Source organism: Talpa occidentalis, unplaced genomic scaffold (assembly GCF_014898055.3).
Source record: "Talpa occidentalis isolate TD23 unplaced genomic scaffold, MPIMG_talOcc4v2.1 talOcc4.2, whole genome shotgun sequence".
NCBI lineage: Eukaryota > Metazoa > Chordata > Mammalia > Eulipotyphla > Talpidae > Talpa > Talpa occidentalis.
This window is the reverse complement of record NW_023602073.1, coordinates 129,711,072-130,283,581: the sequence shown is the minus strand read 5'-3', so window position 1 is coordinate 130,283,581 and position 572,510 is coordinate 129,711,072. Positions and strand designations below refer to the sequence as shown.

The 572,510-nt window shown below is 38.0% G+C and overlaps 2 protein-coding genes, 3 long non-coding RNA genes and 1 pseudogene across 6 annotated transcripts; 4 read left to right on the top strand and 2 right to left on the bottom strand.

Moving 5' to 3' along the window:
- Positions 1–84,003: 84,003 nt before the first annotated feature.
- On the bottom strand, positions 84,004–84,467 carry LOC119253460 (transcription factor BTF3-like; annotated as a pseudogene).
- A 19,541-nt stretch (positions 84,468–104,008) lies between these two features.
- On the top strand, positions 104,009–187,511 carry HBS1L (HBS1 like translational GTPase). 2 transcript variants are annotated; one of them, XM_037520432.2, is made up of 18 exons: positions 104,009–104,235; positions 108,395–108,460; positions 115,581–115,691; positions 118,106–118,300; positions 149,683–149,791; positions 156,815–157,074; positions 157,543–157,708; positions 160,375–160,492; positions 165,699–165,845; positions 167,323–167,397; positions 167,997–168,114; positions 168,514–168,582; positions 171,130–171,234; positions 174,313–174,403; positions 175,123–175,231; positions 182,087–182,187; positions 185,174–185,318; positions 186,494–187,511. In XM_037520432.2, exons 1-18 carry the CDS (start codon positions 104,193–104,195, stop codon positions 186,503–186,505), a joined length of 2,040 nt encoding a protein of 679 aa, XP_037376329.1. In that variant the 5' UTR covers positions 104,009–104,192; the 3' UTR covers positions 186,506–187,511. The 2 variants fall into 2 exon arrangements, with proteins under 2 accessions (XP_037376329.1, XP_037376330.1); XM_037520433.2 differs by lacking the exons at positions 149,683–149,791; positions 156,815–157,074; positions 157,543–157,708; ... (9 more) ...; positions 185,174–185,318; positions 186,494–187,511 and adding an exon at positions 119,528–126,491 and having other exon boundaries at positions 104,027–104,235.
- A 9,989-nt stretch (positions 187,512–197,500) lies between these two features.
- Positions 197,501–220,713, top strand: ALDH8A1 (aldehyde dehydrogenase 8 family member A1). The gene is made up of 7 exons (XM_037520993.2): positions 197,501–197,698; positions 201,845–201,992; positions 203,257–203,412; positions 205,540–205,689; positions 207,033–207,289; positions 211,344–211,505; positions 219,536–220,713. Exons 1-7 carry the CDS (start codon positions 197,561–197,563, stop codon positions 219,986–219,988), a joined length of 1,464 nt encoding a protein of 487 aa, XP_037376890.1. The 5' UTR covers positions 197,501–197,560; the 3' UTR covers positions 219,989–220,713.
- A 12,935-nt stretch (positions 220,714–233,648) lies between these two features.
- Positions 233,649–260,783, top strand: LOC129146242 (uncharacterized). Its single transcript, XR_008552782.1, has 3 exons — positions 233,649–233,829; positions 238,207–238,273; positions 259,526–260,783. It is a non-coding gene; the product is annotated as an uncharacterized LOC129146242 (long non-coding RNA).
- Positions 260,784–277,409: 16,626 nt separating this feature from the next.
- LOC129146243 (uncharacterized) lies at positions 277,410–488,940 on the top strand. Its single transcript, XR_008552783.1, has 3 exons — positions 277,410–277,429; positions 285,500–285,560; positions 488,747–488,940. It is a non-coding gene; the product is annotated as an uncharacterized LOC129146243 (long non-coding RNA).
- Positions 488,941–495,661: 6,721 nt separating this feature from the next.
- LOC119253458 (uncharacterized) lies at positions 495,662–515,549 on the bottom strand. Its single transcript, XR_005127082.2, has 3 exons — positions 515,484–515,549; positions 506,265–506,320; positions 495,662–496,028 (listed from the first exon to the last, which is right to left on the bottom strand). It is a non-coding gene; the product is annotated as an uncharacterized LOC119253458 (long non-coding RNA).
- Positions 515,550–572,510: the final 56,961 nt, after the last annotated feature.

The window sequence follows — 572,510 nt, the reverse complement described above, 5'->3', positions numbered from 1 at the left end:
TTTCTTACTAAAAAAAAAAAAACACACACACACACACAAAAAAACATTTTCTTACCGAAATGAGTCATAATTTTATTAAATGGTGAAGCATGTTAGGTTTCAAGTCTTTATCTGGTGCCTTAAACTTTGGTTCTTAAAATTGTAATATAGTTTAAGTCCTTATCAAAAAAAAAAAACGTTAGTTGCTAGTAAGGTTTTAACATTCCTGAATTCGTGAGAAAAAAAGCCTCTGAAACAAAGTTATGGTGATATAGTTCTGAAAGACAAGTCATTTGCAAGTTAAAATGTTTTTAATGCCAATATTTACTTCTGGGTCCTATAATAAGGTTTCTCCACATCAAAAAAACATTAAAACATCTTAAAAAACATCTAAAGGAATTGCATTCTTTGTTTGGGATTACTTTATGAATTTAACTTGAATGATTCCTACCTGTTGAGACTTTGGCACAATGAGAATGTTTAAATCCTTCCAGACGTAAGTTCATAATCTCTCTCCCAAGATTCAGAGTTGAAGCTGTGCTGATTCTTAAACTCCTTTTAACTAGAAAGAGACTAAATTCAATTTTATTTCCTTTATTCTTTTTGTGCATCATTTTCTACATGTATATTGTTTTGAGAATTTAAGTTTTTTCCTTCCTCAGACATTTTGGGGTGTAAATTTACATTTTTTTCATATGTGTGACAAACATATTTTTAGGAATAAGTGTAGTCCAATAAAAACTATTGATATATGTGTAATAATTCTTACTGACTAATTTAGGACATGTTGCTACCTGATTAGTAAATGAAAGAACAGAATGAGATGAAGTTATCGTAAAGTCTTGTGGAGATGAAAATGCATTTTCAGATACATTGCAGGATGTTTATTGTAACTATTGATGCACTCTTCTCTCCACATATTACAGATACATTTTTAGATGACAACTTTATGGATTTCATCAGTCTTAGTGTTTTTGTTGTTTTTTTTTTTAAGATCTACTACGTTAGTTGTATTAGCTGTGAGCTGAGGCAGAGCTGAGGCTGACCTGAGGCAGAGCTGAGGTAGAGCTGAGGCTGACCTGAGGCAGAGCTGAGGCAGAGCTGGGCTAAATTCAAATACAACCTCTTATTTACAATGCACTAGACAGGGATAAGGAAGCTTTTCTGTAAAGGGCCAGAGAGTAAATGCTTTGGACTTTGTGCACTGTGTTGCACATTCTCCTTTCTTTTTCTTTATTTCCTTTTTTTACAACCCTTGGGAAAAAACAACTTTTAGTTTGAAGGTTTGCAGGCCATAGTTGACCAACAGTAGAGCAGTGAGCCTCAATTTTTAGTGTGGATCAAAATCTCTGGGTGTACCCATGAAAAACTCAAGTGGCAGCCCAGGAAGAGACTGTGATTCAGTAAGTCTGAGGCAAGGCCCAAGAATCTGCCTTTTAACAAGTACCCAAGTAGTTTTTGTGGAGGTCATCTCCATCAGTCATTGACCATGTGAGAGTAAGAGCAAGCCCTTACCTTTGCCACTTTTCTCTCACCACCTTCCCCTCACTCTCTTTCATCTTCTGTTTGCCAAGCTCTCAACCCAATATAATTTAAGTCCATGGGAAAGTTGGTGCCAGTGATCACCAATGGACTGTAGCAGCCCATTCTTTCATGCTTTATGGCTGAACTTCAGCCTCCTATCTGAAATGTGAAAGAAAAGAGATCACTTGTTAACCTGCTGATCATCAATATGATTGTCCTCAAGAAAGTAATTATCTAAGCCTTTTAATTTTGCTCTAAACATTGGGGAAAGGTTAGAAGAAGAAAGATATAGAAAAGATACAAATTGCAACTCTTATGCTTGTGACTGCAGAGAAATCCTGGGTATGCGGTTAGTCTTTGATACCTGTGATTGTATCCCAAGGATGAATGAGGATTGTGAAAGGTGGTGACAGGCCAGGTTTCAGGGGCTCCATCTCCCTAACTGCCCACCTTTCCCCTACTCCTCAACTCAACTTGGTTCAGAGCACTAAGAGGGAAATAATTATAGTAAAAATCAAATAGGTAAAGGCAGATAATTCTTAATTGTTTTTTATGAGTAACAGCTGTAGCATGTATAACTGGAACCCATAGGTTTGAGATAAACTTCATGCTGGCTCACAACAAACCTTTTAGTAATAACAACAGGGGAAATGTTATTTTAGTACAGTATGTTTCTTGAAGTCCCCCATTTGAAAGAGTGACCACATAAATGATATCTTTAAATGACTCCTGATAATTTGGCACTTACTGTTTGATTCTGCTCTCCATCCACATTCTCAGAAACTTAGATATTCCTATGATAGCCAGCTCACATATGTTCATCACTATTTTAGGTGAGTCTTGAGTAAAAGGTATGAGTTTTTCCATGATAAGGGAAGGGTATTCCAGAGGAAGGGTAAAGTGTAAGCAAAAACACACAATCAGGAACCACAAGGCATGATCCAAGCACAAGGAAGAAGGAACAGTCCAGATTGCCTGGAGCAAGGGGGGAACTTTGAAGGCCAGATTAGTGTGTGTGTGTGTGCTCGCACACGTGTGTGTAGTGAAAGAGCTACATTGTCAGAGCTGTGCATTTGGAAAATTAATCAAACAGTATTATCACATAGATTAGAGTGAAAAGAGAGTAGAAGCAAAGAGATCAGTTAATTGGTCTGGACTAGAACAGTAATATTAATTGGAATGAAAGAGGGGACATATTAGAAAAATGTTGCACAAGCAGAACCTTCAAGATTTAGTAGCTGATTGGATGGACATTGGAGATGCCTTTAATAGAAATAGGGAAGTAAACAGGGGAAGAGAAGTGTGCACTAAGGAGATTCAAAGAGGAAAATGAGTTTAGATTTCGGTATGTTAAGTTTGTGGTTTCTTATGGAAGAGATCCGGGTAGAGTGGTTCAGCAGGTGGTGGAGAGGGTGGGATCAGAGCCTGCTAGATGGTTGGCACACAGTAGTGTGGCAGAGCTGAACGTTGTGAACCAGTTGTTAGACACAGTTATTATTAAAAAATTAAGTTCTATAAACCTACAATTAATTACATTATTTTTAAAAGGTAGTCAATATTCAAAATTCATCATTTCCTAATTATTTTATATATATATATACACTCTTGATTATCTTTATTATATCTGCAAAATGGAAATAGTCTATAAAGTGTGCCAATGTGTCTATCTGTGTAATGTATTGAGTGAAGTTGTGCTGGTAGCTTGCAATTGGCTGTGGTTGGAGTATTTACATCACAGAAAACACAGGCTATAAGGAAACCCCCTCCTTGCACTAGAAAACTGGTTACTAAATGTTTACTAGAGTTATCTGCACGAAGACAATAATTACACTATATCATGGATTTGCTAATGCGCATTTGTATAGAGAGATAACCAAGAGAAAGACTTTGGGGACTGTTTAAGAAGTTTGAAAGATGAGGTTGAGTTTAGGGGCTAAATAAAGAGACCAGTTGGGGAGTAAAGAAAGTTTCATACACATGTATATTTATAAAATTTATAATATGCACACACACAAGATACATATGTATATATATATACACACACAAATGTTTTATCATCTTTTGACAGACAGAATTCTGTATTTTGTCATCTGATTTTGAAAACTTTTCATTTCCTTTGAGTAAAGTATTAACGGGGTGGTGACTTTCAAGTATTTTTTAGTGTGATTCTGAATAAGAGACCCATTTTGCAGCCCATCTTAACACACACACGTGTGCACATACACACATACCTAAAAATAAAGTTTCACAAAACAATGTTCACCCACCCTACCAGTGATGCAATTTGATATTTTTCCTTCTATTTTATACTATCAATATCCTGTTCTAACCCATACTATATCATCTTCCTATCCCCTCCTATTCTACCTTAAATACATCCTGTAAGGAACCCCTCATTGTTTATGCACCCTGCTTACAGAAGCTGAGTCACAGTTTGAAGATCACTGCTGAGAGGATGAAGACCTTTCCTCTCTCTGCTTTAAAAAACCTACTTTATGGCATTGCAAGTTTTTTTCCTAAGTGACAGTCCTACCTTTGCAAAACTTTTGGGGGGAAGTCCTCAAAACCAGCTTACAGAATTTTTCTCCCACCTCTTTTCAGTCAATTCTTCCTCCCTCTCTACACTTCCCCCACATATGTTATAAATGTAAAATAGCAGCTTTCAAAGCGAGTCAACAACATAGCAAGCTTTTATTAATAGAAATTTTAACAAGAAAAACCAGTAACACTTAGGGGCTTGCTGGAGTAAAAAAATGGCAAGTTCACCAAGCCAGGTGTATCAGGTACACAGACAGAACACAACTTCTCTAGGCTTCATGTCCCACATCTTCAAAATAGGATCCCCGTGGAGAGCTTTCAAGGTGCTTCCAGACTTAGCTATTCTGTTTCCCCCAAAAAATACCCATATCCCCCCTTTCACCTCCATGTACCTGACAATATTTCCATACTTCTTTATTATTGATAAAAACATGGAGAGTATGTACTAGTGTTAGATGCTTTGGTAGGTACAGTCTTGCAGAAAGCTGGGCCATTTGCAAAATGATTCTAGAACATTCACAACCTCTTTTTGATGCCTATTGCAACCACCTTCTTCTATTATTATCATTACTCTACCATGAGCTGCTTGAACAACTCCCTAAGTAATACTTCCTTCTATAATTTTTCTCCCTTCCCATTCTCAGCTTACTGCTGAATCAATCTCATTATGACCATTTTTGGCAGTTTACTCATGTCTAAAGACCCATAACTGGCTCTCTCATGTTGAAAAGATAAGAACTCCTTAACTTGGCATTCCCTGTCTTGAGCTTGCTGTAGCCTCTGTTTCTGCACAACCTTACCCACAGGGGTCATGGTATGTAGTAATTGGTGCCTCATGAACCAACCAATCATAATATGCCCAGCCACAGACACCCTGTGTAGCTCTAGTGGGGTGCGCTGGCTGAATGTCCTTCTACTTTACAACACAGCCTGCCTTCCAACCTTATCTCCTAATGTGCTTTTTACTTAGTTTCCTCTCCAAAAATCCATTGGCAATCTCAGGCTTCTGCTTACACCATGCCTCCTGACTGCAATGCTTTCCTTCCTCCCCTCTGCTTACATAAGTGTCACCCATCTTTCAGGGCCTGCTGAAGCGCCTTTCTTTCTGAAATCCTTTTACATGTCCCAAGCACACAGTCAATGCTCTCCTCCCTGACCCCCTCCCCCATGAGGTGCATTAATGTTTACCTCCCCCACTGTTGATCAACTGGCCTAGATCACCATCTTATGCTAACTATCCGTCTACATTGCTCTCTATTTTTCTTAAATTGGCTTTATCTCATATCTTGATTCTCCATTGTAAGCTAGAAGGGAGAGATATACTTTCTCTATATTTAGTTCTTAGAGCAGTGTCCAAGTATTGACATACATACATGTAATTACTGCTGATGACAATTGATGAGGAATTAATTGGAGCATGTGTGTGTACCTATGTGTGCACATGTGTATTTTAACATACTGAATAATACCTTACCATTGGTTTTAAAGTTTACAACAGGTATTGTCATGTTACCTCATTTAATCCTTATAGCAGTTTTTATGTTTTTTTTTTCCTATGTCCCATTTGCACACCCAGGGTCAAATACTATTTTCCTCAATTTGGGGTGAGGTAACAGAGGTTGAGAGAGGTGAACTGATTTGCCCAAGGTCATACAGATAAATAATTGAAGAGCTGGAATTGTTTAAACCCAAGTTTTTAAAATTCCATTATTCTATGGTAGCCTCCAATTTATAATTCCTCCAATTTTATGTTCTTGGAATTTTTATCAAATTGTGAATCCCTAACATGGACTTATTTCTGTCCCTAGTTAAAGGTTGATAAACTTACAAATGATGGCAACACCATCATTTTAATTTTAGTAGTGTTGCTTTATTACTAACCTATGTTGAGTTTGTTGTCCTTTTGGCAGTTTTACTATAGAGCTCTATTCTTTCAAAACCTGTTTATTTTTTTTCACATATTGTTTTTCTGAATCTTATTTCTGCCCATCAAGATCTATCACTCATACTCATCTCCATTTATTTACTTTAATATAGCTTTACATAATGTTGAATATCATTCCTTTGCCTCAAGGGGCTACCATTTTGAAACCAGTCATAAAATCAACAAAAGTCTGAGTGCTTAATTCCAGCAACTATAAGAGTCTTTTTATCACCCTTCATGTTAATTGTACTTCATAATTTACAATGTCAACTGTATTAAGATAAAATATACAGTAACTTTACCCATTTCATTTCAGTTTAATGCTAGAAATATCAAAAGTTTGTAGAAGTATAAAACCAATACTAAGAAGTTATAGATATGACATCTATAGAGATAACAATCTGATTTGCTTTTCGGTATTAATGATAGGCGGTTAGTTCTAAGGAAATAAATAAAAATAGTTAATTGGCCTATGAAAAATATCAGTTCCCAGAATTATTTGGTTAATTTGGTTTAAATATTTGTGTTAAGTAAAACATTTTACTTTTATTAAAGCCATTAAGGAAATAATATCAAGTGTTTATAATCCTTTGTATTAAAATTTTTGAAAAAGTTGCAAAGTGCTGACTCTGTTAGGGATCTTGTGAGGTGCACACGAGCCTATTTTAGTTTAGAGTCTAACTGAGAGAGCACTTTTGCAAACCAAAAGGCAATATTTTGTTTGGAGAATGTCAGGTTCTCCTATAAAAGTTCTAATTTATGTTTTAGTATAGATTACATGTAGTTTCTTTTCTGGCAACCTTGATGTTGCTTTTTTTTTTTTGCTTTTAAATAACTGGGAAGTAATGATAGCTTCATGGAACAATTAGAGACCAATGCATATAGAAAGTATTTATGGAAATAAGATACTATCTTCTTGAGGCTATAACATTTTTCTTAATTAACCATTTAACATACACACACGTATGCAGAGTCTTGACTGCTGTTTAAAGTATGAAAAACCTCTCACCGCAACATATAAAAGTACATAAATACCAGAAATTTCATGATGATCACATTGATTAAAATCCCAAAAGCTCTTCACAGTAAATAGAGGTTTTGTTTTATTAATATTATTTATTTTTTTATTTTAACATTTATCATTTTTTTACATTTTTTTAGACAATATTTGCTTCCCCCCACCCCCCTCAGTCTGAGTTCCCTAGAATTTCCTTCCCCAAGGTACCCATGCACCATCCATGATAGGGGTTTCTTTGAAAATGTAACATAGGAAGCAAAATTATTCAGGCACTTCCTGAAGTAGCCAGCATACTAGTACACAATCCTGTGCTATGTTATGGTTTTATTGGTTCCTTTTGAAGACTGTCAACAGGTTTTGCATAGAATGACTCATTCAAAAGAGCATGCCAAGCACAGTTTTGAAATGAGAATAGTCTGGATTGTTGATGTTCTCTTTTAGTGAATGGCATTATCACCCTTTCAGTTAGTCAAGCCAGAAATTTGGGAGTCACCCTAAACACTCTTTGCCCCAGTATTCAATCAAGCACAAATTATTGCTAAATTTACTTCTTTAAAATGTATCTGATGGCTTCCCTTCCTTTTATCCCTCCTTCTACCAACACAATTTAGACACTTATCTACCCCCTGATGCTGCCTTAGTCTCCTTAAAAGTCATTCTCTTCACAGTGTAAGACAGAAAAATTCTGAAACACAGACGTGACCATAATATTGCTTTGCTTTAAATCCCACTTGGACTGTGTCTACTTGATTATGTAAAAGGGTAAGATTTCTTTCTGTCCTTGCAAATTGCCTGTGATGTGTATCACTTTCTACTTTACTGCTTATCTAATAGTAAAAGTTCTTTTTCTAAAAATAAAACTTCCCACTTGTAGCAGTGTCTCTGAACCAGAGAGCATTAGAATCATCTGCAAACTGTTTTATTCTATACATGCCTCCCCTGCTACCTTCACCAGTACCCCTTCATCCTCCAAAAACCCTACCTAGAGGTTAAAGATCAGAATCCTTAGCATTGCATTTAAACCCCTTCCTAGTCTCATATATTGCTCATGTGCCAATAAGTCCACCACTTATAGGATTACTACACATGCCCTAGATACATGTATAAGTTCTTGCTCATTCTGATTCTCTGCTTACTTCTATCCTCCTTGGGTGATTAATCCTTCCTTGTCATTCTAGCCTCAGTTTTTTTTTTTTTTAAAGATTTATTTATCTATGTGTATAAGAACTGGGGTACAGGCCAGAGGTGCGGTGGGGAGGGTGAGAGAATTCACCAGAGACAGAGTGGGGAACAGAGCAGGCAGACTGACTGAAATACACTGCTGAGGGGAGCAGCGGGCCAGACAGGAGAGGTCTGCTGTGCCATGTGAGTAGCTCCCTGGCCAGCTGGGGATCGAACTCATGCCGCAGAGTCTGCGAATATCTTCACAATGCTGTGCTTAACCCCTTGCGCCACCAGGGAGGCCCTCCAGGCTCAGTTTAGAAGGCTTCTGCTCAGGAAAGTCTTCCATGGTGTACCTGAATGCCTCGATACCACCAGCAGAGCACTTCCATTCTGTCCAATCTTCGTTTACATCTCTCTCACCTGCTGGAACAGTGGGTCTCACATTTAGTGGCACAAGAATTGCCATTCAACACACAGATTCCTAAGTAATCATGTTCAGAGAATAATTCATTAACCCTCACTGGAACCCAGGAAACTGCAGTGTTGTGTGGGTTTTTTTGTTCTTGTTTTTAATTTACTTTTATAGAGGTAATTCTGGTTTACAATGCTGTATATTATTTAGAGGTATAGATCATATGTGTACAAATGTGTGTTACCGCACCATGTCCTCCACCAAAGCACCAGTAGTCCTCCAACACAGTCCATTGAGCTCCCTTTGTACACCATTCCCCACCCTCTCCCTCCGGAAGCCTCAGATCTGTTGTCAGTCAAGAATCTGCTTTTTTAACAGGTAGAATCACGAGATACTAAAGTGATGGTTTCTGATAAACATCTCAGGGCCAGCATTTTGGGTTACTTCATGTAACAAGTCATTTTCATTCCACTGATTTCCACAAATGTAGGTGGCACTAAATTAGACTTACTCTAGCTTTTAATTCAAGAGTTATGTCAATTTCAGCATTTTTCAGACCGTTTGTGTATCTCTCCACCCTTTCCTCACCAAAAGCCTCTTGTACATTCTTGCCTTCTGTCTTGTTGTCTTAGAGAAAGTAACACTCCTGAAAAATGAAAAATCTGAGACTTAGGCCAGTGAAAAATTAAAATTTATCATTAAAAGAAATGGGACATTACCTGTGACTTTCTCAAGTTACACAAATAATTGAATTTCCTGTTGCATTATGATGCCAACTAAAATTTAATACAAGAATACAAGCCACAGTTCTTTTACATTTTTACCGCCCCTTTTAAAAAATTAAAAAGTAACTGACAACCCTACCTGTAATAATATTTCTTTAACCTAATATATCCAAAGAATTATCATTTCAATACACAATCAATATTAAAAATGTTTAAGAAGATATTGGCTTTTTTTATGCCAAGTCTTTGAAAGCTAGTGTACATATTATACTCAGAACATAACTCAAATGCTACATTTCATCATAAACATTTGACTTGTTATTAGAATTCATAAAATACACAATTGAAAAAGTAAATGTACATACCATACCTAAATTGTTTCAAACCTATTAAAAAGTTTTCCAGTAACTGAAGCAAATGTCAGATTTTAAATTTAGTTTCAAGTTAATTAAAAATAGTTTAAAATTCAGATCCACAGTCATACAAGCGACAGTGACCATAGGTAGCTAATGCCTATTATGGTAGACAGTGGAGTTATGGAACATGGACACGTTCACAGTCAAATACTTATTAATAAGTTATCTTAAAGCTATTCAAGTTATTCATACCATTCTCATCATTTTCTTAAGGATCGTATTTGCAGAATTCTTGAATGTTGAAAATACGGAACATTTCCCCAATAGATTGCATTTAGGTTATCCAAAATTAGAATTTTATAATTAACATGTTTTCATTTACTTAATATGAATCAATGGGTTGACTGGGTCAATGATAAGAAACAGGGTAGTATGTGGGAAGAAATATGTATCTGATTTAGAATCAGAATTCTTGAGTAGTCTTAGCACTTCCAAACAAAATGTAACTTTGGGTGTAATGCTTAATATTTGTATCTTCATTTATATAATGGAGATGATCCTTATTCTTTGCATGACCTTGCAAAATCAAAGTGAAGACCAAGTAGGTAAAATATGTCAACATTTTTCATAAACTGTGGATAATGTAAATACTATAAGAACACAAATGTGGTTTGCAAATAGAGTACAAACTTCAGTGTTTTGATTTATTAATCACTTGCTATATGCCAGGTACTTTGTGGCTAACTCTGATTTTCAAAACATCCTTGCCAGGTTGGTGACATGGCTTCCACTGGACTGAGAATGAAACAGAGCAGTCAAGTTTAAGTACATGTACAAAGTTGCACAATCTTCAAGGTTCAGAACCAGGATTTGAACCCAGTGCTTTTATGTCCCAAAGTCTGTGGGCTTTCTTAATATATTTACCCCTGTCATTACCACCAGAAAATAAAAATTTGAGGTTCCTGTGTTTCTTCTCAGTAATGGAATAAGATAAGCCATTAATGATTATTATTCTGAGACTGTGATTCATTGGGAGAGGGGTTGTGGAATTCCAGGCCTATAACAGTGTTAACACATTGCAACAAACAGAATGAGAAATAATTCCACAGAGATTTTTGAGTAAGGATTTGCTTCTGATAATTTCCCTGAGAAGGAGTACATGACCTTCTGAGGTTGGCAATAATTGGCATTGCTGGCTTTAAGCCATGCCTGGAGCCATAGGAATTAGTTGGCAATGATTAGTAAACCCTCATTAAAGAAAATAGCTGGGCTTTAGGAGTATTGCTGTCGGGTTCCATGTGAATCTAAAAGCTTTTTTCTGATGGAATACACAGCTTGATGTTCAGAGAATAAAGAGAATCAACAACAAATACTGAAACCATAAGGGGTGACCAATGCTGAAGTCAGTTGCTTCCAAAAATCAAAATGCAAGGTTTTTATTATATTTACACAATTGGATACCTTCTCGACCCACCTTTTGTACCAAGAAGGATGTAAGGCAGATCTAACAATGTGACTTAAACAGTTTTTTTCTTTGGTAGAATAGGAAAGAATTGCATTTATCTTCTATTTCTTCTTCTTGGAGTCAGAAAATAATTTTCAAGATTCATAGCATCATGTTGTGTTGATATAAATTGAGCACCTTAGCCATTCCTTTGAGGTCAACAAATATTGAGTTTCCACTGGGATGATCTCATCAGTCTTTTCCACAGGAGTGAGTTACTCTGCTGACCCCTTCTCCTAGAAATCCAGCGAAGCAGGATCTCAAGCCCAGCTGGGAGATCTTGCACCACCCTCAGCATCAGCAGGATTAGGATCAGCAGTTTTGTGATGCAGCTGAACATCAACATGACCTCCAACCCTGAAGTGTTGATGGACAAGGAGGTCAAGACCTTGCCCTCTAGGAGCTCAGACTAACAAGTAGTAACACCATAGAAGGTGTATAAAGTCCTGTGGGAGAGAGCTTAGATTATCCTTAGTTATAAGTAACCAGAGAGGATGCTTGTGAGGACATGCCTTGAATCAGCCAGTCTAGTGTGCTTTTAGTGGACTTGCCTGTCCATAAATACTTTCTCTGTTCCCCTGACTTTTAATAACCCTTAGGGTGATAGCAGATTTCTGCTCAAACTATTTCTTTGAATTAAGTGACCAAATAAATCCATTTGTAACTATTACCTCTCAGTGTACATTTATTTTTGAGTTGGGAGTTTGGTTGAGAATAGGCCCAGATTAAATATGGTGGGAGATAATTTCAGTGAGAGTATCCCATTTGGTGGGCTTGAGAATTAACCTGACTTTTCATTTTGCCTAGATTTTTAACCTGCCTATAATAAATACAGTCTCCAAAGTGCATATTATACTCAATATGTTGTAAAATGTTTTTGAAACATTTTTCTTCAAAGATATATTCTTTTTTTGGGATACCTTTAAATTATTTAAAATTACGTAAGTCTTGTTTTCTTAAACAGGTATGCTGGCAATATATGTGAGAGCAACTACATACCTAATCGAGGTGAGTTCATCCACTGATGGTATCAGGGCCTCCATCTGTACTCCAATATCCTGGGATGAACTCTGTGGCCATGCATGTGATCCTGAAGTCTTATTTATTCTGGCTGACCATGAGATTAGGTACTGCAATTACTTGCCAGAAGGAGTACGACTTCAGGTCAACGTGAAAACTACAGTTTTCATAATAGCTTTTCCATGTCTGTATAGATCTAAGAGAACCTTGATTTTGAAGGTAGTATCACACAGCTTATCAGAGGCCTTTCCAGTAAGATCATGAATTGTCTGTTACCAAATAAAAGGCACAGCAGATATCCAGGAGACACAGATCTTGTCTCTGAGGTGGAGGCAATATCTCTCTCGCCATGATGCTCCATTTAGCAAGTTACAACTTTGGGAGCGATGCTTCTAGGAGCCAGAAAACCAAGAGCTCCCCTGTTTTCTGTTTTCTCTTCATAGTCTCCCCCACCCCATATTTACTGGGATTCATTTGGAAAGGAGCCTACTTTTGGAGGCATCCCTCACCTTGAGAAGAGCAGATTATACCAGAAGGTAGGTGAGATCTGTGGTAAAGATAGAAGCAATCTGGAGCTTGCAGAGAGATCTGCTAAGTTTTCTCATTTGGGGGAGGGTGAGGGTGGTGGCAGATAGGACAACACTGAGAGATCAGAGAAAAAATACTTCTTTAGGGCCTCCCCGGTGGCGCAGCGGTTGAGCGCTGGCTTGAGAAGCTGCCCGCGGCTTCTGCGGCGCCGGTTCGATCCCCAGCTGCTCCCCGGCCACCAGAGGAGGGTCCCACATGGCGCGCAGACCTCTCCTGCCGCCCGCTGCTCCCCTCAGCAGTGTACTTCGGTCCTTCTGCCTGCTCTGCTCCCCGCTCTGGCTCTGGTGAATTCTCTCACCCTCCCGCGCTTCTGACTGTACCCAGTGCATGTAAAAACAAACAAACAAACAAATAAAATAAATAAAACATGCCTCTATTATAAAAAAAAAAAAATACTTCTTTAAGAATATGTTGGGAAATAGTTTATATATGTAAAATACTCCGAGATGATCTGAAGTGTCACTGAAGGAAAGACGGATGTGGGAGTGGAGTGATAGTGTTTATGTACTAAAAGTCTAATTTCCTGACCAGTGTTTGTATAAAAATATTGCCAGTATTCTATGTTACACATTGTTATTAATCATGATTTTCTTTCATGATAGGTTTTTGGTTGCTATTTCACTTTACTCCCAAGCTCCTAAGAGAGAGCTTCAAAATCCAAAATAAATAAGTAAATACATAAATTAAAACTCAAAGTGTATTTGATTAGGGATTTCTAACCTGGATCTGTGAATACATTTCAGTTGTATATAAGTTATACAAGTTTTCTTTTTTAAGGGAAGAATTTCCATAGTAGTCAGTAGATTTACGAAGTCATTGGTAGACTGAAAAAGTGAGGTATATTATTATGTGTCATTTTGTAGAATGAGTTTAATTCTGCCTCAGGGAAGGCAGTTAAAAGAAGGCAGGAACCCCTAGCCCAAACCTAGTTTTTAAATATCTGTTTCGTCCGTAAATGTGAATTTGATGGAACCAAAATCGAGTATGTTATTTGGTACATACAAAAATTAGAGATAAATGGAAGTAATATTTTAGAATTATTACAAAATAAAACCATCTGCCTTCTTCCAAAACACACGTTTCTGTTTTAGAGAACTGGGACTTTCAACGTGTAGCTCTTGCTTTTCAAAAAAGATGAAAACTTGTGCAAGATTGTGGTATAGGAACAAAGTTAACCTTTTCCTCTCCCCAGAAATAAACATTAAACTAAAGAGAATCAGAATTCTAGTCATAAGTTTTTATTTTTTGCACTTGAAGAACTGAAAGTTTTCTCTGTTTGTTATTTTCTGAGGGAGGGGGTTTCCTGTGTGTCTCTCTGAAGCTCTGGGGATCCCCTCATCTTTTCAGTCCTAGCTACCTTTTCTTTTATAGTTCGTATCTTTTGAACCAATAAGAGCTTCAGTGGCCATTGTTTGTCATCCTCTGGCACAGCAAACTACATTTTTTCCTCACTGTTTCCTGGTATATGGCTTGAAACACCTCCAAAATATTCTCTTCAGGACCTGCCTCAGGGAGAGACAAAAATAATTTGATTTGATATGAGAAAAAGCTGGATCCTCAGCCTCATAAATCATGTTCATAAAGTCTTCAGTTCCATTTTTAGAAAAGCAGTACTTTGAATTTTTCACTCTTTAAAAATTACAGTCTTTAAAAATACAGTCTTAGCTGGGAATCCTACTATTATCGATCTAATATTTTGGCTGAGAAAAGAGGGCTGATTGGTTGACACGTGAGAATCCAGGAGGCGACAGCTGGGGCAAGCCCAGCAGGAGAGATAAACTTCCCCTCCTAGACCAGACTGCGCTGTGTGTTTTGGGGGAAGAACTCCCTTGAATCAGCTGCTGCCCGTGCAGCTGCAATTCCAGAACTGACCACGAGGGCATTGTGAAAATCCTCAATTTGCATTTTCTCCAAGTTGGTAATACAGGACATCTAAAACTTGTATCAGTTTTTCAAATCATTGTGGGTATGAAAGCTAAATTTTTCTTTTATGCCTGAGATCTTGAACTTTAAAAATCACAAATGGTGTTTTAAATGGACTATTAGTGCAGTGCGCTTTATTGTAGCTCAATAAAGAATTCTATGTCTCCATTACACAGACTAATGACACCTCCAGACATATTTACAGTAATTTTCCCAGCTGATAGAGCTTAATTAATGATATAAGGGCATAATTACATGTTTCAGTGATCTTTCACATATTTACAGGAACTGCTGTAACTAGCTTAATTAGAGTAATTATGTAAATAGCTGATAATGCACAACAAATTACAGAAAAAAAAATCTCCTAGAGTCTAGTATGTTCAGTTTCTAAGCAAGCTTATAAAAGGAAAACATTCACATCTGGAGATAAAGTTGAGACTGTATGGCCTCTAAATGATGTTGTTCCTAAAACAGGCAGAACATAACTGCTGGAGGTTTAACAGTTAACTTTTCTTCCTTTTGTAGTTCTGTTGCAGACCTCATGTCCGTTGTTCTATGAAATTGCTCATTCTGCTTTGCCCTGGCTTGAGTTTCACGATGAGTTTTCTGTCATGTTGGGTGCTTGCTTATACTGCACTCGCTGAGAATTGGAGAGGGTGCGTAGGGAAAAGGTTGACAAACCTCACACCTCTCTTTCATTTCCTTTCTTGTCCTCTTTAACTGATATCTTCTGTTTCCATCACACTCATGCACTAAGATGCCTCTCAGTGCAATGTAGAGGGGACGCTATCCTTGATATTTTACTCTTGAGTTCTAACGCTGGTGTGCCCATTGTTCAAGTCTTTTTGGTGTTGCCTTTTCTATTGAAGGGATCGGCTTTTCAGTACCTGGGAGGAAGCAAAGAGTCTCCTTTTAGCGTGAATTAATGCCCCTCCTCCATCAGCTGGGAGGTTTCTGTTGATTGACAGCAGGCACACCCTTTCCTTCCCTTCCCTTTTGCAGACTGCTGCATTGTGCTTCTGTGTAAAGAGGACCTGAGGAAATTCAATTGAGCTAAAGGAAAGCTCAATCTTAAGTAGAGTATAGGATTAAGTTTTACTTATCAGTTGCTCAAATGAATGACCCTTGAAGATGTTGCACCCTCACCTTCTGCCTAGCATCTCCTGCCCTCTTCTTTAGGAAGACCAACCTCTTGATGATCCTGTGAAGACATTCCAGATCTGTCTTTTCATTCCCTTTTCATAGTGTCTCCTTTGCTAGTAGATTTTACTCATTTTTGAGGACCTTCTCAAGTTTTCCCCTTGCATGAACACTTTCATTACTAATCTTTGTGACTTTTCTCTGTATTAGTGTACACAGTCTATACCATGTAAAGCAATTAATTCTGCACTGTCCAACACTTTGCTCCAACTAGATGGAAGTCTCTTGCCTATCAGGACGACTGTGTCTGATGCTATATTCTCCATCACTGCCTATCATGGTGATGGTAACAGAGCAAGGCATTGGTTAAACTCTCATTTATGGATTCAAATGTATGACATTCATCAATCAGCAACTCTCTATGTGGCTGTGCAGGCTGTTTAGGGGGAATCAGCCGACATCAACTCTGCAATATTCTTTACCATTATGAGATGTCAGATCCTGTTCTCAGTGGTGCTGGCTATAGTCATTTTTCTTCAACTTTATCATTTACAATTAATCTCACTCTGTTGAAATCTAAAATTAATAAATTTACCTTTATAATTAGATCCAGTATCTTCTTTTAAGGAATTCACAGGCTAAAAAAGGGACACAGACATAGAAAGAAACAATTGCTAAATCTTATGATATATGCAGTGGTAAAAGTAAACAGGACTTGCTGGTATAGAAGAAGAAGTGATTTTAAGTTGTAGAATTAACAAGACTAACTGGATGTTAGGTTGAGAAAGGAGCTGGTGAAGGAGTATAGGGTCATTTCCAGGATTTTGACTCTGTGCATTTAATAAATGCTGGTGCTTTTTGTGAGATTCCCCTCTAATTCTGGATAAGGAGAAAGAGCTAGAGAGAAAGAGTTTAAGATGTACAGCTTTTGTGATTCTTATGAGAGATGGGAAATGCTCATTAAAATATTGTTTTCAAGGGCTTAGTACAGAGAAATGGAAAATTGAGGCATAGCTTGAACAATGTATGTCAATTGCATAGGGTGTTTGATCCTCTAGAGAGAGTACAAGTTGAAAAACCACAGGGATGAGGAAAAGAGTTTCTGGGGTGGGAGTGGAAAAACTAGTCAAAAGCAGAATATAGGCAGAAAAGTGTCAGGAATTCAAGGTATCATAAGCCAAGTCATAACAAACAAAGGTGTCCCATACCAAGACCCTGTTTCAATAAATCAATACAAATGATTCCTAATAAGCACAAGCAAAGGTCAATATAAGCACGACATATTCTTTGCTTGGACAACAAATGTTTAAACACTTTCGAAACTATTTTTTACATTACTTAATGATACAGTAAGTCCTTCGGTAAGTTGTTATCTGTTCAACAGAAAAATAAGTGAGGATTGAATAATGAAGCAGGTGTTTCTCAAATGAATTTGAAGAGTAGGTTGAGGTGTAAGAACTGACAGCAAGGTGAGATCATCAGGCAGGAGGCAGAATTGTTCATCTTCATTCATACCCCTGCCAACCGTCCCACCATCACACCCCTGCCAGTTTCCTGTTACAGTGTGTGTGCTTTGCACCCTTGACCCTGAAGCCCCTTGAAGCAAACTATTGTAACAGGTTTCTTCTGCTTAGGTCCTTTCTCCTCTGCTAAGCTCTGTTCTGCTTGCTCAAAGCCTAGTTTTGATGTTTATCCCATTGCTGCTTTAGAGTGTTTTACAAATGGTTTTAAATCCTTTACAAACTTCTATTACTTGTGATTCTGGAATTTTATCTCCAGTTAGGATCTGTCTCTTGAACTTCAGACTCAAGTAGATAAAAACCTGGTACTCGTCTCTGGCCCCTTACAAGTCTTGTGTACTTTGGTAAATGGTGTCTCCATTCTCCCAGCTATAAAATTGGGAAGTTGTCTTTGATTTCTCTCTTCATAATAAGAAATTAAGAAATATGGTTGGCACTACTTTAAAAAGACATCCAGAATATGACCACATCTCACGACTTCCACTTGGGCCACTCTATGACTAGCATCTATCATCTCTCACCTACAGTATTACATTGTTTTTATCTGGTGGCCTTCAGTCTAGTCTCAACCTAGAAACCAGATCCTATTAAAAGATAAATCAGGCCATGATGGCACTTTTCTGCTTAAAATCTTATAATTTCCCCATTTAGAGTAAAGATCTAAATCCCTATAATGGCATATGTATGATCACCCCTCCCTGATCCCCACCTCCCACCCCTCTACCTACTATGTACCTCTTATTCTCCTCATATCCTTGTTCACACCACTCTGTTCTCTGTGACTTCTCGGCTGATCCTGGAATATGCTGGGCATGCTCCTACTTCAGAGTATGCCTTCCCTTCTGTCTTGATGCTCTTTCTTCAACATATGACTTGCTCCCTCACTTCCTTTAGGTCTTTACTCAGATTTCCCTTCTTAGTAAGCCCTTTCTGTGTACTCTGTCTGATATTCCACCTCCCCAATCTCATGATCCCAAAGTTTCTTCCTTACTTGATTTATCCTTTTGGCAGAAAACCACTTTCTGATGTACAATATATTTGGATTTATCTTTGAAATTGTCTCTTCCTCCACTGGACTCCAAGCTCAAGAGAGAAAGAGATTTTGTTTTCTCACAACTGTTTCTCCTTTGCCTAGAAAAGTGCCTGGTATATATTTAGCACAATTAATTTGAAGGAATACAAAAGACATGGTTATTTCTGCACAACTTGTCAATAAGCTGTCTCACCCCTCCATACTTTCAAAAGCCCCACATTCTTCCCAACATTTCCTGGATTGAGTGAACAAATCATGAATTCTGTCTAAATGGGTTGAATATGAAATAATCAAAACCATACCTCTCCACCCCCTGCATGATGATCATTATCATTTACTTACCATGTTTTTTTATGTTCTGGGGGCTAGACAGAGAACTTAAATACATTACACCATTTAATTTTTTAAGCAACACTCTAATTTAGATATTACACTCTTTTTTGAGATGAGGGAACTGAGAATTAAAGAGGTTAAGCAATTTATTCAAGGTTACACAGTTAGTAAATTGGCAAAGTCAAAAGGGCTCATACTGTTGCCCTCCATAATAAGCCTAGATCTGTATTTGTATATTTGATCTATACATGTAAAAATGCTACTCTTATAAATGGCAGAGCCACACATTTCCAGGCAATGCAATGAAACAAGGATAAAGCTATAAAAACAAAACTTGTTTTTAAAAGCATATGTTCAGTTAGGTAAGTTGAATTGAGATGGCACTGATATACTTGGGAGATGATTATTTTCAATGGAAAATGATAGGTAAGATCTCACGCTGACTAATTCATTGAAAAGAGGTAATGAACTTTGCATTATTTTTAAAAGTCAAAGGTCAGGTTCTCCCATGGTGAAGAACAAAAGTGGAAGGAAATAAGATTGTAATTAATGTCATTTTGTCTTAAATATTCCGGTGAAGTTTTAGTCAGTTTTCCAAAAGAAGCAATTTAGCTCCCAAGCATAAAGGAAATGGATACAAGAAATTGGTTTTTCATATATTTATAGACTTTAAGACTTATATATTTTGCCACTCATTTAAGTAAACTAAAACCTTTAATTTTAAAAACTGGTGACAGGAAAGGATTTGACCATGATAATAGATTTTTAGAATGATAACGTGGAGACACTTTCTTCCTCCTCTGGGAGGAAGAACTGACATGTTCTTCTTAACATTTTTGCCTCTTATTTGCCTATAAGGCAAAGGTTTGGGGACATGGAATTGAATGTGAATGTCAGGGACCTTCTAACGGCATAAACTGAAGTCAGAGATATTGAACACAGTGTTTTAAGAGGCTGTTATTTCATCACGAGTTTTGTAACTTCATAGAAGATACTTGAGGAAATTAGTATCTTATACTTAGATGTGCATGTTTTATTTCTTCAACAAGATTTTGTAAGAGGGTGAACATTTTTTTTTAAATTAAGAGCATATCACTAACTTGATGTTATGCTAGAAAAATATGAGGTTCCTTGAAGTCATTCAAAATAACACTCCCACATATACTTGTCATCTTACAGTCCTACACTTCCTTTTGGTCTTTTAAAACGTTGGCAACTTGTCTTTCTAGGTCAATTACTACATGCTTCTTTCTTTTTCCTTTTTTTCAGAGACTAATGGAAAAGAAGTAGGAGTAGATGAATAGTAGGTATTATGAATTTAAATGTATGCAAACACACATTTGTCAGAGACTTCAATTAGAAACTAAAGGAGTACTCTAGAATTATACAAGAGAAACTCTCAGAGTAATAAAGAAGACTCCATTACACAAACACACTATTATTTATTTGAATAGGGCATTAGTTTTATCATGATGTGAGAAAATAATTTTTACTTTTTCTAAACTTCATTCAACCAACAGCAGCTCAACCATTTCCCCACATTTTTGTTGTATACTATAATTAATCTAAGATATAAGCATAAGAGATTGAAAGACAGTATAATGGTAAGTCTTGGTTTGGAAAAATACAGCAACTTCTGGTCTATGTACCAGTCAAATCTTTTTCAATGTTAATGAATTAAACATTTTCCACACCTTTCCCTTCATTCTTTAGTGAAAGTTTCAGAAAAAATGAGTTACTTTCTCTTCTTGTTTTTTCTTCCACTTATATTTGAAAGTTTGAAACTTTACATCTATCATGTGAAAGAACAGATTTGTAAACAATTTTGGAGATTGCCATTTCTTAATTGTATGACAATATAATTACATTTGAAATTTTTTCAGCTAGATATGAGAAATAGAAATACTTGTATGTCTATATACTTTCTTCATGGTTTTCCTCAATATTGTTATTATTGTTTATCTTTCTGTATTTGTGGGGTAGGTACAATTTTGTGTCCTGTTTTCTGAGTTTGTTCTTAGACAAGGGTTCTGTTAGTGTTCTTAATTTTCTTGTTACCCTACTTTTTTGCCCCACTTTCAACCACGATTAACACAATGATGCCTGACTCAGAAAAAAAACAACTCCTCCTTCATTGTTATGGGAATTAGTTCCCTTCTTTCTACATCATGTTGTGATTCTCTTGGATATTTATTCATATATAGTACCTTTGTATCTACAGCTGTATCTAAAGTTATATATTCATGTATAGCACTTGTGCTAAATACTGGTAATGAAGAAGTGAATAAATTGAAATTCTTGTAGGAAAGGCACAGATAGTTATGAAGCTGATGCATATAATGAGTTCTAATATGTTGTGATCAATCCTATGATAACAGTATGTGTAAGACATTGTAGATGAAGGAAACAAATGAAGGACTTCATAGTACTGAAGATACTGAATTGGGACTGGTGGAAGTCTACCAGAGAGAAACTCAGAATATTTCCCAAGGAGGAGCTAGAAAAGTGCATGGTCCTGTAGGGATCAGACAGAAAAAGGAAATGATGGAGTAGAACAGAATGGTGCAATGAGAAGGGGTGGGAATTGTGAAGAATGAGAGACTGCATGCTGTATCTAAAGCAAATACCCTTACTTAGCTTCAACTCGTTGTTGTACAGGAACATAGACCCAATGTTTATTATTCCTCCTTTTTTTTCATAAGAAGTTACAAGTCCTGTGAGATGTCCAAACACAAATATTTTTTAAACACTATAAGGCCCAAACAAAATATGTTTGTAAGATGGGTGGATCCACAGACCTCCTGCTGGCAAAGCTGACACATTCCAAAAATAGTTAGTTGAGGTTATTGTGAGCAGAAGGTCTTAAGACACAACTCTCCTTAATAGTTAAAATGCAACTGTATTAAATCAGACTTATTAAATCAAGAAAAGTCAGTAAGAGTAGAAATCAGGGTTGGGAGTGATGAGATTAGAGTCTTTGAAAGATCTTTGCCAAATCACATTTTTCTCTCAGGTGGTCTACATGAAAAATGAAAATAATAATTTCTTCTTTCCTATTTGATGAAAATGAAAATCCCTTGAGTATGCATATCTATCTATAGGAGAGAAGTTCTTGAAAGAGCATATTATTATTTTGATTGGTTAAAAATTACACTTGCATAAAAAAGAAAAGATATCCTCCTTACACTCTGTTTCAATTTATATTCAATTTATAATACACTATATTTCAATTATAACAAATGCCTTAAATTAGAAGACTAATCATATAGAATGAAGTTAGCCTTTAACTAGACTTTTATTTTCATTATTTGCTAATTAGTGACATATCACCCTTGTATGTCTGAAGTGTAATATAAATGCCAAAAGTGAAAATGAAAACAATTTTAAAAATAGATGATGCAATGGAAAATTCCTGGTCTTTTTCACCCTATTGTATGGTGCATATTGACAGTCAGGGGAAAGACATAATCAAGTTTCCTACAGATGTTGTCCCTATATAGCCAAATCTTCCACTCCCACTTTCACCAAAAAAAGGGGGAAAAAAGATATCCATGATTAAGGGGAACTTTGGGACTCAACTTTTATGGTTTAACAACTTCCCTGTTCACACTTTCACTACTTTCATTATCAGTATCGAAGACCATGTTCTGTGGAATCACTTTTGCTCATTTCCATGCCTAACATTTTTTCACATTTGTGTCTCTGATTCGTTTAGTCCACTCTTCAATTATCCTAGAAAGCATCTGAATTCTTATCTTCTCCATCATGTTTTTTACTTCTCATCCACACTCTAGTTAAAAGCTAATTTACAAGGAAAGTTTTGGCTCTTCCATTTAATTAACACAATGTGGATTCTTTATCTATCTCCCTGAGAGAAGTGGGCCATCTACTGTTGCCTTTTGGTATGACTTTAAAACCTAGAAAATTCTGGTGGCAGAGCCTAAATAAGTTTATAAAATAAACAGCAATTACAAGCAGTCATATATAAATGTACAAATTAGGCCTATTAGTGAAGAGAATTTAGAAGCATTAAAACTTGTTGCCATTGCCTTCATTTTACGATGGCCATTCGTGGTTAAGGAGCAGGAGAAAGAGAAACAGGTGAGGGGCCCAGGAGTTGTGAGCTCCCAAGAGAGACAAAGCAAACTTCTCCCAACTCCGTTCCACACTAAAGCACTTAGGGAGCTTTTAAAGTATCACTAAGGCCCAGTCCCCGCCCCTAAGAAATTCTGATTTTATTGGTCTGGGATGGGGCTCAAATATCAGTACTTTTTTCAAAATTGCCCAGATCATTTGAATATGTCAGAGTTAACAACTACTGCTATGATTTTGCTGCTTCTTATATTTTGGAGCTTTTTTTTTTTTTCTTCAATAAGCAAATTGTTTTTGTCAATCTTCTTACAAAGCAGGAACTCCCTCATGGAATTTTTTTTTTCCAAAGGTTTCAGAAAGAAATTATCATGAATTATCATGAAATTGTTCATAGATGAACAAATTCTGTGGCTGGTGAGTCAGAGCTTGCAAAGTTCCTTTTCACCTATTTTGTAATTTTTCAATGGAATTATAGCAGGAATGAGATGGGAAAAAAATTCTTCAAAATTTTTTTTGTTGTGTCACTTGAGCTAGTTGCTGCACTTTTTAGCTCTAAAAAGGAAATAGTAACAGTAGGTAGATGACAGGGATTTGTAAGAACTAAAGAAAGTAATGCGCATTCCACTCTAGCACAATCTGGTGTCTGGAACACAGGACATTCTCAGTGAGAGCTAGAATTACTATTGTAAAGGGAATTGTACTGAGTGATATACCTTGGCCTCTAAAAATCTTTAAAGTTTTTTACCTTAGTCTGACTTTAACCCCTAATGGATTCTATACAGAAAATTTTATTAAATTACGTGTAGTCAGCTCTTGACTTTTGATGCATAGTTAAGCAGTTTATCTAAAGTTAACATGCTTTTACTATCAAAATATGTCCTACTGCTATGACTAGGCAAGGGCACAGCTCATGTGGTTAAAAAGCAATAAACTGACATCTACTTTTCCTCTCAGAATCTTAGAGATGCTAATGGTAGGGTGTGGGCATGTGCATCAGGTCAGACAATGGAAGCTGGGTTTTCAATCCTTTAGAATTTGCTTTACAGCAACCTTAGATGACATTTTAAAAGTAAAAGAGCATCTATTAACCCTTCCTCTTACTCTAGCATGGTTAAGTTTCTTCTTGCCTTATTCCAATTCTGTTTGCAAGTCTTTAACCATATTATGTCTTCGCTGACCTACAGAGTCACTGTATCCATTCTGCATTTCATCTTTTCTTTTATACTGCAGGGCTTAGTAATCAAAAGTGTGAGTCCCAAAGTCAGAGTCCTTACTTCCCAAGTTATTGTCCAAGTCAGCACCATTTTGGTTGCATGATCTTGAATGCTTTATCTTCTTTGTCTTCATGTTGTTGTTATGAGCAGTTAGGACAGAGGCATGCTATTATTTATACACTTTAGCTATTATTTAGCAGGTTTTTATGTAAACCCTTTCAACTTGCTACATGATACTGATGCAATTTTTCCACTGATGAAATCTTAATATTTTGAGGACTGGAAATTACTCTATCATCAAAAGTTCCAATTTCTCTTCTCATTTCCCAGATTAAATTCATTTTTATGAATTTAAGTGTATTATGTATCTAAGTATATTAAGAAGGTACATGAAGACAGAAAATAAAGGCAAAGATTGGTTCTTTGATGAAGGCACTATCAGGCAACCACACAAGACATTGTTATGTATCTCAAGATTACACAAAATGATTTCTAAACCTCTGCCAGTTTAATATGTGGTTCTTCAGATATGAAGAAGTTGCTATAGACTCACACTCACGTGACCCTTGTCTTATGGTACTTCTTGATCTGAAGCACCTCCAGGTATGGTGTTGATGAAAGGAGAGCTAAGATTAGTTCTGTGTGCTCTAGACTTTCTACCTTCAAATAAAAAGTGAGCAGAATGACCTGTGTGCTCATTGATTCAATGAATTGTTCTTATACTTCTGTTATTTGCCAGGCTGTGCTATGTGAATAAAAACAAACATGGCCTGACCTCTTGGAGTTTACCATCAAGGAAGAGGACCAGTATTAATCAAATGATTGATCAAACAAATATAAAATTATACCTGTGACACACTCTTGGGAGAAAATGTGCAGATGCAATGAGAATCTAAACTTAAGATACTTGACCTGCTTACAAAGAGATCAGAGAAAGTGTGTGCCTAAAGAAGTCCCAGTTGTGCTGAGAACAATTAGATGAGTAGACTAGGTAGACTAGTATTGTTTACGTGGATAAGAAGGAAAGCACATCCTAGACAGAAGAAACAGAAAGCACAAAAGTCTTGTGGTAGGAGGAAGCAGATCAAGTAAAGAGAATTGAAAGAAGACCAGGTGGCTTGTCTTGTAACAGTAGAATTAATTGTTCTCATGGGGATCAAACCAGTGGTGTGATGGCACTGGCTGGTACCAACTTCTGCTCTGTATTCAGTGACATAAATTTATAGCTTGAAATTGATTCTGGTGGGTGTACTCGTACCATAAAAGTTCACAACTCTTTTTTTTTCTCCCCAAAAAACTGGTTTACCAACACAACACTCGACTGAAATGTGGAGCCATCCATGCCTGCTTCAGAACCCAATCATTCCAAAGTTCCTAATCTAAGAACTGTGACAGTGAAAGATACGTCTCAGTGACTATCATGTCTTACTCAGTAAGAACAAATGAATTAGCTCTGCAGAAATGAATTAGGTATGCATGGCATTCTGCCTTTTTCCTCCTATCTCCTCCCTTCCTTCCCTCCCCCTCTCCTTCCCTTCTCTTTTTTTCTGTTTTTACAAAAAAAGTGGCTCAAAGATTTATATTAAACACTGTGAGAAGCCTTATACTCCCCCTGAGATCAGCAAAGATTCCTAAGATTGGTGCCTTCATCCTGCCAGCCACCTCTCACTTTGAGCTCCTGCTGAATTCTCCTGCTGAATTCACTTTGAGCTCCTGCTGAATTCTCCTCATGCTGCTCCCTCTCTGCATGTCAGTGTCTGTCCACACTGCTTTAGCTTCACAATGTGATCACTCAGCACAAGGCCATCACCCATCTTCTTTCATTCTCCAAAGCAGCATCAACACCAGGCATAGAAAAGAAACCATCTTAGATTTCAGGATTAGATCTTCATGCCCTAAAGCTCCTGTCTTGTGTGGTCTCTTCCTAGAACTTCCAAAGTCCTGGTGTGCCTCGCCTTCCCCCACCACCCCTCACTCCTCTGCTACATCTGGCCCCATTCTTATAATATTATTTGGAAAATTTTAATTTGCAATTTTTTTTTCCAAATTAGGCTCTGTATATGTCTTTACACACCAGATAGCTAGGCCAAAGAGCTGTCAACCAGAGAGATCCTCAGCAGAAGGAAGCGCTAACAATGTTTGAAATGACCATTTTTTTTTTGTTTTAGGTAAGATCCTATTTTTAAGCAGAGTCAAGAATCTTGGCTTTTTATTCTTTATTTTACAGAAATATTAATTTTCCTTCCCAATCCAAAGTAGAGCTGGAGAACTGGAAATACAATTTTTGTTCCTTTAAATCTTAGTAGTCCCAGTTCTTTTTAGACTACAACATACAACTTTCCAGTGTTATTGAGATTTTATTTTATTGTGTTAGTTGAGACTCCTTGGTGTAATTAGAACGAAATGTTCTGCCCTCCCCCTCCTCCTCCCCCCTTGGTCTGGAACCCTGGACGCTGGCGTGTTGCTGCAGGTTTTTATCACCATCTCAGGCAGCTTGCGTGCGATTAGCAGCATGCCCTCCTGGGCACAAGAGGAAAAATTATCCTCAGGGTCTGTCTCCTTCAACTCTTCATCTTCTTATACTCTAAACACAGAATTTCTGTGTAGACTTTGAAGATCATGTGCCATGTCATCCATGGAAGTCAAACCATTCCAAGAGAATAGAATGACACTGCATCATTATTGAGAAGAATAATACTTGACCAGGTAATATTTTGAAGAGTCTGTTCTCAGCTCCTCAGACTCCCTTAGGCTTTCCTTTCCATTCTCTGCCCATAGAATCTGTTCATTTATAGGAAAGACTGATAAAACAATATATTACTGCTTCCATATCTATTTGGATTTCATCAGGAGAAAGGCATTTAGTCAAGGGAAACATTGCTATTGAATGGAGAAAATGACAACAGAGCATCTTTGTGACACCTTCAGAATTACTTCCCCCAGTTTAAGGTTTATTCCTAGGGACTGGATAGCACAAATAGATATATTTGATATACATATATATAAATATATATATATATAAACATTAGATGAATTATAATGTGTACATCCTCATCCAAAAAGAAAGTCTTGGGACTCCCCGGTGGCTCAGCGGTTGAGCGCCGGGTTGCGAAGCTGCCCGCAGCCTCTGCAGCACCATTTCGATCCCCGGCCACCGGCGAGGGTCCCACATGGTGCGCAGACCTCTCCTGCCGCCCGCTGCTCCCCTCAGCAGTGTACTTCGTCAGTCTGCCTGTTCTACTCTCCCCTCTGGCTCTGGTGAATTCTCTCACCCTCCCACGCTTCTGACTGTACCCAGTGCTTGTATAAATAAATAAATAAATCTTTAAAAAAAAAAAAAGTCTTCTAAGATATATATATATATATATATATATATATATATATATATATATATCTCAGTCCCTCCCTTTCTAGAACTAAATTAAATGGGATTTTCTTTTTAAAGGCAAAAACTCTTGGAGAGATTGAAAGAAAGGAGATAGTGACTTTGATTCAGTCTTATAAATGTGTATTGCCCATCAATACTGACTCCAGAGCTAAATTTATTAAACATCAAAACAGATCTAGAAAGGAAAGAAAGCATTTACAGCCTACGTCAGTCTTGCCCGAAGAATAAGGGGTCCCCAGTGCTTTTAACCTTTACTTGTCAAGAGATCTCATTCAAACAAGAAATATTTTAAAGGTCAAAACATCTTTTTACTGTCCGGCCTTTGCTTCTGCTAGTAACTTAAATTTGAAGTTTTGATAGAATATTGAGGCAAAGCCAAATGAACACCGTGAGGTCATGACTGGGTTGAATTTGGAAATATGATCTACTAATTCCAGAAATGAGGACTAGAGATCTGTGCAGATGGAAATGAAGGCCAATTAGACATGATTAACATGTAGATTCAAAAATAAGATAGCACAGCATTTTACTCTGAGACTTTGCCAGTCTAGTTTAATAAATTAAAATGAAATGCAGTCAAGTTGAGACATTAAAAAATGAGGTTAGGCAATATTATGCAAACATTTCAAGACATGGTTAATGGATCCTGATACTTTGGAAAGGTGGGTTCCTCAAACCCCAGCAGTGGGTTCCTTAAAGCCCAGCAGTGGGTTTGATGACCTTCCTGAAAGGACTTGCACAACAAATGGGAGAGAAGACAGTATTTTGGGTTCAAACATTAAATTCAGAACCCCTATAATGTTTTAAGATTGCCCATAGTTTTTAACAACTGTTAAAACTACTAATGTTAAAACTACAACTGTTAAAACTTCAACTACTAATATTTTAGAAGTATTTGTTTCCCTTTATTTTTGTGTAGTCTCCAACAAGATCTGCTTGTAATGACATGACTTAGCTACAACAAATGGAGAATTAAGAGCTAGATAAAAAACTGTTCTGTGGATAAGCAGAATAGCAACTAGAAAATAGATTTAAGGATCTTAATTCTTGGATTTTTTTAAAAAAACATTCTTTACTCCTCCTGAGATTTCATTTCATAAAGCTTTAGGCTGTTACAGTGCAAATTGCACCTTGCTTAAGGGCAGCAAGATTTACTTAATGACTATCTGCAAATCATTTTAGAATCTCCAGGGAGGAATGTTATTAGAGTGTGGAGCAGTAAATGTGTTCTGCGCAGGGCAAAGCTTCCCCAGCTCATGGCCTCAGGCTTTGATCTCATCAACCCCCATCATGAATTTCTGCCTGGTGTTTTATTGGGACTTTCTTCTAAAGAGAGCAAAACTCAGAGCAGACATTATCTAATTCTTCCTTGTACCATTCATGTAAATTTGGGTGGGGCAGGTATTATTATTACCCAACCCATTCTGCAAATGGGTAAATAAAATAGAAAGTCAAGTGACTTTCCCAAGGTCAAAGAGAAACTGAACAAGAGCCAAGGAGGATTCCATTTAGGGTTTCCCAATTGTCAGCTCAGAGCTTTCACCTGTTGACTCTGGGGTCACCAAGTAGCTGTGGGGAAACTTGTAGATTATGAAGGGCTATGACAGGAGTACAAGATTCTGAGCCAAGAGGCCTGAGTTTGCTCCCTTCTGCATTAACTGTGTGATGATGAATTCCTCTTCATCATCAAAAGGAATGAATTCCTCTTCTCTGATACAGGGCTAGATTAGAAGTATGTGTCCCACAAGTCTGCTGCATTAGATGAAATAATTTATTTTCAAGGAATGGCACATGATGAAATAGTCCTATCACATTAATGCTCTGGGGGGTTATATCTATATAGCCACAAGGTTCACATTCATATAAACAAATTAGAATGTTGATTTAAAAATTTGATTTTATTGCCTGGATTCATTTCAAATATGCAATCAAAACTATCCATCTGATATTTTCTGTAGATTCTGTATGATTTGAATGACTAAAGGTTTGAATAAATCTGTGTGCCTTCAACCCACTATTTTCATAATCCCCATACAGTCTCCCACCAAGCTCATAATAAAACAACTCCTACTAGCTGCCACATGGCGTTTGTCATTTTCCTCATTCCCAAACTTTTCTCCTCGCCCCTGTGTGTGCAGCAAGGCTCCCTGTGGGGCCCCTGAGGAGTCACCCCATCAGGAATAGTCCATGTGCCTGGACGTGGTTGCCTCCACAGCTGCTCTGCTGGTGGATCAAGGGAAACAGCTTCCCTGGAGTTTCTAAAGTTCGATGGTTGAACTGTGTCCTAAGCAGGAGTGGGGGGCTCTGTGTCTCCCTGGGCTGGGTTATACCTTTACCCATGGCCCTGTGTCCCGATGTCACAAAGTTTTTAGGATAACAGTTTCAACCAATGCAGCATTTGGGGACTGGAATCAGGGGGCAAAACTGAGCCGAGGAATAGAGTCTGTGCTGTAGTAAGAACCCTTTCCTCTGACCACGAGGCTTTTGTCCCCATTAAACTGGATCATCACTGTCATACTGGCCTGAATTGGTTTTGTTTGTTGTTTTAAGGAAGGTACCTTAAGACTTCCTCAGGAAGAACCTCAGATGTTTATGTAAATCATGGGTGAGGGGCAGCCAATCTGGAATGTCAGCCAGTGGGTGGAACACAGACATCATTCCCCGTTTTCTCTGGAGCTGTAACTGTGAAGTAAAATAAATTAATTAAGTTAACTAATAAATTAAGTCAAAGTTAATAAATGTAATGTTAAGGTTAGCTTTTTACTTAGGTTTATTTTTTATAAATCCTATGAACCCCTGAATTCAATTGATCTTACGTAGTGAATGAGTGGTCTTCCAGTTTAGAGTAACTATCTCTTCCCCTTCAAAAAAATGGGGGTAGAGCTAGAGAAGAAATATTCATTGCCACACAAAAAGTTGTAGAGATAATAGCATGTAGTAGGCCAGGCAGTGTCTTATTCGCAGCCAGGTTTATATGATCTCCTTTTGCTGAGAGGGGAAAACAATCCCAAATATTTTGGGCCTTTTCCTTATCATCCACTCCATATGCTCCATATCAATTTCACATCTGGAGATATGAAATTTATGGTTTCTAAATTGAGATTAATGGATAATTTGTTGTTTTCAAAACATGAAAAACTTTTTCCCGTGGGGAAAAAGAGGCTAATGACAGCATTCAAAATGGAATTATTTAACTTCTGCCAGGTATGTGATATCTTAAAAAATAATGATTTTGCTTTTCTTTTTTTTCTTGACATGTCTAGAAGATTATATATTTGTTATGCAGGTATTATAGTGTTTTAAGTTTGTTAAATTATGTTTGAGACTTTTTACAGAGCAGAAACTTTTTTGGAGCTTGAATTCATGAACTGAACACATATCATTACACTTGTCAGTCGAAGCTTGGCTCAAATATAAATTCCAAAAAGACCTCTATGTCCAAACTAGAAGTGTGAAGAACTAGAAACTTTACTATATATTTAATCATCTAGATTTATTAAATGTATCAAAATTCATCAAGGTGTATATTTTTAAACATTCTGTTTGAAGACACTAAAGTGCTGGAATATTTTGTCTCCAAGGTTTTTTTTCTACGACCATGTTTATATGACTCGGTCAAATAAGAAAATCTGAAACTTTACAAATAATTCAGTACTTTAAGGATTTTAGTCAGTTTTCCTTGGACTAAGAATGTTAAATTGAATGTTAGAATGCTAATTTGAGTAAAAAAATTTGGAGATTTTCTTGAGTGTGTGTGTGTGTTGTGTGTGTACATGGGTGTGTATGCATGTGGGTGTTTGTGAACTGGCAATTACCTAAGGAAATGGAATTACATTGACTAAACCCCTAATTAAAAGCATAATCGCTAAAGGCACTGAAGCTCATTTATTTTATTTTTTTTGTGCCCTAAACCTTTTACTAGCAGATTTTTATAATATGCACAGAGGAACCCAATAATAGAAATTTTCCTGCTTAACTCATTCTGAATGATCATTAAGAAATAGTTTTCCCCCAACTGTTGTTTTTTCTCAGAAATTTCTTTTTAAAATGTTGGTATACTTTAAGTCTTGGCACATTTAATTGTAATTTTAAATCACTGTGATATTGAAATAGGATATGTATATAAGTCTAAATATAGAGATATAGAAAGATGAATATTTACAGAAAAAAGAAAAGATTAGGTCCCTCCCCCCGAAAAAATACTAAGTTTCTTTTTGGAGGCTCATAATTACTATATAAGAGCAATGACAAAAAATATTTCAGATTTTTAAAAACAAAGTTACATTGACTTATGCCAGGTTTCAGCTATACAGCCTTGTAAATCAACATCTATATACTACCTTATATTTGCCACCAGAAATGTAGTTTCTGTTAATCACCATACAGTTGCCCCCTTTCACCCAATTTATCCCCTCCCCTTTCTGGTAACCACTATTTTGTTCTTAATAATTTGAAAGTTTATTTTTATTTTACTTATTTATTTCCTTATGATTTACATGAGTGAAATCATAGGACACTTGTCTTTCTTCATCTAATTTATTTCACTTAGCAGAGTGCCTTGTAATTCTATACTTATTGCAGGATTTTTTCATCTTTTTTTTAAAACTGAGTTGTATTCCATTGTATATATAGCCTATACACATACTACATATACATAAACATACACAATATGCACATCTGTGCATATATTATTCACGCATAAAGTATATATAATCTGTACCTATGTATTCATATGTGTATACATATGAATACATATCCATACATATGTGTATACATGTACACATACACATATACATGCCAACCATATCTTCTTTATCCAATCATCTGTCCACGAGTTTAGGTTGTTTCCAACTATTGATGGTTGTGAATATTACTGCTATGAACATGGGGATGCGCATATATCTTTAAATTGTTGCTTTTGTATTTTTCAAAATTATCCCAGAAGTGGAATAACAGGATCATATGGTTTTTCTATTTTTAATTTTTTGAAGAATCTCTATTCTGTTTTCCATAATGTCCACACCAAATTATATTCTCCTCAACAGTGTATGAGGTTTCCCATTTTTCCATATCTTTCCCAACACCTGTTCCTGTTTTTGTAATTATAGCCATTCTAATGAATGTGAAATGATATCTCAATGTTATTTTGATTTGCGTTTTCCCAAAAATAAGAGATGAAGAAAATATTTTCCTGTACCTGTTGGTCATTCTATATATCTTCTTTGGAAAAGTGTCTATTCAGATACTCTATACATTTTTTTAATCAAATTGTCTGGGTTTCTGTTGTTGAATTTTGTGAGTTCTTTTTGTATTTTGGATGTTGACCCCTTATCTGATATACTACATATGATTTGCAAATACTATCTCCCATTCAGTAGCTATCTTTTCATTTTAACAATGGTTTCTTTCACTGTGAAGAATTATTTTGGACTGATGTAATTTCAGTTGTTTATTTTCCTTTTGTTTCCCTTGTTGGAGATGTATCTACAAAGATAAGGCATAAATTAAGGAATTTATCTACTATATTTTCGCCTAAGTATTTTATGATTTCAAGTCTTATATTCAAGTCTTCAGTCCATTTTGAGTTAATTTTTAAAAAATTTTTATTGAAGGGGCCTCCCTGGTGGCGCAGCAGTTGAGCGCTGGGCCGCAAAGCTGCCCGCAGCCTCTGCAGCACCAGTTCGATCCCCGGCCGCTGGCGAGGGTCCCACATGGCACTCAGACCTCTCCTGCCATGCCCGCTGCTCCCCTCAGCAGTGTATTTCATCAGTCTGCCTGTTCTGTTCCCCGCTCTGGCTCTGGTGAATTCTCTCACCCTCCCGTGCTTCTGACTGTACCCAGTGCTTGTATAAATAAATAAATAAATCTTTAAAAAAAAATTTTATTGAAGTAATATTACATAATGACCTTAAATGTTTCAGGTGGCCATCATTATCTATATATATTACATTTAATTCATCACTAAAAGTTCAATTCTATCCTTCATCATAAAGTTGACCCCTTTTACCTGACTTACCCACTCTATACTTCTTCCTTTCTAGTAACCACTAATTGGTTTTAGAGACTAAAATTTACTTTTCTTTTATTTACTTCATTCATTTGGTTTATCTATATATAATATAGTGTTGCATATGAAATGAAATTATGCAGTGTTAATCTTTCTGTCTGACTTATTTCTCTAGTTATAACACCCCTGAGGTCTATCTGGCTTGTTGCAAAGGCAGGATTTCATCTGTTTTTTTCCTTACAGCTGAGAGGTATTCCATTGTGTATGTAGAACACATCTTTATCCAACCATCCATCAATAAGAGCTTAGATGTTCTCTAGGTGTTGGCTGTTGTAAATAGAGCTGTAATAAACATGAGGGTGCATATATCTCTTTGAACTGCTGTTTTTCTATTTTGGGGGGCAAACACCAGAAGTGGGATAATTAGATCATATGAAATCTCTATTTTTAATTTTTTTTTGAGGGATCCGTATACTGATTTCTATAATGGTTGTGCTAATTTATAATTCCACCAACAAAGCACAAAGATTCCCTTCCATTTTGAATTAATGTTTATGTATTTTACAAGATAAGATCCATTTTCATTGTTTCATTCTTTTGCATGTGGCTGTCCAGTTTTTCCATTGCCATTCAGTGAAGAGATTTTCCTCACTCCATTTTTTGTCAGCATTTAGCTTAGCTCCTTTGTTGTAGATTAACTGTCTGTGTGTGTATAAGATTACTTCTGGGTTCTCAATTCTGTGCCATTAATTTGTGTGTCTGTATTTAGTTCAACACAATGCTATTTTGATTACTCTTACTTTGTGGTATAGTTTGAGGTTAGGGAAAATGATGACTCCATTTTTGTTATTTTTTTTCTCATTGTTATTCTGGCTATTTGGGGCCTTTTGCATTTCCAGATACATTTTTTGTTCTATTTCTGTAAAAAGTCCCATTGGGACGCTCATAGCAATTTTCATAGAGATTGCACTGAATTTCTATATTGCTTTAGGTAGAACGGTCATTTTCACAATCTAGCCACTACAGAAGGAGAGTGGATCTTTTGGGTGGGTGTATTTAGGATTCCTACAGCTACATGGCATATAAATAAAGGAGTTAGGAAAAGCCAAAGTACTTTCAGAATGACTGTAGGCTACAGAAGTAATAAGAAGGGACCAACAATGTGGCATATTTATAAAAATTGGCAAATAACAAATTGAGGCTGGATGGAATGGAAAGGATCATCTTCTCTCAGTTTGTCCCAGTGCAAACACTGTTAAATCAAGTTCTAGCTTGACCTGCTGGAAAGTACGGGTCTGCAGTCTCACAATTATCACTGTTGTTCAGTTGTAAAAGAAAGAAGAGAAGGGTTTTGTTGTTGTTGCTTTATTTTTTCTGATTTTAGAAGTGTTTCAGCAAGTTTAGGAAGAGGAAGCTAAATCTATGCCAAGTTCTCACTGATTTTTGTGGGCATTCCCTCTTGCTCTCCTCTAGAGGTGGGAATTTCCCTACCTTTGTCTCTCATGCCCCCACCTCTAGCTCATTGGTGGATGGAGCAGCTTGCCTATAAGTCTTTTCGTAGATCTGCTTCTCCTTTAGGCAATCCATGCCTAAACCGACATTTTGGATGTATTTGAATACACTACAACAGTTTGGGCAGAATTTTACCCTTCAAAAACTGTTTCTTGGGCCTCCCTAGTGGCGCAGGGCTTAAGATGCAGCACTATGAAGCCGTCCGCAGCCACTATAGCAAGAGTTCCATCTCCAGGCAGGGAGGTGACCCACATGGTGTAGCAGACCTCTCCTGACTCGCCCGCTGCTCCCCTCAGCAGTGTATTTCAGTCAGTCTGCCTGTTCTGTTCCCCACTCTGTCTCTAGTGAATCCTCTCACCCTCCCCCTCCCAAATACCTTTGGCCTGTTTCCCAGTTCTTGTATGCATAAATAAATGAATCTTACAAAAAAAAAAAACCCTCTTTTTCTCCAACCCAGAAGATAATTCTTCATGAGCATAAGACATTTTCTCATCAATTATCTCAAAATTAGCATATGAAAAGACACATTTTGTAATTTTAAATTAAGAATCAATAGTTTTGTATATATAAATTAATTTTATAATTTCAAAGTTGAAGTTGTTACATAGTAACAATTATTATTGATTAGACTGGAATAAAAATATAAAGACAATCAGCTAGCACTTTTACTCTATTTCCAGTCTCTTCATTTACTGAATTTTACTGAATATTGACATTTTCATTCATATTTGTTATTTAACTGTACGATTAAAAGCATCATTAGTAAAGAGATAGTGACTCCACTTTCGAAGTTAAGGATAAAAAAAAGATCATTTCAGTTGTGCTTATTATAATTCTATGTTTCAACAATGTTTGTGGCATAGTACCATGTTGAGTATGGACTGTAATTGCTCACATTTGTTCTTATATAAAACATTCAAATGTCAGATTTATATCCTGAATTTATTAATATTCTTGATTCTATTTTTGGGGGTGAGTGATGCCCTGAAGCTCAAAGAAATGGACATTTGCACCTTGAATTATTTATTCTTCTCTCCAGGAAGAGACCAGGGAGAAAGATAGTATTACTGATTATCCCTTTTGTCTCAGGCTCTAGTATGGTAGGGCATTGGAAGTGTTTCTGTCTTCATTTAAAATTTTGACATCTTTTGCATTAATTTATATTCTTAAATCATTGCATTAAAACTTGATTTCTCTAGATTACTGAGCCTTTGCCACCTCCTTAAATTTTGTGTTTGAGTCAGGGCCTCACTTACCTCATTCTAGTCCCAGCCCTGCTCTTTTGTTTTTGTTGTTTCCCCAGCTCTCATGAGTGAGTATCATGGCCGTCTTTGACTACTTGGAATGCTTAGAACCTGGAACAGTGCTCAGCACAGGGTAGATGTTGAGAAATATCTACTGATATCACTGATGAAGATGAATTGATTGGTCAGGCCTGATCTTTCCCAATATAGTAAACCAGTGATGTGGGTCAATAGGCCTTAACAATGTACTTCAAGGCCTCTCCTGGGAGGCAGGGGAGAGTGGTAGCACCCCCTCAGATTGGAGGTTCATTCACCACATTCCTGAATGCAGCCCCTGCCCTGTGAGCCTGGAGTAGAGGTTGTGGATTCACAGCATGACTTGGGCAAGCCATGTAACTTCTGTACTCTGTTTATCCATCTCATGACAATATTAATAGTACCTACTGCATTTGATTTCAATTAAATAAGTTAGTGTGTGCATCCTAGAGTAAATTCTCTAGAAAACTGAGGCAAAATACTATGTATTAACTTGTTATCAGGGAATGCAATCCCAGAAAATAGGATGAGAGGTAAAAAAGGAATTTAGTATCACCGGAAGGAGGGAGAATAAATACAGGAGGATGTGCTACAGGCCTGGCCACAGTTTACTGATGACTTGATCTCACAGGACCTCTCAGGAGGTGATGCTAAAACATCTAGAACCAGGCCCTCAGAGAAGAGGACAGTAAGCAATTTATCTGCTGGCTCTATTCCTATCTCCTACTGGTCATTGGTAGGGGTTGTAACTCCACAATGGGTATGAATTATATTAGCTAGCTTTCTGGGCAGCTATTAGGGAGCCCAGAAAGTCTATGGGTCTATCCAGTCAGTGTGCAGGTCTATCTGTGTCAGCCAGAGCCTAAAGTGGTGGGTCCTTTGTCTTTAGTGACAATGGCCCCTGGGACTGTAGTTTTATAGCCATAGGACAATATGAACCATATCACTGGACTCTGGATTCCTCTCAATATCCCTAAACTTGGAAATTAGCTGCTGCTTTCTCAACAAAGTACTCTTTTATATATTTGAAGCAAACACTTGTGTTTTGCATTGAATTGTCCTCTGCCTTATAAGCAGTTCTCGTGTGTCTTCAAATATCAGTATTCTTATGGTTCTTTGGAGTTCCACAAAAATGTTAACCACTTAGAAAGACCTTCCAGTGACCATCCTGGCTTTCCTCATTCTCACATAAAGCAATGCATTGAAAACTTTTTTCCCTATTTCTAAAAAGCATATGCTTTTGTCCCACAAATCGATGACATGTTATGTTATAGAAGGGAAGGGTGGGGATTTGGGTCCTCAGCTTTTTCTCACACCCCACGGCCTGGCAGTTCACACAGTCAAACCACAAATGGAACAAAGCTCTCATTAATGGCTTCCCATCACATCTGACCAATCATGAATCAACCCCATCTCCCTATCAATATCAAAATGGGTTTGTTCAGGATGTGAAAAGTTATCACTTCTCTTCCGGTTTCTTTTTCACTTAGAGCACTTAATTTTGACTTCGAATTCTTGAGTTGCAGTCAATTTAAGGCTGGCAACAGAAATTTGGGGAGAAAAATAGATGAAAAACAAATATGAAAGATGCTTCTCACATTGTTTCCTTCCTTCCATCTATCTGCTCCTCCTGTCCCCATGGAACACATGTATGATGGAGTTCCTGCTAACAACCACACCCTTAGTTCTTATACCACATACTTGTGTCATTCACAGTTTTTACCATCCTTGGTCAACACATGCTAATTCACTCACAGAGCTTGAGAAATCATATTGTGGCAAAGAGATGCATGATTAAAAAGTAAAATTTAGAGTCCTTCAAGGAAAAATATATCCAGTTATTCTCTCTGTTTCCAAATTCACAGGAGTCTTCACAGTCTAATTTCTTATTGTCTGACTGCCAAGTCACTTCTTTGTAAAGGATAGCAATCAGATTGACATCTTTATCGTCAAAAGTCAGAAATAAACACTCTCATTAGCAACTGACTCCTTCAACTACCATAGCACGTATCTTGACATGGTCATTGGGGTCTGGTAGGAGTCCCTCAGTGACAGGAGTGACAACCACACAGATGAGTCTTTCCCTCTCACAAGACCATTTGGAAGCTCTCAAGGAGCTTCAATCCATCTCCTTGTGATATTGGCCCACTGGATCTTATTCACCCCACAAGGAAGTGTTTTCACAAAATATGCTCTGAGGATTGCGTGCTTCAAAACCACCTGTGGTTCTTGTTGAAATGCAGGTTCCTGAACCCTCTTCCACTTGGGTAATTTGAATGGCAGCTGGTGACGGTGGAGTGCAAACCCTTGCTTTCATGAACTTTTGTAAGACCCCCCTGCACATTTGTGCTGGAAGATCTCTTGTGTGAAGCCAAAGAGAATAACAAGGTCAGTGCCTCTTACATACCAAACCCTTCAGACAATTGGAGAGAAGTATGATTATCTGCTTCTCCATGTCATCTGTTCATCTGTTCTCTGGGGCCTAGTCTCTGGTGTTTTTCAATTGCCCCTTTTATTGAAATGACTCTAAGTCTCATTTTTATCAAACTGTATTTTATTTTATTAGAGTTTTTCTTTAAATGCAATGCTCAGAACTGAATATAATGCTTCAGCTATGCCCTGATGGAGATAGGACATTGGAACTAGTTTTTTCTTAACACAGATTCTATATTTCCTCTAAAAGACAACACGAATAAAATTAAATACATGTATTTGCTTCAGGAATTTTAATTTGCCATTGAATATTTGGTCTAGAGAAAAATAGCTTAAACTGGATTTTCAAAGAGAAGACTTCATTTGCTGGCTTAAGCGCTGTATGTGGTAAAACCTCTTACTTTGAATGGTCCATTTGGAATTTTTGATATTTAGCACAGGGTTAAAATAAAGATGGTCTTTGGTCTATATAGGCTGTGGATAATATGAAAGCTTGCAGAGGTATAATTAACTTACTTGAGAGAACACTTTTTTAAGCATGCACTCTGATAACATCTATTCATGTACTTTCAATTTATGTATTAACCAAGCAATTCTTGTCACTCATGAAAACAAGTCTAAAAAAGTAACTATGTGTCATTTACTTGTCATTTTTTTAGCCTAATGGGACTTTATCATATAGCTACAAAACAATACATTGCTTATATTTAAATAATATCACATAAATCAGTTTTTGTTTTCACTGGTCTCCTCTTCAGCTTATTTTGACTGCTTGCAATATCTGGTAGATTAGCTAAGGTTGATTTTTTTTTTTACATCATTTAGAATGTTTATATCTTTCTCCTTCACATTGTAACCCAGTGGTTATTACTATCTAGGTGAGTAGGTCTTTAAAAAAATAAAACAAATATTAGAAAATTTGTAAATCCTTCCCACAAGTCATTTAATAACAGTAGACCCTGATTTTTCAGGCCCTCATTTATTAAATCTTCAAAACAACCTTGTGAGGTAGGCTGCATTCCTCCTGTTCAAATATGGGGAGATAGAGGCTTCAAAACGTAAATCTAGTATTAGCTATAGCTCAGTAGTTTGTGAGGATACTTTGGCTATTGTGTTACTACATCTCTATGCTGTTATGAGAACAGGGCTAATTAGATTCTTTGTTTCCTCTTATGCCTCCTCTTTCTCCTAACCCCACACTAAAGCTGGTCCTTGGTCCTTAACTTTCTCTGCCAAACTATCTTCTTTGTGGAATTTATTCATTATTAAGGATTTATCTCCATGTATCTTCTACCAATGACTAATTTTTATGCATAGCTCTATCCTCTTCACTGATTGCTTCCATTTGAATTCGAAAACAAAGTAAATGTTTACCAGCATCTATCCTGTAGCTTTTCACGACAACAATCTTAACTGATCTTCAAATAAACCTTGTAAGATAGGTTGAATTACTCTTGTTCAAATATGGGGAGGGCTTCCTTGCCCCTCCCTGGCCTGGTTTCATTGGCCTGGGAGTCCCACTTTATTTCTGTTCCTTTTCTCCTCAATAAACTTTTTCTTTCTCTAAACAAACAAACAAACCAAAATATGGGGAAAGGGAAGCTTAGAAAGTTATAGCCAATATTACCTTAAACTCAGCATTTGGTTAATGCTGGTCACCATGACACATTCACAATATTCAGAGAATATTCCTCACGATACTGTTGGGAGGTGGTGGTGTTGGAGGGTGGGCAAGAGGGAAATGGGAAGCTATGCTCCTGGGCACTTCATTCAGAGTGGAAAGTACCTGGCAATGATCTTTAGGATCCCACACTCACAGGATTTGGGGATGGACTATATCCTAGTTTTCTAAGGGTGACTGGAAGTATGATGTGCCTCCAACTCAGTCTGCAAATGCAGGAGAAAAATGTTTAAGTCCTTGAGCATCCTACTATTGGAATAATCTACCTCAAACAGTTTTCAGTATGTTATTCTACTGATCAAGAATCTATCTGACTCCTTTACACCTTAGACTGGACATTGATTTTTAATTTTGGTAATCAAAAATAACATTTTTGCTTTGAATAATTTTGTGTCTTTTCCTTTTCTAATCCCAATGGGATTATAAACTCCTTAAGGGCTGGAAGAGTATCACATTGTTTCTGTTGTTGCTGCTCTTGCTGTTACAATACAGTAGCTAGCACAGTGCTGGGTGAGTAGCATGCATATAGTAATAATATATTTAAAGGATTTGAAAACAGTTACATAATGATGTCTTTGAAATGATTGTGAATATGGAGTAATTCAGGAAAAAAATCACATAACCCGTCTATACCTTAATCTAAACCACAACTCAAAATAATAGCAAACATATATTTTATTTGCTAAATACTAATTCTAAGTGCTTTACTTCTACTGATTCATTTAATCCTCACTACAACTCTATAAAAAAAGTTACTGTTGTTACCATCATTTTGTAGATGAGAACAATAAGAAGATTAAGTTGCACAGGAAGTAAAGTTGCACAGGAAGTAAATACAGAGTTTGGATTTGAAACCAGGAAAGTCTGACTTGCATATATACTTAGCTATGACATCATAACAGCAATTTAGAGATACTCAGGATCCATTCATTGATCATCATAGTTGTAAGATAAGTGTTTATATCATAGTCAAAGATGATAGATGTTCAGGGGACCTCTTGTAACTTGAGGCCCTAAATTTAAATCTAGAGTAATAAGATGTAATTGTAGTATGAAATGTATATACTTGTACTTATCAGTTAAGAATTGGTTGATTAGAGTAGATGAAAATGTTAGTCATCTTTATAAGGTATATCCTGTAGGATCAACCTCTTGTATTCAACCTTATTTTGTGGTGATGACTTCAACTATTTTTCCATTCACTCTGTCACTTCACAGTGACACTGACATTCATACCAAATCAAGAAAAAATATTCAAAGCAAATCCACAAGAAAAAGATTTTGACTCATGAAAAGGGTACCCTTAACTTTCCTTCTGGGTAAAATGAATCATTACTGGGTAATGACCTCTGGACAGACTTTTTCAGACGAAATATAGTAGTTTGTTTTCCTTTTTCTTTGAATTTTACTCTTAAAGATTTGTGGTTATAAAAACAATGTCATCTTTATTTCAGAGCTGTTTTCTGAGATTGGAGCCAGTTCTGCACCAGAACTATACACCTTGCCGATACCTGGCCAGATACCCTGGGAAATGAGTGTGAATAAATGAGCCAATGAATTGTTGTATTCTGTCAGCTAGTCAAGACTCCTTCCAATCCTAGAAATGTTATTTTTCCATTTTCCTACACTTGTCTCCTTCCTTCATCTTTAGCTTTTCTTGTCTGTTTCCTTTCCCTTTCAATTTTCATCTTCCTCTACTCTCTTTTCTTCTCTCCTATCATCTTTCCTTTCTTCCCTTCCCTTTCTCCTTACACACAGACTCCTTCCCTCCATTATTTATTTCCATCCAGGCAATTCTATGGCAGCTTATAAATCTAAAATGCAAAGTGCTACTTAGAAAACTAAGAGAATAAGGGTAACAAATAAGCTCAAGTAATCTGTTGTCCTGGCTTGCTTACCCTATTTCAAAAAGAATTTTAACTATTTTCTTACTCTTGGATTTACAATCCTGCTTCATCCCTACCCTTTTATACTTTGTGTCTATGTGTGATCTTTCTGTTTATTACTTTCACATTTCTCTCTCTTACCTTCAGACTGTTGGGTTGTGCTTTGTCCCTTGTGTTCAACCTTATTTTGTGGTGATCATGTTTCCACTAGCATCCTCCTGGGAGCCTTACCACAGACCTGCCTGATTTGTTTCCCAGTGGGTGCAGGTCCCTCTCTGATTCACTCTGATATTATATTTGCAAGGTCAGCCTCATCTCCTGCACTGAATGGTTCAACTATTATTTTATTATGATATTCATTATTCAGTAAATATTTATTGAGCACTATACATGATAATAAAGTTATGAGCAACAGAACTTCTATCTTGTCACAGAGAGTGTTTTTCTTGATAATTTCCTGCTATAAATTCTACTGAATCTAAGAAAGTAAATATTGTTATACAGTTCATCTAGCTCTCTTTAAATAATACTTCATAATTAATTTTACATCAGTTAATCCTAACATACATTTTAAACTAAAACACAGTTGACATGGCATCAAATATTCATCTCATGTCATTAGTTCTAAATAGGTTGTCCTTGTAAAATTAAACCAAACTGGATAATTGGTGGAGTTCTTCATTTTTTATTTAAATACTTTGGTCTTGTTAGAGCCTGAACCTTAGATATAAGCAGTAAGAATATGGTAAAAAGTATGTTTCCCCCAATTTTTGGTAGTGGTATGTGTTCAACAAAATGGGAAAAAATTACATGAAAGATATTGTGAAGCCCAAGAGGAATCTGCCTTATCTCAAAATGCACACATTGGTAGAAAAATTAAGTTTCAAAAGCTGTGTGTGCTCAAGTGAATGAAAGAGAGATAAGATCTTTGTTTAGTGAGAAAGAATAGTTTTTCATTTGACTCAGTCAAAAACAGTGCTCAACATTCCTTCAACCGGCAAGAACTGAACCAAGTTCTTTTCATTTTAATATGTGTATGTTGTTAATAACAATAATGTAGTTAAAGTAGCTATGTTTAAAATTATAAGCATTGTTAGGTTTTAACTTGGTTTTCTCTTCAGATAATATTTAGCAATGAAAGTTTTTATTTGCAAAGAAATATACAGATATGTGTTATGTAATATTATTTTTAGATAAAGCCACCTTTGCTAGAAAGTGTTCTAAGCCACGCAGAAAGCATGAAATCACCCTGGTGCTAGAAAATGAGCATTTTGTAATATGCATACCAAACAAGAAAATAGGAAATTTCTTTGACTCTACTGTCATTTGTGCCCCCACTATAAAAACACCACATTGCTTATGACATTGAACGGAGAAGTTACATTACTTAGCAAGGTTAAAAATAAGCAATTTTTTAATTTCTCACCAAATCATCCTGGTTTAAGCCTATGATACAAGATGAAATATCTTCTCATAAGAAATTCTTAAGGGTAAAAATTAACATGAAGTGAGCCTCTATATTGTGAGTTATTTCATTTAAGATAGATAGATAGATAGATAGATAGATAGATAGATAGATAGATAGATAGATATTTATGTCCCCATTTCACTGGTGAGGGAATCAGAGTTCCAAGAATTTGGATCAGTTGCCCAAGGTCATCTAGTATATATGTTATTTAAATCTAAGTCTGTTTAACTTCCAAATTCATACTTTTTTCCCATCAGACATTATCATCCCCTCTCTGTTTGCATTTAAGTTGATGGAATAAAGTCTTTGTCATCCACAGTGACTGCAGTATTGCTCACTGGCAGAGCCTGAGGGTAGCCTGCAAATGTCTTGCTTGAGGAGGTTCCCCCAACACAAGTTCAGAGAGCAGGATCTGTGACATGAAGCCTGTCAGAGGCACAGGAATGGTGGGAGGGAAATCAGAGACCCATTCACAACACTATTGCAAAGTAGGTACAATCAGCCTCTGCTCCCATCAGGGCATCTGAGAAGTAATTAGGAAAAGAGGTGGGAGCTGGGAACCGGTCTTGTCAATTAAGAAAGTAGCTTGAAAGTGAGAGGGTAAATGGATAGAGAAAAGAGAGTGGATGAGGATTATCAGGAAGACACAAGGAGGACTTTGTGGTAAGAGGAGAGGGTGGAGGGCAAGACAGAAATGAGATGGGAAGAAACTTTGCCTTAAGAACAAAGAAAAGAATAAATGCAGTTTTATCTTCATTAGAAAAAGTGGAAGTTTGTCTTCTGTGACAGATTGTTCCAACCCATTGTGTGGTCTAAGATATTGAATTATCTCAACTGTTTACCATTAGAAATGTGTAGATTCCCAGGCCACTTTATAGCCAATGCTTAATAACGTGCCTGAGCTTGTGGAGTTGACTGTATGAAGTGGTGAGGTGAAAACAGTTTGTAATGATAGTCACCTAACCTCTCGACAATTAACCAGAATCTTTCTTATTTAAGAGAGTATATGCCAAGATGAAAAATAATAAATTTTAAAAGCAGAAATAACTCAGCTCTTGGGATAAATACTTGTGATGCATAAATTCCCTGGAGGTAAATTCTAGCTTAAAACATAACATGCAGAGTCTTCACCATGTTCTAACAGTCCTCTTTAAGTTATGTTTCTTGGAAACTTTGGTAAACTTTCTTCGATACTCAAAGGTCATTTTAGGTTCACAGCCCATTGTATGGACATTTGCAAACTTTGAGCAATGATGAATTGGATTTCAATTGAGTTTGCATGCAAGCTTGGGCCAAGTTTCAAGGGAACACTGGGTAGTTCTTTTAGGTAGAAGCCAGGTGAAACTCAAAGGGTCCAACGTGGGTTTTGCTTTGAGTTACTTTTGGGTTCTGCTAGAACTTGACACTCAAAGCGAAACCAGGAGATCTGAACCTCTTGCAAACTCAGGCTCAAAGGGAGGGTTTTGGAAGCAAAGTTGCATATTGAAAATGCTGAGCTAACAGTGTTCATTGGTGCTTTAGTTGCCTTGCCCAAACCTCTGAATAAAATTTCTTCTGGAAAAAGAAGGTTTGTCTTACCATACATAATTTTGTAAAGCTGCACAACAGAACTTTGGTTGCACTGACAGATTATCTGCAATGAGGAAAATGCACAAATCACCATAATGTGAGATTGCCAAGAGTAGTTCCTGAAGTAGGGTATGGAATGATCAACTTAGTTCTTATATTGCATCCCTGAATTGGAATCAATGGTATCTTAGGCAACTCATTTTATCTGGCAATTTAACCAATTTAAGCAAATGTATTTCTTGCATTACATAGATAGTCCATATTCACAACCACAGAGTCATGAAAATATTCTCTTACGTATGAGAATGAAAACCTGAAAAGAAATCCTGCCCCCCATAACATATCTATAAAGAATAGTATGTAAGAATCCTTAAAAGGTAAAGGTGCAATGAGTATATAGATGAGCCAATGGTCAAAACATTTTATAAAATAGATTTCTGACTTGATTAAGAGTTGGCACTAGGGCAGAGGGGATTTGATTTACCTTTGACAAGCAAGTCTAAAATACTAAATGAAGTTTAACAGAAATAAGGAGTTTTTGAGAAAGGAAACAAGGTGGCAGAAATTTGGCATATCAACAAAAGGAAATCACACAAAGAGAAGGATTAGTCAAAATAAAGATCAAATAAAGATCAAAAATAAACTGGCCTTAATCCAGGATACATGTGTTGCATTTCACAGGTGGGTCTTTCCTTCCCAAGTGTGAAGAACGGAGGAACCACCTGATTTCCCCCAAAAGGTCATGGAGCATCTTGTGTGCTAGGGAAGAAATGTCCTGAAGTCCTTGAGTAAACCCAGCACAGGTGCAGTATTAAAAAGAAATGTAAGTATCCTAGTCCTAGAATTATGTCTAAAAAACAATTATACAAAAATGCTCAATCTTTGATTCCACAGAGGAGCTAAAACAGAATGATGCTGGAAATGGAAACTTACTGAAGTCATACGTGACTTTCAGTGACTCAAACTCAGAGCTACTTGTGATGCTATAATCATTTTACCTGCTTAAGACTCCATTTTTAAAAAACCATTAATTTTCATGTTTATTGTATTTTCTTATTTTTAGATGAATAAATGCAGATAAGATTTTAAGAAACCCTTAAAAAGTGCTGCATATTAATCTTTGAGTTTGAAATGTATTTACTCTTGAAATTCCTTCATTATTTCATAGCAAATAAGCACAAAACCTCAATGCACTTACTTCATACATGCACTCATTTTATTGACATGTGTGAACAAATAGATATATAGATCTATCTACTTAAGAAGCTATGATACACAGATGAATAAATTAGATGAATGTGAGCAGGAAGGGAAATCATTCTCAGAGCATACACTGCAGTATCTCTTCAATTTTATAGCCTCAAACATTTGGGACATGTGGTAGCTGATAGTCTGGCTTAGCACGAATCCATAAAATCCACAGTCCCCTCTTGGGGAAAAATCTATTCAGTACCATCAGAACTAATGGCCTAAGCATTTTTATTGGAGGTAGAAAGTCAAAGAACCAGCGTAGAAAGCAGAGTTTGAGCCACATAATCATTGTTAAATAGTGGATCTTTCAAAATCATAATGAAAAAGAACATAGGTAAAGGGAGGCTGGGCAGCCTATTGCGTAAGAGCCTATTTATAGAGTATCACACTGTCAGCCCAAAACAGTCCATGCCACAGATATCCCCCTAAATCATAACCTCAGTGGTATGCTTCATTAGTCAGATGGAGAATCAAAGAAGAAAATGTGGGTTAGTTGGTGTAAATGAAACATTGCTCCAGGAAAAAACAGCTCAAAGTGAGTGCCCTGGAGACCATGTTCAGAAATACTTTACACAGGGGAGAAACATTTCATAAACAGCAAATGCCACATGATTTTGAATTGTTGGACTAGTAGAAGTGGCTTTCCACCCTCGTGTGATTTCCCTTGGGATACCAAGCATCTGGTCTCCAGCTACATATAGCCATGACCACAAACCCTGTATTTAGTAGGTCTATCCTTACTTGTTAAACAGAAATAAATGGCCTATTAAATTTTTTATTTGTTATGATCTAGAATTTACCTTGATTATCTGCCTTCCTTCCATCATTCCAAGTTTGAAGGGAAAGAAGATATTAATTTTGACAGTTTTGGACTTGACTTTCTGAGAATATTTATTTTGTGATCTTTATTTTTTGGTAAGTTTCTTTGTAGAAAGGACAACCTTTAAAAAACAAGTGAGGGGATCTGTTTCTTAGACTTGACAAGCAGTGTCTATTCATTATTTCACAGCTGACAAATGTCACTGATAATGGCACAGGTATAAATGACAGAGTAAGGAAAATGCCTACCAGATTAATTTGTATTTCTGAATCTAAGCCTACTTATATACTTGGAGTGTGCACTGATGTAAAAATATTATTTTTACAAATTTTGGAATGTAACTAAATTGATCAAATATATTTTTAGCATTAGCAACTGACAGTGATGACTTCATATTTGATTAATATCATTACAGATAATATACCATTCATCTTCACCTGGCTTGTTTTTCAGTTAACATTTATCCTAAAATCTTTCCATATCAATATAGGAAAATTCCTTCACTTGCTTTTATAATAGTCTAGTATCATTGTTTGGATTTACTATAATTTGCTTTAGCAAAACTTTTTTGATAAACACTTATATTCCCTTTGCCTCATTTAAAATTTTTCTAAAATAAGCAATACCTAAATGAGCAACCTTGCAAATACAGCATTTTGTATAGAAGAAAGTATATTCTAGGCAAACATTACAGAAGTACAAAATGCAGTTTTGCCAGATCTGGCCTAAATATGCTTCATGGAGTTTGTTCCATTTTGCATGCCTACCCAACATGCATGTGTGGGTTTTTTTTTTTTACCTAACTTGCTGATGGGAGCTTTGCTAATTTGATAGGTGAACAATTTTAGATTGTAAATCTTACAGCACCTCTAATGAGCATTTCTCTTGTGATAAGTGAAATCTAACTTCTCTTCACATATTAGGTTTTTTTTGTTTATGTGAATTGTAGGTTTTCTTTTAAATTGTTGATCTTTTTCTTGATTTCTAGGGGCTTTTAAAGAATCAGAGAAAGTATCTAAGGGTCTTAAAATATTACTCCAGCTATGAATTTCTGTTGTTTTATCTCAATTTGTGTTTTAATTTTAGATTTGCTCATGGTATCTTTTAAAAAGAATCCAATTTCATCTTTTTTTTAATATCCTACCTACTTACTCACCACCACATATTTTTTTCGCAATGAATTGAGAAATAACTTATATAATGTAATAAAGTCATAAATATAGACAAATCTTTCTGAGAACTTCATAAACAGGTAATCTCTATTTCAGCAATGCAAGAATCACTATTAGAAAATGCATTTGCATAACTTTAGATTAAAAGATCTCACACCCACCATGTTGACAAATGTCAATAGTAAGATCGAATTGACTAAGCGACCAGACAAAGACACCTTCTGATAAATCAAAAAAAAAAAAAAAAAAGAAAAAGAGTGCTTATCTAGAAGTTACAGAAGGAAGTCACTGTAATCAGGATATACAGCAAAGAGGCCTGCAGCATTCTCTAATAACAGACAGAGGACACTGGCAGATGTTCAATTGCAGATAGTAAGTCTAAAAGAGTAAGAGCCACATGAGAACGCCTAAAAGTTGAACTGACACCTTCCAAACTAAGTCTTATAATCCTGAAACCATGGCAATTCTCCTACAGGTCACAGTGGATCTTTGCAAGAATCCATGTCATCACAGTTAGGTATATTGTCTGTCTTAGTGGATGATACTAGGCTACCCAGCGTGTTATAGGGCAATGTGGCTTATTCAGTACATTTATCCTCCTTTCCTCTTCAGGATGTGCATCCCATTCCAACTATATTGCTGAATTTATAGCTGTGGGGAAAAATCAGTTATAAGCTTTCTTAGCAATAATTTAGCTACCTCTTAGTTGTAAATTAGTTGTAACTCAATCTATAAAAAGAAAATACATATAATTAATTCAACAGTTGTAAAAAAAATTACTGGTAAACAAAAACATAAAAATAAAGATTGTAATAAACTAAGACTTCACCAAGAACGTTATAGCCAAAGTTTTTACGGTGAAATATTAGAATTCATACAAAGGTGAGAATTTTCATTAAACTATTACCATTGAATATGTGTTGAAGACCCTGAAAAATACACTGAGAAAAGGAAATTGAGAAATTTCCTGCTCACAGGAGCTATAATTACCTATGCAGCAAATTAAAAATGAATCAATAAACTATAATATCTAACACAGCTCCATTAAGTTGGCCATACAAAATTATATATCATTCTATATACTACCAATAACTGATAATAAAATAAAAGGAATAAAGCCCTATTCAGAAAAAATAATAAAAAATTATAAAATTATAAAAATTATAAAAATTAAAATTAAATTAAAAATAATAAAAAATATTAAAAATGATAAAATAAATGATAAAATAAATAATAAATAATAAAAATTATAAAATTATAAAAATATAAAATAATTAAAAATTATAAAATACTTATTATAGCAATAAATATGTGAAATGCATATACAGAACATGATCAAACTTTTCTTTGATCATATTTTTCAGAAGACTCAAATGAAATGGAGAGATAAATCATGTTCCTAGAAGGAATAACTCAACTTTATTAAAAAAATTCAACTTAAATTAATACATTTAAAGTAATCCCGACAAAAAAATACTTCCAACATATTTAATTAAGTTTAATTCTAAATTCCTAGTTAGTCACAATGAAGACAGATGACAACACACTCGTGTTGTGGATGTAAGGCCAACAAACACCAGATCAAATAAGCTGTGGAGAAGTTCTATGACATTGACAAGGCCAAGGTCAATACCCTGATCAAACCTGATGGAGAGAAGAAGGTTCCTGACTGTGATACTTTGAATGTTGCCAACAAAATTGGGATCATATAAACTGAATCCATCTGACTAATTTATATATTTTTTTCCACCATAATGAAAAAGAACTTGACCCGTACTGTGACCTCATAAATAAGGACTCTTTACTTTCTCCTTGCAGTATCCAGCATGAGATCAAATTGTCTATAGAAATATGTTCAGAGGGGCTCCCCAGTGGCGCAGCAGTTGAGCACTGGGTTGTGAAGCTGACCGCAGCCTCTGCAGCGCCGGTTCCATCCCCAGCCACCAAGTGAGGGTCCCACATGGCCCGCAGACCTCTCCTACCATGCCTGCTGCTCCCCTCAGCAGTGTATTTCATCAGTCTGTCTGTTCTGCTCCCTGGCTCTGGTGAATTCTCTCACCCTCCCGCTCTTCTGACTGTACCCAGTGCTTGTATAAATAAATTAATAAATAAATCTTTAAAAAAAAAAAGAAAAGAAATATGTTCAGAAAAGGTGATGCCCTTTGACCACCATTTAATTCATCTTTTTCAGTGTGTTAGCCTGAGGCCTAATCAAGAGTATAGCATAGCCCCAGAGTAGGTTCTCTGTTACATTGTTTCTCTTGTTAATAACAGCCTTCAGTTAATATTGTGCACACTTTGGTGGTGGGTGTGGTAACATACACCTGAAGAGGTTTGAACCTATACCCCTAAATCACACACAGAGTTGTAAATCAATATTACCTCAATACAAAGTAAAACAATTTGAAAAAAGAGAATGCTTCTTTAGGATTAGATTTCTAGCATTTAATTTGATTGGGGCACAGGTAGTGCATGCTTCATATAACTAGAAGGCCCAGCTCTAATGTACAAATGGTTTGATTCATTTCTAAATACCTGAGTGCTGAGAAATAGTGATGGATAAATACTTGTTGTAATTAGAGCAGTAAGCAGTCCCAGACTGTTCTACTGGGACATGAAAATATTCAGAATGATTCTAAAGAGATTATCTTCTTCAATGTGAAGAGAAAATGGACAAACCATTGGGTGAAAATACTCATGATTAAAGTATAATTCATTCTACTAAATTCTACTGGTTCTTATAAGGTAGAATCCATAGACCTACTAGGTAGTGGCTCTTTCTCTATAGACACACATAATTTTCCATAGTTTTGTGTCATGTTTATAAATATATTTATTGATGATGAAGTTTCAGTGTAAAAGGGCTTTCACCAAGTAAGTCTTGAGAAATTTCACAACTTACCCCACATACACTAACATCCATAAACTGATACATGTTTTGATCAGTGTGTGCTTGAGTACTTTTTCCACATTTCCTTTTTGGTTGTTAATTTAGCAGACATTTATTGAGGATGTAAAGGATTTTTCTTTCTTCTTTTTTTCCCTGACACTCCAAAGCAAGTGTTGTGGCATTTGGAAGCTAATGTTATCAAAACCCAGTATATTCTCTATGAACACCCATCAGTCTCTATTACATCAATGTTTTTGGTGATGAGTTTTTTAATCACTACCTGAATTTTGTAAACATCTAATAATATGAAACAAATACAATGCAGATTGATCATAGTGTGAAACTCGAATTCTAACAATAAAGTCAACAAAATCAATAAAAGAAATTATGGAAAGCGATCTCAATTAAGGGATAAGTCTATTGACAACTGAGGTCTGGTGGAACTGGATCAATTAATAGCCAGCAAGAAATAATTGGCAAGGATGATAACACAATAGACATTTGAAAGGAACTTATTTGCATATCACTTTGGGAAATTGAAGACTTTGAGTAATTTTTAATTACTCTTATTGATTGCTTTGCAAAAATCAAACACATAATGAATGTTATATCCTGCTAGCCTGCATTTTTGTCAAAAATTACCTTAAAAAGATTCAGTACATGATTCATTTTTTATTGTAATAATTCACTGTATAGTCACAATTTCTACCTATATTCTGTAAAACACAAGATGAAGCACTTAGTTTTATACATTTTAATTACATTTTCCAAAATAAGTTAATCAAATCTTTTTCTTATTCTGTCCACTTTATTTCCTATTTTAAGTATATTCACAGTAAGCAAACTTTTCCAGAACAAATCATTTCCTAATAATGAGGATTTGATGTTTTGTAAACTATTAACTCTCTACTGCTAACAGCATTCTATTTAATGTATATCACATTTCTTAGATTTATTTTTCATGAAATGCACAATGTTTTGAGGGTTTTTCCTTAATCCCTTTTTCTTATTCAAATAAAATTGGTGGTTCTACTACTGTGGTGATAATGAGTTAACATTGCAAATTTGAGGTGGTATTTTTAGCACTCCATTAAACAAATGCTGCTTAAGTTATTTATTTACATTATATAAAGACTCTGATTATCATTTATGTTATTTGATGGAAGGCAAATGTGTCGCTGCTGTCTGAGATGCTTTACAAATAATGATATTAGAGGGAAGTTGGCTTTTCTGAGAAACTTTTATTATGACATTTGAATATAAAGAGGGCAGTTGGAGATTTTTCTCTCTGTATTTCTCTGTTTAGTTTCTTTTTTCTTCCAGAATGTGTTGGGAGAAAAAAACAGAGTTCTTTGTAATAGCATTAAAACAATTATTTATTTATTTATTTATTTATTTATTTTAATTTTAATAATAAATTTTATTTTTATATTCCCCATACAATTGCAGCCCCCCCATTCTGACCCCAATCTCTCCCCTCCCACCCCTGCCCCCTTAAAAGTGTCTCTGGTTCGTAGTTTTTTGTTGATTTTGATTTTCACTTTCTTATAGTTATTCGTTTTCCTGGTCCCTTATTTAAGTTTTCTAGATTCCTGCTATGAGTGAGACCATCCGGTATTTTTCTTTTTCTTTTTGGCTTATTTCGCTGAGCATGATCCCTTCCAGTGCCATCCATGTTGCTGCAAATTGCATGTGTTTATCTTTTTTGAATGCTGAGCAAAAATAGATGTAGATGACTGGATCAAGAAGATGTGGTACATATATACCATGGAATATTATAAAACAATTAAGTTTTTTACCTATAAAAAATGAAAATAAAAGAACTACTTCTGAACATCTATTTTAACCAGGACCATTTCAGAATTGCTCTCCCTACATTGAATGACTATTGGTGCCTTTTAGCATATCTTACTAGTCAGGATTTTATTGTTACTGGTAGAAATTCTACTCTCTACAAAAGTTGCCAAGACTTATTTTATTTATCAAAATTTCTCAGTCTCCTTCTACCTCTAGATTGTAGATTGTTGTGCAGGTAAAGCATTCATCATCTAGGTATGTTATAAGTGCAATTTCTAAATAAGCAATCATGCCTAAGGTCACTCAAAGAATGATCTCTAATTTGGTCTTCAACTGGGATCTCAATTTGAGGATGAACATGCTGGAGTTTTTTCTGTTCAGAACGTTTGCTGAAGTTAACAAAACCAGACAGATTATGACCCAGAAAGATATACCAAGTTTTCAGTTTCTGAATGAGATCAAGGAAAATAAATTAAAAAACCCCAGAAGAGTCTATTGTTGAAACATTTTTTTATGATGAGCCTATATACCAGTTTGAGTGATGAGACACTTGAGGAGGTTCAAAAGAAGTTTCACTTCCTAGATCTGTTAACTTGGGACCTGAACCCAGAAGAATTGTTCTCTTTCCTGTCAAGATATGATATTCAATCCAATTGTGCCTTCTTTGTTATTCTGGACAAAGATAATTTCCTCTTAACCACATGTTTTGCTATTGCTTGGGAGAGAGCTGTCCCCTAAATTTCTCTTTACAAAGTCCTATATGCTAGACAGACTGGGCCTCCTCTCTCATTGTTGACCAAATGCCCACATTGTTCTCATGGACCTACATTGTTCTCATGGACCTTAGAAGGTCCACCTGGGATCCACCAATCCTGTTTTTATAACTGTCAGCCCTGGAGGTGGCCCAGCATGACACACATGGCATGACCAGAGGCCCTTTGGGGCTCCTTGTTCTTTCTCCAAAATTCCCATGATGTCCATCTTTGCCATGGACAAAACTGCCTTTTGTTACAACAGATACTCTCTTTCAGTGATGTAGTGATGATTCCTCTGCTTTTCTAAAATCTATCTCCAGGTCATACATTTTAAGACTTATCTACAGTCTTACAGACAGAACACAAAACTGTAGTCAACTTCCCATTTCTTCTATTCTGCCCCATGGAAATCTGAGGTTGCTGGGGTGTGGATCCTCTCTAGTGGTGTTCTTTGTTCAACCTGATTCACTGCTTAGTCCATGGCAGGGATCAACATTCTACACACACCTTCCAACACAACAGGAGGAGCTACTCTCTTCCTAATTCCCTACCCCCACTTTCAACATCATAATAATCCAAACTTTGAATAAGAGGAAATCTACTTTCTCACCATGGTGACCCCTGGCCTATGGTCTTATCTTCCCATGACACAAGCAAACCCCTTACATGATTTTTCAGGGTCAACTTGTATATATTCTGAGGCTTAGTTTAAGGTAAATTTTTATGTAATTATTGTTTTTTATTCATTAACACAGATATTTCTAATCCATCAACATTTATCAAATACATTCTGTGTGCCAAGAACTATGGGGTTTGCTTATTGGAACTCTTTATGATAGATATATAAAGAAAAGTAAAATGAAGGGAATGGAAAAATGAAAAGCAGCAATGTGGAGTTTGACAGACATCTTTGGCTTGCTTTCTCATTCTGCCTTTGACTCCATATGTCCTATCTCCCAGTTGCCACACCCCCACAAAGTCTTGTCCCAGATGTCAGTGGGGGTTGGGGTGCAGGAATTATTCAACTCTGCAAGGCTTTCTCAGTATATGGATGAATGGATGGGTGATCATGTGTTTAATTTACTATTTTTAGTGTTTTGTTTCTGAGGTTATATTATAGGCAGCATTATAAAAAGCTGACCAGTCTTAGGCCTGCAGAGGTTTTTCACTGATCACTATTATAGGGTAAAACATGATAACCACCAATTTTGATTGATGGCACCACAGATCAAATAACTTCATCACTTGAAAGTCTCTATTTTCTTCCCATTTTGCACAGCACAACAAACTAGAATAAAATAAGATTGTTTATGGCCTACAAGGTCCCATTGAGTTCATTCTGACTTGCAATTCTGACTCTGACCTGACATATTTTTCTTTTTTTCCTACAATTTGACAAGCAACATTAACCTCTTTGCACATACCTAAACAAGCGGGTATATGCTTATCTAGGGACCTTTGTATTCTATGTGCCTGGATATCCTTGCTCCCAGATACCTACCAGCCTTTTCCCAACACTTACTTAGATCATGTTCGAACAATAACTTACAGAGACTTCCAACCACCCTTTCTAAATTAGGTCACCTTTCTTATTCTGTAACTGTCTACTCCCATCACCAGTTTTATTTTATTTTATTTTTAAAGATTATTTATGCATACAAGGACTGGGGTGCAGGCCAGAGGTATGGGGGGGGGTGAGAGGATTCACCAGAGACAGAGTCGGGAGCAGAACAGACTGACTGAAATGCGTTGCTGAGGGGAGCAGTGGGTCAGGAGAGGTCTGCTGCACTATGTGGGTAGCTCCCTGGCCAGGGATCAAACTTGTACTGCAGTGGTTGTGGATAGCTTCTTAGGTTGTGTCTTAATCACTTGTGCTACCAGGGAGGCCCCCCAGTTTTATTTTTTTACAACATTTATCATCTTTGGTTACATTTATTGACTCTCTCCCCCAATCAGAATATTGACTTCATAAGCTTGTATTTTGTGGGTGGTTTATATTCCCAGCCTTTAGAATATAGTACCTGGGGCAAAGCAGGCACTCAACACAGCAGATGTTATCAGTGCTCCTCCATTGGATTATGCCATTTATGGGTGTTCTAGACAAATTTCAACTGCCAATATTTGCATCTCCAAGCTTGAGTATGTTTTCCAAAAACTGTAGGAGGCATTTTGTCCATTTATGCATCAAGCTTTAGTATTTACTACCCCTTTTCTGAAAGAGAAAGCACCAATAAAAAATTAGCAACACTTGATGGAGGAAGAAGACCAAGGCTGCTGGCTTAATAACACACTGTTTACTGATTGCTTTCCTTCCTTGTGTAATTTCTCTACTCTCACTTGCACTTGAGAAGCTTGCACTTCTCAAATTAACTATTTACCTGTGGGATCTGATTAGGGCACCCAAATCAATACAACAAATATTTATTATTGTTGAATGAGTTACAGTGGATTATAGATAATATGTTTAAAAGAAATGCTGGAGGGCCTCCCCTGGCGGCGCAGCGGTTGAGCGCTGGATTGCGAGGCTGCCCGCAGCCTCTGCAGCGCCAGTTCGATCCCCAGCCGCTGCCACGGGTCCCACCAAAAAAAAAAAAAAAAAAAGAAATGCTGGAAGGGTGACTGTTATAGCATGTTCACAGAGGGGGGAAAATAAGCAACTAGAAGAAGAAAATAAGCAACTAGCTACAACCAATAGACAGGAGACAAGAGGGTTATATTGTTAAAAAAAAAAATGGAAATGAGTTCTTGGCAGAGTCTGAGGTGTCAGTATCAGTATGTTATACTGAGTCCTCAGGAATCTACAAGGCTGAACACAGAAACCAGTGCATACAATGCTGACTTCACACTTGTGAAAGCTGTGCAGTTTCATAGGGTCCCATGCCACGAATGATCCTGTACTTGGTTTATGCTCTGCTGTTGCCATCTTGAAATTCCTAATGTCTTTTTTTTAACAAGAAGCCTAGCATTTTCATTTTGCACTGGATGAAGTGGACATCATAATTTCTCATTCCATTTGAGAAAGAAGAATAAAATATCAGGAATTTGGAATGAGAGATTTTATATAGTTAGGTGGTAGGTCAATAAGAGATTCTAAGGATCTTCCCCATAGTCTGCTTTAATTGAAAATGCTCATTTCTTATTTCCAATAATTATAGTAGTGCTGGAAACAGAAATAAGTGATCTAGCACTGTTTCATGGTACTGATTACCTAGAATAAATTATTAAAACATTTTGTATGGATGTGATATAGTTGTAGTTTATAGTTTTATTTTTTTCAAAGAAAAAATACAATTGATATTAGTGACAAGACTATGATAGAATATTTTCCCAAAAGTTGTATTTGTTATCTTTGTTGACATAACATTCTGTTTCAATGATATGTGCTTTCTTTGCCACTCATTACTTTTCTTTTTTAAAAAAAACATTTATTTATTTATGCATACAAGAACTAGGGTACAGGCCAGAGGTTCTGGGGGTGAGAAGATTCACCAGAAACAGAGTGGGGAGCAGAAGAGGCAAACTTACTGAAATATGCTGCTAAGGGGAGCAGTGGGCAAAACAGGAGAGGTCTGCTGCACCATGTGGGTTAGCTCCCTAGCCGGGGTTCGAACTTGTGCTGCAGTGGCTACAGTACAGCTTCATAATGCTGAGACTTAACTCCTTGTGCCACCAGGGAGGCCCTGCTCATCACTTTTCGATTGATAATTCATCTGACTTTCCCGTTGGAAGGCTGCCAAGAATTTTTGATTTCCAGTCTGATCATTGGCCTGTAAGAGATCATTTTTAAAATACAGCATTATGTTTATTTCCATTTAAAATAATGAAGATTTAAAAAGATACATTTAAATGCTAAAAAGATGTCTTTTGCATACAAAATAAAAAATATTTGAGAAAAAAATAATTATCCCTTGTGGGAAATTTTGGCTTGTGGATTTTCAGGCAGCGTGGCAGATAAATACTGCAGCATTTTCCACTAACTAAAAACAGATGTCATGTGATGATGGGTGTTACATCTGCAGCTGACACCCACTTCAAAGAACAGGTGCCTGTAGATGTTTAAAAAAGAAAAAGCAGCTCTTGTACCAGTGTATTGCAAACTTCAGGAAGTGACAAGTGGGAGCAGTGGAAGGAGTGGCTCAGAAGCAGCTCTGGGTCAGTGTGTCACAAAGTTTCATCAGGGAGAAATGTAGTTTCTCTTTGTACCTTCCAGGGTAAGCCTTCAACATTAGAGGTGAAATTGTTAGATTATAACATTTGTTATATAGTGACTTCAGTGTAAAAGAACAACTCATATGGATGAAACACCTAAACAGAAGAATAAAACTATTAGACTCTTAGAGGAAAACAGGAGGGAAATCTTCATGACAGACCTTGGTGATGATTTCTTAGTAAGAAACCAAAAGCATAGGCTACAAAAGAAAAAAATAGATAAAGTTGACTTTATGAAAATTAAAGAATTTTCTGCATGGCAATTTGTAATTGACAGAGTGAAAAGGCAACAAACAGTAACAGAGGAGAGAAAACATTTCTAAAGTGTATATCTGATAGGAGAAATTAATACCCAGAATGCAAAAAATCCCAATGTTACAACAATCGTAAAACCAAAGAAAAGGACTTGAATAGACATTTCTCTAAAGGAAGATAAAGAGATGGTCAATAAGCACACGAAAAAATACTCAACAACATCACTACTCATTAGGGAAATGCAAATTAAAATCACATGATATATACCCACTAGGATGTCTATTATCAAAAAAAAAAGTAGCAACTGCTGTCAAGGAAGTAGAGAAAGTAGAACTGTTATGAATTGGTGGGAATGTAGCAGTGCCGCCTCTGGGGAAAACATGATGGCAATTTCTCAGAAATTTAGACAATTCCTCTTCTAGATGTAAGCCAAAAAGAATTGAAAGCCAGACCACTAAAAAAATTTAGTATACCCATGTTTATAGTCTCATTATTCCCAATTGCCAAACAACCCAGATGTCCATGCACACATAAATGGGTAAACAAAATGTATATATATAGACAATGGACTATGTTATGAAATGGATGAAGCTTGAAAACATTATGCTAAGTGAAATAAGTCAGACACAAAAAGACAAATATTGTCTGATTCCACTTAAAAGAAGAACCTGGAATAGTTAAATTCATAGAGACAGAAAGTAGAATAGTGGTTACTAGGGGCTGGAAAAGTAGAGAGTGGAGGGCTGGTTTGATGTGTACAGAGACTCCATTTGGGATGATGAAGTTCTGGAGAGTGGTAGCACTGATGACTGCATAACAGTATGAATGCAATGCCAAAGTGCTGTGCATTCCATCAAGGTCAAGATGGTAAAATTTATGTTAGCTGTATTTTACCACAATTTTGAAAAATGGTAAAAGATCTGGTTAGAAGTAACCAGTTGGGAAAAGATAATGGTTCCATTTATTGGATTTTGCAAAAATGATAACATACATATGGATTTTAGGTAATAGAGAAAAGTACTAAGTGGAAAGGAACAAATTCCCCAATTGCCTCACAGAATAGGGGTCAGTGTGCTTTTTTCCTAAAGGGTCAATGAAAACATATTTTAGGGGCCTTCCTGATGGCACAGTGGGTTGAACACAGCACTGTGAAGCTGTCCACAGCCTCTGCAGAGCAGGTTCGATTCCGGCAGGCCAGGGAGATTCTCACATGGCCAGGGAGACCTCTCCTGTCTCACCTGCTGCTCCCCTCAGCAGTGTGATTCATCAGTCTGCCTGTTCTGTTCCCTGCTCTGTCTCTTGTGAATCCTCTCACCCTCCCGTGCCTCTGGCCTGTACCCCAGCTCTTGTATAAATAAAAAATAAAAAAGAAATCTTAAAAAAAAGAAAACATTTTAGGCTATATGAGGTCATGGAGGATCTCATTTCAAACATCTCTCTTTGCATTTATTTAAGATGGTTGAGATAGTGAATAAGTTGATTGGCAGTTGTATGGACTGAGCTATAGAATAAGTAGATGATTTAAAGAAAGACCACATTATAACTTTTACAATGGAAATCTTATGTTTAATTCGACCTAAATATAGCACAAGATAAATAACTTTAAAAAACAATAAAAAACAAGACTGAAGCAATTGCTATAAATGCACCTCTCTATGCACTTTATCTCTATGTTGGATAAATTTTCACTGTTTCTAACTACCTAATTATCATTGTCCTCTACTTCACTAGTAGTTTTAATTTCCTTCTTTATCTTTTGGATCGATGGTGAGCATTTCATATTTTTTCATTAAAATATAAAGTAATTCAATATTTACATGCATTTATACACATGCACACATAAATAATTCAGCTTCTTGTGATATGAAAATTTACATAGGCATGATTTTGTTTCTCAATTTACTTTATTCCTTGTGAGTAGGGGTCAGTTTGCTTCTTTCTAAAGTGTCAAAGAAAAAATATGGTGCCTTTATGAGCCATAGAGGGTCTCTGTAACCTATTCTCCTTTGTTTTTTATTTGTTACAAGAGTTAAAAAATGTGAAAACCAATCTTAAGTTGCAGTTGCAGATGATGCAAAAACTGCTGTGGTTTGTGGACTCCTGCTCTAGAATCACTTTATCATCTTATTGTATTATCAGTTTGACTTTCTGTTCTTTTTATTAAATCTATGTACTTAAATTATTTTATGCAATGAAATACTTTTGAGAAATCTGCTTGTTTCTTTGCTATTTTTCCCTCAAGTAAGATTCTTCATACTTGACTCTCTCCCTCTTTCTTTCATTTATTTCCATCTGTCTCTCTCTCCTCCCTCCCTCCTTTCTTCCCTTCCTCCCTTCCTTTGGCCCCCACTCCTTTCTTTCTCGAGTGTGTCTAGCTGTTGGGACATTTCTTCCTTTTGCACGTTTTACTTAGACGTTTAGCTCAAGCACTCAATAATACAGTGTGGGTGTATTCTCCCTAATTCTCTTTCCACTTATCTTTGGCACTTATTTGTTCTTCCCCCTGGGCTAATGTTTGAGGGTAGTTTCATTCCTTCAATTCATTTTTTTCTCTGTAGCATAACAATAGTGATGAGAATAGAAAGAGTGAGTTTAATCTGTGCTTATGCAGTCCTCACTGGGAAATCTTGTGCTGCAGTTTTCTATTCCCTGTCCTGTGGCCCACTCCAGGTAAACAGAGGTTTAACGTACTGTGGGCTTTGGCTTACAACCCTGATGGCACAGTGTCTGTAAGATGGTGAGTGCTGATAGCAATTTTAGGTGCTTCTTCCCTTGAGAAATTTCTTTTGACTTTCCCCATTATTACCAATAGACATTCTAAACTTTTTAGCTCTTTTTTTTTTTTTTTACTTCTTACTGATTGTGTCTGCAGAAGGATTAGAAGTGATACAGTATCATGTCATGCCCCATCAATGTCTTCCTTTTTTCAATGTTTTTCTAATTTTATAGTCTGAGTGTATTCACTTTTCCTAGTGTGCTTGAAAGTGAGATTTTGTGATACTGCCTTATTCCATAATTTTCCCCCAGAAGTCTTTAAAAAAATCTTCACAGTATAGATTCCTGTAAGACCTATACAAACACAATGCAATCAGTATTAAACATAAAAGCTAGGATATTTCAATCAAAGTAGTAGTATAATCAAAGTAGTATTTTCAATCAAAGAAGTATTATAACAATCAGATACTGTGCCAGACTACAATAAAATTATGACTATAATTCAATAGGCAGCATAATCTTGGGGGAAACAAAGCAAAGACATGGAATTATTGGACTGAAATGACTCTCTCAGGACACTTTTTTTTTTTTTTTTTTGGTGAGACTCTCGCCAGCGGCCGGGTCACTGATCACTGGGATGCCATTTTTATGTATATTTTCAACTAAAGAAATCTATCTTAGAAGTAAAGACATGAAGGAAATAATTTGCAGCTTTCTCTAGTGCCATGTTCCATAATTTGCAAACTTGTTTTCTTGTACCAGTTAAAAATACTGCAATTGTAAGTATGTTGAGGAAGAACAATGTCGTATTTGTTCTCTAATAGGTGAATTATGGATCCTTAAACATAAAAGTATATGTCAAAGTGACTTTAAATTTATTTGAAAGAAAATCTGAATGAGATTTGCTAAGAAATATTTGTAAGGAAAAACAATGGGAGATAGGTGTTTTATGATTTCATAAGCATAAGTAACATAAGGCTACTAAATTAAAATAACAGTAACTGGTACAGAAATGAACTGACAAAGTTATGGTATGAAGTATTTAAACAGAACTGGAAAGAAGAATGTAGCATATGAACAAAGGGGTAAAGGATAGTTGTTTTCAAATCAACAGGGACAAGGATAGTTATTTAATAAAAGATATTATAACCAATGGCCAACAATTTGAGGGAAAATAGAAAATATATATTGTAGACATCTTTTTATACATGAATCTTTGTTTCTGTGTGTATTGCAACTTCAAGTAATGCCCAAAAACAGGTGCTCAGAGACATTATAACTTGTAAATTTTTAGAGAATAACTGTTAATACTTTCCAATATTTGAGTGGTGTCAAAAGGGGCAAATTAGATTACATAAAAATGAAAGCCTAAAGGATTGTTTTGAAAAACTGAAAAATCAAAAGAGAATGATGAAAATACTACTGCATGTATAACAAGGAGTACAACATAAAGAGTTCACATTTAACTTTAGAGTTTATTAGTAAATATTAAAACACATTGAATATCAAAGCAATGAGGTACATGAATACACATTTTACAAAAGAAAATTAAGAATAAATAAATTTTAAAATTTGAATATCACTGAAAGGGAAAAACACAGGATTTTAAAAATTTAGTGGGGCAATAAAGAAAAATGAAAAACAACTAATGAACAAACATTGTTCTTAGTAATTTATTTATAATATTTATAATTGGAAAAGTTCATTCACTCCTCAAAGCACTTTGCTCTGCATTAAAAATATTTAAAACCTTGAATCAAGTGATTCTACTTCCAGAATTTTATCATAGAATTTAGCTATAGCTGTGCATGTGAAATGCCATAGCATTATTGCTAATAATAGTGAAAAATTGTGAACAACCATTTGTTCATTTAACTATATCTATGTAATAGAATCCTACAGCTTTTTAAAGTAGTGTTGTGCAAGATATTTAATGACATTTTAGAAAGTCTAGTGTAGAAGTAAAATGCAAATTACAAGAACTGTCTACACTGCAAAACAGCTTCATTTTCCCCCACAGACTGTGCTTTTCTCAAGAATGGCATTTCTGGAGGTTTTTACTTTAGTTATTTTTTGTTTTCTTTGTGCCTCATAAATTTTCTGCCATAAAGTCTTATAAGGAGAAAAGTGTTAACATTTTTGATAATAAATTTGCCAGTAAGTATCTTCTGAGGGAACCACCCTGATAACATTCTGTGGTTTTGCTATAACAACATCTGCTTTCCAGAGTAGAATTTAATCCTGATGTACTGTCAGAGTTCCTTAATCAGAAAGACCAAATTGCTCTGTTCTTCTGCATTATTACAAAATTATTTTCACAATCAGGTATTAAAAAAATAATTTAAAAATGATGAAGGATAGATCTGGACTTTTAGCAGTGACCTAATGTCGTATATACACGCGTTCATTCTCAATGATGAACATTTGAAACTTATAAAATGTTATGCAATTCTACTTCAGTAATAAAGAAAAAAAATACTGCTGAGCTTTATTTTGAAAATAGTACTGTTGAAGGTATGATGGGGGTACTAGATGAATATAAAAGTTTTTCAATTTACCCTAATATCCTTGGAGGACAAGAGTAACAATGAATACCTGGACAAACTAGAGTAGAAATCTGAAGATCTAAGTTCCAATTCTTTTTTGCTCCATCTTCTAGAGGTGCTTTGGAGTTAGTGAGAATAATAATAATAACTGCAGACACAATTATTATTAACCACTTGATTAATATATATTACTTTCTGCTGTACCTTCCTTCATTGTCTCTAATCCTCCTGACTTCTTTCTCAAGGCATGAAATGTCCCTGTTTTACCAGTGAAGAAACTAAGATAAGCGAGGATGGACTCTAGTCAGTTCCTAAGCTGTAGAGCCAAGTGAGATGATATTCTAGTTTGTTTCATTCACTAAAACCTGGATTGTTCCAATAAATGTCAATTAAAGCAGTAGCTTGGCTCACCTTGGAGACAGTGGCTTACAAAGAAAGTCTTATAAAATTACACTGACCAAAAATGTCCACTGCTGTCATAATTCTATTCAGCAAATACTCAATAAATGCCTCTGGGCACAATGTACATTAAAATTTTGCAGGAGTTGTGATTCATCTTTGATCTTTTTTTAAAAACAATTTATTTTTATTTATTTATGCATACAAGAAGTGGGGTATAGGCCAGAAGTACAGGGGGTGAGAGACAGATTGGGGAGCAGAACATGCAGATCTAATGAAATATACTGCTGAGGGGAGTAGTGGTGAGACAGGAGAGGTCTGCTGTGCCATATGTGGGTTAGCTCCCTGGTGGGGATTGAACTCAGGCCTCCATGGCAATAACACTGAGATTTAAACTGTAGGCCACCAGGGAGGCCCAATCCTTGCTCTTTGGAACTTTAAAACCCAGACTATTGGGTTGGGGTGCCAACTCCTTCACACATTAGCTATGTGAACCGTACTTGTACCCCTCTGTTCCAGCTTCTTTATCTGTAAAACAAGAACAATCTTAATGCCCATTCTTACAATTATTAGGACAATTAAAAGAGGTTTATGTCATGTGCTTAGGATAGTGCTTGGTACTTAATAAAGTTGGTATTCAGATACATATTCTAGTGACTAATTTTGTAGTGTTGACAGTGTCCTCCAACTTCCAGTCTACTGGTTCCAATTTCATGTATGTGTCCTTCCTTTTGGCCACATCCATATTCTCTTCATCAATGACCTTGTGTATGTATTGAACGAATTTATGCCTTTTTACTACTGGGTACTATGCTTGGTTACAGATCTGAAAAATGGGATCAGTAATATTGCCAAACTCACCACTTCACTAGCTAGATTAAGTGATACAGATACATGGAAAAAAGTTGCATTAAAATGTGTTCATTATTAATATGGATCAGTCAGTTAGCTTTCTTAAAATACAGAGGCTTAAGAGAAAATAAATGATCATTTGGGTCAAATTTAGAGTTAATTCTCACAAAATGATAGTTGCTAAGTGTCTAACACAGTTTCTTAAAATGTGTTTTAAATACACAAGACAATGTGATTGATGTTTTTCTAGAGTTTTATAGAATTTTGTGAGTAGGCATCAAGTATACTTTGCTTTTATCATTTAAAATGCTTAAAACCACCCTTTTAGTGAGCTAGTGCCATCATAAAAAGCTCTGATTATACATTTCTGCCTCTGTTGGCAGGTACAGATAATATATTCAGACATTTATAAACAGTCTTATTTCATAAATGAACATTTCATACATTAACATTAATTTCCTAAATAACATATTAAACAAATAAACATGAAGAAACAGAGGAGTAAGTGATTTTGAAAAGCACGTGGTGTTAATTACTAGCAGCGCTAATTAATTAAACAATGAAATTCTTGGCAAAGTACAGTTTTCTGCTCATTAAGTAAGATTAGGCTCTTTAAAATACATATGCAGATACATACACTTCCTTTCTCAATTTGGTTTATTTTTCTATGACTTCACTGCAATTCAAAAAGAAAATGTTGAACAACTCTGATATGCCAATCCCCATGTTTGTTATGAAGAATTACAGAAGAGAACAGAAGTATGCTGAGGAGAGAATGTGGTCTTCAGAGGATAACCTTTTACTATGCTGTAGAGTATTTCAGATTATTTCCTTATAATCAGGCATTAAAAAAATAACTCAGCTACTTAATGGAGCATTCAGTTGCATCCAATCTACCTATCAGATTAATTTACACTCATTACTGAACAAATGTAATAGTGAGAATATCTGAAGTGGTTTGTATCTCAGAAGATTTCAGCCTCAGGCCAGGCTATTTTCACTTAAAATATAACCATAATCATGCACATGTCAAAACTCATTTACTATGAAACTGATATTGGTTTTGAAATAGGTTAATACTTGTTTAAGTAAAGACAGTGAAATAGCCCATGCTTTTCCCTCCTTCCCCTTCTCTCTTCCTTTGCTTGCTTTTAAGTACTCAATGTTTGAATACATTGACACAGCATTTTTATGTCTTTAAAATTTTGCTGTATGGCTAACTTGAAATTTTAAAAAATCTTTTAATTCCTTCAAAAAGTAATACAGAATGGAAATTCAAACTCAAAATACATCTGTATTCCAAAAGTGCAATGAAGCCTCCTGAGAGACTTGAAAGAATCAAAGTATTTAATCTTATTTACATTAAACAATGGAATAAAAATCCAAAGAAGCCTCAAGGGGTTTAAAAAATTGTTTTTTGGAAATAAGAAAAGCTTAATTTAAGCAGTAAAGATAATTATCAGGCTTAAAAAAAAATAAGTAGCAGTGAATCACCAAGGACCATTTTACTATGAGTCATAATGATATGTGGTCAGAGTCTTTAGTAGGTATACTTTTAAAAAAAAAAAAAAAAGAATACCCTTTGGTGGTTTTCTTCTGCCTCCGGATTTTTCATAATTTGGCATTGCTTTCTGGGGCTGAGACTTTTCATCTCTAGAAGATTCACTGCTCTATAAATACAGATCTGTGGTTCACATGGTACAACAGAGCTGATCATACAGATGAATCCCCCCAGTGTCACCTACTTTGCTTCTTCTCCACCCCATCCTGTCTCATGTGCAGACACGTAAAATGTTCAGTTGATAAACAGGATGACTTAAGGTGAAAGGTGAGAAGGAAAAAAGGATAATATGAAGTTTGTTGAGAGGAGATATACCTTTATACCCCACCTTGTGACCAGAACAGCTGGTCTGTTCTTAATAAGACATCGATAAATGTATGTTAGCAAAGAGAATGAATGAATAAGCAGGTCATCTTTAAAATAGTTCATATCCTCTTGTATGGTATTTGGGAAAGTAATTTAAAACAAAATTGTAAGTAAGAACATTGGGATTGCACTTGAAAAGTTACTAGTAGTTAATAAAACACATAAAACACTTTCTCATAATTTATCTCATTTGAACTCTTGTTAAGGAGGCAGGTGTTATTATAGATGGAAAATATAAAGCTCAGGATCAAAAGATGACAGTGTTTTCCTTCAATATCTCACTAACAAAGCCCCGGCCTCTGGGCGCGTCTGTCCTCTGGGTAGCATATCATTAGTTGTGGTCAATGTGGTGAACAACAAACCATTCTAAAGATTAGAAGGACACCAGTTTAAGGATGAAATAATTAGTCTAACGAGTAGCCTTTATGTATATGTGGACAGAGTGTCGGGGAATGGGATGGGATAGAAGCTTATAAACTAATATTAAGCAAATAATAAAGATTTAATGAGGACTACGATGTACCAGGCACAGAGGTCCTTTCTCTGACATTTTTCTCTGTCCTACAAATGAAGAAATTGAGAATCTTAGCGATTCCCAAGGTCATACAGCAATTATGTAGCAGTGTCGGAATTCTAATATCCAAAAAGCATGGGAGAGTTTGAAATTTGGTTGGAGGAAAAAAACAGTGAGTATAGTATAAGATAAAGAATTGTTAAGTTCTTTGGACAGGTAGAAAACTTAAGCCGGCCTTTAAAATGTGAGTAAGATTTGGATAGTTTATGTATAAAGGGTGTTTCTGGTCAACTGAAATATATCAATGAATTATTAATACTGAATTAGCATAATACAGTCGAAGGACAATAAAACAGCTGGGACTACATCAAATTAAAGAGCTTCTGCACAGCAAAAGAGACAATAACAAAAACAAAGAGAAACCCCACCCACTGGGAGAACATTTTTGCACACAACACTAATGATAAAGGACTGATCACAAAAATCTGCAAAGAGCTGATGAGACTCAACAACAACAAAGAAAATAATCCAGTCAAAAAATGGGCAGAAGAGCTAAAAAGAAACTTCTCTGAAGAGGAAATGCAAACGGCCAACAGGCATATGAAAAAATGTTCAACATCACTTGTAATCAGGGAAATGCAAATCAAAACTACAATGAGATACCATCTTACACCAGTGAGAATGGCACATATTAAAAAAACTAGCAACAACAAATGTTGACAAGGATGTGGAGAAAAAGGAACTCTCCTGCACTGTTGGTGGGAGTGCAAACTGGTCCAACCACTATGGAGAGCTGTGTGGAGATTTCTTGACCTACTAAACATAGAGCTTCCATATGATCCAGCAATTCCACTCCTAGGTATTTACCCAAAGGACACAGAAACATCAATTCCAAAGAGCACCTGCACCCCTATGTTTATAGCAGCACTATTTACAATAGCTAAGCTCTGGAAACAACCCAAATGCCCAAAAATAGATGACTGGATCAAGAAGATGTGGTACATATACACCATGGAATATTACTCAGCATTCAAAAAAGATAAACACATGCAATTTGCAGCAATATGGATGGCGCTGGAAGGGATCATGCTCAGCGAAATAAGCCAGAAAGAAAAAGAAAAATACTGGATGGTCTCACTCATAGCAGGAATCTAGAAAACTTAAATAAGGGATCAGGAAAATGAATAACTATAAGAAAGTGAAAATCAAAATCAACAAAAAACTATGAACCAGAGACACTCTATCAAGGGTGGGGTGCGGGGAGGGGAGAAATTGGGGTCAAAATAAGGGTGTTGCAATTGTATGGGGAATATAAAAATAAAATTTATTTAAATAAAACAACAAAAAACAATGTGCAACCACATTGTTGGTTGTACAACAATGTAAATATACTTACTGCTACAAAACTGTAATGTTCAAAAATTTAAAATGGTAAACTTTACACTGTGTAGATTTTAGCACAATTTAAACAATGTAAACAACATCAAACTAAATGTCTGTAATTAAATAAAAATAACATTCAGATAAATAGTTATCTATATTATAAATTTTCCCTGAAATGTACTTGCTGCTATAATTATAAAGTTACATTTTGGTAAGTAAAATAAATGATATTTAAAAGGTAGGCTTCCTCTATAAAACTCTTCTCATGCTGAAGCAGCTGTTTCCTTCAACATGACTGGCCCAAGGGAGTTACAATTTCAATAAAGCACACCAAATATGATTTTCTGGAGAGCGGTGGGAGCTGTGGATGGGGAAAAAAAAAAAAGTCCAGGAAGATTTTCATGAGCAACAACCAGCACTTTACATGATTTAGGGCACGATGCTGGATATGTCAAAAAATACAAAGGCATTAGACAGGTGGTAAAAGGGATGAGAGGGGACCGTCAAGGACTGTCTTGGGTCATAAAGTTTCATGGAAGAGCTGGATCTTTAGCTCAATTCTAATGAAATCTTAGAACTTAGTATTTGCAGAGAGGGGAAAAGAGAGACCAGGAGAATTCTCCTGGTAAACATATTCAGTTTATAAATTGTGTTAGTAGAGAGCAGTTTTGCTATCAACTTTGGATATCTGGACAAGGGGTTTGTGCTTTTTCATTCAAAATTGAGTGTCATGAAAGTTTGGAACTGCCTGTCGAGAAAGACAGAGACCAAATTTTGTTTTTGAAAAATTAGCCATGTGGCTGTTTATGGAGAAGAGAAACAGCAGCTAGAGTTAAAACCATTAGAAGGCTATTAAAATAATTAGGGAGTATAATGAAATGGGCAGTGGAAAGAAAAATATGGAAGGAAAGAGCTGAGCACCTTTTCAGTATGGCTTGAGAAGGAGGGTGCAAAGAAAATGTGTGTACCAAGGGTTTTGGGCTGGCTATTAGAAGCCTGAGGGCATCTTAGTCATGTGTGTGATATTCTGTAGCATTCAAAGCTCTCTATATATGTGATGTTATTTCAGTCTTCGCCCTTAAGATAAGCCCATGCAATGTTCTTGTTTACAAAGAGGAAACTGAGAGGTTAAGCCAGGAAGTCCCTGGTATCAGGTTAAATAATGCCAGTAAGTGCAGGGAGTTGGTGATTAGATCGTGAAAGATTGGAAGTACAGTTCTTATCTTCCATCTTTCATAGACTTCATTTGCTCACACACTAATGTTTCTGAAATTGGGATGTGTCTCACAATCCTGTAGTAACTCAGAAAGGTGACAACTGTAACTTAGTTGTCAATGCCTGAGCATGAGTGAACTTGTTGTAGCTCTTTGTATTATGGTTAATTCAATTTAATGACATACATTGTTAATACTACATGTGTTGAGTTTAATTGCTGTACAACATGTCTTTTAAAGGAATATGCAATTATTTGACATTGAAAGTGAAGGTAACTGTGTAAATAAGGGCGTGTAAACAAAGCAATGAGGGATTTATTTGATACTTCTTACATTTATTTTCTATTGCTTCATAACAAGATTACACAAATTTAGTGACAAATTTAACATAACACAAATTTATTATTTCACGATTCTATAGATTAGAAGTCTAATATAGGTTTCATTGGGCTAAAATGAAGATGTTGGTAAGTTTGCATTCCTTTCTGGAGATTCTAAGAGAGAATCTATTTGCAGCCTCCAGGCACTGCTCACATTCCTTGGCTCATGGCTCTCTTCCTCCATCTTCAATGCCAGCAACAGCAAATGACTCCTTGAATCCCATCTCTCTAACACTCCTATATTTATATCTCCCTTGGACTCTGATCTAATCTGGGAAAGTGTCTCTGCTTTTAAGGACTCATGTGATTAGGCTGAGTCTACCTAGATAATGCAGATAATCTTCCCATCTCAAGGTCCCTAACCTTAATTTTTACATCTGCCAAGTCCTGTTTTTTCCATGTAAGCTAACATGTTCACTGGGTTAAAGGTCAGGACTTGGACATCTGTGGTGTCCACTACTCTGTATATCACATACTAAAGCAAAATATCGTCTTTGGAGAAATTGCCATATTTTCTTACAAAGCAACAACTTATACCTTTTGATATCCAAAAAAGAAAATTATCACAGGGTAGATTACAGCTGTCATATTTTGTTACTGAAATATATACAGGAGATTTTACCACAAGATAAGCAGTGCAACTAAGTGAAGGGAAAATTGCCCAGTCTCTTTAGAATGGATATAAAAATATTTCAAAGTCCAAAGACTTTCCTGACAAAATATTAGAGAGATACAAATTTCTACGTTGTTCCTAATCTTATTGTTTTGGTGTCTGAATTGGTTCAGCATTTTTTGTTCAGTTAAGTTTAATGTATTTCAACCTGGTTTTGTTAGAACTATAAGTTATCCCTCTTTGCCTCTTGACCTCTTCCTACTATAAGAATAAAAGAACAAAACAAGTTTTACAAGTCAGAGTATGTGTTATTCCTGGGCAAGAATACGTTAGTGACAATTTCCAGTGTGGGTGGATTTGAGCTTCTGAAGGATGAATATTTTCCAGTTTGCCTGTCTATGAACATCAGAGTCTATTGTCATATCTACCCCCATTTTCTACTTCAATCTTGTGTCTATTATATAATATGTTCTCAACCTTAAGATCTTTTAGAGAAGTCTTGTTTCATATATTTAAGTTTATAGTTAATGAGATTAAAGCTTTTTGAAAATCTACCTGTGCCAAAACTGCATAGAGGCTTCAATATGTGTCAGCATATCACATTTAATCCTCAGAGTACTTCTAGATAGGATGGCATATACCCCATTACTGGGAGCTGGGCCGAATTTATAACTAACAGTAATCCCCTCAAACCCCAGGTTAACATATATCCAAGATATAGTCCAGACTTGGCTTCTTGTGATATTGGCTATATTCAACAATCAAATCCTTCTCAAATGTCAAAGCTTTGCTAACAAGGAGGCTCTTGAAAGTTCTAAAGGCTCTAGAAATATTACAGTATGTACAGAGCTGCTGTACGTACTGTAATGAAACTGCTTTAAATCTTTTTTTTTTAAAGATTTATTTATTTATACAAGAACTGGGGTACAAGTCATATGCGCAGAAAGGTGAGAGGATTCACCAGAGACAGAGCAGGGAACAGAACAGGCAGACTGACAAAATACACTGCTGAGGGGAGCAGCGGGTGAGACAGGAAAGGTCTTCGTAATATGGAACCCTCGCCCACCGGCACTACAGAGGCTGCGGACAGCTTCACAGCACTGCGTTCAACTGCCTGCGCCACCAGGGGAGGCCCGAAACTGCCTTAAGAGAACAATGTCCATTTAGATAACTGAGTTTTGATACTTTTGTTTAGAAAAAAATCAGGTTTAATTTTTAGCCATATTTGTGTGAGTTACAACTGATCATTTTTTATATACATATCCCTAGCTTTCATAGATTTTCTCAATAAATGTGATGAGTAATTTTAGCATGAATGCATAACTAACAAATGAGATGCTAAGCATTGCAAACACCTGAAGCAAGATGCTAGTTTGTGCATAAACAAATTATTAATATGAAGCAGATAAACTGTTGATGCAAATTTCAATTCCATTGACTGATAAAGGATTTAAAAGCCAACTGTTCTAGGAAAAATGCTCACTTTTATAATGGCTTTTAAAGCCCAAATATGTTTTTCTTTTTTAAATCCCAAAGATAATACCTCAATGGTAGGGAAAATATTTTATTTGGAGTCCAAGTCTCCACTTTATAGCTACTTCTTAAGCTGAATTTTTACCTACCAAATGAGGTTCAGACACTGATTTATAGAGTAAATATTATTTTCCTGGTACTAAGTCAATAACCTTCTAAAACAAGAACTCACATTCCCAGATCATATTTTTCTCAAAGTTTAATTGTGAATTTATATTCCATCAAAAAGGGTGTTAACTGTAATTCCAATCTCAGCAGATTTTCATGATATACTTTTTATAGTATGTCATTTGTATATGACTTTTCTCATAGGGTTTCTAATTACATGTAAGACAAAAGTGTTGGCTGCTCTTGAAGCTACAACTATGATAAACAATAGCAACAAAGTGATATCTAAGAATTTCCGCAGATATAAGGCAGCAGGATGCTAGTGCTGGTTCAGATTGGCTTTTGAGAACTAATTATGTACATTTCCTTCCAATTCATCTTCAATATTACATGTTATATGTTCATTACCTGAAGAGCAGGTAAGATTGCAGGCAACATAAAAACCTATACTTGTTACTGCATTATATTGAGTGCCCACTAAGCACAATGAATATGGTGGTGATCAAAACCAGGTATCATTCCTTGTCCTCATGGTGCTTACAACTTAGTGGAGGAGACTAATGTTAATAAAAGACTAGCACAAGTAAGTATAAGATTCAGTGAGCTGGTAAGAGCTGTGAAGGAGAATCACATGGTATTACCAGAATATATAAAAGGAGGATTTGCCCTTTCAGGGAAGAAAGGAAGAAAAGATTTTTCTAGGTAACGAGTTCCTGAGATTTAGTGAAACAGCAGGATTTAGTTAAACAAAACTGGGAAGGTGCTTAGTATCAGGCACAAAGTAGATGGTCAATAAAGATATGCGGTGGGTAAATTGTATCTTGCTCATGTACTAGAACCTCTGCTCAACTCTGACAGCAATTTCCTGGGAAGCGTTGGAAAGTACATCACTCTGGGATGACAGCTGGAGGTGTCTTTTGGCCACTCTACTGTCAGAAAAACTGGTATTCAGGGACCGTTAGCACCTGCTTACTGGAAGAACTCCAACTCTGTGTGAGATCATGTGATAGGAGAGCTGTGGCCTTTAGCTACACACCAACCACACAAGTAGCTGTGGTTTGCCTAGGTTAAAGAAAAAAGAGAGAGAGAGAAAGAAAAGCAATTCTACTTTAGAAGCCCAGAACCTGCCAGCCTCTGGAGTTGTTGTGACGCTGTCTTGTCTTGAGGTCTGACAGTTTGTTCCCATCTGTACTGTGACTCATGTTCTGTCTTGTCCCTTTGCCATATGGTTCACAGACATAACATTTCCTCAAGGAAAAACCCACAACACGTGATCATGTTTAAGGTAGTGGAACTTGGGTTTTGAATATAATTATATGCAGAATGTTAGAACATTTTGCTTAAAGAAATAAAACATAATCAGGCTGTAGAGTAAAGGTGTTTCTCTGTTGGTGATGAAAGGGAGGAGAGGAAAGAAGGCACAACACAATTGTTATTTGATGAGAGTCATCAGTGGAAATGGGAACCCATTGTTGGCATTGCTAGCTGTCTCAGCATGAAGGTTGTAAGCTCACACAAAGGACATAGGGCTCTAGGCCTAAAGGTTTGGGAAGGGGAAGAAGATGGTTGTCCTTAACCACAGGCACCATCTGGTCCAGCTGTGTTGATTCAAACACTGTTGTCTTCATGCTGAGCCCTCATCACCCCAAGCTTTGTCTTTATCATTGAGTCTCACAAAGGGATAAGAAAGTTCTATGTTTTGGTTCCTATGACTATGCCATTACCCAAAAGTCTTTCTACACAATCATCACAAATACCCTGTCAGGATTCTAACCATTGTACAGATCACGAGCAGAAAGACACTCCTAATATTAGTAGCACTACATGATGAGTATACATTGATATTTTGTACCAAGGATTTGAGTTCACCCACTATGCTGTCATCTTAACAGCAATGCAAAGGAGGTGTCATCTCCATTTTGTAGATAAGGAAACTTAAGTGAATGACATTAAATAGCTTAATGAAATGCAGTGTCCCAGGGATTTGTGTGTAAGTGTGATTTTTAAAGTCTGCACTCTTTTTGCTATGCCAGAAGAGTATTTTGTTTCTTTATTTTTAATCTCTCTTTTATTTTTATTTTTTTTTTGCCATGTTTTAGTCGTTATGGATATGAGTTTGGAATAAATTACTTTGTTGTTTTCCCCAAATTGCTTTCTAATTTTCCCTAGTTTCCAAGATGAAACAATCACAATAATATTCAAGTAATGGGGCTCAGAATTAATTTTTTAGCTTCTTCCAAATATGACTGAAGGTAAGTAAAAATAGGTGCCAGTGTTTTATAAAACTTTTTTTTTTAAAGATTTATTTATTTATACAATCACTGGGTACAGTCAGAAGCACAGGAGGGTGAGAGAACTCACCAGAGCCAGAGCAGGGAGCAGAACAGGCAGATGGACGAAGTACACTGCTGAGGGGAGCAGCGGGCAGCAGGAGAGGTCTGCGCGCCATGTGGGACCCTCGCCCGGCAGCCGGGGATCGAACCGGCGCTGCAGAGGCTCAACCGCTGCACCACCAGGGAGGCCCAGAACATTTTTAATGTGAACCAAAATATTTATTTTAGTATTGCTTGTACTATCATAAAAGAAAAATCTTACGGTCATTAATGGGAGAAAAAAATAAATAAATTGTGATACAGCTCTCAGAATAAGTCAAATTCAAGTCTATGGCCTGAAGGTATAGGATATATTATTATACAGTCATCTGTTCCTTAAGGACAGGGATATATTCTGAGAAATGTGTTGTTTGGTGTTTTCTTAGTTGTGCAAACATCCTAAAGTGTAATTATACAAATCTAGTTGTGTAGCTTAGTGCACACCAAGTCTATATGGTATATAGCTTGTGGAGTCACTCTTAAATGTTGTCTGTCATTAATTAAAATATCATTAAGGGCCTCTCTGGTGGTGCCAGGGGTTAAAACATACCACTAAGAAGCTATTTGCAGCCACTGCAGCATAAGTTCGATCCCTGGCCGGGGAGGTGACTCACATGGCACAGCAGACCTCTCCTGACTCGCCAGCTTCTCCCCTCAGCAGTGTATTTCAGTCAGTTTGCCTGTTCTGTTCCCCACTCTGTCTCTGGTGAATTCTCTCATACTCCACAACTCTTGCCAGTGCCCCAGTTCTTGTATGTATAAATAAATAAAAATCTAAAAAAAATCATTAAGTTACAATACATCTATGCTGTATATAATAAAATAAAAAGGTAAGTTGCAGAATAATTTGTAGAGTATAATTCATCTTTGTTAAAAAAATAAAAAGCAAGTATGCTTTAATATCTTTGTATGAATAAATACATAATTTAAGAAGAGACTGATGTGAACCAATAATGAATATGATAGTTGTTTGTATTTAATGCTCATTTATTTGCACAAAAGACCTATAAAATATTAGTAAGAAAAAGGACATAAGATACAAAGTATTGGATTGATTTTTTTTTTTGATTCATGGCTCACTGTCTTATCAGTAAATGCAGCTTCACACCATCATTTCTTTTGTGACTGCCTAATAATTGATTATATGAATACATAAACACATTATTTAAATATAAAGACCTTTAAGGTCTTCTGCAAGCCTGGGGGAGAAAAATGAAAGTTATCTGTGCTGAGTTCCAGCCAATGGAAAGTTTAAAACAGAACCACTGATGTTGATTCCCATGAGTCTGTAAAATCCAGAGGGTAGAACCCCGACAGTGGTAACAAATGCAAGGTGTGTAATATAGAAACATAAAGTTCAAAGACCTTACCAAACTCATAACACATTTAGAACCCAGACAACCTGGAGGAAATTATTGCAAAACAAAAAGAGAAGAAACACCAGGAGAACTACCTTGCGTAAAGACAAAGTGAAAGCAATTGCATACTTCTTTCATGATTGCATACACAGAGACACATTAAAGCAGCAACTTGAGTTAGGTGATCTTGTCAGCTCCTCCCTAGAGTCTTCAGTGGCTGCACACCCGTCTATCTACAGATAAGGATAATTCATTCAAGAGCTGTGAGTGTGAAGATTATGTCAAATCAGCAAGCTCCATTCTGGGACCCCACCACCACCACCATGCTTATGTTTTCCTTGACAGCCCGAGGAAAAGTGAAAGAGATCTGAAAACAGGAACACCCAGCTCCTAGCCAAGAGCTTAACTTTTAAAGTATTCAAGACATTTAAATAAGCACGAATCTATCCTTGTTGATTTTCTTTTCAATATTTGGCTTTTGAGAGGTAAATTTGATTTTATACAGACCATCTATCCCAAAACTTCTCTAGGAGTTTAGATTCAAAGGCAAAAGTTTTTCACTCTTGCATTAATTGACAGTCATTTGAAAGCTCAATTTGTCTATTTGTGGAGGAGACAATATTTCATTTGGCTCAAGACCTATCAATATTGCTGTTTTAAAAATGGGCTGCCATTATCATTCTTCACCTCTTATTAATTCTGGATAATCTAGTTTGACAACTTAAAATTAATCCTATGGATTCTCCTTCTTTCTTTGGATTTTTCTTGGTGAAAGTTCCTATATACAACTTTTAGTAAAGGACATCTCTAATGTTTATTTCTATTTATCTTGATTACAGCATCTTCACCAAGTTTACAAGATTTCTCATTATACTGTATGTTGCTTTAAATTTGTAGCATTCATTCCATTCTCAAAAGGTTGGGTAGAGTCAAGCTTGAATTTCACAAACTTTATTTTTGCCATGTCCAAGAGATTATGGTTTTCTATATTTTACTAATACCATAAACATTACTTCTAATTAAGTTGTTCATGGCTATTGTATCATGGATAAAATACATTGATTATCAGTTAATGTTTATTTGGAGACTTTCTTTTGAATAAAGGGTTGAGAAGCTATACATAAAATCTAAAATATATTAAAGTAAATATTCATTTTAAGCCATCATTCTTACTAAAACTAATTATATTAATCAAATACATTAAAACATTCAATAAGGTTATTACTGTATGTTTCCTTTATAGCAGGAGCCAAGTTAATATCTTCAGTGATTAAACTGAGTATATCCTTGAGTGTTAACTCAATAGATATTGATAGTTCCAAGAATTTTGAACACTTATAAAAGCACCTTGTAGTCTGGGATTATAGAAAAAGTGATTCATCTCTAAAGAGTATACTTAGCACTAATTTTCAATTTATGCTTTTATGAACTCTGGATCATGGCAAAGGATGAGGAAATATTTCTGAGAACTGAGTTCAGCTGTAATAATTCTGGACTCTATAGCAGAATAAAAAGGAGCTTCACTGTAATTATAAATTTTTTTAATAGAGAAAGGAACTAATAATCAATATGTTTTCCCCAGTCAATGCTGTATGTCTCGCTTTAAAGCTGACATTACCAGCTCAAAACCCATTGGAAGTTTTATTATTGCTTTTGTGTCTTTTCTTCATCTGATGTTTCAAATATTTTCTTTGTAAGAGGACAAGTCATATTCTCTGAAGTTAGTGACTGTGCAAAAGTGGCTTATATTTTGAGTTTATGTCTTTGCAATTTTTCCCCCTATGCTAGGTCCTTGAGATAGTAATCATTCCTAGAATATGCTATAAATCCATCCAGTCAGATGTCAGGCTTTGGAAAAATAACCATGGTATGTTAGTGATGCCTTGCTGAGGATTCTAACACATCTTTACTGAAAATGTATTTGTGTATGTCTTCAAAGGGAAATTAATAGGCTTCAAAGGGAAATTAATGATACAGAGTAATATATGAATAATTTCAGATTGCCTTTAATGCTAAATGTATGGGTAAAAATCATGGTAATATCATCTGTTGGAATAATATTTCTGTTTTTCTTTTTAAGAAAGTGGTAACAAGAAAAATAGACATTAGCGTTTTTATTTTTTAATTTTTTTAAAGATTTATTTTTTATTTATACAATAGCTGGGCTACAGGCCAGAGGCGAAGGTAGGTGAGAGAATTCACCAGAGTGGGGAAGAGAACAGGCAGACAGACTGAAAGCACTGCCCAGGGGAGCAGCGGGCACATCAGGAGAGGTCTGCTGTGCCGACATTAGAGTTTTTAAAAGTGATAGTAAGTTAAATAAATATATTGTTGTATTTGAGTAAGTTTTGCTGAATTAGTTATGAAAATTCTCTGGCAATTAAAGAAAAATTGAGTAGCCATAACTACTCATTGGCTACTCACACAGCCATAACTGTATGTCATTTATGTGCTCGTCTACTGTTCCCCTCAGCAGTGTATTTCAGTAAATCTGCCTTTTCTGCTTCCCATTCTGTCTCTGATGAATCCTCCTGCTCCCCACACCTTTGGCCCACACCCCAGATCTTCTATGTGAAATTATTTAAAAAAAAAAAAATCATTCAAAAGCCACAAATACTTGTTTGCAGTGGATACCTCTCCTCACAGCAAGATAAAGCCTTAGAAAGAATAAGGGGGTTTCCATTGGACAGTAAATTTTTTAATTAATTTTCAGAAAACATATAATGAGATCTGGAAATGATGCATTGTTGATGTACCACATAGATCTTTGATGCAATGTTTTTTCTATTAGCCTGGAAAACCAATTCAAGCCAGAGTAAGCAAAGGGTGGATGTTCCGCCACTAACCACTTACCTGTTGGGTGGTATTTACATCATGTCTTGCTATTACAAATGATAGTTGCAATCAACATATTTGTATATATCCTTAGGCTGGCTCTAAAATAAATTCTCAGCAGTGAGTTTGCTAAGCTGAAAATAAATGTATATTTCCTAATTTAAATTTTAATAGATGTTATTTAGAAAAATCCTTTCCAAAAAGGGGTTAACAATTCACATTTCCAAATACAATTTCCTTGCATACATATCAGTAGTAAACATTAATACTTTTTTTTTACAGGCCAGATGCACGGGAGGGTGAGAGGATTCACCAGAGACAGAACAGGGAACAAAACAGGCAGATTGGCGAAATACACTGCAGGGGAGCTGCGGGCAAGACAGGAGAGGTCTGCTAGCCATGTGGGACTCTCGCCCGCTGGGATTGAACCCGCGCAGCAGAGGCAGCGGACAGCTTCACAGCGCAGCGCTCAACCGCCTGCACCACCAGGGGAGGCCCAGTAAGCATTAATACTTTTTAATTTTAACCTTATCAGATACGATAAAATGAAATCTACAAAAACCTACCAGAACTCGTGAATTTATCATGGTTGCTGAATCCAAGTTCAGTATATAGAAATCAATTCTATGTCTTTACATTTTCAATAAACAAGTTGAAAATATACAGATTATAATAGCATAAAAGGCATGACGTGCTTAGGAGTGCATTCAGCAATACATACACAAGACTGTATAATGAAAACTACAAGAATTTTCTCTGCAAATTGATATGAAGAGTCAATACAATACTAAATAAAATATGTACTTGTTGTAAATATGTTAGTGATCATATTTAAATCATCAAAAGCAATTTCTCATAATCAGATTGTATCAGGGTGTTAAAACATACTTTCTAATTTGCCCTGAGAATAATTAACCAAATGTGAATACCAAACAATATTTGCTACAATACAAACTAAACTAATTGTTCAAAATATCTAAACATTTCTGGAGTGCAAACTGGTCCAACCACTATGGAGAGCTGTGTGGAGATTTCTGGACCTACTAAACATAGAGCTTCCATATGATCCAGCAATTCCACTCCTAGGTATTTACCCAAAGGACACAGAAACATCAATTCCAAAGAACACCTGCACCCCTATGTTTATAGCAGCACTGTTTACAATAGCTAAGCTCTGGAAACAACCCAAATGCCCAAAAATAGATGATTGGATCAAGAAGATGTGGTCCATATATACCATGGAATATTACTCAGCATTCAAAAAAGATAAACACATGCAATTTGCAGCAAAATGGATGGCACTGGAAGGGATCATGCTCAGCGAAATAAGCCAGAAAGAAAAAGAAAAATACCGGATGGTCTCACTCATAGCAGGAATCTAGAAAACTTAAATAAGGGATCAGGAAAATGAATAACTATAAGAAAGTGAAAATCAAAATCAACAAAAATCTATGAACCAGAGACACTTTTGGGGGGTGGGTGGAGGGAGGGGAGGGATTGGGGTCAAAATGGGGGGGTTGAAATTGGATGGGGAATATAAAAATAACATTTATTATAAAAAAAAAGTAGAATGTTCTTATGTCTTGCTTAGGCAGATAGAGTCCCAATTTATGCCTTTTGTCCTGATATCATTATTAATAATATCCTCTGTCACTCTCTCAAAACTTCTTTGATTTTGATGATATATTATATGCTTAACTTACTTAATAAATGATATGCCTTACCTTATTTAATGGCTTAATTTTACCACATGAAAACAAAAAGTTGAATGTAATTTAATGGTAATTACTTGCTTTAGTGTAAAATTGGTATATTCATGTGTAACATTTTAATTCCTGTGCTATTTCTTTTATTACAACTAACTTCTTTTAGATGTAATAAAATTTAGTAATTTTTTTAGTTTCCTTAGGAGTTATCTGGAACTTGAAAAGTTTCATTGGGAATTATTTGTATGCAAATTTCTTTTGAATTGTCATTTAAATGTAAATTAAAATATTAGCATGTAAACTGAAAACAACTGATTTGGGTTAATGGTGACAATTTCAATAGTATACAAAATTTGCGTAAATATAACTTGGTTACCACCCCTTCCAATGCTGTTATTAGTGTACAAAATATATGTTTGCACCCGATAAGCCCATCAACACAGTCATATAATTGTTTATGCAATTGTCTTTTAAATCAAATAAGAGAAAAAAAGAATTACCAACAAAATGCTTTTCTGCTATATGGTATATTTACTTTTTCATTTTCCTACACTGGTGCTTTTATTGTTTTCTGTGGATTGAAATACTGTCTAGCATTTCATTTCAGCTTGAAGGCCTACTTTTACTATTTTTTGTGTTTTCTAATGTCTTGATTTCTTCTTCATTTTGAGCAATGGTTTTGTTGGATATAGAATTCTTGGTTGATGGTCATTTGCTCCCAGCACTTTGTTTTCACACTGCCTTCTGACCTTGATAGATTCTAATTAGAAGTCAGAATGTTAATATTAGTGAGAAGCCCTTGTACAAGTTGAGTCAATTTTCCCTTGTGTTTTCAAGATTCTTTATCTTTGTCTTTTGATAATTCGACAATGACTTATTTAGATCTGGATCTCTGAGTTTATTCTACTTGGATTTGAGGTTCTTGAATGTGCAAATCAGTCTTTTTCAATAAATTTGGAAACTTTTAAGTAATTATTTCTTCAAATTTTCTTCCTGGTCCTTGCTCTATATCCCTTCCTTTTGAACTTACATAATATTTATCCTGATACAAGTGAGATTATCCTACAGATCTCTAAGGCCCTGTTTATTTTTCTTCATTCTTTTTCCTCCTGTTCTTTAGATGGGATCATCTCAAGTGGCCCTTATTTCACTGATTTTTCTCTTGTCAGTTCAAACCTGCTCTCCAGCTCTTCTGGAGAAATTTTCATTGTAGTTATTGTACTTTTTAACTCCAGGTTTTCTATTTGGTTCATTTTTAATAATTTCTACCCCGTTATTGATATCCTTCATTCAATGAGACATTATTTTCACACTTTGCTTTAATACTTTAGCATGATTTCCTTTATTTAACCTATTTGTAATAGTAGATTTATTCTTTTATAGGCAAAGCAAAGCAATGTCTGTGTTTCCTCAAGGGCAGTTTTTGTCAACTACTCTATTTCTTATGCATGAACCATAGTTTCCTGTTTCTGAGTGAATGCTCTAATTTTTATGCTAAAAATTGGACATTTGAAATAACGTAATGTGGCAGCTGAAGAAATCTGGAAACCCAAGGGTTTTCTGTTGTTGCTACAGATGCTTGTTTTAATGACTTTCCAAACCAGTTCTATAAAATCTGTGTGTTTTGTTATATGTCAGCACTAAAGTCTCTGCATGGTTAGCTAATGATTAGTCATAGATTTCCTTAAATCCCCAAATAATAAATCTACATTCTGCTGAGAGTGTTATGTGTATGCTTTCAACGATCAGGCAGAGAAATTTTATTAAATAAAAAAGGAATTACTTTTTAAACCATATACTTTCTGTATCTTTAGTTAAAAGCTTTGTAATAATCCTTAAAACATCTTTAAACAACAAAATCTCAACTCTGCTTCTCTCAAGTTTATGCACTGCCTTTGTTTTCTAATTTTAAAAAATGACTGCTTGACTGTGCTCAAACATTCCCAAGGACCATGTGGCAATGCTTGCAAACACCTTCCTTCTATAGTAAAGTACTTGCTGCTCACAGAAATAAATGTGTCAGGCTTACATTAGATTTAGAGTGTAAATAATTGAGCAAACAGAAGTCTTGAACAGATTGTCTGCTTAAATATCATTGTTAGTATAAAAAGTGTTACAGTGAAACCAATCTTCCAACAATTCACTATAATATTGCAACATACCCTCCAGCATATGGAGTGGCAATGTTCAGAATGTTTTTAAATGTTCTGTTGCATTGCCATCTTTTTGTGTATAACCCAAAGCATAATTAGACATTTAATGTTCTTTAGACTTAGTAAAAATTCCAAAGATACTAACTATGGAAAGCATGCATAAATGCTTGCTCTAATTTAAGATTTAAAGGTTTTAAGGGAAACTCATGGTTAGAATTTGGTGACACAGCTACACTGTTTCTTTTAGCATACCACTTAGCACACCACTTTTTGTTGTAAAACACATGTTTAATGCATAGAATCTGCTGACTTTCACAGTTCCTTATGTGAGAGACTAAGTAGGAGAACGGTCTGTCCTGGAAAAAAGGCATATCCTAAATACAAGCATAGTATTAAATTCACTTCATTATTTCTGACTTTGTATTTCCCATATTTCACATGATTAGTAATGTCTAATTTAATGAGCATGTTTTAATTGAATCAAAATTTCATTTCAGCAAGATGTATTACAAAGGTTTCTGAACTCTATTCCAACAACTTGTGCTATAAGCTGGAATTGTCAATAGTTATCAACAAACACCTCACTGAAAAAGTCAATATGTCATTTCAAAATCCATTTGTATTGTAGTGAAGGAAGGATTTAACATTTATGGAAAAATTTATCCTTTGAGTTATACCTTTAATTTTGCTCCCTACTATTTTCAGCAGTGGTGGTCCTATGGGGTGATTACTGGTAAATGCAATTTAGCTTTCTTTTTCTTAATTAGGCAAAGAACTTTATTAACCTTTGTTTCTAACATCATTTGCAGGATTCTTCAGCTTAATTAGCTGCAACAAATGTATCATGTTTAAGTAAAAGCTGGAAAGAGCTGTAGTGTCCAAGATGCTCACATTGCAAAATATTAGAGATCTCAACTTATCAGATCCATGAACAAAATTTTAAAAGCAGCCATAATATAAAACATTGCTCCCAGTAACTTTTTCAAGTTTTATGTTCTTTAGAAGTTGATTCAATTCAGTTTGCTTTATTCTTGGAAGCCTCATCAATATCTTCCTCAAGAACAGGGACTTCATTGCTATTCCAGTAGCAAGTGGTGCTTTTCCATCCACAGATAGTTTGGACGGAGCTTTGGGCAATCTCCTTAAACTAGTCTGACTGCTTGCACCAAGCTGCTGTAAGATGCTGGGTAGCCTTTCCGTCAGCAGCTTTGTTTCAGCACAGTAAGTCATGGTGAAAGTGTTTGCTGCCAGAAATGCCTGAACTTGAGGGTTGTTAAAGTGGATCATTGTCTTCACCTCTTCAATACCAGAAATACAGTTTCCCCTTACTTCTTTAAGGAGAACTGAAGATTTTTTATCATGTGCTGGAGATGTTCTATGAACCACCTTCCTCTTTCTGTGAGCAGTATCTTTCCCACTGATGTGGATTTGTGTGCACAGTTGGGCACGTTTCTCCAGATTCACCATAGTTTCTTTCATCTTGTTGGAGCAGAAAAGATACCACATGAGGGACTAGGGTTGGTGCTCAGGGGGTTTCAGGCAGATCAACTGAGGTGCACACACTGCAGTTTAGTTTTTATCATTCCTGTGTGACACTGCTCTTCTCAGAAATGGGATGGAGGGACTAATGATTACATACAGTGTGTGATGTACTTTGACATATGGAAATCTACGAGGAAACCCAGTGCCAGGTATTTTACAAAGGTTCCCATCTTAAGAAATGATCTCTTAAACCTGTTTACAGTTTCACTTTCCCTATAGGCTTCAGAATTCATCAAAAGGATTAGAGTAGGAATTACATGTCATTCTAAGCCCTTTAGTATTCAAATTTTCTTCTTTAGTACTTGGTCCTGAAAACCCATTTCTTCCTCCTTGAGCCAAAGCAAACAAACAAACAGAAGCAAACAACTGATCAAACTAACAAATAAATATATCAACTGATAAAAATAGACTACTCTAAGGTTGACCACATGGGCTCTATAAATATGCTTAAATACTTCTGAATTACAGTAGTGGACATACTCTAAGCTCAAATTGAGATCCCTGCTCCATCTTCTGTACCACCCAGGCAGCACTTGTATCTTTAGATTGGAGTCCTTGTTCTATGAGCCTCTTCTGAGCGACTGAGTCATCAGCCCCAGCCAACTATCCTCCAGAGATTCTTCGGGGTCCTTCTTGATTTTTTTGGTTCTGATAACTATCACTTCTTTTCTTTTACCTTTGGGTGGGCAAAAATGTTTTAGTTCTCCAATACCTGTTCAATCTTTCCTTATTAAGTGGTCTATTAATATGCTTGTTTCTGTTTTCCTGGGATAGCACCACGAGACTTAAAAGAGACAGGAACCATTGCCTCTGGCAGCAAGAGAGATCTTTGCTGGGACAATACCAATGAAACAGGAAACAAATAGGGAGAAGAAAGTCCTTTCTTCACCTCCTGATTTCCTGTCTCCTTCCAGCATCTTCTGTTGACTGAGCCGTGGGAAGTCAGAAGGCAAAATAGAAATATGCTTTGCAGAATCTTAGCCCCAGAATCACAAAACAGCATATAAAGGGGAGTTTGGAACTGGGAGATAATAGCTTAAAAATAGATACAAACAGATTTGACCAATGATTTTAAGTATTAAAATCTCAGCTAGATTTCTGACAAGTTTTGGGAAGTAAATGTATATTTAGGCACAAGGAAGAGAGGCATTCCACAGCATCCAAAGCACTGATTTTTTTTTATCTTGAATGAGCAAATAGACATGTACTTTATTTCATTATTACCAGCTTTAATTTAGTAAAAAAAAAAAACAAAAAAAACCAAAAAACTGGGGCCTCCCAGGTGGCGCAGCGGGTTGAGTGCCGTGCTGTGAAGCTGTACCCAGCCTCTGCAGTGCGGGTTTGATCCTGCCGGGCGGCGAGAATCCCACATGGTGCAGCAGACCTCTCCTGTGCACCCGCTGCTCCCCTCAGCAGTGTATTTCTGTCGTCTGCTCCCCACTCTGTCTCTGGTGAATCCTCTCACCCTCCTGCGCCTCTGGCCTATACCCCAGCTCTTGTATAAAAATAAATAAATCTTTAAAAAAAAAAAAAACAAAAACCTGAATATGTGCCCATACTTCCAAGATATCTTGATAGTTTTATACTTTAAAGCTAGAAATCAGAAAGCATTAAATTTGTAATTATAGATTTTAGCTGTAAACACACAGTAGGAGACTAGAAAGTACATGTGTAATCTAAACAAGGACCAAGTTATAATACTGATGTTATGATACTATCATGTTTTTATACTTGCCTTTAAATACATTTCATTATAATTCATTTATTAAGTATGCTCATTTCTTTATAAATGTCGAACTGGGGTAAGTCCTTCAAGATGATGGCAGAGTGAAGAAGCTAGGCACATTTCCTCCACATACTCACAACTGATGTAAAACAAAGTCAAAACACTTGAAGGAAAAACATGACCACAGCACACTTCAGAAGCATGGCGACACTGGGAAGGGGTAGGAAAGACTTGAAGTCTATTTTGTTTAGAATGGTCACAGAGCAGTATAACTCACAAGAGGAAGGGACTGTGCAGAGCCCCTACAGCTACTGATCTGAGGTCACACCAACATAGGGCTCCTGTGGTGCATATATAGGTGAAGTCATCCAGTATCTATTTCTATCCTTCTGACCAATTTCATTCTGCACCATACTGGGCAAGGGATGGAAGGAGGCACCCAGGGCAGAGGATGCGTTGCTGAAGAGCTTCAAGAGTGGGGAGCACAAGAACAAGGACTACATTAGTAAACAGAATCACAAATGAAAGAGAAGAAATCCCAACAGAGAGCACAGAAATACAAAAGATAATAAAAGATTAGTTTGAACAATTCCATGCCAATAAATCTGATAGACTTGAAGAAATGGATAAATTTCTCAACAAGATAGTCTATCAAGCCTAACCAAGGAAGAAATAGATGACTTGAACAAAGTAATCACAAGCATGGAAACTGAAATAGTAATTAAAAATCTTCCAAAAACCAAAAGTCCAGGACCAGATGGTTTTACAATTGAACTTTATCAAATTTTTAAAGAAATAATTGCTGCCTCTCTCAAATTGTTAGAAATACAAGAAAAAGAAATGCTCCCCAATATATTTTATGCTGCCTAAATTACCCTAAAACTGAAACCAGACAAAGCTGAAACAGACAAAACAAAAGAAAATTATAGGTAAATATCCCTGATAAACATTCATGCAAAAATTTTCAACAAAATACTACTAAATAAATTCTATAATACATGACAAGATTATATATACACCATAAATCAAGTGGGATTTATCCCAGGAATGCAAGGATGATTTAGTATATGTAAATCAATTTATGTAATACAGCATTTCAACAAAAGTAAAAATAAAAATCATATGAAAATATCAAATAGATACAGAGAAAGCATTTGATAGAATTCAGTATCCATTTATGATAAAAATTCAGAACAGGATGGGGATAGAAGGAACCTACCTCAATATAATAAAAGCTGTATGTCACAAACCAACAGGCAATATAGTACTCAATGGTAACAAAATAAAAACTTTCCCCTTATGATTGGGAACGAGACAAGTATGTCCATGGTTACCACTTCTGTTTAGCTTACTACTAGAGGTTTTGGCCAGACCTATTAGACAATTGTTTTATGCATTCACTTGGTTTTAAAATTACACCAAACCAAACCAAACCAAACATTACCACCTTCCATTACATCTCTCCATCTTTACTTCCATCTCTTACCCTTTTCACCTCTGGTAACTTCATTTTGGTTTTCAATATCCACTAGTTTACTTTTATTTTGTTTTGTCCATGTTTTGCTTAGTTTTCTTGTGGTGCATATATAGGTGAGTCATCCAGTATCTATTTCTACCCTTCTGACCAATTTCACTCTACATAATTTCCTTGCATTCCTTCCACCTTGTCACAAAAGGTAAAACTCCATCCTTCCCTACAGCTCAATAGCGTTCCATTGTGTACATGCACCACATCCTCTTAGTCACCCATCCGTGGGCACCTGGCTGCCCCCATACCATAGCCACTGCAGATAATGTTGCAACAGTTATGTGGTACACACAGTTCTTGTAGCTGACGGTCTCATGTGCTTTGGATAGAGTTCTATTGCCATGTTATAGTTTTACCTAAAACACTCATATAAAATATCAACGTTATTTACTCAGTTCTATAAAACAGAATTAGAAAACATGCTATCTAATTTATTTGATAATATTTTTCTCGCACTTTAAATGTAGAAATGGAGGGCTGTTTTCTGGTCTCTATTGTGAATTTTCCTAAAACAAATTCGTACAAGATGTGAGAGAAGCAATACTATTCTGTGAACATTGTTAAAGTGCCCTGGTAAAGTAATAAAGAATGTATTGACAACTTTTCTGTTTTGTTATAGACTGATTGTTTCTACAAGTAAAATCATATTCCAATATTCTCATAAATACGTGAAGACCCTGGGACAGGAAACTGGGAAAGGGCAGGAAGAGAGAAAACATTTCCTACAAGTAAACTTAAGAGAAAGCTCTTCTTGCCACTACGGTACCAAATTGACCATAATGCCTGAGAAAAGACTTATATTCCCAATTTTAAGCATTTTATTCTCAAACATTTCTTGAGAATGAGTCAGGAGAATATGTATACTTCCAATTTTCAAATAATGATAATGGCCAAAACAAAAAAATACTTTCTTAATATTTACTATATATTTTAATTGACAGTTTGACTCTTTGTACTCATGTAGTAAAGTCTAAAAAACCTTACTAGATGATTTTTTTTTTTTGGCCTGGAACTTAAAAAAACATTCTTCTTCCTTTTATTTTGTGGCTAATGTTTTCCTATTATCAAGACCTTGCATGCTCTTAACATCCACCCAAACCCATCACATTATTATTTTTTTGGTTGAGGTCTGAGTGACAAGTACATTGATACAACTGAATCATCTTTCTGCAGGCATGTCTTTGTTATCAGATTGGTTTTCAAGTAGATTTATGCATTTAAAAGTGCATCCGTTGAACAAGATTTGTCTTTGCAAGATATGACATTTGTCCTAGCAATGGGTGATAGAATTTTACACTTTCGACATGTGAACCAAACTAGATAGTAAGCTGACATATTGTTAAGTAGTTCCTTTCTTTCTGGTTATCAGATTAAGCCACCAAAATGAAGCTGAAAGAGTATTATCATGAATGTTAATTGGGGCAGAGCCAACTTTCCACCCTCCTATGATGCTAGGATTTTCCAATAACCAAGCCACATTAGGTCTTGCCTTAAAATAAAGGTGAATTAAAAACAACAACAACAAACCCTGACAACTGAGGGGTGAAATAAAGAAGCAAGTAGGTGTGGATATCTTCTTGATTTCTATGGTGTGACTTACATAAGTCTAGACAGAAGCAAGTGAAATATAAGAAAAATTGTTAAGATGTTTTCTATCATGTAATTTTAAGAAAAATACCAAATCACTATATAAAAATACTAATTTTTAGTATTTTTAGGAATATACTGATTTTCCTTAGGATGACGTCCTGTAAATATGTTTTACTAACATAATAAAGGTCCAAAGTGGTGTTGCTGGGAAAAAAATGCTGATCTACATTTAAATTTGAACAATAGAAAAGTTTTGCAGACTTTTGAAAATCCAAGATTCACTTATAGACCATAGTATAATAGTGTGAACCACTCCAGGCATGTTTTATTAGCTTTTAAGGAAGTGCAGTGAAGTGTGACTTCCCTCAATTAAACAGCAGAGAATTTAGGTAGAATGAAATTATTTGACTTGGAATTTGACCAGGGTGTGGAGATAGTAACATACCTTCCTCTTTAAGATGTGTGTAGTCTTTAGAAAACATAAATTTATAAAAGACACAAGATTTTACTTATTTTCCTGAAAAAGAATCCCTTTTGCTTGAGGGAAAAGTAGCTCTCTAAAAATTATATGTAATTTTTTTGTGGGTGTGCAACCATACAAACATACAAGGGCATGTGTGAATTCTGCAGGTCTTCTGGAAAGTTTTCTCCCTTGCCTTCACACAAGCTCCTCACACTTTCCTTTCTATCCATTTCTCCCAACTTGTCACCTTCCTCTCCCTCCCTCACTATATATCTCATTGGCATATATTACACAAAAATATATGTTTAGAGATTTAGCTCATATGCTGGTCTTTGCCCATTTAAATTACTACAATCTCAAAGTGTAAGAATGATCTAGATTGTTTCTAAATTCCCAATTTATCACCTACTCTAGTGTGCCTATCATAATTATTTTTAGTGTCTAACCTAGGGAACTAACCATAAATTACTTTTATTATTTATTTATTTATTTAAGATTTATTTTATTTATTTATGCATACAAAAGTTAGGCTTCAGTCCTGAGGTGCGGGTTGGGTGTGTGTATGTGAGAGAGGATTCACCAGAGACAGAGTGGGGAGCAGACAGGTGGATCCACTGAAATACACCACTGAGGGGAGCAGCAGGTGAGACAGGAGAAGTCTGCTGCACCATGTGAGTTAGCTCCCTAGCTGGGGATCTGTAGTAGTTGCCAATAGTTTCATAGTGCTGACATTTTTTTTTTTTTTTAAAGATTTATTTATTTATTTATACAAGCACTGGGGATAGTCAGAAGCATGGGAGGGTGAGAGAATTCACCAGAGCCAGAGCGGGGAACAGAACAGGCAAACTGGCGAAATACACTGCTGAGGGGAGCAGTGGGCGGCAGGAGAGGTCTGCGCACCATGTGGGACCCTAGCCTGTGGCCAGGGATCCATCCGGCACTGCAGAGGCTGCGGGCAGCCCAGTGCTCAACTGCCACACCACCAGGAGAGGCCCCATAGTGCTGACATTTAACCCCTTGTACCACCAGAGAGGTCCTATTTATTTATGGTTAATGTACTATTGCTATTATTTAAGAATTATTTTATTGATGTACCATTATTTTACACCCTTGCTAGTGTTTTGATAGTATAGGATTTCCAACCACTCCCACTCTCTGTAGTATAAATTACTTTAAATGTCTCCCTTTGGATATTCCTTCTGTAAACATCAGTGTGCCTGGAAGATTATTTTCCTGAAGTAGAGTTGGCCAGGAGGCAAAAATGTCCATATAACAAGTTCAAAATTCATCAAGTCAATATCCCTGGGTCCAGGGCTGAAAATAACAAAGAGGGACCAATATAAAATCCTCTTTGAGACAGTAACCAAACAAAGAGACGCCCCACCAAATGGGAGAAAATTTTTGTACACAACACTAATGATAAAGGACTGATCACAAAAATCTACAAAGAGCTGAAGAGACTCAACAAAAACAAAGAAAATAATCCTGTCAAAAAATGGGCAGAAGAGCTAAAAAGGAAATTCTCCAAAGAGGAAATGCAAATGGCCAACAGGCACATGAAAAAATGTTCAGCATCAGTTGTAATCAGGGAAATGCGAATCAAAACTACAATGAGATACCATCTTACACCAGTGAGAATAGCACATATTAAAAAAACTAGCAACAACAAATGTTGGCGAGGATGTAGAGAAAAAGGAACTCTCCTGCAAGCTGGTCCAACCACTATGGAAAGCTGTGTGGAGATTCTTCAACCTGCTGAAGATGGAGCTTCCACATGATCCAGCAATTCCACTCCTAGGTATTTACCCAAAGGACACAGAATCATTAATTCAAAAGGGCACTTGGACCCCTATGTTTAGAGCAGCACTATTTACAATAGCTAAGCTATGGAAACAATCCAAATGCCCAAAAATAGATGACTGAATCAAGAAGATGTGGTACATAAACACAATGGAGTATTACTCAGCGATCAAAAAAAGATAAACTCATGCCATTTGCAGCAACATGGATGGAGCTGGAAGGGATCCTGCTCAGAGAAATAAGCCAGAAAGAAAAAGAAAAATACTGGATAGTCTCACTCATAGCAGGAATTTAGAAAACCTAAATAAGGAACCAAGAAAAAGACATTATAGTAAAGTAAAAATCAAAATCAACAAGCATCTATAAACCAGAGATACACTATTGGGAGGTGGGGAGGGAAGGAGGGATTAGAGTCCAAATGGGGGGGATGGTAATTTGTGGGGAATATAACTAAGATGAAAATGTATACATTGTGCAAAAATGAAAAATGATGTAGAAAATATATAAAATAAAATATTAAAAAAATAAACAAATAAAATCCTCTCTGACTTTTTCTATTGACCTTACTGGTTAAATGGTGTTTTATTAAATTATAACTATATATCATTTCAGCTTAATTTTGTTTTATCTTCATTTACATTGACTGTCAGCAGGTTATGATTTAACTTATACATTGAAACAAATATATATACACTAAAGGTTCAATTATGTATTAAGCATTTTACCAAAGATTTCAAAACATCCTTATAGAGAATGTGTTTATTGAATTTTATTTGGACTATTCTAGTGATGTGGCTTGTTGCATCCTGCTTAATTTCCTGCCCTCTTTCTTATTCATTAGTCAAGAAATGACTTAAGGAACAAACAGTCCTTGGGGTAAGTTAGAATCAATTATCAAAGTAATTAAAATGAAGTACCATTGCAGTAATATTTTTAAGATCATAAATGACCCACATTAACATTACTTAAAAGAAGACTTTTTAGCAAAAGTTTGTTGAGCTGTATTTTTTTAAAAAGAATAAACCTTTAAATAAAATATTTGTTCTTTAAAACGTTTCAGGCAATTATTCACAGCAAAATATAGGAATTATGCTCAATGAAATGTCAGAAGGAAAAAGAAAAATGTTGGATAGTTTCACTTATTAGGAGGAATATAAGGGAACCAAATAAGACATCAGGGGGAAAAAATAACAATACAAAACACAACAATAAAAAAACACAACACAACAAAACAAAAGCAAACAGACAATTATAAGCCAGAGACATCCTGCAGGGGAATAGGAGGGAAGGGGTTAGAAGGAGGGAGGGAGGAGCATCAGGGACTATGGTGATGGTGCGCAGGTGCATTGCTGAAGGAAATTCTACAGAGACTACACCTGAGGTGAGGGGCGGGAAGCAAACATTGTTTAAAAATGAACAATGATGTAAAAAATATATTAAAAATTAAATTTAGAAAAAAACTTTTCAAGCAATTAATGTGTTGAGTATTTATGTTAAAAGTGATTGATACTACAGAATTTCATAACATTATTTTTACAGTCAGAAAAGCAGTCCTTCCTGAGTATTTTAGTATAAAGTATCAATGGAATGGAATAAAAAGATCTTTCATGATTATTCATGGTACATTGAGGACAGTATTTAGAACTGTGGCTAGGGCCTCCCCGGTGGCGCAGTGGTTGAGCGCTGGGTTGCGAAGCTGCCTGCGGCCTCTGTGGCGCCGGTTCTATCCCCGGCTGCTCCCCGGCCACCTGAGGAGGGTCCCACATGGCGCGCAGACCTCTCCTGCCGCCCGCTGCTCCCCTCAGCAGTGTGCTTCGGTCCTTCTGCCTGCTCTGCTCCGTGCTCTGGCTCTGGTGAATTCTCTCACCCTCCTGCGCTTCTGACTGTACCCAGTGCTTGTATAAACAAAAACAAACAAACAAATAAATAAATAACATGCCTCTATTAAAAAAAAATACCATAGTATAGAACTGTGGCTAGTGATAAAGAAATTAAATTAAACTTTCTAAACTTTATTTGTTGCCATATAAATGATCATGAAATCAATAGTATTTGTCATGAGCTTTATTTAACTACCACTAACATTTCTGTGAATTATAAAGGTCTATAGGCATGGAGGTCTTTATTACAATATCATAAACTGACATAGTCAAAAGCACCTGTTTTACTCTATCCTCTGAAATGTTTGTTGTGCTGATAATTATCCTCATTATCTTGCACTACATAACAAATCACCCCCAAAATTACTAGCTTAAATAAAGACAACACTCACATTTGTTCATAAATCTGCAACCTAAGTGGTCTGGTGACAATTTATTTCTATTCCATTTAGCATAAGTTGGGACATCTGGAAATTGGGGGCTGGGATCTTGGAAGCTTCATGGTTGTGGGTGCTGGCTGCTATCTGAGACTTCAGCTAACACTGAGGCAGGAGCACATGCATCCATTTATCTTCACAATATAGGGGTTGGATTTCGAGGGTGTGTATTTTCCCTAGTCCCATCATTCTCAGGGATATTGTCTTGGTGCCTGGAGTTCCTGCTTGTCAGCTAGGTGTAGTGTCAGGCAGGGGGCCTCTAACCAAGGGCAAAAGTCCTGGTATGAGGAACATACTGGGAAAGCAGACAATAGCCCCTGGTCATTCCACCCCAGCTTATATCCCCCAAAACTGCTTCCCCCATGCATGTACACTCCCTACTTGCTTGCCCCACCTTTGTATTTGATGCTAATAAATACGAGACTGCCTTTGCATAGGGCTGCACATTCCTTCCAGTGTAGCCCCTCTAAGCTTCTCATTGCTCCACATGGACTTTGAGTTCTCATGCCACGCTGCTCCCAATGCTGCTACCCTGTGAGGTGATAAGGGTGAGCATACCAAGAGGATCATCTAGAAGCAGTACCACCTTTTATGGCTTAGCCTGAGAAGACACATAATGTTGCTTCCACTGTAGTCACAGGTCCACCAAGTTTTAAGAGGGGAACTATAACCCCCATCCCATTTTTCCAGTGGAGGAGTGTTGGTAACATAGGAAAAGCACGCTGTTTAAGATACACTGATTGGGTGTGGTCATCCTAGGGAAATATAATCTATCACAATTGTGATGGGAGATTGTTAGGTCTAATTGTTGCTCAGGATTCTACTTGATACGGACTAATACCTTTTTATTTATCTAAATGCAAACATGACTGTAAAACTTTTAGTCATATCTATGTGAGTATGTATATCTCAACAAGAGTCAAAAGAAGCTCTTCATAATTTAAATGATTCCCTAGAATCACAAGTCAGAAAATAAGAAAAATAAGAAGAAAATGACTAATCAAATTAAACCCTTTCAAGGGAGAAGTAAGGACCCTCAAGTCTCCTAAATCATCCTTTGTCAAATTACATAAAAAGTAATAAGTATCAAGAGGCCTCTTAGCAATGTGATTTTTTTTCTGAACTGCTAATGGATTTTATGGGATGGCTGAAAAATCTTGGTCCAATATACAGGCAATTCTGTGAGTATCTTTATCCCACTGTTCCAAGATAGCCATCATTTCCAGACCTACGTAATTATGGAAATGAGGAAGGAGAACATGCTTCCCTTCTGCTTTTCCCATTTCCTAACTTGTCCTTTTTCAGAATTTAATAAGAACTATTTCAAGTGACTTAAATGCGTTTGATTTGCCTTATCATCTCAATTTTTTCAGATTTAACTTCCTAAGAAATACATTGACAGTATACCCCATCTTTTTGTCTTTTCATAGAAAACAGAACATGACAAGACATGGAAGGGAAATTCCTCAAACAGTTCCCTGACTTACATGACTTCTAATGAGAGTATTTTTCCTTTCAAAACCTCTCTTTTATGTTTATGCTTTCTTCTCATTTAAATTTGATTTGCAAATTTTCTTTGCTTTGAATTTTCCCTTGGGATTTAAAAATGCTTTGCGCTTTGATTTGTTATTAATATTCCGTTGGTGCCTTGGAGCATTTTGTACAAAGGATCCATCTCTTTCACATGACTAAGGAACCGCAGTGTCCCTAAGTTAAACATACACAGGAAGCATTCAAGATGATACAGAGAAATGAATACTACATAGATCCTAGAGGAAGTTGTATGCATGGGAACAGTATCTATCCTGTCAGCCTGAATTTAGACCAGGATGGGAAACTGTATATTTTCTCTTCACTGAAATATTCCTATGCAACCTTCTTATCCAACTGTCTTCAGCTCTCCAATACAAACTAAAACATTTCTCTTGATCATGCCTTTTCCAACATGACAACTAAGCCACACCATCGCCCTTTTGAAATATTTGGTAGCCTCCCAACATCTTCTATATTATTACTTGTTTAAGAAACTACACTTTTAGGGCCTCCCAGGTGGCGCAGCAGTTGAGCGCTGGTTACAAAGCTGCCAGCAGCCTCTGCAGCGCCGGTTCGATCCCTGCAGCACCAGTTCGATCCCCGGCCACCGGGAGAGGGTCCCACATGGAGCGCAGACCTCTCCTGCCACCCACTGCTCCCCTCAGCAGTGTACTTTGTCACTCTGCCTGTTCTACTCTCCGCTCTGGCTCTGGTGAATTCTCTCACCCTCTCATGCTTCTGACTGTACCCAGTGCTTTTATAAATAAATAAATAAATCTTAAAAAAAAAAAACAAACTGCACTTTTAAACTGTAACTACTGGTTGATGCTTGAAGGGGAGGAATAAACTGGAGGAAGTTAGCTATATTTTATATTTTAGCTTATTCATTCATGATTTTTCTTTCCTGATCAAAGTAGATCAAATTTGGTGGCATCTGTGGTTTCTTCAATTTTGGAGTCCTTTTAAGAGAAAAAATACGATAGAGTTACAAAACTATTTTGAAAGGTAAGTAGATTGAAAATAATTACAAATTTAATTTAAAAAGGTGACAATATCATACAATCCCTAAAAGCAATATATTTCAAAATTAACTAACACATGCCTGTGATACATTTTCCTACATTTGTATCTATTTATAATTTGATCACCTCTTTCCGTGACATAGATTTTGCACTATTTTCTGTAGAGAGAATAGAAAGATAATCTATCCTGTCTTTCAGGTAAATGGCTTGACATTTTGATTTGCCTTATCATCTCAATTTTTCCAGATTTAACTCCCATGATTATTATAGCACTATTTACAACAGTCAAGTTATGAAAACAAACTAAGTGTTCAAAAAAAGTTGTGTGAATCAAGAAGAGGAGGTAAATATACACAATGGAATACTATTCAGTGATCAAAAAAGAGGAACTCATGCCATTCCTAGCAACATGGATGGAGCTGGCAGGAATTATTTGATGTGGTCCAGAATCCAATGATTAAGGTTGTATAGGATGAAAGTCTAGTACTCTCTTGGCAGGGCCCATCAGCTGTGAATGAGTGCAGACTCTTTGAGTCTTGCTTTCTGCATCACAGACCTGAGAAAACTGAGAATCATCTAGTCCTGTCAACTACTAAAAGTTCTGAAGAGTAAGAGGCCTGAGTTGAAGATATGTGAGGGTAGAAATGTTTTAAAATGGTAATGATAAAACATTCCTTTCCTCCCCAAATAATCTTTACTCATGAGCACTAACTCCATCTGTTCCCAAATTCCCTGGTCCTTTCTAACCACTAACCTATTTTCTGTCTCTATAGATTTGTCTATGCTGGACATAACATCTGAATGAAATCACACACACACATGTGTGTGTGTGTGTAAATATACATTTGTGATTGGTTTTCTTTTACTTATTGTAATGTTTTCAAGGTTCATCCACATATCAGTACTTTCTTCTTTTTATTGTTAATTGATAGTCTGCTTTATTGACTCGTGGCATTTTAAATACCCATTCAGTTAATGGACATTTCACTTCATAATAGCCTACTTTTTGGCTATTATGATTAATGCTGTGATAAACATTTATGTACATGGCTCCCCCCTTTTAAATGTAAATCTTTTATTTATTTTATTTTATTTTTATCATAGTTTTTTTTTAAATTGAGCTTGCATTGATTTAAAACACTGTATATAATTCAAAGTATGTGCAAGTTTTTATGTGGACACATATCTCATTTCTTTTGTGTAGACAGACATTTTGAATCTAAGAATTTCTTCTCAGTTTCCATTTTGACATACCAACTTTCTCATTCCTTGCAGGTTCTTTCTCCAGAATTCTGCTAATTTTGATGTCTTCAAATATATTTTATTTATTATACTTTATTTTTATTTATATTTTATTTATTATAGTTTATTTATTATAGCCAACTATTACATTGGATGCTGGAGATACAAGATAAGCTAAAGAGGAATTTATATTCCTCTTTTTTAAGGAATTTATATTTAGTTTGGGAGGTAGAAGGGACAGAGACAAACATACAATCAGAATATTAACATCAAAGTCCCACTGTACAGAGTACCTTGAGGGCATCAAGTGGGTTGCTTTTTCTGTCAGAATCAAGGACGGCATCACAGAATGTGTGATATATTGGGGCTTTCCTGAGCAATATAAAAAGGCATACAGATATATAGTCATTCTGGGCAGAGGGACTAGTGTGTGTAAATGCCCTGGGCCAGGAAAAGCATGGCTGGACTGCAGCTCCCAAAGCAGCTGTGGCTTAGTGTCTCAGGTAGGGTGATGGAGTGGTGGCAGTTGAGGTGGGAAACAACCATGCAGCAGTGAAATCACCATGTCTTATGTCTTTCTGGGATTTAGATTATGTTGTAAGCAATGTGACTCTATTCAAAGACTTTAAACTGGAAAATTAATCATTGCTAGAATATTTAGAACCTTTGAAAAAAAAAAGAGAATCTTATTAAAAAAAAAAAAAAACCTCCCAGGGAGGGAACAAAGGAGGTATAATGCTCTGTCGTGGAGGAGTACGGGCAAGTTGGTAGTAGATGCACTATGGTGGTAATACCTGATAGGAATACCCCAGGTATTTTAACCTTAGTTAAAATAAATTATTTAAAAAATAAAAATAAAACACTCTTAAATCATCTTTGTTGTTATACTTCATAATAAAGTGCCTGACAGAGGGCTCAGGATTGGTGGTCAAAACAATCTATCTGTGGGCCTCCCTGGTGGCACAGCAGGTTGAGCACCATGCTGTGTAGCTGTCCGCAGCCTCTGCAGCACCAGTTCGATCCCGGGCGGCCAGCGAGGTTCCCACATGGCACAGCAGACCTCTCCTGTCACGCCTGCTATTCCCCTCAGCAGTGTATTTTCGTCATCTGCCTATTCTGCTCCCTTCTCTGTCTCTGGTGAATCCTTTCACCCTCCCTCGTCTCTGGCCTGTACCCCAGCTCTTGTATAAAAATAAACAAATCTTTAAAAAATACAACATATCTGTGGACAAAGAAAGTTTTGCCCAGGAGCTGTTTAGCCAGTGTTCCCCACTTAGCTGTTCAGATCTCTATATAGAACTCTTTGACTCCTATTTTGTTCTTGAAGGGAACTTTCTGCCTTATGAAGTTCACGACCCCACCGTTGCCTTTCCAAGGTTTTGTTAAGTTTTGCATTAAGCTCTATAATACCACACAGAAATGAAAAGCATCCACTGAGTCTTCTTTGAAGATCTGTTTCAGCTTTCCCTGAATACCTTATTTGTTTAGTTATCCTGTCAATGCTTCTGTCAAACATGGAATCCCTGTATGGCCTCAAGCCCTTTGGGGGCAAAGCTTTGTCTTGATGAAGGACCTGTTTACAGGATCTTGCCAATTTTTGCTCAGCTAGATTTATGCCTTTAAATAAAAAAAAAAATGGAAACAAAAAAAGTAACATTTGAGGAAAGTCACAGGAAACTCCATAGAGGAGGGTAAGAATGTCGTTAGTTCAGAGGGTCATAGAAATAATTTAGACGGTTTGCACAACAATAGTCAATTGTTGGTAAAATATCTGTAAAATCTATTACAGATATTTGGTAATGATAATCAAAATGAATAGATTTAAGTTATCAATGTATTGATATAATCACAATCATAGGACTGCCCAGGATCCCAAAAGTATCCTACTATATACATGTCATTTACAACTTAATATAGGCCATACTTTTCCAGGCATTTAAAGAGAAAACTCTAAAACTTTTTGCTCTGTTCAATGTCAAAATTACAATTACACTTTCTCCTTCCCACTTTTCCTTTCTTTTAAGAACTATGGTGTATTAAAGTCACCACAATTTATCAAAACTCATATGAGAATTTAAGCCATTATCATGAATGAATTTTAACCCAGATATGTTAAGATATTTTTAGTTTTTATTTCTATTTAAAACAGGGTACTGTGAGAGGATAAGGAAACATCACAAAACTATCACACACATATATAATATATGCATACACATTTACATAAGCAAAAGATAATTTGAAATTCCCACAGAATTTTTTCCATTTTTCTTTTTATTTAGTCTTATTGAGGTATAACTTTGCCCTGCAAGGTGCATAGATCTTAAATATACAGCACAATGATATTTTACTTAATTTATGTTTAATATTATATGTATAAAACTTCCTTTGCTGCTTTTCTTTTTATTGTATATTTTTAACTGAGGTAACATTGGTTTATGACACTGAATATGATTCAAGGTATAGATTCATAACACTTCAGATATGTTTCCAGAGCACACCCACCACTAAGGTACCCAGAGTCTTTTACCATATTCCAGTGGATCCCCATCTCTACTTTGCTCCCCACTCCCCAATCTTTGCTGTTTTTCAATGTTTTGTAATTTCCTATTAAATGGATATGTTTCAATTTATCAATATCTTCTACTGTTGATAGTAGGTTTATTTACACTTTTAGACTATTACAAATCTTGCACACAATCACGTAATTTACATATGTATTGAGAAGCAGCATTTCCAAGTCAGAGAGCATACTTGTGTTTAGTGTTTGAAAATACTGATGGGGCTGTTGGAGTTTGGAGTGCAGGGTCCTTGGGTTCACCCAGAGAAAGGTGTCATCAGAGCTCCCATTTCAGCAGCACACGGCAAGTTTACCAGGCGAGTTTCTCCACGAGACAGAGACATCGGTTATATTTAATGGGCAGGTTTATTAGAAAAAGGCTAGGACAGTAAAAGACACTTGCATAGACACAAGTGGACAGGAAGAGCTGCCCCAAAAGGAACAGGCTTGCTAAGAGAGGCCTGCGTGGTCACAGGTGGGCGGCATTGAGGAGAGCTGCCTCCACTGAGGGAGGTCAGTGAAGAGAAGCTCCTGCATGTACAGGTCACAGCCAGGCAGGAAGCTGCTGCCCTGCAGAGAGAGTTGGTGAAAAGAAGCACTTTCATAGTCACAGGTGGGCAGAAAGACTGCTGCCCCTTTGAGAGGGCTTCCTTAGGTTTTATCATCTTCAGGGAGGGGCTCATCTTTGTGGGTGAATGGTTTGTGCTCCTGACACTCCCTATAGCAGTCTGATAGTTTCTGGGTGTTGCATCTCCAGATCTGGGCGTTGATGCCTGAGGGTCTTGGTTTCTATAACTGGCTTACAGTAATCCCCTCTACCCTTACCTCCTTGTGTGAGTTAGATTCTTGACTTTGTATCTCCTTTCCTCCATCAGTACTAACAAATGTTTTTCAAAGGGGTTGTAACAATTTACACTCATTAGCTATCTATGAGGCTATCTGTGAGGCTCCGCATCCTTGCCACTTTTACTATTGTCAGTCCTTTAAACTTTAGTCATTCTGGTAAGGATATAGTCATTATTTGCCTTTTTTGATCATAAATTTTGCTGAGGATCTTTTCAAATCTCAATGTCCATGAGGATATTCTTTTTGTGTGTAAAACATGAGTGTTGGATAGCAATGTATGACAAAGGCCCAATGGGATGGTGGAAGACTATGATCATGGTCTTGATGGTGGGTGTGGTGTGGTAACATGCAATTGAAAAGGTGTGATCCTGTTACAGGCCAAGGAGAGGGGCAGCCCAGAACCCCCAAACCTGCCTGTTCTAAATAGGTTCTGCCATCCACTGCATCAACACAAAACATATAAGACCTTTAATAGAAAGGAACTTTAATAAAATTAGTGAACAATATAGAAAAGACAAAGAATATGGATTCTAAATCAAGCATCCAGTTACCTGTCCCCTGGTGGGTAAAAGTCCACCCAAACGGGATTGGCCCAGAGCGAGGCCCAAGAGCCTGCCACAAGTCTAAAGCATGGGTCCACTAGGGATCCATAGAAAAAAGTCACAAACAGCCAGACAAGTTTGGAAGGAAAAGACCAAAATCAAAATCAAGATAAAAGCTTCTATTGTTATCCTCCCCAAGGGTCTCTCACCAGCATGTTTCAACCAGTCCAGGACCAAAAGACAAGCACAGTTTCTTCACATCTCTGATCCCTGTACCTCTTGCAGGTCTCCTTCTAGCTCTCCATCCAGCTTCCTTCCTTCCTCTGTTTCTGCTCCAGCTTCTTCCCCTCCCTACTCAACTCCACCCTCTTTTGGGTGGGGTAGGGAACCTGGAACTTCTCCTTTTCCTGGACACCACCCAATTACAGTCCTATGCTTCTGAATCACATAGAATGTTGCAAAGTGATGTTACCTCATTTTAAAAAAAGGAGAAAGAAAAAATAATTAATAACTTTTTTTGTGTAAAATTTTGTCTTGGAATTATATGAAACACCAATAATAGTTAAGAACATTTGGTAGTCAGACACAATCCAATAAAAATATATAAATTATAATTCAAGCTACTTACAAATATGAATTGAATTTTCTTATTTCTTATAATTTCTTTCCATTATGAATAATAAAAAGCTGAATAAGCTTTTATGACATTTGCCTTTGTGTAGAATATCACGGTTTCAAAAATGCAAACTAAAACTGAAGTGTTATATGTTTTCAGTATAATATGTTGGTTTTTTTATACAGCATCGGACATTTAATAGTAGGTTATAAATTTATTCAACAACATTCATTACCATCATCTAAAGTCTCTAAATATTTATATTTAATACTCATAGTGTTATAGGACAGGGAGAGGGGCAGCCCAAACCCCGCAAACCTGCCTATTCTAAATGGGTTTGGCCATCCGCCGCATCAACAAAAAACATATGAGACTTTAATGAGAAGGAACTTTAATAAAACTAGGAAACAATACAGGAAAAGCAAATAATTTAGTTTCTAAATGAAACACCCAAAGTTACCCATCCCCTCGTGGGTAAAACTCCATCCAAATGGGATCGGCCCAGAACAAGGCCCCAAAGCCTGCCACAAGTCTAAAGCATCTTCCAGTGGGGACCCACAGAAAAGGGTCACAAACAACCAGACAAGCCCGGAAGGAAAAGAGCAAAATCAACATCAAGATAAAAGCTGCCATGGTCACCTCCCCATGGGTCTCACCCACATCTGTGTCACCCAGTCCACAACCAAAAGACAAGCGCAGTTTCTTCATGTGTCTCTAGGCTCCATGCGCCTCCTCCAGGTCTCCTGGCTCCATCCTGCTTCCTTCCTCAGTCTCTTCTGCAGCTTCTCCTCTTCCTGCTCAGCTCCACCCTCCCTTGGGTGGGGCAGGGAACCTGGAACTTCCCCCTTTCCTGGGGACTACCCTGTTACAATAGCATATTACACATGATTATGTGTTCAGTGAATGCTCAAGGATTCCTTTTTTATTATGCTGATGACAATTGTTTGCTAAGGGCAGATAATTGTTTTCCAGAATAATAATGCAGGATTGAGTGTATACAGGAAACCAGAGATGACAGGAAAGCATTGTGATTTGCTGAGGTTTCTACAATTAAGAAAATTTCCCCTCTGGGGCCTCCCTGGTGGCGCAAGGGGTTAAGCACTGCACTATGAAGCAATTCGTAGCCTCTGCAGCAGGAGCACCAACCTGCTAGGCAGCTAACCCACATGGTGCAGCAGACCTCTCCTGTCTGGCCCGCTGCTCCCTCAGCAGTGTATTTCAGTAGATCTGCCTGTTCTGCTCCCCACTCTGTCTCGGGTGAATCCTCTCACCACCCCTCCCCCAACCCCCGGCATCTCTGGCCTGTACCCCAGCATTTGTGTGCATAAATAGATCTTAAAAAAAAAAAAAAATTCCCCCTCTGAAGTGTGCACTAATTGCTACACAAAACGTACACAAGTTTGTTAATGCTATGTGCTTAATCAGCCCTCAAAGGCAAAATTTGGGTAAGAAAAGATTCCTGCTTTTATTCCGCACAGAGCAAGCTTTTGTCACTAGATTAAGGGAAACTAAATTTAGAAACAATTCCTAAACGCTGGTGTAGGTCAAGGATCTCCTGGGGCAATGTTTGGCGCAAACCAACAAACTGCAGGCGGAGAGTTGCAGCTCCCGTCAGTCAACCCGCCTGTGGGCGGGGCCACACCGAAAAACGCAACCCGCATGCGCGCAAGTGAGCTTGCGTCCCCAAGGAAGCGGGTGACCCTGAGAAGTTGCCGTCGCGCAGTGCGGCTAAAAAGACGTCGTGCGTGCGCATGCGCCCAGCGCAGAGACTGCCGGAAACCAAGATGGCGTATTGGTGTTCTCCAGGCCGCGGTTGGCGCCTTGTCTGTTGCTGAGCGGGTGTTTTGTAAGGGGCTGTGACTAACGCCCTGTCCGCCGCGATGGCGCGGCATCGGAATGTCCGAGGCTATAACTACGATGAAGGTAGGTGGCAGGGTCATGTCGGAACCTCATTTTCGCCGTTCCAAGCCGAGAACCCAGCTGGTTCATCAGTGAGTTCCTTGTCAGTGGTAACCGGCTGGAATTCGGAGGAAGTTTAGTTGGAGAAAATAAAATATCTGAGTACCAACAGTGGCATTGTTTTAAGTCATGTTTTCTGGCTTAGGGATTGCTCTGTACAGCATCGTATGGGAAGGCCACTTGCCTTAGGAATTGATCTTGGGGCGAGGGAGGTGCTGTGTAGCGTCATATGGGAAGGCCATTTGACGAGCTTGGGATGCGGTGATATTTGTGCACGTAAGCATTATCACCTCTTCCTCGCATTGTCTTATAGATCGGGAATAGGTTTTGCCTACTTTTAGCAACTCAACCCTCCTTTCAAAAATGCCCACAAAACGTTGTTCTTATGTAGTACACTAGTTGACAATGTTTCCAGTCAGCTGTGTCTACTGTGTTATATTTATTTGGTAAATCTCTTGTTTGTTCATATTTAGTGCAGAACCTGTGCTAAGTGATTAACTTACTGTCTGGCACTTTCAAGTTAAATAAGAAACTTAGTAGTAAATGGAAAAAGATATGAATAAATCAGTCAAATGAACTTGAGGTGTATACTAGGTTCTTAGTTAATAATGCTCCATAAAAAATTATTTTGGAATATAAGGAAAAACCATTACTGGAAGAAAGGAGGCTTTGAAAAGGATATAGACTTCAGACAATTTAAGAAATGTATATATTAATGATCTTTAGGAATTTAAAAGAAATTGGAACTGCTTAGGACAGGTACAACATCTCTTTCTAGTGGATAATTATAGACATCACCAGGCATCCCACAGACTAAAATTATAAACAAATATGAAGGAGTGTAGAAGAGGAATAGATTTAAAGACTTAAAAGTGCCAAGTATGTAGTAGTGTTTAATATGTTGGATAGTAATTATTGGTACTTCCAGAAATTATTATAGAACATCAGCATGCCATAACCATAGCGAAAGGCAGCAAACACAAACATTTGGAGACTGTGATCCTTTCAACCTGGCACATGTTGTTTTCCTGGTGTTGACTTCACAATTGAAGCCATTCCAAGTATTGCAGAAGAGTAAGTATTGCACATGGATTACTATTACCTGTGAGATCACTTTATCTTGGGAGATATTTTTGCAACTACAGTATGATATAAAAGGCTCAAATAAGTCTAAATGCTACTTATTAATTTCTTTAGTAGATATTTATTACCTTCTTCCAACGTATTTTAAATAAGTTATTCTACATTAACTGAGTGCCGAGAGAATAGTTTTAAGTTTTAGGGACTAACATGTTTGGAATCTAAGTGGAAAGATATGCAATTATCAGAAGTACTCACAGAGTGCTGTGGGAATATGTCAGTGATAACATCCCATTCAGAATGGTTTGGGGGAGTTTAAGTAGGATTTCTATGTGGAAGAAGCTTCCTGGAGGAGAAGCGCTTGGCCTGAGAGAGTCAGTGCTAAATATCTTCTCACCTTGGTAACCTCAGTTCAGGTTGTTATGTTGTCATGTTTGTTGTTGTTTTGAACAATGGATGACATAATAACCACAGTGTTCTACAGTGTAGGAGATTCATCCCCTTGTAGCTTATAAAAGTTCTACTCATCTTACGGTTCTAGTTTATTTCTTGTCAACCCATTTAACTTCTTTGTACTCTCAGAATAATAGTTTAAAGTTTATTAAAGGTAGAGAGGGTCTGAAAACTGGAAAGAGTTTGTGCTCCAGAACCTTTTGGTTCCTTACTTTCACTTGGTTCTTCTTTATAACTTGGATAGTACTTTACATGATTGCCTCAGCCACTAACTTAAAAGAGCCAGGAAGGCAAAGTCCATACTATATATTTACTCCAGTGCTTTACATGCATTTAATACTCTAAAATTTTGTTGGGGAAAAGAACCACTTTACAAAAACCTTAGGAAAGGATTAGCATCATCTTTTTATATTGTGGTCTCTTTAGGATCAATATTGAAAACATGATTCCAGCTTCCCCGGTGGCCTAGTTGGTTAAGTCTAAGTACTGTCACCACTGTGGCGTGAGTTCCATCCCTGGCCTGGGAGCTAACCCAAATACAGTGCAGCAGACTTCACCTGTTTCTTCTGCTGGTCCTCCTGCTGCTCCTCTCAGCAGTGTATTTCAGTAGATCTGCCTGTTCTGCTCCCCACTGTGTCTCTGGCAAATACTCTCACCCCCTGCACCTCTGCAAAAATAAATAAGTAAAATCTTTACCAAAAAAAAAAAAAATGCATGATTCTTGTTTATAATATCAAAAAGCATTTTTTTGTTTGTGTAGCTGGCTAATTTATTTTCTAATAAATTATTACTGACTTAGGAACGTGATCTTCCAATTTATTGAATATTACACATATTTAGTGAATGAAACATCTAATTTTTCTTAGCCATGATCATTTGGGCTCAGCCTTTGAACGTGCTATTCCTGTTTTATGACTTCCCTCAGAAGCTGACTAACTGCCCTTGGCGATTGGTTTAACTATTTCTGGGGATCTTTTCCTAGCCACCCCACTTCTGTTTCTGTTGCTCATATGTATGTTCCCAAATTTCTCTGTTCCTAATATCAACACTTACCATGTGGTTTTGTAATTACCTGTTTTCCCTGGTAGATTTTAGGTTGGTAGAGATGGAGGAATGTGCTGTCACTTACTGTAGTATCTCCTAACAGTTCCTGGTATAGAGTTAGTATTTTTTGAATGAATGACTAAGTAAGTACATTTATGTAAATATATTTATGTTCCTTGTGGGTTTTTAATTTTAAATTATATGATTCATTAGTTTATAATAAAACAAATAGTTGTTGCCAAACATGTATCAGGTAGTTGACTAGACAAAGTTTTATTCTGAAGGAGCTTATAGTCTTATGGGGTGAAACAGGTATAGTAATCTCTGATAGGTTTACAGTAGACTAATTGATTAACACAAGAGTTAAGTTCCTATGGCATATTTCTGATCAGAAATTATCACCAAACTTCTACTAAAGACCCAAAATACATTTAATAATAAGCAATAATTTGTGTTATTTCATTCATTCATTCATTTTCCAACCTGTTTATTTTAGTTCGGGTTCTCAGTTGGCCAGAGCCTCTTCCAGCAGGTCAAGGCACAAGGAACCAGATCTGGACAGGAGGCCCTTCCATCACAGGGCTCATTCACACCCACACCCACTCTTACTGTGACAGTTGAGACACACCAGTTAACCTATTGTACATATCTTTGGGATGTGGGGGGAAACTGAAGTCCTTGGAGAAAATCCGCACGGACATTGGGAGAATATGCAAACTACGTATTCCAGACAGTGTCACTGATAAGGAATTGATATTTCTTTTTTCTCATCAGTGTTAAAATGAAATGATATTGAACACATTGATGCTATTTGAGGACCTGCTGTATAGTGATTAGAGTAGTGTGTTAAAGAGTAAAAGTGGCAGGGAGCTTGCTGCTTTTCCAGGAGTAGTAAGGGAGGACTTCCACAAATGGGTGACATTTGAATTGGGACCTTAATTAGAAAGAAGCGGCCTTAGAAAAACCGGGCAAAGAGCATATACTGGTCAGTAGGAAAAAAGGCCATTTAATTGAGCAGTGTGAGTACAAGGGAGTTTAGGATAAGCTGGCTTTTCTAGATTGCATAGTTAATTTACATGGAGAAAAACTGATTTGGCGCCCTGTGCTAACCACTTGTATTGAAATGTTGGTTATATATGTTACTTGGTTAAAATAAAATGATGCATGATTTATTTCAGATTTTTGTCAACACTGGAAAGAGAATTCAAGTATGTGGTATATGGGATTATTTTTTATTACAAGTGAAAACTTGGAAAAACTTCAAACTGAAGAACCAGTATCTTTATAAATATTGAAAATTAGCATATATCTGCTATTTTTGTAAATATCAAATCATATTGTACACCTGAAGCTGATAAAACGGTATATGTCAATAATGCCTCAATTAGAGAAAAAAAATTAAAATTCTTTTGAAAAGTAGACATTCTAAGTTCCTTTAATTGTAATGAACCATTTAGTTTATTTTTGGAAAAAATTCAGATGTTTCCTTGTTGCTAAGAATATAAAAAGAAATTGTAAATGAGGATCTGTTGTGTTTTTGTTTTAGATTTTGAAGATGATGATTTCTACGGTCAGTCTGTAGAGGATGATTATTGTATTTCGCCATCAACAGGTAAATATTAAAAATAATTTTTGATTTCAGTCACTTGGGTATTTAAAAATGTTAAGTATTATTGTTTTTCTGATGTGTAAAAATGAGGTTAGATAACATTTAAAAAGATAATTACATGTTAGCTTTTTAAAGATGTATGAAATATTATTATTTTTTTTAAATTTAGGCATGTTTTTATTTATTTATTTGTTTGTTTATACAAGCACTGGGGTACAGTCAGAAGCATGGGAGGGTGAGAGAATTCACCAGAGCCAGAGCGGGGAGCAGAGCAGGCAGAGGGACCGAAGTACACTGCTGAGGGGAGCAGCGGGCGGCAGGAGAGGTCTGCGCGCCATGTGGGACCCTCCTCAGGTGGCCGGGGAGCAGCCGGGGATCGAACCGGCGCTGCAGAGGCCGCGGGCAGCTTCGCAACCCAGCGCTCAACCGCTGCGCCACCGGGGAGGCCCTGAAATATTATTTTTATCCATGAAAAGAAGTTTTAATTCAGGGCCTCCCCTGGTGGCACAGCTGTTGAGCGCTGGGCTGCGAAGCTGCCCGCAGCTTCTGCAGCGGCAATTCGATCCCTGGCTGCCAGCGAGGGTCCCACATGGTGCACAGACCTCTCCTGCCGCCCGCTGCTCCCCTCAGCAGTGTACTTCGGTCCTTCTGCCTGTTCTGCTCCCCACTCTGGCTCTGGTGAATTCTCTCTCTCCCACACTTCTGATTGTACCCAGTGCTTATATAAATAAATAAATATATCTAAAAAAAAAATTTTAATTCAGTCATACAGCTTTAAACAATTTGAGGAAAACTCTGGTATTTTCAATATAAAAATGCAGTTAATTTGAATTGTATTAAAATGGTAATTGAATTAATGAAAATCTAAACCTTAGGAAGGCAAACAGCAGTTAATTTTATATCCTCAGGAATTTGAGTATTGGAAACATTAAGTTATTATCCATCACTTTCTGAGTCCAGTATAATAAATTCATAAAACTTTTTTCCGCATGTTTAAGTTTTATGTAATTAACATTTCTGTCAAAGTTTGCTGTATTTGTTATAGCCTATAGTCTACTGAACTGTCCTGCAAATTCATACTTGCTTTAAGTTCACTTTTAGTCTCCGAAGATCAAATTTTTCTCTTCTGATTTTTTAAAATTCCTTTTCCTTTATCAAGGCACATTTGCTCTTGAGGTTGACTTAGCACTTCCACTCTTCCTCTCATCTTTTTCCTCTTGTTACACTGAAATGCATCTATTTCTTTATTTATATTTTCCTCATTTAGCCTTACTAATCATGGCCTTTCCTCTGTTCTTTTAACCTTACACTGTTGCCAGTCAGGATTCTTTAAGGAAATAAGAAATTGTACTAGAAATTTTGCTAGAGACAATTTAATTTGAAAAGTTGCTAGCTACATGTTAGAAAACAAAAACATGCAGAAAGGTTAACCAAAGTAACAAGGAGGTAGTAACTTCAGGAAGCATTAATGTGCCCGGAAGGGGAACAGATGGACAAGGTTGAATGCATCCTTTAGAAGCTGTAGAGGGACTCCTTGACTCTGGGGCTTAGTTCTATGAGAAGAGAGTTCTGCTTTGCTGTTTTTGCTTTGAAGTTTTGAGGAGGGACTGTGGAGCTGGGACTCAGACCTCTGAAGAGCGGGACACTGCATAGCTGGCATTGGTATCTGGAGTAACCCTGTGAAGCTGAATTTAACCTTTTGAGGAGGGAATTTTGATCAGCTGACTGCTCATAGTGTCAGGGAGATGTGGATGGTGGGCATGTAAAGCAGATATTGGGACTTTTGGAAAAACTGAAAAATATTATTGCTATTAGTGGGACAAGCTGCTTCTGCAAGGTGAAGTGTTGTTGGAGTGACACTCACTGGGCAGGAAGCAAAAAGGCAAGAAGCATGTGCCTTGTACCCCTAGCCTTCGAGTGTTCCTTTTACATCTCCCTGTTGGCTGATCCTGAAAGGGAACCAGCTGTCAGAGATATCATGTGTTTTTTGTGGATAGACTTAAACCTTAGTGCATCACAAAGCAGAAAAGAAAGGAGTGTTAGAAACTGAAAGATGTGTTAATCAGCCTTCCTTTAAAACTCCTTATTTAGGGATTCAGAAGATCACATGGATTATATTTTGTAGGGATTATAGGTAAAAGAAACTTCACTTTTTCTAAGGGAAGTCCTAGCACTTGTTGCGATTTGCAGTACGTTACAAAACCTATGGGTTAATCCCTTTGAACTTCTGTAATTTATCCTCATAGTTGATTGGGTGATGAAGTGATATCTGCTAGCACCAACTTTGTCACTTATTCTAAGCACAGTAAAGAGGGTGGCATGTTCATGAAACAGGAGATGGAGGAGTGATAATTAGATTTGAGTTTTTGAAAAATTTCTTCTACACAGTACACCCTGGGCTAAAGGTGGTACATGGGTGGATATAGGTAGATTGGCTAGGAAACTATTATTCTAATCTAGAAATGAGGCTATCTGAGGACATAACTTGAGAATTTGTCACAAAAGTCATTCTGGTTCCTAGTTTGGAGTCAGAAACTAGGCTGGGACATAGCTACCGCTCTTTTAACAATCTTTCCAGAGTATGCTGATACTTGCTTGGAGAACCATTGATTTAACAAATGTGTAGGAGTATTAGATTTGGAAATAGATTCAAGAGACAATTACAGGAATTGAGGTCTGTAGGACATGAAAGTTGGTTGAGTATGGTTTGCACCTGAGTGGAACACTTTAAGAAAGAGGGACTATACTGAAGGGCATCAAATTGTGGATTAAGACATCCATTTATCTAAGCTTATCTGGGTAAATCATGCTTAATCTTGAGTAATGAACCTGTAATGCATAGTGTCTAGGTGTTTTTCTGAGATTTGCATTTATGGCCTAGCTCTCTTGAGGTCAGAGTTTATCCTTGTGTCTCTCATAGCTCTTGATGTATGTTTTTGTGTGGTTCATATTCAGGACATTCCAACTCTTTGAGATTTACTTTTGTACATACCAAGAATCGACTAACATTACCAAAGCAGGAGATAGATGAATGGTTTTGAGTTTCTTTGACAAACTAGTATTTTTTAACAAAGCCTGTGCTTTTGGATTTTTAAATTTTTCAAAATGCATATAAAGTAGGAGTAATATCAGATCTGAAACTTACGTTTTCTCTTTAGTAGTATATTTTCCCAGCAGTGTCAATACAAAATGAAGTTTTAGAAGGACAATTTCTGTTCTTAAAGAAGCAGCTAATGTAATTGAAGAGAAGATAATATTTATGGACTAATGAATTCTGGTATTTGGGTGACAGTTTTAGTGAATAGGAACTTTTTTCTTAACTTCATCAACACATGCATTTCTTTGAACTCTGCTAAGCACATTTTTCTGATGGAAAGATGGCTTCTAAATGTTACAGCTCTTTTTTTTTTTCCTTTAGAAAGATTGGCTTTGATGCTACATACTGAACATATATCTAGGAGATGGGTATGCCTATTTATAAAACTCTGAGTATTTATGAATCTTGTTTCAACTAATGTAATTAAAAGTGTTAAAAGATAAACTGAGGCATATTAAAAATCTTAAATTTGCTTGAGCAAACATTGATTTTTATCAGGCAGGTCCAGCCAAACTGGAAGTAGTTAGGAGCATTCCACCCACAGGCGCTCTAGGGGTAAGGTTTTTGGAGAGAAGACATGGAGGCAAAGAAGGAAATTATTTGATTGGCTATAGCTTAAGCAGTTACAGTTTATGGGAAAGCATAGTTGACTTTTTTGTGACTAGTTGTTCTTAATTCTGAGATATTTACAGCAATTGATGCAGGCTTAGTTTCCCCTTTGCTATCAAGACTTTAGAGCCTTCTCTGTCTAATGGATACCTTGCTTGATTACCTTCACAGTAGTTATCCTCATTCAGTCTATCCAACTCCAAACTGTTATTGAGCATCAATTAATATGTGTGGGAAAAGCCCCCTACTAATAAGTTTGTAAGTTAGTTTGGTATAAGCAGCTTGTTAAAAGTCATGTTCAACTTTTTTGGGTTTAAGTTGCTATCCTCCAGTAAATTGCCAAAATGACCAAAACAGAAGGAAAGAAGAGAGGCAAACACTATGGGTATACTAGGCCTTTTAGAATACATGGAGTTGTTCCTTTGGCTACAGACATATGAGTCTACAAGAAAGGTGATATGACAATCAGGATGGGCACTTTTTGAAAAGAATGCCCCACAAATTTTACCATGGTAAAACTGGAAGAATCTATAATGTTACTAGTTTGCAGTTGACAGTGTTAATTCTCTTGCCAAGAGAATTAATGTTTGTATTGAGCATATTAAGCATTCTAAGAGCCAAGATCCCTTCCTGGTCTATAAAAAGGTAAAAAATGAATTCCTGTTTGAACAACATGCTACAACAGTATGGTGGCCGTCAAGAAATAGTTGTGACGGGAGGAGTCTGTGGCTCTTCTGGAAGGAGGTGGATTTAGGACTCACAAGTTTAGGAATAAGATCACATCTTACTAGAAACAACAGTAATTAAACAAGTGTCTGGGGAGACTTTTTTGGAAAGACATAACCTGTAGTGGCAGCAGGAAAGAGGGCTGGTACAGGAAATGCGAGCCAAATTGTGGAAGGCAGCTTTAATTATCGATGTGTGTATCAGCTTATTGAACATTTTTGAGTAAGGGTTCACTGTTTTAGGACAGTAAGGGGTGATGGTACAGGTGCAACAAATAAAAAGAGAGACTTGTAGGTCAATGTTTTCTGACCTTTTCTGGATGATACCTATCAGCTGGGAGTAATTTTAAAAATACAGATTCCCTGCCCCATTCCAGCACCACTGGATGAGAATCTCCAGAGAAGAAAGCCTAATAATGAGTACCTCCGAATTTTTTATTTTGAGTCTTTTAGGAAATAGTTTTAGGCAGTTTCTGGAGTCAGTTTCTGAATTCTTTAAACTTTTCTTTGCTAAAAAGCCTTAAATTTTAAAAAGTTACATAAGGTATCCTCAGAAAACATTTCCATCAAACTTTGTGATTCAGATTTTTAGAAGAGAAAAGCATTTTATATTTATTCTCTTCTCTCCATTAGTTTTTTTTCTCTCTTTCAATTGTATTTGTTGCCTTTTGAGCTCCATTCTAGAGATTTGGACCCATTTCCACACACCCACCTTCTCCCCGGCTTTTTCTGGTGAATTTTCCTACTCTCCTTCCCTCTAGCCTTCCTGGCAAATCTGGCAATAGTGTAGGTTTCTGAGTTGGATTTAGATTTTGTGTGTGGAGGCTTTGTAGATAGGAGCTAAGCATAGTGAGGAAAGGATAGGAAGCCACCACCTGTCCTCCTACCCCCTCCCCCGCCCCCCACTAAAAGAAAGTATATCCCAAGGAAGTAGAGTAGAAGAGTCTGGACTTGAAGAACTCTTTCCCCTTTCAGTATTTCCTAAGTGAAAATTGTTGAGGGAAGTATCTGATTTCTTGCCTCACTTAATTTTTGATATATCGGGTTTTCCTGTCACAGTTCAGAGCTGTGAGAAGAAGTTGGAAAAGCATTATTTGTTACTTTTAGATTAATCTGGTATAGTTTATCACAGCCAGGAAAGTAATTTGTAAATCACTAGATGCAAAGCCCAGTTTACATTTTTTGGTACTGCCACCCAAATCTAAGAAGATAACATAGAATGTATGACATTATTTTAAAAAGGATGTTATTTTAAGTATTACATAATGCTCAGGAAACACACAGCTGAGATTTTTAGGTGGAAAAAAAGCAGTTGTTTTAGAGAATTGATGAAATAGAATTTTTCTTTTGCTCTTTAGCCATGCTAACTTAATACTAGTAGGGTTCTATTCTCCTTGCACCAAGGAGGGAAAATAGGAATATATGTTCATACATGCACAAAAACCTTGTGGTCTTCAAAACTGTTTACTAAAGTAACAGCTGGGAAAAAATAGGATCATGATGGGTCTCTCAACATGTAGAGTACTAAAAACAGTAATCATCTTAATAAAAATGTTTGCACATGAAAGGATACATTGACCTCCTAATAAAGAAATATTGTATACATAGATCTTTACATGTTTAGAAAAGGTAAAAGCTTAAGGAACTTAGAGAGACAAGAAATAAGCCCTCCCAACACAGGACACATGACCAGATTGAACCAAGAGGAAGAATGTGGGTCTGTCTGGGATTATGATGTAGTTAAAATTACATTATCATATTGTGTGATTGGTGTTATTGGACTGTGTACCTGCTACTATTATATAATGATGTAAAAATGTTGAAGTGTTGGGGAGAAATATCCCATAAACCAAAGCAATTTGAGTGTTGTGCACTCTTAACTTATCAATTCTTATGTGCTAATTTAAGTTAAGGAAACTTGCATTGTAGCAAAATAGACTGAATTCTCTCAACTACTATTTCTCTAGCTTCTATTTACCTTTTCCAAAGGGTATTCAACTTCTTCAGTTTTTCCTGTGTTCTTACTTTATTATAGCTTTTAATTCTCGGTGATTATATAGTCTCTGTGCTTTGGCAGCATTTATCTTTGTTACCCATTTGGATTTTAACATATCAATATGTCGCTACATTTTTCTTTGTCTTCTTTGCTAATCTCTAGGGCCATCATTTGTTGGCACACAAATACATAGCACTTGTATGTTAAATGTATGTCATAGCATTACTATCTCTGTTACCTATATTGAATATATTTGGTTTCCATTCTCATACAGTGCCTTCCTGAAAGCATGTATAAAAGTCAAATGTGGAAATGTTAAGCAATAATCTTAAACATTACATTCTCTTCCAAAAAGCTAAATAACACAAAATCCGTCATAACACTTTAATAAGAGATTTGAAATATTCTAAAGAAGAGAAAAATTAAGGGAAAATGGATTAATAGGCAGTAATGAGATAGTATGAAATGTGGAAAACTGGGGAAACCAGGCTTGGTGGAAAATTCTGGAGATAATGAATAGTAAGGATATTAGATGAGAATTTTGGGTCTGATAATGTTAGTTTGTGTTAGTTTGCTTTTGCTTTTATGATTAAAGAAGGTGGGTAAATGACTGTAGATTAGAATCTTGAATTTTTACTTTTAACTTGGGTAAATGGAACATGACTGTACTGCTGTATTCTTCATTTTGTATTCTAGCTGCTCAGTTTATTTACTCACGACGTGATGAACCTTCAGAAGAGTATGATTATGAAGATCTGAAGGCCTCTAATTCTGTCTTGAGCCATCAGCTAAGTGGAATTGATCAAGGTATAGTAAAAAGTAATCTGTGCTTCTTAGCTGAAAATGATTTGTAATATCAATAATTGATTGAATTTATCAGTTTTTACTTGACTGTTTATGATAGTGATTATGGGTAGTAATGGTACAGATGTATTTTTTATCTTCAGGGAAAATTTATATTTTATCAATATATTTTATGAGGGTTGTATTTAACTGTATTGTTGAAAAATTGTAACTTATTTAATAACAGAAATTTTTTATTGAACTGTCTTATTTTCCTCAGGAGAGAAATTTGAGTGATTTATTTTCTCTTAGCAATATTTATTGATTAATTAGTACTATTAAAGAAACTCCTTTTTGTACAAAATGTTTGGTTCCAAAGCTTAATTTTTATGTCCATAGTTAGCACTATGCAAGCATCCTAACTGGTTCAAGATAGAATTTGTAAACGGTAAGACATTGATTCTACAGTTGCTTCTTTTTGATTAAACACGGTTATTTGTATGTTGGCTTCTTTCATAAGTAAATTTCAACATGACATTGTTTTAACATATCCCTTAAGCCATAGATTGATGAACAGAGTAGTAGAACTAAAATGGCCATATACTGTATAGCTGTAATATTGGTGATTAGCAGTGGCTTTCTTCTATAAATATTTTAAAAATTTATAACAGTTGATTGGAAAACAGAAAGAGGGAATGTATGACTCTGAGAACTGACCTTCAAATTGTTAATAAAATATACATCAGCTCCCTACTATAATTAAAAATGGAGCAAAAGCACTGTACACAACATTAAAAAGCAGAATGGTAAGCAACAGGGAATTTAAAATTTTGAACTGCAAGTACATCTGACAGTTTGGAAGAAACCATGTAGAGGAGCTGCTTTACTCGGTAATATAACTTTAAGAAAGTAATATAGTTAGTTATCTTTGTAGTGTTCTCACACTACAGGGAAAGGGCAGAAATCTCGTGCTTTTTCTGTGAACAAGATTAAGGAGGTTTGAAATTCAAACTTAGGTTTGAGGATGAAAGTTAATCATTCCCACCTCACATGTGTAAGTAATTGTATGATAAGAACATTATGATTGTAGCTAAGCTTTTCTAAATGCTTTCAGGTACTATTCTAAGTGCTTTGCAACTATCAACATATTTAATCTTCATGAAAACCTAATGAGGTAGACCAATTATTGTTTTTGTCATAAATAAAATACCAATGTCATTTTACAGAGAAGGAAAATGGGACACAGAGAAGTAACTTAGTTGAGGGTTGTACCAGCTAATAGGTAGCATTAGGATACGGACAAAGACAACCTGACTCCATGTTTCTACTTTGTGTATGTGTAGAAAATCATTGTACTAATTCATTAGAAGAGGTCCTTATACTAGCTATGCTAAGTATTCAGTTCTAGTTTTAATAATTCAGGTATATATTAAATAGGTATTATTTTCCTAGTTTATTAGCCTAAACTTAATATTGATTTCAAGTAAAGCAAAATTATTCAAATATTTCAAAAATTTATTTTTAATAATTAACAAAGGGAACAATGGAAAAAATATCAAAGGCAGGATATTGTTTAACATGGAAGCATATAAATTGTATTTTGTGAAATGGTTTTAGGACTAGGGAGTCTGAAAACCTAGGTTCTGTTTTGATAGTTTCCAGTTTAGTAGTGCCATGATTTTCAAGCATTTTAGCTTAATGAATTAGAATTTGCCAGATAGATCTAGGTCATACTTATTATGAGGATTGCAAAAGAAGTGTATGTATGTATATGTAGATAGTTATCTATATGTATGTTTTGAAAATTGTGACTTGCTAAACAAATATGAATTAATGTATTCATCCATTCAATGGCTTCTAGATACCAGGTACTACAAACAAAACCTTTGCCTAAGTGGAGTATACATTATTTTGGAATATTATTGGTAATTACTGTTTATAATTTATGGATATAAGTGCTTTATTTCTTAAAATGAATGTTCAATTTTCTCTTAATCTACAGAATTACCTTATTTTTATTTCATTTTTATAAAGTTAGCTTAAAAGAAAACTTAAGACATGAAATTTCAGAGTTATATTTGGTGTATCACTGGGTTCACTAACAAGTTAGAAATAGTCCCACACCTACCCTTACCTTTCTATGCATGCAAAAAATCATCAGTTCAGTTATCATTATCATCATTGAAAATAGATACTAATGTGTACAACTTTTTTATTAACATTAGTCAGTATTACTTAGGAATCTCATTCATTATGGTGATTTCTTAAGTAATGAAGTTGTTCCTCTGACAGGGGAAGAATCATTATAAATAATTTTTGCCAAGGGAAAACAGAATTGAATTCATTGCTATAGTTTCAAATCCCATTATCAGTTTTGACTGTGGAGGTTTCTTTCATGGCACCATTTAGTAGTTTTAAATTCTTGTCGTCTATTCTAGCTCGTCTTTATTCATGCCTCGATCACATGAGAGAGGTACTTGGAGATGCTGTGCCAGATGACATATTGATTGAAGCAGTTCTGAAGAACAAGTTTGATGTGCAGAAGGCTTTATCAGTGGTTCTGGATCAAGATAAATTGCAGAATTTGAAGGTTAAGAGTGAGGGAACAGTATCTACAGGAAAGCTAGCAAAAGGTATGCTTTTACTTGTTTTCTTTTAGTTGTCTTATAGGTAATGCTTGAAAAGAGGCCTTGATTTGCTTGTGTTAAGAAAGTGGGCCAAAAATTTTGCATGTTATAATAATTGATTATTACCAATTAATCTTCTAGTTTGTGAATTTTTAAGTGGAATACTGTGTTCCCTTTCTTAAACTTCTGGATATAAATGCTGTATTTTGATATAAAAGACTGTATTTTGATTATTTCCCTGCTTGTTGTGTAGTAAAATCAGATTAAAACAAGACAGTTTTTGATTTTGTTACATAACTTAGAGCACTTTAAGTTACTGTGTTGTCACTCTATTGGGGCAGGATAAGGAAATTAATAGCCACACAACTGATGTCAAATCCTCCCTTTATGCTTAATACATAATATAAGTATGATTTAGTTTTATTTAAATATAGGTATCATAATTATACTATTTTTACATTTCATAGCCAGATCTTTAATTTTCATTTAGTAGAATTTGGGGTTCAATTGGGAATAGTCAATGTTTGAAAAGAAGTGAGTTGCCTTTGTATTAATTGGTATACTGTTCATCAGTAGGAACATAGTGATTTGTTGACTGGGTTGATACTTCTTGTGACCTGAGGACTAGATTTGTGCTATAACAAAGTTGTGTGCAGTCTGTACCATGAAATAAATGTTGTGTTTTTTTTTTTCTATTTAAAAATTTTTAAAAAATTGGGGCGGGGGACACATGCACTTTTATGTGAGAATGAATTAGTAATTTGTCATCTCTTTATAGTTTGTCCTAGATTATAGTAGAAATTATAGGGTATTGTTTGTTTGCCTGTTTTGAATATATTCAAAATACAAAATCACATGAACCAAGTTCTTTCTGTTGCTTTATTTAAGAAACTTTGACTTTGAAACAATCCTGACTATAATTATGTTAAAACCTCACATTATAAAATGGGTGAAAATAAAAATATGTGAAAATTGACTAATTTGATATTTAATTTGAGTACATCAACAAAGTATGATGGTCATTTTAGATGATTAAAGGAAGGTAAAGAACCTTATTGTTTTTCAGAATGTTCACTTTTTATTAAATAATGATCAAGTATCACATTCATGTCATAATCAAAAGAAACATTTAGTAATTAAATGCCTCATTTCATGTTTCCTTTTGGTTGCTGTGACTGTCTTCTGCATATGTCAACTTTCTCATCTGAAAATTAACGGCTCTTGTAAGGTAAGGAGTCTTAATATCTTCCTCTGAAGTTTCAGCTGATAATGTTCAAAACTCTTGTCCTCAATCTGTAAACCATATGGATTGCAATAGCAAAACATTTGATTTTTCTGGCCCAGTAGCAAAATATGGATATCATAATTCCTTAGCTGTACCAAGTCATTATTTACTCCATAAAAAAACGAAACTTGACAGACCTAAAAGTGAAAAGAAATTAGAATCATGTAAGTTAACAAAAGAGTTGCCATTAGCTGACCTAATTGATGATGTCACAAGAAATTCTTGTAAACATCAGCCATCGTTTAGATTATCATCCCCAGATAGTCTGGAAGGTCTTCTTTCCAAGAGTCTAGATGCTGAATTGTTAAGACCTGATGTATCTGAATGTGTTTCCAAAGATGATTCTGCTTTCAAAGAAATACCAGATTTAAAGTGTTTAATGATAAAGAACACAGCTCCTAATAATTCTTTGTTTATTCAGAATAAGTCAGGAACTGATTTGCAAAACATTCCAGTACAAGCCAACTTAGGAAGTTTAAATAATCCTTTGCACCTAGCTAGCTCCTTGGAAAATATGGCTCTTGATAATTTGAATGCTGGTAAAATGACTGAAGTTGGAGGTGTTTCATCAGTTGAACCGAGTGCCAAGAATTACATTTTAAAAAATGACAATTTGCAATTTTCCCAAAGTGAAAATCCATCCCTTGCTGAACTGTTTCAGGAACACAAAGAAAACGATCCAAGCCAACGCTTTACTTTATCTGATATTTGTAACCAGTCATCTGCAAGTCTCACAGATCTATGTTTGGGATCCTTTCCCCTGTCACAACTAGCAAATCGATCTAGCTCTTCAACTGGAATATCTGAATTAACAGGCTCTCTCTCATCTTTGGCATTTCATAAACCTTCTCCTACAAGAGACCTTGAGAATTTGTCACTTTCTGATTTGATTGCAGAAACTATTGATCTAGAAAACTCTCAAATTAAGAAAGATTCCCTTAAGCTTGGTTTATCTGAAATGAGTTCACCTGGAATAGATTCAAATATTGATCTTAGTGTCCTTATAAAAACCCCAGATTTTATTCCAAAACCTGTAGTAGACCAATCTGTTGCTCCAACACCAGGAACTAAAGTTCTAAGTTCAAAATCAGGGAAAAATTCCAGTTCTGCTAAGGATAATAAGAAAAACAATAAAGGCTCTCTGACTAGGAAACCACCTTTTTCTCTTTCTTGGACCAAGGCCCTTGCTGCTAGACCTTCAGCTTTTGCTTCAACACTATGTCTTCGCTACCCACTGAAAAGCTGCAAGCGACGCACCCTTGACCTCTATAAGACTTTTCTTTATAGTAGACAAGTTCAAGACATAAAGGACAAAGAAATAAGTCCTCTTATAACAATAACACCTTTTGACTTCAAATCAGCATCTCCTGATGACATTGTAAAAGCTAATCAGAAAAAAGCTTTCACTAGAGAATAGCAACAAAAGGAAAACTTGGTAATTGTTGTAGATCTTTTTATTTTACATTAAAGTCTCTATAGATTTACTTTATATTATGGAATTAAGTTGTGACTTTTATATTAAAATTGTCTTAAGTCAGTTGATAATTTTAGTTATGTATTTTTGCACTGAATTTTTAAAAATATATTTTAGTGATAACTGGCTTTATTTAAGTTGATAGTCTATAATTGTATATGTTTACAGAGCGTATATGGAAAATTGTGAAATCAAACCTCAGATATTTTTGTTTTAAGCAGTCAACTTTATAAGTTTTTACAATGAGGCATTTTCTTTTTGAAAATATTTTTGTGTTTTGTTCTTAAACAAAAATGCCATTACTTGAGATTATTGTACTATAGTAATGATGATTTTTCTTATGATATGTACCAGCATAACTAAGACATAATTATATTTTAAAATATTAGTGATATCAGTCCCAGTTTCATTATTTTTCTGTAGGTGAATACTAACATTTTTTACTAGAGACTCTTAAAATTAACAGCTTTTGTGAATACTTTAGAGTTTGTTGAAATACATTTTGATGACTAGAAAATGAAAATCCTTTAAGGGACCATGTAAATATTGAGGTTGGGTTAATAAATGAATTATTTTTATACATTTTCAAAACATTTGTCCTACATCCACACTTTGAAATAAATATAAAGTGTTTTTAAGTATGGTTGCATGTTTTTTGAATAGACAATTTTATCAGATCTCTTCATTTTTTTTTTATTATAAGTAATGTAATGTGAATTTTCCTCTTTGCTGCTCACAGCTGTGTGTGCTACAGTGACAAAGTTTCAGCAATAGCAGACCAAATAAGAGTTCATCTAATAAGTAGAACAAGTATATAATTCCTCTCTTAAAGCAGCGATCCTCAACTGGCAATCAGGATCACTGGGAGAATTTTTCCAAAGCATAGCTACTATGACTTTACTCTAAATGTGATGTGAATTAGTCTCTGAGGAATGGCATTTGGGAATGTGAATTTTCAAAGTAGTCCCCTGATGATTTTGATCTATTACTTTGACTTGAGGACCATTGCCTTAGAGAAAGAAATAAGTAGAATGAATGCTAACAACATCTGACCAACTTGATTTATAATTCATATTTTCTAATAAGGAATGACATGGAAAATTGCTAATTAAAAGTAATTTTTCTTTGCATAAACAGATACTATTTTTAGTATTTTCTGCCAAAAAATAGTATTAATGTTATTTCTTAATGAAAATGAAATAGCTGGCCTTTCCCAGTTAAATATTTTTCTCAGGCAGTTACTTTACTGTGCTTTGATAATGTATTTTGGTATTTTTTGTTTCTGTTTAAATTTTTAGAATGACATTTTATATTTTCATGTGCATGATATTTTTTGTATTCAGTGTTTTGATGGGAAAACTTAAGCCAGCATTATGTCTTCATTGTTCTTGACCAAACACTTTCTTGTGATGTCTTCAGGTTTTGTTTTTAATTACATATTTCAGTGCAATTAAATTCTGTGCATTCATACTAATGCTTAGGAGATAATATGAATCATAAGATATATTTTATTTTCCATTTTAATGTTTGAATTAACCCAGCTGCTGATTTTGCTTTTCTAATTTTGAACTTTAATCAAACATTGTAGTAATTTTGAGCTATGAGTATATAACTCATCAACTCGGTTTATATATTATGGGCAGTCTCCATCTTACAATTGAACTGTTTTCTAAGAGTTTATTTGGATCTTATGATAATACTTGATATACAACAGAGAATTCCAGAGTGGACAAATAGTCCATTTTGCACATGAATCTACAATTAGTTATTTAACCTGTATTGAAGTTGAACACCAGTACTATTGCTTTACCTTCTTTTGTAACAAACTAGTTTCCAAGTGGAAATATAATCTTTAAAAAAGCCATATTGTAGTTCTTGTAGTGTAAACTATATCTCCCTTTGTTTGGTGATTAAGATAATTACCGTTGGAGAGATTATTTCTTTGGGAGAAAAATTCTCTATTAGAGGGTGACATTGAACGCAAGTTTTTAAATTGTCCCCCTCTTTCACTTGTCATGGCTACTACTCTGTCAGGCTTGTACATGATAGGCACTTGCTATGTTGACTAAAGAAGTGTCATAGTCTATGACATTCAGAGGTTGCAAGAAGACATCCCTGCCCTTTCCACCCTTTGCCATTGGCCTTTGGTAAGAAGACAAGTGCCTGCTTCTTTGTGGCTCTGCTAGTGACAGAGATCATCACACTAAGTGCATATTGACTGACAACTGGTAGCACAAGGGTGTTAAGTATTTTTGGTTTAGTTTCCCAGTTCGAATAGCAATTTTAAGATGCCAAGTCTTTATTTTCATTATGAGCAAATGCATTAGTATTTTACTTAGGAATAGAAATAATCTTTTTAATTGCATACAGCATATAAAGGAAATGAACTACAAAAGACATTTAAAATAACTACTTTTTTACTCTTTACCTTTTTGCTTGTTGTCCTTTTGTGTTCTGCAGTCTTTGGGTGGCTTTTCTGATTATGGCGCTTAACGTTAATTGCCAAGAACCAGGGTTTCACTCTGTTTCAGCATTTTGCTTCTCTCTCTCTCTCTCTTTTTTTTAAAAAACCTTTTTGTATTTCCTAGTTATTAAACTTGCATTCTTACTTATTTTCCTTCTTTTGGCTTTGGATTTTTTCTTGAGCTTTATTTCACCCCTTATATAAGTAATAATGCTATTCCTAGTACATAATAATTTTTAGTGTTCAGTGGGAGGTCATGCAGGTGTCACACCAAGGATTAAACTGGGGCATTGCTTTTCTTTGTATGTAAAGGAGACACTGTTATGTTAAACACAGCTAAGAAAATAATTGTTTACCTTTTAAATTGATCTTGAATCTATATGTGGACCATTGCAAATAAACAAATACACAATTGTGTATTGAGGAATACTATCTTGCCAAGTTTTCTGTTCACATAGTATGTATTTAATTATAAAATTAGTTTGTGATAGGTTAGAAATTGTTTTCTGTTAAATAATAGAGCTTATATGAACAAAAATAGATTGACTGGACAAGGAAACTACGAATTTTATTACTAGTTTTCTTTTATCTGGATCCATATAATTATATAAGACTTGGTTTATGCAGTTGTATGTTGTTAAGTTTTCTTTGTAGGCTATAAAAGAATTGTCACATTTTAAGTATATCTGTATAGTTTTGTGAATGTTGCATTGAAATAAATTTTAGTTGTGAGGTTTTCTTAAGTGTGAAAGCATATGCAATTTATCCATTAGGTTTTTTTTTTAAAGATTTATTTATGCATACAAGTACTGGGGTACAGGCCAGAGGTGTGGGGCGGGGGTGAGGATTCACCAGAGACAAAGTGGGGAACAGAACAGGCAGATTGATTGAAATACACTACTGAGGGGAGCAGAGGGCGAGATAGGAGAGGTCTGCTGCGCCATGTGTAGTCCGTGTCTGGGGATCGAAGACGTGCTGCAGTGACTGTGGATAGCTTCATAGGTTGTTTCTTAACCCCTGGCTCCACCAGGAAAGCCCCCATTAGGATATTTTATAAGCTTTATTCTTCAGAATGGTGTTTTAATAATTTATGCTCAAGTTTCTGCTTTGTGTTTCTGTAAACAAATTAAAAAACAAGCTGCTGATTGTGAATAGTTCCCTCTTAGATACAATTCATACTTTCCAAAGCACAAAGTTTTAAATTTTTCTACTTTTTTAGGACTAACATAGAAATGCTATTAAAGTATAGCTTATGGTGAATTATGGTGATAGAATTGCAGAGATGGCAGTGGAAGGTAAAAGAGTTGACAATGTGTACATTTCTGATGTTGATATGCCTGGTATAGATTGTAAGACTCAAAGGAAAACATTTTATTTGTAGGAGATAAAGCAAGATGAGCCAAAGACAACATTCTTACCTTCAAAGGGGAGGGGAATATGGATATTTAAATGTTATTTATATTAGTGTTGTTTCTCATATTTATATTATTACTCATATTTATATTTATTAGTCTGGCATACATAACATTACCCTCTCCAAAGCTGACATCTTTGCCTTTCTGACTCAAACTGACACCTCCTCCTCTCATTCCTTTATTTATTAGTGGGATCACATTTAGTTGCATAACCCAGAAACTTAGCTAGCATCATCCTTGGTTTCTCTTCCTCATTTAGTTCTTAAGCTAATTACCAGCTCTATTATCTCTGGCTTTCAAATAGGTAAATATATGTGTGTGTATTACTGGTTGATTGCCGTTATTTGTGGTAGTTAGAGAATTTTCATTAATTAACATACACTGAATAAAATAAGCAAGCACTGACTTAGAGATACTGAACCGTTGCTCTTACAGACAATGTCGGCCTAGCTTCCTTTGAGTCTCTGGTCATAATATTTCTGTCAAACCCTCAGTACATAGTCTTGTTTTATCTATCTGTTTAAAGGCACTTTATTAACATATATTATTTATATGCTTTTGTTTCATTAACATTGAACTCCCAACCAAAAATACTAACTCATGCCGAATAGAGCTTATCTAACACATTTTTATTTGTAAGGAACATCACAGCAGCCTTGTGCTTAGGAACACTAAAGAGTGCACAGTCACCAACTAAAACCACAATGCAAAAAACATGGCACTGAATAGGTGATGAAAATGACACTTGTTTACAATATGGGAGCCAAAACAAGAGCACAAAATATCACCTTGTTGGACCTCATGTTGGGGGACTCACATTTTTTGCTGCTTTGCACTTGTCTGTCATGACATTTAATTGGTTTCTTTACTTTTTATTTCCCTTTGTACACTACAACCAGAGTAACTTTTCTAGTATTTAGTTCTAATTTACTATTCCTCATTCTGCAAAGCCCTTTCATTTGTTTTATAAGACATTTTATGAACTGGTTTCTGTTTGCATACCCTTTTACCCAAAGTCACCATACATCTTACCTGAGTATTCTCTGCTTATTATGTGTGTTTGCCCCATGCATCCCTTCTCCTTGTAGCTAATTGCTTTTCAGGTTGTAGATTACATATCATTTTACTCTCAGTTCTGGAGTTGGGGGTGCTTTATATGCATCCATAATTCACTCTTTCTTTTATTATCACCCCGTGTAAAATTATCATCTCTCCTTCACCCCCATCCCTTGGGATTTTATGTGTTCACTGCTATATTTCCAAGCTTAGAATGTCTGGCACATAAATATAGGAAACGATTTAAAGTACAAAATGAGTTTACTTTAAAGTAAAAATGAGTTTACTTTTTGTAGTCCCAAAAGTACGTTTGAAAGTTTTGATAGATAACTGCCTCATTGTCTTTAAAAGAGGCTTATCTATTTCTTTCCCATGAGTTTAGGAGTGTTTGTATCCCAAATTTTCATCGATATTGTTGTAACTCTTTTTGATATAATGCCAACCTGATAATTGGGAAGTCTTACTTTCATTTATATGTTTTTATGAGTGAGGCTGACTGCTTTGTAATATATTTATATCTATTTGTATTTCTTTTTCTTGAAATTGTCTATTCTTAATCTTTGCCCATTTTTTCTGCTGGTTATCTTTTATTATGACTTAGGAATATCTGTATGTGTATACATTTATATACATACATACATGCATACACACATATATTTACATATTAAATTAGTCCTCTTTCATATGCATGGGAAATAGTTTTTCTGATTCCTACTTGGTTATAAATTTTTAGAAGACAAATTTTCTTTTTTTAAAACACAAATTTTAATTTTAATATATTCAAATGGATCAGTGTTTTTTTTTTTAGGGATTTTTGTTTGAAAGTTATGCTACACTACAAGATAATTTTTAAAAATGCATTTCTTCTAATACATTTGACAAATTTGAATATTTTTACATTTGAATCTTTGTCCAGCTGCTACTACTTCTGTCTGTCTATCTTGGGACTCAGTACTGTTACATTTCATTGTCTTGCTTTATGCCAGGACCAAATTTTTAATTGCTATAGCAGTTTATGAAAGTATAAATTTATTACTATTAGCTTTTAATATTTTATAAGCTATCTTATTTTTCTCTCCCTTTTCATAATTTTTAAAAATTAACTAATGACTTTAGAAACAGCTTGTCAAGTTATTAGAAATTATCCAGTTTAAAGTTTATTCGGTAGTTTAATGTTATCAAAAATTCTGAATAAAATCATCCATTTTATTCAGGTTGAGATTGGCTTAGCATTATAGCAAACACTATTTACTACTCTTAGATTCTTTCATAGACCTCAGGCTTATAGCACCATTATTTTATTCTGTACATAAAATTTCCTTTGTCTTACAACAACCAGTTAATTTTGAATTGATTTCTCATGATAGGTCTCTATTTGTCTTGTTTGACTTTGACATCTGATTTGACCTCCTAACTTCCTCTCTCTCCAGAATAAGCATGTGTGGAATATTCCCCAAGTCCAACATTCGAAAATGATTCTGTGGCCTGTATTTGCTTAACAAATTGACAAAAAAGTAGTCTTGCATTCCACTTTGTTTCCTGAAGGGCTTTTAGATCATTTTAATTGATTCCTGTTCCATTGTCTGTCATTACGTGTTGCTAGACAGACTCTGATGCTTCTAATAGGACTTTCGTGTCTCTGGTAAATTTTTTTTCCTCCCTTCCTATTTCTTCTGATCTCTGCTGTCTTACTTTTCAACTTTCTTCCCTGTTGGTTTTATCTTTTTGTTTACCCTCTCTCCCTCTCCTTTTCCCTTATCCCCACCTCTCTGTTTTGGGAGAAAATAGGTTAGGAAAATCTTACTCTTTAACTGGATTTTTTTTTTTCCCTTCAGGTACTAGACTAGATTAAATATCCCCCTATCAACTGTAAAACTAAATTGATTTGAAAGACTTGTGAATTATTTATTTCCAAGTATGTGACATGGCAGACTTTGTTCCAAAGGTTTAAATATTTAGATATGATTTCCGCTGCCTATATCAACTTAACTTTATCACAACATATATACTGAAACAGTCTAGAAGGAAGTTTCTTACTTAGAGAATTTTTCAATATTTTTGTAATTTTAGAATTTTGGAATGAGGATAACTGGAAACTAGCCATTTATCATTGCAATAAATGAGAACTCTTAAAATCTAAAGCAATGTGTTAAATATTACTGTAGCTCCTTAATTTACAAAAATTTTAGTTCATTTTGTTATCATATATACTGTTAAAAGTCACCAATAACAAACACGAAAATCCTCAGAATGGTTAGGTGTAATTTCATACATTCATATGAATGGAATACCAAAAGAACATTTATTTAGGGAGGAAAATGGGGAGACAGTTTTTTGTTTTTGATAGTATTGTCTTTAAACCTACCAAAGTGGAAAATACTCCCAAAGTTATAAAGCTGAATACTCTTATTTTTTTCTCCATAAAACATCCAGAATAAAATATATAGTATTTTTGTATGAAAGGGAAAAAATCTTACTATGCATATTAATAATTTTATATTTGTGAAACTGGAAATTTTTTTGACACAATGGATATTGTGTAAAGTGAGATGTAACGATTTCTAATGAGGCTTTTTCTAACATTGAATTTGATTTTTTTTAGAAAAATAGTCTAAAAGAATAGTAAACTTGATCTGCAAATCTAAAAAGGAACCATGTATAAATTTAAATTTAACATTTTATAGTTTAAAATTGTTATTTCCATTGTCCCAAATAAAATTTTCATTTAGAAAATAAAGTCTGACTTTACATAATGAGGATGTAATCATTTTCTAGTGTTGTTTTACTAGCTTTATGTTAATAGCCTATTAAACTTCATATATCTGTATATTCTATTTAAATGCTATACAGTATTATTTATGACTATTCAAGTATTCTATTCTCTAGTGTTAATGGCAACTTGTTCTCTAGACAAAAGTATAAGAAATTTTATAAAGATAAAGCAGAACTGTAAAGACTTATAAAAAGATTTTTTCCCTCTATTTTATTGTGCTGTATTTGTCTATTCCGCAACATTACCTGAATGACTAAATGAGAGACACAGTTAGAGTTAGGGGGGAGATGCAGCCTTTTCTTTTTTCTCTCCCATCTCAGGTGAGATGTATTATGATACTTGACTATAAGTCCCTATAATTAATGTGAAAAGTCTATATTTCAAAGAAATTATTACTATCAGTTGTAGAACACTTCCTACGTTTAGTAATATGCTTTATATATATATATTTCATTTTACTTAAATCCTTTTTGTATAAAGTTTAAAAGATGTATTTAACTGTCATTTTTTATGTTCCCCCCCTTTATATTTTTCTTTTAAAAATATTTTTCACCAATTTATCTAGCACTGAATAATTTTATTTAAGCAATTAGATGAATTTTATACTTGCACAGAAAACTTAACAATTAATTGACTTTCTACTTTAAAATTATGTGGGTTTTTGAAAGGAAGTGGTTTATTTCAGTGAAAAAACTTTAGTGCAGAATGTTCTCAGATATGTCTTAAGATTCTCTTTTGTATATCCACCTACACTGGAAAAACTGAAACACTAATTGCTTAATTTAAAAATAATTTGCTTTAGACTCTCAAAACAGCTTATCTTTATGAATACCCAGTATCTCATATGAATTGCATGAATGTTAAATACAGTTTTCTTTTAACTCTGATTACCTTTTTAACCATACAAATTATGGTCAGATTACCTGTTTTTGTATGTCCTTTTTTGTTTCATTCCAAGCTAATTATAACTCCTTTTTATTAATTTGAGTATAAGGGATAAGGGATAGAACGAGGTATAAGGGATAGAATGAGGAATATAGCAAATAAAATTCATGCAGGCCATCTTTTATTCATTGCTTATTCATTTTTAGTCAGAAAAATACAAAGAATGGGTCACAAACTTTTCTCTAGAGCTTTCTAGTGACCCCACAAAGGCTAAGTCTGATGTAATAGAGTTGTCAAATATAGCGAAGTGCTTTCAATCTGAACATATTCTATATTTCTTTTTCTTGACTGGGTAAAGTGTCCTGTTCTGGGAGCTGCTATCTCTCAAGGGATGATGGGGAAGTGAATTTATACATTGAATGTAAGCTGTGTGTCAGACTGTGTTTTTTTTGGTTCACTAAAAAGATCTGTGAGGTAGATGGAAAATACTGAAGCTTATTTAAAATAATTTGCCTTATTTTACATGGCTATTTAGAGACAAATTGTAGCTCAAACTGAGTTCTCCAACACCCTTCTCCTTGTTATATATTTACTTGCAGCAAATTTTTTTTATTGTAATAATTAACTTTACTTGGTATTCCTTATTAAGTATCTTAAGAATAAAATTAATTTCCTTACTAAGGAAACAAGCATTATTGTTAGTTAGGTATTTAAATTTTACTTTCAACTGTTTTTTTCTGCTAATACTAAACTAAGAGACTTGGTATTCATGTATGAAGAATTGGCATCAATTTCTAAATCCTTGCAAAATTGGCCATTCTAAGGAATTAAGTCCTTTAATCTATTGAGTTTTAGGCAATTTGTGGTCTTCAGTTTCTTATATAAGCAACAGTTCTTTTTGATTTAAAATCCAGAAGAATTTAGTAAATACTATTTTTGTTGAGTAACACTGGAAAATTCAAATGAGCCAATGGAAGAGGAAAACATACCTAATTCCATTATTCAGAATTTAAAAAAAAAAAACTATTGCATTTTGAGGCATTTAAGAAATAAAAGGCCTGTAAATGAATACTTATTATATACAAAACACTGTACTGAACTTTATATCTGCTATCTCACTTAATATTCACAATAATCCAATGGAGAAGGGGTATTTTCATCCTAGCTTTACCGCTTGGAGGATAGAAAGGTCAATAATGAATACCTTGTGCTACAAAACTAGTGAAGAGTAGAGCCAACCTTCTGAATAAGATGCTTATAATACCAAAGCCATCCTCACTTTTGTACTTTGTATTTCTCCATGTGGGGAGAATTATTCCTTTTTATAAAAAATAGGGTCTTGTTCTACTTTTAAACCTATTTGAAATTTAATCATATGCTTCAAGCCTGTTAAACTTTTTATTTTTACTTTGTTAAATTTACTTTAAATTGTGGTAAAAGACACATAACATTCATCTTACTAATTTTTAAGCTTACGGGTCAGTAGTGTTAAGTGTATTCACATTGTTGTACAACCAGTTTGCAAAATTTTTTCATCTTGCAAAACTGAAACTCTATACTCATATAACTCCATTTTCCCCTCCCCCATCCCCTAGCACCCCCCTAGAAATTGTTTTATATGCAATAAATTTAGCTTTCAAATATCCTGTTACTTTAATTAACCTAACACCTATTATAGGAATTTGTTTCTTAATTTATTATTGCAAATAAAGCTTCAGTAAAAATAGTTTTGTATATTTTTTTAGTATTTTATAATAGATACAAAAAAGGTTATGGGACCTTTTTAAGACTTTTAGTACATATTGTGAAGTTAACCCTTTGAAGAGATTGTATTACAGTTGTTTTTGTAATGGCGTTGCTAATGTTATTTTGTAAAGAATTATACTTCTTTGATAGCTTTTATTCATATTGAAGTTTTGTTAATATTGAGGGTAAGGATCAAAGATGCATTATGAAATTTTGTGGGAGCTTGTGATGATAGATAAATTTTTTTTACATTTATTCACTTATGCATACAAGAACTGGGGTACAGGCCAGAGGTGCAGAGGGTGAAAGGATTCACCAGAGACAGAGTAGGGAACAGAACAGGCAGACTGACTGAAATACACTGTTGAGGGGAGCAGCATGCAAGTCAGGAGAGGTCTGCTGCACTATGTGGGTAGCTCCCTGGCCAGGGATCGAGTGCTTGCTGCAGAGGCTGCAGATAGCTTCACAGTGCTGTGCTTAACCCCTTGCCCCACCAGGGAGGCCGATAGATAACTATTTGTTCCTAAAAATGTTATCTTTGCCATTTATGATAAGAAAATAGTACCTAATTTAGAAGTTTACGTGAGAAATAAAATAACCCATGTGATGTAATTGGTAGCATTTGGTACATAGAAGATATCCAACAAGTGATAACTGAACTTATTTCCAAGAAATAAAATGTTTTTTTTTTTTTTACCACGTAAGGAACAAATGTTCATAAATGTACCATAACTACATCAAAATATAATGAATTGTGCTTTCACTGATTTTTTTTTTTGGCTTCTTTAATCACTCATGACATTTATGTATAAGCCCTCTTTGGGGAGTGAGTTACCTCTCCTCTTCCCACAGTCATTTTATAACAGCCTGATGTAGATTCTTTCATATGGTTTTTATTATTATTATTTTCAAATAATATAGATAAAATAGACATGTAAACTTCGGGGTTTTTTGTTTACTCACAAAAAAAAGATTTTAATCTTATTTTTAAGCTTAAAATTTTAAATTTTAGCTTTTAAGCCTTAATTTTCATTTTCCTTTTTTCATAATACACTATCAACTAGAGCAGTTCCATTGCTAGGTCAAAGGTGCCATTACTTTTCTTAATTTGAAAAGTCTGATAGGTAAGTAGTTAATTTCTTATTGCCACTTTAATGTGCATTGCCCTGGCATAAATGAAGTTGAGTATGTTTCCATATATTCATTTGACATTTGAACTTTTTCTGCAAATCACTAATTGTGTCTTTTGCCCATTTTTTAAATTGAATTCCTTATTAATTTGAAACTTGTTTATATTGCAGATAGTAACATTTTATTAGTGATAGACATTATAATTTTCCCAGTCTTCTATTTCATTTATGATTTCTTTTTCTGTAGAAAAATCTAAACTTTGATGTTTTTCTACATCTTGTATAACTGAACAGGTTCTAGTGTTAGATTAAAAAAATGACGAAACTCAACCTCTAGCTTGTACATATTATAAATTTTCTCATGAGAATGGTATATGAATTTTCATATACAATACTTTTAATTCCTCTAAAATTTACTTTTATATGTAGTGTAAAGGACAATCACACTTTATTGACTCCCAGATTTTCATTAGACTTTAAAAAAAGCATCACTTTGAGTAGAAAGGAGGTAAAGTAGCTATCGATTAGATCAATAACATTTTGCTACTCTGCACTGTCATTTTCTGTCTATATGATCTCGGTAAAATTAGTGGATTTCTCTGAGACTCATTTCCATCTTTAAAATGGTAATATCTACCTCAAAGTATCTTGATTTATCTTTTAATCCAGTATCTACCAAATTAGTAGTCATCTTTTTTTGTAAGATTTATTCATTTGTACAAGAACTTGGGTGTAGGTCAGAGGCGCGGGAGGGCGTGAGAATTCACCAGAGACAGTGTGGGGAGCAGAACAGGCAGACTGACCAACGACACTGCTGATGGGAGCAGCTGGTGAGGCAGGAGAGGTTTGCCATGCCATGTGGGTTTCTCCCTGGCCGTCTGGGAATGGAACCAGTGCTGCAGAGGCTCGGACAGCTTCACAGCTCAGTGCTCAACCTGCTGCACCACCGGGGAGGCCACAATAGTAGTCATCTCTTCTAACAATGTTAGTTTCCTTTTTCTAATTGCTTTAAGAGTACATTCATTATTATAAAGTTATTTCTGAATATTGGATATTATTCCATATTCCAATAATGAATATTACCAAGTCTTCTTAAACCATTTAGGAATGACTTTTGGTTCCATATATGAAACAAGCTGTCAGGAGATAGTTTATGACCTATTTCTTAAAACAAGTTTGTTTAGGGATATTCAAATGCAATAGCCTTTCCCTTCCTTCAAGGTGATATTCTTGAAAATCCTTAAGGTAGAGTTTAGGAAAGAGATTGAAGGCTAGGTTGAAATACAGATTAGGTTAAATTTGTATATGTCTGTGTTATGTATGCAAATGTGTATATTTTATCAATAAATGAAACTAATTGATACCTAAATGAGAATATTGATGAAATTTAATGCCTTTTAAATTTGATATAGTTTAATTTTCATTTGTCCTCTCTTGCTAGTTGGACACCTTTCTTGAAGTTTTCAACAAGTTTTTTGTAAACTTTATTTTCCTTATTTCACTTCCTGTTCATAGTGTTAGACTTTTTTATATCCCTATGCCTTTTTCTCTGTCCAAATGTTCAATGTTTTTAATGATTTTATGACTTGAAGTTGTTGATCTAACTACTGGTTTCCACACTAATTTGGAAGAGCACATGCACTAGTTAGATTGCTTGGATTTATATTCCAACTGAACTGCCTGTTGTATGAATTTAGGAAATTACTTAACACCATGTGACATAGTTTCCTCATTTGCAAAATGGGATAATAGTACTTATTCTTTATGGTAGTTTTGATGTTATATATTTGGCCATATGGCATTTCTTGGCACTTAGTAGGTGCTCATTAAATTTAGATTCTGTATTGTTGAGGAAATATTTCTCAAGTATACTTGCCCATAATCACAGCATATCCAAGTTTATAATACAAAGAATTATGATTGTTGGGAAGATAGTCAAGGGTAGCTAATTCAGAGATGGGAATATAAAATGAGATCTCTCTGAGAGAGTTTAGAATGAGTGAAGCAGAAGACCTGGGGAAGAATGGCCATCAACAGTGTTATATATGTTTAGGAATTTTTATAGGAATTTGATATATACAATTTTATTTTGTAAAATAAAAAGACTTTTGTAATCTGGTCTGTTTCTGGTCTAATAAGTAAAAACTTATCAGTATTTACAAATAAAGTATAAATGACTTCTCATTTTAAGGAAAATTGTTAGTAGTTCATTGTGTATTGCCTTTATTCCATACCTCTTAAAGTAGCAAAAATTCTTATTGCTATAGAATGGTCATAATATCATAATTTGAATGTGTTACATAGATTATAAATTTTGTGGATATTACCTCAGGATATATAACCCAATGTAGTGTGCAGGTTGAAATCTTCATGTAAAGTTCTTAATTTAAAAAGAATTGTTGGCTCAGCAATATTTATAGACAATTGTAATCTGATCCCAATGAATCATTTTGAGTAAAATGCCTTTTCTCTTCTTTGTGATAGATGAATACTGCCTGATGTGTTTAATGAAACAAGTTATAAGACATTTTAAAGTGAAAAAAAAATTCCTACTTGAATAAATCACAGTCAGTGCAACGAATACAGAAGGAAGTGGTTTGTTCTCTGTAGCCTCATTGGTGTACTTTCTGAATGTACACTGGTAACTAGAATTTAAGTGTGTAGTCAGATTCAGTGAAATGATTATATATCTGAAATAGTTGTTTTTCTACTGAAAATTAACACTGATTTCTTTGAAATTCTGAAAATCTCTTGTTTGAATGTGCCTATATGTACTGGCATATTGAAATATACGAACAATAATGATTGATAGCAATAAGTGTGCTTACCTGGAAAACCACTGTTTTTGTTTTTTTTTGTTTTTTCTAAATAACCTTAAATGTTTTTAAACTTAAGGTTTTTGATTTCAGGTTTTTTGGTTTTGCTTTACATTGAGCCTAACAGACATTCAATCTATTCAAAATTTATTAGAATGTTTCTGTCTTAACCATAGAAATATAAAAATATCATTTCTTCCTTGATATCTTTATTGCATTTCCTCAAAATAATACATTCTTTTGATACATTCATGATTTTCTTTCCTAAAGAACAATCTTGTGTTTTGCCAGATTCCTTTTAGTTTTTTTTCCTGTGCATTTTATTTCTTTTTGCTATTAACTTTTGCACATAGGGCAAAATTTTGTATCCTGTATTTTCATTTTATACCCATCTATTTATGTTTTTTAAATGTGGAATCAATTTTTAGTTCACAGTGTGATACGGAGAATACTTTTAAAGCATTTTTTTAAATTATGAAAGCATTTTTAAGGTGAAACAAAAATTAGTGTTCTATTATTTTCACATTTTTATAGGTACCATTTGTATTTGAAATTACTTAATACCACCAGATAAATATGTTTACTTTTAAAGCTCTTCCTTGGAAATATTTCCTCATGTTTAAGTATGGATTTTCACATGTCAAAACAAAACAGATCTTGGTTGTTTGGAATTAAGAATATTATTTCCTAGACTACTACCCTGTTAAATTTGGTTGATGGTATTAAAATGTTCAAATATTGCAGACAATATTATTTAGAGATTAATCATTTATATTGGTGTGCTGGAGGGAGAGATTCTCGCTGAATTAGACTGAGTAGTTATTTTTACATACAGGATTATAAGGGCAGGAGCTTTGAAAGGTCATTTGAACTAGTTTCCTGACTTTAGGCAAATCTTTTAAGTTCTTATTAGTTTTTAGACTGAAACCATAAGTGGAAGATAGCTATAATTTGCAAACCATGTTAAACTGGGTTGGATAAATTTGTCAAATTTACAGAAACTTCACTTCTTCTGTGAAATTAGTTTCCTGCCATATAAGTGATTCTCAGTAATTTTTCTGTGCCAGGACATTCAAGAAATAAAACACTTTCTTGTCAGTACCAGTTATCTGCCAGTGACAGTGATATTCCAAGGCGGGGGTGGGGAGGTGGACAAGGATGTCTTTGCCCTTTTGAATCTACCTTCTCCCAAGCAAAGAATTACCTCTTTTCCCCCAAATATAAAACTATATAACCTTATTAAATAATTGAATGCCCAGTATGCCACTAGACTGAATGTTGAGGAAAATATTAAAAAATAACCTGGAGCTCACAAGTTAGATGGAAAGGTAAGGCACATACTTTATATTGATATTTTATAATATAAACAGAAAAGAATATATGCTGCTTGAGGATATACAATAAAAGTTATTGATTTCAAATCATTTTGTCTGGAATTATTTTCAAGAATTTGAGATTATGAGGTGTGAACCACAGTTGATAGCATTGTGCTGTATGGTACATGCTTTAGAATCTCTATATCCCTTTCATCATCTACAATTGCCATAAACGGAGGGTAAGAAGATAGTAGTACCAGGTGTTTATTATTACAGGAAAAGTAGGTCATCTACTTTCTTTGCATATTAAAATTGTATTAAAGTTTTCCTTTGTTAGAGAGTGATTTAGATGCTCACCTCTATATATTATATATGTGTGTGCATATATTATATATATATGTGTGTGTGTGTGTGTGTATATATATATAAGAAATTTTGAAATGGAATCTTAAACCCAGTAATAAGAATTACTGATTTTTAACATTAATTATTATAAGAAGTGTCTGAGTAGATATTAATGATGATTAGCCTTACTAAATCCTCAAAAGCATGATCTGGACAAAGCAATTAATTTTTTTATAGAGGTACTGGGTTGAGCAATTTTTGTGATCATTTAACTGCAGAAAAGCTAGTTCAGTCATCTTGAAAAAAATCACTTTCATGGGGTCCTGATGAAATGCAGCTAGTGGAAAGGGGAGGGGATCTTGGAAGCAGCCTGAAGAAAATGAGCAAAATTTCCACTTACCAGGCATGTGATCTTTAGAGATTTACTTAAATTTTCATCTGTAAAATGAGACACTTGACCAAATGACCTGTAAAATTATGTTCTATAAAATTGCATGATTGTATGAATCTAAATTCCATGCTAGGACTCTAGAAGGAATGTGAATACTATTTTCTGCCTGCCTCTTTATTAGAGTTCCTTTATTGGCTGCATTCTTGCCCTTGTTTTCTGTATGCGCTCTCATTCCCAGTTCTTAAGTTGCTTCATGTGTTTTAATGATGCTCTCATTATTTTTGCTCTGCAAACTTGATTATCCAGGTTTTTATACAGTTCTATTTTTTCTTAAAAGGCTCTCAGACCCACTCTATATTCATATTCTAATCTAGAGTCCTAGGGATTTGTATCTTTTTGTATGTGTGTGTCCATGCATTTAATTCATCACCATGATCTATTAGTGTATTGTCTCCCACGCCTGTTACATTTATCCTATGGTATTCACTTACCTATGGTCATAGCACTGGTGGTTTCCGCAGAATTTTCTGTGATTTCCTTGTCTGTATTTAAAAAACTCACTTCTTGGTCAATAATCCCCATTTATTTAGGAGGAAGCATTTCCTTTATGGATTGTTATAATTTTGCAATTGGTAGAATTAATCAAGAAGCAAGCTTCCTGACCTGCATTCTCTGGTCGGAATGTATTCTCTATTTGGTGATGATAAAGCCATCCACTCTTTCTTTCAAGCTAGACAACCTGGGACTGTTCTTTTTCTCACCTCCTGACATACATTCAGGCTTCAAGGGCTACTAATTTTACTTTGTATTATCTTTTAGATGCCTGTCTCCTTCATTCTTAGGTCAGGTCCCAGAATTTTTTACAATGTTCTGACTGCTTTCCCTTCAATCTTGCCACTTTAATCCATTTTCTATACTGTGGTTAAAGGAAGTTTTTTGAAAACAAACTCTTATATGTCATTCCAGTGCCTGAATTCTTTAAAAGATTCTTCTTACATTTCAAAGTCAGGTACCTAAATACTATACATAACTGTAAATGAATTGTCTGATTTTCTATCCTGATGTCTCCTATTTAATCTCTTTCCCAAATGTCCCAGTCATGCTGATCTGCTCTCAGTTACATGCATTGTGTCATGTTGCCTCTTTTCTGTTTTTTTTTTTTTTTTCCTTCAAGATTTATTAGGAATTTTTCAAAGGAAACTGCCTGCTACTTCCAGTGGGCCTTAGTACCTTTCCCCTGCACTCTAATTGTGTCTGCATTATAGCAGTTCACATTGTAAAATATGTTTGTGTAGTATGGCTGTTGGGTGTAACATTACTTGAAGATAGGAATATTTTTTTTTTTTTTTTTTTTTTGCCAGGGAAATTCTCACATGGCATGGCAGACCTCCCCTGTCCCGCCCACTGCTCTGTCTGCCTGTTCTGTTCCCTGCTCTGACTCTGGTGAATTCTCTCACCCTCCAGCTCCTCTGGTCTGTAACCCAGCTCTTGTATAAATAAATAAATCTTTTTTAAAAAAGAAAATCCATTGCTTTATGATGGAAAAATAGGACTGCAGTTTAGTTAGAGTATCTGGGATGGAGATTGTGAGAAACTCTGATGGCTCCAATTTTGTCTATTAGGTAGGAAGACATGTCATTATGTGAGAATGATGAGGGTCAAAATTATTAGGGAATGTAAAGAAATAGTCGTCATTGAGAGAGTCGTCATTGAGAGAGAGAAAAAAGAATTGTAGCTTGCTGGGTAGTGTACATTGCCAATTTGAAATTATGTATTTTAGGTTCTGTAGAATTTCTCAAATATTAAATTTACATTTTTAAGGTATATATAGGGGGGAAAGACATACACAGTGGAAAATAGAGATTGTTGTTGGATAATTTGGTTCCCTCCCTTCCTTGTATATTCTGTATTTAAGTTTGAAAATTATCTTAATATATTCATAATGGAAAAAATGTTTTAATTTTTCAAAAGATAGGGAAGTAGGGCCTCCCTGGTTGTGCAAAAGTTAAGTCTCACCATTATCAAGCGAAGATAGGAATATTCTTTAATCTGTTTATGCCATTACCCAGCATAGTATCACATATTTGGCATGTCATGAATAAATATGTAATTATCAGGGAGCAATATATGACTTTAGAGTACCTTATGTCAAATGAGGAAATAGAAGTTGGATATTTGCTGATATCAAACCTGTAGACCCTGTTGTTTTCTGTTAATGATGTGAAGCATTGTGTAATTGATATCTGGTGGGAATTGTTCTTAATTCTTTTATAGTATTAGCTTATTTAATTCTCCTAACATCCCTTTTGGGAATGTTATCATTTTATGTATGAGCACCTAGGCTTAGGGAATATGCCTGAAATCATGTAACTAGAACATGGCTTCAACCTGGGCTATCTGGTTGCAGACTACAAACTCTTGGTCACCAGGAAATTGGATGATTTTGACTTGGAGTGGTTACTGGGGTTTTCCTGTAGGAGCATGAAAGTATACAAGTAAATTTACATGTACTATAGTCATTTGCCAGTTGCACAGGGGAAGCATTCAGTGTTTTTACTTCATAAACTGTTAGTAAATCTTCATGAAAGGAATCCAGGAGTCCTGATCATACAGTGCTGAAGTGGGCCTTATCAAGAAACCTTGACTTCTTTGTATTAATCATTTTCATGAAAATAATGATATTTGCATGAACATGGGCATCGCAAGAGCCATGCCATGCATGTGAGAAAATGATTGTGTATGCCAGAGTCCCTGTCTGTTTATAGGAGAGGTAAGGGAGAGATGAATCTTCAACAGTAAGTGTAGACTTTTTTTTTTTGGTACAGAGTCACAGAATATACTTTAGCAAGTGAGTGAGGTGATTTAAAACAAAACAAAACAGTGTCAGTAGTAGGTCATGATTTGGTAAAACAGATGAAAAAGCAGAGAGACAGCATATTTAACTCTGCAGGGATGAGATCCTAAGGACCTGTCCTTGTTAGATGGGAAAAGAAAAGGAAGGGCAGATCGGAGTAGTGTTTATGAGGGAGAAGTTAATAGAATTAGTATTTATTAACTGTAGAGTTTTTGAAAGGAAAAATCAGAAATGAGATTTCTGACAACTGGATAGGAAAAGAATATTAAGAATTGCTTGCTTTGCAGGTAGGAGAATGAGTTTAGGAGATAATGTTTTTGTATGTAAAGTAATATGCATTTAATTTTTTTCTAAAAACTTTATAGAGTAATTATTCTCAATTGGAGGTGATTTTGTTCCAGAAAGGACACTTGATTATGTTTGGAGAAATTTTGATATGCTGCTGAAAATCCTGCAATACAGATGGCACCCCCCAACCCACAGGAATATGGTTGTGCCAAGGTTGGGAATCCTGCTTGAGAGTCTGATAGGGCCTGATTTTACTAATTAGGTACATTGTCAAAGAAGTCACATAATTCCCTTTTAGTTTCATCTCATTCCTTTAGGGACTTAGCAGAGCACTGTGAAAGCTATCAGTGACTGCTTTTGTTAGCACAGCATTCAGCAAAGGTCTAAGTGATATATAATGCTTAGGTTGTGGAAATACAGAAATCCAAAAGATGCAGTCCTTGCTGTCAAGGATCATCAAAATCCTTTCCTTTCAATCTTGCTAGAGCATTCCTTTCAATCTTGCTAAAGCATTCTGAATATAAAGTTATTAATTATTGAATGATTGATTGGATGAGTTTTTGTTTTTGTTTTTCAAATATGAGCTTTTTAGTGGATGTTTTCAAATGTAGGTGGTGATCAGTGTCATTGATGGAAAGAGTTTGAGTTGTGTATATAAATTGTAAAGAGTTTGAGGTCTGTAAATGGTAAATTCTAAGTATTGCTACCAAGTAGGTTTTTACTTTATTAACTTCTAAGTAAAATAAAGAGTCTGAAGAATAGTATGGAAATAAGAGTTTTGTATTTCAAGATGTTTGCTTTCATATGTATGCTTTTCACTTAAAATTTTTTAATTACGAAATTATTATGTAATCATTGCCACACAGAAATCCATAAATTTTGAGTCACTTCCTCTCTTTCCTAATGCCACTCCGTAGAAGCAATCAATTTTAAAAGTTCACTACATTTTTATGGAATTTTCAGTGCCAATAAGATAGTGATACAACATCTTTGCTATATAACTACTGTATTTACATTTTCTACCTACTATGTTATGGCTTTTAATGAATATGTGTCTACTTTTATATCTGAAGCAAACTGTTTGGATGCATTATTATTTCTTTATTGATGCACATCTACAATATATATTTACCTTTACAAACAGCAACACCGTTAGCAGTCTTGTTCACAAGTTGTTACGCAGTAAAGTTGGTATTTCTGTAGGTCACACTCCCACAAGTACAGAGTACAGATTACAGTTTTTGATTTTATCAGGTTTCCCCCTACCAAAACTTGTGCCAGGCTGAACTCTTGCCACAACTGTCAGGTAACTCTCTTCCCCACTTTTCCCCTTGGCAGCACCAGAGGTTAATAAAAAGTGTAAATACTTATTCCTCCACCCCCTGAACCTTCCTCTTCCACCACCTCCTTTTAGTCCTCGCCTCTCTATATTTGTCCTTCTTACCCTCTGCTGCCCTTCTATTCTGTGTTCTCTTTCCTCTGCCATACCTTTGACTTGTTTATTTTTACCTGGTTTATTTATTGCTCAATTTCTTTTTCTGAGATACCTTACTGGTTTGCAGGAGCTTTTTTTATTGTATTTATTATCCCCTTGTATGTATTTCTCCATGTACTTTGTTTCCTTGTGGCATTTTAAATCAAGAAGAAATTTTTAAAACTTTATATAAAATTTATCAAGCTGCTTTATCTTAGGATTATAAATATATTTTTATATTTTTCTTCTTAAATTATGTTCATATCTTGAATCAGCAAGGTGTTTATGTTATAGACATGATGGAACCCTTTTTTCAGATGAATGCCCAGAATTCCCAATGGAGTATTGAGTAATCCATCCTTTTCCCACTGATTTGGACCATCTCTGTGCATACACTGAATTTCTAACTACCTATACATGCACATACACACACATACATATTCCTATATATTTTTAATACACTGAATTCTTATTTTTAGATACAGTACATATATATCCCTATTAGTTGACCCATTTGCAGATGCTCTATTCAAGCTATTCTTATGACACTACCACATTTAAATTTACTGCAGTTTCTGATCATTATTCTTAATTTAAAATTTTATTGATCATTCTCTCACATTGACTTTTCCAAAGGAACTTCAACATTGGCTTGGCATGTTTCTCCCCCAAATTATTAGATTATTATTTTGGTTGTTGTTGTTATATACTCTTGAAATTTACAGTATGACATTTAAGCAAATGAAAAAAAAAAACAAAAAACAAAACTGGTTCAAGCCAAGGTAAGGAATATTCTTTGTATTACTATTTTATCTATGATGAGGTACATATTTATTCAAGCATTTTTGATCCTATGATCATTTAAAATCAGTTAAAAAAAAAAAAGGTTGATGGGTGCAGCAATAGCCAAACTAAAAATAATTATACTGAACATGTACAGTAATTATTTTCAGTTTAGTTTCTGGCAGGGATATTATATGAATGGTGATGAGATAATTCCATAGACTAAAGGTCTAGTTTTTAATAATACTGTTTTGAGAATTTCTTAGAAATAGTAGTCTGAATACTTTCATATATGTAATATTTATTACACCATCTTTGTGAAGTAACAGTAAAGTGGTAATATCTTCATTTTACAGATGGGATAAGCTCATTTTCAAGAATATTTGATGAACTATGTCAAAGCTCAAGTTTTGTGAATTATCTGGTGGCAGAGCCTTAGATTCTGGGCATACTGGACTAATTAGAATTGGTTACTCCAGGGTATGAGATACTTGTAGAGTTTAAATAGCATCCTGGGACTGAGGCTTGGGGGAATGCATCATTAATGACTTGGGAAAATTAAAGAAGTTATAGAATGATGAGACATGACAGTATATTTAATGGAGAAATCATTATCGCACATAAATTTCTATGGTTCTTCTCTTACCTAATCTTAATTTGACCTTCCCCACTCTAAGTAGTCTTAGTAATTATCATTCCTAATTTATTCTGTTTGATACTACTCTTTTACTTCCTGCTTATCAAATGAGAAAGATAGAGTCCTTGAAAATCTTAAGAAGATTTTATGTGTTTAAAAGGCCTTACATTCATAGCCTCAGTTATATATATATATAAAAAAAACTGAGTTTTATATATATATATATATATATAGTCTTATTTAAAAATGTATTGACCACTGACCAATCTCTTTTTTTAAAAAAGATTTATTTATTTATACATACAAGAACCGGAGTACAGGCCAGAGGTGTGGGGGGTAAGAGGATTCACCAGAGACAGAGTGGGGAACAGAACAGGCAGACTGACTGAAATACATTGCCGATGGAAGCAGCGGGTGAGGCAGGAGAGATCTGCTGCACCACATGGGTAGCTTCCTGCCTGGGGATCGAATTCCTGCTGCAGAGGCTGTGGATAGCTTCACAGTGCTGTGCTTAACCCCTTTGCACCCCCAGGGAGGCCCTACTGACCAATCTTTTCCAGAATTTTTGTCGCATTGACTCTTAAATATATCTTTCCTCATGTTATTTTTGCCAACTCTTTTTTTATTTTTCCAGGTCAAATCTCATTTCAATTGTGAAGTATTCCTTAATACTCAGATGTATACTTTGAATTATTTTATGGTCTCTATAACGCACCTCCACAACTTTTATAACTCTCACTCAGAATAGTATGTAAGTTCTTTGAGAGTAGCCACCATGTGAGTCATATCTTTTTTTAATCTAGGTATGTCATAGGCCAAGGTTGTATAGCCTTTGGCAAATCAACCTCTTTAACCTCAGTTTCTCTAATATAAAGTGGGAATAATTATACTTATTCTATGTGGTTGTTATAAAGATAAAAGAGCACATAAAGCACCCTGTAGGATAGTGTATGAGGGTACCCATAGTAAGTGCCTAGTTGGCTTTCTAGAACCCAAATTTCTAAACATTGGGAAATGTTTTATGTATTAAGTGCAAAATAGAGTAAATTGAGGTGGTTATTGCTTGAAGAAGAAATTTAGGATAACTTGTACAAACAATAGAAATCAGCTCATGGTTTTAAATTTTAAAACCATTGGGGTTAATCATTAAATTCTTTCTTGCATGCTTGTTGCAGACAGAGCACTGTCTGATGTGCTATGGACTATATATATGAGCAAAATGTATAAGACTGTTTCTACCTACAAAGAGCCAGTAGTCTAATATTGAGGATGCTTAAAGACTAAAGGAATGAGTCAGAAGTGAATCAATCGTGTGGGTATGCAAGCAGGGTGTGACAGTTGTGTGGTGTTAGGAAGACTAAACTTTGAATCCCTTACAAAGGACTATACAAAAATAACCTTCAGGACAAAACCTAGATATTTCATATTCAAGCATAAATGTTGACTTTGCTGTTTAGATCTTAACCCTAAAGAGAAAGCAGCGCAACTGTGAAGGAAGCAGCCCATCAGGCTAATCACAGGATAGAAGACTTAAGAGACAACTGGAGATTGAGTATGAGAAGGGTGAACTGAACAAAGTAGATCAGACCATTAAGTACAGGCCCTCCCATTAAGATGAAGTCAGTTAACTTCTCTGTCTTCTGTTCATCTGGATGAAAGACCTAAATGATGATCAATTCTTCATTCTACTGGAGACTGAACATGAAATACTGATACATAAATATTTAGAATGCTTTTCTTTTTAGTGACCATGATTTGGTGGGTGGGTTTTACATGACATGGAGGAGGATATTAATATTTTTGGGGAGGGATGGTACATTTTTATTTCATCTCAAGTTGTGTGTAGTTTGGTTTGAAGGACATTATAGTGGTTTAGGAATCCTAGACAATATACATTCATAGAAAAAGAAATTATTCATTTTATGGATGAGAAAACTGAAGCAAATTAACTACTTAAGCTGCAAGATATGTAGCTAATTAGTTGGCAGAACAGGAACCAGAGCCCACTCTCCCTTTTACCATCAATTACTCATTCTATTCTGCCAGATTTGGGGATTTTCTGAAAATTTAATGTTCATTTTCTTAAGGTTGTTGTATAGTGAATGGATTTCTAGTGGAGAAACACACTTTCATATTATTTGAATGCTCATATATGCATCTCTCATTGATCCACATGACTGGTTTTTTTAGTTAGTGGTTCATTTCTGACCTATGTGAGTAGATTTTGCCAGCCATCAGCATGATGCTGTTTATAATGCCGACTTTGGCATGTGGTTGGATAAGTGGAAGGAAGTACATCACATTGCTGTTAAAAGCTCAGTGGAAAATTTGCTCAATGTGCATTTTCTCTTCTTTGTGGATAAAACGTCAAGTTTAATTAACATATTTCCAGAGGAGCCTGAGTCAAGGTTGTCTCTCAAGAGGAGCATTCTAGAGTTCGAGTTACTGAATCACTTAAAACAGCATGCAAAGTTTTGTGTGTGTGGTGCTTTTTCTGTCAAGACTTTCCCATTGTTTCATTAGCTTTTTAAAGGAGTATCTGAGTGAACAGATTCATACATAATACTAGACTTTTTTCCTCTTTAAAAAAAAAACCCTTTATTATACTAAAAATTTGAAATACTGCATATTGAGTTTGATGTCCCACAAGTAAAAATCACAGAAATGAAAATATGTTTATTGTATTCCTAGAAATATTAGGGTATCATATTGTGATTTTTCTGTTGAAGACTTTTTAATGTCATTTTTTGATCCACTTCCTATTTTGAAAGTCAAAATTACAGTATTTAAATGTGCTAAATATGTAAATAAAGAAATGTTTTACATTCAGAGTGGCTGGAAGATACTAAAATGAATCTTAGTAGGGAGTGAAGTCCTGAATAGTCTGAATTTAGGCATTTTAATGCTCTGTGTATTTTCCCCTTAAATCATTTTGGCACTTTTCCTTGTCTTAGAGTTTCTCCTCCCCGCCGCACCTGTACACACACATTAATGTTCAGTTTTGTCTTTCCTTATCCCTCACCTTCATTCCCCTCCGCCTTTGCAACTATAATTCTAGGACCTGCTTTTTTCATGAAAAGAAACCCCTTTTCTAGTTCTCAGCCTGTTTTCCTATTGTTTCTCTTCTTCCTGGTCTTCATTTATGTCCTCTCAAACCATAAAGTCTGGATGGTCAATTTTGTTCTCTTTACAGCTTTTCCCAACATTGTTATTCTTCCATCTTCTTTTTACCCCCCTTTCTTTTAAATCTCTGCTACATTGAAGTTTTTGTCTTTTGCCTGAATAGCCTTTTGTTAATCTTCACTGTTACCATCTACTGAACAGCCTCACAGTCATTTTTCCTTATTCATTGAAGTCAGACAATCTGCTTACAGTTTTCTTTCACGTTCTTCGCTCTTAATGATCATAGCTTATTTGTGCATTGATGTGAAAAAACCCAGTTAAGTCTAACACCCTAGACTTTCAGTTCCATGACCACCTCATTTCTCATCAGCAATTCACTGCAATCCCATCTCTTTCAAAATAAAAAATGTACACATCCCTTGGTGACCACAGCCACCTAGTTGTACTTCTCACATTGTGACCTTTTCTTGATGTGTGGATCCCTCTCATTTTCCCAGTGTATTAGCACTCTTCCTCTGCCTTTTTGTAGAGTACATGATGTATAGTTTCAGTAGTCTTCCCCTGCACCTCTTTGCCTTGTTTATCTGCTTTGTCCTTGTTCTGCCTGCTTTGTGATTAATACCAAAGGTGGATTGAGATCACTATAAATTCATTAGCTAGACCCTCAGTACCTCAATTTATGTTCCATTCTTTCTCTTTTTTGCAACAATTACTAAAAACATTATTTGCATCAACCATCATTTGCTTTCTTTATTCAATAAAGAAAGCAAATAACTATATCATGGAGAAAATGAAAGCCATATTAGGAATTTTCATCTTTCAGCTGCCTTCTATTACAATAAAAGAGCCTGTCTACTTGTGCTTTGTATCTCATCCTTTTTTACCTTCTCAGGAATTCTAAAATTTCTAAAATGATCTTTTGTCTTAATATATTATTCCACCAGCCCCTTTCAGCTTTCCATCTGCTGATCCCACATCCCTCTTTTGCTACCATTTGACCACATTCCTCCAGTTCCAGCTGAACTTTTTAAAAGCCATTGTACAGACTTATGATTTATCTAAATTATTCTTGAGGCCAGATTCGATTCAGAATTTTGGGATTCAGAAAAGCAGTAGCATGTACATACCTCCTAAAATGTGGTGACTGCGTTAGGGGAAGGGGCAGCACCCTGTAATCATCACACTGCTCTTTCTGTACTGAAATGCGTAACTTTTCACTTTAAGTTGGATAAATAAGGGTTTAGATATAGCCACATGTCTGTTTTGCTTTCAAATAAGTTATATATAAAAATTTTTTTGAGAGCTTTTACATTCTTAAGTTATAGATAAGAGGTTATAGACATGTACTTGATGTCTGTTTTCTTACCATATATATTTTTTTAATCCATTCTGGCTTCTATATCCCTCTTTCCCAGTGACTCTTGCTAATAACTCTACCAGTGACCTCAGGGGTCATAACACCAATGAGTGTTTCTAGTCCTTATCTCACTTGACAAAACAGCAGCCTCAAATACCAGTGATGCCAACTCCATCTAGCACTTCCCTTGGCTTCTTCAGCACCACCTTAACCGGCTCTCTCCCTTCGCTATTTTGTAGGTTCATGGCCGCTTTTGTCTTCTTTCAGTTGAAAATTGAATTATTCTAAGACTTTCCCTTATTCTGTATTTACTCTATTTGTGATCTCAGTATGTCTGTACATTTCAACTAATTGTGAGCTGATGAGTCACAAATACATGATCCAGCTCAGGCCTCTCCATTGAGTTTGATCTTTTGTTCTGTCTGCCACCCCCTCTCTCCTCCTCCTACTTGTTTACATCATTTTGGTGGCTTCCAAATTCTGTTCACTCTAACATTAGAATCTTTGGTTTACCTTGAAGTCCTGCATCACCTGGCTACTGTTCCTCCTCTGAGCTTCATTTGACTATGCTTCCCTCCCCCTCTGCTTTTGCTCCCTCAAAAAACATGATGCCTCCTACAATGGGGCCATTTTACAAGCTACTTTCTCTCTTTGCTTTTGCTTTTGCTTTCTATGTAGTTAATTCCTACTCATTTTTTACATATTTTCTCAATTCTCACTTTTCTAAGTATTCTGTTTATCTTCTTATCTATGACAGTAATGCAGCTATAACACTAATAAAAGAATTTTTTTTTTACTTTTCTTTTTGTAATGTATTTTACCCAGGATGCTACAAGCTCTCTGAGCATAAATAATATGTCTGCTTTTGTTCATAGTGCTTCTAGCATAATGTGTGGGATATTGTAAGAAGATAGCAAATATTCTGAATCAACTATCATTATCTTTTTTAATTTAATTTTAATGTTATTGAGGCTACATTGGTTTATAACACTGTATGTGATACAGAGGTATAGGATCACATGTCTTCAGTTGTATGTTCACCACACCACATCCACCATTTTCTAATTTTCAAAAATAATTGATATATATGTGTACATGCACGCGTGCACACACACGAGTGTAGCATATATAGTCAGTAGTTTAATGTGGAATACATGCATATATATTTTTAAAAAGATCAAGTGTGTTAAAGTCTTACTTTGATGTGGTGCATAATTATCCTCCGTGTTCTTAATAATTCCTTTTTTCTACAGACTACTTAAGGAAGTAGTCAAATATTTCCCTTAAGTCTAGCATTTTGTGCAAGGAAAACATATGCAGTGTTATAGCAAAAATCAACAGACTCTGAATTTTCTCATTAGTTTATAGATATCATAGGATTAAAAATAGTTTAGCCATCTGCTAACTGACCAGACAATTTTAGTAGTGTGAAAGGGCGTGGTAGGAGAGGGAGATACAGGATCTAGGTATAATGTCAGAACAAACTCAGTGTAGAAACCACTTCGTGACCTCTTAATACTGAAACTTAAGAGTCAGTTCAAAATTAGGAAAAGATTTGGTGGGGGTTAAGCATAGCAGAGTCCTGACAATAGGGGATTTCCCAGACTAGGGGACAGGAGGATTTTAGTATTTTAAAATTTCACTGAATTTTTTTAGAGGAAAGAATGTTTTTATACAGACATGAATTCTGTGAAATAAAATTGTAACATGTATTTATACAATACACATGTCTAAAAAATCAATTAATTATCTTTTTACATTTTATTCTTTATCTAGGAAAATCAATAGATTGCCAGTCATCTCAAAGTGAATCTGAAATTGTGCCAAAAGTTGCTAAAATGACTGTTTCTGGAAAGAAGCAAACTATGGGATTTGAAGTGCCTGGGTAAGGGTTTTAACCCCTCTTCCTCCTCTTTTTTTTTTTTTTTTTTTTAAATTCAGTGTTGTCTCTTACTATGCCATAAGAAAAAGTATCTATTTCAGTTTTGCATAAATTTATTATTAGCATTGAAGGATCACAGGCCCTCTGTATGATGTTCTATAAAGTGAAAGGGTAAGAGACCAGGCTTTATTCTAGACTTATCACTGTATATACTTGATCTGTCTCACTGTCAAATTCATCTTATAAGTTAAATAATTTACAGCTACTTGAATATAAAAGACTATCTTGTGAAATCTAGTACTGAGAAATAAGGGATCCCTGTGCCACTAGATGGCGCAGGTAAACAGATTTTGGGAATTATTTGTAGTTTGTAAATTATGGAATCATTAGTTAAAAATTTTAGTTCTTGTCTGCATAAATAAATAAGTCTTTAAAAAATTTTACTATTGTTAAATTTATATTTTCATATTGGTTAAAATGTATCATTATAACAAAGACATAAAATGTAAAATTAAACATCCCTAGAATTTCAAATATCTAATGAAAAATAATAATAAGTCATATGCCAGTAGCATTCATTTATTCTTTCTTATCACAGTCTCTAGAATTCTCCCAGGAGTTCTCAAAGACAAGGAAAGTGGATTGCTAGGGGCTTAATAGCACAGTTTGAAAACATTAATTTTTGACCTCATTAAAATTTTGCAAAATTTTCAATCATTCCCTCCTTCATCTACTACTTGTAAATTAGATATATTTGTCTGCTATTTATATAGATAAGAATCCTTTTGATCAGATATAAACAATTGAGGTTTTTTCCCAAACTTCAAGAAATGTAAATTCAAAGATCATGTTGTTTCTCCTTTGCAGCATTCTTCTATCTAAATTTATGTAAGTATTATGAGCCTTGATTAGGAAGAATCTTAGTGATCACCTAGTTTAATTTTGGAATTTTATAAAAGCAAGATTTTATTCACTAGATTTCAAATTCAGGAAGAAAAGAACTCATGTAGGATATAATAGACCTTAGTATATGTTACAGACATGATTGGATGAATGAAAAGTTAATTTTTTTACTTTGGGTAATTTTAGCTGATTAAAGTAATTTTGAATCTGATTTAGTCACGGAAAGTTTGATGTATGTTTATTCTCTCTGAATTAGGGTTGGGTTATCAGAATCATAATTACCTTTTTAATTGTTATTTCTTCAATGCCATTTAATCTCATTATGTGATATTTTCATTGAGAAAGGAAAATAAAATAAATAGAATATACGATTCCTTGTTCTAAGCATTTTATTCTCAATACAAAAATAATTCAGAAATATTAGAAAGCAACATGCAAATAAGTCCAAATTAATATGTTAGAAGTAAATGCATAGTTATCTATAAGATTAATTATAATAAATGAATAATAAATCACCAAGAAATAAAAATAAATACTAAATACAAGTAAATGATTCTTTTTTTTTTTTTTAAAGATTTATTTATTTATTTATACAAGCACTGGGTACACTCAGAAGTGCAGGAGGGTAAGAGAATTCACCAGAGCCAGAGCAGGGAGCAGAATAGGCAGATGGACGAAGTACACTGCTGAGGGGAGCAGCGGGCAGCAGGAGAGGTCTGCGCCCCATGTGGGACCCTCACCCGGTGGCCGGGGATCGAACTGGTGCTGCAGAGGCTGCGGGCAGCTTCACAACCCAGCGTTCAACCGCTGTGCCACTGGGGAGGCCCAAGTAAATGATTCTTGAAAACTAATCTCTGTACTTTGTAAGTGCAATGTGCAATGTAAGCTTTTCCCAATCTTACAAGGCTATGCATGATTCATGAGGACAGGGGTCATGAATGTCCATGTTCCTTTCATGTTTAGATATTTATTGAGCAGACCTTGGGGAAATGCATTTTTTTTATTTTAAAAATAAACTTGGAAATAGTATAGAAGCTTTTTTTAATTTATTTTTTATTTTTTTATTTTATTTTATTTTTTTTAAATAATAAATTTTATTTTTATATTCCCCCATACAACTGCACATGCCCCATTCTGACCCCAATCCCTCCCCTCCTGGCCCCCACCCCCCAAAAAGTGTCTCTGGTTCATAGTTTTTTGTTGATTTTGATTTTCACTTTCTTATAGTTATTCATTTTCCTGATCCCTTATTTAAGTTTTCTAGATTCCTGCTATGAGTGAGACCATCCGGTATTTTTCTTTTTCTTTTTGGCTTATTTCGCTGAGCATGATCCCTTCGAGCGCCATCCATGTTGCTGCAAATTGCATGTGTTTATCTTTTTTGAATGCTGAGTAATATTCCATGGTATATATGTACCACATCTTCTTGATCCAGTCATCTATTTTTGGGCATTTGGGCTGTTTCCAAAGCTTAGCTATTGTAAAAAGTGCTGCTATAAACATAGGGGTGCAGGTGTTCTTTGGAATTGATGTTTCTGTGTCCTTTGGGTAAATACCTAGGAGTGGAATTGCTGGATCATATGGAAGCTCTATGTTTAGTAGGTCCAGAAATCTCCACACAGCTCTCCATAGTGGTTGGACCAGTTTGCATTCCCACCAACAGTGCAGGAGAGTTCCTTTTTCTCCACACCCTCGCCAACATTTGTTGTTGCTAGTTTTTTTAATATGTGCCATTCTCACTGGTGTAAGATGGTATCTCATGGTAGTTTTGATTTGCATTTCCCTGATTACAAGTGATGTTGAACATTTTTTCATATGTCTGTTGGCCATTTGCATTTCCTCTTCAGAGAAGTTTCTTTTTAGCTCTTCTGCCCATTTTTTGACTGGGTTATTTTCTTTGTTGTTGCTGAGTCTCATCAGCTCTTTGCAGATTTTTGTGATCAGTCCTTTATCATTAGTGTTGGGTGCAAAAATGTTCTCCCAGTTGGTGGGGTTTCTCTTTGTTTTTGTTATTGTCTCTTTTGCTGTGCAGAAGCTCTTTAATTTGATGTAGTCCCAGCTGTTTATCTTTGCCTTCACTATCACTGCTTTGGGTGATGTGTCTGTAAAGATGTCTTTGATATGCAAATCACGTAGTGTTTCACCTATATTTCCTTCTATGTATTTTATGGTTTCAGGTCTTATGTCTAGTTCTTTAATCCATTTTGAGTTGATTTTCGTGTATGGTGTGAGGTAGTGGTCAAGCTTCATTCTTTTGCATGTAGCAGCCCAGTTTAGAAGCTTTTTTTTAAAAAAGCAGAAACAGCTTATGAGTTGATATTTTGATGTGTTCCTTGGAAATTGAAGTCATTGGAAAGTGAAGGTCTGTAGGTGAAGATTGAGATACGCAGAAATGCATAATATTGCTTAAGGACCAAGCTTTATTTGATTAAGTACTTTCACTGAATTTTGGGGGGGAATTTATATTCTGATACCATCTCAAGAAAGCATAGAGAAACGTAAGGGAACTTAAGGGAGTCAGGATTTCAGCATCATAGATTTCTTGACAATGTAATTCCCAGTGGCATCTTACAAAAAAGACGATAATACTTTGCTAGAAAAAGCTGAAATAACAAATGTTTTTTTCACTAATGTTGAAAATAGTAAATACCTCTCCAGAAATTTTGTGTAAGTAAAAATGGCTAGAACCTTGCATAGAGAACACTCTGTTTAACCTCTTAAATCTCAATCATTAGCTTCCACTCTCATTCAGGTAACCCAAGAAGATTCAACCTTTAGATTCATGTAAAATTGTTCCCACTGTTGGAAAGACTATAGTCATTTTGTAATACCAGATAAGTCTACAAAATTATATCAAAAAGCTCTTGAGAGAGCATTTAACCATCTTACTTCCTCTTTCATACCAGTATAGTACTAAACCCAGAATGGACATTTTTGTTATTTTTAAAATAAAACTGTATTAACTTACCCCTCATTTATAGTATTATGTAAGTTTTGGGAGTACAGCTTCACACCTCAATATGTATATATGTATACCTTACATTGCCCACTACAAAGGTCCTAGTCAAACTATCGTATTGACCCTCCCTGTACTCCTTCCTCTCACCCAGTCCTCTACTCCTTCCCCTCTGGTAACAACCATATTTTCACACAGTTTTTGAGTTATTTCTGTTGTGTTCTCTTTGTTTATTTGCTTCATTATTTATATTCCACAAATAAGAGAAACCATCTGGTAATTGTTTTTTACTTTCTGATTTCTGTAGCATAATCTCAAGTTCTATACATTTTGTTGCAAAAGAAAAAATTTCTTTTTTATAACTAATACTATCCCATTGAGTAGATATACTGCAACTTCTTTATTCAGTCATCTGCCAATGGGCATTTAGTTTGTTTCCATGTCTTGGTTATTGTGAATAATGCTGCTATGTTTTCATATTCCTTGGATAAGTTATTAGGAATGGTATTGCTGGATCATACAGTATTTCTATTTTCAGTCTTTTAAGGAATCTTCATTTTATTTTCCATAGCTGCACCAATTAAATGTAAAGAGAGCTCCTTTTTCTCTGCACCTTTGCCAACACATGTTGTTTCTAGTATTTTTGATGTAGACCATTCACACTGGTGTGAGGTGTTATCTCATTGTGGTTTTGATTTGCATTTCCCTAATAATAAATCAAGTCGAGCACTTTTTCATGTGCACTTTGGCTTTTACTGTGTCTTTCAACAAGTTGTATTCAAACCTTCTGTCTACTTTTTTGAGTGGTGTGTTTGTTTTTTGGTTGTTGTTGTGCATGAGTTCTTTATGTACTTTGGATATTTAGCCCCTTGTCAGAGGTATGATATTAAAATATCTCCCATTGAATAGGCTACCTTTTCATTTTTTTGGTGGTTTCTTTTACTCTACAAAAACTTTTTATCTTGATGCAGTCCCATTTATTTATCTTTGCTTTTGTTTTCTTTGACATTGGAGTCCAGTCCCCAAAAGATATTTCGGTGGTTGATGTCCAGGAGTATATTGTTTATGTGGTCTGAGTATTTTGTTCTCAGATTTTATAGCTAAGTCTTTAATTCAGTTTGAGTTAATTTTTGTGTATGGTGTTAAATAGTGATCTAGTTTCATTTTTATGCATGTGACTGTTCAGATGTACCAGCACCATTTGTTGAAGAGGCTTTCCTTTCTCCATTGTATGATCTTGTTTCCTTTGTCATAAATTAACTGGCCATATATGTATGGGCTTATTTCTTGCCTCTCAACTCTATTCCATTGGTCTCTGTGTTCCCCCGCCCCCCAATACCATACTATTTTAGCTTTGGTTGCTTTTAGCATAGTCTGAAGTCAGAAAGCATGATATAGAATGATCATTTTTAGACCTCATCATGGAGATTGTAAAAACATTTAACAGTGCAGAAGTTTTTATTAAGTACAGACTTTCATAGGATACTTATCTAAATGCTTTGATTCCTTTCTTTTCATACTATAAAATTTATTGAACTAGTTCATCGTTTTCCTAAGATTTACTTTAAAAGTTATAATGAAAGTGAGAGAAAAGCAAACCTTTAATGTGCTAAATTGTAAACGAAATGATCAAGTTAAACTCATTTTTTGTGAAGCCCTTCCTAGACTAAGCAGTCCCTCCTGTGGACTTACTGGATTGGTGGGTGAGTTGGTTTCACTCATTCTGTGAACTGGATTGTTCTGTTTCTATTTTCCACATTAGAATTAGTGTAAGTTTTCCTTGAAGAAGAGATTCTATAGCTAAAAACTAACATTTGAAGTAAGAGCTTATGACTTCTCTCACATCTGTCTGGTCATTCTGATTGAATACTTTGATTGTCATTAGTAGTATTTTGTTTTAACTCCACCAGATGCAGATGCAGATGCAGAGTTGTCATGTTTTGGGTTTAGAACTAGCTGTAGTTATTCAGGTAAATATTTGCAAATTAGAGCTTAAGCTTGATTTCATTTAATTTAGCCTGTTGCAATCCTTTGAAAAATAGGAACATTTTTTCACATATTAATTTTTCCCCCATATTTAATTTTTCACATATTAATTTCTCCACCAAAATTAGTGGAGATTTGCAGAATTAAAATAGAAACGGATATGAGCTTTTTAATGAAATTGCAAAGATAACTAATATGATTTTTTTTTTCCTGAGGATTAGGATGAAGTGTCAGTGTTGAGCATGTAAAAAGGCACTGAAAAGGAAAAACTCATCAGTTTTTTGTAGCAATGGGCAAGAAGAAAATAGATATATGGTACCTGTACATTTCAATTATGCTGCAATTTTAAGTGATTTTTTTTTTTTTAATAAAGTCCTCTCTGTATGCAGTTCTTCTAGCTCCACAATGAGTTGGATACACTCACTTTAGTTCTTAACTTACATATAACCTGCCTTTTGCCCTAATTCCATTATATGTAGTTAAAGAGTTAATGAAGAGCTAAGATCAACGTTTGTTTGGGGAGGTTATCTTTAATGTTAAAAAGAGAATATATTATGTGGTCCTGTTTTCTGCTCTATGTGAGTCCCTCACTCAATTCTAAGTTTTGGGGAATAATAAATAACTTTTTCTTTTCTATATCCTCTTCTCAACACCATTGACTGGTTTATTTTGTAGTTGTTAGTAAATCAAGCATCCTTTGATTTAGCTATTGGAGGCCCTTTGTCAAAAGTATTTAGAAAAATGACGACATTTATAGATATCTCCCTTAAGGATAGTATTTGACAGATAATGTGTCTTTGTCTTGTTAAAAGAATGAGTTAGTGATAGAACATTTTAATACTAATTTATCTCTAGGAACACATTTACTTACCAATTTTTTTTATAAGATAATCTGCTTTATGCCACTTGTTTTGATAGGATTATATGGGCTTAGGCTTGAATTTCAGTTATTTTGCAGAGTATTTTCTTCTTATCTTAGTGTTTGGTAGACTCTTTTTCTTCTGGGGTCTTCAAAGTCTGTATTTGTGTGGTTAGGGTTAATTATCATTTCCACCTTAACAGACTCTAGCCACTTAGCAGAGATCATTTTTGGTCTGCATATATAAGGAATGCCCTTTTGACATTATAAGATGTCAGTAGAGTTGATTTAAACACTTTTTTCCTATCTCTGCTTTCTGTAGAGTAACTGCTGAAGAAAATGGTCATAGTTTCCACACACCTAACAAAGGACATCCTAGTGAAGATACCGGCATTACTTCTGATATTCTTGAGACTGTTTCTAAACCAGCTCTTTCATCCCACACCATTCAAGCCTCAGAAGAGCAGAGTACAACACCAACGCCAGTGAAAAAGTCTAGCAAGCTGAGGCAGCAAATAGATGTCAAAGCAGAACTGGAGAAGCGGCAAGGAGGGAAGCAGCTCCTCAACTTAGTGGTCATTGGTAATGCCCTTTGCTGCTCTGGATTGTCAGTCAACTCTGCTTAAGCCTGACAACTTTTCTGGTGGCAACGCAGAAACTCTTGTTCCACTCTGAGTTTCTGTATAAGCGTAATGGACATAAAGCAAGAAGGCATTGTGCTAATGCTTCCTAGTCACCCTGGGTGAAATAATGCCAAGTTAACCAAGGAGATTGTTAGACTTCGTTGTGGCATTTTCACTTTGTGGACATTTTGAAAATAGCATGCCTTATTGGCAATTTTAATTTCCAAAATCAAGGAAATTTTGCCCTTTTTCTAAACAGATTTGCTCTATTTTTCACCACTTGGATGTTTTAACTATCATTGCATTAAAAATTGGTATTACTTTAAACCCTGACATGAACTATTGAGTTACATATTCATGCAATCCCTCAATGTGAACAACAGCTGGAAAATGTACCTAGTATTAATCCTGAATCAATTTTCCTTAGGTCATGTTGATGCTGGGAAAAGTACTCTGATGGGCCATATGCTTTATCTTCTGGGTAATGTAAACAAAAGAACTATGCATAAGTATGAACAAGAGTCTAAAAAGGCTGGCAAGGCTTCGTTTGCATATGCATGGGTCTTGGATGAGACTGGCGAAGAAAGGGAAAGGTAGTCACTATATTTCAAAACTTTCAGTATGAAATGATATATAGTCTGAAATAAATATGTAATATGTGTTGAATATGTATGAAACATACCATAAACTATAATTTTAAACATTGCTTTTAGAAAAAAGCTTTTATTATCAAGGTTATATTTTTATTGTCATTCTTATTGCAATCTACATGTTTTTTACTCTTCCAAAACCTGTGATTTTGGTTTTGAAAAATGTTTATCAGAAAACTTAAACACACAGGAAAAATAAACCACTTAAAATCCCCTACTAATTATTCTATGGGAGAATTTTCCGTTTTCATTTCCCTAAGTATGTATCATATTATTTTGATTTTGAATTGAAATTATGAGTAAGATATTTGTATCAGGTATTTATATATAAATTATGAGTAAGATATTTATAAGAAAGGTAACTTTTTGGTAGTTAACTCTTATGTTTAGAGTCAAAATGACCGGTAAATCCAAATTACCAAACTTAATTCATTTTTATATCTTTCTGTACTATGTTTTAATGACAGAGTCAACAAAGAAGTAATTAAACCTTTTTCCCACCATGTAAATTGAATCTAGTCAGTTATGCCTCCTGTATCTGTTGCCATGTTCAATGCTAATTTGGGGGTGATCCTAGTAGTAGAGTGTAGCTAGCTACTCTTACGCCTTGGCTAAAGAACAGCACTTCTTCTGAAGTTTTAGAGTGGTGATATATATCATATTAGAAGTGTTCTGGATGGGAAAGCCCATGGCACCTTTGTCAGGAAAGAAAAAGGGTACCTTAATAATTTAGTCAGATTACAAATATATCGACTGCATCAAAATAATGCCTCTAATAATGACTCTGAAGATTCTGAAGCCCTCTGAAACTCCTTCTAAATCAACAAAGAAATTATGTATTCCCTGAGGTCTTCATCCTGAATATGATTAGAGAATATATTTGGATTTTCATACTTTTTTTATATATGTATGTTTATTTTCTTGGAGTTTTGGATAATCTACATTGATATATGAGGTAATTCTTAATCGAGGAGGTTACAATATGCCTTACCTCTTCTGATAAATGGAAATTTATATCATAGTGGTTTTGTTTTTGTTATAGGTCCCTTTTTTTTTATTCTGTATAGTATCACAAGCTTGTTTTCTACCCTAATAAGATAATTTGGACATTTGCAAATTTTTTGAAACTAGTAATTGGATAACAGTGGAATTTTTATATATCAATATTAGAAAACTAATTTCCTTCTATCAGTTTACCAAGCAAATTATTATTAAAATGTATACCTTTTTAATTTTTTTTGTTTTATATATTAAGTAGGTAATGAGATTGTGAAAGGTATAAGTAGAATGGCTTGTTTTACTTAATATGTGAGTGGAGCTGGCAAGTGAACTATAGTCTACCTTAGTCCTAGAATAATCAATTTCAGTAGGTTATTTTTGGTGCTGCTAGTTCTCTGTTGCTTAGAATGATGAATTTTTTATAATATTCCTTCATTCTATAAATAGCAGAAACTTCCAGATGCATAATGGAAGTTTTAACTTACCACTAGCATTTTCCTTAATAGCTTTTCAAAAATATGTGTTTATTCCACTGTTTTAAGTATTTGTAAATCCTCTGTCTTGCTTGTTTGTTGTATGGAAATTGATAAAGTGAGTGACACTCTTATCTTTAGGGTTATACAAACTAGACTAGAATTGGATCAAAAGAGTAAGCTCTGATCAAAGCAGACTAGGAAAGAGTTCTGAATAATTCTGGATCCACTTTTGAAGGCAATTATTTGGGGATCATTAAAGAAAATTAAGTTTTGTTTTAGCAAACTCAAATGGCCCATGGTTTCAGATTAAACTAGATTGACTTCACTAAGGAGACCCACAGTTGTTTTACTGCTAGGGTAAACACATAGTGTATCATTGTAATTATTAGGACACAATGGGAAACAGTGCTTTGTCTTTACTCTGGGCTATCATGGACAAATCAGAACGAATAATTACCTAGATTTTGTTCACCTGATTTCTGCTTCTAAATTCTTGTAGTCTAGGCTCATACAGCAGTACTCTTGCCTAGGCTTTCTTATAACCTGAAACTACATTTTATGACTGAGAAGAGACCACTGCAGATCTGTTGTGAAGAATGAAATGGGATATAAAATGAACTACCATTCAACTTTCTCACGTTTTAAAAAACTGGGCATTTACTTTGATTTCTCCCTTTTGCTTTCTAAATCTGAAACATACTGACCAACATTACAAGTGAAATTTTTGTAAGTTTATATCTATAATTAGTAAAGCATAAGATGGGGATAGTTGCCATTCTTCATTTTATCTCTTGTGAGATAAAATGTGAAATATTTGCTGTTCCCTCTTCCAAATATTACCCTTATATCTTCCTTCACAATCTGTACTGATTCTTACCAAAAAAAAGGAAATGGAAAACTTCCATTATTTTGATTAAGCTCTTGCTACATATATAACCTTGTTTTAAAGCCATGTGGATATATTTCTATTACAGCAGAAATTCCAGCCCCAATTGATCACTAAATATTGAAAATAATAGTCTATATAATAAAATTACCATTGTTACTTAAGAATTTAGACTATCATTTAGCTTATATTATTAAATAATTTGATAATTATTCAGTGGAGTCTAACTATTTTATTTTTTCTTTAAGGGGAGTAACAATGGATGTTGGCATGACAAAGTTTGAGACCACAACCAAAGTTATTACATTAATGGATGCTCCAGGCCATAAGGATTTCATCCCAAATATGATTACAGGAGCAGCTCAGGTATCAGATATTTCCTTAACTATAGTTCATTGAGTGTATATAAAATTTCCTGATGCTGAGGTTGTAATTCCAGGATTTTAACTCTTTAATTTTTTAAATGAAAAATGTATACTTTTTAAAATTTAGAAAAGAAGAGGAATGTTTTATTTTTATGTTCTCTTTTTTCTGCACTTTATAAAGCATTTTCTAATTATTTACAAAGAAGCAAATGTATAGAAGTAAAATTTACAGTAAAAATTTATAATTTATAGTAAAAATATTGATAAAGTGATTGATGAGGTACAACTTTATTTTTCATCAGACTTTTTACTATATTTATATTCAAGTCCTATATGTATTTTTAAAGAGCTAATATATGCAGGTAATGAAGCTTGGAAGTTTTCTCCTGAGGCTTTTCTACTTCTTTGTACAATTAAAAAACAATTATAGTTTGTAAACGTACACAGTTCATAATAAGAACACTGAAAAATATCAAAGATAGCCACTTTAAATAATTAAAACAAAAATAGCTCTGCACATGTACAACATTGGTTTCTTTTATTATAAGTGATTGGAAAATGTGGGGAGTTCAAATATTTGCCTGTGTTACTTGGCAAAAGCTGTTGAGCATTTTCTGAGTCATTCTGCTCATTAGAGGGGACTGTTAATGTGAACATTTGACAATCTAAAAAGGATATTATTTAAGTAGATATATTTGAGGATACCTGAGGAAATATTCTATATTAGAATGCATAATTTCAGAATATTAATTAAAGGTTTATGGATTAAATGAGATAATGAAGACTAAAACTAATAGTTTCTATTAATTGAATACCTAATACGGGACAGTGACTATTTTTGGTATGCATTTAGTGTAATCCTATAGATTAAATCCTATAATCTGATTTTAAATTAGTATACTTCTCATTGCATTTACCAAGTGGTACAAAAATTTTTTTCCTTTATGACTGTGTCTTTGATATGTGAGTCTGTGTCTGTGTCAGTTAATACTTATTGAATGCTAGCTATGTGCCAGGTCCTATGGGCAACCTGGGATATGATGAACTGCAAAGTACATTTTGATAGTTTAACGCAAGTACCAGAATAAACAGTTATGTAAAATGTTTTTGAATTTTGGAATCTTTGAGTCTATAATAACTATAAATTCCTTTCCAAACTCCTTTTGTAATTAGAGTAGGAAAGGATTTTAGAAATTATCTAATTGAATTCCATTACGTGACAAATGTTAAACATACTGGCTTAAAATCAAAACTTCAATGAGATGCCATCTTACACCAGTGAGAATGGCATATATTAAAAAAACTAGTAACAACAAATGTTGGCGAGGGTGTGGAGAAAAAGGAACTCTCCTGCATTGCTGGTAGGAGTGCAAACTGGTCCAACCACTATGGAGAGCTGTGTGGAGATTTCTTGACCTACTAAACATAGAGTTTCCATATGATCCAGCAATTCCACTCTTAGGTATTTACCCAAAGGATACAGAAACATTAATTCCAAAGGGCACCTGCATCCCTATGTTTATAGCAGCACTATTTACAATAGCTAAGCTATGGAAATAACCCAAATGCCCAAAAATACATGACTGGATCAAGAAGATGTGGTACATATGCACAATGGAATATTACTCAGCAATCAAAAAAAATAAACACATGCAGTTTGCGGCAACATGCATAGAGCTAGAAGGGATCATGCTCAGTGAAATAAATCAGAAAGAAAAAGAAAAATACCGGATGGTCTCACTCATAGCAGGAATTTAGAAAACCTAAATAAGAGACCAGGAAAAAGACTAATCAATACAAAGTAAAAATCAAAATCAGCAAGCAACTATAAACCAGAGACACACTGTGGGTGGGGGGGAAGGAGGGTGGGGAGAGAAAGACTAGGGTCAAAATAAGGGGGGTGCAATTGTATAGGGAATATAACCAAAATGAAAATGCATACATTGTGCAAAAATGAAAACTGATGTAAGAATTATATAAAATAAAATATTAATTATAAAAAAAAACCCAACATACTGGCTTAGCCAGTGTGCAAAATAATGAGTTAGGCTTTTGCAGGCACCAAGAAGCATACAGGGCATACTACCTCTCCTCATGGAAATCACAGTGTAGGAAAATAAGACATGTAAAGAAAGGTTTACAAAAATACACAAGAAGATGCACATAGTATATATGATAAGGAGAGATCACTTTATGTTACATAAGAGACTTCCTTAAAAATGGCAGACATTTGAGCTTCCAAAGACAAGCTCTTTGCATAGAAAGAATATTTATAGAGAAATTGCCTGATAATTTTTTGGAGATAATAATAGTAATAGGAATAATGTTGATGGAGTTAGTATCTTAATACCACTTCAGTGAATTTTAAATTTAATCTAAGAATGAAACTATAACTTGACAGGCATTAGCAAAACCTGATGAAAAAGAGATTTGTAATTATTGAGCCTAGGATTTGCAAAGTCAGGGCTGAGTGCTTTATAAACTATGTTTACATCCCACTGTCTCTGTGAAATAGGTATATTGACACTGAAAAAGATTAGACAACTTGCGTGAGCTGTGAGACCTGTTAATGACAACATTGGAGTGAAAGAATCAATTTTCAAATTGATTGCTCCAGTTTGTGCTCTTAACTAAGAATTCTTGATCAGAAGAACTGAATTTCATTGAAGAAATTAGAATTCAATATTATAAATAAGACAGATTGGAAATGAATTTTGTAGTTAAGGGCAGAAGTAAAGAAGGGTAGTATTTGTGTAAGGATAAAAGGAAAGGAAAATAGAGTGTAAATTGCCCCACCAGACAAAGTGTATGGATGGGATGCACTTTTTTTTTTTTTATAGATTTATTTATTCTTGCATGCAGGAGCTGGGGTACAGACCAGAGAAGCGGGGTGGGTGGGGGGATGAGAGGATTCACCAGAGACAGAGCGGGGAGCAGAACAGGCAGATGGACCAAAAGTACTGCTGAGGGGAGTAGTGGGCCAGACAGGAGAGGCCTGCCATGTCATGTGAGTTTCTCCCTGGCTGGGCCAGGAATCGTACCGCGCTGCAGAGGCTGTGGACAGCTCCACAGTGCTGCTCTCAACCTGATGCGCCCCCTGGGAGGCCCTAAATTACTTTTTAAAATATGTTCTGTGCATGCTTTTCTAACAGATTCTGTAAATAGGAGATGGTAAAGGGAGTGGGGGGCGTCAGGGGAGGGAGTCACAATGGGCCCAGATGGGATGCACTTCTAATTTAAGTTTAAAGTTCTGTTCAAAGTATATGATAAATTCTTGACTTTATGATCATTTTATTTCTCATTATCTGAAGATTATATGATAAGTGAATTTTTTTAAAAATTGGCACGAACATAAAGTGCTGTTAAAGAAACAACTAACTGAAAAGCTGTTGTGGACGCTGTTCTGACCTAAAGGCCCAATCACTTAATGATTTGGATGGAATGTAAGAAATAGGACCCTTGAGAGGTGATTATCATGTAACAGTCTGAAATAACTAAAGAGGAGAATGCCAGATTTAGTCATAGCCTGGATTACAGAAGAGCAGATTTCCATGAGAACAGGTATCCATGCAAGGCAAAAACTATAAAAGGGGAAAATGAATGAGTATTCCTTTAAAACATGTCCTGACAGTGCACTGGCAGACATAACTGATGTGAATGAAAGTGGAGGAACATCTGTAGTGGCACAGACTGTTTACTACAAATTTTCAGAGTCTGCATTCACATGATGCAAATGGAGTCACATGGAGAAACGCCAACACAAGAAAAACGGGAGCCTGAGAAACTAGTGTCAGTTAGATTAAAGAGGAAATTGAGCTAAGGCTCAGGTTAGCTTTTCTTCTTTTTATATAAATTGAGTATAAGAGGGAAATCAACTTGCATCTGATTCTCAAAATAGTCCTCAAAGATTAGGCAATTGTGTTATTCAACGTTTTTCTTTCAGAGGCTGTAGAGGGTGAATGTGCTACTTTTTGATGATTCATTTATTTAGTTTTTTATTATAAATAAGACTTGTGACAAATGTCTTTATAGCTCCTTAATTAATTTCTCTAGGATAAATTCCTATAATAGCGTTGATGGATGCAAAATATATACCTTTTTAAGGCTCTTGAAACTGTGAAATGTCCTCCAGAAAGGCCGTGTGTTTAGGGGCCTCCCTGGTGGCTCAAGGGGTTAAGAGGCAACATATGAAGCTGTCTGCGCAGCCTCTGCAGCACAAGTTCAATCCCTGGCTGGCCAGGGAGCAACCCACATAGCGCAGCAGACATTTCCTGACTCGCCTACTGTACCCCTTAGAAGTGTACTTTGGTCAATCTGCCTGTTCTGTTCCCCACTCTGTCTCTGGTGGAATCCTCTCACACCCCACATCTCTGGCCTGTACCCCAGCTCTTGTATGCATAAATAAATAAATCTTTGGGGGGAAAAAAAAGGCTGTGTGCTTACAGTGCCACAGGCAATGCTACTGTACCCCTTCCCTGTAGTCAATAATTCCTCTTTTAAATCCCTGCCATTGTGATTTGTAGAAATGGGAAAAGGGAGGAATCGGTCAATGTATCTCTCTCTTTTTTTTAGATGTATTTATTTATGCATTCAAGAGCTGGGGTACAGGCCAGAGATGAGGGGGGTGAGAGGATTCACCAGAGACAGAGTGGGGAACAGAACAGGCAGACTGACTGAAATACACTGCTGAGGGGAGCAGCGAGCAGGACAAGAGAGGTGTGCTGCACCATTGGTTGCACCCTGGCCGGCCTGGGATTGGAGGACCTTGTCATTGTCTTTTTAATTTCATTTTTGGGGAGAGTTTCAATGAATTTGAATTTTTACATGTTTATTGGCCACATATTTCTTTAACAAATTGTCTGCTTACATTCTTCAACTGATTTTCTATAAAGTTATGTCTTTTCTGGTTTTTGGTAAAGATTTTATATTATGATTATAGCTTTTACCTTGTATGTTACAAATTCGCCCCTTTTGTATTTTAATTTAATTGCTATATAACTGAAAATGGAAATGTTTTATTGTTCTGGATGTCATTTTTGTGGCCTCATGTGCTTTTTTCAACTTTAAAATTGTATTTCTTCTATGTAGTTTTTTATTCAGCTTTGGTGTTTGGTGTCAGGTTTAAAATCTAACATGATAGAATAATCTTTCCTTTGAATTAAAATGCTATGATGCATTTAGTTTTAATTCTTTTTTTCCTTCCTTAGGCAGATGTAGCTGTTTTAGTTGTAGATGCCAGCAGGGGAGAGTTTGAAGCTGGATTTGAAACTGGGGGGCAAACACGAGAACACGGCCTCTTGGTTCGTTCTCTCGGAGTTACACAGCTTGCAGTGGCTGTCAATAAAATGGATCAGGTATTTAAAGGCTTTATGAGAACTCATTTTAGATGCTAATTAAGATGTTATTCTGCCATATAGATGATCTCAGATGTGACTAGTGTGCATTTTGTTAGTCATATTTTTCTGAGTTGCCATATTTGAAAAACATTCATGATACTTATCTTAAATAAATGAGAGTACTTTTTAAGCAAGAAGATACCTTCTCATTTTCAAAATGAATTTAAAAATCTTAAATTGTTTTTGTAAAATGTTTTGTAGTATGAGGAAAACCTGAGATAACCTATATTTGTAACTCCCATCCCCTCCCCGCCAAACATTTTTAGCTCTTTATTCTGTATATCCATCCAGTTTATTTTTACAGATAGAGATAAAAGTCTTTCATTATTGCATTGGGTTATAGTCTACTACCTGCTTTTTCAAAAAATTGAAAATTCTCGTGTGTGTTTCTAATATTTAGTAATTTTTGCATAAAAAAGTTGTTTTATGTCTTTATTCAAATCTGTTTAAAACATATAATTTATTCAAACAGTGTTCAAACTTTGGAACACTTCCAGTTTGTTTGTGTGTGTGTAAGTTTAAAAATTATTTAATCTGTGGAAATTTCTGGGCCTAAGAGCATATACATTTTTAAGAGTTGCTATAAATAATCAAAATGCCTTTGAGAAAAGTTTTATTTAATTTCCTCATTTTAAAACTTTTTTCATATCAGTCTTTAAGCAAGTTTATTTATTAAACATCTTAACCCCTTTTCTTGTCTTTTGGTATTTTTCCCAATTTATTTTTCTTTTCATTTTGCTGATGGTATGTTTTTGACATATACTCAAATTTATAAATATTTCTGTTTGACTTACTTCTTTATATTTAGATATTTTTACCCTAGGATAGGCAACTTACTCTTTTCTTTTTGTTCTTTTATGGTATCATTACTATATATATTTTTTATTCCTACCTTTTAGTATGAAAATTTCAAATATAGAGAAAAGTTGATAGAATTTCATAGTTAGCAACTGTATTATACCCACTACTTAAGAGTGAACTTGTTCAGTCACACTTTTGTCTATTCATGTATCCACTCAATTTTAACATGATGTTCCAAGTAAGTTACAGACTTAATACAGCATGTGTATTGTTATCTAGGGTTTATATTATATATGCTTTTTTAGTCTGTTTGTTTTGGGACTAATTTATTTCATTTCAGCAGATAGTCCAAGCACAGTTTATTCACTTTTTTGAAATTTGAAATAACTTTTAGCATATATCAAAAAATTCTATATTATATTGGAGTTCGTTTCTAAGCTTTCTGTTATAGGTTACTTTACTGTTAGATCATGGTAATGGTAATACCTGATATTCTGAGTTTTAATATATTTCATACTTGATAGGTTTTATATTTACATTTTATAGCTTTAATTATATTTTATTGCAGAAATTAAAATTTTATATATAGCATGGTCAGAAGCATAGTTTTAAAAATAAACTGAATCTTTATCAGGTTAATTGGCAACAAGAAAGATTTCAAGAGATTACTGGAAAGCTTGGGCACTTTCTTAAGCAAGCAGGTTTTAAGGTAAGATAAACTTTAAATTTATTTGGTTATTTTTCTTAAGTCTCATCTTACGGATTTGAGGGGAAAAGCTAATACTTTAGTAATTCTTTTCTGACTAGGTATGTTTATTTTTTTTCCCTCATATAATGTATGTATTTTCCCTCATATAATGTATATATTATATTCTTTGGATTATTGCACCTTAGAAAATTGTTTATATTGTATAGGTTGTCTTAATATAAGTAAATGACTTCCTCCACCTATTATATTAGCTGTCTAGGTTTAGGGAGGTCAGAGGAATGTAGAAACTAGTAGAAAGGAATTTTTCCAGCAAAAATGTGAAATATGACTGTTATCAGGAAAAATAGTTGAATTCTTTTGGAACAAATTTGTAAGTTGCAAAAAAATAAAATCAAAATAGCTGGGAATTGTTGGATCAGATAACTTCAGGGCTATAGTTCTAAAAATTCTATCACTTTTTAAAAATATAAATTCTATTACTTTTTAAAAAGTGCATTGATGTTGCTCTTGCAACTTGGTGCAGTTATGGTAATGGTAAACACTATGACTTTTTAAAACAATGTTATATTAAGTTTCATATATTCAACCTTTTTTAATAGGAGAGTGATGTAGCATTTATCCCTACAAGTGGTTTAAGTGGTGAAAATCTAATCACAAGATCCCAATCAAGTGAACTCACAAAATGGTATAAAGGATTGTGTTTATTAGAACAAATTGGTAAGTATGCTGTTTACTGATTTTAATACATTATCAACATATTATTTACTATTTAGCATTCTTTATGGTACTGTGGAAAGGCAAAGCATTTGTCGTCAAGAGAGCTAGGTTACGAGTTCGGAATCACATGTAATATTTAAACTAATACTTAGTTTTCCTTATTTAATTACTAAGACTCATGCCAACCTTGACTATCTTACAGATTCATGCTGATATTAAATGAGATAATGTGTGAAAACATTTTATAAACTGCAAAGTGTTATATGAATGTCTCTCAATTCTCTATTAGTATTTAGAAAAATACTATTTTCAAGGAGACATGGACTATAAAGGACTCACTGGACAAGAGTGAAAAATTGCTTTCAAATTAAATTTTGCTTTTTACCATTTTTTTTCCAGATTCCTTTAAGCCCCCTCAAAGATCTATTGATAAACCTTTTAGATTGTGTGTATCTGATGTTTTCAAAGGTAAGTGCTATCTCTGTATTGCTTCTTCCATTTGACTGCTGCCTTTCCATTCTTTCCTCACCTCTTTTCTGAGACAAATAGTTATATTCCTGTCTTTATGCCAACCTAAGAATCATTGTTAAATTAATCCTAAAGTACACAGTTCTTTAATCCTAAATTAATTAATCCTAATTAATCCTAAAGTACACATTTAAGTCTACCCAATCTTCAGTTTTCCCACCATCTTCCCAGCTCTTACTCATCTACCAGGTATAAAAAAACCTATCTCTTATCTTTCTAGCCTCATAATTTTTTTCTCCCATTAGAGTCCTTTAGTTTCTGTACTTCCAACCAATCTGGATTGTTTACTGTTCCTTAACCACATAGAATATTTATTGCTATTATATCTACCCAGGTTTTGCTCTTTGCTCTTGCCCATTTCAGACCCATCTGAAGTAGTCTGGGTCCAATTGGGAGACAGATAACACCCATAGCTGAAACAGAAAGTATAACAAAAAGAATTAGTAATATGAGAAAAAAGTGACTGAACTATAAGGAAATCTATAGGGAACTCTAGGACTAAGGAAGAGTATCTATGGACAGACAAATTTAGAAGGGGTTAAGATCTTGTTGGAGAAGACATTAAATACTTAAGAGTGCATCTAACGTAACTACAAGACCCTACAGAAACTATGAAAACAGCAGAAAACTAAAAAATGGAAATGGAATATAACATATTAATAAATAATGGATTTGAGCAACAATAAAATCACCCCACACATACATATTCAGTCTCTCTGTATTCCCTGAATCCTCTCTTTGCATTTTTCATGTGTAGTATAATTGCATGCTGCCTATTTACTTCATGTAGATTGCGAACTTCTTGAGAGTAAGCACTCTCTCTTCTGTAGCTATTTTTTTCTATACCTGGCTCAATACCTACCACATAATACATGTTTAATAATCCCTTAGTGATGTTGAAATTTTTCATTATTGTTAATAGCTTCCAATATTTCCATAGTAGAGGAAATAGGATAATGCTTTGCAAAATACCTACTATCTATTTAAAATCTTTCAGTTAAGAATATTTGCTGACTCATGATTTCTTACCTCCTGTGCTCTCTACAGGGTGCTTCCTAACTGCTACCTGTACTGCTTCCCCCCATACATTCCCACTGAAGTGCCAAGTGACCCTTTGGTTGCCAAAGTCAGTACACATTTTTCAAATCCACCTTACTTCCATTTTACATGAAGTTGGTGCTAGTTCTGAGGCTGGTAGCCATGTTTACCTTGACAATTTTCTCTTTTAGTTTCTATAACCCACTTTCTCTTGCTCCTCTCTACTTCTCTGACTTCTGTATGTTTTTTTCTTGGGCTCCTCTTTCTCTGGCTCTTAACGGGTGTTCTGTCGCCTCAGGCCTCTTTTTGCTCATGTTCCTTTTGAACAAATACCCTTGAACTCCTGCATTTTGATGCTTGCTTGCCAAGTTTGTATCTTCCACCCAAATATGTTGTGGTTCTTCAGATACATGTTCTAAGTGCTGCTATAGGAAGTGTCACCCAGAGTACCATTCTTAGAGAATTTGAATTGATTGGTGCCCTCTGAAATGCATCTTCTCCACTTAAAATTCACCCAGGCTAAAGTGGATTTTGTTCCTTAATTTCTTGTCTCAGGTTGCTTCCTTTTGTCGTCATCCTTCATCTGTCATACCTAATTTGTACTTTCTTGAGTTTATTCCCTTTCTGTAGTCAATACATCATTTTAGTTCACCTCTCCCTGCTGTCAGAAATACCAATCTTGTCATTCCTCTGTTCATATTTCTTTACTAGTTCTCCTTGCTTAACTAAGGGTGAAAGTCAAGCCCTATGTATGATCTTTAAGTCTCCATTATCATTTGTCCTTTGCCCACCTCTGTCACCTCATGCTTGCCTTTTCTTTGTTATTCCACATGCTCTGCTCACATAAACAACACATATGCACATCCCGTGTGCAGTTGCCACAGTGCCTGTGCACATGCAGTTAACTGGGCCAGCAGTGCTTTGCTCCTTTCTCTCGCTCCAAAACACAGGCTCCTTGGTAACTCAGTCCTTCTCCTTCAAGTGCCAAGCCAAAGTGTAATCATTGCCCCCTATTATGAATTCTTCAGTGTGCTTTTTTCTGCTTTCACTATATATTATAAATTGCAGTTTATTTCAAGACAAAGTAAATGTTGTCCCTCTTCACAATTGTAAACTCCTTAGAGCTGGGACTTCTTAATTTCATCTCTTTATCCCCAGAGCTTAGCACAGTGCCTGGCACTTACTAAGTACTCATTAAATATTTGGGGGAAAAAAAATAGAATGAATTCCCATGTTTCATAATATGAATACTTTATTTGTAGGAAAATCAAGAGTAGATTGTAGTTTGCCATATTTAGTACCTTTGTTTAAAATTCTGAAATGAGCATTGCTCAATGTTTTTTGAACTACTAGTTTGGTATAACTACCAGGAAACTAAATAGAGCTAACATTATTAATCATCAGATAATACTTCTATATGAATCATAAGATTTTGGCATTTTTTTACAGATCAAGGTTCTGGATTTTGTGTAACTGGTAAAATTGAAGCTGGTTATATCCAAACTGGTGACCGACTACTAGCAATGCCTCCTAATGAAACGTGTACTGCAAAAGGTACTCCTGAAAGATTCTTTTGTTAAACAGCCCTTAAGTTGAGGCAGCAGATTTTTAAAGTAGTTTAGTTTTTAGCTCCAGAGTAAGTAACCTGTTACTGAAATTGTAACTGACTGTCAAAATGATACTAACTGTTAAAGATAAAAATGTGAAAACATTAAACGATTTTTTCTGACTATGTGTATGTATGTATACATATAACATTCTAACTATGGGAGCATTTTTTTCTTTGACACTGATCTGAGAAGCCTGGTTAAGATTTAACCAGATGTACAGACACCTGACTGGTATTTTTGAAATAGTACTCAGTAGCAGAAATTAAATCTAACCCCAACCTGGACTAAATAGTCAGTGACAAAGCAGACTGTATAGTCTGTTGTTTGGAGATAAGTATTTCACAATTACTATAAATTAACAGCTTCAGCTATCATTTTTAACTAAAAATATTTTACAAAGACCTTATTAAGAAAGTAAGATGCAAATGCAGAAATGCCTATTGTTGAAAGGAGAAACTGAGTTGGTTCTAAGAGCCACAGATGTGTTTTTGCACATCAGTTTTGTATATTACTTTAATGGTGGCTGATATTTCTTTTTAGTCATTTGACTGTATACATATATACAGAATATATGTTATTCTTTTCTGAATTCTGTTTGGAAGTTTATATTTCTATATTTATCTTCATCTAGCTTCCAACTAAATTTCCAAATTAAGGAGAAAATTGAATATCTGCTTCATACTGCAAGTTAGTATTATTTGTAGTAATTATAAACAAAAGTATCTTACTGGGAATGTTAAAAAAAATTTTAAATTTCATTACTTTTTCTTCTGTTGCTCTTATTTGTAGTTTATTTCCAGATTTGTACCCACTTGGGTGGTAAATAAGAATGTACATTTTGTTTGTATTACTTTGCTTACTCTGAAAGTTTATTTGTTAAAGTAATAAATTTATGAATATCTGTTTAGATAACAGATTAATTTAAGCTTAAACCTGAATAAGGGAATAAAAGCCAAAGTTATTTCCATTTGACCTTTTTCTTCTTGCTTACTTAGGGATCATGAAAATTCTGTTACATAAAAGTAATACGCACTTTTTAAAAAAGTATCATTTATAGTTTGCAAGTTCAAATCTCTGCTTTTGTTTTGTAAAGTGAGCAAGAACTTCAGTGCTTTTGAAATAATAATTACTGTGTCTATTGATAAGTTTTTTTGAGAGTGGGAATTTTTTTTTTTTACTATTATACATTAATTAAAACCACAGTCTGGAAATTATCATGGAACTTACTGATTGGCTCTTTTGGAACCTCCAAAATCACACTTTAATCACCTCTGAAAGTCCCACATTCTTTCCCTCTATCCTTCCTCCCTCTTTCCTACCAAAGAAACTCCAGCCAATTAGCTTTTTAATCCAATTAGCTTTTTAATCCAATGGCTCTTCAAGGATAAAGCCAGATCAGAAGTACCAGCTAGCAATATCTCACTCCTGGAGGCCCACACTTCTCATCCAACTTGTAGGTTTTCAGTCCTCAATTTCTGACCCTAGATTTTGTTTGATTTGCTTCAATTTAATGCACATTTCTATCTGAACACTTTAGGTGCTATAATGACTCACTAACCAGTAGTGTTCTAAAAGAGAGAACTGACTAAACCTACCACCAAGAAATGGAAATTCTTAAGTTTTCACTTTATTAACATATCAAGTTCTGGAATGTTTGAAAATCTTTTTGTGTAACATCTATGCAGTAAAGAAGATCCTTAAGAAGAAAATATCAAATATGAGACAGTGTGACATGTTTTGGGGGAACAAAGATTTTATGTTGTATTTAGAAAACTTTATATTGTTAATTGACCATCTAATATGAAAGCTTTTCAAAATCTTAAGTCAAAGACAATCTCTAATATATGTAATTATCTATCCGTATTTCATAGCAGAAATCATAATCATTTTAAATGTACATTAAAGAAAACAAATTTAATTAGTTGAATATATAGCAAACATTCAAACATTTCTAAATATCCTAACTGTTAACATTTTTGGAGTCATGAAGCTCCTTGATGAAAGTTATGGTCCTTATGCATATACATAAAATTATGAATAAAACTCTAGGTGGTCTCAGAGCTCTTAAGTCCTCCTTGAATCCTTAAAAGTCTGAAAGAAACCACTTAAATGTATATTACATGAGAAAAGTGAGTATTTTTAGAAAAATGTGGATGAATTATAAATTTACTAGAATCATATCAATATAGGACTATTTTCACAGGGGTTGGCCTAATATCTTCAGCAAAAAAGTTAAGTTGCAGTGGAAAGCAACTTATATCATAATGACCCTATGGAATCAGAAAGTATGAATATCTTTTAAAAAGCCTTTGAATAAAGTAGCTGAGTAGTCTTTGGAATTGTTCTCCAGGAATATGCCTCCTTAGTAGTACAGGTATATTGCTATCCTTATAGTGATATGTGGGATGACTTTTAAATTAAATTTTCTTACATTACTAATGTCTTCCTTCACATATAACCAGTTATCATTGTTTATAGCTCTCTGGAAAGCAGTTTTCTTGAGCCAGCAATAGTGAAGGGCCTGCCTAGAGGCCCAACTGAGTGAGCACTAGAATTGGAAAACATAGGTGATTATTCAGCTGGTTATCTAATTAATAGCAGAGCTCAAGGGAATAAAATACTGCTAGATTGCCTTCCCAAACTCACCTTTTATGTTATTAAAAGTATTTTGAAGTGTATTATTACGCCTACATCCATTAACATAAGAGAAATATTTGAATGGGGACTGCCGAATAAATAAACTAGTTTTGTAGATGAATTTTAAAATGATTTAATAAACAGAAGTCAGCCTTTTGTGGACAAATGTAAGTCACTTTATTTTTAAGGTGGTGTTCCAGAAGGCTTAAGTCAAGAGGAAGTATGTTTTCCTCAATGCTCACAGTTATACTTCTCACTCTCAATTCATTCATACTGAAAATGATGAGTAGTGACTGATGAGGCACAAACCAGCCAAACTCCCTTGGTTGTTATGGTTTGATATTGAAGTGTTTCACTGTATGCTTTGGTTCTTACTCATTTCCAGGAATCACTCTGCATGATGAACCTGTGGATTGGGCGGCTGCAGGTGATCATGTTAGTCTTACACTGGTTGGGATGGATATCATCAAAATCAAGTAAGTGAGAAAATAAGTGTAAGCAACGATTGTTTTGGATGAAGGGCCTCAAAACACATAAATGTTGCAATTCAGTGGCTCAAATGAAAGAATGACTATCATTTCTGAATTCTACTTGGCCAAAAATGGGCACTTGTGAAAGTATAAAAATTATAAGCAAAACTTATTTAAGGGCCTCCCTGGTGGCACAAAGGGTTAAGACGCAACCTGCGAAGCAATCCATAGCCATTGCTGCACGAATTCAATCCCTGGCCAGTGAGCTACCCACATGGCACAGCAGACCTCTCCTTACTTGCCCGCTGCTCCCCTCAGCAGTGTACTTCAGTCTGCCTATTCTGTTCCCCACTCTGTCTCTGGTGAATCCTCTCACCCTCCACACCTCTGGCCTGTATCCCAGTTCTTGTATGCATAAATAAATAAATCTTTAAAAAAACAAAAACAAAAAAACCCACCAAAACCTACTTAAAATTAAATTAATGCACATCAGTGCACATACTAACATGTTCTTTGAGTGAAAGCTATAATGTCTGAAAATGATAAAAGATTAATCATGGCATAAAGTCATGCTTTAACCAAGAAGGATATTTAGAAAAAAACCCTAATTTACTTAATTGTTTTATTTTGTAAGTGATTTTAGAGGGGTCTCTATTGGATATAAATTTATCTGCCAACTACCTTTTCTCTCTCTCTCTCTCTCTCTCTCTCTCTTTTGTTTACAGTGTTGGCTGCATATTTTGTGGCCCCAAAGAACCCATTAAAGCTTGCACTCGTTTCAGAGCCCGAATCCTCATCTTTAACATTGAAATTCCTATCACTAAAGGATTTCCTGTAAGTTTCAAAATGTTTATTGTTAATTGTTTTCATAAGTTAAAAATAACTGTATCCTAAAAAGTAATAACTTTCTTTGCAAGTGATGTGCTATAGTTATTTTGAACTAGCATCTTATTACTCTAACCCAGAAAAACATGACATTAGAATTTTTAAATCATTTTTATGTTATGCTTTTTTTTTTTTTTTTTACTTTGAGCCTTGATCTTGGGGATTTTTTTTTTTAAAGAGAGACAAGCTGATGATAATAATAAAATTCATCTAGGGAAAATGGTAGATCCTTTTTTGGTGTATTTCAAAGATTAAGTGACTAATCTTCCAATGGGTCTTTCTATTTTTGTTTTGTTTATATATATATATAAATATATATATATATGTATGTAATTTTTCTGATTTAAAAAGTAACACATTATAGAAAAATTTGCAAAGCACAGCAAGTATAAAGATACTAAGAATGTTCTATAATTACTCTATCATAGAGAACAACTCTTCCCATTTCAGTGTATTTTTATGTGTACATGTTATCCACCCTTTAGTATTAATGGATAAACTGTGTTTAAACACTGTATTCAGACCCTGCCTACTATGAGGTTGTCTTGCAGGTCAACTCTGGCCAGTATCATTTGAATATACACATTTGAATTCCTGTTTTATATATATTTTTTCAGATATTTGGGTTTATACTATTCTTTTATGATTTCTTGTTTTTGCCCTTAGCAAAAAAGCATATTCCCATTAGACTTTTTTTCTTAATCACTTATATACAGTTTCCACATGACAAAAAATGTTAATCAGTAGGATTGACTTGCCTTTGAAAATATAAACAGATGATTTTCACCACTTGATGCATCTTTAAAACAAAAGTAAGCCTGGGCCTCCCCGATGGCGCAGCGGTTGAGCGCTGGGTTGCGAAGCTGCCCGCAGCCTCTGCAGCACCAGTTCGATCCCCGGCCGCTGGGCGAGGGTCCTACATGGCGCACAGACCTCTCCTGCCGCCCACTGCTCCCCTCAGCAGTGTACTTCGTCAGTCTGTCTGTTCTGCTCCCTGCTCTGGCTCTGGTGAATTCTCTCACCCTCCCGCGATTCTGACTGTACCCAGTGCTTACATAAATAAATAAATGAATCTTAAAAAAAAAAAAAAAAAGTAAGCCAGTAAAAGTAATTGATCTGGAAACTTTTTTAAAGTTAGTGATGGTGTCACTTGTAATCAGGGAAATGCAAATCAAAACTACCATGAGATACCATTTTATACCAGTGAGAATGGCACATATTAAAAAAACTAGCAGCAACAAATGTTGGCGAGGGTGTGGAGAAAAAGGAACTCTTCTGCACTGCTGGTGGGAGTGCAAACTGGTCCAACCACTATGGAGAGCTGTGTGGTGATTTCTGGACCTACTAAACATAGAGCTTCCATATGATCCAGCAATTCCACTCCTAGGTATTTACCCAAAGGACACAGAAACATCCATTCCAAAGAACACCTGCACCCCTATGTTTATAGCAGCACTATTTACAATAGCTAAGCTTTGGAAGCAGCCCAAATGCCCAAAAATAGATGACTGGATCAAGAAGATGTGGTACATATATACCATGGAATATTACTCAGCATTCAAAAAAGATAAACACATGCAATTTGCAGCAACATGGATGGCGCTGGAAGGGATCATGCTCAGCAAAATAAGCCAAAAAGAAAAAGAAAAATACCGGATGGTCTCACTCATAGCAGGAATCTAGAAAACTTAAATAAGGGACCAGGAAAATGAATAACCATAAGAAAGTGAAAATCAAAATCAACAAAAACTATGAACCAGAGACACTTTTTGGGGGGTGAGGGGCGGGAGGGGAGGTATTGGGGTCAGAATGGGGGGGTTGCAATTGTATGGGGAATATAAAAATAAAATTTATTATTTAAAAAAATAAATAAAGTGCTTGCTTAGGAAAAAAAAAGTTAGTGATGGTGTTTTAGAGGTTAAGAACTTATTTATTTACTTCAATTCATTACATGTTTAAACACCTATATTTGAGATAATTGTAATACTTTGCTTATAATTCTTTGTAATTATTTCTACGTAATTTTGATCATTTAAAGTCATATTTGTAAGATGGTGTTTAAATACTTTAGTTTTAACAATTATTCCTTTCATATGCTAAGGAAGTAATAAAAACTATGCAAAAAATTGTTACAAATGAAAACGTTTAATTTTTAAGTTATCAAAATTTATGTATTGATAGGCAAAAAAGATAACTTAATTGCTATGAGCGAATGGCACTCATTCTTAGAAAGTAGTATGTCCTATGGGGAGAAGCTGGAGAGGTTGGTTACTGTGTACTTTTACTCATGCAGCAATCATTTTTGCCAGTGGAGAGATAGAGAGGTCAAGAAGTCAATAGTTACTCTGAATAGTAATACTGTCTTCCTGTCTACTGTAGTTTCTTAAATGTAAGTATGAATTGAAAGTTTTTCAGTGCTGTTTTATTGGATTCTACCAGCATACATTGATTCACAAATACCTGGTTGAAATTCTTTTCAGAAAAAAATAGTCACATTTTCCCTTTGGGGGAAAAAATAAACACCATAATTTGTTAAACTAAGAAAAGGCTTCCTAAGCAATTAAAATTTCACTATTTAGGAACTAATTCCTTAGCTCTGCATAGGTATATTTAAATTTTCCTTGGTTTAAATGGTAAATTCCATATATTATTGTTAACTAAATTCATGTATTTTTGCAATAAAATACTCATAACATGAAATATACCATTTTAATAAGTGTAAAGTTCAGTGGCATTAAGTTCTTATTGTTGTACAGTGATTAGTACCATATATCTCCAGAACTTTTTCATCTTTTCACACTGAAACTCTGAACCCATTAAACAGTTACTCCCCATCTCACTCCCCCCTCCCCCTGGCAACCACCATTCTACTTTCTTTATGAATTTGCCTACCAAGGACCTTCATATAAGTGGAATCATACATTATTTGGCCTTTTGTATTTGATTTATTTCACTTATAATGTTTTAGACCTTTATCCATGTTGTAGCATATATTAGAATTTCATTTCTTTTTAAGGCTGAATAATATTCCATTGTGTGTATATTCCACATTTTGTTTATAAATATGAAGTGGTATATCATTGTGGTTTTGATTTGCATTTCCCTGTATGATTTACAGATATATTTTCTTCCATTCTGTGGGTTTTCTCTTCTCTCTCGATAATATCCTTTGATGCACAAGTTTTTGATTTTGATGAAGGCCAATATATCAATTTTTCTTTTGTTGTCTATCTTAGGGTATCATATCCAAGAAATCATTACCAGATTCAATGTAAAGAATATTTTTTTCCTAAGAGTCTTAAGGTTTTAGTTCTTGTATTTAGTTCTTTGAACCATTTTGAGTTAAATTTTTAATATGGTATGAGGTAGAGCTTCATCTTCATTCCTTTGCCTGTAGATTGCACTTTCCCAGCACCCTTTGTTGAAAAGATCATATTTTCCCTATTGGATCACATTGGTACCCTTGTTGAAAACCAGTTAATCATGTATGTGTTTAATTTTTAAATGCAGGTTAAGGAAGTGTAAGGAAAATAATAATTTATTTTTGACAACTAATAGATTCTGTATTCTGTTACAGTTTATAAAACACTAGATAATTTGATCCCCATAGCACCATGTAGAGTCCCAACTTTTATCTGAAACTCTTCAAGCTAGTGTTTCAGGATTCAGAAATATTCACATTTGAGAAATGTGACATGATGCATGAATGTCATGGAAAACCCCTAACAGAGGGAGCAATACCCTGTGATCAAACATATTAATATGTCTGCACCACACCTTATAAATTCCCTCAACTCCAATCCCATTTTACTACTTAAATGGATTTATAACAGATTTAGAAAAAACTTAGGTTTTTACTCTTTTGGAGTTTTGAAATTGCAGGCAAAGAGATTGTGGACTTGTATTATTAGTATTGACCCCAATACTGTTAGAGACTGAGAGGTTGTAACTATCTGAATAATAAATGATTAAGCCAGGACTCAGCACTTTTCACTCTGAAATTCAACACTTTTTTTTTTCCTGTTACACTCCTGCATATTGCTTTAAGCTATAGATGACTTTGGTTGTATGCCACATGAATTAAAATGTTAAAAGATAGTGTACACTTACTTCCCACTTATTTGCATATGGATTTTTTTCTCTCATGTATTCAATAAGCATTTTGTTTGAACTGTGCTAAGCTATGGAGATAGAAAGGCAAATAAAATCTAACCCCATACTGCCACAACCCATTCTTCATCTACCCTGATTTTACCCTGGAACCCACATATAGCTCACAAAAGTTAAAAGTCTCTTAATTAGATTCATATGCCTCTGTTCTTTCAGATTTAGCAAGCCATAGAAACCAGTACCAGTTTCTTAGTCACACCCAAGCTGAGTGAAGGGAATCCTGCTTGTTTACCCAAGTTGCTTATTTCAAAAGAGCTATTTCTTAGATGTTTGGGCCTACATTTACCTTGGTGGTGTTTGATTCCTTAGTTCTTTGAATGCACTAGCATGTTTTTCACCACTTTGCTATGCAGTATTAAAGTTTTATTTCCCCTAAGAGTTGATTTCTAATACTTTTTGAATCTTTCCACTTCACAATGGCCAAATGCCATTGAAAAAGAAAACTAATTTGTCTTTGTGGAATGATGAAGATTCAATTGTTTCTTTTAAAACCCCCAAGTGACTGACTTTGTTCATGCATTTTAGGTGTTCTTTATTCCTTCATTCTCATATTCACTTCACATATATTTAGTGAGTGTCAACAAATGTCTGTCACTGGTATACCTACTTCCTTTTCTCACAGAGTTCATATTTGCAGTGGATGACAGCTGGCAATTACAATAAAAATTGTAATGTTATGTAGTAAGATTATATTGTAATGTTATGTACTAGATGTTATGTAGTAGGATTATGATAAATAGAAAGGTATCCAACTCAGACTAGAGGTTCAGGCTTCTTGTGGGAAGTGAATCTATACTGAGACCAGAGGTAGAACAGGATGAATAGGAGTTAGCCAAATAAAATGACAGGGATGGAAGAGTGTGTTCTAGCTAGAACATAATATGTGTAAATGACCTCGATGCATGTAGAGAATGAAAGCTCTCTCTCTGGAGCTTTAAATACAGAAGAGGATGGAGAAAGATGATGCTGGAGAGTTAAGCAAGAGTCAGATTGGGAAACCTTGGTGCCTTATAGTGGAATTAAAGTTTACATGTTCTTAAAAAGCAAGGACACCATTAAATATGTATTTTAGAAAATCAGTTTGGTAGACATATGAAGAATGGATTGTAAAGGGGCAAGAGTGGATGCAGAGACCAGCCAGGAGCCTGTGTTTTCTTTCAGATCAGATATAGTTGTCCTGGATTTATCTTTGTAAAAGTAGGGAAAGTATACAGAAATAGAGTATACATTAATAATTTTAGAAAGGTTTATCCATAGTCCCTCTTATATTTCTGTTTTATGAATGTGCCAATTGTTTTAACCAGGAGATTCCAGTGTGGAGAAGTCAGTATTTCTTCAAACAAACAGCATAAAATAGTGTTTACGTCCAATTCAGCTCTGCCACTTCCTGATTGCTTGTTTTTTCTACTCTACTCAAACTATAGACACATTGAACTTTATGTGCTTATTATTGAATGAAGATAGTCTTAACTCACTCCAGTGGACCTAAGCATAAAGTTCAGTTCTGATCATAGTCACATTTTTACTTAATCTTTTTGATATTAGATTTCTTTACATGTAGGACATAAAAATAATAAATATATACGTTCATGAGTTAACTGAACAATTTGCCTTGTGCTAGACACCTTTAAAAATATTACCTGATTTTCATCATTTTAGTGATAAGGAGCCTGAGATTCTTATAGTGATAAGAACCCCTGGTGGCCTAGGGGTTAAATGTCAGCACTGTTACCACTTTGTCCTGAATTCGATCCCAGACCAGGGAGCTAACCCACATACAGCTCAGCAGACCTCTCCTGTCTCGCTTGCTGCTCCCCTCAGCAGTGTACTTCAGTAAATCTGCCTGTTCTGCTCCCCATTCTGTCTCTGGTGAATCCTTTCACCTCCCCATATCTCTGGTCTACATTCCAGTTCTTCTATGCAAAAAAAAAAAAAAAAATCTGAGACTGGAGATGTTAGGGGGGAAAAGTTCTTAAAGAATTTAGTCCAAATCCTATAGCTCAAAAGCAGTAGAATCAGGATTTGAACTCAGATCTGACTTCAAAGGCTGTCTAAACTCCCTTATGTTTCATCTTCATTATCCAGCAATGAATACATTAATTACTACTGAATATGATGTAATTTCCCCTCCCTCTTATTTTTATGATGAAACAGTTCACATTTGTTGAACATCTATTATCCCAGGCACAGTGTCTGATCCTATTTAATTTTGTCACAACCCTGTAAGAGTGACATGTTACACTGAGGAAACTGAGGTATAGAAATATTCATGTAAAAGCAATGAAATTCAATTCCAGGTTCTTTCCCTGCTACTCCTTATAACAATAATTGTCCTAAATGACAAATTCTCTTAATCTTTACCACACCCCTAAGATGTTATTATTATTACTCTCTTCCTTTAAAGAGTTAAAAGCTGAGAGTAAAGTTATGACAGTACAGTTTATATAGTAAGTGATGGAATAGAAATCTGAGCTGCCTCCTGTGACCTTTCCCCTGGTAAGTTACTGAACAACCTGATAGAGTGGCGGGTGGGTTTCAGCAGGGAACCATGAGCCCGAAAGCCCCCCAGGCAGCAGTGCTGAGTTGAGTGTATTTAAATGTGAGTGTCAGAGATGTTGAAATTTTTTGCTCTAGGTGCTGTTACACTACCAAACTGTGAGTGAGCCTGCTGTCATCAAACGATTGATTAGTGTCTTAAACAAAAGCTCGGGAGAAGTCACAAAGAAAAAGCCTAAGTAAGTGTTTTAATGCATAAAAAATAACCACAGCAATTTAAGCAGATTCCTTGCAGATAAATTCATTTGTGTTGTATTTCTCTTTGTGGTTAAGTGAAATTTTTTTTAACTTGTTCCAGAAATAATTGTTTTCAAGTACAAATGCAAAAGCAAATATTAAACTCTTGTTTGGGTATGATTGCTTGATACAATTTCTGTTACATGTGGCTCTGTTACAGGGCAGGGAGAGGGGCACCCCAGACTCTGCAAACCTGCCTGCTCTAAATAGGTTCTGCCATCTGCCGCATCAACACAAAACATATGAGACTTTAATGGGAAGGAACTTTAATACAATTAGGAAACAATACAGGAAAGGCAAAGAATATAGTTTCTAAATCAAGCACCCAAAGTTACCCATCCCCTCATGGGTAAAAGTCCACCCAAGCAGGACTGGCCCAGAGCAAGGCCCCAAAGCCTGCCACAAGTCTAAAGCATCTTCCAGTGGGGACCCACAGAAAAGGATCAGAAACAATCAGACAAGTCTGGAGGGAAAAGAGCAACATCAAAATCAAGACAAAAACTGCCTTTGTCACCTCCCCACTGGTCTCTCACCCATATCTGTGTCACCCAGTCCACGACCAAAAGGCAAGTGCAGTTTCTTCACGTGTATCTCGGCTCCATGCGCCTCCTCCAGGTCTCCTTCTGGCTCTCCATCCTGCCTCTTTCCTTCCTCAGTCTCCTCTGCCGCTTCTTCTCTCCCTGCTCAGCTCCACCCTCCCTTGGGTGGGGGCAGGGAACCTGAAACCTCCCCCTTTCCTGGGGGCACCCTGTTACAATAGGAGGGGATATGAATTGTACGTAGACATTTTAAAAACTAGTTTGCTTAAAGACATTTTTAAAAAATAGTTTGCTTAAAGATGAATTTGAATTATGCCTAACCAGAGGTTAAAGATTCCACCTATTAACTTTCTTATCACCTCCTTAATAAGAATTTTATTTCCTTTGCTAAGAAAGCCCTGAAAGAAAATTCTCTATAAATTCTATAGTTTCTAGTTTTTCCCCCCACCCAGAAAGTACTTTCCTTCCTGCTGGAAGTCCACCTGGAGCCATAGTTGAGGTGATCACCCCCAATTTGGTCCCCCCTGATTATCATTAATCTAGACCTGGCTGTAGACAATTTCCCTTTGACTGGGACAAGACTGGGATTTTTCAAAGGAAGTGCTTCCTCAGAAACTTAAGTTTCTTATCCTAATTCAACTAAAGACTAGCCACAGTTTGGTTTGGCTGCTTCAGCTTTGGGGTTTTCCTTATTTCAACCCTATGGGGATTTCCATCCAAAAATCCCCTTTTTTCAGTACTTGGGTGTTCCTCCTCTTTGCACCTGTGTAAGAGGCCAGAGGTGGTTAGTGGGTTAATGGGTTTGCTGCAGGTGGAAGAGAGAATCTTCACACTGCTGTACACCCCTGCCTATTTCTCTCTTAGTCAGGAGGAAAGATTTGTTTAATCTCTCTCTTAAAGATGGTTCTTTATTTTCAACCTGAGTCTCCAGTTTCTAGCATGGGTGTCTGTCAGGATGTTCTGAGAAATATGACATGATTAGTACTTATATTTTTTGAGGACCACAGTTGTCTAGACTGTCATGAATGCTTTCATGTGCTTATATTCTCAGCAACTACTGAGCAGGTACTGTTATTCTCCCTTTTTGCAGATGAGAAAACTGAGATGTAGAGAGGTTGTATGTCATGTTCAGAGTCACAAAGCTAACAAGTGACAGAGCCAGTATTCTAGCCCAGTCACTTCATTCACACAAATTATACTTGTTTTGGCAGGACCTAGGTGGTTTGACCTGGACAATCGATTTGAAAAATTCTCAGTCTGATATTGGCTCATCATATCTAATCCTGAATTTCTCCTCTCTGCACCTGCTGCAAAATCCTAGCTCAGTGGTACTTGGTCTTAATATAGTCGTATGTTAGTTTTCACTTTTACTTTTTTGTAGCTTAGTCCTATTCTCTTATTAGATACCAGCACATTTCCACTTTTCCACATTGCCCATTCATAATGACCATTTGGCCTTTAACCTTCATTTCCACTACTACATCACAGAATTGATTGCTTTATATGGAGTGAAAATGAATAGTCTGGAAATTAAATTAAGCGCAATTACATGCTTCCTAAGAAATGGGTCTCTGGACTGAAATTGTCCCAAACTAGTGCTTAGAGACCTTTTTTTAGAAAGTTATTTGACTGACTGTCCCTGAACTAAATTTTCACAGGGGGAATTTATGATTGCTATCTTCTATCCTTCCAGAGCACTTCAAAAGTAACTTAGAGAATATTTTCAAAATGCCCTTTTCACTTTTACCTCTTTTAGTGTCTGGGTCCACACACAAGGATTTCTGCTGGTTTACTTATTTACATGAAACTGTTTACAATCAGCCTCATGCCCCATCCCCCTTATATGATGTTGTCCTGAACCCCTGTTAAAGAACTTCTGTTCCTCTCTGATAAAAGCACAGAGGAGGAAGGGAGATTTAGAGTAGTCTTCTGGCTCTAGTTGATTATCCTCTTTAATAATAACTTCCTAACTCACAATCCACAAATATGATCTTACTGGGGAAGACACAGGGCTTTGTGCTCTCTTTTAAAACACAAATTCCTCACTTTCCTTATTAGATAATTAACCTTTCAATTTCATGAGGGAATGACAGGGAAGGCCTTGGGAGAGGGGCCTTGAACATTTAGGGTCCATCCAGGGATAGAGTTGTATTGGAAACTTGGTAAACACATATATAATCTAGCTAATATTTCCTAAATCTAGAATCACTCTAATTTCTTTCAGCTAAACAGAAAAAAACAAAAGCAACTATTTTCATTTTAAGGAGATCCTTTTAAGTTTTTAACCGGCTAAATTCATTTATCTGTTGAATAGGAAATACTTATTTTTCAGGTTATTGCACTTTCTGCTATTGAATATCCATTTATTCTTTTTTTTTCCCTTTGGTAGGTTTTTGACTAAAGGCCAGAATGCATTGGTAGAGTTACAGACACAAAGACCAGTGGCCCTTGAGCTCTACAAAGACTTTAAAGAGCTGGGGAGATTTATGCTGCGTTACAGTGGATCCACGATAGCTGCCGGTGTGGTCACTGAGGTATCTTCGAGCACCTGACTGTGTGCCCACAGTTATGATGTCTTTTCTCTTTCTACCTTTTAATGATGATTACTAAGATTTTATGCTTAAAGGACAACACAGTTATGGTATTAGAAGACGATTTTATAATTCATAATAATGATGCAAAGAAAATGTTATGTCTTAGAACTTCTCATAGTGAAACTTCCAAACTGCCTTCATCAGTAATATTGCTCAAAACCTAAGGAAATCCTTTGAAAAATAAATCTGTAGGTATGTAATCCAATTTATGAGAATATAGACTTTAAAAATCAAATGAATTGGGGTTTATGGTTTTACTTCATAGAAGAGCCCTCATTCATTTTTTCTTTAAATTAACTAGCTCTCAGTGCACTTGAAATGATTCGTTCAAAATATTTACTTAACATATTGGTAATGTTTCTGAACCATACCTATTATATAATACAAGGTGTAGTTGAGTTTTAGAGAAAATGGTCAGAAATTAACAAAAATCAGTCATTTTATTTTTTTCTGTGCTATCATAATTAGTATAAATATTGTAGGTATCATATTTTTTAAGAGTTCTTACTCTTATTTTTCAGTGATTGTATTCTGTGTAAACTTACATTTAATTGGTTGTATACTTTAAACATAAGATTTTATCTTGCTTCCAATTCAGTTGATACATGCCTTGTGTAAAAGATTCTGGAGTTAAACTGCCCACATTTGTGTCACTGCTCCCGATTCCTAGCAGCACAAGTACATTTCTTCAGTTTGTTTATCTATGAAGATAGAATAATAGAATCTGCCTCCTAGACTAGCTTTGTGAAGTGAAATGATTTAACAAAGCCCTTGGCACATTAATTGGCATATATAAATTATGAGATAAATGTTATATCATCTTTGTGAGCAGCATCACATTAACCTCTCCAAACATTTTTTGGAGAGGTTATTCTAAAAATAAAATACAATTTTTTGTGGAATATAATGGAACGGTTATAGTAAATCTTAGAAATAGTAGAGTAGGGAAGAAAGTTGCAGGAAAAGGAAAAATAAGAGAAAAAAATACTATGAATAGGAGGAAAGTTGCAGGAAAAGGAAAAATGTTCAATTAGATTAATAATTATTTCACTGTTATTTTCCTTTTGTTATCTTATAATATGATTTATTAAATACAGCAAATATCTTTTTTATAGATTAAAGAATGATGGATCAGAATTTCAACTTGTTTCCAAATTCAATGAAATAGCTAAACTCTCTTTTTAAAGAATCCAGCTACTTTTTAAAGAATCCAGTTAAAGGAACAATGTGCAATTGATATTTTTTTTTACATGGAAGAGAAGATTAAAGTTATCATCAGCTGTGAAGAAGTATTAATGATCACTCCTGCAAAAATGTCAAGCTGCCAACTGGCAAAGAAAGGCTAATACTGCACTTTCAGTTAAAAACTCAGCTTTTCTTTTGAAATGTTAGTAAATGGATTTACTTCACTGAGATTTATAGAAAGTATCAGAAGTGTGTATTGGAGACATCGAATCACCATGAAATGAACTCTACTTTCAGCCAATCCACAAAATGTTTACAGTTTCTCCTTTGATTTTCAAACTATACTGCACACATTTTTAACAAAAAAAATTAAATTGAGTTGTTGAGGTAGTTAATATTGAACTGAGCAATTTTTTTAGTTAACTCAAAAGATTTGCTAAGTAGAAATATTTTGTGTTGATCAGAAGAATGTTCTTCCTCCGACAAATAAACTTTTGAAAGCTTAGTTTGGGATGGCAGAAACTGTTCCTTGGTCACCAAAATACTATTTAAAGGTGTAAAACCAACTAATAAAATGCCTTAGTTTGAGCATAACAGCAAAATGTGTTTTGTTTCTTGGATATTTATGAGATTCTCTGCCTCTATCACTAAATATGATGTGGGAATTCTTTTTCACCTAAGAGTTTCTTTCATTCATCTTTCTTGTGAATTCTTGCTTTTTTATACTAATAACAGATCAAATTTAAATATCATCTGTGTCTAACTATAACTTGGCTTTATTTTTCCCATCCTTACTTTCAAATGACTTGTACGATGACTTAATCTTGCATACCTTTTAGCTGTAAATCCATTGTAAGAGTCGTTTTTTCTTGAAAGTTTCAACAACAAATTCCAGAATTTATTTGTTTAATAAATGTTTGTTTAAGCTGCCTTCTGGACAAAAGTTGCTTTAGAGTACATTTTGCCCTTTGCTGTGCCATGGACTCTGATCTGATGGACTTTTGTGACATTTCTACTGAATTAAAGACTAACATCCATCTGGTGAAGTACGCGAATCACACACATGCTATTTGGTGAAGTGGTCTTAAGACTAACTCCACACACACAATACTTTGTTTACTAAGAAGTATTTGTGTAGTTGTCACTTCAGAATAAACTTGCAAAAGTGAGAGTTTTATTTATATACTAGCTAGGCATTGAAAAGATACACTTGATAGAAACTTGTTTTAAAATCACTTAGGAAAGACTAGCAGCGGCCCTGGCTTTGGATCAGTTTCCATTGAACAGCTCTGTTTCCACTGACACCTCTGTGTATTGCCTTCTCCAGTGCTGGTTTTGCCCTCAGACCACATACAGGACCCACTGGGCTTCCACACTTAGGTCATCAGACATTCTATCCAGGGCAAAAACAGGCTAAATAAACATGTCTTTTCCAGAAGTCCTGGAAATATCTCATCATTGATGGTAATTGACTTTAATTTCTTTCCTTAGGGCATCCATAGAGTTGGATGTGAAGTGTACATCATCCAAAGCATGTAGTTGTGAATTGTAAGGGCACTGGAAAATCAGTATGCTATTAGGAATGGAAATATGTTGGGGTGAGGGCATAAAAACAAGTAACACCCACTCACACAAGGCCGTGAGAGAATTAAGAACTCTGATAGTAGCAGTAGTAGAATGAATGAGTATATATCTTTTCAAATGGTGGTAGTACAATCTTTTACCCATGTTGATTATTGTTGAAGGTGGTGGTGATGCTAAGAGGGCCACTGTGGGAGGGGTGTTGGCAGTAGGAGTTTGCTAATAAGTGACAGGTACAGCAAACATCTCCAAGCTTGTTTTTTGTCTGAAATCATCCCCCTGAAACGTCCATCCATACTAAATACTGCATTAATTTTTGTTTTATTTATTTATTTGTTTGTTTGTTTTGTTTATACATGCACTGGGTACAGTCAGAAGCGCGGGAGGGTGAGAAATTCACCAGAGCCAGAGCGGGGAGCAGAGCAGGCAGAAGGACCGAAGTACACTGCTGAGGGGAGCAGCGGGCGGCAGGAGAGATCTGTGCGCCATGTGGGACCCTCCTCCGGTGGCAGGGGAGCAGCTGGGGATCGAACCGGCGCCGCAGAGGCCGCGGGCAGCTTCGCAACCCAGCGCTCAACCGCTGCACCACCGGGGAGGCCCGCTTCAGGTACTTCTTGTCTTGACTTCTTTCTAAGTATGATTTCACCATTTCTTCACACCATTGGCTTTGTCCTCTTACCTTGATTCTTTCTAAAACTCTACTGATCAGCTGCCTCTAGGCTAAACTGCATTTACATTAAAGATCAGTGTTTTAACTTTCTAGTAGTTTTTCACATATTCATAATGGCAACATTTGAACTCCTCTGTATTGTGAGAAGTTTTGGAAAAAATATCTAGGCATAGTTTTTTCCCTGCCATTAATAGGTCAATAATAGCTTTAGCCATTATTAAAATCTAATCATAGTTTAGAATTTTTTTATGTAATTATAGTCATTAGGATCTTTTCATTTTATAATCAAGATTTTTTTAGCAGAAGTACTAGTAGATTTTTAAAATGTACAAATACACAATTACAGATGCTGATGTATAGGAATTAATCAAGATCATACAGCTAAAATAAAATACAGATAAGAAGACCCAATGAAAACTGAGTCATTTTCCAGTTTCCCTCTAAAGTATTGATTGAAATATGAGTAGAATAACATTCCATCCTCTCCCCACCCCCATATGGACCTGCTGTATTATTGAAGTAAAATTTTTATTTATACAAAAGCTTTTCTCCAGTCAAAGTAATTCAATGTGTACATCATAACCTCTACTGCCAAATCAGAAATTACTGAGCAGGTTTTGTATTGGCAAAAATCACCCAACAGGAAACCTTTTGGTCTCCAAGCTGACGAGATTTAAGATCCCATGAACATTTTTTTTTAAAAAACCACCTACCTCTATAAAGAGCTACACCAGTGAGATTTTAATAGCGGAAAGCTGACACAGCCAGCAGAACCACACTACCCAACACAAGGGCGGGGCCAAGAGGCAAGATGATGAGCCAGCTGTCACCCTCACCCTGGCCTGCCCTCCGTGCTCATACAGCTGAGGTCTTAGAATCTTGTCAGCAGAAAAAATGTAGGACTGGCTAAGGAACCCATGATCTGGCTCTTTGAAAGTGCCAAAGCTATTTCAGATTTAAAAAAATAAAGCTCTAAAATGTTAGAGTGGAGATGAGGCCTATGACTATGCATTTTGTGAAGATTAACTAGAATATATCCTGCAACATTAGGTTTAGCTCTAGTGTGCCAGCTCATTGCTACTTTGGCTTTCAGAAAGGGAGGGGGAGAGAGAGGTGAAAATGGGGATGGGGTAGGGGAGACCACAAAGGACTAGGGTGGAGGACTGTGGGTCCTTTAGCAACGAAGGGCTGCTACACATAGAGGGGTACTCCTGTAATGTCAAAACACTAGCAAGGATGTGAAATAATGGTACTTCAATAACAACATTAATTTAAAAAATGGAAGTTTCTAAGATTAAAACACCATGGGAATGAAGCAAAATTCAAGAGTCACTTTCCAAGAAACAAAGTCAGCCTTGGGATGTTCTGCAGCACTGAATTCCAAAAGGGACTCAAGGTAAAAATAACAAAAATAATAAAAAAAACTTTTACAGTGATTGTAACTCACAAGTACATTATTGTTAATAAGAGTAAGAAGTTCTCTGATGATGTCCTGGGAGGAGAGAAGGAGTGGAAAGACCGCATTGTACATGCTCAGATCATGAACAAGTTCATGGCTTTAAGACTGGCCAGGCAATGGTAGAAAATTCTGCAGCAAGCATTTGGTTAATACTCATCCATGATGTAATGAAAAACCAGTAGGGACCTCCCTGGTGGCGCAAGGGTTAAAGACAGCGCTATCAAGCTATATCCAGGCCAGCCACTGCAGCTCGAGTTCAATCCTTGGCCAGGGAGCTAGCCACATGGCTCAGCAGACCTCTCCTACCTGGCCTGCCAGCTGCTCCCCTCAGCATTGTATTTCAGTAGATCTGCCTGTTCTGCTCCTCACTCTGTCTCTGGTGAATCCTCTCATCCTCCCACACACCTCTGGCTTACCCCCCAGTTCTTGTATGCATAAATAAATAAATCTTTAAAAAAAAAAGAAAGAAGAAAAAACCACTATGATGCAACTAGCTAAAATTATTTTTACTGATGCTTGCAATAGCAAGGGACCACACATCACTGGAGGGCATTGGGTGTCTCTCAGCAAGGAGAAGCTTGTTAAAGAATTTGAGCACTATTGGTAATTTTGAGGTGGGCGGAAGTGTGTGAGGATTTCCTTTGGGTAGGCTGCTATCAGAAAGTTGAAGTAATTCTGTAATTGGTATCTTAATTTTTATCTGGGAGGTAGGGGAAGTGGAACAGGGTGAAGCAGTTACTCCTGTTGGTCACAAGGTGGGGTTGGTTAGTCATATTTATGGTTTGCAAAGTGACTTTGTCTAAGCTCATAATTACAGTATCTTATTTCACTAGCATCGCTGAGTGACATTGATGTCAGAGATTTAAGTATTATTAATGTTCAATAGAAGAGCACCATGGTCTGGCCGTGAGTGCCAGACTGCTTTTAACTCTCAGAAGTTCCTTTTTCTCTCACATGTTGAAGCCACTTAAATACGTGAAATAAAATTAATAGTGTGTCACAATAAAGAAATAAATTATATCTCAAATATGATGACATGAAAAAGAGGAACAATAATTGTTACTTATAGCCCGCCCATAAATGAACTTTATTTTGATAATCACTAAACAAAATTTTAAGAAAGTTTAGGGTGGTCAATAATGGAATAAAACTATATTTATCAATGCAAAAGACATAAACATAGAAGCCTATAGAGCAAAAAAAAAAGAAATAGAAAATCAAGGAAACAGCAATGAAGCTAATCAAATGAAGACAAAGGTAGCAATTATTGCAATATGTGAAATAGTTTATATTTTTCTCTTAAAAAGAGACTCCAACTGCAAAGTTAATGACATGCTATTTACAAAAGATGTGCCTAAAATAAAACCACATATTGAAAGTCGGGGGTGGGGGAAGGCAGACATATCAGGGAAATAAAGTTTGTACTATGAGTGGGCTGTCTAGCATGTGCCAGGCAATTTTCACACAATAGTTCATCTAACTTGGCATTTCTATAATTATATGTAGCAGGCATTATTAACCTCAGTCTGTAGATGAAAACACTCAAGTTCAAAGAGATTAATAACAAAGAAAATCAATTACAGAACCATGACTTGAATTTGGATGTAAGTCTGACTGGAAGGCAGGATCACTATATACTACACTACTGCTTCAGAAATCAGGAGCAACAATATTGGACCAAGAATTTAAAGCAAGCATGCAAACAAAACCTTCACTGTGATAAGGAGAATAATTCCATATTGATAAGAAGCAAAATGCTCAAGTGTAAGAATGAAACTCAATGTACCAAATAGCATCCAATTGTGAAAATTTACCAGAAATAAAAAATTAAAGGACATTATTGCAAGTATTAAGAAACTCATACAAATGTTGCCGTATAACTTGAATAACATAATAAAGTTGAATAACACATATACAAAGAGAATCAGTTATAAACCATTTTTCCTTCAAGAATTTAGTAATGAGAGCCTCCCTGGTGGTGCAGCGGTTGAGCACTGGGTTGCGAAGCTGCCCGAAACCTCCGCGGCGCTGGTTCGATCCCCGGCTGCTCCCCGGCAACCGGAGGAGGGTCCCACGTGGCGCGCAGACCCCTCCTGCCGCCCGCTGCTCCCCTCAGCAGTGTACTTCGGTCCTTCTGCCTGCTCTGCTCCCTGCTCTGGCTCTGGTGAATTCTCTCACCAACACCACCCCCCCCGCGCTTCTGACTGTACCCAGTGCTTGTATAAATAAATAAATAAATCTTAAAAAAAAAAAAGAATTTAGTAATGAGACAAGTAATATTCAAGTCATAAAAGCAACTCAATGGATCAGACTGTATATATGGAGTTATCGTTTGGTTTTATAGTGTCTTAAATAGACTAAGCAACCCTTCCTGGACTGCATATTTTGTGATTACAAGCTATAGAATATAAAATAGCTGGGTGAAATATCAAGTATTTCCTTAAATGAAGTTGGAAATGTGAGTAAGCAAGAAGAGACGATAAAGAAATGACCAGACTAGCTTAAAATCAACGAAATATAACTCTTAGAAATGAAAACAGCTATTTAAATTAAATAGGTACAGGTAAAAAAGAATTAGTAGCTTGAGACAAGTATTATATATATGTATAGTACACAAATATTTATAAACATATATAGGTATATATGTGTATCATAGACAGTAATACAAAGTAGAATCAGAGGATAACCTTAAATATTTTTTATGGAAGATAAATTAATAAACATTAATTTAAAAAAATTAGAAGATATGGGCCTTCCTGGTGGTGCAAGGGGTTAAGATGCAACCTATGAGGCTATCTGCAGCCTCTGCATTATGAGTTCGATCCCTGGCCGGCCAGGCATTTGCCCACATGGCACAGCAGACCTCTCCTGACTTGCCCGCTGCTCCCCTCAGCAGTGTATTTCAGTAGATCTGCCTGTTCTGTTCCCCATTTTGTCTCTGGCGAATCCTCTCACCCCCCACACCTCTGGCCTGTACCCCAGTTCTTGTTTTTTGTTTTTTTTAAAAGATTTATTTATTTATTTATACATACATACATACATACATACATACATACATACATACATGCAAGCACTGGGTACAGTCAGAAGCGCGGGAGGGTGAGAGAATTCACTAGAGCCAGAGCAGGGAGCAGAGCAGGCAGACTGATGGAAAACACAGCTGAGGGGAGCAGCGGGTGTGACAGGAGAGGTCTGCTGTGCCATGTGGGACCCTCGCTGGCGGCCTGGGATTGAACAGGCGCTGCAGAGGCTGCGGGCAGCTTTGCAGCCCAGCGCTCAACCACTGCGCCACCAGGGGAGGCCTTACCCCAGTTCTTGTATGCATAAATTAATAAACCTTTTAAAAAAATTAGAAGAGATATAAAACAGCTGACTTTAAGAAATATATGTGAGTCCATACTGATATAAATAAACGACTGAATAAATAAAGGGGAGGATAAGAGGGCACAAATCTCCCTGCCAAATAATTTATGTAGATACTCCATGCTCACAGAGATGGAACATAACTCCCCACAATGTAAATGTGAACTAATCACAGTGACTTCTTTCCAAAGAGTACAGTATGAAAAAAAGATGAAGAATACCTTTACAGTAGAGAAACTTGGCAAATATTACCTCCATCAGTTAAGTCAACGATGATTATGTCATGATTATGGTTTGATGAAAATGGCATTTTACCTCCATGGTCATCCTTCCCCAAACTTGTTATACCAACCCAATTAAAAAAAAAAAAACAAAAAAAAACCTAACTGGGTCTCCCCTGGTGGCGCAGCGGTTGAGCGCTGGGCTGCAAAGCTCCCCACAGCCTCTGCAGCACCAGTTCAATCCCCGGCCGGCCGGCAAGGGTCCCATATGGCGCGCAAACCTCTCCTGCCACCCGCTGCTCCCCTCAGCAGTGTACTTCGGTCCTTCTGCCTGCTCTGCTCCCCGCTCTGACTCTGGTGAATTCTCTCACCCTCCCGCACTTCTGACTGTACCCAGCGCTTGTATAAATAAATAAAATCTTAAAAAAAAAAAAAAAAACTTCCACTGGGGGGCATCCTGCAAAACACTTGACCAATGCTCAGAAAAATTGCCAAGATCATCAAAACCAAGAAAAGTCTGAGAAACTTATCACCAAGATAACCCTAAAGAAACGTAACTAGATGTAATATGGTCTCACACATGGAATCCCACAACAGAAAGGCATGAGATGAAAACTAAAGAAATGTGAATAAACTCTGGACGTAAGGTAATAATGTTTCACTACTGGTTCTTTAATTGTGGCAAATGTATTATAACATGTTAATAACAAAACTGAATATAAAGTTTATGGAGACTTCTCTCTATCTTCCCACTGTTTCTGTAAATCTTCAAATGACCTAATAATAATGTCTCTTTTTTATATTTGGAGGAAACTTTTCCACAGGGGCTGGGCCAGTCTGCACCCACCAACAGTGTCCGAGAGTTCCTTTTTGTCCACACCCTCACCAACATTTGTTCTTTCGGATCTTTTTTGTTATGGACAGTTTCCAGAGGAGTGAGGTGATAGCTCATTGCGGCTTTGATTTCCATTTCTCTGATTATAAGTGATTTTTTTCATGTGCCTGGTGGACATCTAAACCAATTCCACCCTGAGGTATCTATCAGAAGATTACAAAATCACTAATTTGAAGGGCTATATACTAAGTGAAATAAGTCAGAAGAACAATACTTAATCATTTCACTCATATGTGGAATAGGGAAACAAAGAAAAGGAACCAACAAAACTAAATCAGACCAAATCCTAGAAATCTGACTATAGAATTTAGGCTACCCAAGGGGGAGGATGGGAGGCAGGGGGCACACTGGGGAGAAGCCCAATGACCTATGGTGGAGGATTAGTGGTGCTTTAGCATGGCCTGGTAACATACATCTTAAGAGGTGTGAACCTGTACTCTAAAAAATTCCTTTCCAGTCTGATTAGCACCTCTCTGTATTTCACTTTCCTTGGATAGCAATGAGGAGCTCATGATTGAATACATCCATTAGCCAATTGTACCCTGTTTGCTATGCTTTGCTTTTTAATTTCCTATTCTTATTTTTCTCTTGGGTTGTTCATTTCCCTAACCAATATGGCAACACTCTTACACATACAATGGCTATGAGTTTGTTTGTTACACAGCCCACACCTGTTTGGGGCTGGTATCTTCATCTCTGTGGCACATTCCAGATTCGAGAAGTGGAAGATTCAAGCTACTGCTGTCTCCTCTTTGCAGGATGGATGAAGAGACAGTTCAGAGAGAAGACAGCCAAGGTAGCTGGAAAGTGGGCAGCATTGGTGCAATTGTAGAGAAATGATAAGGGAAGGGGAAGGGGAATGAGGAGACGCAGACACTTGATCAAGGTGCTGACATCATCCTGCTGAGGGGCTCGGCAGTCCTTCATTTATACTAAGCAAACGTGAGTGCATAAGCATAAGGTAGGAAGATAATAATCATTGCATGTTCTTTTTCAGGAGCAGCCAAGGGTCTGTTTGCCTTCCGGCAGAGGTGTAACATTTATTATTCTTTGCTTAAAGAAGGCACAGTTGCTAAACAAATGTTTTCAAAGTAGTTATTTACTTTAAACAATCCAACAGTTATTGTATTACTAGCAAAAAAGCTAATGTTTCTGCAACTAACATTTCTAGTTTGCCATGGTGACAATTAACTAAGGGCTGAGGGAAACCAAGGGCAGGAAGTTACCTGGGGGAAGGGAGACAGATGATTTCTAACTAACCTATAAAGTTTAGATTAACATATAACTAATTGATTAAAGTAAAAAACAGAAGGCTTTTATATAGAAATCATCATCTATAGTATATTGTTTTAATATTGATTTGATATTAAGGAACCAAGGGCCTGGAGGGCGTTCATGCCAGGCAAGCCGCACTGACTCTTCCCTAGCCCCCAACTCTCAATGAAGGGAGGAAGTCTCCTAATCTAAACAAAGAGTTTTCTACTTCTCTACTTTATCTAGTCAGCCTAGTTTCCGTATTTCACTATAAGATCAAGGGGCAATTTCCTCTTCCATAAGGTTGCTGGTTGTTGTTCTAAAGAACTACAAATATTTCATCAGGGGCAGAAGCGGAGATGGTTATAGCCTTTGATTCTCAAAAATGGTCAATATGTGACATATCAGTAGTTGTAACATTGACCATTTCCGAGTGTGTTATTTGTGCTGCCGTGGTTACTAGCTCAACCATTCACAAAATTGCTGTTGACTTATTCTTGAATGCACACTCTAACAGCTATCATACCAATTGTCACAACCTAGGGAATTAGCCCTAAACAAACAGGAAGAATTTAGCAGGAGTCGACTATGGCGTCTCCTGGTTTATCAGGAATTTTCTTATACTTGGAGCCTGGCTCGCCTCTGCCACCCAACTGTTATCTTTAACTTTAAAGTAAAGGAATTTCTTTCTCCAATTAGCTCTTGCCTCAAAAGACCACATCTCTATATCAAAGACTTGGCCGATAGATGTTTACAACCTTTTGTTTCCAGAAGTTTTTTCACTGGTTAAGGTAAAGCCAAATGTTGAATTGCTGCCTTTTTGGCAGAGGACTACTAATTTTATGAAAAATGTAATATTTGTATCATGCAGTGCCATTTGTCATCAAATTGGTTATTCAGTGATTGATCAGTATTTGCAGTTTTACTTTTAAATGCGTATTTTAGCAATGGTAGAAACTAGCCATAAACAAATGAGGAGAATCTTGGAGTCAGCTAACGAGATTCCTGATTTTTCAGAAATCTGCCCCATGCCTGGACTTTTGTCAGGTGACATGAGTAGCGCGGCTCCCAATAGCTCCCACTTTACTATGAGACTTAGGGCAAATCTTCTAGCCTCTGAGGCTTAGTGTCTTCCAACAAAGAGAGGAAGCCATCACACATACTTTACACAGGATTGCTGTGTGAAACCAATGAGAAGATTCAGACGAAGGACTTCTTCAGGGCCTGGTACTTCATCAACATTTGACCAAGGAACAGTTCACTCTGTGGACCCTAAGGCGATGCATGCAGACACCTTTTGAATTCATGCACTGATGATTACTGGACACTGTGCCATGTGTTTCCCTTAATACAGTGAAAACCTGAGAAATGCTGGAGGATACTTCTTTCAGAGCAGGAGGCTGGAATACTCTGTTAGGTCCACCCACCTTCATGGGATGGCAAATGAAGTCACTGGGCTGGAGAAAGAGGTGGGGACTAAGCAGCATTAGGGGTCAGTGGTGAGGTCAACCTAAGTGAGTAAGAGTCAAGGGGATAGGCTGTGTCATTTCCACCATGGCTGGGACAAAGGAGCTTCTGGTGCTGGAAAACTTCATAGGTGGAAAATTTCTACCTTGTAATTCATATATTGATTCTTATGATCCATCAACAGGAGAAGTCTACTGCAGAGTACCAAACAGTGGGAAAGAAGAGGTGAGTATGTTCATTTAGCAAAGACTGATAACTACTTAATATGTTGGTGAATTATGGGAAACTTAATTTTCTAGATGCCAATGGATAAAGTATAGAATGGTTAAATACTAACAGAAGGATGATGTTAGTTCTTGAAAGGTTTACTATGCAACTGGACATGCAGGATATATAGAACAAGTCTCAGGTTACCAGATGCAGAAGACTGTCCTTAAGCTGGGCTATCTAACACACAGCAGCAACGTTTCTCAGGTATTTTTAAAGAGGTGGCTACTAAATTATCAGTATTGTAAATGGAGGAAGCTCCCTTTTTTTTTTAAACAAGTATTACCTAAATTTATCCCCATATCCCTAGATTTCTAAAAAATGTGTTACTTCACTAAAACAAAAATTTTTTTAAAAAGGGATTTACTTTAGTGCTTAATGTCACACACAGTAAGATTTTTTTTACTAATTTCAAAGTAATTTTAGTTGAAGGATTTTTTTTAAATATTTGATTAGTTATCACTTACTGCCCTGAGAATGCAAATATAAATGGGTGATAACCAAGGGATATATATTGAGACACTTCATAGATAAATAAGAAGTACACATTTGTTTTAAAGAACTTAACAGTTATTTTTCTAATGTTGATAGTATTCTAAATCTGGTTAGCATTAAACCTTTAGACTTGTGGGTTAAAGTGTACAAATAATGCCTAGTTTGCTAGTTAAACTGTAACCCACAATTTTGTTTGCTTCCGATGACTAAGGAGAGATGTGGAAAAATTTGACTTTTTTCCTAGTTCTCCTTATCTTACTGTGTTTTTCAAAGTGAAGCTAAAAATGAAAAATATGCCAAATTCAGCTGAAATATTTTCTGGAGTTAATGGTCCATGCCTTTTCAAGAAAATAGAATGAGGTGCAGGCACACTGGTTAGTAGAGTAATAGATGTTTTGGATTTCCCAGCAATCCAATCTATAACATTCCCTCTGATATCCTAAGTCCCAGGTTGTTCTGTAACAGGGTGGTCCCCAGGAAAGGGGGAGGTTCCCTGCCCCACCCAAGGGAGGGTGGAGCTGAGCAGGAAGAGGAGAAGCTGCAGAAGAGACTGAGGAAGGAAGCAGGATGGAGCCAGGAGACACGTGAAGAAACTGCGCTTGTCTTTTGGTCGTGGACTGGGTGACACAGATGTGGGTGAGACCCATGGGGAGGTGACCATGGCAGCTTTTATCTTGATGTTGATTTTGCTCTTTTCCTTCCGGGCTTGTCTGGTAGTTTCTGACCCTTTTCTGTGGGTCCCCACTGGAAGATGCTTTAGACTTGTGGCAGGCTTTGGGGCCTTGCTCTGCGCCATTCCCATATGGATGGACTTTTACCCACGAGGGGATGGGTAACTTTGGGTGCTTCATTTAGAAACTAGACTCTGCCTTACCTGTATTGTTTCCTAGTTTTATTAAACTTCCTTCCCATTAAAGTCTCCTATGTTTTGTGTTGATGCGGCGGATGATGGCAGAACCCATTTAGAATAGGCAGGTTTGCGGGGTTTGGGCTGCCCCTCTCCCTGCTCTATAACAGTTCCTGAGTTGAGAACTGTGGTCACCATATAAATTATATGACCAGTTACCCAAAAACTTACTCACAATGCTGCTACTGCTCATGGTGAATCCCATTTATTCAGCGTTTGCTGTGGACTTGGCATTCACCAAGCCCTTTAACACAAATGGTCCCAAATATGGGTCATAACAACCAACAAATTTGAATCTATCATTATCCTTATTTTACCACCCTCATTTCTGATACCGACAACTATGCAGTTTCCTGCTCTCTTTCTCCTTTCCTCCCCTCTCCCTCCCCCTCTTTGAGATCTATGTACATTATCTTTTTGCAGTCACAAGCACAGCCTAGAGACACACAGACTAACCTCAAAGACCACCTGTAGTGCCAGGAAGGGCACAAAGCTGGTTCTCTATGATCCGAGCAGACCAGATGGGGTAAAGGAGAGTCCTGGAGCCCTCGGTGGCTTTCTCAGACTGTTATTGAGCTTTTACATGTAGTACAGCAACCAGGTACATGGCAGGATGGGGTGCCTGGGGGCCAGGAGGCTGGCAGGCCTCTCAGTCCCCGGTGAATCTTCACTCTATTCTGGGCTCTCTGTCCTTGCGCTTCTCTGCTTCTCTTGGGGAATATATCAATACTGCAGCCATGGCCCACAGAAGTAAACACACAACTGAATATAACAAAGTAACAAAATGCAGGTGCTGTCATCAGGCATGCAATCCTAATGTCAGGAGGGCAGAAAAGATCTCTTAAAGATGACTTAGTAGCTTGACTTAAAATCAGACCTCTTTGTGCCTCAGTGGTCTGATCTATAAAATGGGGATAATAATGATACCTATTCTGTAGTGTTCTTCTGAGCACTAAACAGACGGCAAAGTGTCTGACATATAGTAAATGTGTTCTAATATTATCATATATAGTAGATCAATGTTTTTTATATTACATGGACACAGATGTGTGCATAAGACGGTTTAGAAAATATGTTGGGGCCTGAGTTTCCTGCCTATCAAGATTTTTATTCCAAATAGGTGGGAAGGGACCCTCCCACATTGGGTAGTTGGTTCCGCATGGCTGCTGTCGGTGGTGAGATCACCCCACTCACATCTTTTCCTTCATCTTATCTGTAGCCCCAAATTTGAGATTCTGTCTTTGAGGTGAAAACACTGCCCAGAAAATTATAAATGAGACTCATTTCAAGCCTGAGTTCAGCTCTACTGAAAGTGACTTTATTTGCATGAAGTAAAGCAAGGGAGCGAGGTGGACCAGATTTGGGGCAGAAGGTCAGCAGAAACTTGGGTGGCTGAATTGTCAGGTCATGTGATTCCGGAAAGATGCTCCGAGCTGTCTGAGGCCAGTGTTGGCTGGGCTGAGAGTGTGCCAGTGGTGGGAGAGGGCTGGAAGTGATTACAAATATTTCTCATGCACGTAAGAGAGCAGAAAGTCAGGAAAAGACATTGTTTAGACAACAGCAGATGATCTGAACATTCATTTTGTCTACATGAATTGTGCTTATGCATACCTTTCCACATATTATTGATTTTGGATTTAGCTCCCAAGCCAGGTACCTAAGCTCTCTGACCAACCATTGCTGCCCTCCGCTCCCACAAAGACCTCTTCTGTGGGGACAGCCAGGCAGGGGTCAGTTACTCTGGGTATGTCATGGCAGGTCAGCCTGTGACTTGGAAGCCTCAAAGATCCATCAATCCTGATACGGCCATTGATTAGCTATGTGACATCTGGCAAGTTACTTGAGCTCTCTGTACTTCAGTTTCCTTATCTGTACAAGGGACATAGTAATAGTCACATTACAGGATTTTAAATGGAGTTAAAATGAAATAATTTGTACAAAGTATTTAGCATATTCTCCTGCATATAAAAATTAGTCCATGAATGACAGTATGATTTAGTCGTTCCATGTGGGAATGGGTGCTGGGGAGGACGTCATTTCAAACAAAATTTTGGACTTTATCAGATATCAGAGCTGGATCAAGAGCTTTAGAGAGTCTATAGATCTAGCCTAAGTTTCCTCATATGATATTCAAAAAAAATTCCTTATTTTGAAATAACTGAAAACATATGCCTGATAAATCCCTCTAGCTGCCTTCCGATGATCTGATTCTCACATTCTGGAAACCTTGGTTAAAATGGGCCATTTTTGGGCCACCCTGGTAGCGCAGCAGGTTGAGCACAGCACTGTGAAATTGTTCGCAGCCTCTGCAGCACAGGTTTGATTCCTGGTGGCCAGTGAGATACCCACATGGCATGGCAGACCTCTCCTGTCTCGCCCGCTGCTCCCCTCAGCAGTGCTTTTGGTCTGTCTGCCTGTTCTGTTCCCCACTCTGTCTCTGGTGAATCCTCTCACCCTCCCGCACCTCTGGCCTGTACCCCAGCTCTTGTGTAAATGAAAATAAATCTTTACAAAAAAATAAAATGGGCCACTTTTCCTTTGTCTTTATGGTGCCCTCCTTTGCCAGTGATGAAACACATCTTTGTGAGAAACGGTGAGTGTTTGAAATGAGGGAGATAAAAAACGAGGCGTGTGGATTCTGGATTCATGAAACCTCTTTGGAGCGTGTCTTGAGGTGACCTTCCCCTCCTTGCTCCTCACAGGTGGAAGCTGCCGTGAAAGCGGCCACAGCTGCCTTTCCCGCCTGGTCCTCACGGAGCCCCCAGGAGCGCTCGCAGGTGCTGCTGCAGCTGGCACATTTGCTGGAACAGTCTCTAGAAGAGTTTGCTCAGGCAGAGTCCAAAGACCAAGGTAAGAGGAATGTGTCCATCAGGAGAACCACCTCTGCCCTGCTTTTCAGTCTTCTAGGTCTTTCTCTCATAGAGCCGGGGTGGGTGCACTGTCTTACTAAATGTTTCATGAAGAAGACAAAGCATTATTCAGGGGCTGGTGACTTGCCCTCTCCCAGTGTGACAGTGACCAGAGGCAGGGGTAGGGGCCCAAAGCAGAGCCAGCAGATGCTGAGTCCTGGAAGGCAGGATATGCCTCTCCTGAGGACAGAGCTAAGTCATCCTGCACCCAAGGTCAAGGGCTTTCTGTTGGTTTTGGTGAAAAGAACTGCAAAGATGTATGTTAGGGCGTAGGCAGGGGAGAGCTCGGACTGATCGTGCAACCTCCCACCAATTCCAAGCAGAGAATTTCCAAGCAGAGATGATTTGAAGAGCAATTTCACCATGAGGTTATTTAGAAAGTTTTTTCATGTTGTCAGTCACTATTCCATTCCCAGCACACTTTCCCAATTTTTCAACTTCTTCCCAGAGTCAGGGGAATGGAGTAAATCTCTATAAATAAATGCCAGTAAGGAAAAAAGCAACATCACTTAAAATTATGTGCAGGTTAATAAACCAACCTAAAGGAAGCAGCCCATCTCAAGGGCGCCAAAGAAACTCTCCTGTTAGCACTCCTGGGTGAAGCTATCTGAATAACAATCCAGGTAATCTTTTGTCTCTCTTTTCTGTGGACTCCAGGAGCTAGAACTACCTGGGGCACAACAAAGGGGGAGCTCAGCTTCCTGCCCCAGCAGGAACTCATCCCTTCTGCACTGGGCCATCTGAATGACTGCCATGCCCTGGGGGATATTTGATACACATCATATCTTCATCAAAGTGGCTTTTGTGATGTGCAAATACAGTTGTCTTAGCAACCATTATTTTAACCCCTTGTGGCATCTACAAAACTTGGTGATTTTGATTAAAAAGCTGATGTGCACGAAGAGGTCACATCTAGCAAATTCATGATGACAGCTATGAATTATTCAGTGTGCCAAGTAAAGATGATTTGACTCAATTTGACCCCTCCCCTATTTCATGTTATAACATCCTATTAATTATTTCATAGTTTAATTAAACCATGATCCATGCTCTGTGTAGTCAATGAATGTCAGTCCCAGGCTGGAAGTAACCTCTCCGGAGCAACCAAAGTTACTTCAATGTGACTAAGAGTACACCTGTGCTAGGGGGTCCACTAAGTCCTTGGTGAGGTACACTGATGTGCTTTTTGTTGCAATCTGTTCCAGGAAAAACCATAACAATGGCAAGGACTGTGGACATTCCCCGCTCCGTGCAGAACTTCCGATTCTTTGCCTCTTCCATCCTGCATCACACGTCGGAGTGCACCCAGATGGACCACATGGGCTGCATGCACTACACCGTGCGGATGCCTGTGGGAATCGGTAAGTCTGGTCAGTGAAAGCCTGGGCTACGATGGCCTGGAGAGATAACTGGGCCAATTCTGTAGAAACTGATCTAAGGAACAGACTAAGGAAAGGGAAGGCGCTGAGTTCTACTTTACGCTGTCTTATAAAATCACAGGGAAAAGAATGATGCTGTGTATATGTCTACATGCCAGAATTTTTCCCCTTATGAATTAAACAAAGTCTATTTCCAGCAAGTGTGGCTCTGAGCATGGATTTTGAATGTGTGGGGCAAGTTACATAACCTTTGTGTTCTTCAGTTTTCTTATCTGAAAACCTGGCAGAACAGTTCAATTATTTATATTTATGTAGATCAAATATTTTAATAAGTGCCGGGGACCAGCCTCCAACAAAATGTTGTGTCAGGGGTTTCTGAAAGGATGAGACGGCGTTGGCAAAAACAAAAGGACTGAGGGGAAGGGGATGAGGTAGAATGAGGAGACACTGACACTTGGTGAGGTGCTAGTATTTTTTGTCGAGAGACTTAGCAGGTGTTTATTTATTATTAGTAATTAAAAAATACATTATTATGTGTAAAGCAGAAACAATTACTGTGTTATGTTCTAGACTTCTAAATAAAAAATAAACTTCTAAAAAACAAAACAATAATTTACTATAATTGTTATGCTGGATTGCTTGTCAGATATATACAATAAATTGTCTCCCCATTGTTAATTGGGCCGAATTGTGTAGTAACTAATTTCTAAACAGGTAATTTTCCATGCCAATTGCTTGCAGTCTGCTGATACATATAATTTATAGCATAATGTACTTTTTGGGAAATTTTGTCTCTCATTATGACCAAGAACAAAAAATAAAGGGGTGTTAAGTCTTCAGCCCCACGGTGTGAGGCACAAGGAATCTTCGGCCCCACGGTGTGAGGCCCTTTGAGCGTCGCGGCTTGCCAGTGTCTTATCTGGCTGGGTCATCAAGGCCTCCTGCAGCAAATAAGAGTAGGACACTAAGATTAGAGCCAGATATGTGGTGAATAAGTTCTGGTCATTCATTGCTGCTTCCTGCTTTGCAGGGCACATAAATGTCTGTAATGACTAAAACTATCCACTAGATGTCACTATTTCCCCTGAGAAAATGCCAGCTCCATATTTTATTAGTCAAGTTTAGGATAGACTAAAAGAATGTAAGTTAAAAGGAAAGAAAATTAGACACCTAACCACTTTGACTGTTTGAAGCCACTGGAAAGAATGTTTTCAAAGGATGAAAAACTCAAGCCTTCTCCTGAAAGTATGCTAATGTATTATGTCATAAAAATATTCTGCTATGCCTTCAAGAAAGATTTTCCAGTGGGGAAATTTAATATTATAAAATATACATTTGCTTTTATAGCACACACTCAAGGATAGCATATAAAAAAAGGTGAATCCATTTAGCTATTCATGTGGTGACTTTAATTTTGCATGGTTGAAATCCTGGATTGTATCGAAGTAGAGATACCCTCCCTCTAGGTGTTGGTTCTCTGCCTTACCCAGCAAACCTTCCCTGTCAGGATACAGGTGAACACCCAGAGAGAATGGCTAGTCAAAATGCATTCCACAGTCTATGTATGCATCAAAGTTCAAGGGCTCTGCTAATAGGAGGGTCCTCATGGGAAAGACCCAAACCCTTTTCTCCTTTTGTTATAAGCTTAAGATTTTTCTGCTTCCATTCACACACATCAGAAACAGAGGGAGAAACTTCAAGGAAATAGTAGCTGGTCAGTTTTAGTAAGGAAAAGATTTCAAAAATTGTGGATTCATCTATAAATTTCAAAACTCATCACATTTTGGAATTTAGTCACAAGTGACAGCTTTTTAGCCATGGGACTTATATTGCTGTTGTTCATAATTATAATTGTCAGCCATCAAGAACGGAATAAATTGTATTGATCATAATTTTAAAAGGTACAGTTGTTGGCAATACATTTTAGAGTCACTTCACTGACGTCGTCTACAAATATCCAAAGTTTGGGGTTTTGGGAGTACAAGCTTTAGTTTCATGTAACACGAAGGAGTTCTGATTTAATAAATTTAATCAAGTTCTGATTTAAGTTCTGATTTGCTTTGAGGGAAATGTCACTTCACTGTTGGCGATGCGTCTGTTCCCTCCTAGCTGGTCTGATCAGTCCCTGGAACCTGCCACTCTACTTGCTGACTTGGAAGATCGCTCCTGCAATTGCTGCAGGCAATACCGTGATAGCCAAGCCCAGCGAGCTGACTTCCGTGACTGCATGGATGATGTGCAAGCTCCTGGGAAAAGCAGGTAACTCACTCTTTGGGGTTCAGGGAAACACAGGATTGGCTCGGGGTTGTAAGATTTGTAAACTTCAGCCACCTTAGGGCCTCTGACATTTGAAAAGTTGTTTTACATAGAAATCGGCGCCTCATAAAATTGGTTCCAATGTCACCTTTAGCTATTCTCTCCCCAGTGCTTTTCTGAGAAATCCTCTTGGCACATGCTTCTTCCCCTGCACCAAGGCTTCCTGCCTGCCTGAGTTGGCTGGCAGCACAGAGACAAGTGAGCTCCATGGTCCAGCCTCCACAGGCATCAGGGTCTCCTCAAATCACAGCCCAGCCTGCTCCCGAGTGTCTTAAATAGGCTATTTATTGGTGGATTGATTTTTCTTTTAATAGTTTTATACAGAGACAACTTAGAGGGCCCTGAGCCATTCAAATAGACTTGACAAATGACCTTCTTTTAAAGTGTATTCATTTTTAGAAGTACACTGTGAATACCACTTTGGGACTCCTAGAATAAGAATATTCTATTTTTATTTCCTTTGGTGTCACCATGTTTGCCCTCATTCCTGGAAGCCCAGTGTATTTTGGTTTTCTGGACCTCTCTGTTAGCTTTTGCTTGCTGACTTAAAGCTTAAAGGTTTTCTTGTTGTCACTCTTCATGGGAGGGGCTTCATGCATTCATTGTCTGTTGGCCACTCATTTGAGTCTTACCAAATTGTCGTCCATTAAAATGCTTTCCTTTTCTTATAACCAGGATCTTTTAAGACAGATATCTCTAAAAACATTTCACTAATGTCTGGCTCAAACCACAAAATGGTACTGAGGCAATGTTGGCCATAGATGGCTTCTAAGGTCTTGACACCAGAGCTCAAGGAAGCGCCATCAAAGTGCTGCGGCTGTGGCGTAGCCAGTGGTCAGTCTCCTGAAAAACGTGCATTTCCTCGTGCTGATAAATATGTGGCGTTTCTCTTCTACAGCATTCACCCCCCTCCTCTTCTCATTTCCCCCCTCACACTTGTGATTCTTGTTGTCAGCCGGGAGCAGGCTCCCCTCCTGTCATAGACTTGACTTCCCTGAGGGTGTCTGTGCATCCTCAGCCCTGAATCTTAGTCAGTACTGTCAAATGGATTATCTAGAATGTTCTCACCCCGCCACACCCCCTCACCCCCCCCAAAGAAATCCTACCTAGGGTGTAGCATTGCAGAGTTGATGCTGCTGTCTTTGCTTTACTGTTAAACCACTGGCAACCATAAAAGTTCCCTCCCATCCCATTCATGCTACTGGACTTTCAAGGAGAATTTGTCTAACCTGAAGACTTTGACATACTGAGGAGAATTACTGTTGCTGTTACTGTTTCCCACTCAGGTGTTCCTCCAGGAGTGGTAAATATTGTGTTTGGAACAGGGCCCACGGTAGGTGAGGCCCTGGTGTCCCATCCAGAGGTCCCCCTCATTTCCTTCACCGGGAGCCAGCCCACCGCCGAGAGGATCACACAGCTGAGTGCTCCCCACTGCAAGAAGCTCTCTCTGGAGCTGGGGGGCAAGAACCCGGCCATCATCTTTGAGGATGCCAACCTGGAGGAATGTATTTCGACCACTGTCAGGTCCAGTTTTGCCAACCAGGTCTGTCCTCTGGGTTTATTTGCTTTTGCTGTGTTTCTAACTGGATCTGTTCCACCAAAGTGCAAACCTGGAGCAGGTCTCCCCGGCACTGTGTCTGCGAGGGAGAAAGGTCTGTGTTAGTCCCTTGCTCATGCTCAGAGTCAGTTGGGGGGCTTGTAGAGTGACAGATCTGTTCAGCAGGCTCTTCTTGAGTTACACAGCATTTTCTAGGTACCAGTCATGGGCAGAATGATTGATTAATGTTGCTCGGAGCTTCTCCATCCCTTTAACATACAGTTGTCTCCAGATTCTTCTTTCTGTCTAAATGTCCTATCTCCGGTAAACCTTATTTTCCCTCAGAAGCATATCCAATGCATTCACACTCTTAGGAATAAACCCTAGTTAGGTGCAGGTTTCTTACCTTGGAGTCATGGATAAGTTTCTGGACAACTTTGCATTTCCCGAAATTGTGTAACTGATGTTTTTCTGGAGTCCACAGTTTTTATCAGATTTTTATTTAAGACCACAGTATGTCAAAGAATTAACCACCCTGATCAAATGACAAGAACCAGCTCTGCTTTCATACAGCACTCTATTGTTGATGCAAGCACAGAGCAGGCATCCTACATAATGAATAGTTTATTCCAAAGGCTATGTTTTAAAATATATTAAGCAGGGAAAAAAGACCTATGTCGAACAGCTAGAAGAAAAGAGGAGTATAAAAGATGAAAGCTTTAAGAAAGATGAAATCTTGCCATTTGTGACAACACAGATGGATTATGCTAAGTGAAAAAGCCAGATGGAGAAAGACCAATGTTGTATAATATTGTAGCATGTAAAGAAATAAGGCAAACAAATAAATAAAACAGAAACAAACCTTAGACTCTGGCGACAGAATGGTGGTTTCCAGAGGAAGAAGGAGAGAGGTGGGATAGGTTAAGGGGCTGCTGGGTTGGTGGTGGAGGGTGACTGGATGTTTGGTGTGGGAGGTGCGAGTAATATACATGCAACTACTGAGGTGAGAACTACATCTGAAAGCTGCACTGTGTTGTAAACCAACATCACCTCAATTAAAATACAAGCACATATAAAGAAAGAAGAGAGAGATGAACTATACCTTTATTTACCTATTAAGCTGCAAAACTTTTAAAACTTTATTTCTTTACTGTGAAATCTCAGACGCAGTCATGTCTTCCAACAGGGTTTCTTTGAGCATAAAAAGAAAATCTTAGAATGATTGTTTTTGTGTTTATAATTGTCATTATTTTTCTCACTGTAATTCCTAAGGAAAGTGGCTTGGGAATACATAGAGCTTCTGGGTCAGTGATCTTTTTTTTTTTTTTTTTAAGATGTTCCTTGATTATTATTATTATTTTTTAAAGATTTATTTATTTTTATACAAGAACCGGGGTACAGACCAGATGTGCGGGAGGGTGAGAGGATTCACCAGAGACAGAGCGGGGAACAGAACAGGCAGACTGACTAAATACACTGCTGAGGAGAGCAGCGCTAGACAGGAGAGGTCTGCCGCACCATGTGGGAATCTCCCTGGCCGGGAATCGAACCCACACCGCAGAGACTGGGGACAGCTTCACAGCACGGTGCTCAACCGCCTGCACCATCAGGGAGGCCCTCTGGGTCAGTGATCTTAATGCTATTTTTTTTAAAGATTTATTTATTTATGCATACAAGAGCTGGGGTACAGGCCAGAGATGTGGGGAGGGGGGGTGTGGTGGTGAGAGGATTCACCAGAGACAGAGTGGGGAACAGAACAGGCAGACTGGCTGAAATACACTGCTGAGGGGAGCAGCAGATGAGAGAGGAGAGGTCTGCTGCGCCATGTGGGTATCTCCCTGGCCGGCCAGGGATGGAATTCGTGCTGCAGAGGCTGCGGATAGCTTCACAATGATGTATTTTACCCCTTGTGCCACCAGGGAGGCCCTGATCTTAGTGCTATTTTATGATACAATGTATTTACAAATAAATATCAAAGTGAGCAATTAAACCAAGTGATTTGAAGACAGCTCAACGGAAGAGATCAAACTGAGGCCTGAGCACCTGAGGTAAGAGAAGAGGTGAATTCTCTCTATGAAAACAAATGAAATCTGAGACTAGGTAGTCCAATAGCTTCTCAGCCCTCAGAACTATGCAAGGATGAGCTCACCCGGAGTCTTCCCCTCAGGGGTATTTGAAAATGTCAGTAGGAAAGAAGACTTGTGTCTAGTGATTGGCATTATAATCCATGACAACAAATGGACTTTCAGCAAAATCAATAAAGCAGCTGATTGCCTTTTACTTAGCTGGGTGCTGCGTTCACCCTGCAGATTTGCTCCTCCATGGAACATAATAGGTGTTTTGGAAGCATCTCTGTCTCTCTCGGCCCTGAGCACACTCACACTTAAAGACACTGAGTCACACAGAAGAAATGAATGTGACCTTCAGGATCTCTCAGACTGAGGTTGAAACTTCCTGTGCTGAGTGGCCTTGGGCTTATATTATTAAGTACGCCACTTCCTCATTGTAAATGTGCTTAGTTTAATGCAGTGAATCCACTACAGAATTATTTGGAGAAAAGCATCCTGCCCCATGTCTGTACACTAGGGACACGTCATAAATGAGCATGTCCTTTCCTCATTTCCTGTAAACTCATCCAACCGGAGATCCTTGAGTTACTTGTGCATTTCCTGAGTAATCCTCTGCTCCCATACCTCCCTCCCACAGGGCCTGGAGTAGGGCACCGTGCGTGTTCAGGGGTCTCCCAAGCCACATATGCAGATGAGTCTAATGGCGATCCTTGATAGCAGGAAGAATTTGTTGTTTTAAAGCATTGACTGCTGGATTTGGAAAATGCATCTTTCTATAAATAATGAGATAATTAGAAGCATTCTATTTCTTAGGATTGTTGTGAAGATTAAATATAAATGTGATAACACCAGTCATTTATGCATACATGTACTTACCCTACATATTTAATGCTTTGACTTGTCTAGAATGTGGTTTGTAACTATTATGTGCTGTAATCAAATGATGGTAAGGATCGTGTTTCCCAAAGGAATCTGTTAGGATCTCACCACTGAATGCTTAGTTTTTCTGTTTGGGTGTCTGTCAAGCACCTAAAACTCCAGTTGTGAGCAGAACTCTTGATTTCCCTCCCTTTCTGTGCCTACAGTACCGCCCCTGGATTTCTGGAGTACTCTTAACTCTCCCCTGTTCATTCTCCACAGAGCTGCCAGAACGATCATTTAAAATGTCAATCTCAGGCCTCCTCTGGTGGCGCAGGCGGTTGAGCGCCGCGCTGTGAACCTGTCCACAGCTTCCGCAGCGCCGGTTCAATCCCGTCCAGCCGGCGTCCCACTTGGTGCGGCAGACCTCCCTTGTCGCGCCTGCTGCTCCCTTCAGCAGTGTATTTCGTCAGTCTGCCTGTTCCGTTCCCCGCTCAGTCTCTGGTGAATCCTCTCACCCTCCCGCACATCTGGCCTGTACCCTGGTTCTTGTATAAATAAATGAATCTTAAAAAAATAAATAAAATGTCAATCTCCTCGCTTCACCCTGCTGCTTAACACCCTCCAGGTCCCATTCGTGGTGCTTAGAATAAAAAGCAGGTCCCTTGTGAGCCTTTGGGACTTCGTGATATTGCCTTGCTGCCTCCTGACCTCATCTCCTACCACCCCAGAATATTTAATGTCATTCCTGCCTCCACTCCCACACTCAGCCCCCCTCACCTTCCTGCCTTGCCTGTCCAACTCCCTTACATCAATGTCAGTTTGAACATCCCTCTCACAAGTGTCTTCCAAGCCTCTGTAGCACAGCTCCCCACCCCATCACTTTCTTTTCCCATCTTCTGCTTAATTTGCTTTTGTTGCTTTGATCACAGTCTAAAGTTACGTTATTTATTGAATCTGCTTTCTTGTGTCATTGTGTACCCTAAGCCTGTGTATTCTACAAGGTGGGGACTCTGTTTACCACTGTCCCCCATTGTGCAACCAGTGCCCCACCCACGGCAGGGTGCCTGGAGGTCTGTACTCGGGGCCGTGTCCTCCAGTCTTGTCACTGTCCTTGTGTGTCATTCTTGCAGGGTGAAATCTGCCTCTGTACCAGCAGGATCTTTGTCCAGAAGAGTATCTATAGTGAATTTTTAAAGAGGTTTGTGGAAGCTACCAGAATGTGGAAAGTGGGCATTCCCTCCGATCCATCGGCCAGCATGGGAACTCTGATAAGTAAAGCTCATTTGCAGAAAGTAAGTAAATCTCTGTCATGTAAGTTACGAAAGGAATTCTTATCTGGAGAGAAGCTCAGTGCAAAGCATAGCACACATTCATGCTTTGATATCTTGCTAATTACTACCCTAGTTTTGAAAAATGATGACCTGTGGGAAATTGTCCCCAGTTGCGGAATCTGAAAATATTAAATATGAATGTACAATTGTAGCCCACCTTAGTGTAGCAGCTACCTGAAATGAGTGAACTTGAAAAGTTGGCATGGAGAGGCCACCAACTGCGTGAGGAACGCACATTTCATGACATTAGTCTGTGATCAAGCTAGATGGACTATGGGTGGCAGGAACCCCCACAGATATATGTTCCCTGTGGGGAAGGCTCTGCCTCTGGCTTGCGGCAGGCTGGCTTTTATAAGTGCCAGCACAAACAATCCGAGTGATGAATTGGGTGGGTGACCAGTGACAGCCTACCTGGGAGAAGCCTCTGGTGGTCTGTGATTTACAAAACTTCTGTCACTAGGGTCATTTTAATTTAATACCAGATATGACTTCCCAAATCAGTCATGTAATCTTTTTTTTTTTTAAGATTTATTTATTTATATCTACAAGCACTGGGTACAGTCAGAAGCGTGGGAGGGTGAGAGAATTCACCAGAGCCAGAGCAGGGAGCAGAACAGGCAGAAGGACCGAAGTACACTGCTGAGGGGAGCAGCGGGCGGCAGGAGAGGTCTGCGTGCCATGTGGGACCCTCGCTGGCGGCCGGGGATCGAACCGGCGCTGCAGAAGCTGCGGGCAGCTTTGCAGCCCAGTGCTTAACTGCTGCGCCACCGGGGAGGCCCAGTCATATAATCTTGGCTCTAGAGGGACTGGGTCCACCAAGGAGGATGTCCTGCCTTCACTTAGCCGAGGCAGGACAGAGCCCTTACGTGTTTGTGGGAGTAGGGTGCAGTGTGAAAGCAGGATGGGAGGGGATCAGGGGAGGAAGACAGGTTCAAAATAGTCTTGTAGGGGGTCAGCAGGGAGAATGGCCTCAGATATAACAGAAGGCTAGGCAGCTCCAAGGGCTCGCTTGAGACCTGAGGTCAATTATTTCCAGCGAGGACAGTCAACGCAGCCATGTTTTCCTCCAGTTGGAGGCGCCTATAAAGCTACAGGTGTGTGGGCAGCCTCCCCAGAGTGCCTTGGGGGAGCCAATGTGTGGATGTTGTCCCTGGTGGAGTGAGGAGTCACCAGGTGCAAGAGGCCCCATCCTTTCTCTCATCTGGATCTTCTGGGCATTAGGGCCCCTTGCCTGCCACCCACACGTGGCATAACTGGTGAGAAACAGCATCAGCAGTTTCCAGATGCCGACTCCCCAGCAGTACCTTCCAGCCTGTCAGGCAATAGTGCGTGAGGTCCTCTTTGCAATTCACCTCTCCCTGAGACTCAAAGGTCTCTATCAGCACAGCAGAGCAACTACTTTTCTTTTGTGGGTACTGCCGTAAATCTATTTAAGTTACCCAATGAGGTGGATGAAGCAAAAAATTTGATTAACAGCTTGTAGCCCCCCTTTGTGTGTGCACATGTGTGCACACACACACGTACAGCGCATTTTGTGTGCAGAAACCTTGATGCTGCACGTTGACTCATACTTGTAGCTATGGCTTTCCTCTGCCACACTCCACTCATCCCTTTTGCATAGCATGGTGAACTCAGACCATGCAGGCTCACTAGGATTCAACACATGGGCTGTAAGACTGTTTTTGATGTCCCGGCTTGCCCAAGGGGCCCCTCTCTTCAGCCTGCCCCTACACATGTCTGTCTTCTGAGAGCAACCACAGGCCCTCCTGAAGGCAGCTTTGCTATTCTCGAGCCATCTGAGCTGTCTGTACCCCATGGGCAGTGGGATCTCTCCACCAAACCCGATTTCCAATAAAGAGGAATCGAGACCAACACGGGGCCCTGTAGCATCCACTGTGTGCCCCAGAATGAGAAGCTGGGGCCGTAGTGTGATGACATCTGAAAGGAGGCAACTAATAACTTGTACTGAGCTCACTCACCGCCCTTCACAGAGGATCCTGAGTCCCTACTGGTATTTCCAACTTAGCTTGCTCCAGTGACCCCGTACATTCCCCCTGACTGTGACGTAGCAGGTCATGTGTGGCCTTACACCATCTTGTTCACAGTCAGGCCCAGTCTGTTGCCTCTGTCCCAGTTCCCCATCACTTTCCCTCACTCATTCTGCTCCTCTGTACCGTCTCCCTGTTCTTCCTCAGAAATATCAGGCACGCTCCTTCTTGTCCTTTGCTCTGGCTGCTGGAAGCTTGACTCATACTTGGAAGGCTCTTCCTTCAGATGTTTGCCTGGCTCTCCCCTGAGATCCTGTGTCACCTTCAGAGTGAGGGCGTTGCTTCTCCCCTCTGTAAATGCATCTCCCAGAACTTCTTCTACCTCCTTGATGCTTCATTTTTCTCCGTGACTCTTGATTCCATCTGCCATTTAATATATGTTGTTCATTTCTTCATAAACTCTCTTTCTTTGGCTAGAATATAAGCTCTGGGGTCTGTTTTCATCACTGCTATAACCAAGACTCTAGAAAAGAGTCAGAAACATGGTAGGTGCATAGTACTTGTTGGGTGAATGACCGAATTAACACTCCATCATGTTACTGTACACAGTGTCACTCCCCAAATTGGTGTCCATTTTCTTTTTGAACTCTTGAATACAAGAACCTAGTACCTCCCATCATTCACAATAACAGTAAAGGACTCTCCTACACCTTAAAACCAACGTTGAGGTTTTACTTACGATCCTCCTTAAACTCTTCCTCTTTTCATAGGTTATTTCAGCTTATGGCACCAGCACTTTAGTATTAAATTCTAGATTCTAAAAAGCCTTTGACCAAATATTGGTGTACTGGTTTTTTTTGTTTTATTTTTTTAAGATTTATTTATTTATTTATACGAGCACTGGGTACAATCAGAAGCACAGGAGGGTCAGAGAATTCACCAGAGCCAGAGCAGGGAGCAGAGCAGGCAGAAGGACCGAAGTACACTGCTGAGGGGAGCAGCGGGCGGCAGGAGAGGTCTGCGCGCCATGTGGGACCCTCCTCTGGTGGCCGGGGAGCAGCCGGGGATCGAACCGGCGCTGCAGAGGCTGCGGGCAGCTTCGCAACCCAGCGCTCAACTGCTGTGCCACCGGGGAGGCCCTGGTGTACTGTTTTTTTTTTTTTAAAATAATATACAAGTCCAATGTTTAAAGCACCAACAAGGTTTCAAAACATACAGCCAGAAAACTTCATTTGAGATTTTTATAGCATGACTACAAATATGTAACTGGAAAATGTTCTACAAATCCACATTTTCCAGAAGTTCTTGCTTTCTCAAGAACCAGCTTATAAAATGAGCAAGTCCTCCTCTGCATGCCGACATTAGGGAGAGACTGGCTTCCCCCATGTCCCCCAATCTTGGCCAGGCCCCCACTTTGCACACAGCAAACAGGACATGTGGTAGGCTCTGTACTTCACACCAACTCTCCCAGGGGAAAGATTCCTGAGTCAGAGGCCTTAACATTTTTTCAACTAATTTGCATCCCTTGTACTGCCTCATGGTATGAAAGTTGCCTCAACTTAGTACTGACATCACCCCACCTAAGAAACCATATTTTAAAAACTTCATCTTTTCTTAAAGGAGGGGGAAATGGTGGACTCTCCAATCTCCTATGTTTCCAGCATCATATACCTAGAAGCTATGGACAAAAGCCAAAATTCCTAATGGATCTAAACCACGGGTGATATCTGATTTTCTTAAGACTTAAAATATCGGCAACTTCTCAGATCAGAAATTCCATCTTCTACCAATCCAAATTATGCCTGAAAAACAAGCATTTATTTAACATGTTGGCTATATTGTCTTTCTTAATATCATTTCAATTTAGTGGGCTTAGGTACCAGGGATCACTCTGGAAATAATGAAACTTACAGTTAACAATTTTTTTTTAACCACATTCAATCAAACATAAAGCCATAAACACATTTTTATCTTTCAAACAAGGATTTTTTTTTTTAGATTTATTTATTCATGCATACAAGAACCGGGGTACAGGCCATATGCACGGGAGGGTGAGAAGATTCACCAGAGACAGAGTAGGGAACAGAACAGGCAGACCGATGGAAATACACTGCTGAGGGGAGCAGCAGGAGAGACAGGAGAGGTCTGCCGCACCATTCAGGTTTTTCCCCAGCCAGACGGGATTGAACCCTTGTCCTCTGCAGCCTCTGTCCACAGCCTCTGCAGCGTTGCGCTCAACCACCTCCACCACCAGAGAGGCCCTCGAACAAAAGTTTTTAAGGCTCCTACATATTTTCCCCTTTGTATTTTTCTATCTCTGTCAAATACAATGGAAAAAGATAAATTATTTTGGAATAACAGGATTTACAGAAACATTTCCCCTGTTGTTAATATCTTACATCTCTGTGGAGTATTTAGTTGTCCACACTAAGCAACCAAGGTTAGCACATTATTATTAACTAAACTTCAGATTTTTCAGTCCATTCCTTTTGATTTTCCACTTGACCTTTATAAAAAATGTTTTCAGCCACTTTCTTCATTATAATAAAATACAGTTTATTAGTTTGCAGTTAAATCAGACGTCTCCAACGTTCTGCCGCATCTAAGGGAAGGATATTGCACACACTGTTAAAAACAGATATTCACAGTAAAAACTTAAAACTAGGTTTTTATCATTGGCTACCATTTTTAAAATTTTGTTAGGGAAGAACAGCGAAAATGGTGTTTCCATTGTCTCACCACAAACTACTGGGATCTGTGGGGTTTCCCTCGTCTTCCTTTATGGTCAGTCCCTCCCACCTTCACAGAGCTCTGCTCTGCTCTGCTCTGCTCTGCTCTGCTTACTCTTCCTTCATCCTATAAAGTCTCAGAGCATCGGTGGAGGTGCTGAGGGTCCCTGGCCCCTCTGTCTTCACTGCCCCACTCAGAGGGTGTGTGCCCAGATTCAAAAGTCAAGGCCTCACTCTCTGAGTCTTCCCAGATGGACCCGGGCTGGGAGCTCTCAGCCTGTTACTGTGAGGAAGTGCTGGTGTCTGTGCTCATTGAGGGAGCTGATGGAAGCCTGGGGAGTGTAAGGATGGCCTCTGCAGGCTGTGACTCTCCAGTACAGTGTGCCAGACCATCTGGAACCAGGATGCGTGGGTGGTCATTTGCCCTCACCTTTCACTAGAAAGTTTGGTGGCTAAGTGCCAAGGAAGTCCTAAATGCCATCCATCTCTTGCTATGGCTTTGTCTTCGCCAAATCAATTTAGCCTTGAAGAACTTGGGGTCCTTGTTCTAGCCTACTTGCATGTGATTGTCACATAGATAACAAAGCAGTGACCTAGGGAACCCAATTAGAATATGAACAAGTACATTGTTATGACAAAGGACTGGAAGACTCAGAGAGTTACAGCTAGTTGCCAAGTGGCTGGGTGGCTTCCCAGGCTCCCAGTGACTACAGGGGATGCAGAGTAAATGGTAGGTGATCTGTCCTCAAGGAAGGAAGAGTTGCTTTTGCTTTTTGTTTTTCTTTTGATTGTTATGACTCTTCCCCACTTGACTATCTGGACAATCTGGGTGTATGTCAGCTTTCCAAGACTGCATGATCTAGTTGTAGAGGAACTCGAGTTCCTTGAGTTCTTCAGTGCTTACAATGAGGCCAGAAGAAGCATTGGGAAGGTCACAGGTTCATTCCTCAACAGGTCCAGGCTCAAGGCCTAACAAGATCTACTCTGCAGTTTCCTATTCTCTTTTGTTAGCTAAACTGACTTAGAGAGTGTCAGGTCATTTAATACCTCATCTTCATCGTCTTCATCACTGTTATCATCAGAGCCAACTGCAGCTGACATTCAAAGGACTCTGTGTCAGGCATTATGTCAAGTGTTTTCTATAAAAGTATACTATTTTATTTAATCCTTTCCAGAATCCTATGAATAGATGGCACTGTTAATCTTATTTTTCAGATGAGATAACTGAGGCAGGAAGCATTTAAAATCCTCTAGTGCTATGTGTAGAGATTGGGATTTAAACACAGTGTGCTCAGGCCTCCCTGGTGGCGCAAGGGGTTAAGATGCAATCTGTGAAGCTATCCACAGCCACTGTAGCACAAGTTCAATCCCTGGCCAGGGAGCTACTCATATGGCACAGCAGACCTCTCCTGACTCACCCGCGGCTCCTCTCAGCAGTGTATTTCAGTCAATCTGCCTGTTCTGTGCCCCATTTTGTCTCTGGTGAATCCTCTCACAACCCCCACCCACACACCTCAGGCCTGTACCCCAGTTCTTATATGCATAAATAAATAGCTCTTTAAAAAAATAAAAAATAAATAAATACAATGTGCTCTAAGCCACACTTCTCCAAACAATCTGAGCTGATTTTATGCCCAAAGCTATTATTACTATTCTTTACTTTCAAAATAAACATGATAGCAATTCATTACATTTTATGGCATTGTTAACAGTCATATTTGCTTTGTTTCTTTAGTTTTTACCAAAGATCTCAATTCCTTAGCTGCAAGGGCAGATATCATTCTATCATCCTGGATGCTTTCACTAGAAAATATATACAGCTGGGTGTGAATGTGAGACCCTTATACTTTAAATATTTTGATAAATTCATGGCTTGAAAGCTGACACTGCCCTTCAAATTTTATTACCCCAAGAAGATCTATGAGAGAATCATGTCACTGTGGGAAGAGCCAGGGCTCCCTGCACTCTTTGAATCCCTGACGGAAGTCGTGGTGCTTCATCCGGCTGCAGCCTCTGGAAACTTTTGCCTCAACTTTCCCCATTCACACAGGATGCTGCCTTGGCATCTTTTAATTAATGTGGGTGGGTTGTTTCAAAAGGAGCAAGCGAGTAGGGGAAAGAAAGTCCAGATCTAATTTAGTCTCTGCCCACAAAATAGACAAAGACTTTTCTGGGAAGGCTTTGAAGTCATTGTGCATGTTTAGGGAGGAAGACCATGAGGGTGGGGAACACAAATCTGTACCAAAAGTCCTATTTCTTAACAGTTTTTGATCTCACCACTTATTAAGTATTCTACACATTGAAACAAAACTAATAATAAAATAGCATTTTTTAAAAACATGGTGAATAAACATGTAGCCTAAAATGAATATAGTTCTACACTGGAGCACTAACTCCATTCTGGGGCAGGACACTCAGAGAAATTAGTGATATCCAAGACTCCAAAGCACCATTTCAAAAGTTCCTCAACCTTTGATTATCTACTTGATTTTTTTTTTATACTTTTAGCTTTTTGAGATTACTTTTCTATTACTCTGTGCTAATAATTTCCTCCAGGGATAAAGTAATATATCATTGTCACTTTATTAACAGTTTCAATATACAAATTATCACTATGATAATGAATCATTTCTATGACCATTATTAAACATTTTTCATTATCTCTGAGTCACTGACTTAGGTTATTACATAATTTATTTCCCATTACAGTTAGCTACACTGTATTACCTAGATGTTTTTTCAGAGTATGATCAGTCATGAGACTAGAAGTTAAAAATTATTTGTTCTGGAGGCTCACCTATTAAAGGGTATCCTAGCCTTTAATTAAATCTCATACATCATTTACTTTGCATTTTCTGCAATGATCATAACCTCCCTCCCCGAATGAAAAGATATTATTATGTGTGTTAAACTACTGAATATACCTGAATGTGAATTCTAGCCTTCCTATTTATTAGCTGTATACACTGTTACCCTTTGTGAGGCTCAATTATATCACCAGTAAATAAGGGATGATAATACATATTTAATCAAGTTTTAAGAGAATAAGGCAAGAATATATGAAAAGTATTTACTCAGAGTGCCAGGAACTTAGACTTCATGTTTAGCTACTTCTACCCCCAGGCTTAGCAACTTGCAATAAAATAATCAACCTTAGACTTCTGAGCTATGACCTTACATATCTTCCCTAGATGTATTGAAAATAATGAAATTTCTGTTGCTTTGCATCAAGTCAAATGGTCAGCTACTACTAATCATGGTTCTTCCCACCCAGGTCAGAAGTTACATCAAGAGAGCTCTAACCGAGGGGGCCCGTATTCTGTGTGGTGAGGGAGTGGACACATTGACTCTCCCTGCCAGGAACCAGGCAGGCTACTTTATGCTTCCCACGGTGATAACAGACATAAAGGATGAATCCTCCTGCATGAAGGAAGAGATATTTGGTCCAGTGACGTGTATCGTCCCCTTTGACAGTGAAGAGGAAGTGATTGAAAGGGCCAACAGTGTGAAATATGGGCTGGCAGCAACAGTGTGGTCCAGAGATGTGGGGCGTGTTCACCGAGTGGCTAAGAAGTTGCAGGCAGGTTTGATCTGGACCAACTGCTGGCTCATCAGAGAGCTGAACCTTCCTTTTGGAGGAATGAAGAGTTCTGGAGTGGGTAGAGAAGGAGCCAAGGACTCCTATGAATTTTTCACTGAAGTTAAGACCATTACTGTTAAGCATTGACCTTGGTCCGGTGAAACATTGTGATTGTCATTGCCTGGCTGTAGAGAATCAGTTGTCCAATGTGCTAAAGGGAAATGCTGGCATAAATTCTAATTTCATCTTGACTCAGCATAAGATTATCTCTAGTTGATCCTCAGTAGTTAGTATTTTTAGCCAGTGTTGAAGAGATGCTATTTTCAATGTGGAGTGAAAGAAGAGAAGTCTTCTGAATTGAAAAACACAAAATAGCAACCAAGTAATTGTCAGACTCTGTTTCCATGTTGCACCTTCAAAACATTTTTAAAATCATTTTGATTAAATTCTTGGAAAGCTACAGATAACCAATATGTGTAAAATAAATCTACAAAACCAAAGAAAAACAAATCATGATTTCTCACCTTTGGGGCAACTGTCAAGATGATTTCGACATCCATCAACCACTAGCCTGGTTAGTTGACAATTGAGTGAACCTCATTATGCAAAGAACATGGAAATTACCAAAAAAGACACATATGTATCTGTACACAGATAAAGAAAAATGAAATAAATACTACTTTTCAGAGAAAGCTCGGATTAAGGAAACAGTTTGATTCATTCCTACACAGAGTCTATCAGTTTCAGTTCTTAATGTGTATATCTCATGAGATTTATAATTTACTAATCCTAAAAGAATAAATAATTTTAGTAACCAGTATGACATAAACTCTTCTTAAAGTGGCCTTTATTCTTCCTTACTCCCACGCTCTAAGCAGTCTGGATATTATACAAGTAATAAAGGTATTTCTTGTGAGGTTTTTTTGTTTTAAGATTTATTTATTTATGCATACAAGAGCTGGGGTACAGGCTAGAGATGCAGGGGGTGAGAGGATTCACCAGAGACAGAATGGGGAACAGAACAAGCAGATATATAGCAGCAGGCAAGTCAGGAGAGGTCTACTGTGCCATGTGGGTTGCTCCCTGGCTGGCCGAGAATTGAACTCGTGCTGCAGAGGCTGTGGATTGCTTCATAATGCGCTGCTTAACCGCTTGCGCCACCAGGGAGGCCCCTCTTGTGTGTGTGTGTGTGTGTTTAAGATGGATTTATTTATGCATACTAGAACAAGAGCATAAGCCAGAGGTGTGGAGGGTGAGAGGATTCACCAGAGACAGAGTGGGGAGTAGAACAGGCAGATGTACTGAAATACACTGACTGCTGTGGGGAGCAAAAGGCGAGACAGGAGAGGTCTGCTGCACCATGTGGGTTATTTCCCTGGCCGGGGATCAAACTCATGTTGCAATGACTGGAGATAGCTTGATAGCGCTGTGTCTTTAACCCCTGTGCCACCAGGGAGGTCCCTCTTGTGTTTATTTACCCCTGTATTCCCCAGTGACTAGAGGAGAGAACTTAGGTTTACTGAGATTAAGTAGCTGAATGTTAAATAAATGGTGTGAGACAGAGGCAGGATTTGAAACGAGGGCTCTCAGACTCCCAAGCACATCATCTCTGACTGTTTCACTCTGACCTTGGATGGTGCTTGAGGAGCTGCCAAGTAGTTGTGATTCCCAAAGCACATCATTGTCCCCCCTACATATCTTCCTGCTTTCCCTCTCCTCTCCCCTTTCCTGCTTCACTCCATTCATCGACACAACTTGAGAACTTCTCCAGCACAACCCTTTCCATACTGTTCACAAGTCTGACCCTCTGGGATAGGAACTGCCCAAGGCAAAGGCCAGCGGTATTCCCTTCTGAAGTCTGAATTCAGAGCCCGGTGTCAGGCACACAGAAGGGGCTCAAAATGAGTTCCAGGAATGGCACCAGGTCTTCCTAGTGCATAGTGCTTGTTGCACGGAGTATGGGAATATTGGGTCAGAAGGATAATATAATCTACATGATTTCCAGATATGTTGACTTGTTCATGAATCCAAAAAAATACTGAGTTGTCAGAAAAGTCATGATGCAGTTTTGCATAGAAAACATAGAAAAGGGCCTCCCTGGTGGCACAAGGGTTAAGCACTGCGCTATGAAGCAATCCACAGCACAAGTTCAATCCCCAGCCATGCAGGGAACAACCCAAAAGGCAAAGCAGACCTCTCCTGACTCGCCCGCTGCTCCCCTCAGCAGTGTATTTCGTCAGTCTGCCTGTTCTGTTCCCCGCTCTGTCTCTGGTGAGTCCTCTCACCCCCCCCAGGTCTCTGACCTGTACCCCAGCTCTTGTATGCATAAATGAATTAATTTTTTTTTTTTTAAAAAAAAGAAAACAGAAAAAATATGTCATGGCTTTTCTGACAACACGACATAACCCTTTGGTCCATACGTGGTTCCTAGTTTCTACCTTTACTCTTGTCTTCTTTTCTCACTTCCACTGCCCTCTCCTTCCCTCACCTCCCCTTTTCCCCAGCTGAGGGCCCTTGTCATTGATCAGCGTAACCCAGGACCAATTCTGAGTGTCAGCCAGGAAAATTGCAGCAGTTCCAGTCTCTAAGAATGTGTATCAGTCTTGTAATTTGTCTGGTCCAAGCTCATCTTTATTTCTGAGATCTTAGCTTCATTTTGATTCTAAATACCTGTCTCCACAGTTTTCTGCCTAGAAGACTTTGTTCTCTCTAGGCCTTGGAACTAGCTCTGCCCCTGTGAGTACTTGTCCGGGCTCTGAATGCTGCCTTCTGAATGTGCCTGCTTCCTGCTGACATGCATCTTTGAGGCTATTTCCCTGGGTCTGTGTCTAGCTTTGCTAGAAGCTCATCCTCGGATCATAAGGCAGTCTCACTAAGCTCGCAAGGCATAGCCATAAGCTGTCCTACCCATCCCAACACTATCCCATCTCTCAATGGATCAATCCAGTGGCTACAATGTCTAACTACCCAAGTGAAATTTTCCGTGTTCTTTTCAGGCCATTTAAGTGAGAGAGCATAGTTCTAAGACTGTAACTTTCAGGCCATCCCAGACTGTCTCGGATCCCACATCAGCTAAGGGTGCTGTTTGGGGGTGTGCCCATACCTCCACACAGTCCCACCAGACCTGGTTCTCTGTGCCATGGGGCCTTCTGGGAGTGGTTGTCACACTATGATCAGGACTAATGTGGAGAAATTGGGACATGGACAAAGGATTTCAATTATACTTGTAAAGTTTCATTTGTAATCTGGATGATGTGCAGTTGGGTGTTTCCTATACTGCTTCACAAGTAGGAAATAGAGAATCATGTATCACTTAATGACAGGTCAACCACAGAAGTGACTTCAATAGGCTATACCTATCAAGACTAGGTGTGTAGTAGATTATTCAGCTAGGTTTGTATAATTACACTCTGTGGCAGTCGTATGAGAAAAATCACCTAACAACACTTTCCAGCTGTAACACCTTTAAAGGAGACGTGGCTGTGCACCAAAGTGCAGAAGTGGATTATAGTGAAGGATACTTTGGGGCACACATGGGTGATGGCTCCAGGAGTGCAGCCACCCTTCCTGGCAGAACTCAGAGGCTTTAGACTGGGAGTTGCAGGAATGGGGAGCAAGAGTTGAAGGGCTAGGAACTGGCAGTGGAGGAGTAGCATTTCTCAGACTTGCATGAGCTTCTGAAGCACCTTGAATGCTTGTTACAATGCAGATTTAGATTCAGTAGTTCTGGGGTAGGATCTGCTTGCAACTTGAGTGTTAAAGAATTTGAAGACACTTCATGAAACCTCAGCTCTGGTGACTCTCCCACTTCTCCAGTCTGGGGAGCAGCTGGCTGTAACATTTGCTCCTCCTAAAGACAAAGCAATTACTCAAACACCAGCCATTTTGTGCCAGCACAAAGTCCAAGGTTACTCAAAACCTTCACAAGCAAGTCAGAGGAGGCAGAAGAGGAAACAAGCTCCACCTGGGGGTGAAATTCACTGAAGAACTGCACCACCTGAGGTAAAGTCCTCCTTACTTGAGAGTTACAAGGGTACACACTGAACTCTCCACACATCCTGAAAAGAAGCCTCTCTCGGACCTCTTCGCACACAGAACCATAGTTCATCCCCTGCTCAGTGATGGGCTTTATGGGTAAACTCTTCTTTCAAATTGTAAAAATAACTTAGCTAAGTAATTGTACTAATCAACCAATGTGCCTTTTATTAAAAAAATAAAAAATTGAAGAATGGGGGCCTCCCTGGTGGCGCAAGGGGTTAAGAACCACACTATGAAGCTATCCACAGCCTCTGCAGCACGAGTTCAATCCCCAGCCAGCCAGTGAGCAACCCACATAGTGCAGCAGACCTCTCCTGACTCGCCAGCTGCTCCCCTCAGCAGCGTATTTCAGTCAGTCTGCCTGTTCTGTTCCCCACTCTGTCTCTGGTGAATCCTCTCACCCTCCACACCTCTGGCCTGTACCCCAGCTCTTGTGTGCATAAATAAATAATCTTTTAAAAAATAAAAAAAAAATTCAAGAATGACCAAATATTTGGCAAAATAGAAACACTAAGATGTGTGAATGAACAACTACGTATGGGAGAAAAAGATAAAAGAACAAAGACATTAAAAATAGAATTAATATCTTCAGAGCGCTTTGAAAGGACGGTGAGTTCATACATGAAAAAGGAGCAAGCAAGGAAGGTGAAAGAGGTCTTGAAAAACTAAACCTTAGTTCCCCAAATAATTTAGAATTGAATCATTGACTTGACTGAAAATTAAATTAGTAATCTGGAAGATAAAGTTGAGAAAATAGAATGTGAGAATGACAGGGAAAATACAAACAAGGAGTTGAGAAAAGGGATTGATCTAGAATGCTTTTACTATGTATGAAAAAACAAAAAAGAAAGATGAGAAAACAAAAAGAAATAATCAAATAAATAATAAAAGTTAATTTCCCTGAGCTAGAAGGATTTTCATATGGAAAATATTCATCGTGGGTCGTGAACTATTCAGCTGAAAATTTAAAATCCCAGTATAAGGCTTACAGAAAGAATTATAGGATAGCTACAAAAAAAAAAAAAAAAAGCATAAGATTTCCATCACACTTTTCATTAATAATATTGAAGCTAGAAGACAGTGGAGCCAGACTCAATATTGACCAGGAAAATCATTTTCAAGTTAAACTTTGTAGACAGGCAAACTGGTGCTCAAGAACTAAGGCAAAAAGAAGACACATAATGACTTAGATGTTTCTTTTATTTGCTCTTCCTGGGATGACTTGAGGATGTAGTATAGCAAAAGGGAAACTGACCCAACAGAGAGAACTGCCTGAGGAATGAAATGAAAAGAAATTTCAAGTTATCAGCCTGTAAACAGGCCTGGAAAGCTATTGGCCCAAATTAGAACAGGGAAAACAGAAGGGTGATTGAAGAGCATTAGTTAAAAAAAAAAAAAAAAAAAAAAAAGTTTGATAACCTAAAAGATTGTAGGTGTGTAAGAAAGCACATGTATGTCTCATTAGAATGAAGGAAAAAAAAACTCCTCAGAGGTCATGGTAAGATGAAGCAAACTGCAATGTGCTGTGACTTGGAAGCACAGAAGAGGTGTAAGTAAGGAAAGGAAACATTTTCTCATTAATTTTGCACGGATATTTTGACAATATAAAATCACATTTTTATCCTTATGCATCTTATGTACCACTTAAGTCTGTGATTAATATTTATAAAATTCTAATATTATGAGTATCTCTTATTAGCTCTCAATTTTTCAAGTCATACTATAGACACTTTACGAATCCAACTTAAAATTGCAGAACAGATTGTAAAGGTTACAACAAGACTGGGTAATGATATTAATCAGCTGACAAGTTGGGAGGAGGAAAGGGTGGGAGTCGAGGTTAGCAGTCATGAACTACTGTCCTTATCTTGAAGAATAGGGAGTAGGAAGATGATGTCAGAAGTTGGTGAATCAAGAAATAGAGGTGTATGCCTATTATTTAAAGTTATGCATGTCGCCATTAAAGATCTTAAGTGCTAATACAACTAATAAATTGAAAGGTGAAATGCAGATGGAAAAAGGGGTTGGATATGTGTAAATTTATGCAGATTGCATTGTAGGAAACGGATAAATATTATTTTAAGTTGGCTAGAGTAGAAATACAGGCACACCCATGTGGGTTATTTCTATGGCTTATAAATCCTAAAACCAGAATTATTTAAAAAGATTACTCCTGGGAAATAGAACTAAGGATAGGGAGGAGGGTGTTTTAACATAGATTTCCGTTTGTGTCATTTGGTGCCCTGAGTTTGTTAACATTTGTGAACAGTCTTTTATAAATAATGATGTGTGTATTTAAAACTGTCTGGTGAGGCTTTCATGCCTGTGGGAATTTGGGAGCTGTGCTTCATCCTATTCAAGGAATTCTAGGTCCCTCGCCCTGGGACCCCAATTGCTGTTAAGAGATCTAAGATTACTGGGAGATCCAGTCCTACCAGAAACCTGCACCAGGCCAGGTCAAAGGAGAAAGACCCCTCTGATTATCCCAATGCTGTTCTCCCACTGAGCCTATTCTTTCCCTCCTGCCTGCTCAGGTAGGGTGAGAGGCTGTTAGGGATAATTCCTCTGCATTAGGTCACCCATACAATATATCCCCCTGAACCTGAGTCCAGACTTTTAAAGGAAAATTTCAAAGCCTGTGGTCCTTCTTTGTCTTGTATTGCTCATCTCCTGGGAATTTCTGGAGTCCTTTTCTTGAAGGTGCCTGAAGTTCCCTGTGACTCCATTAAAGGCTCTAGGACATCTGGGGGTCAAGTCCCTCACTTCAGATTTTGCAAGTGAGTGTTTCAAGGTATAGTTCAACAACAGGTTGTTGTTATTGTTGATGGGAGTTTAGCAAAGCTTTCTGGAATGTGTCCTGGTGTTCATCAATCTGACGATCCCAAGCATTCATGATGTCATTCTCTGCTGCCACCCTCGTCAGCACCCCAGTCAACGCTGACTCATTCCAGGACCTGTGCAAACCATTGGCATCACTGCCAAGAAAATTATAGGCAACTGTTCTGGGAAGAGCCGTATTTCCATTTGCAGCTGGCCATTCATCAAACATCAGGAATTTGCCTAATCGTATCTGTGGCCAAGGATATGCCATCTCTGTGCTCCGATTACGCCTCCCGTGCCACACCTCATTACATTCCTCAAACATATTCCTCATCAATCTTGCCCCAGGGACATCATTATGCTCCAATCCCATTTTGTGATTGCCATCCCAGTGTGATGCAACAAGTTCCAACAAAGCATGGAAAATAATCCTTGGAAAATGAAAGACTCGTGGAGCTTCTGAATCATGACAAGGCAAAGTGATCACCAAGGGCACCTTGCTCCCCATTCCTGGATAGATAACAACTGAGGCACAAAGAAGAGAACTGGCTTGCCAAAGACCTACTTCTGTCTAGGTGGAACTGGAGTCTACAATCTATAAGCACTGCAATCTACAAGCATCAAAGAGTTAGAGGTATTCCGAGGACAATAAAAATAATTGCAAATACTGGTAAGTATCTTGGAGTTTCCTCCCACAGAGAGTAAGCAGCTGGCCTCTGTCTCCACCAAGTACAAGATTTAGGGGGTTCTTAATTACAGTTTGAGTTTATATGTACAAGAAACACTTTATTTTTCTGTTTCCAGCTCAGAAAGAGTGAATCGTGGAAGAGGGTGGAAACCCCTTTTCTGGAGGACTCTCAGCACAGCAGGGCCTGTGTCAGGGTGGTTGAGCAGCCGGGTGTGGGATGGGGGAGCAGTCTTGGATTCTGTGTAATTTCTGTGACAGCAGGAGCTGCGGACTCGGCTACACCCTGCTCTGAGTACCCGTGTGGGAGCAGATTCCTGCACTGGTGTCAAAAGCGCACAACAAAACATCTACAAGTGGAATCACAAGGTAGCCTCAGGGAGTCAGCGCTGGAGAGCTCGCATTTCTAAACGGGAGAAATCTCATTTTCATGCAACATCCTTGAAAAGTTAAAGCATGAGAACCTCAAGATAAGTAAAACCTTGAAGATCAGCATACTTTATCACGCCCAGGGGATTTTTGAACTAGTCTCTGAGATTTAAAGTTCAGCAAAATTCATGCTTCTGGAGTCCTTTCTGCATTCATTTTAGAATCTTTGGAAAATGTACTTGCTCACTTCGTAGTAATAAATCATCAGAAAGCATTTCTGAGGGGTTATTTATAACTCTCTGGGCTCCCCAGCCACTGTTTGGGACTTGGGCTGTTAGTGAGCTGTGATCAGGCTGAAATTCACCCTGGGCCACGATGGAGCTTACCGAAGCATCTGCTCTGACCTGAGATGGCTGCATCCCCCACCCCCTACCCCATCCTCTGATATCCTAAATAAAGGGAGAGAGTTCACATCTGCAGGACCATATTTGCAGATAATGTACTGCACCCTTTCCTCAGGATGTATTAGTTTGTCCTAATCTTGAGAATGACTTGAAGGTTAGAAATAATTAGACAAGAAAGTACCTTCTCTTGAGTTCTTGTAACTGTCCAAAATGATGACTAGTGGAAAAGTTGCTTCAGGTCAGATGTCTCACTCTCCCTGAACCTTTGCTCCACATTGTTTATAGAAAGAATATAGTGGTGTGATAAAGCGTTGCTATTTCTGCCTTTTGACGGTTTGCTGTTTTGCTATGGTAACCAAAGGGCCGGATAGCTGCAGAGGTCTGTATATGTCCCAGGATTGCTTGGGGCTGTGCAGCACTCACCCTCCATCTCTCCATCACTGCAGAAATCACCTCCTCATAGCGGGCAATTTGACAAAGTAAAATAGTTAAAAAATTAGAGTATACGTTAATACTGGAAGTCAAGATTCTGAGTGTAAGAAGGAAAGGGAGAGAGAAAGGAATAAGGGACAGGGGTGGGGGAAGTTTAGAAAATTAAAATTATGTAAGGCTTTTAGAAAAAAATCACCTCCCTTTTTCTGGACATATTTTGGAAAAAAAAAATTTCAATCTTGGTAGCGAGAAGTTGCTTTTTATCTCTTCCCTTATCTTCAAGGTCAGCCATACTGAAGACATTTAATTTTCAAACTCTGGACCTTAAGATGATCCATTCTGTTTGTCATTTTTCTTTTTGTAATGATTTTTGTATGAAACATGGGTAAGTGTCACTTTAGGTTTCTCATGCAGCGCTTTGGAAATTCCTTCTGACACGATTCCCTTCTCTAAAGAGTGCAAGCTCTTGAGGTCAGAGAATATTTTTTTTATATTAGATGCATGCCAGGATTTCTTTTATACCTACAGATCCTAGATCAGTGCCTTCATTAGAGGAGATGTGTGCTGTCCTGAATTCAATAAAAACAAAAATAACTATATGTCTATATGAACAATTCTGAGTCCTGGGGAGACTTGTTTACAATGAGGGGGAAAGCAAATTGTAATAATTATGTTAGTTTCACTGATTTCTGAGTAGGCCCATGCATCCCACAAACAATAATGCAGAAAAGCCAGATGTCCAGGCTCATTAGACAATGCAAAATACGATGGCAGTGCTTGTTTCTCAGCCAAGGGTTGTAGCTTAAGTGGCGGGGAATGGAGTCAGGGACCTCTTACCATCAGGCTGATGGTGTGGCCTAGGCTAGCCCAAGTTCAAGTGCTTTGTATTCAGAAAGTTTGCTGAATGTCACAACCTGAGTAACACTCCCGGGGGCCTTGCTCCATTGTGTAGCTGAAAGCTGGTGGTATCATCCTTGTCTGATAACCCCTCCTAGAATGACTCATAGCATTTCTGTAATTCATCACTTAGATCAAAGGACACGAACACTTTCTGGTTGAAAACTTGAGAGAGTAGATACCAGTGAATCAATCTAAAATGAAAAAAAGTTGAATTGGGAGCATAGACTAATGTAATTGTAGAACTTTTAAATCAGAATTATACTGACTCAAGCATTCCAGATTAAACTCACTAAAGCAGTCAATCAATAACTCATCATTTAGTGAGGAGGTGTGTAAGGTCAGGTAAAAGTATCAGCTTTTCAGCCCTCCTGCCATTAGGATAGATGACAGAACCCTGTGGTCCCGAAAGCATGCCTGATGGCGGGCACCTGGAATAGGGTGTGGGCATATGTAGATGGGATTCACCTGGGTTAAGACTGGGCTTTTAAGGGCAGCATCACGGAACGCCAGCAGAAGCCAAGAGAAGGAGAAGGAGAAGCAGAACCACTAGAGAAGCAGAGAGAACGCTGGAGAGCCCAGATAGAGTGAAGACTTGCTGGGGGCTGGGAGGCCTGCCAGCTTCCCGGCCCCCCAGCACCCCTGCCTGCCCTGTACCTGGTAAATCCCAATAAAAGCCTGCAAAAGCCACTGAGGTCTCTAGGACTCTGACTCCTCCCTTACCCTGTCTGCTGGGATCATAGAAAACCTGCCCTGTGGCCCGTCCTGCCTCTACAAGGTGACATCATGGCCTAGTGAAGTCCCTGAGGTCAGTACTTGGACATATCACTACTTCTACTTTTACATTAAAATCCAGAAGCCAGGCCTCCCTGGTGGTGCAAGGGGATAAGTGTCAACACTATGAAGCTATCGACAACCCCTGCAGCACTGAGCTCTATTCTTGGCCAAGGAGGTACCCACATGGCACGGCAGACCTCTCCTGTCTCACCCCACTGCTCTCCTCAGCAGTTTATTTCAGAAGATCCACCTGTTTTGCTCCCTACTCTGTCTCTGGTGAATCCCTTTCACTCCCCCGCCTCTGGCCTGCACCCCAGCTTTTGTATGCATAAACAAATAAAATAAATCTTAAAAAAAGAATCCAGAAGCCATCCGCCACTTTTTTTTTTTATTCCAGTGTTAGTTCTCTTATCATGGCATAAATTTTATTCATAACTGAGAATCAAAAATTAGATGAACATGCTTTTTGGTCTTATTTCTTTAAGGGAGGAAAAGCCTTTCCTCTGCCTTCCTGGGTCCTGTTTCTAGGACCTATAACTTAACAAGAGAAAAGATACATTTTATTTCAAATTTTACATGCACAGGGGGCTCCAGAGAAAGAACTGAAAACTCAAAGAAGCTGATAGAATGTGGGGGCTTATGTACTATGTTAAAAAAAGGGTGATAATGGGCCTCCCCGGTGGCGCAGCGGTTGAGCACTGGGTTGCGAAGCTGCCTGCAGCCTCTGCAGCGCCGGTTCAATCCCCGGCTGCTCCCCGGCCACCTGAGGAGGGTCCCACATGGCGCGCAGACCTCTCCTGCTGCCCACTGCTCCCCTCAGCAGTGTACTTCAGTCTGCCTGCTCTGCTCCCCGCTCTGGCTCTGGTGAATTCTCTCACCCTCCCGCGCTTCTGACTGTACCCAGTGCTTGTATAAATAAATAAAAATAATCTTAAAAAAAAAAAAAGACTTAAAAAAAAAAGGGTGATAAATTGTGGAAAAGCAGACTACACAAAGAAAAGAGACTTAGGGTCTCTAGGTGAGGTGGAAGAGGAATTTAGCCCAATGGTTGCAGACTCCTACTTCCCCCATCCAGTATTTCTGCAAAACAGCTGTGCACATTTCAGGACTAAGTGACTCAGGCTCTATTAGTTTTACTCAAACTATTATCTCACACCAGATGCTGATAGTTGTAAAACTTCTAACTTATTTAATGAACAGGAGGTTAGAGGTCAGGTGCTTTTGATAAACAAAATTGGCCAAATCTCATTATCCCAGTCTAAATTCCTGCCCCTTTTGTTCAACAGTAAAACTGGCCAATACCCATTTAGGATCCCAACTGTGAGGCCCTGCTCTGTACCATCCTTCAACAGGTGGGGCAGGGAACCTGGAACCTCCCCTTTCTGTGGGGATGACACAGTTAAAATCGCTTTTAGAAAGTCTGTGAAAAAGACAATAATCCCCTAAAGGAATCAAACTCACAGAAACTCTGCCATTCTACCTTTCTTTAGTCTGTCATGAGAAGGTGAACAGAACACAGGACCATCAGGTCATAAGTGTAAATGAAAGTGGCTATTTTTCACATTTTCCCCCAAGAATGTGTATCTAGAATGAAGGAATCTGTACAGTAGTAACTTAGAACCAGGATTCCATCAAGGGTTTACTTTTTAACATGTTATAGTTTCAAGATCAAATGAAAGTGCCTTGCAAGCCCATTGTAATCACAGGATGGCACCGCTAAGCATGAAAGGAAAAGCGGATTCTAAATCCATCATTTTATACAGCTGTTAAGAGAGGGTGAGTGAAAAAATGAATAAAGCATAGATAATATAAATAAAATATAAAAAGCAAGGTAGAAATGATCATGAGGTGGTATTCCCCCACCTAAGAAAATGTCAGAAAGGTCTGAAGTAGAACAAGATTTTGTTGACTGGTGAGAAAGACAGATTGGGGTTGGAGAACAAGAAATGTATTTATGAGCATGGAGAAAATGTTAATAAAATATGTGATTGTGTTGTCCTTTTCTAGGGGATGATTCTATTCTTCGGGAAGTGGTGAATTTACTGGTGCTCATGAAAGAGGATTGCTTTGAAACACTTTTTTATATGTATATCTTTGCCCAGCCTGAGGTAACTGAGAGAACTAGGTTGAGCACATTTCCTTAAAGAAGCCAGGCCCTTGGAGGGAGCATAGCTGAAGCAGTGCATCCTGGGGCTGGACATCTCTTCTTCAATCTGGATAAGCACTGTCTTTAGCAGAGCTCTTTGCTTCAAAGCCTCATTTCCTTCCCTTCAGAAATTTCTCATAGTTGACCTGATGGACACTTACTCTATAGTATGGAGTGTCCCCACTTGGGTGTTTATTCTTTTTTTTTTTTTTAAAGATTTATTTATTTATGCATACAAGAGCTGGGGTACAGGCCAGAGATGCGGGGGGTGAGAGGATTCACCAGAGAAAGAGTGGGGAGCAGAACAGGCAGACTGAGTAAAATACACTGCTGAGGGGAGCAGGGGGCGAGTCAGCAGAAGTCTGCTGCGCCAGGTGGGTAGGTGGGTTGCTCCCTGGCTGGCCCGGGATTGAATTTGTGCTGAAGAGACTTCGGATTGCTTCATAGTGCTGTGCTTAACCCCTTAGGCCACCAGGGAGGCCCTGGGTGTTTATTTTTGACCTGGTTTTTAACTGAATGTACCTTTCCTGGATTAAATAATCACATCCTAGAAAACATATATTTTGTGCAAAATCTTCCTTTCTTTTAATAACTTCTCAGGTCCTTGATTGTGTAATTTTGCCAACTGTTATGTCTCTCCAGCAGGATTTACCTTAAAAATGTTAGCACAGAATTTTAAAATGAAAATATTTCCACAGCAACCACCTACTATTTGAGCTCTGAAATGATATACATTCGAACTGTACTTTGGGGCACATCGTTCCTAAATCCTATTTGATTTTAACAGTTATTTCAGACTCACTCGGCTCAGAGCCCACTCCACTGTTATGCTGGGTGGAAAATACCATCACGAGAGGCTGCTGGGGGTACCCTTGGCTGGATGGGGAGGAGGAGGAGGGACTTAGTTTATTAATGTTGAACAACTGGGAAACAGGATGCTGCAATGCACTAGTTAACCCCAAATCCTCCTGAACATGAAGGATGTTATGAGTTGCTTCCTGCAGCTTCTTGGCCTGCAGCTCCCTCCTTCTTTGATGTTCAGAGTTTCATGGTGTTGGAACCTAATTGTTTTCTAACTGGTGGCTGAAGCCAAAAGACTGTTACAGGTGGTGTACCCTGGAGGGGGTTGCTGGTGAGGATAGATAGCCCCAGAGAAAATGCTAAAAAGTGGGGTGGAGCAACTAATAACATAAGTGACCAGAAGGGGGCACGGAGAGTCATTCAGCATTTAGGGATTCAGCATAAGGGGCAGCGGAATTGGGCCCCCACCTCGTTGATCTTTCAGGAGGTTGTTCTGAAAGTGGAAGAGTTCAGACAGACTTTGCAAGTAGCCAAGCAACTGAAACTGTTCCCGGTTTTGCTGCTGTTGGGGCCTGGTGGAAAAGGCGAAGACCCAGAGCCAGGCGTCTTACTGAGATGCGTAAGTGTGGTTGTTGTGTCATTAACTGCTGTAGCTGCTGTTTTGAGTGTTGCTTGTCTGGTGTTGTGCTGGGGCATCTCGGCAGCTCATGGAGCATCTCCTGTTGTGTCTTCTGCTGTCTTCATGAGTTGGAACCTGACCCATATTCTGGCTGCTGCGTGTCCACAGTGGCAGGAAGATGCCATCTTGGACACGTGGCCTATTGTTCGGAAGAGGAGCTCTGTGTCCTCAATGGCGGGAAGATGCCATTTTAACTGCTTTTCTTTAGGAATGAAACACTGGACAGGGCTTTGGGTGAGGTAAAAGGACATTTTTGGCCTCAGTAACGCTTTGATTTTCCATGGTTTGTTAATAAATGCCTTTGTTGTTGTTCTTTGAGACTGAGTAGTCTTGCAATTATGTGCAGGTGAAGAACTCTGACAGTGACTGGTAAACTATTTGGGCAGTGCCCTTGGCCAGTTTTAGTGCCCCCAGCTGCCCTGTATCAGTTTGTCTTTCCATCCTGGTGACATCTGATTTCCAAAGTTGAAGAGGTGAAGGCTGATGATTTTGAAAACATTAGCAAACCAGACAGAGGGTCTGCAGCAATAGCGGGCAGGGTGTGTGCGATGCCTGTGTGGGCAACTCGTGTTGGGGGCAGGCTTCCTTGCCTTCTTCATTTACATTCCTTTCCCTCTTCCTTTCTTTTCCTCTTCTCCTCCTTTTCCTTCTCATCCTCTTTTGAAAAAGGTTTGGTGTGTTTCATGTAGCTGTGTTATTAATGTGCAGGTCTGCTCCATCACACATTCTCCACTCACTGTCCCCTTAATACCCCCACTTAGGTATTTCTTAGACTCTGTCAGAACAGCCTGTGCTCAGAGCTCATTTCATGGACTCCCCAGTGGTCTGTACACACATTTTATGTCTCTGGGTATTGCTAAGGAAGATGAAGTGCTAAGATTATGGGATTTGTACTGGGTTACAGATTCACAGAGAGCACATGAAGTGGCGTGACAACTAATGTTCCCTGGTGCAATTTTTGAATTTGTTCTTTTTGCAATCTGCAGTTTGCAAGGAAATGCCTGAGTGGTTTTATTTTGGTCAGGTGGCAGGAGATAGGGATATCCTCTCCCCTCCCCTCTTTTCCCTTTTCTCTTTCCCCCCAACTCTCCTCCCTTCTCCTCCTCTTCTCACTGTGCCTAAGAGCCAGAACAGAATAAGAAAAAGTCTTCAGCCTTGGTGGGGCATATGAGCTTATCACACTGCAGGGCCCTCCTGGTTCAATGATTGTGTGGGCTTTTTTTTTTTTTTTTCCTTGTGAACTACATGTTTCCTTCTACAGGGCTGTTCAGTATTGGGAAGAGTTGATGTTTTTCCCTTGCCTGCTGCCTTACATGCCCTAGTGTGGGAGAGCCTGAGGTGGGGGCAGAGGTACCCTGAAAACTGGCAGAGAAACTGCAGTCATCAGTAGCCTTTCCCCACAGAATGCTGGCTGACCTCAGGACGGGAAGTGTGACATCTGGTCAGATCTATTTGTGTGCCATGATGTAATCAGCATGGATCCTGGCCACTTGGTTTATAACTCCTGGTCTGTCAATCCTGGTCTGTCAAGAAGTGTGAGTTTCAGAGGGTTGAAGGTGGCTTCATTATGAATGTCTCTTGACTGATGGAGAAAATATATACTGAGGTTGGCAGTGCTCCTTAATTAATTAAAATAAAACCCCCCTCTAATGATAATTTTTTTATATCTGAATTGGATTTCATAAATCGCTGTTGACATAGTTTTATTTGCTAGTTAAAGGATGTGGGTGGAATATAATGGAGCCTTGACTAGATGGGGGGCTCAAGGACAGGTGATTCTGTTGCAGTTCACTTCAGGGTCTCCATTCACTGGGGATGGCCTGGTTAATGGTAGAGGACTTGGCACAGCCAGGACCCTGCACTGAAAGTGTCCAAAAGCAGGTGCTGAAAGGGCAAGATGGTGGCAGAACTGGGCTAGAAGTGAGCGTGGACTGGGCCAATGACCACCAGGGGGCGATCACTGAAAACAGTTGGGAGCTGAAAGGTCCCTTCAGGGCCTGACATTACAATGGAAAGTTCAGAGGTTCTCAAATTCTGGCAAACAGGACCTGTGTTTGTAGATGGGGGGCTTCACTCAGACACAGGGGCAGGTTATTTTTTTCCATTTGTTTTCATATATGAGTATCACATGTAAATGAAATCATATAGAGTCCGTCTTTCTCTATCTGACTTATTTCACTAAACATCATACCCTCTAGTTCCATTCATGTTGTTGCAAATGACAGGATTTCATCTTATCTTTTTTATAACCGAGGCGGCGTGCCACATCTTCTTTATCCAGTCACAGGTTGTTTCCAACACTTGGCTTTGGTGAATAACGGTGCCTAGAACACAAGAGGTGCATATATCTCTAAAAATTAATGTTTTTGTCTATTTTCAATAAATGAAATACCATGAGTGGGATAGCTGGAACATGGTATTTCCACTTTTAATTTTTAAGGAATAGCCATCACTTCTTGGCCTTTTGATTAAGATCAAGTGTAGTTCTGCTCTTATTCTTTGGCTCCGTTATTTGCTTGAACTCAAACCTTCAGAGAGGGTTCACTATTCAAATTGTAGTTTGATCAGCTTCAAAGGTATTGCAGGAAATGCTACTTTTACAAATTTTGGGTAGAATTTTGTGGTCGGTAACTGGAAATGGCACTTGAATTTTTTTGCTCTTGTCTTATGCAGAAAGCTCAGTTCCAACCACCTACTGAGTAAGGATAGGGGCTCTAGAATATCAATTCTGAGGCACATATCTCCACCTAATACCTAAGGGAAATCTGGTTTCAACACCTCACAGCTATGTCCTTGAAGGTCTTTCTCAATATTTCATTTTACTATGTTGTATGACTTATTACATATATAATGTACATATAATCCAGTATTTTTCAATATATGTACATATTTTATCTAGTATTTCTACCATTCTGCATGTTAGGAGTAGAAACACTTCGGATATATGTTTAATTTACTATCTCAACTAAGAATGGAGCTAGGAATTAGTATTACTAAGTTCTGATGATTTTGATGTTTAGACTTGGACATCCAGGGAATCAGGGGTCCAAGATGGTACTGCTTTGTGGAACATGAGCTGGGGATTTATGATCCTAGTCTTTTAAGAGGAAAGGACAGAACTCACTCTTCACCACAGATAGGGCTAGTCTTTTTAAGGTGTGAAAATTATTGACTTATCTTGATTTAAAGTAACTTCATTTCCATGTGTCCAATAATAGGCAGACCAGGGTTAGGACTGAGGACTAAGAGGGAAGATTGGTATAGGAGGAAATATGACACATGTAGGAAGAGAAACTGAGGAGGAAGAATAAGAATGAAGACAAAAAAAAAAAAAAGGTGGTAGCAAGAAGGGTAAATTGGATAGTTTGAGGCAGAGAAAAGAGTAAGAAAGGACAGGGGAGGATGGGCACAGGGAGAATGCTACATTCTTCTCTCCTGCTTTCTAGAAGGAGTGAGCTTGCTCCCCACAGGCTGCTGGCAGCAGCAGCCCAGCCTTGGTCTGGGATTGCACATTGTGGTGGCAGCTGGCAGGTGAGTGCCCTGAAGCAAAGCCTCTCCAGTCCCTTTTCTTCATTTGTCAGGACATGCCATGTCCCGCTCAGACTGTGGAACCTGCTTCCATTTGGCCTAAGGGCAGTTCATTTTCAGCAGACACATCTTCCAGGAAGTAGTCAGTTGTTATTTTTCACAATTTCCAGTCACTGACTTTAGAACAAGGCTGCTGTCACCACTATATTTTCTTTTTTGAGCTGGAGTGGGGGGTGCATTGGGGGAAATTTTCTACCAACAGTTGCTGTGTAGCAGGGAACATTGGTAAAAATCCAACATGCAAACATTTGTAATGAAAAAATTTTGAGAGTGTTCTTAAATGCTCTTGAAGACTGCAGACGCAATCTATCTGACTGACTTTCTGCATTCAAATGATCTGCTGTACAAGCTCTGCTCCAACGCACACAATTAATGTGGGACCTCAGAATTGTGAGATTGATGAATTACAATTAGTTCCTCTTTAAATAGTAATGTTTGGTGTTGGGTGCTATTTGGAAACTTCTAGTACCCTGATCTATTTATAAATTGCTTTTATAAGCATAGGAAGGATCTAAAGGCTGAAAGAGACCTTAGAAATGCTATAATGAAAAGAATACTTTCCAGTTCCAACTCTGAAGCCCAATTGTTCGTGACCTTGAATAAACCACTTAACTTCTCAGTGTCTTATTTCCCTCCTCTGTAAAATAAAATGCTTGAACTGACTGAGGTTACTTCAGTTCTCATATGCCTGTATGCTCATACCCCTTTTCCCCCTCTGTTGTTTCATAGTGAGAAATGGAACCTCTGAGGCTTAAGCAACCTGGCCAGGGCTGCTCCCTCCTTTGGACCCAGCTGTGTAAGTCCTGTCTTTGCTCTTCCGGCATCCCCCCACATGCTCTGGGGTGCTATGCTGTCTGACTCATGCTGGGCCCAATCAGCTCAAAATGGAGACCTTTGATGGGTAGGAAAAGGACCTAATTCCCAGAACTCACCATGTTGACTCTGGGTGTTTTTCTCCTGAGAGACTAGCATCTATGCCAGAGAACATCCTTCTCACCTTAGAGAGAATAAAGACTTTCCAGTCTGAGTATGGACACTATTCACAGGAATTTCTCATCTGCTAAGACTCACTCATTTATACCTTCAGGCTATTTTTCATCTCCTTCGCCTTTCTTTCTGAACCTAGACTAAACATACCCAAATAGGTGGGCCAGAACTTACTGTGTCAGACACTGGACTCAACACTAGCGCCCTGGCCCTACCCAACTGTGTCTCCTTCTCCTGTTTTCTATACGCATGATCACAGTTGAGGACCCAGCATGTACCACATGATCCAAGCCAGACATCTATGTTATTTTTGATCATACCCTCTTCAGCACTCCACCACTGCCCACTGGATTAGCTTCCTAGTACTGACTCAAAGTACTTGAAACAGAAATATATTCTCTTAATTGATTTGTAGGCAAGAAATCTAAAATCAGGAGGTCAATAGTGTTGGAGGAAAGGAGATGCAAGGTCAAGAACCTAACTCACACGGGAAGGTAGGGGCAGAGGGGATTAGTGTAAGCCATTAACCCAGTTATAGAAACCAAGACCCTTAGGCATCAACTCCCAGATCAGGAGGCACAACACCCAGAAACTATCAGACTGCTATAGGGAGTATCAGGAGCACAAACCATCCACCCAAAAAGATGAGCCTCTTCCTGAAGATGATAAAACCTAATGCTGCCCCCACAAGGGGGCAGCACTCCCACTGCCCACCTGTGCCTATGCAGGTGCTTCTTTTCACCAACCCTCTCCATCTGCAGGGCAGCAGCTTCCTGCCTGCCTGTGACCTGTACCTGTTACTTAGGGGCTTCTCTTCACTGACCTCCCTCAGGGGAGGCAGCTCTCCTCAAGGCTGCCCACCTGCAACCATGAAGGCCTCTCTCAGCAAACTAAAAAAAAAAAAAAGAGTAATCTGATTTCTGAAAGTCAGGGCAGCTCTTCCTGCCCACTTATGTCTATGTAAGTGTCTTTGACTGTCCTATCCCTTTTCTAATAAACCAGCTATTTAAATATAACTACCGTCTCATCTCTGTCTCATGGAGAAACTCACTCATGCTGCTGAAACAGGAGCTCTGGTAAAACCTTTCCCAGAGTGAACCCAAGGACCTCGCACTCCAAATCTGAGAACCCAATGAAATAGGGCCAAGCTCTCCGAAGATTCCAGGAGAGAATTGTTTCAGCCTCTCAATTTCGAATCATCTTGGCTTGTGGCTACCGTCACTCCAATCTTTGTCTTTGTCACATTTCCGCCCCTGTTTCTGTGTCTCTTCTCTCTTCTGATAAGGACATCAATCATACTGGATTTAGTACCAACCACTTGAATAGGACAACATCTTAATTAGATTATGTCAGGACGCAAAGGAAATCATCAGTACTGCTCTGAGTTCCTTTAGGCTGACAAGTAATCAAAAAAGCATCATACAGACTGATAAGAGAAAAAGCCAATTAGAAGTTTAATAATAACATGTACACTTCTTTTATACACAAGAGAGACACAACCTAAATTATTAACTGGCCATTTTCAATAGCTTAGTTAAGAGGAGGGAGGTGGGGGAAGAAATGGAAAACCAAGGAATGCAAATGTAAGTTCTGCCTCCTCCAAGGAAAAGAGATAAGGAGATTAGGTCTCCCAGGAGAGGCTTTTACAAAGAGAAGTTAACAGATGAATATCAAAAGCAACTTCTATTCAACCTTTCAGAGTCCCTCCCATGAAATAAATCTCTTGACAAAAAGAGTTACTTAGGGGTAGATTTTTTTTTTTTTTTATAATTACATATGCTCTGCAAGGAGTGTGTTTCCAAATAAGGTCATGTTCTTGGGTACTGGGAATTAGGACTTCCATATATCTTTTTGGGGACAAAATTCAATTCATGACAGCCTCTAAGCTTAGTTAATTCTACCTATCAACTATCTCTTCTGACCATCTTCTCTGCAGCATCCATCTTCTTTTAATTTTTCATTGCTACTCTCATAGTTCAAGGTCTTTTCTGGATACATTCAGAGTTTCCCAACTGTTCTGCTCCTCATCTCCCAACGACTTTGGAAGATTACATATTTTTTCTGTAAGACAGAATACTGGAAGAGGAATTAGTGGGGGTAAGAAAGCTTATGTTTTATAAAATTAAAAGATACTTCCAGTGGTCCTCTAATAAGAGGTTTTGATTTGTAGTCATGTTAGCTCTGAGAGGTAACCTGGGGCCTCCAAACTTGCAGACTCTAAATGGGTTCTGCCATGTACCTCATCAAGACAAAGCATACTCATAGTGTGAAAGAACTGAAATAGACCAGTGTTCATAAAGAGAGCAGAGAAGAAAGGATAACAGTTCCTCAATAAAATGCCCAAAGTTACTCATCCCCCCATGGGTGAATGCCCAGACAAACAGGGTTGGCTCAAAACAGGGCCACTGACACCTAACATCTTGTCATAAGTCTAAGGTGCCTTCTGCTCAGAACCAAAGAGGTTCTGAAGCAGGTGCAGAAAGCTGGGATAAAAGGAGCAAAATCAAAGTACAAATCAAGGTGACTGTTGCCCTTGTCAACCTCCCCCATGTCTCTCACCCATGGATATTCTCCAAGTCTCCTAATTCCCTGGAGCAAGTCCAAAGTGGAGAAGGAAGGGAGCCCTTCTTCTGCATGTGCCTCTCCCTGAGCCCACCTGCTTTCTGTGCTATAGAACTTCACTTGGCCACTCAGCTCCACCCACCCTTAAGTAAGCGGGGTAGGGGGAAACTTGGTACCTCCCCTAGCAGTCATCTATACAATGTTTATGTGTAGCCTTTCCCCATGTTCTTGCCAGCATAAGATTTTATCAGTCTTTAATTTTTGCCAAATCATCAATATTTACATTTACATTTTCCTAATGACCTAGAACTCTGACGACATGTCACTGCTGTGCTAAATGGTGGGTGTGCCTGCCATCTCCAGTCAGTCTCCATGTCTTTAGGATCTCCAGTGAAAGAAGGCTCCAGTAGCTCGTACTCAAGTGCTGTGGGGGCACACAGCAGTCTCTCTTATGAAATCCCTTGTCTGAATAAGCATGCAGGTCGACATACTCTTTGCAATCAGTACTCTTGTTGTTAGTGGGCAGAATAAAGGGGTGTCCCAGGGGCACCCAAACATGCATGCTCAAAATAGTTTCTTCCATCCACTGCATAAAGACAGAACTTACTTAGTAAGACCACCAATAGGAAAAAAAAACTTTAATAAAATTAGTGTACAATAGAGAAAAGAAAAGAAAAAGAATATGGTTTCCAAATTTACCCATTCTTTTGTGGGAAAATGCCCAGCCAAATAGGGTTGGCCAAAGCAGGGCTACTGAGGCCCAAAAGCTTGCCACAAGTCTAAGAAGATAACTTCAAGCAAAGTCCTTTTCCAAAGGAAAGGACTCACTTTAAATTATTTTTTTTTCTTTTTAAAAAAGATTTATTTTATTTATACAAGAGCTGGAATACAGGCCAAAAGTGCGGGAGGATGAGAAGATTCACCAGAGATAGAGCAGAGAGCAGAACAGGCAAATGGACCGAAAGCACTGCTGAGGGGAGCAGCGGGTGAGACAGGAGAGGTCTGCCGTGCCATGTGGGTATCTCCCTGGCCAGGCTGGGAATTGAACTGTGCTGCAGAGGCTGTGGACAGCTTCACAGTGCTGTGCTCAACCCAGTGCACCATCAGGGAGGCCCTAGATTATTTTTTGAAATATGTTCTATGCATACTTTTCTAACAGATTCTATTAGCTTTCTTTTTTGCAATCCCACAATGCCTTTTACAGGTGTTCCAAAAGACGAGATGGTAAAGGCAGGAAGGGAGGAAGGGAGGAGGGGAGTAAGGGAGGGAGTCATAATGGGAATCCTGAGGACTGTGCAGAGGTGAGGCTGTGCAGGGGTGAGATGCGGAGGACTAGACTGTTCATTCTCAAGACAACTCTTTATATAAAAGAGGTCATTGTTATTTAAATGTATCTTTCAGAGATTGTATTGCAAAGCTGACTCTTGCTTTAATAGGAGATAGTTCTCTGATTACTGACTGCAAGAACTCTGAGCTGGTTTTTGTCTTCAGTGATGGCACAAGGTACTCTTCGAAGTTTTTCAATTAAATTCTATGCCCAATGGCTATCTGTAGCCAAGGAATCAGATTGTATTTCAAGAATTGGTCAAGTGTTTGAAAGTGGTGGAGAGATAGCCAGAACCACGTGACTTGTGACCCTAACTACAGGCCTGGAGCCTGTTTTGTCAGCTGGTTCTTGGGTTCCAAACTTTATTGGAGCCTAAGCTCCAGGGAAATGAAGATGAGCTAATGCTTTCTTCTCAAAAAATTAAACTGAATTATCAATTTAAAAACCCACAATCAATGAGAACAGACAACATATCATACATGTCTAATACCTGGAAACAACACAAATCATCTCATGGGTTCTTCTTGGCCTGCATGAGTAATTAACAGAACATCAGACAGGTAGCAAAGGAAATGCTGCCAAGAAGCTTATTCCTGGTCAGGGAACCAAAACTGATACCTCATCCTAACTGTCCTCCAGAGGATTTCTGACAACCCTGGCTTATATTCAGCAGGAATCCTATTAAATCCAAGGTCCAGTTTTGTCCACAAGAGAATCTGCTTCTGGGAAAATTCTTGCTTTCATGATGTAAATGGGACGGACCCAACCTTCATGGACCTTGTCCTTTTCCCCTTGTTCATGCCGGAATGTGGATGTGAGGCCTGTAGGTGCAATAGGTGCCTTGAGACTAGGAGACAAGAGCATGAGTATGAAAGTAAGGATGCTAAGAAGGATGGATCTGAAAAGATGGCATCACTGGGCAGCAGCCCTAGCCCTGGCTGCTCATTTCCGTATTTACTGCCATCTGAGAAAAACAAAATTTTTGTTCATAGTTTTGTGCATGGATTTTTCTATTATTTGCTGCCAAAAGTATTCCTAGCTGGTGTAGTAAGTATGTCAGATTCTCAGATGTTTGGAAATCGAGATGAAGGGCAAATACATTGATGGACAGAATTTAGAATACATTTATTTATTCTTCCACTAGGTATTTATTAAATATTTTACCAGGCAGTGCTAGGAAGGGACTGAAATGCTATTAAAAAGATAAAACTCTACAGGGAGTCATGGAAAAAATATGCCACATTTATATTCCAACAATCAAGTGCACACATACAGAACTGAGTTGACCTTGCTCACTCAAATGTCTAATAAAAAGACTGGCTGGGAGTCCAGCAGACTCCCACCGAGTACAAGCCCCCCAACCTCCCCTCTATGTAACAAAGTAGGTCGATGCTATTATCCTGTTCATTGCTCCAATTTTCAGGCCATTCCTAGAGCAATGTGCTCATTGCTGACCTATGATTTTTAGGACACTGGCAAAATAGATAGTGTGGAATGATTGGGAGATTTGGCCTTAGAAAAGAAAAGAACAGGTTGCTTGGGTGAGATCTGATGCCTGCCTCTGCAAATGCGCGGGTCTCTGGGGGTCCCCTTAGCTCAATGCTGAGTGTGCCTTTTGGCACAAAGCTGAAATTGGAAGGTTATTATGAGGAAGTTGCATAAATTGTTACTGCACCAAGAGGGAGATGATTGCTGTTTCTTTCTTGCCCAAATCTCTATAAAATAAAGTATTACATGATTAACCAATCAGTTAATACATTCATTTTTTATGCATTTTATTCTTCCTGACATCTCAGGGTCTGTGGAACTTTAAACACTGTTACTGTTTCTCTCAGACTTTGGGTGAGGAGCCCTGCTTCCCTCTATAGTTCTGTCCTTGGGGGTGTGTGTGTGTGTGTCTTTTTCCTTTTCTATATCTGGACATCCCCTTGGTTTAATATTCAGGTTATTTTAAGTTATTACGTCCTCTTGGATAAGAAGAATATTACAGAGATTCCTTTTCTGCTTTTACATACGTATTTGTGACCTTGAAAACCTTTCTTTTACCTCTGTTTTTTCCCCATATCAGGGCATCTTTTCACAACTTAAAATCATTTTATCCTGTATCTGATTGCCAGGTGAACCTTCTTTAAGCACCATCTTATTTATTTTATTTTCCTTCCCAGAATTCTCTAATGCTTTCTGCTGCTGACAGGAACAAAGTCAAACTCCTTATCCTTGCATTTACCGAACCATCTAATCATCTCTCAGTTTCCTCTTCCTGCCTTATCTCAGACTATTCTACTAAAATGTCTTACTCAGGTTAAGCTGATGTTCCTGGTGTTCCTGAAACACATTGCATTTTATTTTTTTAATCAAAAACTTTTAACATGTTTTCTGCCTCTGTTTTTTTTTTTTTTTTTTTTTTTTGTGCTTGCTCCATTTTCTCCCATTGTCCCTGACAGTGACCCAAACCCTAGTAATTTTGCCAGATGCAGCTCAAGAAACCCTTCCTTTGTGCCCCCTGGCCTGAAGCACTGTTTCTCAAAGCAGTTGAGATTCATTCATTCAGTTCCCCACAATGAGAGATCAGGAATGCATAGTACATTTCTCTATATCCTTCATTATATAAGAGCCCCATGATCTTTAATGGGACTCAACAAACATGATTTTCTTCATGTGGCTGACTGGAGGGTGGAACTAGAGGGAGACTTAGAGATCTGACGGGTTAGCTGATTGATTAATGGAGTCTGAACTAAAAGGGCACTTAAGCTTTTGAGAGTGGCAATGGAATAAAAATAACAGATTTTCACTAAGGTGCTTTTATTAGTGTATATCATTGAGGCTGATTTATAAAGAAGATGTTACAGTGTGGGATAAGAGTTTGATACAAAAGTAAATCTAAAACATGGCTAAACTTAACCTGTGGAGATATCTTTCCACAGACTGGTGGCCTGTCAAGGTTTAAAGGCTCATCTATTAATTAAGACTAATTTTCCTGATTTTATATGCAGTGAAACCCCGGAGGGTCAATTCTGCATGATTTATATTTTCTACATGCAGCAGCACCGCATTCCAGCAGGTGGAGCTGCTCATCTACAGAAATTTTTCGTGAGTTGCTCAACAGCTATAACATGACTTACCTGCTTTACCCCCACCCCGTTGTTCCCTCAAAGGCCTGACCCAGAAAAGTGATTTGAAGTGGAAATAGGGATTGCTTGCATTTATTATGTATTCTATGAAAGATAAATGTTTCAAAGAGCCGGGTTTCATTTTATTTTCATGGCTCTTATTTTGACATTTCTGACATTGGAAACCAGGTTCTTATGATCTCTGAGCTCTTCACACACTGAAAGGGTCTTTCAGATATTATAATATTAGATATTATAATCAGCTTAGACTGATAGGGCTTGCGTGGGCACCTTTCCTTTCTTATGGTGAAGATCTTACAGACCAGAGCCATGTCATAATAGTCATGTCATAGCCATGTCCTGAGTAGCCAAGGTCATTCATAAAAGTCAAAGGCAGAGCCATGAGTCAAACCCAGATTTCCTATCACATCTTCACTGTCCCATCCTTTGCTGGGAACTCCCAAAATGTGTGAGAGAATAAAACTGGGATTTTGTATAATTTGTCTTATTCTTTCATATCATTTGGCTTGCAGTAACCCTCCAGTATTTGTTGAACAAGTGAAGGATGGAAGGGGGTGAAAAAAGAAAGGAAGGGAAGAGGAGGAGGGAAGCAGCAGAAGAAAGGAGGGACATAAGGGAAAGAAAAAGAAAAGGAAAGGCAGAAGGAGGGACGAGGAAGAGCACAAGCTCTGGCAGTGACTTGAAGCTGTGCTGATCACTGGTGACATCTGGTAGACCCAGAGATGCTTCAACCTGGTGTAGAGCACGCAGAAATAAGATGTAGAACACTGACTGGTGAACTGGATCCTTTTCTTAGTCTTATTTCATCTTATTCTGACACAGACAATAAATATTAGAAGGTGACTTCGGCATCTCATGTCTCAGTGAGGATAAATTTCCTCACACCACTTGCGTAGCACAGGAGCCGGCAGGCACCGGCGCCTCCTGTGTTCCCTCTGCTGACATCATGGAAACTGCCCATTCACGAGGGTAGTCGGAGCATGGAAGGTTTTGGGAACAAGTCCATATTCAGAATCAGAAAAATTCCAGGAAATCCAAACACATGGGTTTATTAGATTCATGTCTAGAATGAGAATTATTGCTCTAAGTGGAGGCAGACCAGAAGAGGCTGTGGCTTGAGGCAGGAAGTGGCCTCTCCTATTTCTGACTCAAAGAGAAATTATTGCTCCTCTTTCTTTTGATTAATCTATTCTAGAGGCAAAGTCTAATTACTCAGTCTTATTTCTGTGCTTTTCCTTCACACCCAGTCTCTCTGTGGCAATGCATTATGCCACAAATCTTTCTTGACCTAATCACCATCAAAACACAATTGTCCTATGTCCCATTCTTTCAGAATCTTGCTAATTGACTAAGTGGATTGATCTGAAGTGATAATTCTTATCTTAGAGGACATGTTTGAATTTTTAACATGGGATTCCTGGACACATAATACTTTAGCTCGGGGGTTGAATCTATTCAGCTAGTCGAGGTTTCTGGCATTATATCATGTGAGGAGGTATGTTTGAATTGCTTCTGTCTTCCACTTGGTTGCCTGCCATTTACACCACCTGGGCAGCCTTATGTTCTTGAAAATGCATAAAGAGATTGTAAGAAAATCATTCATTAGTAAACATGATTGAGGACATGCTAGGTGCCCACATGGTGGCCAGTAGGTCTGTGCCTTTAGTAAAAGGAAGATACAGGCGAGGATTTTAGTGGTTACAACACAGTTTGTTAAGAGCTGGGGGTGGGGAGAGAAGGGCAGGAACTAGAGAATTGGTAGGGAGGGAGGTTGAGGCAAATGGGGCTGCCCAATGCTGATGGAGGGAGAGATAAAGGACTCAAGGGTGATGTCCAGTTTTGTTTTGCAAGCTAGGGAGGTAGAATGAAAAATAACCAGGAACATAGTCATAGGGGAGCCAGAGTGACACACACAAAGTGTGTGTGTTTGTGTGTTTGCTTGAGGAAATGTGAGTGCATTGGGGGATGGAGATTTCAGTTTAGGGGACTAATGACTTTGGGTCTAAAGAAAAGCAAACCTCAGGAGACCTCACTGTTACCAACCAGGAACACAGCACACATCACAACCTTTGTCACAGTCATAACATATCAATTATTAAGAGGCCATGTGGGTTTTCTCTTTACCCTATAAGGAGAACAAGTACGTATAGTTCTTCATTTCAAGCTCTTGTGACTAAGGAGAAGCATATACATAAGGACCATCAGTCAGCTGAGCACACATGCAGCCCAAAAACAGAGTGTCAGGAAGCAAGAGAGTTCCCGTGGGAGCCTGTGGGAGCCTCCCTCTGCCCCAGGCGCCCCCAGCACTGGGCTGGGGCTCACTAACGGGCTGTCATGCTGCAGACATATTTTACTCACACTTCTTGGTGACTGGGAAATGATGTCTTGCTTTGTCATCTACAAACACAACTTTTTAGCAGGCTCTAAGGCATTCTTGTCTCAGCAGTTCCTTGGAGTTCATGGTGATTTGAGAGCTGTTCTGGAATAATCTGTAGCACCATCTCTGTGCCATCTCTCTAGAAACCATTGACTTTCTAGTCTACTAGTATTCTGCTTTCGTCTAAAAAAAAAACACACACACAAAACAACAAACCAGTGAGTAGAAAAATGGAGTTCTCTGTGTGCCCCTGAAGGCTTTGCATGTAGCTTTGGGCAGAGGAGGAGGGGATGAGAGTTCTGCTGTCATGTAATGCTCTGAATATGAAGCACATTCCACAGGAGTGGGAGTGATAAGACTCTTCAAAGATTCTCTGGAACTCACTCTGGGACTTACTAGTGATGATAAAGAAGCACTAGTGTCTTATTTCTTTTTTCTGAGAGTCCATACTTTTGGTGGAAGAGAGCAATATATTACTTAGAAGGAATTGATAATAATGATGAGTAGTATAGTTGGATCAAATTAAAGTAAATCGCAGTACTTTAAGGCTATTTTATTAAAAAAGTTCAGCAATTTTCTGTGTTTGGGAAACCCATGATACTTTTTCTTCCTTGTGGAACATCACTGGCAACTGAACGGTCCAGGGACTCCCAGACCTTCAGTTTAATAGAGCAACATCTATAGTGTCTCGTGACTATTTCAGTGATCTGCTCTGCGGCAGAGGAGGTCTGTGCGCCATGTGGGACCCTTGACCGGGGTCCGGGGATTGAACTGGTGCTCTGAGGGCAGCTTCGCAACCCAGGGCTCAACCGCTGTGCCACTGGGGAGGCCCCATTTTCTTTTCTCATGCTACAAACCTTTAGCCACATCAACAGTGCACTTGAATGCTTTGAGGCAGAGCGTGGGTTAATGTATTTGGGATGAATGTGAAGACTTGTGGGCATGGGAAAAAACAACGGCTGACTTTGGGAGGCAGCTGCCATCTGGGTTCCAAGCACAGAGCAGAGTGAAAAGCCGGTTACCGGAGGTGCCGTGGGTGGGCAGAGGAGGGTTCTGATAGGTCAGACAAAGCATCCTGGAAATGCTAGCTAAATGACACTTGGAGGGTGAATGGGCTTACCCAAGTGTTCCAGGTTACATTGCTATAAACAAATCATCCCAGAGCTAAGAGTCTTAAAGTAGCCAGTTCATTTTGCTTGCAATCTGGAGGGCCAGGAGATTAGGGGCGTGTGGGATTGGGCAGGTTTCACCTGGAGTCTTTCACGAATTTGCAGTCAGATGGTGGCAGGGCTGAGTTGTGTACGGGATTGCCGTCACAAAGTGCCACAAACTGGGTGGTTTAAAGCAACAGAAATTTACTCACAGACCTGGAGACTGGAAGTCCAAAATCAAGGTGCTGGCAAAATCATTTTTTGAAGACTTGTGATGCCTCTTAGTAGATGCCGGTGGTTGCCAGCCATCCTTGGCATTTCGATATACCCCTCAGTTTGACCTTTACTGTTACCTGGTGTTCTCCCTGTTTCTTAACAGGTCATCCTCACTTTGTGTTTGTACTATGTCCAATGTTAACTCATCTTAAAAGCATTAGTGTTTAGATAGGTTCTTGGACTGTAGTTATTAGATAGTCATCGGACTATCTAGTTTGACTTCTTAATTTGGTTATAGCTGTAAGGTCGTATTTCCAAATAAGGTCATGTTCACATGTTCCAGAGTTTAAGACTTGAACATATTTGGTGGTGGTGGGGTGGGGGGCTGGGGTTGGTGAAGTTCAAGCCCTAAAGGCTAGTCAGGGCTGGACATCTAAGATGGTTCATACTCCCGGCTAGCAGTGGAGTTTGGTTGTCATGAGGAGCTCAGCTGGGCTGTGGATCAGAGCACCAAATTGTGGTGGTCAGAGAGTCACTGAATTTCATACATGGTGGCTGGTGCCCCTCCCACATCAGTTCCTGCAAACATCCTGAGAAACAGGAGGCAGTCTCATGGCTTTGCCTCAGAAATCATACAGCATCACTGCTGCCCTAGTCTATTGGTCAAGGAAGCCATGAGCTGCCCAGATTCAAATAGAGGCAACTTGCATCAGTTCTCAAAGAAGAAGTAGCAAAGAATGTGTGGATGTTTTGAACAGTTACCGATGAAGTAGACGGGACTGGTGATGGTATTCATGAAAAGCAAAACTGAAGGCCTAGGAAAAGGCCAGATCAAGGGCACTTTGCAATTTGCATGGAATTGATTTCTGTGTATTTGCTCAAATTTGTATGAAATTTTAAAGAGAATACACAGACAATGTGATGGGAATGGGCATGTAATTTTCTGTAAAGGTGTCATTAAACTCAGGAGAAAAAGATTCTTCCCTCCTTCCTCCACTATTTTTTTAATTTCTCTTTCTTTATCTCTGCCTTCTCTCCTTCCATTTCCTTTTCGTTTTCTTTGGAATCCCTGAGCATGTAATAGAAGCATTAACTTTTATATTAGCACATACATAAATATTTGTAGCATTTCATAATACAAATCTAAATTGAGTGCTATGTCTATATCGTACTCATGATCCTTATAATACAAATAAACAGTATCTTAATTCATGAATTAGTAAATTGTTATTCTCTAGCATGCTTTATAACACCAAACAAACATGCATAATTTAGAGTTATATAAATCTAATCACTAATCGGTTTAGTTACATGGTTTCAGTTTAAATAGCAAAGCTATATAGAAAAGTCAAAGAAGGAAATACCTCAAACATTCAAGGTGGTGGCATTCTGGGGTGTTTTTTTAACTTCCTTGTTAATATTTTTCCGTATTTTCCAAAATCACCTCAACAGACAAATTGCACTCAGGAAATAATAAATGATTAAAAAGTTATGGCTCTACTTTTGCTTAATTTTTTGGTAAAAATGTAGAGATAATATGTTATTTTATTTCTCAAATACTGAAAAATCAATGCTTACTTTAAGGCTTTGTATAAATGGAGATAAATTATTTACTTTCAAATAGAACATGGGTAGGTGGTCTGGGGAGCTCCATTAGAGGTTGTGTTCAGAGATTGTCTTTGGGAAGAAATGTCATCTTTGTTGAGTCCTAACAAAAAGAAGCTAGTCAATAAATAGATAAGCTGAAGAGAAAACAGCAAGTTCAAAGGCCCTGGGGCTACAAATATTTTCAGCTTGACCTTGGTAAAGATTACTGGTAAAGATTTACTTGGTAAAGATTACTGTGGCCAAAACAGTAAGTGGTTGGTGAGCATCTGGGATGAGAATGGCAAGTAGAAGATGCCAAATAATGTAAGTTCTCTAAGGCAGGGGTCAGGGAAATTTTATGTAAAGGGCCAGTTAGTAAATATTTTGGGCTTTTTGGTCTATACATTGTGGTAATTATTCAACTCTGCTGTTGTATGAGGAGCAGTGAGGACAACATATAAACAAATAACCATGGTTAGGGCTGAATAAAGTTTATTTCTTAACCTGTAATTTGAATTTCATGCCACTTTTAATGTGTCATGAAATTTCCTTTTGCTTCTTTTCAACCAGTTAAAAATGGAAAATTTGATCTTGTGTCATGGGTTGTGCAAAACCAAGCAGTGTGCCAGCTTCGGTTCATGGGCTATGGTCTGTTGACCCCTTCTGGAAGACCTTGATCAGATGTGATGATTTTTTTCCTAACAGCAATAGGAATTTGTTGAAGGATTTTAAGAGCATGTGCATGTGACACCATTCCATCCAGACTTTTAAAAAATTTGTAGATGTGTGGGGAATGAGGCTAGAGGGCCACAAATGAAGACAGAGCTAGCTGCACATCAGGAAGCTGGAGAGCTTACCACAAGATGGTAGTGGACTAGGTGAGGGTATTTGTTAGACGGACGGATCTGGCAGAAGAGACCTAAGAGGATTCCAGTCCCACTGGGTAGCAGGTCCTGCTACTTCTGATTTGAAGTCAAGTGCAATCTCCATTGTCTCTCAAACACTGAGCTTGAAAGTTGTGTGAAGTTCTTGCCATTCTTGTCCAATTTTCCAATAATGTCATTGTCCTCACAAAGCTCCTGTTACCTGGATAATTAATATACTCACAATTGAAAAAATTAAATTGCTTGTAATGTCTGATTTGTCATATTTTCCTAAAACACTTGAAAGTAGAAAGCAGTGACTGAAAGAAAGGAATGAAGAAATGATGAATTTTAAGTGAGTGAAGTAAGGAAGACCAGGGAAAAAATATCTTCCCTTGAGGAAGTTGTGGGGTGAGTGGTGTGGGAGAAAAGAAATAAATGTTCAGTTATGGGCTGGATTGTGCCCCTCCCACAATTCATGTGGAGTCTTACCCTCCAGTCCCGCAGAACAGAACTTGGATTTAGGGTCTTTAAAGAAGTGACTCAGTTAAAAGAGGTCATTAGGGTGGACTCTAATCCAGTGTGATCTGTGTCCTTATGCAAAGAGGAGATAAGGACTCAGTCAGGCGCAGAGAGAATAGAGTGCAGACCCAGGGGGAACTGTTCTATTGGTCGAGGGAAAGAGACGTCAGAAGAAACCTATCCTGCCTATACCTTGACCTTGGACTTCAAGCCTACAGAACTGTGAGGAGATATATTTCTATTGTTTAAGCCCCCCAGTCTGTGGTGCTTAGTAATGGCAGTCCCAGCAAACAAATACACCAACTAAAGGCCTGGGTTGATGTGTTCCTCGTAATACAGAGATATTTGGGCCAGAGTTGGTTGTATGATAAATTTTACTATTATTAGGGCTAGGACAGTGTTATGACTTTTATGATCTCAAAAATGCATTTTCTTTATATCTGGAGCTTGGGGAGCAAAGTGAACACTGGGGAGCTTCCTCAGTAAATGCTGGGGGTACTACATTAAAGAAAATATTCTCACTGTCTTTGAGCTCAGTGATTCAGGGTCCTCTGCTTAACTTTTTGGAGTGACATTGTTGCCCTGTCAAAGGAAGAGTATGTTTTACCTTCAGATTCCAGGGCATATTACACCATTCTTCCATTTTGCACTTTAAATTGACATGGTTTTTCTAAGTAAAATATGGACGATGCTTTGCAATTTCAGTTCTCTTTGAAGTTACAGTCACAGCAGGCTAACCTTCAAATTCTTCTTATCTCTCATAGTCCTCCTTCTTGTCAGAATAAACAAAGTATTTTTTTGTTTTTTTAAAATCTGTACTGGATAGCTAAATGAGATCGTTTCCTCTGTTATTAGAAGGACATGGAGGAAGAAGTAATGCAGAATGAAGCAGGGGGAGAGCATAGGAGCATGGTGGGTTTTTCTCCTTGCCTCCATGCCCCAGCTCTGTCTTCTGTGAGCCTCGCCTGCCCTCCTCCCTGGGAGCTGACCTGAACTCTTGCCCTCTGCTTCCTGGCTGGCCTGGCCACTGGCAAGCTCCAGTGGGGAAGGACGCGGAGAGAGAGGTCTGGATGTTAATCTGGCCCTTTCCCTACATCTTTTTTTTTTTTTTTTAAGATTTTATTTATTTATATAAGAGCTGGGGTACAGGCCAGAGGTGTGGGGAGCAGGGAGGCGGGGTTGAAAGGATTCACCAGTGACAGAGCGGGGAACAGAACAGGCAGACTGACTGAAATACACTGCTGAGGGGAGCAGCGTGTCTGCTGCAGTCCTGGGAGTTCATCTGTGGCTGGAGTTCTTGTTGGGTGACTCCAGGAAGAGCATCTGCTTCCTTTGCTCCTTCAGGCAAAGAAGCATTGGCTCTTGCCTCTTCCCTGGGCTCCTCTCCATCCCTTATTTTTTCCTTTATCTTCCCCACTGTTTTGCAAGTAGGCTTTTCGTTAGACTCTTCTCAGTTAAACTGTTGATTATGCCAGTGCTGGGGCTCTGGCCGATGCACATTCCTGACTCAGCAGACCTTTGCTTACATATTAGATACCTAAAAGGAGATCTTATATCTGGCATACCCTGGAATCCTTTCTGCTTTCACTTATAATATGCAGAGGCAATATAAGATAGGTTCCATTGCCAATCTCAAAGGGAACTAAGGGAATTCATATACTTTTTAATTATTCATGTGCATGCATTCTTATAATTTTTGCGAGGTACACACAGACCAGTCTAGGAAGGGGTGAGCCTGAAGTCCCCTGTGTGAAGTAATAACAGATGTATTTACATCCATTGTTATGCTGGTAAATGTTTAAAACTCAGCTCTTGGTTGGGGTGGGGAGCGGTGGGTTGGGAGTAAGGGACGGGATAGAAAAAGCCCTGATGTGTTGTAGTTGCCATTTCCTAGGTGTAAATATTTCTACCGTGGCAGAATTTAAACCACCAGTGTGACATTATTGAACATAAATTGGGGAGGTACTATCCAATCATCAGTTCTTGCTAGTTGGTACAAGCCCCTTCCAATACCCACATTTCTATTACAGTGGGAATTTAATAGGCTTAAACATTTCAGTAAAGTAGTTTGTTGGGAAAAATCACTGTGCGATGAAATAGAGGTATTAATTAGTTGGCAGGTGAACATAAACATGAAGCACAGGTGTGTTTGTGTTTTCAGTGGAAGGGACATGTGCTGTTGAGTGTTTTCTTGTCTCCAATGCAAATTGAAGCAGCCTCATGACTTTAGTTAGGAGTCTGTAAACTGTTGAATATGCTGGTGTTTTATTTGCAGATAAAGCTTCAGTTATAGCTTGAGGGTTTGCTTTTCTCCCTTCTTGATTGAGTTTTATGTCTAATTAGCAATGAGGAAGAAGTGAAAAAATTATCTAAAAATGACAAAATGACCAATGCGGTTTTATTTAATCTGCTCTGAATATATTCTTGGAATGTGATTAAAATCACATAACCAAATATTGGAATCCAAAACTTAGGTCATAGCTCTTCAAGTGTGAAAGAACAAAGATGAATGACAACAATAAGCAGAACTACTAAACAGCAAGTGTAAAAGCTACAGTACTAATAACCCTCAAGTATAGGCCATGATGAAAACACAGACAGACTCCAACAAAATTGTTTACAGAGATTCTGGGAAGAAAGGAGTACCAAAAGTTATTATGAAAAACTTGTTAAATTTTAAGTTAATACTAACCTCTTGAAGTGGAATAAGTGCCAGCCATGATCCCCTACATATTATATTGCTAAATGAAGCCATCAAAATATAAAATACAACAAAGGACTGAATAGAACTTTGGGAATTTATTACAATATTTTCTAACTTGTGTGCAAATTACATACCCACTTTCTGCAATTACTTCCTATTTGAAATATGTTAATAGAACTCATGACATTGTGGGGGCAGGGAGCATTAGCCTCTGCAGCAATACCGAAATACATTGTCTGCAGAGAATTAGCAATAATTTAAACAACTACAGGTCATTCTGCTTTTTATCATCACCTTGTACGAGAATTTTAAACAATGTCAGTAATGAACAATGAAATGTTCCTTGAAAAAAATCTATTGTTGGTTTAAGTTACAATCTTATGGTTAAGTTTTAATTATACCTAAATACATACACACACATGCACATACACATATATACTTCAAAATCACAGGTATTTATTACTTCCCATTTAATAAGCATTGTATTTTACATGGAATCTAATTTGGAGAAATCCACAACTCTCTCTTCTAACACATGTGGACCTATTTGAACATACTGGTTCCTAGAGTAAGTTCATAATGCTTTAAAATTATTCCAGCTTGCCTTTTGACAAAATTTTTGTCTCCAACCCTTACCATATGCTCTTGCATTAAGTTGTAGATTTGAAATAAACAATGATAGTATAGCAATTATGACTATGAAGAAGAAACAGAACTTAAATTATTTCAATATTTAATTTTTTTGTCACTACTTTTGTGTTTAAATGAGAAACAGTGTTAACTACAGGATGGAGTATTTATATTTCGTTAGTAAAAATTTAATTCCTGGGCAGGGGTTAAAGACAGTGCTATCAAGCGATGGCCAGCCACTGCAGCATGGGTTTGATCCCTGGACAGGGAGGTGACCCACATGGCACAGCAGACCTCTCCTCGCCCCCCTGCTCCCCTCAGCAGTGTGCTTCAGGAGATCTGCCTGTTCTGTTCCCTGCTCCCCATAATGTATCCTTTCACCCCCTGCACCTCTAGCTTATATCCCAGTGCTTGTGTGCATAAATAAATGAATCTTTAAAAAAATTTAATTCCTACATGATATAGTTTTGTGAATTTAAATAATATCTTTAAAATAGAATTTTATTTTTCTTTTAGTTGGTAATTATTTTAAAACTACAGAAAAATGAAAAAAATCAAGCACTGTATTAGTGGCTTGATTCAGAAGTCAACTACGTTTTAACTTCTGTGGAAGTTTCAGCTTAATTAAATCACTTCTTGTATGGCTTGATTATATAATCAAAGTTTAATAAAATTATACATTAGTTATATTTCTTTTCTGTCTATTATTTATTTCATTTCATATTTTTACTAAATCTGTCATGTGGAGCAGGAGAGTGAAAGTGACTGTCCTAGCTGTTAAATACACTAGGTATGTATTTTAGATAAATATGAGAGACTTGTATAGGTTTTGTAATTTTCTTGTTATGTTACCATAATTTTATATGTTCTTAAAAGAAATATCCAAGTTCAAACTACTGGACCACAGGTATATTTATCATATTGATTCATCAAATAAGTATTTCTGGTTCCAAGTTAGTTATTTCTTTATATTGATTATGGCTCCTCATGGTTCAAGCAAGACAGATAACTGACTGTTGAAAGGAGCATTTAATCTATGGTAGGATAATAAACTTGAGAACTCAGCCTGGATATTCTCTTCTTCTTGTGACCACATCTCACTTGGGCTGGGAGAATTGGGAAAGATGTCAGAGTTGTACTTGTGAACAAATAGAGTAAGTTTATAATCTTTTAAACTTACAAGTTATAGGTCCAGATAAAGACAGAAAAATATCCCAAATATCCCTACTGTGTAACCGGCAGTGTCATTTCTCTTCTCTGTCTTCCCCAGGTGGGAGAAATGCCCCCTAAGCTGGGGTGGGATTCAGGAGACAGTTTGGAAATGGAAAATGCTGTGGTGTGTTTCTAAGTGTGAGAAGGCTGATGTGACTTCTGGAGAAAATAGTGTATTAGAAAAGCTTTATTCAGTTATAAATTATAGTGCTGCTGGTTATGCATTCAATGCTAATTCTGTCTTTGAAAGGATTAAAGGTAAATGACATGAGCTAGCTTTGTAATTGTGAAACTTCCATAAATGAAGATCCCTAGGATTGAAGGCGTGGAGTCTATCAGAGGCTATACGGCAGCAGCAGAGAACAAAATAGCTATTTTCCTATCACAGTGTTAACCTGTGTTAAATTCAAAAGAGATTTAGATTGAAGCTTGCTGTTTCTTGAGGAAGTATGGTCAATATTAACTGAATTTAACACCCAGTTTCAGGTAAATCAAACTTTAAACTGTCTTCCACTTGTGTCAATAAAAAATGTACTAGCCCTGAAGACTTGCTTGAAAACCAATCCATCCTCTTAATTACAAGCATTAAAAATAAGAGCATTCTTTACTCCACAGCTTGCATTTATCAACCATACTGAGCATGAATGGCTATGTTTGTTTGAGCAACTTTGCAGTGAGCCAATTTTAATGCCCTTGTCTCTGACTTGAGATGTAGTGTCGGTATGCCCCCTCACTTTCATTTGACTGGAAATTGACAATATGCCAGAATTGTAAGCATTTGCCATTTTATTTGTATCTACTAGCCATATTTTATTTATTGAGAAATTTTTTTCTTTGTAAAAAATGCTTCTTGCTTCTTTTTTTTTTTTTTTTACTTGTGACTTGTTTTTATTTTTGGAGGGCATCTGCTACTTCGTTTAAATCTGGAAATAATATCAAAAGTTAGTTGTCAAAATTTGTTAGAAGCCCTCATTCTCCCTTCTGCTTTTCTCTCTTCCTCTACACTTTTGAAGCTGGATAAGCACTGAAACAGAATCTTCAAGCATAAGATTCTGAGACATTTACCTAAATTTTCATGTACGGAAGTACATTTCCTACGAAGTGAGTGAAGCTTAAACTTCAGGGCCTGTGATATAGAGGGACCATTTCCAAGGTAATGAAAAGTCCCTAGACAATGTCTGCAACTCTACCTGGCCCTATGTATTTTTGAAACTTATAATTTCAATTTGTGAAATCTATAATTTCACATTCTTTCTCTTAAAAGTTCTCTGTCCCTTTCACCTCCCTGACATACACATGGTCTAACAAGTCCCACAAAGGCTGAGTCCATCTCAGCACTGTGATTACATGGCAGGGCCCTAGGCCTGCTTTGTTCCTTCTGTACCACTGGCTTGTTCCTGTGCCTGTTCCTTCCTAGCACAGGAAGTAGAGGCTGGTCATGCATTCTGTTTCCGTGCCTCATTTTTCAAGAACTGGCTTAGGCTGACAAAGCTATCAGGCTCAGGTAGTATCCTGTAATAGCTGTTAATAGTTTTTAGTTTCCTCTGTGTACCATTCAGGGTTAATAGAAGATGTGTGTACATATGTATGTATGCAAGTATATATGCATGTATGTATGTGAGCATGTATTATAAGGAATTGGGTCATACTACTATAGAGGCTGATTAGCACAAAATCTGCAGAGCTGATGTCGCATTTTAAAGGGCATCAGGCAAGAGAATTCTGCTTACTTGGGGAGGGTCAGATATTTTGTTCTACACAGACTTGAACTGGGTGAGGCTTGATAGCACTGAGACTTAAACTCTGCTCAACCAGGGAGACCCTGTTTCTATAATTTAGAATGTATTTTGATTACTAGAAATCGGTTTTAGATCCCCTAGAAGGCTTAATTTCCAAAATAACAACAAGAACACTTTTTTAATCTACATCAGTGTAGCAACCGGGGTGATTTTGTCTCCCAGGGATACTTGAAAGTTTGGAGGCATCTCTGTTTATTACAGATGAAAGAACACTACTCACACATCACAGATAGAGACACTGGATGGTAAATAGCCTCCAATGCCCTGGGGAATGCTCTACAAAACAGAATTTCTGACCCCAAATGACAATAGATCCCAGGTTGAGAAACCCTGGTCTACACAGATCTCTCCAGTCTCATCTGGCATTCGGTGTTGGTTGCCTCTTTATTTTTGAACACATCTTTATTTTAAAACGTGAAAGTCAACCTAAGTGATCTCAGCAGAATAACATGCATGCAAGTATTTGGGCTGATTTTGAATTATAAATGCTGCTCTTCATGCAAATACTCTTAAAGTAATGAAATCAAATCATTCCACAATTTGCCAGCAATGTGAACAGAGACAATTTTTTCCCCAGGAGGAAACGACTGATTTAAGAATTCCGAGTCCTGACAATTGTAGTCATGCCTAGCATATTGAAAGGCCATCTGGGGCTTCACACTTTGCCTCCATTGACCTTTACCTTGGGATTGTTGATGATTTTCATCTGATACTCAGTAAAAAAAATGATCATCCTGATTCTTTGAAAAGCAGAGGCCAGTTTACATAAATTCCAGCACCTGCTCCAGTGTAAACGATAACACCACCCACAAGTCACGTCCTTACGGGATTCAAGGAGAGCCTGGCTGTTTTGTTCTTTTACAGCCTCCTCCTAGATGGCAAGTCAGTTGGTGGGGGCTGAGGGGCCATCTTCAGGTTTGGGGTGAATTTATTCCCTGACTGATTCCTTTCACTCTGGCAATGATCTCCATTTTCTCCAGGTCCACCTGGGCTGCTGCACAGAGAGACGTTTACAGACATAAGTGGAAGAGTGAGATTTTCATCTTCAAGCATTTGCTATAAAAGAACACTTACAAAACTAAAAAAGTGAGCTTCTTACAATTAAAGAGAAGGGATGTTTGAAACAACGCACTGAAAACTATTTGTTTAACTTCAAGCTTGACCTTGTTTGACATCAAGTTGTATCCTCTTATCTGCCTCATGGTGAGAATTTTTCATCAGTGCCTGCAAAATATTTTGACTACAGTGAAAGCTGATCTATCTTGTTTTGCTCAAATGGATTGAGAAACAAAATCATGTGAAAATCCTGGGGTTAGAAAAGAAGTCCAGGGCCTCCCTGGTGGCGCAGTGGGCTGAGTGCAGTGCTGTGAAGCTGTGCGCAGCCTCTGCAGTGCGGTTTGATTCCCGGCCAGCCAGGGAGCAACCCACATGGCGAGGCAGACCTCTCCTGTCTCACCTGCTGCTCCCCTCAGCCATACTTTTGGTCCGTCTGCCTGTTCTTCTCCCTGCTTGGTCTATGGTGAATCCTTTCACCCTCCCCTGCCTCTGACCTGTACCCCAGCTCTTGTATAAATACATAAATCTTTAAAAAAAAAAAAAGAAGCCCAAATGGGTTAGGGTTTGTTTTTAATTCATGTATTCTGTTGATACAGGTCACTGCTTATAAATTGGAAATGCTGCATTTGATTCCAAAAGGTAGTTTTAACATGTGTGTGGATTATAGATCTGTTCCTGATTGTTTACAGTGTGTGTTGGAGTCTCAGTTCTAGGGAAATTAAAAAACAGGGTTACTCCTGGCCTTAGGAGAAGGTGCGGTATGTACAGGAAGACTTGTACGCCTTTTCAAACTGGGCCAGAGTGTAACATGACCTCGTTGCTGTTGATGGACTTGGTACCGCAAAGGAATGAATGTCTAGAGATCATCATTGGGTCCTTTGATAAAAAGAGTTGATCTAGAAGAAAGAAATCCCAGTCAACCTGAGGAATCAGGTAATCAGAGAAACCAGAGAAGAAATGGGACTCTTAGCAGCTGGCAGACAAGGCAGAGTCCGCTGGGGGAATAAAGCAACCATTTTCCAGGTCATCCAACAGGGAAAAGTAGAGAGTGACCTGGAACAACGGGGCCCAGCACTCTGTCCATTATATAATTCACTCTCTGTCACTTGGGGGAAGAGTTCCACAGTTTTAGGTTCCATGTTCCTTCCTGCTGCTTGACTGCTAGCCATTTTGCACTTGACACCTTCAGAAGGATGTCAGTTTTCCTAAAGAGATGTTAGAACACTCTACCCCTGCAACAACAGTTAAAAAGCAAGGGAGATCATTGCATTATTCCCATTATGACATTAAAAAAATGCTTTGCATTTTCATCATCTCCTTACTTTACTGAAGACCAGAGGCATTCTCAAATTTTTGTTCAATAATCAAACCATTTACTGATATAGCTCAGCTGATCTGAAGTCAATATTGACTTTTCCCTTCCTTGGACCAAACAGATTCTGGGGAAGTGCTTAGCCTGGAGACTTCATGTTGTTGCTACATTCTCACATCTATTAGTAACAGAAATTTTGGTCAATGCTTAGACCTGGAGGGTCCTTGAAGGAGATGACTGTTTTACATTTGCAGAAATCCTGACAAAGAAAGTCACAAGGATGTAAATAAATGAGTCAAGATTGCGCTTGCTGTGTTTAAAATATGTTCAAAGGCTCAATCTCATGTTAAGTGTTTTTATCACACACAGAAGGACACAAGGATATCTTTGGAGATGATGCATGTGTCTTCCACCTGGATTGTGGTGATGGTATTGTTACAGAGCAACCCTGATATAAAATGGGTTGCCTGACTGTGGGTTCTCACCCATGCACTTAAAGGGGACTTATTAATGCTAAACTGCAGACACACACAAAAGGTTGATAAAAGGTTTATTTGCAAGAGAAGGGAAAATGGGGAAATGAATAGCTCAGGGAGAAAAAGAGGGAGATAAGTTCATAAATGCTTCCTACCTGTTCCACTGACCTGGAATCCCAATGACCTGCCGAGCTGGCAAAAAACTGAGCACGCCTGGTGGCCAAGAGAGCGACCCCCAGCTGCATGGCCGATTAAAGACTCGAACAGAGAACATAGTTGCTTAACTCTGCCCTCAGGTCCTCGCAACCTTCCCTTTGGTGATCATGGGATTTGTAGTTCCCAGTGTCTTGATGGAATGAAGAGGGGGCATCCACAGGCCTGTATGGAGTTTGCTCAGGACATCTTTCCCCCCTAACAGTATCACAGGTGTTTACATATGTGTAAACACATCAATATGTTCACATTAAATGTGTGTATTTTTGCATGTCAATTAATCAATAAAGTTTTTCATTTCTTTAAACAATGCTTTCTTTTATCTTTTTTCCCCAGCTTTATTGATTTGCATGCAACATTTGCATGCACCATTTGGCAAGTGTTAAGTGTACAACAATCAAACATTAAAAAGAATATAAAGAGGCAAGCATAGCCTGAGAGAATATATCTGCAGTAGGTATCTATTAAAAGACTTATGTTCAGTATATGAATAAAACTGTTGCAATTTAATACTAAAAAATAGCCACTGAAATATGCAAAAATCCCAGACATGTAAAAAATAAAAGAAAAAACTGTAACAATAAAGATAAACAAAAATTTGGAAGACCAGAAATTTGTTCAGAGGTGTTTTGTGTCCAAATTCATAGCCTTTTTCACTATACCGTTCTTAACAAAATTATCCGGTCCCAAAGTTGGGCAATGCAAATAATCACCGTAATAAAACATTTATTAACAATATGTTATACCCAGGTGTCCAAAAGACTCAAGTACTGAATATAAGTTCAGGCCCCATGGTTTTTGTGTTCATGTGTCTTTAATAAAACGGGCTTTTCTGAAACTAGACTCCTAATTGTTCCAAAGGAATAGGTGGGGTGCTTCTAGAGCTTCCAGGCTCACTGGCCACTCGGAGTCCAGAAGTAGATGCCACTTTCAATGAACTCATGGTTCTGATGCCATTTTAGTGAGGTTTGGGGTTCAGTGAGTAGGGTCATTAGGTATCGCTAAGAAAAGTTTCACCAGAGCTCCCTATTCAGTGACACAGGGTGAGTTTCCCCACAAGGCAGAGATGTTTAATTATAACCAAAAGGGCAGGTTTATTACAACTAAAAAATTAAAACAGGAAAGCAAAGGACATTTGCACAGACACAGGTGGGCAGAAAGAGCTGCCCTGAAATTGACAGGTTTGTTAAAACAGATGCCTGCATGGTCACAGGCAGGCAGGAGAGCTGCCTCTTGGCAGTGTAGACATTGCTCTGATAGTCTTCTTTTTTGGAGGGGTTCACTCACTTGTGGAATTATCATCTATTGTTAAATTAATTACTCCTAGGGTGTGACTAGGTTGATATGTAAGGACCCTTGATTCTCTACAATAACCCTCCATCTTCATGTCCTCACCTCTGGTCTGCTCAGCTGGTCTGTGCCGCTGGGCACATGCTATAGCTGTTGGTACTTTTTTTTAACATTGGGGCCTACGGATTTTTCATTTCTATAGCTGGCTTAACGACTATGTTGATCTTTTTAAGCCCCACCTCTAGCTTCCGGTCTTGTGATGCCTCAATTTTCTACTCTTAGCCTCCATCAGCTGGACAAGTCTGTCTCCTTCCCTCCATCCTGCAGCTCTCTGTCCTCAGTGTATGGCACCAAATCTCAGTGAGTAGAGAAACTAATAAAGTTACGTATATTTTCTTCTCAAACTAAAGATGGGCAGGAGAGAGTCTTAATTCTGTGTTATTTGTTTTTATGAGCGATGTTGAAATTTATCTTATAAGCACTTAAATAGCAGCCCACCAGGCAAAGGACAGCCTCAGTATATTTTATTTTTTTTAAGATTTATTTATTTATAAAAGAACTGGGGTACAGACCAGAGGTGCGAGAGGGTGAGAGAATTCACCAGAGACAGAGCTTGGAGCAGAACAGGCAGACCAACCGAAGACACTGCTGAAGGAAGCAGCAGGCGAGGCAGGAGAGTCTGTATTTTTTAAAGCAAGAGCTGGTATGATGTGATTTAAGCCTGTGGGGGGTTAGCCTGTGGCTTTCTTGAGCTGAGGAAGAGCTGTCTGTCTTATTGTAATAGGGTGGTCCCCAGGAATAGGGGAGGTTCCAGGATCCCTGACCCACCCAAAGGAGGGAAGAGCTGAGTAGGGAGGAGAAGAAGCTGGAAAGGAGACTGTGGAAGGAAGGAAGCAGGAGGGAGAGCCAGAAGGAGGTCTGGAGGAGGCACATGGAGCAGAGAAAAGTGTGAGGAAGCTATGTCTTTTGTTCCTGGACAGGTTGAAACAGATGTGGGTGAGAGACCCGTGAGGAGGTTAACAATATCTTGATTTTGCTCCTTTGGTTCCAGACATGCTGGGCCCCTGTACCTCTTTCTTATGAATCCCCAAGAGGAGGTAACTTGGAAATGTGGCTGGCTTTTGAGACTCAGAGGCCCTGCTTTGGGCCAATCCTGTTTGGCTGGGCATTTACTCACAAGGGGATGGGTAACTTTGGGTGCATGACTTGGAAACTTTATTCTTATCTTTTCTTTGTTGCACACTAATTGTAGTAAAGTTCCTTTCCATTAAAGGTCTTATGCACTAGAGTATATTTTGTCTTGATACGGAGGATGGCAGAACCTGTTTAGAGTGGGCAGGTTTGGGGGTTCTGCCTGCCCTTTAACATAATGACCCTTCTGTCATCAGTTTCTTCTTCTAGGAGGGTTCTATAGGAGTAAGACTGGAGATAACTGGTTGGTAATCATGTTGGGGGAATGATGTCTTGAACAAACTCCACAAACACATCCCAGAACAAAGAATCCAAGACACCAAGGACTACAAACCCCATAATGTCATCACCACCAAAGGGAGGCTTGCTGGGAACGGAGGGTGGAGTTAAGCAGCCAGGCTTGGTATATAACCAGACATGTGGGCCTTGGGGTCCCTTGGTTTTTTGCCAACTTTCAGTACGCTATTGGGGTTTCAGCTCAGCGGAACTGGTAGGACACATTCACCAATTTATCTCTCTTTCTCCCTGAATTACTCATTTCTTCAGTTCCTCTTTTTGTAAATAAACCCTTTGTTAACATTTTTGTGTGTGCCTGTGGTTGAGTCTCATTATAAGTCCCTTTTAAGTGCGTGGGTGAGGACCCACAGTCAGGCAACCCCATTTCACATTGGGGTTGCCTTGTAGCAATCAGGGATCCTCTGCTGCCTTTTGCAGACTATTAGGGAAGATCTTTGTAAACAACTGGGTAGAATGGGAGTCCTCTGTTCTGCATTTGTGTCACATGACCGGGGGTGGAAAAAGAATCTCAAAACTTAACCTGCTTCAAAACCCCAGATTAAACTGAACCTTTTCTTGACAGCCCACTGAGAGGCTGTTACTGCAAGGACATGTGTTGACACTTTATTATTTTTGGTGGGATCCTGTTATTTTGCTTCTGAAGTGTAAAGGTTTCATTTACAACATGTCTCCTCACAAAGACCACATTATTTTAAGATTCCATTTAATGAAATGTTCCCAAAAGGCAAATCCACAGAGATAGAAAGTGGATTAGTGTGTTCAAGAGGCTGAGGGAGGGAAAATAGGCGTGATGTCACTGGAGAGGGTCTTTTTGGGCGGATGATAAACAACATCTTGGATTCCATGGTGCTGATGGCTGCAGAACATAGCAAATATATGACGAACACCAAATTGTACACTTTTAAATGGTGCGTTTTATGACATGTTGTTAGTGGGCAGATGAGGGGTACCTTGGGACCTCCAAATCTGCCACTCTAAATGGGTTCTGTCATCCTCCACATCAAGACAAAACATACTCTTAATGCATAAGCTCTTTAATAGAAAAGAACCTTTTTTTTTTAAAAAGATTTATTTATTTATTTATACAAGCACTGGGTACAGTCAGAAGTACTGTAGAGAATTCACCAGAGCCAGAGCGGAGAGTAGAACAGGCAGTGACGAAGTACACTGCTGAGGGGAGCAGCGGGCGCGGCAGGAGAGGTCTGTGCGCCATGTGGGACCCTCACCCAGCGGCCGGAGATCGAACTGGCGCTGCAGAGGCTACGGGCAGCTTCACAACCCAGCACTCAACCGCTGCGCCACCGGGGAGGCCCTAAAAAAGAACTTTAATGCAATTAGTATGCAATAGAGAGAACAGAATACAAAGAATATAGTTAAAATAATGTTTCCATGAAGCACCCAAAATTACCCATCCCTTCATGGATAAATGCCCAGTGAAACAATGTTGGCCCAAAGCAGGGCCACTGAGGCCTGAAAACCTGCCACAAGTCGAAGGCACCTCATAGGAAAAGGGGCAGAAGGGCCAGGCAAATCTGGAAGGAAAAGAGAAAGATCAAAATCAAGACAAAGAATGCCACTGTCAGCCTCCCCATGGGTCTCTTTCAAGTATCTTCTTCCATGTCCCCCAAGTTGCTGGTTCAAGTCCAAGGCTGAGAAGCAAGTGCAGTTTCTTTACATGTCTTCCTTCTCCCCGTGCCTCCTCCAAGTCTTTTTCCTGCTTCCTTTCCTTCCTTCCTAAGTCTTAAAAACTTCGCCTTGCTGCTTAGCTCCATCCTTCCCAGAAAACCTGGAACCTCTCCTTTCTATAGATATCACATGGTTACAAAGTAATTTATATTTCAATAAAAAGTTACTGTCAGCTGGGCCATCTCACAAAGACTGGGGAAAGAGACATTGGGGTTGGTGGGTCCTGTAATGGTCTGGATGATCACGGCAGCTCATGTTTACTGGGCACCAGCCATAGAGCTGCAGGCCTGGCACACCTACTCTCATTTCATCCTAAGGTCAGCCCCCTGAGCGGGGAGGGTGGTGCTGTCATTACTTCCATTTTACAGATTTGGGAACTGAGGCACAAAGAGGTCAGGTACCTGGTTCAATGGCAGAGTGTGAGCGTGAGGTTCCCTGCCAAGCGGCCTGGATCCAGCGTCTGCATCTGGACCTGGGTGCCCTGTCCTTGTCTGGATTCTAGCAAGGTTACTGCAGGCAAGAGATTGAAAAGGTAATCCTGAGAGGCCACATGAATGCAGGAGCTCAGGGTGGCCCAGTCGAATGTTGGCATAGCTTCAGCTTGCAGCCTGGGTTATCTGCACAAATAGATTGGCCCACCTGCCTTTCTTGCCAACCCTGCGGCTGACGTCAGCCCACTCCTGCCCTTATTGTTCAGAGCTAGGGCATGTAGGCATCTTTCACTGCAGATAGGTTTGTGTGGACACACCTCTATTATCTCTCAGAGATACCCCTCCTCCCACCCCCACAATAGGTTTGAAACAGGAAGTTTGGTGCTAGCTTCTGATGCAATACTGGCAGTTGTCCAAATGCATATGACCTTGAGTGTTAAGGTGTGCACACACCATCCAATTTAGATTTTGGTAAGAAGTAAGCTTTAAAACAATTTTGTATACTGTTTCATGCCTTTGAAACTAGAAATACTGATACCTGAATGAAAGAAAAATGATACCCCTTGGATATTTTAAAATGATCCTGATTTTAAGTCAATGACACATAAAAATATTGATCTGGGCCTCCCTGGTGGCGCAGGAGTTAAAGATAGCGCTATCAAGCTATAGCCAGCCACTGCAGCACCAGTTTGACCCACAGCTGGCCAGGGAGCTACCCACATGGTGCAGCAGACCTCTCCTGCCTTGCCTGCTGCTCCCCTCCGCAGTGTATTTCAGTAGATCTGCCTGTTCTTCTCCCCACTGTCTGGTGAATCTTCTCACCCCCTGCACCTCTGGCTTATACACCAGTTCTTGTATGCATAAATAAATAAATCTTTAAAATAATAATAATAATGATGATGATGATGATCTGACTACATTTAACTGACTATTTAAAAAGTATAAATTCCAGTCCTCCCTGGTGGCGCAGCGGGTTGAGCACAGCACTGTGAAGCTGTCCGCAGCCTCTGCAGTGCGGTTTTGATTTCCTGGCCAGCCAGGAAGAGACCCACATGGCTAGCAGACCTCTCCTGTCTCACCCGCTGCTCCCCTCAGCAGTGTATTTCAATAGATCCGCCTGCTCTGCTCCACACTCTGTCTCTGGTGAATCCTCTTACCCTCCGGCTCCTCTAGCCTATACCCCAGTTCTTGTATAAAAATAAATAAATCTTTAAAAAAAAGTATAATTTCCCATTCTTCTTTATCTTCAGAAGCTCTTATTTTCTCCTAACGAGTGAAGTCTGGGTACATTTTGGCACCTGCCATGGGTGAGAACTCTTTGGGTTGGGCCTTATTATATATCATTAATTCCTTAGTACGAAAATTTTTAAATATGGAAGATGTGTCTCAAGATTCAAAAATATTTGAAGATCAAACAGCAGAGCTGTGTTATTTGAGGGGTAGAACCTGAATCCAGCACTTTAACTTCTTGTTAATTCCACGGCTTCTAGAGAGAAAAACCCCTGCTCTCTGGTGTTTGTTCATGAATTATACATAGATTGTTCAAGCCAGGAAGGAAGTCGAGGGTAATCAATATTAACCTTTGATTTTATGGATTAGGAAACATTTCCAGAGAGTTGGTATGACTTCATTGAGACTTTATTGATCTCTTTCCTAGCCTGATGTCCTTTCTGTATCAACAAATTCCCTTCTGGGGGTAAAGGAACCTGCAGTGACTACACAGAACCTGCAGTAGCCTCCTCTACCTGTTCCTTATGCTCCTTATTATCAGGGCCTCTCCAGGTGGAGGGGCCTCGGGAAGCAGGGCACCTCCCAAGATACTTTCTAAAGCCCAAAGTTCAGATATGGCAGCAAGAGGGCAAACAGTACTTCTTTCTGGAATTATAGCAAAAGGCTCTCTCTTCTGTGCCTTGCCCTTTTGTAACATGTTTTCTGCCATCTACAAGAAGATTTGGCAAATGATTAATTTCTCTGTGAATCAGCTTTTCCTTGTAAAATATATATAACTCTCACCTATTTCTTAAGGTTTTTGAGGAGGTGAAATAAAGTTAATGAATGCACATGACAGCACAATCTGGTACAAAGTATGGTTAATTTTGTCATTATTCAGAACTGTTCTTCAGATGCATTTAATAGGAGTAGATGGAATGTATTGGTGACAGTGGGGACAAGAGGTTTGCTTGGGGCTCCACATGCCTTGTGCTTGGGTCTCCAGACTCATCCTCTGTTATTTAGCCAACTTCAGTCCTAGCATTTTCTAATGAAAACTTAGCTAGTCCCTTTTCACAGAGCCCCTCAAGTTATGGTTTGATTTCTTCTCTGATTAGAAAATATGAGAAGAAACAATTATATCCAGAATGCTAAGGAGAATGGCATAAGCCATGAAAAGAAAGATCAGGGTCTCCCTGGCAGCGCAGGTGGTTGAGCGCAGTGCTGTGAAGCTGTCCGCAGCCTCTGCAGTGCCGGTTCGATCCCCGCCAGCCTCAGAGCAACACACATGGCCAGTTGACCTCTCCTGTTTCACCCGCTGTTCCCCTCAGCAGTGTACTTCGGTCAATCTGCCTGTTGTATTCCCCACTCTGTCTCTGGTGAATCCTCTCACCCTCCTGTGCATCTGGCCTGTACCCCAGCTCTTGTATAAATAAAAAAAAAATAGAAAAGAAAAGAAAGATCATGTGTGGAAACCATGATGGAAAAACCATCATGTGAAACCAAGATCATGTGCATGGAGCCATCCAGGATGGGGGTAGTTCCCCTCCCTGGCCACACCCTTCCAGTGCACTGCCCTCCTGCAGAGTCACCAGCGGGAAGGCGTGTGCTGACACATTTATTTTGAAGGGACGGTCTTGCACATTTCTCTGAACTTGCTTGCTCACCCCTCTGTCGTTGACAGCACAGCACTACCTGGCATTCAAGCAGTCATGGGACTTTTCATGCTCTATTATTGGTGATAGGCTCTTTATTGGTAAAGTTTGACTTGTTCACCTTTGCATCCCTAGCTCTCAATACAGTGCCTGGCACACAGTAGGTGTGCATTAAGTGCTTTTAAACTAAGTTACTAACTAGATAAGCTTCAGAGAGAGGGAAACAAAGGGTGAATTTATTAAACCTTTCAGGCTTACAGGCAGCATTGGCATTATCTAGCCTCTGCCAAAATGCATATTGCTCTCCTGTTTGCCCTCTGGGTGCTGAGGACTCTGGTCTTTGATGTCCCTGTGCTGGTTACGTCCTTGTAGAACACACAGTGTGGCATGCCAGGTTGGGCAGTGCACAGACGATTCCAGCAAAGAATGTGTCAGCACTGTCCAGAATACATGGCTTGTAAACCGAAGTCATGAGTCATATGTGCAATTGAAAATTTTCTTGTAGCCATATTAAAAAGCAGTAAAAAGAAAAGAACATAATGTTTTATCTAACTCAATATGCCCCATATACCACCTTGACAGGTAATCAATAAATATAAAGAGTTGAGAAATTTTATATTTTTTGCATTCAATCTTCCAAAGTTAGAGTATTTTATTTTATTTTTAGCTTATCATATGTTAGACTAGCCACCTTTTCATGACTCAGTAGCTAACTGTAACTAGTTGCTCTACCATTGGATAGTACAGGGTTGTGTTATTGACAATCCAGATAATGGAGAACTACATAAACAAGTTTTCTGGCAAAAAGACTTGCTCTAACAAAGCCATTAAATTATGACAATTTTCCAGAGGAGGTGCTATGTCTTTTATTCTAATTTACACTAAGATGCTTGTGGACATTATGACCACAGAGCTTTTGCACAAGCTGATCCTGCTGCCTCAAATTTCATCTCTCTTTGGCTGGTCAGTATCTGCTCAGTTTTCTATTAAAGTGTCTTTTTCCAGGAGGGCTTTGTTCCATTTTCTCCTAGAGATAAGTTTCTTTGCCCCACAACATTTACTTGTATTTATAATGATATATTCATATGTGAGATTATTTGGTTAAATTCTGTCTCCAGCACAAATCAGCAATCACTAAGAGGGCAAGTTCTTGCCTGCCTTTGCTCACCATGGAATCCCCAACTCCAAGCATAGTGCTGGTGCACAGAAGGAGCTCGATACAAGAATGCCAGACTGATGGAGGAAGGCATTGTCAACCAACCCAGGCAATGCAGAACACTTCTATTCTTATGGCCCCAGATACATTTTACTCTCTGCTTCTAGGCTGGGGTAGAGACTAGAACGTGGTTCAAGTTCTCTCCACCGAAGAAAGCTTGCTGTCCCCTCTCTTGCTGCCCTCTCATGTTTCCTGTTCAAATTGTGTGAATTCCTCTAACCAATTTCTCCTGAACATGGTGCAGCTGCTCGTGTCCCCTTAAGACTCAGTGACCCTAAATTTGATCCTGGACTCATTCTGGAGATTTAATCTTTAGTGGTCACTTTAAAACAAACACATTTTAAAAGTAGGTTAGTTGAAAATGTAGAGAGCCAGCAATTTAGTCAAGAAAACCCTGGATTTTGAAACATACAGGATTGTGCAAGCTCTTATCTGAAATCTAGGAGCCACAAGCTGAGAAATATATTTCATTGCTTCATAGACTGTTTCTCCTCATCCTCCTAGCATTCCCACCAATAAGTTCAATCCAGATACGGGGCAGTTATAAATAAAAGCTATATAATTAATTACGAGCACAAGGCAAAATGATTGCTCATTAGCTAGAATAAGTAATAAGTATTGTTAACTAGTGGTGAAGATTGGGGACTCAGGTGTTATCACACTGCCTAGTTTCAAATTCTGGACTTGTCATTCCTAGCAGTATGATTTAGGGCAATTTACTTAATTTCTCTGAGGCTCAGTGAAAGATGGAATAAAAGAACCTACCTCACAAGTGGGTTGGGACATTTAAGAGAGCTATTGATCACACAGAGCTTGCAAAACATCAAACACTATAATAACATGTTATGATATAATACCAAGTTATAAAATATAAAGTAATATTATATAATGATACAATAGGATAAGCATAACTTATGCTTATTTTTTGGAGTTAGTACTCACATGACCTTAAAGAATTGGTTAAGAACAGACACTTCAGGTTATGACTGGGCAGACACAGCCTCATTGGAGAGGAAAACCAACAGGATCCAGTACCCACTAATATTTTGACTGTTCCTTGAATCTTCTTTGATTAGGCCTTGTGAAAAAGTGTTTCAACAGAGAAAGACCGTCCATAAAGAAAGTGAAAATAGAATGTGTGGCTTTGGGGAGTTACGCTGGATCTCATGGAGGCCTTTTTCCACAAGAAATCCATGTTTTGTGGTGAACAGAAAAAAATAGTTAAGAGATATAAAAGCAATAGAAGTATTTCATAACTTGGGAAATTGCAGTGCTCATATCAGTCAGCTTATTCTCACTGGACTCTTGCGAGGCTGGAGGATAATTTGGCTCAGCCAGGAGGAGAGTAATGCATCGTTCACTAAGTGCTTTCTGTTTTTCTTTCCACCAAGCCTGACCAGATGCGAGGAAGGTGGTGTAGCTGCGGAGCTGTCTCCCATGGGAACATTAAAAGAAAACTGCTGACTGGTGTCCTTGGCAGAGACTGCATCTCATGCAGGTCTCCCAGAGTGCCCACGAATCCCACTACTGGAGTTGTACTCATGTGGGTGGAGGTGTTAGGTCTCTGGCAGTGTTGGGTTACAATGAAAAATCCCCCAAAGAGAAAGAACCCATTAAGCCACTCCCGGCTACAGACACTGTAGTATGTATTGCCGCTTGGTAATGGGGATGGTTAAAAAGGACATCAACTTTCAGATCCCAGATATTGGGACTTAAAAATTATATAATCTTCACAAATTATCAAGTTGTTGGAGATGTCGCCCAAATCCATATGCTACTCTGTGGGATTGTCTTGAGGATTAAATTAGTGATGGTGCAGTTAACCCATAACAGTCGCCATTTCCCTGTGAAGTAGAGGGGCAAATTATGATAGACGAAGGCAAAAGAGCAGAGTAGGGGTTCTTGCCTGGACCTGAAGCTCTGTAAGATGGGAACCTGCCTGTGGCCCAGTGACCCTGAAAGGGCAGTGGGATGGACATGGGGGAATAGGAACCAGGGAAGATAAAGCATCTAGGGTGGGAAAAGGATTAGGAACACAAATGTCAGTGGTTACAAGCCTCATACCAAAATGCCTGAGTGATGTACTTGTGTTAGAATTAATAGAATGGGAGTGATAATGTCAGTACTTCAATTAAAATAAAAGTACTGCACATATGGAAAGAATTTAATATGTGACAAAACTACTTGATATGATGTGTAATCCAGATATTAATTTAAATTCACTGATTTACAAAACATCTTTTGAGAGCTGGCCCCTTGCCAGGCACTGTTCTGAGCACAGGAACAGGGACGAGCATAATTGCCTGCTGCCCATCAGCTCCCATGCTGATGTGGGGAGACAGACAAAGCCACTAAGAAGTAATGATGGATGTTAAGAGAAAAATAAAGTAGGTAAAATACAGGGAGTGTTGATGGATGGTATTTTAGATAGGGTGGTCAGGGAAGCCCTTTCTGATAAGATAACATCTGCATTAAAAAGAAACGAACTTGGGCCTCCCCTGGCGGTGCAGCCTCTGCAGCACCGGTTCGATCCCCGGCCGCCAGAGCAAGGGTCCCACATGGTGCGACAGACCTGTCCTGCTGCGCCCGCTGCTCCCCTCAGCTGAGTATTTCGTCGGCCTGCCTGTTCTGTTCCTGCTCTGACTCTGGTGAATCCTCTCACCCTCCCGCGCTTCTGACTGCCCAGTGCTTGTATAAATAAATGAATAAATATTAAAAAAAAAAAGAAACAAACTTTATTCATTTCATTCAACACAGCTTTACTGAGTACCTACTATGTGTTTCTTGATTACTAATTATGTGTTAAGTACAGAAATGGGAACATAATAAGGAACGACAGGGTTAGATGAATAAATTCCCTTTCTATTATGGATCTTTCATTCTTATGACAGGGTGGGTGTGGGAAGAAAAAAAATACATAAATAAGCAATTAAAAGTATTTAAATAAGCAAGATAACTTCACATAGTTGATAAAATTACAATAGTTGATAAAATTGGGGAATATGATAGGAGAGTGTGGGGGATTGTGTAGGGGAAGTGGATGGCCAGTGGTTAAGGCAGAATTAAAATCTCCAGAGAAATTTTGAACACACACATGTAATAAAGATAACTTATTTATAACATCTAAGGTGTGTTTGCAATATTTAAGAAGACTAGGGAGGACTTTATCAGGAGACGTAGATGCTAAGTCTTGAGTGAAGTGTAGATGCCAAGCAGAAAAGGCAGGATGGGGAACATCAGGGTGAGGAAGGTCTAGACTGAAGGACATTTGAACATGGAGATAAGAGCAGAGGCACAGAGGATACAGGTTCAAGGAATGCAGGGGGTTAGGGTGAAGGGTCTCTGGAGCGAAGGGAGAACCAGAGGGGCAGTTAGGGTCCCTGTCCAGACATTTTTTGTGAACTAAGGGTGGATGAGACTGAAAACCCTGGCTCACTTGTGGAGGAGTTAGGGCTGGTCAGGGGTCACTGCTGCTGACTTTTAGAATGATCAGGAAGATCCAGGTGCAGAATTGAGAAGGGTCTGAATTAGGACAAGTAACTGCTGGAGGACTGGAGGAGAAGGGATAGATCTGAGAGATGCAGAAGAGTAGAATAAACAGAGCTTGATAACGAGTATGTGGGGCAAGCACTGCAAAGAGATGCGGTGAAAGAGCAGGGGAGGTGGGTACCGTGACCTGCACTTGGAGTCTATGAAAAATTCATGACCTGGATTAACAGGAGACCAATGAGTGTTGTTTTTCGAAGTAGTCATTTTGAATTTTGAATGGAACCTAATCTTTTGAGGATGAGCAGGCTGTAGTGTATCACGGTGTCAAATAATGTACACTTAAAACTTATCTAATGTTATATAAGTTTATATAAACCAAGTTTACCCCAACAATATTTACAGTAATATTCATTCAGTTAAAAATATATCCCCTTAAAACATTTTAATTTTAATTTCTATTTTGCGTAATCTGCCTTTAAAGTATCTAAATACTTTACCTCAGGCATATGATCTAATAATCCCTATGCTCAAGTCAATCTCTCTAAATTTATGGTTGTCTGACTTAGGTTCTTTAGATTTTTAGGGTCCTGGAGGCATCCCCTGGGAACAAAGAAAGCCTGTGGAGGTAGAATTCAGGGCCACCTCAGAGCTACGTCAACCACAGGGCCACCTCAGAGCTCCCTTATTTGGTCTAACCCTGGGTTTAAGTTTGAAATTTTGGAACTTCATTATGTCTGAAAGAGCTAATCTCACTACCAGTAAGGCAACGTTTTCTTAAGCATAAGTGCTTGGCTGCAGTTCTATGTGATAGGATGTCTGTTTTATCTGTTTCTATCTTAAAAAGTGTCCATTATGTCAGAGGAAATGTATTCTTGCACCGTATATCGTGCCTGATTGCTTTTAACTGCAGACAAGATTGCTTGAATTGCCATGTATTTCTGTTTCTTAATAAATGTATATCTCACCAGTTACATTCCATGTTTCTTTTTATAATGGAATCAGAATAAAATATCAGCAAGCAGACCAGTCACAGGGCCTGAGGTGCCCTTTTACCATCAGTCTCAAAGGGGTGAACAGGAAAGCTAGCCACAAAGTGGCTGAGAATTAACACAAGATGTTGTTTTTGAGTTTTCCAAATATTTTCCAACTCCCATTGTATGTTTTTGTGTTTTGTACTCAAAAACCCTTGCCAAAACCTCCCCCAATGGCATTCCTTCCTGGGTTCCTAAATTATTTGGACAGCAAACAAAACGTCTCATAGGTCATTAATCTCAAGGAGATATGTTTGCTAAATCTGAGAGTGCTAGCATGTAGAGTTTGTCATTTTCAGATTCACAAATTGATTTTTTACCAATAAGATGTTTGCTCACTACATTTATATTTGAGTTTTTGATTTGCATTTTTAGGATAGTGATCAGATACTCATAGTATATGTAAAATGAAAATCACGTTCTTTAGTAGGTTTAGAAGCTGACAAAAGAATGATTAAACAAGAGGACAGAAAGTAACCTTAAGTAGAAAGTAGGGATTTTCACATCATTACTTTCCCGATATATATTTACTGTCCATGGACTGCCTATTCTTTGGAAATGTCTTCTGCTTATACCCTTTTTGTTGAATACCATGAAATTTCAGTGTGCCTTTCCCCCCATGTAACGATCATTAAATTCTCTAGAAAATAGTGAGACAGTTTCCTTTTTTCTACCTATATTTATGGGCCCCTGTATTAAAATTGATCGTCATAAACCAACTGTGTTAAGTACTAGTCTCATTTATCTTTCTTTTAGTCCTGTGGTCGATGGAATGGCACACATATGGATACTTCTGAGGCCCCAGGGAAAGCAGAAACAGAGGTTGTTGATCTTTGCCATGGAGATTGATGTTTTAGTCGGTATCACTGTGGGGCACGTGGGAAATTTGCCTCTCCTACCCCTCAACTCTCACCTAACAATCAGCTCCCCAGTGACTGTAATCTGGACTCTTTCATTATTACAGCACAGGGACGTTAAGCTTTACTAACTCTGTGTTTAGAATGTCCCTAAAGAAAGACAATACAGTGTCAGAAAATAATAAATTCATATATTGACTCCTCCACCCATCTCTCAAATGTCCTTGTTAAATACTATTGTATTTGATTCAACATTGCCTGGGGATTGCAGGTGTCAACAGTCACTGCTGTCTCTCCAGAGTTTGCCTTTGAGATCTCAAGTGGTGAATACAAGAGGAAGATCCTTTCTAGAATGTCCCTTTCACATTTTATATTGTCTCACTGCATTTCAACATGAACAAAATAACCTGATGTTAGTTCTTTGACATGAAACCCTTTTATCCTGCAGACAGAAAAAGGGTGAGGGGAGGGAGGGGTACTTACAAGTGGGAACACTTAGCTGCTATTATTTAAAATTGATGTTCCTTGTTTTCTTTGTTGATTTTAAGCTTGAAATCTGTGTTGTGATTTTAAAGAGTAGGAAAAGCTTTAGAAAGAAAAAAATAAAACCTCTTTGCACACCCAAAGATCTAAACCCCCGTGGCATGTGCATATAAAAGCTATTGTAGTTTGTGTGCGGGCTCTTGATTACATGGCTATGATTTACTTAAACAAAATTTATGCAACATGAAAAACACTTGTCTGAAAATATGAATGACTCTGTTCTTCTTTTCATGTTGTAAGTTCATTGGTGCTGTGGAGATCCTGAAGGAAATGCTTCTCCTCCCTAGGTCTCCTTTCTGCCTTGTGTTTTGGTTGGCATTTCTAGGTCTTATCACTACATTTTCCAATTTACTCATGCTCGCTAAACTCCCAATTATCATTCTAGGAACAAAACTGGGACCAGTTCAGGAGATCTGTGTGAAATGACTCTCCCTGAATTTTGACATAAATTAATAGTGTCTGGATTTAAAGGTAATTGAACTAGAGTGTTAATGCAAGTATGCACTGCAGGCATGCCCTAGCAGAGGAAGGAATGGAAATTCTGGATCAAGGGGAAAAGAATAGCATGGGTAATAGGTTATTAACTCTCACCATGGCCCACTCCCTTAGTAATGTTTAACAGAGTTTTATTGATCTCAATTTCCATGGTTTGTACAAGGAAACAGAAGATTACTTTGTGGGCATCTCACCAATCCCTGCATACAGCATCTGCAAGTCAAAGATTTCATTAATAATAATTTTAAGGGGATTGTACAAGCCCCTATGGATCTGTCTTTTGCCAGCATGCTTCATCACAATATACCATTTGATTTATTAATAATTATGGGATATTAGTTCCAAAAGGGACCTAATTCCAATTCCAAAATGGAATTGGAACTCTGGCTGCAAATCGCTCAATAATAGAAATCCTTTCTTCAAGCAACTCACTGCAGGTGAGAGACACTCAACTGCGTCTTCTAAAAATGTGCCCGATGAGGCTATGTGTAGGGCCAGGAATGGACACAGAGCAGGTTTTCTGATCCAGTGGACTGGGTGAAGGAGGAGTCAGAGTCCTCAGTGGCTTTTGCAGGCTTTTACTGGGATTTACCGGGTACACAGAAGGCAGGGGTGCTGGAGGGCCGGGAGGCTGGCAGGCCTCCCAGCCCCCAGCAAGTCTTCACTCTATCTGGGCCCTCCGGTCTTCTCACTCTCTCTCTCTCATCTTCTGCTGCTGCTGGCTTCTCTCTGCTGCTGGCTTCTCTCTCGGCTTCTGCTGCCGTAGTCATCCCCGTGACGCCGCCCTTAAAAGTCCAGTCTCTCAGCCCGGGTGTACCCACTTTAGGTGCCCACTATCAGGCATGCATTCAGGGCCACAGGGTTCCCTCACTAATGGCGGGAGGGCAGAAAAGCCTGATACCTTTTACCTACCCTACACTATGTCAGAGACTTTGTATCAGAGACTAAATCATTCAGTGAGACACACAGAGTCAGCACAGGCAGGGTAAGGTCTCAGGTAGCCCAATTCATAGACCAACATCTACCCCAATGTCACATTACATACTCACTTAGAAATTGGTTTTCCACTATATCCTGGAAGTTAGGTAGGATTAGCAGGTCATGATTTTTTTTTTAAGATTTATTTATTTATGCACACAAGAACTGGGGTACAGGCCAGAGGTATGTGGGGTGGTGGTGAGAGGATTCACCAGAGAAAGAATGGGGGACAGAACAGGTGGATTGACTGAAATACACTGCTGAGGGGAGCAGCGGGGGAGTCAGGAGAGGTCTGCAGTGCCATGTGGGTAGCTCCCTGGCTGGGATCAAACTCGTGCTGCAGTGGCTGAGGATAACTTCATGGGTTGCGTCTTATCCCCTTTTGCCACCAGGGAGGTCCAGCAGATCATGATTTGCTAGGATACCTGATTCGCTCTGGCCCTGTCTGCCTGCATGCTCACCTTAGTTCCAAAAGGGACTGCAGATAGGAAGTGGGAGGGCCTGATCAGTGGTAGAGCCAGAGGCAAGTTTTCTGAATCCTTTTGCACAAACTCTTACACTAAGTGTATGTGGGATCTTTCATCAATGGAATTGGAACTCTGAATGCAAATGCACAAAGAAGACCCCAGGTGTGCACCAGGGATCAGTCTGGGGGCTTTCCCCAGCTCTATCCTCCAGCATCTAGCTGGGATCTCTGGTTTCTAGCCTTTTGTCTGGGATATTTCAAGATTACATTTACATCTTGCCCCTATCAGGTAGTGTTTTTATGTGGATTGCTTGCTTGGTGATCAGCCTGGTCCTAGTCATCCTCAAATCCAGTACTAACTCCAAATACTAAATCACTCTTGGCTTTATCTGTCCTGTATCCAGAGTTTATCTACAAAGGATGCTTAGATATTCAACAGCCAAATCCCCAGTTGTGTGTTTTTATTGTAATTTACCACCTGAGACTCTAGCTGTGGCTGTGGCCGGAATATTGTCTCTGGGCTGCTGTGACTTTCCTTGCCTGGAGTCTAGTCTACTTTCAACCCTGGCTAACTTCCTCACGTTGCTCAGAGTTCAAGTTCAAGAGAACACCGGTTGTGATCTCCACCTTCTTATGCTTGATAGCAGCCACTGCTACCCAGAGATGGGGAGGGAGTTCATGCTGTAAGGGGCTTACCAGCACCTTCCCAGAACCTTCCACTGCTACCTGGGACCACAAAATGTTATGGATCAACTGGCAAGAGATGGCCAGCAATGCCAGCCATAGGTCTCACCAGGTGCATCATGGGATGCATCACCGTGCACGGAACCTTGAAATCAAAAATGAATGCAAACTGAAATCACAAGTAGAGTCCCAAGAAGACCCCTGAAAACTTTGGGGAGGGAGTGGGCCAAGGCTCTGAATGTCCCAGTTTTTCCAATGTTCACATCATGAGAATAAAAGTCCTTTCGGCCCCGTTTGCTTTGCTCTTTATAGGCAGGGTGTCTCCCTGTTCCTTCTCCTTGTGCAATGGGGGTTTTCTTGCTGCCTGTGAGTCCTTCTGACACTTACAGTAGAGACACATCGCCATACTGGGGGTGATGTGTAGGGGTCCTAGGCTAGTAGGGGTCCTCTTCTGTGCCTCAGTGCTCAGGATCTCCCATCTCAATGGCTCCTACTTTGATCACATTGCGTTTCTCAGCCTGAGGAAGAGGTGTGTCCCATGACCCTGCTGGCCTTGGGTGTGTCCCATGCCTTGGGTGGCATCATGGACCAGTCTGGTCAATCTGATGCTTTCTACTGTGTGGTATGTGCAGACGCCTTTACCTCCTGCTTGAGGAAACCTGTGGGCTGTGATCAGATTATGTCACACTGATATGTCGAGCTGCCCATGCTCCGCCCTCATCTCTCCAATGGCCCTGATAACTCATGGACATTCACACCCTCATGCTCTGTCTTCAGTCAGCTTCCATCCTTGCTGAAGCTGTCATGTCAGGGATAGCATCAGGTAAGTCTTTCACAGGAAGACATTTCCAGGTGTGGAGGAAGAAAAATTGACCCACTGTCTGGAGCGCCATTGTGAAATCACGCTGCTTGGGTCTGGCTTTCTGCTAAGTGGATACACTCTTCTGGGTCCGGTATTCATACACCCCCAACCCCACCCCAAATAGTGGATACCAGCTCCTGCCGGAGCGGGGGGGTCATTAGCTTCTGCATTTCACAGAATCAGTGTGCTCTTGTCAGGTTACTTGTCTTGACTTTCTCAAATACCTAATGTTTGGCATATGACATCATGGTCTGAAGGACCCTGGTCTGAAGGACCCAGTGTGCTCTTGTCAGGTTACTTGTCTTGACTTTCTCAAATACCTAATGTTTGGCATATGACATCATGGTCTGAAGGACCCATGGTCTGAAGGTGCTCCCTGGTCCCAAGGACCCTTGGGAGCACCTTCCTAACATTTCATAAATTTGGTTCACAGAGTCTCTAGCCATTGTTGCAGCTGTTGACAAACTTTTTTCTGGAGTTGCAAGAGTTAGAAAGATTTTTCTATAGAGTCAGATAATAAATATTTTAGGCTTCATGGGCCATACTTTTCATTTCTAAGCTATTTAATAATGGCATTGTAGAGCAAAAGTTGTCACAGTGATATGTACACGGATGTGCTGCTGTATTCCTGTAAAATGGATTTGCAGAGTGGTGAGCCAGAGGGAACAGACACTTGAGATATCATGCTACTCCTGACAACTGTGCTTGGCTAGTTTAGGGAGCCACATTTCATAAAGTTAAGCAAATCTTAAGATGGCAGATAGAAAGAACTAGCTGTTCTAGAAAGCCAGTCCTGCCTGGGTCAGTCAAAGACATCCAATCATTTGTGGAATTCATCCCGTTGTGAGTTTTGAGGACCCCTGGCTTCCTTTTCATCTTTTCCCTTAATATCTGTTTAGGCACCAGTTCCCTAGGGTGGCTGTTAGTGATTTAGACTCTAGGTCAGGCTCTTTTTCCTGTATGTCACTTGTCAGTTACACAAGAGCAGGATTTTGACCATTTCCCTAGCACAGTGCTGGGTTTATGGTAAGTGTCCATTCACATTTTTATTTTTATTTTTTTACAGTGGTTCAGTTAGACTCACTCCCCATACAGGCTTATTGCAGAAGGTGGCCCAATGGACATGAACAATTCTACTTAGTGCCACTGAAATTGGAGACTCTGCCCTGTAGTGTGTTAGCATCTAGGACCAGTACTCTTAACAGACACAAGAACCTCACTCCATTCAGTCCCACCCTCTTTTTAGAGTGTCTAGAAATTTCATATATTTGCTAAGCTGTGAAAATCACAGAGAATTGAAAATCACAGAAGGCCATGTTTGTAGAAGAAATTCTCCAGCTGAGGCTTCTTTGGTCATCTGGCTTTGATTACAGCTGACAGTGGTGGGCCAACATGGCCAAAGGCTGATTCTATGTGATCCAGGCTTCTGAGCACTCCAGGCTTCTGAGGCAGTCCTTAGAGGGGCCAACTGCCAAGGGAGCTGACTCTATAGAAGTGGGAAACTGGGGAGGGTGCCCAGTGCAGCTCATTCCCACGATTTTGTGGCTTGACAATCACCTTTTTTGCTGGGAGGAGAATTTAAAAATGACATACTGAAATCTACGATTTGACTTTCAAGGAGGAGTTGTGTAATCCAGTTATCCTTTGTGGTTTGGCAGTTTCAGATGCAGGACAGACCATTTATTTGTTCCTTGTCTCATTGGCTATTCACTTGATGAATGGGAATGTCAGCCTCAGATATAAAATGCTATGGTTAAAGGCACAGGTCAGTGCACTATAGCATATGATATTAGCTCTGAGCTCAATGTGAAATATCTGACATTCATTTGGAAAGAAATGTCAGCTCAGACATATCTCGTATTATTAATTCAAAGGCATAGAAAATGTAGGAATGCTCTGTGAGACAAGACACGTGAATGAACATAATTAATGAAACAGCAGGCATAGTGAGGTTGTCTTTTGAATCAAGATTTTACTAGATAGATTCTCTACTTGTATAAGCCAAGCAGAGATAAAAAACACTGGCCCAATTTCATAAAGAGAAAGTTCTTGAAAAAAAAAAATTGGCCTCTTGACTACCAAGTTAGAGTTGGTTGCCTAGACTGTCTTTTAATGGCATCTATTAGTATACAATCTTTTCCTCTGACATCAATGGAAATGTCTTTACAAAACCAATGGAAAGACTTTTCTAGAAATCTACATATAGCTATACTTTCCTGATACCTATGGTTCCTTTTATTTCTCCTTCCTTCCTTAGTCTGTGGTGTTTTACATTTCTTTATTCTTTTTTATTACATCTTTCAGTCTGAAAATTTTCTGACCATTTTCTTATGAGTGGTTTTAAATATAAAGCCTATCAAATTATTTTTCTCATTTATGAAGCAGGCCCATGATTAAAAAGGATAACTGTGAATATTTAAATGGACTTGGAGAGGTTTTATAGTGGAACAAAATTGGAGGAAAACCCAGAAAGTTTCTAATGTAAAATTATTTTGCTGATTTAATCATTTTTTCATAGACTTCTCTAGCTCTTTATTATAAAGACATAGATTGGGAGCCAAGAGCTCTGAGTTCTTGCCCCAGCACTGACATGTAGTTCATGCTCAGGGTCTTGGTTTTAATAGTTGTAAAGAGAGAGTGCAATTTCATGAAGAAAGTAAGTGCAAAATGACTGGAATGAATAAAGGTCTTTATTTCCTAGAGATCTCAAAACTCATCTTTTTTTCTATAGCATATAATATGATAGTATCTCACTGGATATAAAGTCTAATTTTCTGGGATTGCATCTAAACATCTTTGTATTTTAATTCTAAACTGCCTTTCCACATCACTTCCCATTCATCTGCTTGTGTGTGTGTGTGTGTGCGCGTGCGTGTGTGTGATATGTGTTGTGTTTGTGTAGTGTAGGGTGTGTATGTGTGTATGTGGTATGTATGTGTGTGTGTGTGAATGCAGTGGACTATTGCTGGCCCCTTATCATACCATCTCATGCCTGTATTTGCCTGACTTTGGACCTTTGCTTTTGCTATCCCCTTGCTTAGCATGCCACCCCTGTCTCTCCTTCAGAGACCAAAAGGCCTACCTGTCTTCAAAATTCAAGTCCATTATTTTCTCCTTTGTGCATTTTTTCTAACCTGAGCAGATTTTTCCCTTTCTCTTTACCTTACTTAAAATGGAGCATTTATCAAGAACAATTATTTGTTGATGTATTTTGTTTTCTACCTCCCAAATGAGGACAAGGGACAGGTCTTGGTGTCTGGAACATAATCAGAAGCTGAATGGTTGAGAACATGGAAAAATGAATAAATACATGTGCTTGTCTGAAACTAATCCACACACTTGTTCACAGACCTATCCTGGGCAATACCCAGAATTATTATTTTTTTAAAAAATATGCATACAAGAGGTGTGGGGGTGAGAGGATTCACCAGAGACAGAGTGGGGAGCAGAACAGGCAGAAGGACTGAAATACACTGCTGAGGGGAGCAGCGGGCAAGTCAGGAGAGGTCTGCTGTGCCATGTAGGTCACCCGGGTCGGGGATGGAACTCATGCTGCAGTGACTGTGGATAGCTTCATAATCTGAGACTTAACCCATTGTACCACCAGGGAGGACCTCCCAGAATTATTATTATTATTTTTTAAAGATTTATTTATTTATTTATACGAGCACTGGATACAGTCAGAAGCGTGGGAGGGTGAGAGAATTCACCAGAGCCAGAGCGGAGAACAGAACAGGGAGACCGATGAAATACACCGCTGAGGGGAGCAGTGGGCGGCCGGAGAGGTCTGTGCGCCATGCAGGACCCTCACCCAGTGGCTGGGAATCGAACCATCGCGGCAGAGGCTGCGGGCAGATTCCCAACCCAGAGCTCAACCGCTGCGCCACCGGGGAGGCCCCCAGAATTATTTTAAAAGCAATAAAATTACCACAATCTGTTGGTAGAAGAGGAAAAGTGTTATATCAGCATAGCTGATGTAAAGCACTTCTGGATCTTCATCAGAAAGAATGATATTTCTTTATTTAAATACATCTATTGGCCAAAGGTCTAAAATTATGTATGGTTAAGAGTGTTATTTTGCTAAAAGCTTGATCCAAGAGACACTCCAAAGACGAGACCCTCGGAGGGCTTGGTCCCTAGGCCAGCTGATTCCTGATGCTGTTTCAACGTTTGGCACAAGAAACAGCTAAAAATTGCCAGTGGCCGAAGGAATTATTGGAAGTTGTCCTGTGTGGAAATGATGGATTGTGGAAAACTTGGAAAAAGGGAAAACAGTCCAGAAATAGTGTTCTGGGCAATTGGAGATAGCAGACAGAAGAATGAAATGGTTTTCATCACCTTTTGCATGAGTTGAATCACAGCTCATCTAAAAAGCTGAAAAATTACCACTAGGTGACACTGTTTCCTCGTTAGGCAAATGGGGCCTGTCACCTGGCGGCCCCACACCCAGAGGCCGGAGCCTGGCCTGGGGCCTGGGATCTGGTTTCAGCTCTGCCCCTCCCTGGAATGATGCCTGGTAGGAACAGAGCTCTGAGTATCCCTGGGATTCCTCCTTTATAAAACAAAGAAATCCTGAGCTGGATTACTTTTTTAGGTTTTTATTTTGTTAATTTAAACCTTAAAGATGTCTTATATGTAAACATACTCTATACAAACATTGATTTTTCTTCAACCGAATCTTGTTTAGATAAGTAAACTCTTCGAAAGCCACAGAGAAGAAGCAAGTGCACAACACAAACTGCATACATTGGTAGCCTTCTTGGGCCTACGCAAGATTTCTCATGTTAAATCATATTTATGTACTCAAAGAGTTGAAGAAGTAGAAAGAATCTTAGAAGTTGTATAGTCTATCCTGTGCTTCTTTTTTTTAGATTTATTTATTTATGCATACAAGAGCTGGGGTACAGGCCAGAGATGGGGAGGGGGTGAGCAGATTCATTAGAGTGGGAAACAGAACAGGCAGACTGACTGAAATACACTGTTGAGGGGAGCAGTGGGCGAGACAGGAGAGGTCTACTGTGCCATGTGGGTAGCTCCCCTGCCCACCTAGGATCAAACTCTGCAGCAGAGGCTGCATATAGCTTCACAGTGCTGTGCTTAAACCCTGTACCACCAGGGAGGCCCCCTATCCTGTGCTTTTTGTATCTCATATTTGTATCTCAACTTCTGGCGGGGGGGGGAGATTTTCTTTTTCTGTGATCACTCCTTTATCCATGTAGTTCTAGAATCATCAACTTGTGTCCCAGCTCAATACTGTGATCATTTTCTCATGTAGACTCCTAGATATGACACATGAGCTCTGAAGCTCTGTTAAAGCTTACTGATAAATGAATGACACAGAGCATCTATCTATTATATGTGAGCTTCTTTTCTTGCCTACTCTTGTAACAGGGGTTTATAAAGCAATGCTTTGCTCTGTGTTTGTGTTGGATATTTTCAGCTATATGGGAATTAAACACCAAGGCAAGAATATGGTGATGGATTAAATCCTAAAACGGTGTCCATTTCTTTCCTCAGCCTTACCATCAGTGGAGCCCCAATCATTTTAAGACACAGAAGGGCACACCAGTTTGTCCCGGTAAGTACAGGTGTTCGTTTGTCTGATGTCTGTATTTGTAACAAACATTTATGCCTTGTAGAGAAAAATAGCAAATAGTACACCCTTAATTTATCTGCCACCCCCACAATTAAAACATTATTGCAGCAAGACAAGACAGGCGAGTTGCTGACAAAGAGAACTGGAAAAATGAGCGGGGTTGGGAGAAACAAAATTTGAAAATTCAAATATTTTGGTGTCTATCTTACAAATGTGGGTGTTATGCGTATTTCTATCTGAAAAAGATGATGAACTTTGATTTTGTCCTTTCATTTTCTCTACCTAAATGGGAAGAGTTTTTAGTAAATATTTAAGTTCTCTTGCTTTGAGAGACAAGAAACTCAACAATCCCAGAGTTTACCAGTGACCTCTAGGGACCTCCCAATGACCCAGCAAGACCTCTCACTACATCAGTTCTGCGCCCATGTCCCTGGTTAACAAGGTTTCATTAAGACGGGAAAAAAAATTGCCTTTGCTTCCAAACACAAGTTGAGCTCTGATAGGGTCTCAGCAGCGAACATACTTCCCTGCTTTATCTTTTTGCTCCCCTGGTATGTAATCTTGTCTTTTGAAATAGTTGCAATCAGAACACATTACCTAAAGAGTGGGAAATGAAAAGATTTCACAGTCAGTGTGGGTATTTTTTAGTTTTCTTTAACAATTGATACCTTTCCTTAGTAATTGAAAATGATGAAAGAAATCTGTATGTACTTGGCAATGCTTTTCTAAGTGCCTGAGCTGGAGAGAGCTCTTAGGTGACAGAGGTGGTCTCCACCAGCCCTGGGGGGCTCTGGAAAACCAGTCTTGCTCTCTCCCTTGTTAGGGATCATATGGAGTTCTTGGCACAGTTGCTGCTGTGGTTGGGAGCGAGTCTGAGCCTGGGCTGGGGCGGGGTGGAGGGAGGGCTTTGTGGCTGGTGTTCAGTTCACATTTCAGGTGCAGAGTTCAGTGTGGCTGATGCATCCCTTGCAGTCTAGGGCAGAGGATAAACAATGATGCCACTCAGAATCTTGTTGGAGCTGAAGTCCACTAGGATGTGGAAGGAGCTCAGGCTGCCTCTGAGACACAGTGGGTGCTTTGCACTGGCTGGTCCCTTTAACACAAACTCCTCTTGTGTGTATTGGGAAAATGTTTGCTTCCTGAGGTTCAGGGTGAATAGGAATGTGTTGCGTTGTCTCTGAACCTCAGAGTGAAGAGATTGCAGTATTAAGGTGGGGGTTTATGACATCTTTGGGGGATGCTCTGAGGGGGACACCTGCCACTTGAGGAATTGTATAATTGATGACTTAAAATGTGGGGAAATAGGACCAGCTCATGACATGGGAGCTTGCCTTCTGGGCAAACCACTGCCTGGGCATCACTCAGGTCTCAAGACTCAAGAAGAGGCCTCCCCTGGTGGCGCAGCGGTTGAGCGCTGGTCTGCGAAGCTGCCTGTAGCCTCTCCAGTGCTGGTTCGATCCCCGGCCACTGGAGAGGGTCCCACATGGCGCGCAGACCTCTCCTGCCATGCCCACTTCTCCTCTCAGCAGTGTATTTCGTCACTCTGCCTGCTCTGCTCCCCGCTCTGTCTCTGGTGAATCCTCTCATCCTCCCGCGCTTCTGACTATACCCAGTGCTTATGTAAAAAAAAAAATAAATAAATCTTAAAAAAAAAAAATAAAACTCAAGAAGAATTCTGAATCTAGGTAGGTGTCAAGGGAAGGTCAACAGAAACAGAGGGCCATGTCACTGATGGAAAGCCAGGTAGCCAGCAGGTGATATCTAGCACCTTGAACATGAATTGCATGAATAAATGAGCAGAGATTGAAAGGACCCTCTTTGAGTCTAGGACCTTCTGAACTTCAAGTCATCAATGACTAAGGTGCTTGTGGGATGGGCCATGTATGCAAAGTCCAGGGAAACGTCAAGGGCTGGTAAAGGCCCCCTCCCCTTGCATGCAGTGATAGGGATTTAAGTAAGAGATTTTGGACACTGAGTCAAGAAAGTGGAACCTAAATCAGAACTTTCTGATAGATCAAGACAAGAATATCTTAAGCAAAGTGATATAACAGCTCCCAATCCGGGCAGAGGTATTTATCAAAAGAAGTTAGAGGCTGGGAGAGTGTAGGTACAAGCACAACCCTTAGTCTTTCGGAGACTGAGAGACCCACACCTGCCAGGAAGCTCAGTTATTGGGAGGCACGGCACAGAGTCATAGCGGGGCCAGTTTTAACAAAGTCACCAAACCAAGCTCAAGATAAGGCCCAGTGACTTCTTTTCTCCCTTAGAACAATGTAGAAAATCTATTTGTTCCCTGAGTTACTTTAATGCTGTGTGATTGAAATAGTCATCTTCCTTTTGACAAGCCAAATCTTTAATGTGCTTCACTGAAAGTTATTGAAAAACCAGGGTTCAGAGTAGTTTCTAAAATATAAGGCAAAGTTTAAAAATGATCAGACTCCTTGAACATTAAAAACAAGCAGCATTAACAACTGAAGTTCAAACACATCATCATAAAAAAGAAGTACAATTGTAAATTTCAACAGCTGCAACTCAATTACATTTTGCATGGATTTGTAAAGCAGCCTGTACAGAAGGAGATTATGTCGTGGGCATGTCTGTGTGAGTCTCTAAGCACATCGATTTCTCAAATTGATCTTGCATATATTCCCGTCCATCATCGCAAGATGCTTCCTTGAGTAGGCCACTGAGAAATTCTCTTCTCTGTGGAACAGAGAGAAACATAACAAACCAATAATAAACTCATTGTCTGACTGCATAACTGAGAAAACCAGGGGAGAGGCTAGAGGTGACCCAGAGACCCCCCCCCTCCTCAGGACTCTAGCTCTTGACCCCAGAGCACAGCTTTTGAGCAGTGCAGGAGGCAGCAGGGAGTGGGTATTTTAGTGGGTATTTTAGTACCCACCACCAGTGGTCTCACTGGGGCTCAGGCTGCTGGCACAGGCCAGTTGTGATGGTGATGGCAGTGGTTCCCCTAGCACATCACCCCAGAGTATGTTGCCCCTGGGGCCCCTCCGGGCCGGCTCCAACACTGAGGCTCCCTCCAGCTGTAGGAAATAGAGAGGCCCTTGGACTTGATGCCTGGATTATAGAGTGGACTGATCAGGTGTGAGCTATGAACTGATTGGGAAATGGCCCAATCAGCCATAGGATTGAAACTGTTCCAATCAGACTGGCAGCTGGGGTCCTGGAGAGAGGAGATAAGGCGGAGAGAAGCCAGCTTGGGGCTCTGGCTCTGGCACTTGGGCTCTGGGTTTCTGGACTCCTGCGCTCTGGCACCCTCTGAGACTTGCTAGGACATAAATCAGACTTACTTGGTCTCACTTGGGATGATCTGGACTGAACATTTGCTCAGGCTGAATGTTCTCAGACTCATCCAGCAGCCACCTCTGAAGGAAGAAGAGAAGCTGAAAATCTTCGCAGAGAAGCTGAAGCACTTTGCAGAGGCTGGGGCTGCTGCCTGCCGCAGACAGGCCTCGGGCCTGGTGTCTTAAAAGAGTTGTTTGTTGTTGGTGTGGGCCATCAACTCACAAAGAGCTGTGATGCTAGTGACCGGTAGTGACCAGCACTACTGCCCAGCACTGTTGAGGAGTGACGGCTCTCTGCGTCAGGGTAACCTCTGAGAGCTCTTCATCTTCTACCACCTCCTCTTGGTACTGCAGCCTCCATGGCTGTTTGGTCCAGTATCTGGTGCTATCCATCCCGACCTTCAGACTGTTGCTACGGGTGCTGCAGCATTATCTCAGCAGCTCTGCCTGTGAGCCCCTCCAGCTGCGGTGAGTTGGACCCTGGCATGCTTATCAGCAGGCCATATACTCCAAATCCTTGTTGAGGGGACAGTGACATCTTGGATGAATAATCTTTTGTTTAGGACTTTTGGGCCCTGTGGACACTATCTGGGGTGAGATAGCCAGCCCCTGTGGCCTTAAGAACTCCTGTTTTCCCTGTTTGTTAAGTAAACCCCATTGTTGTTGTTCCCTGAGCCTGAGTTGTCTTATGATTGTGTGTGTGGGTGAAGAACCCACAGACAGTGGCCTGTCCTTAGAGATTATAGCCCTCCCTACAGCCCTGTTTCAGAAGGATGGGAGAGGGGATGGGAAGGGCCCAATGGAATTTGGTGGAGGTTGTTGGGGCCACAGTGGTGGGCAGGGTGTGGAGGTACACATCTGCAAATGTTTGAGCCTATAAACCCCAGAGTGCTTGTGGCCATGTAACTATAAACACTGTTAGGTGCTATGAGAGAAGCTCAGGGGGCTGTGAGGGTGTGTAAGGAGTCATCCCCTCCTAGCTTGGGGTCAGGAGAGGCATCAATGAGGACATGATATTTGAACTCCTCTCTGAAGGTGGCAGAATGCCAGGCTGAGGGAAATGAAAGTGAGAAGCCCCTGATTTCAGGGAGAAACATGGCACTTTGGAAGTACTGAGGGGGCTGGGTGGCTGGAGTGTAAAGAGCAGAGGGAGAGCCTTGAACAGTGAAGTTGAGAGTGAGCTCACTCTGAATCCTACAGGGCCATGAGTGCCGTGGAAAGAATTTGGTCTTTATCTTAAGAGCAATTGGAAAGTCTCTTAAGAGTTGTAAAGCAGGCCTCCCTGGTGGCGCAGCGGTTGAGCGCAGGGCTGCAAAGCTGTCCGCAGCCTCTGCAGCGCCGGTTCGATCCCTGGCCACTGGAGGAGGGTCCCACATACTGCGCAGACCTCTCCTGCCACCTGCTGCTCCCCTCAGCAGTGTATTTCAGTCGGTCTGCCTGTTCTGCTCCCGGCTCTGGCTCTGGTGAATTCTCTCACCCTCCCGTGCTTCTGACTGTACCCAGTGCTTGTATAAATAAATAAATAAATCATTTAAAAAAAAAAAAAGAGTTGTAAAGCAGGGGAATAACATTCCCTTATACTTGGAAGGAATCACTTTGGAGTCTGGAAAGTGGGTTAGAACAGGGCAGGAGTGCCTGTAGCACCTGAAGAGGGGGTAGGGATTAGACTATTAGGAGTCAGCCTCCCAGCCATCAGTTGGGAATGTGGAAGTGACTAGAATAATATCCATCTTCTTTATAATCACAAGTTGTAAGGAGTCATATGTGTAAACAGATACTAATGACACAAGGTGATGAGCTTCATGTGAAAGGTGACTAAAACACTTCTTGTGAAGTGAGCACCATAGATAAAGCATTTGATTTTGACCTGGAAAATGACAAGATGTGTGAGGAGGCAGCAGTTGATTGAGGGTCTCAAGCACTCACTCTTCATATTTGATAGACCAAGACATGTTAACTCAATTTTATTCAATAATTGCATCATGAGAAAAAATTCTTTCAGGATCACCTCCATGGATTTTGAGACCCATCACATTATATTTACCTTATAATTGAAGAGTAACTACTTGTACACTCCACAGTCAGAGATGGGAACAAATGTGAAGCCCCATCACCCAAGAAGCCAGGGGGTGCCTGGATAGAACACTAGAAGTAAGTGGGATGAAGCTCTGGTCCTTGATTATCTACATTATACAACTCCCTTGACTTTAATTAGAGGCATACGAATTGATATTTTTCTGCTACATAGCAGGAAGAAAAAAGGCCAGGGTGGGCCATTTGAAGATTTTTTTCTTACTTTTACATCATTAGTATTTTTCTTCTCCCAAACACCAAGAACAAACAAAACCAAAAGCCCGATAACTTGAATTGAGAAAGCTATTCTCTGAGTTAATTCATTGTAGAATTATTTGTAGCTACTAGAAGACTATGACAATTGCCTTTCAGAAATCTGTTGATAAGTAAACTTATTTCATTTTTCCCCCTAATGAAATTACTGACTGGTGACTTTATCAGGTGGGAGATTTTTACCTGTTAGATTCTAGGGCTGAGTAGCAAAGTACTATAAATGGATGGTTTGGCATTTATTATTTGTAACGTTCTGGGTGCTAAAATCCTGAGATCAAGGTGAATTTCTTCAGAGAACCATGAGGGAGAATGTCTTTCATGATTCTCCACCTGTTTCTAGTGGTTTGTAGGAAATTGTTGGCTTTTTCTTGGCTTATGGGTATTCTCTACGTGTGTAGGTGTCCAAAGTCCTCTTCTTATAAGGACACTATGTTCAATTAGGGGCACACTGACTGCATTATTCCTTCATTTTATCTATTTACATCTACAACAACCTTATTTCCAAGGAAGGCCATGTTTTGAAATTACTGGGGTTAGGGCATTTTGAAAATATTTTTATGAAATATGAAATTATGAATTTTGTGAGGATACAATTCATCCTCTGACACTATCCAGTTCCTGGTGCCAGGGAAAGGGGAGGAAAGCTGAAAACCAAGTAAGTGACATTTACATTCTTTTTTTTTTTTTTAATAGAGGCATGTTTTATTTGTTTGTTTGTTTGTTTGTTTGTTTGTTTATACAAGCACTGGGTACAGTCAGAAGCGCGGGAAGGTGAGAGAATTCACCAGAGCCAGAGCGGGGAGCAGAGCAGGCAGAAGGACGGAGGTACACTGCTGAGGGGAGCAGCGGGCGGCAGGAGAGGTCTGCGCGCCATGTGGGACCCTCCTCCGGTGGCCGGGGAGCCGCCGGGGATCGAACCGGCGCCGCAGAGGCTGCGGGCAGCCTCGCAACCCAACGCTCAGCCGCTGCGTCACCGGGGAGGCCCACATTTACATTCTTAATACTCTATGTCCAAACCCATTTTGGTTTTCCTAGGGGGTCTATTTTCCCTAGAAAGGTGGAAGAAGATACTTAAAATTTCTCTTCCTCATTCTTAGTTTCTGCTTTCATCGAAGGAAAATAAAATATCTACCCTACATCTTGCTTAGGAGGTGTACATGAACATGGGAGGAAATGAAAGTCATACTTTTTATTTGAAAATAAAGTATTTTAAAAAATACTTTGAAAAATCTCATGCATTGTGTCTCTAAATGCAGGTAGAGTTGCTTTTTGTCACTACTTTTATAGGGGTCAATAGTTCCCCAATTGACTGATTAGGATTATTGCCTTGACAACTTCATATTTATGGAGATCCCTGGACCCAGCCACAGAGATCCTACAGTAGGGCCTAGGAAATACGTATTTATTAAGTGTTCTCTAGATAATTCTGGTTATTAGTCAAATTTGTGATTATTGAGCTGAGAAAATTTCTCTGTTGAGAATGGCCACTGTCGACAATGTATATTTAACTTTATTGTTTACATGGAAGGGAAAATATTGATTGATGGTTTCAATAATGGCACTATCAATCGATTTTAGGAAAGTGACTTATGTTTAGTGGAAAATTTGTAGGTTGGGTATTTCTGGATTTCAGTCATGATTCTATAAATATCTTATGATGCATATATATTGATTTAGTAAATGTAAATTGTGACAGGTAAATTCTCTAAGCTTCAATTTCTTTATCTGTAAAATGAGAATAATCATGCCTACCCTTACAGGACTCATGAGGGAATTAAATTGGGGTACTTTATGAAAAATCACTTTGACCTGGGATTAAACAAGTCTTCATTGAAAGATAATTTATTTCCTATTCTTTTATTATTTTGAGTCACTAAGTTTTTGGAAGTAGGAAATCATTTTATTATCAAAAACTTTATAAACTTTCCCCCCTCCCCCCTGTTGCTCTGCCTTTAATCCTTTTTGATTAATATTTCTTATTCAGAGGTTTAAATGTGGAATTGTGATTGCTGGATGTTTTCATAGTACACCAAGTCCTAACAGTGTTATATTAATTTTGTGCAAGAATGAGATTGTTGGCAGTAAATCCTAAATTCTAGGCAAGTGGGTGAGCTAAGAAAAATCCAATGCCATGAATGATCCATTAACTTCTGAGAAGCTTGGGTACATGCTGCAGGGCAGGACAGGGCTGAAGGCACTGGTTAATAACATGGTTAAGTATTAAACGGTGAGTAGCATGAAAAGAGGTCTCCATAGCATTCCTCTGGAATGTTCTAAGTAAGCATCTGGCTTTTAATGAGTCATCTTTACTAGTGAATAGTTGGTCTTTCTACAATAGAATCTTTATGTTATTGGTGTTCCAACATTGTCACCAGTGTACTGAGAGTTCTCAAAGTGGACAACAGGAAAGAGATGCAAAGTCTGTTTGCAATTGGTTAGTCTTACGTGTAGAGTAGCAACCTTTTAATTTGCTAAACCCAGTCTCTTTTCCAAAGAGTTCAGATATACCTTGAAGTACCCAGTCTGCCATCCTAGGAAAATCCATTTGATTTTATTTCTTTCTATGTACACTAACAGCAGATGTAATGACCTATTTCTGTTTCAAAACATCTTTTAGGAGATTTCTCTGCTTCTTAAGTTATTCTGTGTTCTTACTTAAGACTACACAAGGCAAGCAGGAAACCTACCCAGAATGTGGACTGGCAAACTATTTCATTATTTTTGCAAAATTAATTATAATTTAGATTGAACTTTATAGATCATAGACCTTTTCCTTTTCAATGGGTGAGTCTAGGCTACATTTCCACAATAATGTGCTATTCCACAATAATGGATGTGGCAGCACTATGTTGATGGATATATAAAGTATCATCAGGTTTTTATCTACTATGGACAGCCAGTGAAGACAACAGCAAAGGAAGAACTTTTGTAAAGAAAATCAAACTGACAACACAAAGAGGCCTGTGCTTTCAGTTGGACAAACCTTGTAAGAAGACTCTGAACTGAAGCAATTCTTTCTTCTCTAAATCCACAGAGGCAAGATAAATAACTCCTCTACATACACCACCAGCCGGTTATGAGAATCCAGAGTCTAGAGAAGGATTGTACTATTACTAAGTGCTCAAGTTTGGATAGTGGAGTTGTCATACCAGAGGAAAGGAACCATCAGTGAGACTCAAGTCCTGAAATGAAATAGATCAACATATGACATCTATACATTTCTGTTATATCTGCCCAAGAATATTATATGTTATAATGCCCCAGAATATCTGGGGCATTACTGAGACAGCAAGCTGATCACTGAAGACTCTGACCCTGTGAAAGCAAAGGTGGGGGTCTTTGGTTAGTCGGGTGGCTTGACATTTGTCTTTAGGTGGAAAGAAATCAAGATCAGTGCCTTTCAGAGTCTGCAAAGAAGAGAAAGCGAAGGAGTCTGAGCCCATCAGAGTCACAAAATAAATGTTCAGCTGAACCTGGCCAGGAGCCAGAAGAGTGATAGCAGAGAGTTTTCTAGGGTCCAGCTCAGACATAAAAAAATGGGGATGCCAGGACCCTTGCAGCTCACCCATATCTCACATAGATTGGATCCAGAAGGAAATTGCATTCATGAACAAATCCTAGAGTTTTGCTTTCATATACTCACTAGTTAATGAAAGTCAGGGCTTAACTTTCTTGATTTCAGAAAAACAGAATTACAGATTAAACAATACCATGATTATTCTAGCACTTGAAATGTACAAATACTGGGGATGCTGTAAATGTACTCCTCGCAATGCAAATTGGTGCCATGGGTGCTTTTTGCTCAGCTGTCTGCTATAAAATGCTTGTGAAATTACACTCTGACTGTGTGTGGGGAGGTTTTCCATAACTTCCTGCTTTATGTGTGGAAATAATAACTCTTTGGTTAAGCATTTTCTGGAAAATCATCTTATTACTCTCAGATGAAATATGTTTTCTACTACAATAGCGCATTGCTTCACTCTTGAACAGTTTCATTCATTCAAATGCTCATTCGTTTATTCAGTGATTCACTCAACATTTAATCTGGGCATTCACTAGCGTATATATGTAGATTATATTTGCACTGGTTATTTCCCCGTCACTGTGCATTTAATACTATTCAGATAGGCACAGGATGTAAATATGGGAGCAAGTTATAGAGGAAGGCTGTTTTTCTTAGAATGAAGGATTCTAGAGAAGTAACAATGTAAATTATTCCTATAAAAAATCACAGCATAAAAGGCTACCTTTCACCAACATGATTTGAAGAGGTATATTGTAGGTCATGAGGACTCATGCTTCAGGCTGGACAATTCATCTTTTCACAAAGAAATCTTAGGAGAGCTGTCTGATTTCTAGACTTCACATCTCCAGGGAGAGGATCCATTCAGTTTTATAATTAGTTTGTAAAAGTCTCTCATCCATGCACAGCTTTTCTAGAACATAACCTCAAAATACTTTCCATGCCCCTTGTGCACTAATAAACTAAAAAATAAAGCAAGTCAAAACTCGAAAATACTGTTAAGGAAAAAATGAAGACTTGCTTAAATTTTACTTTTTATTTTAAAGGTGGACAGGAGCATCCTTTACTGACTGAGAACAGACCTTGTCTCTTGGTGTAACTGTAGTCCATGTTTATTGTGATTCACAATGTGCTAACTGCTTCACACATACTAGTTGACTGAATCCTCATAGCTCTAAGAAGTTAGCACTGTTCCTCTGCCTCCCCTATTTTACACATGATAACCTAGAGACACAAATTCCAGGTAAAGTGGCCAAGGCCTGAATCCCACAAAGTACAATTTGGGGAAATGAACTTGGACAGCCTGGCTCCATGGTTGACACTCTTGGCCCCTACGCTAAGGTAATAGAAGCAAAATGGCTCCTTGTTATGTGCTAGCTCCCTTCCTATTTTCATGACTTCATTTATTTTCAGACATTCTGCCTTGTTGAATATGAGAATCAAGTTAAAATATAAGAACTAGAGGGGCATACAGAGTTTTTTTACTCATTGGCCCAGGGTTCTAGTGTGTGAGTGTGTTACAGGGGAAAGCAAAAAACAGGAAACAATATTTATGCCAGATGCCAGTTCCAGAATATGGTAGTATAAAAGTAGGCTCTGAATTTAATAAATAACAGTTCTGGGCCTCCCTGGTGGTGCAGGTGGTTGAGTGCAGCACTGCAAAGCTATCCGCAGCCTCTGCAGTGCCAGTTCGATCCCAGCCAGCCTTGGAGATTCCCACATGGCATGACAGACCTTTCCTGTCTTGCCTGCTGCTCCCCTCAGCAGTGTATTTTAGTCACTCTGCCTGTTCTGTTCCCCGCTCTGTCTCTGGTGAATCCCCTCACCCTCCCACACATCTGGCCTATACCCCAGTTCTTGTATAAATAAATCAATCTTGAAAAATAACAGTTCTGGTTCTTTGCTCATTAACTTATGTAGAGGCAGGAAGGGCCACTGAGCAGGTTATCTATGATCTGTAGACGGGTGAAGGAGAGTCCTGGAGCCCTCAGTGGCTTTCTCAGGCTTTTACTGAGCTTTACATGTAGTGTGGCAAAAAGGTACATGGCAGGCAAGGGTACTGGGGTGCCAGGAGGCTGGAAGGCCTCCAAGCCCCTGGCAAGTCTTCATTCTGGGTTCTCTGGCCTTCTTTTGTATCCTCTCTCCTGCCTCTTTCCTGCTCTTGATTCTCTCTTGCTTCTGCTGCTTTTGGTGACTATCTCTTAATACTCCTTCCATGGCCCACAGAAGTAAACAAGACAGTTAGCAACAATGTAACAACTGCAGGTGCCCCCATCAGGCAGGGCAATCCTAATGGTGGGAGGGCAGAAAAGCCTGGAAAACCATTTACCCTACAACTTATTTCTGACTTACCTCAAAGCTTACCCTAGTAGTGGTGGTGGTGAGGGAAAGGTAAAGAGAGAGACAGAATTGATCGGAGGAAGACTTTGCATCAGATACTTTAACAACAGAAAGCACTGGAAGGACTTGGTGAAGTGGCAGAATTAATGGAATGCCTTTTTTTCAGACTTAGGGGAGCTGCACTGATCTTTCATGAGACTTTCGATAATTGTTTCTGTAGGAAAAGAAATGTCTTTGGGGAGCAATAGGGCAGGGGATGTTTTTGGTATTTGCAAGGGGAGTGAGCAGGCATTTGGGGTTTATTTGGAGCCAGGCTCACTTGCATCAGCACCCTGCTAGTGGTCAAATGCCACAGCAGCAACAAATGCCCCAAGAAAGGGCTTGTTCTCTTCCCACCCTTGTTTTGATCCTACTCTCTTCTCTCCCGCTGCAGAAAGTCTCTGGTTTATAGTTGCCTATTGATTTTGATTTTTACTTTATTATAATTACTTTTTTGCCCCTGATCCCTTGTTGGGATCCTCTACATTCCTCCTATACGTGAAACCATCCACTATTTTTCTTTTTCTTTCTGGCTTATCTCATTGAGCATGATACCTTCCAACTCCATCCATGTTGCTGTGAATGGCATGAGTTTATCTTTCTTGATTGCTGAGTGATATTCCATTGGGTATATATACCCCATCTTTTTGATCCAGTCATCTAATTTTGTGATAGTACATGGGTGAACTAGTGTTGGGAATTTCTTGGGGACTGTAAGGAGATGAGAAAGCATACATTGTACAAAAATGAAGAATGATGTAAAAAATATATAAAATAAAAATTTAAAAAGAAAAAAAGAGAAAAGGATTCTATTGAACTTTGCTGGGCAAGGAAGGGAAGAGAGCTGATGAAGAAACATGCCTTACTAAAATGAGGCATTCTCATGGCTTCCAGAAATATCCATGCAGGTATGTGAGCCTGGCACACATTATATACACACAACATGAATTCCCTAGGAACCCAGGCTGTACTTTCCAAGGTTTTCTCAGTTCTGAGAGAAAATGAAATATCAGATATATTACTTCTGTTTTCTTCAAATCAAGCAGACTTGAGATAGAAACTTCTATACATGCCTGTGTCCTGGCCATGCTATCGACACCTCGCCTTCATTCATGGAGAAAGGAAATTTTTATGGCCTGGAAAGACTTTAATGTGAACTATTGGCTTCAGATCAGGCAAACAGGCTTCCAAACAAACCTAATATCATTGAGTAAACAAAAAAGAAGTCAAATGTTTGTTTTATTTCTTCATTAATGTCTACAATGTTTATCTTTTGCCATTCAGGCTTTAAATAAATATACTTAGTGATGGACATTTACATCAGTCACTTACTTTTCTCCTCAGAGTATTTTTGCCTTATGAACAGTACCAGAATGAAAACCAACTCTTTTACCAAGGTCATTTTTCTCTGATCATATCTTGACAGTCTCTGCTCAGTAACCCAGGTGCACCTCATTCTAAGAGAAACATTTTACAACATTTACAAAGCATGTAAAGCAAAGCATGACTTTGCATGACTTTGCTTTACAGGTGTTCATGAAGGTATGCTTCAAATAAATCTTTTTTGCTTTTGGAAAGCATTAGCATGTACTTTTTCACTACCAAGTTTACTTACCATGTAAGACTTGGACACTAGAATTTGTCCTAGGAGAGAGAATGTACAGAAACTCTGAGGTGATTTGAAGAATATCTTTATTGGGAACTTGCTGCTTAATGATAAAATAGTTATGGGTCTGCATTTCCCTCTTTTCCTTTTCGGCCAGATATTTTCCTTCTGACAGTTATTTCTCTGAGGACTTAGAACAGGTAAGGGCATGAGCTATAGCTAGAGGCCTGTGAAACACAAGGAACCCATGTCTTCGGCTTAGTGTCTCTGAGGACCAAGCCCACATCTACCACTGCCAGGATTTGGCATTTTGAGTAATTTTTTTAAGCCTCTCTAAGCATTTTTTTTTTTTAACCTCCCTAGAAAAGTAGAATCAGACATACATACTTCATAAGATTAAACTCCCTGCTTCCTTCCCAGCCCTCAGTTTTGTTTGAAAAATTCCTGCCCAACTTTCAGTCCCCAGCTGGATGTCAGCTCCTCCAGAAGCCTGCAGTTGTCTGGGTAGGTTCCTCCCATGGCCTTCAGTGCCTCTCTATTCTCTGGTCATAGCTGTCCTCTTGCTATAGCACATTGAATCTCTTGCTTTTAGACTGCAACTCTGTGAGGACAGAAAGCACATGTGTCTTACTTGTCTGGCCTGCATTACAGTGCCTGGCACATCGCCTGTTCTTGAATGGGAGTGAATTAATGCATGCAAGCTCTTCTTGAACACATTACAATTGTAGGTGGACTATTAATAAATAACTAATTGCTCCACAGGGGGATTTCAATTCTGTCCAAACTAGAACATCTTGATGTCTGTGTCTTCATAAGTGCTATTCTGTATAAAATTGTATCTTGTTTAACCAAAAAGGCTTGCTTTAGAGATTTCCTGAACGTTTTTAAGACTATTTGATGTGACTTTCTGAGAGTGAGCCTCATAGACAATAAGGTGACAAGACCCTGGGATAAGTAAGTGTCGATGTGGTGGGGAGAAGTCAGGGCACATGAGAAAGAAAAAGACCGTGTTAGATTTGGGGGGAAGATCAAACCAGAGAGTATGATTGTGGAAGAACTCAAGCTCTCAGACACAGAAGAGATTCAGCATGAGGGACACTGGTCTGGCACTTAGCACCATGTTTAGCAAAGAAAGACATCAAAAAAATAAAGTGAGAGATGATTGTTCATCACTGATGTATTTGTTTTTCTGTAATAAAAATGATGTTGGACATAAGATAGAGTTATATCAAAGGGGAAATAAAAATCCGCTATGCTTCCATGCAGCCTTAAGACCAAATGGGGGATGTCTTAGAATAATAATATACTACTATTTCCCATATTGCTTATCCCATAGCTGGTTCATTGTGACTTCACCTTGGGCCAGGCAATTGCTGTCACCCTGATGGCTAAGGGGGGATGTTTTTCTTTTTCTTTTTTTAAGATTTATTTATTATTTATGCAAGCACTGGGTACAGTCAGAAGCACAGGAGGGTGAGAGAATTCACCAGAGCCAGAGCGGGGAACAGAACAGGCAGACTAATGAAACACACTGCTAAGGGGAGCAGCAGGCATGGCAGGAGAGGTCTGTAGCGCCATGTGTGACCCTCGCCTGTGGCCGGGGATCAAACCGGCACTGTAGATGCTGCGGGCAGCTTCATAGCACAGCGCTCAAATGCTGCGCCACCAGGGGAGGCCTCTAAGGGGGTATGTTTTCAATTGTGGTGAATTTGGCTGGGCTGGGTGCAAATAGTGTAAGCACATTTAAGAACAAATTCAATTTCAGTGTCAATTCTCAGTTGTCTTGACCTTCTCAGTCTTCATGACTCACAATCACTGAGAGGTGAAAATTCAAGGGATTCCCAAATTATTTCCTACTATCCCCATAGGTTAGAGGGAAAATTCACTGAGGCATGTTGATTTACCTATAGAGGATGGAAAATGAAGGAGTTTCTCTGTAGCTTAAGTTAATAAATATAGTTCAAACCCTCTGCACTAAGATCTAGGCATTAAGCAAAGGCATATATTGAGGAGGAATTTAAGGTTCCAGAAACCTGGATGTAAGGGATTGAGGGCTTGAGTGGTAATATGTTCTCAGACAGGTAACATGGATGGTATATTCTTTCAGGGACTATGCCCTGTCACTCCTGGGCCTTAAATATAGAAATGCCATCAACAAAAACACATCACTTTTGTTTGCTCCAGTCTGGTTTCCTATATGCATGTTTCTATTTTTTATTTGTTCGTTTCACAAGTTTTATATGTGTATTCCATATATGCATTTGTGTATTCCAAGGACTGTGGCCTTCCAATTTAATATTCACTGCTGTTAGCTCCTAACTTCCCAGCCCCTAACTTAGCCCCAACTCCCCTGACTCAGTGTATCTTCCTACTTTTTTACTCTTTAAAATGTCACCTTCAGAGATTTGCTTCTTTGTACTTAAGGCATTCCATCTGATTCCCAATACAAATAGTTGCAGTGACTGGCTCCTGCAGTTTTTATCAGCTCATCACCATTGTAAATAGCTAGCTGGATAGAGCTGATCTGGGTACAGAGGGTGGGGATGAAGGAAGGAAAAGGTAATTTAAGAGCCTGGAATTCTTCATAGGAAAAATACAGGACAAAGGATGAAGAAGATGCTGTGATGAGCATAAGAACTCAAAGCTAGATGCAGCCCCTGAACTTGTCCAAAGAGCAGTGACAAGGGAACTGTGGGCCGACAGAAGAGTGACCCTTCTTCCATCCCCCTGCGGACTGTCCTTTAGATTAGGAGTGGTTAAATGAGCAGACCTTGTCTACCCAAGCGGACTGGTAGTTTTCTTAGGGTGAGAAAATGTTCTAATGCCTTTGGCAACCTGATCATTATAAAATACATTACTTAAAAGAGCAATGAAGAAGATTCTAACTTAAAAAGCTAGAAAAAGATTCAAAGGGGAAATTTATCCACATTGCCTATCAAAAGGTTAAGGCAGGAAACAGGAAAATAACATCTCTATCTAAATTATTATTCCTGTGATCTCTTAGCTCTCCAGCTTTTGGTATAAGGAGGTGGGTAATGAGAGAGAAGATTTAGGAGATGGGAGAAAAAGATCAGAGAGGACCTGACCTGTCTTTGGCATTTTCCAGAGTGGGTACAATCTCAGAGTGGAAATTCTCCCAGTATTGGATATAATTTGGTTGTGAGGTCAATTGTCTGTAAAGCCTCTTAGTTGCTCTAGGTCTTTGAGTCCTAGACAGTTTTCTTGTTTTTATCCCTTAGCATGATACACAGCTAAACTTTACACAGTGACTTGCTCATATTTCTTGTTTACCAGATAGTGGTAAACAGAAATTGTTTACTAAATCAAAGCATGTTTTTCTAATTAAAATAGTCAAACTAAAATATGTAAAATATAACGTGGACCAAATCGTTCTTTGTTTTTACCATTTGGATAAAGGGTGAAGCAGATATAACGAAGCTTGTTATTCTAGTCCCAACTTAAATTTTTAGTTACTCAGTCAACAAATAGTCATTGCACGTAGAGCTTACATTTTCATTTATTCAGTCAACAAACATTCATTGCCTGCCAGGTAAGTGCCTGGCACAGTGCAGGGCACTGTGGTGTGCAAACTAAACACTGTGCTCACCCTTTTGGCACATTTCTTCTGTTGGAGGAAACACATGTTAATTAAGTAACCCCACCAGACTGTGATTACAAACTGCAATATGTGTTATGAAAGGAAAATACTGTACTCTTACATGTTTCCCTGCAGAGTGTGTGAACCGGAAGGTTTGTGGGTATGCCAGGCCCTTGATTGAACAAGTTGGGCTCCATGGAGACCTACATCTAAAGGTTATTCCTGGGCCTCCCCGGTGGCGCAGCGGTTGAGCGCTGGGTTGCGAAGCTGCCCACGGCCTCTGCGGCGCCAGTTCGATCCCCGGCTTCTCCCCGGCCACCGGAGGAGGGTCCCACATGGCGTGCAGACCTCACCTGCCGCCCGCTGCTCCCCTCAGCAGTGTGCTTCGGTCCTTCTGCCTGCTCTGCTCCCCGCTCTGGCTCTGGTGAATTCTCTCACCCTCCCGCGCTTCTGACTGTACCCAGTGCATGTATAAAAAGAAAGAAAGAAAGAAAGGAAGGAAGGAAGGAAGGAAGGAAGGAAGGAAGGAAGGAAGGAAGGAAGGAAGGAAGGAAGGAAGGAAGGAAGGAAGGAAGGAAGGAAGGAAGGAAGGAAGGAAGGAAGGAAGGAAGGAAGGAAGGAAGGAAGGAAGGAAGGAAGGAAGGAAGGAAGGAAGGAAGGAAGGAAGGAAGGAAGGAAGGAAGGAAGGAAGGAAGGAAAGAAAAAAAGGTTATTCCTTATGCTAGATAGTCAGAAAGAAGAGAATGAGGATAACTCCATTGCAGAAGACTTGATTGGATAGTAAGGATTTTATTAGACTCATGGTAATACTCCTTTGCCCAATAAAGCTGCTGGTTATCCTCTTCTGGGGTCATTGAGCATTTAAGTTAAACTGATATGACTTTGGCTCCAAATCTATGAAGTTGAAGCATTGTTAAGGTCCATCCTTGGAGAAACTAACTTTTTAAAGTCATCACTGAATTTCAGATGATATTAAACTACTTTCCTTTCATTAGGAATAAACTTTAATGCATTAAATTGGGCACTAGTAGTAAAAATTTCAATTAAGAGAATAATTAGTAAAACAGTCAAAATGAAAGAATCTAATTAAAATAAAAGTGGCTATACATACATATTTTAACCATTCAGTGAGATTTCAAAAATGTCTTCAATACATTTCAGGAAAGTAGACTTCCAATTTTTGGGTGAAAATGATAAATTTTCAATACATATAAATGATGATAATGTTTAAATTTTAATATTATACAATAACTTGACATTGATGTGGACATCCAAAATTTTTTAAAAACTAAAATAGGTGTGAGAAGTTGATTTGAAGATTAAAATCTATTACTTCCTTTATGGTCATGTTCTTATAGAATTTTAGAACTTTAAAAGTATCATGTTTATAATTATAAGTGATTGTCTTTCCATTTTTATCTCCGTGCTGTAAAAATTTCACTTTCTCTTTCTCTTGATAACAGACCCACACTCTCCTTAATGTTTATCTTCCCTTTCTTATTTCACATAATCACCTTGATTTCAAATATTTGCTACTAAGGTAGTGAAGGATTTGTACCTGTTTTAGTGATATATTCCTTCTGGTTCTTCATAATACTGCCTCTGTGAGAGGCATTAATTAATTAATTTTTATTTTTTATTTTTAAAGATTTATTTATTTATGCATACAAGAGCTGGGATGCAGGGCAGAGATGCCAGGGGTAAGAGGATTCACCAGAGACAGAATGGGGAGCCCAACAGGCAGATCTACTGAAATACACTGCTGAGGGGCGCAGTGGGTGAGACAGGAGACGTCTGCTGCACCATGTGGGTCATCTCCCTGGCTGGGAATCAAACTCAAGCTGCAGTCGCTGCGGATAGCTTCATAGTGCTGAGACTTAACCCCTGTACCACCAGGGAGATCCCAAGAGGCATTAATTTAATGCTCAAATGAAGGCTCAAACCATAGCTATACATTTTCAAGTGAGTCCATTGGGTAATGTCTCATAGTTCTGTTTTAATAATGCCTTAGCATTCGTAGCTTTATGCCAGTCGGGCTGACATTTTAAATATGGATTGAGTCATTTACACTAATCCAGAGGGCCTGGATATTTTCAAGAAGCTACGAGGCGCTCTGATTACTAGTGCAGGCTTGATAATGCCTGCTATTTTTTGCATTATCCAACCTCCAGCATGTGTATAAGGAGAAAAATAATTTGCTTTGCAAAAGATGGAAGGTGAAGGTGGCTTATGGTCATGTGAGTGTTAGCAGGTCAGAGGACTTGGTCCTCACCTGGGATTCTGTTGCTTTAATCAGTAACCATGCCTAGGAATTCTGACTCTGTTGTATCTTCACAAAGTAGCAGATAACCAATCAAGAGCACACCCTTCTCTGCAAAGAACTTGAACAGTATTTGTCAGCAAACATGTCTTAGGCTTTTGTGTCTACCTCCTTCCACTTCTAACAGTGATCAAGCTCAGCTGTGAATACACATATATGTCCTAATCCCAAATACGAAATTGAATCAGAAGAATGAATTGATAGGGAATATGGACATTCACGTGTATTTAATGATTTCAATTGAGGTTTTTTCCTGTTACTGAAAGAAGTCATGAGAAACAGCTAAGAATATTGTTTTGCAACTTTCCCCCCACCCTTGACTAATATTATTGAGGATATCATCTGTCATAATTCTCAACATGCAGGTGAATCATTTCTTGTAGATTTTTCTCTCTGGGAAAATGTGTTTTTCTCCTGATCAACAAGGCACAATGTAACTGACAGTGTTCCCATTTTTACTTTGGGAGTAAGAAACAAAAACAATTTTGTGAACCAACCATTTTTACTATGTTGAATCTTTTGGCCCTTAAATTGGAACCGCATTTCCCCCTCTGATTCCTATGTAAACAGATTTATATTTCTTGGTGTTTATTTTAATTTTACTGTTATGATATTTATAATCCCTTTAAATCATCCCCAAATCTTGGCAATTGATGGAAGATTATCAGTTTATAAGAAAGCCAGAAGAGGCATTTCCAATCATTCTCATGCCGTGTTCCTACCCCACTTCTGACAAATGATCATGTTCTGTGTTTTTTCCCCCCCTGTGTGTTTTTGGATCAACATGTCAGGAGGAGGAGGCTGGAATGGAAAAGTCAGATTTCTTTGTTGTAGGCCTCTATTGACACATCCCACTGTTTAAAAGGGCAGCTCATTTCTCTCTGAGACACACTGTCAGGGTCATGCCGCCTTTTCTCAGAAATAAAGGGACTCAGGTTTGAAAGGGCAATTTATCTCTCACAGGGAAGCAAAAAAACTTATTTTGTAGTATGTATCTTAGAAGCTCTAAGATTATTTTATGTTCCTATTTATGTAGACAACCTAATTCAAAAGGTCTATTTTACCTGAAAGGATGATCAGGGTTATTTTCATAGTTTTATGCCTTCTATATGTCAAGTTCTAGATTGATTTACATCAGCAGAAAGTATACTGGTTTACTTAGCACATTCTCCCATGCCAAATTCCCAGGCGGGTCCCCACCCCCTGACCTGTGGAGGTCAGTACTTCCCTTCTCGATATTCTACCCGCCCCTCTCATCCACTTATATTTCCATCTGTGCTTCCTTATCCTCTGTCTCAGCTTCTCTGGAAGAGGTTAAATGGCTAGTGTATTAAAATCATCAACTAATTCCCTCTAAAATGCTAGTGTCAGTCTAATGATTTAACAAGTTACCATTTCTGGATAACATTAAATTCTAACTGGAATCATTCATATGTTATTCCATTGCAATGTTCTGTAAATTTAGTTTATATCTGCACCTCCTAGAGCGCTTGCTAAAATGAAGATCAGATTGCTGGACCCTGCCTCAAAATCATGTGACCCAGTGTTAAGCGGGGCCCAAGAATTTCATTTGCAACAAGTTCTCAAGTGATATAAAGTCTGTGGCGTGGGATCCACACTCTGAGAATAACTGTTCTCATGGCTCTGAATCCTGGCTGCACACCAGAATCTCCTTGGTAACTTTTAAAAAATTACCTGTGAGTCCCTAAGCCCCACCTCCAGAGATTGTAATTTAGTTGGTTTTCGATGGGACTTGGGTAAATATATTTTTAAAAGCTCCCTAGGTAATCATATCATGCAACAGGGTTGAGAATGAATGCCTTAATTTAGAACCAGTAATAAATGGGGCTTACAGACATTGGGACAGAGCCAGAATAGAGAAGCTTTCCTGTTTTCCCTTTCAGAGTATAGAGAGTAAACCATAGGTTTAGTTGGCATCCTAACGTCTTGGGACATGTAGGCTGATTAATAGATTTAAGTATTATTGGTGATGAAGCTGGAGATTAGGTAAATAGGGCGATCTGTTCCCATCTCACAAGATGATAATGGGAGGGCAGAGCTTCCTCTTCCCTACCTTAAGACATCCCAATAAGCCCCTGCTATACTAGAAGGTCAACACTAGGTATTCAGGTTTCTTTCTGATGTTGTCCAATGTGGTTGGCACCTCTTAGTGGCTTTTGAAACCCATGACTCAATCTGTGTAGGGCAGAGAGATTTCATCTACTATGGAGAATCTTGGCATCAAAGGAAGTTACCATTTTCACTTATAAGTCTGGTGTGTTTGTCAGGAAGAGGCCTTTTAAAAATAATTTAATCTCTTGTGTTTGCCTTCAAGTGATAGGAAAACATGAATATGAATTCAGTTTAATGATGAATCACCAGTTTAGCAGAGTCCCTGACTTGACTGACTCACTGGGTATATGACTCATGCCTTGTTGGATTTGTAGTGTTTGAAGATGGAGTGCTGTGACTCCTGGAGGGATTGTGTGTTCTTCTTAACTTTGGAAAACTATTGTTCACAATTTATAAAAAAGAAAATATAAACAGTTAATAATGAAACATCAGTATAGATACATACCTGTGCTTATGCCAAGATTCTGGTAGGGAGAAAGGCTGTAGCAAAGTAAAGTCAGTTATTTATCTTTTCTAGATCAATAATAGATACATTTTGCTTCTTGACAAATACAATTGATGTGCATGAGCAACATCCTCAGGATACATGTTTTCACTTGCTACTCAATAGTGTGACTGCCTTTGAATGACAGTTCATTTGTCCCTGGCTTTCAGAGTCCCAGTGATCAGTAGTAGAGATTCACAAAGCAACAGTGAACATTAAGAATGGAAACATTTTTCATTTCAAATTTATTAGATTTATTTCTTAAGTTTGACATAGATCATCGAGTTAACGTTAATTCTCAATGCTTAATGGGCATTTTACTATTTCTCTTCTCTCTTAGACATACACAAATTAATTTCATGTTTCCTGGGTTCTAAATTTAAGATGATACCAGTTCCAATTTCTTCCTTTCCTTCTGGTAGAGGTGAAACAAAGATTCAAACCCAGAACACTGGCTGCATCTATGGTGCTGCCGTTGGCTTTGTTCTTTAAACAATTGCTATCTTTCACCTTGATGATCACTTTCAACACATTCAAGAAGATATTGCTTCACAAACTAAATTGTATTGACTGTCAGACTGGATGTAGCAAATATCAAATGAGATTATTATACGAGACCATGGAAATCTCAGGATGCTTGTATTGAAATAAAATAAAATAATATTTTTTTTTTTTTTTTATAAAGAGGCATGTGTTTTTATTTATTTATTCGTTTGTTTTGTTTATACATGCACTGGGTACAGTCAGAGGTGCAGGAGGGTGAGAGAATTCACCAGAGCCAGAGCGGGGAGCAGAGCAGGTAGAAGGATCGAAGCACACTGCTGAGGGGAGCAGCGGGCGGCAGGAGAGGTCTGCGCACCATGTGGGACCCTCCTCTGGTGGCCGGGGAGCAGCCGGGGATCGAACCGGTGCCGCAGAGGCTGCGGGCAGCTTCGCAACCCAGCGCTCAACCACTGCGCCACCGGGGAGGCCCAAAATAAAATAATATTAACAGAAATATATTACCTAGTTTTTGAATGGATCAATGCATAAGTAATATGTATTTGCTTTGACTTCCTCCATTATTTATAGCTAGCTGACTCAGGGTCAGTCAGTCTATCTATCTATCTATCTATCTATCTATCTATCTATCTATCTATCTATCTATCTATCATCTATCAGTTCCCAGTTCTACCAGTTTCTTTTCTCCTTCCATTTAGTTTTAGTTTTTGAGTCTTAATTCTGATATAGCTTTTGACTTCTTTTCATGACTCTATTTTTGGGGTTCTTCTTTTCCCAAGATAGTGCATAGTTTTAGGAAAAAGAAGACTACTTAGGAAAAGCTCTATACTTTTATTTTTTCAGTGAATGAAAGTTAGATACTCTGGACATTAAAGGAATTTTCAGTATACAAATAGGTTTGGTTTATTTTTGTTTTTGTTTTTTTTTTTTTTCAGAGAAAGAAAAAGTTTATTGAAGAGAAAAGGTACAGAAATAAAGTCTACAAATAGGTTTATTTTGCAACAATAGTGTCTAATAACATTCCATTTTTGAGTAAAATCAAATTAAGAGGAAGAAGGGGTTTAGAAGGCTTTGGAAATAAACCTATCACTTTCATCTGATGGTAGAACCAGTTCATTTGACCATAATCTTGAACCCATTTGTCAGCTAGTGTTTTTCAATATGGAAACAAAACCGAAGCAGCCAGTATTTCTGGTTTCCAACTGTGGATCTTACATTCGTGACTGGTAAATTGACTGAAGGGAACTGGTTCATTGTACGTTTCAGTCAGGATATTTCTAAAAGTCTTTTTTAAATTTGATAGCCATAGTGAAAAACAAAATCTTTCTCCCAAAGATTCACTAAAAACCCCTACAAATGAGTTATTGGGTAAAGTAAACATAGGTAACCCTTGCCCTCATAGACCTTAGAGTCTATTGGGAGATCTATACATAGAATAATCAGATACAATTTCATTTTAATAATAAATTATGATCTGTAAGAAAAAAGAACAGAGTACTATCAAAGGAAAAAAAAAACATGGGGGACTAATTTTATTAAGTCAACAGAGGAAGCTCCCTGATATTTGAATTGAAATTAAAGAGATGAAAAAAATTTAGTAGGAAGCAGTTGAGCGAAGCATATTCCCCACAGACACAAGAATGTGTAAATGTGATATGTAAGAAGTGGTATAAAACATCTGAGGGCCTCAAAGCAGCCCTGGATATAGGAAGCAAGGAAAATGTCTTGCAATTTGAGAGGTGGGAGGGAGTGGCAGGAGAGGCAGGCAAGGCTAGAGTAGAGCTCCTTGTGCCAGGTTATATCAGTTACTGTGTAATAAACCTTTCTGAAATTTAGTGACTTAAAAAAAAGAAACTATCAGTTTCCTTGCTCACAGTTCTGTAGGTCAGGAATCTGGACTGATTTTGGCTTAGCAGTTTTCTGGTGGTCTTGCCTGGGCTGTGAGAGTTCATTCACAAGTCTGGAAATTGGTGCTGACTGTTCTCTAGGTATGTGCTTCCATGTGATCTCTGCATTGTGACTTGCTTCTGTATCTGCTGGGACAGCATGATGGAAATCTAGGAGTAGAGGAGCATGTCCTCAATGAAGGTCAACTGTAATTCTTCAATGGCTTCTCTGTGCTTCTCTGATTTGAAGACTGATTTTGCATGAGCCCTCATATTCCCTCTGACTAGCTCTTTCTTCCTCTTGTTCACTTTTTAAGAGAAAACTAAAATTTTCAGATCAGATGCTGTAATTTAATAGGAATCTAAGCAGTAACTGCAGATGGTCAGAAGGTGCCAGGAATGGTTTCTACTAGCTCCATTCCCTCCAATCCTGTGAAAATTGTTGCCAGCTTTTATCAGGGAGCAGCTCAATAACAGATTCCATGGCTGGAATTGAATTGCTGTAGCTTTACCACAATTACTTTTTTTGTTGGGAAGAGTGTATTCAAGTCATGCAGTTTATTGGATTTTTAACAATCTCTTCAGCCCACAGCTTTGTAAAATGTGTGCTAAATGCAATGCAAGAGTTAGAGGGAAAATGTGATATTTATATCAGTCCGGATTGTAACAGAAATTATTAGCAATTTTCTTGTATGAAAGTCTGCAAAATCCCATTAAGTATAAAGAAAAAAGAAGAAGAAAAAAGGGAAAATTTCTCAGTTTCCTGATCAAAGAGAAAAAGGAAAATTTCTCAGTTTCCTGATCAAATTACATATGCATTTTCAGATATAGTGACCAACTTTAGGTTAGAACTAGAAATCACATTCTATATATTTACTATGGGCAAGGAGATAGCAACCAGGTTTATTAGATGTGGAAAGAAACATCTACAATTGATATCCTGGCACATTTTCCAAAAAGAAAATTGTTAAACTTTATAAATGAGTGGGATTTAGAGATGGACTTTAACTCTTGCTTTTTTCCATTGTGCTTTCTTTGATTTCACTAGAGCTATACGTAAACTGCTTCTCTACTTCTAAAATAGTTCTCAAAAAGGTATTGGGGATATTAATTCTGATAGTTCTGAGATATTTTGTTATCAAAGTGCTTTTATAATTTTATGACATTTTAAAGACAGTGAGCTGTGAACTTCAATGTCCTCTATGATACCAGCCAACATGACACATCAGTGATTTCTAAATTATTGATGGTTTTGTCAATATGTAGCTTCACTGCCTCATCAATAGTTCAAAGAATTCTAGCAGTAAAACTTACCAGTTTACTCTCTAAACTGAACAGAAATGAGTACTTTTGTTGGAAGTACCAGGCAGATCAGAAAGGTAAAATATTAGGAAATCTTACAAAGAGTATTGGTTGTAGAAATAAACAAAGGGTGAAAATAACAAAGATGATAGTGCAGTAAATAAATATGTAAAACTAAAATAAAATGACCCATTGGCCATGTTACTAGAGATTTTACCAAAGAATGAAACAGATTGAGGCTTTTTATTGATAATACTGTTTTTCCTGTCTCTTGATCTATTCATGCAAAAATTTATTAAGTACTTAAATTGTGTAATATTGGGTATGAAAGATAAATAGGGAAAAACACACAGGTCACTAATCTACAACCAGTTTGGTTGTCCCATACTGTCAATCTGAATGTGGGCTACCTTATAATCTAGCAATTTCACCTGTGAGTATTTATCCCAAGGAAATGAAATCACTATCTCAAAGACTTATCTGTACTCCATGTTTATTGCAGGATTACTTACAATAGCCAGGACACAGAAAACCTAAGCATCTGCTGACAGATAAAGAAGATGTGGTACATATGCAATGAGATATCATTGAGTTATAAATAGGAGGAGATGTTGTGATTTGTAACAACATGCATGCGGCTTGACGACATTATGTGAAATTAATGAGACAAGGAAAGACAAATATTACATGATCTCACTTATAAGTGAAATCTAAACACAAACAAGCAAAATACCTGACAGAAACACAGTACATTGGTAATTGCCAGGAGTTGGGTGGTGGAAAAAGGTAAAGGTGATCAAAGGATACCAACTTCTAGTTTTCTTTTTTTAAAATAAATTTTATTTTTATATTCCCCATACAATTGCAACCCCCTTATTTTGACCCCAATCCCTCCCCTCCCTGCCCCCCAAACCCCCATAGAGTGTCTCTGGTTCATAGTTGCTTGTTGATTTTGATTTTCACTTTCTTATAGTTATTCATTTTCCTGGTCCAACTTCTAGTTTTAAGAGGAGTAAGTTCAGGGACAGAATGTGCTACATGGTGACTGTAGTTAACAATACACTACAGGATACATGAAAGTTGCTAAGAATGTGCATCTTAAAACTTCTCATCATCTACACACATACAAATAGCTATGTGAAGTGACGGGTGTGGTAACTAAACTTCTTGTAATAATTTTACAATATATATGTATAGCAAATCACCATGTTGTATACCTTAAATTTTCACATTATTGTATGTCAATTATATATAAATAAGCTTGGGGGAGAAAAAGAGCCCAGATATGCAAGTGGTAGGCTCAGCTTTCAATTCAGTGGAAATACTGTTGTGTCCCTTGGGGAACACACATCTTAGGATCTGAATTCTCTAAATTAGCTGAGTCCAGAGTTGCAGAGATGAGATGAAAGACTTGTAAATGGTGGGATATCCATCAGAGTTTCATGTTATTCAATATTTCCCTGCATACACACCTGTGTCTTCTGTCTAGAAGAAAAGCACTCTATATATTATTTGATGACTCATATAGTCTATGCTATATAAGGTAGGACAAACACTAACTTTACATGGCAATATTTTACAACTGGTGTTTTAACACAGTTTCCAGTTGGCTTTATGATTGTTTTCTAAAGCTGGGTGTACCTCTGAGAGGTGGGCACAGAAGACTCATGAACCTTTTGGATATCAGCCTTATATTTTTTCTATATAGTGAGTTCCTGGATCAAAAGCAATGTATGAGGGCCTCCCCAGTGGCGCAGCGGTTGAGCGCTGGGTTGCGAAGCTGCCCATGCTGCGGCGCCAGTTCGATCCCCGGCTGCTCCCTGGCCACCGGAGGAGGGTCCCACATGGCGCGCAGACCTCTCCTGCCGCCCGCTGCTTCCCTCAGCAGTGTACTTCGGTCCTTCTGCCTGCTCTGCTCCCCGCTCTGGCTCTGGTGAATTCTCTCACCCTTCTGCGCTTCTGACTGTACCCAGTGCATGTATAAACAAAACAAACAAACCAGCAAACAAATAAATAAAGCATGCCTCTATAAAAAAAAAAAAAAAAAAAAAGCAATGTATGAGACACAGAGAATAAATAGAGCATATTTCATTAGCTGATAGGCAGAAACCTAAAGTACCAAAAAGGCAAATCTAAATTCAGAATAATTACTATTATAGGGAAGATACTTTGAAGGAGACCTTAATATGGCTGGTAAATAAATGCAAAGATAAGTAGAACTTGGATAGTCTAGAGCTAAGGCACAAAGTTGCTGGACAGGTTCCACTGCAAGGAAGTAACCTGTCATCCATATCAGTGTCCGGGAAAAGTTTCGTAACCCATGGAGGATATGCCAGCACCACTTCCCATGGAGGCCTAGACTGGGTGGTTGGGCTTCTGGAGGAAGAGCCTCTTGTCATAAGCACAGTCAGGAATCAAGTAGGAGGAAAGATGAGAGTGCCCCGCCTGTTCTTCTTGTTATAGTGCCCAGGTTGCAGCTGAGTCTTTAGGGAGCCTGGTCATATCCTCAGAAAAGGGGTTAAATGCTAATAAGGGCTCAGGATTTCAAATTTGTGCTCAGATTTAAGTCTGAAGAAATTGGGCTCAGACTACTAGAGTAAGTGTCTTTAAATGACAAGACTTTTCTTGACACCTATTGGAGAGGCCAGAGTTACCAAGACTGAGCAGAGCTGGGGAAAGCAAGAATTAGCACCATTATTTTATTTACAGTTCACTTGCGCTCATTAAATTCTTCTTTCCTTGTGTCTTACACTTCCATTTTCTCTCAACTTGCCCTACTTCATTATCTGTAAGAGCACTCCCCACACTTGTGCTTTGAAGTAGATAAAGCCCTGAATATTCACTTCTTAGTGTTCGTTCTATTTTCATTCTCAGAAGAGTCTAGCAATGTGTATAACTTGTCTTTTTTTATAGTATTGAGATAAAGTGATAAGGAATTATTTTCTGGAAATGTGTAATCACTCTGAAATAAATATTGCAAAAGCTGTCCATTTTGACATAAATACAACAGCTTGGGCCATTCAGAAGCATTTTATACATGGAGCAGTGTTGCCATTGCTAGAGCAGCTGCATGAGAGTAACAAATATCCTTTGAAACATTCAAAAACATAGTCATTGTGTTGGTTAATGCTGCCTTTGAAATAACAAAAGGCCTTTTGATAAGCATACCAAGCTACAAGTATTTCCACAAATGCTTGAGAATAACGTATGAAGATTTACACTCCTGCATTTATAGTTGATTCATTGCGTGATTCTTCCCAGGGAACAAAGAAAATCAATGTAGACATGAGATGAACATTTACTGAATCATGTGGAGGGGCATTTTGATTGGTTTTCAAAGAAATGTTCTACTGCTCTGAATTCAGATACTGGGAGTGGTAGGAGTAAAAATGGTTCAGAAGGTACTCGCGGATGTATTCAGCCCAATTTGAATCAAAGAATCCAACAATACTTGTATTTTTGCTTAAAGGGAGTCAAATTATAGCTTTGTGAATTTCTGAGAACTTTTCATATTAAATTACCCATTTAAGAAAAATCTAAATAAATGCCAAAGTGAAATCTTTTTTTTTTTTTTTTTACCAAAAAACCACATTTTTAATAGTAAGCAAGCAAAGCAAAAATTTCTACGTGTCTGATGATGACTTGTTTAATCAAACCTCTTACATGGCTTTCAAGATTATGCGGCAGTTCTGAGCTGGTCACATACCTTGGTCCCTCTCCTTCAGTCACTCAAGCCACCTTAATACTGTCTTGACATTGTTAAGATTTTTATACTTTGGACCTTTGCATATTATGTTCCTTTTACCCTAGAAAATCTCTCCTTCTACCATTACCTTACAATGACTTCTTCTAAGATTAAACATGACTTCCTTAGAGAGATCTTCCTAAGATTTTCATCAAAGGAATCCCAACTCCAACAGGTCTCTCTTTTATGGAAATTGACAAACTGATTGTAAGATGTACATGGAAATACAAATTGCCAAAGAACACCAAGAGAATATCGAAGATGCACAAAGCAGTAATGTCAAACAAAAGAGTGATAGATTGAAATGCAATAAAATAAGAGCTCTTCATTGAATGATAACATTAAGACTATAAAAAAGCAAGCTGAGGGCCTCCCCGGTGGCGCAGCAGTTGAGCGCTTGGTTGTGTGCGAAGCTGCCTGCAGCCTCTGCAGCGCCGGTTCGATCCCCCGCTGCTCCCCAGCCACCGGAGGAGGGTCCCACATGGCGCGCAGCCTCTTCTGCTGCCCACTGCTCCCCTTAGCAGTGTACTTCCTCAGTCTGCCTGTTCTGTTCCCCACTCTGGCTCTGGTGAATTCTCTCACCCTCCCGCGCAGTGCTTGTATAAATAAATAAATAATTCTTTAAAAAAAAAAAAAAAAGGGCAAGCTGAATATGTGTGTGAGCATGTGTGTGCAGTTTTGTGTTGAGAATATATAAAGAATTCCTATAAATTCATAAGAAAAAGAAAGACAACTGAATAGTAAAATGAGGAAAAGTCTTTACCAAGCATGTCACTGAATAAGGTAAATAAATGGCTTATTGACACATGGAAAAATGCTCAGCCATATTAGTCTTCAGGAAAGTACAAATTAAAGCCACAATCAAAAACATCATGTGTTCTGTAGTTAAAGAATAGTTAAAATTTAAAACTCTTACAATATTAAGTTAGTATGTCACAACTGGAATTCTCATTAATTGCTGGTAAGAGTACAAACTGATAGAACCATTTAAAATAATAATTTTGACATATCTACTAAAACTGAGTGCATGCACATTACCCAGAAAATTCTCTTCTAGATATATAAGCAAGAGAAATGTGTGCATATGCTTCCCAAACAGCATGTAAAAATATATATAGCAATAATTTTTGTAGCAGTGCCCAATTAGAAACATTTTATTCATCATTTCATAGTAACTCCCAATTAGAAACAACATAACTATTGATCAAGAACAGAATGGGGGGGCCTCCAAGGTGGCGCAGCAGGTTGAGTACCATGCTGTGAGGCTGTCCACAGCCTCTGCAGCGCTGGGTTCGATTCCTGGCAGGCCAGGGAGATTCCCACATGGCAGGGCAGACCTCTCCTGTCTTGCCTGCTGCTCCCCTCAGCAGTGTATTTCAGTCCCTCTGCCTGTTCTGCTCCCTGCTCTGTCCCTGGTGAATTCTTTCGCCCTCCTGCGCCTCTGGCCTGTACCCCAGTGCTTGTGTAGTTAAATAAATCTTAAAAAAAAAAAAGAACAGAATGGGAATGATAAATAAAATGTGGTATAGTCATACAATGGAATGCCCAAGACGAATGAAAATGAGCAACTGCACTACACACTACAGGGGAATCTCACAAATATAATGTTGAGTGCAATAAGTTGGAAAAAAAGAGCATGTAATATTTAGGCAAAATTAATCTTTGAAGTTCGATATCAGAATAGAGGTTCTGTTGGGGAGGAGGGGGCACAAGTAGACTCCTTGGGTGTTGGTTTATATTCTCTTTCCTGATCTGGGTGATGATTAAATGACTATGTTCACAATGTAAAAATTTATTTTTATTCTATGATTTACTTGTGTGCATCTCCATATATATATATATATAGATAGATAGATAGATAGATAGATAGATAGATAGATAGATAGATAGATAGATTCAATAAAAACTCTACTTAGGATCATATACATTGCATAGAGGTAGTAGATTCACTTTTCAACCACTGATTTAAGTGGTCCTATGAAACAGAACTTTTTTTATTTTATGTAACTCGATTTTTATTTTGAGCTTCCATTCTAACGTTCAAATACAAGGATTCCCTGCTCCTTGCTTTGGAGGTGTTTCTAATTCTGGACAGTGGTGCAGGAGTAAAGTTGATGTGTGATCACCTGACTTATCTATCACTTATTGTTGGAATATGCTGAGGTGCCATCATACTGTTTTGGTCTTCAGTACACACAGATTACTGTCTGTCAGCTCTTAAGTGTGTATAGGAGTTTTCACCTTGTCCTGCACAACTCCTCTTGGCACCCCAGAGGGAGAAGACTCAAGGTTCCTTTTGAGTAAAGCACAAGCATCCAAGGTGACCTTATTTCTACATATCATACACTCACTTGAAGATTTTGCCTATGACCTGAGTTCTTCCACCCCCTCAATATCTGTGCTTGTTAAAATCAAAAGCCAGGACATAAATGGGGTGGGTGGAGGAAGAGGTAATACCATAAATAAGTCAGATGATATCACCCTATTGTTTAAAGGCCTTTGATTGCTTTTCCTTACACTTAAAATAATAACCAAACATCTTAATATGCCTAAGGAATTAAAAATGACCGTAAGTTATATGCTGTTCCTTCATTAAGGAAGTACAACCTACTTTCCTATATTTTGAATTTGAATTGACCTTGTGACATTTTCCGATCAGCGGAATGACATAGAAGTGATATCATGTAACTTTCAAGAAAGGCCCCAAGAGGCTTTGCAACATCCGTTCTCATCCTCTTACTGATCTGAAATCACCATGTCAAGCAGGTCACGCTAGCCTTCTAAGAGGATGAAAGGCTCCATGGAGACAGAAATCTAGCCCAGTGGACTGTCTTACAAATGGGCTGAGCTGGGGTGCAGCTTTGCCTTCACTAAGTGACTATTGGGAAGGACCTGGTCTTTAAGTGTACTTCACTTAATTATCCTTCTAGTGAGCTGCAGTTTACTTAATCTAAGCATCAGTTTCATAGAAGGATTGTTGGTGAGGATTATGTATAAAGATTATGGCACAGTGTCTGCAGTTAGCAAACCTTCTATAAATGATAGTGATGATGGTGGTGGAAGAAGGAAGAGGAGGACAAGGAAGATAAAGAGGAAGATGATGATGATAAAAAAAATCAAGCATTGTCTAATGTTGACTTTTACCTAAATTTTCGATGAACTGATAAACTCACTCTCCAGATGAAAATATTTTATTCATGACACGGAAATTGACCAGGCATTACAATGCACCTGCCTATTTTTATAAGATTTTACACACACACGGTATGTCTAATTCATATTAAAATTCACATATGAATGAATCATCAAAAAATTGAGATATTACAAAGCATTTGGATGAAATAATTTTTAATCATATTTTCTTTAAGTACAAATATATATAACTTACAAATGAGAGAACCGCTACATGTGGGGAATTTCAAATATTCTAACAGAGCAGGAAAATATAACAAAATTATCAGATGATCTTGGCTTTTGACTATCATCTGCATCAAAAGATAAAATTAATAAACATTTCTGCATGTGGAATGTTAACAAAACTGTTAAGCTAGCCACCATTCAAGATGCATTTTTATTTTATTTTATTTTTTTTTTTAAGATTTATTTATACAAGCACTGGGTACAGTCAGAAGCGCGGGAGGGTGAGAGAATTCACCAGAGCCAGAGCGGGGAGCAGAGCAGGCAGAAGGACCGAAGTACACTGCTGAGGGGAGCAGCGGGCGGCAGGAGAGGTCTGCGCGCCTTGTGGGACCCTCCTCCGGTGGCAGGGGAGCAGCTGGGGATCGAACCGGCGCTGCAGAGGCTGCAGGCAGCTTCGCAATCCAGCGCTCAACCGCTGCGCCACTGGGGAGGCCCCTCAAGATGCATTTTTAATATCATCTTTTTCTGAGAAGTTGTCAAATCGTTAGCTTCCTTGTGGCAGGTAGAGAAACTGAGGATAAACAAACCTATGGCTTTTCATTTCGGAATCCTCCAGTGGGAAAACACACACACACACACACACACACACACTCACTCACTCTCTCACTTTCTCACACACAGTTAATGTTATAAAATCAACAGAATTTTGCTCTAATCCTATTGCTCCTCATATCTCCATTAAATGTTTACCAAATGGCATTATAACCAACTGCCTTTTCTTCCATTGAATTTCCATTTTTTTTCTTTGCAAAATGGTGTATCAACGTGGCATGGTGTGGATGGCCTGGACAACAAAATTGCAACTAATTCATTGTTGTGTTTCCTGGGACAAGTATAGTTTGACACATAGTATATACTGTATAAATGTATGAGTGGATAATTGAATGGATGACTGAAAGGAAGATAACTTTTGAGAGAGTTGACTATATCTTGTTCTTTAAATGAGAAGAAGCCACATACTTTTATTTTTTTTCAATTTCCCCACACACATAATTTGATTCTATGATTGGCTTGAGTAGGGCTGGTAACAACATACAATGTGTCTGGACTGGGTCATCTGGTAACCAAATTACTGTGAATGTGGTCTGAAGTGGGAGGTAAGCACTGAGATTGCATAGCAATCAGCTAAAAGCCAGGGAGGGAGAATAAAAATCATTGAGGAAATTTAATAATAAAGATTATTCAGGATTTCCATCAAGTCTAATGACTCCTTGAAACTCAAGAAAGTTGCTTTTCAAATTCTGGCAAATTGTATACTGACTATTGAGCATAAAGCAGTAAAATTGATAATTAAGATTACTGGGAGAATAAAATTCACATGTAGGGTTATTACATTAGGACTTTTTGAATGAGTAATGTACTCACAGAGATAAGGTTTATTGCAGCAAACTGATTAACAAGTTTATTGCCTGTAGAGTGGATGTTCTTGTTGCATGCTGAGGCCACTGAAAATAAGATGGGAAAGACATTTGAACCAAGTTCTCTTTCACATTCCTAGATTAATATCTTGTTTGTCTCAAATCCCTATAGATGGGTAAGATAATGTCTGGAAACTTCCCCTTCTGTATCTTAAGATACAAATATTTTCTCCTTATGGTCTAAGTCAACAATATTTTGGAGCAGTGTTCAAGTTATTTTGAATAACTTGATCTTCATTCACTTTATAGACTATCAGCTATAAATTGTTATAGAGCACTTTTCAGGAATAAGGAAAAAATGAAGGTCGAATACAAGATAGAGGTAATCTTGTTCGGGTATCATGCTTTCAAATGAGGCACTTTGGTGGGTTTGTTAGTGAAAATTAACTCTTAATACTTTTTTTTTAAGATTTATCTATTTATGCATACAAAAACTGGGGTACAGGCCAGAGGTGTGGGGGTGATGAGAGGATTCACAAGAAGCAGAGGAGGGAACGAACAGGCAAATCTACTGAAATACACTGCTGAGGGGAGACAGTGGGCGAGATAGGAGAGGTCTGCCTCGCCATGTGGGTTAACTCCCTGGCTGGCTGGGGATTGAACTCATGCTGCAGTGGCTGCAGACAACCCCATAGGTTGCATCTTAACCCCTTGTGCCACCAGGGAGACCCTCTTAATAATTTTCTATGACCCTAAATCCCTGTTGAAATGTGGGTGTGAGATTTATCTGTCTCCAAGCCAGTACTCTCTCTATTATGGTATGTTTCAAAGAAGAGCTTCTTTGACAGTCAGACCTGAGACAAAAGAATGAAAAATATGACTGGAATTCCACACCCTGGGGAGAAGTACCTACAGCTTAACTTGCTATGTTGAACCACCAGATTTTCAACCACCAGATTTCCTATGTGGTTTGTTGATTGTCCTCTCATGGCACAAGAAAATGGATAGAAGGGACCAGAAAAATCATAGAACAGGTCTGAGAGCCTACTGAATTCTGTTAGACCTCACCTTATTTATTTTTTTAAATATTTTATTTATTTATACAAGCACTGGGTACAGTCAGAAGCATGGGAGGGTGAGAGAACTCACCAGAGGCAGTGCAGAGAGCAGAGCAGGCTGACTGAGGAAGTACACTGCTGAGGGGAGCAGCGGAGCAGCAGGAGAGATCTGCACGCCATGTGGGACCCTTGCCCGGTGGCCAGGGATCGAACCAGCGTTGCAGAAGCTGCAGGCAGCCTCACAACCCAGCACTCAACCACTGCACCACCGGGGAGGCCCTAGACCTCACCTTATTTAGGTGACAGCAAACTATGGGGTAATAGAAAATCATCCTTATCTTTGAGATCAAAATGTCAGGGTTCTGGCCTTGGCTCTGACACCTGGAAACCTCAGGCAAATCATCCAGATGCAATTCAGGTTCTCCGCTTACTCTACAAACCCGTCTGATTATCATGAACATTCAATGAGATAACACATGTATATTTGCTTTGTGAAATGACAGGTTGTATGAGTAAGCTTTACTTTTCTAAGTTAAAGTGAATCTTCCCTGTACATTAGAAGATAGTCATCTGGTTAGGAAATTTTCAAAGCAGGACTAGAATGCTTACATATCTCAGGTTTTCATAATCATTGTGAGAAATGTCTTCCCGGGCCTTTGTCCCAACCTGGTAGAATTAGACAAAGAGCAAAATGACCTATAGAGCTATGAACAAATCCATTATAAGCTGCAATTCTATCACAACTTTGAGCTAGTTTCCCAAACAAACAGACCGAATAAGAAGAGTGCTACTCAGCCTGCTTTTCCCACACAATTGTTGTGGAAAATGAATGAGAAAATTCATGTAGACCCCTCCATAAGCAATGACAAAACTGCTCAAACAGAATATCCTGCATTTCTCCCCTGATGATGCTAAAAATAGTTTGTTATACTGTAAATGGGCCTGACAAATATGCTTTTGTGATATTTCTTCCAAATAGACAATTAAATGAAACCATTATATCAATGTTTGCACACAGAGGCCAGCAAGAAATGACACTAAAATATGTCGTGGTTTTAGTGAAAGGTCTACTTAAAGGTAAATGGAATGCATTATCTGAAAGTATTAGAAGATGAACAGTTAGTCTTGTAGTTTAGTTATTATTGCTAAAAATAATTTTCTCTCAGTGTCATCACAGTGTTATAAATAATCATTTTCAATCATTGATACAACTTGGTATCAGTGACTTAATGTGTTTTACACAAGCTAAGATGGAAAAGGATAAATTCCCCAGAAAAATTCAGACAACCAATCCAAATAATTTAGCACCATATTCCCCTTATTAAAGTTCATGGCATTCCTTTGACTCTGCTTTCAAGCCAGTTACATTGGGTGACCAAAAAGTCATCATTGATTTCCATTGGTGGTCTTCTCCATGAAGATGTGGTAGCTACAAATAATGATAAAGAAATTGAACCAAGGGGGCCTCCCCTGGTGGTGCAGCGGTTGAGCGCTGGGTTGCAAGGCTGCCCTCAGCCTCTGTAGCGCCAGTTCGATCCCAGGCCACTGGTGAGGGTCCCACAAAAAAAAAAAAAAAAAAAAGAAATTTAACCAAGGAATTTGGGAGATTATACAACTTCCTTATAAGCATTTAAAGAAAGAAAAGGAAGATGTTACTCATTGTAACATACCATTTTGCTTATAACTATCAAACCTGCCAGATCACATGTTAATGTTTTAATAACTTCCTCATTTTTTCAATCATAAACAATGACAAACATTCATGAAATTTCAGTATGTAGATTTTTTCAGTGTGGAAGGACTCAAATTATTTGGTGAGTGAATTTGAAAATGGCTGCCAAAACTGGAATTCCTAAAATAGTGCTTGACCTCTTAAATCCAAGTTCTCGTGTTTTCTTGACATATTTTTCCACCAAAGATTAGGAGAATTTAAAAAAGCAGTAGAACTGTTAACACAATAGATACTCCTGAGTTGTGTATGTCATGTCTTGGGGAATATTATTCCTTCACTTAATTCTTGTAGGTTGATATTAAAATGATTCATTAATTGAGTGTGTGTGTGTGTGTGTGTGTGTGTGTGTATACATGAGCACATACACATGGAATATGCACATATGTGTTTTCTTGGGGATTGTGGTGGGAAATGTATGTTGAAGTATATTATCTCCCAAAGTTTGTAGAATAGTAGGAAGCAAAAGGTAAGTATAAAATGCTATAATATAAATAATTGTAGCCACCCTTCATTGGGTTTTCACTCCAAGCCAGATATTTTATTTGGGCTATCACATTTAACTTTAATGTTGTTTTCACTTTTTAGGTGAATAAATATGTATTCAGTGTGTAAACAGGTTCTGAACTCTAAAACATTCAGCTAATAGTCAACAAAGCAGTTGTTTGAATCTTGGTCTGTTTGACATTAGTACATATACTCTCAAATATGCCACAAATCCACCTGGTGGAAGCTCATTGGGCCAAGATAATTCCCAAAAAAGAGAACACAAAACTGGACAATTGATGATGGTTGCTCACTTTTCCCCAGGAAGCATCAATAGCTTGGCAGCACAGACTTGGTGTTGACATGTGATTGAAATGTAAGTCATTACATTTTAGTGGGGAATTTGGGAGTGAGCTAGGAAAGATTCTATTTGTATATTCTGGTATATTTTATTTTTTCAGCCAATTGAAAAATCATTCTAGCCTCTTATTAATTGGCATTTTTCTTTTTTCCTGCTTAAATGTATTCCTTGCAGGGGGTTAGTGGCTTATCAACTCCCATTGTTTCGCCTATACTTTCATTAACAGAGTAAGTGTGTTGATTTCCTGATGCTGGTTTCAGCCATTGCACTACATGTGAGTCACATGGGCATGTAGTAAGGACAAATGTGTATTTAGTTTTGTTTAACTGATTCTGGAACTTGGCTAATTATGTTTTTGTAGTAGCTATACTTTGCCTTCAGAATATGGAATGGGAAACTAAAAATGCTTTACTCAGCAATTCAAGAGATCATTCAAAGGTCAACAAATAACAGCAGCAAGAACAAGAGCAAAGAATTTCTTTGCCCTTGAAGGCATCATGTCAAAGCACATCTTCCCTGGTGCTCAAGTACCTGTTTATCTTCTTTTAGACTACCTAGAGTGATCTGAGTGGTATCTGTTCAGGTCCAAATTAAGTTTTATAGGTTGCTTTTCTTTTTATCAGCCTATAAACCTTTTTTTTTCTGCATTAATGGTAATATTTGCAACTGTGAGTAAATTTATTTCCTCACCATCAACTAAAATCTTGATCAAATTATTATTTGATCATCACACCTTCAACTTGTGTATAACGTAATGATTGTTAAAGAAGCATGTGTAATCTTTGGGTACTCCCTGTGATCTTGAGAATTTATTTATGTAAGCTGAAAGTTACATAAAGAAACTTTGTTAAGTTACACAAAGAAATTTTGTGTAAGTCGTTTGAATATAAGGGTAAGTGTAGTGGCAGGCTGGCCACAGTGCAGGTTATCTATGATCAGGCAGACAGGGTAAAGGAGGAGTCCTGGAGCCCTTGATGGCTTTCTCAGGCTTTTATTGAGCTTGACAGGTAGTGTGGCAAACAGGTACACAGCAGGCAGGGGTGCCGGGGGGCCAGGAGGCTGGGAGGCCTTCAAGCTCCCAGCAAGTCTTCACTCTTGGCTTCTCTCTCTCTTTTCTGGCTTGCTTTCTCCCCTTCTCTCTCCTGCCTCTCTCCTGCTTCTGCATCTCAGGGTGACTCTCTCAGGACTCCTTTCATGGCCCACAGAAGTAAACAACACAACAATGTAACAACTGCAGGTGCCCCATCAGGCAGGGCAATCTTAATGGTGGGAGGGCAGAGAAGCCTGAAAACCATTTACCCTACAGTTAAGTACCAACTTATCTTCTTACCTCCCAGCAGACTGCACCATGCCTGTCTTGTACTTACTTGATGTGATTTTGACTTTCCAAGTGCAATTTTTGCTGCAAGTATTCTGACTTTGAATTTGCTGCATATTTATTTTCTTTTTAAGAACATCCAGAACCTTAGATTTTTACTGTTGTCTCCTTTGATTATATATTGAATTATCACCTGACCATATACAAATATTTTGAGTTATATGCATAAGAAACTTGCTAGCTTTCATGTTTCTTTCACTTCTTTTTAAAGTCAACATAGTATTTTCACTCCTAGAGAATTCATCTAAATATCCTATGTATTCTCTATACTGTGCATCCTGTATTTTGGCCTATGTATCACAAGGTATTGGAAGGACGATGGAACAAGTGTGGTCGGTCATAGTCTGGGATCTCCAGGAACCTGAAGCTTGGACACATTTACTTGGAATAGTGATGGTGGAAATAAAAGAGAAATGGAAATACAAGGTGACAAATTTAACATAGAAATGTGTTATGAAGAAGATCTGATAAAAATAAGTAGAAAAATTTGAAAGTTGTTAACTTGAAAAATGTTAAATAACATGACATATAAGTCTATTTAGAAAGCTTTGGGCTCAGTGATAATAGATTTTTAATGTGTTAAACATGACTTTCTTTTTAGGTGTAAGGCAAGAGATGGAAGGGAGACCAAGTTGTGAAGTGGGAAGGAAGGTTAGACCAAATTGATTTCTAAACAATATAAGATTATTGTCCTATAATCAGCTGGCTTATCTTAAGCTTATTTTAACTATCCTCAAATACCATGTTAGTATATGTTTCATTGTGTGCTACTCAAGCCTAATTTACTTTATTGACCAGAGGTAAGTAATAGATATCCAAATTTCCTATATCGAGTGTATTTCCTCCATCTTTAATATATATGAATTCCCAGCTTTTGTTTAGAGTGCCATTGTCCTCAGAAATACTTGCACCAAGGAATGACCACGGGGCCTAATTTTAGCCTATAAATTTTGAAAGAACATCTACTGTTAGATTTTCTAGGAAATTAAAGGCCTACTTTCTTAATAAAAGGGTAAACTCTCAGCTGGCAGTTGTCTTTTGTGCTTTATCCTTTTCCCTGGCTGTAGTGAGAATTTTATACGTGAAGGTACAGTGATCACCTTGTGATCATAAAGGTAAAGGTCAGAGGTTAAAGGTGACAAAACATGATACAGAAGGAGCTTTGTTTCCTGGATAGTTGTCTGGGCCCTGGACTATTTACCTTTAATGTCCTTGTAAAATAAGATCTAGAGCCTCCTTTTTTTTTTTTTTTTTTTTAAATCCACTCTACTTGGTTTCTGTTTCATGTAGTCAAATGCAATCCTAAGTGACTGCTTCATTAGATAGTGGTTTTGTAAGTTCTATAATAGGATCCTTTCTGCTATGTCCATGGTAAAACTCTAGAGGCTATTTCATTGCTGTTCCATTCTGTGCATAGAATTGGCCTAGAAGTTCTTTTCAGGTAACTGAAATAGTTGACAGGAAGAAATGAAAAGGCAATGCTTTTTGTTAGTGTGTTTGATCCCCTTTTCTGCCTCGATCCTCTCCTTAACTGCTCTTTTGGAAAATGCTTTAAAATATACACCTTTCTTGTTCTCTGTATCACTCATAATTCATCCTTTACACCCCTTTTCCATCTTGCCTGCCTATTGCATTGATGATCACAAACACATAGTTCCCTGCACACATTTTGTGAACTATTTTACAGCTGAAAGAACTTCAAAGATGGTCCATTTTACTTCTGCTATCCCACTGGAGGGAAAATGAGAAGAAAAGATAGGTTATTGCTTAGATGAATGCATCCAAATTAAACAAGACTTACTGAAAGTCAGTTGTGTGTGACAAATTAATCATAATGGCAAACATATACATATATATTTTTGTTGTGTACTTGGTTAAATGCTAAGCACCATTCATATTTAATATTTACTCCTCCTAATACCATGAGGAAGAATTTATAAGCATCTTCATCTTTGGTAAAAGAAATTTAGACATAGAAAGGTGAAATAGCTTTTCAAGGTCATATACTAGTCTTGCTTCACTCCAAGAGAGTCTGAGAAATGAACTATCAAGCTTCTCAGCTTTTATCATAACCCACGTCAAACAAATCAATCTTTGACATCTGCTGGAGTGGAGATTGAAAGTAATATATAATTAGCCTGTCATAGATTAATAAAAATTTTAAAATTGCCCTGTCACATATTAATCACTTTTAGGTAATTTGAGGATAGTACAACTCCTATTTGTTCACTTAGTAAATGCAAGGTTACTGTATTTCAGGCATGAAGTCAGGTGCATGGGATAAGAGACTTTTAGCTTTAGAGGGGGAGAGTGAGAAGCGTACAGGCATGTAAGTGATTTCCTGAAGGATGAAGCACATGTAAGATCTCAGGAGATTATGCTATCTGAGTTGTGACCTGCAGGGCAAGCAGGCTTCAAGAAGTTAAGTGAGGAGAGGACATCATATGCATGAGAAATAACCTGTGCTGAGGAGAAAAAAATAAGAAAGAGCGCCGGGTGTCGTGGTAGGTCAAGTGGTCAGGGGGACTGCAATATCACCTCAAGGGATAATATGGCCAGAAATAAACTGGGAGTTTCCTTAGACATGAGAAGTGGGAAATCATCAAATGGCTTTTATCAGAAGAATGATGTGTGATCATGTTAGAAAAACCAGCCTGGCTATTCCATGGGGGACATATCAAAGAGATTTTTGATGTTGTTTTTTAAAAACCTCACTATCTTTTTATTTCACATTCTTTGTTTTCATTCCATTTATAATACATTCTTATTTGAAAAAAAGGAAAAAAGCATGTTCTGGGCTTTATGATAAACACACCTGGACCCTAGGACCAGATAGGAGCTGGGTGTTCTGTGTCTGTTTGAACAGTTTGGTGCTCACTGATTTAGGCGATGTAAGAACTACTGTTATTATGAATCTGGGGCACAGAAATATATTGAATTCAATGTATTCATATGCATTTGCCTGTGCTTGTTCATAAACCACCTACAGCTGAGTCGGAAGTATACAATAAGCTAGTGCTGACAAAATAATGCACTCATTTCACCAGACTTACAATGCATAAAATGAAAAACTTTACCTGCTCTTTTGGAAAGGTCAGATTCTCTACCCTGAAGGGCATCTATATATATTTTTTAATTTGTATTATTCTTTTTATATTTTTTAATTTTATTTTATACATTTTTACATCATTTTTCATCTTTGCACAATGTATGCATTTTCATCTTGGTTATAGTCCCCATGTAATTCCCACCCTCCTTATTTTGATCCCATTCCCTCCTCCATAGTGTGTCTCTGGTTTATAGTTGCTTGTTGATTTTGATTTTTACTTTATTATAATTAGTCTTTTTCCTGGTCCCTTATTTAGGTTTTCTAAATTCCTGCTATGAGTGAGACCATCTGGTATTTTTCTTTTTCTTTCTGGCTTATTTCGCTGAGTATGATCCTTTCCAGCTCCATCCATGTTGCTGCAAATTACATGAGTTTATCTTTTTTGATTGCTGAGTAATATTCCATTGTGTATATGTACCACATCTTCTTGATCCAGTCATCCATTTTTGGGCATTTGGGTTGTTTCCATAGCTTAGCTATTGTAAATAGTACTGCTGTAAACATAGGGGTGCAGGTGCTCTTTTTGAATTAATGTGAAGAGGATCTCTTTAAGCCAAATTCCAAGGCATTTTTGTCACAAAGACTTTTTTTGTAAAATTAAAAAAAAAATTTCAGTGAGTGCTCTGTGTTAAAGTTGTGAGACAAAAATGATGGTAGGTAATTATGCAAATGGAACCTGCCACAGTTGTGCTAAATATTAATGACAGTCATTGTGTTCTGTGACTCATTTTTGTGCTCAGATCCATTAACATGCTTGTGACTGCCCTTTCTGAGTAAATGCAGAGAAAGAAAATAAAGCCCCATTTTCAGCATCATTTCCAGTAATGATGAATATCAGCAATAAAGTTCATAATATGACACAAAGTATGTGTACAATAAAAGCTAAAATATAGGGAGGCATGCAGAAAAGATGAGACTGGTTCACTCATGGATGCCAAATTTATCTCTACAAATAGGTAGCTTTTAACATGATCAAATTCTAAAATTGCAATTTCTGAGTCTGGTTGTGATATATATTTAACCTCTCCAGATGATGGATTTATTAATTAGCTTAGAATATGAAAAGAAAATCCATGATTTAGTGCTACTTCTATTTTAAAAAATATGCTAATGTCTCACTGAGAGTAAAAAGGAGTCTCATATGATTAACTCCATATTGAATGCAAAGTTATCATTAATTTTTTAAGACTCATTGGTATTAAATCTTTTTTAAGGTTCACAGCAGGTAAATGAAAATTGTCCTCATTGTTCTTAGTGCTTTCATCATTTTGTTATTTTCACAGACATTAATGATTTATTATTTTTGATACTTTTCTACTTTAAGTTCTCTCTGTGCTGTTTGCCAGGAGTAAACTCAGTGTCTAAGATTACATTTCTGCATTTAAATTCTGTAAAATATAGGCAATAATATTACCACTTTAAATTCTCTCTGTGCTGTTTGCCAGGAGTATACTCAACGTCTAAGATTACATTTTCTACATTTAAATTATATAAAATATAGGCAATAATACTACCACAGGGGTTGTTATGGGGACTGAATAAGATAATGAAAATGTTTAACACAAAATCTGGCATATGATGCTCTCAGTGGAATCTGAACTAAGACACTGCTCTTTAGAAAGCAGAGGCAACATCTTAAAGTTGAATGAAGGTGAGAAAGGCAACATAGGTAAGTTCTTTGCAAGATATTTTTGTTCTCTTTGTCCAATTGGAGGGTGAGTTTCAAATTTTAAGAAAACTGAATTAGTAAAAACAAACTATAGTAAAAGAAACAGTTGCTGTATGCCATATGATTTATACTATATTTTTCCTAGTCTAGCTGATATGAATTTCTTTCCTAATTTTCAATGATAGAATATGTTATATTGCTTGGCTTAAAAAATAGCACATTAAAATCTGATGGAGATTAGTTTTCAAAGAGTTTCAGATCATCTGTTTTCAGCCTTGAACACCAGTCATAAATTACTGTGATAAGGAAGACCAGACTTGGGTCTTGACTGTTGTCTTAAGATGATTATGGAGAAAATCCTTTTTTCTTATATCTCTTAAAATACAATATAAAATATTTCTCATTTGATTTTCTTCATACACCTGAAGCTCTCTTTTTCAACATTCTGTATGAGCATCCAAGCAGCTGAAAAATAAAGACGATTCCTTAAAAATCTCATAAAATGCTTCAAAAGTACTAGAGGTTTCCCCTAGCTTTCCAGAATGTGACTTGTAAGTTCTCTATGGAAACATGAACTTTAAATGTAATCTGCCAAAACTGTTCTGGCTGAACAATGTAGGCAAAACTGTTACATAGTATAAAATTACCTGCAAATGTGTGAGATATTAATGATAATCATGAAAATTCATTATAATTTATGAAAACATATCAATAAGAATATTAAGAAGATATTTACAATAAATAAATATGTATTTTTTTACCTGACTGGCTAGACAATGTATTGAAAACACATATCCTATTTAAAACAGAAAGTGATAAAATATCTGGGACTGGTATAAAAAGAAAACATGCAAAAGCTACACAAATACATTTTTCAAGTTTCACTGAAAACATGTAAGAAGTGAAAAATATAGAGGGGTCTCCCTGGTGGTGCAAGGGCTTAAGCACAGCACTATGAAACTATCTGCAGCCTCTGTGGCACGAGTTTGATCCCTGGTCAGGGAGCTACCCACATGGTGCTGCAGACATCTCCTCTCTAGCCCACTGCTCCCCTCAGTGGTGTATTTCAGTCGGCCTGTTCGGTTTCTCATTCTGTCTCTGGTGAATCCTCTCACCACCCCCCACACCTCTAGCCTGTACCCCAGTTCTTGTATGCATAAATAAATAAATCTTTTTAAAAAATATAAAGGGATATTATATTATTGAGTAGAATATTCCTATCATAATGATATTAATTTTTCCTAAGTTTTTAATCCATTCAAGCAGATTCTAAAATTAACATAAGAACATAAGCATGCAAGAATTGCCAGGACAATTTAGAATAAAAAGGAATAAGGAAAGAAATCTAGAGAACAAAAAGTCCACCATAAAATTATAATAATTTAATAGTGTAGTACTTGCCAATGGAAAGACTAGAGGCAGAAATACATTCAGATAGATAACAGGGGAATCAGGTCCTCAGAAGTGTGGCTGGTTCTTATATAAAAGCCTTTTGGGAAAGCAATTTTAAAAGCTATCTAGCCAGTTTAAAAATGCATAGGCTCTGACTTGGCGGTGCAATTTTTAAGAATTTATCACATAGACATACCCAGAAATATTCATGTATATATAGACATATTTATTGCACCATTTTTGTAAGTCAGCTGGCAAAAACAAAAACAAAAGGCAATAAAGTCTTAATGTCCAAAAGCAGGAAGTCAGTTCAGTAAAGCATGAAATAACCATAGAATAAAATACAAGGCAATGATTAAAAAGTTAATGCAAGGAGTAGAAATAACATATATGATTGCACATATGACATATACACATTTGTACACACAGACATACACATTTATATACATACATACTGTTTGTGTGTATGTACCGAAGAGAGATCACCAGACTCCTTCATTCTAAGACACCATGGAATGACTTTAAAAATTTCTAGGAATGTGCTTTTCATAGCAGCAATAAAAATTCACTTTCCGGGCCTCCCCGGTGGCGCAGCGGTTGAGCGCTGGGCTGCGAAGCTGCCTGCAATCTCTGCAGCGCCAGTTTGATCCCCGGCCACTGACGAGGGTCCCACATGGCGCGCAGACCTCTCTTGCCGCCCGCTGCTCCCCTCAGCATTGTACTTTGTCAGTCTGCCTGTTCTGCTCCCCGCTCTGGCTCTGGTAAATTCTCTCACCCTCCTGCGCTTCTGACTGTACCCACTGCTTGTATAAATAAATAAATAAATCTTTTAAAAAAAATTCACTTTCCACCCTCCCCAATCTCACACCACTGTACTAGTAACTAAATATATAAGCAATATTTATATAGCAGAGATGAAGCAAAGTGACTGAATTAAAATTTAACAGCTTACATAAATATTTAATGTAATAATGCTTACATTAAGGGTTTATCTATCTCAGTTTGCAACATGTTAAATCGCAAAAAACTTCTGAAAAATATTCAGGACAACATTTCTAACTTTTTTCTTTGCTAAGAGAATTAAAAACACTTTCCTTTTTTTTTGAAAGAGCACAATTATTATTTAAAATTTTCTCTTTTATTCATATTTCCTTTTGTACATTTCTAGTTTTCAAAAGCATATTATACAGCATGTTCGTGGGTCTCTTTTTTTTTTTAATGTCAGGGCAGTCTATGTCTCAAATTGTTAACATTTTTAAAAATAAGTAAAAAAAATTATCTGCCAATAATTTAAAATGAGAAATCTGTGACTATTTAAAGAAAGTGAGCATATTGGCACCTGAGTTAATGAGGAAGTAGCCATGATGGAGAATAACGTAAAAAGCACATTCCCATTTTTTTAACCTTTTATTGATGACATCATTATTCTGAAGATACATACAAATTCATTAAACAAATCAAAACTTCATTAGCAATTTCTCCTGGGTTTTTTTTTTTTTTTTACATCTGCAAATTATTATTCAACTATGTTCAGCACTTTCCACAAGTTACTTTTTGTTTTTGGAAGCATTGACTTTATTCAGATAATGGTTTACTGGTCAAGTATTAGACCAAGGTTTTGTTGCTTCAGATAACTTTGCATTTTTGAAATCAACATTCTAATGTCATCTGTCTTGACCTGAAAATTTAGTAGAATCTAAGATAATGGAACTGAAAGAAAAGTCAATAATTATTTTCTTAAAGTCTCACAGCGACTAAAGCAATGCAGATACAGTAATTAATTGTCTGGTTTAGTATTTATCAAATGGAACACATGTCCCATGAGATGTTAAGACATGTCTGTAATAAGAGTTTCATGGTGAAAATGCCTCTTGGAGATTCACAATACACAACAGCTTACTGTTTGTTGAGCTATCCTTTACAAAGAAATCAATCTTTGTTTCACCAGTTATTCTCAAATGTATTTGACCATGGAAATTCTTTTCTGCATCAGGAAATTTTGAAATGTTGGTGTGGTCTCATCAAATCTAAGTATCTACAGTCTTCATTATACTTTGCTGCCATTTCTGTCTATCAAGGATGTGGCTTGACTATTGATCTAGTCTGACATGTGTCACGTCCAGCTGGCCTCTGTCCCCCTACTTCCATCACTACTACTGCTGGAATGACATCCCTGCAGGTCACTGACATCTCATTTTGAATATCATCAGCAGTCTTCTTGGCTTGTAAAAAATGGAGAAATGTGGGAAATGACTAAAACTATGACTCCCATCTGCTTTTGCTGTCACACTGTCACTTAAGACTGTTTGTCACTGAGAACGTGATGAGCATACTTGCATGTGATGTTTAGAAAGACCTGGGTCTGCACTCTCCACCTACTAGCCATCTGGGGCAGGCATCAGATGCAAGCCAAGAACTACAAACCCAAGAGGTAGAATTTGCCAGTGATTAGATCTCCTGGAAGTACATACATAAAACCTCTGATTTGTATTTCATGTTTTATATGCTGTCTGCTGACCTTGTTTTACAATTGAGCTAAAGTATGTGTGGGTGTGATGTGAAACTAAGTTTAGGTCCTGCAGTCTGTCTTTAACCATGGCAGAGAAGAGGTGGGGTTGAAGTTGAACTTGTACTGAACTTTCTGCTTCCTGTTCAGTTGGTATGAATGTGTTATTGAGTAAAAAAAAAAAAAAAAAAGAAAAAAAACTTCCCATTGAGACGTAAGTGACTTGATTGAAACCTAACCTAGTCTTGCTGCCGCCACTATTTCTACAGCTCAGTGTTTGTGTGAGTCCCCAGGGAATCCTTCTCTAGCTATTGGCAGGACAGGCTGTGTAAGGACAGTGGCCAAAACCAAAGGTGATGGTCAGGAAGGCTCTAATAGTGGGGACCTATGTAACTCACTGAGGTTCCCTGGAAGTCTCCCTTGTCTGACCCCTGGAAGTCCCTTCTACCACTCTCTGTGCTGCCAACTTCAGACAGATATTCATCTATTTTGTCCTTGACTTTCCTGGAACGGCCTTCAAAAAGAGTGTCTTGATGTCTCTTCCAAGGCATAGTTCTGATTCATAGATCACAGTCCTAACAAATCAATGTTCTATGTAACTTTCAAGTGATTCCTCAAAGTGGCCTACACCATGGAGCTCTCAACTCCATTGTACTGAATCTAGCTAGGAGGTAGAAGAGGTTCTTCTATTTTATTTATTTTTATCACATTAATGAGGAAATTAAGCATCAGTTTTAAGAACAAAATAAAATGGAGAAGGAATAAGAATAGCATTATGCATTGAACATTTGAGAAGGAAGTGGGAAATGTCAAAAATTAGAGGCTATGCAAATAATTCAGTGATCTCTGGGTATTGTGAAATCTAACTCTTGTCCATTGACAGTACTAAAAGTTATGTCTGCTTCAATAAGAATTGTGCTTGTTGTTTTAAAAATACCGCCTGTAAAACTGCTCTTGGTGGGTAGTTAAATTACGGTAATACTTAATCTGATGACTTTTCTGTATTCTTACACCAAACTGCCAAATGACATTAAGAGTTCTTCCAAGTTGCATGAGAAAAATATATTTCCTTTTAAGAGGTATTTGAGATTAAACCTCAAAGTGGAAGAATTGATGGGAATGAATGAGTATCTGGTTCTTGTCATGGGTTGTGTGTCTGCTTTACTCTTCCATGTTTTTGAAGAAAATTGTCCCAATATCAACACAATAGGTAAGAAGAGAATCTGATGTTATGCAATGCGTAAGAAGGGGAAAGATAGTGGAAAAGAGGGAAGGACTGAGGAGAACTACTTGGTTCTTTCTCTGCGCCCAGGGAAAAATATTTAAAATGTCATCTGAGAGACTGATTTTACAGAAGCCCAAAGTCCCGGTTTTCTAGGATGAAAAACACTAGGATGAGAAAAGCACTAGATTTTTAGGGAGGCTAAAATCTTAGTACTGCACCTGTCACTGGGTAACTATAAGCCTCTTTCCTGTTTGTAGATCAAATGAGAATGGGCTTTAAGATTTCTGTTACTGGGCCTCCCCAATGGCCCAGCAGTTGAGCGCCGTGCTGTGAAGCTCTCCTCAGCCTCTGCAGCGCCGGTTCGATTCCCTGCTGGCCAGGGAGAACCTCACATGGCGTGGCAGACCTCTCCTGCCTCGCCCGCTGCTCCCCTCAGCAGTGTCTTTGGTCTGTCTGCCTGTTCTGCTCCCCGCTCTGGCTCTGGTGAATTCGCTCATCCTCTGGTGCTTCTGACTATACCCCAGTTCTTGTATAAAATAAATAAATCTTTTAAAAAAAAAAGATTTCTGTTACCTTTGCTTTTGGGCATAAACCAAATGGTTCTGTGGTAGAGTTACAGAATTGTCAGATTTTTCTGTGATGAATTTATATTGTTCTTCTGACAAACAAATTGGCATATTTTAGCAAAACATTAATGTTTTCAAGACAAAATTAAAGATATCATTTACTCAGCTTCAAATTGCATGGTAATATTTACATTGTCATACTTTCTCATTTTAGATGAGATAAGGGCATGACTATTCACATCCAAATGACTCTAAGCTTAATGGAAAGTTCTTATGCTAAAAACCTCATGAAGTTGTGGGTGCTAGTAAGAATATAGTCAGAAAGAGATCCAATATATATTGATCAAATGAATAACATATAAATAAAATTTAATCATAAATGCAAATTTGTGATTGCTAACTTAAACATCCATTTTAGAAAGCTTGGCCTTGTTACTCTAATATTCTTTTTCTGATAATTTTGGTCCCTTTTTGCTTGCTGTATATAGAAATTGACAGTTTGCTTTACTTAAAATCAATGTGTAATGAAATATACTGTATGTACTTTTTTTTTAAAGATTTTTTATTTGTTTATTTATACAAGTACTGGGTACAGTCAGAAGTGTGGGAGGGTAAGAGAATTCACCAGAGCCAGAGCAGGGAACAGCACAGGCAGACTGACAAAGTACAATGCTGAGGGGAGCAGCAGGCAGCAGGAGAGGTCTGTTGCGCCATGTGGGACCCTTGCTGGCGGCCGGGGATCGAACCGGAGCTACAGAGGCTGTGGGCAGCTTCGCAGCCCAGTGTTCAACCTCTGAGCCACCAGGGGAGGCAACACCGTATATTCTTTTATATGTATTTTGTCAGTAACCAAGAGACTTTTGGCTCAAAATACATTTTATATAGAATGCAAATCACTCCTGTGAGAGCAGAAACATGTTTTGCTAGCTTTTCCTCTCTTTCCTTTAGATCTCTAGGAAGCTGATTCTGTTTTCCCAATGATTTCTGGAGGAATTGTTTATGTTGCATTTGGTTTTCATATAGCTTCCTTGACTTATCTTTCGGTTTGCTCCAACATCTTCTTCCTGGGTATCTCCATATCACCAAGAGCCACTAAATGGAATTGCAGAGTGTGTCTTTTACTGGGACCTGCATTTGCTGTACTTCTGGAAAGCCCAGAAACTGTATGGGGTGGGGTTTTGTTGTGATGTGTTGTACCTTTTTTCCCCTCTGGGTGTTTGTCTTTTGAAATAGATGGAAAAAAAAGAAAAGAAAAAGAGAGAAAAATCACTGCTGTTTATATCCCAAAAGAAGTCATGGTGAACATATTTTTTTAAATTATTCTTAGTACCACCTTTCACAATAAGATTCAAGACAAGTGAATCTACAGGGAGTTAGACAGGGAGTCACTACCATGTTAGAATCAGACAGACAGTCTCTCCTTCTGACAACATGATCATCATACTTAACTCTTAGAATAGAAGGTTCCTCACATCCCCATGGAGACCCTCTAACCAGTTCAGACAGATGAGCTATATCTGAAGCTCAATGGAACACATAATTACATGCAATTAAAAAAAAGAACTGATGCTGGGAATTTTAAAGGAGTTAAATCATATGAAAGAGAAGGAAGAAAGGTTTTTTTGCCATTGAGTTTTTGAAAGGTCAAGGTCTATTGATAGTTCTGAGGCTATTGATCTTAGACACTATAGTCTAGGGCCAGGGGCCAGGCTGAGAAAGAGGTAGTCTTGGAAAGCGATCAGTTGAGGCACAGGAAGAAGTGTCTTGAGGAGGGGCTCATATTGTGGGAGTTAATGATTGTGTGATCTTGAAATTTTCAAAGCATTGATGATACACCATTTTCTATTTATCTATTACAACAATTAAAGAGCTGACAATGCTCAGTTGGGGAGAGGGTATGGAAAGAAGAATCCTCATAGCTGATTTATTGCTTTCCTTTGTCATCCCTTTTTTCTTTCATTTTTCACTGATAATGGCTTTCTAGACATGATGGAAAGTGAGAAATAAAATATCTTCTATGCAGTTTTCCACGCAGAGATTTAGGTCAGAGCTTTTCAAAGACCAGACTTTTGTTTTGACCTTTTTCACATACTTAGTAGTATTTTATAAATGATGACATGCGTGTAGCTAGGAAACATTGTTTTTCACAGTGGATTTCTTTCACTTCTCTATAGTGTGTGCCTCCAGTTAGTTAGACTCAATTTCTGGAAGGCATTTAGACTCTCAAAAATACATTTCTCTTTAGGTTTTTAGTATTAATAGAATGAAGCAGTAGATACATGCAGTGACCTACATTTAATTGTATGTGATTCAATAAATGAATTCACTAATACCATTCTCTAATTATTAAGAAAATTGCTTAAATAATTTATCTTCAGATATAATTCAGAGAGAAACATTTCTGCTTTCCTGCTGGAATAGAAATAGTCCTGTTGTTAATATAATGGTGCCAAGGGTTTTTTCTTATGCATTTAAAAACAATTTTGCAGATTTGTTTAGTTCATTAATTGATTTCCAAATAGAGCTTTTGAGTGAGGAAAAAAATCAGAAAGGCATTACATTTTAATGAATGGCTGAAAAAGGGAAGTGTAAATTGTAATGTGAGCTATCTAGATTTATCAAGAAAGAGCATTCATTCTTTAACACAAAATCTTTATTATCTTGCCAATGACTAGACATAGAAAGGAAATAACACTATCTGAAATAAATAAGTCCATATATATCATCCTATGTTTTGGGGAGAGAAAAGAAAAATTGGTGTTTTGTATCAAGTAGCTGAGAGGCAAGTAAGGGTCTTAGGTTCTTTTATGATATTTTTTTTAATCCAAAATAGCTGGTAAATACTTTTTAAAAATGAAGCGTGTGTGTGGATAAATCATTTCTTTCTTTTAATTAAGAAACATTTACAAGTCATTTATATCTCCAAGATAATAATTCCACTGCTGTCATTTTTGCATTGTTCCTCCATTTGCCACACAGGTATATATGAATTAAGTAGAATTTTATGAGTATGACCCACAGGTTCCATATTGACTTTTTGTAATTGATTGTAATTATTGTGGTTTAAGCTTCCGGCCAGAAACCCGAGAAGCCACACAATATAGGCAAATGCTTTGCTACTTTTATACCTTCTTGGGCAAGACGTAAAGACCCTTTCTTTAATGGTGCCAGTAGTAGAGCACCACGTGGGGTCTGGTCAACAGAGAACCATGTGCTGCTTCTCCAGGAACCTTAAGTTTCCTGGTGCCACTGCTTGTAGTTTTGCTTCTCAAAGGCATATAAAATTCCTAGCTGTTATCTTCACTTCTTTAATTCCTCAGGCCACTGTAGTGTGCCTTCAGAGTTTTCAACTCTTTCTCAAAGGTCATTATCTGCCTTTCAGTGGTCAGGTAGAGACTTCTCAGTCTTGGCCTCTTTGCGGCACATGATCAAATCCTCTATGAAACCCCCTTCCCCTTCGGCTTCCATAACCCTAGTTTCTGAATATTTTTTTTCCTTCTTCCATGTCTTATTCTCATTTAAGTCCATTTCTCCGTTTTCTGTACTTGCTGCCTTGTCGAAGACAAGCAGCTTTGGCAATACCTGAAAGCTCTGATAAGAAATGCAGAATTCAGGGCACACTTCAGGCCTCCTGAGTCAGAATCTTGAGAAGCACTGCTGAAAATGTCGGTTCTGCGTGATGTCTGTCTTCTATTTTTGTCTCTTTTCCTGACAATCACCTCTGCACCAGATTGACTTTTAGATCTTTATGACTTTCCAAGGAACTCTGTTAGATGTACCTCAGAATGCCAGATACTCATTTCAATTTGCTTAACCACTTGCATATCCCATAGGTGCCAGGAACTAAATATGTCTAATATTGAACTATTTTTCATTTATTTCTCTATCTGCCCAAGCACCCAAACCAGAAAGCCCATTATTCTTGATTCCTCCTTCTCCCAACAGTGTTGAAAGAGACTAAGGGAAACCTTAGCTACAGAGAATACTCCGGGAAAATTTGAAATTGAATGTTCTGATTTTATTATAAGTCAATTCCCACCACCCATCCCCACTACGAAAAGAAAGAAAAAATGTCTATTAAGGTCAGTTGTCAGATCTGGTTTGCTTGTGGCTTCCTGAGAGAATGAGAGAATATAAAGTGTTTTCTGTCAGAAAACACATGTGCGTTTGGCATAATCTAGCTCTTTTTGTTTGTTTTTAATAGTTTGAAATTAGAGTAGAGGGAAAATTGAATCCTAAACAAGTCAGTTAAGAGTGGAAGTGGAAGTCCTTTCTAACGCAGGAGATGGCAAAAATATATACAACCTAGTCTGCCCCTGACTGCTATTAAAAGGAAACATCTATAATTCTTAAGGAAGTTCACCAGATGTTGATGCTTCCTTATTTTTAAAGCTATATGCTTTATAGCATGTCTTTTTATTTAGGATTTTAGTTGCCCTCTGATGAATATCTCGAGTTGAATTAATGTGTTTATAGTTAGTTGAAATTACTTGTGCGGGGTCTGAGACTGCTGGGTGCCCACAAATACCCAGCATCCCCTCCTCCTCCTCACTGACAGAATCCTGACTGTCTGAGGTGGCCTCCATGGGGCAGGGGTGGGGGTGGCAATCATTAGCATGATGAGTAGCCTGCCTGAAAGAGCAGCCCCATGCATAGCTACTCTCACCACTGCTCTCTCTTTGCTGCTATCTGAGCCAGCATCACCCCCTCAGGAAGCCTCTCCCTTTCTGGACGAGCAGATACTGCTGATCCCCTAGTTCAGAAACCCCTAGGGAGCATGCTGACTCCATCTGCAAAGCTCCACTGGCTCCCTAGAGCGCAGGCTTTGTGAATGAGCAGTGCCTCCTAGTCAGTCGTCTATAGCAGCTCACTCTTTACCATGGAAACAGTGTTAGAAAATGATCATTATCATCTATGTATCTCTGAGTATCATCATTCACCTGTATGGTGCACACACAGGCACTTGCTATCTGGACTGGGTAACCGATTAGCATCTGCAACATGATTTTATATGGGAAAAATGTGTTTAGCCCACCAAACATCTAATTTACTAAGCAACATTTGCAGCACAGCCTGTGTGTGTAAGTGGATGCCTGCCAGCCTTTGTGGACTGAGCTGAATCAGGAATTAAGAGCTTTGAAATGAAAAAATGAATTTGATTCCTAAATATGGCTGTGACTATGCATAAAAGCAGATTTAGAGAAGTAAAACCCATAGATGGCTGAATTCAGGGGAAAAAAAGGAAAAAACCCACCAACTAGCAATTTGATATAATTTAGCTATTTCCTCATCCACCCACTCAAATGAAACCAATGTGTTTTGTGTTCTCTTTTATCTAATGCTCCAAGATCTCCTCAGATGGTAAATCAGACCACCACTAAATCACAAAGCATCTCCAGAAATGCTGCCACACTAGTAAGGAGATTATCAATTCCATGTCCCTCCTATTGTTACATAGCAATTTCTATTCAAAATGGCAGCGAAAATGCCTCAGTTTGGCATGACTTTAAATCCTTTGAACCGGTATAAGCTATTAGGATTTTATTACTTCCCATCATTTTTTTTAAGGAACAAATAGCTTGAGCTATACATTTACAGGGGTCCTTCTGGGGTTTCATTGCAACTTGCCAATTTCTTGTAACCAATCAAAACCTAATAGAAGAGATTAGAAATATCATAAAATTATACAGGAGGAACAGCAGATTTCTCTATATTTCCTAAGGGGGTTGAGTAGTTAAAGCAGATTAAATAAGATGCTCCAACCACAGGTGAATCAAAGAGAGTATGATATGAGAAATTGAGGGGGCTGCTGGGTGTCTAGAGTCTTGCGCCTGGGTTCCCCAGGCCTGAGAGTGACTGCCACTTGCAGATCAGCTTTGGAGAAGACATGCAATTTGTTTAGAACTCAGTTTCTTCCCTTGTAAAATGAAGATAGTAATAGTAAATGATATTTGTTGCTACTGCTGTTGTGGTCAAAGTAACTAGGTCTGGAATAGTGCTGATGAAAACACCTGTGTTTCAAAACATTATTGTGGTTCTTTTGGATGTTGATGAACCAATAAATTGAAGTACATTCCATATTTGCTTTTGAGACCTGGTAGAAAAGTCTTTTTTGGAAAGGGAGACACGTAGTTCTTTAAAACACACACTTAAAAGAATATTATTCTCTGCATAGCTCCCTTGAGATTTTCCTTACACATGCACAAGGAGGGTAATTATAACAATATCTCTCATTAGTTTCAAGAGAATTTCATATACTGCTTTATTGTACATCTTGCTCTGTTAAGGTTTCTGGAAAACTTTAGATGAAAATGAGCTTGATTTATGGCCATAGCACAACATATGAAGTGGTGCTGTCTTCCAAGTTTTTTTCTACTTCAGGATTATGGTTTCTAATTTCTGTTAGGCATCTAGGAAGCATCATTTACTGAAATCAGCACTATTGGGGTTTGGGAAGAGAGTTAAAGGATCTATGGACATTAAGTTTGAGACACGAATTTGACATTCAAGTGTAGATCCCAGGTGGGTAGTTGGATGTGTGAGTCTAGATTCGGGTATGCACTTGAGACTAGAGGTATAAATTTAGGGATGTTTAGTATATGCATGATGTCTAAAACCATGAGACTTGATGTGATCATCTAGGAAGTAAGCATTATCAAATAGAGGAGAGGCTGGAATAAAGGGGATACTTGGTAATTCTGCTACTTAGGTGATTTCCTAGACCAAAATAGATGCCTGCTAAAGTTTTATCTACAGAGGTGATAAGGTCCTTTAGCCAGAAGTGATGACTTGAAGAATTATTTCATTTGTGGTTCCATTAGAGATGGCAGTGAGAGGCAGTATGACTTGAGCCCACCCTGACATAAAGAAGGATAGACAGGTGGCACCTAGCTGAGATGCAGAGCCCAGTTGAAGAGGTGATTTCACTAGGATGGTGTCCACCAGAGGGCCAACACTGCCCAGCTGGAATTGTTGAAAGGGGGTCTGAGTGGACAAAGGCTTAAGGGATAGAAGGGGTCAAGAGCAAAATGAATGACTGTTGTTCTCTGAGAGCTGACTGAAAAGAGCACGTGTAAAGTCCCTGAGAATGCACAGTACCTTGGAGGAGGCAGTGGGGCATGTGGAGGAAGTTTTGCAGAGATCTGAGTGCTCATATGTGCCTCTGCCACATATATTCTCTCCTAATCCCAAGGATTTCAGTTCATGTCTTGCCCATCTCCATTTCTGCAAGATCATTGGTTTTGCAACTAACAGGCAGCAGCCAGGGGCAATGAAGGTGATTTAGCAAAGCAGTTGCTTTAGCATGCTACTTCTCAAAGTCTTAGAAATTTCCCAGAGGTCTCCAAGGGGACAGAGAGAGGCAGGGATAGGTAGAGAGGCTCTGGTCTCCCCACCTCCACCCCTCTTCAACCAGAGCGCTTTTTTTTTTTTCTGTTTTACAGCACGCTTCCATGAATTTTCATTTGTAAGGAAAGAAAGGAGACAGTTCTACAGCTTAACATTTGTTTAAATCCCACTGAACTGCAGAAAGGAGAAAGTGGTGTCGAATATATAAAATATGTAGATGTGATTTATTTGAGAAACACAAGGATATACTGTTTGACTGATCGCCTAAACTAATTAATCTCTGAAATAGAAGACAGAGGGAGGAAGAGGAACAAAACTGTCATACAACTGCAGATAGTAGTGGGATTATTTTATTGGCCTAATTCACTGCCTAACTCTCTTATTTAATTGAATAATCTTCAAACACACTATATGCATCTCCCCAGATGACGTCAATGGTGACCTTTTAATGCATTATTTTTTAAATCCTATGTCATGAATCCAGTACAATCTGAGAACACAGGCATTATTTTATTCCTGTGCTGTGTTTCCAGGACTTGGTTAAACAATGGACTGGACACCATTTCTCTATTCACAACATAGAAGGAAAATGTGAAAGTTAAATACATTAGGTGTCTTTCGTCTTCAAAAATTATTTACAATCAGAAAGTGATGGAATGAAATGCTAACATGAAATTATTGAGCCAAGAGAAGAAAGAAACCCTTGGGACCCTAAATCATGAAATGATAGGGAGTGTAATCTCATTCATGGAACATCTACATGTCTTTTAATTCTGTTCCTCTCTCAAAGACAGCTCATGCCTCACTTTCTTCCTCACAACTTTCAAGCATGGTCTGGCTCTGCTCTGCTGGGTACACACATTGCTTTGATCATGCGTATATTCCATTTCTTAGGTGTCTTTGCAATTCACTTCAAAAAACAGGTTTTATTTTCTCTTTTATTCTTGAAGTGACATGTACTAGATGCTTAAAGAAAATACTGTCAATGGGACTTCTGGCGTAATAGTCCATGTGCAGGTGACTCATGCTGGTTTCGCATTCCTGGTGTGGAGGGAGATTAGGGTTAGGGTGTTATGTAACGAATTATATGCTTGTGTTAGGTGATTTGTGGGGGGAGGGTCTTAAGAAGGGAGGCTTAACTCTGGATTGGAAATTGTCTGAAAGTGAGGGTAATTCTATAGTTGGAGATCTTTTTTTTTTTAAAAGATTTATTTATTTATGCATACAAGAACTGGGGTACAGGCTAGAGGTATGGGGGAGTGAGAGGATTCATCAGAGACAGAGTGGGGAACAGAACAGGTAGACTGATTGAAATACACTGCTGAGGGGAGCAGCGGGCGAGACAGGAGAGGTCTGCTGCGCCATGTTGGTATCTCCCTGGCCAGCCAGGGATTAAACTCGTGCTGCAGAGGCTGTGGATAAGGCTGTGCTTAACCCCTTGCCCCACCAGTAAGGCCTCTAGATATCTTCTTATGTATTATCTAGAAGGAGGGAAATCCAGCCTAGACTAAAGCTGCAATTGGTAAGATGCAGCAGTAATTCAGTTAGGATAGGAGGATTTGGGTCATTTTTGTTGTTTGGACAATGTTTGTGTCTTTGTGTTTAGACATCATTATGGAGTGCTATTGTTTTGTCCTGATCCATCATGCTCCAGGACTGGCCTTGCTTATAGCTGATGTCCTGTGAAATCCTTTACATCCAGCAGAATACCCGGGCCCAACTGTGAGCACCAGGCCGGCTCCCTGTTGTCGGGGACTGCTTTGCTCTTTCGCAGCATTTAATTGAATTGATTTTCAGCAGTGTTATAGCTTTATAAAAGATTCCTATGTGATACCCTGGGTGGGTGGAAGACATCCCGAGAGAGGACCTCTGAGCTTTAATCTGTGATCTCCTTTTTCTTGCTTACACTGAAGATATTATATAATTTCTTTTCAATGCTGCCTTTTGATCTATGGAGGTGGTGGCATCAAACTTCAAGGGAATGCCCCAATTCTTTTCTTTAACTGGAATCTCATGGTAAGGATCAAAATCTAATTTCTTCTTTATGCTACCAAGGTTCTTGCAACTACCCCATAGTGTGCTTATCCCATTCTTAAAGGTACTAGGTAACAGTCAGTTCTGCTGAAGGGGAAGAATGAACCCTGTTACACCATAGTCTTCTCTGCCTGAGGATCATTTCTGGCATCAAATTAGGTGGTTATTTCATGCTACCTAATTGTTTCCAAGGTTATGTATGCATCTATTTGACCTAAAATACATAAAAGATTTGTTTGGTAATTTGCTTATAATGGATGCTGATTTGCGAGTAGTGCTTTATAATTCCAGGTGCACAGCAGAGTAAAAGAGGAGTTTAAAAAAAAAAAAACAAAAATAAAAACAGATCCTAGTTTAATTGACTGTTGTGGAGTGAAGCAGCTATCTGCCTTTCCCTTCCTTCCCCTCTTCTTCTCTCCCTCCTTCCTTCCTTTTCTCCCTCTACCCTCTCTCTCTCTCTCTCTCTCTCTCTCTCTCTCTCTCTCAAAATTAAAAATACTCTGAAGGCAATTTTAACAAGAATCATTGTTAAAAATAAAAGGATCATTTGCCTCAGTTACCAGTGTAAATTATCCTTTGAGGAGGTCAAAAATGATTTGTGATTATGGGTATCTAGGCTTGGTGTAATTTGCCTTAAAATAGTGATAACACATTTGCTTATGCTGATGAATTTGATATGACTGTCTCTTGGAAAAGCCATATTAAACTAAAGGTCCAAGTGAGGGATGAATTGTCTTAAAACAAAGCAAAAGTGGTTCATTTCTCTGAGACTTTGGTGAGTTAATAAATTCTGTGTCCGTGGTCATCCTCTGCCCTATAAACAGGATGAGGGTGCTGGGGCAGTAAAAAAAAATGGGAGTGCCAGTAACTGGCGCTGGGTTGACAAGCAGACATATAAACAGAGTCTCGGAGGAAGCTGTGTTTATAGCAACTGAAAGGAAAGCCCTAACCTCTGAAGTGACTGGGGAACTTTGGTGCCTATAAATAGATTATTTCCAACATTTAATAATGCTTACCAATAAATATTTCCATTATTTATTAGAAATTAATAACGGCTTTAATATCCATTTAGCTATCATATTATCATATTTTGGGTTTCTGTAAATTCATTATAGACTAAGTCACATGATATTTTGGTGAGTAAATAGCAATGTTTCAAACAACTAACTTACTGTACTAAAATTTTAAAGGAGGAGGTGACTGAGATGTAAATGTTACCTCACCTAACTTTATCTCCTTTGTGAAGGTCAACATGGAAGGCCTTGAAAAATGTCCTTGTGTAACGACCGTTAGTTTTGATTACTCTGAAGAAAAGTATTAAATTTGTTGAAAAGAAAAGCAATGTCCTCTGGAATATATCACATAGACATAGACAAATCCGTCTCTCTGTCTTCTGAAAAGAAACATATACGATTGTCTATGTTTATTATATCACATATGACTTATATGTGATATACACAAAAAGATAATGGAATCAAAACTCATCAAGTTAATAAGTTGGGTTCCATCATTAACTTCAGTTACCTTTTAAAGGGAGGTGTTAGATAATATAAAAAAATTTATTATAGTGGAAGGACACTATGTGGTGTCCCAAATTTTAAAGATTAACTTTCATTTGGGAAAAAAAATAAGTGATATGATTGAGTGGTGAAGACTGAGGACTCAGCAGTCAGACTTCTTGGGCTTAACTATTGCAGCAGTTATGGACTCTGTATAATCTTGGGCATTTTTTTTAAACATCCTCTTCTGTAAAATGGGAGAGTAATGACACTCATAGAACTATTGCAAGAATTAATTTATTTACAGTCATAAAAAATATGGAAGTGCCTGGCACAGAGTAAGCTCTTAATTATAAATACCAGGTACTTTGAACTTTGATTTTCAGTCTTTCAGAGAGAATTGAATTCTATGAAATGGATTTTGATCAAGCAACACTTGAACACTCTACTTATTGAGGATTTTTTTCTTAAGTGACACTGGTTCAGTGCCAGTAGCATTTTATGCCGAGTACATGGCCTGCAGACTGAGAGTTAGGAAACTGCTGAGAGTGGAGCTATTTGCCTTTCTGTCACCTTACCTTGCACTTCCTATGTATTCCAAAGGAGAACAATAATCCCTTTGAGCAGAAATCTCTCTTTTTTCATGTCAAGATGGAAAAACCCTCAAATCTAATTACTTTCAAAGGAATTTTGTTTACACTATAAGATTTAAGTATGTTGTAGAAAGTGCTTTCATAAACATGGAGACTCCAAAGGACAGAGAGGACGTCTGTAGCCCTTTGTCACTACTTCCTTTCATTTTCAGGACTTTATAAGGCTGACTTATTGAACTCTGGAGTGACCTTGTCGATGCTAAGCCCTACTCATGGACTTATTTGGAAAGCAATTGCTGCCAGGAGTTCTTCAGGGTCTCATTGTGGGCCCAAGCTCCGACTGGATGCTACTGGATTGCAGTTACCAAGCACCTTCTTTATTTTTTTTTTTAAAGATTTATTTATTTATGCATACAAGAGCTAGAATATAGGCCAGAGGTGCTGGGGGGTGAGAGGATTCACAGATATAGAGTGGGGAATAGAGCAGGTAGATTGACCAAATTACACTACTGAGGGGAGCAGCGGGCGAGTCAGGAGAGGTCTGCTGCACCATGTGGGTTGCTCCCTGGCTGGGGTTTGAACTTGTGCTGCAGTGGCTGCAGACAGCTTCACAGGCTGCATCTTAATCCCTTGTGCCACCAGGGAGGCCCACCAAGCACCTTTAAATAAGAACAGAGAAAACTGGTACCAAGACATTATCCATGGGCCCCTGGGGGACCATGGGGAATATTTCCACACTGGGACTAGTAGTTGACTTTTCTTTCTTTTTTTTTAAAGATTTATTTTAATTATGCAAGTGCTGGGGTACAGTCCAGATGCTCAGGAGGGTGAGAAGATTCACCAGGACAGAGCAGGGAACAGAACAGGCAGACTGATGAAACACACTGCTGAGGGGAGCAGTGGGCTAGACAGGAGAGGTCTGCTTGCCATGTGAGTTGCTCCGAGGCCGGCAGGGATTGAACTGGCACTGCAGAGGCTGCGGACAACTTCATAGCGCTGTGCTCAACTGCCTGTGCCACCAGGGTGGCCCTAGTTGACTTTTCTTAATAAAAGAAATTAAACTGATTTATGATAATGCATGAGCTCAGGTACTAGAGACTATACAGAAAAAAATTTTAAAGATATTTGTGTGTTTACATCTAAGGAGGCAGGATAATTAGTTCCATTTTGATTATTTTTAAGTGTCATGGTGCTAGATTTGAAACTGAAGGTCCCACTGTTTAGCAACCATTATCTAAATAATAATAGCAACAGTAAAATAGAATGTTTACTGTACATTTATCACATCCTGACATGATTCTAAGCTTAATATATTAGGTATCACTCCTAATCCTTACAAAAAACCCTCAAGCATCATTATCGACTCAGGGACCCAGAATGTGGGTGGTGTGTCCTCTAAGCTAGAAAGCACATGGTAGAGTGAGTGGGATTTCCCCAAAGGCAGGAGATGATTTAGAGATCACAAAATCTGGATCAAATCCAGTTGTTATGAACCCATGTCTCATGATCTGGTGTTTTGCCAATGAAAAAGTTCCAAGTGAGAAAAGGGGAATAACTTTTGACTATAGAAGTATTTTTATGAAAGAGTAATCTTATTCCTTGTAGATAGTGCCTTTCACTACTATTTCCATCATGCTGTAAACACACACAATATAATTCAGATTTGTAAAAACGGGGTGAAAAAGCTTAGTTTGTCATATGGCTGTGTGTTAATACCCCAAGTGGTAGTGGGCTTTTCTCTTCACAGGAACTATCTCCTGTGAAGAAAAGATTTACATAGTCTTTAAGCTGCCCTGCAGTCCTGCATGAATTCCATTTTTCCATTGTAGTCCTCATTCTTCCACATTCTCCCCTTCACCCTGAAAAAAAAATAGCCTAATTTTCTACCAAAGAAAGAAAAGGAGGCTATTAGTTTGTGTCTGGAAACAATGAAAGAATTACTGAGCTATTTACAAAGTCTGCACATGTGGAATCAATCTAATTTTCCATTGGGTGGTTCAAAAATGTATTCAAATTATGTAGTTTTGAAATGCTAAACTTGGGAATTTGTTTCTTAGTAGGAAAGTTTTTAGAATAGTTTGTCTGACCAAATATCCCCCTTAGTGAATTTGATAACAAATTGTTTACAGTAATACATAAACAACCTTAATTTATGTTTTATTCCTGCTTCCTGAATGTCAGAGCAAGGCTGCTGATGTGTATCGCTGGTCTACACAGGAAAGGTGAGGACTACAAGAAATTAAAAGAAAATCAGTGTAGGGACAAATCCCTCTTTTCTACTAGACTCCTATTTTGATATTTGCCCATGAATAGTCATATCTAATAAGCCAAAATCTGATTTAATACAAGATTTTTCTTAAATATGATACATCTTATGTACATGTGAATTTTCAAATGAAAATAAATTGAGGCAATAAATTGAAGGGAAATAAATGATTAACATAGAATTGGATATCTATAAGAACTTTTGAGATGCAATAGTTCAATATTTAGTTGAACTGGATCAAAATGTGTGAATTCCTTAAAGGCAATGAAATGCAAAGTGATCTTTTAAGTTTTATGCCAAACGATATCCATATTCCTGGCCTGTTATAAACTTTTCCCATGTGTTTGTGATAACGAGGCTGGGGGTGTAGAAGAAATACAAAGGGTATTCATGGAATTATTATTAGAATCACAACCTATATTTCTCTAAAGTGCTTCACATATATCATTTATTTTGATTTTCATAGTGGTTTCATCAAGTTCGGTATTATTATCTCTATTTTGCAAATTAGGTCACCAAAGTAGACAGCAAGTAACAGAAATAGTACTTGGCAGACCACATTCTTTGATGGAAAGAGAAATGGACTTTGGGATAAGAACAGACAGATTTCCAAATTCCGGCTTGATCTCATAATGCCTTGATGAACTACAGATACACAATTTAGTCTTCTAGGCCTCATTTTCATCATCTGTAAAATGGGGATAATTCTAGTGACCTCACGGAATTGCTTATGAAAGCCAGACACATAGTTTGTAAGAGGACTCACCCTACCTTATCTTTTTCTGGAAGATGTATGTCATGACTGTAGGAGACTCCAAACCTGTGCTTCATGGATATTTGGTTGAGATCTCTTTCCTGCCGTTCATGTCAGGACATGCTTTCCTGGGCCCTGTTGCTAAAGCCATTGGGAGTTGCTGCTGTGAGTTGAGCAAATGACCTCTACCCCAAGTAAAAATCATTCCCTTCCTGATGCCTATTAGCCTCATTCAGATCTAGCTATTGTCGTCTTCAAATGCAAAGATCTACAAATACATGTACACATAAGAATTACATGGTCCTACTGTTTGTATCTCACTTTTAGGTATTTTGTCAACATTGTGCTATCCAACCACAGAATTCTTACCACCTGTAACACATGTTTATGGATCTCCCACCTGCATGTGGCTGGGCTTTTTGTGATATGCAGGCTATTTATGATTTTATGGCTTTGCCAACCTCTGGTGTCGACAAATGAAGAAGATGACTAGTGTTGATTAAATGCAGCCCCAAAATGCAGAAGTGGAGAAGTTGGAGGGAAATTTACTTGTACATTACACCAAAAGTCCATGAGGAAGCAGGAACAGGAATCCAAGCTACCAAACTCTTGTTCAGTTCCTTCTCCCAGACAGACAACAATGTTGCTACAATCCAATCTTCATTCTTTCACAATCATAAGTATATTTTCCAGGGAAACCACTGCATGGGCCTCCACCCACCCCCATACAACTTATATTTAGCTCTGAAGACAAGGGTTTGCTTGACCTAGACAGAAATCAAAAGGGAGGCCAGACTGTTAGGGATTGGAAAAGGGAGGAAGAAGCTAAAAGAACTGGCTCTGTAGGAACAGCAGGAAAATCTCTGACCTTGAGGTCCTTGGAGAGAAGGAGCTTTAACCCTCATGATGACAGAGTTGAATTAAAATATAAATGCTTCCAAATATCTGTTGCCAGGAAGCAGATGACATGCTAAATTACTCTGCAGATTGACTACTTAATTCAGTGATTTCCTGAGTCAGGAGTTGCCAGAAGAGCCATTTTGTCCTTTCTGGCAAAAAAAGCCGCTGGGATTGCTGTCTCCAGTCCTCTTTCCTGTGCTTCCTGTGTAGGAAGGCCTGTTTCCTGCACAGAGATGCCTGATGAGACAGCACTATTTTAGTAGGCTGGGGACTAGGTAGCAAGTTAGGTCTTCATTTAATACTGATTTGTGGACAGTGTGGATGCCATATACATCATTGGAATACAAATCATTTTGGAAAATGTAAAGTAGTGAATTAAAGCAAATTAGCCCAAGTAAAATGCTGCAAAGTTGTATTGCAACATATTCATCTGTGTGACTTTACTTGTTTTGAAATGCCTGGTTTATTTTTAGTGTAAAGAACTATTTCAGTCTAAAACCGTTTTTTGGAACTGAATTTTGAGCAATGGGATTGATTTTTTTTTTTTAAAGATTTATTTATTTATATAAGAACTGGGGTACAGGCCAGAGGTGGGGGGGTGAGACGATTCACCAGAGACAGAATAGGGTGCAGAACAGGGAGATCTCCTGAAATACACTGTTGAGGGGAGCAGCGGGCGACACAAGAGAGGTCTGCTGCGCCATGTGTGTAGCTCCCTGGCTGGGGAGCTAGCTTGTGCTGCAGTGGCTGCAGATAGCTTCATAGGTTGTGTCTTAACCCCTTGCACCACCAGGGAGGCCCAGGATTGATATTTATAAACCAACAGCGGTGTGATGTTGGTGACAATGGCCCTGTGGTGGAGCTTCAAGGCTGACCCTGAGCCAGAGCAGGGATTTTGTACAACTTGACAGATGAACTGTTAGTATCCTAGGTTTTCACTAGTCCTCTGAATTCCTTTAGCAGTGCTTCTGCCTTGTCTGTCAAAGAAGTAAAGTGACAGTGTAAGGTGCATATAATTCAGCAAAGTGAAAGAAATACAAGCTTAAGGACATTCAGGTTAAGGGAAAATAGGGGTAGGAAACAAATAGGAATCATAAATGAATTTGCTCACAAAATATAGAGTGAAGATTTATTTCTTCAAATACTTGTTTGACATAGATTTTTTGCCATCTTTTGTTATTCTGTGTGTGCCCTGATACCCCATTCAGTTGTAAACTTTTCAAGAACAAGTCTTCTGTCCTGGGTTTCTGAGTTCTGTTCAGAGCTTCACTTGCAGTCTGTGGCCCTTAAATATTTGCTAGTGTTGAAGGGAAGGGGAGCCTTGTTTCTCATCCACATAGCTCTACCTTGGAACATACAATATTGTAACATCTTTAAACACATTAGTGATTACTTCTGCAGTGGTTATTTTAGGTAACAGAACATCTCAAATTATTTGCCTTTAAGCATCTTGGCTTCAGTTTTTTCAATATTTTCTAATTTCTATTTTTATGTTTTTGCTCTGACATCTGAGTGTTGGTCAGAGAGTGAGCTCGCTGTCACAAGGGTGTTTATGCAAAAGAAAAGTATCAATTGACCACGGGGTGATGGAGAAGGTATCTTAGCAGAGGGAATGACTGGATTACTCATTTTGTAATTTGAAACTTTACTACAACAATGATTTTGTAATGGAAGTGCTGCAACTCATGGTCTTATTTTATACTTCTTTTTTTCTAAAAAAAAAGAATATAAAAGAGATACTTGATAGATGGCTTTAAAGTTTCTTCTCTTTAAGGGATTACTTTCTAGAGGATATTTTCCACTATAAGCTTCAGGGGTTTCTTGCTTTGTATGGTCAACCAATTTGGAATTTGTTGTAACTCTTGCAAAAAGTAAAAGGAAAAAAAAAGGGAAATACAAAGCTTTCTTTTTGACTTTTATATTAGCACTGGTGAAGAATTTAAGGAACAAGAGGTCAAGGCTATTAACAAAATGACCACTGGTATTTTTATTAAGAAAAACTATTCTACTCTTAATCTAGGTAATATAATTAATTCTAGTATATATCATTAATCAATAATTGATTCTTCTCTGTATCCAAAAAAAAGGACAAAAAAATCCTAAACAAAATCACTGGATCAACTTATGAATATTTCATTGATACAAAGTTTATCCTGTCTTAATTGAATTTGGTTTCTTTATTTGCATCTGATATTCACCAGAGGACAATTTAAAAAAGAGAACAGATTTGCTCTGAATGACTAAATAGGAAAATTATAAAACTCTTTGAAGGGAAGAAAATACTGGTGGGAAGTGAGGGGGGGATTTTGTATGTATTAAATTATATTCTAAAACTACAATATTTAAATCAGTGTGGTGCTGGCAAAAGTGTAGATTGTCTAGTGAATCTATATGTATGTGTGTATATCATCAGATGATATTTTATATGTGACCTATTCTTGAATTGATCTATCCATCCACACATACATACACACTATATATATATATATGTATATATATATATAGAGAGAGAGAGAGAGAGTGTGTGTGTGTATATATACTTATATATAAGATGATATCACAAACCAGTGTGAAAATAAACTATTCAATTAACGCAGTTAGGAAAGTTGGTGAGTTGTTTGAATAAAATTCTCACGAGATTCTCATTTATACCATACACCAGTATAGGTGAGGATGGATGGACTAGTTATACACTAACGTGGAACCATTAGGCAAGTGAAAAAAATATATACGTTCTTACTATTTTTGTCTTGTTATGGAAATTTGTTTTCTAAAGAAAAATAGAAAGCTCAAAGGAGGGAAAAGGTGTTATATTTAGTAAGATAAAGAAGCCTTAGAACCTCTGTATATCTACATTTATTTTTAATAGCAAAAATTATTAAACAATATTGGCAGCATATACAATAGACTATGTTGCCATCATCATGTAAATGACTTCTTACAAATCAACAAGAAAAATATGAAAACACTAAAATTTGAAAAAAGATATTGGAATAATTGACTAAAGAAAATGTGTAAATAGTTTATAAACATCACAAATTCAGCCTCTAATAGTGATATAAATGCAAGTGACATTAATGTTACATCATCCTTCACTCATTAAATTATCAGAAATTTTAAAATTATATTGTTCTATGATGTGAAGTTCTCAGTTTACTGCAGATAAGGATATATGAGAACATTGATAATATGTGTAAATATATGTATATGTGTATATACACACATATATATATATATTTCTAGAAGGCAATTTGGAACATATATTAAAAGCCTTAAAAATTTATCTTTTGATCTAGAAATTCCACTTCTAAATTTTTTTTAGAGATTTATTTATTTATTTATTTATTTATTTATACAAGAACCAGGGGTACAGGCCAGATGCGCGGGAGGGTGAGAGGATTCACCAGAGACAGAGCAGGGAGCAGAACAGGCAGATCTACTGAAATACACTGCTGAGGGGAGCAGCGGGCGAGACAGGAGAGGTCTGCCATAACATGTGGGACCCTCGCCTGCTGGCGGGGAAGAACCAGCGCTGCAGAGGCTGCGGACAGCTTCATAGCACTGCGCTCAACCACCTGTGCCACCAGGGGAGGCCCCCACTTCTAAATTTTTATCCAAAGGAAACATTAAGATATCTGCACAACTTATGTGCAAGTATATTAATGTGGCATCATATCTTATGAAATAATATATATTATGTAACCTTTAGAATTTATATTTCTAAGAATAATGAGAAAATGAAATGTTAATAACATATACTTAAATTGAAGAGAAAAAGCAAGATATCAAATAATTTGATCTAAATTTGGGAGGAACTGGAGGGTAAAGGAAAACAAGAAAAAGAATATGTGTATATATAAACTAAGGAAACAAAAATACCAGCAGGAGGGAAAGAAACCAGAAGTCACCCAGAGTAGTGTTTTTTTTTTTTTCCCCACTGTTAGGTTATAATGGATTTTTAAAAAATAGTTTTATACTTTTCTGAATATTCCAAATAATCATTTCTATAAGCAGAAATAAATCTTGTAATAAATCAGTTTTTGTTTATTTATTGTTAAGGGCACATTGGGTGCTGTGGGTGATAAGCTTTCTCAGAACAGTGTATTGCTTTCCTATGACAAACAGGGCTTATCTGTTCTTTCCAGTCAGGACACCAGGAGAGTTGGCTGGACCATTTCTGGTCAAGTGCCTCGCCTGAACAATACATTTAACTTGGCAGTTTACAAGGTCAATAAAAGGGTTGGCTAAAAAAATGAGCCACATGGGAAATGAAGCAGGGACAGTGACTGTGGAAGGACTCCTTACGTTGGGTCTTTTCTTCTGTAGACCTGATCCCATTTGTTACTCTGATGACACTGCCCCCTGCAGTGTGGGGTAGTGAAGTATGCTAACTGATCTGTGGCAATCATGTATTCTGAGTATTTCTACCTGAGGGTAGGTCCATTGCCATGACAGTGACAGCTCTCTGCTGGGAGAGAGGTCATCTTTCAACAGAAAGAGTTGCCTAATATAAAGAGCATGCTTGTGCTCTGCATTAATTATTGATCTTAAAGATCATTCATTCTGGGTCTACTGTGCCTAATATTCCCATGGGGTGGGTCAATTCCAAGTAAATGACTGCTAATTTTCTTTTAGAAAATTCTGGGTACTGGTTTGTGAATGGCTAACATGGGTAGAAAAAAGAAGGGAAGCTTTTTTTTTTTTTTTTGCCTAGAATTAGATTAAACATAATCCTTTATTCATGATACATACTATCATCAGTCTATGTAAGATATTTGTTTGTTGATTTGAGCTATTTGTTTTTACAAAGCAATAATCATTTATAAACCTTCCACCCCATAACTTCTACCTAGCCAATGGTCTTCTACAACGCTATTTGCATCTACCTTCTGGAACCAACCATATCCTGAATCAAATCTTCATGATCTGCTTGCTATCCATTTTTATGCTCTCTCAGCTAAACTCTATGTACTCCTTATATATTTTTTTATTTTATTTTTTTACTTTATATAAATGGTACTATCCTTAGTTAATCTTTCAGTTCCACCCACTTGTTGCATGTTGCTGTAGCTCATTTTCCTTTGTTTAATATTCCATTATGTGATGGATCACAAGACATTTCTCTACTTTGTCACAGAGAAGCATTTGAGCTACTTCCAGATTTTCATTATTGTGAATCATGAACACTTTTGTATATGTCTCCTGGCAAACATATTCCGAATTTCTTTTGAGTATAATATCCCCAGAAATGGATTTGCTGTATCACCAGGTATAAGAATGTTCAACCTTAGGAACTAATGCCAAAATGTCCTCCAAAGAGTTTGTCCAAATTAAATCCTACCAGACATGTCTAAAAAATGCCTTGTGGAGCCAAATCTTCTCCAACATAGGCTATTATCATCTCTTTAATTGCTGCCTATTAAATAGCTATAAAATGATATTTTATTTTGACATTGGTTTATATTCCCCTGATCACTGAGGTTGAATATCCATTCACGTGTTATTGGTCATACATGACTTATTTTCTGTGAAATGATCTTTTGTCTGTTTTTATAATGGGTTGTTTGCATTTTTCAACTTATTGACCTTCTTTATATAGTCTTGCTGCTGATCATTTGTTATTATGTATGTTTCAAATATTTTTTCAGTTTAATTTGTCTTTTCATTTCTTTAATGTGCCTCTTGATAAATTTCCTAATTTCAATTTCTTAATTTTAATGAGGTCAAATTTATTACTTTTGTTTTTGCTTCTAAAAAGTATGTTGTGTGCTTTGTATTATTTATTACTTGAAATTCTAAAAATTATCACTATATTTCCTACTAAGAGTTCTAAAATTTGATTTTGACTTTTTTGTGTGTGTGTGGGACCCTTGCCGGGGGCCAGGGAACAAAGCGGCCCTGCAGAGGCTGCGGGCAACCTCCTAGACCAGCGCTCAACTGCTGCTGCGCCACCAGGGGAGGCCCTGATTTGGACATTTAGAAAGAGGTGTTTTCTTCCATTTCAAAGCCAGCTGTGGTTGATATTAACCCCTTAGGAATCAATTGTGGAAGAGAAAGCAGTGTCTACTAAATCAGACAATATGCAGGAAAAAGAGCAGCAGAGCCTGACAAATCTTAGATACTCAGTAGAGGTGGTGTTGGTGTCCTGTGATATCCAGGTAACAGGACCCTGATTAGAAGCAGAAAGAAAGAAGAGCATGCCCATGTGTAACTTACCAGTTTTGCAACCAGACTTGTAATAAACACCTTGGAACTCCTAAAATAACCAGGTGACACTCAAAGGATCTGAGTTTTTATTGGATGAGAAAAAGGACCAGTGATAGGGTCACATTATTAACCAAGACCATTGAGGAAAACTGATTTATTCTAATTTCAGAGAGAGCTGCATTGTTCCTCGTATGAAACATTTAAGTCCAGTTCTCCTGTGTAGGGTGTTTTAAAAGGTAAACCTCTCTTCAACGTTTCTCTCTGTGGCAAATGCCCCCAATTATTTATTGTAATAAGAAGAGTTTTATAGGCATCTGTAGGAAAAAGAATTTTCTGATTCTTTCTGAGAAGGCTGTCATTGTTTAACCACTGTTTCCCTTTAAGGTTGTCCCATTACTTAGTGAATATGTCCTTTTTTTTCAATTCCTCATCTTCTGCCAGAGCCGTGGAAGATAGTGGGGGCAGCAGGGATAACTGGAATCTTCTACACTTGCTGCTTTCTTGCCTGCATTCATAGGTACTGTCTTGCCAGTATTACTTGTGATTCAAGTTGCAGCAGGTGTCTGTGAGTGGGCTCTGGGCTTCCTGCTACCGGATTTGTTTCTGCTACACTTTGGACAATAGTTGTGGACACCTGCAACTATAAAGAATAAAGATTAGGGTACAATGAAATATCCCCAGACTTTAAAATAGCGTTTGTATGCACTAACAGCTTCCTGTCCAATGAAAGACTGCTCGCGTCCTCCTTATAAAGGCAAAGGCCCATGTCTATTTGTTAGCCTTTGCAAGCTGTCCTTTGAATCAGATACCATGCCTTTGATCTGTGGGACATTAGTAGTGGTTGTTTCTGGCCTCTAGAAATACATGTGTTTTGGGGAAATTCAGTACTAAAAACTGAGGATTTTTTGCAGTATTATGTAACTATGCAAAAAATATGTAACTCTGAGTGTGGTTATTAAATATATTGATATTTGTCAAAGAGTAGAAAAATTTAAGGGCATTAAGCCAATTCTTAAATAGTTATTAGGTGCTTTGATGAAATATGGTTACTATTCCTTTCCTATTAGATATGAAATTAACTCAAAAGTTGTCAAACCAAGGCTGAAATAAAGTTAATTTCTTGGATTTCATCCTGGGGTCCAGGTATTTCCTAAAAGAAGAAAAATGTTTAGCCAATATACAAAGAGATATTTAATATCATTAGTGGTTGAGGAAAACAAGTCCAAACTACACCAAATACTATTTTAACACCAGGTGACTGACAACACCTTGTGTTATCAGGAATTGGAAATGACAAGGATCAACAGGGCCCCAATGCTGTGGGAGAGCATGCATTGGTGCAGTCTCATTGGAAAAAAAATGACATTATCTTCTAGAATTGAGCATCATGTACCTCTTACCCCAGCAATTCTGCTCCTGGGTATCTACCCAAGAGAAATTTGCATATCAATAACAGGAGATACTTACTTAAATATGTACAACTACCTTTGTTCTCAGTAGCAAAAACCTGAGACAGTCCAAATACCCATCAACAAATGGAATGATGAATACTCATGATGCTTATTGCAATAAAAAATATTGAACTACAGAGACTTGAGATAAAATAAATGAATTGAAGTTAAAACAACTAGATTGAAAATATATACTTGCAGGAGTGCAAGCAGAGGCAAAACTAGTACTTTAAAGGGAATCAAGGGATTTATAATACAGAATTGTGGATCATCTCTACTTCAGGTAGTTGAGTTTGGGGATTGGGATGTTGGAAACTGGAGTTAAAAGTTGGCGTTAAGGTTCTGACTTTTATTTTGGGAAGTGCATTTATAAGTGCTTATTACATTTATTTGAAATAAATAATTGAAAAATTAATAATAGCAGGCTATGCATTATTAGTGATCACTGTTGTGGTTGATTCCATTCTGTACATCTGAGGTTGTTCTTGAAGAAGAAAAATTTTACTTCATTCAAGAAGTTTGTAAAAAATAGAAAGTGGTAGAATTATAAGGTAATGACATGTTTGAGTTATGTCTCTTCCTAGTTGTCTGACCTTGAAAAAATTATCTAAAACCCCTCAGTGCTTCAGTTTTCTCATTTGTAGAATGGGGATTATATTAGTGTTTTTTTTGGTAGCATCACAATAATTTATTAGAAGAAAAGAAACAATTTTCAAAAGGGAATTTATTAGGATAATACTTTTAAGATATAATGAATTTAGCTTAATGCCTGGGACAGGTGAAGTATTCAAAAAATATTGGTTGATAGTATAATTCATAGAAATAACAATAGTTTCATATTCATATTATTTTACCTGATTAGATTAAAATACAGATTCTCTTTTATTTAGTTGTGTACAATTCTCAAGTCTTTTCTAGTTTATTCTTTCTAGTCACTATCCTATTTTCACTTTTCAATCATAGGTTAAGCTTGATTTGTCACTACATATCAACTTTGGAGAAGAAATCTTTTTTTTTTCATCCATGTTGGAAATGCAGACACCTTCCTGCAGTGGCTTCTGGCCATTGAACTTGGCAGTCCAGTGTGGACAGAGAATTAGCTGAGAAGTTTGACTATATAAGGTGCTGACAGAAGCTGAAATTTCTTATTTAGGCAAGTTGGGCAATCAGAGAAATTAGAAGATAGGAAGGATGAGATTATTTTGGGCAATGTAAGTATGGAAAAATTGAAATTTGTTGGCTGAAAGTTTCTTTTTGTAGGTGTAATACTTACAAAAAAATCTGAAAGAGCACCTATGTGAAGAAAAAATATGTATCTTCATTGCATTTTTTGCTCTACCATTTAGAAATAATGCTAAGTAGAGATTGTATTTTTCATATAGTGAGACAACCTTGATCCAAAGATCCAAGTATATTCTGTTCTTTCTGATAACATTTAAACTATGGATCAAAAAATGCACTCATAATAGTTTTATAATTATATGACATCATGAAATTACAAATAAAACTTCTAAAATTCTAACCTAAGTATGAAATGGTATACTAATTACATTTTTAAAATTTTGAAGTTCCCAAATGAGAAAAAAAAAAATCACTTGGCAAAAATAACAAGGAATAAAAACACAAGTTTTTTTTTTTAAAGTTTTTGTAGTTACTGAAAAAAGTATTAAAAAATCCTGCATTCAGTTGCTCTGTCTGAAAAGGGTGAGTAAAGGAACTTCTAACTGTAGTTAAAAAAAAAACAAAAAAACAAAAAAAAACCCCACCTTGTATCATAGCAATTTTCCATTTATTTGTAGAAGTCTCCAGTTGAGCTACATCAAAAGAAATTTCAGGAGACCTCTGCCCTTGACTGTGTGATTTCAAGTGAAAATCACTGCCAGTGATGTACATGGATTGCTCAGCAGAGCAGATGATGCATCTGAGATTGGACAGAGGTGGGAAGATTTCCTAGTCTTCAGAAAAAGGGAAGAAGTTTAAATTTCTCATGCCACAAAATGGGAAATTTGATATTGATACTGAAAAAACTTTGGAAGAGATTGTCATCATGAGCCCATAGAAAGGCCAGTGGTGATCACTCAAGTCTGAGTGAATTAACTGAGAACTCCCCGGCAGACTTCACTTCCTCCTGATTAGGGTCACGGGGTTGACAGATGAACAGCTCCTGGTTTCTTGATGACTCGGCAGCTGGTGGGAGGGCAGTGATGGTGGAGCCCAAAATAGTAGGACAGGATGGAACAATGGGTCAAATCTAACAAGATAAAAAGTAAAAGGGAGATATATAAAGGCTGCTCTTAGTTCTAGAAAATTAATGCACAAACACAAGAGGGGTAGAGAGATTGCAAGTTCAGCTGGGGGATTTTGGCAGATCATGTCCTTCACACAGATGCCTAGCCCAGGGCCTGAGTCAGGGTTGTGACCATTCAGAGAAGGCACCACTTCCTAATTTTCAAAAAGGCACCAAAAATCAGTAGGGCAAATGCTTAAAAAAAGTACAAGTTAGGAGTTTTGATTTACTATGATTTTGGCAAGTAACTATTATAATCACCAAGACCAAGGGCCATTTGTGACCCCACTGAGCTGGACCGATTGAGAGGACAAAGAAGAACAATGGCTAATTGGAGCAGAACTAGAAGAGAAAGGTGAAAACTCCTGGAAACATGATCTCAGAGGAATAGTGAAAGGAAGGATGCGTTAGTCTGAAGAAGGAAGACTTAAAAGGGCCAAGATGCATTCCCCACTAGCAAATTAAGTATGAGCATAAGTACCAGAAAGCAAGGCATCAAAGTTCGAAAGAAATTTAAGAATGTTTATTTTTCAAAGGAGTCTGACATTTGACATTTAAAAGAAAACATCAAATTTTTCGTTATGAGCAAATTTAGGACTGAATTTTGTTACCTTATTTTAAATTCAGTTATTTTAAAATTTCGATTTATATATTGCCTGAAAGACAGGGGGCAGCATAATCTTTTTAGTGTTAGGGCTTCTAATGTCCTGACCCATATCCTACAAGACATAGAACTTTCCATCGATTTGACTTGTCCAAAGTGGGAAGGACAGTGTTGTGTTGCCATTGAGCTGGGAGGAGCTCTGCTTCCTGGCTGTAATAAAAATGATTTGTGAGTTGGATAAAGTGTAGGACCAGATGGCATCAAGGTCTGCCCATGCTGATATTCTATGAACTTGAGAAAAGCTATTTCTCTTAAGAAAGACTGAGATCTCTGGTGTCATTGTCTGGTCTTTCATAAAGAACTACGGAAATAGAGCACTGTAACACTTGTGATGCACAGATTTGGGTTGGGTTTGATTTTCCATTTAAAGTATTTACTAAGTCTGCTTCATGAATTACCTTGTAAAGGCCTAGAGTATTGGTAGTTGAGTGAGTAGGAGGGTTTGTAACTGAGTACTCCAAGTCTAGGCTTTAATCTTGGTGAGAACTAGTTAGTCCTTAAAGGTCTGATTTCAGTGCAAGCAAATCACCTTATAGCAATTTATGGCTATAAACTTTATTGAAAACTACAATAGTCTTTACCAATTATGCTCAGAGTACTAAGTATCTTTCTATTTAGAAAAGATCTAGAAGCCTCATCATTCCATGTATGTTAGGTATCTGCAACTCTGGAGTTTATTCCCTGTTGCAACAAGACAGAAGTGACTTCTCCTTTTGGTGACCATCCCTTTGATTGGGCCTTGGGATTACTTTCAAAAATATCATTCACAGATTTCCTGATTTTTATATACATACCTACACATATATTCAAATGTATATAGACATACATATGTGTGTGTATAATATACATAGTCACAAAAGTCCAAATAAAAATGAATTTTACTTTATTAGACTCAAAAGTCTAATCGAGGAGAATTTGATTTTCCTTAGCTATATTTTTATTCTATTTAGTTTTGGGGAGAGAAAAGAATAGCTGATGAGGTAGCACTTAAAGGAACAGGAAAGGCACTTGAGTTTACCATGCTCCAAATATGCTTCTTCTCTTATTAGCTACTTGCCTCTTATTGTGGCCGTATGCTGGGGATGTGTCGAGAAGACAGGCTGTGGGGCAAATTTATGTTAATACTCCCATCTGAGACAAGATAATATGTACAGCAAAAGCAGCCCAGTCACCAGAGGGCAGTCTCAGGATGTGCTTGGATGAAGAAAGAAAGTCTGTCACACTCAGTTAGTTTAGATAATGTGCACATTATTTCTCTCTAGTGGCCTTTTCTTAACATGTGGAGGAGGGCAGAGGTTGGTTTTGCATCTGGGAATACTCCTCTGACTTTACATGAGTTCTGATCAGAATCTCAGCCAATGACCTGAACTCCTTGCTGTTGGCCAAAGATCATGGAGAACAGAAGTTTCCAGTAGGGTTAACCTGGAACAAACACGGTCATTGGAACTTGCTGCATCAGTGGAGCAAAGTCAAAGTTGGGGGAACTTTGAATGATATGTTCCTCCAAAGTCAGGGTGTATTATATAACAGAACAACAGGGAAGGTTGGGGGTGTGTTTTCCAAGCACACTTTTCTTCATTGTTGATTGATTAACTCTTAGAATTAGCAGTGTTCTATGCCAGTTTATGCCAAGTGAATAAAATATTACTGTGTAAGTGAATCGAATTATTAGTATTTTGTACCTCAGGGATATGTTGTTAAATAACATGGACCTTGAACATTACTCTTAATCTAAGTCTGTGTCTAGATCCACAGAGAATTATGTAACTTTGCTGCTAAAGCCTCTTTGAGTGTGACAGTTAATCCAAGTCATTGCTAACTCTGCCTTCTTGCTTAGACCTCCCGTAGAGCTTTGTGTAAAGAAGTTGGTGTTTCATATGTCTTAGACTGTATGTTCTGGCATGTGTCAGTGGCCTTTTTATTCATGGATATATTGTGTTAAGAATTATTGGATGTTTGGGAAAAGGTAACATAAGAAAACACTTGGGAGGGATAGGGAGAGTTGGGGAGACTGGAGAGGCAATGGAAGCGACAGAAGAAACAAAATAGAGTAAAATCAGCACTAGGTGGTTCTTAGTTGATAGAGTAGATTAGTCAGACAATTCACAGTGCTTCTTATATTGTGAAGCCAAGACATTCGGGGATTTAGGAACATTCCAGGGTTTTTTTTTTTTTTTTAAGATTTATTTATTTATGCATATAAGAGCAGGGGTACAGGCCAGAGGTGTGGGGAGTAAGAGGATTCACCAGAGACAGAGTGGGGAGCAGAACAGTCAGACTGATTGAAACACACTGCTGAGGGGAGCATCGGGTAAGACAGGAGAGGTCTACTACACTATGTGGGTAGCTCCCTGGCTGGCCAGGGATTAAATTCGTGCTGTAGAGGCTGTGGATTGCTTCATAGTGCGGTGCTTAACCCCTGGAGCCACCAGGGAAGCCCTCCAGGGTTTCTTTATCAACTGGGTCAAATAAAGAATTTTTTGCTACTTTGGTATTTGTGGTTATACCTAAAACTCTGAAAGGCAAATCAGTTATTACACTTAAAGAGAAATGCCTTATTTTTTGGTTTATTTTCCTTGTTACAAAAATATTAATTGAAATTCCTCCCAGGATCATGGGCTAGGCTGTGAAAAGTTGTATAAACCATCTATTAAGTTGCTTCTCCAAAGACAGACAACTTTACTTGGGATTTAAGTTCCAGACCAAAATACCCAGAAGATACTAGGGTGGACATAAATAGATACACACACACACACACACACACATATATACATATATATATATATATATATATTCTGCACACATGCACATGTATATTTAAACTGCAAATGCTAGAGTGAAGTTAGGTTTGGGGGAAAAGCTATGAATTGGAAAGAAACTTTTGAGATAGTTGAAAATGCAATATCATGCATTATCTGCCAGCCTCAACTTTAGTTTTTCTCTGCACACAAACATAATAAACTAAGTTAGACTTTAAATGATCCCATTTTGTATTTTTTCTTGGTTGAGAAGCTCCCTAAATTAAAAAGGAAAAAGAGAAATGGCAAGCATCTTCTTTATATGAAAGTGAGTGCTATTGCTATATCAGATAAGAAACTGCCTCACAGGTTAGCTCTCTCCTATGTGGAGCAGAGGTGGGCCCTGGCTTACGGTGAAGGGGGACAAAGGGATGAGGGAGAGTGGATAAGGTAGAGAGGAAGCATTTTTCACAATGCCTTGTTCTAAGTCCCTTGCACACTTCATATGGTAGTTGTTATATCACCAAATATTTGGGTCTGGACTTGCCATTTAATATATAATACTACGCTTAATTTTCAAATCTCCATGTGCAATGTCAAAAACAGTAATTGCCATGGGTATGTTTTCAAAAAAATTGTATAGAGGGATAGCAGGCAACACTTTTTAATGATTGACAGCTAAAGGGGATAGTGAGGCAGTAAATCCATGAGTTATCCACTCCTCCTCCTTTCCCTCCTCCCCCATTAAACTTGTGACCTGGCTGTACCAATGTGCATCTGATAGTTATTCCTAGATCTGCCCCCTCCATTCCCTACTCCTCTAGTGCAGGACCTCATTGTCTCTTGTCTAGACAGCTGTACCATGGAATAACCATTGCATGTCTACCCTGGGCATTATTCATGTTATATTTGTACAGGGGAAACAGAATATGAACACCCAGTTGCACAATTTATTATTAATTAGAATGATGACAAATGCAGCAAAGACTGCGTGTAGGAATTTAGGGAACGTAGAAAAGGCATCTCAGGAAGACTTCCTTGAGAGCCTAATATGTGAGCTGAGCTTTGAAGGGTGGGTAAGAATTGACTATTAGCTGGTGTAGAGGAAATTTCCAGACACAGGGAGGACATTCCAGGGGACCCTGGAGCATGAAGAGAGCTGAAGAAGCTAAGAATGCCTGTGGGCTGGAGCAAGGAGGGAAGCAGGAAAAGACAAGGCTGATGAGGGAGACACAGTTCAAATTCTGGAAACTTGAAAGTTGAAAAACATTTTTTCTCTTGGGATAATACTCATCCATCCTTGGGAAATCAGTTTATGTGTCTTCACCAGGCAGCTTTCCTTCATGCTCTTTTTCCATTTCACAGGCTGTTTGGTGCACATTGTCTATCATTATAGCTAACACGATTATTTACTGTGTCTCTACTGTAGATTTGATGGTGAGCTTCTTGAGGTCAGGAACCATGTATCATTTATTTATGCATACAAAAACGAAGGTATATACCAGAGGTGTGGACGGTGAGAGGATTCACCAGAGACAGAGTGGGGAGCAGAACAGGCAGATCGACTGAAATACACTGCTGAGGGGAGCAGCGGGCGAGACAGGAGAGGTCTGCTACACCATGTGGGTTAGCATCCTGTCTTGGGATTGAACTGATGCTGCAGTGGCTGCAGATAGCTTCATAGTGCTGAGACTTAACCTCTTGCACCACCAGGGAGGCCCCCAGTTTTTAAAATTTGTTTTAAAGAAAGTCTGTACAGGTATTCAGAATTTACTTGTGTTAAAGAAAGTATTTATGGTTATTTGGAATCAAATGGGATCCCTTTTTATTTTAATCATAATCAACCCCTCATTCCACCCAACACACAAGGAGATGCAGCAGTAAAGGCTAGAGAGCCCCTACAGTGCTGGGTGAAGTTCACTGGGTGTCTCTCCACTTATAGAACCTCTGTGTTTTCTGCATTAGACAGAGACCCCAATTTTAGCAAGCTTTTCTGGACCTGCATCATAAAGTAGGCTATATTTGTCTCTGGGAACAAATTATAATCAGAGATTTCTTTTTAAAACTTTGGCATCAGATTGTGCCTATTCCTATCAGGCTTTCAGAAAACTAAAAATGTATCTGTTTAAAAATTCTATAACCACTTAAAATATTGAAATGATTTTTGAGACTCTATATGTGTTTGCTGACATGTCACTTATTTGGAAGATATAAAAGTCCCTAATTTGCTGTAAAGTGAACTAAGTCACACGAAGGGTATGACTTTACTGCAACATAAGTCCATGGAAAGCAAGTGTATTGGTTCTAAAAGGCAGGTTCATTGTGAAATTCACAATTTTTTCCAAGACCTGTTTGTTCCACATATATTTTGAAGGCTTTCCAGATACCTCTGAATGAAGATCTTCCCCCGACCCTTAACCATGCTCTCTCTGGAAAACAAAAACATCCAGAACTATTCCCTTTTCCTTAAAAATGGACATATCAAGAAGCCTTTAGTCCCGCTTTTCCTCCCATGTTTTCCATGTCTGGGCAAATCCCTGAAAGCGTGCATAAAAAGCTGAAAACTCAAACTTAGATCTTTTTTTTTTTTTTTTTAAGATTTATTTATTTATTTATACAAGCACTGGGTACAGTCAGAAGCGCAGGAGGGTGAGAGAATTCACCAGAGGCAGGGTGGGGAACAGAACAGGCAGACTGACGAAGTACACTGCTGAGGGGAGCAGCGGGGCGGCGGGGCGGCAGGAGAGGTCCGTGAGCCATATGGGACCCCCACCCTGGGGCTGGGGATTGAACCAGTGTTGCAGAGGCTGTGGGCAGTTTCACAACCCAGCGCTCAACCGCTGCGCCACTGGGGAGGCCCAAAGGTAGGTTTATTTTAAGTGAAGTCAAATGAATAGTTGAGAAGCAGGTCCTACCTCTAAGAGCAATCCTTGTTTAACTAATGTCATCTTGTCTTCCCTCCAGCTGAGCTGCTACTGGAGCTAGAGAACTACTCAGGGCACCCATTCCTTAGAATATTCAGTGGGAAAATACATATTAGTAGGACAAGCGCTCAGAAATCCTGATGTATTAACCTGCATGTAATGAATGGGTTTGCTGTAGGGAGCACCAGTGTTATTTTAAGAGAGGCAATTTCTGTTCACTAGGCATTTATGATTTAGTCTGTTAAAATGAAATATGTCAAATACATGAAGCATATTAACTATTAACAAAATTAGTTCAGTCTTTCAAAGTCTTGTAAAGCCATGTATAATTTTATTGAAGTGGCAAAATAACTAGGCAACTCTTAATTATCTTTGTCCATGGGAAAAATCAATAGCTTGCTTTAAATTTTTTAGACATGATGTAGAATTTATAATATAAATTACTGACCTACAGAGCAATACAAAAGAATAATACCTGCAGGACGGAGGTGGTGGAAGAAAAGTCACTAGCTGAGTTCTATACAAAATGAGCAGTCAGTTCTAGTACCCATTTCCAAGAGTGTTTTTGTTGAATCCTTCACCCTATATAAAAACCCTCATATTTTTCTGAGTATTAACTTGGATGCAACCCATATCCCAGGCAGCTTGCTTTCTTTGTCTGTTTCCTTGTCTTGTTATTTCCTTGGTTATTAAATAACTTGATTTTTTTTTAAGAATTTCAACAAATAGAGAAAAATATGCTGGTGGACCCTTGTGTACTTTGTGCCTTTAATGCTGTGCTGTGCTGGTCATTTGAGTACACAAAACAGAGAGCTGGTCTCTTTGCTGTACATGTACATCTATATGACATTCATTTCAACCATGTCAAAATATTATCAAAAAGGAGTTGGTTACATGAGGATATTTAAATATAGTATTTCATCATATGAAACTAAAACACATTTTCAATACTTTAAAAATGATTTGTATGTAGACAACTAATCTTGCAAGAGATGATTTTTCAGTTAAATTTATTTAAAATTTATTTCATATACGGAATAATGCACATCCTAATTTGGACCATTGGAAAACATGTTTCAGGGATGACAGGAAACAGAGGTAAACTTTCCCTCTTGGAACAGATTGCTGTGCTGGTATCTGTGGATGCCCTGAGGCTGAAGTTCCTTTAAAAATTATTTTTAACTGCTTGAATTCCCAACCTCCCACCAAACCCCATATGGCAAGTTCTTAATGGTGCTATTTCAAAGGAAATCCATGATTCTGATATGATGTGTGTTTGTAAGTGTCTTTGGAAAGGAAAGGAATGTATAAAGACAAGAGAAACAAAATTTATCTTAAAAGATTTTGGGTATTTGGAATGAAATAGGATGAAATGGTATTATCTTATTTCCTCAGCAACTGTATTTACAGATAAATATAAGCAATATATCAACCTATATTTCTTCCAGTCAAAATTAATATTTTTCCCTATTATTTATGGTACTTTGTTAAATCTCTTTTATTCTTATTATCATAGTTGGATTTGAGACATTGGATGTGTGTATGTCTTTTAGTAGTGACTCCTTGGAAAGTAGGAACCAGGTTTTTGCATTTTCCCCTATTTCCACCTGTGGGTTATTCAGTTAGAGTACATAGCAGGTGCTCACTTATTAACACTGACTTAAATCCAGCATTTCAGATCTTTGAAGAAAACCAGTTCCCAAGTAAGGCTATTTTGTTTTGAAGGGTTGTATTCAGGAGCATAAGACCAGCTGGTAATATCTTTGAGTTTTGAAACATTTTAAGTTCACAATGTGAATGAAAGATCATTTTGCAGTGGTGACTGAGGGCACATGGTGGAGGCATTTGATTTCCTTTTACAATCGCAGTGACTCTCATATTGTAGACAGCACAGTGGGCGATGCCTTTAGTAAGTGCACCTGCAGTAGCCACAAATCTCAGTCCATTATTGCAGAGACTGAGGGTGTAAGTCAAGGTGGAGGTAGGGATAGAAGCTAGAAACAACAGAGGAGGAATTCAGCCAAGGTAGTTTATTAATATTTATGATACCATAAATCTCTTATTGTTGAATAGGGTAAAGCTGTTGGGGGTTCCAGAAAATCTAGTTTATGAAATTGCTCTATTAAATGCTATATGGTAAACAAATAAACCAAGCAAAGAAATAAGGTGTATAATAAGGTGTCTTTAAGATGTAGTGTTTGGGAAATTATGCTGCTATCTTTAGGAGAGTGTTGGTAGTGATTTGGAGTGTGGGGGTATTTTCAACTCTGCACGCTGTGGCCAGGCATCAAGAACTTGAACAAACAAACCCCACCTGGAAATCATACTAGTCATCCCTTTTGAGTGGAGCCCACAGGCAGGAAAGCACTGAACAAAACTTTCTCCTGACTATTCAGAACTCACCATGGAGTGCTTTGGTATTTCAATTCCTCACCTGGGCAATGTTATGAGTCACCCTGATTCCTCATTCCTCAAACCTAGCCCCCGAGAATCACTAAGGAATGCAGAAAGAGCACCAGGCCAGTCGACCAATCTGCAGAAGCCTCCCGTACAAACTGATACCCGAGTTTTGCTGCATGATTTCTGAATCAGGCAGGGCCTGGACATCTGCATTTCCCCAATGTCCTCTAGGTTAGTATAGCAGAGCTGAGGGATCCAAAGTTGAGGTCCACTATGCCAAAGAATCAAGATGACATCACAAGCTTAAGAGTACCAGCTCAACTGACACTGGCAGCAGCCACCACAGTCACCCCAACAGCAACACGGCAATTACAAAGGAGCACCACTCGGCTGGGAGAGCTCATGAAAGGGAGATGACTTGCTCATATCCCAGACTCCACCTGGCTCTGACCAGGAGAACAGATTTGCTTTTCATGGGTCAGTACCAGTTTGTTCAGTAAGCACTATGTTCCAACATGGACCTGGGGCCTGGACGTGCAGATGAAGACCTCGTCTCTGCACTGAGTGGGGGAGACTAACATTATAGCTGCAAGACAGAGGTGAGCAGAGTACAATGGGAGCAGGACAGAGGAAGTCTCAATGTACCTGGGGGGCAGGGGTGCCACGTGAGAGCAAAGATAGAATGTTGTCACTGAGCCCTTGAGGGCTGGTGGGTGTGGTGTAGGGTGGTGTGGAGGTGACATTGTGGGGGCAGCCATGGCATTAGTGTGAGGTGGGAGAAGCAGCCCAGTGTGTTTAGAGAACTCGTCGCTCTCAGGACCAGGTGGTAGTCCTGGAGCCTGCAAGTCCCCTTAAGGAGCACCAGCTTTCCCCAGTGTGCTGTGGGGATCCTGGCAAAGGGGTTCTGGGAGGGGACCACATGGTCAGAGTTCTGGTAGCAGGACCACATTGGAAACAGCTGTATCTGCCCAGATCAGAGAAACAATGTATGAATCAAAGTTGGAACAATGGGACAAAGAGGAGCTAGATGGATCAGAGAGAAGATGTGGAGCATTTTTCCTCCTTAAATGACTTACCAGCTGCCTCACTGTCCTGATGACACGAGTGCCTCTAAGTATGCCTAACCCAGCAAGCAAGGAAGGCAAAATGCTGTCTCTTGGTGACTAATGATCTTAATGTTCATCAACTAATCACTCAAAATGCACAGAGAAAAATCCCTGCCTTCCATATGTATGTCCAGGATATTATGACAAGTGGCATCCCCAGAAACCAAGTTGCACAGACGCAAGAAGACTATTCTTTCTTTGAAAAGCCAAGTGTTGGTTGCATAGGAGACAAGATGGGGTTGTTTGGATGTGATTTATAAACATCCTCAGGATATGCAAAATTAATATGGATTAATTTTGCTGCTTTACCTCCTCACTGTATGGGGAATGTGGGTGAGGAGACTGGGTGGGGAGCATGATAAGAAGGGCTTTGCAAGGAACCCACTCCCAGTTGTCTCCCTCCTACTCTTGGGATCTTTCCAGGTGTTGCAGTTCCTGAGCTTTCTAATCCCCATCGCTGCAGGTCCGTGTGCTGGCAGACGGAGGCATCTCCGGCCTGAGGGCAGCGCCCACAGCCTGAACTGCCTGGCTCTCACTGCTGTGGTCTGGTTATTTGCAAAACCTCGACGCCTTTCCAGAGCGCCAGTGCCCCTCTCCCTGCCTGCCGGATCTAGGATCTAGCCGTTATCAGCACAGTGTCCCAGAAGCCACACTTTAGAAACATCCTTGGGGTTGGCAGTATTGTCAGGTACAAAGAAAACTATGAGTTCATTCTCTGTCCTGATATTTTCTGTGAGGGAAGTAGCAGTCCCTGTTGATGAATGAAATGGGTATCATTTGAGGAAAATCACTCAATTTCCCATGAGAAGACATGTAGGGGGGAAAAAAAGAAGCACCTACAGGTATATAGATTACCTCTCATTTAGCAAGATAAAGCCAGCCTGCCAAATGAAATAATAGTGCTTTCTGAGAGGTAGAAAGGACAGCACTGGATTTGTTCAGGGACGTGTCTTATGTCCATAGGACCCTGGTGATGTTGATGGCGGCAGGGCGGGTAGCAGTCATAGGGTGTTGGGGAGACCGGGGAACCTGAGGTGGGACCCTATGGACAATTTATTTATCATATTAGATGGCAGCCAGCCTAGTATCTCTGCTTATACAATGTATGTGGTACCTGCTTGTTTATGAGTATATGGGAATAAACTCATAAAATTTTTAGTCTTGTGGAATATAGAATTTAAAGTGACAGATATTTTTATCTAGTTTCTGCTGACACCTTAACTTTTAGGGACTTACTCCTCTCTTTGAAAACCAGAAATAGTGGGTTGAAGTAGAGACAACTCGATTACTTGTTTTTACCAACAATGTTAATTTCTCTATAAGGAACCGGGAAGGTTACCTCGCATATTTGATTCCTGAGTACTGTCTCTATGCGGAACATTAAAATTGTGAGAATAAATTCAACTACACTGTTGGAAATTTCCAACCAACACACCACTCAGCAACCTTAACTGGATGCATTCTTAGTTTCCTGATCGTATGCCACACCCTGAATACACTTCTAGTGAGGAAATGAATATAGCAATTCTTTCATTTGTGTGATGTTTTAAGGTTCTATTTTGATTTCCTTGCAGAGGAAATATTTTATAATAGAATGAAAACAATAACAATATTAAGAAGAAGAAGCTTAACATGGAGAATGTAGATTTCCCAATTTCAGGTAGGAAAGAGAAAAGAAACTGAGTAGGTGTGATTTTTAATAACCCAATATGATTTGGATTGATGAAAGTTCAAAAAATACTTTATAGCACTTTGTACCAATGTAATAATTCCAGCATCATGAAGAAGTTTATGTTTTCTAAAACAAAAGGTTGAAGAATATAATTATCTCTAAGCTAAGGAAATTCATGAGGGAACAATTTAAATGTTTAAAATAGTTTAATAAAAATTTTATATTCAATCATTCAGATATTATCTAATATTTAAAAATTGAGAAAGGTTGAAATAGTGACTTAGAAAAATGTCCATGGGGTAGTAGGTAAGTGGGAATAATTGTAGAATGGCATGCAAATCATAAGTCTGTCTTGGTAAAAACAAATAACTTGATTGATATAGTTCCTGTATAGCAGTACATGTAACTGTGAGTCCTATTTAATGTCAGCGGTAAGTTCTTTGACCTGCTACTTTAAGCAAAAGTAGGTCCTGAAATAATGTCTTCTCTTTAATGTTGGTAAAGATTTGTTTTTTCATCAAAGTTGTAAAGAAACAAAGTTGAATAAAGTGTTATTATTCAAGAATCTGCTATACAAAAACACATATATGCCTACCTAGCATACATGCAATTGTTAAGTGTGCTGTGTGCACATGACATCAGGATGGCTAAGTACCTGGAAGTGGGATGTGGGAAGGTTTGCAGTAAATGTTCTCCTTTTCATAACACTGTCATAGACACATATACATACACATATAAGTATATATTAAGTATACATATATATGTTTATAAATAATGGGCATCTAATATCTTTGCAATAATAAGAAACATTATCAACACAACAGATGGGTTCAATAAAAATGAAGCTGTCCGCAGCCTCCGCAGCGCGGGTTCGATCCCGGCTGGCCGGCGAGAATCTCACATGGTGCAGCAGACTTCTGCCTCGATTGCTGCTCCCCTCAGCAGTGTTTTCGGTCCGTCTGCCTGTTCTGCTCCCTGCTCTGTCTCTGGTGAATCCTTTCACCATCCCGCACATCTGGCCTGTACCCTGTTCTTTTTTTTTTTTTTTTTTTTTTAAGATTTGTTTTATTTATTCATACAAGCACTGGGTACAGTCAGAAGCGCGGCAGGGTGAGAGAATTCACCAGAGCCAGAGCGGGGAGCAGAGCAGGCAGAAGGACCGAAGTACACTGCTGAGGGGAGCAGCGGGCGGCAGGAGAGGTCTGAGCGCCATGCGGGACCCTCCTCTGGTGGCCGGGGAGCAGCTGGGGATCGAACCGGAGCTGCAGAGGCTGCGGGCAGCTTCGCAACCCAGCGCTCAACCGCTGCGCCACGGGAGAGGCCCCCTGTACCCTCTTCTTGTATGCATGAATGAATAAATCTTTTAAAAAAAAATGTGTTACATTTTAAAACTAGTATCAAGTGACCTTTACTGAAGCCACTATGAAAATGTATGTTTCTGAGCCTCGCCAGAGAGCCTGGCAATTATGACTTGTATTTTTTTTAGGCCTTTGCACTCATAGAGCCAACTATTTTCACTCATTTAAGAGAATATATTTCAAAATTCTATCTGAGTAATTCTGAGATTGAAGTAGTGTATTTTAGCTCTGTCATTAGGCAATCAGGAATTTACAGATTATTCCATTCTAAGCATGTTTTCATTGCCTGATATAAATATTTTGACAGTCGCCTATGTGCATTAATAACATTTTGCATAACAAAGAATAACAGGTACAATTAAAAGGGAGGCAAATTCCTTGGGGATGCTTTTTCAATTTCCTATGTATGTCTTGAATTTCCTAAATGTATAATAATAATAATTATTATTCCCATTGTGAGGTAATTGGTTGCTATGGATAACCGATGGTAGAAACAATCTTTTTTTGAAATATAAAAGAAATTTACCCAGATGCTTTTGGAGACCATCTAGAAGTTCTCTAATCACAACCTCTGCTTTGGAGGGGTACCACCCTCTCACACCTTGGGGTGATCTTTCCTGGAGCTTTGTTTCACAGGAAGAGGTAGGGAGTGTGATGAGAAAACAGGAACTTGGGTTTACAATTCAGTGGTCACAGGTAGAGCTAACAAGGATATGAATCAGCCACACACCTACACAGGTGGAGAACAAGTGAGGGCTTGCTAATTTAGAAAGGATGAATAACACCTGCTGGCAGCCGAGTCACAAGGACTTGGCACAAGGCATACATTTTGGCAGGTAGATTTTTTTGCTTTCAAAGGGTATATTTGTAAGTTCACTCTAAAGTGCACTTGTGGTTAGAGAAGGGGACATAAAATGGTTTTCCTGTCATGATAAAGTCATCTGGAAATCAAGGCAGGTGTACATCCCTTTCACGGAATTTCCAGAGCTGCAATTTCTTTAGGATATTAAACCAAACCCATGCTATTGTCTCATGTGAAGTCAGCCTGAAAATATCATTTGAGGGAAAATCAAGGATAATGCAAATCGGTACAATCCGAATTCCATTTTAGATGTCTTGGCACATTGAAATCATGGAAAGGAAGAAAAGTTTGTCTCCATCATTAAATGGAATAAAGATTCTTGGAAAATTAATGCAATAATATTTATGTAAATGACTGCAAAGAAAAAAATTGATATTTATTCACCTAACATAAAGTAAGATGTATTGATTATTTAGCCCTTGTATTTTGATGTTAATAGTTTTGGGATGTTCATTTTACATAGTTTTATGAACACAGATAAATGTAGTTTCCTGAATAGATATGGGTTTATGGCTTTCTCTCCCTCTTTCTCTCTCTGTGAATCACTTGGTTTAAGTCATCTCATCTCAGTTACCCTAAATCTGAACTTTTTAATCTTTGTTTACACAAACTTTAAATCTTTGTCTCAATGAAATGGAGGACTGGCACTTTAAAAATATTCATTGTCTGAATTTTTCTTCCTATGTAATTCTAGCTCATCTGTCGTGGAGATGTTATTAAGGATGTTAATAAGGCAAGTTATTAAACACTAGCATTTCATTCATCCTCTTTTTTAATAGTGAAGAATGTTGTAGTTCATGACTTTGAATACTAGTTTTCTTTAATAAAATGCAAAAAATGCAAAAGTGTAATACATTTTACAGCAGAAAACACCCCATGTGTTTCTCTGGCTGTTGAGTTATAAATCCTTCACTCTGACTTACACCATCCTTGCTTTTCAGCAGTCTTAGATTATTGATAAGAGTAATGGACACTCAAACATGATAATGGAATGACCTACCACAATCAACGCTGAGGACGCCCAGCACTACACTTGGAGTAAGAGTTGAAAAGATGTTGGGTAAATGGAAATATCTATTCAGAGTTTTGCATTTTCTTACTGTAGAGTGTACTCAAGTGAAGCAGACTTAGTAAAGTTGAAAGAGAAATCAAGTTGTACTTTCTGAGAGCTAATGTAGGGAAACTAAATCATTTCTTCACAAAGAGAGCAGTAGCTGCCTATTCTCTCTCTCCAGGTAACATCTCACTCGATATGTTCTCAGAAACCCTGCACCAGAGCTACGTTGTCCTGGATGGTGATATGCCTAGTGTGAATCATGGGGACAATGTTCTATACATTCTACATAGCTACAAGGGATGACAAACATCAGCATTTTGGCTCTCTGTGTCAATTTCTATATGCATTATTTCTGGAAATACAGACATAAATTACTTGATAAATTTCAAGTGAAAGCTCTTGGAGAAGCAGCTCGGGTTAAACAGTTGAACCCAATTAAAATTCTTTCAGAATGTAAATTCAAACTCCCTTTTGGGTTCATGAACAAACCACAGAATTAAATGTTTCAGTGACTCACATGTGTTCCTTAGCTTTTGAAATATAAATTTATTCTCTGCAGATTTGTAATGGGGATTTTCTTAGGGTTCATCATTTGGAACACTTGAGTTCTTCCTTGCCAGGTGCCACATTGGGTTCAGGGATATAAAGATGGATAAATAGGTCTTTGCCCTTGAGCTTACCCATGACTGTGGCATCTGTGGATTCAGGAGTCCTTACCTCCTCTGAAACTTTGGTTCCCCCCTTGGGAGGCTTAGAGTTAACCTGCTTCTCAGAGCCTTGTTCTGAACTGAAGACAAGTCAATTGCAAGTCAATTGCACCTTCTCTCTAAATTCTTTTTCTAAGTGACTGTAGGTGTCAGGAGTTCACCCAGTTCCAGCTCAGTGATTTGGTCAGTTCCAGAGAATCCAGGATTGACTATACACTGGGGGGAGGGAGGACATAGAGTGGAAAGGGAGTGTAACTTGAAGGTCGGAATAGTTGGAAAGCAGGAATGGAGTTCGAAAACACCTCAATACCCACTTCCTCTCAGGAGAGTTGTACAGCCCACAACTCTCACATGGGTGTGTGTGCAGGACATGATGGAACATTCCTGATGACCCAGCCTTAAAGAAAATAAAAATAAACCAGTGTGCACATCAAAGGACACTTCTATTGCCCTCAGCACTGGAAAAGATACCTGCATTTGGTATGCATATATATGCTCAGGTTATGCAAGAACTTCTGAGAGTATGATCCACATTCTTTGTCTATCTACAAAACAGTTTTGTTAAGGAATTGGACCTTCATGTTTATGGCGCCGTTTGAGGGGTCAGGAATCTTCATGTTTATGCTGCTGTGTGAGGGATCAGGAATTTGAAGATCTAAGACTCGTAAATACATATCTTGTAATTTAAAGAATATTGAACAGGCCTGCCGGGTGGCCTAGGAGTTAAGTCTCAGCGCTATCACCACTGCAGCCTGAGTTCCATCCCTGACTAGGGAGCTAACCCACATATGGTGGAGCAGAACTCACCCATCTTACCTGCTGCTCCCCTCAGCAGTGTATTTCAATAGATTTGCCTGTTCTGCTTCCCACTCTGTCTCTGGTGAACCCTCTCATCCCCCACATCTCTCTACACTCCAGTTCTTCTACACCCCCAAAAAAATATCAAACAGTAGTGTGGTTATTAATGCTCTGAAAGTGGTAAATATTGTGTAAAGAACTTCATTCTCTTGAAAAGCAAGATTATATGAGAAGTATGAGCTATTTAATTAAAAATAAAAAATACTTGGTGTTTCACTGAATTGAAAAAGCTATTAAATATGACAGCCCAAATTCAGAAATGTTAATGTAAAAGCTACACATTTTAAAATCAACAAAAATATTTTATAGATGCTCTTTATCGTTGTTTTAAAATAGATGTTCTTATGTGCATAACATCAGAACAATATATTCTAAGGTAATAAGAGAGGTATAGTTTAAAAGCTAATGAGATACCTCTCTCTGGAAAAAGAGAATAGAATAGGATAGATCAAGAACCCTAGACATTTTTATTACATATAGTTTTATATTATTTGAATTTTTTTACATTGAACTTGTATGAGGTTATGTGTATGTGTGTGTGTCTGTGTGTGCAAATGATACTGGTTCAAATGAATAGTGCTAGGTATAAAATATGTGAATCCAAACTTTTTTTGTGTGTTATGGGGCAAATAACCTAATAGCTTTTGATTTTATTAAGCACAACAAGCACTCACATAATTCAGGGAAGGTCAAAGAATTTCTGTTTATGCTGCAACTGCACATTCCTACCTGCTGTGATATAAACCCAACCTTCCTGCCGGGGTCTGTTGATTCAGCTTTGCCATCTGGAGCAAACTAGCATTAACAGTCTGAATGGAATAATGCTGCTTTGGTCAGGGGCTCTGCTACAGCAAAGTTAGGGGTATATGGTGTTAATTACATTCTTTCCATAAAATAACAATGCTCCAGATAGCCTGGTGGAAATGGTTGCCCACACATAACTGCCAAGATTTAGGATGAAGGTAATTCCTTGGATTTCATCTGTTATCTCTCACAGGAGAGAAGAAAATCCAGATTCAGTGCAGGAGGCGAAAGGTTTATGGGTGAGAGAGAACACCAGGCAGGCAAGTCTCTAACATCCAGGAAGCGACTGCCTCATTATTCATGAGTCTTGTCTTCTGAGAACATTCTGTACCATGTGCACAGTTGGCTTGGTACAAATTCCAAAGCCATGTTTTATTATCGTTTAGAATCTCATTTTCAGAGTAGGTAGATAAGTAAGCTGATAGTTAAACATTTGTGAACCAATATATTCTGGCAAAATCCGCCTATTGACCACGTGGCCAAAGGACATTGTGGTGCTTTAGTGTCAGCACAGAAAGCAGCCTTTTGAGTCTACTGGAGTCATTTCTTCATTTGGTTCTTCATTCATTCAAGAAATGACTTCATGTGTCTTCTACATTTCAGCCACTTGGCTGGAAATGCATACTGATAAATACAGAAACTCCTGCTTTTTTGAGTTCACTTTCTGGTGGAGTTGACAGAAAATGAACAAAGCAAAAAGAGACTGTGACTGCTGTGAGGGACATGAACAGGGTGACATGTCAGAGAGTAAGTGGGAGTGAGAAAGAAGGAAGACTTCTTCTTATGGTTTAGAGTGCAAGCAAGGCTTCCCTGGGAGGCGTTGTTTCTAAAGGAGAAAAAGGAAGCAGGAGAAGGTGCTGGAAGGACCATCTGTGAGCCTCAGCTGACCTGAGTCTCTGTGGGGTCTGCCCTCACTGGCAGCTACATGTGACCTCTCTGGTCACAAGAGAACAAAATGATTTTTTTACAAATTCATTGAGCAATATATTTTTACAAATTTATTCATCAAGAAGAAATAGTATGTTCCTCAAAAAACTGCCTGTCTGTAAAGCTAAATAATAATGAATCAGTTAACTGAAAAATAACTTTTATGTAAAAGTACTTAGTAAACTGAAAGGAATTTTATAATACTATCCCCATTTATCTTCATAATAACACTACAATGTAGATCAGATGGGATTAAAAATTAGTTGGATACTGGCAAGTCCAGCTACATAATTTGAAAAATGAAAAGCACAACCTTGTTCAATAATGTTAGGACATTTCAAGATGGCAGCAGCAAAGCAGACCCACCTGGTCTTCTCAGTTAATAACATCTTCATGTTTCCCTTTACCTCACTTCTAGTCCAATTTTTTCACTACCAAATCCTGGCCAGGTGCATTGCTCAAGAAAACCAGCCCTGGATAAAGTACTATTGTAATACGGAGTGGTACAGGGGAAGTTCAGTTGCTGTATTTATATCCAGAGTACATAATTCTACAAAATCCTATGTTGTCAAATACTAGATTTTATTCATGTGACTATATCATTGCACTTATTCCAGGAAATCTGGTCTGTTTCTACATTTGGTGTTTCCTACTTTCTTCTTTTGAATAATTAAAAAATCTGGGAGATTTAGGGGCCCATGTCTTTTCCAAAAATCTGTAGCAGTTAAGTTGTTTTGATGCAAGTTATCTTGAAGAAAAAAAAACAATTGTGACTTCTGTGCGAGAACTTGGTTTGAAATAAGAATTCCTGAGTGTGAAGGTTTGATCTCCCATGTCAGAGCTGTGTGACCTTAACTGAAACATTTAGATTCTGAATTTTAATTTTGGTCTGCAAAGTAAAATATATATATATATATATTATATATATATATTATATATATCTCCTTTCATTAAAGTGTCCAGGTTGTTGGTAAGCATTCAATGAGACCATGTTGGAGACCTGCCACATATGGCTCATGTAGAAAATGAACCCTTCTTGGTTTCCTGTTTGATTGCTGGCAGAGTTGACTTTCAGCTGGCTTGCACTAATTGTTGATAGGAAGTGTCATTTCTGATTGGGGCCTGTATTCTTTGCTAATTATTAAATATTTTGGGCATCTCTCTTGAATGATAAGATATATTCTATACTGATTTGCAAAAGAATGACAACTTTATAATTTTATTTAGTATTTTAGTAATATCTCAATTGGAAGATGCAAATTTTTTATGGAGGTGAGTTTTGTGTAACATAAAATTAAAAAGGAACAGTTCAGTGGTATATAGGACTCTATTTCTCCTTCCTTTCAGCCTGACTACTATTACTTCCATTACTGTCCTTTCTGTATATGGTTTTACTTAGTCTGGGTTTTTCATATAAATGGAATCATGCAATAGGAGAGGCCTTCGGTCTTGGCTTTTTTCATGTAGCATAATGTTTTCAAAATTCATCTATGTTTTTGCATGTATCAACATTCATTTATTATTTTACTTAGTAATATTCCACTTTATGTATACACCATAATTTATTTACTGATATATGGACATTGGGCTTTTTTCATCCTTTTGCTATTTTTCAATACCTGTTTTTAGTTCTATTAGGTATACATTGGAATGAAATTACTGGATCATATGGTAATTTTGATTAACTTTTTGAGGAACAAGGCAAGCAATTTTAAGATGAATATTTAAGAATATAGAGTATTTTTATAAAATATGCTAATAGCAAGGAAAGACTTTTCTTCTTTATCATACCTTTCGAATCCCAGCTGCCAGTTACTGAATTGTTGCTGTCTTGAATTTGACCAACATCAAGGACTTGGATGCAGAGAACTTGTTTTTGATTGGGAATCCTCCTAGCAGGAGAGCTTGGATAAATAAGAGTGTGTTAGACCTCCACCCTAAAACATATGAACCAAAAGCCATTTTATGTCTCCATCTTTTACTATCCATTATGTGAGCTTGTTGCTTTTCACAATCCCTGAGTCAGTCTAGTGAAGAGAACTGTTAGCTAAGGTTAATTATCATCACTGAAATGTGAGTAAATGAAAGAAAGTGAGTCATGTGCAAGGGTGATTTTATGATGGTTATGAGGGAAGAGTAAATCAAATGTACAAATCGAACTATTTGTTAGGGAACACTGGAGTGACTAAATCATACCTCTGAGTATGTAGTTTACAGCATGTGCCTCTAGATCCTTAACATTAATTGTCCTATTGCTTTGGTCATTATGTTCTCTTCCTGGAGACCCAGTGATAACCTCTCCAAACACATAGGCGAACCCCAGGATACCTCAAATAGAGTCCACCCATAGTGGGGAGAAAGACAACAGAAAGAAAAGAAAGAGAGCAGCAAGGTCACCTAGCTACTTCTTAATATCATTAAGAACTTACGGAGATCCTGCAGTCAGTTCTTTCCCTTACAATTCATCCATGTTAGCAAAACTTAGCTAAGTGTTCTTAGCAAAGTAGCAGGCAGGGAGTACTTGGGAATACAGTTACCAAAGAGAAAGGATGGTGCTTCTGTAGCCCCATTATCGACACTGTGAGGTGTTCTTGCTGCCTAATCCTAGATGCCCGGATGCCCCCTTTACTTATTTGTTTGTTTATTTGAATTCTGTGTTTTCAGTAGGCATTATTTATTTTATTTTTTTTATTATTTATTTTTTTTTGTATTTGCTATGGTCCCTGTTTTTCCCCCCCTCCCCCGGAATGAATAAAAAATGAATGGATGTTTTTACTGAAATAATTGGCATTAAATTAACAAAAATCATTAAAGCCACTACAATATAATAAACATTCCAGTTGTTAAACTGACTTCTTACCATTCCCATTTACTCGATAGCTCTTTAAAGTGTTTGTGGTTTCTTTTCTTTTTTTTTTTAATAAATTTTATTTTTATATTCCCCATACAATTGCAACTCCCTTATTTTGACCCCAATCCCTCCCCTCCCCAACCCCCACCCCCCATAGAGTGTCTCTAGTTCATAGTTGTTTGTTGATTTTGATTTTCACTTTCTTATAGTTATTCATCTTCCTGGTCCCTTATTTAAGTTTTCTAGATTCCTGCTATGAGTGAGACCATCCGGTATTTTTCTTTTTCTTTCTGGCTTATTTCGCTGAGCATGATCCCTTCCAGCGCCATCCATGTTGCTGCAAATTGCATGTGTTTATCTTTTTTGAATGCTGAGTAATATTCCATGGTGTATATGTACCACATCTTCTTGATCCAGTCATCTATTTTTGGGCATTTGGGTTGTTTCCAAAGCTTAGCTATTGTAAATGGCATATGGAAAAAAGAACCAGAAAGCTGTTCTCAAGAATCTTGCAAGGTAGGATAGAAGAGAAGGTTAGGCATGGATGCCTATATTCTTAACATGATTAACTGGGTGTAGGGTAGGGTTTAGAGCATGAACTTTGGGTTCAGACCACTTTGGTTTCAATCCTGCTTCATTGTGGCAGAGTTATCTGCCATTTCTGTCCCTCAGGTTTTAATCTATACATTTAGACAAATAACACCTATCACAAGGACAGTTTTGAGGAAAGCATTTGAAACAGTGGTTGGCACTAGGTTCATGTTACATGAGTTTCTAAATATCCTACTGGAGAAATGAGTGCAGTGCCCTGAAGTGTAGAAGCAGACCTAGGTACTGGGCGATTGGAAAGGTTGGTGGCAGAGATAGCATTTGGGGTAGGTCTTGAAGACTCAACACAATCTCTATATGGTGTTCTTTGCTCATTTGTCCATCTGAGTCAGTGTGTCCAACATTAGATAAGCAGGACTTTGCTCAAGTTCTCTGTGCATATCTATCAGAGTTTAATATACAACTGACTCTTTAAACATGCTTTCTGAGGATGCTGATATAAAGAATTATTTCTTACATAAGAGTTATTTGTCTTTCAGATAATCAAACCACTACTTGCTTGGCTTTGAGTACATCATGTAACCTTGCTGAGACTTACTGTATCCATTTGGATTGGAAAAGGTCCAGACTCATTAAGGCTTATGGCTGTTTTTCTTTAACCAATTCTAAACTGTTGCTATTACTGATAATATTGTTATGAGTTTTATTCTGGTACATCACTCACATGGTTTAAAAAGCTGACTACCAGTCATTTAAGACTGAGAGCTAGTTTTAGTGAGTGATTTCTTTCAGAAGTTTTATACTATAGAGTCTGCAAAGGAACTTTCTAAAACCATAGGACTGCAAAAAATTCTAGTTGACCCAAAAAGTTTGAAGTGTCTGTGCTGGTGTTTACAAATTCCATCCTTACCCAGTCACCCACTCTTCTGTCTATCTGGTTTCCCCCCTTCACCTAGACAGAGAAAAACAACTAGTTTACCAACGCAGTTAAAGCCAAGTTCTTCTTACAAATACAGACATCTCTAAAGGGAATAGATTTTTTTTTTGAGATTGGTGGCCTAATTTTAATTGGACCTGCTATCTAATTTCACTTTGCTTTAATTTACATATAGATCCACATTATGTATGGCTCAAATGAAAAAAAAAAACAAACAGAACTTTCATTTGTTTTTTATGGACTAGAATCATGGATACATTTTAAAGCACCGTTGTGTCCTTTTGTTGGAACACAAGACACATTTTGTAGATAACAAAACCCACTGGACCTAGTTTAAGAGTAAAGGACTTTGTTCAAAGAAGGCAGTGGGAAGAATCAGGTTCTAGGCTGAGTTTTCACCAGCTACTGAATTGGGCTGCCTAGGAAACTGGTGCATTTAAAATAATAAGGGAAGTAGAGATAAAAAACAAACACATAACTGCTAGCTTCAGGAACACGCACCTCTGCCAAAATGTGCATGGTCAAGATGGATGTTAACCTCTCCCAACTCCTTGCCTCTCAACACCTAAAAAGCTAGGGGCCAGATTTTGGAACGTGTGCTGTGCTATTTTTCCAGTACTGCTATATAAAAAAAAAATTATCACAAACTGGGTGTCTTAAACAACAGAAATGTATTGCCTCATAGTTCTGAAGGCTAGAAGTTAGAGAGCAAGTTATCAACAGGGTTGGCTCTTCCTGGAAGTGTGAGAGAAAACCTGTGCCTTGTCTCTCTCCTGGTGATTTGTGGCAATATCTTCAACCTTCCTTGGCTTGTAGATACATCAATCTCTACTTTTATGATCACTTGGTATTCTCCCTATGTGCATTTCTGTTCCCCCAAATTTCCTGCTCCCCCTCCCAAATTTCCCCTTCTTATCTTAGTTACATCCACCATCATGACCTCATCTTAATTTGATATCTGCAATGAACCTATTCCCAAATAAGGCCACATTCACAGATATAGGGGTTAGAATTTAGGCACAATTTTTTAAAAGATTTATTTATTTTTGCATACAAGAACTGGGGTATAGGCCAGAGGTGCGGGGGCATAAGAGGATTCACCAGAGACAGAGTGGGGAACAGAACAGGCAGACTGACTGAAATACACTGCTGAGGGGAGCAGTGGGCGAGATAGGAGAGGTCTCCTGCACCATGTGGGTAGCTCCCTGTCTGACCGGGGATCAAACTTGTGCTGCAGAGGCTGAGAATAGCTTCATAGTGCGTGCTTAACCTCTTGCCCCACCAGGGAGGCCCCCTGGACACAATTTTGCTGATAACAATATCTCTGCAATGATTAATACAGAAAGCACAACAAAACGAAATGCCCGCACTACAATGAAGCTACTAGAAATAGCCGAAGTGGCATAATTGTCTTAACATTGTGAGGTTCACCTCTGGCTTCCAAGGCTTACATGGTTAGGTCTCTTGGTGAAGACTAGAGCTTGAGAGGAACTAGAGCTGTACGTAAACCTGAGAAATGACATTAGGTCTGTAGGCTTTCAGCCTCTGGGATGTAGAATCTACTATGGAGGGAAGGAAGAAAGACAGGGATGGAGGAGCTAAAATGTAATGAGATGAGCCAATCTATAATATCTTTCACTTAGGGAAGTGCAGACTTGTAGGAGGTGTTGTGCACTAATGAGATAATAAGTGACACAGTTAAACAATGGAATCATTAGTTGGTAGTGAAGACTAAGTTTTAAGTCCCAGAACATGATTTATTAAATCTCTTTTTCAACTACTACAAGCAATTTATTCATGGGCTAGGAATTGTCAGTTTCTAAATAGTCAAGTGATTTATTCCCTCTTACCAGCAAGATTGTACTTGACCCGATTATACAAAACCCAATATCTCTGGAATCTATCAGAGCCTAGAGGGATGTGATAAATAAGTACAAAGGGAAGAAAAAGAAAAACCCTAACATATGTGGTGTCTACCACCTGGTCTCCTCAGTTAATAATAACTTCATGCTTCCCTTTATCTCACTTCTAGTCCAATTTTTTCACTACCCAATCCTGAAAATGTTGCCTTAACACGAATCTCAGATTTGGCTTCTGCACTTCATTTCCATGACTGCTCTGAATGTAGTCCCTTGTCCCCTCTTGGGGACATTTGTAATGAACTGTTATTTCCATATCTATGCTCTATCCCATTTCATCTTTTGTTTTGTTGCCAGAGATATTCCTTTAAAAGTCAAATCTGGCTATGTCCGATATGTCTTCCAAATCACTGCTTCCTAGTTATTGTCACTAGTAAAAATTGTAGAAGGAAACACTTTGGCGTCCATAATTTTTTGAATTTTTACCTAAGCTCCTATTAATTTTAAACTTGGCTTGACAACTATCCCTGGATTTCCTATGGGTATTTAAGTTTAAAAGTTTTATACTCCAATTGCATAGAAAATACAGCAAGGATTGGTGGAACTAAAAGAAGAAATTTTGTCATTCAAAAAAATCTCTCAGGTCTCCCTGGTGGCCCAAGAAGTTAAGACGCAACCTGTGAAGCTGTCCACAGCCACTGCAGCACCGATTTTGATCCCCTGGCCTCCTAGGGAGCAACACACATGGCACAGCAGACCTCTCCTATCTCACCCGCTGCTCCCCTTAGCAGTGTATTTCAGTCAATCTGCCTGTTCTGTTCCCCACTCTGTCTGGTGAATCCTCTCACCCCCCACACCTCTGGCCTGTACCCCAGTTCTTGTATGCATAAATAAATAAATCTTTTAAAAAAAAAAATCTCTCTGCAGAAGTCTCTATCTGTCTTTTTCTTTATTCCCAGACATTTACCTCTTTAAGACTGGTTTTTCTTCTGTCATTTTTTGGAAACAAAGAATAGAACAAGTTTTGATATAATCACCCTTTGTCATCAGTCCAACCTATTTTAGATAAATTAATAAATTTACCTTATCTCATCTGTCAGGTTCAAATTTTTAAATATTTATACACGTGGAGCTCATTCCAAATACGTTACTCTACATGTAAGATGGAAATAACTATTTCATTCATGACCTTTCTTTCAGTTATAAATTTCTAATGACAATTTTTTTTTACATTTAATAGCAATTATATTAATTGCTACTGTGTACCTTTCAAAGGGGAGCATATATGTTTTGCATTTTTTCAATTTTCCTATATTTATTATGATTAAAGTATAGGAATATAATTGCATGAATAGTATGAAAAGTGGTTCTAATGCTAAATTAATGGGTTTACTAAGAAAAAACCTCTCTTCATTTTAAAAATTTTGCCCCAAGACAAGGTCAGCTAAAATAGTGCCCTCAACTGGAGATGGAACAGCAGATAATAATGAATGAATGGCCGAGCGATAATGAAACTCCCTGGGAACAAAGTGTAATTCAAATATAAGGTGCTGGTGGGATAAATGTTTTCAAACATTATCTCCTTGTTCTCCTGGTCTATCATTGTTTAAAAGAGAAAAATAGTGTTTCGGAGAAGCAGTGTGTACTCACAGAGGAACAAGGATAAGGAAGTGTTTTGGGTTCGAAGGACATGCTTGTGTAAGATTTGATTGAGTTTTCATAATATGGGGGCCACTTAAGGGCTGCTAGAAATTAAAAGGTCACAAGACTATCAGTGGCAAGGGCATTTGAGGATTTCTGAATCCAAGTAGATACAATTTGTGTTGGTTCCTCTCCTGTTACCTTGAGACCTGGTTGCCTGCAGTAGAGAAACACCTGGATTCAGTTCCTTTAGCTACGTGACTCTTCAGGGTTCAGGAGGCCACTCCCTCTTCCCTCTAGCTGGGTATCTGGGTTTCTGGCTAGGAGAGTATGCACAGACAGATGTCCAGTCAAGTTGAAATTCAGGTTCCTGTTAACTATCTGCACAAGCATGCTATATTCCTTAAAGTGCATTATTTCTGGTAAACTGTGGTAGCTAATAAAGCATCGACCTGAGGAGAGACTGGGACTTCCTCTTCTATGCTCTGGGAATTACAAACACCAAAGGACAGGTACAAACTTCCCTTCCCAGATACAAGAGTAAAGATTGAAAAAAAGGAGAGAAAGGTCATGTTCAGTGCCTGCAGGGAGTCTTCCCGGCTGTTGTGACTCTACTTGAGGACCTGATGATCACAGAAAATAAAAGAGGAAGAGAACACTTTAAATGTTTATTAAACTTTCCATAAGGAAACATGTGCCAATAAATGTCATTCTCTGAGCTGTCAGACTAGCCACTCCTTTTGTGGGGAGAGCAAGTAGGGGGGTGCAGAGAGGAAGGAGAGCCTCTCTTTTCAGTACTTCTGGGTAAGGGGAGGAGGCCCAAAGCCTCTGGTCCATGGCTGGCTGCAGTGTGTGCAGAAGGAATGACCCTAGTGCTTCTCGGCTGCTCCCGGCTCAGTTCAAAATGTGGGTCTGAGGGCCATGGAGTAGGGTAACTGAGTAGTTCCCATAGTCCCAGTGGCAGAAGGGGAAGGAAGCTTGCATCTACCAGGGATTATTGATGTACTCCAGGAAATTCTGGGCCACCACAAGGAAGATATTCCTAGTTGAGGTAACTAGACTCGTCATCTTCACATGTCAGGAGAAACTAGTTGTGGATGAATTGACCAACCCACTTATTGTCCAGAGGACAGAGTGGAAGTGGGCAGAGTGGACTTCAGACACATTAATTTCTTTGTCCTGCACACTGATGTTAACCTAAACAGATGATTATTTATTATGCATTTTCCAGTAGACATGAACACTTATTGTACTTTAACTTTTGGCTTTTGAGATACAGATCTTAACTTAGATGTTCTATAACTGTCTTAGTCAATTCTGGATGATATAACAAAACATCACAGTTTGATTGGCTTATAAACAACAGAAATTTATTTCTGGAAATTAGAAGTCTGAGATTTCTGGTGGAAGCTCAGTCCACTTCTGGTGAAGACCCTCTTTTGGGTTATAGATGGTTGACTTTTCCTATGTCATCAGATGGTGCAAGGGAAGAGGGAGCTCTGTGGGGTCTCTTTTATGGAGCACTAATTCCATCTTGTGGGTTCAATCCTTTTTACTTAATCACATCTCAAAGCCCTCACCTGCTACAGCATATTGGACATCGGATTTTAACATGAGAATGTTGGGGAGACATATCTATTCAGACCACACCAATAGCACTATAAATATCTCAATGACGAGAGGCTTGAGGAACCCACAGGAACGCAACCCCACCTTAATGTGGCATCTTGTTATCAGCATCCCTTCCAAGATCTGTATTCTTATATGAATTTCAATTTAATTTGGCAAGAACATTTTCCCTGATACTAATCTAAATCTTCTCTCCTGTCTGGCAAAGCCCATATCATCATTCCCTCTTCCAACTATCAGTGTGAACATTGCCCTTTCTATCTAGACTGGCTTCTTTGCAGCCCTGTGGATATCATTTTAGAATAATTGATAACGTTGTTCTTGGTCTGATTTTAAAGAGACATGGACAGTATATGTAGGGTTCTTTAAGTTAAATTTTATTCAACCCTTAAGACCAAGAGAGGTGTTCATAATCTTCTTGTATATGTTTGTAAGAATGCATGTAACCTTGAGAGTATTTGAAAAAAGAATCTAATTGTTATGAATTGCTGCAGGTTTGTTGTTGTTGTTTGAATAGTATCTTTATGTAATTATTCATACCTAAAAATATGAATTATATTTTACTTCCTGGTTGCACAGCATATGGTAAAATAAAAAGATATGATAGGTTAGTATTTCTTGTATTTGCCTGCAAGACTTCATTAAGCATATATTCAAAGATTGAATCCTACAGTTTTTATTCTAACCTGCTCACAGCATGATCTTAAAAGGAAACAGCTGAATTAGATCCTCCAGTTACTGGGACTCCTTCTTTCTTGAGACACTCATATCCAAACCATTCTTTAATGATAAGACATGTGTTCTAACTTTAAAACCCTCCTAACAATTCTAGTTCATTTTCTTTGTATAGTTATCAGTAAAGATGAAAAGGTTTTGCAGACTCTCTCAGGGTAACTTAATTAGCATGAAGAATGATACTAATTTTTATGTCTCTAAAGTTTGAGGGAAGAATGTAATTTATGATCTCAGGTACATTTCAGGCCATGGTTTAGAGGTTTTATCATCTCACTCCATCTCCACTGACTTTTTCAGGCCTGTTTCAAATGCTTCATTTTTATAAAAGTTATCCTCATCCCAACAAGCCAACCAGCTACTATTTCTTTCTCTTTGGACACTTTTTAGATTTTTGTGCAGACACTAAGCATATTTTCATATTGCATTGTATTATTGTATGTAGTGTTGTGTTATGTTATATTGCATTGCATTGCATTGCATTGTAGCTATTGGATGTGCATTGTATAAAAAGGTAAGTAAAGTTCAGACACTGAAAGAAGGTAGGTGGAACCTCAGCTGTGATTATGCCTCTTGGATTGTGTGGTTCAGATATATTACCTCCTTTGTTGAGTCTCAGTCTCCTTATCTTTAAAATAAGAATAATTTTGCAGGGTTTCCATGAGAATGAAATAAAATGTTGTGTCAAGTACCTGGAGTTGTTCCATATGTGCACCTGTTATCTGTAGTGGTAGTAATTACAGCTTCATCTGCGTGAGTATACTTTCATTTTCTCTAAGGCATGGACTTTGCCCTCTTTGGATATGTTGCAGAGTTGGGAAGTACAGGTGTTGGAGAAACCTTTGTGGAATTGGAGTAGATTTAGCTTTTTTCTCAAACAAACATTTCCAGCTTTTCCTACAGCTCCAGCTTTTTAAGCACTTGTGTATTTCAGCTATGTATATTAGTAGTTATTAATTATATCCTGAAATTTGAATATTTAGGATCATGATAAATTCAGTTCCCTCCTATGTAAAATGGGTGATGAAAATGCATGACTTAAAGTAGTTGTGAAGGTTAAATGGAGTGGTAACTGCAAACGCTGTTGGTAAGGTTTCAAGCACTATCAAACATGTAGGTTTCACAATCCAGAGAACAAAGTAATACTTTATAGAAACATATGTGCATAGACTACCAATAATGGAAAGGACTTGGGAACTCATCTAATCCTTTCCATTTTAAGATGCAAAAACAGATAAAGAGGGGCTAAGGAACTTGCCAAAGCTCCCAGCTGGACACAGCCTGGTGGAGAGCTTAGAATACAGTGGATGATGATCTTTTGTCTGTGCCATTGGTGTGAAAATATGACAATCTTGGCTCTGACCCCAATTCTGCCACTGAATACAGATCTTCATTAACTAATGATGGGGTTATTTTCCAGTGTACCCATCATAAATTGAAAATATCTTAAATCAAAAATGCATTTAATACACTAAGCCTACCCAATATCATTGCTTAGCCTGGTCTATCTCAAACATGCTCACAACACTTACCTTAGCCTACAGTTGGGCAAGACTATGTATTACAAAGTCTTCTTTGTAATAAAGTGTTAAATATTTCTTGTAATTTATTGAATACTTCCACTGAAAGTGAAAAATGGAGTGATTTGCTTACTTTCATGGTCACAAGGCTAGCTGGGAGCTGCAGCTCACTGTCTGCCTATCAATAGCCTCAGAAAAGATCAAATTTCAGGACTGAAGTAGGATTCTATTGAAAGCATATTGCTTTTGGCACCTTTATAAAGCTAAAAAATCCTATGTCTAACCATCATCAGACAGAGACCTTCTGTGGTTATGTCTACCTCAGAATTGAGCTTGAAATCGACCTGCTTCACTCACCACTCCCCAGTGTGGCTGTTCCCATTCCTTGTGTCTTCCTCTGTCACCTGACATTCCTTGTCTACACTGTGTCATAGACAGACGTGACCAGGCTTCTCAAGATAGCCTCTCCTGCCTTAGGGTCACCTTCTTTTATCTTCTGTTGAGGCTCATTTTGTTTTTTTGGGTTTTTTTGGAATTTTTTTGTTATTTTATTTTGCTTTTTAAAAATTATATGCTCCCTTTTCTTCAACTGTCTGTCATTTAGTGGCAAACTATTTCAAATGACATCAGTGAAATTTAAACTAAAGCATGGGAAATGGAAGCTCTGAAGAAAAGCTGGTATAATTTGTTTTGAAGGAAATGTATATTTAAGTCAAATTAGCAAACATTTATTTAGTGCCTACCTGATATGAGGTCTGACAGCTTTAAGAAGAGACGTGGGGGGAAGTAATAATAGAACCCACTCTCGAGGAGTTTAAACCATTATAAAGGATAATTTATACGTGTATTATGTAAACAATGTGACTTTGCTCATGACTCCTAACAAGAACTGCCACTTTTGGAATGCCTAGGTTGGGACTTGATGACATTTTTAATTTTATTTAGCATTATAAAGAAGAACTATTATTTTATCGATGAGGAGACTAAGACTTTAGATTTTAAATTCCTTGCCTAGGGTGGATAGACTAAATGACATAATAAAAAATTTCAACTTGCATTAGTCTGACTTCAGCTTGTGCTTTTTATGAAACAATACATGTAAGAGATATACTTCCTGTTGTAAATTACTTGTCTGACTACACCCGTTATTATGAAGTCTGAGATGACATGCTTGTTTTCTCCCAAATTTGATTCATCAAGATAATTAGGAATAGAAGCAAGGAACGCTTAATTTTAGAAAATCAGTTGATGGCCAGTTGGAATTCTGCCAAGAACCAATTCTAGTCTGGAAATTTGTTATCCCTGCTCTGGGTCTTTCCATTCTCAAAATATACAAAATGAATCTTGCTTTAAATTTACCTTCTAAGGTACTAGAGAACAATAGGATAGTTAACAAATCCAGAATCCATATATTTTTATTGGAAATATATGGATTTCCAATATATGGATTTCCACACACACAACTCAGTGCTGAATTATTTTTTCTTGGCAGGCAATAGCTATAATTTGTATTCCATTAAATCACTGAATTGGCTAAATTTTCTGAACCAGACACTTTTTGTTCTGTCCTGCTTTAGCTACCAGCTCTTTTTTGGAGCAAAGACCTCTTCCCCTAAGGCCTTTTTCCAAAAATATTTGACTGCAACACCATCACATTTCCTTTATTGGAAACTGGGAGCAGCAGTAAGAGCACTCATCCTAAATCTCAGCTTTGAGGTTGTATTGTCCTGACCTGTGTCTGAAAGATGAGAAAACATAGTTTACACTGAAGACTGGAAAACAATACAAAGAATTGTTATGTCCCCAAAGAACCAAAAATGAATGAAGATATTGGCATGTGTGGGTGACCTGGGTTTAGTCTGGGAAGTTTGCTTATACTTGCAGATAGTAGCACACCATCAGTGTTCTTTTACAGTCGGAGGGCTGAGAAGATTTTTCTTTTTTAAAGAACCAGTATTGTTTGCTGTTTATAAAGATAAAAATAATTTATAGTTCTGCTAATTCTAAACAGCTATTATGTAGGAACTCCTCTAGGATCCCTGCCAATTGAATCCAATATATGTCAATTCATACACCTCTGTTCAAACAAGTCAGGGTTGAAAGTGTTAGATTGGGCAAGTGATAATAAAACAAGACTGGGCATACGTTACCTTCACTCTCTTTGTGGTCTTTTCACAGACATGCTATGATTATTTGACCTTTGAGTTTACTGACCTGGCTGAAAAATAACAGTAATAGGCACCTTGGTCCAATCTACTTATCTCCTTTTGGTATACTGAGGATTTAAGAGTTAAGCTCCCTTAGTTATTCAAATGAAAGGTTTGGCATAAAAACCAACTATGATTAAGGGCATGAGTAAAGTGACAGGCATGTTACCACCAGAAGGGATTTCTGTAGTAAAGCTAATTTTACTTTTTGATTATCCATCATGAAATCCATACTGGAATATGGTTTAATATTAAGCAGGCAGAATAAATTACCTTTACTGTTCAGGCCATGAAAAGCTTTACTTAATTATGATTTGGTTGGAACAAGAGGGTAAAGTGGTATTATCAGTGATTAATTCTGACATTTTTAAATAGTTTTTAAGTTCTTAAAATGAACCTAATCCTAAATTTCAAAGACTAGAAGGAATTTGGGGGTGAAAGTAAGTCAGGAGGGATTATATTCTTCCTGTAAATTGCAACATATGATGTTTTAACCAAACTCTTTACTCTTTCACTGGCTCCAAAGTTAACTTTTGATCTTTTTACTGGAAAAAAAATTGTGCAAGTAAGATTGTTTAAATTTTTCCTACTTGTCCATGGTTTGCCAGAGCAAGGATAATCTCAGGAAGTTTACACTGAAGTAAAACACTGGAAAATAGGGAGTCAGTTTATGGAATACTTATAAATACACATTCCTTTGGAATGCTTCTTGTGTCAATTTTGCATTAATATGTACATTTATGATAAGAAATGATCATTGGTTCTATAGCTCTTGTCCTCTGTGACCTTAATTCAAGAAAACATTGAACATCTTCTACATTTAGGCACTGGTTCAAGTACTTAAGCAACACCCAGATGAATAAACCACAGTCACTGTCCTCAAAGTTCCTTCTGTCTAGTGGAGAAGCAGAGGTGTAATCACCAAAAAGAAAATGGATTGAAAGACCAAATAGAGGTAGAACAAATTATAGAAGGGGAAACAAGGGGGAAAAAAAATTAAAAGTGACCTGGGTGGTCATGGAAAGGTTTTGAGAAGACCTTGCTTGAGTTTTGAGAAGATTGGGAAGAAAAGCATTTTTTATGGTACACTGACAAAGAAATTAGGACACAGAGGACCTGTTGGGAAGTGGTGCGAAGATTAATGGGCAGTGAGAAAGGACTTCAGAAAGGTAGTTTGGAGTTAGATTAAGGTGGATGGTTAGTGCTCTTTTCTGACTATTTCTCACAGGAACTGCAGGGTCTCTTCAACTGCCTTTGTATTTTTTTAAAGATTTATTTATTTATGTATGCAAGAACTGGGGTTCAGGCCAGAGGTGTGGGGAGTGAGAGTATTCACCAGAGACAGAGTGAGGAGCACAACAGGCAGATTGACTGAAATACACTGCTGAGGGGAGCAGTGGGTGAGTTAGGAGAGGTCTGCTGCACCATGTGGGTCACCTCCCTGGCTGGGGATTGAACTCATTCTACAGTGGCTGCAAATAGCTTCATAGGTTGCGTCTTAACCCCTTGTGCCACCAGGGAGGCCCCTAATTGCCTTTATTTAAGTTGCCTTTCTTGCTCTGTAGAACAAACAATATCTGATTAACAGTTTTATCACATAATATTCTTTTTAATAAGGTCAAGTAAGGCACTCAAATATTGCAAAGTTGGGCTCATTTAACTGTAGGTCATGGCTATAAAGTAGCAATTAGAGTTTAGAAAGAGCCATATGAGTCACCTAGTACAACTTTGTATTAGATTCTTACTGCTGCTGTAACAAATTATCACAACATTAGTGGCTTAAAAACAACCCAAGTTACTCATGTTCAGTTCTATAGGTCAGAAATCTGAAAACTGTTTCACTGGGCTATAGTCAAGTTAGCCACAAGGCTGCTTCTTTCTAGAGGGTGTGAGGAGAGATTCCATTTGTTCACCTTTTTCCAACTTCTGGTGGGTCCCTGTATTCATAGGTTTGTAAGCACTTTCTCCATCTTCAGATTGAATTACATCAATCCCTACTTCCTTTATCACCTTACTTTCTCCTCTGACCCTTCCTTCTCAGTCCCTCTTTTAAGGACAATTGTGATTACCTTGGATCCATCTAGATAATCAGGATAATCCCATTATCTCAAGTTCTTTAACCTAATCACAGCTACAAGGTCCCTTTACCATAAACAGTAATATTAATAGATTTCAGGGATTAGGACATAAATATACTTGAAAGGACATTATTTAGCCTGCCATGCTCCACATTTCACAGATAAGAACCTTTAGGTCGAGCTTGGTCTAAGGCTCTAATGACGGGGCTGTTCCTGATGCCCAGTTTTCTTTATACTTCACTATGAGGCCAACCTTTCATGTTTTTCATAAGAATTGGTAGTACTTTTTGAATGACAAGTCCCTTCTGGGGGGCTTGGGCAGAGATCCTTGCAGCTGAGAGTAGTATCAACCCAGGGCATAGAGGATAGTGTTTTAGGAGTCAAGGAGTCATCATCCATGGTCTCATTGAGCATGGAACAATTTGAGAGGAGAATAAATGATCTTTTTTTTTTTTTTTTTTTAAATAGAGGCATGTTTTATTTATTTATTTATTTGTTTGTTTATACATGCACTGGGTACAGTCAGAAGCACGGGAGGGTGAGAGAATTCACCAGAGCCAGAGCAGGGAGCAGAGCAGGCAGAAGGACCGAAGTACACTGCTGAGGGGAGCAGCGGGCGGCAGGAGAGGTCTGCGCGCCATGTGGGATCCTCCTCCGGTGGCCGGGGAGCAGCCGGGGATCGAACCGGCGCCGCAGAGGCTGCGGGCAGCTTCGCAACCCAGCGCTCAACCGCTGCGCCACCGGGGAAGCCCAATAAATGATCTTTTGAGGACCAAAAATGGTTGTGGAACTGTTTTATTTATTTAATGGCGAAGAGATTGAGGGAACGAAAAGAAAAGTGTTCAAGAAAGGAAAAGACATTAGAGACAGACAATAGAGAAGGAGATGTCATAGCTGAAGGGGAGTCAAATCAGGGCGATGATCTCCTTGAAGAGCAGCTCCCATAATGATGCACATACACACGACTCTGAAATGTTGTTCTCTGTAACACTTTCCCTTCACGAATGCCTGGCGCTTATCTTCCATAATAACTATATTCTCTTGCTTTTTTTTTTTATGTATTTGTTGCTCACAATTTGTGTCCTTTGCTGATTCATCTTCTTCTATATTAGAGTCCCTAGAGTAGCAATAATTTCCATTGTTTTGTATACCAGAGCACAAATAAGTGCTTTATAACAGTTTTAATCATTTTAATGATGATATACAGAGTGTATAACACTACTATCATTAACATTTTTCTCTGAAAATGTTCTGGAAAAATTCCAACTTAATTTTGTACTTTAACTGAAAGAAGAGCTTGGGACTAACATAAAGGGCATATTGTTTTTGAAACTAATAAAGGAAGTGAAGATTACCAAGTAGGAGCAAAGGCATATTGACATAAAGTTGGAAAAGCAATGTAAGAGATGAAATGGAACGTTTGATAGGGAAGGAAAGTTTTAAAATGTTTTTAACTATAAGTGGAATAAAGAAAAGAGAATATAAAAATTTCCACTAACCTGAAGAAGCATATCTGATTGGTGATACTGAAATAGAAGCTTAATTTTTTTCATCTTTATAAAAAAAGATATATAAGAAGATTCAAGGTAGATATTAATTAAAAAGTAAATCAAATTGAAATGAGGTCCATTATATTTCCTAGCTTCTCTAAGGTAGATCAGTTTTATGCTATTATAGTAATTCGTCTATTATCTGTCAACACATTTTAATACATAATGGGTACCTAGTGAATATATGATAATGATTATTACTGTTAATTAAGGCTGTTGAAAATATTTTCTTGTGCCCATATCAACAAACTTAGATAGTAAGCTTAGGATATTTATTTACTCTCATCAACTCAACTCACTTTATATATATAAAGTGACTCTAGAATAACACAATTTTTATTTTGAGAACTTATTTTCAGGAAAATGCCTGATAAAATTCAAATGCTCTCTATTCCTGCCCATGAAAATCTCATCTATCCTTCAAGGCCCGTTAGAACAGAGGTGCACAAGATTCTTTAAGTCACTTCTGACTCTTCCAGATTTCTATAACATTTTAGATGAATTAAACTGTTTTCATAATTATACATTTACTTAATTAAAATTCTTTCTGGAAAGTCTATATCACCTACTAAGTTATAATTCTTCAAAGACTAAGACTGCCTATTTTTCTTTGCATCTTTTTATGCCTGGCATACTGGCTATTTAGAGGTAATAGGTAGGTAGGTAGGTAGGTACGTAGAGAGATGACAGATAGATAGATAGATAGATAGATAGATAGATAGATAGATAGACAGGATGTAGCGATAGACAAACAGATATAGGTAAATATGAATAAATAAATGTAAAGACTGTTCTATAATCATAACTTAGAATTACCTTGTGAAATCCCATCTGTTCCAAACTATTTAGTTTTTCAGGATATGAATGTAGCATCTGCAAATCTATTATTTTTAACAGACTTCCCCAGTTATTTACATATAGCCATCCAGGCATCTGGCACCAGTGGCATTTGGGAATCACTCAGTTACAAGTCATTCAGATATAAATTTCAGATCATTGTGTATCTATGCAGAATGTTCACCATAAGTAAGATAATTAGCAGAGAATGGGTAAACTGCTTTGGAGGGGAGAGCCCACATGTTTCTAAATGTAAGGATTAGAATATATCAGCAAGAGGTGAGATGGGTTAGTGATACAGGCAAAGCAAACCTGATAAAAATCTGGGTCAGCTCTGTCTAGCAAGAGCAGCCTCATTCATACCCAAAGGGGTATTAAAATTATTAACTAATATTGCTTTATTCTTCACAAAAATCAGGATAATTTTAAACGATGCTCCTTCCTTCCCATCAAGACTGTTATAATAACTTTGCCACTATATTTACTTATTTAATTTTAAAATAAATATGAACAATATCCTTGAAATTCTAAGTATGACACCATCACCCCATTTTCCATGTTGTCGATAGTTACATAGAGGGAATTTTCATTAAAGGTGACTACTTGAACCCTTCTCAGCAATACGATAATATGCTTATAAATAAAAATCTACAAAGTCTCAAAGACAAGAAAACAGAAGAAAATATCAGGAGATGAATGATTTCAACTGTTTTGTGAGACAGAGAGAGAATGGAGAAGTGTTAACTGATTTGAGAGAAGGCTTTGATTGTATAGGGACTCCAAAGAAAAGTACAGTAAGTAACAAAACATGAGTTTCTTTCCAATTCCGAATTTCTAAGAAACCTAGAACTGGGAATTTAAAACAAAAGAATTGGTTGTAAAGCATGCTATTGAGTGATTGTACTCTAAGTCTATTGAGTAACTGTACTCTGAGACTGTACTCTAAGGGTACAGAAAGACTGTATTCTTTCTGCACCACATATAACCTGTGATTAACCAACACATTCATTAAGGTCATGAGACTGACTTTATTTCAAGCAGCACTGAATGCAGGAGACTTCAGCCTAGGGATCTCAAGAATATGAGGTCAATGTGGCAGATCACAGAGGGACTGAAAAAAAGAGTCTGCATATTGAAAATTAGAACCCTCTTTCTCTTCCATTGCATATCTGTTTCCAAATATTTACTTGTCAGGCAGAACACAGAGGATTCCTCTTCAAAGAGAATGTATGTCACCTGAGAAGAGATTTCCACATTCTTATAGTTTGGATTCTCCCCCCTCCCCGCCCCAAGTATCTGATTCCATCCTGATTATTCTATAGTGAGTCTTCTCAGTTGATAATTTCTAAACTTGTACACAGAGTTTTTTAGTGCCTTGTTCTTAAGTATTGATTGGTAGTCAAGGATCATCAGACATTCTAGGAAAGCCTCCAGTATAAAAACAGAGACCAAATGTACAAACAGAAAATAAGAAACCTTAGAAATTCCAGTCATTTAGGGAGTGGCTTTACTTTCCACTTCCTTCTGCTTACTGAATCCCTCTATTGCTAATCTGCCCCATTTCTAATAAATGGTTTTTGCCTCTTTTTGCAATTGATCTTGCTCTCCTCTTAAATCTCTTCTGAAGGACCTGACCTTGTTTTCCTATGCTGAACATGGTGCTTTCTTACCCCAATCAGCACTCACTTCTTTCTCAGCCCTAGGATTTCCCCTGCTTTTATTTCTAGCCGTACTTAGGTCACTTCTCACCAGTGTATTTGACTCCTGTCCCAGAAACTCAGCCCAGACATGTAGGCCTTATTCCCTGGCTACAGTCTTCTTTGACCTACCCACCTGCCCATCTGCTAGCAAAAGCTTAGATTTCCCATTGCTTTGTCCTATTCACCTGTTGTAATACTCAAATTTTGCTGGACCTGCTTATTTCTACTGGCTGTGTGTGCAATCTCCTTTTGCCAATCTTCAAAATTTAGGACACCAGCTGGTCCTTCTTCATTGCCTACAGCTGCATCTGTTCCCCAAGAACTTAACCCACTTAGATTTGTGGATGTGTTCTTTTCAGTTCCTGATCTTTCTAAGCTGAAGCCATCCAAATGAAGCTTACCTGAGTATTACATGCCAAAAATGGTTTGGTCACTTAAGGGTCATTTACTTCCTTCTAATCCAGGGAATATACTGGTCCAAAGTTGCCAGTAAGAAGGATACAACACTTTGATTAAAGGAAGAAATAATTTCTACTATTCTTCAGTCCCTCTCTGGGAACTGAAATCCTGATAGCTTGGAGTCATTTTGTGATAGAGGTCAGCATGGATAGAGACTAGTATTTCCTATTATTTACTATTTCCCTCCACCATGCCCTGCCACTCCAACTTCCACAACTGTGAGGTTTTGTCCACATGGGCCCAAAGACATGGCTGTCTTCTTCCAGCCCACCTGGAATGCCACTTGTCTCTCTTCCCAGAATTCCATTGTTGAATGGCTACAGTTCTGAATACTCTCTGAACAGAGAATGTCTTCGAACATGAATTTTTGAACTTGGAAAATCTCAGAATGATTAAACTGAAGGCTGATGTTTAAAAATATACTCCCCAAAGATCTTTTCAAGTAATTACCAGTCTTTAATTTCGGGAGGAAAGAGGAAATAACATAGGATAAAAATTTTTTTTTGTACTTTTCTTTCTGAAGTAAGCATTCTATTTGGTCAACCATTAAGGGCCCAATAACAAGAGAAATGCTCTTAAGGTGTAAACTGAAAGATGGTAAGGTTCTACACCCACTTACTTTTTCCTTTCATTGTTCTTTTTTCAAAAGTTTTATTTAATTGTAACTTGTAGTCTCAAAAAATTGAGTTCATATTTTAGCTCCTGAATATTGCCAACTTAGTCACATATTGTAAAGCCTCAAAATTAGAGAAGTATTGTCTTTAGCAAAACACATTGTCATAATGCAAAACACATGGCCATAATCAGAACTCTGACTTAAGAACTTTAATTTTAATCCACCCATTGATTGTTTTGGCTGTGGTTGCAGCTCCCAAATGCAAGCTGGTACCATTCATACCATGGAGGTGACTTTTGGAAGGACATAATAAAGAAGATTAATAATAAATGAATTACATAGAGAGAAAACCATGTTCTTTTACAATTCTTTTTAGTGTCAGCATTTTTTTCAACTCTTTAGTTTTTGTTAATGTCCCAATTGTAAAAAGAACACAGCAATTGGCACAGAAGCTTTCTTACATTCTAGCTAGAACTGCAATCACATTATTATGTTTCCAGAATTTTTTTTTAAATATCTCTTATGACAAATGATGTTGGTATTTAATTTATGATTAACTTATTCCAAGAATCATCACATTTACTCAAGTGTGGGCTGTATACAGATATGACCTACATTAGGCATCTGACATGTCAATAACAGAAATTGGGAAACCTTGGCTTCCAAGGAAGTGCTAGGTGTAAGTGTCAAATAAGCTTGAGTACTTGGATGATTGTTTTTTTCATTGAATTAACCAAGTCACACAGTCTCTGTCACAAATGAATAAAATGTAATTGGTCTTGAGCATTTAGATTTATGGGTAGTTTTTAAAGGAGATAAAGTTTTATCACCCCTGAAGAAAATGAATACCAATTGGTAGACCTTGTCTACTTTTACACTTGAGGGATGTCCTTGAAAGTTTATCTTTTGACATCAACAATATCAGAGTGCCATTGAGAGCAAGAAACTGGTAGAGGACTTGGTTTAAAAATATGCATACCAATAATATTTGCATATATAAAAATGATTGTTTAAATGAAAATATTTAAATAAAAATGCTTATAGAATTTCTGGAAATTGCCACAAATGCATAGAAGTTTCCTTCTGCACTGCAGGTATTTGGGAAACATCTTTTTTGCTAAACTATTTATTTTTTCTAATTTCCTACTTTTCAAGAATTCGCAGTGTCTTTATTAGGAATGGTTACTGAATTGTATTTTATCACCTTACAGACATAATCATAAGGTTATTCTCTTTTAACTTGCTGATGTGGTTGATTAGTCTATCTGTCCCAAAATACATTTTAATTTAATCACAAAGCATTATTCTTTGACTCAATGTGAAAATTCATTTTTGTACATTTTATTTGATGTTTTTATATAAATAGTTGGCTTATTAAATTGGTCTATTAAAAGAAGAACCCCAAATAGTATTGACCCTAAAGCTGAGATGACAGAGAAACAGCTATTCTCCCAGACTGTATCTCCACTTGTGCTACCAAGCCATACTGTGAACTGGTACAACTGAATGGTGCCTTTATCACTGGGCTCAGTAGCACAGAACCACAGAATAGCTCCCCAAGGAGCTCACAGGTTGGGGGGATCAGGAAGAGGAACATCATAGGGCAACATAAAATGAGACAGGATGTGATTGACACCCATGAGTTGCACAAATCTAAGTTGCAGTAGGAGAATCACAACCAGGTCCTTGAAGAAATGAGATTACTACTAGAATAATGAACAGAATTTTGATAGAATGGGTATTCTGGATAGATCACCCTCAAACTTTTATTGAGAATGTGCTCTGTACCGGTACTGATGGCACAATGTTTTAATATAATAATGAGAAGAAGATGATGATCGTATAACAATAATAACAATAATAATGATGTTAATAAAAAATCTGCTATAGAGGAACATCTTAGTGGAAGATATGAATACAAACAAATCATTATTATACTCTACAGTTTAACTGGCATCATAGAATTCTTTGTAAGCAACTAGAGAGAAAGAAATTAGTTCTGCCTGGGGAATTGAGAAAGCATTTATGAAGGAAATGAACTTTGATCTTGGCTTTGAATGATGAGTGGAATTCCACCAGATTGGAAAAAAAAAAAAGAGAAATACATTTCAAGCTGTGAGCACAACATATGACAAGGTATAAAAACATAAAAGAACATATCGTGTTTGAGAATGAGAGACTTCAATGTGGCTGGGCTGTGGAGGGAGGGAAAACTAATGGAAATGGGAGTTAGTACAGAAAGTATCTGGAAAGATGTATAGAGACCAGTTTGTGAAAGGTTATGTACACCATGCCATGGGATTGAATCTTCATCCCATAGGAAATTGTTGTAAAAAAAAGCAGTGCAGTTCATATCTTTGTTTTTAGGAGTGTTGTCTTGGTGACAAGGTAGAGGGGATACAAAAGATATGGTGCAAGAGAGGCTAGGAGAGGACACTCTCAACAGAAAATATCTTACATAGGAAATTGGCTGTGGAGCAGGGAAGGTTGGAGTGAGATTAAAGGAAGCCTCCGAAGCCAGATTGAAAAGTTGACACTGAATTCTGTGACAACAGAAGACCATTGCTGTACTACCTAATGAAAATTGATCTGGAAGGGTATATGGGATGAGTTATTATGGGGGGATCCTATGGACTAACACACAGGTTAGAGGCACAGTGACAGCTCAGGCTAGAGATGCAGCATACACCACTGGTCACCAGTCCCCCACCTGTTTTTTCCCCGAGTCTCCCTTCCTATCTGAATTATAGTTTTGTTCCATTATCCTCCCCATTGATCTTAGCCATGGTGTTCAAAAGAGGCATGCCATTCTCTTCCCAAAGGATGAGTCTACTCTAAGATGGGTCCAAAAATCCCCTTATTAGTCAATGAGAAGAGAAGGCTGTCCTTTAGGAAGCTTTGAAGAATGTCTTTTCGCCAAAAAGGGAAACAAAAAGAAACAATCTCTCCTCTATGCAAAGTTATCTCCATGTGACACTGGAACTGCTGTGCCACTATTTTTTGATGAAAAGAGTTAGCCTGTGCACAAAACAAATATCTGAGGAATCTGATTCCTTGGTGATGTTATAAGCCAAAGATTTGAACAAATTTGAAACTGACTTTTCTTCAGACATCTTAAAAGATGGTTTGGGAAAGAGGTTAATAAATCAGATTTTATACGTTTATTTGAGTGTAAAGTGAAATGTCTACAGATCAAGTTCAGAGCTGGCTTGTCAAAAATTAAGACCAAAAGCTAAACAAAGTTCTTTTTCTTGCTGTAGGCCTGGAGGCATTCTTATATTACAAATACTTGCTCCTTACATCATCTTCTTTAATTAATTATTTATGTTTTCAGAAGAATAATTAATGCAATTTATATAAATAACAATAATGAATAATGCATAATGTAATAAGCAATTTCTCATTTGGGAACTTCCATTAGTACTTTCTTTCACAATACTGATGTTGGTGTAATATTCTGTTATTACTTCAATTCACTGAAATGTGTGCAAATGCAGTATGGCAGAGAAAAAGCACAGACCGGGACCCAAATATCTGCTCTTCCATTAAGTTACCACTTGACCTTGGCAAATGACTTAATTACCATGAGTCTCAATTTGATTAAATTTTATATTGGTTTCTTAAAATGTACTCTGCAGGGTTATGCTTAGTAATGGCAATTGCTGTAGACACACACATTTTCAAAATTGCATTCACCTTTGTTCTAGAAGTTCCCAAATTGTCAGTTACATTTATGTCCACCTATCCTTTCTATCCATTTTAGTTTTTCCCTATCGATGTTACTGCTGTCTCAATCTTTAGGTCTCAGAATGGAGATGTCACAAGCCTGTTTAGCTCAAGGGCACAAATGAGGCCACATCAATTGTCTGGCAGGATCACTAAGTCAAAAACATAGCCCACCATTTTGCTTTTTCTCTCTTTTATTGTGGAATGGGCTTTGAGAGCTCATTCTCTTCAGTTAGCCTGTGGAAAGACTGAGAGAGACAGAGGTATAACTAGGCTCACAATAGGCTCGAGACACTGCCTACCAGAGAGACCATTTCTGGGATCCTGGGATCTCCTATAATGAATATTAAATATAATTTTTTTAATTTTATACTTGTTTCCATCATGCACAGATCTTCCAGGAAATGCACTAGCAGGGATTGATTAGGGCAAAGGAGAATTTGGACATTCTATGTTATCATATTAACTGATTAATTATGATGTGGATCCCCCAAATCAACCAAAATTTGTATATTCTAACATTTGACAAATATTTATTGAGGACCATATGCCAAGATCTGATTTATGCTATTACAAATATTCTGTTTTGCTTAAATAAAAATTTTTATTACCAAAGACCAGGTACAGCTAGATTTCTACCTTGCAATGTGTATTATTTAAACATCAATCTTGACAGTGGCTCTGCATATGCTTAACATGAGCTCACTCGTTTGTAATTTACCAACTACATATCCCTAGTTAGGACCTGTTCTTTTTTTTTATATATATAGTGCATGAAAGAGTTGCCTGGTAATTATGAAAGCCAGTTTCCCTTTGACACTTTGGAACAAATATTTCCACTTCACTTGTGAAATGCAAAATTTTGCTTTTATGGCATAATTCACTATGGCAATCTGTTCACTACATAAACTTTAAAATACATCAGAAATATTTGGTCATTAAGTCATTCAAGATTTTTTCTTAGAATCACTCCCTGTAGGTAGGGGGAGAACAAAAGTGGTTTGTTTTTCTTTCCCTTGGATAAGTCCAGTAGAAAAAATACCTATATGTAAAGAAAGAAAAACTTCAGTATTTGTCTCCCAGCTTATATGCTATACCTTCAGGGTGGACTTGGATTTGCCTGCTTTTCTTTATTATACACACATATTCAGCATTTGAACTTGAGAAGAGTAAAGTGGAGGAGAATGAAACTAAGATATTTGTTGGAGACTGAGGTATTTATTTGATTTATTAGACTACATTTTCTGTACACTTGTGTTCTTCTTCCTCATCAAAGCAGAAAACCTACATATAAGTATCATAACTATTATATGAAAATAGATGAGTTTAATTAATATGGATCCAAGTGTAAGTCTCCATTAGCGTGGAGCTATTCTGGGCAAAGTGGGATTCTCTACGTTTCTTTAGCCAGGGTCTCATACTGAATATTGGTATTTTGGAACAGTTTCTAGAATATTGCACAGATGCAAGTCTTCTCTGATATTATCTGAAAAATTGGTATTTGTATAAAGTCTTCTCAGTCTAGTCTACAAGGCCCTGTATGAACAAACCAAGAGCTCAGAGAACTAACCCATGCCTGCTACTCTCTCTCCTGGCCTTCTTTCTGGGCACATTGGCTTTCTGTCTTTCTGACGTAATGAACTGATTCCAGTCTCAGGTTCTCTGCAATTGCTGTCCTTCTTGCCTGCACCAGTTTATTCCTAACCTTCACCTGGCCAGTGCCCTCCTTTGTAAGTCTGAAAACAACCTTCCCAGCCTACACTGTCTAATACAACATAGCCCAACAGACACAGCCTGTAATTCAAATGTGAGCCATACATGTAACTGTAAATTTTCTTGTAACCACTAATTTTTAAAGCTAATTTTAATATTTTACTTAATCTAATATGTTATCAATTCATCATACAATTAATAGGTAATATAAAAGATTAATGACATGGGTTTACATGCTTTTTCTCAAACTCAGTCTTTGAATCTAGCACACTTTTGGCAAAACATCTCAATTTGGATGAGCCGCACTTGAAATGCTCAAGGACATATGTAACCAAAGGCTACTACAGTGGAAACACAGGTCTAAATTTAACCCATACCCCTAGTCATGCTCATTTAACCCTGGCTTATCATCCCTGTAACACTTATTAATATTTGAAATAACCTTAGTTTATTTATTTGTACATTTTCTCTCTCACCATCACCAATCTGCCTCCTGACCTGTAATGAGAAGTCTAGAGGACCAGGGACTTTAATGGGTTCTTGGTTGTATACACAGAGCATAGTATATTGTCAGTTTTCAATAACTTTCAGTGTTGGAAGTCAAATCACTAAGAAAGGAATGTACTGTTAAACAATGAATCTGTATGTGACTCTTGCTTGTATGATCCTCTCTCCCTCATGCTGTTTCAGGTGGTTACAATAGTAATAATACACGTGTGCCTCTCCATTACCTTCTTCATCTATTTCCTATTTAACTATCCTCTGTTGTCTATATCCTGACATTTCCTGATATAAGGTTGCCTCAGATAGAGAAAGCACTTTCCAGTCTACCTTTAAAGCAGCTCTCAATTTAGCATTCATCTCACATAAAGCAGGATTTAAAAAGGTGAACATCTGGATTTTCTCTTCTCTCTACTACTAAACTTTATGTGATACCTCATACAGTAGTAGGACTGTAACTTGTATTTATGATGCTGTTAGCTGATGGGAGGAACCCAGGGTCTGTGATCTGCTGCAGGCCTTGGAAACAGCCAGGTGCTGGAGTCCTGGGGGTTGCCCCCCACTGTTGCTCTTGAGGTGATCCAGGCTTGCCTGCCATTGAGGTCTCATGTGACATTCAAGGTCCAGATTTGCCATGCTGATTTCCTCCACCTATGAAAGGAAAATCACAATTATTGCTTATTTCCAATATAAGACTATAGAGGGAAAAAAGAGTACCTTATGCATTGTAATAAAAATATGCCCAGTAATATATTGCTGCTACTCATACAAAGCCATGGGCATTGACTTGACTATTCCAAAAGAAGGAATTACAATAAAAGCTGTTAAGATCCTTGGAGGGTGGGTTGTATTACAGGCAAACAGTATAATGCAAGCAAGTTTGAAAAGAATTCTTATTCTTTGTACAATCTGAGAAGTTTGTGGAAAGAGAAAAGTTTTTGCACACTTGTTTTCACATTTAATTACATTAGCATATAGCAACTCCCAGGTGAAACTGAATGAAGAGAAAGTAGATTTGATTTAGCTCATCCCGTCCCTAACTTCCTGTCTTCTGCATATACCTGAAATTGTACTCTATAAGAGACCTGACCCTAGTTCACCTGAAAAACCTAAAAAAGAGGTCAAATTTTGAGAATGTTGAGTTTTCAATTCAGAATCCACACATTTATTTTAAAAATATGTTTTGTGTACCTACTATGTATTTAAAAAAATGAAATCAAACATAAATAAGATCTTTGGGGCCTTGCATTTTAGTAGATGATACATTCATTACACGATAATTTATGTGATTAGTTATTCAACTGTAATCTTGATTTCCTTGAAGAAGAATTAGGTGAAATCCTGATTTAGTTTTTCCTACAAAAATATCCTTCAGCTGAATTCTGAAGGAGATGTAGGGTCTAGTGAATGAAGGGGGTTAGTGAACTTTTAAGGTAGAGGGTCAGGGTTAGCAATGTGCTGATATAGAGGCAAGTTGCCATAGTCTAGAGACTGAGAAAGAGCCAGGGGGCCCAAAAAGCACCGGAGAGTGATTTGACTATCATCTACTAAAAAGGGCTAATGAAGGAAACAGAGTCCAGTGTCTTTCTGTTCTCCTTAGCAGAGTTGGCTGATTGTTTCTCTCCATTCATTTACCTGAATGGAGAGTGTATATATATATATATATATATATATATATATATATATATATATATATATATATCAATTTCCTGATATGAGAGGCCCTCAAAGGTTGTGACTTTCCCACATACCATTAGCAGTGGAGCTACAAAAATCCCTTTACTCTTGCTTGGGAGATGCCTGGGCTGAGTCTGCTGTTGCAGTGGCAGACAAGGAGCACCAGGGGGCAGAAAGAACTCCCCTGTGTTTGCTTCCATAGATCATGATGGGCTGAAAATGTACACTAATTTTGACTTGAAATGTTGAATGAAGAATTATATGTGGCTGCACCAGGGTCTGAATCCTCTGGCTCTCTAAATTTAGCTGAGTGTTATAAACAAAAGCAAAACAAAACTCGCAGTGACTTTTATTCATTCATTGTGACTTTATTCATTCTGAATTAAACCAGGGAGCATAATTAACATCCAACACAGTTGTGGCAGTCACAAAAGGATGGTTAAAAAAGAAGGGGACTTTTCAGGGGACTTCCTAAAACCTGGTATCAAGAAGTGAAAAAGGACACTTAGAACTCTTTCAGGACTGCTTCTGCACTGAAATAAGACCTGGGAGGAGACCCTAGAGAGAGATCCAGAAAGCTTTAAATCTGCAGTTGGATGGGCCAACACAATTTGAGCATTGATATGCTGTTAGTTGGGACACAGTACAACTTCTACTTCAAGTTAGATGCAGTCTCATCAGGCTTATGCTAAACTTCTGGCAGCTGTTTCTTTCCTATGCATGATAAATAATGATACCTCTGGGGAAAACAGAAAAATAGACAAGGCTACTCATTACTACAAATTGGTCATGGACTGGGTAGTATTAACTTCACACTGATCATGCCTTACTGATTGCTGCAGATGGAAGCCTCATGCCAGACACGAGTCTAACCAGATAATTAGCAGATGTCACCAATGCCAACTGCTGATGTTTAGAAAGGGAACAAATGAATCAGCAAACTATTTAGGAAGGTAAGGCAGTGCCAACCATTCTGTCATCAAAAGCCTTGTAGGACAGCGTGGTCTATGTGTCATCAGGTTTCCTCAGCATAGCCATACAAAGGAAAACAGTAGCTCAAACGCAACTATGAATATCGACTGCGTTTATGCCATGTTATGTAGATACAGGAAGAAATCTTTAAACATATTTAAAACTAATCAATAGTGCAAAGCCTTTTTGTTACTTTTTTCCACTGTAGGTCATTATGCATATGGCACCATTTAAAGTGAGGATGGTCTCTTTCCTCTGGAAGCATATAGTTTGATAATAGAATGCCAGTATGCATGATATAAGAAACACGTGAGTAGACAGATGTGAAATTAATATAGATAACTCTCACACAGGCACCGCTAAAATAAAAATAGATAGTATGCTTAAAGAAACTTAATTACATACTATGTGACAGGTATTGTGTTGGAGACTTTATAAGTCGTACTATATATAGACTTCACACCAACACTGTGGAGTTGAGTTTACTATTATCTCTATCTTACAGTAGACTTGGGAGAGGGGAGTAATTTGCATAACAAGTAGAAGGGTTAGATGGGTAAACAGTTCTGTCTACTCTCCAGTGGACCTTGGTTGATGACCCAGCACTACCCCCTCTTCTTAGTGAGATCTCTATTTCCTTTGGGAGATTTGTTTCTCTTCTATTGTGGGCAGCCTTGGTAGATAAAAAAATTCAGACAATCTTTATCGGGCAAAGAAGTTCCTGGAGTTGTCTTTGGCTAGATTCTTCCTGAGAAAGGCTCTGAGAGGAAGGCCTTCTAAGATGAAAGTATGGTCAACTGGATTTTCTCTCTTTAATTCTCATGCATGGAGGGAAGACATTTTCCTGTCTTCTCTCCATCCCACTTTGAAACCTGCTTCTCCTTACTTCCATCAGTGTGGTGTGTTGTGCCCACCAATGTCCTTCCAATAAATTGAATTAGATTTGCATTTGTTCCTGTAATGAAGGAGCTGACTGATGTCTCAAGGTAAGTGAACTTTCAGTTCCTCTAGGTACCAATCTTGTCAAGAAAGTATAGTATTTTTATCTTTATTTCAAATACAGAAATAACTTTACAGACAATAGATTGGGTAGAAATTCTAATCCTAAGTAGAATAAATTGCAAATTAAAGATGTTGACCTTTATTTTCATTACATTCATTATATATACATAAATTCAGGATATGGATTTGTTATACCTGTGTAACATAATAGCTGATTTTCTCGATGAATTAGAAATTTTCTCTTACATCACCATTTGAACTCTTTTCAAACCATACCCTTATATTTTATAAAATAAAAGTAAATACCGGTTACCATTGCCAGATTAGATCAATTTTGAATTGTGGGTGATATACAGTAATTGCTTTTACCTAGTGCCATTAGCTATGCTAAACTCTTCACAGATGTTAATTGTGTGTGGTCAGTGTTATTATTCCCACCTCACACATAGATAATTTGTGGCTTAGAGAAGCTAAGTGACCTTCAAATGATAACTTAGGAAACATGAAGCCAGTCCTTAGATCTGGCCTGTATGACCCCAAAGCTTCACATATTCAACAGGGTTACTTGTCTCTGCTGCTCCATGGAAGGTCAAACTCCTTCCTTTCACCATAAACTTTCAAGGTGAGGTTCATTGTCACCAAGCCACAGATCAGAAAATTAAGAAGAAAACTTATGTATTTTGCCAGCCTCCTTTCACTTTGACATTGACCAAGTTTGGTTACAATGAAGAGGACTTTGTCATTCTAAAGTCATCACTGCCTTGAGCTACCTCCCTAGGGGGTTTTGTGTCATGTAGATTAAGTAAAAGCACAACCTTAGCATGTTTAAAAAATGATTAAGATTCTCCCAATACAGCATGTACTTCCAAGAATGCAAAGCACTTTTACCAACCACCTGGATTCTTATAAGCCAGTATGCTTATAACTGTGTGGAGTTGAAATCAGTGGTGTCAACCTATTAACACATTAGTCCTTATCTGATGCTCTTTGGCAAAACCCAGAATTCTGAAGTGGAAAAAGGATTTACAAGTGACTTGGTCCATTTTTAAAATTATTATTCTAATGGGAACTCAAAGGGCCAAATTAATTGGGAGACTTGCCTGAAAGACCAGAGTTGGAAACTGGGATGAAGGATGCTCATCTCTAGATTCTCAGGCAGGTGGGGTGTCTTTCCACAGTGTATGTCCTCTCCTGTGTACTATTTAAATGGAAAACACAAACCAGCTTAATATAACATCAGTTGCCCCAAGTTTCAATCCTTTAGAAAACATTTTTATGTGAGGGCATTTCTTCACTGAATAGATGGTAAGTGTATGGAATCAGGTGCATTTCAGGTTTGCCTAGTTGGGACCATCAATGTTTGATGGGGATAACATGGTGGCAACAGCCGTGAGGGCAGAAGAATGTAGGCAGCCTGCTCACACTTCAACCTCTCAAGATTTTCCAGATATATAAGGTGTTCCCCCAGGCTCAGGTCATCAGTGCTTGCCCCCTCATCTCTCCCTCCCCCAGCTAAGCAAGCTTCAACAGATCTTGACTGGCAGCTTGCTCGGTCCTCCCACGCGGTATGGGGAGCTCCCACCTTCATCCCTAAAATGCACTTACTCAACCCTGGTGTTCTATGTATCTTATTTTTCACTGCTCATTCACATTGACAAAGGAGTTTTGTCATTCCTAAAGGTCTGTGTCTTTGTTCCTTGTATAAAGTAAGTAGCAGGTCATGGACCCACAAGACAGTGCAAGCATCACTGTTAAGTCTTTGAATTGAAAACAAGGCTAGTCATATCAGGTGAAACAGTAGGACTGGATGCCATTTTCTCTCCCTGACAGCTCTTCTAAAATGGGAGATCCATGAAAGGCATTGGCCAGTCACTGAAGGATGGATGGAGACTTGGATCAACCAAACACAGGCTCTGTGCGATTAGACCTGTGACATACATATAGCAGCTGGGGGTTGGGGGGAACTTCCTGGGTGAGAGTCAGCTGGTCATTTGTCACCAATGCTGCAAATACCTGCCTTTGCAGCCTCCTCTTTCTTCCCTGCCTATTCTTAAATTAACACACAGTCTTTTGGCTATTATAACTCTTCCTCCCCCATTTTTCTCAACCATCGCACAAGGAGATTTTGGCAGTCAGATGGCACTGGCATGCCACCTATGTAAAATTGCCTCGGGCTTTAAGCCCAGAGCAAGAGAAGCTTAGAATTGGAATTTTTGGATGACAACTTTTGTTCTAATGCTTCCCAAGAGCACTCACTCGAGACTAGAGGCAGATGGTTTGCAACCTAGCACAGTGAGCAAAAATTGCCTGGTTTTGCATTTGACCATTGGATTTAAAAGCATCAAGCCTAGAATTCTGCTTTGGCTATTGGGGCTGATTTGGTTCTCACAGGTCCCACAGTGACTGTGCTGCTAAGAGCTCAGTTTCAAAGAATAAGAAAACTCATATTCTTAAATCCATGCACACTACCTTTCTATTATCAAACTCAAATTCCCAAGTTCTGTGGTGGGAGAGAGCATTGCGCCTGCCATGCCAGTTGATGCTGTGTGATTTGTGTTGCATCCAGTTTTCTTACTTTTGGAAGAGGTGAAGAATCTGAGAAGTCATGTTACAGATGTGAAAGAACTTGTCCAAGTTCATATGGCATTTGAGTAGTACAGTTAGAAGTGATTGCCACGTCCAAGCTGTACTCATCACTCCACTTCTATTCCAATTACTTAAAAAAATAAATATAAATCAGTCAACTCTATGCTTAGCATGAAAATACTTATCTTTTCACAGGTATAGGTCTTATCTCTCCAACTAGATTAGTGACCCTTTGGCAGTTAGTAGCCTAGTGCTTTGTTCTCATCCTTGTAAGTGGTAAGTACTCCATAAATAAAGGTTTATTAAAATAAGAGTATAGTGGTTTCAGGATATCTTTTTATCCCTAGCCACCTTGCATTTTTAAATTTTTTCTACTTAACAAAATCACAAGTCAATACCTCCTCATTATAAAGAGATAGCAGAGAAAGCATCTCTCTCCCCATCTCTGCCCTAATCTATTTATCCAAAATAATCAGCATCAGTAGGTAGGCATCTTCCACTTCTATTCCCACGTCCATATGAGCAAACTCAAACATATCTACAGCTCTAGAGTAGGCCTCTTTCTTAGTTTTAAAGCGATGATACTTCATATTGCAGTCTTGGTTTTTCACTTAAGTGAAACATGTGCCCACATCAGGAAACAGGGGGTTTAGTCATTCATTTAATAGCTGTATGATGGTCTCTCTAATGATTGTCTCATAAATTACTCAGCCATCCTGATATTAATGGACATTCTGGGTCCTGCTGTGTTTTAATGTGCTCTGTGTCTTCTTGCACATCTATCCCCGCTTTTATAGCTGGGCACATTTATTGTCTAAAATGATATCAGTCACTGCTTGGGAAAATGACTCCAAAGCTCTAGGAAATTTTTTTTTAATGAATTAAAATAGCCATATTAAGATAATTCTTCTATTCCAACATTCATATGTATGTTCTGTATATATACTGTTATCTTTTAGGTAATGTACAGTATATAGAGACTTTATGATTCACAGTAGAAAATAGAATATTTTTAGTTTATAAAAGAATCTTATATCTTTTGTGATAGTTTCCAATACACATTTTTATATGTATGATTCCTACCTCATTTTACTCACAGCAGCAACAACAAAGAGAATATGTGGCTACATTTTAATTTTTTGACTTTTCAATATTGCTAAGCCATCAAAATGCATGTTTCCACAAGAAAGAAACCAAACTAAACTCAGAGTCTAGTTCTCTAATGTGTCCCTAGTGTGTGGTATGATGACCAATACACATAGCAGGGACTGCATAAATATTAGTTTAATGAATGAATTTCTACTTTTTCAGATTTGACACACTCTGAATCTTATTCTCTTTGGTCAGGAAAATGTCATGTTCTAACTAGTGCTTTAGTTTTCCTTCTCTGAATGACAACAGGGGACTTAGTTTCCTGAGTTCAATTAACACCTGACTCAATTAACATCCAGAAGTCTATCCCTGGGGAGTTTGCCAGGAGCAGAGATACAAGTTTAGACTGTGGAGTAGAACTTCCAGGGCCAGGTAAACAGAAAATTTGATTTAAAAGCTGCAGTGCAAAAAACATTATTTATCCTGCAGCCATCAATATGACTCTGAGTTAAGTAAATGATAACATGGTGGAGTAATATTCTGTCATTAAAAATGATGATGAAGAACATGTAAGTTCACTGGAAAATGGAGTATATGACATCAAGAAAAGTATGATCCCATTTTAGTTAGAGAAACTATATAGGTGCCTATTTGTGTATGCATAGAACTGAGAATATACTCTAAAATGCTACTAGAACTTTTAGGTGATGTGATGATAAGTAATTTGTTTTTAAATTCTCTTCCCTTTGCTTATTTTTCTGTCAAAATCACTCCTAAATGAAATATCAGAAATTGGAAGAATGGTTTGCATGAATATTGCGTAACTCTTTTTGACAACTTATCAAATCATAGCTCTTGTTTTCTTTTAACTAAATGTTTTTTCCTACAATATAATGCTTTGAAAATATAGGGGAGAGTTAATAATATAAGTTCCCAAAGCTGGAGGACTAGAAAAGCAAGATTCTTCTTACCAAAGGAATTGGAAAAATAGACCAGATAAATTTATGCATAAAACTGTTGATAACTGTGATTTCCCTGGCTATTATGTTGACAAGTTCTAGTTACACAAAAATTAGGTATATATAAGAATTTTTTACAATTGTAAAGTACTTTCTCTGTCACAAAACTGACAAGTTTTGTATAGAAATATCTTACTTTGCTTAGCAGTCTCTCTGGTGCAGAGGAGCAGCTGTGCTTTGCATGGGCTTCAGATCAGAGAGAGGCAAGGTGGAAACGCACTTGAGATTACACATATCTCAAATGGGGAGTCTACTTTAAGTGCTATCCTCGGACCTGTCACCAGTTTGCTGTGTCGCTTTATGGTCTGTAGACCTCACTGCTTGTGAAAGTAACTAGACCTTTAGCTGCTCCCTCAAGTTCCTGATCATTACAAGCTGTGAAACATTATATTCTGAAACTTCTGGTTTGGTGTCAAGTGTCAGATTAGCCCCAATTGGACACTTACTTGGAAAGAACAGGAAAGCGGTTGAAAAATGACTTTGGGTTTTGCAGCTCTCACTTAGGAGACCCTGTGAAATTAATAGCTTGGGAAAATCCACGTCCCTAACACTGTCTTGGCACATGGACACAACACAATCATGACATAGGAAAGTTTCCCAAGAAAGAGTTGTTAAATGAATGAATTTCTTATATAGATGTCCAGCTATAAGACCATAACACAAACTCACACTTTCTTTTCATCTTACCCCAGTCCATTTGCCTCATGCAAATTAATTAAAAAGAGAACATGTCCTTAGGGGGTCTGTTCTGTTGAAGACAGATCTCCTGCTTCACTTGATCTCTACAAAAATGTCTTAGAATTTTGTCTCCAGGGTTTACTTCCTCAGCTCTATTAACAAAATAAAAATGAACACACAAAAGTCAACACACCACACAGGCACACAAAGTTTTGCAGTTAAATGATGTGCTATCAGCATAATTTCTTACAAAAATGTATGCTCTCTAGCTGGTGCACTAATACAAGATTAACTAGCACCTCTAGAGTCTATAGTAAACTATTATTTCATTAGGAGATTTTTATAATGCCTGCACTCACTAAAATAATTCTCCTTGTTATCCTACTCCTCTACTTTCTTACTATTTTAAAGCAAATAATAAATAGAATTATACCTAAAGAGGGTGGTAAAACATGGCAAGTCAAAAGGACCTGACCATTATTGAGCATCTACTATGTGCCAGAATCAGTCTCTACATTTTACATTTATTATTGCTTTTAATCCTCCCAAAACCCTTACCAAGGTGAAATTATTAACACTACTTTATGCATCAGGAAAAATATTTGGATAGGATAAGAGACTTGCACAAATTTACACAACTAGTGAATGACTGAGCTCCACAAGGGCACAAATCTTCCTGTCTGAAAAGTGAAGTTTTCATCACATTACTGTCCATAGTGTAGAAATATTCCTGCTTGCTAACAGTTCTTCTCAGAAGATTATAAGTGACTTGGAAGGCCAAGAGTAATAGTCATTTAACTACCCAGTCTGTCCCCAGCTTCCTTTTATTTGATTGTGGTGTCTAATTTTGAGCTAGTGGCCCCCGGAGCTTAAGCAATAAAAGCATCGTGATGTCGAGACTGCTGGGCTGACTCAACACTTGTCTGGGTCAACGTCCTTATTTAGTCCCTTCCTCTTCTGGGTTTCAGATGGAGCCATGTCTGTGTCCTTTGCACAAAGAACAGGTGGCCTCCCACACTTCCACAGGATGGCAGTCCACAGTGTTTGTGGTGATTCGTCTCACGATGTACAGTACGTTTTTTATGACACCAAAGATCAGCGGGAACTTGAGTTTGTTTTGTACACAGAAGTGAATGATTCTCTGATTAGAGCTGGGCAACCTCCTAGAAGTTTCTTTAGGCTGGTTGCGTTTTTGTTTGTGTTCCTAGCAGATGTCCTAGATTTAAATAACTTGTTTATTTTTCAGTTAAACTTCATGCTAGTTATCATTGTTCCCATGACACAAATTAATTTTGATGAAGTGTTGTCAGGAGTACATTGGGCTGTTCTTTTATGACACTATTTTTGCAAGCGTTTTATGAGGTTTAATTTATTTATTGATTCTGGGAGCTAAGAAGGTGACACCGATATATTTTCATTTGGTATTTGTAAAAACTATATAGTTTTTTCCCTGATATTTATGTTCCTGGTTTTAGAGGCTCTAAGACTAAGGGATATTCAACAGCCCATCACGATGATCAGCTTCCTCTGTTTCAGCCAAACTTTTTACCTCATCATATTTCTTTCTGTCATATCCATATTTCTATAGGGAATCTCACAAAACTGATACTACAAATTACATGCTATTGTACACCCCACACTATACACTTAAACACATTTCATAGCTACTTTCTCCAAGTCAATAAATATTTACCTGACGTTACATTTTTCAGGCTGTGTACTGTTCCTTTTCAGTGACATAGTTTAACTAAACTCTGACTATTGAAAATTGTATTACTTTCCAATACACTACAAAAATATTCAAAATATTTTTTGCGTGTGGATTTTTGAACATAGACATTCTTATTACAATTTTCTATACATATGGAATTACCCATTGAAGGGTTCAAACTTTTTAAAGATTTTGATACATTCTGAAAAATGTCTGCTATTGTCAGTTTTCACTTTCTCCATGGGATTCACTTCCCTCCCACCTCCCTGGTTTGCTCTTTATCTGAGCACATGATCGGGGCCTCCTTAGGCACTGAAAACAGTGCCTAAGAAGAGTGTTCCTCTTCTCTATTCTGTTTACTCTACTGAATACTTACTTCTGAAACTTCCTCAGAGTAAGCATTGTGGAGTCATAGCAGCTTCATCTTTCACTTGTCATGCTAAACATCTGCCTTGAAACTAGAGGATCCCACGTGTGTCAAATAACTTACTGTAGCTCTTTGAGAAGCCAGTGACATAGCAGAAAAATTCTGTGGATGATCATCAATAAGATTTCTCTCTCATGTAATTTTCTGTTTCTTCTATAAAAGGAATGTTGTACCTTTCCTCAGATAAAATTGATGCCACAGGGAATATAGAATTAATTTTTTGATATGCACATAGGACTCATCAGCAGTTGTTTTAAACTTGTTTCTTCACCTGAAAATATATTGATCTTATATCAGTTGGGTTGTCTGTGCATTTAAATACGATACAATTCACTTCTTTGTCCTGGAATTCCTTTCACTTTCATATTTCTTCAGCAGATTAAAGGAATTCAGTATTGGAACTGGGAATTGTACTGGGAATATAATTAGACAAGTGTACTAGCCACCACGATACCATAAAAATGAAGGTCTGGCGTTGCACTAAGAAAGTAAATAAGTCTTATTTATTTGGTACATACACAATGTCCCGAACAGTGATTATGACTAATTAGCTTTTCCATGTTGATGTAGGGAGTTTGACTAGTTCTCAGAAAACTAGCTCCAACTATCACACACAGAGAATAAGTGAAGCAAAAATGGAAAAAGCCAAGCAACTAATCCTTTAAGGGGCAATGATAATTTTTCAAAAGGCATTTTGCTCTAGTTAATGAATTATTACTTTTCTTACTAAATGGTGCATTTTTCTATATGGGAATTATAAATGTACATTTTTATATAACTTTTAAGGTACTGTATTTGCTGCTGTCCCTATGTTGCAGTTTCCAGTGCAAATACTACCCCCCCATCCTCTCAACCCTCACACCCCCTGTTGCCCACCAGCCCTGTTGCCCACACTGAGCTCTTTATAAGATGATCTGGCATGGAACTATTAGCTTTTGGCTACATTACTGGGCTACAGATAAACCTAACTATGCACAGAACTTAGGTTTTCACTCAGTTAAAAACCGTGGTGCCTATGCAATGGTGCTCGATATGGATCAGCAGAGTTGAAGTTTTGTAATGATAAATTTCAATTTTTCAAGCATCTATGATGTGCCAATACTTTATCATTGCTATTTAATTCTCATAACCATATGGCAAACTATTTGACAGAAAGTAAAACAGACTTAAAGAGTCTAAGTCTATTACTCAAAGTCATAAAACTAGTAGTTGGCAGTTAGGATATTCAAACCCAGCTCCTTTAACTCCAGAGTTATATCCTTTCCATTGCAGGGCACTGTTGAATCTTTTTCTGCATCTGTTTATGCTATTGATGTACAGGATATAGTGGAAGAAATCTCCAGTAAGGAAGGGAATGTAAGCTTGCTTAGCACAGACAGTGCACACTGTGCATCTGGAACACGTCCTTGCCAAGAAGCGTCAGCCTTGATAGTGGAATTGATTCTTCCCTTCTCAAACCAACTTTGACAGAATAGCCACGTCTGTACATAGGGAAATTCTTTTTCAGTGTTCCTGAGATATACAGCATAGAAAACTTAAAAACTAATGAAATTTAAAATAGCTCAAACATGCATGTACATGCATCTCATGGACACACATGGAAAACACATTTGTCTGTGGCACGATTAATGGTATCAAGGACACTGAGTAAAAATGGTCTGTTTTTAAGCTCAGACATTCTAAAATCCACCGTGGTCTATTAGGAATGCAGGGAATGGTGATGTGGCCTCATAGGGTGAACAATGGCAAAAACACATGGGTACTCAGGAGAACATTTCTTTAGCCATTTTCTTTTAAATTTTGGGCAAATTGTTTATTGTTATATATATTTTAAAATAGTTTTCTGAAGTATTACAAAGGTGATTTTTAAGCTAAAAATTTGCTATCACTGATTCTTAGTGACCTGTCCCCAGCAAGAGATATTTCAGGTACTGTATATATTAAGGAAATCAGAATAGGCAACAATATTCCAAGTTTCTTCAGGTTAATAATGCTCACTCTGTGCAAAGCACAGTGCCAAGTACTTTCATTTCCACCCAACACCTCTTGGAGAGGGGCAATATTATTCCCATTTTCCAGATGAGGAAATTGAGACCCAATGGAGATTAAGTAACTTGCCCATGAACATGGAGTCAGGATTCAAACACCAGTGGTTTGGTGCCAGCCTCTGGGTACTAAATACCAGGCTACACAACTCAGAGAGAGCCAGGCTAGTAGATGGGAATTTACTTTTTCAATGAATACTGCTCTGTGTTCAAGGTTACAGAAGGGACTCTCACCAAGACTTTATAAGATCGAATACTGCTCTGTGTTCAAGGTTACAGAAGGGACTCTCACCAAGACTTTATAAGATCGAATACTGCTCTGTGTTCAAGGTTACAGAAGGGACTCTCACCAAGACTTTATAAGATCGTCGTAACCTTCAGCAACACGGTGGCAGCCTAGTACACTGAAGAAAGGAAACTGCTTAGGATTCAGCCTTAAGATCTGCACAACATCCAAATACCTATGGGGATTGAAGGCTCTCATTGGGCACCATTTCCTGCACAGAGCCAAGGGAGAAGATGAAAAAAAACAATCTCTGGATGGAAAATTACTTTGGATTTCATGAAAGGTTCACATTGTGAGAAGGGAGGAGTGTTGTTCACCATGCTGTCTTTTGAGTTCATGTCTAAAGGTTTTTGAATGATTCTTGACGTTGGCTTCTGGCAAACGCAGAGCAAGCCTCTTTACCCCCTGCATGGATGGTTCCCACACGTTGTGCTGCCATATGTGGGCACACCCACAGGCAGTGCCATGGTTTTCCCCTTTAAAAACATGCAGGGTTTCACAATTCCTTGGCCTTACTTGGCCCATCCTCTGGGTGGAGCTGTTCGCTTCTGGAGGCAAAATTGTTTCTATCTGGGAAGCACATCTAAACAGGCAAAGCTGCTTTATTTATAGGTCAATCATGAGGCCATAATTGGATTAGGTCTCTCTGCCAGTCACCCTCAGATATTTACAGCATGTGTCCCTTTCTATTGTCCAGATCAAAGGGAAAGTAAAAGAAGGAAGATAAGTTGCAGGGTATGGCTTAAAGGTCACTCACAGGGGTGGATTTCACACTGGGAAGAACACATCATGTCTTTGCAAAAAGAAGACAAATTTTTAAAAAAGGGAGAAAAAAAAGAGTAGCATTTTGTGCTGGGAATTGGGTACAATCAATCCTTCCTATCTTGCTTTATTCTGAGTCAATTCAGGTTAATTTAAGGATACTGGATGATGTGTTGTGCTCATTTGTATTTCATTCTGTTTTAATTTGGAATTTTACTTGTTTCAATTTGTTGTTATTTTATTGTTTATGCCATAGGTTTGTACTAAGAGAAACAACCATTGACAAAGATAATTTAGAAAAAATATTGGAATAAGATAAATTTGGGGTAAGATAAATTTGAGAAAGGATGACCTAGATCCTAGTGCTGGCTGTCAGGCAGTATGACTGTGGATGAGTCACATGACTTTCCATTTGTAAGCTATTTTGGGTCATATCAGTGGTTCCCAAGCTTGATTATTCATCACAATCACCCATGGAACATTATAAAATGAGATGCCTGCTATACAGCAAGGGGATTGTGTTAGAGTAATGGAATCTCTCTATATCTTGATTACAGGTGCTTATGTGACTACATTTGTTAAGCTCCAAGAATTATGCACTAACAAGTGAATTTTACTATATGCAAATTAGCTTAGTTTTCTAATATAAATTAAAAAAAAAAACCTAAAGTCTCCTGAATATTGATATATTGAAAGAGTGCATTATCCTCACCCAAACCAACTACCTACTGGAAAGAACGATAAAGATTTTCTTCTATCCGTCTCTATACTTGTGATCTGATTGTAACTGGCTCATTTGAAGTTGTTGTGATCTCAGGTTCAGATGTTTATCAGCTATGACTGTGTAGTCAAGAGTAAGCTGGGTGACAGAGAGTAGCGTGGGTTCTTGCAGCCATAGCGTGTCTGGACAGGTCACTCAAGTCACATGGGGACTGGAGAGAGAAAAACACAGGGCTTAATACTCAATGAGATCATTCTCTATGATCATTGAGCAGAAAACATGGATGCAACAAAGTACTGATCACATGTTAGGAACCAGATAGAGGACATTGAACTTAGAACTGTCTATTTAAAAAAGTGATTGATTTTATTCTAAGTATTAAAAAAAATGCTATGGGAAGAGTCTGACATCAATCACAGGTCAGCATATAAGTGTTCAGGTCACTAATTTGAACTACATGGATTTAAGAGAAAAGAGAATGTATTGATTGGACCGCCACATATTTAGGGCTCAATATTAACCTGGGGGATTCCACTCTAATATTAAAAAATATATATGAGGCCCTCAGAATTAAAAGTTTATTGACAGCACTCATGATTCACTGGTTTCTAATAGAAAATGGGATGTTGGAGATATTTAGCTTTATTTAAAGTTCATGGAAAAATGTGGTTGGCATGTATTGGGGCGTATCTATCCAGCCCCCTCCAACAGACCCTTTGAAGCTGAGGGCTTAAGTGACTATAACTCCATCCCTGGCTATAGCTGATGGGCTATATAGCTGGTTGCCATAGCCCATACCAACACCAACTTGATTGGAAATACTGAAGTCAGACCGAGATGGACTCAGTGGGAAACCAAAATACAAGGACATAGAGGAAGTGGGTTGCAGTTTAACAAGCCAAAACTGTGGCAAACCAAAATTAGAACCAGTTAGTAACTATAATTAGCAACAAAAATAGCAGCAACGACAGTAAGAATAGCAGCGCATACAATTTGCTTATGTGTGCCAAGCATAGGGTTGATCTTAGCAGGTGGGCAGTATTCCTATCTTGATTATAAAATGAAGAAACCAAGACTTAGATATGATTACTTTCCTAAGTTCAGATTGCTGTGAAGTGGCAGTACTGGGAGGTAACCAGGTAAGGCAGTTCTCAAGCTGGTAGAAAATCCCAACAAGCATCATTCTGAAACCCAGGAGACAGTTGTAGTGAGAAGGAAGGAATGTGCTGGATAAGAAGACCCAGGAGAAGCAAAGAGAACTGGTAGAGTAGTGATCCCATCCTGAGACTCCAGGGATCCCAGCTCCCATCTGCTGGCGCCTTTGCTGCACTAGTGGGAGGGGTGTAGTTTAACTAACTCTCCTTTTCCTCCCTGCCTTGTAGAACTAGTTCAAGGGCATCTGTTCCTTGAAATCAGAGAATGTGAAGCTAGAATGAAGTCTCCACGGGGAGAGGTAAGTTGAGGGACACATTTCTTATGTAGAAATCAGAGCAGAGACAATTACCCAACTCCTCTGGTTGAGAGACTATTTTTCCTACCTCCTCGGGTTGAAGAAGATGAGCATTGGCAGTTCATTAAGGAAACATCTTATCAAGGGAAACTCCATAAGGGGTTACTAATATTGCTGGGAATCACTCAGCAATACACTTAGCTAAATTACAGTTGTTGAATCCAATTTCTTAAAATGTTCTCTTTAAGAAACTTTGCCCCAGTTTCTTTAATGCAATTAGTTTTTCATTTTTCAAGCATTTTACCCACCACCAGATCCTTCACCTCACTTGCCACCTTTCCCTGATGCAAGGCACCACTTATAAAGTCTGCAATACAGTGATTTATAATAGGAAATAAATGCTTGGTCTCCATCTCCATTTCTGGCAGAGAGCCCCCCAAACCCTTGGAATTTCCTAAGTCATAAAGTAATAAAGGTGTCTTTTGTTATGTTAATAAGGTAGCTTTTGGAAAGCACCTGAGGATGAGGGCTGGTTGCCAGAGGAACCAACCTTGGGATTTCAGGGTTGAAATTATCAGTCCCACCCAGTGGTGTTAGGGGAAGGAAGAGAAGCTAGGGAATGACTCTATGAGCAAAGGCCAGCCATGTGATGTATGGTGCCTGTGCAATGAGCACTCCATAAAATCCTAAAGGTTGGGATTGAGAACATGGAAGGGGGTGGGGAGAGGGCATGGCCTCTCCCCACTCCCTTCCTATAGGCCTATGCATCTCTTCTGTCTGGCTGTTCCTGAGTTAAATCCCTTTATAAAAAAAAAAAACAACAACAGTAATCTAGTGAGAAAAATGCTTCTTGGAGTCCTGTGAACTGCTCCAGGACATCAATCGAATCTAAGAAGGGGGTTGTTGGAACCCCCAATCTAGAGCCTGTGGATCAGAAGCACAGGTGACAATCTGGACCTGCAGTTGGCATGGGGGGAGGGTCGAGGCGGGGGGAGGGGAAGCTATTTAGTGGACTGAGCTCTTACAAGAGCGCTATGCCATCTCTGGGCAGATATCATCAGAGCTGAGTTGAACAGTAAAACTCACATGTAATAAGATTAGGCTGCCACTCTCCTAAGAACACAAGCTGGATTCCTAAACAATGTGTTTGAGTCTTTGGTGGACTTTTGTAAGGAAGCCATCCTATTGTGGAAATAAAATGCACTGGTAAGCTCCTGCTGTCACTTGGGTTTGCCAGGGAGGATAAAACCCAAGGATTGCCAGGACCAGGTGCCTGAGGAGAAAGCTCGTCTTTTTGGAAAGACTCTCAATGGAGGTCAGCCAGAAGGGGAGGATGGACTAAATGGATAGCTGGACACTGTGAAAATTTTAGAGCTGTGGGATCATGGGGTCAGAAGTCAGTTTTCAGTGTCTGCAGAGAGAGGGCTCCTTTTTTTTTTCAATTATACCGAAACACACCAGCAAGGGAAAAATCCACTCTGGCTCACCTGTTTGTTTATTCTGTTCTCTTGTGACTTCCCAAAGGGCTTTATTAATATTGTATGACTTTAGCTCTTTAATCCCCTAAAGAAGGATTCAGGAACCCATAACTTTTTCCTCTAATCTTCCCTTAGTGTTCTTTCTGAATTGAACCACGGAGGACTTCCTGTTTGAGGGTGAAAAATCTGTAAGCAAGCAAGCCACAACTCTAGCCAGGCTAATGCAGTATCAGAGCTGTTTTGGGGCCAGCACCTTCACGCGCACAAGCATCAGCCTGAGTTGCCAATTGGCAGAAAGGCCCAGGTTACCTCACCTGATATCCTAGTTAATCTTGTTATGTTTATGGGTGCGATTTCTCCACTGTGGAGACTCGATGTTCTTGGCACATGGACAGTGCCCTCAGGCTGGACTCGGAGGTGTATACGAATTTGTGGAGAGCTCAGCTGTTGCCAGCAGGGCTGCAGAAGTCCCTGGCCAGCAAGTAGTCCTTGATCATCTGTGGACCATGAATGACCTGTTGCAGGAAAGCAGCCTAGGAGGAAGCAGAGGTCCTTCAGGAGATTCGTTTGGTCTTTAGAACATTCTTCACATTCTTTATGCATCATGGCCTTCCAAGGGGAACATAAATTTCACATCCGCGTGGTATTCTGAATAGAGTTCAAGCATTATTAAATGCCTTTCCATCTGAAGAAGCTGCTCTGTGATGGGAATTTGCTCCATAAAACACTGTGGAAGCCTTTGTCTAGCAGGCTATTTTGTGAGAGGGCTGGAGAAATAGGGTATCCCTCAATCAAGCCCCTGATAACCTCAAGGGTAATTAATTTCCCTGCTGCCTGAGGAGGTCATCTGTGTTTAAAGTGTGGTGAGCCTCATCTGGGAATTCTGCACCACCTAGTTGCTTGGGGATTTGCATAAATCTCTTTGTATAGGTGGTCTACCAAGGCCAGGAAGAATCCATTATATTCTCCCCGGCCTCATTTATAATCCATAATGTGCCTAGAAGAAAACTTACCTGCTAATAAAGTTTCCTTTCCTGATTTAGGGAAGAGAAAAAAAACTTAAAATGTCTTTTTGGATTGTGTTGAAAAGTTAGATTATTTCTAAACCTGTAAAAGCAGAATCTGACAGGTCAAAAATAAAAAAAAAAAGAGTTAACAGAAATGGAGTCCTATTTTGTTAACTTGTTGAGAATATTATTCTTTCAGAGGTCAGTTAGAATCCCAATTCTCTGCCACTTTTTAGCTGAGAATCCTTGAGCAGTTTATTCAAGCTCAATGCAATACCTTCACAGGATGGTCAGACTAAAGAAGACATTGTCAACTGGCCAGCCAAGACTACCACACAGTATACCTAAGTATTATGTACAAGCCCCTGTCTAATATTCTGTGCCAGAAGCTACTAGTCATCCTTCCAAAGGAGGCACAGAAGAATCGTTTATGGATTTCCTTTCCATAAGAGCCACTTTCAACACAAAAGAATCAATAGGATCTTAATCAAGAATCAATAAAAGATACCTTTTATCTTAGGAATAGTTAAACTGGACATACTCAAACACTCTTTTACTTATTTTGCCCATTATCAGCTCTGATACCTAAAGCTATGGAAACTGTATCAGGATGAAGCGCTCCCCAAAGTCCTGGAATTTCCTATCCCCAAAAACCTTTTTGAATTTTGGAGAAGGCAGCATGGATGGCCATGGTTGTAGACTCAGGAAGTCACTGAACAAAAGCATGTCATTCTGGGTCACTCCCAAGTTGGGGAGGTGTCACTCCTGTCATATTTAAATAAGTCATTTGACTAGAGCACAAGGGACTCATATATTTGCACAAAAGGAAATGTGCATTTCCATGAAAAGATTTGGGTCCACTTATTTTTTCTACAAAAACTTTAAAACATTAAAAATACATTTTGAGTAAAGTAGCTTCTCTGTTTCTGGGCTGTATGTGGCTGTCCTTAAAGTTGCATTCAGGGGCCTCCCTGGTGGCACAAGGCGGTGAGCACAGCACTGTGAGGCTGTCTGCAGCCTCTGCAGCACAAGTTCGATCCCCAGCCAGCCAGGGAGCTACCCACATGGCGCAACAGACCTCTCCTGTCTCACCTGCTGCTCCCCTCAATAGTGTATTTCAGTCAGTCTGCTGTTCTGTTCCCCATTCTGTCTCTGGTGAATCCTCTCATTCCCTGCCCCACACCTCTGGTCTATACCCCAGTTCTTGAGACATCAATAAATCTTTTTAAAAAATTGCATTCAGGATGAATGCAATTAACTGACTGCAATTAACAGACTTTGCTTCTGATGCTCCCTCTGTCCTTAAGGACACTGGCAGGTCCTTTCTGTGATTCAATATTAGGTGTATGAGCTGGGGCATTATTTACCACCAGAACTTCCATTTCTTCATCTATAAAATCTAAAAAATCATGACAATATGGTGTTCATTCTCTGTCATAAGGTTTTTCATAAAGACTAAATGAGGATATAGAGTTTAAAATGGTGTTAGGCAATATTAAAAGATCTATAATTTTATGGCTATGATTGTGTTTATTACCCATGTGTAAGATGGCTATTGACTCACTTGAGACTCAAAAATTTTTTTCAGAACTTATTTATTGTGGCTAAAGCATAGGCCTACATATCCAACACCCTGCTTATTCTGTGCTTTGACCTACAGTCTACAGAACTGAATGTGGTTAGAGAGCAACTATGTTGACTGACCTCACTTTAAATCCTTGACAATCATTTCAAGTGGACCCTCAACACTGCTCAGCAATCATACTGTATTTCTCTAATTTAGTCATCCTCTCATCTCTAAAGCAAATGCTTCATACATTCTTCTCCAACCTCGAAACTCCCCCACTTGCACTCATAGCTATAATTACATGCTTTTATTTCAAGGTGGGTGGGGGAAGGATGCAATCAGAGGAGACTATTTCCCATCTATCCCATCTATCCCCGCAGATTCTCATCTACTTGTCTAGAACCCTGTGTATTCTATATTCTCTCCTATCCCCATGGAGGGGCTGCTGACCCCAGCAAAAATCACCTCCTCCACTCAAGAACTGCAGTATTAGTTTTTCTCTTCCTACTGATATATCCTATTAACATACAATTATTTTATCCATCTTTAAAGATTTTATTTTGATCTTCTTTTCTCCTTCAGTGGTACCCCCTTTAGAGCAAAGATCTTGGAAAGAGTCTGATTACCCTTCTCCTACTCTCTCTTGAAGGTGCAGGCCTGTCACTCCATGGCAGCTGTGCTTGTCAGGTTGCTGATGACTTTATAACTGCTAATCCCAATACTCAGGTCTCAGTTCTCATCTTATGTGACCTTATCAGAAATATCTTCAGAGCTGATCACTTCTTTCTGGGACAACACACAGGCCTGGTTTTTCATTTACCTCTGGCTGTTAATCCATGGTCCCCTTTAGCTAATTCCCCAACCTCTAAATATCAGAGAATTACAGGAATTAAACCACACATCTACTTTCTTCACCATCTACCCTCATACCTTGTGTCCTTTCTACTCCCTACTCAGTGCTGGGAAGTAGCAACATCATCTTCAGCTGGTAGAGTTAGAAATGCCTCACTCCAGACTTAATGAATCCGATTCTGCATTTAAAAAGATCCCCTGGTGATCTGTTTACACATTAATATTTATGATTACCCAACTTGATCCGCTCTAATTTCATGGCTTTGAATCACACTCATTTACTGATTTGACTCCCAAATTTGTATCTTTAGACAAGAATCTCCAGTGAAATATAAGTTCACTCATTTAACCACTTATCAGCCTTCCACATAGATATTTTATAATGACTCCCAACTTTCTCTGTCCAAAACTGAGGTCTCGGCCTTCCCACTAAGTCTGCTTCTCCAGTGTTCTTCCCTCTCTCCATTGATAGCAATGCCATCCATTCTTCCAGCTACCAAAACCCTTGCAGTCATCCTTTCCTCTTCTCCATGTCTAGTCTGTTAATAGTCCAGTCAGCTCAACAGGTATAGTCCAATAGTCCAGTCAGCTCACCAGGTATAATGTAGTCAGGAGTTAATCATTTTCTTCACCTCAGCTAGCTTGCACCATTTGTGTTTCCATACCTTCCCCTAGTTTATTGAGAAAATGGCATCCAGTATACATTTAGGTAGTTGATGCCACTCTCTGTTCAGAGCGCTCTGGCATTGACCCTACCTTCTTTAAGGTATGGCCCACACTGGCCCAGTGGCCATGGCCATGGCCTTTTAGATTTTTCTGCAGTTTCTCTCCTTTTTTATTTTGCTCCAATCTCATGGCCTTTCCCACTCTTCGTTAACTCAGCCGGTGTGCTCCTGCTTCTCGGCCTTTTTGTACTTTCTGTCCTCTTTGCCTGAATGCTCTTCCTCCAGAGAGCTATGCCTCCCTCCCAGCCTCCTGTCAGAGCTCTACCCCAAAGTCACCTTCTCATGAGGCATTTCCTGGCCTTGCTATCTAAAGTCTCAGCCTCAACACCCTTCCTCCACTTCATGTCTTCTTTCCCTTCAATCCCTCCCTCCCTCCCTCCCTCCCTCCCTCCCTCCCTCTCTCCCTCCCCCTGAGTTCACCTACTTAAATGTCAATCTCTTCCAGAAACAGCCTCACGCCCAGAAATAGCAAAATATTTTACTGCCTATCTGGGCATCCTTTAGCCCAGTTGAGTTGAACAAAATTGGACATTGAGATGTATAAAAACAAAAAAACAAAATTGAGATGTACAAAACTGAACATCTCTCTCTCTGACATGTGTTTGTGTGTCTGTGACATATGTGTGTATGTATGAATATATATATATATATAATTGTTTGTTTTAGCCTCTTATCATGTTCCACTGATTTTATTTGTTAATATCTAAAATTGTCACACTGCTTGAAGTACTACAGATTTATCATAACTCTATTCCTTGATGTTGGAATTAACATTTCTTGTCACTTTGCTGTTTCATAAACATTTTAGAATCAGTTACTTTAGGTCCATGAAAAAATACTTTGATGGAAATTATGTTGAGTTTACATATTAATTTGGGGAGAATTCATATCATTTTTACATTGAAAGTTCCTATGCATGAAATGGCATTTCTATTTATTTATATCCTTTAATACTGTTCGTTAGTTTTATATATTCTCTTACACACTTTTGTTATATTTATTCCTATGTAAATATAACTAATTTTTATCATGTTTTTATATGTGTATATGTACACATAATTATGTATGTATATATGTATATATATATACACAAACACATACACAAAAAATTCGTGAATAAGCTTTTTGTTTGGGGATGATTTTTCAACTTACAAAAAGGTTGTAAAGATCATACAGAGAACTCTTGTATATTCTCAATCCAGTTTCAGTTTCCCTTAATGTTATTATCTCATTACTATGGCATGTTTGTCAAAGCTGATAAACTGAAGTCCCTACATCACTATGAACTAAACTCTAGATTTTATTTGGAATTATCAACTTTCTTATTCATGTCCTATTTCTGTTCCAGAGTCTCACCCAGGAAGCCACAACCCATTAGGTTGTGCATGTAGTCTCTTCTGGTGTGAGACAGTGTCTCAGTCTTTCCTTGTTTTCAATGACATTCACAGTTTTGAGTACTATAATGAGTTTTTGCAGAACATCCTGGATCTGTAGGCTAAGGGCTCAGAACCACAATACAGCCCCCACCCTTGCCCTTCAGAAGCCAATCACAAAAGTCAATACATGTGTTCTAATTATTCAGTTGTCAATCTGAGGTGTCCATAATAACTTACCCAGATTTGCGTAACTTGCTAGAGTGGATCACAGAATTCAGGAAAACATTTTACTTGTTAGATCATCAATTATAAAAGGATACAACTCAGGGAAAAGTCAGATGAAAGAGATGCTTAGGACAAGCATGTGGACAAGGTATGTGGGGTGGGGTGCAGAGTTCCCACCCCCTATCTAGGAGTCCCACTCAGGACCTCTGCCTATTCACCAACCCAGTAGCCTCCAGGGATTCTTCTGGCAGTTTCATCATATTAACATGATTGACTAGCTCATTGGCCATTAGTGATTAAGACAGTTTTCAGTTGTTTTCCCCCCTCTGAAGGTCAAGCAGTGGGGTTGAAAATTCCAACTTTCTAATTATACAGTTTGTTCCCCTGGCAACCAGCCCCCATCCTCAGGGGGATCCAAAGTTGCCATATTAACATACATTCAGATGTGGTTGACAGAAACTTGTTATGAGCAACAATAAAACCCTATATTGCTCTGTACCTATTTCAAGAATGAAGGGGAATAATCAAATATTGTAACAAAAGGTAACTTTGTTATTTCCTCTTATTTAGGAAATTGCCAGCATTTAGGGAATCCTAAGCCAGATACAGGGATGAAAATCAATATATTATTCTAAGTCATAATATCACAAGTAATAACATAAAACTTGAGCTGATGTGAAGAATGCAATATAAATCAATTAAAATGTGAATACATAGCCATGAGAGAGAATATACCAGATTATTTGTTTTGAAATCTTATTCTTCTGAATCTCAGGGGATGACTCAGAGATGGGCGGGTCTTAGGGACCCACTGTAGAGCATTTGGAAGAGTAGAGTAACAGGTTGAGGTGGAATCCTGTGAACACCAATGTTTGAATGAGCAAAGGAAGTGATGAGGGAGACAGGAGAAAATGTGAGAGTTGGAGAAGATCCAGAAAAGTCTTGAGCCAAGAAAGTAGAAAATTTGCAGAAATAAGAAATAGCAGTGAAATAACTGTGTCAAGTGTAGTAGAACACTGCAGCAAACTAAGGGCTGAAAAGAGACATTGAAGTTAGCGCTATAGAGGTCTCCGGTGTGTATCTACATAGAACTCCAGTGCATCTCAAAATCAAATCACAATTATGAGTGCATCATCCTCTTCAGTCATCCTCTTTTCTTTCTGCATTTTCTATTTTAACATTTGGCAGCTTGCCACCAAAGCTAGAAAGCTGAGAATGATTATATGCTCCTGAACACCCATATCTACTCAATTTCATGCACATCTATACTGCTTAATATTTCTCAGATCTTCCTCTTATATCCATCTATATCCCACAGTCTACATTAGGGTCCTTATTAGCATTTGTCTGTATTATTTTATGACCTCCTAACCAGTCTTCTTGCTTCCAGCCTTGTTCCTGTAAATCCATCTATAATGGTTATCTGTGGCTATATATCAAATTATCACAAAATTTCGTGACTTAAACTAATAATAGACACTAGTATCTCTTGCACTTCTGTGTATCAATAATTTAGAAGCAGTTTAGCTGTGTGGTTCAGCTCTAAGTTTCTCGTGAAATTTTAGTCGAGATGTTAGCTGAGACTGCAGCTGTCTGAATGCTTGACTGGAGATGGGGGATCCACATCCAAGGTGGTGCCCACACATGACTCATGTATTGTACAGGTGGGAGGCCTCTGTTCCTCAGTGTTAGTCCTCCCCACAATGGGGCTGGACTTACCTCCTGGCCTTCAGCTTAACTTCCATAAGAGTAAGTGACCTAAGATGCCAAGGCAGAGCCTGCAACTTTTATGACCTAGCCTTGGTAGTCACCTGTTGTCACCTGCACCCATACGCTGTTGTTTATGCATAATTTCTTGGAAAGAGGACACTACATAAGGTCATGGATATCAAAAGCTGTCAAGAGTTTAGCTAAGTTACTCCATGTCATCTCTCACTCAGCATCCATTTGTTTGACTAAGTTGGAGTGACCTTAAACTAATACTAGCTCCTCCCACAAGTATAAGCCCTAATAGGTGCTCAGAGAGTCACAAACAAATGTAAGCTCCCAATATGACTTGCCCTAACAGCCCTTACATTCAACAGTCTCCCCTGCCTCCCATACTTGTATGCCATATACGCCCCTTGGAAAAGAGACCTGTGGAACTTAACAAAACTCCACTCTTTTGGTTTAAATTAAGCAATCCAGTCCTAGCCTAGAAATCCAAAAACACTATACCTATGGGCCCTAATATGGCCATGTATGACAGGTCCTACCTCTCTCTCTCTGTACTCTGGCTTGAAGTATCCATGTGACCCCTTGAGGCATGCTTCCTTCAGGACCTGTGACTAATAAACTTTTCTAATTCAATTTCTCTTGAAGTCTGTTGTGGATCTTCAACTCCTCATTCAGCACCCTAATAACATATGCTAATTTAACAAAGCCGTGAAACGACTAAGGATCATTGGAATCATCTTGGAGGCCTTACTGCTGTCATAGTGATCTCAGACTTGTACTTATTGGTTTAAAGTATACAGTGTGGGTAGGGAGATTGAATAGAAGGTGAAGGCTTGACAGAATTTGAGAAAATGAGTAAAGTGGTAGATTATTGTGGATAAGCAAAGGACTTTATTGAATCACATAGATAGTCCAGCTGAAGACCCTGGCTATGTAATGGCACTAACTTGATTGTTCAGAACATTTCCTTTAGCAAGGCTAAGTATTTTACTGTAGAATAATAGAGCACAGATTTTTGAGCATGAAGGGCTGTTGGTGCTTTGACAGAAATATACAGTCTAACAAGGGGAAAGCCTGGGAGTTGAATTGAAGGTAGAGAATTCATATTATCAAACACATTGCTCAGATTGGATAAGAAACTAAATAAATCTGGGCCTCCCTGGTGGCGCAGGCGGTTGAATGCCTCACTGTGAAGCTGTCCTCAGCCTCTGCAGTGCGGGTTTGATCCTGGCCAGCCCTCGAGAATCCCACATGGTGAAGCTGACTTCTCCTGTCTCACTCACTGCTCCCCTCAGCAGTGTATTTCCTCAGTCTGCCTGTTTTGATCCCCGCTCTGTCTCTGGTGAATCCTCTCTCCCTCCCGTGCATCTGTCCTGTACCCTGATTCTTGTATAACAATAAATAAAAATCTTTAAAATAAAAAAAAAGAAACTAAATAAATTTAGCAAGAAACTGATTGAGGGGCCTCCCCTGGTGGCGCAGTGATTGAGCGCTGGGCTGTGAAGCTGCCCGCAGCCTCTGCAGCACCAGTTCGATCCCCGGCTACTGGCGAGGGTCCCACATGGCGCGCAGACCTCTCCTGCCGCCCACTGCTCCCCTCAGCGTCCATCTGCCTGTTCTGGTCCCTGCTCTGGCTCTGGTGAATTCTCTCACCCTCCCACGCTTCTGACTGTACCCAGTGCTTGTATAAATAAATAAATAAATCTTAAAAAAAAAAAAAAGAAAAAGAAACTGATTGAGAAAAAATGGGATTTTCAAGAGATAATGGAACAATTAGTGCACCTTAAAGAGACAATGAACATCAAAAATAGACTAAAGGTGGGGCCTCACTGGTGGCTCAAGGGGTTAAGCACCACACTGTGAAGCAATCTGCAGCCTCTGCAGCACAAGTTCGATCCCTGGCTGGCCAGAGAGATAATCACATGGCAAAGCAGACCTCTCCTGTCTCGCCCGCAGCTCCCCTCAGCAGTGTATTTCAGTCAGTCTGCCTGTTCTGTTCCCCACTCTGTCTCTGGTGAATCCTCTCACACACAACCCATCTCTGGCCTGTACACCAGCTCTTGTATGCATAAATAAATAAATCTTTAAAAAATAGATTAAAGACATCAGTGGAGATGGAAAACTTCAAAAATAGGAGATAAATCAGAGTGACTATTAGAGCTCAAGGTATCACATAAGGGAGGGTTCTGATTTACAGCATGTCTATGATGTGGTCATTGGTGTAATTATATTGTTAGAATGTAAACAAAATGTAAAGGGCACTGGAATTAAAAAATTCAAGAATCTGGGAAGCTAGAGGGTTGAAAAGGTGATCCATCTGGACAATGACAAATGTGTTATTTTATATGATAGAGGACATAGGTAGAGATGGGAGCTATATATCAGATTTGACCCCTATGTCAGATAGCAGACAGCTACCTTGATGCTTCAAGGCAGACCAGTAAGATGCCTTGGTGGTCTTCATGCAAAGATGAAAGAATAAGTGCTTGGAAGAGGCAATGAGGAACCGTGAGATATTGACACCATCTTGTGACCTCATAGTAATCAGATGAGATGATGGTGCTGTCATTTGGATGTTTTCTGCTTATGTAAAACCAGAAAGTATTGATATCTTCCTGTTAAGATTTTAGGATTTTTTTTCTTAAAGCTTTATTTATTTATGCATATAAGAACTGGGGTGAAAGCAGAGGTCAGGGGGGGAGAGGATTCACCAAAAAGAGTGGGAAACAAAACAGGCAGATGTACTGAAATACACTATTGAGGGGAGCAGAGGGTAAGACAGGAGAGGTCTGCTGCGCCATGTGGGTCAGCTCCCTGGCTGACAGGGGATTGAACTCGTGTGGTAGTGGCTGGGCAGTAGCTTGATAGCATTGTCTTTAACCTCTGTGCCACCAGGGAGGCTCCAGTTAAGGTTTTAGAGATGATGACTTTGTGAAGCAGTCTATTCTTACTTAAGATATGAAGATGATGTTATGCTGTGCTAATATATTGAGACTGTGTAAGTGTAAGTGTGTGTGTTTGTGTGTGTGTGTCTATAAAGAGTTTACTGCAAGACAAGAATTTCAGAGAATATAGTTGGAAAATCTTAGAGAAAGGAGAGGAGTGGAAGGATGGGCTGGTAAAAGCATGCAACATTGCCCTTCTGAGGATGAGAGTATGGGAAATACATGAAAAAAGCTTGCAAGCTTGCATTTCAAACAGTGACCCTGGGAGGCAAGATTTGATGCAAGATGGAAATAGTCCTTTTGGTTTCAAGTGAAATCTGGCTGAAGGGTGTAACAGAGATACAGGATAACTGGTTTTGAGACTGTGCGTCTGTGACAAGCATTTGAGTAGAATTTTCCCTGATCAGGGGAGTTGGAAACACCCTAGGTGAGTCTTAGGGCCACAGATTCAGGTTTCTAAGAGAAGAGAAACTTATCTAATTTGAAAGGACCTAGAAGGTCTGTTCCTTCCATTGATTGAAGATTTCAATCAATGTGCAAGGAGTCTGGCAGGCAAGAATTCTACCACTGAACCACCAATGTTAAATTTGAATATGGTCCATAGTCTAATCAATGCTATTGTACAATGTCAATGTCCTGGTTTTGATATTATACTATAAAAATTAATCAAGTGCCCGATTCTGTGAGTTTCAACTAACACATATTGTAGGGTAATTACCACCTCAGTTAAGACAGGATATTTTCATTGCTCAAAAATTTATGCTAGTTAGTAGTCAACCCCTCCACCCATACCCCTTGACAACCTCTGAACTGGTTTCTTGACTCTTCAGGTTTGCCTTTTCCCAAAAGTCACATATGTAGGTTTTTAAGTCTGTTTATTCCCCTTAGTATAATGCATGTATGAACTTCATTAATGCTTCTCACATGCCAATAATTCTTTGTTTCTTTTGCTGAATTAGTCCATCATATGGATGCATCACAGCTATTATGACCATTCACTAATTGAAAGAAATTTGGGTTATTTCTGGTTTCTACCACTTTAGAAACAAAGCTACTATCCATAATCATGTTTAGGTTTTTGTGTGAATGTGGTTTTCATTTATCTAGGGTGAAATTGGAAATAGATTGTTGGCTCCTCTGGTAAATATATGTTTAATTTTATAAGAAATCCTGTATTTATGACCACAGTGGTTCAAGTCATTTTCTTGTAACTGTTCTGAAAGAAGCTAATAAGGGCAGTTTAGGAAGAAAGACTGAAAACTGAACTCCAGAAACCTGGCTATAAACCCTACCTCTTACAGGGTTGCATCTTCTTCTGAGGAGTAGTGTTAGAAGAATCAATACTTCATGGGTGCTTTGCAAAGTGGGATTTAAAATTGTATTGATGAAGGTTCCCGAATAATACATCTCTATTGACTCGAGTCCCCCTACCACCACAGTGAATCAATTACATATTGTAACTGCTTCAAAGGGTTGGCTGGTACGGGGCATGAGAAAAGAGTGTTGCCCCTGTAGATTAGGTCTCTTCAAGACAGATGTTACAGTGTTCTGTTTAAAACTTTGTTCTCTGTAAACATTAAATTTTTAAGCATTACATTTTATTAAATTAATAAAAAATAATCAGAGATGATATGTAAAACAGTAAAATAATCAAAGCTAAAAGAAAAATGATAATGAAAAATCAAATCAAATTAGATGCAAGGATTACAAAAATGAATGGAGAAATCAAAGTGTAAAGTGATAGAAAACTAGAAAAAATATAAAATAAGAAAGGAAGCAATTCAAGAGTATAATCAATGCACAATATTAGTCTAAACAGGAAATTGATGTTTATTTTGAGAGGCTTTAGAGGGTGAAAAATAAGATGGGATTTTATTTCTATTGCTATAAGGAAGCAGACTAAATTGAAAGTTGACCACACTTGTATTATTTTGACATTTTGCCATATTTGCTTTCTCCAGGCTATGGGGCTCCTTATCAGTACACCCTGGGTGGAGCTCTTCCAGTGCAGACCCAGAGCAAAGAAACCTCTTCCAAAGAAACCATAATCTTACCTTAGATCCAACATTCATGCTCCTTGATATTTACTGTGAATACATTGCATTCCCTCCCATTTCAAGGTATTTGTGGTGCAGATAATATCTTGTGTCCACTTAGCATTTGTTAAATTAGGTCCCATTTCTTTTGACCTCTTTACATTTTCAAATTCACCTTGGAATATAATCACAAACTGCTAGATGAGACACACTGCTTTTTGATCTGAGTGGAAGGAGCTTGATAATATAGAGCAGAGATCCAGCCAGGTTAGCTCAAAACAAAACAAATTTGTAGCAGAGGTTTGCCAGCAAAATAATCTCAGAAGACCCACCACCAGGGCAGAAACCACCTGGTGCTGGGTCTTATGGAGCCTGGAGTGGGAACTGTGCTGGATTTGGGGCAGCTCAAAAGTATGGTGTGTGAACCCACCATCTTGAGATTAATGAGACTGTCCATTATTCAAGTCTGCTCTGATGACCTTTCTGACTTCTCATTGATTAAAAAGGTCTTCATCTTCATTTCATTTTCTCTAAAAGGAGTGATCAGGATGGGTCAGGTCATTTAGATTTTAATACCAGTCAATAAGTCAGAGGTTACCTGCCAACCTATGGTTTTTCTTTCCTTTTATCTATCCTTGTCTAATCCTCTATGGTTAGACAAATAGGCCAAAGGGGGAGCAGGATCTTGTGATCAAAAGTGGCCCCACAGGCTATTGCAGCTCTAAGAGGGGCAAGAGGAGAGTTATGGTGAGGTAGTTAATGCAAATCTATCAGGTTCCTTGAATATAATTTCCTCTTCTATCAAATAAACACACTGAGTTCTGGTTTCTGGTGTGGCATATAAAGAGCTTGGAAGTTGCCACTCTATCTTAACAAGTAGAAAACTGAACAAACTGAAAAATCAAGGACTCTTCTTAAGTCTATAATGGAAATGAGGTCACAGGGAAACCACTTCCCTCCAAGTTGGAGAGACAGATAATACAGAGAATCACAACTTAATCAGAGCAGAAACCCAGAGCAGACAAGCCATAGACTGGGAGAAGATATTTGAAATAGACATAAATGATAAACAACCGTTATCCAAAATATACAAAGAACTCTTATAACTCAACATGAAGAAAACAACCAATATGATTAAAACTTGGAGCAAAGACCTTATCAGTTATCTCTCTAAAGAAGATATACAGATTGGGCCTCCCCGGTGGTGCAGTGGTTGAGCGCTGGGTTGCGAAGCTGCCCGCAGCCTCTGCAGCACCAGTTCGATCCCCGGCTGCTTCCCAGCCACCAGAGGAGGGTCCCACATGGCGCGCAGATCTCTCCTGCCGCCTGCTGCTCCCCTCAGCAGTGTACTTCGGTCCTTCTGCCTGCTCTGCTCCCTGCTCTGGCTCTGGTTAATTCTCTCACCATCCTGTGCTTCTGACTGTACCCAGTGCTTGTATAAATAAATAAAATAAATAAATAAAAATAAAAATCTATTAAAAAAAAGATATACAGATTGCAGATATACATATGAAAGGTGCTCCACATCATATGTCATCAGGGAAAAATGCAAATTAAAACAACAATGAGATGCTTCTACACACTTAAAATCCCGATGACTGACAACGCCAAGTGCTGGTGAGGATTTGGAGCACTAGGAATTTTTGCTGGTGGGAATGCAAAATGGTATAGTCACTTTATAGGGCTACTGTTAGTTTTTTATAAAATTAACCATTATCTTACCTGAGATCCAACATTCATGCTCCTTGATATTTACTGTATGTCTACACAAAAACCTACACGGGGATTTTATAGCAACTTTATTCATAATTGCCAAAACTTAAAGAAACCAAAATGTCCTTCATCAGATGAGTGGATAAATTGTGATACATCCAGACAATGGAATATAATGCTGTGCTAAAAAGAAGTTATTAAGTCAAAATAGACATGAAGAAATCTTCAATGCATATTACCAATGAAAAGACATCCCTCTAAAAATGTTACATGCTATATGGTAGCGGTACAAAGATCAGTGATTTCCAGGGTTCAGGGAAAAGGAAATGATGGACAGGTGGAGTGTGAAGGATTTTTCAGGACAGTGAAACTATTCTGTGTGATACATAATGGTGGATATATATCCATGTGCATTTGTACAAATCCAAAGAAAGCACACCACTCAGAGTGAACCCTATTATGAAGTATGTGCTTTTGATGACAATGACGTATCAATGTAGATTATCAGCTGTAACAAATGCACCATTCTGAGGGAGCTGATCACATGGCAGGCTCTGCGCGATGGGGCAATATGACAAATCTCTCTACCTCCTACTCAGTTTTACTATAAATGTAAAATTGATCTAAAAATTAAATCGATTTTAAAAAACCAAAGTAAACTGAAATAAATAACCAAACAAACACATAAGCAAACATGCTATTCCACTATTATAAAGCAGGAGAGCTCCATGTCTAAGCATAGTCTACCTAGTGCAAAGACAACACAAAGAAGACCAGCCTTGGTCTTCACTGCATTTAACTGGATGCAAAACCTTGGGCACTTTCCTTGCTTCTCTCCATCTTGTTTCTTTCTTTATAAAATGGAATACTAAAAATATTGGTAGTGGTTACTATTGAGTGTCTATCTGTGTGTGTCTTAGAATGGTGTCATTTAAAGTTTACTTGTTATTGCTTTTTTTTTTAGAATTGTGAAAATTAAATGAGACAAAATAAGCAAAAGCACCCAGTATACAGGAAATGTACATTTTCAAATTAACTGCCTGCCTGCAAACTTGTGTCTTAAGCTTTCCTTTCAGGAGAATCCAGGTTCCTTCCACCCACTAGGAGCCATCACTGTGCCTTAATAATAGAGAAGTCAAAGAAATGAAAACCTAATAGAAATATGTAGTACTCTGTTCCAAAGACATTGCTTTGGGAATAAAGCATTGTTGTTTTTATTTCATTTTTTTTAAAAAAAAAAAACAACCTAAGATTTCTTCACATTCAAGATTTGATTTTAGGATTAATAGCTCATGAGTCTATGTTCAAAGAAATAAGTTGTCTTTTGCTATTAATAGAGTATAGTCTCCTTTAGTGCAATTAACTGAAAAGTCCCAATTAGAGCTGAGATGGACAGATGTGTCCATATACTGGCAAATAGGAACTTACATGTGGCCACACATAAAAGGCATGACAGTAAAGTGGGGCAGGAATTAAATTGCTAACTTCTCTTTCTAATCAGTTCAAATTCTAAAACCCAGAAGTCTCCAAATTCCCAAAGCTGTGAACTTGCTCAGCAAATGCTGTCAATTTGAATTTGCTACGAGAGTGTTTCCATTTCTGCATGTCATATTTTGTTTCTTCCCTGTCATATAACCAGTGGTGAATCCATGTGTCACTTTAAACAGCTAATGGAAGTGTCAGTCAAGGACCCAGTGCCAAGGGCTTAAAACCAGTCTAAACACAGAGCCTTTCGGCTGGCTGGCACCAGGCGGGTAACTCACCACTATGTCGTGGAGACTCATTGGACACTCCAATCACAGTCCATAGGATTCCTCATGGGGGTGCTGAAAAGATGAATTATCATGAGAAGCCCTCTGAGCTCCCAAGAAAATTGACCTGTGTATAAGGCTGAAGGCATGTGTTAAATCAGAATAGGATGTTTCACCTATAATAGACCTGCCTTAGGGTCAAACTCATAAGCAGCCCTTGCAATGTAATTAATGCCATGACTGCAGTCAGTTCATGGGAGGCCAATGATATCTGAGCTTCAGGGAGCAAAAAGTTTCCCAGTCTGAAGATGTGCTACTGGAGAACAGCCCCCTCTCTGCCTAAAGGAGGGAAAACTCCTCTCTTATAACAGCCACTGACATCTTCTGAGCCCGCATGGGCTCTGATCTCTATGTTCTGGTAGAAGGAAGGATCTCATTTTCCTGTCTCTATGTTCTGGTAGAAGGAAGGATCTCATTTTCCTGCCTCCAGTTCTGATCTTGGGACCTTTTGGTTGTTTGGAAGACAGAGTCCTGGTCCTGAAGGCTCATGAGTATCTCCCTGTAAGAACTCCTTTTGGGGGGGACTTATCCATTAAATGCCAGTAAAGCAACTGAGTAAACAACAGAGTGCCTGTTTTAGCAGCAGTGTTATCTGCCATAACTTCCTGGCTTTCCCTCTGCCTTACCTTCTACCCCTCTGGTGCTCAGCCCAACATGATCTTTCTTCTCACCCCTGGCAGGTCTCTCACACATGAGTGTGTTGAACATTGTGTAGAGGCCCTACAAAGGAGACAAGTTATGACTAAAATTCAGACCCAACTTCCTCGCCAAGGTAACTTCCACTAGGCAACTCATTATCACCTTCCAAAGGCTTCCTGCTGGGGAAGTTCTTCATGTATTCAGAAGCTACCTTTACTTCTCCTTTGCCTGACCTGACGAATCCTGTCTTCCCCATCATCTCTTGCACCCAGCTCAGGCAGCCAGAGACAGTCAGGTGACTAGACCTTAATCCATCATTGGAGATTTTTTTTAAGCCCTGAAAACTCCATGCATCCCTTTTCCTCCAGACTCCCTCAGGACCGCTGCTTGGAAGAGAAGGGTCATGAGAATTCACCATCAAGAAACTCGTGTTGGATTTCTGCATTTAGTCTATATTCATATTCTTACTTCTTTCCTTTTCTACCTTATTCAACTCTATTTTCTTCCTGCTTTATTCAAGACTACAGAACTCAGCTAGGCCATATGAGTACTATAAATGTGGATAAACTAGATATAGTAGTCTAGGAGCTCACTAACTTTCTGAAAAGGTAAATAAATATGCATCTTTCCCCACAATGCTAAACCTGATTTGGAGGTTGATTTATTAGAATGGACTAGAATGTGAGGTTCTTAAACACATAGATTGATTTTCTAGGAGGAAAGAGAAGTTTTGGTGCTAGAAGATCAACTAAACTGTAAAAATAAATTATGGGTTGTATGATTTTTATTCATTTAAACATAAAAAATTGTTACCAGGATTTCTGAAAGGGAGAAATAATCTGGAAACCTGAAAATGTGAAGAGGACAAGTATTATAAGAGGAAAAGGGATGCATGAAGTTTTCAAGGCTTAAAAAAATCTCCAATGATGGATTAAGGTCTAGTCACATACTAAAGAATCTTACCTATGTAATGTAAACTAGGTCAGCTTAACCTCAACAAAAAAGAAAATTGTCATGTCCAACTATCCAAAACCCTAATATATTGTAGGTCCCTTCACCCTGAAATGCCTTCCCAGGGTGTACAAGCTGACCCAGTGCAGCCAGAGCACAGGTAGGGGTCTCCCTTCCCCATAACTCAAATTTAAACCCATGTGGGTCTTGGCTCATAGCCACCAATGTGGATCAGAGCTGAGAGATGTGGCTGGCTGTGCCTCATCTTGGTTTTCTGGGCTCTTCTGTTTTCTCTTGGGAGGAGCAATGGGCTCTGTGTATTAATTCCAATTCACAAAGAAAGGAACTGCCTGTGTGTCCTCGCTGGGGGTGACCTCATGAATGTTCACTCATGGGGCTGATCGGCAGAGCCCCAGCTCCTTCTACTGCTTGTTTGTGTGGGGGAGTCCAGAATGTCCTTTGTTTACATTACTCAGGCTTTTCAACTTCCTGATGTAAATTCTGCCATTGCAGTGATCTTTTCTACACTGGTACTGAGCGCTCATACAGATAGTGGTCCCAGCCCCCAGTCACCTGTGCTATTTGTCACAAACTTTCTTTAAAATTAATGATAAATCTGCTTCTTTCATTTCTCTGCCTGTAGCAAAACCAAACTTGAGTTTGTACTTCTGGAAGTTAGGAAGAATAATAAATCATTTAATCGCTTTTGACTTACACAGATACACACACACACACACACATACACGGAAAGGAAACCAGATGTATCTTGCATTTATCTCTTTGGAGTTGACAGGCTTTGGTGATGATCTCAGCACGATGACATCTCAGAAATAACACATTACCTCTGCCTTCCAAAACACTAGCTTTATGATTTATTATCTACATTGCCTTTCTCACCTGTTATTATTCCCTCTTTTGAGCTCCTATCCATGAAGAGATTTTATTTTCAAGACATACCATGCATAAAATTAAGAGCAGCAACTTTCATTTTCCCTTTTGAGAGCAGGCTAGAGGTGTTGAAATGCCCGAGGCCAGCTGACTTTGATATTTAGCACAAGTCATCGCCAGGCCTTCAAAGGGAAATAGGGGTCTCTGAGGAGGCCAGGAGCACTGAATCTCTGCTCTGGCTCTGCAGCCTGAAAGCTGCTGGAAGGGCAGTGCATGCCTCCTCCCTGGCCCAGCAGGAGGTACAGGTCAAGAGTTCAGACTGGATGTTTTTCCAAGGAATAAATATACTACTGTCATCTCTCGACTTTCAGCTACGTAATGTAGGAAGAATAGGGGAAAGTTTGATTCTTCCATGGTAGAAATGATTCTTTGGAAGGTCAGCAATAGAGAAAAGTTCAACTAAATTATGGTGTATCCACTTGATGGACTGTTATGCAGGCTTTTTTTTTAAAGTGAAATTTTGAAGACCCTGAAGTAACTTGGGAAATGTTTATAATAAAACTTTAGTATAAGAATTCCAGTTTTATCAACACTGTGATTATATCAATGAAATTACAAGATATTGATTACATCAATAAAAAGGAATATGGTGGGGGAGAAGGGGAAGAAAATACATTGCTATATGAGTGGAACTGGGTGTTTTTTCCCCTTTTCATCTATTTCTAACTTTTGTTGTTGTTATTTTTTAATTGGAACTGGGTTGTGAATGATTTTGAGTCTAGATTTAAATTATTTTGTCAATGAATAGTTGATTTTTAAATAGCCTTGTATTTGATAGAAGGACAAGACTTCTGGCAGATATCACTCCTATCCCTCCTGGCCCCCTAACTTCTGCTTCTCTCCCTTTTAATTTCCAGAACCTGTGAATAAGAGTAGTTTATCAGGTATATCTTCAGAGAATTTTTAACAGGGTCTTTGAAGTACAGCCATAACAAATCAGAACCACCATATGAGAATTTCTCATTAAAACAAAAAGACCTTTTCCATGTTTTTCTAAAAAGATTTGCTTTTTTAAATTAATTTTTGTACAACTAGTTCAGATTTACAAAATAATTGGGAAAATAGTGTAGAGCTTGATATATCCTGTAACCAGATTTTTCCTGCTAACATCATATATTAACTTGAAATATCTGCTACAACGTTAAGCCAGTATTGATAAATTGTTATTAAAATTCATAATTTGGGCTCCTTGGTGGTGCAGCAGATTGAGGGCAGCACTGTGAAGCTGTCTGCTGCCTCTGCAGTGCCGGTTCGATTCCCGGCCAGCCAGGGAGATTCCCACATGGCGCAGCAGACCTCTCCTGTCTTGCCCACTGCTCCCCTCAGCAGTGTATTTCGGTCCTTCTGCCTGTTCTGCTCCCTGCTCTGTCTTTGGTGAATTCTCTCACCCTCCTGCACTTCTGGCCTGTACCCCAGTGCTTGCAAAAATAAATAAATCTTTAAAAAGAAAAGAAAAGAAAAGAAAAATTTTGGGAAAAAACCCTCATAATTTATTCATGTTTCCTTAGTTTTTAATTAGGAAATTTTCTCTCTCTTTTTTTTTTTTTTTTTTTTGGTTCCGGATGCAGCGTTACATTTAGCTATTGCATTTCCTTGGGCTCTCACTGCTGGATGGTTTCTAAAACTTCCTTTGTTTTTGAAGACCTGGCTATTTTGAGGTGCATTGGTCAGATTTTTCTAGAATGTTCCATAGGGGTGATTAGTCTGATCCCTTTTTTTTATTAGCCTGGGGTTATGGGTTTTGTGGGAAAGACCACAGGGTAAATTGCCATTTTTACCACATCATATGATGGCTGCATGTTATGAACATGACTTACACTGTTGATGTTGACCTTGGTCACCTGGCTGAGAAAAAGAAAAACCTTTTCATTTTCACAAATTGAGTATTTTCCAAAGAAAAAAAGAGCTAAAACAGACATGGAAAAATAATCCCAAACCCACATCAACACACAAATAAGGGAAGATCCTAATCTGTGACTCCTAAAACGCATTAAATAAGAAAATATCACTCTTTCTTAATATTGGTCTCCATTCTGCTCCCCATAAACCCACCTTCCCTGACCCTCTCTGCTTTGGCATCTATATTTACCTTTATTTATATCTTACTATGATAGCTTCATCATTTCAGAGATTAAAATACCTCAGAATCATTTGGAGGTTTCAATGTGGGACTTTTGTACTGAAAAGACACAAGCCCAGTTTTTTATGCAAAAATGGAGATTATGCATAGTAACTTATCTTTTCTTCATACTGACAGAACAAATAAATTTCATAGACCTGTCAAATCAAAAATGTGAGAGGAGATGAGTGCCAGCTGCCTGAACTGAGGAGGCTAAGACATGCAGGGAACAGAGGAGCACCAGGGAGCACATGTTTTAAAGCAGTGTCACTTTCTTGGCTGTGTCTGACCCTCTGAAATTGTTTAATAAAAATGTTGAATGAATAACTGAGTATTTTAATAGAGTCAGAGGGCATTAAAATGCAGTATCCTAGAATTACTGGTCACTGTCAGTCCTGCTGCAGGCCTTTCTAAGGAACACGCTCCATACGCAGTCTTTGCTCTTTAAAGTCTTGCCAACTACACACACACACACACACACACACACACACACACGACAAGCCTGACCCAAGAACAGTCAAAATTGATAATCTTTTCATCACGAACTCAGGGGCTGGCATACAGAGATGAGGTGGACCAAACAGTGTCTTATCCTCGGAAATTTGGAACAAGAAATGAGGGATAATCGTCAGGGAGCAATTTTACTAGAGTCGTCAAATTGCCACAGGCGTGAGGAAGCCAAAATTCTCTGCAAGTTGAAGTTATGGAGTGACAGAGAAAAGAGAGAAAAAGTTGGTTAGGAAAGAATGGACTTGTGTGAGACTGAGTCAGAGAGAGACCAGGTAAAGGGACACAAAAGACACAGAAACTAGGTCTAACTAGGTTAGCATTTATGGCCTCATGATCTCTGTTCCATTATGATTTGAATGAACACAGTCAGCAAGCACCACCCCTCTTCCCTGAAGTTGAGTTTGTTCCCTAGCATTCAAACCATTATGTAAAACAGTAAATTCTGTTAGTTCCCAACCCACTAATCTAGTAGATTTTTCAAATTTGAACAATTTCCTTTGCAAAAATTATTTATCATAAAACTGAGTATCCTACAGTCAAAACCTTTCAGTTTATTGGTTTCCAAAAAGTTTGTTTAGACATAATAGAAGGAAGAGGAGAAGATGGAAATCAAATAGTGGCCACACCCCCGCCTTTCCCAAGGTTACCTGGAACTCTTTCCAGGTCACACCCACATTCTTCTGCCTCCTTCTGGAGAGTGCCAATTGCAAAAGCTCTGAAGTCTAACCTTGCAAGTGCACCTGATGAGCTATAAATCTTCTTGCTCCTAGAAGTTATTGGGCTGCTAACTTGGTCATCGTGTAGGCATGCATCTTTCCCATCATTACTGATGTTTTTATGAGATCAGTTACATTATATGCTGTTGAGTAATAATAACACTGCATTTGTTATTTTATAACTGTACAAAAACATGACCAAAGAGTGTATTAAAACATACCACAGTAGAATATTATGCACAGCAACATATTTATAAAACACTAATTAAAGGTGATTGCTATTCAGAACAACAAATCTTTTAAAATAAATATTTTAGTAATTATGCTTCCTTTGATCATAGTCTCTGCTCTTTTCCATAGTAATTTATTTATTCCATTTAAAACATGTCTTTGAACTTCCTTAGATTCAACTTTTTAATTTTGGAAAACTTTTTTAAAAATCAACTTATATCAAAGTATCATTGTGGAGTCTTTAGCAAATATTTAAAAACAATTCTTCTATTTAATAATGGACCAAGTTTGATATTATGTTTTGTGAATTTGTTGAATATGAAAATTGAAAAGATTTTATTAGGTCACACTTTTGCCTGAAAAGTAGGATTAAAAAATTATGTTAGAATTATATTTATATAATTTTCAATTATGTAAGTAAATGAAATTAGAGTTTCTCTTAAGATCAATAACATTAGCAATTAGTGGCTAAGTATGGTTGACGTTGGAATGGATTTTTAATTTAATTTTTCTTTGTAAGTAAAGCCTGACCAAAGACCGGACCAAGATGTCAAACTGGGAATACTAGACTATAAAACATGCATTTCTTTTCATGTTTGAAGCTGAGGTTTCAATTAAACTGGAGACAAACTTTGTATTTTAGCCAGTAAACCCTAAAAGAGTATTTCTACATCTAAAAGAACAGAACATTTGCATGCTTCGCCTGGCCTGGGAGAGCTCGCAGTGTTGAGCAGAACATTCACTCAATATTGCACATGGATTTGAAAATGCAGAGGGAATCGAGTAGCAGGAAAGAAAGTAGGGCTAGGGGTGTGTGTGGACTCTTCAAACTATCAAAGCCAACCGCCACAGTGTACTCAATGCTGTTTTTTTTTTTTTTTTTTTGAAGATTTATTTATTTATTCATACAAGAACTGGAGTACAGGCCAGAGGTGCAGGGGTGAGAGGATCCACCAAAGAGAGAGTGAAGAACAGAACAGGCAGACAGACCGAAGTACACTGCTGAGGGGAGCAGTGGGCGGGCAGGAGAGGTCCGCTGCACCATGTGGGTAGTTCCCTTGTACCACCAGGGAGGCCCTGCCCTGTACTCAATGTTTTAACTACAGGCTCAGAGGTTCCCTTACAGAGGGACTGTGAATATTTTAATTTATTGCTGTAACCCAATGACAATGTAAACTCCATTCATCCAGAGAATGCCTTAAGTTTATATTTGTTTTGTTACACATCAATTAACAAGCACTTTATTTACTAGGCACATGCATAGACTATCAAATGGTGAGAATTGACCTGTTGGGCACTGAATAGACCTAGCCCCTACAGAGCTTTTCTTACAAAAATATATACATGTGTATACACATACATACATACACATGTGTGTGCGTTTGTAAGTAAAAATCTTTTTCTGTCATATATGTATATATATCATTTGTGTGTATAGGCCTATACATATATACATAAATATATGTGTGTGTGTGTATATATATATATATATATATATATATATATATATATATATATATAAAATTATGTTGCCAAAACATATGTCCTCTGTGGTTATACAGACTCACCATATTTCAATTCCCAGACATTTAATATATGTTCTCATAAATTATCTCATCTGTGCCATTTTCTTGGAAGCTGGTAATGGGTTAAAAACATCTTTCCTCGGAAGCCGCCTGTGGTAACTGAGATAATGTGATTGCAGGGATGGGTCACAATCACTGTGGTTCTCAAGAGATGATTAAGCTGGTAATGCTCTTATAAGAATATGGGAAGAAAAGTAATTTTCTTCTATTTATTTCAAATCAAGAGGTTAGTTGTTTGTATCTGTTTTCACTTTTTGTGAAATGCATTATTTATGGCTCTCACATCAGGAATGCCTTTCCTATTTTCTCCATTTAATTCTTCTAGCCATTCTGTCAAATTATTAAAATGATGAAAATCATTATGAATGTTTCTGTGGAAAGCAAGAGAAAGTCTCATGAAGCTTTACTTTTGCTCTAGTGATACTTGTTTTCTTCTTTAGTGCTTCTTTCTTAGATACCAAACTGGGATGAAAACCCCCAGTTTTTAGCTATAACTTGAAGGAAGCTGCAAAGCTCATGTTTCCTGAATGACTACTATTTTATTTTTCTTCTTGCCTGATAATAGATATTTACATTTGATTTCACGTAATTTTCCCCAAATCTTCATAGAGAGGTGAATACTCCCAAGAGATATATTTTGAGCTTCTTGTTAGCCACATTGGTGTATACACTCCAGTTTGAGAAGTCTGAATTAAGTGTATCAGAAGATGGACTCATGCTATGTTTTCAAAAATAACCTACCTCATCTATGATTTAAAGTATTAATTGCCCAGACCATGTGGCTCCAGCAAACTCTACTGCCTCAAAAAGAAGGTGTCCCAAAGCAATGTGGTAGGCAAACCTAGGAGGCCCTGAAGACTGACGCCTCCCAGAAGCCCTGCCTACACTGACTTTGACTGGAACGTGTGGGCTTTAACCAATGGGGCATTAACACAGACGGTTGCTGAGTGCTTGTGTGATGGGACTTCGGCTCTTGGAAAGGCTCTTGTCAGCATAGTAGGAAGACAGCCTGGAGTACTGAACGATAACCACCAGGAAAGTGAAGTCCAGCTATCAGAGCACCCCTGCTGACCCACCCACCTAATCACCCAAACTAGCTGACAACAGCCTCCCGAGGAGACAGGACAGAGAGCAGGAGAACTGCTGAGGCAACTCTCAGAATCTTGAGAAATAATAAATCATGTTTTCACCTAAGAAAAATAAATAAAATGAGGCATTAATTACATATGCTTTAAATATAAAATTAGAATTATCGAGTTTATGGCATCCTATTATGAAAGCTTATAGCTATCACAGTATGAAATATATACTGTATATGTATATACTGTTTGTGAGAAACAATATGTATACATATATATAGATAGAAAACATGTGGTGGCTTGTTTTTGTAAGCTTTGCCTGAACATTTATTAGAAATAATAAGAATTTTTTTTTTTAAGATTTATTTTATTTATACAAGAACCACCATACAGGTCAGATGCACGGGAGGGTGAGAGGATTCACCAGAGACAGAGCAGGGAACAGAACAGGCAGACTGACAAAAAACACTGCTGAGGGGAGCAACAGGAGAGACAGGAGAGGTCTGCTCGCTATGTGGGTTGCTCTGAGGCTGGCGGGGATCGAACTAGCACTGCAGACGCTGTGGACAACGCTCAACTGCCTGCACCACCAGGGAGGCCCAATAATATTTTTTAAATAATCATAAAATGCAGCACCATGGGTAGCTAAGGGCAGGGACTGGGGTCAGGTTCAAGTCCTGGCTTTACCACCTACAAACCTGGTGCCTGCCCCTTCACCTCCTGTGTCCAGTTTCCCCATCTATAAAATGGGCAAGATGACATTACCTCCAATGTGATGCTGCGGCCATGATTAAACAGCAAATTATATAAAGCACTTTGAACATTGTCTGTTGCTACAAAACTATTGGATAAAGGGTACATATTTAAGTAAAGTAGATCACATATTGAGATTTGTTTTATTAAAGTAGCAACATCTAGGGCCTCCCTGGTGGCGCAGGGATTAAAGACACAGTGCTATCAAGTTATCTGCAGCCACTGCAGCACAAGTTCGATCCCAGGCCGGCCAGGGAGCTGACCCACATCAGATCTCTCCTGTCTCACCCACTGCTCCCCTCAGCAGTGTATTTCAGAAAATCTGCCTGTTCTGCTCCCCACTCTCTCTGGTGAGTCCTCTCACCTCCCACACCTCTGGCTTACCACCAGTTCTTGTGTGCAAAAATAAATAAATCTTTAAAAAAAAAAAAGTAGCAACATCCATGCAGGGTTAATTTGAGAGGACTCAGAGGATGGAACTCAGAATCTACACTCCTACACGAGTTAGAACACCAAAAGTTAACCTGCTTCCCTCCCCCATTAAATGGTGGTAACAGGTCACAACCTGCTATCTCCTCTAACTCTCTGTCCCAAAAGATAAGCCACAAGCAATTGGAAAGCGGCCATCCATCATGACATCACTGGATATAATTATTCTTTAGAAACTCGCTTGTCGGCCTGAGACCCGACTGGAAGTGTGCTGGGCAGGGCTGTCAGGAAACACAGCTGAAGAGGCTTTGTCTTTCTGGCGCTGTCTTGTCTCTGCAGGTTATTGTTCCAGGGTATACATTTTTTTTTGTTTGTTTGTTCCTGCATTTGGGATGGGAAACTTTAACCTTTTCAAAAAGACAAAGATGAAGATGCTCGTTGACATTGTCCTCAGAGACCACCTCTTAATGGAATCACTGGCAATTGATTTTTTTCTGTCATCTCGGTCCTTTATTATCTTGTCATAATAAACCCTATGTGAATATTTGTCATTGTGTTGATAGCCTAGCAACAAGGTTTTGGGAACCCATGTTTATACTGTTTATGAGAAGCCCTGTTTTCAGCTGAATGTGCTCCCGCCACAACACTGAGACAAGACTTCAGAATGAAAGGGCCTCATTGTGGTTGTGACAACGTGCAACAGAAATAGATTTCATAAACAAGAGCAAAAATATAGGTATTGTGTATGTCAAGGAACAAAGAGAACAAAGCGCTCTTGATGATGTTTATATACTTGTACCTCTAGAGAGTGAGAGGAATTGTGAACATTCAGAGTTCAAAGAGTCTATTGGGCATAAGAACGGGATGCCCCTCTCTGCAGGAGGTCACAGTGGTGGCTGATTCTGTCCACCGGCTGATTACCTGCCTGAGGCCGAGGAACCATAAGTCAAGAGATGCCTTCTTTAGATGCTCGAAGCGCTTGTTCTTTTCCCATTGAGCCCAGACCACATAATAGAATCTAGAAAATAATGGTGACTCATCTATAAAACAGGGAGACGAACATGCAGTCTTTCATCATAGTGGGTCAATGGTTATTCACATAAAACATATGAATTTATATTGAACTGCTTGATGTGTTAGATTTCTATCATCAAAAGTGAAAGTACACTGGGGGTAGTGGGAGAGAAGGGAGGTACGGAAATCAGATTTCTGCTTATTGGAATTTACAGATTGAAGAGACAGGTAGTTCTTTTTTTTTAATTTTATTTTTATCTCCCCCATACAATTGCAACCCCCTTATTTTCACCCCAATCTCTCCTTTCCCCGCCCCACCAGTGTGTCTCTGGTTCATAGTTGTTTGTTGATTTTGCTTTTTTCTTTCTTATAGTTATTCTTTTTCCTGGCCCCTTATTTAGGTTTTCTAGATTCCTGCTATGAATGAGACCATCCGGTATTTTTCTTTTTCTTTCTGGTTTGTTTCGCTGAGCATGATCCCTTCCAGCTCCATCCATGTTGCTGCAAATTGCATGTGTTTAACTTTTTTGAATGCTGAGTAATATTCCATGGTATATATGTACCACATCTTCTTGATCCAGTCATCTATTTTTGGGCATTTGGGCTGTTTCCAAATCTTAGCTATTGTAAACAGTGCTGCTATAAACATAGGGGTGCAGGTGCTCTTTGGCATTGATGTTTCTGTGTCCTTTGGGTAAATACCTAGGAGTGGAATTGCTGGATCATATGGAAGCTCTATCTTTAGTAGGTTGAGGAACCTCCACACAGCTCTCCACTGCTGGTGGGAGTGCAAACTAGTCCAACCACTATGGAGACAGGTATTTCCTTCCTTCCTTCCTTCCTTCCTTCCTTCCTTCCTTCCTTCCTTCCTTCCTTCCTTCCTTCCTTCCTTCCTTCCTTCCTTCCTTCCTTCCTTCCTTCCTTCCTTCTTTCCTTCCTTCCTTCTTTTTGCCTATAACCTCAGTAAGAATTTATTGTGGGGAGGAAGGATGGATCCACATTACTACAACATAAGCATTTATGTTTATGAATAAACACTTCGATTAGCAATAAGGAGTGGACGGGAAACCGACAAGAGGAGATGGAAATCTGGAGACCAGCACAAGAGTGACAGCTTTCAGGGTCTGAAACTCCCCTTGTAGAATCAGGCAAGAGAGGTAAGGGAGGTTGCGCAGGCAATGCCTCTTGCAGTAGATCCCAAATCTGGAGATTTTCAGGACTTCAGAGACATGGAGTCGGAAGTGAAAGACAGGTGTTTCGAGAGTCTTTTGAAGCTACCATGTGGCAATGAGTAGAATTATGAACTATGTTCCCAGAGAGACCAAGATTCAAATCCCAGCTCTGTTACTCAATACGTAAAACCTCTCTAGCTACTTCTAGTCTTAGTTTTCCTGTATAAAACCAGGAACTTCATAAGGACATTATCATGCTTTAAAAAAATTAAGCATGCAAGATTCCTGCAAAACCAATTTTGAATTAGTGGTGGTTATTATTTAATGGTTAATTGAAGAGGATGAAAGAATGATATACTTTATGACTTGATTTAGTAGCTGGAGATACAGGTTACATTTGTTTCAACTCCCCTAATCAACTAATAAGTAGGCATCTCTAAAACCTCTCTGTGTCATATGCTTTGTAAAGCATTGTGGCAGAAATAGGCAGAAACCATAACAAGCAATGTTAAAAAATTGTTGGCTCATATCCTCATAACATCGTATTTGATTTATTTTCATAGTTATAGTACCTATAGGGCAATTAATGAATATTCACAAAATAAATAAATGAGTCAGTGAAGTAATGGCTTGATAATGGTTGTACCTCTGAAAGAATTATACAGTGAAAGAGACACATGTACTTAAACAACAGCAGGGAGAAAAAACAGAGAAGGGGACTGTACCCCACCTCCAAGATTCCCATCAAAACACTGTTTTAAAAGCCTGTCTCAGGGCCTCCCCGGTGGCGCAAAGGTTGAGCGCTGGGTTGCGAAGCTGCCCTCGGCCTCTGCGGCGCCGGTTCGATCCCCGGCTGCTCCCCGGCCACCAGAGGAGGGTCCCACATGGCACGCAGACCTCTCCTGCTGCCCACTGCTCCCCTCAGCAGTGTACTTCGGTCCTTCTGCCTGCTCTGCTCCCTGCTCTGGCTCTGGTGAATTCTCTCACCCTCCCGCGCTTCTGACTCTACCCAGTGCATGTATAAACAAACAAACAAATAAATAAAATAAATAAAACATGCCTCTATTTAAAAAAAAAAAAAAAGCCTATCTCAGTGGGGTGATAATATGTGTGAAATCTTGAAAGGTTTGTGACAAGAAGAGATCTAAATGGGAAGGCCAGCTACAATATTAAATTAGTCTACCTTTTTTGGTGCCTGTTACCTCTTAAGCTCAGGGTTAGGCAAAAGAAACACAGACATGAATAAAGCTTAATTAGAGCTTTTGTGCAACTCACAGAACTCGAGCTAGCACTACAAAATATATCATTATATTGGGTTAGACCTAGAGGAATTATTTTGTATCTTCCCAAGTGTAAATAAAATCATATCCTATGCCAAAATTTACTTAATCAGTATGATATGATAGAAATTAAATTTAGGAATGGGCCATGTCAGAATGTTACTGAGACAAATGTGTACAGATGGAGTGTGACAGCAATTTCCAAGAGAAATCAGACAGAACTCAGAGAGGTGGAGAGAGAGTTTACTTGTCACACTGGCAGGCTTAGCGGGGTCACTCCCATAAGGCTAAGCACCCAGGAGTAAAAATGGCAGGGTTTTATATCGCTTGTATGAGGAAACTTGCTATCCCATCCATCATAGCATAAGCATTCTTTATTGTCTGGGAAGGAGGTCAAAGTAGCCGTGGCTACAACTGTGAGCAAGCAGTGCAGTACACCCAGCAACTTCTCCCCTCCAGCAAGCAGCAGAATCTAAGGAGCAGACTCCCCAAAGCAGAGGACTTGGGAAACTTCCTGTTTCAGGAGTTATGTTTAATGGTATTTGCACATTTCTAACTACATTGAACTCTACATATTCAAGATTAAATAAAATGAGACCATTTTTATTTTTTGCCCCTAAGAACTCTTAATTGTCAGCTACTATCATAACCCATTAGCCATGATTCCAAACACATCCACCTCACCTCTTCTTGTCATCCATTTTGTTGAGTTCACCTATGTTCATTTTGTGTTAACAGAGAGGGGGAAGGAATAGAAACTCAAATCAGTGGTGATTCATTGTAACATTTATCTGTTTATCTTCAAGGAATATACATAAATATATATATATATATATACACACACACACACACACGCACACACACACACACAGACATATACAGAACAGAAAAGTGGACTTATTAGTCAATTTGATCATATTTTTAAATGATCAAAATTGACCTTTTGCCATTTGGGAATTTATCTATTCCCACAGTAGGTTAGGTGACTCCATACTCACCTCTAACAGTGATCACAAGCCTAATCCAATCAGTGCTTCTCATCTTCCTTGAACTCAGTTATTATTTCAGGGATTAACATATGACCCAATTAAAACCAGTGAAATTTTGCTTGGTCTTCTGAGAAAGGTGTTATAGATCTTCCTTACTGATGTGAATCCAAGAGGATAAAGCAGAAGTTTCCACTGTGGCTATTTAGCTATTTAGCTATTTTTCAGTTTAGCTGAGACTGGAGTAATACAGCTGACGGCAGGACTGAGGTTTCTATGGCATCATTTCAGGCCTGAACACAGACATGCTGAAGTCATCTCCAAATCCTAAAAACTGCAGTCATAATAACATTTTCTTTTAGCCTAAGCCTTTTTAGCTGGGATTTTATGTTGCGCTCAACCAAGAGTCCCTACTCATCCTGATTTTCTAGAACAGGGGCAATGAAGACAGTTAAATGTTACTTAACTGTAAAGAGTCAGTGTGCCTAAATTTTATACTGCTAGAAGATTTTCATATAAATTACGCAGCAGCAAAATTTTTTTGGATAATTTTTTTCTCTTTTGGTACAGAAAATTTATTAACTGTGGCTATCAAAATCATCCACGATTGGAAATTGTGTAAGAGATTAAAAAAAAACCCAAAAACACCAAATAGGAACTCTCTAAATTTCTCGCTACCAAATGACCAAATTAAGTATTTGTGTCCTCTCTGTTTTTCCTGGTAATGCTGTCACAGTCACTTTTAAGAGAGGCTTTCTCATCCTTCCTTACTGAATCATCTTTCCGTTTTCCTCAGCCTGTCTCCATTTTGTCTATTCTTTCTTCCTTAAACAAAAGTAAAAGAAAAAAAGAAAAACAAAAAAACGATACTAATAGGAAATTTATACCCATGGCTAAACAATGAATGAATAAATGAATGAAACGTCTCCTTCAGCAGCACTTACCCCCATCACCCTAGTTTTTCCTTCATAGTCAAACTTGTTAAAAGACTTATCTTTACTGATCAACTCCACTTCATTTTTGTTGGCCTTATCCACCCAAAGCTGACTTATTTCCTCTTCCTTCCACCAAGAATCTCTTACTTGGGTCATCACTTGCCTTACTGACAATAAATCTTGTGGTCATTTTATAGTTCTAGTCTGCGTTGTCTTTTCATCTGCATTCATTTTTGGATGCTCATTTCTTTTGAAATACCAGATGCCCCTTCATTTCCATGACATCACATGCCTTTAGCTTTTCTCTAACATATTTGACCACTTCTCCACTTAATTTCCTTTCCTTTTGTTCTTTATACAGACATCAAATATGAGAATTCCTCAAATTTCAAGCCCATAATTCAAAAAATTATATCGCACTATCTCTCTCTTTGATCACTCATTTAAATGCTTCAATTCCATTGCTTCAATTCCCACATATATGTAGATTTCTATGTCTTTATTTTGATACTGTTCACCACATAGATCCAGCTATATTTTTTACATCTCTTTAAGACTAGTTCAATGACCAAAACCTCAGCTCACCACTTTTCCAATTTTCTGCAAAAATCTGCTTCTTCCCAATGTCAGTGGACATCACAACCACCATCTTTGATAATTCTACCTACCACACACCCTTTATCCGAATGTCCAAATGTCCTATCAATTATCGAGAGAGGATTGTTGAAATCTTAAACAAAAGTAAAAGAAAAAAAGAAAAACAAAAAATGATACTAATAGAAAACTTATACCCATGGCTAAACAATGAATGAATAAATGAATGAAACGTCTCCTTCAGCAACACTGAATTTTTCTATTTCTCCCTTCAGTTCTACTTTATCTGATGGTAATACTATACTCCTTTTTGTTGACTAATGCTTTCATGACTTGTCTATTTCCATCCTTTTACTTTTAACTTTCCTATATTGCTATTTTGAAGTGAATTTCCTATAGAGAGCATGTAGTTTCTTTTTTTTTAATAAATTTTTTCCAGTCTCTGGCTTTTATGTAGTGTGTCTAGATACTTTATATTTAATGTAATTACAAATGGGTTTTGTATTTTCTCTTTCATTTTGTTTTTTGTTCTCTATTTCCTCTGCTTTTTACCTCTGTTTTATTTTTACCACTTCCGTTTTTTACCCTCTTGATTTATCTATAGTTAACTTTTTGACATATATTCCTTTGTACAGTTCATTTATTTTAGTGGTTCTCTAGGTATTTCATTTTATATAATTTATCACAGTCTACTGGTGTTATTTTACCAGTTTAAATGAAATATAAAAACATACTCCTGTAATTCTCTGTAGTTCAGAGATAGGGTCTTGCTGTCCCAGAGAACTACATATTAGATATGCAGACTGCTGGGCATCTTGTTATTCTTGCCCTTTTAAGTAAACCAGTCATGGAAAACAGCAGCAATGGCTGGCCAGGAAACCATGACATCTTGGGATTCTAAGTAATGTACTCAGTGGAGGTGACCCCAACCTACTCAAAGGAGACATTATCTTTGCCCAAGGCCATTACATAAATTTACTTTTCCACTTTGAAGATGGGAGTAATTTGTTATAATAGGGAGTGATATTATGTTAGTTAAGGAAAATAAATAGGAATATTTTGGGTTCCAAGATAAATTTGTTTTCCAAAGAACTTCAAGTACTTTCCAGATATTTCCACCTTTCATGACATAGAAAAACAAAATGCTGATGGAATTTGTACAGAGTTAAGGAATACACTACTTAGAAAGGAGAAGAAACAGGAAAGGAAAGGAAGAGAGAAGAGACGTGGGGAGGAGAAGGGATGGAAGTAAGATTGAAAAAAAATAAAGCTTTCTAAAATAAATGTCCCAAGTTCTAAAATCAATGCCTGGGTCTTATAAAACAAATCCAAGTAATTGTCCTTGTCCTTTCTATCATTTTTTGGCTAGATAGTGAATATGCTGAGGACTTGAAAATGATGTATTCTGAAAGGTCCCTGATAAACATGTCTTGAGGAATGTGTAAATCAAGACCCTGCAAGTCCCAGACCATTTTTATTCAATGTCTCCCAGTAAAGCCACTTGTACAGGTCAATAAAGAAAACCTCAGTGCTTGAATAGGATGGAAAAAATGGTCTCAATCCTTTAATCTATTCCTAGTAGATCATTATCATTATCTGCAATCAGTCTATATATAATTAGAGAGTTTATTTTTGCATTACAAAACTGTCCCTAATTACGTGTTATTTGCAAATTGCTGCATTTCTGCATTTATCTTTATGATAAAATGAGGGTCTTGCTCCTCACTGTATTAATATCATTTCCACACCCTTTCACTCTACCCCAAATCTCCTGACTTAGTGACAGGTCATGTTAAAAGTGTTTTTTAAAACATGTGTTGTGTCAAAATATCCATTCATCATTTGCTTACCCTCTGGCAGAAACAAAAGTAGACAAGTCACGATGGACAAAAGCTGATACTGGAACAGGCTTTTATATAAAAGCTGCACTTGCTTCCTTAAAATTCTGGCATAGATGATTACTCTAAGTATTTTCTTGTTCCTTAGTTTACAAATGTCCAGCAAGGTTATAATGAGGGCTGTCCTTTCAGTATAGACCTCCTTCTAGGGAAAAAGAGGCTCTTTTACACTAAACAAATTTGTCAAGACTTGTGACTGAGTAGAGAGAAAATAATGGAAAATAAATGGATTGTTTCTTCAAACTCTTTGCACAGCTAGATCCACAAAATGAAAGAAAAAAAAAAAAACATTTGAACAAGAACAAACATTTTAGAAAGCCAGGAAATATGCAATTAGAGTGAATAATTCTCCAGTCTTCAAAATTTATTTCAATGATTGACTAAATGATTGCTCTGTAGACTAAATAAAAGCCTTTTATTTTTTTTCATCTCCTAACATATAAATCCAGCACTATCCTACTCTGTTCACTGGAAATGGTGGGGAATTCAAGGAGTTGAAATGTGTAGTTAGCACAGGGCACCCACTACCTTAGCACCCATACTCCACCACCCTAGTCGACTGTTACCTCTCTTCACCCTGTCGTTGCCCCTCCCCCCAATCCCAGATGTCTCACTGCTATGGCCAGTTTTCCAGGACTGGTTTAAAAGTTTGAAAAAAGACCAGAATTTAAAGCCCATTCTGATATTTATTTTTGTTGGAACTAGAAGACTCAATAAAGGAAGTTCTTCCTGTTGATATTCATTACTTAACATTTACCTGTAAAACATATCATTTATAATTTTTTGACATAATTTATATTGCCTCGAATTTATTCCATTTTCAGGAAAGTAAAAAATCCAGTGTTATGAGAAAATATATTACACCATTAAATGGTAACTTAGTGAAGTAGTCCTTCAGGATACCTGAAGATACTTAAGTTTTCATCTGAATATCATTATAAGAAAAAACTTATTAAGAGCTTATTTGCATTAAAAAATTTATTAAGAGCTTCTCAATGTAAAAAAAAAGCCTGACTTTTTTAAAGGACCCAATGTGGGCTCAAATACTTTTCCATCTCTTCTGATCTTCTACCTTCATCTGCAACTCATAGTTGGTATTTTCTAGAATTCAGCATTTGACCCATATAAATGGTATCTTCCTAGGGAATCTCAACCACTTTGTCACTATTAACTACTTTCAACAAGTATTGCAGTAGATTGATACTAAAATAGTATGATGGTTAGGAACACAGGCTCTCGCCATGAACTTAGGCTGCCTACATTCAAATCTTATCTCTGACAGTCACAAAACTCTTCGTGGTTCAGAGTTTTTTGTTGTTTGTTTTTACACATTGTAAATGGGCAGGCTTATTAGAAAAGGGAGAAAGAAAAACAAAGGTACCTTCATAGTCACAGCCCTGAGGAAGGCATTTCCAAAGGCCCCAAATGAGGATCCTGATTACGTGGGACTCAAGGTAAGGCGGATCCTGTGCTGAGCACCAGCAATATCTGATACATAGCAGGTGCTTGATACACGTGAAAATGGAAGTGGGAACAATTGTCTGACTCAGCATTTCCCAGCCTGCCAACCCCCATGTCACGACAAACTCCCATGTTGCCATCAACTGTGAGATGGGTGCCAAGAAAATTAGATTTCTTTTTTTTTTATGTGAACAGATTAGCACACATTCAGAATTGTCACTCTAATGATGTCACTCCCACTTGCAATCTGAGATGCTTTATGCTAGAAGAGACAGGGTGGAGTGAGGATTGGGGAGCTGCCGGGGGTTTGTGCCACCCACACTGCCTCATTGTAACTACTCAGGAGTAGATTTTACTGTTAAAAGTTGCAAAACTTAAAAATTGCACATTTACCTTTTCACAACTTAATTTTGGTGAGCGACTTATCCAAAATTTGGCTTTCACGTGAATTAGACCCACTTAAAAAAATAAATATATAAAATAAAATAAAGTATTTAAAAACACTGGTGGTTTAAAGTTTTAAACAGTCTAAAGGGAAATGGATTGCTTTTCATTGGCTATCTTTGAAAAGATATGCCACAAACTTTGAAGCTGCAAATGTAAGTTACAGTTCCAGTTATACCATATAGAAGTTATGTTTTCTTGTAAAAGTAACTTCAGTTTTCTGAGACTTAAACTTTCCTTTTAAAAAATGGACTGGGGCCTGTCCGCAGCCTCTGCAGCACCGGTTCGATCCCCGCCAGCCTTGGAGCAACCCACATGGTGAACAGACCTCTCCTGTTGCAACTGCTGCTCCCCTCAGCAGTGTATTTCGTTAGTCTACCTGTTCTGTTCCCTACTCTGTCTCTGGTGAATCCTCTCACTCTCCCGCACATCTGGCCTATACCCCGGCTCTTGTATAAATAAAAAATCTTTAAAAAAAAAAAAAAAAAAGGACTAATCTCCTGGGAGACTGGGGAAGCAGAGAAGGAGAAGAGTAGAACAAAGTGTCAGTGAAGCTGATGTGCATATACACTGATATCTCCTCGTAGTTTGTCGGATCATTTGTATTTATCTTAGCTATTGGTAAATTCATATTCTGCGACCTTTTGTGTAGCTAGGTTTCCTACACTTACATTTTTGTTGTTCTTCTAGTGCATTTTGGACACTGATAAGTAAAAATATTAGTCAAGCCTGCAGATACTTTCCTTCTGCCATTACAGGTCAATATATTCTTTACAAAATGGTATCCAAACAGAATCGTTCATTTTAGTGGCTAAACAGCAGACTGGAAGAGCACTTAAAGCACCATATTGTCCACTGTTTGGGGAACTCCTTATAGTCCTGCTCAAACACAGTTCACATAGAGCTGTGAAATATTAAAAAGACACAAAGTGAGCAGCTTTGGGTGAAGAAAAAGAGTAGGACATGAGAACAAAGAGTAGCCCAGCTAGATTGCTTCTACCCTCCCCAGCACCCTGCTCAGAGAGCAGAGTTGAAAAAATGCCAATCTAGTCCAGCTACAAATCCTTCTTTCCCGTCTTTAAAATCCATGTCTCATAGCTTCTGCCTACAGTTGGAAAGCCTCATTCTCTAAAGCAGCACATCCTCTCTTTGACCATTTTTTCCCATATTTAGGTGGTTTTTCCTCTTTTGTTCCACCAACATTTGTCTTCTGGAATGTCACACATTAGTACTCTTTGATACCACGTTAAGAAATTTTATCCTGAGCGCCTATAAGATTGAAATCAAAGGATTTCAGAAAACTTAACCTATATCTTTAAAGTGTATCTATGTTTCATTCCTCTTATTTATTTATTTTACAAACATTTTCATATGAAAACAAAAAAAAAGAGTATATTATTTTTGGAAAAAGAAATTTCTGCTAGGAAACAATGTCAACAGGACTTGGGAACTAAATAGCACATAAATTAATCATGTGTGATATAAACAAATAGGCCCTAAGATCAAATATCTAATCAATGTTGGAATGTCAAAAACAAAACAAAAACTGACTAATAAAACTGCCTCAGTAATAAAGTCTATTTGATTAAAGGAAAAAAAGCAAAGCAAATTTGGGCTATAAACACTTATTAAAGGCTTATTTGTATAAAAGAAGTCATGCATTTATTAACCTAAAAAGAAATAGTGTAAAAATCGAGCATCATTTTAACATCTTAAATATTAAATATCTTAGATCATAGGCATTATTTAAAGTAAGAAGTAAGGTAATTGTAACAGTGAATAGTGGAATTGTCCTTTGCACATTAGGATTTATGTGTAGGACAGATTCTGTTTTCAGAATCTGTTAATATTTAACTTATGATTGATAACAACTTTATCAGGTTGGCATCAGGCTACAGTGAGTTTTGTTGTCATAAGCAAATGGACTTTCTGGCTGTGGCTGATAAGTTCACTAGGCACCACAAGCAGGTTAATTGGATATTATACTGTGAATGAAAACATTCTGGATGGCAATTTCTGGATTTGATATTAAAGACAAAAGATTGGAGGCACAATTTGCCTCACCAAGCTGGGGTATTGTAAGATGGTGTGTGTTCTAAGATGTTTGGACAGAAGTTCGTCATATGAAGAACAAGGTGGAAATATCCATTTTGGAGGGCCTCCCTTCCCCGGTGGCGCAGTGGTTGAGTGCTGGGTTGCGAAGCTGCCCGTAGCCTCTGTAGCGCCAGTTCGATGCCTGGTGGCCGGGTGAGGGTCCTACATGGCGCCCAGACCTCTCCTGCTGCCTGCTGCTCCCCTCAGCATTGTACTTCAGTCCTTTTGCCTTTTCTGCTCCCTGCTCTGGCTCTGGTGAATTCTCTCACCCTCCTGCGCTTCTGACTGTACCCAGAGCTTGTATAAATAAATAAATAAATCTTTAAAAAAATATATCCATTTTGGAGAAGGGATGACTCATGAGAGATTGATCATCATTTCCAGAATCTTAAAGGCTGTCATAGAAATAGCAAAAGCCTAGACCTACCTCTTTACTTAGAAATGTCCAGAAATAAAAGAGACAATTACAGAAGAATCCAGATTCCCATAGTGTGGGTGTTCAAACGAAGCACAGCAGGCTGTTTGGCAGAGATGTTATAGCAAGCGTTTTTTAATTATGGTTCAAGACCACATTTGTGGGTCATAAAATGAAATAAGTTTAGTGGATTCTTTTAATATTCTTTCCTTTAAAGATAATAAGATAGGAAATAGTGATATGGACCTGCAGGAAAGGTACATATTATTTTATTTTTTCATGAAACTTTTGCCATGCACACCCACCTGTGCATGCACACACAGACACACACACATTGTGTTCCAGATCTCAATATAAAATAAATTTCTTCTTGAGAATTGCAGTACAAAAAAGATTGAAACCATTTATATGGATAGTTAATCACAAAGGAAAAGGAAATTCTCTTTAATAAATAGTGGGAAAAATAGACTGCCTTTGCAGAAAAATGAAAATACTCTCTCACACATGCACAAAAATTCACTCAAAATGGATAAAATATTGAATGTAAGACCAGAAAGAATTAATGTAAGATGGGAAACCATAAAACACATAGAAGAAAACACACATAAAACATTCCATGACATTGGCTTCGGTGATGTCTTTAGGGACTTGACTGCAAAGGCCAGGAAAACAGAAACAAACAAATGGGACTATGTCAAGCTAAAAGGCTTCTGTACAGCTAAACAAACTATTGTTAAAACAAAAGACACTCTACTTAATTCAGAAAATGTTTGCACATCATACACCTCACAAGGGACTAGTGACCAAGATCTACAAAGAATCACATGACTCAATTAAAAAAAAAAAACTCAATCAAAAATAGGGCAGAAGAACTAAACACTAAACAGACATTTCTCCAAAGACACACAGATGACCAATAGGCATGTGAAAAAATGTTCAAAATCACTCATCGCAAAGGAAATGCAAATCAAAATCATAAAGACATACCATCATCTCATAATAAGGGACTCACTCATGCCATAATAAAACAACAAAACAAACAAACAAAAAACAGTTTCAAACTTTGTTGGAGAGGCTGTGGAAAAAACAAATCCTTGTACACTGTTGGTAGGGATATAGACTGGTCCAACTCCTATAGAAAAAGTCTGGAGGTTCCTCAAATTATTAAAAATAGATCTACCATATGATCCAGCAATTCCAATCCTAGGTGTTGACCTAAAGAATACAAATCACTAATTTGAAGGGATATATGTACTCCTTTTTCTGTTGCAGGATCACTTACAAAACCTAGGTATGAATCAACCTAAACGTCTACTGACCAAACAGTGGATTAAAAAGATGCAATATACATACACAATGGCATACTACTCAGCTATAAAAAAAAAAATGAATTCTTGTCATTTGTGATGAAATTATACTAGATGGAATTCTACTAGATGGAATTCTACTAAATGAAATAAGTCAGAAACAGAAAGACATATATCAGATGATTTCACTTACATGTAGGATGTAAAAAAAACACCCAAAACATTGACAAAACTAAATAAACACAAGCTCTAAAAATATGACTGCAAACTCTAAAAACACAAACTCTAAAAATTGAGGCTACTAGAAGGGGAGGGAGGTTGGAAGTGGGAGCAAAAGTGGGGAGGGTCAATGGTCTGGGGTAAAGGAATGTGGGTGCTTCGACGGTGGGGATGGTGTGGTGACATACATGTGAGGAGGTGTGAACTTATTCTCCTAAATCATGTGCAGTGTTGTGAATGAATGTTACCTCAATAAAGGAAAAAAATAGAAGAAAAAGGAATAAAAGTCAATGTCCTACTTAGTTGGACATAGTTGGACAGCTAATAACAGTTGGACATTTACCTCAAATTTTATATGTAGTACATTTTAAAAGGTATATCAAAATGCTTAATTCTTTTTAAAGATTATGTAAATCATTTGTCTTTAACTTCTTCATTTTACGATGTATGTAAATACATGTAATGTGTATATTATGTCTATATGTAAATCTGACCACCATGCTGTATGCCTTAAATTTATACAGTGATGTATATCAGTTATTTCTTAATAAAACTGGGAAAAGTTACTTTACAGAGTAAATAGAGTTTTGTGGGTTTTTTTAACCTCATTCCTTGTTGTCTTTGTTTAATGATGCTGACATGTACAGATATCATTGGCCCTAACATCATAAATCAATAGGACAACATCCAATGGAGCAGATTGTGGGGGTAGGGGGAGGGTAACAGGGAATGTGCCCAGCTCCCTGATACAATAACATGATTTATTCCCAGATGCCCAGATGTAGCTCTGATGTATTCTGCAAGGACTTTGGAGGGAGAGGGAGAATTTCCTTTTTTTTTTTTTTTTTCTCAATGGCTCTTTTTCAACTGTTAACTTTGGCTGCTGATATTTCCCAGCTGGGATTGGACATTCATGTTATCAGAGAACTGAACAACTTGGCCCCTCGTATGTGAGCGCCATTGTCCAGTGAGAGCTGCTGTGCAGGGTGCTGTACCATTGGTGCTCATTGCTGTTTGGGTAACAAGAAGAAACCCGGTACTTTTGTACCGTGCAAACACTCATCCTATTCAGGGCCTCTGTTTATACCACAGGAAAATGTTCTCACAGAGAGACCAATAATTCAGAAAATATTTGAACGGGAAGCTGAATAGTTTCTATTGCTATCTTTATTAGTGATTTCTATTTCTGAATATAATGCAACTCTGTTATAAAGTGTTCTTCTCTGCCACAGATTTGGTTTATTGCTAGCCAAATCTTGTTCCCCATGTACAGAGTAAAATCTCTATTGTCATAGGACAAAAAGTGTATGTGTAATTCCCATTTCAGACTTGTGGGATAATAGGAATAGCTGTTAGACCTGTGTCAGGTGGGCCAAGGCTTAAAAATCACAGCGGTGTCTGATCATCCAGACATATTTTTCATGCAGGCACCCCTTGGAAGATTCTTGTTCCTGCTGTCCTTTTATCATCATTCTGTGCATATCTGGCTGGGTTGCCCTGTGTCCCCAAATGCAGAGTGGCACGTGGCATTCAGCTCTCTCTTCGATAGTACCATGATCCTCTAGGGGGCACAGCCCACTGGCTGCTTTTGGACCATGATGGGCCATAGGAAATCCCCTGAGCCTGTACACTTTCTGCCACCTCTGTGCCCCTTCCACATGCAGAGGAAAATGTGCTAATGTATTCTAAAGGCTAATGTAGGCTAGGGTGTTCTAAATTTTTATTGTTATGTAAAGTAGACTTTGCTTTCAGTTTTAATAAACTTCAAGAGTGACCTCCATTATTGCCGGAGGCCAGCTCCAGCAAAATGTCGTGTCAGGGTCCCCTTAAGGACGAGATGGCGTTGGCGGAATGGAGAGATGAGGGGAGGGGGGGTGAGGTAGGTGAGGTAGTGAGGAGACACTGACACTTGATCAGGGTGCAGACATCTCCTACTGAGGGTCTCAGCGGGTCTTTTATTTATACATCAGAAATTGTTATGTGATCATTGCATCATGCAATCATGTGATTTTACTTTTACATTGTTTCAGAATTTGTTAATGATCATTAACAGTGCACAGTCCTTTTTTTTTTTTTCAATTTTCCCAGTCTATGATTAACTTGGTTACTTGGTTACATTAACTTGGTTACATTATTTCCCTAGGTGATGTATGTTATTTGGAAAATAGAAACAGGTGCTACACACAAGTGATTTATGCCTTCAAGCTAGGTAACTAAAACAAGGCTAAGCAAGCATTGTAAAATCGAGGTGGCTTCTTATTTTCTATATAGAACCAAAGGGTCCCGGTAACATGGGAACAATATGTGGTTTGTTTCTCTGGACCATTTCGCCTCCCCGGGCACCTCAGGGCCTTCTCTAGTGGGGACTTTTACCGGCCTCAGTTCCATCAGTTCTAGCAAGAGTGGCTTGTTAAAAAAAACCTCAGTGTTACTCGTAGTAACTGAATTACAAATTGGAGGACATGGAGAATTATTGGGAATTGTTTCATTATCAGTCATGTTGGAAGGTACTTTTCTCAAACTACTGAAGTGTGCATTACTGGCACTAATGCCAACACTCATTGTGTTATTCTAAAACTTATAGAAAATTTCCATGGTTTCACTAACTGGCACAAACAAATGAAAGGAAGTAGCAGGAGCCAGCTATGGAGCTTTCTGACTTTTCAGAAATTTCCCCCATGCCCGGACTTTGTCAGACAGCAATAGTAGCATGGCCACATTATGAAGGAACTTGGGAAATAAATCCCCAGTTCCCATATCTGTGGAAAACAGTCACAAAGGATGCTCTAGCCCATTTTCAAATTCTGTTAGATCTTTCTTGGGGAAAAATTTTCATATACTAAAATTTAGGTAAGTGTACAATATAATTTTTAATATATATATATATTAATTGAGGTAATGTTAGTATGCAACACTGTAGAGGAGTCAGAGGTATAGGCTCACAACTCTTTGGAAGTGCCATATCACATCCGCCACTAACGCTGCCAGAGTCCTCCAGTAGGGTCTAGTATAATATTAAAACAAGTAGATTTTCTTGCATCCTTTATAATGAAACCAAAATAGATAGATATCTTTGCTCCAGAGGGTATAAGACTATATGCAAGCAGCACAGGTGGTACTGACGTGAAATAACTTCTAGATATGGTATGAGTCTATTTGTTATGAAAACCACTTGGGCACTTTATTTGAAAAACTTGACCTGGGAATTTGAAGTACATCCAAAACTATCCACTTGCACAGCTCTGAGATCAGTTGGGGATCTGTAGGAGAAAGACGGTAAGATTTGTAGTTGGAAGTCTGAGTTGTAATATCTTCATCCTCGCTAAATATGTGACCTGGGGAAATATTTAACTTCTTTGTGTCAGGGATAAAAACAATTAATAATACTTATCTCTCAGGTGTGGAGATGAGAAATTCCCCTCTGTTGAGTAAAAAGTAAAGATTGATTGTTTTTATCTTGTTATCTAGAAATCACTGACTCACTTTGGGGTTGCCAGGAAAACCAATCCATTTACTACTACTCTAAATGAGGAGTCTCTTTCAACTCAGGTGATATCAAATAAATATCACATTTAATGTCATGAGTTAGAGACACAGGTCAATTGCAGAGGTCATATTAGGTAGCTGGAAAAGTCCATGGATGGCTACTCTGACTCATAGAAGTTCCACTAATTTATGCTTTGCTTATACCTCCAATTAGTATTTAGTGAGTACTTACAATGTACTAAGCATTGTGCTAAGTGCTGAAGAAAAAGTCTGAATAAGATACTGTCCTTACTTTCATAGTCTAGTTGGAAGTGAAGGGGCCCAAAGACACAAAAATATATTTATAATGTAAAAATACAAGTTCCATATTAGAAGTAAGTCTGAAGAAGTAAGAAAGCATAGAGGGTGGAACTGCCAATTCTGCCTAGAGCTGTGAAGGAAGCTTTTAAAAACAGCTCTTTTGATCAAAGAAGACAGAAAAAAAATGGGGTGTGTGGGCACGAGTGGGATGGGATGAGGGGGTCGATGTATTCTAATTTGCTAAATGAAATTGCTCATAATTTGTCTTATTTCTATAAAATTCAGTAAGTGCTTCTGACCTTCTAAATATTTTAGAAAATATATTCTTTTAATGGACAGTATGCTCCTAGAAGGGATTCATCAAGCTTGTTAATGAACAAGCTGCTTAGTATGTCAGAGATATGTCAATATATACCTACAGTTCTGTTTTTGACATGATTTAATCATTTTCCCCTTGAGGTCCTCTTTCACACAGTTCAGTTCTCTCTACTAATCCTGACAAAGGTTTTTATAGCAATGATTATCTGAGACTAACATAGATAATCTCTGAGGTACTTTGCTTCTCCAAAGTGTTCTAAAGGGACCTCAAGGGGTTGAAAAGCAATGTCCTCATGAAGTGAAGAGAGAGACAAAATGGGATGAGCTGAAAACCTAGACTTCACCTTGTGTTGCTGAGCAATTAGTGGTTACTAAAACATGAAAAGCTTTGGGTCTTGTATTAAATATGTTTCACACCTCCATTTCCCAGTGTTCTCTGAAATCAACCTACGAAAGCAGATTTCATAACAGTTGACTGTTTCCAGAAACTACATGAAAACCAAGAAACTGATTCTAAAAAGTGTACTGAAAATTAAAGGAAAACATCAAAATCATAAATATACTGTGATAAGCATCTTCACTTAATGTTCATCTCTCTAAATTTCATGAAGACATGGTAAAATGAGAATTGCATCCTGAATGCCACAGTAAATCTGTCTTTTTAAGTATAAAAGAAGCCGACAAGTACAGATATTCAGAAACAGATGAACCAAAAAGAAGGCTAATGACTCAACATTTTTGACACTCAACAGTGGGTTGACATGGTTTTAGTTCCAGACATGGGCAAAGGTTCAAGTTGGATCTCACTTGATTCAAATTGGTTTTCCTACCATCTTTAGTTACATCGTGACAGCACTCCCACTACTATGCCTCAAATACCAAACACTTTGCCAATACCTTTATTGGATTAAAGAAAAGAGAGCTCAAGTAAACATGTTTTGATACCCCAAAGGACACGTACTTTTTCTTCGTTAAATGCTCCTTGCTTTGTTTTGTTTTTTTTTTTCTAGCCTCTATCACTGAACTCAAACACCACCACACCTATTTGCTTCTAGCTATTTTTGTAGAGAAGAAATCTGTAAAATTCAAAGACATTCAGTTCATTTCCCAGATAACTAGGTCCAAACCTATTTAACTGAAGCTGTAACACCAAACTCACTATTTTGTACAAAGCTACTCGCCACCCTCCTTTAAAGTGGAATGTAATCCTTAAAATTAGCAGAAAGCAAGGAACGACTTTATTTCTCTTATAAGAGAGAAAAAGTGACTTCATCTAATTCTGAGAGCCCTAATATATTCTACAAGTCCTATTGGCTCCACTGGGTAGTGATGCTGATAGATAAAAGGCAGGAACTAGTCTTTTCCCCACAGTAACATAATGTCATCCTATAAGATTCAACAAACTGCATAAAGCAAACTAGTTTGCTAGCAAAACCAAGCCTCTGCACTGAGTTTTTGATTAGCAAAAGTCCACTTACTTATGACAATGTATACTTTGGAGGTCATTAATTCTTGCCAAAAAGTGTCTTAGAGGTATCTCACCTCTGACCTTTGTCACCCAATTCTATGATTAGTGTGAAACTTTCCTTCAAAATAGAGTGATGAAAGTTCTTATATTTGCTTTTCCTTCCATAGCATCAATTGGCCAGAAAAACTGTGGGTCTGCGAAATGTAGCATACCAAAAAACCCTACCAGGCTCCTTTCAAGACAAACAAGAGCTGGATGTTTGATCGCCCTGGGGTAATGGGTATACATCACAAGGAGCTACGACCAGGAACCCCAGTGGGCCACTGACTGATGTACTTTGCGTCCCAGAGATTGTTTAGTGGAACACCTTGTTAATAAGATTGGAACCATGGGTGGGGGTTGGGATTATGATTTACCTGATCAGTGGACTCACTCTCCCTAAAGCCCTAAATTAACACAATCATATTTTCAGTTTGACTGACCCTTTTTTCTGTGTTTTGTTATCAATAAAAAGGCCAGGATCTTGCTCCTCGGGCAGCATACTGCTTTGTACAGCCTGCACCACTACTCCTGTTTTTTTTTTCTTTATCAGTGTGGTGTTGCTGATGCAACAAAAAAAACCCATGGCTATTTCTTCTCCCAACAGTAGCTGACTTCCCCTAAGGAAGCCTTCAGTTATTTAAAAGTTTCCTTTGGCTGAATTGGCTGCAAGCTAAAATAATTTAAGTCTATGGTAAAGGCTACAGGAAGAGGAAGAGTCCCATACAGCTGGTCTGGTAAACTTGTCTGAAAAGGAGTCCTGCTTTGGACCAGAAATTATTGTTTATGCTTGTAGCACAATCTACCCCTTAAGACCAAATGTCTGATCATAATCACAAAAAGGGCTGAGATTAGAAAAAAAGAACACTTAATACTTTTGGTATTTCTAATAGTTTATCACCAAGTACTACACTGAATAAAATGATCCAGCGAAGAAAACATGACATACAGTGTTCAATCAATGATCAATTATAATCATTTTCTGTAAGCGGTCTTGGAAAGCAAAGAATAGCATTCTACCAATAGCATGCCATTTTCTGCCCAATTATGCTCAAAAGGCCAAATGGGTTTGTGTGTTGGTAGAATAGCATAAGAGCTTGATTTAACAATGAGCTTTAGTTTAAAAATGGGAACCAATTATATGATGCTGTTTCCTATTTTAGAAGCATTCTGTAGATTATTACATGACTTGAAGATGAAGTACTGCAATACACTAATTTTGTAGTAATGAATCCTGTCAAACCTACTGACTTTTTTTTTTTTTAAAGATTTATTTATTTATTTATACAAGCACTGGGTACAGTCAGAGGTGCGGGAGGGTGAGAGAATTCACCAGAGCCAGAGCGGGGAACAGAACAGGCAGACTGACTAAATACACTGCTGAGGGGAGCAGTGGGCATGGCAGGAGAGGTCTGTCGCGCCATGTGGGACCCTCGCCAGCGGCCGGGGATCGAACCAGTGCTGCAGAGGCTGCGGGCAGCTTCACAACCCAGCGCTCAACTGCTGCGCCACCGGGGAGGCCCCAAACCTACTAGACTTTTAATGACCCATAGCTGGTCACCTCCAGCTTTTACCTGTATCAAGGCCACCGTGTTACATAAATATTAGTAGTTTCTTTATTCAAGATATAGGGTTATACTTTTTCTTAAGGACTAGAGCAGATACCATGAAAAAGTTGTAGATAAGATAATATAGACTTTGTGTGTGTGTGTGTGTGTGTGTGTGTGTGTTTGTGTATGATGTGTAGAGGGGGGAGGAAGGGAATAATCTCTAGTAAAGCCAATTTGCATGCTAAGTACATTAAAAAAACTAAGCAAAATCCTAATCATATCTTTAATTAGTCCTTGAGTCAAGAATTTCTGTCTCAAGACAGTGCATTAGCTTTAGACCACCTACATGTCAGTCAAAGGGTCAGGCATATTATTATATCCATCAATTACATTAGCTGCCACTATAACCTTTGTTGATCAAATTACTGAAAGTCATTTTCAAAGCAGCATTTTTAAAAAAGATTTATTTATGCGTACAAGAGCTGGGGTACAGGCCAGGGGTGTGGAGGGTGAGAGGATTCACCAGAGACAGAATGGGGAGCAGAACAGGAACACTGAAATACACTGCTGAGGGGAGCAGTGGGCAAGTCAGGAGAGGTCTGCTGCACCATGTGGGTAGCTCCCTGGCTGGGGATTGAACTTGTGCTGCAGTGGCTGTGGATAGTTTCATAGGTTGCCTCTTAACCCCTTAAGCCCCCAGGGAGGCCCAATTTTGGAATAATTTTTATCTTACTAAAGGAGATATAACCAATGCTACCTTGTCAATGAATCTTAAGGTAGTATTTTATTAGAGCTTGTTCTACTGACATTTTCATAAAGAGAGCAAAAGGAGACTATTGGAGTTGGGTAGTCTGAAGAAGAAAGGCATTCTAAAAGAAATGTCAGCAAAAATACTGCCAAGAAAATTCAACAATATATTACTTAAATTAGCTATAAATTGTGTATCCTATTACTGTCTCCTTAACCCCTATCATGTTTTATAAGAATATAATAAATGATAAAACAGTATAATTAAGGTAAATGCATTAAAATAATAGAGAAAGCACTTGTCAAAAAATCTTTAGCAAATTAAAACAAATTTGAAAGCTTTTGAAGTTGATTTCTTTGCAGCACAAGACAGTTATAAAGGAAAAGAATAAATACCAATAATCAGTAACAATACATGATGAGATTGAAATAGACACATTGCATTTTTCTTCCCCATGTGAAAGAATCAAAATAAATGAAATAATTTAGCAACAATATAGAGTTTTGAAATTCAAGTTGCTATCAAATCCAGAAAGATTCTTTCTATATTATCTGAATAAAAGATTGAAAATTGAGTTGGTTATTTGAAGTGATTTATCTGCTCGACACCAAATATCTAAGACAAATGCCTAGCTATATACTAAAATTTTGCCAGTGCAACCACAGGAGAGGTGATTCTGAGGCCACTTCACCTGCTAAACCATATATTCAGCTTTTCTTATTTCTAAATAACTAACTATAAAAAAGAGGGTCCTATTTCCTACTTTTCAGATAGCAGAAGAAAAAAGTGACATAGGATTATAGATGAGCAATTAGTTTTATCTGTCCTACCTATCACCTTTCTTTTCATTCATCCCAGTAGTTTAAAATGATATGGAAATTTTTCTACTAACATAATCTGAAAGAAGAAAATCCCCTAAAAAATGACTAAAAATCTAAAGGCAGAGGTGAAAATACTTTTGTCAAGAAAATATTCCAATAAAAACAAGGACTAAGGTTAACATGACTAAAGGTCAAACTAACTTTTTTGGAAACTTGCAGGTCACTTAATTGACTTGGAGGATAAAAATTGTGAGCTTTTGTTGGGACATTCCTAAGCCATTCTAGAAGGGTAAATTTGTCACTGTGGGGAAATGAACTCTATTAGGGACCAGTTCAGAAACTACTTCCTGTTGCATATAGTGCCCCAAACCTGCCCACTCTAAATAGGTTCTGTCATCCACAAAATCAAGACAAAAAATATAAGACCTTTAATGGAAAGGAACTTTAATACAATTTGTGTGCAATACAGAAAAGACAAAGAATATAGTTTCCAAATCAAGCACCCAAAGTTACCCATCCCCTCATGGTAAATGTCCAGCCAAATAGGGTTGGCCCAAAGCAAGGCCCGAAAGCCTACCACAAGTCAAACGCACCTTCCAGTGGGGACCCATAGAGAAGGTTCAGAAGCAGTCAAACAAGTTGGGAGGAAAAGAGCAAAATCAAAATCCAAATAAATGCTGCCATTGTTAACCTCCCTATGGGTTTCTCACTCACATCTGTTTCAACCAGTCCACAACCAAGAAGTGAACACAATTTCTTCACATATTTCTGTTCCCTGTGCCTCCTCCAGGTTACCCTCCAGCTCTCCATCCTTCTTCAGTCTCCTCTCCAGCTTCTTTTCCTCCCTTCTCAGCTCTAACCTCCTTTGGGTGGGACAGAAAACCTGGAACCTCCCCTTTTCCTGGGGACCACCCTGTTACACTTTGAACCTTCTTTATGCTGAAAACCATGGTAAAGGTTATTGTGTTCAACGTATTGATTGTGACTGAGAGTTGTGAGAAAATTACCTGAAGCCCCTCACCTATAGTCAAATGAGAATGTACTTCTTCATCTGCATTCAGCATGTAAGATCCTAGCCACAATAGAAAAATGTGAAATCTGCTAGAGGAATCTTTCACTCCACATTTCAGAGTATGAAGTTGGGAGGTTAAAAGACAGATATGTTTCTGTTTCTTCATCTAAATGGAAGATAATAAAAGCTGTGGTTGATAGACTTTCTGAAGTTCCTTGCTTTTTGTGAAACAGAATTTTAAAAATGAATTGGAATTGTTTTCTTGAGTGCTATACCCCTCCTGTCCTATATGGTCACCATTGACCACATATTACATAAAATTTATAAAATAAAAAATTTAGTTTTGTTATAGAGCAACCCCGATATTAAACGGGTTCCTGGCTGTGGGTCCTCACCCGCGCGCTTTAAAGGGACTTATGAATACTCCACTACAGACACACGCAAAAGGTTAATAAAAGGTTTATTTACAAGAGAAAAGGAAATAAGGAAAATGTACAACTCAGGGAGAAAATAGGGAAATAAAGTCTTTAATGCGTTCTACCCGATCCGACGACCTGGAAACCCAAAGTCACTCTCAGAGCAGGCCGGACGCTGAGAGCTGGCGGAGAGCCAAAATGGGGGACCCCCCAAAGCCCATGTGTCTGCCTTTTATATCCACCTGGCTGCTTAACCCCACCCTCAGGTCCCAGCCACCTTCCCTTTGGTGGTGATGGGATTTGGAGTTCCCAGTGTCTTTGGCTTTGACCTGGGGTGGGGGGTGGAGTCCACAAAGCCTATATGGGATTAGCTTTGGGACATCCTTTTCCCCCTAACAGTTTCTCAGTTGTACTAACATATTTCAAGTGCTCAATAGTCACATGTGGTTAGTAGCTACATAATGGAATGCAAAACTATAGAACTGTTCTGTCATTAAAGAATGTTCTATTAGTGCTGCTCAGTAGTATAAATTATTATTTCTAATATCTCACATTTGTATAGAGCAACCTCTATGTGGATTGGTTGGTTATCACAATTTTTCTTTTCTTTTTTTTTAAAGATTTATTTATTTTTGTATACAAGAACTGGAGTGTAAGCCAGAGGTGCGGGGGTGAGAGGACTCACCAGAGAGAGTGAGGAGCAGAACAGGCAGATCTACTGAAATACACTGCTGAGAGGAGCAGTGGGCGAGACCAGAGAGGTCTGCTGTGCTGTGCGGGTTGCTGCCTGGCTGGCTGGGGATTGAACTTGTGCTGCAGTGGCTGATGATAGCTTGATATTGCTGTGCTGTCTTTAACCCCTGTGCCACCAGGGAGGCCCCCACAATTTTTATTTTCTAGGCAAACAGTTGTGATCAAATGACTTGTCCAGGTGGCACAGCAAGTGGGGACTTGTACAAACGTGAAGCCCTCATGTAGTTTTAAACAGGGTCACCTGATTTCTATCACACACACTTTCCTAGAAACTACAATGATGAATACTTCAAACAAATCACCAATAAATGAAATCCTCACTTCCATCCTCCAAATATCTGAATCCCCTATTTTGGATGTTAAATGAGATTATCATAGGTAAAGGGTGGCTGTATTTGGTTAGAAGAATCTATCAGATTTCCTTCTCATTTCCAAATAATGTTGAACTTTACTCATTATTTCTTATTTCATATTTTGAATCCTTGTTTTGTCATATCGCCATGAACCACTCATTTGCTTTAATTTTACCCAAGTGTTCTAATTTTTATTTTCTGTGTCTGACTCACAGTGGAAACTTTTATCTACAGAGCTTAAAGATTTCTCTCAATCCCAGACTATAAAGGCAATAAATAAGCATAGTTGGGGAAGATAGAAGCTAATATTCAACACAACTTAGTTTAGATTCTGATCTTACAAGTACTATATGCCATGAGATAAGCACCAAGTTGTAGAAGTAGCTCATGCGATAGGTCACCACAGGTTCATAACAGTTTTAGATTTCCAGTGGTCAAAAATGACACAATAAAAAAGATGCATGGTAACACGTAGTATAAATGAATACTTTATCACTGCTTTGCTAGCTTGAATACTTTATCACTGCTTTGCTAGCTTCACGGATGCTGTCAACACATCTATATTTAATAAGGATCTCATCTTAAAAATGTGAAATCTAAAATAAATTTATCTGTTACCTTTTACATCCTTCCTGACTTTCTGTCTACTTGTTCTATAAATCATTGAGAGATTTGTTTTGAAATCTCCAACATTATTGTGGATTTCTCCATTTCTCTTTGCAGATCTATCAGTTTCACTTTATGTATTTTGAAGCTCTGTTATTAAGTTCATAAATGTTTATAATTGGTATTTGTATCTTTTTAAAGTTTGTCATTTTATGAAATATTTTTATTTAAAATATTTACTTATTTTGTACTCATAATTCTGTTCTCGTTACCTAAAAGAGGGTGTTAAAATTGTATAAGCTTTTATTTACATAAAACTTACATCTATCCTCAGACAAGAGAAAAGAAGTCAGTAATAAAATTTGAGAGATGGAAAGTAGATGAACGAGTGTTTGCGAACTTACCAAACCAGAAATTATCTATGCAAATAGTGAGGGCCCCTACAGCTGAAGCTAAAACCTAAGCTGGTGGTGGCAGAAGCCAGAAATTTCAGGTCTTGAAGGAGCCAGGTAAATCCCAAAACACAGGCATATATGAAGCTGAAATTAGAAGAATGGTTAAAGTCTTAGAGGTGTACAGTATTCCAGATCCCCTCCCCATAGTTGTTTACTTTCTGGGCAGGTTAAATCAAGAAGGCTCCCTACTTAGAGGTCAAATATGGTTGAGGTAGAGGCATATTTATAATGGGGAACTTCAATCTGTTAATCTTTGGCTCCAGAAATACAGAAATTGTAAAATTTCCCCTTTGATAAACTCATTAGTTTAAGAGAAAAATACTGAAGTTTGGGCTAATATCCACTCAAATCAATCTCCTACACTGAAATTAAACAATCAGACTTTTTAGTGCTTCATTCATGAATAAGAACAGATGACCAAGAATAACCAAATATTTAAGGAAGGTCTCTAACACGAAAAAGAGATAGTAAGTCAAAGAAAGAAAATAAATTTAGAGGAGATAGAATTACATTTTGAAGAATAAAGTAAAAACATTATCAGCATAAAAAGTTTAGTAAATACCATCAGAGAGAAAGCACATTGCCATCTGAGATAAAAGCAAAATGCTAAAATAATAGAGAAAATCAGAAAAAAAGAAAAGACTTCTAGAAAATTAAAAAAATAGGATTAAAAACTTTAAAAAACTTTCCACAAAGTCTAACAAAAGGTAAGACATATCAAAAGTGGAAAATAGAGAATGAGTTTATGAGGAACAAGATCCAAATAATACAGTTTCTTAAAACAGGAGTAGACATTGTTAAATAAAATCCTCCCCGCCTCCTGTCCACAAACTGAAAAAAATATGAATTTTGTGATGGGACGAAATCCCTCTAGTACAAAGCATATGGACCAAAAAGATGTATGCCTATATACATAATCATGAATTTTCATTATAACATGGATAAAGAGGTGATTCTGAAAGCTTTGAGAGAAAAAAAAAATCCAAATCCATTTGCAAAGTTTAGGTAATCTGAATGAAAACCGTTATTTCAGCAGCATCTGAAGCCAAAATGCAGTGGGATAATGTCCTTCAATTCTTAGGGAAATAGATTTCCTATCCAGAATTTTGTGTCTAGTTAACTTATTAATCAATCATAAAGGGTGAAAAAAAGACAATTTGCTGAGAACTTTTCAAGATATTAATGAAAATTTTAAAAGAATACATTATGAAAGGAGAAACTAGTATTCATGAAACAGGAAAAGGCCTGCAGAAAGGGAAGGGAGATTTCTAAGATACTGCTAAAAGGAGATCTCAGGATGAAGCCGAGAAACATCCATAGGGAGAAGCTACTTCAGATTAAATGAAGAAGACGAAGGCCTCCAGGGAGAATTTCTGTCCAAGAAAAATAATTTCATGTGTTGGGACATAGTGGGAGAAGATTTAGATTTCTGGCAAATAGCTTAGGCATGAACTATTATTAAGTGGGTACTTAAGACATTTAGCAAACAAAAAATGAGATAATCACTAACTAGAAGAAAATCAAAAGTTTGTATAAGATAGGAAATGGAATTAGAATAGAATATGACTCAGAAATATTTAGTCATAGTGAGTCCTAGGGCAAGTAAGAGATAATTAGGCAGCTTTAGGGAGAGAGCAGGCAGGGACTTTAGGAGAGTAAAGGAAGGCTCCAGAGATAAGGGCAACAAATTCCAAAGACGACCAATCAAAAACCCCAAGACTAGGGGCAACAGGACATTCTGGAAACAGGATGATAAAGAAAAGTATGCTAAGATAAGAACTGAGACACAGAGACTTAGTTCTGGGCACAGAGACATTTAGCCAGTGAGTGAGACCACAGAGAACTAACCAATCACAGAGAGACTGGTGGAGCTTTAGATAATAAGGGAAAGAATGTGTGTATTCCCTGAGGCTGGACTCCATTTCAGCTTCTTTGCCTCTCCCTGGCCTGCTTTCATGGCCCGGGAGTCCCACTTTATTTCTGTTCCTTTTCGCCTCAAAAAACTTTTTTTCTTTCTCTAAACAAATCGGCCTCTTCTCGCTTGCTTGCCTGAGTGTCAGCTAAGTTCCTGCTGTGACTTCACGAGATACCAACCCGTGATGGTCTAGTGGCTGGTCTCAGTGCTGCCACTACAGCCTGGGATCCATTCCTGGCTGGGCGACTAGGCCTGAAAACCTGACATTATGGTATCCATAATATTAAATTACTGTTGAACATAATTTTATGAATAATTGGTTATAGTCCCTATCTTATGGAGTAAATGAAGGAGATTAAGTAACTATGAAATGTAGGGCAGAGGTGTAAGAGTTAAATTTTCATAACCCATGGTTTGAAATTAATGAACATATCTAAAATTTAAAAAAATCAAGAAAGAAGCGTAGACATGTTACTTTAAAATACAGAGGAAAATATCTAAAAAGCTGTTCATGAGTTGAAAATGGTCATGTCTTAGGAACAGGAGTAAGAGCTGTACATGGATTTGCTATTTTTTTGTAACAAATTTTTTCCAAATACTTGCAATTTATTTTTTTAATGTATTCAAGTGGGATATTAAAATGCACATTGTGGGCCTCCCCGGTGGTGCAGCGGTTGAGCACTGGGTTGCAAGGCTGCCCGCAGCCTCTGCAGCGCCTGTTCGATCCCCGAGAGCACTGGGTTGCAAGTCTGCCCGCAGCCTCTGCAGCGCCTGTTCGATCCCCGAGGGTCCCATAGGATGCATAGACCTCCCCTGCCACCCGCTGCTCCCCTCAGCTGTGTATTTTGTCAGTCTGCCTGCTCTGTTCCCCACTCTGACTCTGGTGAGTTCTCTCACACTCCAGAGCTTCTGACTGTACCTAGTGCTTGTATAAATAAATAAATTAAATCTCTAAAATAAATAAATAGATAAAATAAAATGTCACCATAAAAATAAAAAAATGCACATTGTTCCTCACCTTGCCTTTTCACTTACTATGCCCTGGAGTCCTTCCCATAACATTACATACAGATCTACATTTTCTTCTTTGTAATGACTGTGTAGTCATCTATTTTTTATTGTTACAATGTGGGACAAACTTTACGAGGGTGGATATTGGGGAAAATCTTAGAATGAGTGAAATTTCAAAATCTAAAAGTATTTTTGTACTGTATTCATAAATTTTACTGAATTTTATTACATTGGTAGTAGTTGTCCATTTTGATTCCCAAAAAAACTCAGAAGGTGGGCCTCCCTGATTGCGCAGCAGTTGAGCGCTGGGTTGTGAGGCTGCCCGCAGCCTCTGCTGCGCTGGTTCGATCCCCGGCCTCCGGGCGAGGGTCCCACATGGCGCGCAGACCACTCCTACTGCCCGCTGCTCCCCTCAGCAGTATACTTCGGTCCTTCTGCCTGTTCTGCTCCCTGCTCTGGCTCTGGTGAATTCTCTCACCCTCCCACGCTTCTGACTATACCCAGTGTTTGTATAAATAAATAAATCTTAAAAAAAAAAAAAAAAACTCAGAAGGAAGAAACTCCCTTCCGAGTTTCTTTGGAAGGAAGGAGGAGGTGAGCATGGGATGAGTTGTGTATAAACAAATAAAACAACATCAGACCCCTTGAGAAGGAATTTAAGGTCAGGCAAAGTGCACTTAGAAAAGCGTTTGCAGCTTTCTGAATTGAAGTAACATGTTAGAAGGCATAGAACAAAGCCTTTCTAATTGTTAGAGACAATGGAGACTAAGCATACTGCATTAGGCCTTAGTGGTATTCTCAGCATCAGTCATTATTAATTAATTTAAATATTAAAGGTTTTATCCCGAGAACAGTTCCTTCTACTCAATTAAGGTCCTGAGACTGTTACTAAATAAGATCCAAAAACAAATTGATCCATTTTGTGAAGCCGTTCCTTACAGGTGAACTTAATAAAACAATCTTTTAGAAACTTCCCTTCTAGAATAAGCTTAGAATTCCTCCAATTCTCTTTCTTAGTTAAAAAAAGAAAAAGAAAGAAAGAAAAAGGAATAGGTAAAAACACTGATTTTACTAAGAAATTGGTGAGTTTATGTGTATCTGAACTTACACATATAAAATGTGCCAGAATTTTCCATAGGTTTTGAATCAAATTTGTTATATCTGACCTTGGTCTAGCTCCAGGAGGGAGCATAGTTCAGCTATTGTGTGCATACAACTGACTTCTACACAGGAAGCAATTCTCTATGGTTTCAAACCCTGCCTCTTCTTTCTTTTTTAAAACAGAAATATTCCCCTCTAGAATTTCTCTTAGTTTCCTTGATTATTGCCAGGAAAGTAATGAATATTTTCCCCCATATATCCTTTTGTCTGGAGATGATGAAGTCTCAATGAACAATTTTTTCTATTTTCCCATACGAGTGTTTTTTTCCATACAGGTTTCTCCTCTAAGTGGAAAACATACCTCAAAATTCTGTAAATGTCTTTTTAGTCAGCAAATAGCAAAATCTGTTAAGCACAATTTTCCATAAAATTTTTTGCATTGAAAATTTTATCTTGGCAATGTGAAATTTGGTGTTAGATAAAATGGATGATAGACATGTATTTCAGAATGAATGTATATAAAAATGTATGAAAAATACAATGTCAAATAATATTGAATAATCAAGTTATCATAATTTACTCCCCAAGTGAATGAAAACTGTTTTAAATGGACTATTTAATTATTATCAAGAACCACAACGCTTGTTCACACACTCTGGTATGAATGTCTACTAATGGCAAGTGGATTCTATATTCTAAGGAATGCCAAAAGACTCTCCATTCTTGTAAACAATCAGCTATGGAAAAGAAATGAAACACGAAGCAAAGCCAAAACTCTCAATGCAGCCTTGTTTTGTTAGTCTCTGTGCTCATAAGATATTGTCAGTCATGATAAAATGTGACTTTACAAAATGTTATCATTTAATGACCTGGAGGATGGGAAAAAATAAAACAAGTCACACTAGGTGCTGAGGTTGGGACAAATTGAAGAAGTCATTTCCACATTAAATGAAATGTTGAAAACTACCAAGTTTTTATTTCTTAAAATAATGCAGGCTCAAATCCTCTGACCATCGAAATATTTATCTTGTAATTTAAAATGTCAATGGAAAAAGCTCAAACTTTCATCGGGATATAGATACTCATTATTTTTGACTAAAAACAATTTCAGAACGCAAAAATCTGAACTAAATATGAATTATGTTTTCTTAAAAGAAATCATGCAGCCAATAAAAGTAAATTTAATTACCAGAATGAAAGCTTACAGTCTGAACATAAAGTCTTTCATACCCAAATCCCTCTGCTTGTTTTAACAGAGTTTCTGATGGGTGAAGGTACTTAAATCGCCCACTTTACAACTCACACTCTTAACAAGAAGTCCTGGACCAGAGGGATTTTATTCACATGAACATAGGCAACAAGAGTTAAAACACATTTTACCTCTAGTCATTGGAAATTGCTCTTATTCAATTATCCCTTCTCAAATCAAAAAAGTTTCTTAGAAAGTTCTCATCTTACTAAATATTATGCATCAATATTTATGTATCTTATCAAAACTATGACAGCTATAATTTACATGTCTTCTCTTTTTTTTTCTTGGTTTGTATAGAAAACAATATTCCAGAGAAAGCTCTCAATCCTAAAACCTTGAACATTTTTATCATTAGGGGAATAATACCAAGAATAATGGTGCTATTAGATGTATAGTTCTGCCTGATGAATGCTAACTCTAAGCTTTTCACAAGAGACTTGATGATGAGAATCTAATCTATTTCATGATAATTTGAGGTCTAATATTTAGGTTTTAAATTTATAGACAGAATATTAGCTATTTATGATAAGTGGTATTTCAAATCTAACTATGGGCTAAATCGGAGATTCATTTTATCCTGAGCAGACTTGGAATGTAGAAGCTGAGAAGGAAGCTGGAAAAAGAAGTGGGCCATATAGTTGATTTTTTAACCACTGGAAGGATGGACATGTCATATTGGCCACCCACTCTCATATGCAGTAAGCAGGAAGAGCTTGCATTGCCAGTCAACCCAGTAAATATAATGCTGGTATTTTTTCAAACACATGTGTAGTAAGCTACCAGCTCTTATTGGAGTTCCATTGCCTTTTCTTTTTTTTTCTCAATTTTATTGCACTTTAACACTTTGAAGGATTTGTCAGTATTTGGAACCCATGTTTTGTTTCCTTTTCCCAGTTTTCTCTGATTTTGCTTTTTTTTTTTTTCAAGCCCTTGTATTGGCATACTGCAACAATTTTGATCTAAAGAAGTCTATACAGTCCATAATCTTTTTATTGAAGATGTATTATTCCTAGCCTGTTGAATGTTATCAAAATAGCATCTTCTGGTACTATCGAACAGGGCTCAACATAAAAAAATGAGAAACAGCTCAAGCTCCAATGTGTGAGCGCTTGGGATCATGTCCTATCTCTACTACACAATTAATGTGTTCTTTGACAAAGTTATGTTTACTCCCTGAATACTTGTTTTCTTCTTGGCAATTAAGTTCAATTATAGTACTCATTCATGTGATTTTAGTCAGTATTATATGAATTGTGCTTAGCATAGAGCATGGGATGTACTAGATGCTCAAAGAATTTTATCATACCAAAAAATGACTTCAGGGCCTCCCCGGTGGCGCAGCGGTTGAGCGCTGGGTTGCGAAGCTGCCCGCAGCCTCTGCAGCACCAGTTTGATCCCGGGCCACCGGGCTAAGGTCCCACATGGTGCACAGACCTCTCCTGCCGCCCGCTGCTCCCCTCAGCAGTGTGCTTCGTCTGTCTTCCTGTTCTGCTCTCCGCTCTGTCTCTGGTGAATTCTCTCACCCTCCCATGCTTCTGACTGTACCCAGTGCTTGTATACATAAATAAATAAATAAATCTTTAAAAAACAAAGGACTCATAAATCCATTATCTTGCTCAAAGTGAACCCTTGGAAATGCAGTGATGTGCGTCTTAGAACTCTTGTGTTGTTTGCAGCTTTTTTGTTTCAAGACATAGAGGCATTGAACAGTAGCTTTAAAATTCTTATAGGCAGTAGAACTTGAATATAATCCATTAGAGTTAGGGCATCAGAAAAAAAATGTGATATTGTTAACATCAGTCACTATTAATTAAATTATTAAAGGTGGGTTTATCCTGGGGACAGTTCCTTCCACTAAACTAAGGTCCTAAGATTTTTATTAAAAAGATCCCAAAACATATGATCCATTTTGTGAAGCTGTTCTTTATAGATTAACTTAATAAAGAGGCCTTTCAGGAACTTCCCTTCCAGAATTATTAAGATTTGACCTTTTGGCTACACATCATGACACAGAAAAGAAAAAGCACTAAAGTATCAATAATTATTATATACTCGATTACTTCTTGCTAATTTTGAGTTAACTTGCATTTCTATAATAAAATGTGCCTGGAAATTTAAAAGATGATAAATGTATTCCTCAAGTTGTTAGACTCAGTGCTCACGTTTTATTCTTTTTGAATTCCTATAGTGTATCATGTAGTCACGTAGGGTCAGACTAGATCAGTCATATTTTCATGCAATAGTTCATTTGTTTATTATCCTTTTTGTTTATGGTTATCCAACAATGTCTGACCCAGTGCTTGACATTTATTCCTGTGGGTCAGCAGATGATATAAATAGAAATTAAACACTAAGTTATAAATTAACTCTTTGTTAATAACTCTTGTGGAAATGTTGATAGAGACTGACAGTTAAAAACAACTGTTCAAAAATAAAGTTTGTGAGTGATGCAGGGTTTTCAATAACCCATTCTTTCCTTTTTCTCTTTTACCATTGATTATCAAGATTTGGCTATAAATAACTCTCCAGATGCAGAGGCTAAAGCTGCTAATCAACACTCCCTGCAGTGTCTTTTATGAGTTCCGGGACCAGTGCCTTACCATTTTTCCCTGATAAAGAAATGTGTCCATCGTGCCTTATGATGGGCACTTTAACATTAACCCTTTTTTCTCAAGACATTCTAGTTTAAAATCTACAAGGCCAAAGATGCTAGTTTGACATATACAAGTTGTATAGGATATTGATACAATCACTAGGAAATTTCTCTAAAGTGAATTACATCCCAAGCCAGTGTTCCCCCAAATGGTGTTGCAATGCAAAGGAGGCAAAAGAAGCAGTATTTTTTTCCCATGAAAATTTTATTGGTTTATTATCATTCACAAAAAATACAGGATTGGGAATACAATTTTGCATCTCATCATGTACACAGGAGAAGCAATCTTTATGTACCTCTGAAACATCCTATGAAAAATCCTGCAGTATCCAAGTGTCTTATGCCATACATTGAAAAATACAAGCATTCTTTGCTCTCATTGAAAAGCAAATTTTCTCTTGCAAACTACTTCTTCTGTCTTGCTTCCTGGTTGACAGGGATGCCATCTGGCCTTGAACTTCCTTTGCTAAACTAAAATTAGTTAGTGGACTAGCTACATGGACCATTGTTACAGGACCTTGAATGTGTGAGGTAAAAATTGGTAATTGGCAACAAGATGCTAGCTAAAATCATTTCAAACTTCTTGTGTAACTTAACTGATGCAAGCAGCAGAGTCAAAAATTATTTCTCTAGGTATGTTTTCCTATAAGTGGTTAGTTCTACTGCCTAGTTTTTATGAGATTGAGTTATAGATTGCATTGTTGTTAGCCTTATTGCTTATTTTTAAAAGGCTGGGCTTCTAAATTAGGGGTAAATTTTGCACAAAAAAACCTTCTGAAACAGCTCTGTGATCAAAATAAGAAATAATTTTGGGGAAGAAGCAGTTTCTTTACATAATAGTAAAGAGACAGAGGGAACATTAATTCAACTGTCCCAGGGGCAGGCTTTATGGGCACACACACTGTGCAGTCATATAGGAGCTTAGGAGGGTCTCAGACTTGGTTTAATGCTTTGCTATTACCATCTTAAGAATCTTAATAATTTTATCTGTGAACACTTTTTTTTTTTTAAGATTTTTTTTTTTTTATACAAGAGCCGGGGTATAGGCCAGATGCGCGGGAGAGTGCGAGGGTTCACCAGAGACAGAGCAGGGAACAAAACAGACAGACTGAGGAAACACACTGCTGAGTGGAGCAGCGGGTGAGACAGGAGAGGTCTGTTCACCATGTGGGTTGCTCCGAGGCTGGCAGGGATCAAATAGGCACTGCAGAGGCTGCGGACAGCTTCACAGTGCTGTGCTCAACCGCCTGTGCCACCGGGGAAACCCCAGAACACATATTTTTAAAAGCAAAATCAAATAGAGCAATTGAGCAATGAAGATACATAATAAGCGTGATTGCTGTGATTCACTGTTGCTCCATGGGGTGTTCACCATGGTTGGCGAGCAAAGCATTCCAGTGAACCCATGATGCTTAGGAGTTTACCTAAACCAAAGCAAGTGCTAGGCAGTGGGTTAGGTCTTCTACTGAGTAAGGGAGGGAGGGGTTGCTTGATATCCCTATGAATAAGGACCTACTTCAAGTGTAGATAAAAGACAATGGAATTTTAAGAAACGAAAAATCAAAGTATGCTCATATATACTTTTTTATTCGTGTTACATTCCTGATTAGTCAATCACATATGATAGAAATAATTACACGAAGAAGAAAGAGTGAACCATAGTTACCTTTCCTTTCATTCCTTCTTTATCCATCTGAAGGTTGAAGGTGGAGAATATAGGTAGAGAGCATTGAGAAGTGAAATAAAGACAGTTGACCAATGTTCTGCAGCATTTCCATTATTTTGATCCTAACGAAGCATTAAAAACTACAAAATATTATGTAATTTTGGTGATTCTCCATATGAGTTCAGTGTTTTTATATTTGCATTTAAGACTGGCATGCACAATAAAAAGACAAATGATAAAATTCCTATTAATAATTTGAAATTTTTCTATATTTAAAACAGCATTGAATAAAAAAAAATTAAAAACACCATGATAGATCAAGAGAAAGACTGCAGAGGGAGAAAACTTTGTATTTTAGTAACTGTAGTAACAAGTTGTTTTCTTCTTTTTGAATAAAAGGTTCTGCCTTTTCATTTGCTCTGAGCCTGGCAAGTCACATGGCTGCCTCTAATTGCTTTAGATAGGACTGGTTCTTGACCTTGCTAAGTCAGTAAACTGTGGGGTTTGGAAAGAATGGGAGATGGGGTGAGCATTGCCGAACATCTCAAGTCCCTTCCCTCCTGTGTTCTCGTGAATTTGTTTCTGTATTGTTTTAATGAAGGTCTTTCTTACCTCATGCTGAAATTATTTTGCTAAAATAGTTTCTATCAATTTCCCAAGCAATGAATGCTTTTAAAATTTCTCCTCACTTCTGATTTTCTAAACACACATTACTCTTTGTCAAATCATCCTGTTTGCTTCCTATAAAGCAAGTTAAAAGCTTATATTCAATCGTCTATCTTCTAACCATTTCCTTTCCATTCCATTTCTAATCCCATAAGTTGAGGTCAGTGGAAATATTTTACACACACCCTGCAGAGTTTGATCTTCTTCCTTTCCTTTTTTATTTTATTGTGTTCTGATTTCTTTCTCATTTATTCTCAGGTACATGGAATTGCAGTCAGGACTATGGTCTTTGTAGATGTCCTATTGGTTGCTTCTGAGGAAAAAAAGTCACATTGCTAATGTGCTTTAAAGCTCTCCTCAGAGGCCATAAGCAAGTGGTCAAGGTGTCATAATGTTTCACCCCTGCCTTCAAATCTAGTTGTCTCTCATCATTCTTAAGAAAATCTTTTGATCTTAGCATAACCTCAACCTTGTCTTTAATTTTCTTTGATCCATGACCCCACACTGTCTAGTTCCTGAGGTTGCAGCATCAGAAAGTACTATGACCTACATCCTGTTCTGATGTCTTTTATATATATATATAATATATATTTATATATATATATGTATATATATATATCTCCTAACCGAAGCTTTAAAATCCCAAGATAGTTTTCATACCTGGCCCCTGCAGATGTGCCTGCTTCATTTCTGACTGACTCTCAACATTCCAGAAATATCCATTACTTATTCCCAAATGGACATTGTGTTTCAGGCCTTCTTACTTTTCTCATGTTAGTCCTTCTGTCCAGAATCTCCTTTCCTACATTTACCTAGATATTTGCTTTAGAGGCTTTGGTATCATTTCAGACATCACCTCCTCACAATTCTGTTTCTTTACAAAGTGAGTTAAATTAGTATCCTAGTTAGGGTCCATGCTACCACTCCCACTCAACTCAGCATACTCTATATTATACCAAAATAATCTAGTCACAACTGAGGAAGAAATGTTTCACACATTTCTACCCAAAGTTAATCACTAATATAAATTCTCTATCCTGGAGGCCTATTGCAATCAGGGATGAGCTATTGAAGTCAGACGTAGGGAAGGGGATATCAGAAACTTTTGCTGTACCTAGGTTTGGACAAATTCTTTCCTCCAAACCACAGTGTGATGTCCTTTAGGGCAAGGATATATATTTTTATTTGCTGTAAGTTCTATGTCTTAGGTACAAAGCAAGTATTCAGCAAGTTGTTTGTTTGTTTTGGCCTGAAGTAAAATGAACTGAATTAGATGTGCTTTAATCTAATAATGTGGCATCTGTTCTGTACATCATTTGTGTGACCTTAATCCAATGAACACCAATATATGTATAAAATTATATACACCAACATTATTCTCCAAGGAATTTTAGTCATAAGTTCTTAATGTTAGAAAGAGTCTCAGAATAGACGACTCACCACAGAAAGACACTTTTCAAAGTCTGGCCACTGGCCATCCATTTTATTTAACCATGTATTTCACTTTATTCCCTGACCCAAGGTCAGAGGAAGAGGATGAAGAAGGAAGAAATGTTTCACACATTTCTACCCAAAGTTAATCACTAATATAAATTCTCTATCCTGGAGGCCTATTGCAATCAGGGATGAGCTATTCAAGTCAGAGGTAAGTAAGGGGCTATTAGAAACTTTTGCTGTACCTAAGTTTGGACAAATTCTTTCCCCCAAATATCCCAAAAAGACTTCACAAAAATTTCTAGGTATTCAAGACTTCTGTTACTAGTTCTGCTACATATACATTTAGAGAGAAGTTTTGGTTTCTCCTCATGGAGTTTAGCTAGAATCCTTATTCTTGGTACTTCTTCGTTTCATTTCATTCTTGGGAAAGTTAACAGCCTGGATTGTCATTTTCATCAATGTCCTGCGTCAGTTACAAGATTGACGTCTGTTCATTTTAGACTAGAACAAGTACACTGGATTCCAAGAAACAACTGCCAGTTTCCTCAAGTTTCCAGTTCAATATCTCCTTGTATGTCTGTCACCTCTACCTTCACATAAGCACAGAGACATATGTAGGACTTCAGCCCTCTGAAGGGGATGAAGTTCAGCCTTGATCTTGGTCTTGGGAGACTAATTGATTATCCACATATCTAAGGGGCCAGATCTAATGACAAGGGCTCGGCCACCAACTTGACATGTGAATTTTCCTTTATATTCTGTTGCCAGTTCTTTATGAAATTCTCTACTAATCTTGTCCTGTCTGTCAGTCTTCTACTGACTCTCTCTACTACTAAAGTAAATAGTGCCTACCTAACTTTGTCCTCTTTTTTTAAGAGTCAGAGGGAGAAAATGCAAAGGAAAAGAAATGCAATTAAAAGCACCATTGAGGTGAAAAAGTATTCTTTCCTTACTGAGGGTTAATTGTTTAAGTCCCTTTGTGAACTGGTTAGTCCAGATCGTGAGGAATAGAGAAGGAAGGGCAAGGACAGATGTGAGGAGGAACTGGCAGAAGAAAAGATGGACTATATAGCGTTGATTTGTTTCTACATGAACTGACTTAGATTAATCATCTTAATCAAAAAGATTTTTTGTTGGATGAATTGAGAATGCCTTCCTTAAAAGAAAGGTGAATTTCTAAATTATAAATATGGGACAGTAAGATAGAGAGACTTCTCACCTGTGATTTGATACTTTTGATCACTTTCTCCTCCCCATTTTTATCTCTTAAATGTCAAAATTGCCTCCCTATGGGTAATGGAGTCCAAACTGCTTCTGAGCAGGTTCTATTGGGCCCAAAGTACCCAGACCCATTCGTTGCACCAGTGTGGCCTGTGGCATTATGCCCAATGCAGTAATGACAGCAACAAATACTTTCTGCCCCTAAATTCTGCCCCTAATACTTGCTGCATGTATCACCCAGGCGCCATCAAGGATGCTTTGTGATCCTCCCTTCACGTAGCTAGTGCTTCATCAGTGAGGCAGGAGGTGGAGGCATTTACTGTTGTTTCATTTTATTTTTAATGTTCCTTCTAGGCTCCAGACTCACTGGAGACATCCTGACACAGAATGATTTGCCCAAGACAATGCAATAGTCTTTACCTAGCAAAAGAGTGAGATTCCTAAAGGTGCTGCCTTCCCCCAGAACAAACAACGGAAATGTATCAGGAGAGCTCAGCTGCAGACAGAATGCACATCATGAAGCAGGAGCCACCATGGGATTCCTTAGATGAAAGCTGATTTCAATGAACATTGTGTTTCAAAGTCTGCTTCCTCTGGCTCTGTAAGAGCTGCAGAAGGAACATCCCACTTGCGTCTGCTGACACAAAAGAATGCTGTGGCTGGGAGATCTTATCAAGCCTTCCTGTGCCACAGTAACAGAGCTCCAGTTGTGTCTTGTAAGAATTGCTCATTGTTTCTTGGGGATGACTGACTCCTCTGGGTGGGATCTGATGGCATCTCACGGAGTGGAGGTAGGTGGTGCTGGGAGGTCAGCCAGTCATATGACCCAGCTCACTGGCTTTAGGGAAGTGAATAGGAGGGCACATTTCACCAGCTCTTTTGAATAGCTAAACATTTACAGTGCAACAATTAAACTGTACATATGCTGTTTACTTAGCAGTATCTTCCACTGTACAAGAACAAAAAACAGAAGTGGTGGTAGGGGTTTCTTTGCTGGTATAAGCTGGTTCTTCTCTTTTAATCATTAACCTAAAGCTGTTTGATTTTCATAAAACTAAAAAGAATAAAGGAGAGATATCTTTAGAAAAATAGTTTAATGATTAAGATCATCTCTGGAGAAATTAGATGCTAATTAGTAAAGATTTCAGCATTTTATGAATCATAAACCTCAAAAACATAGGAGGATGTGGATGAACCTCCTTTAAACCCATCACATTTATTTGAGTGTATGTTAATATCATTAGGTTAATTAAATTTGATCATTTCTAGATAATGTCTCCTTTGCTTAGAAGTTCATGGCTTCAAATTTGGACCTTTTTTAGCAGGGAAAATTGATGGTCACCTGCTTAGCTATGTGGAGAATAGAATTCAGATTTTCTTCTCTTTCCTGTTTTTCTTTCTCCAGATTTGCTGCAATACTAAGTACATATAACAAATATATCACTGGCATAAGACATGACAATGAATAAGGGCGAATCCAAGTTTCTGAAGAGACAAGCCTTGAGATTAACATTTTTAATGCCCCTCTCTCATGTTCTCTATGCAGTACTTTCTGAATTGCTTTTTGACCTAATAACTGACCCATATTCAGTGATATCAACAAAAGACCAGTTATTCTATACAAGATTCTCTGTATAAATTTCTGAGAATCAAGATATTACCAGACCACCTTGTCTGTTTTTATATATTTATTATTGAAATAATGAATTTGTATAATCAATTATCTATATATTATTTTCATCAGTGAACTATGAGCATCTTGAAGAAGGACCTGAGTCATAATCATCTTCCTGTCTCCACTGCAAAGTACAATGTCTTGTACATATTAGTTATTACAAAGTATTTATCAGATGAATGCATACATGATGGATGAATGGTTGAGCGGATGGATGCAGGCACGGATGAGTGAACAGGTAGGTGGAAGACTGGCTGACTATGTTTCAGTAACTAGTGCTTGCAAATGGGGATTTGATTCAAGTTGTCTATATAATTCTTGGCATGACTATGCATGCAAATTTTCTAGGTTTTTATTATCCCATTCTTAGATGCATTGAATGGGGAGATTTTCATAATCACATAATTCATCTCTGTTAGTTTGCAACTGAGGAAATGATATTCAGATATAATCTGATTTTCCCAATTCCCACAGCTAATAAATAACTACCAAATCTAGGTTAAAATCCAAATTTCTTGATTTTCAATCAAATGCCCACTACATTATGTTGCTTTCCATGACTCATGTTTGGAGGCTTTCACGGACCCTGTGGAATACTCTGCCACTCCTGGTTTATCTGGGCATAGTGAGAGAAAACTGGGCCAGAGCAAAACAAGGTAGAAGTATCCACTCTGGGGCTGCTGAATTTACATGTTGACGGTGCTGAAGAAAAGAAGAGTAAGAATGACTCATCTTTATTCAGACTGATGTTATTTCATGTCTCTCAGAAGATGCCGCACTCAAAATTTAGGGGTTGGTGACCCATCCCCTCCCTGGTTTCTTAGATAACCTCCGGAGATGGCACCATCCAGTCCTCTTCACTGGCCAAAATTTCTGTTTTGCAGTGACCAACCTTTGAATGTTCTCTCCTAAAAGCTTAAGCCTCACCAGTTAACAGGGAGTCTGAAGTGATGATGTTATCCCTTGATTCTCCTGCTACCAAGAAATGCTGTTAACATATCTGACTGCCTGGATTTCTGCTTCTCTGAATTAGGCCCAGGCACATATACCTAAATGCCTGTGATGGATCCATACTTAAAGAAAATGCTATTCATGAAGAATTTATCCTTTTAGGTTAAACTACTTTAGAATGAACACATAACAACATACATGAATCTCAGAATAAATTTATGCTGTGTAATAGAAAATGGTAAGTAATCTAGTGTAAGAGGAAGCACATCAGTAATTATCTCGAGAGCATAGGAAGGAAAGTCAGGACAGGAGGTGTTAGAAGCATAACAAACTTTTGTAGGTGACAAATTTGTTCAGTCTGGATTACAGTGATGGTTTCATTGTTGTCATTTATGTCAAAACTTATCAAATTATACAACTTAATATGCACAATTATTGTATGACAGTTATACCTAAATAGAGCTGAGATTTTTTTTTTTTTTAAAGAATGTAAACTTTAGGAGCATCCCTGGTGGTGCAAGGGGTTGTCTCAGCACTATGAAGCAATCCGCAGGCACTGCAGCACGAGTTCGATCCCCGGCCGGGGAGCTACCCACATAACAAGGCAGACCTCTCATGTTTCTCCCACTGCTCCCCCCAGCAGTGTACCTCAGTGGATCCACTGGAGTTCTGCTCCACACGCTATCTCTGGTGAATTCTCTCACCCTCCTGCACCTCTGGCCTGACCCCCCAGCTCTTGCATGCATAAATAAATCAATCTTTTTTTTAAAAAAAAGAATGTAGCCTTTTAAAATTCAACCAAAATACTGTATCCATCAAGGTTAAATGACAGAGGCAGAAACACTAGGATATATACATATATATGTTGAATGACGTATATCTATATAGTTGACACATAACTATATGCCATATAGTTACAGAGATTTAACCATTCATAACTGTGGTTCTAGGAGGCTGTTGTCTTCACATCTATTGCTAGAGCAATTGAAGTTCAAGAACAGGTGATCAGGAAAGCAAGATGGATGTGAAATGGGGAAGAGCCAGAACAAGCTGGAACCCATGGACAGGAGCTATAACTTACAAGGACAGACTGAAACTCATATTAATTTTTAACCTCCCTGACTTTGATTTCATGGATTTTCTGCAGAAGCAGGGCCCTTCATCAGAAAACTGGCCTAGAATCTGTGGACAAGGAGGATTCAGGGGAATCTGAAGCAGTTACAAGACCAGAGGCTGCCTCATTCAGAAGGTGATACTGCAGAGAAAAGTCAACATGTGTAAACTATAAAATGGCTGCTGTTTACTTCCTTGTCCAAACTTTGCACAAGAATCTCTCTTGTGAACCACCTTAATGAGAAATACTCATCAAAGGGAATTCTGAAGATGTAATTCAACCTACTCAAGTCCACTAATCACAAAGCCACTCCTTGATGACTTGGCATGGATACACATCTCCTTAAATCATAATTAATCTCCAAATAAAGTAATAACAGTCATGTCTCCACCTAACACAACATATCTACCAAGAACAACCCAAACACACTAATCTTTTCCCCAGAAGAGAGTCAAAAATTACTTTTTTTGATGGAGTGGTGTTCACTCTTTCATTAGTATGATTCTCTTTGATTCACACTTCCCCATTGCTGTCCTTTAATTTACATAATGAGATATTAAGTTACCTGCTATTAATACATCTTACATTAGCAGATAAGGGATGTGAAAAATGACAAATGCAGAAATAATTGCTTATATATTTTGCATTTATGTACACATGTATACACACATGTAGATATAGTCATATCATAATAAGAAAGAAATATAACTATTACAGTATTTGTATCTGCAACTGATCATATTGTCTTAGCTAGTATTTATAGCTCCTTTCTTCCACTATTAATTCCATGATCCTTTGTTCTGAACAAACACTTAAACTAGTTGTGTATCTTTGTCTGAGGGGGTAAGCCAAAGTGTCATTCCTTAAATGTGTGAACTTTTAGCAGTCCTGCTAATTGAGTTGACATAGCTTTCTACTACTCTTAATCATCATATATGGGAATAGTAAAAGGCAACTTAGAGGATCTTCAGCATTAGATACATAGTACTCTAACTTCTCCTTATAGAAGTAGCCCAGTTATAATCACCCTCTTCTCTGCCTGTTGATTCAGTGGCGCAAGTCAGAGCATCCTTATCTGTCACTGACATTTCAAGCATCACTGGATTTTCTAGGTTATGTGGTCCACATGGTAAAACTACTTGTGTAATATCTGGACTTCCTGCAGAGCTTCATTTTATTCTGGATCCCATTCATAATTGACTACTTTTTTGAATCACTCAGAAAATGGGTGAGAAAGGGTACCTCCGCATGTCCTGGAGTGGAAACGTAGTCCATTCACTAAGGTTGCTGGGCCCTGATTTTCTTTATGGGATTTATTTCCCACCTTCTGTCATGTAAATGCTTTACCACTGTGTCTGGAGAAGTTGCTGCTTTTTGCTTGCCAGGTACAAGAATCAGGGACACTGAAAGTGGATCCAGTCCTTGTAAGCCCCCACTGCCTCCCACCAATGAGGTGAGTCAGCAGATCAGCAAGAGCGTCAGGGAGCCAGAATGCAGCTGCTGCTTCACTTCTACTTCATATTTCCCGTCAGGATCTCATTTATAAGCCACCTAAACCAGAAACCTAAAGAAGCAGGAATCTGGGGGAAATGTAGTTCATCCCAAACAAATTGACACATTACAAAGCTACCCAAATACAACTACAGGAGATTATTAGAGCAGGCTATTTTAGGGTGGAGAATATAGTAAAAATAAGTAGATATCTATTCTGGCATGGGCTTCTTTGCTAAAGAATCCTGATAAATGACATTTTGATTCAATAGAATGTTTGTGTGTGTGTGTGTGTGTGTGTGTGTGTGTGTGTGTGTGTGTGTTGTTCCTGGGGAGATTTTCAAAAAAACTGCTTCCAGAAACACATAGTATCTTTTAATAAATAAATGCTTAACAGTGTGAAAATATATATTCACAGTTTGAGTATATTTATCAATTGCTTTTCCAGAGAGACTAAAATTTGTTTAGGTTTGAGTGTTTTTTTTAATGTTTATTCTTCAAAGAATCAGAATTTGTTTTTAAGTTAAAAAGTGTGCTGCAGGTGAATGAGACTGTGATCTGTTTTTTCATTGTAATGACAAGAATACCTCAGAATTTGCTCTCCAGGCTGCCGGAGTGTTGCTCGTTGGGGGCTGATAAAGTACCATGACAGTTTCAGAACTCATTGATCCAGAAAGGAGAGCATCCCACTGTGGGCCTGTTCCCATGTAGTGACACTTTTTCTTGTTTCTCCAGTTTATTGTCTAAGAGAGGACAGACATCAGCTATGGTCTCTTACTAGATGAATCTATGAGTTTCTCTTAGAAAATAAAAGACTTAATGTAAAAGGATCAGTCTGTGTTCAGGAGTGTGTATATGTGAGTGTGTGTCAATTTAATAAGCTCTGAAGTGACTGAAAGGACAGAATTCACACAGAGAGCAGCTAAGGGAAGAAAAGCTGAAGGGGAAGATGGTTTTCAAATAGACCTTTCTTTATCTCAAACAAATTTATGATATCCTGACAAAGACTTCTGTCCACCCAACAATGCCTAGATTTCTGTAAACTCTCATCGAAGAATAACAACCATCAACACCTGTCTCTAACACAGGAGTCAGGAAGACCATAAGTAGGAAAGGGACTTAAGTGTACAATGCTACCATTTGGTGGCAAAATTGGTCCTTTCAGTTAATTTGCTGAGTCTATAAAGTGTTTATTCTTAAGGAAAATAATTTATTTTTCAGATAAGAAACACCAATAAAAGTTATATAAGGACTAATGGAGATCATTAATATCATATAACATGAATTCCCTAGCAGGAAATATGTTGTTTAGAGTCTTATTTATGTATCTCTCAGGAAAGAAAACCCTATGATCACCGGTGGTTAAGAGGATATATCTGTTTGACCACATTTCTGTGGTAGAAAGGTGACAAATATACAAGAAAACACAATATCCACCCCTTCTCACTTTCAGTGAATTACTCAGTTAAAAATACTGAGTGTGCACTGTGTGTGTGCTAAGAGCAATAGTAAGCACTGAGGGTCTAGCAGCAAATGAATTATTCCTCCTCTTCTTTGGAGCTTATACTCTCATGTTGTACACTTGATTCTGTGCACATATGGTTTTTTTGACATGTTATTGGTTGACTAATCATCTAACAAGTATAAGTGAATCATTGACTCAGTAAGCAAAAGTCATGTTTATTTTTCATACAGACATTTGGCAAATATTTGGTCCTATCCCAAAAGAACTGTGATTTCCCACCCACCAGCACCATTTTGGTCCTTGGATCTTTAAAATCTCAAATAAGTTGATTCTGAGGCTTACAGTGTGTTAGGATCACAATGAACTGAAATCCCGAACCACCCAACAAAGGAGGGAGAACACAGACCGGAATGGAAAAAATTATGGAAATTTCCACCCATAGACTAGACACACCCTCATGAAAACAAAGCTTCTGGGCTAAGATTATATTTTATAAAAATGTGATAAAACCCTTGATAAGCTCTGAGAGGATAAGCGACAGCTTTTTTATTATTATTTTTTTTGATACTCCATCAAAAGTCAGTACCACATGCTGAGCAGTTGACGGGAAAAGCCTTTCGTCATATCTCTTTCCAAATGTCTATTTCCTTTCTGGAGTCCCAGAAGTTTGAGCTGCTGTCAAAATCAAGTGACTGTGCTTGCAGCTCTCTGATCCTGCCTTCATCCTTGTCCTAACCACTTTTGTCTGCCGCGCTAACTGGCCAGTTGCTGCCAGGCATGCTTTTCTCAGTCCAGCTCTGCAGTTTGCTCTGTGTCATTCTGGAGAGGCAGATGCAAGTCCCTTGAGAGCTGTAATACTTGCAGTCAACTCCCAGCTCCCCTGAGAACACATCTTAATCATGAAGGTCTTGGGTACTCCCGCAACATTCCTTGAACCTCTCTGTATAAAAAAAAAAAAAAAAAATCCTACATTCTTACGATCATGCCACTAAAACAAAATGGTTTAAGCTCTGTTGGATAAGATTGAATACTCAACAAATTTAAAAGGTGGTTTTATTAAATCAGGCTATGATTAAGCTGCCTCCTTCTTAAAATTCACTTGACCTACATTCTTTTGCATTTGACTTTCCACTGCCAAGCTCAGGACCAGCATATGTTTATTTACAGCCTGTGGTATCGGCTACCTTGGTGCTTTACAGCCTTCCAAGAACTTTCATGCAAAAAACAATCTCAGAGTCTCCTCAGATGATCCTGTGAGGTGTGTAGGCTGATGGATACTCTATCACCATTTCCCATCACAGGAAAGAAGAGTAAATATGTTCCATAGCATTCCCAAGGTCACCTGCACTTACTTCTGGAGGAACTACCTTCCACGTATGACCTGTAGCTAGAGGATTTGGGATCGTTTTTTCCCCATTCACCTCACCACTCTGTGAAGGAAAAGTGCATAATTTATTGAATTCAGCTTTTTTCCATTAAATACCTACAGAATTATAACTTTAGTTTGGTGGTCTCAAGAGCTACACTTGGTAAGTGACAACTTTTTCCATGTGTCCATCATTTTCTTTTTTCCTTCTCACTCTCATCAATTTCCTTCCTAAGCAGTATTCCCTGCCTAACATCCATGGCAGTCACAGCACCCTCTTCTCTCCTCCCCTGATAATCCCACCCTCTTATTTCTCTCTGTATTTTCTTTCTCTTTTTCTTTCCTTTTTCTTTTTTTTTTTTCTCACTAAATGAGTACTGAAAGCACCCCGTAACTGGGATATAGGAAAACTAACTTTGAAATGCTACAAGTTCATAAAGTCTTTACAGATCTCTTGTTCTATTTTTGAATTTTTGAAATTTTTCAATTTTATTTTTGAAATTGTTTCTCACAAAATAATGATTTTCTATAGGAGTCATGAACAGAAAAAGGAAAAAATGATTTCTGCTCTAATTAAAAGGAGTTTAAAGTTAAAAAAAATTTGAGCGCCAACTAATTTGTAGCTTTTATTTTAAGTTGTAGGCAAGGTAATCAAACCCAGCTCCTCTGCAAGTAGAATAATTAGTGATTTTACTATGTAATGATTTCCACTTATCTCACCAGTAAACCATTTTTAATGTGAAATGTAAAACTTTATGAAAGAACTCAGAATTTTAACCAGCTGGCCCTCTCTCTCCATTATTCATAACTAATGATTTTTCACATTAATGATATTTTCTTTAAGCCAAATTTAAAAGTCAGCAAAACAACCACAATGAAAGAGAGATGAGCTGGCCATCTTAGCACTAAACTTTTCTGGCTTTCTTTGTCAGGCTAAGTGATAGGTGATGGACTGTTTAAGTACTACCTGAAAATGTGCTCCATTTGGACACTTTATACGAAGGTTTTTTTCTAGAATGAAGTGCTGATTTAGCTCTAAGCCCATGGTTCTATAGATTTGTTTGCTCTGAATCTACTGCATAATTAGTAATCATCATTAATTGTTTCTACTTCTGTACTTTGATAACCAACAAAATTAGAGCAACTTATATTTTTAGCAAACTTTAATTACAAGTTTAATTTGATATTTACTTATCACTTTAAAAAGCAGCTTGCTGAACTGATTACACAAATCTAACCTGATGATCCTGAAGATAGAAATAAAACTTTCTGTCAGAAATAAATAAGATTTTCAAAAGAGTATCTGCTTCTCAGCAAAAAAAAAAAAAAAAAAAAAAAGAGAGAGATTGAGTGAGAAAGAGATACAAAATCAGGCCTCCAGGCTGCTCCTACTTTTAATGTGAAAATGAGTATTCGTGCAGGTTGGCTTTAGATTACCTATTGGAAAATGCATAGTATCACAGATGTATAATTTATGGAACTGATTGCTTTAAGCAGAAAAGCTTAAAAATGAGTTTTTGCAACTCACGTTGTTCTCATAAGGCAAACATATGCTAATTATTTGCAACTGAAACCTTCCCTGAAATATACAACAAAAAGGAAGAAAAACTTAAAGCAATGTTTGAGAAGTAAAATTTTCCAGCACTAACTGAAATATCTTCTTGTCTCTTTCTGCAGGAAAAGATCAGATGATTGAAACCTGCATTACGTTGGGAGACTAGAGCTATGGCCTTGAACTATTGTCTCTGGTGGGCTTGTGTGTGGACTTTCGGGGTGCTACAACAGGGTCTCCAGGCTTCCGGGGGTAGAAGGATGGGAGGATCCACAGGACTGGGAAATGTGTGTCAGGCTCCAGACCTGAAGGTGACGATAGTTTATTTCATTTGTGAAATTGACTTATTAACAGATTCAAGAACAAAAGTTTAAGAATGAGGATGAATATAGAATTATCATTGTCAGGCTTACATTATATCCCGAAGAGCTGGATTGTATGGGCCATGGCATATGTTGTCAGCAGTATGCAAGGAAATTTTCCCATGGAGGCCTTTGCAAAAAATGCCCTCTAATGGAATCTGAGACCTATTAGTAGGAAAATGCCTTGAATGTTCTTAACTGCTGGGGCTAGAGATGAGGGTGAGGTCAAAGGGAGAAGGGCAGTCTCGAAGTAACTAGAATCTCTCAATCACATACAGGAACTGGTGATTTGAAAAAACAAACCACCCAAAAGAGTACAGATAAATATAACCTAACCACAAATCAAGTAGAACCTGACAAGGTAAACTCTATATTCCTACAGGGACAAGGAGTTCCAAGGAGAGATAGGCAGACTTTTTAAATCTTCAAAGAGCAAAGTATCCTTCACCAGGATCTTATTTCCTGTTTTGTTGTTGTTGTTGTTCCTTGTTTTGTTTGTACTCATTTTAATGTCTTTTTTGGAAGACATAAATCATTTCAAATTTAAAAAGAAAGAAGATTAGCCATGATGACAAGAATGGATAACAAAATAGAACATTCTATAAATCTATTAACAATCAGTTACAAGTACCATCAACTTACATGAATCTCAAAAACACAATATTGAGGGAAAATAAGCTAGAAAAATATGTGTAATCTGATTCCTTCTACATAAACGTCAGAAGCAGGTAAATTTTGTTTCTAGGATTCTATACGATGGTCGTTAAACTGTAAAGCCTAGCAAAATAAAAATTCAGGTTATTGTTTTTTGAAAGAGGAGGGATAAGAGAGAGGAGATGGTATTAAGGAGGGTATGGTGTGTGTATGGTGGGGGGGGGTGGGTTGTCACAAATACTGGCCATGTTTTCTTTTTACTTATGCCAGTAGTGAGTGCCTGAGTGTTCATTTTATTATTAGTATTTAAACTGAATATAAATGTTATTATATATTCTTTTGAATGTATGACTTAAGATATGATTTTCTTTCCAAAGAGATGGATCAAATTTTATAATTTCATTTCAATTTTTGAAATTCCAACATTTCTGTCATCTGAAAGTATTTTTCACCCAGAGATGTCAAAGAAGAAACTCAAGATGTAGGGTTTCCAGACTCATTGACAATGCACATGAGAGACAAAAAATTAGAAAAATACAACCCCAGCTGAATGATTTTTAAAAGTTGACATCCACGTACACTGCCTGACACTCATGGTCTTTTAACCTATCTTTCTAAGCATATTTCCCAGAATCTTCCTATGTGGTCTCTTTCCTTGTTAAATATGATTCTCTGAGTGAGCCTTGCATTTTTCACCTTATGATCTGATTATCTCATTCAAGTGACCTGTGTTTCCCACTCTTTGAATGACTTTCCATCCAGGTTTGACCTCTTCTTGGAAATCACTGTGATAACCTCATAATCTCAGTCTGAAGTGCGCTGGCTTTTTCCCCAATGCTGGGAGCAGCTGCCTATTCTACTCTTCTGACAGTAGAGCTTGTGTGTGTGTAACGCCCGCATTTTCACCAAGACACTTTTCCCACCAGATGCACAGCTGGGCTGTCTTTCCTCACCTCCCTTTCAGATTGCTGCAGTCACCTGACTCAGTTCTACACAAAGGAATGCAGACACTAGGCACCATACCTTCTCCAGACCTGGTTCTAAAGCCTCCCACAAAATCTTCTCCACCCTCTTTTTTCTCCCATCAATGGTTGTTTACAAGAGACCCAGTGAAGGAGCACTGGGAAGCCTTAGGGAATTGTGGAGTCATCTCAGGGGCAGTAATCTTTTTATTGTCAAGGGTTAGATACTAAATATTTTAAGGCTTTCTAGACTACATAAGGCTTTTTTGTTGCTGCTTCTGCTACAACCCTTTAAAATTTCTTAGTTTCTAGAATGGGCTGGACTTGACCTGCAAGATGTAGTTTGCTGACTCCTCCATAAGGTGGAAATACCTTGCATTTTGAAAAGGTTATGGAGACCCCTCCCTTTAACTCCCACCTCCGGGATCCCACCCTCCCCTATCCCTCTGGCCTGAGTCACTTGGATTATCATGGCAACATTTTTCCCACTGTGTTTAACTTCCTCTTACCAACAGTTCTGGGACCTTCTATAGTCAAATATTGTAAAGAGGAAAACTACATTTGGTGAATTTGAACCAAGAAGAATTTCAACTTAAAGAAACAAGTGTCTGGGCCTCCCTGGTGGCACTGGCGGTTGAGCGCCGCACTGTGAAGCTGTCCGTAGCCTCTGCAGTGCCGGTTCGATCCCCGCCCGCCTCAGAGCAACCCACATGGCAAGCAGACCTCTCCTGTCCTGCCCGCTGCTCCCCTCAGCAGTGTATTTTGTTAGTCTGCCTGTTATGTTCCCCGCTCTGTCTCTGGTGAATCCTCTTACTCTCCTGCACATCTGGCCTGTACCCCAGTTCTTGTATAAATAAATAAATCTTTAAAAAAAAAATAGAAAGGAGGGTCTATTCACCCCAACGAGTTTTCTTTACTAGAAGTTTGTTCATAGTAGGAAAAGCTCATTTGCACTCTCCAGTGCCTAGTCTTTGTCCAAGAAAACCTCACAATCAAACCAAACTGCCCAAGTCTCAGTGACTTGTTTTGGGTTCAGAGCTTTAAAATCGAGAAGAAATTCCCATGTAGGAGGGAGGATGAAGAGTCTGGAAGAGGAAACACAGAAAGAAGATATGTGCTTCGCCACATAAATTAGATCTTTGAAGCGTATGGAAACTTCAGGTGTGTCTGAGTCATAATATTAATGTTTTCCCTAGGACCCACAACCTTCCTTCTCTTTTCCACACCTGTGAAGTTCCAGTTCCCTCTGTATTCTGGGTCTCTCTGAGGCCTGGAACTCACTGGACTCGACATGCCCAGGCAGTCTTCCATTGCAAGTCAGTAGAATAATAAAAGTCTACAAGAAGAAAACGCCCCACCTCAGCCTAATGGAGCATCTTGCCAGGATACTGCCATTCTCGTGTGAAGAAAGCTCTCCTTCACCTCTATCAGCAAGTTCCCCCTAAAACAGCAGATTGCATTTGTTTTGATACCTGAGTAAGTTGCTATTTCCTTTCTTCTTCTGACATTTCTTTTGTTCCTTGAAGCTGCAAAGTATCTCAAGGGCAAGTTTTTATTCCTACAAAATATTCATTCTTCACTTACTTACTTATGTGCAAAACTTGAAATGCACAAAAGAAACACAAATACCAGCAAAAAAACTCCTGTATGTGTTTATGTAATACACCTCTAGAACCAACAGACTGAGGTGTCTATTTGCTTGTGATATGAAAGGTAGAAGAGACAAGAGATAACATTCTAGAATTGGGTTAGAAAAAGATCAAAGCTCCTCTATATTTTGGATTCCTCTTACTATCTCTGAAATCATAGTCACAATTATCTTCTCACTGGAGTAGGCCCTAGACTAGACCAGACCTTTATAAAATATTCAATAACTCATCTGTTAACTCTTTCAGGGGACCAGCATTTTCACTCAGAACTCTGGAAAATGTCATGTAGGTCTTTAAGAAACACCACAAAACCCAACCGAATAAAAACTGACCTGCTCTCTAGTCAAGCCTTCATGGTACCTGTTCCCTGGGCTAGGACACCTAGTGACGCACACCGAATCTAAGGTCTCCTGAACTCACAGGTGAGGGTGGTACAGGGTTGTGAGAATGAGAACTGGCTTTTGTCATGCCATAAATGAAAGAATGCTGGGCTTGACTTGGCACTTAATCTCCCAATGTCATTCTTCGAATGTAATTATTTCAAATATAACTCAATAAAAAAGAACCTTCCTGTAAGTTTTTTGAAATATTTATTTCACAGCAAGGTCTTTGCTTACTTCATTGACTTTCAAGGGTTTGTAACATGATATTTCCCTCCAAATAATGGGTGAAAGTATGAGTCATTTTAAATGTTGAGAATCTTAACAGAGATCTTTGGCCTTGTTAATTTTTGAGAAAATACATAGAAAGTGACTGCAAAACAATAATATTCTTAGAAAGCTTCTCATTCAAGATCCTATGGGTCAGTTTGGAGGTTATTCTGGGATCGAGAGATACATGTTCTCTCTCCGAATCACAGGTTCTGAAATGTTAGTTTGCAAGTTCTTGGTCTTTTTCTAAAAATTGACAAGCATATGGAAAAGTTAATAATTCAGTGAGTAAAATATGCTATGTCTGCAAACAACAGATATGAAAAAAATGTGCCCTATTTTTACTGTGAATCTTCCTGAGTGTGTTAAAAATGCAAACCCAAATTTGACATAGAAAAGGTGCAAAATATTTTGGTTTTTAAATCTCTCTGCAGTTTTGCATTGCCATATCATGTTTTCATTTTCCTTGGGATGAAGCAACTTAGAGGCCAATTTTGGATCACTCTTCCTATGCGATAGGATGTAGCAATAAAATAAAAATGGAAAAGAATTCATAAAAAAGCAGCTACTGTGAAATGCAGCTATGTTTTATCAAAGTGACTAAGTCTACATTACTTCTGATTTGATTTACAGATAAATTTTAGGGTGATTATCTTATAAATGATACCAATGTTTTAGATCTGATACCTTTTAAGGAGATATGAGGAGGAATTATTCAGTCATTAATAATTTCTCCAATTCTTTGCAATGATATTCAGAAAGTACCTGTCAAGCTACAAAAGTAATCTCATAATTCATAAAACAATATACTACCTTCAAATGAAAGTTGAATGCTTTTTTTTTAAAGAGCATGACATTCTCATATTATGTTTCTACTGTACCTATCTGTACAGAAAATTACCTATAAGAAACCCAAGTTTAGGCAGATAAATTGTAAATTAATATGTAAAGTCAGAACAAAAGAAACCTTCTGTATTGACATATTTTGCTATGAGAAGGAACAGGCTATTTTCCCCTGTGGCCTCAGTTTCCTTTGCCTGGAATCTTCTTTTCTCCAACTTTGTATGCCTCCTTTTTGTTTTAAGAGCTCAGCTTAAATGTCACTCTACGGTAATATGTCTGACCCAATCCAAGTAGGTGCCCTATTACATAATTGTCTACATAGTGTTTATCACTGACATTCTTGGATTTTGATTTTTGTGTCAATCTGCTTGCAGTGGGGGCACAGGGTCTTTGTTGTATTCTTGCTATAACTCCAGCATCTAGAATAAGATGCTTAGTCCAAAAAGACTGGCATCCTAGAAAAGAGAGAGACACATAAAGTGAAGAAACACACATGGAGACAATGGTTAGGGAAAGACAGGCAGAGGTTGGAACTATGCTTCCACAAGCCAAGGGGTGCTTGGGACCACACAGGAAGCTGGAAGAGCCAACGATCTTCCTCTATAGAGATCTTGAAACGTGGCTGGCACTGCCAACACCTTAATTCTCTTTTCAGATGCTTAGGGCTCACAGTCCACCCCCTCAAACAGTAGTCAAATACCTGCCTTAAAATTAAACTGAAGAATAAGATTTTGGTAATTAAAAACCTGCCAAATAGAGGCCTCCCTGGTAGTGCAAGGGGTTAAGCACAGCACTATGAATTAATCCGCAGCCTCTGCAGCATGAGCTCTATCCCTGGTTTGCCAGGGAGCAACTCACGTGGCGCAGCAGACCACTCCTGACTCGCCCGCTGCTCCCCTCAGCAGTGTACTTTGGTCAGTCTGCCTGCTCTGTTCCCTCCTTTGTCTCTGGCGAATCCTCTCACTGCTACCCCCACCCCCCGCACCTCTGCCCTATACCCAGTTCTTGCATGCATAAATAAATAAATCTTAAAAAAAAAAAAACCTGCCAAATAGCAAATGAACTGAAAATTCTAATTAGCAAACAATGCTAATTCACGTTTTTACAGTAACAGGAACATAATTTTGTGGCACTGCTTGGAATCTGATACTAAACTAAAGCCAATTCTAGTTTTAAAATGAAACTTTCATAACACTTCCAGTGGGCAGATTCAATGACAGGATGAATCAGTGTCAAAATGATGAAGAAAAGGTTCTGGGTATTAATTCCCAAGGTGTGCATGAGCAAAATGGTAATAGCTCAGAAACAAAATTCAAAATTTATGCATTATAAAAAAATATTTTTAGTGATGGCTTTTCTGGAATCATTTGAAAAACAATCATATGTGTATCTCTGTATATGTGTGTGTATGTGTATATATGAAACTGTTAGCTTCTGGGAACTGAAAAATTTTAATCTGAGATCCTTTGTAAAGCTGCTACAGCAGGTCCTTCCATTTATGCTGAATATTGCTTTAAAATCAGTGGTAAGCATCTTTCATTTATTTTTTTTAAAGATTTATTTATTTATGCATATAAGAGCTGGGGTACAGGCCAGAGGTGCGGGGTTGGGGGAAGTGAGAGGATTCACCAGAGACAGAGTGGAGAGCAGAACAGGCAAACTGACTGAAATACACTGCTGAGGGGAGCAGCAGGTGAGACAGGAGAGGTCTGCTGCACCATGTGGGTAGCTCCCTGGCGGGCTGGGGATCGAACTCATGCTGCAGAGGCTGAGGAGAGCGTCATAGTGCTGTGCTAACCCCTTGTGCTACCAGGGAGGCCCCCTTCATTTATTTTTTGGTGCTATAAAAGCAATGTCTTTTTGGTAGGCATACTGTCCTAGAATTGCCACTTCTGTCTGTCTGTCTCATCTGAACACAATAGGTTGCATTAAGCAAAAAGAAACAAATAGATATACTGGAAACAAAGAGAAACATTGCCGGGAGTCAAGTGCAGGGTCTGAGAGCCTTTCCGGTTTCATAGGAAGCCTCCCATCATAGCCTGCATCCACTCTGTCTAGCACAGTGTCTCCTAACTTCCTGGAATAAAACCAAACTAAGCAAGACAATAAAAATGACTTTTTGTGTGTGTGTTTTGGAATTCCAAACTCTTTTTACTGGAATTCTAAATCTTTCAACCCTTCTGACTATTCTGGCTTTTTTTAATGACTTATTTTAATGTAATGCTTCTATATACATTCCACATAAATTATTTAAATGTTACTTTGAATTTCTGCTAACATGTGTCAAGGATGACATAATGGTTTATTTTTCAATTTAACTAATTTTTGTTTTTATTTCTATGGTTGGCATGAACAAAACTCATTTTCCTTTAAATACTGAGTTTGAGATGTAGGTAAATCATAGAGAAGTGAGTAATATAAAAACAATCCTTATTTCATTCTGTGAATTTACCATTCTTGCCCTCTAAGTGGATGTTTTGACACAAAGTTTTCCATATCTGATTCATTAAGTTTCAACTTTGCCTCTGTAAAAAAACATCCCATATAGAGATAGAATTATATTTTATCACCACCATCATCTACAACCACATCAATATGTCCACTTTTTAATTTATAGAAATTCTGGCATTATTGGCAAGAAGTCAGGCATGCATGGATTGTTTTAATGAGAGTAACTGGTTCAGTTCTAGATGAATTTTAGGGGACCATGAGAAGACTCGTGTGGCATAATCTTCCATATCACATAGGTACTGATGTATGGAGAAATTCATGAAAACCTCAGCTGTTCAAACAAAGTCCAGAGTGTCCCTTTGAAGGTGACCTTGGGACTGAGCAGCCATGAGTAAAGGGTGCCCAGAAGAAAGAGACAAAATAGCTGAGGGAGGGGAGAGATGAGTGGGAATGTATATGCAATGGAGAGAGATTGAAGTAGTAAATAACACCAATTTTTTAAATCGAAACAAACGATTATGGGAAGCCAATGTGAAACTTTCAACCTAGGACAGAAATCTTTTAAAATTATTTTTTGCTTGGAGCAAGCATTCATAAAAAGACATACCATATTCAGCCTTGGTGAAACATTTCAGATTTACCTCATGCACTCTTTCTTATGATAGTAAGATAATAAAAGTGATTTACCACGGCACTAGAATCCATATTTTCTGACTGCCAGGCCTCATTTCTGATTCATAGCTCTTGGAAAAAAGAGGAAATGCAGAATTAACCTCTACTGAATTTCATACATGGGCTCGCATAGTAACAGTCGCAGCCATTGTTACCGTAACAAGCAGTGGTTAAGGGTTAGGTTCCCAGCCAGACTTCCTCAGTGGGAAAATGGTTACACCCCTTACTACCTGTGTGACCTTGGACAGGTCACTGAAGTTTCTTGCATAAGATGATCATAAATGAACCTTCCTCATTGAATAAGACCAAGTGAGATCACCCTTACAATAGTGTACAGTGCTTGGCACACACGTGGGCTCAATGAGTATTAAATTACAAAAGGGAGAAAAACCTTTGCATGTGGTAGGGGTAGGAAAGATGAAGTAGGAGTAGTTTTGTGTCTATTTTACAGGCAAGAGATGTCAGAGTTGAGTAAAATAGTCATTTGCCGTCAAGTCACCAAATCTGAATGTGAAGTCTATGTTCAAACCCCAAGTCCAGGCTGAATCAGCTACACCACGGTGTTGGGAAGAACAAGCAGGGCCCTCTCCTTTGAGAACTGACAGCTGTGCTCATGCTGAGTTCTGAAAGCCTTCCGGCAGCATCCCAGCCGTTCTAGAAATCTGTGAAGCTCTGAACTAGGTGCTGCCCAGGTGGCAGAAGTCAATGAGAATATTTAGGTGATAGTGAAAATACACTTGAGGCAGAAGAACAGAGTATAACCTTGGCTTCATTAACTAAACACCAATCCCTTCTCAAGGACTGGTGCTATGTAACTGACTCACTCCAGGTCCAACACCGTAAGAACTCACTGTGTCAGCTCTGCCAGTAACTTGACCTTGAGCAGTTACTTCCTTGTCAGGGCTGAATTAGGACAGATCCTCAGTCCACAGACCTGAGCCACCAAGATTCTTAAATATCTATTTTCATACAAACTTCTTGCTACAGTAAAACTTATATTAGAAAAATATATATACAAATCATTCAATTTCAGCTCAATTAATTGACACAAAGTGAACACAGTCTCAACTCCAGTAATCTAGCAATCCAGCCCAGAAGACATTCCCACAATGTCTGCTAGTCACCACTCTCCACTATGTTCTGACTTCTACCGTCTTAGCTTACTTGTGCCTATTTTTCAAATTTGCATAAATGAATCATACAATGTGTGTCCTTTTGTATCTGGCTTTTTTCACTCAATTTGTAGAACTCATCTATGTTATTGCATGTAGCTATAGTTTGTTCATTTTCCTATACAATAGAGTATCGACCTCCTGTTTTGTAAATAAAGTTTTACTGGAGCATAGCCAGGCTAATTTGTTTCTGTATTGTCTACAGCTGCTTTCACAATAAGCGGTAGCATTTATTGCAACAGAGACTATGTGAGTGCCAAACCTGAAAAGATTTACTAACGGGCACTTTACAGGAAAAGAAATTGTTGATCCCCGCTCTGTAGTATCCTTTCCTGCATATACCAACATTTCTTTTTTTAAGGATTCATTTATTTATGCATACAAGAGCTGGGATGCAGGCCAGAGGTGTGGGGGGGTGAGAGGATTCACCAGAGACAGAATGGGGAATAGAACAGGCAGAGTGACTGAAGTACACTGCTGAGGGGAGCAGCCAGCGAGTAAGGAGAAGTCTGCCATGCCATGTGGGTAGCTCCCTGACCAGGGATCGAACTCAGGCTGCGGTGGCTGCGGATAGCTTCATAGGTTGTGTCTTAACCCCTTGTGCCACCAGGGAGGCCCACATTTCTTTATCCATTCTGTTTTGGATGAACATTTGGATGCTTTCTAGTTTTGAGTTATTACAAATAGCATTGCCATGACTGTTCTTGGACTTGTCTTTGAGCCGCATGTACACTTTTCCATTAGATGTATGACATGTGTATTTTTTTTTTTTTTTTCAAAATCCCTGAGCGATTCTAATGTATAGCCAGCTTTGGAAACTTCTAGTTTAGAGATGTAATCTAATCCAAAATGTTTAAGGGCATTGTCCAAGGTTATGCAGAAATTAATGAGCAGAACTGTGACTGTCAGCTAAGCCTCTGTTTCCTGGAAGAGTTCTTTTCCACTGTGGTTCCTGTGGCCAGTTAGAAGGGTCTTTTCTTTTCTTTTTTTTTTTCTTTTTTTTGGTGGGACCCTCACCGGTGGCCGGGGATCGAACTGGCGCTGTAGAGGCTGCAGGCAGCCTGGCAACCCAGCGCTCAACCACTGCGCCACCAGAGGAGGCCCTAGAAGGGTCTTTTCTTATGCATTGTCCCTTACAAATATGATTATTTTCTTTCATATCTGGTTGTACATGTTCAAGAACAGGGAACTTGATGCCTTATGAGAATTTTAGGGAAGGAAATAATAGTACAAATTATTTAAATCAATCCCCTCATTTTATAAATTAGTAAATTGAAGCTTAGAGACACTAATATTTTTCCAAAAATAGACATTTTGAGGCTCGATTTTATCATCACCAAAATGAGTTTGAACCTGTCTATTTTGTCATTGCATTTGGTACAATTTCTGTCAATGAACTTACAAAGCAATACTATTCATGTTAAAGGTTAAACCTTACAGAAGTATCTAAAGTATCACAAATTATTTCTCCTCATTCCAACTGTATATCCTCTCCATGCTAGACAATTACTCTTAGTAATTTGCTTTTAAAGTCTCCTTATATAAATATACAAAACTTCATGTAACTGGTATGAATCTATACCTTCAATGAGAAAGATAGATAATTCAATTGTTTTTTAATTCAAATTAACTTCTAGTTTGAGGCTTTATTCCACCTGCATTAAGTGACCACACAATCTCAGTTGATTTCGAATGTCCTTTTCCCTGCAATTTTGCCCGCCTTTCAGGGGGTTCATGTAGTATTGAGAAATTGAGTGAGAGGTAGAACATAAGAAGCATCTGATTCTTGGTAACTATAGTGATGTGGAGATGTCTTCCACCCAGTGGGTAACACTGGTCCCCACAAATGCTTTAACCCCACTTGTCAGATCCTGTCAGGTGGTGTTGTGTCTGTGTCATGTCTGAGCCATGAAAAAACTCTACCAGTGTGTCTGATGCCCTTACCTGCCCCAGCTTACCCAGTTATTTCCTCTATGGACTCTTGCCAGCTCCCCTGACCTCTACCAGAAATAAAGGCTCTCCTCTGGCCTAGGATCTCTGTGTCTCACTGGAGTTTTCCACTTGTCCAGGCTCTATCTGTCACTTCTAGCATGTAACTGGTATGAATCTATACCTTCAATGAGAAAGATAGATAATTCAATTGTTTTTTAATTCAAATTAACTTCTAGTTTGAGGCTTTATTCCACCTGCGTTAAGTGACAACACAATCTCAGTTGATTTAGAATCAACTGAGCAGAGGAAATGTAAAGGGTTTTTTCTTCCATACTCACTGCAATACTCTCTCCACAAACTCACTGCAGCACTCACTGCTTCCCTTTCATCTCATCTCCTGTCTCTCCCCGAACCAGAGCATCTCCTCTCCAATCTCAATAAACATCCTTGCACATGTGTTTTATATGCTTGCATTTTTATTACCATCCAGTGTCGTTTCCAGTCAGATAGTGGGGTAATCCCTCTGTTCTCAAACCCTCAAATATTTACAAGTTTGACTTTTTGGAAACCAGTTGCTTGGAGGATTCCTTTGTCTGACTGTTCATACCCTGTTAGGAAAAATAATCCTAGAGCCACTTAGGCACTCGAGTGGCAGTAAGACTAGAAAGAAGTAAAATATGAACTACTGGAAGAGAAATCATGGGTAATATCTCAAATTATTATATTAGTAGAAACAAAGTCACATTTGTAGGGAAATTTTTTTTTTTCAAAATTAAAGTTATACACTATATAAGCCACAATTTGCATGTTTACAGTTAATATATCTTAGAAAAATAACTTCATACAAATATGCTTCATTCATTTAATGGTTTTATAGTACAAGTTTATTTTTTTCTCTTGTTGTGAGATATTAAAACTATGTCTAGCTTTCCTGATAGTAATAACCGATGTTTATTATGGTTTTAAAATGTACTAGACAATGTTTAAAGCACTTTGTATACACTATCTCATTTAATCTTTATAAAAGCTCCATGAAATAGATATTATTGTCGCCTTCTTTTTGCAGATGAAAAAATTGAAGCACATAGGGGCTAAATAGCTTACTGAATGTCAGAGTAAGTTATAAGATTTGAAGTCCAGTAGAATCTAGCTATAGAGGTCCTGCTCTTAACCATTAAACTCTCCCATCTCCCTCCTTTAATGCTATATACATTTTTTAAAAAAGATTTATTTATTTATACATACAAGAACTGGGGTACAGGCCAGAGTTGTGGGGGGTGAGAAGATTCACCAGAGACATAGTGGGGAACAGAACAGGCAGATAGACTGAAATACACTGCTAGGGGAGCAGCGGGCAAGTCAGGAGAGGTCTGCTGTGCCATGTGGGTAGCTCCTTGGCCGGAGATCTAACTCATGCTGCAGTGGCTGCAGCAAGCTTCATAGGTTGCGTCTTAACCCCTTGCACCACCAGGGAGGCCCTAATGCTGTATACATTTTTATGCACCTTATTTTTTGTGTACAATCCAGAACTGGGATTGTAGGTAAAGTATATTTGCTTTTTCATATTTTAACAAATACTGACAGCTACTTATGGACTGAAGCAATTACAGGACCATCCTTAGTGTTCAAGAGCATCAAATACCCCCAGCCCTGGATGGATGTCAGCACCTGTTTGAAATTATACCAAGCTGATAGGAACACTGCCCCTACCCAAATGATGTCCAGGTGTTTCAATTTTCACTTCCTGATTACTAATGTGGATGTCAAACATCTTATGTTTTTTGGCCCTTTACATTTCCTCTGCTGTGAATTGCCTGTTCACATCTGTCATTTTCTAATTAATTTGCAAGTATTCTTTGTGTTTTAGGGATATAAAAGGATTCTTCTGTCTAGGGATGGATGATTTGTTATGCTCCATACTACATTGAAGTTATACGGGTTGTTTTTTTTTAATTGACACTTCCTTTATTTCTCTATAAACTAGCTACATAATACTCTCTAGTGTGAATTTTTAAAAATTCAGTTAATTACTCTAGCTTTTCTATCTTGCTAAAGAAAGCTTTTCTCGGGGACTCCCTGGTGGCACAGGCGGTTGAGCACAGCACTGTGAAGCTGTCCGCAGCCGCTACAGTGCCTGTTCCATCCCCGCTGGCCTCGGAGCAACCCACATGGTGAGCAGACCTCTCCTGTCGCACCTGCTGCTCCCCTGAGCAGTGTGTTTCATCAGTCTGCCTGTTCTGTTCCCTGCTCTATCTCAGGTGAATCCTCCTACCCTCCCACACATCTGGCCTGTACCCCGGTTCTTGTATAAATGAAATAAATCTTAAAAAAAAAAGAAAACTTTCCTCATTCCATAATTACACAGTATTTTCCTAATTTTTCTTCTAATATCTTTATAGTTTTCCTTTTTTGTATATTTCTGGAATTTATTTTTGGATATAAAACAGGAGTTTGTGCTATTTTCTTGCTTATATATAGTCAATTATCCCAATTCAATTTATTATATACATTTTGCATTGTAGGTATAACATGAATTATGTATCTTTTCCTTTCCCAGTCCTTCTCAGATATCTTTTTAAACCCTATTTTTTCCCACTGATGTGTGTTTTAATCAGTACTGTTCAGTTGGTGGGAATGTAGACTGGCCCAGTCCCTAAGGATAACAGTATGGAGTTTTCTTGAAACATTAAAAATATATCTATTGTATTAACCAGCAATTCCATACCTAGAAATTGATCTGAATAATGCAAAACCCTAATTCAATGGGATATATGTACTCCTATGTTCACTGAGTACTATTTTCAATAGCCAAGTTATGGAAACAACCTAAGTGACCAATGACAAATGAGTGAATTAAGAAGATGTGGTATCTCCATACATGGAATACTACTCAGTGTTAAAAAAGGGTGAAATCTTGTCTTTTGCAACAAAATGGATGGAACTGGTGGGAGATATGCTAACCAAAATAAGAAAGAGAAAGATAAATACTAGATGATTTTACTCATTTGAAATATAAAGAAAGAAGACAAAGGAACAGACAAGATTAAGCCAAAACACACCCTGGAAATCTGACCTTAGAATTGAGGCTACCAGAGTGGGGTGGTGGGAGGCAGGAAGCTAATGGGGGGAGGAGAGCAGTGGACTAAGGTGGAGGATTATGAGTTCTTTAGTGGTGAGTAATGTGTGATGACATACATCTGTAGACGTGTCAACTTGTATCCCTAAATCATATACAATATGGTAAACAATATTACCCCAATAAAAAATGATACAATTTTAAAAAATCTGTACAATTCTGTTTTGATTACAATAGTAAGTTTTGACATTTGCTAAAAGAAGTTCTCTCCCCTAATGAACTATAAGAGTTCATTAGGCATTTTTCTTTTTCATATATTTGATATCTCAGGGTGCTATCTTCTTATGAATTAGTTTTTGCATGGAGAAATGCAGCTGCTTTAGGGAAAAGAAACTTTTATGTCTTCAAAAACTTTTATTATCTGACATTCAGCTTTTGTCAAATAATATTATCAATTAATTAATCTTGAATTTGGATTCAGATTAGAATTAGCATTTTTATTCTACTTGAGCACTATCGAAAGTACAGATAACAGGAAAATTTGCCAATAAGAGAAAAAAGGTAGCTAATTTTGTAATTTTGTGACCAAAAAAGATCAATATCTTGTTTGAATGAAAACAATTAAGTCTTAACAATCAATTTAACTGAAAAATTAATATTTATCTTTGGTGCCTTCTCACCCTATTCCTCTCCATTTTTATCACTAATTTGCATCCAGATGTAATTTTAAAAAGTATAAAGATACAGATATCTTCATACATTTCTTATTCCAAGTTTCATTATGGATGTGAAGGGGAAACTTGGTCCTTTTAGCCAAAGTAGGCTTTCCTTGTAATTGTAGCTTCATAGACATATATCTCTAGATATAAAATCTTTGTTCAAGAAGTCCAAATAGAATCACTCTGCTTATAGTTTATTGTTAATATTTAACCTGGAATTGACACAATAATGACTTATGTGCTATAATATCCATGAAAACTTCCTACAAACTTTGAAAACTTTTTATTGGGGAAGAATTCTGGGTCAATATCCACCACAGTGGATTGTTGTCCTCATTTCCTTTGCATTTATTCTGGGTGGTGTTTGCAAGAGGACTAGGATCTATTTTGGTTGGGGACACTGTTCTCTTCCTAGGGGAGGAAGTGAGAGCACTGTGCTTTGTCTCCAGCTCCAAAGCTGTTAGACAGATCAGACAGGGCGCTCTGTCAGCCAGGCTCCAGGAAACCTTCTCTCTTCTGATGGAACAACTAAACAATTGTTACTATTTACAATGGGTCAAATGGAGAAGTATTCTTAGAACAATAAGAAAAGGGAAAGTCGGCAACCAGGCAGGAAAGAAGGCTTTCAAGCAACATCAAACTCAGAGAATGTGAATGTCTTTTAAATGTAAACATCTTACTATAGCACTTCTCCAAATAACAATATAATGAGTCCTTGCCATGCGCCAGGGTGCTGACATACACTGTTATCTCTAATCCCATAACTACACCGCCAGACTAGTATTGTCCTAATCTGACATATGAAGAAATCCAGGCCCAAACCTCTGCATGACTGGTAAATGTAGAATTTAAATTCAAACTTGTATGATAGTTATTAATTAGATATATCAATGTTCTTACCTACCTTTTTTACTAATTACAAAAATAGGTGAAAATTTTATAGTTCTCAGTAAGTGAATATGATATACTTATATAATATACTTACAAGGCGTCATTGAGGGCTCTATCAATAATCTGAATTATGTCCTTTTACTTTTGAGATTCTCTAAATAAAACAGAGGCAATTGGAACCTGAAAAAACTTGCTAAATGCTGTGTGTGATAGAATAACAACCTCCTTTGTCACATACATAATATTCCCCTTTCATCACTATTTTCTCCTTATAGTTACTTTACATCTGGGGACAACTATGTAGATTGAAAATCTAAACTAGCCATTATCTTTATTTTTACCACACTCTTGGGTTATCTGCTGTGTAAGTGTAATATATGCATCTGAAAAATAATCACATGTGGTTAAATACTTGGTCTTCTTTTCAGTAGGGTTTTCATGTTTAATTGAATGATTCCATTAAATGCCAAATCAATGAAGCAATTTTTTTAATCTTAATAATATGTCATTAGTAATAGGTGAGAGGAGATAATCATGGGTCTAAAAGTGAGTTGTCTGACGGTTATTTTTGGATATGTAGTAATATAGGACCACAAGTTACTTACTGACTTAAGGGTTATAATGCACTAGGAAGCATTACTAGTTTTCTAGTTGCTTCCGTGTATAATGACACAAATAATTTTAAATATTTTTGCTGTGTAGACTAAAGTATTAGTTATGTAGTGTCATTTGAAGTTCTACTTTTCATCTACCTAACACCACACCCCCTTTCAAGATTTCCTTGTCCCCCACTCTTGCAAGGTCTACCTGCCACCAGGGACACATACTATGTGGAGAGAAGGGGAACATCGTGCACCCACTGGCTCTTGTTATTCATATGTCAATGGGTGGTTAGCTATTTATTCTCCACCACAGAAAGCAAGATCTTGGGTAAACAAATCAGAAGACAAGAAGACAGGTATACTGTGAAATGAAGTGAGGATGGTAAGAGTGGGATGGCATGCACATGTAACTCTACTCAGGACTCTGAAAACAAGGAAGAGGATGGAACAGAATGGAGAAACAATAAGAAAGAAAGAACTAAAATAAAAATGCTTCCTTATCTTTTCCCCTAAGGTTCCTTGAAGTCTACATTATGTTAAAATGATGAATCTACAGGACACTTTAGATCCAGCATGGTTGCCATGTCAACAATCCTCTTCAAAGAAAAATTGTTATATACATAGCACATGTTAAGGAAGTTATTCTAGGAAATTCCTTTGGTAGAGATGGCCATGTTTTATTCCACACCAGTCTGCTACCCATGGTCAATTGGACCAGAGCATACTACCTAACTCAAAGGTAGTTGGTCTAGTCAGACAAATAGCTTATGAAGCAGTGTGTCACTGAAAGTATGACCATAGTTAGACCAATTCAATTCTATCTATTGAGACTGTGTACTCACGTTACTTAATAAAAATTAGCAAGATGGTGGCAGAAGAATATAAGTGAAGAGATGGAGAGGGAGACAAAGAATACTTGAGAGAAAGCAAGGTAATAATCCAAGCAGTAGAGTCATAAGGAATCTTGACTCACTTTCCAGAACATCAACCATTGTTTAGTCTTCATGGGAAGCTTTTGTTCTTTTGACTCCTGATTGTGAGGTTTCTTCTGGATTCTGGTTTAGATTCTAAACTTTAGAAGAAGAAAGGTGGTCAAGTCTTCTGTTTTTCTTATTTCCACAGGTGTCTTTCCACAAAGTATCATACCCAGGCTCCATCTCTTGAGGTAACTCGAGTAATTCTTTGTCTTGTAATGAGAGAAATCACATGAAAAATTTTCTAAAACATCTAATTGGATGCTTTTTCTATGTAAAATGTCAGGTTATAGAAAGGGTTATTACATGGACCTTTTCCAGTTGTCTTAGTTCAACTTAAACACCAAAGATGACACAAAAGGGGATTAGAACAGCCATATTCTAAGAAGATATGCTGGCTAAATCCCTTTTAGAAATACAAACAGAGATGAAATAACTGAACAGCCATGTTTAGATTAAAATGGCAGGAAAATTTTTGACCTAATAGGAGGCATTACTGTCCCATCACAGAACCACAAGTGAAGCACAAGGGACACCCCCCACCCCAGTATTATAGCTATATTAGTTAAGGTTCTCTAGTGGTGAGCTGATAGGCTTGAGACTCAGGAGAGTGGATAATATAGTTGTAGCCTGTAGGCCAGGAGACAGAGACCTCAGAGAGCTAGTGGTGCACATGAAGTCTAAAACTCATCTTCTGGAGAATTCCCTGTTTCTCAGGAAGACTATTATTTTTTGTCCTATTCAGGTCTTTAACTGATTACACAAGGCCAACACACATTATGGAAGATAATCTGTTTACCTACTTGACTATTTACTTACAGTTGACTGATTTTTTTTTTTAATTTTTTTTTTAATAGAGGCATGTTTATTTATTTATTTGTTTGCTTGTTTGTTTGTTTGTTTGTTTATACATGCACTGGGTACAGTCAGAAGTGTGGGAGGGTGAGAGAATTCACCAGAGCGGGAAGCAGAGCAGGCAGAAGGACCGAAGTACACTGCTGAGGGGAGCAGTGGGCGGCAGGAGAGGTCTGCGCGCCATGTGGGACCCTCCTCCAGTGGCCGGGGAGCAGCCAGGGATCGAACCGGCGCCACAGAGGCTGCGTGCAGCTTTGCAACCCAGCGCTCAACCACTGCGCCACCGGGGAGGCCCGTGACTGATTTTTTTTTAAAGATTTATTTATTCATGCTTGCAAGAACCGGGGTGTAGGCCAGATGTGCAGGAGCATGAGAGCATTCACCAGAGACAGCGTGGGGAGCAGAACAGGCAAACTGACTGAAATCACTGCTGAGGGGAGCAACGGGGAGACAGGAGAGGTCGGCCACGCCGTGTGAGTAGCTTCCTGGTTGGGCAGGATTGAACCCAGGTTGCAGAGGCTGCAGACAGTTTCACAGCGCTGCCCTCAACAGCCTGCACCACTAGGGAGGCCCTAGAGTTGACTGATTTAAATGCTAATCTCGTCCAAAAATATCCTTCAATATAACATATAAAATTAACCACCAAATAATCTATAAAGATTGGGGAGTGGGCAGAGACCTCCATTAAGGGCAAATCAAGTTTTTCCATCACTGGTGGTACTTGTGCTGCAGAAGTCTCCATCACCAGGGTGGAGCAAGACAAAAGACTTTTTGGAAGAACTTAATATGGACCTCTTGTGTTTGAAGTCTTTGCAAGCATGAAGAATTCTGAAGGGGATCACTTAACAGAAATCAGCCTTGGTCAGTCTATACTTGGAGGATAGTCATAGTCTATGAAAACACTGTTGCTTCCCTCCTTCTCCCTCCCACTCATTGTTCATGTTTCAGGTGAACTGCAAAGGTAATCTGGTTATTTCTTTGCATCTGTCTTTCTTGGATGTACACAGAGCAGTGCAGTAAATCCTGCCAGGGGCTCATGAGTCCTCCATGATCTCCAGTTCCTCTGGTTTCAGTCTCACCTTATTTTCTCCTCAGCTTATACCCTCAGTCGGCTATGCTTACAATTCTTTCCCAAGTGCCTGGTGGAGACACACCTTGCATCCACGTGACAAAAGTTTTACTCATCACCCTTAGTCGTTGACTCCCTTATGCTATACCACTACTATGGTATCAATAGCAATCTTTTTACCTGACTTTATTTGCTTGCCACCTTTTCCTTCTGAACTCTTAAGTTTCTTCAAGTCAGGGGACAATAACTTTGTGTCATCAACACATAGCTCAAAACCAGGACACAAAAAGTGCTCAATAATGTCTGCTGCACAAGTGAATTGATGACATAGATAATATCTATTATCTGGAGAAAAAGATAATATCAAATGTTTGAAAAATATTCTGGTAAAAAAAATATTTCCAGTTTCTCAATACTTCAATATTTTCCACTTTTTACATTTTTTTCCATCATAATTTGTAATTTTTATTTTCCTTTTTGCTAAAAGCCACAGTTCTCAAACTATAGTCCATGGACCCCTACAAATTCTATCTGAGTTTCCACGAAATCAAAATATTTTTCATAGATTAGGATTTACTTGTTTCACTATTTGACATTTGCACTGATGTGGGAGTAAGACAATGGTGGGGATGTGTGTCAATTCAAAGCAGTGTCAACAAATTGTCTGTGGAGTAATTGCACCGTCCACTCATCTTTAAAAAAAGAACAAAAATGTCAGTTTGATTTAAGAATGCCCTAGTTGAAACAATAAACATTATTGATTTTATTAATTTTCAACCTTTGAGAACAATGTTCTGTGAAACACATCAGAGTATATGGAAAGTGCTAAAGCTGCCTACCAAAATATGATAGTTACCCGAAGGAAAAGCACTCATGTGAGCGGCTTGCAGGCTAAACCAGTCACTTTGTAAATGGAAAACTATTTTTACTTGAAAGGAAAACTGACAAACACGTTACTCAGACGTTGGTATTTGGCAGACATTTTCTTGAAAATGAGCAAAGTACGTCTGTCATTTCAAAACCAGACCTGTAGCATTTGTTGTGAACTATAAAATTTAAGCCTTCAAGTGAAAATTAGAATTTTGGAAAACTTGTAACTGATATTGTGAACTTGATAGTTTTCCATAATTTAATGGGTTTTTTTTTGTTCTGATGAGATGGGTGATGATATTAATGGATATAATTATTTTTACTATATTAATATATATCAGCATTTAGAAAATCTGTATATGTCATTGAACCAAATTTTCTAGATGGCCAATATTTAATATTACAAAAGCATGAGTTAAGGATTAGTGAAAATGCAAGCTAGACCCATGAACTTTTTAGAGTAGTAAATTTTAAAAATTCACTGATAAGATTTTAGATTTCATGCTGTAACTAAGTCTTAAGAAATAACCACTTAATGAATTTTGATATAGTGTCAAGGAAGACATTTCAGAATTATCTGAAAAGGCTATTAAAAAATTTCCTGCTTTTTCTAAATACATACATATATACATACATACATATACAGTTTTTTAAAGTCAGACAGTAAAGAAATCTATAAAATTATAAAATAAATTATGTAATCTATAGTATAAAATTATAGTATAATTTATACCTATAAATTATTATGCTTCTCCATTATTTTCAACTTGAAAAATAATGCTTTCCAGAAAATATTCTATTTATGTGAACAGGTAGTAAGTTTATTATTATTTCAAATGCATTCATAAATATTTTAAAAATTTCTGTTTTAATTTTTAATATTGTAAGTAGTAATAGACATAATCTGCATAAACAAAATCTCTTTTGGGTTTCTCAATAATTTTTTAAAATATAAAGGTGACCTGAGACCAAAAAAGCATTGGCTACTACTAGTACCTCCTTTCCTTCTTAGATAAAGTAACTCTAAAGAGGAACTACATTTGCATTTACATTGTTAAAGAAAAAAGTCAGATTTTAAAATTCTGGAAAACTCAAAGAGAATTTTTATTTTAGAGTTGAGACCAAAGTTCCAAGTTACACATACGGAAAGTTAAATAGACAGAGACATGCATATCCATAATATTTTCTGGCATACTGCTGTTAGGTAGTAATTCAGCATAGCAGATGAATGTAGAGTCAGCTTTTAGGCTATATTTAAATTAAGTCAATAATTGCATAAATAGGTTTAATCATGAAAAGTGCAAACAAGTTATCTAATATGAATCAAGGGTAAGATTCTCCATATTTTGAAAATAAATGTATTCTTTGATCACACCAGATTTAGTTATAAAAGGATGGGAATTAAACAAAAATATTATTCACATGTTTAAAATTCATGTACAATATACAAATAACAAAAACAAAGCTAAATTTTTAAAAATTATGCAGCAAGCAATTGCACACAATTTCTTCAAACTCTTTATAGTAGAAAAAATTATTTTTTGGTAAAGGTTGTAGTTTAAATCAACTTATGTTCAATATAACAAATTTTAACAGTGATTACTTCAATTACAGAGCTTCTAGATTTTATTCTATCAAATATTAGCTGAAATAGGCTATTATTTCTGACTTAAATACTTTGATTATTAAGATTTTTGCAATGGGTTCATTGTAATAGATATCTGACTTGTAACTTTCTGGGTTTTTGGTGTAATATTGAATATCTTAAAAAAATGGATTCTCACAGATTTGTGGTGTTGTCTTGTCATTTTCTTTATTATAATTATGTTTCTTTTAGAAGTAAAAGAATAAAATGAATTTGCAAATTAACTATAGGCACCAAATTCAATAAAATCCAAATTAGCTAGAATAGCTGAATATGATAAATGATGTGGCTTTGTGGAAGTTAAATCATTGCCAGCAACAAGTATAGTCAATGACTCCATTGACTACAGCTGAGTTTCTCTGGCTTGCTAGCAGATAATTTTGCTGATCTGCCTAACAACTTTTTATTTTAAGAAAACTGCAGCAAAATCTTCCTGCTTGCAGGTAATTATCCTTCACTCATACAGGCGTTAGCAACCAGAACTCCTGAATTCAGCCAGCACTGAATTCCTGTGACCATATCCATTTTGACTGTGAATGCTCAGATGATCCTGCATTTGATATCAATTATTTTTATCTTTAGAAATGAAAACACAAAATTTAAAAATTCTGTAGAGAACTTGCATGACCTCAAGAGTGTTCCCCTAAAGCACAGTGTAAGAAGTCATTCATCAGATGAGAAAGTCTTAGCTGGAGTTGCAGGAAATATCCTGCCTTTGGATGAGACAATTGGGGTGATTTTGTTCTGGAATTTTAATTTTACTGGGGAATATGCAAACTTGTCAAAGCTTTCAGAGCTCTCCTGTTTAAAAGGCTACAAGATGGAGAAGCCATTCTTTTATCTTGAAGAAGTAAAATTTTACACATTGATTTCTACTTTCCAGGAAGGAATTGTAGAACTTCTTCCATTAAAAATCAGGAGAATCCCTTCTGGGCCTTTTGGCTAAGATCAAGTGTAAAAATCAGGAGTTCTCAAGTCAAGAACACTTTTACTTGCAAATTTTATATAAAATTACCAATGAAGAAACCTAGCAACATTTGCCCTCTTCTTAAATTTAAAGCAGGACTATAGTATTACCTATGAGTCTGTCAGTCCACTGTCTGCTTTGTACCCTGGTGAGTTCTGAATGTCTTTAAAATTTCTAAAGGGCGGGCTTCCCCGGTGGCGCAGCGGTTGAGCGCTGGGTTGCGAAGCTGCCCTTGCAGCCTCTGCAGTGCCAGTTCGATCCCCAGCTGCTCCCCGGCGGCCACTGGAGGAGGGTCCCACATGGCGCGCAGACCTCTCCTGCCGCCCGCTGCTCCCCTCAGCAGTGTACTTCGGTCCCTCTGCCTGCTCTGCTCCCCGCTCTGGCTCTGGTGAATTCTCTCACCCTCCTGCACTTCTGACTGTACCCAGTGCATGTATAAATAAATAAATAAATCTTTAAAAAAAAAAAAAATTCTAAAGGGCTATGAAGAAAGGAGAAGGAAAGGAGACAGGGCAACTGGAGGCGAGAGAAGAAGGGAGAAGGACAATATGTACAGAATATTTTCTGGCCTTGTATGGAAAAAGGTTGTCAACTCCTCAAAAAAATTGCTTCTTATTGAAAGCAATAATAGCCATCTTGGGGAAAGGGTAAATAATATTCATATTCTTTTCTCTCTCTTCTGGATCCTTTCTTTTTTTGATCACCTTTTCCTAGCTATCAAATAAAGTTTCTAATATATTGCTGTATTTGTTCAGTAAAGTCTACTATTCCATTCTTTATTTTAAAAAATTTGAGGCTATATATTAATCCTCTCATTAAAGAAAAACTGTTCAAATGAAATAGTCTGCTTTCAGATTCATTTTCCTGTGGGTCAGACGTTCTTGAGAGAAAGAAAAAATATGACCTATTTACTTTAAATGCCAACATTAAAGCAAAGTTATCCCTTAATGTTTTCAATTTGTGTTCTCATTCTTTCTTTAATATTAATAAAAAAAAAAAGTAGGTCACTAATGTTCACTAAGTTTGGGAATAATTGAAGAATGTTTAACCTGAGCTCAGGGTTTCCCAGACGAAGTAAGCAATTGTTTAACTCAGCAAAGGACAACTGAGCATTAACCTCATTTTCTAAATCTCTTTTCCCAGGAATTAAAGCATGAGTAACATTTGTTTGGTAAAATCTAAATGGCTTAATGCTCTCTAAGCCTGCAGAGAAATTCACTTTCAAAGCTGCGAAATGGCTTATAAGCTTCATTAATAGTCAATTTTAAGTATGATTAAGTGCTTAGAATATTGTTAAGTACCCAAAAATACTTGTTGATTAACTATGATGATCTCCTTTACCTGACTCAGAGAACATATTTAAATAGCCAAAGAAATGTCATCATTACTCCCTAAGGAATTCAATGTGTTGGAAATGCATCTGGGTTCTTTGTCATCTTCAATGGATTATTTATGAAAGAACATTTGAAACTAAGTCTACAAGAAAATGCCATTGCGAGGAAGGCGCTGGGACACATGGCCGATGACAACATTTGGTCATGAAAGACTAAAGTGAATTATGTTTTCTTCCCTTAAGGCAGATGGGTACTTGTTAAGAACTTCCTTAAGCAAGAAAGTTAGGATCCTTGCCACATTCTCCACCTCCTCACAGTCTAAGTTTCCTCCTTCCCTGAGCTCTCAACAGGAAACAGGGAAGAGATTCCAGAAGAGGGAGGCTGTAGCCCATCTTTGGTGGTCTCAGGACTCACTTCGCATTCATCTGTGTGCTGCCCACACACACCCATCATAACCATAGCTGCCTTGCCCACTAAGGGGTAATGATCCAAATGTGACACAAGGAGCTCCTGCCATCATGAGGCCTGTGCCCATCAACCCCTGGCCCCTTATGAGCCACTTCTGGTGCTGTTGCCAGCAAATAGGTCTGTGGAAACTATGCCTTCCAGGCTCTGGTTAAACTCCTGTAGTAAGTTCTACTCCAGACAGAGCGCATTGCCATTCCCAGCACCAGCAGAATCCTGCCCAGTGCCCTACTTGATCCTGATCTGTAAACCTAAGGCATGAATGATCAGGTCCCAGAACCATGGCTGCAGGTGTCACTGGAGTCAGGACCACGGCTCCTCCTGGCCACCAGCTCTCAGCTCCCGCGGCTTCACATGCCTGGGCACTCGGAGTATTCTCCCACATTTCACAGGACAGCAGGGCACTCTGGATCTTAAAGCATCTCCTACTGCACTATCCTTGTTCCCCTACTCCCAAACACCCACCCCACCCCATGACCACACCTCCTCTACCTTTGTCCCTGGGGATCTGGACCTCTGGCTATTCTCAGAGCAGCCAGGCAGCTTGAAGTGTGAGGTCTGACCAGCTTTCCAGGATTCAGCCTTGTCTCCTCCTCAGGCTAAATGTTCCTACAACTATTTTGTGAACTTCCCCTCCGGCTCTGAGCTCTAGATCTGCCTTGACCTGTCTGTTACCTTGGCCACACACCCAAGCTGGCAGATTCCCCGAAATCAGTCTCTTCATGCCTACTCCACCAGCCAGCTGTGGCTGTTTGTGTGCTCCCGGATTCCAAGGACTCTCAAAGGACAAGAGTTGAAACTAAGGGATAGAGAGTAATAAGGAGCAAATTTCCCCAATGAAGGCTGGATGAGGGATTACTGAAAAGAAGTTCTTAAGTCACCACTTACAGGTATTCTTAAGGAAGGTAAGACTTTGTGATAGAGTGAGACAGGCACTGAAACAGGGCAAACTGAATTGAAAGGTCATCTCTTTTACCTTACTCCTTGCACTAAGGAAAAAAAAGGACCAAAAAATGAATGTGTAACAGGGTGGTCCCCAGGAAAAGGGGAGGTTCAAGCTTCCCTGCCCCACCCAAGGGAGGGTGGGGCTGAGCAGGGAGGAGAAGAATCTGCAGAGGAGACTGAGGAAGGAAGGAAGCAGGATGGAGAGCCAGAAGGAGGCCTGGAGGAGGCAAGTGGAGCAGAGACATGTGAAGCAGCTGCAGTTGCTTCTTGGTCCTGGACAGGTTGAAACAGATGTGGGTGAGAGACCTGTGGGGAGGTGACAATGGCAACATTGATCTTGATTTTGATTTTGCACTTTTTCTCCCAGACTTGTCTGGCTGTTTCAGACCCTTTCCTATGGGTCCCCACCAGAAGGTGCCTTAGACTTGGGGCAAGCTTTTGGGTCTTGCTTTGGGCCAACCCTGTTTGGCTGGGCATTTACCCATGAGGGGATGGGTAACTTGGGCGCTTGATTTGAAAACTATATTCTTTGTCTTTTCTTTGTCTGTCTTAATACACTAATTGTATTAAAGTTCTTTTCCATTTAAGATCTTATATGTTTTGTTTTGATGCGGCGGTTGGCAGAACCTATTTAGAATAGGCAAGCTGGGGGTTTTGGGGTGCCCTCTCCCTGTCCTGTAACAAATGGACTTGGCCAATATCACTCTGCTTAAAAGAGAACAAAGTTGGACTTGGGTTCAGTATTCTCCACCTTCATCATTTAATACATGTTCATCAAGTATTACTCTAGGTCCCATTATTAACATTTAACAATTCTTGGGTATATAATATGTGCTATGAAAATCTGAAATAAATATAGCAAAAAATAGCTGTTTTAATCAAGCCAATAAAAAGTAAATATATATAAATATTTTTGAATCATTCAAAGTTACTTATGTTTGGGGGGTATTACAATTGTATGTAATAAGTTCTCATGAGAATTTACAAAGAAGGGGCTATCAAATTGGGTTATGATTCTCAAGGAAGACTCATACTGGATGATATAAAAACAAAACTGGAAGGTAAGAAAGGATTTAGATAAGTCAATAGGTGTGAAAACGGTTTTAAATAAGAGAAACTAAAGTTTCATGCTAGGAATTTAAAGAGAAGGTTACGCAGTTTGTGTGGAGACAAATTAAAGGAAAGTCTTAGGAAAAGGTCCTCAAAATCATTCTGTAGCCACGGCGGGCGGGGGGGGGGCGGGGAGTCACTGAAGTGCTGAGCACGAGAGAGTCATCGAGATGCAAGGCTTTAGGAAACAAGTCCAGTAATACTAGATTGAGAGGAGGTGGGAATAGAGGAAGAAGGGAAGAGCCCAGAATTGGTAAGGCAAGTTACTGGGCCATTAAACTAATTCTCAATTATAGAAGATTCTGAAAGAAAATTAAGTATGTCATTTTCAAGTACTTAGAATAATGTGATCTCATGATTAAAACATTACCGTTGCTTTCAATCCTGACAAATCTGCTATAGCAAAGGGTTTAGATTGTGTTCTTACCCATGAGGCTTTTATAGAAATGGATGAAGGTAAAGCTCAAAAATAATGTTGTCTCAGATTTAAACAAATTATCTACTCCCCAATCAAAACTTCCATTTTGTATATATCTTGTGTTATCTGGTACAAAAGTAAACAAGACTATTTGATGTTCACAACACTAGAATGTGATGTGAAACTAGAATGTGCATTCTAGGTTAATAAGCACTCACTATTTTATCAGGAGTGCAAACATACAAATGACATAAAAACAACAATAACAAATATTCAGGTGAAACTCATACCCAATCCTATTTCTCTAATACTAAGTGTTTTTCACTTCTCATGTTCCTGTTCACAGGCTTTTTTGTTCATATGCTGCTATCTTTTTTTTTTTTTGATAGTTAAACTAAATGTACCCCAAACGATACATGTAATGAAATTGACTATCTTCCTCCCTAATATAATACTAATTAAGTGAGACCTGCTGATTGACAGATGGCAGAATGGAAATTGGCCCCATAGACTCTGACCTCTTCAAAGATCATACAGGGTGATATCTCCTACAGAAAGCCTGATTAAGTCCAGCAAGAGGGCTGCAGTTAACTCTCTTCTGCTCCAACTGACCGAGCAAATGATAGAGGGCAACAGCTGCATTGGTTTCTCTGCATGGGTGCTTGTGAGTCTGAGGTTTCTTTTCTTCTCTTTTTTTTTTTTCTTTCTTTGCCAAGTTAGACACTAATCTCTCTTATGAGTTGAACATTAAGTAGGTTGTTATGTCTTATGGAAAAAAGTAACCTACATCCCTGCATATGGATTTTAAAGGAATTAAGCCCTGGTTAATTATTACTGATCTGTCTCTCCGCTGCAGTGCCCATATTGGAAGGGAATGTTTCAATATTCGCTCCATTAATATTTGAAAGCAGTTATATCCTGTCCAGTTATATGGATTGTATAAAATGGTTCACTGATCACTGGTCAAGTCATTATTCCCAATGAACCAGATTTGCCTGCCTGGAGGCAATGCCTGGAGATGTAATATGTTTATTCAAATGTTTTGGTTTGATTCTTTTAACAGCACTTGTTAGCAAAAGCTGCAACTTGAAAGTTGTCCAAATCTACTACCAGACTCAGCTAGAGTTCCAGTTCAGTGATGAAAGCATAAAAAGATCTGATTCCCAAAGACATTCTGTGTCTTGATTTACGTAATTTGCATAGACAACATGATCTTTGCTTACAGGTTACAGAAGCTGCAATGAAATTAGGCAATAATGTTTTCAGCCAATGAACACGAGCTTTAAAAATAAAATCAAACTTTAAAAAAAGAAAAAAAATTAAAATGCTTGACACTATCACAGCAAAGGTTCAATGCCTTTGTATCTGCTATAAAACCCATTCCACTGCCAAAAAACAAAAATGCCTTTTGTGATGCTTTTATAAAACTAAATTCTATTAACTGATATTTCATGTGATGTTTATTTTACAAGAATCAAATAAAAAATTAGCTTTAATATGTTGTAATAATGGTCTCCACTGAGGGTGAAATGCTCATTATTTTATGTAAAATTTTAGAGGGAGATCAGCATTTTATATAAAAATATTTTTGCCATGAATTAGTTTTTCTTGCACCTTCTTTTTTAATTGAATACCCTCTGACCCTGAAAATTGTTCCTCAACAATTATAGGTGGTAATAATAAGTTACACTTATATTGGAGAATTTTCCACAAAAGGTATCTTAGTATTATGCTCATAAAATTTTCCACAGTTGCATAGTAGCAATTATTGCTTTATTTTTTTTTTCATGGGTCAGGACATTGAAGACGATGTGGACTAAAAAGTCTTTTTAATTCTTATAATAAGTCAATGGAAAACCTACAATTTGAGTTCATAGCTGGGGTACCAACACATTGTTCTTTCTCATTAGCCTGTATATCATGTTTTGATCTCAATGGAGCAATGACTGACGGTCCCAAAAAGTTTACCTTAAAATGGTTTTATTGCTCTAGCCAAACCACTCTGTCAAAGTCAAAAGGCACGATTTATGCTACTGCTTTTACTCTGTGTGTTAGTCCACCAATATCTTTGCTTGGCACTGTTTGAAAACCCTTGCTTATAAGTGGAAACATGTGCCCTCTCTCATCTTCCGTGTCCACTCTCCCCTGATCCGATCTTCCCTCTCACCCGGATGCTGCCACATCTAATGAGCTTGCACTTATTTTTAAATGTCTTTCCATGAGGTAGTATCTGCATACCAGCTGGGGGAGAGAATGTTATCCATCCTGCAGAAGTGAAACCATGGGTCATGTGAAGAGCAGGAGGGGTTAAGAAGGGGAGATTTGATGGGACTCTCCGTGCAAATGTCAAAGTCAATGTCATATGTCTATCTGACTCCAGATTTTAGAGTTCGTAATATTTGTCCTACTTCCCATTATTGGAATCAGTTCAAATTTAGAGAAAATTTACTTCTAGATTAACAACAAAGGAAAAAGGAGAGAGAAGGGTAGAGGGAAATGGAGGAATAGAGGAAGAAAGACAAAAAAAAGAAAAAGCTGGACATGAAGGGGGGAGAGGAAACAGGGAAAACAGGGCCAGGCCTTTTTGTGCTTGCATGTGTTCCTCTCTTTGAAAAAAATGGTTTAACTAATTTCATTCAATTGACCAGTAAAGACAGTTTTTGTTAGAGAATCAATAAATTTCACCTAACTGTAATTCACAACTTTATGTCTGAGGTTATTAACTGGTAAATAATGGTGTTACTCAAAGACCTAGATGAAAGCATAACATACCCCAGTTGAATGGTAAAATGACATGTGAAAGAATAATTTGACAACTGTGGGTACCATTCAGGTGTTAGGAGCAGAAGGGGTGCAGGTGCGTGAGAGTCTACCTAGGGCAAGGAAGGAGAAGCAAGGAGCATTCCATAGCCCTGCTCCCTGCATTCTTCTCTCCAGAAACACTGCTCCCAACTACCAAGATCCAAGTGAGGGCCCATCAGGCGTTCACATTTTCTTTGCTTCAACACCAGCAAAGGGAGATAAGAGAAAGAAATCACTGGAAGGTGGGTGGATGTGCCAATCCATGCTCTCCTCTCATCTCTCCCCACTGCAGCTGTCTTACTGCTAGCACTCACTGTGTCTTGCCACTATACCTTCAAAAGCAGCTTAATGCTTCCTTTCTCCCAATCCTGCTGCGAATATGCTAACATCCTTTGCCTTATGAGGTTAAAAACCTTGAATGACTTGCCCCTGGCTGTGGATAAAAATCAAATGTTTTAATCAAGCAACAGGATCTTTTATGAGTCAACCCCCATATAGCAAAGCAGTCTCCACTTTTGATTCCTTCAACACTGGAACTCCACTGCCTAATTTTGAACCAAATTTCCATGCAGTTCCAGAAAAGGCCATATGTATATTGTTGCATATGGCCATGCTTGCGCATGGGTTGCTCCCTCTGCAGGGACACCCTGCCCCCAACCCCTGTGCCATCCCCTGGTTAGCTTGACACAGACCTCATTCCTTAAAACACATCTCAACGCCCCAGCCTGGCTCCTATACTCTGCTTTAGGTATCCTTCCCAAGCCTCACTCCCACATCATTCTATACTCCCGCTTTACCATGGTCCCTGCAAATTTGGTTTACATCTCTGTCTCCACACCAGACTGCACTCCTTCCTATAGCATCGAACACCTTTCTGGCACAGAACATGTGCTAAATACATCAAGTCCTTGTTTAATGATTTGCGAAAACAGTGAACTAACAAAGAACATGGCAACCAAAAAAGGAAAGACAAGGATAAGAACTTTGGATTGCACTTGTTCAAAAGGAAACCTGCACTCCTATGTTTATTACAAACTATTTACAATAGCTAAGATATGGAAACAATCCAAATGCCCCAAAAACATATCAATGGAGCAAGAAGATATGGTATATATACATAATGGAATACTGCTCAGTGATCAAAAAAGACAAACTCATGCTATTTGCAACAACATGGATAAGCTGGAAGGGATTATGCTCAGTGGAATAAGTCAGAAGGAAAAAGATAAATATCAGATTGTTCATTTATATGTAGAATGTAAAGAAATCAAACAAAGGGTGAAGAAAAAGACAAAACTTGCAAGCTGAACACAGCTCTGAGGCACACTGCAGATCTGAAGGGTTAAAACCAGGGAGGGGAGGGCCTCCCCGGTGGCGCAGCAGTTGAACGCTGGGTTGCGAGGCTGCCCGCAGTCTCTGCAGCGCCGGTTCGATCCCCGGCTGCTCCCCGGCCACCAGGAGGAGGGTCCCACATGGCGCGCAGACCTCTCCTGCCGCCCGCTGCTCCCCTCAGCAGTGTACTTCGGTCCTTCTGCCTGCTCTGCTCCCCGCTCTGGTTCTGGTGAATTTTCTCACCTTCCCGCGCTTCTGACTGTACCCAGTGCTTGTATAAATAAATAAATAAATCTTAAAAAAAAAACAAACCAGGGAGGGGAGAGCACAAGAGACTGTGGTGATGGGTGACTGGTGCTGTGATGGTGGGAGAATTATGGAGACTACACCTGGGGGGAGAAATCAACTACTGTACAAAAATGAACAATGATATAAGAAAATTAATTAATTAATTAATTAATTGAAAAGAAGTTTGGGTAGGGTGGTGGTGACAACAGAGCTGTTTTTCTAATCCAACTTTGATCCTTCAAACTGTGTCCCTTTGGGCTTGTGTTTTAGTATCTCCAAGCCTCCAGCTGGTTGAGTAAAATCTAATAATTCATGTATTAGAATATTATGCTGCTGTCAAAAACTGAGGATTCCACATAATGATATAGGAAAGTTTTTATATATATTGGTGAGTGAAAAATAGCAAAGGGTAGAACAGTTATATCTCATTTTTATATAAGAAATAGAGGCATAAGAATATTTATTACTATGTACCTACTAAAATGACAAAACCCAGAAATCAACAATAACTTAGAGTAGACAATGGGGGAAGGTGGTAGATAGGGACAGAGGAGATCAGAAATTCTCATTGCATCTTCTTGTTTAGTTTTGATTTTGACCACATTCTAAAGGAAGTTTTTTAAAAGAAAAATAAGCTCAAGAGAGTACTCTAGGAATGCTATGATCAAGTAAAGTATATAACCTTTCTGTTCTGCTAAATATGATTCTATAGGAAACGTGTGGGTTTTAGGGGAGCCTCCCTGTTAATGGGGTGGTAGGGCAGGGTTCACAGGATAGTGGCTGTACACAAAGCCATCCAGAACAGACTAGGTATTAGCCCAGTTTATCTTGGCCCCATGCAAGGTCTGATTCCATTCATTGTCTTGGCTCTCTATGGTGGCTATGGGGTCATAGAATTGCCTTGGGAAAAGAAGTAATAGGTTATCCAGATCAGCTTCCTCTCCCAATAACCTGGTCCTTTGAAGGTCTTAGGGAAACATTAGCAAGTGTTTCCACCACTTTTCTTTAAAAGGACTTTCTATAATTACCTTTTCTCTCTCAGGAAGCCAGTTCTATTGCTTCTAATCTAAATTTGGGTTTCCTAATTTCATTGTATTTCTTATGAAAATAGTTCAGACAATGCAAATAATCATTCCTTTAGCTGAGGTTTCAAAGGGGCAAAAAACCTTAGGTAATTGCTCTAATCAGAGCTTAGGTTGGACATGGACGCCCACCCTCAGCACTTCCTTTAGTAAACTCAGAGATACACAGCAGAGGCATTGCCTCACTGATTGCCCAAGCATACTGACCTTTCTGGGCAATGGAACAGAAGAATCTTTAGGTCTGGTGTCTTCCTTCAACTTTGATCCCAGCATCACCTTCCAATAGGCCTTATCTCTATTATTTTCAGCAATAGTGGTCAGCATTGGTATTGGCAATGTTGACAATTGTATGTTTACACAGCTAACTCTCCCAGGGCTGGGAAGCAGGTGTTCTTGGGGCCAGATAAAAGTGCCGTCTCCCCGGACTCAAATTGTGCACCAGAGAGAAGAGGAACAAGGAAGGACAGCCACTGTCTTCCAGACTTCTCTGTGGGCCAGAGGGGAAGATTTGAGGGCAATCATGAATAGAACACTTAGATTCCCTGTGCAAGTCTGGAGCAACTGGCTTAGGTGATCGAGTTCAACAGGCAGAGAGAGGCCTGGAGATTTTTTTCATGGATGTTCCCTCAGAACCTATGTCAGGCGAAAGGGAGGTTCTTTCCTAAGCAATTGGATATGTGACCACGAGAGGAAAGGACAATGAAAATATATGTGTAACCCAGATGGATGAGGTCCTTCTGCCTCCCAACTGACATGTTCCCTAACTCCTTGGTTCTAAAAGTGTGGACTATAGATCAGCAGCACTGGATCACTGAGGAGCTCACTCAAAAGGTACTCTCAGCCCCTACTCCATATCTGCTAAATCAGACTCTGCATTTTAACAAGATCCTCAGGTGATTCACATGCATGTTAAAGTTTAAGTAGTGCTGCAAATGAAGACTCTCACCTGAACGCTCCCTTTGGCTCTTTCAATATCTCCCAGGCTTGGAGTCTTGACCCACTCAACTGGTGTGTGTCCCTTCCCATGAAGCACTGAAGAGATGGAGTGGGATAAACCTCCCTTCCCTCCCCATCTTGTCCACTTGGTAGGCACAAAGCAAAAATACCAGTGAGAAGTTCAAAGCAAACATCTTTATTTTAGAAGTCAAGGACAATTTTAGAAGTACTTCCTAAAATAGAAGAGGGAAAATTGAAACTCTCTTGAAATGCATCCCTCTCAAGATTTCTTCCCTACAACTGCATCCACCTCCCAAGATGTGGGAAGTAGGGGCTCCTCTCACTCACAGGGAGGATCTTATTCCTCACGCCATTCTCCTGTCATCCTTACAGTGAACTAAGTCTATGACATTTTTCCCAAAGTTGTGATTTTGACAGAGCAGAGAATGACGCAGTTTCCTTCATTGGTAGCAGCACTTCCTGACTTGACTTGTGACTCAACTTTCATGCCAAGTGAGCTGCAGATAAATGAGTCTTTTAGCAAAGAGATTGGTTAAAATAAGGCTGACATGGCAGAGGCCCTTCGGTAGGCTGGAAATAGCACAGCAGGGGCAAGACACAGAGATTCTTACCCTACTTCTAGTTAGAACAGCACCTGGATAAGTACCCGCTATCAATATGTAGGTGCAAATTATTTGGAAATGTTTCAGGATGTTGTTGTCTTGTGAATTGGAAGAGCAATTTGTAGTGATTAGCTTAGAGCCTAAAACAGGTTTACGGGACTAGAAAGTAATGTCTATGTTTAAGGGCTCTTAGACCACTAGGAGTGAGTGAAAGAAGGAGTCAAAATTTCATAGGGCTTCTTCCTCAACCTCATTCTCTTGACTTCACATGCCTCCATGTCAAACTGCTGTGAAAATCAAGAGCTCCATTATCTTGATTATCTCACTTGACTATTACAGTGCTCATTTCTAATTGCAAACATTATTCAAGTTGGGCATCATTGCTAATTTTCCTCTCAAAAATGACTGTGGAATAGAGGAGTTGCATGAAATGATTTCCATATAATTGTATAACTATAAAGAATGGAATTAAAGAATCAAATGAACTATATACAGATAGGTAGAGAAATTTTAGCAGAAGCATTTCTCTTTTTAAAGATATGCAAATTGTAGTGAGGTCTTTTTTGTTCAGGGGTACTTAGAATAGTTCTCAATAAATTTGGATCATTGAGAACAATACTCCTCAAGTCACTAGGTATTCTGTGCAGTGACTCAGCCCCGGGTGTACCCTGCCCTGTGTATCTGCAGGCATGGCTCTGGGGACTGTCAGACTGGTCAATTTGGCCTATGTAGTAAGAAGGTGGAATTCTATTTGGAAATATGCAAAAAGAGGGAGATCTTTATCATAATATCAAGTGGTATTTAAGAGTCTTGTAGATTTGCTATAAAACTTAGAAAGTTGGGGCTTCCCTGGTGGCCTAGGGGTGAAGTCTCAGCCCTATCAGTGCTGCTACCTGAGTTTGATCTCTGGCCAGGGAGCTGATCCACATGGTGCAGCAGACCTCTCCTGTCTCACCCGCTGCTCCCTTCAGCAGTGTATTTCAGTAGATCTGCCTCTTTTGCTCCCCACTCTGCCTCTGGTGAATTCTCTCACCCCCACCCCGCACCTCTGGCCTACACCCTAGTTCTTGTATGCATAAATAAATAAAATAAATCTTTTTTAAAAAAACTAAGAAAGTTGATTTTAAATGAGAGTGATGGCTAATGACTTATCTAGTAAAGGATTGTTTGTATAATATAGTTATGAAAATTCCAATTAGAAGAAACTTGAAAGATTTTTCTACTACAATATTCATATTCAAAATATATTTTAAAAATTGTTGGCATCCCCTCAATGGTGTCCTGGCTGGATATAGCTCTATGATATAGCAGGGAAATATATAGCCTTGGGAGTTGGGGCTTAAATACCACTCCCATTATTTTCTGGCTATTTGACCTAGATGAAGTTGTTTAATTTCTATAAGCCTCAGTTTCCTCATTTATAAAATGACACATAAAATCTATCTTAGAGGTGTTGGTGAAAATGAGATGAAATAAAATATATAAGGTTCTTAGCACTTTGCCTACGTGTGCAGTGATATATGTCATACAAAACATGTATCCATAGTAAGTGCTCAATAAAAGCAGAAACTTACAAAACTCATAGATCTTTGAGGATTTTTCCTTGCCTACCTACTTTAAAGAGTTGCTATTAGGAATAAATTTATAATTTTTAAAGCACCTAACACATGATAGATGTGCCCTAAACTATGATTTATTAATTCTTCCAGATAATCATTTTACATCATTCATTCATTCGTCATTTATTACACTATGCCAGTGGGTTGAAGGAACCCAATGAATAATGCTTTCATGATTTATATCCAAGTCTTGAGACTAATAATTTGAGGTGGTTTCATTGTGTCAGCAGAAAGTCCAGGAGTGTGGGACTTAGCACAGGAAATGACATGCCATTGACTGAATACCAGAAGTGTGGAAGACTGAATCCTACAAGACTTTGGGACAGGGGAGGCTGAAGGGGAATAGTGGTTTTATTTCTCTCATAACTGGTCTGAGGTGCAGCTGAAACATCCAAGTGAAAATTTATAGAGGTAATTGAATATATGAAGCTAGAGATGATATTTGGTTAGGGAAACTATCACCTACATAAGTCATTTAAAACAATGGAACTCAGTGAGGTACTGAAAAAAAAAAGTGTGTAAAAAGAAAAGAAAGCAACCCCAAATTGAAATCTGAGGCATTTCAACATGTAAAAATTGACAAAGCACAAATAACTCAATTATACTCAGGAAGCCAATGCCATTGTTGGATGGCTCAAATGTTTAGGATGTTGCATTCTGTGATGGTCTCCTTTGAATTTAAAATGATTGAACTGGGCCTCCCCGGAGGCGCAGCAGTTGAGCGCTGGGTTGCGAAGCTGCCCGCAGCCTCTGCAGCGCCGGTTTGATCCCCAGTTGCTCCCCGACCACATGGCGCGCAGACCTCTCCTGCCGCCCGCTGCTCCCCTCAGCAGTGTACTTCGGTCCTTCTGCCTGTTCTGCTCCCTGCTCTGGCTCTGGTGAATTCTCTCACCCTCCCACGCTTCTGACTGTACCCAGTGCTTATATGCATGTATGTATCAATCAATCAATCAATCAATAAATCTTTTAAAAAATAAATAAATAAATAAAATGATTGAACTTCTGGAACAACACAGAGTAACTCTGTCCTTGAAAGTGATGAAGAAATTTCCTACCTTCTACTGGATGTCTCTCATTGGCCTAAAATGCCCACGTTACCTAGAATGTGACTCAAATCCTATCCTCTCAGCTTGACAAGCCAACTGCCAGCAGGACTTCTAAGCACAAAGAGTGAGGTGGAAACAAGATGAATTAATTTTAAATTCCATCATTGTGATGGTCTTAATGAATTGTGACTGGCTATAGCTAACAAAGCAGTTGTATAAAGCATGGATTTTTTTTTCAGAAAAAAAACGTAAGGTTAAGAGGGCACATTCTATAGTCAGTTGTAATTCTAGCAATTTTGAAAATATGGAGTGGGAAGTCATGGTTTAGTGACATAAATACAACTACAAACCATCTGATCTTTCACTCGAATAAAATCAGACCATTCACATTCCCTCCTTGAGTTCATGACTTCAATTTAGTCATCTGTTTTTGCCCAATCCTGGTTTTGACTCACAATTCTGATTAATGAATTTGATTCAGCTATCTTGACATCACCCAAGCTCTTCGCTCTCAATTTTACATCCACCATCTACCTACTCTTTTGTCAGGGCTTCCCCAAGTTTTGGCTTGCTATATACTGACGTAATTGATATGCATAAGCAGGTACTGTAGTAAATACTCCAGTCATTAGGCAAAGGTCAGATTTTCCTCCTGTGCTGTGTAGAACTGGAGGTTTATATGAATTGACTTTTTCAGACACCTCTGCATATTCAACAGAGCAGCTACCTAGCAATTTCTTGTCCCAAAAGCAACTGAATAACCAAGTCAGACTAACCCAACTTGGCAGTTTGTGATGGTGGTCTCCCTCTAGGTACAAAGAATCTCACCAGAAAATTGGTTGAGGTAATTCTGCTCAGGGTGCCATGACTCAGTAGAATTTTCTTCCCCTGTTAGGTAAATCGTCATCCACCATAGGACCATCCATCCATAGATCCTTCTTCTATGATTACCCCTGTCAAGCCTTCTAAGGCTCACTCTTCCATTGGTGCTTCCTCCTGAGGCCATTTTCAACCTCTTTCTCTATTAAACAATGATTTTAAAAACCTAGCTACATCAGACTAATCAGAATGGCTTTTAAAATACATGTAGGATATTCTTCAGAAAATTCTGACTCAAGTCTGTTAGAGTTAGATCTCTATACTTCCTAAAGTTGATTCTAGATTTGGAATCTGTATTTCCAAAGAATCTAAGTCAGGGACATGAGGTCATGACTTTCTGGGCCACATCTCCTCTCTGATTTCACTCTATCTGATCAACAATATCCAAAAACCCCATTGGTCTGTGTGTTTCCACTCTGACCATTACCACTCTTCAGACTGCTCTGATTCTCAGATCCTAATGGACTCATTGGTTAGTCCATTTTCTCTTATCCCAATAATCCTATTAGTTTTTTGTTTGCTGTTGCTGTTGTTTTATTTGTTCCCACCCAATCATCATTCCTTGTGTCCCCTATCACTTCCCTCCACCTCCTCCTCTTAACCTCAGAGACCTCAGGATGTTTATTGACATCTACTTGCTTTTGAAAATGTTTTAAACTATCAAGTCATGTGCGATGCAAATGTGCAGTATTTATTTTTATCATTTTGACTTACTCGGCTGCACATAATTCTTTATATTCCCTCCATTTTGTTGAAATAACAGACTTTCATCCTTTCTTCCAGCTATATAATACTCCAGGGTGTGCATATACCGCATTTTCTTGATCCAGTCGTCTGTCAATCGACATTTAGGCTGCTTTCATGTCCTAGCCATTGTCAATAAAGCTGTTATGACATTCAGGTACACATGATTGTGTGTGTGTGTGTGTGTGTGTGTGAATGGTTTCTTATTCTGTGAATCTATTGCCTGGAATAGAAATGCTGGGCCATATGGTGTTTCTCTATACTTAGTTTTTAAAAGTTAATCCAGGTTGCTTTTCTTAATGGTTACACTAGTTCACATTTCCACCAACAATGTAATAGTGTTCTTTTTTCTCTGCTTCTCCAATATTTGCTGTTGGGAATCTTTTAGATATTTACCATTTTTCATGAATGTGATATGGTATTTAATTGTAATTTAAATCCACATCATTTTTATTCAAAATGATGAACACTTTTCCATGTGTCATTTTGATCTTCTGAATACCCTCTTTGGTGAATTGTTTCTTTGTATCTGTTGCCCATTTATTAATTGGGTTTTTTTATTGTTGAATTGTATGACTTTTTAAAATAAGTTTTGTATAAAATACCTTATCATTTAAACATCATATAAATATTTTCTTCCATTCAGTAGGGTGTCTATTTAGAACTCTTGTATATTTTGGCTGACATAGAAGCTTTTTAACTTGGGGCACTCTTAGTTGTTTATTTTTGTTAATTCCCTTGCCCTAGGGGTTGAGTCACAAAAAAAAATCTTTATTGTTGATATCATGGAATGTATCACCAATGTTTTATTCTATATATTTTATTGTTGCAGGTCTTACATCTAAATCTTTAATACATTTAGAGTTGTGTGTGTGTGTGTGTGTGTGGTGTTAGTTAGTAATCCAACTTTAACCTTTTATATGTGGGCTTCCAAATTTCCCAGCACTAATTGATAAAGGGATTGTCTTTGTTTTATGATCATGGTACTGATATGTATATTGATTTATGTCTGGACTTTCGATTTTGTTTCACTGGTCCATGATTCTATTTTTGTGCCAATACCGCATCGCTTTTAACACTACTGCTTTATAACAAAGTTTGAAGTCAGATAATGTGATAACTCCATTTTTCCCCTTTTTTTCTTAGGGTTACTTCTGCAATTAATGCACTTTTGTGGTTCCACATAAATTTTGATATTTTTTTGTTCAGTTTCTTTGAAAAATATTACTAGTGTTGTGATGGCGATTACATTGAATTTGAGTGCCGTATTAAGCAGGAGAGTCATTTTGATTATATTGAATCTCCCCATCTATGAGCATGGTATTTCCCAATAATCTTTCTGATGCCCTGTTCTAGTTCACTGAGAAACATTAATTTGGTTTCTAATTTGATATTTGAATAAGGGGGTAGATAGTATTCATCAAATATTTATATCCATGTACTCCTGACATTTCTCAGCTCCCTGTTCCCCCAACTGCCACCATATTACTAGTTCTGGTCAAGGGATTATAAGCAATAAAGACTCATGTTATTTCTGGGCTAAGGCCATTATGAGCTGTGTGACATTTTTGCTCCATCCTCTCTTGTATCAGCAACATTAGAAGCCACATAAAGAGATTGTGTCAAAAGATAGAGGGATCCTGTTTCATCAAGTCATATGTGAAAGGGAGTCCCTGACAGTCTCTCACAGTTTCTATGTGAGCAGTGAAAGTGAATAAACCTTTTTATTTTATTTATTTATTTATTTATTTTGCTGAGGTAAGAGATTTCAGGAATAATTTGTCACTACAACATAGCCTACCCTGTTTAAGACTAGATAGAAACAGTGTCTTCTAGGTAAACTGCTGCCAAGGGAGCTAAACCCAGGTCATCACAACTCTTTCCTAATTTCTTCTTTTCTTTTCCTTCCAAATAGCACACACACATTGACCTGATATCACAGAGGGCAAATCATACTAGTTAAATGGATGAAACAATAGTGCTTAATAGTGAAAAAATACTATAGTTCCTATTTAGCTGTGGTTGACATTTCAGAAAAGTCATTTTTAATCATTTTTAATCACATTAATGTTTCCCTTAACTCTCAGCTGGGAAACTGAAATGCTTGTAACAATAGGCAGATATAAAACAAAGATATAAAACAATGGTAGGAACTTGAACATGGAACAGAACAAATGGAAAAGGGCCCAATCACCAAAAAGTATTCAAATCAAATTAAAGAAAATACTAGCTCTAGGAAAAAGACTAATTATAATAAAGTAAAAATCAAAATCAACAAGCAACTATAAACCAGAGGCATACTACAGGGGGTCAGGGAGAGAAGGGAATAGGATCAAAACAAGGGTGGTGAGAATTGTACAGGGACTATAACCAAGATGAAAATGCATACATTGTATAAAAATGAAAAATGATGTAAAAATATGTAAAATAAAAAAAGAAAGAAAATACTAGCTCTGACTTAAAGAAAAAGCTGCAGCCTCAGTTATCAACCTGCCACAGCAGCTATAGGCTAAAGCTGCAAATGCCCTAGTAACTCCTATTAGGTTTACAAGTCATATTTGAAATTTTAGAATACATATGACAAAATATAAATACTATACAGTTGTTAAAAATGTGATATGAAAGAATAGTAACCAGCAGGAAAATAACTATTTATTTATAGATAGATAGATTAGCATATTTAAAATTATAAAAGGTTATAAGATTACATATTTTATAAAATAAAATACATAGAAAAAAAGGCTGAAAGTAGACTACAAGTACCTAGTTAGCAGACTTCATGATGACTTTTAGTTAACAGTGAATAATTCTGGGTTGTATGATTATGGGTGATTTTTATTGACTTCCTTTTATGTTTTGCATATTTTTCATTTCTTCTAAAATTAGCACACATTGTTTCAGTCACCAGGAAATAGTGTTGTCTTAAAAATTTATATTTAGGAATAAAAGGCAAATACATAAATACATTAACTATGAGATTTAATGATTTTTTTATTCTATGTAATTTATAATGTTGTATTAAGTGTAGTGTGTTCTAAGTTGTACTAAATTACATGCCTACTAACCTGGAACTGCCATTCACCTACAAATTCTACTTCAGTTGAAATATTATCCCTTATTTATTTCAGAAGGAAATTTTATGCACTTTAATGATTATCATATCTACCTTGTGACAAAACACAACTAAAAAACATGCCAGTGTGGGCAAAAGTTATAACAGACAATGACAAATATCTCTAACTACAGTTACCAAAAGAATGCAAGTAACTAAGAAAACTTTTTGTTCTCCATGTTTTTGTTCCACTTTTTATTCATTGGAATGACTTGGCATTAGTGAGTTCACTAGTGGCCTGAGACTGGTTCATTAAACCCTAATCTGATTATGATTTTTGTTTCTTTGTTCTCTGTGTTCTCAGGTGACAATTTTGGCTGGACACCATAAATTTTTGCTCTGTGTCAGATAAAATAACATAACTTTGCTTGTGTCTTACATAATATGAATAATTCTCAGGCATTCAACCTAAAAAGGCAACTCTAACTGAGTTCCACTTCTGACCAAATAATCTTCAGCATAGGAATTTTACACATAATATACACATGTACCATAGCTTTACAGATGCATTTATACATGGGTAACTTAATGTATATCATTTCCCATAGATATTACCAGTTAAATATATATTTTAACTTCAGGATAACTGGACTGAACAGTTTATTACTATAAAAAAATAATAGTTTTAAATTTAGGGTCACTTTTTATTGGGGACAGAAGGAAGAAATTGCACACAAAGAATATATATAGGTATATATATTCAAGTTCTGAAATAAAATAGATTTTAGATTACATTTCAACTGCAAATAATATATATTTAATTTCATAAGAAAAATTATTTTCTGCTAATTTTCTAGTACAACAAAGAGAACTTCTTGAGATGAAGAAATCATTATGTTTAGAGGTCTAATGTGATATCATCATATTACACAGTGAATTTGCATTTAAATAAAATTTAAATTTTGGAAACCTCTGAATCTTTGTGTGCCTTTAATTGGTTTATTAAATAACTCATGTAAAAATTCAAAAGAATGTAAGTTGCTTTTTCAAAAATGATATAAAAGCTTTCCTTAACATTATTTACTAAATAAATCTTGATTTCAGTTAATTTGGAATCAGGAAGCAAGATAGGTGGCTAGCATGGTGAGGATTGTCACTTTTCAAGAAAGGAGAATGTAACCTGAGGTCAGTCAGATAAGGAGAATCACAAGACCATCTGGAAGAGGCTTTAAATTAGATATAAAGTAAAATTAGGACTGAACAAAATCTTCAATATTGAAAAACAAGTATGAATCATCTGCCATGCTGAGGGCCACTAACTGGGTACTACCACACAATCTCTTCTGGATACCCTTTAGGCATAAATAAATGGACAAGAAATTTCCATTTTAAAGAATTTACCCAGAATTTTATAATCAAGAAATCATGTGGGGTTGGGGGAAGGTGTTCTATGATCAGCAAATTTACATGAACTTAATGTTATTTAAAATATATATATATATATATATTTTCATTTATGTTTTTAAAAGTTCAAGGGCTCTGAAAGTCTTATTTTGGTTCTAGTAACATTACAGGTGAATAGGGAAAGAATATGACATATTAGAGCAGTTCCCAGGCTCCAGCATGTTCTGGATGCCCTTTGGGTCCCAATGGAAGAGGGTCAGTTCAAGATTAGAAAGTTCTAGACTGGTGGCTTCTGAGGGCCATGTACACTCTTCAGTTTTCAATGTACCTCTCCTGACGACATGCCATCCTTTGGACGTGCAGTCCTCAGCTCCTGAAACAGCACTGGTTTAATAGAAAACTATGCTACATTTGGATATTTTTTCATTGCAGTTGATTTAGCATCATTTACACTGTTGAAGGTGTTTTGTTCCTTAAGTACTATCTTAGAGCTGAATATGAAAAATGTATGCCAGATTGGCTGTCAACCTGTGATGGGCAGCATCATAGGATCAAAATAGACATGATGACAAGTCTCAAATTTGATCTACAGAACATCTTCTCAAGTCTGTAATGACCCCACAATGAACTGTTTGCAATTGAAAGGAGCCAAAAGATTTTATTTCAAAATTTACAGAAATTCACCTGCATTTCCCATCACTATAATACAACACCAGTTTCTCAGTTTGCAATACAGTGACAAAAGCAGAGACTCTGTCTCTATCTTAAACTGCAAATCATTGGGGGCTTGAAGAGAGATCAAAGAGACCCCTCAAGTCTATTTTTTTTTTTTTTTTTTTAGTTTTTGGTGCTTAACTGGCAATCCCAACATTAATAAGTTTAGTTTCATAAGGTACCTTCTGGACCAAAAGATAAGACTTTCTATACCCCCATCACATTTTCTCAAATATTTTTCAAAGCTGAGGTATAAACCTTTTAATAGAATTATGTAAATTTTTCCCTTCCTCCACAAGTCTAAGGCACTGAATACTGCTTTGAAGAGTTGCAGTATTTCCAGTGTCCAAGTTAGGACAGGGGAGCAAGGGACCACAAACAATGCAGGAGACAATGAGGGCTCTCCACACGGGGCTTGTATTCGTCTCTGCAGTCATTTTGTGCAAACTTAAAGCAACCTCTCTTTCTGAAAGGTCAAATGCGCTACGATGAAAATGCTGACTGATCACTAGGGGATTACTCTGCTGGCAGAGGAGAGGCCCAGCTTGAATGCATTTGAACTTCTGATTTGAACAATTTGGATGATGGAATGAAAGCATCTAAGGCATAGGCCACGGCCACAGACAGTGAGGCAAAGAAATGTGCATCGCTCCCTAAACTGAGATGCAAAATAACATTTTAAAAAAGACCAGGGCTTAGCACGAAACAATTTTGCTTCTTATTTTTCCTCTGAAATAATGGAAGACATTTTAGTTTAAATGAGACTTAGGAAAAGAGAAAGGGAAACAATTTCTTCCAATATGACACATTCTTAGCATTGCAAATTGGGCAAGGCTTCTTATTCAAGCAAGAGATCATTGCATTCCTGTATGAAAGCGATGAAACAGAGAAGCACATCAACAGTTCTGCCTCTGCATTTCTCTGGCCTTCTGCAGATTAAACAAAATCGCGTATTTGAAATAGCCACATGCCAAGGATACTCTCATCACCAGTGCAACTGGTTAGAACTAAATGGCTAGTGAAAAATTGTGATTTTTTTTTTTAATTCAGGTAATGTAGCAACAAGAAAACTGTTCATATTTAAATGAGCATCCTCAGCTCTCCACTTACATGTGGCCCCGAGGCACAGTTGGGCAGCCCCAGCTGCCCTCTGAGAGTGAGTCCTTTCCAGCCCATCCGCCATTCTCTCTTCAAGGTGAAGGGCCTCTTCTCTCCAAAAATGGTGCTTGCCGTGGAGTGTTTGTCAAAGTAGGTTCAGGACAAAAGAAGGGCACAATAGAAGAGCAGTACCTGGGAGTTCTGCCAAGTTATGATTTTCACCCCAGTTCAGCTCTTTGAGGGTCACTAAGGATGTCACTCCTTGCCAGCATGCCATCTCCTAATAATGAAGCGTCAGCTAACAAACTAAATCCAATCAATTTTCAAAAATTCACTTTTATATATCAAAACTACAGGACAATGACAAAAACCGAACATTGCAGCTCATCCTTTCTCCTGGCATCAGGCCTGTCTGCCGGGCACTGTCCGTTCCATATGCCCTAGGCGTAGCCCTGTGCCTGCAGCTGGAAGATGACCGCTGGCCCAGAGGCCATTTGCTGTCCTCCCTCTGGGATGTGCACGCTCAGCTAGCATGTCTGCCAGGAAGTTAAAGTCGGCAAAGGGGGCAGTTCAAGTATGTAATCTGGATTTCGAAATCAAGTTCCTGTGCTTCTGGTACATCCAAGTGTTCCCAGCCACGGTGGGCTTTACTGTCACTGTGGTGGCTGGTGTGTGACTCCTCCTGCAAGTTACTGGGAACTCATCTGCCTCTGACACCGCTAGTTGGCAGCAGAAGTGGAAGAGTTTCTTTCTTGGTTTATTTGTTCTTGTACATGTTCAATTCTGATTAGAAACCACCTCTACACAGCTGCTCTGCAGATTGTTTTGTGTTTACTTCTGGGATTTCTCCTAATCGTACTCTTCAGTGGAATAACATTAATATTAGAAAAATGGTATCAGAGTTTACAGTTTAGCACAGAGTGGAAAGTGTTCTCTTGTTATAAATTGCTAAAGGCTGCAATTTGTAGGTAACTTGTTAATCCTTGTGGGGTTTAACCTTAGCAAGTATTTACCCCCAGAAATGTTTCATATAAACTGAAAAATAAACACAAAAAGCAAAGTAAATCCCAACTAATTTTGATCTGAATAGCAACATCCTGTCTGCTGCTGATATATTTCTGAACAAAAAATGTGACTCATTTCGAGCTGAAATGATGTCAAGTACATAAAGAAAATAAATAGCTATTGGTGGTTTGATTTGAATTCTCCCTCATCCTCAACCAAAATAATAGGGGCTTCATAGGCACAGACAAACAGTGTGTTCTTTTCGAAGAAATTTCTGCAACTGCTTTCAGATTGGGTCACATTACAACTCTAAATATGAATAATCCAGTAAAGTGGGGGGAAGGATGTTGTTTTGGCTGCTACATGGGCATTAGCTGGCAGTCTTGAAGCAAACTGAATGAATATCCATTGACTGAGTAGAGCCAGAGAGACTGACTCTGGTCTTCATCCAGTTGAAACTGGTTTGGTTGCCTGAGTTAGAAGTGTTAAAAGGGAACAGAAAACAAGTCTCCTGATAAACTGCTTCACAGAACATGATTACATAAGGCACAACTGTGAAAGAAGGTCAGACATGACAAGGACAGGATTGCGCCTCAGGGGAAAAAGGGGTCAATTGTAGCTATTTGTGTGGACTCCACTTGTAAAGGCAGCCATAAATTGTGTGATTAAGTGGATAATCCACTAGTTGTGTTGTCTCCAGGGTTTAAAATTTTAGCATAGTAGACGAAGAGCAAATCATTTTTCATTGATCTCATGATTTTCTGCTATTTGACATGTTAGAACTATTAAAGATTACCTTTATTTCATGCCTCCCCTGCTAGAATTTAGGTGCTAAAGCACCTACGCTTGCTTTATTTACTTCTCTAGCCTCAGATCTAAAAAACTGCCAAGCACATAGTAGTTGTTCGATTAACGTATGTTGCCTAAGTACTGATTATCTCTCAGTTCCATATTCCATGAAGCCAATTGATGACAACCCTTCTGAAATAGTATTACATTTTCCACATTCACTAAGACCCAAGGCAAAATTGCTACCCTTTCATTCCAATGCACAATGCAGATGGCTACTTGAGAATTTTAATATTATTGTTTAAAATGAGTTGAGGCTTTCTCTTAATTTGCAGAATTGCTAGTTGGCTATCAATTTTACTGCTTATGAGATCGTTTGTTTCTTGAGTGGAAGCCAGAAATAACAATGGAATAGAATATTCTTCTCAGAGCTTTCTTCTGCTGTGCCATTCAATTAAAGAAAGCTGAGAAAACATTACTTCAAAGTGCCTTCAAGAAAGTGAAGTCAAAATTTTGCACACAAATGGAGGGCTGCTTTTATTTCACATAAGCGCATGTATCTGTTTTTAGTATAATGTGATAGAGAAATCTTATTACTGCTAGAAAGAAAGGAAGAACAATTTTCTCTTACAACCTGCAAACTTCAGTCTTTAAGTTCTGGGTTCTAGGACTATTGGACCAAATATAAGCAAGTACACTTTCTGAGAAAGGGCAGACCTGAGCCCAAATCAGGAACTTCTAATTCAGTAGGTAAAAGTGAGGTGCAAAAATCAGAAATGCTTTTAATTGTGCCAAGTGATTTGGATACAAGTTGTCTGCAGACTTCAAATTTAAGACACCCAGTATGTAGCAGATCCTATAAGATCAGGTTCCTTCTGAGCTCACCTCTCACTAGATTGCAATTCAAGTATCTGATTGCCAAACAGACACCTATATGTTTTGCTTTTAAGAAAAGTGAAATGACCAGGAGACTATTATGACACGCTTATACAGTTCTAAAAATATTTATCTTTTCCAGTCTTCAGTAGACCCATGCTTCTGTTTTGGTGAATATTACAAGTGTTGGCAAAGGAAAAGTGCAGGAAAAAAAATCAAAAGAATATTTACTTTGCATTTGGCAAAGTGCAAAATGTGTTCTCATATATTGTTTAATTTGGTTCTCAAGGTAACTATTTGAGAGAGTCTGGGAGAGAGAGGCGTGTGTTCATCTAATTTTGCTTATGAGCAAAATGAAGACTAAGAAGGGTCCCTCTTGTCCAATGCAACATGAGTAATAATAAACAGAATAAATAGATATCCACAAATATATAAAGCTAACTTAAGCCATATAGATAGATTAATATAATTGCCTTTGCCCTGGACTCCTTCTTTAGACATGCCATGGAGAGAGAGTGGCACAGTGTCCACTGCACAAGAAGAGAAAGAGTGTTGGACGTAACGTTGTACTTAGGATTAAATGAGATGTGTGTGAAAAGTGCTTTGAAAGCTATACAACATAACACATATGCATGCATACATTATTATCTGCATAATCTTTGTATTATCATTTTTATTACCATTGCTTATCTTCTTCTAAGTATTAAGGCTTCAAAACGGATGACTGACATTAAGAGTATCTGAGAAAAAAGATAGTTACCAAACAACAAATTTAATCATGAATCTTAAGAGAAAAACATGGAGAAATAAATATACCCAGAAATAAATAAATGTTTTAAAATAGAGCAAGGAACTCATCAGTAAACACTGAACTTGGAGTAAATGCATGAATGTGATTAAAGGTGAATTATAGGAGGAGATATCTAACTTTTATACATGATGGCATCAAAATAAATAAAATTATGCTTAGAATTTCTCATTTTATTTTCTTAGAAAATCTCTGGTAGTTGGATTCGCAGCTGCTTGAGCTCTGTAGAGGGACTGCAACCCCCGTGCTTAGGCGGTGAAATAGCCTGGCTGGACCAGGTCTGAGAATGTCTTATATATCTTGAAAGTAAGGAGGCATTTTTTCAGCAGGATCATCGCCTGCTTCCCACGGCCTGATAAGGGAATGTAAGGCGCTCTGCCTCAATGCCTAGTTATTTTTGGCCCTTAATGTTTCCTGGTCTCCACACTTTATCTCTTTGCCCATAACTCCATATTGCTCTCTGTAATCAAATCCTACCTTGGAAATGTCAGACTTGAACAAGAGAGTGCCGTCATTCTGACAGCTGCCGTTCTGGGCTCCTTTGCTGTGTCATAATGCGAGTTGTGTGTTTGACATTAAGTTGAATTACCAGAGTCGTTCTCATCTGACCGATTATGGCCTAATACTGGCATAAATAAATACTGGTGTAGTGATTGCTTGATTTAGTCAATTGTTCCAAATAGGAATGAAGTAAACAAACATGGGCTTAGTACAAGGGCAGGGCATGGCTGTGGGAACATCAGAATAACTTTGCTTGGAGGTCTTCAGGTCTTGAATGTTTTTTTTCTCCTCTAATTGAGTTTGAAAAAGAGAAAACAAGCACAAGAAAGCCTATCATTGCTAACAGATTCATGATGTCATGTTTTTTTGCAACAAATTCAGATTTATGTTATTAGCCTCACTCTCCACATGTTTAGAGTCTGGATTAAATTTAACTTAAACCAGAATCTGAATGGGATCATACCCAGTGTGTTGTGGGGACACCGAATGTCAATATTTCATTGGACTAAAATGCCCACTCAAGAATTACTAGAACCTAGCCCTCTCTAGAAGTTCATAAATCTCCTCTGAGACCCATTACACATACCCACCAGACACCACACTCTTGAAGGTTGTGTTCAAATTGATCCCACTCCTATTTCAGGGAAACTTAAAAATTGCTTTAGAATGGGTGCTTCTCCATCTTATTGAGCCTTGTGGGGAGAATGAAAGCAAAAAAGCAATTCTTTGACATTTGCCCCCAAGTAGAGAGATGAAGAAATACCTTTTGGTGCTCAAAGGACATTAGAAACTTGGTCACCCTCCAGGCCCACTAACATGTTCTCTTAAAACAGAAAAATCAAAATATTTCAAATTCTTTACTGATGCATGGAACTTCAAGAAGGAACCAACTTTCCAGCTTCTCCTCTCCCCTCCATTCCTTTACCATCATATCTGAATAATTGTTAGGTTGATAAACATTTACCCACAATAAGAGCTCTATTTACTAAGTAGCTACTGTAAATCACAAGAGCTTTACAAATCTTATCTCATTTGGAATTTTCAGTCCCTGGGGGTATGATTTACCTACCTTGCAGAGAGTCAGAAAAGGTAGATGATTTGCTTAAGTCAGTAGAAACTAGATAGCAGAATTTCACAAGGGGCCAGTCTTCTTCCAGAACTGCGCCCCGGGTTTCTGGGTCTGCACATCTCATCTGTACATGGGTGCTTGCTGTCTAAAGTCACAGCACTACTCTTTGATCCAAATTCTCCACTTACTAGTTATTTGATCATGCCATGTACTGAACGTAAAAGATCAGTTTCTTTTTTTTTTTTTAAAGATCAGTTTCTTTGACTGAAAAATGGAAAAGACAGTTCTTATTCCTTGTGCTTCAAAGGATTGTTGAGGATGTGAAATGAGAGAACATAAGTGGTATTTTTATAAGTGCTGAAGCACTTTCAAACCACAGGTGTGCATTAGAGTTAGATTGGACCACCCAACAGAAAAATCCAGAATGATTTGAGGCTTACATGAAAAAAATGATCTCTTTCTCTCTCATGAAAGAGGACCTAATATAGGCAGCTCAGGGAGAGCACAGCAGATTCCCCAGGCATGGTACCAAGGCCCTTTAGCTCTCCTGAGTGGGTCACCTCACAGAATCAGATGACACCATTCACCTTGATTATGTGCGGCAGATAAGAAAGAAGGTGAAAAGAAGCCTTTACTTCCTCCCTCAAAAGTCCCTTCCCAGAAGTTGCATACATTTCTACATTCTCCATTTTCCCATAATCTCAACCTAATTACTGAAGCCTTTAGACACACAACTTGTGGTCAGAGGGCAGGGTTAATATAAAACAGTAGATGTGATGTGTTCTTCCCCTTCTAAGAGCACAAACCATGGGATTTCAGAGTATTTCCAAGAGAAGATATGCATCAGATATCTTCATTTCCAGGTCCGTACAGAAACACAGAGTAAATATTTTAAACAGTTTGTTAAAAGTTACACAAATGGATGAAAAGCCAATAACAACGAAGTTTCGATAGTTGTATCTTCTACACAATATTTTGCACAAAATTGCTAAATAGAAAGTACAAGATTCACCCAATCAGCCAAATGTTGACAGGAGAATAATCCAAACATCCTGAAGAATGACTTAAATTTAACTTTAAGTAAACAACTAAAGACCAGGATTCTTTCCCTCAAACCAGAATGCTCTAACCAATTTGAAAAAATGAAGGCGGGGGAAATAAAAGTTCTAACTACTTATTCCCTCGCCTCTGCTTTTCAGTTCTATTTTCGTCTTCACAATGATGATTCGAAAACCATGTAGCTTTTAATTATTGACCCTGCTCCATTCTGTAGGTGACCAGCGCCTTGACCAGTGGCTGCCTTTGCAGGATGTAGCCTCACAATTTTGAAATATTTGCAGGAAGAACTTTGAGGTCGCTCAGCCATTTATAGCTATAACAATGTATTTTGAAATAAAATATACACATTAAAGTATAGAGTAAAACACTGTGATTGAAATTTAGGCTAGAACATAATTCTGAGAGTGTGGCAAATGCCTGGGCTACATCTGGGGGACACTGAGGTCTCCTTTAGTCTCCTCTCGCCTTTCACGAAGGACTTGAAAACCATCTGTATGGGGCCTCCCCGGTGGCCCAGCGGTTGAGCGCTGGGTTGCGAAGCTGCCCGCAGCCTCTGCAGCTCCAGTTGGATCCCCAGCTGCTCCCCGGCCACCAGAGGAGGGTCCCACATGGCGCGCAGACCTCTCCTGCCGCCCGCTGCTCCCCTCAGCAGTGTACTTCGGTCCTTCTGCCTGCTCTGCTCCCCACTCTGGCTCTGGTGAATTCTCTCACCCTCCCGCGCTTCTGACTGTACCCAGTGCTTGTATAAATAAATAAATATTAAAAAAAAAAAGAAAGAAAACCATCTGTATGACTTCTCCCATAGCTCATCCAAGTTTCCACTTAAATGCCATCTTCTTAACACTGACTTCCCTCGACTTCCTTATCTAATGAGCCCCCCCACTCCTTCCTCACCACTCTCTCCTTATCGCCTGTTTTAATTTTTTTCTTGATGTGTTTCCTTATTTCTCATCTGTCCCCAAATAAAATGTGAGCTCCGCAGGGGTAGGACTTTGACCTCTGAACTGCTATATCTCGATTTTTTAGAACAGACCCGGACACATTTATAGAATAAATAGAAGAATGCATATTGAGAATTTTAGACACTATGATAGGCCAGAAAAAATAATTGGTTTGGGCTGATGATCCCACAATATGTACTTTAAATCATGCCATAGATGTCTCTGACTAAGCTTAGGAAAACCTTTAGGAAGAACTTAGTAAATCTTATAAGAAAGACACTTTCCATTTTCATTAAAACGAAGGATGTAGATAAAAGCAAGCATTTCCTGCAAGGCTTCTGACTGATTTCCATTTAACATTTCTGGCTTTATAGTCATCCTTGAGGGACTGCTAATAACCTCCTTATAAGCTCTCAGAAAGTAGAGAATTCTATACATATCCATATTTATTCATTCATTCATTTATTCATTCGTTTAATTATTCAACAACATTTTTTGCAAAGTTTGCTGTCATGCCAATATTTTAGACTCTGAGAATATAGCAGAAACTAAAGTCTGCCCTCAGGGAGCTTATATTCTAATGGGCAGAGAGACATAACAGACAAATATGCAAATCCATGTTGCAAGGTGAGAAATGCTGTGGACCAAAAAAAAGAGTGTAAGAGCAATCAAGAGCTGAGTGGGATAAGAGGAAAAACCTGGGGAGATTTGGGAAGGATCTATGAAAGTTATGGGTTAACTATGGGTTAAGTGATGTGGAAATAAGGGGAAAGGTTAGTTTGGAGGGAAGGAGAGTCTCCAGGCATATCAGCCATTGAGAAGGCTGAGGTAGGGCTATGCTGGACTTGTCCTGAGACAAACAAGGGGACAGTGTGGTGGGACTGCTGAGCAGGCATGGGTCACTGGGCGCTGAATCGATCCAGAGCCAGAATGTGCGGAGTGGAGTGAATGAAGAAGGGAATGCCTCCTTGTTACTCAAAAGGGTCACAAGGGAGTGATTGCTTGTAGGCCACTGTAAGGTTTGACTTTCTTCTGTGAGGTCTAGCCCATCAGAGGATTCTGAGAGGAGTGACACCATCCAACTTACTTTTTAAAAGCACACACCAGTAGCTGTGTTAACCATAGCCACAGCGTTTATAGAAAGACTAACTATGCTTCGCTGTCGAGAGAAGCTGAACAGCAAAGGGAAGTAACAAAGGATGCCAAGATATGGGACCTGAGGAAATAAGAGGACAAAGTTGCCACTCACTGAAATGAAGAAACGGTAGAATTTGGGCTTGGGGAAAATGGGATTTTAGGCACTTTATTTATTTATTTAATTTATTTAAGATTTTATTTATTTTTACATAGAAGAACTGGGGTGCAGGCCAGAGGTGCAGGGGGTGAGAGGATTCACCAGAGACAGAGTGGGGAACGGAACAGGTGGTTCCACTGAAATACATTGCAGAGGGGAGCAGCCATAGAAACAGGAAAGGTCTGCTGTGCCATGTGGGTCAGCTCCCTGGGGGGGATAGAACTCATGCTCTGGTGGCTGCAGATTGCTTCATAGTGCAGAGATTTAACCCCCTGTGCCACCAGGGAAGCCCAGCACTCCATTTTAAATAACAAATCACTCAGCTCGTTAAAGCTGCAGAGTTGCTGAACAGTGTTCAGAGATGCTGCAGGAGCAATGCCAAGCCTGGAGTAGGGCAACGAGGTACAGCCCCAAATAGCACCACATGCTGCTTACTGCAGAGAAGTCTCTGCAGTTCTGGCTGCAGAGGCAGAGTTATCTAGAGTCCAGGCTGACACCAGACACTGAAAACTCAACCCCTATTGCCAGAAACGCCTCTGTCACTATTACCCTCAACAGGAAAAATATAAATAAAACATTACATCCACATCTGCTTCCACTTCCCTCTTCCAGTAAGGGGCAGTTGAGGACCAGACCCTGGACCAGCCTCAAAGGAGACTGGCTCACTGGGCCCTGATCACCAACTAGGGATTTGAGCGCACAGGGCTCCAAGAAGTTTATTCTTCAGGGCTTGGACACTAGTAAAGATGGCAAATGTTCTAAGGATATATTCACCAATTTTCCTTTGCTCACTGCTAAATGCTCAGTGAACATTTCCATAAAAGATAGTTGTCCTTGTCTACTTCTAGACCTGGTTTTTTAGAAATATGTGTTCATTCCTACCCTAGAACAAGTAAATGTCTGAAGTAGGATAATGAAAGCTATATCATGGCTTAACAAATATTTCTGTGAAAGAAAATGACAAAATGTTTGAAACTTGGTAATGAGCAATTTCAAGAGAATGAATGTCTTGAGGCAAAGGAGAGACTATATGCCAAGTAAATGATAGATAAATCATTAAAACTGCTCATGTCAATCTTTAAAAAATGGAAATTTAGGAAGACCTGGTCTAATGTTCCTTAAAATAATCATCACCAGATAATTATAAACATTTATTGCTATCATCTATTGAGAGGAGAGGTTACCAGTGTTAAATGCTATTACACAAAATGTTTGCTTTCAACAACTGATTTGTCCTACAATTTCCATTAAGCAGGACTAGACTTTAGACAGCTTAAGTAACCTACCTGACTAGTAAGTAATTGGATCCGAGAATCCTGGAGCCTTAGCTACAAAGCTCTGTTTCATTTACTCTCTAAGATGACATAATGTTAAACAAGGACCCAAGTGATCCACAACATAACAATCTTTCCATAATAATCTCTTTAAATGTGTATTTTAACTTTGTTCTTCATGTATCATTAATGGTCTGCTGGGTCTTTACTGCCAGGAATTTATATTTCTTTATTCACAAAAATATACATCCATACATAAAGGTGCTGATTCCAATTTTCTTTTATTTTTTAAAGATTTATAAAGATTTATTTATTTATGCATACAAGAACTGGGGGTGTAGGCCAGAGGTGGGGTTGGTGAGAGGACTCACCAGAGGCAGAGGCAGAGTAGGGAGCAAAGCAGGCAGATCTACTGAAATACACTGTTGAGGGGAGCAGCAGACAAGATAGAAGAGATCTACTGAGCCATGTTAGTCATCATGCTGCCGTAGCTGGTGGTAGCTTGATAGCACTGTGTCTTTAACCCCTGTGCACCAGGGAGGCCCCTACGGTTTTCTTTATACAAGGAAGAAATCTAATGTCATCATACATTAGATCACAAATTGTGACATATCTCCAAAACAGAATACCAGGCATTCTTCAAAAATACATTGACATGTATTTTTAAATTAAAAATAGCTACTGGGGAAAAAAGGACTATTCCGATCCTGTTTTTAAACATTTAAACCCAATCATATTGCTGGTAGCCATCTATTTCTAGATGGATACAGAGAAAATTGGGAAGAGAGGGAGAGAATTTGTAAAGGGTAAGGAAGATCTTTGCCTTTCAGGTTATATCTTTATCAACAGCTTCATTTTCCTTTGTGGTTTACTGATAACTTTTATACTTATTGAAATGGCTGTTTTCAATAAATTTTATATTTGAAATATTGTTGAGCCTTTAAAAACAGATATTTTATACCTCCATACAATCATTTAAAAACTATAAAGCAGTAGGGAACTTTGTGCTTTTTTTTTTTTTTTTAAGATTTATTTATTTATTTATACAAGCACTGGGTACAGTCAGAAGCGTGGGAGGGTGAGAGAATTCACCAGAGCCAGAGCAGGGGGCAGAACAGGCAGATGGACCAAGTACACTGCTGAGGGGAGCAGCGGGTGGCAGGAGAGGTCTGCGCGCCATGTGGGACCCTCGCGGGTGGCCAGGGATCGAACCAGCGCTGCAGAGGCTGCAGGCAGCTTCACAACCCAGCGCTCAACCACTGCGCCACCAGGGAGGCCCTGTGCTGTTTTAATCATCATAGCAAATGATCAGTACATATTGTTAAAGGTGCCACCATGATGTTGACATACAGGTATTTGTTATAAATGATAATAGTTTCACTCTAAATAAAAAGAACTCAAAACTATACATCTAAAGGTGGCTAAAATGATAAATTTTATGTTATATATGTTTTATCACATTTTAAAAATCCACAGGATTTTATAATGTGAAGCATTGAGTGGAAATGTAATAATCATGGCTAAAACTTGGGTGCCTGGCCAGCATCAGTCTCGGGAACAGTGCCTGTTCATCTCCCTGAGTCTTCACACTTTCACAGCCTTGTTGCTTGTCTTGCCCATTTTATAGGCAGGTCTGGAAGAAAATCTTTGTCCAAAGGTGTGCAACCGGCAAGAACTAGACACAGGAGTGCAGAGATTCTGAGCCCAAACACAAGACTCTAAGTCACTCACCATTTGTTAATACATAGTTCTTCACTGACTTCCTAATTTAAATAAGTTTGACTCCTTGAAAATACAACTGTGACATTCTCAAAGAAATTTGACTCCTCCTTATACATATGTAGTGAAATATAAGACTGAAAAACATACACATTACCTAATACTAGTATCTGGAAATGTTAGGACTTTTTCTAATTTATATAAAATTAATTTTGACAGCAGCACTTGGCACTCATGGTATGGTTATTAATTTATAGATGGAGATGTCCATATACAATAAGTAGCTGTAACATATAATACAATATATTAGCTAGTTAAATATTCTGGCTAACTTGATGATGAAGAATAACCTTCTCTTTTCACCTTTAATACTAAAAAGAATATTTCTAAAATATATTAGTACCCCTTCTAGTCTTAGAAGTAGAATAGGAATGGGATCACTCCACCATTTATTCAATAATTATAAATGCCAGTGACTATTGGTCCAAAAAATATAAGCTGAGCCTATATTGAAACTCAACTATATCCTGAAAATGTCCTTTTTCTTAATTTTATTTCTTATATAATCATTAATATGGGTTGCTTTAGGTAATTTCCCGTTATCTAAAAATAGAATTTTCAAAGTAATTTTGGCTAATTGGATTCCAGTTAATAAGAGTTGGTTACACACTGTTTCAAACATTTCCACAAATGCATAACTGATTTGCTAGAACTGGAGAAAAAGACATTAAATGCCACACAAATACTGAATTGGTTGGTTATTAAAAAACAATAACAATAACAACAGGAGGCTGTGCTTTTACAAAACATATTCCTGCCACCTCTTCCCTGGAAAAGATCTTTTACATATATCCTTAAATTAAAAATACCTGCTCCTCACCCATGCCCCAAATTCTCCTTTTAAGTCACTCACTAGTGTGTGCGTTCTAGTTCTATAGGATCCTTAAGAGTCAGCTGATTAAATTTCTTTCCTCATATAGATATGACTTTGGAACATCCCTGACAAGCTGTAATCTGGTCTAAATGTTAATTCCTGTAGGTATCTCTATCATTGGATGTTCTTTCCTTTGTCAAAAAAGTCTAATTGCTGTGCTCTTTCTGCCAACTGTTATTAGTTCTGCCACCTAGAACCCCTCAGATTATGAACACTCACTCTCCCACCTATTTCCCAGATGTCTTCTGCCAAACACCTTTCCTTATCTGGTGAAGGAGTTTCTGCAAATGATGCGGCCAGAGGTTGTACAAGGCTCCTTACAACCTTGGGACAAAATACTTTTTGGAATGTATTGCCTTGTCTTATACAATAAAGTATCCCTGATTGAATTTCTTTTTAACAAGGATGGAAGTAATGTATTTTTCTTTATGTAACTGAACAGTAACAATGGACTGTTCTCAGGTATCCACATCTAACAGAACTGCACTAAAAGCCACACAAAACACATTTCAAACAGACAAAATCCATTTCTTTCTCTAGAGTGCCTAGCAGGTTGAATAATGAAGACTGAATGGCATGCAACAGAATAATCTACATACAAAATGATCAGCACATGAAAAGGGTGACAGAGCCCAAGATAATAAACAGATTAAAATTTGCATAATTAGGTCTTAAAATTTTTAAAGTTGTGACATGTATGTGATTCACACAGTGGTTTTGAGTGTGGGTTAGGAAACATTCACCTCTCCTAAAGTGGCAAAAGCAAACCTGGCTACAAGTTCTGCCAATGCACTGGGCGTTTGCTCTTCTGGGTATGAATATTAGCCAACCGGTTTGACAGGAGTTCTTTGTTTTTTGCACTGTTGTGATATTTTCTGAGTTGCCTTAAACAAACAGGCTGTTAAGGTCATAATGCAGGGAGGCCTGGAGGTAGTTTTGAAAGGAGATGGAACTCTCTTCCAAGGAAGGGCTATTCCATGGGGGCAGTCATTGATGAGAAATGACCCTCTGATGTCAGCGAAGCCACCCCAGGGAAGGAGGCAGGCCTTCAGATTGATGTGAATGGCATGTTTCTCATCCAGCCGGTTTCCCTTGAGAAGATTCTCAGCCAAACACTTCCTAACCTTTCCCCTTCCTCATGCACCCCTCATAGATGGAAAGAGGGTAGTTTACACTGTGGACTTTGATTTTTTTTTTTTTTTTAAGACATCCAAAATACTTCATTTGTGGGCAGTGAAATGAAGTGCGAAATCAAGCTGCTTTCTGAGAAAAGTATCAGCCTTCATAGGAACAAACTTGCATCAAATCCCAGCTATTTTATCATTATTTTCATGATCTCAAACCCTCTCTGAGCCTCAGTCCTCAGTGGTAAAGGACTACTGTGAAATTTGAACATTTTGCACAGAATACAGCTAGTGGGAAGGTTCTCAAAGTGTGGTCAGTCTGTAACAGGGTGGTCCCCAGGAAAGGGGGAGGTTCAGGTTCCCTGCCCCACCCAAATGGAGGGTGGAGCTGAGCAGGGAGAGAAGAAGCTGCAGAGGAGACTGAGAAGGAGGGAAGCAGGGATAGAGCCAGAAGGAGGCCTGGAGAAGGCGCATGGAGCCTAGAGTTACGTGAAGAAACTGTGCTTAACTTTTGGTCGTGGACTGGGTAACACAGATGTGGGTGAGACCCATGGGGAGGTAACAATGGCAACTTTTATCTTGATTTTGATTTTGCTCTTTTCCTTCTGGGCTTGTCTGGTTGTTTCTGACCCTTTTCTGTGGGTACCCACTGGAAGATGCTTTGGACTTGTGGCAGGCTTTGGGGCCTTGCTCTGGGCCGATTCCATTTGGATGGAGTTTTAACCACGAGGGGACGGGTAACTTCAGGTGCTTGATTTAGAAACTAGATTCTTTGCCTTTCCTGTATTGTTTCCTAATTGTATTAAAGTTCCTTCCCATTAAAGTCTCATATGTTTTGTGTTGATGCGGCGGATGGCAGAACCCATTTAGAGCAGGCAGGTTTTGGGGGGGATCTGGGGTGCACCTCTCCCTGCCCTGTAACATGACCAGCATCATCATCAGCAATACCTGGGAAATTGTTAGTGATGCAAATTCCCAGCCACACCCAAGATCTGATGACTCATTGGGACAGGGAGGAGGTGACAGCAATCTGTTTTTAACAAACCCTCTAGATGATTCTGATGGATGATAAATTTTGAGAACCATTGTCCTGGCATATGAAAGTCCCTCAATAAATGGCCTCTGTTATACTTGCTATTCATCCAGGACTTAACAATTTACAAAGGTGCTTTTCTATCTACAATACCATCTGCTTTACTTAGGTCTACCATTCCCTCAGGTCCAGTAATTCTACTTTGCAGAATTTTTCCTACGGAAATAATCAGAAAGATTTATGTAGTTGTTTCTTCACTGAGGAATTAATCATACAAATGAAAATTTGGAAACTAGAATTAAATTAACAGCATGGGATTGGTTTAATAAATTATGACACCTATGTGTAATAGAACACAGTGCAGCAATTAAAACTCATGTCTTAGGCTGGTGTTTGTCAGAGGAAGCACTGAGAATCACCTACTTCAGAATCAACTGGAATGTGTCTTCTGCATCCCAATCTCCAATCCTTTCTCAGCTCCAATTTAGGAGTTAGCATCTCAAGTGAGGGACCTTCCTATCTTCATTTCCCACATGCTCCCAGTTGATTCTTACACATCAAAAAGCTTGAAAATTGTGTTTTAGATTAATGGTTAATAATATAGCAGGTATTTATTGTATATTATTGAGTGATAAAAACATTACAAAGCAAATACATATATATATTTTTATAGAGAGACTATATAGACTATATATTTATATAGGGACTATATATATATATATATATATATATATATATGGAATCTCGATATATCAACACCCTAGAGATGAATACAAAGAAGACCAAAAATATATGTGCTGAAATGTTGACTATCTCTGGATGGTAAGATGGCAATTCTCATAGTTGTTTATTTTCTTCTGCCATAAATATTTCACATTTTCTGTAATGTTTGTAACCTTTCAACTGAGAAAAACAATGTTATTTCCAAAATTGCATAAAAGAGTACAAGTTATTGGGCTGTAGAGGGGGAACTTCATGTCTCCACCTGAAAATAAAAATCCTCTGATGCAGAGGGAGCACAAGGGACTGCAGTGAGTGGAGGTCTGTGGGCACTTTGGTGCAGCCCACCTGAGAGAAGAAATCCTGTAATGGGAAAAAGCAAACAAGGTTGTAAAATTGCGATACGTCACTAACAAAAAAATAATAATATAAATAAAAGAGACAGAAGACAAGAGGAAAAAAAAAACTCTGACGTACCTGTAGCTGGATCCCCGCCTCCAAACTCCAACTTGAACTTTTTGTTAGAAGAGTAAAGCAAAGCATCTTTTGTTGGCCCTCCCCCTTTATTCTCCAACTCAGTCCTGGGAACCTTAAGGACTATTTGTGTTTCATCTCCAATAAAATGACGTGTCCCTCCAAGGTTAATGGTCCCAGGGCAGGCATATGCTGGACTGTTACCCTCAAAGGAACGCTCTCTGCTGAAGAAGAAGAGGAACACTGTGATTCATGAGCCCACATTGCCCACATCCCCTCAGACCTGGGGATGGGAAGCCCCTCACTCCCTTCATAGCTCACTCCTCCTCACAGTCTTTCCCCCCTATATAATCACTGTACCCCACCAGTCTGACAGTCGGTTTCTTTTAGGGTGTTAACTCTGCCAACTGCTTTGGCGCCCACCTGGTTGTAGGGTAAATGATTTTCAGGCTTTTCTGCCCTCCTGCCATTAGGATTGCCCTGCCTGATGGGGCACCTGCAATTTGTTACATAGTTATGTTGTTTACTTCTCTGGGCCATGGCAGTAGTACTGAGATACTCGCCAAGAGAAGCAGAGGCAGGAGTAAGAGGCAGGAGAGAAAGAGAGAAGGGGAGAAAGAAGGCCAGAGAAGCCCAGAGTAAAGACTTGCCAGGGGCTTGGAGGCCTGCCAGCCTCCTGACCCGCCGGCACCCCTGCCTGCTGTGTACCTGGTTGCTGCACTACATGTAAAAGCTCAATAAAAGCCCGAGAAAGCCACCAAGGTCTCCAGGACTCTCCTTTACTCGTCTGCTCCAAACATAGATGCCCTTCCTGGCACTACACTGGTATAATAAACTCCCTTGTGCAAAGACATCCTCATGGTTCAGTGTGGCTTTCTGGGTCATCAGTGAAAGAACTGGTTTGGTCCCTTCCAGCATACCTCTGAAAAGAAATAGAGAAAGATAATGAAATCAAGACAGAGAGGAACAATAAAACAAATATGCTCAAATTTCAAAAGGGAGGGCATTTAATTCTTCCTGAGGAGCGCAAGTCAAGGTAAATTCAGGGAAGCATCCCCTCCTCTCCCACCCCCAGCTGTGCTGAGTGGATACGGATGAGTCTCTGAATTCCCCTAGATGCTGATAGCAGGTAAGTGGTGTGTCCCTGCAGGAGATGGACTGGTGGAAAATGCTTCCCTGCTGCAACTGACCAGAGCAACCTGTAGTTAATCCACTGCTTTCAGTAAGTGCTTATTAACTGTCCATCCTGGGCCCACCACAAGCACGGTCCTGGGGAAGGTACAAAAGGGGAAAGGAGTGAAGACCAGGGATGGCGACATGGTCCTGCCCCAGTGCAGCCCCAATCTCAGAAGGGGGGTCCCCATACTTGGAGCTTGCTACTCTGCAGTCATCTTGTGAAATCCATTAATAATTTTACCTTTAAATGAGTGGTTTGCAAGTAAAGTCCAAAGGGACAGGGGAACATGAAGGGTGGAATAGAACTTGTTCAACCTCCTGCTCCCCACTGCCATAACTATTGTCTCCAATCATTGAACATTAGGGACTCAGTCTTAATGAGATTTATATGGGTGTGAGAATGGAGAGACATACACTGAATAAATAAAAAGGGAGAACTTACTAGAAGAGGTTCCTCCCCTTATTAGTATTTCTGGTCTGCCTGAGAAAACTATTCTACCCAAGAAGGGTGTATCCCTTGAAAACATCATACTACAAAGCAAATTGTGTAGTTAAACAAGAGTGTTTTCTCAGATGGGAGGCTCTGGTGATTATAAGCCAGGACACAGCCCTGCTTAATTATATGTAGTAGAAATAACTATTCTAAATACTCTCTCCCTGAGGCTGAGAATATAATATATGGATATCTATACATACATACTTGGACTAACTCTTCAATTTTTGCTAAACAGTGTTGTCAAAAAACACACAACCATAAAAACAAGTACACTTCACCTTTTTTCCTAGAAAAGAGGTAAATTTTTTAAAGTAAAAATAATAAATAGTTCTTTTTAGAGCACAAGCTGTCACTTCATTCATTAGCATTATCAGAAGCAAAGGGCAACACGTGCACAAACAGTCACAAAACAAATACTTATTCATAAAATACACTAAACACCTGTTTATGAAAATCAATTACATTTCACAACAATTTCTACATTGCCCCCACAGAATCAAAATCCACTTTAGCTAGTGAGAAAAATCTCTTAAAATCCTAAGTCCTGCTGAGTGTGTTGGTGAAAGGGAATGAGAGTTAAGTAATTACATGTGGAACAAGGCGTGTGTGTCCTCTAAAGAGTTCTCTTCAGGAGATAAATCTTGACCTAGTTTACGCCAGATCACATAGATTTTGTGCCTCTGCTACCAAGAGAATGAGCCACGGATTCTCTTACTTATTTGCATGCATTATAGACACACATAAAATGTGTGTCCTGTATTTTGAAGACAAAGTAATAGGTAAGAAGGCGCCATAAAATTAAGCTTTGTTTTCTGTTAAGAGATAAGTTACTTCTCCCTGCCTGTGTCTGTCTGGAATACTGGTAGAATAGGATTTCCAAGAAGTTCCTTAGACTCAGACAAATGAGGCCGTAATCTGAGACCCATGCTTTCGTTGAAGTTATGAAGCCAAGGGACATGCCCATCTGGAACCAATGCACTCCTTCTAGTCCATGTGTTAGATACCTTGAAGCACAAAGTTTCTTCCTAAATGTCCCAGTCTGCTTCTAGAAACTGTGTAGGCCTATCCTTCAACTTACAGCATCACAGCTACTAATTGCATCCCTGAGCCAAGGGCAGCTCTTCCCAAGTCGCTTGTGCTTGAGCTGAGACGACCACCTACCTATGTGTACACGATTTCAAGCTGCAAAACTGAGCAGGTGTTAAACAAAACAAAAGGCATAGGTGTGGGTTGGCAGGGAGAGACCTTCATTTGCACTCTTTTTCCTGTTTGAAATTACAGGACTAGGTCTGCTTCCAGGAGATCAGATGCACAAGAGTCTGGGAAACTTTCTGGGCAGAAAATACCTTAACAGTAAAGGAGAATAAGTGGCAGAAGTTTGGCTCTATATTGGGACCTCATTCTCTAGCTGAAGGGATGATTGTGTAGTGATATGCAACTCAGCCGAGTTGAAACTAAAACTTACTGAATAGCATAGGAAACATGCTATAGGAATAGCATAGGAAACATTGATGCAACATAGGACATGCAAACTGAATTACATAAAATTCAGCCTACTGGAGATTCATCCTAGTAAGGCATTGTAAATCCAATCATATACCAATGTGGCATGTCTAACTAGAACTGTCAGGCCTGAAGCTGTGCTCAAGGCTGAGCTAATCCTCTGTTACTTGTCCCCTCTGTAGAGCCACTGAAGGACAGAAGAGGTTGTCTGTTGTCCAAGGAGTCTCCTTTCTTCCCAGGACCTGAGGGCTCAAGTTTCACCTATAGAATATTTTCCTTGGGGTTGAACTGATAGCAACAGAGATATGGGATCCCATATACTAAGCTCTGGTTTGGCTGAGAGCAGAATTGTTCTTCTCAGAAGCAGTGGGGAAGGCAGCCATAGGCAAGGAGGAAAAAATGATGCAAAACTTCATGGAGGCACAGGTTCCCTGCTGGGCTGCTAACACACAAGGGCAGGAAAGTCCTGGGATGAGACAGGAATGCCTGACACAACTAGGGCCCCTTCATAGACTGTCCCACCACAGAGTTCGTCTACACGGTTTCAATCCAGGTTTACTTGCTTTAATTTGTTTGAAAAATGAGGCTACCTATATGGCAAAATAAACTCATTTTCAGTCAATTTAAATGTTGCTCATATTGAAACAGTCTCCTTTTTTGGTTTCTTTTCTTTTAAAAAATTTGTGGTGTCTGGGAGATAATCTTAGTGTCATCTATGTGGTAATTTAACTTTTATGTCAAAAACCATTTGATATCAATCTTGTAGCCTTTCATTAATTTTTTATTGAGTAATCATTCATATCATAAAATTCACTCTTTTAAACTAGAATTCGGTGGTTTTTAGAATATTCACAAAGTTGTACAAGTAGCACCACTACCTAATTCCAGAAAATGTTTCTCATCCCAAAAAGAAACTCCACTGTCTGTTGGCCTTCATTCCCCTCAGTCATCACTAAACAGTAATCTACTTTTTAGCTCTATAGACTTGCCTATTCTGGATATTTCTTGTAAAGTGAAAACCACAAAATATGTGACATTTTGTATTTTGACTTGTTTGGTTAGAATAAATGCTTCCAAGTTTCCTCCACAAATGGTATGAATCGGCAGTTCACAGCTTTTTATGCCGAGTGCTCCTCCATTGTCCAGATAGACCGTGTTTTGTTTGTCCATTCATGAGCTGATAGACATTTGGATTGTTTCTACTTTGGGGCTATTATGACTAAAGCTGCTGTTATTTCTGTAAGTTGTTGTGTGGACACATATTTTCAATTCTCTTTGGCATATGCCTACGAATAGAATTGGTACATTATGAGTTTATCTTTTCATGTTTCTCAGATCCTACAAAGTGAAAGTTAGTATTTCAAATATTAGCCTTAGTTCCAAATGTTCCACACTTAAGCAAAAAGTCGTATGGTCTGAAGGTGGAATTTAACTAATCTATTCTCTTTTTCTCCTTTTGGCTAACAAAAAGATTTATAATCCACAAAAACAGAAGCCAGAAGGTATTTAAACAGGTTTTAGCAGATCTCTTGTGATGATATTAACTGTGGTACTTTTCCCAGATTACTCACCAATGGTGCTCTTTTCTAAAACACGATTTATTCTTAAGAATCCTTCCTTCTAGAAATTAAAAAAAGTAGTCACATCTGAAGTGTTCAAAGTGGAAATATGACAAGGGACTTGGGTTTGGCTGATGATGAATTTTCCCCTGGAACTCTGGAAACATGAAGCTCCAAACAATACAATGACTTAGGAGATGAACATGGAGACTTAGCTTGTGTGTGAACAAATCCTTCCCAGAGGATCTTTTACCGTCTCTAAATATCAAGAATGGGACATATATAAACTTTAATATTGGCTAAGAATATGTATATCATATTTTAAAATTTGTATGGACAGCTGACCTGACTATACACCAACCAGTTGAAAGTGAAAAATTCAATCACATGAACTACGTAGCATCAGATCATTTCAACATAAAAGAACCCCATGTTATTTTAGGTAGACTTTCCCCCCATCAAATTTATTTTGTTTATAGACATAGCCATGATTTGAAGAACAGAATGTGTACTCAGAAATGTGCTACACTGATAAATTATGCCATGAAAAAAGAAGCAGGATATATTTTTGACTTTTCAATTTGACTGTTACAATTTGCATTTCTTACTCTCCATGTGGGTACTTAAAGCTTTTTTTCCTGATTTTCAATTCTTTCTCCCTAACTCTTTCTGTTATTTTTCATTTTTGACCCTATAATTCTTGAATCACCATTTTACCATTTGTGATTGTTTTCAAACTAATGTGTTTTACACATACGTTTCAGGGATATATCCATCAGAGAAAATATGCATGTGCCAGTAAAAAATCGTCTCTCTAATTTGCTAATGCATGTCTGAAAAATACAGAAAGTGTGAGATGAGTACAAAAATAACTTGAAACAGAAGGCTGAGGAGTGGGAAGAGGAGGAAATATACATAATAAGTAGTTTGTTGATTTTTTTTCCCCTCATGAGCTAACACACATGCACTGCCTGCTATGGGCTGTCTGGAGCCTGCCTTTTAAGCCCCCACCAGTGGTGTTCCAGGCCACTGACTCTCAGGGTTCATGCTTGTCAGTGTAATTCATACATGCAGCATTTTTCTTTGTTGGCAACTCTTCTAAAGAGATGGAATGTTGTAGCTGCATTCTAATCATAAGTTTCCTTGGAAAAAATCTCTTGGATTCTGTACAAACCACTCAAATCCAATCTTTCACTAGGGATAACTGAAATTTACAGGGCCCAAAATTATCATTCTTATTTGTGGTCCTTGTGATTTGTATTAACAATAAGCTTCCCAAGTGTCAGAGAGTTCATGGCATACACAAAGGCACCAAAAATGTGTAGAGCTTGCCTTGCATGCAGTCTTGAGGAAGCTCCTCTGTGTGAGGGAGAATAGGGGCGTCATTTACGTTTTTCTCAGTTCAGCTTAAAAAAAAAAAAAAAAACCTACCAGGCACAGGACTGTTTTAGACAGAAAGAGAGCTGCAGGAATAACTTGTTCTTGAGGAGCACAGGAGATAAATGAGGAAACAAATTGGGCCTATGGTAGAAGATAGATACAAATCCATGCTGTGGCGATTTAAATTGTGTATATAAGTACTCAGGAAATCAGGAAATAAAATCATTATGTAGAAATAATCTGAGAAGACTGTATTATTACAGAATTAATTACAATTAATTACGAAGCAGATCACTGTAGGAACAATAAGGTTTAGTTGGGCAAAGTAGAGAGAGGATGTTTTTTGAACGATGGCGGTAGAGTGAAAGTAAAAAATGAAAAGTAGAAAGTCCTAGTGATGTAGTTTGAAATCTAAATCTTACCTATTCCACAATGCCTTCCAATGGCCACGTGGCCCAGTACTGGCCATCAAGTTAGCAGAATTCTGTTGGGGGCCAGCGTGGGAAAGCTTTGCTTATTCCAGTGCAAAGAGGCAGATAAAGAAGGTCCCAACCTTCTTCATCCTCATTTTGTCTGGAGTGATGTGGGGGGATGTCTGAAGCAACATTGACTCTCACCCAGCATCAAGGGAAGGCCAGAGAACCATGAGAGGGTGACTCCACAAATCTGGATTCTCCTTTTTAATGAGAAGAAAATAACACTTTTTGGTCATAGGTCACATTTTCTGTTCTTTGTAGCCAAGCATATTCCTGATTGACACTGTCAGGTGATTGTTTTGGCCAAAAGGAAGTTGCACATAATATAGCTGTATTTGGTAAAATTAATTTTAAAATAAAAATGTTTCTCCTCTTGGCTAACAAAAAGACCTACAACTATAAACCACCAGTTAATGAAACAGGTCTCAGCAGATCTCTTCTGATAAAATTAACTATGGTACTTTTCCCAGAGTGCTTACAATGAAGCACATTTCTAAAATAAATAAATAAATAAATAATGAGAATATTACAATAGGATTTTTCATGAAAAAGTGATTGTTTTATATTATTCAAGTTTATTCACTTAAGAAATAACACTAAAACAATTACATATATCCATTTCATAATTTGTATCTGAAAGCAGATTTCCTGAGCTTTTAACCACATTTAGTCCATTAAGCCTCACTATCTCAGACAAGCACATCTAAAAACCATCCATGTGGCTGTGAATTTAATAAGTCAGCTAGGATTTCAAGGGACAGATACATTTATGGTGTCATTTATTTTCTTTTAGTTTCTTTTCCAGCCCCATGAAGTAATCTATCTCTACTGGCGTTTTTTTCCGTATTTAAAAAGATGCTGTATTCTTTCCAAGATCTAATCTTTTAGCAGTACCTTCTCATATTTCATGAAATAAAGGTGGTTTAAAAATTCATCATCCTAAAAACCTTCAAGAGTTGCTTTTTCACCAGTTTTAGTAACTGTCAGCAGAATGATGGAGCAGGGATAAGCGTAGCATATCTTAAAGGCTGGCAACTTTCCACAAACTCCAAAACCTGTAAGGGACCATCTGGATAAATGGATTCCATCACTGGTTGCTCCTCAAAATCATCTGGGGGAAGTTTTTAAAAATAAAAAATTGAGATTCAGCTTCATAAATCCTGATCCAATGGATCAGGAATAAAGGCAGAAACACCTTTTTTTTTATTAAATCTCTTCAAACACTCAGCCAGATTGAGAACCACTCACCTAGTCCAGTGCTTCCCCAATGTAAGCCCCACTCAGGTAAACTTTTGTTTCTGTTTCAGGAGATCTCAGCTTGGCCCAAGCTTTTGCTTCTCTAACCAGCTCCCAAATGATGCCCATGCACATGGCCCAGAACCTAAACTGTGCAAGGAGAATCTAAGCCACATCCCACCATTTGTACTCTGGGCAAAGGAACTGAGAAGGAGACATATAAAGGAGAAGCCAGGTCACAGGGACCTGCAGTGGTAGCACGTGACCTAGAACTCAGCTCCTTCACTTTCCAGTCCCGGGCTCCTTGGCACTGTCACACTGACTCGAGAAAAGAACAACCTGACCATGAGAAATGAGGGTATTGATGAGGACTGAGAACATGGAGCCACTTTGCTTCATTGTCTCCTTTTGTTATGGAACCTTTAATAGTTGGTGAAGTCATTCTCCACCTCCATCTGTCTTCACGTTCTCTCTGCACCTCCTATGCAGCCAGTAATGAGCTGGTGAATGTTTACCAGTTCTAAATGGTGGGTGAGGGGGCATAGAGGGAAGCCTGATTTGAAACATTTGCTGCTTTCCATAGTATAAATCCTCCCAGTCTGGCCATTTGAAGTTCCCCCTCCCCACAAGCCCCCATCCTCACCCTCCATGTTACTGAACATGATGCTGTCGAAAGATGCTTTCAAACAACCAGCTCTCAGGGGCTAGTGAAAGTTGAGCAGCTGTCCTCTGACCCTAAATAGCTGAGGCTGCAGGCAGAACAGCAGCTAGGCTCTTAGTCAGGCTGCCAGAGGTTGTTACCTGGCTAGGGCTTACGAGAAGAAATAACTATTGTTTTTTTAAGTACGTAAACCTCTGATGTAGATGGTATGATGTACTGATCATATATTCATAATGAAAATGTCTTAGGGAAAGCTAATACTAAAGAGAGAAGAAAGACAATGGGGAAAGTATCAGTTTATGAAAGGACTGAAATATTTAGAGACCAAAAACAAACAAAATGCAAACTGGTTAACCCCAAAGTGGACAAGTGTGTGAACAGTTATTTCATTTAGTTATTAAATAAAACCAGAAGACACTGGGTTAATTTTCAGTTCAATTCAGCAGTATGACTGAGCGCTTCTGTGTTCAGGACATTGAGCTAGGTTCCTGAAGTCTAAGTTTTTATTTTCCTGTGATTTTACCATTTTCCCATGTTTTTCTAATATAAACTACATCTGCTAGGCGTCTCAGTGGAAAAGACGATATAATTAGTGCTTGCCACTGGCCACCAGGTAATTCATGATCTGTTTTGAAGTGAAGACTCTCTATTAAGAGAGATTCATTATAGGGCCTCCCCGACGGACCAGCGGGTTGAACGCAGCACTGTGAAGCTGTCCTCAGTCTCTGCAGTGCAGGTTGGATCCCGCCGGCGAGAATCCTACATGGTGCAGCAGACCTTTCCTGTCTCGGCTGCTGCTCCCTCAGCAGTGTATTTCAGTGGGCTGTCTATTCTGCTCCCGGCTCTGTCTCTGGTGAATCCTCTCACCCTCCTGCACCTCTGGCCTGTACCCCAGCTCTTGTATAAAAATAAATAAACCTTAAAAGAAAAAAAAAAAGAGATTCATTATAGTAAAGTTTATTTAGTTCTAGAGCAATATGACCCACAATCCCAGGGCAGATAACATTGTACTGAACAATAACTGAAGTCCATTTAACACAAAGATTATGTTATTTAGACATAAGTTCTAGAAAACAGTGCAAACATAACATTATTGCCCTTGTTGATTAAAAATAATTATAAGTTGGGCCTTCCCGGTGGCGCAGCGGTTGCGCGCTGGGCTGCGAAGCTGCCCGCAGCCTCTTCAGTGCAGGTTCCAGCCCTGGCCTCCGGGCGAGGGTCCCACATGGCACACAGACCTCTCCTGCCTTGCCCGCTGCTCCCCTCAGCAGTGTACTTTGTCAGTCTGCCTGTTGTGCTCTCCGCTCTGGCTCTGGTGAATCCTCTCACCCTCCCGCACTTCTGACTGTACCCAGTGCTTATATAAATAAATAAATAAATCTTACAAAAAAAAGCACCTCCTCTAAAAAAAAATAATAATTATAAGTTGTACAGAGGAATTATTTTCCTCATGCAATTAGTGAACAATTAAAAAAAAACCGAAGCAATACACTTTCAACAAGGAGGATGTTCAGATAGCATATGTATTTCCAGAAAAATGGCTTTGTTTTCTTTCTCTTAAATTTCCATTCTAACCTGGTCTGTCTCTCTAATAGAAATTTCTTTTACCAATAATAAAAAAAATTCTCCCTCTCCTCCTCCTAAATCTTAGCACCCCTCACCAATTCTCTTGAGGAAAATGATTCTTTCCCATCACATATGTTGAAGACACACGCCACAGGATCAGGAATAAGCTTGATTGCTTTTTGTTATCAACCCCTATAGTGATAAGCCAAAAAGCTGAAGAAACTCCAAAGAAATCCTGCTTTAACTATAGTCAGCAAAACTAACTCATTAGGCTTAGAAACAGAAGACCATTATGAAATGACTATCTATATAAAACCTACTATGAATGAGTACAAATCTTATCATTGAGGAATATCTAGATATTAAATTGAAAATTCCTTAAGATTTTTCTTCAACTTACCTTGTAAACTTTAGAGATCTGATAAGATGCCCACCAAGTGTCAGTTTAATTCAAGAGTTTATTTCAATAAATATTTGTTGAACATCTTCTATAGATAAGACCTTGGTAAGTTGCAGATACAATTACATGTAATATAGGGAATATAAGATTACCTGCATTTTTAAAACATTTTCACTATGATAATTTTGGGCTATGATCTATTTTTAATACAAGATTGAATAATCCATTTGGTTTAGAATATAATCCACTTATCACTAATAAAGAAAATATTGTCCCAATTATACATTCCTGACAATAAGTTCTAAATATTTCGATCACTAAAAAGATATGTAAGAGAGTATAAGTTCAACAGGAATCTGTCCTCTTAATGAGAGCACAATTCTTAAGTCCCAAACAAAGGGCAGAACATTTTTATCAGTCTCATATTTTTTCCAGGGCCCAATTTATAACTAACTATTTTATTATGAAGATCAAAAGAAATAAAACATGGAGAATTCATGAACTCAAAAGCACCATACAGATGTAAAGTGGGATAATTTTTATTATGTACAATAGCCCCCCTTTAGTTGTGGGGATATATTTTAAGACTAGCAGCAGAAGCCTGAAACCAAGGGTAGAACCAAACCCTATGTAAATTATGTTTCCCTTTACTGTAATAAAAGTCATGTAAATATGATCTCTCTTGCTCTCAAAAAATCCTATTGTATATATTTTTTGTTTCATGATAGATTATGAGTAACTGAAGCCATGAAAAGTGGAAACCATGAATGAGCAGGGACTATTATAGAGATTCTTAGAAAAATTTACAGGGTCAACTTAAAAGGAGCTAATGGTATGAAAAGATGTATCTTTCCCTCTAAAAAGGATTAAAAATTGTTATACATTAAATATTGCTATAAATTGTTCAATATTAAAGCATTAAAAAGTTCCCTCCATGGTAAGAGTAATATTTTGATCTTTGTCCTGTATTTCTGGAATCTTTTTCTATTCTTTCCTTTTAACTATCTCCTTTTTTTTTTTAAGTTTATAGGCTGCCTTGCTTAAAGAGCCTAATAACTATTACTATTTTTATTATTGTTATTAATATTATTATTATGACTATTATTATTGTCTTGACATTTATAAGTAAAAGAGACTGAGGCTAGAGCACAACTATTTCTTCCTGTTACAATTGAAGAAATGAGAGCAACATGAGGTGATGTTGATTATAGATAGGGTCAAAGACAGGTTTAAAACCCAAAACCCCAAATCTTAATCAAGTATTTTCTCTAAAGCATTTGGCCCCACCAGCAAGAAACAAATACAGGTTTTGAGGATTCTTAAGCTTTGGACTCAGAGAAAGGCAAGTTATATTAGGTCAGAGTTTAGAAAAATAAATATAATGTGAATTTCCTTATTGACTGTGATGATTCCTTGTGAGACACATGCCACTGAGACACATGTCATATAAATGATTTCTGTATTTATTTTGAAATATCTATATTTGAATTGTTTGAATTATATAGTTGAGCTTATGTATTACTCAGTTATTTAGTCATGAAGAAATAAAAATCAAATGTATCTCTATTCACGTTTTGTAGGTTGTTTTCAACATATGAAGTCATGATTATGGGGAAATGTTGGAAATGGTCTCTAACTTTTTTCCCAGATAAACCTGGAAAGTTTCTTTATACCTACTGACTAATTTTTAATTTCAGTTAATGTAGTTTTTATTTCAAAGACTTTCATTCGGTTCTCTTCTAGAGTTCTTTGCCAAAATATTCAGCCCTGTCTTTTAAATCCTTAAACATATGAAGCATAACATTAAAAATAAATGTCCAATATATAAATTGAGACATTATATAAATCCTTAGAGGTTTGTTTCTATAAACTGTTACTCATTTTGGTTTTGGGCCATATGCTCTTATTTTCTTTTATGCATGGTTATTTTTGACTGAGTGCTGGGTATTATACATGAACTTTGGAAGCAATTGTAAGCTTTTTTTTATACAAACACTGGGTACAGTCAGAAGCACGGGAGGGTGAAAGAATTCACCAGAGCCAGAGCGGGGAGCAGAACAGGCAGAAGGACTGAAGTACACTGCTGAGGGGAGCAGCGGGCGGCAGGAGAGGTCTGCGCGCCATGTGGGACCCTCCTCCTGGTGGCCGGGGAGCAGCCGGGGATCGAACCGGCGCTGCAGAGGCTGCGGGCAGCTTCGCGACCCAGCGCTCAATGGCTGCGCCACAGGGGAGGCCCGCAATTGTAAGCTTTCAAGGGCATCATTCTTCTCTAAGGATGACTTGCTCTCATCCCAAGCAAGCGGCTGGGTTGACGCACTTGCTATCCAAAATCACTGAATCAAATTATGAATTAAGATGATCAGAAATGAAGTTCTTTCTCTACTGGAATTGGCAATTATCTCAAGGAAGAAAGCAGCACCCAAATGCCAGCCTCAATTCTCTGGCTTGTTTCCTCCAGCCTGTCTTTGCTCACAATGCCTCGCTGAATTCTCACTGCTGCAGAACAAAACCGACACCTTAGTTAAAAATTCTCTAACATCTATAAATCCATGTACTTGAAATATTTTTTCAAGTATTACAAGTTTTTAGTATGATTAATTTAATGGGTATTTCAATACATTTTGAGCCATGTAATTCAAAACAGTAATTTGTATGGGCTTTGGGTTATTACCCCCACCACCACCACCACACCGCCCATTTTCTCTGATAAAGTTCAACAATTTCATATCTGTGAAACTGAGACAATCCTTCATGAAATTTCACATGCTTTGAGGCTTTGGAAATGTCAGCATCCACAAGGGACTTGGTGTGCTCTGTGAACTTGCTAGCTTGGCCTTGTCTCCACACCTATCTAGACTCCTTCTCTCTTCTCTCCTCTCTTTGCAAACTCTGAATTGTGATTCTGCTAAGGTATGGTGACAAAGCTAGAAAAAACTAGCTCCCTGAATATTAATAAATATTCTATCCATTGGAATGCACAATGAGTTTATTCTAAAATATAAGATTTCTTTATGCTCCAGAAGGGTTGAAAGAGATTTCCAAGTCTTATTTTTTTAAAGATTTATTTATTTATGCACACAAGAACTGGGGTACAAACCCAAAGTTGGGAGAGGGGGTGAGGAGATTCACCAGAGAGTGAGGGAGCAGAACAGACAGACTGACTGAAATACACTGCTGAGGGGAGCAGTGAGCAAGTTGGAGAGGCCTGCTGCGCCATGTGGGTAGTTCCCTGGCCGGGCATCAAACACGTGCTGCAATGGCTGAGGATAGCTTCATAGGTTGCATCTTAATCCCTTGTGCCACCAGGGAGGCCCAGATTTCCAAGTCTTACGTTACAAATAAGAAAGTAGATACACATCTTTAACCTGATAGGAAGTCAAAAATACAGAGAAATAGTCGACAAAGTCTTACCAGAGCAATGTCAAAAATGGCAGCAATAGGCAGACTTGAATTTTACTCCGGAATTATAACCATAAGAAGGTAGATATACTTAAGGAAATAAATAATAAAATGACCACCAAGCTT

Bases quoted from the DNA above. Each gene is read 5' to 3' on its own strand.
- ALDH8A1 (XM_037520993.2), top strand. From the start codon at position 197,561: ATGGCTGGGACAAAGGAGCTTCTGGTGCTGGAAAACTTCATAGGTGGA. The intron at 205,690-207,032 runs GTAACTCACTCT...TTTCCCACTCAG, and splicing joins CAAGCTCCTGGGAAAAGCAG to GTGTTCCTCCAGGAGTGGTA. The intron at 207,290-211,343 runs GTCTGTCCTCTG...TCATTCTTGCAG, and splicing joins GGTCCAGTTTTGCCAACCAG to GGTGAAATCTGCCTCTGTAC.
- HBS1L (XM_037520432.2), top strand. From the start codon at position 104,193: ATGGCGCGGCATCGGAATGTCCGAGGCTATAACTACGATGAAG. The intron at 157,709-160,374 runs GTAGTCACTATA...TTTTTCTTTAAG, and splicing joins ACTGGCGAAGAAAGGGAAAG to GGGAGTAACAATGGATGTTG. The intron at 168,115-168,513 runs GTAAGTATGCTG...TTTTTTTTCCAG, and splicing joins GTGTTTATTAGAACAAATTG to ATTCCTTTAAGCCCCCTCAA.